This window comes from Barbus barbus, assembly GCF_936440315.1.
Source record: "Barbus barbus genome assembly, chromosome: 2".
NCBI classification, from domain to species: Eukaryota; Metazoa; Chordata; class Actinopteri; order Cypriniformes; family Cyprinidae; genus Barbus; species Barbus barbus.
The window spans coordinates 29,541,057-30,116,932 of NC_136730.1; the positions used below are offsets into that span (position 1 = coordinate 29,541,057).

Below are 575,876 nucleotides of genomic sequence, written 5' to 3' on the forward strand. Positions count from 1 at the left end.
TTTCAACCTGGGCTCAACATACAGAGGGAAGGACTGTGCGTTCAAGTGCTACAGGTTGGCAGATTTCATCACTTTAGCCCCTCACTCATTTTGACAAAAGCGTCTCTGTTTGAGAGGGCTCAGGAACGCACCTTACATATGTTCCTTATTTAGTCAAACCGGAAGTGTGCTGCTGATTGAGTGATTAAAGAACAATAGATTCCATTATAAAAGTGCTCTGTCCTCCTCTTTTGGACCTAATCACATGACTGATGTCGCCTCTTGGATAGATGCATGCATTTATGTGTGGTCGTAATCTTGATTGGCAGCTGGCACTTAATTGTCTATGCTTGATTTCAATGGGATAGTTCGCCCAAAAAGGAAAATTTGGTCATCATTTACTGACCCTCATTTTGTTCCAAACCTGTATGAGTTTCTTTCTTATGTTGAACATAAAAGAAGATATTTTGAAGAATAATGATAATCAAACAATTGATGGTCCCCATTGACTTCCATAGTATTTCTTTCCCTATGGAAGTCGATGGGGACCAACAACTGTTTGGTTCTTCAAAATTCTTCAAAATATCTTCTTTTGTGTTCCACATAATGAAAACTTCTACAGTTTTGGAACGACATGAGGGTGAGTAAAACAATAATCCACAAGTAATCCAAGCGACTCCAGTGCAATCAATTAAAATCTGTGTTTGTGATAAAAAAATTTTTAACTTCAAACAAATCCATCTAAATCAGGAGAACAATATAGATCAAGCACAGTTTATATTCTGAACAAATATGTCAGTGCATAACAACAGGGCATGGACGTTTTCACTGGAAGAAGCATTATTATGGATTATGGACTCCTATTTTGTCCAGAACTGACAGTTTAAAGTTAAAACGCATTAATGATGGATTTGTTCCTTACAAACATGCAGCTTTTCACTTCACAAGACGTTAATTGGTAGATTAGAGTCGTGTGGATTACCTATGGATTGTTGTGATTGTGTGTTTTATCAGCTGTTTGGACTCTCATTCTGACGGCACCCATTTACTGCAGAGGATTCAATGGTGAACAAATGATGTACTGCTAAATTTCTCTAAATCTGTTCAGATGAAGGAACGAAGTGATCTACAGCTTGGATGGTCTGAGGCTGAGGGTAAGTAAAGTTTCAGCAAATATTTGGGAGAACTATTCCTTTAATATGTGTGTCTATATATTTACATATTTTCCTGTGTCCTGTCCTGTTACTGTCCTTCTGTTGCACTGTGGAGCTTCTGTCACTACAACAAATTCCTTGTATGTGTAAACATACTTGGCCAATAAAGCTCATTCTGATTCTGATTCTGATCAACCACTTGCTTTATATTTACATCCACAACTGTGCTTTTCAGTTCATTGCTTGTAGTGTTTATTTTCCTCTGCATTTAAATCTGCCACAGTAATGAGTCATCAGGACCTTCTAGATAAAAGTGTAGGCCTATATAATCAGTTGAATTAAAGAAGTGATTTCATGGTGAACAATTTTTGTAACTTTTAAAACCAAAGCAATTATATTGGAATTTACATTCATAATTATTGTACATTAGATCATCGTTTTCATTTTTTACATTGTCTTTTTCTGTTATTCACTGGTGAAAAAAAGCCAAATTAAGTCAATGCTGTGAAACATTATATCAGGAAAAATGGGTTATCATGTAACTACAAAGAAGTGATGGATATATACATACCACCACCATTGTTATCAGTCTGTCTCGTGGGTTTTTATTTAGAGCCGTTTTTTATTTGAAGGAACAGACGCATTAAAATGCATGGAATGTCCTCAAGTCATAATCCAAACAAATGCTGTATTTGCAGCAACGGTGAACTAAAGCCAGCACTGGTTTTTAACCGTAAAAGGTGTTTGCCTTTTTTAAATATTTCTTTCTTCCCTCATGCAGACTTTGTGGAGAATTGTCTTGTTGTCCACAATTCCTCAGTCAAATGCAAGAGTGCACCATACATGAAAAAACATGAAGTGGTAAACTTATAAGTTTTCCAGTTTTTAATATTTAATAAGTAATATTCCATAAATGTGATTTCATAAACAGACAGTAGCTGGTGAGATGGGTTGAAATGTATAGGTATGTGAAACATGCTATAGCAATGATCTCAGCTGTGGATAGAGGCTTTAATCAGCTGTTGAACTACAAGAATAATGTCAGGTCTGTTCCTGTGGATAAGGAAATACTGTTCTACGTCTCCCCTTAAACGTTCACACACTTAAGCAAACACACATGCTTGCATAGGAACTGCGTCTGCTCTAAATTCCTTATGGGACGTGTGGAGTGGGGTGAATTCATGCAAAGACCATTTCAATTTGTGAAATCTATCCTTTAAAAGGTATGGTGGGTGGTGGGTATAGTGGATAACGGCAATCCAGTTTAGAATTTCAGGAAATCTGTTTGCATTATGATTCAAATGATTAATTTTAAATTTAAATGATTACTTTTTCATTATTTCATAAATAATATTTAATTGAATTTTTGGATTGCATTTAAATTAACTTTTTTCTGGAAATCATTCAGTAATCATACAGTTATTTGAATTGTGTTAAGGCTTGTTGGATGCAGTTAAACAAGCTTATCATATGCTTTGCATCCTCAAAAGTATGTACATATTTTCATTTTCATAACAGTAAATCTGATGCACAAAACAGTGACAATTAACAGATTAAATGAGGTATGCAGCAGCTTTAAGTGAGGGGTGTAAATGGACACTATTGAGAGAGAGAGCTGGCATCCTTCTCCTCAGCTCTGGGACTTACACGGTGCTCTAGAAACCTATGGCGTACAATGCACTGTTCAGTTCCAGTTGGAAAATAAATATGTTCTGTGCTGTCCAAAAATACCATGTGAAGGCGCTCCCTGTGAAAGAAAGCCTATTTCCCGACAGCAGGGAGCCACTGAGTGCAAAACATCTTGGGTCAGATTATGTTAGATATAGCAGTCCACAAAACTAAGTCAGTCATTCGCCTATGTAAGGTTCAAACTCGCTTTAGAGTCAAATGTATAAAAAATCAATTTCATGGAGTCGGTAAGACATAACTGCACCAGTTAAATTCAAAGGTCCATAATGTATTTCTAGATTGGAGGTGAGGCAGTACTTTACCACTCCTCGTTCTTCTTGGTAGGTAGTAGGGAAAACAGTCCAGATGCACCACACAGAAGGACAGAAAGCACCTGGAGTGACAACTGCCCCGAGGAATTCCGTTTCCTCACACAGGCTTGTGAAGAAGCTTTTGTATCTCTCCAGAGACCTGAGTTTTCTCTTCCTTTATAGAAACAAGATTGTCAGTGACGAGAACGCCTGATGTCTTTCAGTAGTTTGGCCTTTTTGATGAAAAGAGCCCTTCAGGACAGTGAAATGTCCACAGGTCCCTGAAGGCTTCACTTGGAACTGTGTGAGTTGTCAACCAAACGTCAGCTTGATTGCTTAAAATCTGATGAATTTGCTGTCCCTAAGCTTGCAAGACTTTATACCTTCATTGCTTGTCTACTCAAACTCTTCTGAAACAGCCATATGCTATATCAGAGCGAACTGTTATGTAATAATAATTTAATTGAATTTACTTTCTAATTTTCTGTTTAAAATTTTAATTTAAACACATTGCTTTCTGGAAGTTATTTCTGGATATATTTAGTATTTTGAGGGGGATTTAAGGTAATGTGTCTCTTTAAAGGTGTCAAGGGGCATAGGTTAACCTGAGCAGGTTAACAAACCAGTGCAAATTTCAAACATACCTTTGCATCTCATTTCATACACACAAACTGCAGAATAAAAGCAAAGAGGACAAAGCACTCGCGCAACCTCACAGTAGGAACCTCCTTCTTTGAAGTCCATTCCAAGCAGTTCAGTTACCGTTTTTATTCACCATCCAAAAGAAACAGAGAATGTCCCTCTCATCTAAACCTAAACTGAGTTTAAACGCCAGCTCATGATTGGTTCTCTCTGTAGCTCTGCAGTGTAATCGGTATGTTAATGATGGAGACATGGATAGTCTAGGAGAAGGTGAGACTTAAGTTGTTATATTAGCATGTAAATCTCACATTAAAGACCTTCAGGAATAAATTAAAATTAGATCTTAAATGTCTTGCTGCAGCTTTTTTTTTTTTTTTTTTTCCTAAACTTTGACACAAAGCACACAGCGTTCTTTATTGGGTACTCTGTATTCTTATGCCTATGTCTTGTGAGACATTGCAAGGTTCTCAAGTAGTGACTCTATTCAATGGGATACGTTGTCATGTTCCTCTGAGAGGAACGTTTGAGAGGAACAACGGGGTGGGCCAGGCTGCTGAATGAAGCCTTGTGTCTCTGCTTTCCACTCGTGTTAATGTTGCTTCTCCAGAAGACTAATTAATTTGATGGATGTTTGTGACCACGAGGCACAATATCTGAAAGCAGCGACTGGGATTTTGGGAAACTGAGAAAACAGGAAACAAATCTTGAAATAAATCACTGGTTTATAATAAAATGTGTAGCATATACAGGGCTGGTGTCACACTTTACTCCAGTGAATAGTCTAGGCTGGAAAAACGACATTTCTACATGTAATGGGCCTGGACAAAATGAATAACATTAAACAGCATATCTGTAGCTTAACCGAAAAGTTCACACAAGAAAGAAAATGTGACAAAATGTGTACGTTTACTCATCCTCAGGCCATCCAAGATGTAGATGAGTTTGTTTCTACGGATTTGGACAAATTTAGCATTACATCACTTGCTCACCAATGGATCCACTGCAGTGAATGGGTGCCGTCAAAATGAGAGTTAAATCACAATAGAATAAGTAGTCCACAGACTCAAGTCCAAGTGAAAAGCTAATATGTATAGGTGTAAATAAAGTACAACTACCTTTTAACTTTTGCAATTTCACAAAATGAACAGAATACCTTGAATGCAATATGTAAGTGAACAGGAGTTGTTACACTAATGGCAGTGTCGTTTTATTAATTTGCTAATTAATTTTTTTTAAGCAAAACTGTGCTGCATTTAGAGTTTTAATTCGAAGGACAAAATTCTTAAAAATGATTCTAATTTAATGTTTGAATCAAACCAATACAGCATTGCATTATTCAAAAAGGAATATGACATCATGTAAATAGCTATATTAGCAAAAAGGCCGTCTTTGTTCCGTCCGATGATGCAGCTATTATGGCAAAAAACGGATCAAGAGGACCGTTGACATAAATATTGTCAGGATTTGCGCATGTTGGCCACAAAAGTTTCGGAGGCTCTGTGTATAACCAAATGACATCATGCGTGGAAATTTTATGTGCGCCTTCACTCCACCTCTCATTCCCTAGCCCCCCTTTCAGCTCCTGTTCAGTTAAAGTATTTCCCCTGTGAACAGAGCTTCTTTCTGCTTCTCAATCTTCTGCCAGAAGCGCCTCTGAACTTTTCTGCACACGCGACACGTTTATAACGGGTTTGGATTGAGAGACGCGCGTGCCATCAGAGAGCTGGAAAGCATCTGCAATCAAGGAATATAAGAGTTTCAGAGGGACACCGCTTTACACAGGTGATGTACAGGTTGGCTTTATGTTGTGGTTTCGCTGGCTGTCCAGGTGAGCACTGGCACAGCATCTCTGACTTAATAACATGAATCCAAATGCTCAGGGTAGATTTAATTGTTAAAGTAATGTGAGATTACAAGTTGAAAGTTGTGAATCTTCAGTTATTCTTTGACACTGTGCTAATATTAAACACTAAAATGAATCAGATTTGGAAATTTGGAGCATTAATATAGCAATTTTTGCTGAGTGTGGCTGCAGGATGTTATATAAATCGGAATAATCATAATACATCTGAAAAATTAGCATTATGTTTTCAGTCATGACTGAAGGTGGTTTAGTAATAGGACTTGTGTCAGATAGGCTTAATTGAGTTGAATTGAAGTTAATTTTGCTGCTCTGCCATATCATATAGTTATATGTGATTACAGAGAGACACAATTTATATTTTAATGTCTTGTTAAGATGCTGATGTTGTTATATGCAACCTGCCCGACCTAAAGTGACAAATAACTTGTCAATACACTTAACTCTCAGAAAAACTGTTACTAGGTACCCTTTAAAAAGGTACTAATATCATTTGGTAGTAAATAAGGCATATATGTACCTTTCAGCTTTTGTAGGGTACGGTCCCAGTGATAGCTTGTACCTTTTCTTTTCCTGAGAGAGTTTTTGTGCCTACAGGGATGCCCACTTAAACATTTTTCTTTCGGATGCTGTGATGCCTTAAAGTATCTGCTGAAGGTGATATTGCAGATGAAACTTTCTGTCTTAAACCCTTTTCAACTTTGGCCGAAAGATGCTGTTTCATGTACATTCTGTAATGTTGCTGTAAAATGGTTTTATGATATTATCGTCAATGAAATGCATCAAAAAGTACTTGTTTCATCCAATTGTATTGTTTAGGCATATAGAAATAATGCACACTGTAGTGACATCTTGGTTTGTTCATGGCACATACTGTATACTTAAGCAGGATTAATTGACACATCAGAGCATTTTTCCAAGGGGGTTAATATATATTTTATTTACTTTACAAACTAGGTTATTATGTTGGACTTATAATGGCAAGACCCTAAACTACAGTTTTGTTGTGGACCCTTGTTGTCTAAGAATTGCTTAAAAGTAATTTTAGCATATTTCTGTCTGTGGGGATTATACTGAGATTAACTGTTGCAACACTAAATGATTCTGTCCTTTAACTCACACTATCTCTGACTTACAGAACACTCATTATATGAATAATGTTGTTTTTTAATCCCTGTTTTATGTGCCTGTTAGTTGAGTTTGAAAGGGACACACACACAGCTTTTAATGTTTCACATTTGAGCAATGATTAATATTTTCATCAGTCTTTTATCTTATCTTGAATTATTTCCATTTAAGCTTTAACTGGGACAAACACTGGACTTAAAAGGAAAAAAAATAAGATCAACACTTAAGCCATTAAGCCCTTTTCCCATGAAACCAACTTTGGCAACTTATTTTATCTTATCTGTCTTTCTCAAGAAGCATTCTCTAAACATTCTCCAGAGCACTTTAACAAAAACACTGCACACATTTTCCAAATAGCTTAATTGTTTTTCTGTGCTTTTTATAAAATGACATAATACTTCTAAATAGATTTAACATCATTTGTTTTGCTATAGTAATTTGAGGGACCTCATAAATTAAAAATGGTCTGTTGGTTACAGAGTGTATGCATGTATGCTCACTTTCTCAGGTTTTTTTGTATGTTGTTTACTTTACAACATTAGATTTGGATTGGATTAGAAGGAGAGGTGGGTGAGGACAAACTCAATATGGAATAGTGTATAAAAAGCTCTAGTTTAACTAGCTATGAATAAGTGGCTCTCTGCTCTAGCAGTGTGTGTAGATAAGTCTATGTATAGGAAGCACTGTTGAATGCTTTGCAGCAAGTCAAATAAATATAGCGTCACCCCTAAAAGCGAGCCAACACTGGCAAAGATTTATAAATGTTGTATGTTTGTTAAGTAAGGGCAAACCTTTTAAATTCTTTTCCCCAAAACTCTGTGAACTAGCAGAACAGCATATCGCTCTCACTATCCATGCATGGCAGACATTCAGTAATTAACAGTAAGTTAATTCCCAAACCACCCCGGTAGAGATACGACCAGCTTGTATTGGCATGAAAACTGTACTGTTGCTGTGGTAATTTTGGGAACTGAAAATTACATGCTGGTTTTCTCTCTCAAAAACCTCTTATTTTACCAACTCTTTGTTATGAACTTGGAAAACCACTTTTGGTCCATCTGATATGCTGTCAGAATAAAATCTTTTGAGCAAAGCATATAAGTTGCTTTCTCATGGATAATAAATAAAAACTGAGAATATCACAGTTGTTGCTGAATATATGTGCAAATATGATGGTCATAACATTCTTTTAAACCTGTAGGTGAACAATGCTGTCCTTGCTTTTGCTGAGTATGTGTTTCTGGGTCTTCTCGGCCACAGCGTCTTTCAATTACGTTTACATTGGTGCGTATTCATTGTGTAAATTACATATTGAAATTGCTAGTATTCTTGAAAACCTCATTAACCTGTAAATGTTATCACAGCGCCTGAAAGAGCACTGACCGTCAGCATACCCAATAAGCTTCCTCTCCAGCCTCTGATGGGTGACACTTTAGTTCTGCCCTGCTACTTCCAGGACAACACAGTCAATGACCCTGGTGCCCCCACCACTGCCCCTTTGTCTCACCGGATCAAATGGAGTCTGGTCACCAAAGAAAAGACCACAGACATCTTGGTGGCATCTGAAGGAGTAGTAAGCATTGACGAAAGATATGTGGATAGGATCACCATGGTTGGATACCCCATAACACCCACAGACGCCTCCATTAAGATCACTGAGCTCCATTCCAATGACTCGGGAGTGTACCGCTGTGAGGTCATGCAAGGGATAGAGGACGGTTATGATATTGTTGATGTTCAAGTTCAAGGTACCATTTGTGTGACGATCCTTAAAGAAAATATTACTTTATGACTGTATGTGTGTGCTTTTTTCTCTCAGAAATGTGACATAGATGTACTTGTATTTTGTTCAGGTATTGTTTTCCACTATCGTGCAATCACCACACGATATACCCTCACCTTTGAGAAGGCCAAGGCAGCCTGTATTCAAAACAGTGCAGTGATTGCTACTCCAGAGCAACTCCAAGCAGCTTATGATGAGGGTTTCCACCAGTGTGATGCTGGCTGGCTTGCAGATCAGACCGTCAGGTCAGTTACCTTCAATGAAAAAAAAAATGCTGTTAAATTTACAGTAAAAATGGCAGCAGTGGTGTCCAGAAACTCAGCATAAAAACATACACTGAAAAAGTATCAGGTGTTACTGGATGGCATAGTGGTGGATGTATATTTTACAACTTCTGCATATCACTGAATAATGTAATGTGAATATATCAGTCTACTTGAAAACCTTAAAATGTACAAATAATAACAGAGGTAGTTCAATAAAAAGCCACATGATGAATAAGAGTTCATTGTAGGTGGCCTGTCCGTAAAACACATGACTAAAATGTTCTATAGTTTGTTTGTAAATGTGATGTAAGTATTGTTATTTGTTGTGGAGTAAAGGTACCCTATTCATGATCCTCGTGAGGCTTGTTATGGAGACAAGTACGAATTTCCAGGAGTGAGGACATATGGAGTAAGAGCCGTGAATGAGACATATGACGTGTACTGCTTTGCTGAGAAAATGACAGGTACTAGTTTGAGCTGGCAGAGAACTAAATGCCTTCTTTGAAGAACATCGAAATGCTGAAAAACTTTCCATTTCATCTCACAGGAAAAGTGTTCCACACTACTTCCCCTAACAAATTCACTTTTGAGGAGGCAGAAGCTGAGTGTGCAAAGCTGGGTGCCAAGTTGGCCACCACAGGACAGCTGTACCTGGCATGGCAGGGTGGTATGGATGTTTGTAATGCAGGCTGGCTGGCAGACCGGAGCGTTCGCTACCCCATCAACATCGCCCGACCGCAGTGTGGAGGTGGCCTGCTGGGAGTGCGCACCGTCTATTTGTTTCCCAATCAGACAGGCTACCCTCTCTCAGACTCCCGCTATGATGCATTTTGCTACTCTGGTACAAAATTCTCTATTATTTAGCTATTCCTTCTTTATCATTTATGATTGTTTATCCACATACATATGTTATTTGATTGTTTTATCCTTGTTGATCCACAATAATGTGTGTTTAATAGCTGGTGCTAATTGATTAGGTACCGACAGGTGTATATTGTTCATATATTTTCATTTAGAAATGGGTGAAGAAGGTTCTGGCCTGTTGCCATTCAACATAGAGACAACCACAGAAGCCGGCAGTGATGTTCTGAGTGTGAACACAATCACAGAAAGCCCCCAGGTCTTTTTAAATCTCACCTCCACAAAAAGTGAAGTACAGGGAGAAGTTGTAACATACAAGCCATCAGTGACCACTAGTGTCGAGTTTCCATATACTGCACTAAATATTTCCCAGTCGCCACTTTCACCACCCCCCAGCTCTGTGGACACTGTGGAAAGGGTTACTGATGGGACTGATCTTGCCTCTGATTTATCCCGTTTGAATGAAACCGAAGCTATCATGTCCGCCACAGGTATGTATCAATATGAGAACAATACAGTAAAAATAAATGTGAAGCATTATTTTGTTGTTTTCTGTGATTTGACATACATATGTATTGACTGCAAAACACCATCATTTATGGTTAATATTAATACTATATGTATTAATTCTTATTAATGCTTGTGTACCACCATATGTATCTCATTCACAGTGGCTTCAGTTCACCTTATAATATTTGCATAATCAAATTTATCATGACAACAACACATACAAAGACCAATGAAGTTTATGAGGGTCACACTGTTCCTGTTCCTCTTCCAAGGCAAATCCTTCCTTGTTCCAAGATAAATCATGAAAATGCATGATTTTACTTTTATATAATGTCATCAGTGTCAACGTATTTATATCGCAACCACAGTGAACAAATGTCTAGACGCTGAATTAGACTGAATGCAAATTAGTACTTTAAACTGGAGTAACAGCTTACTCTAAAACATATTGAAATATCAAAGTAACATAGTACGAACTAGATTTTTTTCATTTCTGAAGACAATGTAAGAATCTTGCACTTGATTACATTTTTTTTTTATTACAAAAAGACAATTAAGTGTTTCAGTTTTACAAACCTATGTAACCTATATATAAATCTGTTGACACCCTTTGTTATAAATTCTCTCGGCAGGGGTGGTCTTCCATTATCGTGCAAGCTCCGGTCGTTATGCTTTTGATTTTGTCGAGGCTCAACTGGCATGTCAGCGCATCGGTGCAGTCATTGCCAGTGCCCAGCAACTTCAGGCAGCCTATGAGTCTGGTTACCATCAATGTGACGCTGGCTGGCTGTTAGATCAGACTGTCAGGTATGATTCATTGCACAATTGTAACATTGTGGTGAACTGTTAAATTTTCTTTAAATTGTTTGTGTGTCTATTTTTATTTCTATTTTAGAAATTATAATGTTTTCATTATACATTTACCATATATAAACTTATAAGTGTAAAGCAAAATATTTGTGGCAGGTATCTGCCTCATACTGCAAGTATATACAGTATGTTTACAAATGAATGAAAATGATGGTTATGTAGGTATCCCATTGTGTCTCCACGTGAGAAATGCTCTGGTGATTTGGAGCATGTTCCTGGTGTGAGGTCTTATGGACTGCGTTCTGCCGATGAACGCTATGATGTGTACTGCTATGTGGACAAATTACGGGGTAAGTGACTGTACATAAATACATAAAAACTGTTGTGTGGACAAATGGTAGGTAAATAAATGTAAATTACTTCCATTTTAAATTTTTGAGAGTAAAGCAAAACAAAACAAAAATTTAAAAAGCTGGATTCTCTCATGGGAAAAAAAATGAACTCTGAATCACTCTGTGTGTTCAAATTTTCAGGGGAAGTTTTCCATGCAAGTTCATTCGAGGGATTCAGTTATGGTGAAGCAGTGGCTTACTGCCAGGGCAAGAATGCCTCCCTGGCCTCCACAGGAGACCTGTATGCCGCTTGGAAACAGGGCTTTGATAAGTGCCGTGCTGGCTGGTTTCTTGACCGCAGTGTACGTTATTCAATCAATAACCCGCGACAGCAGTGTGGTGGAGGGAAGGTTGGAGTTCACACAGTTTACAAGTTTCCTAACCAAACTGGCTCTCCTGACTTGCACTCCAAATTTGATGCATACTGCATCAAGGGTAAATACATCTACAGTGTAGTTATATACAGGTCATAAATTGAAGATTCTTTTAAATGTAAAACATTAAGTCTGTTGAGTGTTTATACAACATACATTATTCTTTGCACATTTGTCTTTTTTTCATAAATATAGTGGATCTGGATCTGTCTCTGAATGAAAGTGAAACAAATATGACCATGACAGAGGAAAAGATAGTGAGCGTGACATCCCTCCCTGCTCTTCTCCAACCTGGTAATATACTGTAGCTCAGGATACGTATACAAGTCAGTGACAATAAAGATTAAAAAAAAAAAATGCATAAATCATATATCTGAATAATTATTTAAAAAATGCTCAAATATATTTTGATATATATATATATATATATATATATTTAATATATAATATTACAGTAATTCATAAATATTATTAGGTTTTGAGGAATCACAGTCTGTGACATTTTACAACTTGAATTAGCATTGGCTAACCATAAGAAGTGAAATAATAGTCAAATTGTCTGATAAACTCTTATTGACCTTTGATGAGGGTCTGCAAAGGTCCTCTCATTTCCTGATTAATCACAATTTCGCCATGTTTTTTCATCTCTGTTTTTTGACTCCACCCACCCCTTCAAATTAAAAAAATATTCAGAAATAATTAAAAACCTGAGTGAAAATGTGTATTTAAAAGGATAGATCACCCAACAATGAAAATTCTGTTATCATTTACTCTCATCTGGTACCCTCATCTGATTCAACACCTGTATGACTTTTTTTCTTCTGAGAAACACAAAAGAAGATATTTTGAAGAATGTTGGTAACCATAATTGACTTCCATTTTATGGACCAAAACCAATACTTTTATCAAAATGTATTGTTTTATTTTGCACAGAGGAAATAAAATCATAAAGGTTTATAACAACCTGAGAGTAAATAATGTCAGAATTTTCATTTTTGAGTGAACTATTCCTTTAATGGAACTATCCCATATATTTTTTATTTATTTTAATGCATGAAGAGTGTTAATTTTGGTGTAGCACCTTAGATTCTGTGTGTATCTGTGTTTCCTCGGAAGCAGCTACTCCTACTACTATTCCTGCGGAACCCTCTGGATCTGGCGCAACTGGGGCCAGTGGCACTGATGATCAGTTGAGCAGTGGGAGCAGGGATCAGCCGAGTGGGTCACCTGCTTCAAGTGGAGACTCTTCTGGGGATAGCAGCACCGATGATCTGTTAAGCAGTGGTAGCGGGGATCAGCCGAGTGGTTCACCTGTTTCAAGTGGGGACTCTTCTGGGGCCAGTGGCACTGACAGTCTGTCGGGCAGTGGAAGTGGGGACCAACTGAGTGGGTCATTTGTGTCGAGTGGAGACTCTTCTGGAATCAGCAGCACTGATGATCTGTTGAGCAGTGGAAGCGGGGATCAGCTGAGTGGGTCATTTGTGTCAAGTGGAGACTCTTCTGGGGCCAGTGGCACAGACAGTCTGTTGGACAGTGGGAGTGGGGATCAGCCGAGTGGGTCATTTGTGTCAAGTGGAGAATCCTCTGGGGACAGTTGGAGTGGTGATCTGCCAAGCGGGTCTGGAGGTTCTTCAGGATCTGGCAGTGGCTTAGATATCCTAGTGACCTTTTCAGGAAGTGACTCCGTTTTTTCAGGAGTTGGATCAGCTTCAGGAAGAACCGAAGAGGCTGGGAAGGCAGGCACAGAGATCCTCACCTTTCCCTTTGGCCAGGGCTCAGGTCTCTTCGGATTGGACACCTCTGGATCAGGATCAGGAAGTGGGTCAGGGTATAGCTCTGAAGAGGGTGGATCTACCTCAGACTTTTCCAGCAGCTCAGGAGAAAGCGACGAGAGTGGAGACCTTTCTGGCATCTCCTCAGGATCAGGATCTAGCGAGGAGTCCTCAGGATTCAGCGGTTTCCCATCAGGAATTTTTCCCTTTGGAGGATCCAGTGGTATTTCATTCATCGATGGCAGTGGTGACATCATGGTGGATAGCCCTTGGGTGAAGGTGTCCACTGCTCCACATTTCACAGAACGAGAGTTGGGTGGAAGCCATGTGGATTTCAGCGGATCAGGACAAATCTCAGGGTCTGGGATGAGTGGTGATATCTCTGGGATGAGTGGTGATATATCTGAAGTTAGCGGTGTCCACAGTGGCTCTGGGAGTGGTTTAGAGTTTTCTGGTCTGACATTTTTGGGGTCGGGCTTCATTGATCTCACAGAAAAACCTAGTGAGCAGGAAGCTTCTGGACTTTTGCTCTTTGGGTCTGGTGACGGAAGTGGATTTACATCTGGAGGCTATGCCATTGAATCAGGGGAAAGATCAGGGGAATCAGCTAGCGGTGATATCATCTTCTTCTCCAATAATGGCATGGTGGAAATGTCCAACAAGCCATTCCAAGACATGGAACTAGGAAGGGGGGAGGTGGAGTACAGTGGCACCCTCAGGTTGTCCTCAGGGAGTGGAGACGACCAAAGTGCCTTTGCTAGCGGACAAGAACATGAATGGATCCCAGTTACTGAAGATACACCAGCAGTGAACTCCAGTGATGCTCCCTCAGATGTACTATCTGCTCAAGGGCCATCTGGCCTGTACAGTGATGCTGCAGGACATTCATTGCCTCCATTTTCAGAACCAGAGGGAATCACAAATAAACTTGACACTGTTACTTCTGCAGCTTTATCTTCTACCACAGAACGTACTTCTTTACAGAGCCCTTCTGTAACGGCAAATGGTGAGATCCCTTTTGTGTAAAATTAGTTAAAATATAGAACAGAGATATGTGACTTATCAGTTCCTTATACGTTACTGGCCAGTATATATATATATATATTTTTATGTTGTCTATACAATTTTTATATTGCCTATATATTGTCATCATCCATAGCATGAAAACAATAGCTGGCACAAACATTGGTGGATCATAAATATAGAAATCTCTTTTTTCTCACCTCTTGAGAAAAAAAACTGCTCCTTTTCATTATGGTTTTTTTTTATCATGTATTGCTTTCTTTCTTCCTCAAAAACTATAATAGCTTCTCTTAACCCATGTGAACCAAACCCTTGTGGAGCTGGGATGTGTTCGGTGAAGGATGGGGTGGGCATTTGTCACTGCCCACCTGGACTGCATGGAGAAGAGTGCCAGTTTGGTGAGTCAGACTGGAATCGACCACGTAAATTATGGTTACTTTTTAAATGTTTTATTTTGAATATTGGACATTTTGATAAGCATTCTCATTATGAATAGCCATCCTGTTTGTTTTTAAGAGCTATTGTTACTTTTTTAGTCTCACATTTAGGTTCAAATGAATCAAATGATTGTCTCTAAGTGTCTCCCTGTTTTGCATTTTATTTGTGAATAACTTCTGTTCAGTTTGCTCTTGCCTGATTAATGTCCTCACAGCCCATTTTACAGGTTATGTGGCATGTGTGTGTGTGTGTGTGTGTGTGTGTTAAGAACTTATCAGCTTACTCAGCTCTTGTGTCCAGATGTCTTTTCAGTGACTATTCACCTGTGTTGTTTTTGTTCAGCTGTGCCTTTGCTGCAGTCTGGTTTAATAAGCACGCCTGCTAACAGCTGGTACATGCTCATACTTCTCGTCCATCTTCATATGAATCTGAACTCTAAAATTCTGCTTCTGTTTCTGGGACTGTAAGAGTGCTGATCTGCTCACCTCATGATGAGAGGTTAATAACTGATCCCAGGTCAGCGCTCTTACAGCAACTGCAACTGACTCTGATCTCTCCTTCAGTTTACCACAATTTACTGAGTGCCTCTTCTCAGCTTATCAAAAGATTGATGGTATAATTATGCAAGAGATTTGTTTAGAAGCAGCTCCAAGAGTTCTGATTCAATGGTGCTCTCTGCTAAGCTTGGCCTTCCTCAGGGCATCTTCATAGTAGACAGCTTTAATCGCTAAACATTTATTTGCAGAGGTTGATGTTTGCCATTCAAATCCTTGCACCAATGGAGCCACCTGTGTGGAGGTGGAGGACACTTTCAAATGCTTATGTCTGCCCAGCTACGAAGGAGACCACTGTGAGATTGGTATGAGGCTGCTTCAGCTAATTCTTCTAACGGTCTTTCAAAAACAACTTTAAGGTGACACACAGCTCTAGATGTTGCTGTAGTGGAATGAAAGACCCTGGAAACAGGGCATATTTGTGTGTCGAGTAAGGATTGGTGAGGGGTTTTTTGTGTGTGTGAGAGTTTTGCCTGTCCATTTATAGAAATATGTTGCAGTTAAACATCAGCGTCATTCAGGATGCAATGATGCATTTGCAGGTACTGTAAAAATATAGCAAGAAGAAACTATAACATATTTTCCATCTGAGCAGCGACTAGAAATATCTAATTTCTTCATTTTCTGCTGGATATTTCTCTTGGCGTAATATATGGAATTTAGCCGTCGGTCTTCTGGAATACTTTTACACGATTGTGGAAAATCACTTTATCTGATAAGCTGATATTATGCCACGGCATTTGTCGCTTACTTAAAACACTGGTTTTAAACACTGAAAGATAAAGTGACTTTATCCAAATCCCTCAGCACATTCCATCATACATTTGTCATTTGTTTCTTATTTGCCTGTATAGCAAGTATGAAAGGGATAGCTCACCCAAAGATGAAAATTCTATCATTTACTCACCCTCATTTTGTTCCAAGCCCATAATATTTTCATTCATCTTCTAAACAAATGAAATGTATGTATGTTAATGAAACCTGAGAGATCTCTGTGCTTCAGCTGGAAGTCCATTCGACTGACTCTACAAAATGCGTGAGAATCATTGAGGCTTGTTATCATCGGTTGAGCGTCTGTTGACCTTATTTGAGGGGCTTTATGAATGTGAATGAATTAAAAACATCTTTGTGTTTGCATATGGGTTTGGATCTTGAGGATGAATAAAGAATAACAAAATTTTCATTTTTGGGTGAACTAACCTTTTTTAAGCCTATGTCAAGGGCTACACATCTTGCAATAGTGGTCTAAGAGGATATCTGGTGAAACAGTGGTAAATATGCCATGTGATGTTGCTTCAGATGTGCACAGCTGTGAGGAGGTCTGGACTAAGTTTCATGGCAACTGTTACTTGCATTTCTCGGAGAGAGAGACCTGGCTGGATGCTGAGCAGCACTGTCGAGACTTAAACGCTCACCTGGTGAGCATTATCACTCCAGAGGAGCAGGCCTTCATCAACTGTGAGTGTGTGTCTGTGTGTTTAAGCTCCTAAGTATCTGTGTTGCTTTTCTGATAACAAACAATCACCCTCTTGAAACAGCAAACACACAAGACTATCAGTGGATTGGACTGAACGATAAAACGGTGGAAAATGACTTCCGCTGGTCAGATGGGACTCCGCTGGTAAGTCTGACTCTTGCTGAGAAGCTGTATTTCTAATAATAGAGCTGTTTGATTGAGATACAGTATAATGCTTGATTTTTCTCTTCCTTTCCTTAGCAATATGAGAACTGGAGGCCTAACCAGCCCGACAATTATTTTGAATCTGGTGAACACTGTGTTGTAATGATCTGGCATGAAAATGGCCAATGGAATGATGTGCCCTGCAACTATCACTTACCTTTCACATGCAAAAAAGGTCCAGGTATGCTCACCACCAAACACAAACAAATGTCATCACTAGTGATTGAGTTTCAATTTCACTCCCTCTTCTTTCAGTGACATGTGACCAGCCTCCTAAAGTGGAGAATGCCAGGATGTTTGGCAACAAGAAAGAACGTTACCCGGTGAATTCTATAATCAGATACCAGTGCAGTGAAAACTTCACGCAGCGCCACCTACCTGTGATCCGCTGCATGGCAGATGGGCAGTGGCAGAAGCCTCAAGTGCAATGCATAGCCAGTAAGCTACTTAAGCATTACCGAAAACATGACCATTACCTTACCATTAAAAAGTTTGGAGTTGGTTAGTAATTTAATTTTTTTTTTTTTTAAGTGTCTTATGCTCACCATTTATTTGATCAAAAACTAAAAAAAAAGTAGTACTTTAAAATATTATTAACATTTTAAATAACTGCTTTCTATGTTAATATATTTTAAAGTGCAATTTATTACTGTTATGGCAAAGCTGAATTTTCAGCAGCCATTACTGCATGATCCTACAGAAATCATTCTAATATGCTGATTAGGTTATCAAGAAACATTTCTTCTTATTTTCAATGTTGTAAATGATTCTGTTGCTTACATTTTTATAATTCTTTTTTTTATAATAATACAAATGTCTTTACTGTCTATTTTGATCAGTTTAATGTGTCATTGATGATTACATTTATTTCTAAAAAAAAGTACTGATCCAAAATATTTTAAGGGCATAGTTAAATAAAAATTCTGTCATTAATTACTTATCCTCATGTCGTTCCAAACCCCTAAGACCTTCGTTCATCTTCAGAACACAAATTAAGATTTTTTTTTAATGAAATCCAAGAGCTTTCTGACCCTGCATAGATAGCAAGGGTACTTTATTTGCATGCAAAGAAAACAAAAATAATGATGTCCTTACAACGTTTCTGTGCCTTGATCGTAGTAGGTCCCTTGCTGTCTATGCAGGGTCAGAAAGCTCTGATTTCATCAAAAATGTCTTAATTTGTGTTTTGAAGATGAACGAAGGTCTTAGGGGTTTGGAACGACATGAGGATAAGTAATTAATGACAGAATTTTCATTTTTAGATGAACTATCCCTTTAAATCATAAATCTATATGATGTCATATTTTAATCATATTTAATCATATACCATTTAAAATAAGAATTTGTTTCATCGTCTTTGTATGTTTTAAACATATATTCTATACATTATGTAAAATGTGACATGATTTCTTTTGCTTTTGTATTTATAGAGGTCAAATCCGGACTGCAAAAAGAATCTTCTGGTCATCACTCTCATAAATCTAATACAACAACATTGGAGAAACATCTCTAAGGAGATTTGAAGAGCTAGAGATTCATTTTTCAATCAGTACGAGTTTTATATTTATTTTCCAAGACACTGAATTATGAAGCATTTGTGATTAAAAAGTGTTATTTTCAAGATAAGTGTCCATCTAGTATATTGCTGCCCCTCTATATATTAGATGTCAGCTATTGGCCATCAGCCATGATGGAGTGATTCATCTCCCTGCAACAAAAGATCAAAGACCAGCAGCATTCTTAAAGATGTCTGTAAATATTTGCAGGTTTTCCTTTTGGACCAGCAAGTGTTTTATGTTAAAAGGTACTGAACGAAGAGCTGGACGTGCCCAGTTTTTCCTCTGTGAAGGACAGTGAAACATTTTTGTCTTTCTCTGCTAGTAAGCCAAATTTTAGGTACATGCACAACATAAATGATGGGATGAAATGTGAAGTATTATTTTCATCTAGTTTGTGGAGAGGAGTTGCAAACCTAAAAAAAAAAAAGTCTATAGCCATAAAAGACGTTTACAAAAAAATCATATTCATTTCTAATACCTAACCAGACAGATTAAGAAAACAACTTGCACAAGGATGTCGTTAATTTGTTACGTCTGAGTTGGAAACTAATGTGAAATAAGATCTATTTATTTCTCACAGCATAACACATAGTACATCCATCTTTGACTGGGTGTGTCCATCTTTTTCCTCACAAAAGTCTTATGTAATTAAAGGAATAGTTCACCCAAAAAAAGAACATTTGCTTAACATTTACTGATGATGTAGATGAGTTTATTTCTCTATTAGAACAGATTTGGACAAATTTAGCATTTCATCCAGGCTCACTGATGGATCCTGTGCAGTGAATGGGTGCCGTCAGAATGAGAGTCCAAACAGCTGATAAAAACCTCACAATAATCCAAAGGTATTCCATACAACTCCAGTCGATCAATTATCATTTTAAGGTTTTTATCGGCTGTTTAATACTATGAAGAAACAAACATCTACATCTTAGATGACCTGAAAGTGAGCAAAATTTCATTTTTAAGTGAACTATTCCTTTAAACAACATAAGACAGAAATGGACAAATCCGGTTAGATTATGAATGTAAACCCAACAATGCAAAATGTACTTGTTTGTTAGATGTTATCTGTCGCCCGAGGCTGTGCAGGGCATAGTACTACATGGGGACAAGAATGACCCTGGATCAGCTAACAGCTTTTATTTTTATAACAATAGTTCAGATAGAACTATTAATGACAAGTGCCTTGTGAATATTTTACATTTTGCCTGTTTCTGTGATGAGACTGCTTACTTAGTTCAAGAGGCTGTGCCTCATTCCTCTGAAATGATGAATGCAGCATGAACTGCAGAAGATGCACAAACATTTCTTGAAAAGCATTTTTTTCTCATGAATTGCAAGCGGTTTGATACTCTGTGACATAGAAAACCTATCATTTATTTAATTGAGATGGATGAATGACCAAAGTCAACAGTGAAAACATGGGAAAATATGAGACGATACTGTCGTTGTGATAATCTGTTGTCTACTAGTAGGAGAATTTCAATCTATTCATGAATGTCTTCAGATGAACTTTGTTTTTGAATACCTGTATTACAGTAAATGCAACAACGTGCCATTAAAACATTCCATACATCATGTTTAATACAGGACTGATTTGTGTGTTGGCCGGTAGTCTGTCATACAGAGCAGAAATGAAGGGCTGAGTACTCTGAGAGGTTATTCACAATGTACAGGTATGTAATGGAAAGAAAATGGTTTTTACCTCACCGAGCCCAGTCTAGAAATTTATTTTTAAACAGATGATAATGTTTGCCTAATTGGGTGGAGTGGAAGGAATGAACTTCCCTCTGACTGAATGGACACCTTTAAGGCTGTTTGTGATGCCCTAACCTGTTTCTCCCATGTCGCCTAGAGAACCTTAGAGTATGAAGCCTAAAGCCTTCTGCCATCTTCTGGTTGATCTGAAGCATGACATCCTCTCTGGTAGATTTGTGTTGTCTACAAATGGCAGAATAAAGCATTTACATTTGGAAAACAGCACTACACATTCAAATTTACAAATTATTTATTTAATGTGGATCAACTAAATATGAAATCTTTTTTATAGTAATACTACGGTTTCTCAAAATATTTGCTGCTATAATATTATGCAATATTTAAAGATAAAACACAAATCTATTAGTAGCCCAGGGACATGATATTCATGTGGCAGCATATCCAATGCTTTTGACATAAAGAAGGAAATTTGAAGCTACAGATCTAAGAACCTCTCATTTGAAGCCAGTTCTTTCAGGTTTTTACGAGATCAGAAGACAAATGACCTAGTATCGTGCACAATTTTATTTCTGACTAAGCACATATTGAATTTCTTCTTCAGTTTAAGCCACATGTAATGAAAAGCACAAATATGTATCATGTTTATTAATATCGTTAAAGACAATGTGTTTTACAAAAGATAAAAATACTCAATATTTGCACACTTGTACAATTCTATTCAAATTTGGTCGATACAAATAAAATGGAGTTATAAAATATATAAACTGTAGTATAATGTGTAGAGCAACTGCAGTGCAAACAGGTCAATTGATTTGAGCAGCTCTACCATGCTTATTTTAAACCTTTACAGTGAGAACTAAGAAATTTCCCTGGAGGATAATAGTGTTTTCAATTCATTTCTAATTTACAGCACTGTTTCTGATAGACCCATATATATTAGAAATAATCTTGATATATATATATATATATATATATATATATATATATATATATATATATATATATATATATTGAAGACAGCTTTTGTGTGCTTACCCTCAAAAAAAAGGAAAAGGAAAGTTGCCCTTTTTCCATTTCAGATCAGTGCTGTACATGTGCTAGAAGGCAGAAAGGCTGAATCAAAGCAAGGGTTCTATTAACTGTCAAAAATAGTCCTTGAAATCATAATTCAGTTGTGTAATAGGTTTTACTCATCCTGGTCACCAAAGATGAGGAATATCAGTAAAAGAGTTTGTGTATTTCATTGTCAATTAGTACATTTTGAAATACAAAGACTGGTCAGTGGTTATGAGACTTACATTTTTAGTACAAATTAGAATCAGTCTATTTGTTCCTTACAGGTTAACGGTTCTCTGACACTCTGACACCCAGGAATGAAATTTCTCAAGTTCTTCCAAACTGTATTAGTTTCTTTCAGCTGTTGAACACAAAATTAGATATTTAGAAGAATGTTGGCAACCCAACTGTTGATGGTAGCCATTGACTTCCATAGTATGGAAACAAATACTATGAAAGTCAATGGCTACTCTCAGCCATTGACTTTTTGGTTACCAACATTCTTCAAAGTATCTTTTTGGATGAGATCAACTAGATCAACAACATCAAAATAGTGACATTGATACAATAAAATACAAAGCAATACAGATGAAGCTAATGTATACTGAAACAAAGCATCACCTACAACCAGCAGAAACACTTCAGATGAAACCAGTGCAGAGAGGGTCGGTGTGCAGCCTTCAGCACATCCGCTAATCATCACAGCCCAGCAGCTCCATGCGTACAGTTATCCGTTCATGCCATTCCCAGGGCAGAAAACGCACAAATCGAGCAAAGAACGGAGGCTCAAACAAATTATTTTTGTGTGTATTGTTGTCTATGTTGCCTTGGAAAATCTGCAGGAAAAAACATTTCAATTAGTCAGATGCTTTGAGGCCTTTGTTATACATACATAACTAAAGCAGAGTTAGTAGCTTGATAATTCTTTAATTTCCTTTGAGTATCCAGACCCCATTGTGTAGATCTCGAAGTTCATACAAAGAGATTTACTCTGTACCCAGTAAACAAAACCATGTGATGCTGCACCCTACATCCAAAATAAAAAAAACACTGAGAAATTAACCATTCCCAGTGGGATTTTGTTTTAAAGAAATTAATCATTTTATTCAGTTGTTCTTTGCACGTTGTAACAAAAATATATATTTCAAATAATTACTGTCCTTTTGAACCTTCTTTTCAGCAAATAATCTGAAAAAACAAAGTATTACAGTTTAAACAAAACTATTTAAGCAGCACAGTTTCAAATACTGTTTTCAGATGATAACAATCAGCACCAAATCAGCATTTTTAGAATGATTTCTGAAGGATCCCGTGATACTGAATACTGCTGAAAATTCAGCTTTGCCATCACAGGAATAAATTATACTTTAAAATGTACTGAAATATAAAACAGTTTTTTAAATTCCAATAATATTTCAGGAAATATTTTTACTGTTGTTATATACACCTTGGCAAACATAAATGACTAGAAACATAAAACAATCTTACTTACTGACCCCAAACTTTTGAACAGTAGTGTATATTTATAATAAAGATGATTTCATTGCTGTAACCTTATCTGTTCTTGTTATTTGATCCTTCACGATGCTCCAAGATTGTCCATCATCGCTGTATGCAATCTTAAAGGCTGAAACAAACTGCACAACTCCAAAGTCTTTTGCTCCCTGAGTGATGATGCCTGTGATTCTTTTAGGTTTCTCCAAATCCAGCTGTGACATGAGAGAAAACGCAGTAAAACATAAGAGACAAACATCAGACTGCAGTCCACAATTAACAAAATAATTGATTTCAAAGCTAAAACAAAATGGTATAAGATGTGCAAATTACGGTACTAAGTTAGAGAGTTGTATTTTGATAGATTTATGCATGTCATGTTATGATGGTTTTATAGCGCAACTGTCAAAAATAGTCCTTGAAATCATAATTCAGTTGTGTGATAAAAATTAGACACAACAGCCTCACCTGGAGCCACTCTGAGCGGTTGTTGTTCGCTGCTGCCCAAGCGTTAGTCTTGCCTTGTTTGTCCAGGCGAGCGTAGAAGGGATACCAGGTAAAGGCATCTATACCCCAAGTGCGGAAGCTGCTAGATGCTGTAAGCTGCACATCAGAGATGAGACGGGATTTCATGCCCAGCGGATCGGTGCAACCAATTGTGCTGGAGTGCACTGTCATGTTAGGGAAAATGAGAGTGCTAAATAGCTAAGAATGAGTTAAAAAAAGAAAAATATAATGATTTATAGTTAATTCAACTGAAATTACCGTTAAGTTCACAGCCCACAAATTCCATCCGGAGAGTACACGCTTTACGACACACCACAGGAATTATGCGAATATACTGGGCCACAATGGGAGGGTCAAACATGTTTGTCTTAGTTCCATCGTTATCTTTATTTCCCAAAAACACCTGAAAAAAATAAGAGTCATAAGGATAAACAATAGCTTTTAGCACATCAGGAAGACTTTAAAGGGATGGTTCATCCAAAAAAAGAAAATTATGTCATTAATTATTCACCCTTATTTAGTTCCAAACCCATAAATTTGTTCACCTCTGGAACACAAATTAAGATTCTTTTGAAGAAATCCGAGAGCTTTCTGACCCTGTTTAGACAGCAATGCAACTACCTCGTTCAAGGTCCAGAAAGGTAGTAAGGACATTGTTAAAATAGTCCATATGACCTCAGTGGTTCAACTTTAATTTTATGAAGCTACGAGAATACTTTTTGTGTGCAAAGAAAACAAAAATAACGACTTTATTCAACAATGTCTTCTCTTCCGTGTCAGTATTCGACGCATGTTCATGAGAGTCCCACCAAAAAAGCATCATAACATTAAGGTTGAACCACTGATGTCACATGGACTATTTTAACAATATCCTTACTACCTTTCTGGGCCTTGAACGTGTCAGTTGTGTTGCTGTCTATGCAGGGTCAGAAAGCTCTCAGATTTCATCAAAAATATATTAATTTGCATTCCAAAGGACAAGCGGGTTTGGAACGTCATAAAGGTGACAGAATTTGAATTTTTAGGTGAACTATCCCTTTAACACAAAAGGGAGACAAGATTTGTAATGTTTCTTACTTTGTCTCTTCTCTGGACATCTGCTCTGTACACTGTGTATGATTTGCCATCAAAGCTGGTTGCAACCTTGAAAGCCTTAACAAACTCAGCTGTCCCCATGCGGCTGGCTCCTTGTGTTATGATTCCAGTGAGGCGCATCTTTTTCTGCATGTTAACCTAAAACGAGAAAATCATGGACAGGAAGTGTGAAAATCTTTTCAGATGTACACAAAAAAAACTGAATCCCTTTGTCCTATTTTGTACCTCTTTTGCGTGATTTCTATGTGAATAAGAATGTTCACACCACAACTATAAAAATAACGGCTCAGAGGAATGATAGGAATCACTTTCAGAACATTGATAACCAATCCAAGACAGCGTTAAAAAGCTTGAGCATTTAAAGCGGCGGATGACATAACTGTAGCACATGCTTATAATAAACAGAACATTATCATCCTTGGTGTGGCTGTGGACGTTTGAAAAGTTATCTTTACTGTTATTGTTCTTGGTGTGAATGGGCCTTAAAAAAATTATTTACTATGCAAGCACATGATGCATAGAGGATGGCAATAAAATTGAGTCATCACTTTAAAATTTTATTGTTATTTTATGATTTTATTCAATGTATTGTGCACCAGAAATGGTCTTTAAAAAACATCCACAACCACTAACATGGATGTTGCAGTCAACAGTTTTTTGTATGCAATGAGAAATTGTTTTACTTGTGTTTAAAGTATGTGGCACTTGAATGGATATGAATTTCGTGAATATGGATGCAACACTGCAGCCTCTATGGAGAATTATATATTTTATGTTTGATTTGTATTATGCTTTATCAAATATCAACCTGATTTTAAAATTCTCTTTATGTTAAAGTAAAATTTTTAACAATAAAATTACTAACATAATTCTATTAGTTTCTCTTTCAGATCTGTGCGTTTTTTCATTATCAAAGTTTCAATTGTCACAGTTTTCTTATACTAAAAGAGGTCAATTTTATGCAAGAAATAAACATAATAATAAAAAAGTGGTTTCAGTAAATGGGCTGATTGGCAAACCTCAATCCAGGGGTTCTTGTCTTGGGGTGCGGAGCTCCAGGCATTGACAAGGCCCTGATTGTTGAGGCGTGCAAGCTCTGGTCCCCAGTGCTGCAGGCCTAGAATGCCAGAATGTACAGAGGAAGCCGAGATCTGGGACTCTACGATTCCACCTTCCTCCATCCCCAACAGAGATGTACAACCTGCACCATAATATAGTGCGAGCACCATTTAATAGGGCATTAAGTCTACATTATATTGTCTTGTCTGGCTTAATGCTACTTGGTTTATTATAGTCATTAAGCAGCTGTACCTCACATACTCTGAATTTGTAAAAAAAAACACTCAGAACTCGGGTTCAACCATAAGGTACCCTAAAATGTATGTTATGACATTCAAAACTGAAATTAAATACTGCCACCAGGAAATAATTGGCTGTATATAAAAACTCACGTAGCTGGCATTGCTTCCCAACGTATGAAGAAGCACAGTGGCAGGTGTAGTCCCCATCCAGATCACGACACAGGCCTCCATTCTTACAAGGCTCGTTTGCACAGTCATTAACATCTGTGTAAGAACACCAAAAATAATACAGTAAGTATACAGTAATTTGGAAATGTTGTAATGGGATGCTTCTCTGCAGAGGAAGGGAGCTGTCATGTAACTGCAGCTGAAGTATGGATAATTATAAGTGTGGCGACTGAGGTGTGGGGTGACACAATGCTCAGCCTGTGCACTCACACAGGTGACTGTAGGATCTCTAATTTTCCTCAAAGAGGACAAAGAGTTCTGTGTGGAGCACAGGGTGGTATGGGATGGTCTGCATTTCCAGTAAACTGCTGCAAACTGCAACTACAGCATGTTTATTGGAATTAAACACTTTACAGGATGTTTGTTTTTACAGTGTTCTTAACATTAAAGTACATTTTAATAAAAATAATTAAAACTCTCTTATTGCAATTATTATAAATAGAGGGAAAAATTCTTCTCAGAAAAATAAGGTAATAAAAAATATAAGAGGAATATAATTTTTCACTGTTTACACAACCACTCAAAGATTTGGGGTTAGTAATTTTATTGATGCGTTTATTGAAGAAATTAATTTATTTGCATTAAATTTATTTAAAAGTGATCCCAAAAATTTGAACATAGTATATACAGTGCCAATGAAAGTATTCATACCCCTTCATTTCTTTCACATTTTGTTATGTTGCAGCCTTATGTTAAACTGCTTTGAATTACTTTTTCCCACATCAATCTACACTCCATAAACCATAATGACAAACCAAAAACAGAATTGTCACAACTGAAGAAAAACTGAAATAAGTACATTGCATAAGTATTCATACCCTTAACACAGTACTTAGCTGAAGCACCTTTACAGCCTCAAGTCTTTCTGGGGATGATACGACAAGATTTGCTCATCAACTATGATGAATTGAAAATAGCCATGATCACCCCTGTACTTAAAAGACCTGGGGGCTGTACCATGATGGTAGATGAACAAATTCAGAGTTACAGGATTAGTTTCGAGTTGACAAAACCAAACCACTCCAATCCGGCTTTGTTGCTACCATGATGCTGATCATCAACTTTCTTTGTCAACTCAGGCTTTGATCCTGAGTTTGTGGAGCGCCTGTACGTGAACATGTGACATCACTGGTGAACAGCCAATCACGAGCCTTGGTTAAAGGTTTCGCTAAAGGTTAAGAGATTGAAGAATATGATGAATTTAAATGCATTTAAAATGAAAAAGGTACTTGTTCATGAAAGAGGACAAAAAAACTAATTATCTTGCTTTATCAGTGCAGTCACAAGTGAAACTTGTTTAGTTTATATAGTTAGAAATATACAGCGATACTCTAACATAGTCACGTAGTCATTTTTAAAGCATTATGTATACTACAGACGATCATATATATATTAACATTCACTTAAAATATAATTATATAAAATAACTTTTTTTTTTTTGTACTAGTGACCTTTAAATTGGAGCAAGAGAAACTGGGGGAGTGAATTTTTGACTCAGACACATGTCACTTCGCTCACATCTGATTGGTCCAATTTCAGTTTGAACATAACCTGCCCCAGAGCAGGTTAGCCGTGGACTGTAAATTACTATGGTAATGAACACAGCTAAAGCCAAGCCACTTTCATGATACCTAAAACCCAGGATTGGTGCCAACTAAACTGAAACTTACCTGGCTAGCCAGCTAATCTGGCTTCATGGTACAGGCCCCTGGCCTTGACAACACAGTTCTAAATAACTTCAGACCAATTTCTAATCTTCCTTTTTTATCTAAAGTCCTAGAAAAGGTGATCGCCAAACAATTGCAGACTCACTTAGTCAAAAATAATCTGTATGAATCATTTCGGTCCGGATTTCGCCCTCTCCATAGCACAGAAACTGCTCTTCTAAGTAGTGAATGACCTCCTCCTCGCCTTTGACTCAGGTGCCCTTAGCCTTCTGGTTCTTTTAGACCTGAGTGCAGCTTTTGATACTGTTTGCCATTCTGTACTGTTATCTCGTTTTGTCGGAGATCGGCATTACTGACACTGTCTTACAGTGGCTAGGTTCATATCTCTCAGACAGGCAACAGTTTATTAGCATTTATAAATCCAAATCTCATTCTGTCATTTTTTTTATTGTGGAGTACCTTAAGGATCTGTCCTTGGTCCACTCCTATTCTTAATCTATATGCTTCCTCTGGGTCAGATCATCCAGTGCCATGGTCTAAATTTCCAGTTACGCCAATGATACGCAAATCTATTTTACCGTAGAGCCCAATTCTGTTTCCCCCCTTCTTCGTTTACATCTTGCTTACAAAACTGGCCCAAAACTTCTTAAAGTTAAATACTGAAAAAACAGAATTTCTGTTAGTTGGCCCTAAGTCCCTTGTCTCCTCCCAACCGGACTACTCCATTAACATTGACGGAGTTATAGTCCATCCCTCTCCCACTATACACAATCTTGGTATAATGTTTTATTCTAGTCTACGTTTTGAATCCCATATCAATCAGCTTGTTAAATCCTGTTTTTTTCACCTTTCGTAATATTGTCCGTCTACAACCTTTTTTAAATTTCAAAGATGCTGAAACTGTTGCCATGCATTTATTACGTCACGTTTGGATTATTGTAACTCCTTGTTTTATGGCCTGCCCAACAAAGTCCTGAATCGCTTGCAGGTAATCCAAAATTCAGCTGCTTGTGTTCTTACATTTACCAAAAAATCAGCCCACATCACTCCGGTTTTACAGCAATTACATTGGCTCCCTGTCACCCATCGCATACAGTTTAAGATTCTTGTCTTAGTTTTCAAGGCCCATCATGGTTTATAAGTACCTTCCTACCTTTCTGAATTAATTCTCCCTTATGTCCCTGCCCGTACTTTGAGATCTAGCTCTGATAATTTGCTTGCAGTACCCAAATTCTGGCTAGCTAGTGTGGGTGGTAGGGCTTTCTGTATTAATGCTGCCAAGTTAAACTACCACAAAGTCTCCGTGTTATTTCATCACTCCAGACCTTTAAAACTGCCCTCAAAACTCACTTATTTACAATATGTTTTCTTAATTGACTGCTTGACTTTCTTTTGTAACTTATCTGTATATTGCATATTATTGCATCTATGTCTGCTGCTTGGTTGTTACACTATTTGTGTATACACTTGTTTTTTTTTTCCCTGTGTTCTCGTTTCTATTTACCTTATGTAAAGCATCCTTGGGTATTTGAAAGGTGCTATATAAATAAAACATATTATTATTATTAGAGTTTGGCAATTATCTGCCATTTTTCTCCTTACCTCTTCACCTCTCAGGCTCTGTCAGGTTGGTTGGGGGCAGACGCACATTTTCAGGTGTCTTCACAAACATTTGATTGCATTCAAGCCCAGGCTCTGGCTGGGCCACTTAAGGACATTCACAGAATTGTCTATAAGCCACTCTTGCTGGAATATGATGCTTGGAATTGAGGTTCGTCAGAGCAGATAATCTTGTTTTTCACAGTCTGAGGGTCCTTCAGGTGCTTTTTTGCAAATTCCAAGTGTGTTTTTATGTGTCTTCACTGAGGAGAGGATTGAGTTTGGCCACACATAAATAAAGCCCAGATCGGTGGAGTGTTGCAGTGATGTTTGTCCTTCTGTAGGTTTCTCCTATCTCCACATATAGTCCAGGGGTTCCCAAACACGTTCCTGGAGCCTCCCCAGCACTGCATATTTTGTATGTCTCCTTTGTCTGACACACCCATTTCAGGTCTTGGAGTTGCTACTAATGAGCTGAATCAGGTGTGATTGATAAAGGAGACATGCAAAATGTGCAGTGTTGGGGAGGCTCCAGGGACGTGTTTGGGAACCCCTGGACTAGGCCAAACTGAGCCATTGATGGAGAAGAGCTTTGGTTAGAGTGGTGACCAAGAACCTGATGGTCACTCTAGTTGAGCTCCATGATCATATGTGGAGATAGGAAATGCACACCGGTCCGTTATTGTGGTGACATAGTGGTGACAAACGTGATTGCTTGCTTTACCTGTCAGTCATATGGCCTCCTGGGTGGGCCTTGGCTATTCAAAGCGGCCACACGAGACTAAGTTTGGCCAGGAAGTCAGCTCTAGGAAGATTCCTGGTTGTTTCAAACTTCCATTAAGGGTAACGAAGACTACATGCTTCTGAGAACCTTCAATGCAGCAGCATCTTTCCTGAACTCTTCCCCAGATGTGTGCCTTGACGCAAACCTGTTTCTGAGCTCTACAGGCATTTTTTTTTACCTCAGGGCTTGGTTTTTGCTCTGATATGCATTTTCAGCTGTTAAACCTTTTATTAAGACGTGTGTGCCTTTCCAAATCATACCCATTTAATTGAATTTGCCACAGGTTAACTTAACTCGAAGTGTAGTAACATCTACAAGCAATATGAATACTCCTGAGCTAAATTTAAGATAAAGGTATGATTACTTATGCAATGGAATCATTTAAGTTTTTTATCTTTAATAAATTTGCTCTGCCATTATGGTATATGGAGTGTAGATTGATATGGAAAAAAAGTCATTTAAAGCAGTTTAACGTAAGGCAGCAACATAACAAAATGTGAAAAAATGAAGGGGTATGAACACATTTTATAGGCACTGTATTATTTAATGGGTTTCTTTTAACCTTGTTTGGTGTGGGAAAAGTATTATAGAACTATCAGCCTAGCTGATACATGCAGAAACAATGTGTTTCTTATTCTTTTGTTCAGCTGTAATAGAAAAGAAAACACCATATGCATGCCCCAACAACAGAAGTTGTTTTGCTCCTAAACTGTTAAGAGGATTGAAGAACACAAAAAACATCATTCTGCTCAATGATTCAGTCAATTCATAGATTCAGTCAATCTAGGTCAGATGTGCAGCTGAAGGAGGTGTCTTGAGGACTCTACTTTATTGTGAGTTATTCAATTTTATAATACTGAAGCATCATCTATTCTGAACCTAATACTAAAAGACTTAATTAGAAAGCAACTTAACAGTCTGCCAAATAATTCAAACATGTAAAATACCAAATGATATTTAGTTTTAGCTTTTCAATCTTTAATGTTTGAATTTGGCCAGGATATTAGATGGAAATATTTTAGAACCTCCTTAATCCCCAAAGGCTGGTCCGTACTGTTCTTCTTAAGTATAAAACCTCTTTGGCTTGATTAAGTCTTGCCTAATTGCACTGAGGCTGTCTGTCAGGAATGTTCCTGGCTGCGTTTGAAGGCCTTTCAGTGCCAATGCTATTCTAATATCTGTAAAATCTGTCATTTTCACTTTTGGGATTTTAGCTCCTTTGATACATGAATTATTAAATAGCAAAGTTATTTTTTCTTATTGTTTTTTTTTTCCATCAAAACAAGAATATAAATATTCCTAATATCCTTTTTAGTTTTACAAAAATATGTATTATGCATTGGTCCACAGCAATTTAGTATTAGAGGCGTTCAGAGGTGTGTGAATCACCACTTTCATCAGCCGTTTTGAATTTGTCAAAAATAAAAAACCACAATGCCATATAAAGAGGGCAGTTGCTGTTCACGCCATGTCGTAATTACCATAATTACTAGATGACACCCCGGACATTCTACTCAGAGCTGTCCTCGAATTCTCAGACTATGAATTATGCATCTCTATGGCAACATAGTAAACTACTGTGACAACAAGTAACAGTCGTTATGCATATACCTTATAAATAAACTTATAGGTAGTTTAGCTTAATTTTACTCTGTGCTAGCAACATTAAATTGCATTGCATGTCTTTAGTTTCAGAAAAATCTTCCATTAAAATATTAACAACAGTCAATTGTAGCAATTCTAAACAGAAATATTATGAAATCACTACATAACTACATTTTACTGTTAATGCCGCTGCTATTTTTGCACATTTCCACATGATGTTGCCATGGTCGGTTTTAACGCAAGTCAGAATCTTGTAATTACATAATTCCAGCATGGAATGAACACACCCGTTTATACAGAATTACGAGTATGGATCCTTTGTAATAATTTGAAAGGTTAAAATGGCTTTAATAGATGTGTCCACTATAGAGGACCTCAGGCAGCAGAGAGTTAAATCATACATGGAAAGGAACTTGTGTGGACTGGAAAATTTTAACAAAGCCTATTTAAAACTCACTATGGTTACAGCTCTCTTTAACCACCACTGACTGCTCAACATCCTGGGTGTGTCTGGTGTTTACACCAGTGCCATTGTATATCCAGTATATTTGTAAGCATGAGATCAATGAAACAAAGTGGAACGAATGAAACGGCATCTAGTCTCTCTTCTGTGGGCCTGCAGCCACAAGAAGGTTCGTCATATAGGAGAAACGTTTTAACATGAATTAACAACCAACTGCATCATAGGGACTCCGCGTATTTCATAACTGGGCACAAATGAGTCTCATTCATTTTGTGTGCAAGTTGCTGGTTTTAATAAAATGGGACAAAGAACTGGTATTGTGTATTTACACAGAAATGTGTTCCTCTACTTTTTATGAACAAGGCACAATGTGTGCTTGTTCAGTTTTGTTCAAATTTAAGTTTTCTTTTTTTATACAAATCTCCCTCTAAACTGTTTGGCTGGCCATCATGTAGATTTAATTAGTGCAATAGATCTGATGTAAAGCTGAAATAAGAGGTACAAAACTTACTGATATGGCAGTGTGCACCTTCGAACCCAGGTTGGCATTTGCACACATACTCATTAAAAACGTCTCCTCTTCTGGAGTTAGAGATCACCTCACATGTGCCATCGTTTTTACATGGATTTGGACTGCAAGGACCTGCAGTGAAAAACAGTTAAAAGTTCTGATGTGAGTATCACAAATGGACAAACCCATAAGAGTCAAACAAAAGCAAGATCAACCTCATATTGGCAAAACAGTGCATATTTGTGTTTGCTTCAAAGGTTTCCATTTACAACATGTTTTAGCAGTGATGAGTAATGTAGCTAATCATAGACATATCTGTTGACATTGTTAAAGTAAAATCCTGCTCAAAATGACAGTTTTTGTTCAGTGCTGAGTTATGCACGCTCACGAATCATCTCATTATAACAAAGTGTTAACCTGATGTAATTAAGTGGAGAGAGCTTCGTTAATTATAATGGAACTCTTTGTGAGCTCACAGTGAAATGAGATGAGTGTCAGCTTTTTGGTGATTATAAAGAGAGCACTCTATGCATACTTTCTAGACTATCTAACTGTAATCCATTCAGAATTGGAATTAAAGTTTTGTTTTTCATGCTGCTAAGAGGACCAATGGCCACATACACACTGCAAAACTCCAGGAGTGACATTCACATACAGATACTCCAAATACAGGATTCACTCTCAAATTGACAGTGATATCATAATAGATGTGCATTAAGGCTAGAACACCCTCACTAATTTCAGAAGCACGCTCAGTGATTTGATTCTGGAAGTCAGCCTACTTGACAATTTGAATTGGTCTTCCTATACAGCAATGAGATTCCCATGTCTCACATTTTTCTTCTAAAGAAAGGAGTAATATGATTTCTGTCATGACAACTTTCGAAGGTATTGGCATGGTAATGTACATGACAGTGTTTGAAAATGTATTTGTGAAATGTATGATAACATGTTGATGTGACAATGTAAGAAATACTGCTGCTGCAAATATAACATACATGAAATAACCCCCTACAGCATACATGAATCACCTCGTAGCAGATCTATACAGGTGGAGCTGGGGAAGGTGGAGGGTTCTGAACCACGCTACAAACTGCTACAGCAAGCACTAGTCATATATTTGAATGTTGAGTAGCGAGCTCATTGGCTACCAATACAGGAGAGAACCAATCAGCTGTGCCATGTGAAAATGATGATCATTAGGTCAGATTGAGTTATACCTATTGGACTGCGCCATCTAGAGTTTCATGCCAGAACTCTGTATGTGTCTACTTGTTTCAGGAAAAAAAAAAAAATCTTAACAAGGTTTAAAACTGTTGCCAAGACACCAAAATCTGCAATCAAAGAACACAAATCACAAATTTAAAGCATTTCCCAATTTCTATACTAGAGACAAAGCTAATAATCAAATTAAACAACTGAGAACCTCATTAAGTAAGCTATGAAAGAGCAACCTCTGAGCAGTAAGGCTTTCCACAGGGAACAGGGTGATCCATATAAACCTAATCTGAAATTCAAATGAGCATTAAACCAGGAAAATTCAGACAAACAAAATTTCTGACCATTCTCTGTGGCATTGCACGTATCTCCAGCAAATCCTTCGGCACAGATGCAGAAGAAGGGATCTTCTCCAATGCCAGTCACACACGTCCCTCCATTATGACACAGGTTCACCTTGCAGTAATCTCCTATAGAGACACACATAAGCAGGAGTGAATGGAATTACAAAGATTAGACTGGAATTAGATCTTATTTTATAATTCGGTAACAGACGGAGTGGTCCTGCATATTAAGCTTTGAGAGATACAAAGGAGTAAAAAAGGGGGAAAAAAATGCTTTTCACGCTTCTCAACAGGATCAGGAGAGTACAAAAGATAAGAGATGTGAGCAGCATAGCCAATGCACATGGTTAACTTTCAAAAGCAGATGTATACTTTTCAAGGGTAGGAAAGGTTCTATTATATTTCTAGATAAGTGGACATGAAAAAAAGCTTATATTGTGTTATCAGTATGTGTATGAGTGCAGCACAAAATATAGCCAAAGCAATCAGATAAATGCCAACTAATAAAACATCCACCTAATTAAATGCTGCTCATGTCTTGTTTGGGGAGCATCAGCATTCATTGCGCTTCATTCTGGCTGACCAACATGATAGAAAAGGCATGAGCAGAATGTAAGAATATAAAATGCTCTTAGGCACACGTTTCTAAGATGAGTGAACCATTACACAATGTGCTTCCTGAAAAGCTGGGAGATTTGTGCCATGTTTACCCTCTGAGCTCATTAAGATTAGATGTAGAGGTTAAGACGGGGTTCTTTGACTATGCTTGGGCAAGAAATTAAAGGCACTTTCCTATACAACAAATTTACTTTACAAAATGTTGTAGTTGTGAGTCATACTATCCAGTCGAGTGCAAATCTCTTTCTACCTCCCTGCAGTGGATTGGATTTGTTCTGTCCTCACAATGGACTGGACATCTCATTCGGACGGTTAACACTTTTTGAGATCCACCCTATATTAAAGCCATATGCATTCCATTTAACAGGATAATATAATTATTTGGATAGAATAAATAAGATACAATGAACAAGACAAATAAAGAGAAATCATACAACAGAAGTGTTTTCTTTACATTAGTTCTTTAAAAAAAATTAAAATAAAAAGCTACTACCAGTATGTTAATTTATCAATACAAATGCCTTTTATGAAAGAGGGTCTAAACTAGACAGAGGGGAAAAGATGCTGCATGAAGTACAGATCCGTGAAATTTTCATTAACCACAAATAAACTCCTTCCCACAATTAGAAACATTCACTATTTAAATATTGTAATACTTGCAGCATCATTTCCTCATGTTTTCTGTATTATATATAACAGATAAAAAAGATGACCATACTGTTGTCAAAAGTAAAACAACAACAAAAAAAAGTGAAAAGCTCAAACTATTTTAACTGACGTTACAGTGAAGCAGTGCCACCCAATACTTTCAGGAAGGTTCAGCTGGAAAAAGAGCATTAGGAAAAAGTCTTTAGAATTTAAGATGTTACTCACCATTCACAGTACAAATGCTGCAAATGACTAAACTGACAAAAACTATTCTACAGGACCGAGTGAGCCCCTTGGTCTTCATATTGGTACTCTACCGTCTTGTTTCTACAGTCCCGGAGCGTTTTCTTACCGCTGGGTCTCCTGACGTCATCCTAAACGTGGAGCAACACAGGGCGCGCGCACTGTTCACGTGCACGGCTATTTCAAGATCTGCCACACTACTAACGTAACGAATCGATACTATTGATAACCTCCGTTGTATAAAAATGGTCAAACTAAAACGTGTTTTCCGAATATTGCGTTTATAGGAAAAGTATCTGCACTGCACTATGCATCATTTTTTGGGTAATCAATTTCAATGACATTAAAAATCTTCGAATATTGGCCAGTTCAGTATCCCCTATTGAAAGTCATCAGTAATAAATCAAGAAAATTATACCGCAGGCAGAAGGTCCACTCTGCCTTCACTTCCGTGTTGGGCACGCGGTGAAGCACGCGATCCTTTTATGCGCTCCGATTTGGTTACTTCCGGCATTTCTCAACAGAACAGATCTTTTTGGATGATGAAGGTCAAACCCTAATCTTTAATAATAAAATCCAAGGTATGTGATATTAATTTTACGTTTAAATAAACCGGCTTGCACGCAGTTTCATGTTATACTGTTTTGTAAGTGCAGGGTTTTAGCCATGTGGTTATTGGAGAGTGGGCGGGCTATTTTGTCTAGCGCTCTGTTGTTAAAGAAGGGAAGGGGGCGGGGGATCTAGCAAGATAAACATTGCTGTCCTGAACTGGATTCATCGTGCTATATCATCGAATGCATATCCGACTGTACAGTTAATTTGATCAAGTTCATAGGTCTGGCTGGGAGAATACATAATCAAAAGACGGTAAGTTAAGTCTGGGGGATATGGCAGTTTGACAGAGATAAATAACAGTTCACCGGGTTAGCTCACTGAGTAAACACCCACATGTAAGTTAGATAACTTCAGATCGGATTTGTATTCAGCAGAGCCAGATTCAAAGGTGGTGGCGAGTCATTTAACGTTACACTTAATGTATTAAATCACGTGACTTAGTTGTGTTTGATAGAGGAAAAGACGGCCACATCTTCGGGTGTGTATGCATCGCTTTGTGCAATTACATCTGCCAGTTTCCTGATATAGTTAGTTGTTTTTAAAAGCTCTCTAAGATCGAAATAGTCTTCTTAATATGTAATAAGCCGGTGTGATTACAAAATTAACATGAATGGGTCAGCCAATGATGTGAAGTCTTCAGCCATGTTCTGTATAGAAATATTAATGACTTCACTATAATTCAGAAACTTAAGAGTAATGTGCTTGCTTGTCAAATATGAAGGCAAGTAATTAAGTATTGGTTAGTCATTGGATGGTAATTTATTAACAGCTAAACAAAGCAGGTCATAGAATATATAATAAGGATTTTTGTAAACGGCAAGATAACAGCATGTTACAGTAATTTGTATTACTTAATTACTTTAATCTAGTCACCTCTTGTGTCTTGTATTGAAGAATGTTGTTCTTTCACAGAATTGTTAGCGTGATCCAGTATGGCAGAAGCTCATCAGGCCGTGGCCTTTCAGTTCACTGTCAGCCCTGATGGCATTGACCTTCAGCTCAGTCACGAGGCCCTTCGGCAGGTCTACCTCTCCGGACTTCACTCCTGGAAGAAGAAATTCATTCGCTTTAAGGTACTAGGATTAGGTTTCTTACAGAAGTAAGAAGTGGAAGTGTTACCTACTTTTTCAAGATAAATTGTAGAATTAATAGGATTTTTGATTTTGCCCACAGAATGGGATTTTGAATGGTGTTTACCCAGGGAGTGCACCAGGGTTCGTGCTGGTGTTGGCAGGGTACTTGGGAAGAGCTCATTATTTAAAAGTGGACCCTTCTTTGGGCCTTCTCGTCAAACTTGGCAGACATGTCCCAGTCAGGTATGTCTGGTTTATTTGTGCTAAATTGTATTTCATAATGCAATAAAGTGATGAGGAATGATGTTTTAAATTACATTAGTGTGTATCAGAGGTTATCTGTACACTATACTACATTTGTACAGATTTTTGCCACAGTTTGAGTCAGAGCCAATCTGCAGATTTTGGGTAGTTGGAGTCAAACAGATTTCACAAAAAAAAAATTGCATGTACATCGGTATATCAGCAGTCATCCTGGTACCTTTCACCTACTGAATACTATGATAAAAAAAAAAAAAAACTTTCAGACCTTTTTCTCAGATTTGTGAGCTTACATCATTGTGAGTTATGTCAGAATTGCAAGATATAAACTCTCAGTTGTGAGAAAGAAAGTTAATTGTGAGATCTTAATTTGAAATTCTGAGAAAAAGACAGAATGGCAATTCAGACTTTATTTCAGAGAAATGCAAGTTTACATCTCACAGTTCTGACTTTTTAACATGCAAAAGAAATCCGGAAAAAAGTCTGAATTGTGAGATGTAAACTTGCAGTTGCAAAAACGTCACAGTTACCTTTTTTATTTATTTTTTTCAGTCTCAGAATTTCAGACATACTACTCTTTTCACATACTGTTGTATTATTATATAGGAATTATTATTATTATTATTATTATATATTCCTATCATATAGGAAGTAGGCATATTCGGAAGCAGTGTACGATTCCATCCAGTTGAGGTACATCAAACACGTTTAATATTTTAGAACAAGTAAGTAGTGTTTGGACGAGTTGCAGGTCTGGTAGTGTGTGATTCACTCATTTAAAGTATGATGCACAGTTTTTCTCTGGAATCAATTACAAAGTCGGCAAGTTTATGATGCCTAGTGTTTTATCCTGTTCATGTAGTGTATTCCAGGCCTTTATGCTTCTCTTTTTGCAGTAGGTACATGTCTACACAAAAGCAGATGTTAGTTGGGGGTGTCATGGTGGGCACGGGTCTTTGGATTGCCATCATATTCAGCATGAGGATTGTCCTGAAGGGCTTGCTGTCCTGGCACGGCTGGATGTTTGCTCCCCATGGCAAAATTACCTGGCAAATTCGACTGTGGCTGGTGTGTATTTGTGATAACTGTTTTCTGGAACAGTTAATACTCCCTAATCCATTCTTGGTTGTTTTGAACGCTTCTGTTTGTTCTCTGACATTGCAGATTCTAGTGAAGATTTTTTCTGGCATGCAAACACCAATGCTACACAGCTTCCAGAACTCTCTCCCTCATTTACCTGTGCCATCTGTGAAGGACACCATGAGAAGAGTAAGTTATTCATCTTTACAACAACCGGATCAAAACTTCAGTTTAATATTGTTTTTATTTGAGATGTTTTATTCAGTTATATAAATGTCAGATTGGTAAGCCAGGAACCGCTGCACTCCATTTAGTTTTTCAATGTGAATTTTGGTCACTTGTTTTCAGAGTTAACTTGCTCAGGTGATTATCATCTGATTTTGGAGGTAGGTTGCACAGCGTGGATGAAGTGAGTTAACTTACTAAAACATGCACGCTGTTCAGAACGGTACTAGAAAAACAACTAGCTTAGTTTTGATTTGACCTAATAAAGCATCATGATCAGTTGCTGGCATTCATTATGAATATGCTTGGATTTAAGTTAATGCAAATTTTTTGACTGCCCTGGCAGTGAGATTTTGCTTTTTAGATGTGAATTTTAGCTGTGCTTTCTTTTTTCTTTTTTGAAATGTTGGACCTGTAGTACCTTGAGTCAGTTCAACCGCTCCTGAGCGACGAGGAACACCAAAGAATGCAGAGCCTTGCACTTGATTTTGAGAGGAACTTTGGACCAAAACTTCAGTGGTACCTCAAACTGAAGTCTTGGTGGGCCACCAATTATGTAAGTAAAACACATTTCTCAACATATCAACGACCTTTCAATGAGGAACTGCAGCAGGAGTTTAAGTTCTTACATTATGTGTGTGTATTTTCTTCTTTATGCATCAAAAGGATGCAAACTAGTTGCCTTTTGGCAAAGCTTGATAAATATTACAAATATTTATGAAATATAATTTTTTTTTTATTCCAAATAACTATATTATAATATATAATTTAATATATAATACATTTTCCATCTTTAAAGTGGCAATCTTATTTTATCCACTCTACCGTTCAAAAGCTTGAGGTCAATATTTTTTTTTTTTTTTTTTTTAGCAGAGATGCATTAAATTGATTAAAAGTAACAGTAAAGACATTTTCATTGTTACAAATATATATTTTTCAAATAAATGCTGTTATTTCGAACTTTCTGTATTTAAAGAATCCTGAAAAAATTATTGTATAATATATATTATAAAAAAATAATAGGGTTAGGGTTAGAAATAGGGTTTGGTCTTGGGTTAGTTGCATGTAATTATGCTTAATTTGCTGTTATTACTATAGTAAGTACATGTAACATGTAACAAGGACACTGTAAACAGTGGTTTTCAACTTCAGTCCAGGGAACCCTGCACATGATGGGATCCTGGAAATGTACTGTTTAACAGGAGTGAGTCTGTGACTGTTTTATCCTTTTCACCTCTGAGTTTGCGTCACTGTGTGTTTCAGGTCAGTGACTGGTGGGAAGAATATATCTACTTGAGAGGTCGTGGGCCAATCATGGTTAACAGCAATTATTATGTAATGGTAAATAGTTATTGCCAGCTTCATATGCATGTGCAGCCACAAGGTGCAGTATACTACCTAGACATATTCTAGTCTGCTAGATAATTTTAGCTGCATACTTTGTAGCAGTATGCAGAGTTTGACTTTTTTTTTTTTGTCTCAATTAGATTATACATGCGTTCTTGGTTTCTGAAAACTTTTTCCTCTGAACAGGACTTTCTTTACGCCTTTCCTACACATCTGCAAGCAGCAAGAGCCGGCAACATCATTCATGCTATCATGCTTTACAGGAGGAAGCTGGACCGGGCTGAAATCAAGCCGGTTAGACAAGCTACCATATTTCTACTGCATCTTTGCTATAAAATAAATAGTTCAATCATTTGTTTTAATCAGCTTGTTTTTGTAAGTAAACCGGTAGATTTGTGAGTCTCTTTACCATTTCGTCTCATAACAAAGAAGAGTTAAAAAAGAGTTTATAATAACATAATTTGTAATAACTGCCATCTATTACAAAAAAATGATTTGCCCTGACTAACCTCAGGCCTGTTACTAAAGAGATTGATCTCTTTATTTATTTCTGTGAATGTTTCTATATTTCATGCCTCCTGATCATATGGTCAAAATGGTGCAGCTTTTTGCACTAATAAACAGCATTCCATTCTGTTCTGCCCAGTGGGAGCGGCTATTTAATACATGCCGCATCCCAGGCCAGGAGACGGGTAAGAATAGCCAGTCTGTGCACCATAGACCAATTTCTGCCTACTGGTCATGTGTCATCAGTTAATTTTGATTAGCAGTGTATAATCAGGGTTCCCACGGGTCATGGAATTTCTGGAATATCATGGAATTTTAAAAGGTCTATTCCAGACATTGAAAGTCAGGGAATTTTATATATTTTTTGTCCAAGTCATGGAATATCAGGGATTTTTGTTCGTCAACTCCATTCAGTACTTGCGCGCTGTGACCTGTGTAAACAGCATGTACAGACAGCAGCGTCTCGGACACGCGCGAGTCCTGAATAGAGTTTCTCACAGCATCTTTCTTGCACCTGAATGGACAAATATATACAAAAGTATAAAAATGCCCGTCTTGGCAAGTAACTTTGTAGCTTTAACAATGATTAATCTATATTTAATTAGTCTGTAAACGGCCATTAACAGAGGCCAGAGATGCTGAAGACGAACGCAAAGAGGAGAAAATACCATATCAGGCAGAACAAGATTCAAAATGTGCGAAATATAGGAATCCTAAACATTGAATTTTATTTGAATGTGTTTCTGAGGGGAACTGGTTGTTTTCAGAAAAGTTTACACGGCTTTGTCTTTTCATCTTGCCTCTGTATAATGCATTTAAATGAGTGTTAATGCGCGCAGCACTGCTGTGTTTATAGTGGTAACCAAGGAAATGCTTTATCACTGTTCCATAAGCGCCACCTGCTGTCAAAGAGTGAAATTGTGTCTCATTCAGCCCGTCTGGTGTTTCTGTTTCACGTAGCATAATTTCACAAAGCTAAAGTCACACCATTCTGTTTCTTCAGATTTTGAAATTATGCAGTCTAAAATAAATTAAAAACATTGCATTTTTTTTTTTTTTGCATTGATTCATGATTAAAATGCAGTGGTTGCCTTGCCACTAATGTCAAATGGCAATGCAAAATCAAGTTGCAACACAGAGTGAAGAATGTGCAAATGTTATTTTATAAGTAATTATTCAATGTCTGTACCTGAACACCTACAAACATAAAAACTTAAGCAAAATTTAATTTCTATCTTTGTGCTATATATTTAAAATATAGTTTTCATTTGTTCTTATTTATCTTTAATGATGTTTGAACTTTATATTAGATACTGAACTTATATGTATATATATATATATATATATATATATATATATATATATATATATATATATATATATATATATATATATATATATATATATAATTTTTTTTATTTTTTTTATTTTTTGCTGTGGTATTAACATTGAAATCGAGATTTGTAAAAAAAAATTGGTATCTAAAATATTGGTGTCATAAGTTTATTTATTAGAATACAAAAATCAAAGTTAATAACAGCAACTATTTTATTTTATTCATTTATTTTTTTTGTGGCAAGGCTAGTGAAAATATTAACAGGGCAAGTAATAATTTTAACCACTGAAAAAATCCTTAACATTGAGCCCTAGGCTATTTTTTCAGCGCCATCTTATTCCCTTCCCGCTCATCAACTGGCTATCACTATGTCAAATGCAGTCACCAGGCCACCAGGCTGTACCGGTTAACAAAGGCAAATATGCCAGAAAATTAAAATTTTTGGGAGCTTTGTACGGTGACCGAGAGATCTCAACGCATTGCAAATAGAAAAAACACCTGCAAATTAAGAAAACAACTTCCTCAATTTTACAACGCACACGCTGCAAATGCTCACAACACAACCAAAAAATAAAAGAAAGAAACGCACTGCAAATAGAAAAAAAACACCTGCAAATTAAGAAAACAACTTTCGTCAATTTGACAACACACACGCTGCAAATGCTCACAACACAACCAAACAAAGAAACGCACTGCATATAAAATTTATTTGGTTGTATTGTGAGCATTTGCAGTGTTTCTTTATTTGTTTGTGTTGTGAGCATTTGCACCACCTGCTGTCAAACTGATGAAGATGTTTTCTTGATTTGCTGGTGCTTTTTCTATTTGCATGTGTTTTCTGAAGTTGCAGCGCGTTGAGCTCTCTCGGCCACTGTAGCTTTGGCTACAAAATGACCTCTTCAAAGACTGAGTTTAAAAAAAAAAGTGTAAAAAATATCAAAGAGCATTTAATGGTAAAAAAGCAACAACAACAAAAAAAAAGGCTCAGCACAACAGCGGCCTGTTTTTCCATTCATTATAGGTCATGGAAATTCAGCTTTTTAGTCAGTGAAAGTCAGGGAATTTGACATTTGACTTAGAGTGGGAACCCTGTATAATAGACATGTTGTTGTATTCTGTTCATTGGCAGTTCCATTGACAGTTTGTTCTTATTCACAGTAATGTAACGACTTTGCAGTGACCAGCTGGGGACACAGGGCTGTGCTGCTTAAAATTCCTCTCTGTTCATTCCATTTCCTTCCATTTATTTTACATAACACAATTTTTCTCACTAGGACCCCAGTCACTCGTCTTATTTCCTAATGATGGGCTAGTTCTTTAGAGTGTCAAGTAGTGATTTGTGACCCTTTCCTCAACCGTTAACGTTTTTTATCACCAGTTCCTCCCTCCATCTTTTATGTGACCTCTTCCTCTCTGCTTCGCAGCTTATGCTTCAAAACACCATCCCTATGTGCTCATCCCAATTTGAGCGCATGTTCAACACCAGTCGCATCCCAGGCATAGAAACAGGTACTGAACACTGACACAGTTTTTGCGCAGAAAATTCGTCTTTGCGCCAAATTCAAGTTATGTTATTTCAAATTCCACTTTCCTTTGCATACAATTCAATCTGCAACTGGGAATGATAACAAGGTTATGTTAACAAGCTTATGATTGCTGATGGAAATGCTCCAAAGGCATGGATTAGCTTTTTTGGAAGTATATTGTTGTTGCGTAATATATTAGGTTAAAAGTGTAATATGCCATACTACATTTTTAGTTGATGAAAACAAAGCCCCCCTTTATTTTAAGGAATTGTATGTCACAAAACACTCCCTGAGAAATTTGATAACTGATTCCTTTCATGTCACAGATCTGCATTCAGCTTCATGCATGAGTTTTACAACACTCGCATGTTTATTTCATGTTAGCTACACTCCATTTATTGTACTGAGATGCAGGTCTTGATCTAATATACACCCCCATTCCTGCACTGTGGCTTTGGATAGAAGACCATTCTTAGAGGTGATGTGTATAATTTTTTATTTTAAATGACTTTCTCCTGTTCCAGTTTAATGAGCAGAGAGAGACAGTTCAGTAGTTATTAGCAGTGTAACAGTTCTCGGTAGAACATCAAACCGTATTGTTCTCCACCCACGGTTCGGCACGCACTTGCACTGCGGTTCAACTTAAATCTGACAACGCATCTGTAATATGGTTTGTTATAAATAACATGTAAAACAGACAGAGTTTAGCTAATATGTTTCAGTCAATGTATATGCATTCTTGCTTCTCAATACATTACAACAACAGCGACGAATAAAAGTGGACAAACCTGTATCCTCAGACATAGTCAGTTAAACATGCATTATCAGTGTACTGGATCCATGCATTGTCTTAAAGTGACAACACTTTTTTTAATTTTAATCAAACAACAAAAACAAGGAGATCACTCACTTCTCTTAATTGAATAGCTTTTGTATCTTTAATAAAGACTAATCTTTAATTTATAAAGTCAAATATGCAATGTTATTTTATATTTGATTACTTTATTCAATTTTTGTACCTAAAAACTAATGTTAAACCTACCTAAAAAAAACTGAAAAGCACTGTTTATTTTTTGTATATTTGCTCTATTGTATTTATTTTTGCTGTTGCTTGTAGTTAGATCATTTGTTTTTATTTACCATATTTTTATTTGACAATTATAGGTTTTTTTTTCAGCACATACCGAAACCAAAACCGCGATACAATCCGAATCGTGAGTAATTTGAACCGTTACACCCCTAGTAGATCGTACAAGTCATTTGTAGGTGGATTTCTCAGGGTGGAAAAAGTGTAAATAGTAGGACTGTCTGTTTAGCTGAGAGTGTAAGACATGTTCTGGAAATCCATTTTCAAATTTTGAATCTAATAATGCAGAAATTTCACACTTCAGCTTTAACTGCACGGCTGTCCTGTAGTTCAAATAGTAGAGCATGGCACAAGCAACGCCAAGGTCATGGGTTCGATTCCCAGGGAAAGCATAAAATGTAAAAACTGTAACTTGAATTCAATGTAAGTCGCTTTGGATAAATGCGTCTGCTAAATGTAAACTTTCACCTTAGTTCCTCCCTTGATCTGTTGCACCCCATTTGTTTTATTTTTTACATGTATAAATCTTTTATATACTGTCAAAGTCCCTTTCAAGGAAAGCCTGTTTACTCAGCGGCCATATTTGCAACGCCTCCAGGCAGCTCAAACAAGACCAAGTCCTATCTAAATGAAAGGGGGAATCCTGAAATCTCAAAAAACTGCTTGCTGAACTTGAGATTAAATTACATATTTCAAATCAGCAACACAATCTGAAATGTTGTTTCTTATGCTCAAATAGCATTTAAAAAGCTTATTTTTCAGTCTAGACCAGCCAATGTGCATGCGTAGCTCCAACGCGCTTATGACTGCACATGCGCTTCGGCTAGTCCAGCCTCTGCTTTCTGTGGGAACCGGAGCTTCTAACGGCCGCTGCAGTGACACAATGACTTTACCAATCAACGATTGGCTCTTTCATTTAGAAGGTGGGACTATCCCGCCATATTGCGCTTTGCAGTTTCTCCCATTCATAAGTATAGGAGTGAAGCATCTTTGTATTTCTATAGTCTTTGATACTGTTCAAACGTTAGGGACATGTTTGTTTTATGCTTTTGAAAGAAGTCTCTTATCATCACCCAGGTAGCATTTATTTCAGTAAAAATATAGTAAAACAGAAATATTGTGTTCTATGTTAATGGTTAATATTTTTAAAATGTAATTTATTCCTGTGACGACAGCTGAATTTTTAGTAGCCATTGGTCCAATCTTCATGTCACATGTTTCTTCAGAAATCATTTAAATATGCTGATTTGCTCAAGAAACTTTATTATTCATATTAGTATTACCTTATTACCAATATTAAAAACAGTTGTGCTACCTTATATTTTTGTGGAAAGTGTGATACTTTCCTTTTTTCAGGATTTTTTTAATTAGAAAGTTCAAAAGAACAGCATTTATTTGAAATATAAATATTTTGTATAATTATAAATGTCTTTACTGTCATGTTCAAATTAATTTTCAGTTTAATGCATTTAATGACCCCAAACATTTGAAAGGGTGTGTGTGTGTATTTTTGTTTATTATTATTCATTAGAATGTTATAAATGTTTGACTCACCACCTACCTGCAAAACATTTAATACCTTAATCTTTTAATACCTTAATGTAAAAATGTAGCATTCTATATAGTTGCTTGCATGTGACTTGTTCTTTCTTTTTCTTTCTTTCTTTCTTTCTTTCTTTCTTTCTTTCTTTCTTTCTTTCTTTCTTTCTTTCTTTCTTTCTTTCTTTCTTTCTTTCTTTCCTTCGTCCATCTGACTGTAGACACAGTTCAGCACATGTCGGACAGCAGGCATATTGTGGTGTATCACCGAGGCCGTTACTTTAAAGTATGGATGTTTTATGATGGGCGGTTACTGTTGCCACGGGAGATAGAGCAGCAGATGGAGAGGATTCTGGCTGACACCTCAGAGCCGCAGCCTGGAGAGGAAACCCTCGCCGCCCTCACCGCAGGGGACAGGTATTCACAACACACCCGGCAGCAGGAGTCGCTACCGTTTTCCTGTCATTCATTTGTCTGATCTCTTGTAACCACTGTAAAGTTTCAGTGGGATGTCAGTCTGAATTTACGTTATTTTTTCTTTCTCCTTAACTATTATTTGTCACCATTTTTTACTGAACAGTCAAAGCTATTTTAGATGTAGTAAAAGCTCGTCTGTATGTAATTTTTTTTCAGAGTGACTTGGGCCTGTGCCCGTAATGCCTACCTCAGACACGGCAAGAACAAGAAGTCTCTGGATGCTGTAGAGAAAGCCGCTTTCTTTGTTACACTGGATGACACAGAGCAGCGCTATGATCCAGCAAATCCAGTGGAGAGCCTGGATCGTTACGCTAAATCGCTGCTCCATGGGAAGTGTTATGACAGGTGAGGAAGAAACCATAGGCTAAGCGACCACCTCCTTCCATGCCCATTTGAAAGGGTTTTTGTGAGTCTCTAGGTACCAGAGTAGTACTGTACCTCAGAGTAGCTTTTATACAACATGTACATTTTTAATGGTCATTTTCCCTTAGGTGGTTTGACAAGTCCATAAACTTAATTGTCTTCAAGAATGGAACCGTAGGCCTTAATGCAGAACATAGCTGGGCCGATGCTCCTATTGTTGGCCACCTCTGGGAGGTACACATGCACACATATACTACCATTCAGAAGTTTGGGGTCAGTAAGATCTATTTCTTTTTTTAAAAAGCACTTTATTATTTATGAATCAATTCAATTGGTTATATTGATTACATTAAATAAATGTTCTTTTAAACTTTCCATTCATCAAACTGTCCTGAAAAGAAAAACTGTTTTCATTTCATTTATAATAAGTTAATAAAGTTACAAATCACCATATTAGAATAATTTCTGAAGGATCATGTGACACTGAGGATTGGAGTAATGGCTGATTGATAAAAATGCAGCTTTGCCAATACATGACTAAATTACATTTTAAAATGTATAATGAAATAGAAAACAGTTCATTAAAATTGTACTAATATTTAAAAATATTACTTTTACTGTAATTGATTAGATAAAAGCAGGTGAGCATAAGAGACACCCCCCCCCCCCCCCCCCCCCAAAAAAAACTAAAAAAAAAGTTACCAACCCCAAACTTCCGTTGTTTACATCAGTTGTACTTCTCTTTTAGTTCATTTGTATCGTGCGTAAAATGTTAATCAGCTGCTAATGTAAATTTTGATGGCATTTTTCACAAAGCAAGTGCTCTCGATGGACCCTGTTAAGCTGGGCTACGCAGCAGATGGCCACTGTAAAGGAGAACCTCACCCTAATCTTCCTGGACCTCAGAGACTCCAGTTGAATATCCCACCGGAGGTCAGTGTGATACATTTAGTAGTAAAAATGCTGATAATAGCTCCATTTTTCTCATCTTGCTGGAATGGATATGAAAGGAATTTAGATCTCTCTGTTGTGTTTTGTATTTCATCGCAGTGCCAAACTATGATTGCCAACTCTCTGTCTGTGGCCGTGGTTTTGGCTGATGACGTGGACTCGCACATTATCCCCTTCAGTGACTTTGGGAAAGGCCTGATCAAGAAGTGCAAGATCAGTCCTGATGCCTTCATTCAGTTTGCACTGCAGCTGGCCCATTATAGGGTGAACTTTCTTATCACTGAACATCTGAAATGTAGCAAAACATGCCTGCTTATCGTTCACTTGAAAAGGTGAAATCATGTCGATGTTTTTTCATTGTACAGGACAAAGGAAAGTTCTGCTTGACTTATGAGGCATCCATGACACGTTTATTCAGAGAAGGTCGTACTGAAACTGTGCGCTCCTGCACCATGGAATCCTGTGCTTTCGTCCGTGCCATGATCAGCAACAAAACGGTACCATACCAAAAACAACACTTAAAACCCACAGGGGCGGGTGAATCAATATGTACCAGTGTTGTAGTACTTGAGACTAGAAAAGACTGGACTGGGATTCCAAACCCAAGACCGTATTTTCTTTGACTAGTCATTAATAAATCATTAATACACATTATATAATGCTCTAAAATACACTCGTGCACTTTTTAAAAATCTACACATGATTTTAACAGAAATTATACAATGATTAAAAGTTTATTTGTTAATGTACTTTTGAATGCTAACAAATGTTATTAAAACTACATATGTGAACCTGGACCACAAAACCAAATCTTAAGTGTCAATTTTTCGAATTTGAGATTTCTACATCATCCGAAAGCCGAATAAAAAAAGCTTTCCGTTGATGTATGGTTTGTTAGGATCGGACAATATTTGGCCGAGATACAAATATTTGAAAATCTGGAATCTGAGGGTGCAAAAAATCAAAATACTGAGAAAATCGTCTTTAAAGTTGTCTAAATGAAGTTCTTATCTATGCATATTACTGATCAAAAATCAAGTTTTGATATATTTACAGTAGGAAATTTACTAAATATCTTCATGGAACATGATCTTTATTTAATATCCTAATGATTTTTGGCATACAAGAAAAATGGATAATGTTGACCCATTTAATGTATTTTTGTTGCTCCAGCGACTTAAGACTGGTTTTGTGGTCCAGGGTCACATATATGAGTCTTTGTTTGGTGTGTAAACTTCTATTTTCACATCTTAAGAAATCACTTATTAGCTATTTTTCTATGTTTTTGCAGTACCCAATCTATACTGGAAACTATTCATCATTTGTGAATGTTTACAAACATTTACTAATGATTCATTCATTCATAATGATACGGTGATTTATGTAACTAGTAAAGCAGTGCATTACTTTTAAATTTACAAGAAAAGATCTGAGTTCCTTTTTCAAATAAGTAATGCAAGTTACTCTGTTTTCCCATTTATTCACTGCCACCTCTCCTGTCCCCGTGTTGAGAGAAATTAGGAGTGAGGTGCAGAGGCACTTCCTTCATTTCACGTTTGGTGTGAAAGGGCCTTTGCAGTTGCCAAAAATATAACTTAGTTTTCTTTTGTTATTAAAATCAAATAAGCAAGCTTAGCTTAGGTGACAAAAAGAAATGCAAAAGTAACGTAATGTATTACATTCTATAAAGAGTAAGTAACACAATAAGTTACTTTTTTATGTATTACTAAAGCATTACTTTTAAAAGTAACTTTCTCCAATACTGGCTGTAGCTACTGCTTCCATTATTGAAAATGAATCTTCTTTTCTTGTTTTGTAGAGAGAAGAGAAGCTTTGTTTACTAACCCAGGCTGCTGAGAAACACCAGCAGATGTATAGACTGGCAATGACTGGTCAGGGCATTGACCGCCATCTTTTTTGCCTCTACGTAGTGTCTAAGTACCTTGGACAGGACTCACCATTCCTCCAAGAGGTGGGTTTTAGCATTTAAATGAAAAATATAAATGAAGATGCTATGAAAAATCATACCTCATGAGAATTAACAGTGTCCTGATTATTATTATTTTTATTATGACAAATTAATGATAAAGGACATTTCTGCCTTTGAGTGCATGACATGAGACGTGTGCATTTGCCTTGCTTTGGAGTAATTTAGTATATATTCTTTAACAAAATTCATGTGAATACAAAACGTCCCACTTCCTGTCTCTTCAGGTGCTGTCAGAGCCTTGGAAACTCTCCACTAGTCAGACTCCTCTTCAGCAGGGGGAGCTGTTTGATCTGGCGAATCACCCAGAGTATGTAACCACTGGAGGAGGCTTTGGACCGGTGAGTCTTCCAATGATTTCATGATTTGGTAATATTAAAATGCTTTGTGGAAAGGATTGAATTTAACTTTTTTTTTTTTTTTAACTGTGGTAGGTTTCAGATGACGGTTATGGTGTGGCCTATATGATTTTAGGTGAAAATCTCATAAATTTCCACATCTCTTCCAAGCATTCCAGTCCAGAGACGGTGAGAACACACACAACCAGAGAATCAGTCAAAATACAGAAAATGCTGTTCCTTTTTCATTCTCAGTGACAGTAGATATGTTTCATGTTTCATCCAATGGAATGTGAATTTTGGGTTATCACTTCAAAAAAAACTAGGTGGAAATGTCAAAATGCACATAACATTTTTAAAAAGTACATAAAAAAAAACATATGTGCTAAACTGGGGTCGATAATTTAACCGATAAGACACATAAATTCTGATGGAAACACATTTACAGAATAAATTCCAACAAAAAACATGTGTGACTTTGACTCAGATCATGTGACTGGATAACTGGACTAACCAGTGGACCAATCACATTGCACGCTTCAGTGTTAAGTCATTCTGAAATGCCTGAGCCAAAGTATGCAATCAAAATGATTTGGTATTATTACCTCCCAGATCTACACACGACTGCATTCCCTAACATCTGGCATCTGCCTCTTAACCCAAGATAGCATGGCAGCATTTGCATTGTTTCATTTGCACACTCTGAGGCGCATGTAAATATTACTGAGGAAAAAGAGACAGTGACTCCATTTTTATTATCAATACTTTGCGCCAGTTTCCCAGGAAGTGACGATTTGATTACTTGAACACACGAGATGGAAGCTGTGCTTTATTTTCAAATATTTTATACGATATTCCATTCTTTTGGAATAATACATGGCTAGTGTTGTTCTTCAATGCTTGGTGATTTATATTTAAATTTTGTTTTCATCTTGTTTTTCTTCAGGACTCTCATCGCTTCGGAAACAATATCAGGCAAGCAATGCTTGATATGCTGAATCTGTTTCAGCTTGACGAAAAAAAAGGGCCTAAAGTGATTTGATTGGTGAAAGGATTATGCTTTTAATGACTCAATTCACCTTAATTATATATGAGCAGTGTTGAGAGAAGCTTGACTTGTTTTCTTTTTTTTTGCTAGTGTCCTCTTGTTTGTTTGCATGTGTCTGTGAGATGCAGCGTATGAAGGAGAGAAGTAGGTAGGGAGTGTGAGAATCTCATTCTGTCGTTATATATGCTGGTGCCTTAACATATGTCTTAACTGAACAGTTCAGTGCAGGTGATCTAAAGTAAAACTGCATTTCATTACAAAGACTGCTTTCAGTATATTTTACTGAGATGTACAGATTCATAGATACTTTAATAGATGACATTCTCTTGACAAGATGTCAAGGAGCATAATAATCGCTTGGCTGAAGTGTTGAGCTTACCAGTCAAGCAAGTTTATCAAATTTAGTATTCAGTAATGAAGAAAGATGAGATTAAGCAGATGACAAGTTTCTGAATTTCCCGTGTACACTCATTTATTTAGGATTTTGCTCTCCAACCTGATTTTATGGGTTGATATCGTGTTGATTTCAGCATTGAAATGTCACCACGTTTTAATGTGGGATGTGTTAATGCTTATCAGAGGCTTTATCACATTAATTGTACATTTAATTTTATTTGGTTTAATTTCATTTCCTTCCGTGTTTTATGTTCCATTTTGAGTGTTATATACTGTAGTAATTTTGGAAATCATTGTCAAAAAATGATTACAAATCAAAGTACATGTACATTTATTTGGAAATTCAGAAGAAGCATTAAACATACTATAATGCATATTAATAATGTGAATAATGGAAGCAGTTTTTTCTCAGTTCATGCCTGGCCTGTAATAAAATAGTGTGGACATTTTTTTTAATGAAAGTTTCATACAGACAATTTTCTGATAAGATTATTCTCATAAATATAAGCTAGAGGCTTCACTAAAAAGAGACTCTGGGAAATCTTAAACATAATTAACTTTTACATTAGAATTTTATTGCTATTTCATTGCATTTCCTATTTTCCACTGATATTTTGAAAGCTGGATGCATCATTGTGGTGTTTCTTCATATAGAAAAGAGTCCAGTCATTGACCTATTAAAGCAATCGGCTACATAAATTAAACTGTGTTCCTGAAGTCTGACATCATCCTAAAACATGTTAAGCCTTTACCTTTCCTCTAAAAAGTATTCCTCTTACAAAAAAAATTAGCGGAACTTTGGAACAGTGTCTCTATAATGAATGCTGGGTACTAAAACTACTCATTTAATTGTTCGCTCCCACTTTATATCAGGTTTCTTTAACTACAACCTACTAAAAAACTGTTAGGTACAATGCACTTAAAGTGTTTATGCTTTTGCTGCTATTGAGATGGGAAACAGGTTGTGTGGTATGGGTAGATTAAAGGGGTAGGGTCAACAGTGTAATTATAGATGTAAATACAGGAATTAATTACATATGTGTTTGCATGCAGTACACAAGTACATTATGACAAATTTAAATGTTAGTACATAGTAGTTAAAGAAATGGGGCCAAGTACTCAATGTAAAAGTGCAAAAACAGCATAGCTTTACAGTATTTGACAGTACAAAACTGTACTTCTGAAATTGCGCCAATCATTTTTTAAGACATAAAGAATGCATTCTGTTTAAAAAAGTTCTTTTTCAAATACTTCACTGTAACCTTGCTTCTAATCCTATTTCTGTGATTTGCTTTGAGCACTTGAATGTACGTCAATTTCAATCTAAATCTTAGTCCACATGAAAGGTTTAGTATGAATATCTTCACATGCACCAGCATTTATCTAAGCCTGTGTTGCATTTTAATGTCATTGTTCTCAGTAATAAGAGGAATGTGTGGATAGTGTTTCAGATATTTTTCTTAACTGTAAAGCAGCTGTTGATAATTATGCTCTTATTTTTGCTTTTTTTTTTTGAGAAAAAGCCGGAAGCTCTGCACTCCTTTTTATTTTACATTTTTCCTTTATGCAACACGGCACATGCAAAGCAGACGCTTCGGCTATATGCCTTCTTCCGTGAAAGATTCAAATAGCTGAAACGTCTCTTTACAGGTGTCGTGTTGCATAATGAAAAGTTTTAAAATAAGAAAAACAATGCTGATCTTCCAGCTTTTTCACTTTTTAATCAAAATCTTTCTTTTGAGAACCTTGAAGACCACAGATGCCTCTTTATTTTCATGCATACCAAAAACTACATTTCTAAACCACACTGCTTTTTACAACTGTATATGCATTGCCTTCAACAAAGCAAAGTCACTGCAATTTCAGAGTTTGTTTTAAGAAGCCTTGCTTCAAAAGAAGAGGGATGTAAGATCTTGTGATGCTAAACAAAAGAAGTTTTAAATGGTGAAAGGTATCTAATTATTCTATGAACAAATGTAAGAGCATGCCCTCTTTATTGAACAGCCGTGGTGGTGTGTGAAATTAAACTACTTTAAGTCGACAGACAACTCCTCATCAACGTCTGATGGTTCATCTATTAGTGAGCCTCCTAATGCCAAGAAGTACATTTATTTTAACTGATTTTATTGTGTTCCTATCATTTTAGTTGCCTCTTCATTGTCAAAGTAAACAATTTGAAAATGTGAATGTACAACTAAAACTAGTTACATGCTTATTCATCTATTTGTCTAAAATGAAGACCACAAAATATTGTCTTTTTCTTCAAATTTATATAATGTTACTCTGCCATGGTGTGAATTGTGGTTTTAGTTGCTTCAGTAAAGCATAGTGCAAACAAGGGCCATGGCACAGATGCAGGTGATAGATTGGTGATTGACTCTAGATTGAATTGTTGGAAGTGGAGCTATAGAGACATTGGAGGACACCTACTGTAGTAATTCTTGATGCACCCACCCTTCTCATATGGGGTTATTGCAGACATAAAAGCTATATACTATTATGAGGATTGTTGTTAGGTTAGGGTACCCGGGACCCAGTCCAGGTTGTTGCTGTGATATCGTGAAATTGCATTTTCGGGGTAAACATTATTAACATTTATTAACTTTTACACTCTTCCATTCAGCTGAATGGAGAACGTCCTCACATCTTTGTCGAGCTTTACCCTTGACTCTGTTTTTACAAGTACTTTCAGGAAAGGACAGCTGTATGATAGACAGAAAATACTGGAGGACCTTCACAACTTTGGTCTGCTCATGTAAGTTATCAGTCTTCTTATTTAGACTAAGCTGCTTTCTCCCCATCACTATGTACTTGTGTAATTTAATGTTGCTTTACTTCTGGCTTGTACAGTGTATGAAACTGTTAATAGGTAAACATCAGAATGTGTAAGAGAATGGCATGAATTTTGAAATATGTAATCCTAAATGTGTGTGTGTGTGTGTGTGTGTGTGTGAAGATTGTAAAAAAATAATAATAATAAAGAATTGCTAAGACAATTTTAAAAGATAATACAGCCTGATGCATTAAAATTTGTAGGTCTTTACTCTTCTCACCTATTGTATTAAAATTGTCTGAAATTACACTGCTTTGTTCTGTCAATTTTAATTTGTTTTAAATTAATTCACTAAATCCAAAATGCCTGACTCATAATAGATTACAATTTATTCGGGTACACGTTTTGCAGAAAAATTGATTCTTATGAACTAGAAAAGTACTGTAGGTAACCACAGCAACTGTGGTCTGCTCTAGTACTTTTCAGGCATTTCAGATCATTGTATCAGATGAAACGATACTAGTTTTTCATCACTATAAATTTAAATATTAAAAAAGAAGAAATAACATCACATCAAATGATGCCTTATAGGTGACCAGGGACTGTCAAATACTTGGAAGTGAATTTGCCTGCTTAAAAGAATTACCCCTTGCAGTACTGATTATGAAGAAGAGGTCTCGTATGCAAAAGCACGTCAGACCAAGGCACTGGCACTATATTACTATTTATTTGTATTTATTTATTTATTTTAAGAACAATCACCAGGGCCGTAGCTGAGGTATGCAGGGCCCTGGTGCAAATAATAATACAAATTAAACCATGCTTTAATTTTTCAGGTTTGTCTGTGTTCAGGTACAGAGATTTAATAATTAAATGTAAAATAACATTTCATAGTCTTCGCTGTATAAATTAAATATAGAATAATAACTGCTAAAGTTAAAGTTATTCACAGTGAGTGATTTCTCTCTCTCTTTTTTCTTGGATTAAGGAACTCACAGCGGCTAATAAATTAGGAGTGGTCACTTTAAGACAAAATATTCAAATTGGCTAAGTGTATTTGTCCATTCAAGGGCAAGATGTCGCAAAAGATAACTCAATTGTGGGCTTGCGTGTTGTCAGTGTACTGAATTGAGTTGTTTTGTGTCTTCTTGCGCTTGAAAACTTTAATTGGCAAGACTTAAAAACATGTACCAATGATAAACTTTCATAACGAGGTGCAGTAGTGACCCGATTGGCAGTCCGTTGACTGTCCCGACTGTCTTTCACGCTGGCCCCGGATAGCCCATTAAAATTGTGGACCCCCTGACAGCCATGGGCCCCTATAATTGTCATCATCTTCCACCCCACTACTGCCCTGGAAATCACATACAACCTCACACCAATACGTTGTTGTGGCTAAAAAGGCTTCTTCAGGGTGTGGAAAACAGACATACTCAAGGTCCTCTTATACCAAGGTCTCATATGACCTTTGACTCTCAGCAGGTCCTCTTTCAAAATGGTTCTAGGATAGGAGACAATTTAGAGACAACCTCACAAGGGAATTTTATTGACAATGGGTGGCCTCTTCACGCAGCCATTTTGCTGAATTGTGTATTTTCCTATAATAAATTGTATTTTCTTAGAGCACATTGAAATTTAAATATTTATTTTCTCATTATGTAATGAAATGTAATTTTTTTTTAAGTTTAGGAGGTGTAACATTAACATGCATTGGTTTGTGTACTTCAGTGAGCACAGAACTTCCAAGCAAAGGAGGATAATGGTTTTATTGCTCAGGTATACATTGCTGTTCTAATAATAAGCTAGTGAGTGAAAGAAGGTGTTTGGTGTAAGGATTAGAGAGTGACCGAGTTACATGAGGAATGCAAATAGAGGCCTGAGCAGTTTCTTGATGGCAGAGAGTGCCAAACTTCAAAACAGCATGTCCCAAATAACCCAATGGGTGACTGAATTCAGTGTATCAAATTACCATACTGTAACTGTACAAACAGTACACACATAACATAAAGATCTTCTCTTGAAGAATTTATTTAATTAAGTTTTAGTTTTAGTTTTCAGTGACTGCCTCACTTTAACCAGAATAAGCTCAAATCTCACTCATGTAAATTCATTTTACAGTGGCTTTATTACTTTGGACCACTAGAGCGTGCTGTAGTGTACTTATCATGATACAATGCCACAATATTTACACACTGTATTGAACAGTAGTTTATATAAACCATTTTTCTTTGTGTACTTTGCCTCATACATTTTCACAGGCTGTTTAGTGAGTGGTGTTAGCCCTGTCTATTTATAAAAATAACATCTTATGAACTTTTAGTGTATAATTGCCTAATACAATTTAAACATGCTTATTTTTGTCCTAATATCAATGATTGGTACTCTTAATGTCCAATTCAGGCCATTTCCACTTGTAGAGGAAGGTTAAATGAGCTATTTTTTTCATGACACTGGTTGATGTTTCAGGCAGACGATGAAAGTGTTTTTGCTAAAGCTCCATTACATGTATGTCCAGTTTGAGGCATGTCAGGACATGCTGAATGTTCATTCATTTACATCAAACCCTTTGTTTCTAGGCTGGGATTTGTTTTAAGTACAAATGTTATGCATAATAATGTATCTGTTTCATTGTGTCCATTACTGGGTGGTAATCGGCTTATAAAACGGATCGAGTTGCTTTTTAAAGAAAATCCTTTTAGGTTTTCGCCTGAGATGTCGCGCGCGCACAAAAGGTCAACACTGTTGTCGTGAGAGTGAAATTTCAGCACGGTGTCTGTCTGCATTCACTGGAATGCGATTGCAACCCCCTTTGTTATGGTGAGAAGCTGGAAGAATGTTCCCTCAATTAACATTCCTTAGGCTGACCTGTTGCCAGAAGGTATTTTAAAGCTGGGCTATTTGACTAAGAATGCGCCTCGTCATTGGTGAGCAGATACTCCATCAGCTGAGTGTGCATTCAAATGTAAACCAGTAACTGTTAGTGAGCTATTTTTTTACTGCACTTTTATAATATGTTGGCATCAACACAAGTATCTGTATAAGAACGGTTAATAAGACCTTACTTTTCATCTGTGACCGAATCGGACGAGCAGAAATCGTGTGTGACCATATTTATACAGTGGCAACAATTTGGGAAAATCGAAATATTAAGTTTGAACCGTTTTTCTTTTTGGGCTGTGGCCAATGTTTGCTGTAGAATACTGCTGATTAAGAGAAAAGCATCCCAGTTCACATGCACAGTGAGCGGACTGGCAGTAATTGGAAAATCGTTTCCGCGAATCGGATCTTTTGGACACTTCATTTCAAAGAAAGAGCTTAAAAAATATAATCGTTACGTCATCGCGTAAAGCGTTCCAAATAACGGCATTTTATATTCTAAATGTGTTCTTAATAAGAATGTTTTGTTTTTGTCATTTTATATAATCTAAGTATAATTAGCAGAATCAAGAAACAGCTGTAAAAACGTATATCTTGGTTGAAATGCTATATAAAAATATCACAAAACAAGTTCTCGTTCAAAGAGTCGGCGATTTGTTGACTCGGGAACCGTTCTTCTTACTAATTCAGCGTAAGGTTACTGATTCTGGTCGGTTTTGTGCAGCGGTTCAACCAGTTCATTTAAAAAAAAGATCCGACTCAAAAGAACCGTTCGTTCACGAATCGGGCATCGCTACAGTGGGCTGGGGGTGCGAGGGGCGGGTGTTAGTATAAATTGCCTCTCACTACATATGCCTTGCCTGTCCTCTGAACTTTGAGACAGCCGCAAGCATCACTCAAAGAAATGCAACAGACTGGAAATTAAACAAAGCAACTCTTTAGTACAACAACTAGTGAACGTCGTTTCCACAAACCGCCTAGCATGGATGATTACCATCTATTCTGTGCATCGTGCCGAAAAACGGGGAAAAAACAAACAACGGTAAGAGAAAGTGGCAATGACATGACTGAGGTTGCATCGTTTCTATGACTTTAATCGTTTCTACGTAATTACAGTTGCATGTTTAGGAATATTCATGACGGTATATAAAACTTAGAGAAAAGTTGTGAAAATCGTTGTTTTTAAGCGTAGCCGTTTCTTGATTGAATCACTGATAAGGATAATAGCGTCTCCACAGTTACTTTGAACATTTTGAGTCGCTCTTTGCTCGCGTGATTGAAATCAGCGCAATCACATCAGTAACCTCTGTTAAACGATACGGATCTATGAACTGACTCTCACTCAAATGTGTTTTCATTTCACAGATGCGTTCACTGATACTCTTCATTCTGTCATTGTTCATGGTCGCATCCCCCGTAAGAACAGGGGAGACTCTTTGCGGTGGAGAACTAGTGGATACTCTTCAGTTCGTGTGTGGAGAAGATGGGTTTTATATCAGTAAGTGTAACTCTCACAGTGCTGTGTGATGGTTGTCAGGAATACTAAACATTTGCATAGCTATCTGGCTTGTAGAAATAGTCACAGTATGGCATTGTTATATTGTCTTGTCTTTCAAATTGCTCTTTGTATAGTTAGATGTGCACTAATGACTGTCACAATGAGGCTGTTTAGTAAAGAGGAAATGTGCCTCTTATTGCCTTCTAGCAAGTATTCCCAGTGAAAGCCATTAGTGCTGTTAATTGCTGTTAAATGTCAGTATTTTGGGGAAACAAGGAATTTGTGTCTGCAAGTTATTTAGTAGTTTGCAAAAGATTTCTCTCTCTCCCTCTGTCTTCCCCTTATATTCCTATCAGATGACGATGGACTTCCCCCTTTTGTACCTCTCCTGCTGTTCTTTATCATTTTATCTTTTATCTCTGTTTAGTAGGCAAACGGCAAGGTTAAAGAATCCATTTTGCTAGCTATTCACACATCCCTGGGAACACAGAACAATATTTGTTTTTCTGTGTGCTATTCTTTGTGACATTTCTAAAGTCCTTATCAATTCAGTGCCAGAAATAAAAAGGGAGTCACAAACAACAGGAAAGAAATAAGGGATCTGTTGATGCAGTCTCCGATTTCAAAAATCCTAGGAACATGCCAGCAGCCACATGTGGGATTTGGTGAAATATAAACAATAGGGTGTGAATTGGTAGTGTTGGTTGCTTTCCAGGGAAACTCCAGAGTTGATCGCTTACCTTCTCTTCCCCCACCCAGGCAGGCCGAACAGATCAAACAGCCGCCGTCCTCAGAGAGGAATAGTGGAAGAATGCTGCTTTCGGAGCTGCGAGCTGCGTCTGCTGCAGCAGTACTGCGCAAAGCCCATGAAGTCCGAGCGAGATGTTTCCTCCAGCGCGCTGCAGGCCTTCCCAGTAACACAGGCTCTTCACAAGGTACATGGAGCTGTTTATCTCCCCCTCCCCCCATCGAAAGCCCAGCACAATGATTTTGCTGAACCCACAAACACAGACTCGGACTAGACAGGCTAGTCAGACACGCAGTCTGTTTTTATCTCACCAAAATCAATATTAACCACGTCTCCACTCTCAGAATCGCTGAGCAATGTAGAAAATGACAGAGATCATCAGAAAGCTGCATTAAAGATGATGTAGGAACAACACTGAGGGAATTAGTTACACAAACAAAAGCCTATGGTAACACCATAAAACTCTGTTGGACAGCATGTGCAATGACGTTATTATTCCAAGCACCAAAACAAGTGCAAGTGTTATGCCGCATTCTGGCAAATTTTTGTGCCATGTGCTCTTGGCATGGAAATATGTTAAGCGTTGGCAAGACAGTTGGCCAGCTGGCCATGGCTTGGATTTGAAAATAACAAAAACAAACAACCCAATAAGAACACAATAGTCAGCCCCACTTGAGAACAGTACGCTCACACTGTAAGTCGAGGAGGGTATTGTTTCTCTCTCCCTGTTCAACGAATAAGAGTCTTGACTTTGGTCAGTCTATAGTTGGGAAGTGTTTAATGTACTGGGGTAAGAGTAGCCTATGTCTGTGACGCGCTCGATTTGAAGCTACCCTTTGGCTTTGTTCATAATCATATTGAAATTTACATGGACACATTTTTCAGACACTATTTACATTGCAGGGCTGTCCAAACTCGGTCCTGGAGGGCTAGTGTCCTGCAGAGTTTAGCTCCAACTTGCCTCAACACACCTGCATAGAAGTTTCTAGTATGCCTAGTAAGAGCTTGATTAACTGCTTCAGGTGTGTTTAGTTGGGGTTGGAGCTAAACTCTGCAGGAGTTTGGACAGCCCTGAGATACACATTTCATCAGTTCAACCCATGACCTTTCTGTTGGTAGCATGATGCTCTATTGTTTGAGCTATGGTGTTTCAAATCATCAAAGTCAATGAATTACAGAATCTACAGCAAGTTCTTCTGTTTTGCAGGACATCCCAGCAGGGCCTCCTGGTGTGAAGTATTCCAAATATGAAATATGGCAAAGAAAGGCTGGCCAGAGGTTAAGGAGAGGGGTCCCATCCATCCTGCTTGCCAGAAAGTTTAGGAGGCAGGTGGAGAAAATCCAAGATGAGGAGGAAGCCAGTTTCCACCGGCCCCTCATGACCCTTCCCAACAGACACCCTGCCATCCTTCCACACATTCAGATCAACACGTCCGACAAATGATGGCCACCTTTCCCAAATGGGAAAAAACAAGGGATTATAGCCAAGTCTTGGTCAGTAGAGACACTTTTTTTCATGAGTCATACCACTCGCCCACCGTCTTTCTCAAATCCAGATTATGAACACACTGTGTTATCAGCCTTCGAAACACTAGAAGTTAACGTTGAAAGTGAATGTAATTGGACAAGAGAGATGAATGCAGTCTTGATGAATATCACAGGGATGACAAGAATTGATGCTGAGGAAGCTGCCACAATGCAAATGTCAAAAGTCTGCCATCTGCAAAAGCATTTATGGTTCTGTCTTGCTGGCACCCTATTTTACATGTCATATTTTAAGGAATGAATTTATCGAGATTAGAGTCCTTTACCTGCACCTTTAAAAATGCCATACCTGTGGCATAAAGACAGAATAAAAGTAAGGAAAATGTTGGCTGGCTGTGCAAAGCCAAGGACTGATATTAACCGCACAATTTTTATGGACTGCTAAATATGATAACATTATGGTGCTAACTTGGACTCAAAAGGAGTTTGCTAAAGAGTTTTTCCGTTTTAGGAAAAAAACAAAAAAGATTGTATTCAAAAGACAATTCAGTAAGACTGGTTGTTTGGAGATGAGCTCAACCAGGAAAAACTGTATCTGTGCTTGGCTGTTCAAGATCCATAATCTGTGCCCTGGAGAATGAAGGTGAAGGTCTTTGCTATCAAATGACATAGCATTGCAATGGGAGTCAGAAAACATCACAAAAATATCATTCTGATATCATATCTGGGGACATCTGCAATCAAGCCATCATGGACTTTGGGCAAGAGCAGTCTGACATGTTTTGAGGTGTCATATATTGTATCCATAACATTCCTGTTTCCGGTTTGCGTTTCTGCCATTTTATCTTTGCAAATCGTCTTCACTGTTATTTAGACAGTATTTTACACACACACACACACACACACACACACACACACACAAATCGAACAATCTTTTAAAGGGAAAATCAGCAATAATCTCTTGCATATTTTCAACATACATAGTATTTCAGTGCTTTTGCTTTAAAAAAAATACTTGAATGTGTATGAATAATCTCATATGATGTTGTCATTGACCCTAATATGACCAGTCTTGCAAATTGAGCCACCGAACATTTTCTTTAAGTAATGGCACTGTATCAAGGCGTTATTTATTTTGATATAACCCATAAAATTCAGTCCCAATGAAAGATTACACGCACAACTGGCAGTTTTTGTATATTATCTTTTTTTTAGTTGTTCTGCTTATGTATGTAGTTGATATGTACTAAAAAATTTTATGTCTCCTTTTATAAGTAAAGTCAATGGAAGCTTCTAAAGTCACCCTGACTCACTTTTTTTAAAAGCTTATTTTACTGCATGTTGCCTAATATAAAAAAGGTGGATGAGTCGATAGCTTTTGGAATGCATTTGGAGCGGCAAAACAAGTGCATACGTACACAGGCAGTGACCTGGCTGCCCTAAGGGAAGGGTGAAGGCTGGGGAACACTAAGTCTTGATGATTTGCTGACTAACCTTGACAAAATGCCATAGGTCAGCTCAGAAACACGCAGACTCTACATCACCTGTGCACCATGAAAAGGTGAGCCTCATCTTCAGTGCCCTCAAGGTTTAGTTTTAGTTGTCCTCTTCAAACTAAGTCTCATTTTCTTTCCAAGATCTGTTTAAGAAGATATTGCAATTGGAAGTATTTATGAATCACAGTGGATCAGTAAGTTCTTATCAACTGAAGCGTACCGATGGTGCAACAAGAACGGGAATGGTCTCTTGCAAGTGGTAAAAACATGGTTAAAGAGTGCGCAACTACAGTTTAATAATGTACCAATTTACCAATACCTATTTCAATCATTCAATTCAATTCAGCCCTCAAGCTGTTTCAACCCTATGGGACTTCCTTTCTTCTGTGGAACTTTTCTATTGTCTGTGCAATGAAAATCAGTAGGGTCCAAAGAGAGGGTCCATTTGTATGTACAAAAAAAAAAAAAAATGAATTGATTCCTACATGGCCACAATTTTACTAAAATGAGGGAATAAAATAAAACGTGGTTTCAAGTTTTTAGTAAGGAAGTTTTGGGAACAATGTTAATTTATTTTCCTCATATCATTTGCAGGGCTTCATTCTTTGTTTTCAATAGAAGAAATAAAGTCACTCTGATAACAGTATTTATGAGTAGTCTGATTGTATTTGGTCATCGGGTGATCAAAAGGGTCATCAAATACTACCAAAAGGCTCCTGTGAAAACAGTTTGAGCATTCAGGTGTCATACAGGAGCAGCGGCACTTTCAGTGGTTACCCCTTTTATCCACACGTCTCGTTCAACCCCAAACCCCAGGAAACTCTACACGCCCAGACCTGCTCCTAACAGTCTTCTTCATACCGTATGAATATTTGCAAAAAGCTAAACGCCGGATTTTAATTTGCCTGACGTTGTGCCTTGGGGATGTTTATGTAAGACTTGGAGGGGTTGAGATGTGATTTAAGGACAGGCCTGTTTTCGCTAGAGCCTGAGGTTTGTGGAGCTAGTAACAATATGGGGGAAAGAACAGGAATGATACCTGAAGGCTCAACTTCAAAGGCTCCGACGTTCTTTAGTTCATTCTATGGCAGCTGAAACTATCCTTCAGCAATCCGCTTTGTCATTTATCCGTTGTGCTACTCTTGTTCGCATACATGTTGTATCGTGGGAACTGAAGGACGTTTCTGTGTACATAAACCAGATGATTTATATTCTTTGTGGTTGCTGTGTATGAAAACTGTGTACAAAATCAGGTTAATTGTGAAGTGGATGATAGTGCTTGTGTCTGAGATCATCACAAGCTTCTGTTCAAAAGATGTCTGGAAGAACAGATTCACACTGACACAGTGTGCCTGTTGTTCAGTCTATTGTGTGAAGCCAAGGCTGCAACTACCGATGTCCCACTGAGCAAAATATCTGCTCTCTGATGTGAAGGCAAAGCCAGAAATCAGTCACAAGCAAACAAGCGACTGAAAAATAGCTGTGAAATGTTTTACAAGTTCGCACAATTATAAATATAGCTATTCCAAAAATATAGCAAAACATTTAGTCATTTACCTTTCATCAGTCCCCATCACCTCTGTTGTCTTAGATCCTCTTTTAATGAATTGCTGGCAGTTCCAAGAACTAGATTTAAAACAAAACGAGATAGGGCATTTGCAGTGAGGGCTCCGAAACTATGGAATAGTTTGCCAGCAGATATTAGATCATCTGATTGTCTGTCTGTTTTTAAAGGTCGATTGAAAACATATTTGTATAGATGTGCCTTATAACATTGTGACTTTTTTCTCTCTTTCTCTTAATATATTTATCACATTGTGTATAGCTCTTCATAAGAGTTTCTTTTATGATTGTGTTTTTATATTGTACGTCGAAGCTTTAAAAGTGCTATATAAATAAAATTTTACTTACTTGATGGGTTGTGATGTTCACCGCTTATTTAACGTGCAGATCTTAAAAATATGACATCGTGATCCAACACATTTAATGCATTGTTGAAATATATGTATATATACACTGGCATTCAAAAGTTTGTGTAAAGTAAATACGTTTTTAAAATAAATTATTCAGCAAGAATTAATTGATCAAAATGACAGTAAGACATTTATAATTTCACAAAAAGATTTCTATTTTAAATAAATCTTGTTCTTTTCTATTAATCAGAAGATTTTGAAAAAAAAAAAGAAGTTTCCACAAAAATATATTAAACATGACAACTGTTTTTAAATTTGATAATAAGAAATGTTTATTGAGCACTGAACCAGCATATTAAAATGATTTCTGAAAGAATACGTGAATGGAGTAATGGCTGCTGAAAATTCAAAAGAACAATTATTTTAAATTGTAATAATTGAATATATATATATATATATATATATATATATATATATATATATAGTGCTGCTTGAAAGTTTGTGAACCCTTCAGAATTTTCTATATGAGCCAAAACATCATCAGGTTTTCATATAAGTCCTGAAAGTAGACAAATAGAACCCAGTCAAACAAGTGAGAGAAAAACATATTTAAAAACTTATTTATTGAGAAAAATTATCCAGTGTTACATATCTGTGCATTGCAATCTGTGCGTTGCAAAAGTATGTGAATCTCTTGGATTAACAGTTAATTTAAAGGTGAAATTAGAGTCCATCTGTGCAGAGATGTTTTCAGCCAGTGCAATGACTATCAAATGTCAGTACGTGACCTGTTTTATTCAAAGAACAGGGATCTATCAAATTCATGTCTGTGGAAGTGAATCATGTCACGAACAAAGGAGTTTACTGAGGACCTCAGAAAAAGAGTTGATGTTGCTCATCAGCCTAGAAAAGATTACAAAAACATCTCTAAAGAGTTTGGACTCCACAAATCCACATACAGGCAGATTGTGTATAAATGGAGGAAATTCAAGACTGTTACCTTCCCAAGAAGTGGTCGACCAACCAAGATCACTCCAAAGCAGAACGTGTAATAGTCTGCGAGGTTGCAAAAGTTCATAGGGTAACTTCTAAGCAACTAAAGGCCTTTCTCACATTGGCTAATGTAAATGTTCATGAGCCCACCCTCAGGAGAACACAGAGCAACCATGGTGTACATGGCAGAGTTGTAAGAAGTAAGCCACTGTTGTCCAAAAAGAAAATTGCTTGCTAAAGATCATGTGGACAAGCCAGAGGACTATTGGAGAAAGGTTTAATGGATGGATGAAACCAAAATAGAACTTATTTGTTTAAATGAGATTTATTATGTTCTGAGAAAAGAACACACTGCATTCCAGCTTAAGAATCTTATCCCATCCGGGAAACATGGTGGTGGTTGTATCATGGCTTGGGCCTGTTTTGCTGCATCTTGGCCAGGACAGCCTGCCATCATCGATGAACAATGAATTCTGAATTATACCAGCAAATTCTACAGGAAAACGTCAGGACATCTGTTTAAGAACAGAGTCTCAAGAGAATGCAGTATGACAACAACCCCAAGCACACAAGTCATTCTACCAAGGAATGGTTAAAGAAGAATAAAGTTAATGTTTTGGAATGGCTGAGTCAAAGTCCAGACCTTAATCCAATTAAAATGTTGTGGAAAGACCTAAGCAAGCAGTTCATAGGAGGAATCCCACCAACATCACAGAGTTGAAGGAATGGGCTAAAACTCCTACATGTTATTGTGCAGGACTGATCAGCATTTACGAGGAACTTTTCCTTCAGTTACTGCAGCAAAAGGGGGTCATACCAGATAATGAAAGCAAAGATTCACATACTTTTACAATGCATAGATATGTAGCACTGGATCATTTTTCTCAATAAATAAATGACAAAGAAAATATATTTTTCTCTCACTTGTTTGATTGGGTTCTCTCTTGGGTTCATCATCATTTTGGGCAGAAATATAGAAAATTCTAAAGTGTCCACAAACTTTCAAGCAGCACTTTTTTTTTTTTTACTAGTGGGTGCAGGACACTATAGTTCATTTAAGTAAGTGAGGATAGCAAAATAAAGAAAACTGATGTATTATACCCAAAAATTCTTCGTACAGTGGACTAGTAGTAAAATTGACAAAAAATTGGGATCAAAAATGATTCAGACACGTTGACCTTACCATATTTTGCTAATGCAACCATTTTACACCACAGACTGAACAAAATTAGCCATTGCTTGGTAGTTGGTTGACCTAATTTGGTATTATCTTATTGCTTACTTGCATGTAACAGCAGACAGCTATTCAACCTAATTCATACCTTTTTATAAAAGTTATCTATCATTATCAAGATGAATCACAGTCACAAACTAGAAGCAAAAAGATGAGTCACAAACTGCCATATAAAAATGTATGCACCCATGAAACATTATAAAAGTAAACTGACATTATACAAATAAAGTAAGTTCTTTTTTCTTTATTTATATTGCCAGAGTAAATCATTGGTATTTTGTTATTATGTTGTTTACAGCAAACTAGGTGGTCAAAATGAAAACCATTGCAATGGATTTTTAAATTCAGTAAACAAATGGAAAGTCATTCCCTCAGACAAATTACCGTTTTTGTTCATTTTTTTTTTCGAGACATATAGTAATATTTTCCTTCTTTTGTCTTACAGGGCTTTTGAGATTTTATCTATTGATCCTGCAGTGAATGAAACTGCTTATTGACAGCATATGTCATCAAAGGCATTACACAAATACAGAGCTTTTGTATTTAATTGAATTGGTCATGTGAACCTTTCTTGTGAATGATTATTGTTACTCCAAATGACATTCTGCGACAAAGACAGTCTTTGTAATATATTGCATGTACACAGATCTCTTCATTACCGCACTGGGATGAGTGCGTTTACCCTCTTCATCGTCTTGTGTAACCCTATTACGCAAAAAGGCCAAATGTGTTTGAAAACATGCGGGACATTCAATGTGAAATCCTGTCTACTCAAACAGGTGGAGATCTCAGCAGCACAAGGCAAGCTGCCATGATGCTGTGTGCATGAGAAAATGTGCATAGAGTAGACAGGGATAGAAAAGGGCAGGTTCTGAACTTTCACACACAAATGTGCATGCGCACACTTGTATACACTTGCAAAAAGATAACAGGCATAGACGGTCATAAAAGCATGCACACATTCACCCTGACTCCTAATGATCTCTACGCTTGGTCACTCCATCCATTTATATTGACAGGGTTGCTATCAAGTCACGAAAAGGCCAAATGTAAATGCCCTCCAAGATGCATTCAAGATTGATTACAGTCCAGTCACTCAGTGGTTAAAGGTGCATACAAAATATATGCATTATATGCATATTACATTCCTATAGCTTAGATGGTAGAGCAATACCTGTGTCATGGGTTCAGTCCCAAACGGAATGTGAGAAACTATAAAAATTTATACCTTGGAAGCAAATTTGCATGTATGCATATGTTATGCAGAAAAATAAATAGATACTGTGGCAATGAATTAAGAATTTGTTCCCACAAAGTATTAATTCTTGGCAATGTTTTCTTAACTTTTTTCCATTTTTTCCATTTTTCCATTAAACTGTGTCAAGTTGTACTAATTCTTTCACTATAGCTCTGTCACAATTCCAAGTGATGCATTCTCTGAAGACTGCATTCCAAGACCAAATGTGTCATATCGGAGCAATTTTGAAGGCTCCTTCAAATGCGACTTCGAAATGTGTCCTTTGCTTCTCAGTATACAACAAATGGATTGGTAACACTTTATATTAGGGAACACATATTCAATATTAAATAAAAGCTTTCCCTGAATAAACTCCCAATTTGCTGCTTATTAATAGTTTGTAAGGTAGTTGTTAATTTTAGGTATGGGGAAGGGTTTAGGGATCTAAAAGCAGAATAAGGCATTGATATACGCTTTATCTGGACTAATAAACTGTCAGTATGCCAGTATTATGCATGTTAATAACTCGTTTACTAGAATTGGTCCTTAAAATAAATTGTTACCAATGTATCCTTCATGGCCCAGACTTTCTCAAAATGCATTGCACACCAGTGATGATGGGTTTCAACTTACTCCAATATCTAATGATACAGATGTTAAAAAATAAACACTTCAGTTTCATAGCAGCTCCAATTTTGTTGCATCTCATTAAGATGTGATTTCATAGATAGTTTCCAGTATTTTGCACATAAATGGACCAAGGTGAATATATTTAGATAGGCTGTGAACCCTGGTTTGATTTGGATGTGTTTCAGCTCTGCTTCTCTATTTGGATAAATGTTTTTCAAGGAAGCAGAGTACGGAGATACAGGATATGGAATTGGAAAAATAATGGTTTCTTTCTTTTTTATTAACAGTTTCCAGCTTTGGACTTCTTCCATGCAATTCAAGCATTGCAGTAGCCAGAGCTACTTTTCTCTCTATATTTGATGTGACGTGTGGACTCAATTTCCCGCAAAACACATCCCAACTGCCCTCATGACTTTATTTCTTCCGAAGATGTTTTAAATAATATTTGTAACCAAACAGTTAAGTTCCTATTGACTTCTATTGTATTTTGTTATAATCATATATTAGAAGTCTATGGGAACCAAAACGGTTTGGCTACCAACATTCTTCAAAATTTCTTCTTTTATGTTTTACAGAAGAATGAAAGTCTTACAGGTTTGGAACAATATTAGGGTGAGTAAATGACAGAATATTAATTTCAGGGTGAATTGTCCCTTTAAATCATGGACATGATTTAACCAATACTTTTTCACACATTACATAGAGGGCTTCATAAATTCTGGTTGTTCGGGCTACATACACAAACTTTTCCTTCTCAAACAAAACTACATCTTCATACAAAGTTTGGGAATGCTGTAATTCTGTGTCCAAAAGCTGAAAAATGCTGCCTTCCTGCAGGATACAAATTGAGGAAGACAACAAGGTTTGTCAGAACTTTTCTTTTTCTTATTGTTTTTTGTTTAGTTTATTTCAACCATTTCTGTTGAGGAATAATCATTGTAGTCACTAAATATGACATGATTATTGCTAAAACTGTCAATAAAACTGCATTATGTGGCCTTGAAAGTCTGTACAAGTCCAGTGTACTTAAAATAACCTCATACAAAAAAGTCTATATGTGTCTGACTGACGGGGCAATGGGGAAACAGCACAGATACCTTTGGTTTTGGACACAATGCCACTGGCAACAAATGTGAAACACTAAGTACTATTTGGGATGAATAGAGCAGAATAGTTTTCCTGCTTGGCATCAGTGAACTCTATATTTGTGAACGCAATGTCTCTATAAAACATCCCATCTACGTATATCCACTGAATCTATGCGAGAAGCAGCTATTTTGCAGTGTGTAAATGGAATGTGCATATCTAATTGTATAGCAATTGATTGATCAGGAAGCGTTAAGCGAACTAAGTGTAAATAGGCCACCTGATAAATCCAAAGCTTCAGTAATATGCAATCATTTTGGCCACTCAGAATTGACGAAGAGCCAGCTGGATCATTCTCTTCTCTGAGCAAAACACCAAAACTACACAGATAGTAAGCGCAGTGAAAGATTAATCATCTTTTCTGTGACAAGTGTGGAGTCCTGAACTTTAAACTGGAAGCATAGCTTATGGAAGTGCAGTTTAAAATGACATTTTTGCTAAGGTAAAATAAATTCTAGTAAAGGTCGTATGATGGCATATCTGAGGTCTACCAAACTGTTTACACAAAGTACCATCTGTATTACATCAAGTTGGTTTATACAGCTAATCATGTTTTGTGTTTCTTGAGGGTTTCATCTCTAACATTTTTCCTCATTGTGGTTAATATTTTACCCTGCTGCATATGGTATATTGTAACTGTACAGTTCAGAAACAGACATGTTTACATTGGCCTCCATCGTTTTCACAAACCCAAGTTGCTACACCCCACAGTCCAGTCACACAGATTTTATTTCAAGCACAACCTTTAATAAGTTTGTACTCTGGTACTACTCGGTAACTTCAACATCCACCTAGAAAAACCCCAGGCTGCTGACTTCAACACTCTGCTTGCCTCATTTGACCTCAAGCGAGTGTCTACTATAGCTGCTCAAAAATCAGGTAACCAATTGGACCTTATCTACATATACTACTGCTTAACTGATAACTCTTTAGTTACTCTGTTGTACACCTCAGACCACTTCCTCATCACTTCTAACCTCACACTGACTCCGAACACAACACACACGCCGCAGGTCACCTTTTGGCGTAACCTACGCTCACTCCCTTGCTCTCGCCTATCCTCGATGGTTTCATCCTCACTTCCTCCACCCTCTCAGTTTTCAGCACTGTACACAAACACTGCTACTGACACTTTTTCTCCACACTAACATCTTGCTTTAAACAACTTTTGTCCCCCTTTCATCCAGACCAGCATGCACCACCTCTGCCCCCTGGCTGTCAGATGATCTCCGAGAACATTGCTCTAAGCTCAGGGCTGCAGAGAGGAGGGGGTGCAAATAAAAAAAACTCTACTGACCTTTGTGGATGTAAGTCACTCTTCTCTTCCTTCTCTGCATATGTCTCCACTGCTCATACAACAAACTACTAAAACAAAATGAACAATTGTTCTGATTCTAGCACACTTTTCAAAACTATTTCTTCTCTTCTTTGTACTCCTCCACCCCCTCCTTCATCAGCTCATACTGCGGATGACTTTGTAATATTCTACATAAATAAAACAAGAACCATCAGCAACCAATTCTCCACATCACAAACTGGCAAAAACTTAATAACAACAAATACACACTATCTCTCCTCCTCTCCACTCTCAGAGGCAGACGTTTCCAAACTTATCCTTTCCAATCATCCTACTACCTGTCCGCTTGATCCTATCCCCACTGACCTCCTTCAGTCCATTTCTTCTTCAGTTATACCTGTGCTCACTCACATTATCAACACCTCTCTTCACACTGGTACATTTCCCACAGCATTTAAACAGGGTTGGGTAACCCCAGTGCTTAAAAAAAAATCCTCTCTAAATACAGCACTTTTAGACAACTACAGACCAATATTCCTTCTTCCATTCATTTCAAAGACACTTGAGCAAGTTGTGTTCAACTAACTCTATGTTTCTCGCACAGAACAACCTCCTGGACAACAACCAATCTGGCTTCAAAAGCGGCCGCTCAACTGAGACTGCCCTGCTCTTGGTTCCTGAAGCCCTGAGAATATTCCAAATCCTCAGCACTCATCTTGCTGGACCTGTCTGCTGCTTTTGACACAGTTAACCACCAGATCCTCCTGTCCACCCTCATAATGATGGGAATCTCAGGAATCAAACTCCAGTGGTTCAAGTCTTACCTTTCAGGTAGGTCCTCCAAGGTGCCTTGGAGGGCTGAAGTCACAACTTCTTGCTACTGGGGTTCCTCAAGGGTCAGGGCTTTGACCACTTCTCTTCTTCATCTACATGTCATCATTAGGATCTGTCATTCAGAAGCATTTTCCTATCATTGCTATGCAGATGACATTCAACTCTACTTCTCATTCCAACCAGATGATCCAACAGTGGCTGTTCACATTGCAGGCTGTCTGTTCAGTTCATTTTCACAGTTAAGCTTCACAGACCACATTGCTTCAACGGCCCGGTCCTGCAGATTTGCCTTATACAACGTTAGGAGGATCAGACCCTTCCTAACAGAGCAGACTGCACAACTCCTTGTCCAAGCTCTTGTTCTCTCCAGACTGGACTATTGTAATGCTCTCTTGGCAAGCCTTCCTGCATGTACTATCAAGTATATGTGCAATTGATCCAGAATTCAGCAGCGAGAGTTGTCTTCAACGAGCCGAAGAAAGCTCACATCACACCTCTCTTCATCATCTTGCACTGGCTGCCAGTAGCCACGCGCATCAAATTCAAGGTACTGATGTTTGCCTACAGAGCAACCACTGGCGCTGCACCAATACTGTATACCTAAACTCGCTAGTTCACATTTACGTGCCCTCCAGAAGCTTGCGTTCTGTAAGTGAACGACGCCTTGTGGTGCCATCCCAAAGAGGCACAAAATCACTCTCATGGACCTTTTCCTGGAGCTGATGTTCCCAGCTGATGGAATGACCTGCCTATCACAATTTGAGCAGCTGAGTCTTTAGCCATTTTTAAAAAACGTCTACCGACACGTCTTTTTCGCCAGCACCTGATGAATTAATACTAGTACTTACTTATTCTATTCTATTCTATTCTATTCTATTCTATTCTATTCTATTAGTTTTGGTCTAATTTATTTAAAAAAAAAAAACCTTGTGTATGTGTACTGTGCTAGACTAACTGAGACTTGTCACAGCACTTGTATACTGTTGCTCTCTCATCGGTCTGATTGCTTCTATTGTTCTCCTCATTTGTAAGTCCCTTTGGATAAAAGCATCTGCTAAATGATTAGATTAAATGAATGATTAAATGAAAGTTTGGGGTCAGTATTGGGGTCATTTTTTTATTTAGCAAATACATGCAGCTTTGTTGAGCATAAGAAACTTCTTTCAAAATATAAGAAAAACTTTTGAATCTATGTCTGTTCTTTTCATAACTAAATCACAGCCATCCAAACAGCAACACAGCAAATATTTAAAAGTTTGTGTGTGTGTGTGGTTAACATGTGATTTAGGACAGTTGGTGTAAACGCAGTAACCATTATAATAATCTATAGGTTTGGATTTTGTTAAAATACTGCACGCATTATGTCAAACATATTTTCATCTAAGGAAGAATTAGCTTTATCATTAAACAAATTCTACTAGATCTCAAATAAATTACTTTGCCTATTTCCCTTTTCCTTGGTATATGTCAGAAAACAACTTGTGTGCTGTCCATGGTCCTGAAAAATGGCTCGTTGAGGTCTTATAATGGAAGTTCTCATAACATTCTTAAGTAAAGACTACCATAAACATAAAGATGAACTAAGCTTAGTGGTAAAGGAAATGTTTTCTTAATGTATTTCTGACATTGATTTACCAACAAACAAATCTTCCACAGTTCAGCAGTATATACAAGACTGTGGAAGGAAAGCTTTTCCTATGGAAAGATATTCATATGAAGTAACTCAGAAAATAAAAAGCCAATAAGGAAATTGGAGCAGAACCTATGATCATTTTTAACTTAGCTGATCACAAATGTGCTGTACAAATACAAATACAGATTACATGACATGACTTAGAAGGCAGTACAAATGAACAGTTGTTCAGTACTTCCTTGGGGTGGCTGAGGTGCTATATAGCTACCATTACCGTATACAGAACCTGTTAAGCCCAGTGTGGTTCTTTAAAGGTCCTCTAACTCTCTCTTAAAGTCTCTTAATTTAGTTGGGGAAAGAATTAAAATGGCATTAAAATATAGTGTATTTCCTAAAGATAACGTGGTTTTCAGCCGTTTTGCCTCCAAGGCCCACCATAAGGAAATATTCCAGGGCCCCCACACAAGACTTTTTTGACCTCAGAAAGCATAAAAGTGATTCAAAACAGGTTTTGCCATTGTAGTAAATTCCCATTCATAGTAAACATATGAGAGTAGAGTAACATACCAGAAATCAAATCAGAAAGGAGGAGAATAGGGATTATCTTATGGTTCTACATAGCACAATTTGACAAAGGTGCTGTATAGCACTTTTAAAGGGTTAGTTAACACAAAAATGAAAATTATGTCATTAATTACTCACCCTCATGTCATCCAAATCCGTAAGACCTTCATTCATCTTCAGAATACAAATTAAGATATTTTTTATGAAATCTGAGTGCTCTCTGACCCTGCATAGTCACTGATGTCACAAAGACTGTTTTATCAATGTCCTTACTGCGTTTCTGGGTCTGGAAACATTTCAGTTGTGTTGCTGTCTATGGAGGGTCAGAAAGCTCTCAGATTTCATAAAAAATATCTGTGTTCCGAAGATGAAGGTCTTACAGGTTTAGAATGACATGAGGGTGAGTAATTAATAACAGAACTTTCAGTTTTGGGTGAACTAACATTTTAAAGATATAGGTGCTACACTGCATTTAAAGAGGTTCTCCTATGATTACAAGCCAATGAGCCACCTTTAGTGCTATTTAGCATGATTTTTATTTAGAGTGCATTGTAAAATAAATAAATAAAAAGTCACTGACCTACTTTATGTTTTGTTATACATGTATTGTCAGTGTCTCATCTCACTTTGTTGAGTTCTGGTACATTAAAAATCATTAAAATCAACATTTGGAAGTGATTAAAATGAGAAAAATGGCTTTTTGTTGTATGACTTGCCTTCATAAATCTTATTTAAAATAAACAAATTCTGCTTGTTATTTTTTACTTTCATTTGTGACTGTCTGGACTATGTTAAAGTAAGTTTAACATTAACTAATGTAGAAAGATGAACTCTGGGGTTGCTGGAAAACGCTGCCAAAAAGCAGAGGAGGCCTGGGAACTGGGATGTTTGAAAAGGACAGGTCAATATTTGAATATATCTTGTTAGCTTTTTAATCAATGATGTATGTGTGGGGGGTTTGTGAGGGGTTGAGTGGGGGGCTTGGTTTATATTTTAGTAATACTTTAAAATAAAATGACGCATCATTATTAGAATTATGTTTATCTACTTAGAATAATGGTCAGCTATTTTCTACTGTTCAGGTCGTATGCAAACATACTGCTTTGTGGCTCTAGGCCACAGATGTAGTCTGAACAGAAACAGGACGTAGCATAGTCTATAATGTCCTGGACATAATTAAACAACCTTTCAACAACCTTTATGAGAATAAGTGACATCCGATTGATTTTTTTTTTTTTAACTATAAAATTGTCTTGGTCAAATTGTTTTCAGCTGTATTCAGCATATTTATCACTTTTAGTCTTCACAATGCATTTTTGTAGCATGTACTATTGACACCACGGTGCGCTAAGATTAACTTTTCTTTTCCAAGTGCATCTTTCTCTAAATTCTAGAAAATCTGGAAGCCCTTTTTTTAAGATTTATTTTTGGCGTTTTATGCCTTTTTTTTATTTAGATAGGACAGTAGGTCGACAGGAAGGGAAGTGGGCGAGAGAGAAAGGGGCGGGATCGGGAAATGTCCGCAAGCCGGGACTCGAAATCGGGACGCAACGAAGCACAACGGTGCCACATGTCGGCGCGTTGCCCACACATATATGTGTATATTTTTTAGCATATACAGTGTCCTCCATAAGTATTGGAACAGTAAAGACAAAATTGCTCTGCAAATATGGTTAAAAGATTAATATGAGACAAAACTACAGAATGTCACATTTAATTATTATCCGTTTCAACACATACATGTTTTACCAAATAAAAAGAACAGCACTTTTAGAGTCCATCCCACTCATTGATGTGAACATAAGTATTGGGACAGTTGAACATAAGGCAGATATAAAAGATTAAAAGCTATTATTTAGTTGCAGATCCCTTGCGCACAATCACAGCAGTAAGTCTGTGACCCATGGCATTTTCTTGAATATTGGTAGGCAAGATGGTTTTGTACCCTTCCAAATTCATTCTGCTACTGTCATCATACATTAAGTCATCAGTAAAGTTGAGAGGGCCTCTTCCAGAGACAGCCATGCATGCCCATGCCATGACACCACCTCCACCATGCTTTACAGATGAGGCTGTATGCTTGGGATCATTTGCAGTTCCCTTTTTTCTCCACATTTTCACTTAGATAAAGGTTCATCTTTGTCTCATCGGTCCATAAACACAGTTTCAAAACTCTTCTGGCTCACCTTTGTGCTTTTTTGCAAACTCTAATCTTGCCTTTCTATTTTTGGTGCTGGTCAGAGGTTTGCATCTTGCTGTGTAGCATCTGTAATTCTGTGTCAAAGTCTCCTGAGTACAGTAGACTGTCAGAGCATCACCCCAGCTTTCTGGAAGTTGTTGGTGATTTTACAGACACGTCTTTTATGGTTCATCTTCAAAGCTGTTTTGATTTGTCATCAACTATTGTTGTTTTCTCAGCCGATCAGGTCGTTGTTGGTTGCTGGTGTCACTGGTGGTTTCCAGACTCTTTATTTCGCCATCCCCTTTGTTTTTGCTATAGCTCTAATTGACTTCCTCTTTTCTTTTAGCATCCAAATTGCTTGCTTTTCTCTCAAAGTCAGCTCCCTCATCTTCATCCTGGTTTGTGTGTATCGAATGCAAGATTCAGAATGCAGAAGTAATGTATATATCTGATACGACACACTCCCTGCTTTTAATATCTGAAGAATTAATGCAACAGGACACAGCTGATCGCTTAGAAAGACCTGTGAGGCAACTGTTCCAATACTTATGCTCACATCAGATAGGGGGATGAAACTCTAAAAGTGCTGAACTTCTTAGCTGGTAAAACATGTATGTGTTGAAACGGCTAATAATAAAATGTGACATTCTGTAGTTTTGTAAATGTCTTGACTCCACAGCCAACAGAGCAATTTTGTCTTTACTGTTCCAATACTTTTGGAGGGCACTGTATGTGTATTTTTGCTGATTAATCCTTTTCCATCCCAAACACAGAATTGTCACGGAGTGTTCACACAAAAAGATCCATTTGCAGTTTTATTTTCAGAGTCCAACAAAAACATCATCCATATGAGCAAAACAGGAAACAACGATAACACACAGGAACAGAATGCAATACTGACACAACTAAAGACAAAATGAACAAGATATTTATAGGGCGAGACTAATGAGTCAATGATAACCAGGTGGCAGTAATGAACAAATAAGTGCAAAGGGTGATGGGAAACGCAGTTCAGAACACCCAAACAATAACTCAAAAAGAGTGCCCTCTGGTGACTAAACTGGGCGCTCCAACAACTGGACTGTGACATTACCCTCCCTCTAAAGAGCGGCTTCCAGACGCTCCATAAAAAGTCAAGAAGTTTCAGGTGGGAGGTGGAATGGAGGTGGATTAGGGGGAGGGATGGTGGGCCAGGTCCATGTAGTGGAAGATGGATTAGAAAAGATGGCACAGTGGGAGGCCAGTGCGGGGCCAGCAGAGCAGGAGGGCAGGGCGGGGCCGGCAGAGCAGGCAGTAAAGGTGAGGCTGATAACCACCTTAACAGGACTAAGACCTCCAAATGATACCATCATGACTACAAAGCGAAGCACCAAGAGTTTACTAACTGCTTCAACGGCTGCACCAGGACGGACCGATAACTCGGCTATGGTCTCCTTGACCAAGATAGGGCAGGCAGACAGTAAAACAGTCTCTTTAGCCATAACGGGGCAGACTGAGAGTTCAGGAGTGGGTGCCACCACCCAGCGAGGAGCTGAAGCGGACACCGCTGCCCTGGGAGGCTTCACAGCAGAAATCACCACCCCGGGAGGAACCAGAGCAGGCCCAGGAGTGAACGCCCGGACCGGAACGAGCTCTGGAATGGACTCGTAAACTTGAGTGGGCTCTGGAGTGGATTCTGAGGGCTCTCGGACTGGAGTGGGCTCTAGAGGGGATTCTGAGGGCTCTCGGACTGGAGCAAGCTCTTGAGCAGTCTCAAAGGGTTTCTGGACTAGAGTAAGCTCTGGAACGGACTCGGGGGGATCCTGGACTGGAGCAAGCTCTGGAGTGGACTCTGAGAGCTCCCGGGCTGGAGTGGGCTCTGGAGTGAACTCGGGGGGGATCCTGGACTTGAGCAAGTTCTGGAGTGAACTCGGAGGACTCCCAGACGGGAGCAAGCTCTGGAGCGGACTCAGAGGGTTCCTGGATTGGAGCAAGTTCTGAAGTGGACTCGGAGGACTCCCGGACTGGAGCGGGCTCTGGAGTGGACTCTGAGAGCTACCGGACTGGAGCGGGTTCTGGAGTGGATTCTGAGAGCTCCTGGACTGGAGTGGGCTCTGGAGCGGATTCGGAGAGTTCCTGGATTGGAGTAAGCTCTGGAACGGACTCAGGGGGATCCCGGACTGGAGCGGGTTCTGGAGTGGATTCTGAGAGCTCCTGGACTGGAGTGGGCTCTGGAGCGGATTCGGAGGGTTCCTGGATTGGAGTAAGCTCTGGAACGGACTCAGGGGGATCCTGGACTGGAGCAAGCTCTGGAGTGGACTCTGAGGACTCCCAGATTGGAGCGGGCTCTGGAGTGGATTCTGAGAGCTCCTGGGCTGGAGTGGGCTCTGGAGTGGACTCCGAGGGCTCCTGTACTGGAGCGGATTTGGAGGATTCCTGGATTGGAGTAAACTCTGGAATGAACTCGGGGGGATCCTGGACTGGAGCAAGCTCTGGAGCGGACTCAGAGGGTTCCTGGATTGGAGAAAGCTCTGGAGCAGATTCAGAGGGTTCCTGGACTGGAGCACGTTCTGGAGTGGACTCTGAGAGCTCCTGGACTGGAGCGGGTTCTGGAGTGGATTCTGACCACTCCATGACTAAAGCAGTTTCTGTGGCAATCTCTGGGACCACCAGAGCAGACCTTCGTCTGCGGTTCAGAGAAAGGGAAGCTTCACTATCCTCTGGAGATGTTATGGTGGTTTGGGCATCTTCGGGAGCACTGCAGTGGGCTCAGATCGACATGACATCACTAAACTGCGATAACTGAGATAGTCAACGAAACTCCAAAAATCAAGAGTTTTAAGCCCCTCCATCTCAAAAGGCGGCAAGGGATTGTCTAGACACTCATTTAAAATCTTCTTGAGCTCAGAATTACAAAGTTCCAATCCTACCGCCAATGTCCAAAAAGTCTGTGCCAGTCCACCCACTTGCATCCCCTGTTGCCGAAGACCCGCCAACATCCTAAACCGAGCTTTCTGCTCCTTCTTCGAAGCAGGAGGAAGAATTCGAATGCCCATGGTCCACAAATCGATAGCTAAGTCTAGCTGCTGGATCTGTAAGTGGCGTCAGTATTTTGTCACGGAGTGTTCACACAAAAAGATCCATTTGCAGTTTTATTTTCAGAGTCCAACAAAAACATCATCCATATGAGCAAAACAGGACACACCGATAACACACAGGAACAGAATGCAATACTGACGCAACTAAAGACAAAATTAACAATATATTTATAGGGCGAGACTAATGAGTCAATGATAACCAGGTGGCAGTAATGAACAAATAAGTGCAAAGGGTGATGGGAAACGCAGTTCAGAACACCCAAACAATAACTCAAAAAGAGTGCCCTCTGGTGACTAAACTGGGCGCTCCAACAACTGACTGTGACAAGAATATTCCATTTTAACCATTCAGATGAAATATACATTGGATTTTGTTTACTGCAACACCTACTTTTAATGTTTGCTTATTTATTTATTTACATTTTTATTCCCCAAATTATTTATTTATTTTTTCCCACTCTGTATGTGTCATAAACAAATCTAAATAAGTCATTAAAAAGCCTTCTGAAGCCATCGATCCTTTTCAGTAATTTTGCCAGATTTTCACCTAAGAGAGATAGACCACAGGTAAATTGACAACTTTCGCAATATTGATGGGCTAGTTTCTGTGAACTATACACAGAATTCAAACATGATGAACATGAGCAGATTAGACTTTGGTATTATTGCACCATTTCCAAGCAGAACACAGAAGTCAGATTATACATTTTCTGTGAAATTTTACTTGCATCATTTTCATTCCATCAAAATATGTAGTCAAAATAGCATGCATGTTTAATATTTATAACAGTATTTTGCAATGCATAAATGCAGCTATGTAAACATTCTCCCCTCTTATAGAAGATATAATTTTCTTGACTCAATAAAAGCGAAAAAAAGAAGAAGATGTACTACAAAAGTAAATAAGCAATAAAGAATAATGAAGATCCTCAAAGCATGGATAGACATTAGGGACTGGAAGTAAAGCCACACGGAACTGGCACAATTTAAAAGTGCACCCTGTATATAAGAGGGTCAGCCAGATGTCTGATAGCATGTAAACGTTTTGGTTCTAGGCAGCGATTGACCCCCAGCATTGAGATGGGAAATGTTATCCAAAATAATAAAACACTGCAGTCATCTCTGCTCCACAAATACATGTAAATCCACATTCAGATGTGTTTATTTAGCTGTTCAAAGAAACATGCTTAGCAGTAATATGCACAGAGTAAAAGGGAAGAAACTTTGCTCTGAAACTAGCCTTGAAAAGATAGGACTATTTAATCATGTGGTGCACAGACCTGACGGACAGTGCTGAAACATGGGTCACATGGGAAAACAATGAGGCAGTGATGTCACTGATCATAGGACTGACTTGAAGCCTTTCTTTAAAGCATCCTTCAAAACTAATCACTTTTCACCCTGAATTCAGTCATAAACCATATGCCAATGTGTGTTGTGTTATGGTTACATTTCAACCAAAACATTGTTATATGTTTTTACAGTGGTTGAGACAGCGGTTGAGACGAGTTCTTTTTTTTTTTTGCATTTTCCCACCACTTCATTTGTTTTTCTCATATGATGGCGCACATGTTTTGAATAAAGGTCCCTTATTATTTTGTGGCATAACGCATCTGATAATTGTCTGCAACCTTTTCTCCGTTCAGCACAATTGTCTATATAAAGCGAGCGTATCAGATGTCTTGACCTGTGCTGGAAGTCCATGACAAAAACAAGTCCTGTGGTCTGACCTAGTTGAGCTATTTTCTGCCATTCTCTTCCATAAAAACAACACGGTATGAGGTCAGCGAGTTGCTGGGCTAGAGCGCAATAGTACGGGATGCAGTTTGTTGTTTGGATGCCTGGTGGATGACATCAGCTCACACAGAGCTTTCCCCTCAGCCCTCACAGCGGGAACAGTGGTTTTCCATATTACCTCTGCCTCGAAGGAAAGTCCCACTGATTCTGCACTACCGCACCACCTCCTTTTACCTTAAGGGCTCTCTGTAAACGGCAAATAAATCACACTCAACCGCATGTAGATGAGTCTCAACATAGACATTTATGTCCCTGGAGGGAATAACTGCAGTTGTCAGGGCAGAAGCGTAAGAGCCAAAATAACCACAGCAGCTGATGGAGAGCTGATTAGCAAGATAACTTAATTCAACAGATGACAGCACACATGAAACATATGCAATTATGTATATACATAACATGTAATATATAACTTAATGATAATCGTTCACTTCCTTTGTAGTGTAAAACAACTTTATTTAAATGGCAGTTTTCCAAAGTGTAAGTTAAGGTAAAAGTCTCCACTTTTACAAGTCCAGGATGGGAAACATCAGTTGTCCTATACAGTGTAAGCAGCCCTCGTTCTTAGCTCATGTCGGTTGTTTATAAGCCTGTCCTTTTTTATGAAAAAATACCAGGATGACATTTGCCATAGCACAGGCTGTTTTGCAGAGAGAGGAGCGTGCAGACATATGAGCAGACATTTGGACGGTTTGCAAGGTCAGGTTCTGTGAAGAAGAGGCAGAAACCAAAACACATCAATACTGTGCGTGCACTGCATGCTGCATGATGCATGACATTTATAGGAAATTGTGCACCATGTGTGTATCTTTGGGATACAAATTTCAACATATTATCATTTGGCACACACTGACGCTGGGATACTATTTAGGGCACATAGTATGCAAATTGGAATGCAAGGTAAGAATAGGTTAAGGCTGAAAGATGAATACACAACAAAAAATGGTATCACTTTAGTTTAGGGACTTCTCACTAGTTGCTTATTAGCATGGATATTGGCTGTTCATTAGTACTTATAACGCACATTTTAATGCTAATTCTGCATGACCATATTTTAGTTCCCTTAACCCTACCCCACAGATAAACTTAACAACTATCTTACCAACTATTAATAATCAGCAATTTAAGAGTTTATTGAGGCATAGTAAATAGTTAATTACAAGTGAGAATTGGTCCCCTAATTAAAGGCTAGTTAATTAATATTACTCAGTAATTAAATACGTAATTACACTGTAACAAGGATACCTTAAAATAAAGGGTAACACTTTATTTTAAGGTGTCCATAATACAGAGTAATTATCTAGTTAAGTACTTAGTAGCAGCCATTGTACTTACAGGAAACAAAATGTACTTACCATGTAACTAAGTTATGGAACAGCCTGTACTTACAGTTTGTAATTATGCACATGTAATAGGCAGCTACTGTTACACATATGTAACAGGCAGAGTCTGTTACACAACTACTTATGTAACCAAAAGATTATTACATTAATTATAAATGTAAGTACACAGACATAAGCTACTTAAAATAAAGTGTATCAAGATTGTACTTAAGTGTACTTCATGTGTATGTATACTGTACACCTTATCCAGCTGCACCTTTGATTTAACCCACCAGTACACAGCTTAAATACATGTAATACCTTTCTAATTACATTAAAATTACAGAATATTACACAGGCATAAGCTACTTAAAATAAAGTGTATCAAGATTGTACTTAAGTGCACAAGTAGCTGTGTAACAGACTCGGTACAACGGCTACTACTAAGTACTTAATTAGATAATTACTCTGTATTATGACACCTTAAAATAAAGTGTTACCAAATAAAGTGTAACCAAAATTATTTTCTTAGTATTTTTGTCAAATATCTAAAATTGCTTAATCAAGATACATTTACTTGAGAAGCACTTGTTTTGTTTAGAAATTTGTACTTTAAAATTAATCGAAAATACTAAATAAGGAAGTCATTTTTGTAGTGTAGATGTTTATTCATGACAAAAAAAAAAAATGCTTTGGCAATACTGGTCATGACGAAAAATTAATGAGAAAGCCAGTCAATTTTGTATTATATTGTTCCAGAAAACGACATCACGATTCTTGCATGTAGGAAATACCAGCATGAGGTGAGTTGACTGTAAAGATCAAACAGGCTGCCTGGCTTATTTCATCCCTTTTAATTCCCTTCAGTCATGTTACTCTCTAAAACTGAAGGTTCCCTTTTTTTATGTTGCTAATACAGATGAACACTTGTCTCACATAACTTGATGGATGATGATTACTAACTTATGTTCCTAATGACCCTCATACTGCAGAACTACACTAAGTACGTACTGTTACTACACACCACACTAAAAATCTCTCTAGAGAAGCTGAGCGTAATAAATCCTTAAACAGTCACGCTGAGTACAGTGGCTTATAACTCAATAGGTCATGGTGAATTCCACCGTCACTAAACCTCCTGCTATGGCTTTTTAACCTAGTCCAAAACTCAGTTCTGTACAAAGTCCAACAAAAGTGAGATAACAATGGGCTTTTTTCGAGAGGGTAACAAGACCACTCATAGCAGTTGGCTGTACTTGAGAGGAATGTGACCATGAGACTTTTTAGCACATCAAGACTGTGTTAGTCTAACAGCACTTCTTTGTCCAGTTTTGGTTGGAGGGACAAGACAACAGGGTAACCACTGAAATGCAGTTCAGGGCAGCTGTTGTCCAGAGCATGACCACTGGCTTCTTCTCAGCCTAAATAAAAGCTTGCAACATAACAGACCCAAGCATTTTCCCATGGATGCAAGCCCACTGTTTACCATAACTGTATTAGGAAGTCCAGCTGTTGAGCATCCATGCTGAGTTAGACTATGTTTACAATCAGGTTAAAGGCCTTTTTGCTTGGTTTTATTGATTTGATTGCGTTCAGAACCTCAAGGGAATTTAGAGCCCCTTTGTGAAATGGATGAAAACCTCAACAATGTTGCAGTTAAACTGATGGTATTCAATGTGTTGATACAACATTAAAATAGATATGAAAGTATGAGGATGATTGCATGTGTTAAGCATTTCATGAAAAACAATCTCACATAAAACTAAGATATTTATACGACATTCGTTTATCAGCCAAGTTCACATTATTCTCAGAAAACTCGACGAATGTACGTGTTACTCTTCCCTACTGCTGTTTTCACGTTAAAAATAACATGATTGAAGGTGTTTTTCTGCTTTGTGCCTGACAGTGAAATACCTCCACTGTCTTAAAAGAATCCAAGAGCAACTAGCAGATTTCCTTTTTGATGTTTCCTTCACAGTTAATGACCTTCTCATGGCCTTGCCGTACTAAACGAAAGTAATTTTAGTCACCCTTGACCTAAATACCACCCACCCAATCCCTGTCAGCTTTTTATTTTCTTAATTTGTTGTGTGCACACTAATGGAGGAGATCACAGAATCCTGATTTTTGCCTCAAACTGTGCATGAGTATCACAGGGAATGGAAACAAGTGCAGGATCTCCAGAGCTGAACTTCTTTTAAAAGCAGCACCCATGGGTGAGAAGCTGATAAAAAATTGAGGGGCTGTTCACTCAGAATGTGTTTTTGAATTCTACTGCGTTGCTAGATGGGTGCGTTTGACTATTACACTTGCATCTCGTATCTTCTGAAGCATCTCACATATAACACACAATTCTGAAAGCACACTACTCAAATTCCCAGTATGGGACACCATACTTGGCCACACGTCACTTTCACTTTAAACTTTCAAAAAAAACATGTTCCTATAATTTTTTTTTTATTCCACTGCTCTGTGTCTCGTAAAAAAACATTTTTTATTAAGGCAAAAATGGGCAACTTGGTCATATTTACAAAAACGTTTGACTGCATTGACTTATAAATGCTTTTTTAAAGTGTCTTGATATCCTGCATCCTTCCATTGACTTTTGCATTTTTAATTGCACATCTTGCCATGTTTTGCTGCTTCTTCAGTCTTTTGCACCATGTGTGAAGTTTAAAGTTCAACTTTTAAAAACGTGTTTCAATATGTTTTGTTGTTTTTCATACCACTGTGTGTACTGCATGAACCGGCACATCCTCTTCTTTCCCTCTCTGGGAGAAGAGAGCCCTTTTAGCGTTTGTGTTCTCCATTTTGGATCATTTTTACACGCGCAAGCTTTTAGTGGAGGATGTGGACAACAAATGGCTTTTAATTATGGTAAATGGGTTCATGCTATTTGCATGCAAATGCTTCAGAACTTGTTTGTTGTAACTTGTGAAGAGCTCTTTAATTATTAAAGGAAAGACATATGCCAAAAAAGCCATGGAATCTCATAGAATTCAGCATTTATTTTTTTTTGGACATGCTTTGTGGTCTCAGAGACACTAATAACCACATTGCTACACTAGTAATTGTAACTTTTAAACTTCTTGCCTGTGTGAATGAATTGTGAAGATTTATTGGACAAGAGGTGTGAATAACCAGTAAAAATAAGGATTAGGAAATAATAAATCCAAAACATCTAGCATGTGTGATGATGGGTAGCATCGAAATTGCCTTAACTGAGACATCGTTCATGTATTTATTTTCCTCTTTTACTGCTGATTCATCTATTCATAAATATCTCTTATTATAGCAGTTTTACTTCCTGTCTGCCCCTCTCTGGTTTCCTGTGATGTGTCAGGACTGCTGTACCTCCAGTCATCCTTCTGACCTCTCTGACTGGAGGCCTGTTAGACCGCTCGAGCAGGCAAGGGTCCCTCGTGGGCCTGGCATTGGCACAGGGCACCATCCTGTTTCTGTGCAGCTCATTGTTTTCCCGCTCATCTGCAGGGTGAGGTCTCACTGACTGCACGCGAGCCATCCACGTATCCTGCTTTCATTGCACGGCATGAAGAAAAACAATTTGGGTTTGCTGCATCGCACAGACACCTTGTTTTTAAGGGCATAGAGGTAATGAAATTATCTTTATGCTTATATATTTGAAGCTTTCAGACCAAAGTCACCCAGATAAAACCATACTGTACATTGTTTAAAGACTGATTACAGGAAAAGCAGATACGTCTGACTACAGATAGCAGACAACTGTGTTCTACAAGGTCAAGTATAGAAGGCATGAAAATTCTGTCATACACAAATACACAGACAGATGCACTTCAAAATATCTTATGTTGCATTCCAAAGAACAAAGAGAGGCATATAGGTTTGGAACAAGTAAATGGTGAACTATCTTTCTATCCCATGATAAAACTACATATAACTTATAAGAGGTACAGTACAGTTACAGTTGTTGTGTTAGAAACGGTCAGTATTAAGGCTTTACTCTCATGCATGTTTATCTACATGGAGACAGAGATGATCCATAAATCTAGAGTGAAAAAAAAAATAAAAAATCTAATCAACAAAATTCCTTGGATGATGGAGTCTAGAAAAGCGGTCCAGTATTTGGTAACTATGTAACCTCACTGAGGTAAACAGAGAGCGCAGCCTCATTTGAACCCCAAGCAAACCCTTCATCCATCTGACATGCACAGACTTGGCACATTTGTTATATGGGCCACATGGAGGGAAACTCCTTGGGAAGTGTGATGAGAGCAAGAGACCTTTTCAAGGCGGGCTATTATTATTTGATAACCAGGCTTTTGCATTTGGCCTCCCTAGTGCTTTTCATTAAGAAAGGAATCACCATGGCTTTGCCAGGATTTAATCAGAAACAGCCCACTGCAACAGGTAATTGAAACAAGCTGGACCTCCACGCTCTATACAATACACAATAAGTGACAAATTTGACCACAAGCTGCAGTGTATATTAAAAACAAAAAAGTCATGGCAATACAAGACTCCTTGCTTGTCAAAACCATGCCATTTAAAAACGTGTTTTTGGCCACTCGCTGGATAGACTGAGAAGTTTATGCCACTGATGATCTGACTTTCAGTTACTTCATTAAAGGGAAACGACAGATTTTAAATTTGTTGATGCTAAGCTTTGCTGCGATGAAAGGTTTTATTCCAAACGATGCTTTATGTAAACCAAGCTGCTTTATGCAACATTGTGATGTGTTGTTTTGCAGTCTGAAGAAGAACAGCGTGTAGTTCAGCTGTAAAATCTGACAAAACCAAGAAATTTATGGAATATTATTAATAAAATGCCAGTCAATTGTGTAGTACAGAACCTTTTACTAGGAACGGTCAGAATGAAGATGTCATTTCAATGCAGAAATATCATAATGCAGCCTCAGGCTACCCTTTTTTTTTTTTTTTGTCACCCAGATTCTCGGCTGACACAGTTCTCTGAGTTTTCATTTCATTTTTTTTTTTATGTTGTAATCAGAGAGGAGGATACTGTTAACATTATACTGTACAGTGCATACACCTTCCCTTGACCAAAGAATTAGGAGTACACTACAATGACATACGTAACCATATCGGCAGAAAACAAACCCAAACTCTGGCTCATACAGGATAACTTGTGCCAAACACCATTAAAACACATAAACAGCTCTTAGCTTGGTATTTTACACAAAATATTTCATTTTTGAGTAATTTGTGCAAAATGATTCATCTAGACTCAACTGTATTGAAATTTCAGTTGTTTGTTTCGATGAATCAGCGAACTGGAGTGGGTATTGACTTAAAATAACAAAAAGAAAAAAATTATGAAAATCATTGGTTAACGTCTGGAGAATACGGAATGGGAGAGCTACATTGGGACTGCTGGATTGTTTTGGAGTTTTGTGTTTAAAGTGTGCCTAACCTCTTGGATCAGATTTACCAAAATATTGATTCATTTATTTATTTCCCTTCAAGATATATTGTATTTTCAGTTATATCTGGTTAGAACTGGTTGTGAATGTCTCTTTTTTTTTTTGTCTGTGACACAAATCAGTAAAACCAAAATAGGTCTGACAAATATGCTTTTTAGGATTTTAGAAATCACTAGATTTAGGTGTATTTTGAGCCTATGTAATACTTTTTTCCACATCTTGTGTTCTTCAAAGTAAATGTTTGAATATAAGCGATGCATTTCTTGTTTGCTTACTTTTTAAACATTAAATGACAGAAATGAAGAACAGTAAAAAGAATGAAAGGCCATATTGGAACAGGAAAGTGGTAGTGATCATGTACCTTTTCTCAATTTTTAGGTCCCCCTTTTTAAATCAACATGTCCCACTTTGCATTGCAGTGTTTGATTTAGATATTCGACTTTCCATGCCCACTGTACTCCGGGTGCCTACTAAAAGGTCATTTCCATCCTCAAATAATTTGGAATGGTTTGAATGCCTGTCAAAGTTAATAATTCTTGAGTCAAATTACCTTTTATTTATTCATATGGCAAATGCTGTCATATCAGAGTTGGCAATGGTGTAAGACTGTCATTCAGCCTGAGCGTTATTTCTGGTCTGTGGCTTGTGGCTGCAAGACTGTAAAACTAAATCAAAAACATGTGATGGGAAAGTGACAAAATAACCACATTCAGAGTCAAATTTAGTGCAGTGAAGTCTAGCTATGTAAAAGACTACTGAAACGAGACCCAAAGCCATGCATGCACAGATGCTGAGAGCTAAAACGTTTACTCAGAATCATTAATTAAGCCTGGCTGCCACCAGGCTGGAATTTATATATCCTAATTTCAGATTTTTGCAGTCATGCAAGTGGGACTTTTAACTGTTGAGCCATCAGTGGTACTTTTCCCCCCAAAGTGCACTTATAGTGTAAACAGTCAGGTTTTTTTTAAATCACCGTTTCCACCTCTCTATGACCCATAAACAGGTGGTTTTTGAGGCTATGTCTTTAATAAACGCCCCCTTCACATTAGAAATGTGCAACAGCGATTCCAACCTGCGGGTTTATTGTTGTGTCCAATTGACCTCTCAGTCCTTCAATAACAGCCTAGTCCTTCTATAGGATTTAATACCAATTGCATTACCCAAAGTATGAAATTTTGTCCTGTTTGCATAGTTCCATTCGGTCCTGCTGGTATGTTATAACTACACTATCTGAAAGCAAAAAACAACTTTCTCAATTGACAGTCAAGTAAAGAATATTGTTTCAAAAAAGCTTCACAGTATTAAAAGGGAAAATAGCAGAATCACTATTGATGGAAATTGTGTAATTATCAATTATGAAATGAGTTCATTTAAACTCTAAGCAGCTTGAGTCAGTTCAGGGTTCATTCAATTTAGTTCAATAGCAGTGTCAATGGGCCTCATTCATGAAACATTCGTAAATATAGGAGTAAATTCTGAGTATTTTGCAAGTAAAACGGACCTTCCCGAAAACTCTCCTCCGGATCCACAAATGCTTGTAAATGTCCGATTTGATAGTTAAACATGCGTATGTTAACGAATTCCAATTATTCATAAATAGGGAGCTCGTGCACGCTCATTTAAAATTAGCATAATCCCTGCCCATGAATTACAGCAACGCAAATTGCGTGTCCAGGAACGCAGTGGAATATTCTGGTCTACTTTCTCAGGTTTGGCTCCAGTATATTGCATAAATGCAAAAAAGGACTAATATGCCATATGGCTAACAATAAAAAGACATCTTCAAGGTTGCAAAAAAGCCATTTGGAATTCGCCCTATGGTGTCAGGAATGAGGCCGGGATCCAACAGCAGGTGAAAAAAAATCTAATTTATTGAAAACGAAAACAGAAAAGACTCAGTCCCAGAAAATCAGCTGGACGGCATACCTGCAGCAAATAGTCCAGAAAAAAATCAATCGTGCGTAGCGTGAAGACCAGACCACTTCAGAAGTGCCAACCGGGCAGAGTGGCGGCGAGACGGCAATAGCCAGCCGCCGCTGAGATCCAGAGCGAGTGCAGGGCGCGAGCAGAGGGGAATCGGGAGGGACTACGGAGATGAGGCGGGCATACCGGCAGAGACAATCCAAGGAAGAGAGCCGACCAGAGTCCTAGAGAAGCAGGCATTTGTAAACAGGAAAAGATGCAAAAACAGGTGCGCCAGACCGACAGGACTAGAAAAATAAACAAACAAAAAGGTCAGATACACAACTGTCAGCGAGATGAACTGAAACATTCAGACTAACGCATATGGACTGACATCAGACAACAAACCAGAGGGCAAGATAAAGGGGAGATAATGAGGATGAGATAGAGTGCAGGTGAGGATGGGGAATTAGCAAACAGGATAACAAGAGGGGCGGAGTCAACCACACGATGACAGCGGAGCACATGGCAAGCTGTCAAAACAAAAAGCCATGTGCTCCAGGACAACAAAACCAAGACAGCCCCCACCGAGATCGTGACAGTACCCCCTCCCCCAAGGGACGCCACCAGGCGACTTAAGGGGGGGGTTTACCTTGTCTCCGGCGGAAGTCCTCAATCAACGACCGATCCAGAACGTCCCGAGCCAGAACCCAACTCCTCTCCTCCGGACCATAACCCTCCCAGTCCACCAAGTATTGAAAACCCCTGCCACGACGACGAACATCTAGTAATCTCCTAACAGAATAGACAGGAGAACCATCCACTAGACGAGGGGGAGGGGGGGCAGGGGATGAAACGTTGGCATTGAGAGCAGATCTGAAGACAGGTTTAACCCTGGATACATGAAAAACAGGGTGTACCCGACCAAGAGAGGAAGGTAACTTGAGCCGTACCGCAACCGGATTAAGGACCTTGGTGATCTGGTATGGCCCAATGAACCTAGGCGCTAACTTGCGAGAGACAGCCTTGAGAGGCAGGTCCTTGGTAGACAGCCATACTTTCTGACCACAGACATAACTGGGCGCTGGAATCCGGTGGCGATCAGCTGCTACTTTGGTCAGTCTGGAGGCCTGGACCAAGGCCTTCCTAGCCTTCCTCCAGACACTATGACATCTACGAACAAAGGCTAGGGCAGACGGTACTGCAGCATTGGGTTCCTGAGAGGGAAACAAGGGAGGTTGATAACCAAAAGAACATTCAAATGGTGACATACCTGTGGATGCAACAGGGAGGGTATTGTGGGCATACTCAATCAACGTGAGCTGTTGACTCCAAGAGACAGGATTGCGGAACGCCAGGCAGCGGAGAGCCCGCTCGAGATCCTGATTGGCTCGCTCACACTGTCCGTTGGTCTGGGGGTGATAACCTGATGACAGACTCGTAGAGGCCCCGATCTGTCTACAAAATTCCTGCCAAAAACGGGAGACAAACTGGGGACCCCTATCTGAGACCACATTAATCGGAAGACCATGGATCCGGGAAGATATGGTCAATTACCAGTTGGGCTGTCTCCTTGGCAGAGGGGAGTTTGGCTAGGGGCACAAAATGAACCGCCTTAGAGAAGCGAGCCACCACCGTGAGAATCACGGTGTAACCTCTCGAGGGGGGTAAGCCAGAGACGAAATCTAAGGCTATGTGTGACCAGGGACGAGAGGGGATGGGCAGGGGCTTGAGTAGACCAACGGAGGGACGGTTAGAGACCTTGTTCTGGGCACAAACAGAGCAAGCCAATACAAACTGCCTGACGTCCTGGCCAATGGAGGGCCACCAAAATCGCTGGCGGATGGCAGCCAGCGACCTCCTGACTCCTGGATGGCAGGCGACCCTAGACTCATGACCCCACTGAAGGACCTCAGGACGCAGCGCTTTCGGCACGAACAGCCGCCCCACAGGACACTCAACTGGGACCTCCACCCCTCGTCCGGTCCCCTCCACCCTCCGTTCAACGTCCCAGGAGAGAGCCCCCACCACCACTCCTTTCGAGAGTATGGTATAGGGTGGGGTCTCCTCTCCCGGGCGCTCAAACTGGCGGGATAGAGAATCGGGCTTAACGTTCTTGGACCAAGGGCCGGTACGAAAGGGTGAAGTTGAATCGGTCAAAGAAGAGTGCCCAGCGAGCCTGGCGCGAGCTTAGCCTCTTGGCCGAACGGATATATTCTAAGTTCTTATGATCCGTCCAGACCAAGAAGGGCTGCACTGACCCCTCCAACCAGTGATGCCACTCACCCAAGGCCAGCCTAACTGCCAGCAGCTCCCGGTTGCCAATGTCGTAATTGCGTTCAGCCGGGTTGAGACGATGGGAGAAATATGCACAGGGATGCACCTTCCCATCTCTAGGAGAACGTTGGGACAAGACTGCGCCTACCCCGACATCAGAGGCATCCACCTTAACAATAAATTGCCGTTCGGGATCTGGAATGGAGAGAACAGGAGCAGAGATAAACCGGGACTTTAAGTTATCAAAGGCCTCCTCAGCCTGAGCCTGAGCACTCCAGGTGAATGGTACCTTAATGGAGGTGAGCGCCGTTAAGGGTGCAGCTACCTGGCCAAAATTCCTGACGAATCGCCGGTAGAAGTTGGCGAACCCCAAGAAACGCTGCAGGGCCTTCCTAATGTCGGGGACTGGCCACTTGGCAACAGCCTCGACCTTGGCCGGATCCGGCTTAATCTCCCCCTCTGAGACAATAAAGCCCAGAAATGAAACTGACTTAGCATGGAACTCGCACTTCTCCGCCTTCACATAAAGCTGGTTCTCCAGCAGCCGTTGGAGGACTTGGCGCACGTGCTGAGTGTGTACCTGAAGGGATGGAGAAAAGATGAGAATATCATTGAGGTACACAAAGACAAACCGGTTAATCATGTTTCCCAGCACGCTATTGACCATGCCCTGGAAGACAGCAGGGGCGTTAGTGAGCCCGAACGGAAGGACCAGGTATTCATAGTGTCCCGTGGGGGTATTGAAGGCTGTCTTCCACTCATCGCCCTCGCGAATGCGGACAAGATGATAGGCGTTGCAGAGGTCTAACTTAGTGAAGACCTTGGCTCCCTGAAAGAGTTCAAAGGCAGACGACATTAAAGGCAAGGGGTACCTATTTTTAACAGTAATGTCATTCAACCCACGGTAATCAATGCAAGGACGCAGAGAGCCATCCTTCTTCTTAACAAAGAAGAACCCGGCGCCAGCAGGGGAAGACGAGTGGCGAATGAGTCCGGCTTTTAAGGATTCTTGAATGTATTTGTCCATAGCCTCTCGTTCAGGACCAGACAGGGAAAAGAGACGACCCCGGGGCGGAGAAGTGCCAGGAAGGAGATCGATGGCACAATCGAACTGTCGGTGGGGAGGAAGCGAGGTGGCTTGGGACCTGCTGAAGACCAGCCGCAGATCTAGGTACCTCCCAGGGACCCCGGTGAGATCCGCTGCCTCAACCTGCAACACAGGATACACAGACACAGGAGGAGAAGCAACACCTAGGCAGCACGTATGACACAACTGACTCCAAGACATAATCTGACTGCGGGACCAATCTACATGAGGGCTGTGCTGAACCAACCAAGGATGCCCCAGAACAAGACTAGAATTAGGGGACTCCATGAGGAACAACACAACCGACTCGTGGTGATTGCCCGACACAACAAGACTTACACAGGGAGTGGTGTGGGTGATAGTGGCTACAGGCTGACCAGAGAGGCCCCAGACAGTGACAGGAGAGGAGAGGGAAATGGCCGGAATGCCCCACCTCTTAGCCGTGCTATAGTCCAGAAAGCTGGCTCCAGCACCCGAGTCAATAAGGGCCTTGCAGGAGTGAACAGAGTCTTGGTAAGTGATGGTGGCAGAGAGCTGGGTGCGAGATTTAAGGGAGACTAAAGGAGAAACGCCCACCAGGACTCCCCGGTTAACTAGTGGGTCTTGGCTTTTAAAGGACAAGATAGAGCAACGTGATCCGGCTTCCCGCAGTAGAGGCAGAGGCCCCGAAACAGCCTTAGTTGTCTCTCTCTGGCAGACAATCGCAGACCCCCCAACTGCATGGGCTCGGGGTCAGGTAGAGGTGACTGAGGTGGTGGATGGTCCTTGAAAGGCTGGGCTTCGTCCAGAACCCAGGACGAGCGGGGAGCCAGACGTCGTTGACGCAGACGAAGGCGGCTTTCGACACGAATGGTCAAATTTATAAAGCCCTCCAGGTCCTGTGGTTGGTCGTGGGTGGCAATTTCATCCTGGATCTCGTAGTTAAGCCCCTCCCGAAACATAGCTCGCAGCGCCCCCTCATTCCAATCGCAGGAAGCTGCTAGAGTTTTAAATTGGATGGCATATTCAGTCACGGAACGGACTCCTTGACGGAGCCGTGCTAGTTTGGATGCAGCTTCATCTCCTCTTACAGAACGATCAAAAAGCCTTGTCATTTCACAGCGAAAATCCTCAAAATCGTTGCAAAAAAAGAGCTCTTGCGTCCCATACAGAAGTTCCCCACTCGCGAGCCCTGCCTGTAGCATATCGGCGTGGTTGCAGCGCGAACACCAGTGAACACTGAGATAAAAACGCCCGACATGAATTCGGATCTCCATCATATAAGGGCGGGTTGTTGGCGTGCGGCTCGGGCTCGCGGTGAGAGAGAGGCAGGGGGGCTGCTGAAGCGGAGGACAAGAGAACCTCTTGTTGAAGTTCACGGAAGCGGCCGCTTAACTCAGCTACCTGGGCCGTGAGGGTTTCGACCTCCTGAGTTGTGGACGAGAGTTGGCTGGCTTGGTGGCCGAGGAGGGCTCCTTGATGAGCGATGGCCGACCGAACAAACTCCTCACCCGCTGGATCCATAATTGGTTCAGTCCGTTCTGTCAGGAATGAGGCCGGGATCCAACAGCAGGTGAAAAAAAATCTAATTTATTGAAAACGAAAACAGAAAAGACTCAGTCCCAAAAAATCAGCTGGACGGCATAACCGCAGCAAATAGTCCAGAAAAACTCAATCGTGCGTAGCGTGAAGACCAGACCACTTCAGAAGTGCCAGAGTGGCGGCGAGACGGCAATAGCCAGCCGCCGCTGAGACGCAGAGCGAGTGCAGGGCGCGAGCAGAGGGGAATCGGGAGGGACTACGGAGATGAGGCGGGCATACCGGCAGAGACAATCCAAGGAAGAGAGCCGACCAGAGTCCTAGAGAAGCAGGCGTTTGTAAACAGGAAAAGATGCAAAAACAGGTGCGCCAGACCGACAGGACTAGAAAAATAAACAAACAAAAAGGTCAGATACACAACTGTCAGCGAGATGAACTGAAACATTCAGACTAACGCATATGGACTGACATCAGACAACAAACCAGAGGGCAAGATAAAGGGGAGATAATGAGGATGAGATAGAGTGCAGGTGAGGATGGGGAATTAGCAAACAGGATAACAAGAGGGGCGGAGTCAACCACACGATGACAGCGGAGCACATGGCAAGCTGTCAAAACAAAAAGCCATGTGCTCCAGGACAACAAAACCAAGACAGCCCCCACCAAGATCGTGACATATGGTTCTGATACTCAAAGCTAAACTGGAGCTAAACAGTTAATCAACTCTCCGAAACAACAAAAACAGAGCACACAAACTTGTAAAATATTATAATGCCAGTGCATCTAAATTCAATGTCATCAGTTTGCCAAAAAGAACAGAGAACGTTTTACGCACCATTTACACGTGGTATGGAGCAGGTGTAAATTTCTTTCATACCAACTAACGTTTTGAAAATACGAACATTTTCATGAATTTTAAAGTTTATGCTAGAACGGCTTTACAAACGATTTACACAAAAAATTTTTTGCTCATGTTTCATGACTGAGGCCCAATGTTGCAAAATAGTCGATTAAGCATTAAAGAAGACATTAGTGTTATTATTGAGCTCAATGCCGTTCAAGTTTTGTGTTCATCCAAACAGTCATGAACATTTTTGAAATGTCTCCAGCTATCTGTATGGTGCATCTGTCAAATAAATGGTCAAATAGGGGATTGCAGACCAAATACAGTCAAAAGCGCCAAGAAAAAAACTGAACTGGGAATTGGCACATTATATGTGAACTTCATTGGAGGGCCTTTGAGATCAAGGGTAAACACAATGAGAGTTTCTCAGTCTTTCCCATATGTTTTCTCTGAAGCAGCTAAAGCTGATCGTTAAGGGCAGACTAATCTGCCTCGATCATTTCCGCCTTGAGAGCAACATGGACGCCTCAGCGAGCAAAATCAAACACATACGTCAGAGGAGGCCATTTTGGTAGCTAATCCCATCCCAAAGGAAAGCTAATTAAAATGATGTGTACATGCTCTTCCCCTCTCCTTTTTTTACAGGACTGAAGCATGTTTTATTTTACACTAAAGATGCATATTTTAAATACTGCTCTCTTTTTTGGAGTCAGATAGAACAGTTGGAGAGTAAACAAGAAGCGAAGTGGAAGAGAGAAACAGATATAGAAATGTACAACTGTATTGTGCTGCATATGATTTTAAATATAAATCATGCTAAGAAACTCCACACCTCTGGGATAAATCTCGCTCAACAATAAATATATTGTGTGTGTGTGTGTCGACCCATCCTCACAAACACCCAAGTCACTGCTATTACACAATCCAGTGCATTGGTGCTGCTAAGGTGCAAAAAGCTGCATGAAAATGATGGTTATTTTTCCTTAAACCAGTCAGAATTAAAGTCAAAGAATAAGACTTAGCAATTAGTGAATTGTTCACATATTTTATGCGCACCGTTGTCCTGTGTAAGACTCTCAGTTTCCTCCCATTAATGTTCTTTGTCTTTATACTGTATACATTTACACTCTTATAGTATCCCCTAGCCCCATCAACAGTGTTTTGCCTCTGTATGTTTGTTTTTGCATAAGATATTGTACACTTTTATTGAATAAAACTGGGTTAGGGTTAACCAAGAGTTTTATTCAGCAAAACCCAGCATTCCTTTAATTATTCCAAACTGCAGTAGATGTTGTCACATTGTGTGGGGAAGCAAGCTGAAATGGTTAACTTATGGACTGGATTAATTCTGAGAGCTATTTGTTACTTTTACTTTTCTCTCATGGGCCACATGGGTTCTTCGCTGCCAGCAGCCATGGGTAAAGTCATTGTTTTTCCACATTTCTTCAGTGCAGTGAGAAAGCGTCACACTTTTCTGAACTTCCTCAAATCTGCCTGAAGTAGAGGAAGATGTTAAGTTCATTAAACAGCAAAACCACAACATTCTCAGACATTTAAGAGTCTCCAAATGCAATCTTGAACCATTTTAAAGTGTTGCAGCTCCCAGTGGGCCATATTTAACCTGGCGTCCTATTTTATAATGTACCTATCCAATAAACCTTCATATTCTCTTACTTGCTCGGTAGATGAGCTCGACATTCAAAACAAAATTATAGCAGGGGGAATGAGATCCCAGAAAGCCTCTTTACATTTCCAGATCTCATTAACAGAAACAGTTCTGTTTATATCAGATTAGTTCATCAAAACACAACTGTTGTATGCTCTGCTCTATTGAAAACATTTTCTGTGAGCCACAAACATTAATATTCTTGCGCTGCCTTGTTTTTCTTGTCCTCAGTTTTTCCTTCATTATTCTGTTTAAACACTCACTACCATTAGTATTCATTAGCAGATTTTGTATTTGCCACCTAGTATGCTTTTTGCCTAAACAGTATGTCGTGCCTGCATCACTGACTGAGTTGTAAAACCGTTGGACACTGTCCATCATGTTCTTTTGTTGACCTACGATCTCTCATTCTGCTGGAATGCCTCCCCACCTCATATCACCGCCTGGGGATCTAAGCACCGCAAATAAACATTTTCTTCCTTTTATCCTCACTTTCTCCATGTTTTCTGCCGAACCAGAGGACTTGATGATTCCAAATAAGGCGTGCGGCCTCACACTGAATTCCATCTCCCAGGACTTGCCTATCGTCAAGTTGTCTGGCTCCGTATGTGAGCGTGAGCACTGACATACGCAGTTGCCCTGCAACAGCACACACTCCTGTCCACGTTCTCCGTAAACATCTTTTCCCTTGAATAGATTAAATATGTCATCGTCACGTTCCCATTCTTCCTGGGGAAAGGAGAGAAAGGGGACTGCACTAATGCACCTGTCAGGTCAGTCTGACCTAAACTGGTTGCAAAACATCTGAAACAAGATCTGAAAAAAAACAGGCTGGATGGAGGCCACAAACGCCTGAGACAATGCATAAGGCGATAGCCGATAGGCAGCTAATCGACCTGAGTGTGGTTCTCAGGGTCATATGAGGTGAAGCGTCTTGTGGAAACCAAGAAGAACTCTGCTTATCTTTTTCATGTCTGCAAATCTCTTCTTTCACACATCCCATCTCCGTACACAAGATGTTTTCGTCACACATTGGTCGCCCGAGTCGCTCTCATCCTGTTCTCTGTGACCTACCATTGCCCTCCTTCACTTCCTATACCCCCTCCTTTCTGCCATCTGAGAATAAGGTCAGGGAGGGGAAGTGCAGGCCTAATGGTGTATGTACATTACAAGGGTAAGAAAAACAGAGCACCAGAGTCTTTGTGATCACTTTACACTCCCATCGCCTAATCTCATGCAAGGCTCCTCTTTCAGAGTGGGGAAAACAGCTATTCCATAGCGGAGGTTGCTAATGGAAAGGAACTTGGTGATTAGGGACATGGAGGATGGAAGCCCTGCTGGCCGGCTGCTCTTGGGTTGTTGGGACGGGGGGGGGGGGGTCAACCAGTCCACGCCCTGCCGCCTGATCCGAGTGGCTTTACCTCACAACAAGGATAAGCACAGCTGTACAAACTGGCTCAGGGCCAGATGTATTCTGGATACTCCGACTTTCTGAGTAGTCCACATGCATTCATTTTCATAACAGTTTGGCAAAAGAAATCTCACACCCATTCGCATGACAGAGCTCAATTTTTCGATGAAGGAACGGTCAAGAATGCTTTGGTAAACTGCACCCAACCTGACCTTTCTCTAACTCCAGCTCTAATTCAACATCATAATGTTTTACACTTTAACGATGCGGTAAGAATTGAAAATGTGCAATATTTGGATCATTCCGGGTCTGTGACAGATATGACAGTTTTTATATACTGTGGCTGCATTAAGAAATTTCTTCTCTGGGGTGTGATGCAAGCAAACCTAACTCAAGATAAAATCAAAATAAGGTTTGATTTGTTAACTTTTTGGACTATAAATCACACCAGTGGTAACAGTAACATCCGCCAACCCACTAAATGTGGGTGAAAATCAACCATGGTGGGAAATGCACAAGAACACACTAGCCAATTTGGCAGGTTAAGATTCATAAATTGTTATCACTTTGCATGCCATCATTATCAGAGCCCTTCCCCTGAAAGGAAGCCTCAAACATCAGCAAACCAAAACTTTACAAAATTATGTCTTTAAAATTTTGCAGCACCAAGTCTTTAACACATTTTGCGGCACCAAGATTTTAACACATTCTTTTGTATGATACGATCAGTGCACCAATTGCCTAGCACCCAAATATGACATTGGCCATTCAAAATCATGCCACACCATAACATTAGTCACATAGTTTTCATGTTCAAGGCTTTTGCGCAAAAAGAGTTATTCCCAGCAAACACAAAACGTTTTTACAACTTTTCACAACGTTGTATTTTGGTTGCAATTAGGTAATGTTTTAGTACAACGTTTTAATAACGTTTTTCAATGCTTTAAAATAATGTAACCAAAATAAAACGTTTTAAAAACGTTGTAAAAATACCAACCTGGAATGTTCTCTTTAAGTAGTAAAAAAAACGTAACTATCACGTTTGTCTACGACCAAAACGAAACCAAACTTTTCCGACTTTTGAAAGACGTTGTATTCAGGTGTTAAAATAACGCAATCTGCACGTTGGAAAGAAATGTAAAAAAAAAACGACAACGTAAAAACAGTACCAAAATGCAACCTGGCCAAATGTTTGTGTGTGGAAATGGGAAAATATTGTGATCAGTAGGCTACAACTGTCCATGGGCGCCGATTTATGTGAAATAAAATGCACAGAAATTAAGATTCTTCCAGAAATTAACAAAGTAAAAAAAAAAAACAGGAAAGAAAGAATGCTGTGCAAAAACTAATTTTGTATGTTTTCCTTAGCTACAAAATATTAACATTTGGCCAACAACGAGAAACCGTTGTTAACTATGCTAACTATGTTAAAACTTTTGTAGGGCGTTGTATTCAGGTGTTAAAATAACGTAATCTACACGTTGGAAAGAAACGTTTAAAAACGTAAAAACCAGACCAAAATACAACCAGGCCAAATCTTGGTGCACTACTTGTTTGATGTATAAATATCAGTATCATGAATGAAAAGGGGTTTTGTGTATTACTGTGGCAGCCAACAACAGCGCAGCACATTTTTATATTTAGTTATATTGAAAAAGTGTTTTGTGCATTATAGCATTTCTGAACGTTTCTTTAAAAAAATACATACAAACACAATTAAATATACCCGGACAGCACATACGTCTGGCCAACGTCGGCCCAATATCGAAACGTCGGCCTCATTACCCAAAACATATAAAAACCATCGGCCAGGCGTAGGCTGATATAATTCGGTCAGTGCTCGGTTTTCCAGCTCATCAGTCGTCGGCCCTGAGTCGGTTCACGACCGCAGGCCGATGCCGCGCTTATCTGTTTGCGGGAGCCCAGTCTTAGCATCCCACAGAGAGAAGAGACTCATCCCAGCGACATCTGCTTTCAGGTAAGATTTCACTTCAGCAAAATTACAAAAAAAAAAATAGGCTACTACTTTGTTAATTCTGTGACACTTAAAAGGTACTAAGGCACTCGGTGTGCTACAGCACAGGTGAAGAGAATGTGGCTCATTTCCAACTAACCTTAACTTGTTTAGCTAATGGTCACGGTAGCGACTTTTAAAATTAATGTTAACGCCTTAATGCGTTTCCAGCCATTTCTCTAAGGGGAAATGTAAAAGCGGATTATTAAAGAGAAGTCCTAACTTAACTGCTTTTTCGCTGTGTTTTTCACTCTGTTACAGGCTGCCAGAAAGAATCCGTCTCCATACAGTGAGCTATTCTTGCTGTTGCTTTTTGAACTACAAAATGAGTTTTAAATTAATTATTGAATAATTATTGAATGAGACAGTAAATTATTAACGTAATGTTTTAATGCTAGATGTTTATTTGTGTGAATGCTGAGCGGGGAGCAGAGTTGCCATGGAAACGGGGCATCAACACAACTACTCGCAGGCAGTAATCTCCATGTCTCGCTGCGGTTTTCACTGTTTTTAGGTAAGTTTAGTCCTAAAAATCACACAAATATTACATACAAACGTTCCTGACACGTTTCTTACTTGTTATTGACATGTTTCAATTAAATATTTATTTTATAGAAATGGTTTAGTGTCTTCGAAAAAGTCCGTTAGCATCTTAGCAGTTTTCAGGTAAGCTAACTGGGAATGTGTCGTCACAGCAGCAATGCATTCTGGGAATTTAGGTCACGGGATTTACCACGGATACTGGATAATATAGTGAATATAGACGTTGATATTATTTAATGTTTCTATTATTCTACTTACGATCGCGTTGGAGTGGTTAAGGCTCACTTTACATCATATACCATAGCCCTTTACACGGCCGGTGTGAAAAACAGAGATATTTCCTGCAGACATTAATAGTTGCCATAGCCCTTATGTCTGCATGAAATACCTCTGCTTTTGATTAACGCTATGTTGATACAGTAAGCCTTAATCATTGTGATGTATAACAATGCTAAATGATCCACTGTTTAAGATCTAGCTATGTATTCTCCCCTTTAAAAAATAGGCATGGTTTTGCCATAGGCGGAGTTTGGGGGGGGGCCGGGGGGGCACTGCCCCCCCAGATCAGAGCCAATCGATTTTGTCAGATCTATGAATACAAAAATATTTTCAGATTGTCTCATTTTATTTGCATTATCTTATTTTAATGAGTATGTTAAGGCTAAATTATTTGTAATTAATGTAAAAAACAAAAAACAAAACCTACTCTCACAACTGGCGAATCTCAAAGTATCGCGTGAGTGGACTCTCTTCTCATTCTCTTCCCGCTTTCTGCAAAGATACGCTAAATGAACAAAATGTATATTCGTCGTTTTTTTAATAAACCCACAATAAAAATCGTGGAGGTCTCTAACTTTGACACTTCTCAAAAGAGGCGGATTCTTCTACATTAGGTAAGACATAAGTTTTTATTCCACTCTTTGTATAGCCAACCAGTCGTTGTTGTAAATGTATTTTAAAGGGGCTATGTGTAGGTTTTTACTTAAAAAAATCTTTAAGATAAGAGTTTTCATTTGTCCATTTATGAGCCAACCATAATGTAATAGGAAGAATGACACCTTGGCTGTATCCGAAATCGCTCCCTATACCCTCATTCACTATTTCCTACATTAGTCCACTCATATAGTTCATTTACGGTAGTTTTGTGGCAGATTGACAATTGCGCATGTGCAATAGCGTCTGTCTGTACTATATGAAAAGGTGAAGAGATTATCCTGCTCTACCGACATCTTTATTTCCTGTCTATCTTTATTTCATTTCATTCATTTCTGTTTGTGACCTGAGTTGGATTCTTATGTACATTTTTCCTCACTCATTCCTCATGTATGCGGACGAGTGTGTTGGTGCTTGAGGTGCTTTATTAAACTCGGGGAAAACACGCCATCTTCTCATCTCCCGTGAATTATTAGCACCACACAGTTTTCCCATCCGGGCTGTTTAACATTTCAACTCGGTGTTACAACTTGAAAGAGTGAATGAAAACAAGTGAGTGAATTCGGACACTAAGTGCATCGGAAGGACTGCCGTTTTTGCATAGTTTGCTTCCTGTTAAATAATAATTTGATACGGGCAGCTCCAATAGCAAGATTGAAGGATTTATCTAGAACTCAGTCACGGAAATTATGTATAAACCCTAATAGTCAATTTACAATTAATTTGTACATGTGTTGTATTACGCCGTGGACGAGCGCTTCTAAAATGAATGGATGGATGATTCAGCTGTGGGCGCCATCTTCTGGTGAGACGCGGGAATTCATTCGGCGCGCGACTCTCTCAGTGCATTCTGGGGATTCTCTAGCCGTTGAGTGTACATCGCTTGTACACTCGTTTTTGCGGTGCATTGTGGGATTGAATGAGTGCACTCGAGAACATCCACTATGGTTTCGAACACCACTTCAAATGGCTGTCCCCTCAAATAGTGTCTGTATTTAGTGCACTATTTGAGGGTATAGGGGGCGATTTCGGATACAGCCCTTGACTGTCCACCAAGGTTGCCTCTATCAGCTTGTAGGCTCAGTTGTGTCTGGAGGAGTCAGGTCCAAATTGGCGCGAAAATTCACAAAATGTGACGTCATGTGCGTTCTCGTCTACAGCGGCAATCGCTAGCGGTAGTGTTTGAAATGGACTCTGCGGACGGAAAGAAGTGACCAGCCTCCAGCACAACCCAGACACCCACAAAAGCTCATCGTAAGCTTAAAACAAAAAACAAACAAACAAACAAAAAAGCCTCATTTAGTGCGCACCGAGAACGAGCATGAGACTGGCTGCAGTTCCTCTAACGGCCACTGGTGTCAGTAACTGTTAGAAATTTCAGAGCTTACGCAGTGCTCCTTTAAATGAAGAAGAAAATATATAGGCTATAAATAATTGAAAATGTAGAAAATATGGTATATGCAGTGTGCAAAAAAATAAATAAAAAATATGGTATATACGGTGTGTAAAAAAATCAGAGCTCATGGTCTACCGGTAGGTGCCCCCCCCAGGCAAAAATGTGAAACTCCGCCTATGGGTTTTGCTAACGTTACTCTAATCAAAGTGTTTTAGCAGTTAGCCTGTATCAGTACCGCTGTAGGAGACTGAATAATGAATATATGCAGCCTCTCAGACAAAACAGAGCGATTTTTTTATTTAAAGAGATTTACATATTAGTCCGTTTTATTCTAAGAGTATGTAAGATGATTTTCAAAAAATATTAACAGTAAACGGTCGGCTTTTTTCTGTGGTGATTTGCATGTGTTTACACTGTGCGCTCCTGAGCGTGACCTAAAACAGTAGCTCTTGTTTATGAAACTCTGGGCTTTTAATCAAGTCGTTGTGTGTGTATATGAGAGATTTTGATAGCTCTGTAAATGTTTTGCTGGCGATTTGTCAATGGGTTATTGGAAAAGGCTAATTTACTGAATCAATGACATCAGATGGAGAGCATAATCGGCTGAAAACAAGTTCAAACACATTTTGATCTTTCATGGTAAACAAATATTAATAAAAATTGTTCTGTGATTTCAGGAGGACAGAAAGAAACTCTACAGAACAGAAGGGTAGTTCCAAGATTTCAACATTTCTTAAGGGAGCTACTGACTTAGAAATACAGGTGAACTGCAGAAGCTCATGAAATACATTAATATGCATTTTTCAGAATAAATTTCACCAATTTTAAGAAGTCCTTGATATCAAAACGTAAGTGACACTCAACCTAAAACAAAAAATATAGATTCCATTATCTTAAGATTATATTATAGTATTAGTAGTAGAATTTGTATATTATATGTGTTATTATAATTGTTAGATATTATCAGCATTTTACCTCTCAGGATTCCTACGGGGTTTGGAAAAGTATGGAATTTGATTTAAGTATTTTCCAGGTCTGGAAAAGTATGGAAAAAAGAAAGCAGTGTATGGAAAAGTATTTGTGTTTCCAGACTTTTGCCCCTCTTTATTTTTTTTTTTTTTATAACAGGAAATTAAGAATTTAATTAATATAAATGTATTGTAAAGATGTCAAAGTAAAAAAAAACGACTGAATGAATTCAAGGTGCACTTTTTCATTATGCAAAATGCAGGCTATAAGCATTTTGGGTTTCTTCTCACAATATTCTTAACACCATATTACATAGCCTCAAGGACTTTTGCAAAAATAAAATGTATACAGACTTTTATGTTCGCATGAGAAACCATTAAACTTAGTATAGGACAATGCACTCTGAGCAATCTATTGTGCCATCAGCTCATTTCGCAGTGTGTGTTTTTTTTTTGGCCACCGCAGACTTAGAGTTTGGGTTAAAGAGACCTAAGACCTTGAAATATGACATAGCCTACTGCCCTAACGAAAGCCAAATTTTAAACACTTTTTTTTTGTTTCCTCTTTGCGTTCGTCTTCGGCGTCTCTGTTAACGGCCGTTTACAGACTAATTATAATAATAACGTAACATTTCCACACAAATGGCATTTGGAAAATGATTGCAGTGCAATTTGTGTGCAAGCACGGGACAGAAATAGTCTGAAATAAAACAAAATATGTCCGGTCGATCGGTGCATGTATAGGCTACTCCAGTGTATAAATTAGACTAATCATTGTTAAAGCTACAAAGTTACTTACCGAGATGGGTGTTGGTAAGTTGGTATGTTTTGACATACTTTTTGTATGTAGCTATTTGCCCGTTCGGGCGGCTCGCGCGTGTCAGAGATGCGGCTGTCGGTGCGCGCGCTGTTTATACAGAACAGAACACGGTGAGCGAGTACAACTGAATGGAGTTGTCTTCACGCAGAAATGCTTTTTAATCGCTTGATTTTTAAATTAACAAGGCTTTAATTAACACATGCAAATGATAAAATTTCGTGACGACACGGCAGTGGCCCGATCGGGCAAGTGAGTGACAAATACGTCTACTGTCCCGACCGTCTCTCACACTGGCCCCGGGCCATCGGGCAGTCCTTATTGTCGAGCCCTGCTGGAGCACAAAAGCAGTCATAAGTAGCACAGGTTTATTTGTAGCAATAGCCAACAATACACTGTATGGGTCAAAATGATCAATTTATCTTTTATGCCAAAAATCACTAAGATATTAAGAATCATGTTACATTAAGATATTTAGTAAATTTCCTATCGTAGATATATCAAAACTTAATTTTTGAGTAGTAAATATGCATTGCTAAGAACTTCATTTGGACAACTTTAAATGCCTTTATGACTGGTTTTGTGGTCCAGGGTCAAATGTGGTCTGAAAATCTAAAGAGAGGTCTGGAAAAGTATGGAATTTTGAAATGGAAAATGTGTAGGAACCCTGACCTCTGCTCTAGCTTGTTTCCTTCTAATAAACCTGGAACTGCAAACTAAATATTGCTGGCTCTGTGACAGATTGCTTGTTTTGTTCCTAGATTCTTCAGTGATGATGGCCTGCTGCACCCGAGCAGAGTTGGAGTGAACATACTGTCAGACAGTGGCGTACCGTGGGGTTTCAGTCAGGGCCTTTAGTAAGCAACTGTAAACTACATGCACACATCTTACACATCTCTGTTACTGCTAACGCGGCCGTATCCGTAATGCATGTATTATGCCACACACAGGCTCTCAACAACAAGTAGGCTAGATTAGGGTGGGTTAAAGGGATAGTTCACCCCAAAATGAAAATTTGCTGTTAATTTACTCACCCTCAGGTCATCCAAGGTGTGGGTGACTTTTTGGTAACACTTTACAGTGTTTCCCACAGGTTTGAAGGCAATGTGTGGTGGTCAGCCCCGGGGGGGTTGCAGATGAAAAGAACGATTGGATCCCCTAAAGGGATTTCCTAATTCCTAAAGGTTAATAATTTAAAAAAACTGTTAATAATTGGTTACACAGAACTTTATTACATTAATTCTCTCCTCCTCTCCTACTCTTTCTTCAATGCCTAACAAATCTATTTCTTTCTCTCCCTGACCTTGTCTTTCTGCTTGAGCAGCACTAGTTGAAGCCTGAAAATATTGTAAACAATAACATAACTAATTACACTGGTCGGACTAAGCTCTGTTTCAGACTGATACCTCCGGTTCAGGATGGTCCTCATCCTCAACACGTGCCTTTTTCAGTCGCGGAAAATACTTTTCAATACTCATCTGGATTGAAGCAGCAAACATTCGGTGTAAGAGTAAAGAAACGACATAATTTATAATACGTTTATTTGATTCACAGCTGCTACATATAGTGTTTTGACCTCGACAACCCAACTAGGCTAGCCTACATTTTACCGCAAATTTGCGACTAGTTAACTTTCTAAAGAAGGCGCAATCGCGTTTGCTAAGGGTCGGGACTTACAGTAACATCAACACACTGAAACTATTGTATTCAGAATATAAAATATTTTATAGCACTTTTTAATCTGTGATTGTGTGTTAAGTGTTCACGAGATACCAACCTTTCGCCAGCCGTCTTCTCTCCACAGATGATCCAGACAGATGTGGTGTGCACGGAGGGGAGGGGCTGTGTGCGTGTGTGTGTGCGTGTGTGTGTGTGACAGAGAGATGCGTACAAAAGAATAACGAAACGCAATATGTGACGGTCGGTACTGATTTTTTTTATTTTTGGTCGGTGTTGAATCTGTGGCGGTCGGAATTTAATCTGTGGCGCACCGCCACAGACTCGTCTATGTGTGGGAAACACTGCTTTATAATAACGTTCAGTTGCAAGTCATTTTTAAGTGATTAGTTAATGACGAACTAATAATTTACAAAACATTCATAAACGATTAAAGGTCCCATATTGTACACCTTTCTGGAGTTTTATTTTAGATTTATATATGAGTACCAAAAACCATCTCAATAGATTTTTACAGCTCCTTTCTCATGAGCTCTGATAAAAACAGGTCAATTTGGCATGTCTAATTAATATTCATGAGCCTATCTTCTGATTGGCCTGTTGTTTTCTGAGTGACGCACCGCTAGGCCAACCACAGGTAACTAGGGTCATGTAGGACCGATGTCACAATTACGTCACCACGCTAAGCAGTAAGCAAAACAAAGGGAAAATTGCCCTGGAGGTGGTATCGTATAACATAACCTCAAGGACCTTTGCAAAAATAAAAAATATACTTTTATGTGTGCACAGAAAACCATTACTTTTAGCATATCGGAAAATGCACACTGAGCCACCTGTTGTTCCATCAGCCCATTTCGTGGTGTGGTTTCTTGGCCGCTATGCATTAAAGGCCTTGAAATATGGCACACTGCCCCAATGAAAGCCAAATCTTAAACACTTTTTTACAGTACTAGTCTTTTTATAGACCCTTGAACTTGGCAAATTTTATGCCATCAGCCCATTTCGTGTCATGGTTTCTCCACCACCACAGACGATGTGTTAAATTGGACATTAGGCCTTGATATTAGAGGTAGTACTGTAAGAAAAGCTACATTTTGAACAGGTAGATATGTTAATTCATGTGCATCCCTGCTATCTTTTTATTCATAGTAAGGTGATGCACAAAGAAAATAGGTTATATAAAAGTAGAAATTGTAATGCGAAAGCATGCAAAACATTCCCATGCACATGTGAATAGTTTCATGAGGGCACAAAAAAGTTTCTTGTGTGCATGTAAAAGGGTGTATATTTTATTTCTTTATTAGTTTTTGTGTAACAACTCTGTGTGTTGTCACTGAGAAAATCAATGAAAATAAAAATATTTACAGATGACTGTATTATATACCAAATATAAGGCTGAAAATAATGCTCCATGAACCGTTTATGTTAAATGTGGTCTGAAAAATCCCCCGAGAGGTTTGGAAATTTGAGTCTGGAAAAGTATGGAATTTTGAAATGGAAAATGTGTAGGAACCCTGTAGATTAGGGGATGCAGAAAGTGTTGTAAATGCCACCTACAGATAATTTTTAACAGGTAAGAAAGATCTACAAATGATGTGTAACACATTTACAAGTGATGAGTAGTTTACACTTTAGATTAGGGGATGCAGAAAGCTTTGTAAATTATTTATCATGTTTATTGAGATAATATTACAATGTTGACGTTTCAGTGATTTATAAGTGATTAATAATATATTAACTAGTAACTATTAACCATTAAGGATGTTTGATTATGTCATGATGCTATTTTTTTAAAGATAACTTATGACAGATTTGTAAATCGTTAGCATATTACTTAATCATTTGTGAATGTATAGTCATGTTTTTTGTAAATGATTAGTTCATCATCATCATCATCATCTAATCACTTGTAAATGATTTATAATTTAATCTACAAAACATAGATAAAAATATTAACATATCACTTATTAATCACCTATAAACGCATAGTCATGATTTGTAAATTAGTTCATCATAAACTAATTGTAAATGACTTAACAAAACATACACAAATTTTTAGCATATCACTCATTATAATGATTATAATCGCTTGTGTTTTGTAAATGATTAGTTCTGTGAAAATTTACAGCTATCTGCATTAACAAATTACGCGTCCATGGCAACAGTAGATTTTGTTGAATGGCAAAACCTGGGTCTCTGTAGTGAAATACTTAATGGTTTCCTTAACCCTTTCAGTGGTGAGTTTAAAATATTCTAGCGGTCCCCCAGAGTGAGTTTTTTTTTAAGGCAACCGTTATTTTAGAACGTTTGCCCTTACCGTTTCCATGGCGACGCGTCATGATTGTCACGTGACACACTGCGGCCACAATAACACTGTATGACAGATGGATCGCTTTTATTTCGTTTTTTATTTAATATACTCACAGACTTGCTCATGTCATGGACAATCTGATATTCCAATTCAAAAATATGTGTAAATAAGTGTGTTTTGTTGTTTAAACACCTTTATAATTTATCTTGATCGGTAACGTGAGATGGGCGCCGCCATGTTTGTTCGCGCTGCAGTTCCTGTCAATCGGATTTACAGCATGTGAATTCATCAATTTCTCCCGAAATACATGAAAGTAAGTGGCCGGTGAACTGGGTGAAGAATAGAGTGAACTTTATAGTTACTTACACTATGTGTATCTGATATGAATAAAACGCATCGGCAAATTAAATTTGAATGGATTGTTATTGTTGCTTCCATAGACATCTGCGTGTAATTTACAAGCTCTAAATGTATTGTTTTATGTGTATTTAAATGTCTGAAACCTAAAATATGCATTATGCAGTTGAGAACACTGCATATTTGTGATAATGTGACAAGCACAGGCTCAGCGCCAGTCAACGCGCGAAACCAGTTTGAATTTGGCAGTTATGCGACGTCACCAAACGTTCTAAATCCCATATGTGGGACCTTACAGCTCAAAAGGATAACTAATAAGGAAATGGTTTAAGGGATTGTATACAACACACTTAAATCATTCCCTTAGGTAAGGGGAAATCACGCCTTAAGTGTCACACTTTTGAGCTGATGACCTGAATAAGGTGTGCTGATGACCTGAATAAGGTGTGTTTGATAAAGGAGACAAACAAACATGCATAATCATAAATTAATATATTTCAAGTATAAAAACAAATACAACATGAAGACATGCACAACTTCTGCATGAATGTAAAATAAAAAAGTACTCGTCTGAAGATATATTGGCTGCTTTGTCAGATTTTGACATACACAGAAACAGTTTTTGAGTCAGAAAAGTAGCCCTATTCACAATCCATTTTTACAACATTTCCTATTTTTAATTTTCCATGCATATATGTGTCAATGTTATTTTCAGGAGCATGCCTCCAAACATTTAAGGCTGCTAAGATGGCAGAGATAGAGGGAGAAATGGCAGAGTGTTTAAAACATGCCCCTCATAAACGTGGAGGACCAAAAAAACCTAATTATTTGCATGCAATATGTTTATAAAGTATATGCATAACTAAGCATTGTCTTATGTTTTCTTATTTTAAGATCGATGTACCCAGAGCAGAAGATGACAATGAGGCAGTGGCGTAACTTTGCTTTGAAAAGTGGTGGGGACACCGCACAACTCGTTTTGCTATTTGTTTATTTAATAACCGAATTTACTTGGGGATTGAGTTCAGAGTTGGAAATGCACTTAATTTTCAGTTTGATGTACACATGCATCACATTCACAAATATGTCTATAAACATCCAAATAAGCAAAACGTAACATTCACAATGTGAATGTTACGTTTTGCTTATCACAACACATCCAGGGTAGCTAATATCAATCAAAATACGCAAGATAAATATGGTGAACTTACCATTTCATGGTCAGCTCAGCTGCAGCGTATTCATTAATTGCACAATTGTGTGTGTGTGTGTATTACGATTCATTCTACTTTGAATTACTTGCATATGTTCTCTTAATACCAGCCGGACAACTTGCTAAAAGCAGGTGTGATCGATGCACGCGCTAAAGACAAGCCCACAAAATGTTTCCTCATCCAATCAAATAATTTAACCAATCCTGAACTACGCAAAACCTTGTGTAAAACATGAATGAGAGTTAATTTGTGTTTAAAATGGTTAAACTACCTGTATTAATTAAATAAATAAATGAAATTGTTTTGACGAATCTTTTTTTTATTACGTTTTTATAAAAGCTCTATTTTTTTCCTCCCCCCACCCCACATGTAAAGGCTAGTTAACGGTAAATGTTGCTACCTATAGCATAAATGTTAAAACATCAACAAAATGTCCAAAAGAAAGTGTGGAAGTGATATAAGAAGCTTTTTAGTGAAGCAGCCACGCACAATAAGTTACTTTGCTTAACACGAAAACATATTATATTTAACTTCCGTGAATATAGACATACTGTCGCTAATCATGTTTTCTGGCGGCCACTGGAGCGCGCTGTGATTTAATACTAAACTGAATTAAAGGACTATGAACTAAAGTCATAACATAGAATTGTCCTGTTGCCTAAAAGTGCTTTAACTATTATTCAGCCTTCAATGATGGACAAATGCCAATATTGCTTATGATTGCAAATGTAACATTTAGATCCTGGGTTGAACTAGTAATTTTTCCCCCAGAATCAGACAAATATGCCTACTGACAAAGAACAAGAACAGGGAGCAGAAAATGTAGAGGTAAGAGTAAGACTAAAATACAGTATTAACATTGTAGACTACAAATACATTTTAAAAGAGGTACAGCATCTGTAGACTAATTATAGGGAAAGGAAACTACATATCCCATGACGCATATCGCGTATCTCGCGATAGTTTCACAACGAGACTTAATATTAATCTTTGAGGACGTTGAAAAGCTTCTGACCGGCGGAAAAATTTGTTAAATGAATGAATTAGATTATGAAGAGTGACGATTTGTAGATGGTGCTTTTCCTTTAATACATACCTTACGCAATCTATTTTTCAGTTACTTTTTAAAAGTGGTGGGGACAATATCGAGCCTGGTAAAAAGTGGTGGGGACATGTCCCACCCGTAAATTACGCCTATGCAATGAGGTAATGTACTTTTTCTTACTTTCTTCTATTTTCATAATGTTAGGCCAGATCTGGAACCTTTTGCTTGCAAGCCATATAGGCAAACTCTTTCAGTGATTACTTAAGTAAAACATTTATAATTCATAACTGATGCCCACTTGTCTATAGCACAATCTCAAATTTCATTCATTTCAAGATTTGAATGTCGGCAGTACATGAATGTACGAACTGTGAATTTTTAGCCCACTGGCATCACTAGAAGAAAACAATGAATTTAATCAATTTTGGAATGAGGCTGTGACAAAATGTGGAAAAAGTGAAGCGCTGTGAAAACTTTCTGGATGCACTGTATGTAAAGAGATAATTTGGTTTAATCAACAAAACAGCATGATCTTTCATCAATGGTAGTTTATATCTCTAGATTTTAGAATATAGAGATTAATCTTTAAGATCAGCTGAATTAAATAATAGACAAATGTTTTAAACTGAAGGACAAGAGATGTGAGTGAAAAGATATTACAAATATTATAGTAAGGACTTTGAGCTGTTGTGATATTAACACTGAATTTACCACTTGCATGTGAAAAGTGATTAAGATTATTTGAGCCAGAGCATTAAGGAAAAAAGGGGGCTTTATGGCTCTGGCAGTTGAAAAGGTTCCTGACCATTTAGACAATGGGTCTCATTTACTAGTAATTGCGTGGGTTATTTCGTATTTGCACGAACATGAGGCGAAAAAATCCTACCCGATCTCATGAAAGTACATTTACCAATAGTATGATTTTATGTTTCTATTTGACAGAGCTGGGTAGATTACTTACTGATTCCTAATTACATGACAAAAATTGTAGTCAGTAACGTAATCCATTACATTACACATTTTAGGTAATATAATCAGATTAATTTTGATCTAACTCGCACAGAAATTAAGATTCTTCTAGAAATCAATGTGATAAGCATTTTATTTGACAAATCGGCGCCCATGGACAGTTGTAGCCTACTGATCACAATATTTTCCCATTTCCACACACACACAAACATTTGGCCTGGTTGCATTTTGGTACTGTTTTTACGTTTTTCCAACGTGCAGGTTACGTTATTTTAACACCTCAATACAACATCTTTCAAAAATTGCAGTTTGGTCTGGTTTCGTTTTGGTCGTAGACAAACGTGATATTTACGTTTTTTTTACTACTTAAAGAGAACATTCCAGGTTGGTATTTTTACAACGTTTTTAAAACGATTTATTTTGGTTATGTTATTTTAAAGTATTTAAAAAATGTTTTTAAAACATAGTATTGCAACATAGCTAATGGCAACCAAAATACGTAAATAGTTTTAAACAACCATTCAGTCATTCAGAGAACAATTTTTTATTTTTGAACATGAAAAAACTACCTAGGTCCAGACCTCAGTGACGTCATAGTTCGCTATGGGCATGGTTAAAAATGATAAACTTTCACTCTTTAATGCTTACATTTTGCAAGTAATCCGTGTGCCGAACTGTGAGGCCTGGTCCCTGGATCACGGATCAAAACTGCGATCCGTTTAACCCCTAAATTATATAATGTGGTTAATATGTAATATATAGAATATATTTTTAGAAGGAGATTTGTTCGTTAAAAACTTTAGTTCGCAGCATGTTTCATTTCAAGCACAAATTAGTCCTTAGTGAATGAGACCAAATATTTTGGGGCCTGCTTTAATCTAGCAAGACTATTTACCACAACAGTCGATAATAACCATGACAAACTTTCTCCTTCAATTCGGTCACTCTACATTGCTATGGGAAATACCTTTTCCTCGAATACTACTGAAGCCTTATTGAATCACGCCAGTGAAAGTGGCCAATGGCGTTCAAGCGTGTGAAATATGAGCGGGAATCCCACTCTATATAAGGCAGTGCTTGTATGTCATTCATTCAGAATCTTTTCCTTCAGCCAACCTTCTACTAGAAGCAAGAAACCTATTAACAAGAAAAAACTACTCACCGTGATCTACACGCTGCAGCGGACACACCTTCTCTTCCCCTGCTGTGTTCCGGATAGCTTCGGAAGCAAAGATGACTCGCGATTGCCTCTCCTGTGCGGAGCCAATCGAATATTCTGATGGCCACGAATCACGCAGAGACGGCGCTTGGGGGGTCGGACTGCCCCCACTGCGGAGATATGAGTCTCCGGACTCTCAGGCTCCCGGACCCTTTTTCCCCGAGGTGCACGACAAGATAAAGTCGTGGAACCACCACCAGTCGCGTGCATAACCCGGGATCCTCCCTCCTGTCTTCTGTGGATGGAGCTGACCAAGTGGGGTATGTCAAATTCCCCCCGTGGAAGAAGCCGTCACTGCCCATCTCTGTCCTTCAGCCACGGCGAACTGGAGAGTGAGAAACAATGCGTCTCTCCCCTCTAAACCTTGCCGTGCCACTGCAAACCTCGCCGGCAAGGCTTTCTCCGCGGCGGGCCAAGCAGCTTCAGCACTGCACGTGATGGCGATACTCCAGGTATATCGGGCCAAATTGCTTAAGTCTCTGGATAAGGACGGGCCGGACCCTGAAGTGTTCAAAGTGCTCCGACGCACCACGGATCTGGTCCTCAGAGCGACGAAGGTGACAACTCGAGCGATCGGCCGCAATATGGGGAATCTTGTCGTGCTAGATCGTCACCTGTGGCTTACTCTGACCGAGTTGAAGGACTCAGAGAAAACGGCCCTTCTGGACGCTCCCGTGAATCCCTCTGGTCTCTTCGGCACGGCGGTGGAGACGTTCACGGAGCGCTTCGTTGAAGCGCAGAGGCAGTCGAAGGCCATTAGCCACTTCCTGCCAAAGTGCGCCGGCGCGAAACCTCCTGTGCGTTCCCGCTCCTCCTCAGCGCGCGGGAAGACTGCACGCCTCCTCTGCTGCTCTTCGGCGCGAACATGAGCCGGCAGTGAGGTCAAGACAACCGTCCGAAGTGCCATCAGGGCTCGAAGGGCCAGGGACCCCGCCCTGACAGAAACGGCGGGCCACCGGCACCAGAATCAAAACCGCGTTCCTGATGCTGTCTCTCAGAGGAGGAAAGCTGCACCCAGTGCCAAAGACGAGCCACTGAAGAAGTCCACTCACTCCGCTGTGTGTGCTCACCACGCCCCCCTGCCTTTTGCGGGTGGCGAGAGCAATTGTCATGTTTGTGTTTTAACTGTTCCACTATGCAGTGAAATAAAGTGGAAAAAAATACAAAACTCCATCACTCACTCTCACACTCGTGTGGTATTAAACTCCCCTCCCCCAACAGCGAGTTATCCCTCATGGTGTGCAGTCCGCCTTGCCCGCTGTCACAGTTCACAGAAGCGTGGCAGGCACTGCCAGGGGTATCAGAGCGGGTTATGAAATCAATAAAGAACGGCTACACGCTTCAGTTCTTCCGCAGACCGCCCCGTTTCAATGGTGTGTTAATGTCCACTGTACGGGAGCGGAATGCCTCAGTTCTGCAAGAGGAGATACACAATCTTCTCGCAAAGTGCGCTGTGGAGGCAGTACCCCTCACAGACCGCGAGAGCAGCTTCTACAGTCGTTATTTTCTGGTGCCAAAGAAAGACAGCAGACTCCGCCCAATCTTGGACATGAGACAGCTGAATCTCACGCTGCTCTCTCTCCTCTGAAGCAGAGGGGAATGCGCATCCTGAACTATCTTGACGACTGGCTAGTCTTAGCCCAATCAGAGAGTGTGCTGTTCAGCGACAAACTCAGACTCCTCGCTCATATTCAGAGGTTAGGGCTGACTGTAAATATACAAAAGAGCATGCTGGTACCGAGCCAGAACATCTCCTTTTTAGGAGTGGAGCTAAACTCAATCAATATGCGAGCGCGTCTATTGGAGGAGTGCTCACAAAAACTGATCAGCTCTCTCGCAGTCTTAAAACTAGGGCATTCTTCCCCGCTAAAATGCTTTCAGAAGACGCTCGGCCAGATTGCTGCTGCCTCGACAGTGTGCAATCTAGGGCTCCTACATATGCGATCGCTTCAGCTCTGGCTAAAGAGCTGGGTGCCACAGAACGCATGGCACACGGGCACCTTTCGCATCAAAGTGACTCGCGACTATTTGCATAAGCTGACCCCTTGGCACAATATGATTGTATCACCGGGGTGTTCGTATTGGCCAAGTGATCAGGAGAAAGAATGGTACGACAGATGCATCGAGCACAGGCTGGGGAGCCGTATGCGATGGCAGACCAGCCTTCGAGACATGGTCAGAAATGGAGAAGTCATGGCACATAAACTATCTGGAGCTCCGTGCTGTACACCTAGTACTCCAGTGCTTTCTCCCAGACATTCTGCACCGTCACGTTCTCATCAGGACGGACAGCATGACAGTGGTAGCATTTATAAATCACCAAGGCGGTGTGAACTCGCGACCACTGCTGTGGCTGGCAATAGACCTCCTTCTGTGGGCAGATCGACACCTCCTCTCCATCCGGGCAGTACATGTCCCCGGACGCCTGAACTATGGCGCGGACTTACTGTCGAGGGGCGGAGTAATCCATGGGGGGAGTGGAGATTACACCCTCTGAAAGTCAAAATGATTTGGAATGTATTCGGCAAGGCGGAGGTGGATCTCTTCGCATCAGCGGAGAACACTCACTGCCCGCTGTTTTAGACACTTTCAATTGACGACTCGTGCATTGAATTCAGGCCAGGTGATTGCAGACTCACCTTGAAGCCTAGAAAAGGATATGTGCCTAAAGTGCTTTCGACTCCCTTTAAAGCACAGGTCATAACACTCCTGCTGTGCCCTGTACGTGCAGTGCGTACTTATATCGAGCGCTCTAGACTCTCGGAACAGCTATTTGTAAGCTTTGGTGGATGCACAAAAGGACTGCCTGTGTCCAAGCAAAGGCTGTCAAACTGGATCGTCGACGCAATTGCTTTGGCTTACAGCTCTAAGGGCGCGGAATGTCCAATAGGGTTTCGGGCCCACTCAACCCCGTCATTCTGGGCCTGGGCACATGGCATGTCTATTCAGGACATTTGTATGGCGGCAGGCTGGTCGTCACCTAGCACTTTCGCGAGGTTTTATAACCTAGATGTGTCGTCGCTTGCCACGCATGTGCTGTCAGTGTGAGCAGCGCACGTGCCTACTCAGCCTCAGCTATGATCTGAGATGTGTATCTGTGGTTTCGACTAGGTCGTATACACCCTGTATTGATGCACCACCAATTCAATGCTGTCCCTAACAGTTTATCACAATGTTTTGATATAGTTCACCACATCTTTTAGGACTTGATCACCATCATACTCTGCTTATTGAGCACCGCTACGGCCGTGCATCATAACACATGATTTCACTGAAATGAAACAATTTCAACTAATCTATATGTGAAAGCGCCTAAGCCGCCGCCATTTCACATTATCTGCTTCACCCCTGGTGTGACGCGGCCCCCCCTGACTTTTTACTACCTATTTATTTTATTTAATAATAATATTTACTACCTTCTCATTTTCGTTGTCAGTGCAGGCTTTTTTTTTTAGCTTACTGACCATAATGGATTAGTGTGCATTAAAAAGTCTTGAACATAAAACAACAGGGTAAAAATGTAGATGATGACTAGTCATTATAATTCTAGACACTTCTTTGTGAAGACAGTGGCATAATACAATGAAATAATGTTCTTTAGCCATATAAAAACAGTTTCCATGCGTGTGGAAAAAAATTACCCGCTGGCGCTTTTAGGTATACAGCGACCCTCTGGCGGTTCTAGTGTTAAATATAACTTTGTATTATAGTCTTTGTATTGTATATAATTCTTTCAATTCCTTAAAATATTCTCTCTCAAAATAATCTCTGTCTTTAATGATTAATCAACATTGTTTTTTGTTCATATTGTTTGTGATTTTTTCATAACACGTGTATCATGTTGTGTTGCATTAATAAACTAATCAATCCACTGATGTTGTAATTAATACGTTAAGTAAAATCAATAAATTCCTAAATGTATAACTTTGTTTTGTCTAATGGTGTTTCAGTGTTTTAACGGCTCTCAGACAGAACTGTACTAAACTGTATATATCCAGTAAATATGCTAAAAGCCTAGCCAACCCCAGAAAGTGCCAGTGATATTTGCGTTTGTAGAACGTGCCTAGCAACGTTAAAACAACGCAAAAAAAAAATTTTTGCAAACATTTTTTTTTAAATTTTTTGTTAAAAAACGTTACCACAACCTTTTCACAATGTTTTTGTGTTTGCTGCATGGGATGACGATTGTTTTCAGCCGCCACATTTATCAACGTACGATCTTTCGTACGATGGGATTGGCGGCATACAAATGTTTCATAAATCACACGTGAGCTCTGTCGTAAATTGATTTGTGCACACGGATCTGCTCTCGTTTCTACGTTAGATTGATAAATGAGGCCCATTGTGAGGCATGATTTTTATTATAATTATCAGACATCTTTAGAGTAAGAACAGATTGGCTTTTTTGAATGGATGGCTCTGTCCAAATGCAGCATTCTGTTATATCTATGGGACCAATGGGTGTCCCATTTGTCATTTTAACTTTTATAAGGTTGTTTGCGAGAGCAAACTTGCATACACTCCTGCCAAGCACTGAGGTGAGATCTGCAACAGAATTCTACCCAACCGCCAAATCAGCATTACATAATAAAAAGTGTGGACTCGAGCGTTTAGCATACCATTTGGTACAAAAACGATGTCAACAGAAAAGGCTTCAATATATGAAGTTCAGTTCATTGACTTTTGTGAAGAAACAGCTAATCACTGACAGCTATGAACTGACAGCCTCTCCGCTGAGTAACCAGTACATTTATAAATTACTGACCTTCATTATGTTCCAAACTTTCCTTCGTATTTTTTTTTCTTTTGTCCAATGAAAGTCATGTTGAGTGTAAAAATGGTTTGTTCATAATGCAGGAACTAATGTCATTTGTTTAAATCTTATTGTAAAGTGTCAGGGTGTGAAATTCAATTTTGACTTTTTATTGTAAGAACCCAGAAAACAAACTGGTGTGGCACTTAAAACTAGTCAAAATGTTGAACTGAATAAGACAGAAGAACAGCAGGACCTGAGGTGGTCTGAAATAGAAAAATCCCACTCTCTACACAAGGATATAAATGCACATGTTGTTATTATTCCCTCTCTCTGGGATTACTGCCCCCCACCCCCTTCTCCAAGAACCCCTTCCTCACCCCCAGACGCTCGAGGAAGCCAAACAGGGAGGCAGTGCTGTAACCCAGGGCTAATGAAAGACCTGGCCTCCCCAGACACACACTTCCAAGAAGCAGACCGGCGGGGTTCTTGAAGAGAACCTGTCCTTCTCCTCAGAGATTTTCTTTAAAAAGATTTAAAAAAAACAGACCTCATGCTCCCAAGCATGGGGCACTGACTACTAGGAATGGCAAAGCCCACACTCTAAACAGAAACAAGAGACAATTATTGGAATAATATCAGAACCATTACAGCTGAACCGAAGAAGACGTTTGCACAGCTCAAACATAACGACGTCTGTAACGAAAAGCAGGGGAATAACACTCATGTTCTGGCATTCATAAATGCCATAATCAAATGGGGCCTGAAACTAGTTTGAAACCTCTGTAAACAAACAAAACCAAATTGACAAAATATGCCTTGTGATGCAAAAGCCTTTGCGGTTCAGGTTACCAAAACATTTACGCACATTTGATGAATTTCTTTCTGTTGGCATCAGCAGGCTTCCACCAACATTTCGTGCAATGTGTACAAACTCTGCCCGCAGTTGTTGAGGAATGTTCTAGAGCATGATAGCATGTTTGTATGAACTTTGAACGTCATATTTGGGCTGTATACATTGGTCAGAATGTTCTGAGTCAGTTACTCTGAATCAGTGATACGTGTGACCTTTAAAGCAGAAGAACAGCACTGTTGGAAACCTTGCTTCAAGGGGCTCACAATATCCACAGCATTAGTGTCAACAGCGACTGCTTTGCATTAACTTGAGAAATGTCTTGCTGAAAGATCAATCTTTTAATTTTTCTTAGACTTTTCCCAACAAGCCTATTACCCATGGTCTGTCCTATTGCAAGCAATGTTTTTTTTTCCCTTCTCAATGTAAGCACAGAGAGTGGAAAAGGGGCAAATGGTGAAGACTAATGTTATAGTTGGACTCAACCCAAGCTTCCTCTCCTCTCATTTGGCTCATTAAAGTCAAATACAGCCTCCTTGCAATGCAAGTGTTACAGGCCCTCTGGTCTCCGGCACTGACCTTCAGCATGAAGGCCTATGCTACATCTACATTCATACATTTGACAGACTCACATTGCATTTATATGTGTTATTTTTAAATCCATGCATTTCCTGGGCATCAAACCCATGACTTTTGAGTTTCTAGTGCTATGCAATACTGATTCAGCTACAGGACCACTGTGCGGTGATGTTTATCTTAAAGTCATCTTGAGCTCAGATTGTTGCATAAGATATAAAGTGATCGCTACCTTTTTTGTTAAATTTTTTTCACACCATTTCCTTAAATTACCTCTCCTGGCTCTCAAATGGGGCAAGCAGCCAACATGCTGCCAAAGGCGAGTATCAGCCTTTCTTCAGCGTTCCTCTGTTTATTTATTTTACCCTTCAACAATTAATTTGGTTGTAGACACTAATCTGGATATAAGGGTGCATTCATCAAAGAGTGTTGTGTCTGAAAATATGTACGTTCACGTGGTGCAAAGGTTAGAGAACATGACACGCTTTGCGGCTGGCAGCAGAAGACAGACCCAGCTGCAGTAAATTGAAACTATTAAATTGAATCAATACATTCCACACTGACAAGCAGCAAGAGGAAATGCCATTGGCGATCTGGCAGTGACTGGCAAGTATGTCCTCAAAGAGTTGTTCAAACCTAAGTTGCATAATGCAAGTCCCCTGCAGCCAAGTGCTGTACTTGCCTCACGTCACAGTGGAGGTGTGCAAACTGACACCATGAGGTTGTATGGCAACAGTAAAATAGAAAATATCCATGCCTTTGCTTTGACATTCAGCACTTATATAGGCAAGGACTGAAAAAAAGAGGGAAATGTCCTCACCGTGACACACTTTGGGTGGGATCTTTTTCAGCCTTGCAAAATCAAATGTATTAAAGTCACGGATCGAAAAATAATAAGTGTAAATCAAAAATTTAAAAACACGTGTAAAATAATAATGCACAAAATCGAAAAACATGCAAAATTTTTCAGAATACCAAAATGCGAATAAAACGAGTTTGCAAGCACGAGTGGGAAGGCGGGACTTATTTCTTGTAACCAATCAAACAAGATTCTAGTTGACTCTTTGTTTTCTATTATCTGATTGGCTCAATAACGCACCAGGACTACATCACTTGCATCATTTCGGCTCAGCATCGTCCTCGCGGCAGTAGGAATGGAACTTTAATACACTGCACAAACAGACAAATATAGAGACTTAAATTAGATACACGATCATTTAACCATATTTTATGGCTTATTGATTACCACTGGCTTAACTGTAGTAAAACCATAAGGGCTTGTATAGCATTTATGTAGAAATGTAGATTACATTTACATTTAGTAGACGATTTTATCCAAAGCAACTTACAAATGAGGATAATAGAAGTAATCAAAACCAACATGCAAGTGTTATGACAAGTCTCGTTTAGCCTAATGCAGTACACATAGCAAGGTGTTGTTGTTTTTTAAACGAGATAGAATATAGAAAAAACTAAATCTAGTGTTAGTTTAAAAGCTAGCAGTTAGAGAATAAATATGCAATTGATAGAGGGTCAAGTGTGTGTGTGTTTGTTTTTTTGTGTTTTAAATAAAAAGAAGACAGATAAAATAGAATTAGAATTGAGAGTGTTAGAGTTAGAGGGTCAAACAAAGATGGAATAGATGTGTTTCATGATGTTTATGATGTGTAGATCATCTATATCTGCTTACACCACTGAACTGACGCCTCATTCAGTAATTAAAACCTAATACCAAGTTAGGTCTCGGAATCATGCAGTGATTCCGAGATACCTAAACAATACCCAACAATACCTAAAACAATATTTTAACTCAGTGCTGGAAATGGGCAAGATTCGCTTGGGGTACTCAAGTTGGGGGCATATTTTTCCACAGATGCAGAAATCCCACTATATGTATGAAAATGTACTCCCTGGACTTTGTTAACCCATTTACCCTCTCCCCCATTTCCAGCCCTGATTTTACTAACTCAATTTTGAAGATCGCATATCTCTATTAGATCCTGCTGCTAAAAGTCATATGTAGTACTACTGTAGTAGTGCAAATACTACTCTGATTACTTTTCAAGAGCAGGCTCATCAAGAGCGACTGCAAAGTGCCTTAAAAAACTTGCTGGATTGTGTGGAGGAAGCACGGCACACCCCCACTAGTACTCCCACTCAGCCAAGGCTTATAAGAACAGGTTCTAATGGACCTGCTAGTGCTTTACATACAGGAAACAATGCAATTTGTGGAACTTCAAGTGTCTGCTGAAAAAAATACAAATAAGACTTCACCAACTGTCAACAATGAAGTGCAAATGTTAGCTCTTAATGTTAATGGAATAGTTTAACAAAGCATGAAATTTCTTCATCATTTACTCACCCTCATGTTTGACTTTCTTCTGTGGAACACCAAATAAGAGATATTTAAGGTTATTTAAAAAAAAAAAAGTTTTAGTCACCATCTACATTCACTACATGAACAAAAAAAGTTGAGACCATTCAGCTAAATACTGTCTTTTTTTGTTTTGCAGAAGAAAGACTGACATGAGTAAATAATTAGTGAATTTTCAGTTTTGTCTGAATGCTTTAATGTTAAAAAACAGGGTCTCCAACCATGTTTCTGGAAATCAACTGTCCAGCAGGGTTCAGCTCCACTCCTAATCAAACACACCTGTACCGATTAATCAAGTGGTCCTGGGTTACTTGAAAATTACAGACAGGTGTGTTAGAACTAAATTATGCATGAAGGTAGCTCTCCAGGAACAAGGTTGGGGATCCCCTCTATAAAAATACATTATTTAGTAAAAAGGTTGTATTGTTTATGTTTTTTGCTTTATCTCACTGTACACAAGTGTTATCGTTTTGTGTTTAAAGATGTAGAACTGCTGATAATTGACTATTCTTTATGTCAGTGAGGACAAAAAGAAACCCAAAATGGTTTGTTAAAACAAATCATTTAAAAGTATAATAATGTTATTATTTTGAACACATTTAGAGCACATTGGATTTGCTTGATATAGGAACTATGTCTAGTTTGTGGAAGGTCTTTTCCTGAAGATATGGTTGAATTTCACACTAGTATCTGTGTAGATATGTATGTTTAACATCAGTTTACACATACATGATTTATTTTTCTTTGCATATCTACAGTGCAGAAAAAATGTTGAGTTGTACAAACACTTTACTATCTGTTTATTTTTAAGTTGCTCTGAAGAAATGGAAATGTTGTTATCAGATTGGAAAGAGGATGCTGTAAGCTGGACCATCCAACAGACAAGAAGGTAGTCTGGATGCTGTAGCCGGGCCATCCAACAGGAGAGGTGGTGAGAATGTGGTTGCCAGACCATCCAACAGCAGAGAAGGTAACAAAGATGCAGTAAAAAATGACAATGTTAAGTAGATAGATATTTATAATCCACACAGTAGTAAGCAGAATGTTTTATTTCTGCTTTACCTTAGATTGGAAGATGATTATCGATCCAAAAGCAGCTGCAGATGTGTGTGCAGATTACTGAAGAGCAGGAACAACCTTTGTGTTTCTCCTTGGATCTCAAGGAAGACCTGGACAAACAGGATAGAGATAATTTCTTTGTACAAGCGACCAAATTTCAACTGGGCTAGGCCATTCTCCTGTATGCTCAGATGTAGGCGGCATAGGCCCTAATATTTATTTTTTTTATTTTTTTATATATAGTTCGGGTCATTACAGTGTACGTGTAACACTGGCAAATATACATTTATAAAAACAAATGCAGTGCTTAGTGTTATCTGCCATATTTTATCTCTGTAATTGTCTCTAATCTGTACATATCGCACTACATGAAAAATGTAGTGCACAATATTAATTTATGTGATGCCTGGTATGTTCACTGAAAAAGCATTGCCTTTGTAGTCTCCATGAAGTGAAAATTAAAGCTTTGTGGTTTTTAGTATTAGTATGTTAACCTTAAGGTTATTTAAAAGCTAGTGTGATTCAATATGGTAACAAATTGAAAGATACAAGCATTCAAAACAGTCTCTCGCTTCCACCAATAAAATTTCTTCTAATCAAATTTCCTATCCATTCAAACAAAAAAAATTCAAATTAAATTCAGTGTTTCGAGGCAATTTAGTGGGACTTTAAAGGTTTAAAAATATAGAATGCAATATAGAATTGTTTTTTTTATTATTATTTGTGGGTAAACTAACCCCTTACTGTCATGTTTAAGGTGATGTCGCCACAGGTGAAGGGGTGAGCCGTCACATTCTTAGTACTGCAGTCCTAAAACTGACACAAGGCTTCAGGATAAAATTTGGTAAGATGTGCTATGTTTGACACTGTCAGTGAAATACAGGCTAAAGTCTTGTAATCTAATTATGTGATAAGCATCAGAATTTGATTTTCATTCATTTCACTATGATTTCAATGTTTCACATGGTCTTACTCAGTCAATATTAAAGATATCAAGGTTATGTTCTCACAGAATGTTCTTCATGGTATGTATGAATATTGTATGTAGAAAGTGATATATCACAAAACTTTTGTTTTCAAAGGCAGTGTCACTAATGTTTGATTCCAATGACAATGTTGGCATGCACACAAAAATATAACAAATCAATATGAATGTTTTGTTGTATCAGTTTTACAAGTGAACATTTCTAAACTGCCAATTCAGGTATAGTTCTTCTGTGAGAAAATACTGAATTTCAATGCTTTCTTCAGGTAACACAGACACAACTTTGTTATTTGAGGGTGAGTCAGATCATCTCGTGCCCTCTACATCCCAAATTATTGTGGAAAGTGACATGTTCCTGATGGCTGGGAGGATGGTTGGTCACTCCTTCATCCATGGTGGTCCTTGTTTGTCAGAGATCAGTCCTGCAGTGATGCATGTTTTACTAGGGCAGCCACCTGAAACAGCCACAATTCAGCTACAAGACTGCCCAGACCTAGATTATCGTGCAACTATACAATTGGTATGTGGAGGTTTTCTTTTAAATCACCTTTATGTCATTTGTATGATTTATTTTATTTCAAAATAACTGTTTCCAACAGTTTGAGGGAGATGCTGAACTTTCAGATCAGGACAAGAAGGCCATCCTAGACTTGGCTCTGTCATGGGAACTTTCAGTTGTCACAAACAACAATGGACATTGGCTGTTCAACCGACTCCTGCATCATGCTGTAATTTTTATTTATTTTTTTCTTCCTGTTGTTCTCCACAATTTTAAAAGCAATTTGTGTTTTGTTTTTGTTTTTCCCCCTAAACAATTTAAATGCATATTTCATGTTTGGTTTATTCTAGTTCATTTATTGTATTGTATATTTTACAGTAGTGTATAAAGCTTACAGAAGTGTGATTATTTGTATGTAGGCGTACTCTCTTTAAAAGTAGTTTTAAAAAGCATTAAAACCGAATATTAATATTTACTCGATTATCTATTTTTGATGTTTTACAGGTCCTCGGAATGACCATTTGTCAAATTAAACAATTCAGACGTGGTTTAAAAATCACAAAAGTTTGGTCACTGCTGCAAGAATATCCAGATGTTGTCCCTTTGCTCTTCCCCAGAAACTCAGAAGCTGCCTGCTGTGCTCAGGTTTTACATACATTGTTGTTCAGTGTTGGATAAAATTACGTTAATTTTAAAATGTATAATGTCTTTTTAATCTTAGTCAGACTGTTCTGGATAATATCATATGGCCTGCGGAGGAAGAGGATGATGATGGTGATGATTCATACCCACTTCACATCAAATGTCGCACTGCAGAGTACCTCCGTTGTTTTATTGAGAGTGGTATGACATATTCTTTAGGTTGAATTTAGATTTGTTTAAAAAAAAAAAAATACAACATGTGTTCACTAGAACTTGTTTGCTTCTCTGTCTTAACATGTGTAGGTAAACTTCTGTCGTAACGTGTCCCGTGTTGGTCAAACGGAGGTGGTAGATAGGCTCAGGACTCAGATATCATCCAAAGAGGACTTTTATTAAATGCCAGTGGAGAAGTAGGGGTATACACATTCACAGTAAATGAGGGGAAAAAAAATATAATCAAAATTAGGAAACTAAACAAACAAAAAATATACATTTTCAAAAATATATAGGAACTTAACTCCGTGTCCCCTCTGCCATTAAACGACCAAAGAAAACAAATTGCTACAGGCAGCAAAATCTACATCGGGCACTTTAAGCAGTATGCCCACCCCTGCCAATGTTTGCCGCTCTCTCTGCACCTCTGTCCGTACCACCCTCAGACTGATGGCATGGTTGAACGGTTCAATCAAACCTTAAAGGCAATGCTCCGTAAGTTCGTATCTGAAATGGGCTCAGACTGGGGTCAGTGGCTGCCTTACCTTCTCTTTGCCTATCGAGAGGTTCCTCAAGCTTCAACAGGTTACTCTCCATTTGAATTGCTCCAATTTTGACCTTTCTTTCACAGTGCAAACTGATGCATCAGGAGTAGGCCTAGGAGCCGTCCTGTTGCAAGGTGACAGTGAAAGTCGAAGGCCAGTGCAGTATATTAGTCGGAAATTGTTTCCCCGTGAGGTTAGGTATTCTACTGTGGAGAAAGAGGCACTGGCTATCAAGTGGGCATTAGATACTTTGAAGTATTACCTCATTGGTAAAGACTTTACCTTAGAGACTGATCATCGTGCCTTACAATGGCTCCACAGGATGAAAGACAGCAATGCCAGCATTACCCGTTGGTTCCTTTCATTGCAACCTTTTAAATTTCAAGTCAAATATAGGGCTGGAGCTCAGAATGTTGTAGCGGACTTTTTGTCCCGTCACTATGATGAGTGACTGGCTTAAGGGGTGGGGTGTGTGATGACGGGTGCTGGGGTGACATCATCACCACGGCGGTGGCGGGAGCATGTGAAGCCTGTACAAGTAACTGTTGTATGTCTCTTTACATTTGTTATTAATGTTTTTGCATTTCTGTTGACTAGGTTGTAGTTTATTAGGTTCATTATCCTTTAATGGTAATGTATAATACAGTTTAAGATATCATGCGGTTTGTGTTGACTGCAGATAGGTGCACATATCAGTGGTTATCGTAACGTGTTATGTCTACTACTGTTCCCTTATGCTATATTTTTCTCATTAACCACACAGAGACAAGTTGTAGTTGTGTTATTTATTATTTCAAGTCTGTATTTATTTCTACATTTGTAAACAGCTACCTTGCATGCTGTGTACTCACCATATCCTGGTCTTGTGACTCCTCAAAGGAAGAGGCGTGACTACAGTGTCCCTTTTTCTTGAGTTGGGTTAAACCATTTCTATTAATAAGGAGGGGGCTTAACCCTTGGTGATGCAGACATGAAAAGATGTCATATGATGTTGCTTACATTTGACTTATGTTAAAGAATTGCATTTATATATTTTTATTTTATATGTTTTTGAAGTTTAATGATTTAAATGGTTAAAAGAGCTTGTGTTTATGCTTCCAAGTTTTTTGATATTGGTGCCCCTGTAGTTGGTTTGGTCTTAGGTGTAATGAATCTGTCTTAGGCTATATAAGCCAGTCTAAGCTGAACTTTGGGAGGACGAGGGGTGGGCATACTGCTTAAAGTGCCCGATGTAGAGTTTGCTGCCTGTAGCAATTTGTTTTCTTTGGTCGTTTAATGGCAAAGGGGATAAAAGTTAAGTTCCTATATATTTTTGAAAATTTATATTTTTTTGTTTATTTGATTAGTTTCCTAATTCTGATTATTTTTTTTCCCTCACTTACTGTGAATGTGTATACCCCTACTTCTCCACTGGCATTTAATAAAAGTCCTCTTTGGATGATATCTGAGTCCTGAGCCTATCTACCACCTCCCTTTGACCAACACGGGACACGTGTTGTCCCTTTGCTCTTCCCCAGAAACTCAGAAGCTGCCTGCTGTGCTCAGGTTTTACATACATTGTTATTCAGTGTTGGATAAAGTTACATTAACTTTAAAATGTGTAATGTCTTTTTAATCTTAGTCAGACTGTTCTGGATAATATCATATGGCCTGCGGAGGAAGAGGACAATGATGGTGATGATTCATACCCACTTCACATCAAATGTCGCACTGCGGAGTACCTCCGTTGTTTTATTGAGAGTGGTATGACATATTATTTAGGTTGAATTTAGATTTGTCTAAAAAAAAATACAACAAATGTGTTCACTAGAACTTGTTTGCTTTTCTGTCTTAACACGTGTAGGTAAACTTCAACAACTTGTAAAGTTCTGGGTGGGATGGGAGCTTCCTTCAGCTGGCATGAAGGTTAAAGTGGTCTGTGCTTATCACAGATCAACATGCTTTCAAATCCTCCGACTGCCTGGTCACTACAGTACATTTTCAAGAGTTTTCCATGGATCTGGAAGCCTGTATTGCTACTTGTGACACTGGATTTGGTTTGATCTAAAGGGGACAATCTGTGCCACTTATTAGTGTAAGGTTCCTAGTTTGCCAAACATTCATAATGTGCTACAGCCCTGGTGCCAGAACATTTTAACAGGGGGGGCTATCGTTTCTGCCCGGGGGGGCACATGGCGCGAATGTCAGTGGGCCTTTGGTATCGATATAATTTAATTTTGCCTATAAAACAAAGTGATTAGTATTACTAATCATCGTATTCGCAAAGAAGAAAAAAGTATTATGATTTTGTACTGGCCCGATGCACATCAGAACTGGTTCAAACTTTACGCAAACATTTTTTTTAAAAGTCATGATTAAAATAAGATGACGTTATAAAAAAATTACACATTCTATAATAAATAAAATAACACCAACCTGCTAGAACAGCTGGAGTCTACGGTGCTTACTCGCGTTGAACCTTCTCAGTAGAGTATCTTTCCATTCATCCCGAAATTTTCTTGTCAAGTCTCTTTCAAATGCCTGTTGCACTAATTGGGCCTTTCGCAGATGTAGCATGCTCCTTCGATTGTCCGTGAACACATTTTTCAGAGTAGAAAATGAGTTTTCGCATGTAGCTGTAGAAGCTCCAAATGTCAGCGCGTATTTCATTGCAGCGAGTACACTAGGCATAGCTTCAAGCGTGGGATGATGCTCCTGGAGTATTTGTTTAAGTGTTAATTTCTCGCCACTAGAAATCGATCTAGCCAGTACTTTACGCAGGAATTGTCGGGCCACAACAAATTCTGAATGAATCACTTCTGAATTAGTTAAGTTCATCATATCTTGTACGAGTTGCGCATCCAAGAAAGTGCTGTCATACTGTGGATCAAACGCTGAAAGAGCTTCAATTAACTTGCTATTTCTTTCTCCGAAACGCTCCGAGATTTCTGCAAGCACTGCGTCCAAAGTACTGTAGTATAATCATCTGAGCTCTTCTTGATTTCCCAAATCACCTTGAGCCTGGCCAATGCAGATATTCTTGAAGGCCTTTGTTGATGGTCCGCTTTCGTTTGGGAGGTCTTGGCATTTCAGTGTTGTTGGCCTTCTCCCACAGCTCTAATGGTGCGTTCACACCAGACGCGAATGAAGCATTAAGCGCGAGTGATTTACATGTTAAGTCAATGCAAAGACGCGAATAGACATCCTGCGGCGCGATTTGCATGAATAAGGCGGCGCGAATGATGCGATTTGTGCGAATGACGCGGCGCGAATTGAGCATTTGACACGCGTAACGCGTGATCCGTGCGAATCGCGCAAGTTGAAAAATCGGAACTTTGGCGGATATTCGCGCCGCGCTAACCAATCAGGAGCTTGCTCTAGTAGTGAAGTGATTACGAGCGGAGGCAGAAATCCGAAACAACAATAGAGGACAAAATGATCGTCCTGTATGTGGATACCCGGTGCTGTACGATAGACCAAAGATTACCTGTTAGATTTACCCAAAACGAATTATATCTTATGTTTATCCACTACAGAGACATCTAGCCATCATTGATAAATCACGCAATTGTAAGAAGCTCCCTGATAGGCTAGCGTTACTAGGAGACAAATCTCCGCCTACCACCAGTCGACTGTCATGTCAGATTTTTGCCTGATATTTTGGGGGGCTTGAGATCCTTGACGCCATGCCTGATGTGCTAGATTGTAGAGTTCAAATTTTGTTCTACAAACTGTCATGAGTCCGGGCCCGGCAGTTCTTCCCGTCTCCACCAGAGGTCACCATCTCCCTTCCTCCCGGACTCATCTCCCGTAAACACATACACCTGTCACATCACACACACCTGTCCCACTCATTACACCCCCAGCTGTTCCCCATTGTCATGGACTATTTATACACCACTCTCCCACCACTGTTTCCATTAAGTGTTTTTTGAAATTGTGGTTGTGCTGTTTGTTTCGAGTGTTTGCTCTGGCCTGGGATACACGCACCTCATTGCCGTTTTTGTATCCCAGTCCTTTTCTGTTTTGTTTTTTGTGCCGTGTTGGCCTATTTGTTTGTATTAAAAGCACCTTACCTGCACCTGGACCCTGACCTCGTCTTTCCATGGCGCTCCCCTTAGCGTTCCGTGACAGAATGGAACCAGCTAGCATGGGTCCAGCAGGGAGGTTCCTCCACATCCGCCAGGGAGACCGGAGCATGGAGGATTATGCCAGGGACTTCATTAGAGGAGCTCGTCAGTCGGCGCCGGAGAAGACCTGCCTCATGGTCTTCTTCTGGGGAGGCCTGGCTGAGCCCTTCAAATCCAGGATGCCGTACTGGACCCCCGAAGAGTCGCTGGAGGACTATGTCAACCTGGCTCTGCATTTGAGAGGCTCAGCCATCAGGGTGGAGTTAGCTGCAGAGCCCATTCACAGTTCTCCCAAGGCGGCGATCCAGGGGGCGGCGGAGGCGTCGGCGGCCGTGCCCAGTGCCTCGCACCCGCTTCCGGAGCATCCTGGGCTGATGCACAGCGTGCAGGATCCCCCACTGATGTCGGTGCGAGCAGCGTGGTCTGCTCGTGGTCTTTCCAGGGAGGCGGTGCCCGCTCACAAGGTTTCCGAGGCGGCGTTGCCCGCTCCCAAGGCTTCCGAGGCGGCGTTGCCCGCTCCCAAGGCTTCCGAGGCGGCGTTGCCCGCTCCCAAGGCTTCCGAGGCGGCGTTGCCCGCTCCCAAGGCTTCCGAGGCGGCGTTGCCCGCTCCCAAGGCTTCCGAGGCGGCGTTGCCCGCTCCCAAGGCTTCCGAGGCGGCGGTGTCCGATCACAAGGCTTCCGAGGCGGCGGTGCCCGCTAAAAAGTCTTCCGAGGCGGCGGTGCCCGCTCACGATCCTCTCGAGGCGGCAGTGCACGCTCACGAAGCTCCCCAGGCGATGGTGCATGCTCACGTTCCTCCCGAGACAGCTGTGCTGTGCAAAACAATTACTTATGTTAAATGGCTTAATGTTTAAAAATACTTTAATTTTCTTGTCAATGTTATTGTGATTCATGTCACATAAATTAGCCAGTTCATCAATTTGCTAAACATCTTTAGCATAAATGTTACTCAGGAAGAAATCGTTTTAAGACAGATCTATAAAGATCCTCACCTGTTTATGCTGTTCTGGCTCGATCATTTACTAGGCAGTAACCGTAATACTAGGCAAATACATTTCTGTGACTCCATGTTATTGTTCATTATGAATGAATGTTAATATGTTGTGCAACAATGTACAACTAACAAAATAAAATATTTCAAAAAACTTAATTTAAACTGCATTCAGATATTATGCAGATGTTAAATGCATACAGTTATGAAATACCAGATTTTGTCTTGAACTTGCATTCTTTACATACAAACAAATTATGTTGCACATTTTCTGAACAAGTCTGAATAAGATTAAACTGATTTTAAACATTTTAAAATTTAAGTAATTTTGTGCAATACTGAACAAAACGTTTCTGGGCAAGAGCAAAGGGACAACATATGGACGTTCTTGCAGCAGTGACCAAACTTTTGTATCTTTTAAACCTGTATCTTTTAAACGTGTTTCATTTAACAGACATGCAGATGTTAAAGGTATATTTTTATGAAATGCCAGATTTTGTCTTTAACTCACGTTCTTTACATATAAATGGAGAAATGCTGTTGCACATAGTCTACAACTGAAATATAAATGTCACTGCCAAAACAATCTGATGGTCCCATCAGGTCTATTGCAGCCCTAAGTTCCCCTTCTGCCTCTGCAGTTAGCTGGTACTATTTCTGGTACTTGGATGCCTGAGTTAGGTTCTTGTGGTAGGCCACTGCTTTCCCAGTCAATCAAGGGAATGTGGATGTCCTACGTAAAGGAGACAAAATATATCTTAACTTTTATCACATTACAATAATAACTGAAATAGTCATGTCATGTAGTCCAGTCATGTGTCAAACTTTTTAACTTTGTCAATTAAATGTTAGGAGACATGAATTAATATAACATAAAACCTCATTTTCTGGAAGACTCGAGACCCAGATCCCACAGCTGATTTGGAGTCAGATTTCCCTCTGTACTTAGAGGGTGATTGTCCCATCCATCATGAAAGGTGTCCAGATGAGCTAGCAGTCGTGGAATGAACATGTAGTGACAACAGAAGAGATGCATACGATTCTACATATCCAGCCACCCTTCTTCCTCCAACTGATGAAGCACATTGTAGTAGATATTTGTGACTGAAACTCAGATATCGCTCCAGAGCCTCTCTATTCTGGTAATGTATTAAATGTTTAGTTACAAAATTGAAAATTCAATGCACTGAATAAATTGTTAAATATTTTTCAAATGTTTGATTGCACAAAATTTTTGATAAATTTCTATATTTCATAAAATGCCACAAAATCTGTGGCCCCACCTGGATCCATCTTGAGGCCCCCAGGGGGCCACGACCCCTAGTTTGAGAATCACTGGTTAAGTGTAACAGAGTCTCACCTTTGGTTGTGGACACTCTTCCCTGCAATGAAGCTGCTTCTTCCTGTACCTCGAACAGAGAACATCATACACACTTCTACATTTTCAACCCCTTGGTCTCCACTGACCCTAAAAAGAAAAAATTATGTACATAGAACATTTTAAAACAAACATTAATTTACATTAGTACAAACACCAAATTTGAAAGACATCAGTACACTCTCACACAGGCATGTCAAAGCCTGCTAGTCAACAGACTACTTTATCCTCCACTGGTAAAACAAAGTTGAACCAGTTTGTGTATGTGTTCAGGATAATATATTAGTGCAGGCTCTGGTACCCTGCTCTAACACAAAAGCAAATGAATTATAGGCAATATTTACCGAAGTGGAAGACCAAATCTTTGAACAGAACGCTGGAAAAAGTACAGGGTGGTTGAAGCCAGGTTATTAGTTATTAGTGCTCTGCATTTAACCCATCCTAGGGGGTGGTGATGGCGCAGTGGATAAGACACATGCCTTTGGTGTGAGAGACCCGGGTTCGAATCCACTGAGAGACACCAATGTGTCCCTGAGCAAGACACTTAACCCCCTAGTTGCTCCAGAGGCGTGCGACCTCTGACATATATAGCAATTGTAAGTCGCTTTGGATAAAAGCGTCAGCTAAATGAATAAATGTAAATGTAAATTAGTTGAAACATCTAGGTACATGATCTGTGTAACATACATACGTATAGTGTGTGTGATTCTGATTTCAATACAATGTGAAATCCTGCCTGGGTAAACCCAGCTAAAGTCTTTTTTTGTGATTTTATATTTTCTACATACAATTATTCTGAGTACATTCTGTGACAATGTAATTTTGATATCTTTAACATTGACTTAGTAAAACAAAGATTGAAATTATTATTTAGGAAGCCAATGTCCGGTATTTTCTGTGCAAATTAATAAAATGTAGAGTCAATAAATTTTATATAATTTCAGTAAATTTGACTATTCTACATTGAAATCTATCATATAATCTTATCATATAATACAGCTATAAACACAAATTACTTTTGTTATTTTTTGGCTTATTTGCTCCCATAACTAGACAGGGTTACATGTAAAGACCCTGACATTTTTAGGAAATTGGGTAGTAAGATATACTTAAATACCTTTCTAGAAAAACCATCGATACCCCCGAAGATCACAATGTTGTATCTATTTTTAGAGAAATTTATATAAAGTTAAAACAATGAAAATCAAAGGTCAGATTATACCATTTCTGTTAGTTTCAGGATGAGCATATGCATACATTGAGCTTGTGGTTGGTATCAATGTGCATCAATGCTCCTGGGCTGGGCACAGAATATGTCCTACGAACAACACACCCTAACTGTGTCAGCCTAGAAATAATGCCTGCACTATCAACTCGGTGCATGGATGCCCGGATCCTTTCCCACTGCACTCTATGCCCCATAGACTTCACCATTCTATATCCAGCATAAGGGTGTCTGGATTTCACTAATGCATCCAGCTCCTCATCCAAAACACTACTGTATGTGTCTCTCACTGCCAACCCCATTTCCAACATTCTCTGTCGAATGGTCCTTGTGCTCACTCCTATCAATTTTGCAATGCAGGGCACTGGTAGAGACATGGCAATTAGATCCCTAAGACGTTCTTCTGGTAACAGTACTCTTGGCCGCCTGGAATTTGTGCTCTGCATTTAACCCATCCAAGTGTACACACAGTAGTGAACATACACCTGGAACAGCGGGCAACCAATGCTGCGGCGCCTGGGGAGCAGTTGGGGGTTCAGTGCCTTGCTCAAGGGCCTCACCTCAGTCGTGGTATTGAGGGTGGAGAGAGTGTTGGTTATTCACTCTCCCCACCTACAATCCCTGCTGGACCTGAGACTCGAACCCACAACCTTCAGGTTACAAGTCTAACTCTCTATCATTAGGCCATGACTGCCCCTATAATTACTTAATTAATTACTTAATGTAGCATCCGTTCAGTGGTGTAAACAGATATATGTGACTTTGCCTGTAAAAACCCAGCTAAAGTCAGAGATTTACTGTTTCCTAACTAAAATCGTCCTACATAACTTGATATCTTTAACACTGAATGATTACGACCATGTTAAATATTGAAATCATAATGAAATTAATAGGTGAAGTCAAACTTTGATGCTCGTTATCTCAGAATTAGATTTTTAGACTTTAGCCTGGTTTTCACAGGCAGGTCATATATGATCTACATTTCTACATAAATGCTATACCAGCCCTTATGGTTTTACTACAGTTAAGCCAGTGGTAATCAATAAGCCATAAAATATGGTTAAACGATCGTGTATCTATATTAAGTCTCTATATTTGTCTATGTAGTGCATTAAAGGTCCATTCCTGCTGCAGCGAGGACGATGCTGAGCCGAAATGATGCAAGTGATGTAGTCCCGGCGCGTTATTGAGCCAATCAGATAATAGAAAACAAAGAGTCAACTAGAATCTTGTTTGATTGGTTACAAGAAATAAGTCCCGCCTTCCCACTTGCGCTTGCAAACTCCAGTAAGTGAGAGAATCGTTGTTTACACCTTTGCAACAGCTTTATTTTACACACAGAGACATATTCTTCAGAGTGAATCCATTTTGCAGTTCTTAACACCACTGTTTTTGTTTGCAAATTGCCGTTTACAGACTTGCAAGGCTTTTGGCCGCGTTTCAGCTCAAAAAACGTACCAAAAGTGTAAGCACGGAAAAACCGTAGGTTAGATGAATACAGATCATATTTATTTCAAATTCATATAAATGTGGCGATGCAGAGAGCCAAACAGTACTGAGGAAGTTATAGGCTAGGTGGAACCTACCCCAAAAACACCGACTACGCCACCCTGGGAATTTCACCCAGAGAATGATTCTGTATTTCCTAATTACACACTACTATTGATTCACTTAAGGACACACAGGTAAGTAAACAATTCAGCCAGAGACGAGGTTCAAATTTTAAAAGAGATACAAATTTTATTCAATAAATTTAAAACACAATTCAGAACACATTCATACTTGCTGAGGCCTACCGATGGAGGAGAAAGGAGTCACAAAGGCACGAAGAAATCCCAGGGCAGACCACCACGTGAACACACAAACACTAAAGAAAAACACAACAGTGAACACAGCAAAGAAGAAAAATCAAAATAGATGACACAGCACACAGGAAGGGGATACCACCACCCGGACACCAATACCACCACCTTCGGCAAACAACTGAAACAGACACAAACACACGATCAAAGGGAATTCACTCAACAGAACGAGACAATGTAATATTTAAAGGAAGAAAATGAATTGAAATAAACTTCAATCACAAAATAACCAAACTGCCAGAACCAACAATGGTTCCAAGAGGCAGTAAACTAGAAAAATAAGATCAATTCTAAAGACATTTCTCACTAAACAAAGGAAAACAAAATAAACAAAAAGTACAATGAAACCTTGGCCAAGGAAAACAAATTCAGTAATAAGACAAAATATAAATAAACTAATCCAGTTAATACATTTATCTAAGATAAACTAGAATCACTAATAAAGAAACAAACTAGAAATGCAAATTAACTAAATGGAAAACAAAATAAGAAAATAGAAACATTTAGCCCAAATTATAACTATAAAGAGCCAACCCCTTTTTAGCTGCATTCAACCAGTTTAAAATACTGGCCCACATCGGACTGGAGGCTCACACATTCGACCGTATGGCTGTGATTGCCCAGTGGCCGTGAAGGCAGAACGGGCGGGCAATGATCAAGTCAAATTGCTGATATAAATGTTCAAAACGTACACATTAACAGCTGTCCAAAGCGGGCATGCAGCGATCAAGTAGAGCTGGTAATACAATGTTCAAAATCTGCAATAAAGAGACAGCAGTGCAGTAATCGATTAACGTTGAGTTGCTGGTACGTAGGTGCAAAACACACGAGGAAACAGCTGTCCCGGACAAGCAGACAGCGCGATCGAGTAAAGTGCTGATCAATGTTCAAAATATACACGTTAAGCAAGCAACACTCCAGGACGGACGTACAGCAATCAAATGATGTTAAAGCTTGATGGAACAATATTCAAAATGTACGTTAAACAAACAGCAATCCAGGCAAAACAGCAGCTAGTGAATAAATGCTCTGCAACTGACGTCAATCTCCAGATGAACCAGCCCAGTTCCTGTTATTTATAAAAACAATTAATTAACCCCAAATCAAACAAATGAATCCTACCTCATGTATCCTACATACCGATCAAGCAGCATTTTGTATCACCCAGGAGGAGGCAGCTCAAAGGGTACAAACAGTACAGGCAGCTTTCGATAACCTCCGCTTTTTAAGTGCGTTGAACGACGGAGTAAAGGACTGGCCCGCCCACCGGAGATCTATAAGCGTTCAATGCATAGTAAACATAACGGCAGCCAATACCAATTAAATAAAGGCAACAAACAACAACGCCGCTACTTTACCTGTAGCACAGCAGAGCAGCGCACGGAATGAGTGACCCGGAAGTATGACAAACTTCCGTCACCAGCGAGCAAGAGGTCAGTCAGACGGACTACTACCTGTATTTATGGGGGGAGCCGGTGGCAGTGATTGGCCAAAAGAACGCAAGCTCGTTATGAGTTAACTCATACTGCTACAATCCACCCCACCTTTTGGATTGTCGCCCCGACGATAAATCAATAAAATTAAGAATACCATATACTAGCTCCAAGGCCGAAATAGCGCCACTACTGCGTTGGACACAGGGTCAGGAGGATCAGCAGCATTGTCCGCTGCCACTACCGGTCTTGGCAGGTGATAGACATTGGAATGCTGGCCCGCAGTTGACCGTGCTGTCCGACGCCTGGTCACTTCACTCCCTGCTGGAACAACCCGAGGCAAAGGGGATAAAGAGGGAGTAGGTCCTTCTGGTGCCCTGGTAGCAATAGGCACGAATGGGGCTTGCCCCGTAGGTGGCAAATAAGCTGGTAGGAGCTGCAACCGAGGAGTGGTTTGAGTAACCGATACTTGAGTGGGGGTTACCAAAGGAGCCTCATGCCTCAACACCAACAGATCATCCCCTGACAACTCGTCCTCTGACTGAGGCAGGTCAGCAAGAGGTGAACAAGGTGAGGCAACCTCACTTGAAGGATGAGCTTCAACCACTGCCTTCAACATTGCACGGTTAACCTGCCTGGCTTTGGTCGGTTCATCCACTGGTGCAATTGTATACACAGACCCTCCCTCTCTGGGCACTTTGAGGACTCTGTACTGTACAGGACCGTAAAGGTCACGGAGCTTATGACGCCCCCGTGCAGTAAAGTCACGGAACCACACTAGCTGGCCCAATTTAAAGGGCAAAGCTCTCACCCGGCGATCATGGCGGTTCTTACGACGCTCTGCAGCAACCCGCAACCTCTCTGTAGCGCCTTCAAAGGCCAACTGCAAGCGGGTCTGGTGCTCCTCAATCCACTCATGGATGTGTCCACCCACAGGATCCTGAACTCTACCTAACAGGAAGTCGACTGGTAGTCTAGGCTCCTGTCCAAACATCAAAAAGAACGGAGACTCACCAGTTGACTGATGGGGGGTGGTGTTATAAGAGAACAGGACCTGTGGCAAGCAGGAACTCCAGTCCCTCTTCCGAGACACTGGCAGAGTGCGCAACAAGTTATGGAGCGTCCTATTAAACCGTTCGCATTGGCCATTCCCAGCCGGATGGTATGGCGTGGTGCGCGACTTTTCAATGCCATAAAGGCGACACAGTTGTTGAATAAGGGAGCTCTCAAAGTTGCGGCCCTGATCAGAGTGGATACGGGCAGGAACACCAAACTTGGAGAACCACTCTACCACCAAAGCTTGGGCCACAGTAGGGGCCCGTTGGTCAGGGGTGGGAACAGCAAGCGTGTATTTGCTAAAAACATCCGTCATAACCAATACATTTTCTAAACCACTCTGGGTGGGTTCTAACACTGTATAGTCAATGGCTACAATCTCATTAGGCCGTGAGGCCAGCAGGTGCCCCATAAAACTAAAACTAGGACGTTGAGAGTCTTTGCCAACTTGGCACCTCTCACAGGCCTGACACCACTTGGACACGTCTGCGGTCATACCCGGCCAATAACAGCGCTGGCGTAGGAGCTCCAATGTCCTTTCGATGCCCTGATGGCCATGCTCCTGGTGGACCTTAGTAAGCACCTCTTCCTTTAGGGAAGCAGGCACCACCACCTGCAAGACTACTTCCGCACCGTCAGGGCGAAACACCTGCCGATACAGGACATCATTCCTCTCAACCAGCCTGTCCCACTGTTGAAGTAACGCCAATGCAGGCCGGGACGCCCTTTGACGCTCTTCAAAGTTGGGACGCTGCTCACGTCTCCAAAACACTAAGACCTCCTGAATAACTGGATCAGCCTGCTGGAGGGTACAGATATCAAAAGTGGTGAAATGAGGCAGGACCATAACAGCAGATTGAATAGCTTCAGGTCCCTGAAGAGCCTGCCGCAGAGGCTTGGGGAGTGATGTACCAGGAAGCATAGCTTCCATATCGGCTGGGGCCGGAGGATACTGGCGGGAGAGAGCATCCGCATTCTTGTTATTTCTACCTGAGCGATACTTTACCTCGAAATCAAATGACGCAAGCTGGGCTGCCCAGCGTTGTTCAGTTGCACCAAGTTTAGCCGATGACAAATGGCTAAGCGGATTATTGTCAGTAAAGACCACACATTTATGGCCCAGCAGATACTCCCGAAATTTCTCCGTCATGGCCCACTTGAGTGCAACAAATTCCAGTTTCATAGAGCTGTAGTTCACCATGTTGCGCTCAGTGGGCCTTAAACCCCGGCTAGCGTAGGCTACGGGCCTAACCTTACCCTGTTGCTCTTGGGATAACACGGCACCAAGGCCACCATGACTTGCATCTACCTCTAAAATGAATGGCAGTGAGAAGTCGGCATACGCAAGCACCGGAGCACTGGTGAGCCTGGCTTTCAGTGCTTCAAAGCTGCTATGGCACTCTTCTGTCCAGTTTGCCCCGACAGCTCGCTCTGCCCTTCTCTTAGACTTGGTGGCACCCAGATGTGCCACCAGCTTGTGTAAAGGGGCCGCCAGCTTCGCAAAACCCTCCACAAAGCGGCGGTAATAACTGGCGAACCCAAGAAACGACCGCAGCTCTAAAACCGTAGCAGGAGCCTGCCAGTTGGATACCACCTCTACCTTGCTTGGATCCGTGCCAACCCCCTTACTGGAGATCACATGCCCCAGATAGCGTACCTCTTTCTGGAAAAAGGCACATTTGGTGAGCTTTGCCTTTAGATTTTCCCGTTGAAGACGACCCAGCACCACTTCCAACCTCTCTAAGTGCTGCTGGATTGTGGAGGAAAAAACCACAATGTCGTCAAGGTAAAGCAACAAGGACTGATTTTGTTGGTCACCAAACAGCCGTTGCATCAATCTTTGAAAGGTGCCAGGGGCATTACAAAGCCCAAAGGGCATGCGATTCCATTCGAAAAGCCCAAAGGGCGTGCAAAACGCAGTCTTGGGCCGATCTGCCTCAGTAACTGGGACCTGGTTATACCCACTAGCCAGGTCCAGGGTAGAAAACCAGCGAGCACCCGTGAGTGCATCCAAGGATTCCTCAATGCGAGGAAGAGGGAAAGCATCTTTCCGGGTTTTACAATTAAGCTGCCTATAGTCAACACACATTCTTAGGGCTCCATCCTTTTTCTTAACAAGGACAATAGGACTAGCATAAGGACTGCTACTCTCCCGGATCACCTGCGCCTCCAGAAGTTGGTGAATGTGCTCTTTAACCAGCTCGTAGTCAGACGGAGGAATACGCCGATAGCGTTGCCTGACAGGAACATTGTCTAAAAGAGGAATGTCATGGCTAATCAGGTTAGTACAACCAAGGTCTCCATCATGAGCGGAAAAGACAGAATTGTATCTCCCAAGGAGGGACTTTACCGAACCCTGTTCTTCAGCAGACAATGATGAAAGGTCCATGACAGCTATCTGATCCTGCACTGTAGGAGCAGCAATCTGAGAGGCCACTGTGGCCACACCTAAAGGTACCTCAGTAACTCCTGTAGGCAGACTAACAACACAAACATTGTCCAATGTACCTACAACAGTGCGTGGATAAAGCAGCACATCAATAGTACCTACATTCACCACTGGGATATAAGCAGTACCCCTTACCACCCGAACCAAGGCAGGAGACGCAAGAAGTCCAGCTGGTAGGCCAGAGCTAAGAGGTTCAAACAACACAGTATTCTCAAAGTATTGTGCTGAGCATGTGGTAGTGACTATTTTCATCACACCCCCAGGAATCCGGCAAGCCTTCCTGCCTCGCACTCTTACCTTACCAGCTGCATCATCAAGGCCACGAGTGCTGGCCTGCTGGCACCCTTGCAACGCCCTCACAACCGATTCTGGACTGTTGGCAACCACGGGCAAGTCAAACATGGCCAAGCCATGCCGACTAAACAGCTCTCTATAGCATCTGCGAATCACGTTCATCCCCAAAATACCAGGGACCTGAGAAGACACACCACCAGGGGGATCCTTAACTACCAGCAACCCACACCGCTGCAATAATTTACCACAAAGCTTAATATCAAGCTCCAAGTAGCCAAGATAGGGAATGGCCAACCCATTGGCTGCCCTGAGCTGCAGCCAGTGACAAGACTGGAGCCTCTCTTGACCCCATGGCTCGAATTGCTGGAGAAAGAAACTCTCGGTGAGTGTAGAAACCATTGAACCGGTGTCTACCAGGCAAGGAACCTCAACCCCCCCCATACACACATCTAAATGTGGACAAGATGACATCAGTTTTGACGTTTCCGCCAAATGATTAACCGCCAATGAACCAATATCTGCCCCCCCCGAACCGTGGCTCTGCAATTCGGCGGGTGCTAGTTTTCCGACGCCGGAGCAGGACGAGACTGCCTGTTAAAAGGTAGAGGGGCAGGCGAAGGAAAATGTGCTCGAACAGGGACACGTTCTCCTTCACACTCCCTGGCAAAATGGCCAGGCTGCTGGCACCGCCTACATATTATGGGGCCATTATGAGATGAACGACCGCGCTGGCTAGAGCTCTGCATGCGGGCAATGCTTTGAGTAAGCTGGTTGAGCTGCCCTTGCTGCAGCTTTAGCATCTCTCGCATTTCACTCAGCTCAGATATTTGGGGTGAGTTAACAACCGACCGAGGATCACTCTGAACGCCACACTGGAAGCCAAGGGCTGAAGGGACAGAGTGGCTCCGGCCCCTAGCGCCCCCTGGCAAACCCTCTCGCTCCCACCGAATCGCCTCTGCCCTCACCTCCAGCAAAGCAGCGGACGGCTGTCTACGCACAAACTGTTTCAACTCGCGACGGAGAGCGCCGTCAAGCACATGCTCAACAAATTGATCGCGTAGCAAAACTTCGGCATTTGGTATATCACTAGGAGCACGCTGCTTTACCGAAGCCATAAGGCTCATTAGCGCGAGGGAGAACTCTTGCAAGGTTTCCCCCTCCTGCTGCCGGCGGGAGAAAAACGCTTCCTGCAAGGCTACATAAGACTCACAACAACCGTAAAGCTCCTGTAAGACGGAAATTATCTTAGCTGGGTCCTCACGTTCGACACTGGGACGAAACTTTACTTCGTCGCGGGCTTCCCCTTCTAGGTGATCAAACAAAAAGAATGCCTGATCGGACGTTGACAAGTGGCGTGCCCTCATACAAGCTTGCACTTCCTCAATCCATTCTGTTAACCCTATGCCTGATCTTCCCCTAAACATAGGACATTTTCGGTCACGGGGCACAAAAACCAATCTCTCAGTTGTTGGGGTTCTAGTCACTGGTAAAGCAGTAGGTAACACATTAGAGGGTGCGGAACTAGGTCCAGGCACGGCGGCAGCCTGTTCCAGGCGCAGCCTCTCATTATCTGCTCTTAACTGCTCAACTAAGTCCCTCAACTCCTGTAACTCTCCCTCCATACTTATCCTGCCCAATAAAGGGGAAACTCTCCCGTTAGGAGATAGGAAGGTGGAGAAAGAACACCAGCTGCTGTTTTGCCTGTAACACAGAACAAAGAAAGAAAATGTGAACACTCTTGGACAAATCAAAATACACCCAGGACCACAAAGGAGCAACAATAACCAAATGCAACAAAATTGAACACGTCTCGGCTTTAAATTGTAAATCCTGCCTACTACGCCAAGAATGTGGCGATGCAGAGAGCCAAACAGTACTGAGGAAGTTATAGGCTAGGTGGAACCTACCCCAAAAACACCGACTACGCCACCCTGGGAATTTCACCCAGAGAATGATTCTGTATTTCCTAATTACACACTACTATTGATTCACTTAAGGACACACAGGTAAGTAAACAATTCAGCCAGAGACGAGGTTCAAATTTTAAAAGAGATACAAATTTTATTCAATAAATTTAAAACACAATTCAGAACACATTCATACTTGCTGAGGCCTACCGATGGAGGAGAAAGGAGTCACAAAGGCACGAAGAAATCCCAGGGCAGACCACCACGTGAACACACAAACACTAAAGAAAAACACAACAGTGAACACAGCAAAGAAGAAAAATCAAAATAGATGACACAGCACACAGGAAGGGGATACCACCACCCGGACACCAATACCACCACCTTCGGCAAACAACTGAAACAGACACAAACACACGATCAAAGGGAATTCACTCAACAGAACGAGACAATGTAATATTTAAAGGAAGAAAATGAATTGAAATAAACTTCAATCACAAAATAACCAAACTGCCAGAACCAACAATGGTTCCAAGAGGCAGTAAACTAGAAAAATAAGATCAATTCTAAAGACATTTCTCACTAAACAAAGGAAAACAAAATAAACAAAAAGTACAATGAAACCTTGGCCAAGGAAAACAAATTCAGTAATAAGACAAAATATAAATAAACTAATCCAGTTAATACATTTATCTAAGATAAACTAGAATCACTAATAAAGAAACAAACTAGAAATGCAAATTAACTAAATGGAAAACAAAATAAGAAAATAGAAACATTTAGCCCAAATTATAACTATAAAGAGCCAACCCCTTTTTAGCTGCATTCAACCAGTTTAAAATACTGGCCCACATCGGACTGGAGGCTCACACATTCGACCGTATGGCTGTGATTGCCCAGTGGCCGTGAAGGCAGAACGGGCGGGCAATGATCAAGTCAAATTGCTGATATAAATGTTCAAAACGTACACATTAACAGCTGTCCAAAGCGGGCATGCAGCGATCAAGTAGAGCTGGTAATACAATGTTCAAAATCTGCAATAAAGAGACAGCAGTGCAGTAATCGATTAACGTTGAGTTGCTGGTACGTAGGTGCAAAACACACGAGGAAACAGCTGTCCCGGACAAGCAGACAGCGCGATCGAGTAAAGTGCTGATCAATGTTCAAAATATACACGTTAAGCAAGCAACACTCCAGGACGGACGTACAGCAATCAAATGATGTTAAAGCTTGATGGAACAATATTCAAAATGTACGTTAAACAAACAGCAATCCAGGCAAAACAGCAGCTAGTGAATAAATGCTCTGCAACTGACGTCAATCTCCAGATGAACCAGCCCAGTTCCTGTTATTTATAAAAAAAATTAATTAACCCCAAATCAAACAAATGAATCCTACCTCATGTATCCTACATACCGATCAAGCAGCATTTTGTATCACCCAGGAGGAGGCAGCTCAAAGGGTACAAACAGTACAGGCAGCTTTCGATAACCTCCGCTTTTTAAGTGCGTTGAACGACGGAGTAAAGGACTGGCCCGCCCACCGGAGATCTATAAGCGTTCAATGCATAGTAAACATAACGGCAGCCAATACCAATTAAATAAAGGCAACAAACAACAACGCCGCTACTTTACCTGTAGCACAGCAGAGCAGCGCACGGAATGAGTGACCCGGAAGTATGACAAACTTCCGTCACCAGCGAGCAAGAGGTCAGTCAGACGGACTACTACCTGTATTTATGGGGGGAGCCGGTGGCAGTGATTGGCCAAAAGAACGCAAGCTCGTTATGAGTTAACTCATACTGCTACATAAAGTTGCAGTTTTTCAACACATGATTTACACTTACAAAACATAGTACAATGATGCAAGTCCTGTTTTCTTGAGCTTATAACTTGATTTACACCTTTACAAAACTTATTTTGCGCATGCAAATTGCTTGCAATGTCACGCACACTTTCACAAATATTACCCTGCGCATGCAAATCTTTTTGACGTCATTTTACCTTCATAAGAAACCACAGACATTTGGCTCTTGTCATATATCTCTCACTCTTTTTGAACACAGCATAAATTCTGCTGAATTGCAGTCACTTCTTTCACAGCAGTTCATCTCTCAGAAGTGCAGTGGTCTGTGGTTGCCACTGCTGGACATTTTTTGAACATAATCTTACAGACCCCTCCAAATTTTAACCACTACCGGATGATATGTTTGTGTGTTCTGTTACTGTCTTAGTTGATGTAATATTTCACTAAAATGATTGCTAAAATAGTAATTTATCGTCTTTGGAAACAAATTTGTTATCCAACATGAATGTTTGAAAAAAAAAAAAACGACTCATGTCAGTAAACACATTCTGATGTTTTGAATCAGAGTATACAGTGGATGCAGATTTGATAATGCAGCTTATAGGATATGTAGGAACTCCTAAGAATATACCTTGTGTTAATAAAATTCAAAAGAAGTTCTGATAATGAAAGAAAAAAAAAGAAAAATCTCAATATTCAATACCACGGAAAAACTGCCACAGTATATGTCACAGGGCATAAAGTCTGAACTGTATTTAAGTGAGAAATTTTGTGATTTTTAAATTAAATACAAGTTAATCTGGTGCATTTTTTGTTGTAATAGTATTTCAGTCCACATCACATTTACATTTCAGAAAGCCAAACTAATTGTTTAGTAAAATTACAATGTGTATGTCTTCATTTCTTCATTTGCCAAAGTTAAACCCTCATGCAAAGCTCAATGCCAATCTAGCTATTACAATTTTTTTTTTTAAATAATACTAGCCTAATTTATACAAAGTTCAAATATTATTAAAAGTTTCAAACATGTCAAGTTAAGTCAATAATCAAATAAGCACAAATAAACAAATTAAAACCAATGGCACATATAAATTAAATAGAACAAATATACAAATGAAAACAGTGCTTTACGTTCTTCAGGAAGATCTAACAATGATTTTTCTCACTGTCTTTTATTGTTTGAATAACATTAATGATGCAGCTGTAACTTAGTGATACACCAAACCGAAGCTAAAGAACTGTGCTGAGGAAAGCCGACTGTGGCGTCACCTCACATTGCCTTGCATCGCCTGCATTGAGGCAAAATAGTTGCACTAGAATACACTGGACAGACTACAGCCGATGGCCAACTAGTGTGTATACTCTTCACTTGTGCGAGAGAACGTAACTCCCATATCAACAGCTAGCAGTAGTCTGTATTCAGCATTGGAAACTGGAAGAGCTAGATCTGTGCATGGATATACAAAGCAAGCATTGCGCTTGAATGTTTAAACTGACAGTTCTGCTGAATTGCAGTCACTTGGGTCTTTTGCAGCAGTTCAACTCTCAGAAGTGCAGTGGTCTGTGGCTGCCACTGCCAGACATTTTTTGAACATAATCTTACAGACCCCTCCGATTTTTAATCGCTGCTGGATGATCTATTTGCCTTTGGAAACAAATCTGTCCAACATGAATGTTTGACCTTAAATCATTCTTCATTTAAGTGAACTTGACAAGAAAGACTTCAGATTTGAACCAGAGTGTAGATGCAGATTTTGGTAATGCAGCATATATTATATTTTCTTTGGATATCTAATGTGCAATATATTGCCCTGCAGTCTACAGATATAACACCCATTTTACTTAGGAGCTTTTTGTCATTGCAGTGAATGCAAGTCATCCTCATACTGTGGTTTGAAAGCAGTGAAATTTGACAAAAATCAACAAATGTGGTTTAATTTATCAAATACTTTATCAGATAATCAGTCATAGTTAACATTTTACTTCATAATAGTTTCCATAAATTACACTTTTACATAATTGTCAAATTAAATATTTTTTAATCCTTTGGTTCAAAGTAGATTGGGTTGGAGTCTTATCATATTTTATCTAAGTGCAATATTAACAATCATGAGCTTGTTTTGACAGGTAGTGAACATGTTTTTCGTACTTTATGTGTCACTGTTAGGGAGAGGAGTGGTAGGAAGACAACAGGACCAAGAAGATTTAATGCAACAGACTTTACTATGAAAGAATTTACCATAACCATACTCAAACTAAACATTAACGAAAACCGACCAAAGAGAACTGAAATACAGGCATATAAATACTGAGGGCAAACACAGATGATTAGCAAATTAGAGAACTAATGAGAAACTGCTTTCAATTGAAAGTAGCTAAAACTGCTATTGAAAATAGCTAAATGTCACGAGATGACATCATAATGGCAAATTCACTGATCTAAATAAAGATCAGTAGATCAGTGGGCAAGATGAGAACTTAGATTTGTCCAAGAAGTTGCAATATTTGTCCCTAAACTTTTGAAAAAAAATCTTAAGGGGTGGGGAAGTCGCTAAATCTAGCTACAAAATAGCTAAATTGGCAACACTGGTAACCATAGTAACAAACAAGGTTGAAATGAGTAACCCAGAGTTGTGTTCTTTGTACATGGATTAGCTACTAAATTTTCTGGATTTTATTGTTGAATATTTGACATGATCCAGAAGTTTTTATAAGGAATTACATGTTGCATAATCTATGATAATAGACATGGCCAATTTTACTCATTGAGAAATTTATTCATGAAGGATTTATCTCATAATTTTATGGCAGTCATATACACTCACCTAAAGGATTATTAGGAACACCTGTTCAATTTCTCATTAATGCAATTATCTAATCAACCAATCACATGGCAGTTGCTTCAATGCATTTAGGGGTGTGGTCCTGGTCAAGACAATCTCCTGAACTCCAAACTGAATGTCAGAATGGGAAAGAAAGATGATTTAAGCAATTTTGAGCGTGGCATGGTTGTTGGTGCCAGACGGGCCGGTCTGAGTATTTCACAATCTGCTCAGTTACTGGGATTTTCACGCATAACCATTTCTAGGGTTTACAAAGAATGGTGTGAAAAGGGAAAAACATCCAGTATGCGGCAGTCCTGTGGGCGAAAATGCCTTGTTGATGCTAGAGGTCAGAGGAGAATGGGCCGACTGATTCAAGCTGATAGAAGAGCAACTTTGACTGAAATAACCACTCGTTACAACCGAGGTATGCAGCAAAGCATTTGTGAAGCCACAACACGCACAACCTTGAGGCGGATGGGCTACAACAGCAGAAGACCCCACCGGGTGCCACTCATCTCCACTACAAATAGGAAAAAGAGGCTACAATTTGCACGAGCTCACCAAATTTGGACGGTTGAAGACTGGAAAAATGTTGCCTGGTCTGATGAGTCTCGATTTCTGTTGAGACATTCAGATGGTAGAGTCAGAATTTGGCATAAACAGAATGAGAACATGGATCCATCATGCCTTGTTACCACTGTGCAGGCTGGTGGTGGTGGTGTAATGGCGTGGGGGATGTTTTCTTGGCACACTTTAGGCCCCTTAGTGCCAATTGGGCATCGTTTAAATGCCACGGCCTACCTGAGCATTGTTTCTGACCATGTCCATCCCTTTATGACCACCATGTACCCATCCTCTGATGGCTACTTTCAGCAGGATAATGCACCATGTCACAAAGCTCGAATCATTTCAAAATGGTTTCTTGAACATGACAATGAGTTCGCTGTACTAAAATGGCCCCCATAGTCACCAGATCTCAACCCAATAGAGCATCTTTGGGATGTGGTGGAACGGGAGCTTCGTGCCCTGGATGTGCATCCCACAAATCTCCATCAACTGCAAGATGCTATCCTATAAATATGGGCCAACATTTCTAAAGAATGCTTTCAGCACCTTGTTGAATCAATGCCACGTAGAATTAAGGCAGTTCTGAAGGCGAAAGGGGGTCAAACACAGTATTAGTATGGTGTTCCTAATAATCCTTTAGGTGAGTGTACACACATTATGTACAGGTTTTTTTTTTTTTTTTTTTTTTTTTTTACAGTGTATTAAATTGAATGGTGTGCTTTTATGCAGGTGGCTTTGGTGCAGACTCCATTATCAAATCTCAAAATGCTTGCATGATGCAAAATTCATTTAAACACATTATGTCTTAAAATTGATTTTTATGGATCTTATGGATTAAGAAACTTAATTAATGCAAAGCCTGTATACAAATACTAGAAATGGTGAACAATTTCCAGAAACATCAGTTTCACATTTTATGAACTTTTATGTCATTATGCTTGCTTGGCTGTTTCCTTGATCTTAACTATATGAAGTCATTATATTGTTATCTTGCCACAAGCCAATCACTGCATTGCTGACCATGGTTTCAAGTATCGATATCTGCCCTTTCAAAAGAACATGTCAACATGGAGTAATTTCAGACAACTTAATCAGGATATTTTTTTTTTTAAATCAGCTAATTGTTTGAACAATCAAATTAGCCAGAGATGGCTGCTGTATGGCTGCTGAAAGGGTATAAGAAGCACTAAATACCATGAGCTATGGAGAGTCTGATGGTCAGCTCAGCGCCTGACGGCTCATCTGACAGCATCAAGATTTGTTGCCTAATGTTACTCATAATATCATATTTATGTAGCCTAATGTTACTCGTAATTGTTCAAAATTTAGATTATTTAATTTTTGTTTTGCCATTTCTATCGTTCATTGTTCATTTCTGTGGTGCTTTTTAGTCTGCCTGTTTCCCGAAGAAAAAAATAAAAAAATCCAATCTATGATGTAATGAACAAAACCATTTTTTTGATATTACCCGAAGTTTATTGGTGCTGTTCTCTTATTCAAATGATATAACTAAACAAATTAATTATTAATTAGGTGAAGCTGTGGTTGAATTTTTCATCACATCATGCAGTGTGGTGAATTATTGCTCATCATTGTCTATTGGCTATTTTTGTAATTTAAATAACATAGGTTAATATATTATTTAATATGATTATAGTATCATATCTTAATATGTTAATTAATGACATTGTAGTATAATATTACACCACCCAAATATGTATTTACTTCCTTCTAATTCTCGCCGTCAGTGCAGGCTTGTTTATATTGACCGATATGAAAAGTGATTAGTGGCATGCATAAAAAAAGCCTTGAACATAAAACAGGACAAAAATATAGTTGATGACTAGACAATCATTTCATTCTAGACACTTCTTTGTGAAGACAGTGGCATATAATACAGTGAAAAAATATGTTCTTTAGCCATATAAAAACAGTTGTAATATGCGCGGGTAAAATTTACCTGCTGGCGGTTTTAGGTATACAGCGACCGCTGGCAGTTCTAGTAAATCATGGATAAAATGATCACCTTTCAAAGTCTGCATGGTAAAATGAGCAAATTGTAGAAAATATCTTGTGTCTTGCAGAAAGTATCTTAACAAATTTTCTAATGTGACTGTACCATCCTCAGAATTTCAATCAGGGAAATACAATAAATTACCCACTTGCTTGTTCTGTTCAAATCCAGTAATTGATTTTAATTATACACCTCTTCATTTAGAATGGGAATTTTGAAATTAAAACACATCACTCCAGTCAGATTCAGGGAAAAGAATATTAACCTAAAACACACCTAAGCCTTACTGTGCAGAGCAGGGCCGATTCCTGGATTTCAGTTAGTGTGCTTAACCCCCCTTGTGACCATGAGCTGAAGTGGCTCAGAGGATATTTCCTGTCTTAATGAGGTTGTGAAGTTGAATCTTACTTAACTGACAACCTTTTAAAATAAACAAAACAAATGTCAGTTTTTTTCTTAGTAAATTAAGACCAGTAAAGGTAGTTTAGGGGGACTGAGAAGCAAGACAAGATGGTTAGGCTGAAAGGCTGATTTTCTAAAAGGCATATACTAATAGCAAATCAACCACCGGTATATGTAATACAAAGCAATCCAAATATAGATATATTTTAGTGAAACAAAACATAGGACAGTAACACTGCTAATAAGGCACTCAAATGTACCATGAGAATCGATAGTGTCACTGAGTGTGGTGCAAAGGTCTGTGGTTAATCATTTGCCAAAGCCTTTTTTGATTAGGGTGAACTATTACCACTATAAATTAGACATCTTTAGCTCAGTGAAATTCATGCATTATATTTAATGGCACAAGGAGATTAAAATTAACATCAGCCATTTGCTCCTCATGACATACCATCACTTTCACCTGGTGGTGTCCCTGTACACCTTTAAAAAAAATTGCAATTGGCTGGCAAAATACTTGGCCAACTGGACCACCAAGTCTAAAAAAACAAAACCAAAACTAACAAACTGAGGGGGAGAAGACAGCAAATATACAAATATAAATTAATTGCAGGTTGTGACCACTGGATCAGCTGCTATTGTGCTTTTTTTAAAACTAATCTAGCAACCAACATTTGAACACAATAGGCCAAGACAAAAGTAGAACACTGTAGTGTTCACTACCAGAAAAAAAAAGCATGTAACAGTATTCTAAATTTAATTCTTGCAGACCCAGAACACATTAGCTTTGTTATTCTTGGCTAGATACTTTCTCAAAGATACAGTTTGTTGAAAAAACTCTTAATCTTAAATTAATCTAGCTGCTAAAGAGTCTGGGCAGGCATATTACTTCTGAAAAGACAGTGTGTTTAAGGCAGATTACTAATTAAAATATTCACAATTTGTAACAGTCATAAAACACTTTATTGTGGTAGTTCAGTTGAATAGCATTTATCTGGTTCACATACCACCTACAGTACAATTCAGCATTGGTAAATTGCTGTGCTATGTCAAATTAAGTAATTGTCCTTCTTTTCAGTGCAAACATGCCTTTCTGTGTCACTGAGGCTCATTATAGGAAGCACCAGGTTCACTCAGGTCAGCGTTATTTGACTGGTACAATTAACATTGCATTATAAAAGTTTATTTAAACGGGATGTTTGTGTACAGTTTCTGGTGTTCATGGAAGCAGTAGCTGGATCAACTTTGTGTCTGTGTGTGTGTGTGTGTGCTGGTATTCCCTATGTTATGTGGACCAAAATAGTAGTATATTTTGACCTTGTGGGGACATTGTTTTGGTTCCCATGAGGAAACAAGCTTATTGTCAGGGATTCACAGTTTCAGCCACCTCAGTCACCAGCCACAACAATCACCAGATCACAATCACCTGCCTTCTGATCACCCGCACCTGCAGCACTCATCAGCTCCCCTTTAAATACACTCTTCCCACAGTCACTCACCGTCCGGTCTACTGTTCACGACCTTGAACAGACACCAGACCCAGCTATACTTACCTTCCAGATTCTCCAGCGATCCTCCTGTGTTTCCCCGTCTCAGTTCCTGGTTGATCCTGATTCCCGCTCTCCGTTGTTCCTGCAAAGAAAGGACTCTGATCCGTTGACAGCTAAGACCCATTTGCATTGTTTCTCTCTCCGGATTCCTTACCTTCCAGTCTCTCCGCACAATCAACATCCTCTGTTCAATAAATCATCCTGTTGTTTCACTCAGCTATTGTTTCCGCCTCTGTTTGACAGAAGACCGGACCAACACCAACACTTCCATGGATCCCCGGCCTTCCTCACCCACTGATATCTTGGAGGAGCTAGTCACCACCCTTCAGGCTTCGTTGATGCCAGCTCCTGTCCCTCAATCTGCCTCTGCCAGTCCCATGGCCATGCCTTCTGCTTACGCGGGTGATTCGGTGGAGTGTGGTGGCTTTCTCCTCCAGATGGCGCTGTATATTGAGATGCAGTGACAGAAGTTTCCCACTGGCGTTCCACCGTAGCATTTCTGATTTCCCTCCTTTCGGGCCGTGCTCTGTTATGGGCGAGAGCAATATGGAACGCCAATAGTCTCATAATTAACTCCTATGAAGATTTCACTAACCACTTTAAGGAGGTGTTTGCCTCGGCTACCAGAGCGCTCTCGGTCTCGGCTACTACGCCTCGGTCTCGGCTACTACTATCAGCTACTATGCCTGCGCCAGGGCTCTTCCACCCACGAGTACACCCTGCAGTTCCGTACTCTGGCGGTGATTGGTGGATGGAATGAGATGGCTCTTCTCTGCGCCTACAGACAAGGATTGAATTCAGATATCCGTGCCCAAATGGCAATCTATGATGATTCTGTTGGATTGGAGAGCTTTATGCAGAAAGCCACTCGGATTTCTCAGCGCTTATCAGCCTGCCACAGCGCCAAAGCCGCACACCCGCCAGTCTCGCCTGCCACTGGTTCCCCAGTACCAGAACCTATGCAAGTGAATTCTACACGGCTGTCTGATACAGAGCGCGCTGGCCGACTGGCGGCAGGACGCTACCGATCATTTCATTAGATTCTGCCCCATCAGACCCCCACGTCCTGTGGTGAGTACCTTTCAATTAGACCCAGTCATTGCCACCTTGTCCCTGTTTTCGGTCCAACTATTCACTCCAGCCTGTTCCGTTAGAGCCTCCGCCCTTGTCGACTCGGACTCCTCGGGCAACTTCATTTCGAAAGACCTCCTGAGCCATCTCCATCTGCCCTGCCTACGGCATGCCCGGGAGCTCTGAGTCGAGACTTTCCAAGGAAAGCTGCTAGGACGTGGGCACGTGAACTTTGAATCGCCTTTGTTGAAGCTCAAGATCGGTAATTTGCATGACGAGGAGATCACGTTTCTGGTACTGGAGGGACCCACAGTGGACATCATCCTGGGACGCCCCTGGCTCATCCTACATTCCCCAGAAATCAGATGGGACACCTGTGAGGTTATTCGCTGGAGTGAATTCTGTCATCAACACGGTCTCACCGATCTTCCATGTCCACCCCATAAGTCACCACCTGTTCCGATCGCCTCGACTCTCGTTGAGAGTCCTGAATCCAGTGTGTCTCCCTCCGTCCCATCTGATTACAGGGCGTTCCAGGATGTCTTCAGTAAGCAGGCAGCCACTCAACTACTACCTCATCGGCCATGGGACTGCGCCATCGACTTGCTGCCTGGACATAAACTTCCCAAGGGTAGAGTATATCCATTGTCCATCCCGGAGCGCAAGGCTATGGAGGAGTACATCAAGGAGGCTCTTCACCAGGGACATAGCTGGCCATCCAGCTCACCAGCAGCCTCGAGCTTCTTCTTCGTGGGTAAGAAGGACGGGGGCTTGTGGCCGTGTATCGACTATCAAGCTCTGAATTCCCAGACAGTCAAGCTCCCCTATCCGCACTTGAGGAACTCCCTATCTTCTCCAAGCTGGACCTGCGGAGCGCGTATAACCTCTTTCGGATCCAGGAAGGCGATGAATGGAAGACGGCATTCATTTCCCCTTCCAGCCACTACGAATACCTTGTCATGCCGTATGGCCTTGCCAACTCCCCATCCGTCTTCCAGGAGTTCATGAACGAGGTGTTCCGGGAGTTCCTCCATGACTTCGTAATTGTGTACATCGATGACATGCTCATCTACTCCCAGAACCTGGCCGACCATCGCCACCACGTCAAGCAGGTCCTTCAGAGACTCCGACAACACCACCTGTACCTCAAGCTGGAGAAGTGCGAGTTCCATCGCCCCATGGTGCAGTTCCTCGGCTACATCATCGGCCAGGAGGGGATTCAAATGGACCAGGGGAAGGTCACCGCCATCACGGAATGGCCCATCCCACAATCTGTGAAAGAGCTCCAGCGATTCATGGGATTTACAAATTTCTATCGATGCTTCATCCAAAATTTCAGTCTGCATACGGCCCCATTGACCACCATGCTCCGTGGTAAGCCCAAGTCCCTGTCCTGGAGCTCCAGCGCCCATGAAGCCTTCGAGAAGCTCAAGACAAGTGAGCCTCTATGCCTCCAGCCTTGCGCATATTACTCTAAGGAACTGACCCCAGCGGAGCAGAACTATGACATCGGCAACAGGGAGCTGTTGGCCATCAAGCTGGCCCTGGAGGAGTGGTGGCATTAGTTGGAGGGAGCAAACCATCCCTTCACGCTCATTACTGATCACAAAAATCTCCAATACCTCCGTGAAGCCAAGAGGCTCAATCCCCATCAAGCCCGTTGGGCACTGTTCTTTACCTGGTTTGATTTCGTCATCACCTATCACCCTGGAAACCGCAACCGTAAGGCCGATGCCCTATCCCGCCTCCATTCCACCGACGCTCCATCCGATCCCGAGCCGATCCTCCCTCCAGCCTTCATTTTGAGTCCTATCCTCTGGAACATTGACGAGGACATCCGTGCTGCCACTCAAACCGAACCTGCTCCGCTGGAAGGCCTAGAAGGGAAGACTTTCGTCCCCACTTCCCAACGGCAATCCCTTCTGGGCTCAGTTCATAATGTACCGGGCTCTGGACATCCAGGCAGCCAACGGATCCTCTCACTCCTCCAAGCTCGGTACTGGTGGCCCAGTATGTCCCGTGATGTCACCAGGTACGTCTGCAGTTGCTCAGTCTGTGCCATGTCCTCGACTCCTCGTCACCTTCAGGTGGGCAAGCTCGTGCCCCTCCCCATTCCGCACCGGCCCTGGTCACACATGGGGATAGATTTTGTGACTGACTTACCCGAATCAGCTGGCTACACCTGTATCCTAGTAGCAGTGGATCGCTTCTCGAAAGCCTGTAAATTTATTCCCCTCTGTGGATTGCCAACTGCCCTGGAGACTGCCGAAATGCTATTCACCCATGTCTTCAGAAACTTCGGCATACCTGAGGATATTGTCTTAGATTGGGGCCTGCAGTTTGTCTCTCATGTGTGGAAAGCATTCTTCCATCTGCTAGGAGTCACGGTAAGCTTGTCCTCCGGATACCATCCCCAGACGAATGGCCAGACTGAGCGGAAAATCCGAAAACTCGGACGTTTCCTCTGGGCATACTGCCAAGAAGACCAACACAGCTGGAGCCGTTTACTCCCGTGGGCCAAGTATGCACAGAACTCCCTCCGACAGAACTCCACCGGGCTCACGCCCTTTCGGTGCATGCTCTGCTACCAGTCACCACTCTTCCCGTGGGCGGGAGAGCCTTCGGAGGTTCCAGCTGTCGACCACTGGTTCTGAGTGAGCGAGAGAGTGTGGGACTCAGCTCACATCCAACTCTGACAGGCAGTACAGAGGCATAAGAGCTTCGCAGCGTGCCCCTGCTCCCAATTACCACCCAGTAGACCAAGTATGGCTATCCACCTGGGATCTGCGCCTCCGCCTGCCCTGCAGAAAGCTGAGTCCCCGCTACATTGGTCCGTTCCCCATCCAGAGGCAGATCAATGAGGTCACCTACCACCCAGGTATCGAATTCACCCTAAGTTTCACGTTTCCCTTAAGCCCTTTTCTCCTTCCATTCCAGAACACCCCGAGCCAGACGAGCCTCCTCCAGAGATCCTGGAGCAACCCTCCGTGTACCAAGTCAAGGACATCATGGACTCACGGCGACGGGGCGGCCGGCTCGAGTACCTGGTCGACTGGGAGGGTTATGGACCAGAGAAAAGATCCTGGGTGGCCTGTGTTACCGTGTTACATCCTAGATCCCATGTTACTGACTGAATTTCACCGAGTCTTCCCTGAGCGTCCCGCACCCAGAGGCCGTGGTCGCCCCCTTCGCCACATGAGGGCATCGGGAGCCACCCCTGGAGGAGGGGTTAGTGTCAGGGATACACAGTCTCCGCCACCTCAGTCACCAGCCACAACAATCACCAGATCACAGTCACCTGCCTTCTGATCACCCGCACCTGCAGCACTCATCAGCTCCCCTTTAAATACACGCTTCCCACAGACACTCACCGTCCGGTCTACCTTGAACAGACACCAGACCCAGCTATACTTACATGTGCTACTTACCTTCCAGCGATCCTCCTGCGTTTCCCGGTCTCAGTTCCTGGTTGATCCTGATTCCCGCTCTCCGTTGTTCCTGCAAAGAAAGGACTCCGATCAGTTGACAGCTAAGACCCATTTGCACTGTTTCTCTCTCCGGATTCCTTACCTGCCAGTCTCTCCGCACAATCAACATCCTCTGTTCAATAAATCATCCTGTTGTTTCACTCACCTGTTGTTTCCGCCTCTGTTTGTGACTCTTATAAATCATAGTGTTGTCTTTTTTTTTGTTTTTTTTTTTTATCTAAAAATGCGTAAAGTGAGGGGTAGGTTTACATTGTAAAACCTTTACCATCTCTGCTCCTCTCTAGAGGAATGAGCTGTCAACATCCACCTGAACTGCTTGGATAAAAGTGTCTGCTAAATGTTTTTTTCCACTTTTTTTTTATATGCACACGTCTTTAACTACCACACAAATGAAATATGCCACTTTTAAGATCTGAGTATTAAAATCCTAAAAAATGCATGCTTCCTGACTAGTCTGTGAATTCATAATTTTTTTTCACTTATAAATGATTGAAAAAGATGCCTCATTACACACAAATACAGAAGCCATTAGTGTCTGACAAATAACAATTTGTAAATGTCTAAATCGTGACAAATGCCACACATGAATAATGTGAAATCACTAGTGTGCTTTCAGTCAAAACAAGGCCAGCACTTAGTCAGAGGCTTGTCTGCTGTTTACAGAGAGGATCGGTGCTATTTTTCCAGTTCATACTGCAATGGTCCACAGAATAATAGGAAGATCTATTGACAAATATATAACCACATCTCACACTGGCAGACCACTTCCCAAGCTTTCCTTCCCTTCTAATATGTGCGCTGTATGAAAAATGTAAAAAGTCACAAGGTTGTTTTTATGCAAAGCAAATCTTGTACCAAATATTTGGGTGATTATTGTTGAACAAACAGTATTTTTTCCCCCTCATGTGTCCTGTGATAGAGTATGGGAGGAAAGACACCAGGTGACTATGAATCAAACAATGACTAAATAATAAAATTCCACAGTGATAGCAGGATTTCCATTTAGGTCAGCTTTGCTGACAACACATTAGTCTCCTGGGGAATGCTGGGCTTCCTTTTTGCCCTGGACTTGCCGTTGACCTCTACAAGGGCGAGAATTCAGCTGATTATTGAAGTGATGCAGGCCTTAAGCATGTTCAAATAAGTCTATGCAACAACAGTAAGAATTAAATAACTCTGATTATTTAAACAAAAGGACCTTTATTCTGTTCCATCAAATTACAGTGGTTGCCAAATTGTCAGTATGCCTTAAGGAAGTCAAGTCTTTTCAACAATCACGTTTAACTGACTTTTGTTTGCAACCAAGCTAACCATGGCCGTAACTGGAGGCACAACACCTTGATCTGATCTTTCGGACAGCCTGCTCACAGTTTAGGCAGTAGTTTTAAACTGCTTTATTTTTATATTTATAGTATCATGGTATATCATTATTATTATTATTAGACTTTATTCTACAAGAGCATATAACTTTACCTGGATCATAATAGTAAACCACTATTCGCTCACTCACTCAGGCCCTGTTTATACCTGGTATTAAGATGCATTTTGTTCGACTGGATCACAAGTAGACGAGGGAGACACATTCCCAGGTAAATGGGCAGGTTTATGTAAGGACTTTTTCAGATTTTTCGAACTAATATTGGAAAATAATCTTGTGCAATTTAGGATTTTCCACTTGTGATTTGATTGACAAAAACGCATCTGAATATCAGGTGTAAACAAGGTCTCATTCACTCATAAAGTCATATAACTTCACCTGGAGTTTGTTAATACCATTTTTTTGCGCAAGAAATTAAATTTGACATGCGTCTGGCAGGCATGAAACCATCAAATACAGTGGGGATCATCAGGGTCATTGCCTTTGCTTCAGACAACAGGGTAATAGTCAGACAAAGTGCCTCACAGAAATAGTAAGCACAACAGACAAGGATTATCTTGGAGACTCACCAACATTGCTTTCTAGATTTACCGTTGCCTTCAGGTTAACTTGTCAAAGGACTGACAAAGTCTTTTTCATTTAGTCTCCCCATCTCCAGACCTCCCAGTTCTGGCCAAGAGCCACCATGCCCCCAGCTACCTCCCAACCTGCATCTGCGCAGGGTATGCTGGGCCAGAGAAAGCAGATACAGTCACCGTCCCCTGACCTGGTGTGTGTAAGGAGGGCAGGGGGAGAGGGAGCTTACATCAGTACTATGATATTAGCTGACGGAGGGCTTGTCCAAGGGTACTGACTGTGAGACTGCGCATGTGGTGTGAATAACCAAAAAAATTGTTTTTACCCACCGCCGGATGGAGAGGAAGGCTCTCTGGGCCGTTGTTTTTTGGCAGGACAAGTAGGCAGCAATTCAATTTCGTATCAGCGTTATGGCATTTCGATCACACCACTGTTTACTCATTTATAAACAAACAGTACATTAGAGGCTCTATGACGAACAACAAAAGGATGATAGTAACTGGAACGATCAAACTTCTCTCTTCTGTGTGAATACATGTGTATACAGTGTATACTTTGCTTGATTTTCTGATTTTCAGTACGCTTCAATGTGTTTATACGTAATAAACATACTACACATGTTCATTTTAGTTCTGATTGGAGAAAAAAAATAGGGAAATTAATTTGTCTGGGAAAGTTCGTGATACTAAAAGTATTGACAACTCCTGCCATAAACACATAAATCAGTAATCAGGTAATCATCTGAAAATTAGGCAGTAGCATACAAAATATTAGCTTACATTTTAAAATACAAATTTAGAGAGGAGATACTCAGTGTTTTAGATTGTATGAACTAAAGTGACTAATAAACCATTACAGTATACTGTATAAAACAATAAGGCTGTAAATATAAATCAGTTCTGTCATAATCATGACATAAAAAATCAAAAAGTAGTATTTTATCTAATAATTATAACTTTTATGTCATAGTTTTAACTGTTTATCTCGTAATTGTTTCTGTGTCATAATTTAGACTTTTTTATGTTATACTTCTGTCATAATTATATCAATTCATCAAAGCATGATCTTTTTCTCATGTGGCTTTAATGGATTTTCATGGGGAAATGGGAGCAAACTAGGATGAAATTATTTTTGGCAGACACAGACACTAGTTTTAAAGCTAATTTAAGGGTTAGCAGTACCTGACATAGTACAGTAAATTATGTGAAAGCATGAACAGCATGATGCTTTGTTAAAACGTGGATCCTGGTAGATTTTCGTTCACATTTTGCAGTTAAAGGGCATTTTGATAATTGTTTGACATTTGTGTAATTACTGAAGGCTATGGACACCAATACTCTCTCTCAGCTGAGCATTCTAAAATTATAGAAATCCTTTCACACCCCAAAACAAATGACTAGTGATTCTTCCAAAAGCAACTGATTCATCATTTTCCATAATTGCTTTTCAATGGCCTTTTCATACTCAATAAAAAGTGAGAAACATTCCCGCCCACTGAGTCACTGCTGTTCACATGTGCAACTAATAGCACCTGTAAAAATCGGGGGAAGTCCTTTACACAGTTGTTAAACGAACCCCCTCTTTTTCTTCACGGAGGCCTCGACAGGAGCTTAAGTGTTCGGGAAACACTTCTGTGTTGTTGATACTTAACGTATCACAACACATTGTAGGTTCAATGTGTTATTTGCGAGGTTCGGTTACAGAAATCTGATATGGAAACAACCTCATGTTCTCCACTGTGGGTGAGGGAATGAGCCAAGCTCATGGAAAGCACAGTTCTGCTCTTGAGCTTGTGTTGGTAATGAACTGTGCCTTCAGGACACAGTTTATTGCACTGCCTACCAAATCACATCGAGCTAATTTTATGTGGCAAATTAAGAGTCTAAACAGTTCCGGAAAACTCTTTTCTTCATACGTGGTGATATGACAGAGAAGTCTTTTTGGATAAGTTAAATTAAGCTTGCTTGTCTCACAAGTATTTGAGCATGAGCAAAAAATAGCTTAATTGGAGTAGCTAATAGTAAGCAATTTATTTGCTTTGGAAACTCTGAAATATGTTTGTCGAAGCTGCTCTTTCTTGGTTTTTAAGTGCTGTTACGCATCTCAAATGGGAAAATATGATCACCGCAAACCATGTTAAATCACAGAAGTCTTAAAGTTACAGCAAAGTTGGAACTGAATCTAAGCAGACAGCTTTTTTGAGTGTGTCAGTTAGGTCAAATTCTAGTCCAACTTCATAACAAAATATTATATATTGCGAACCACAAATCCACACCACTATAGGCCGAGGCATATCAATCAAAGGTCTGGCTCATGAGGTAGGGTGGCTCCTCTGGTGTTCTGAGCATAAGGTAATGGAAACACCAACCCATGACGCAGACAGACACATCCTTGATGTAAGCGAAAGCCAGTTGTTCTGCCACTTTGAACAACTTTGCAATGAAAGGGCAGCGAGAGCTGAGTTGTTATTTTCTTGCACCAATGAGTGATTTGGCCATGGACTGATAAGATCTTTGGGACACTGCGATGGTTGCGTTGAGAAGACTGGAGAAACGAAGAGCTGAGCCGTTTCTTCCACACAACATTGTGTTGTTCAAACCGAACATTACTCCACGCACACTGGAAGCCTGCATGGAGCTGGTGGGGCTCTAATGCTTACTTTCAGACAGCCTTTCTCTGTGAGTGAAAACCCATGACGCAGGTAATAAGACTTTCCCTAACACAAAACTGTATCCCCTCCCCCTTCACTATGCTTTCCATCTGTTTTTCAGACTCTATTTCAAACTTGTTTAATTCAAGTCTGAGTGCGGGTTCATCAAGGAAAAAGTTCATGACCATTTCAGATCTTCCAATGCATGGTATATTTGTGTTGAATTAAGGCAAATTGAAGAAAACATTTTAAAGGTTATTGAACATTCTGTAATCCACTCCCTTTATTTATCATGTGCAGGTCATTTGCAACTAAATAAACTCTGAAAACAGATGTAATGTGAAGGTCAGAGCAATCTTTTATGAAACATATTTCAAACATTTCTTTTATTATAACACAGACGGGGCATTGCTTCAGGAATAAGAGTAGGAACCTCGAAAAAAAAAAACTGTATAGGTTAAATAAACCAAATTCCCTGATTTAAGGGAAAAAGTATGAATTCAATAAATCCAATGGGTAGTTTCCATGGAAACTGTGTAAATAAGTTCCATTTCATTACCACTCTATGGCAAGAGAGACTTTCCTAGAGAGCACATGATCAGAGCCGCCAGCTTTCAGTTCGAAAGGACTAATCTTGTGCCCTTCCCTCCTATGCCAGCCGCTATGATGACACATGCCTGTCATGACCTCATATTTCACTGACCACCTGCTTTGTCCAGATAAACAGTCAAATGGTGATGTATGTGATATTTCTGCCCGCTCCACCTGACACTGGGGAAGAGGAAGTCGGGAATGATGGCCTCGCTCTTTGTTCATTCATCTAGTGCGCCTTCCTCAGTTAGCTGTGAGCCAGCTCTGGGTCAAGGAAGTGCCCTGAAATCCAGTCTGTCCACCCAACAAGAATGCAAAAAACAAGGAAAGGCCTCTGTCTAGGAGAGTGTCTGTAACCTTGCTTTGACTCGCTCTGACAATCTCCAGTCCAGACTGTTTGGACTTATGCAACCACTGTGGTCAGCTTATTTAATGTTTTTGAAAAAAAAAGTTGCATATTATCACCAAATCTAAATGTATTTAATAAAATATACAGTAAAAACAGTAATAATGTGAAATTGTATTTCAACTTAAAATAACTATTTTCTTTTTTAATATATTTTAAAATGTAATTTATTCCTGTGATGGAAAAGCAGAAATTTTAGGATGCTATTATCAATAGAATGTTCACTGCAGTAATTATTTGAATATTTTTTTACATTATACATTTTACATTTTATATTATAAATTTCTTTAGCATCAGTTTTGATCAATTGAATTTATCCTTTCTAAAGTAAAGTATTACATTTTTTGAATGGTAGTGAAAAAGAATGTGAATGTCCGTCCATTTTCTGATCATTTTATATTTTTGTTAAAAGCAAATTACTAAGATATATAGTGTTGGGCAAAATTCAGATTTGAAGAACTGGCAACTTTTCAGTTCTCTAGTGTAAACAAACATAAGATAAGGAAAGGTTGGCAAAAAAGCATAATGCTGCCATTTCAATGGAGGACAGGCTTCACAACGCTGAATAAAGTGTTTTTTTTTGTGGAAAAAGCAATCGACTAATGTTTGCCATTATATGTTCAATTTGGATCTATTTTTTTTAGGGTACACTGAATGAAGTTTTAAAAAGAGTATAGTTTTAAAAGGTAGTCACAATTTTGCTACAGTATGATTAAGTTTAAGCCACTTCTCTTTCAGTGATTGTAGCACAAGATAGAAGATCAATGATGTCAGCACTGTAATGTGATTGGCTGTCAGTGCACACATGATCTATCTATCTATCTATCTATCTATCTATCTATCTATCTATCTATCTATCTATCTATCTATCTATCTATCTATCTATCTATCTATCTATCTATCTATCTATCTATCTATCTATCTATCTGTCTATCTGTCTCATTTTAAAAGCCAGAAAAGAGCAATAAGAGATCAGATTTATTTTTATAATAATACTAATAATATGATGTGTATGTTATGAAGTGTAACATGCATAGCAGGTAAAAAGCCAGCCCTATAGGGGTCAATGACAGCTTGTGCTACTGTACATCTTTATATCTAACTCATCCGGCTCTGTGCCAAATCAAACAACCAAGTCTCCCCCACCTCCACATACACATACAAAGAGAATTGTTCAAGGTCTCCACCTGCACTGCTATTCACTCTCATGTTCCACAGGAGGTCTTGGATCACACCATTTCAGAGAAGAAGATGGATCTGTCATGGAGGGAAGGAAAAGGGTCTGCCTCAGAACTCTGAATCGGGTTGCAACGCCTCAGGCTTGTATTGTTCCTACTAAATATAGGCCAATTCTTCAATTTTCAATATGTCTTCTAAAATACTGAACCGACAAAAGCGCTCACTCTCAATTTCTGCTAGCTATTATGACCATGCCCCATTGTCCGCACCCTGAAACACACATTGACACACAAACACGCACACACCCTCATACAGACACTCTTATTTCCACAACAAATGAAAGGGGACATCTTGCAGAGAAACTCTCTCACACATTCGCACCCATATGCTGTATCTATCGGTATAAAGGATACAGAGCCTTAAATGGATTTTCACATCAGAGCTCTTCAATCAAATGGTAACGTCATGGTAAATGTGACGTCTGAAGTGCATAAATAAACAAAAGACATTCATTGAGTTCATTGAAGTCACACAGGCTACGTGGGATGAAACTAAACCGGACTGTACAAAACAACAGTTAACAGTTTAGTTGGGTTGAATCTCTCATCTCTCAAGACAATCACAGAGGGTCATAAAAGTCCACTATAGGCATGCTTCCATTGAATTTAGGAACACTATCAGATTTCCACAAACCCTTTGTAGTTCTTAGCAGTTGGGATGGTTGTCATTCGATTAAGAAAAGCTATTCTTCAAACACATCTCAGTTGTTTGAAAAAAATGGCTAAGTAAACCGTATGGCCCAAAGTCCACCGAGAGATTTTTTTCTATAAGATGAGAAAATATCGCCTGAACAATTTTCATTCACCGCCAAAATTTCACAGCATGCTAAGTATTCGACACGTCCATAAATCGTGTCAAATATATTTGAAGCAATTTACATTTGAATTTTCAAACAATTCCATGAACACCTAGTAACTTTTGACATACTGTATATGTCCTCGTTGCTCCCATTTTTCTTCTCTTTCCATTTACTTTCAGTGCTTCATTTCAGGTGATCTGCTGTTATTTCTCTTTCTCTGAATGGATTTTATTTGTATCTTAGATAATACAAGGCAATAAGATACTCAGTAACAGGTAAAAGAACAAAAGAAAAGGCGTAGCCCTTGCCCCCCTCACTCCAGTGCCTTGCTTTTCACCAGAGACAGCAAATCCCCTCAGAAAAACAGACTTGCGTAACCGCACGGCACACCTGCAGTGAGCACAGAAGAGAAAACTTGAAAGCAACAGTGTTTGAATGGCTGGACTTAAAAGACATTCTAAACCAACTGTCATAATATGTAAAGCAATATGGCCATGATTCCTAAAACTTCCATCTGTTATTGTTTAGAATTGACCTCTTCCATCGATTCTGTCATCAGTTTTGAGTTTATTTTAATGACCGTAAAAAAAAAAAAAAAAAAAAACAACTCCAGATTGTATCCTTGCATGCTTCATTCACTATAAGGGAATGTCTCATCTAGCTATGATAAAAAAGCAAAGCCAGCATAAACAGAACAGAAGGGAAACACTCATGCAACACTTTGACCCTTCAGTGTGTCCACATGTTGGGCGTTGAGGTTATCTGTGGTAATGCTTTTAGCTTGGAATTTCTTGCCACCTAGTGGACGAAAAGGGACCTACTGTAAATTATTTACAAATATGGAGTCATGAGTGTATTGTATGTACATTGCACAGACTATGAAACTACTATATAAATTATTTGATCTTTACAGATGTATTTCAGAGACAACTGTGGATTAATTTAACTGAATTTGGACTAACCTCCTTAACCCGTTTAATCGAATTTTTTCACAGACATGAAAATATCCAAATGTTGTGTCATTAGTAACCCTTTGAAATAATAATAATTTTTAAAAATATTTTTGGAAAAGTGTGTGAAAATTTTTGTGACCCGGTGGGATAATGTGTATTCTGAATTAACATATTTCTGCAGTCATAAAAAATGTTATATGTCTTAGCCCAGCTATTTTAGACTGTTTGATCACATTCTAGGGTTACTATTATGCATTAAAAAAAACTTATGCAACACTTATAGGAATACTGAGATAAAAGACAAAAAAAAAAAAAAAAAACATCAACGTATTTCAAAATTGTTATTTTTTTGTAAAATATATTATCATTTTTTTTTTTTGTTCGTGCTACCAGTATTACAACATCAATATTGTAATTTATTTGTAACATTTGAACTTTTAATTTAGTGCAATATTTTGTCATTGCAACATTTTAATGTAGTTTTCACTAACAACTGCAAAATTTGCTGTTATCCCACTGGTCACTATTGTGACCATCAACATGTTTACTCATTCTATGACCACACTCACCAAAACTGAATATATGTGAATTCATGTATTAATACTAGACACCTTAAAGATGTGTACCAAAAGTCTTTGTCATATCGTTATACTTTAGCCTTTCGTTTTGGAGCTTTGATGCAGCCATCATCTTCTTATGGTGCAAACAGGAAATAAACTGCTTTGATCATGTGATAATTTGCACTAATCATGTGAAACTGCACATATTTAACTGAGACCCTTTATTTTTTCCATATTGGCAGGAAGTGCACTAAAACATCAGTCAGTAAGGTTTTTAGAGATTTATCAATGAAAACCTTTTGTACGGTCACTATTGTGACCGGTTGGATTAATGGGTTAATGCAAAATCTCATTCATAAAAACTTTACTGTATATTTACAATGCCTTTTTTCTTTCTTGGTAGTTTCATCTATTATTTTTTGAGCTGCATGTTTAGGGCATTGTCTATGATACAACTACTGAATTGATTGTATTTACTTTTCCACTCCTTTTCCCGATCCTTTGTTACTTATCTACTATAAGTTTGTTGACATACTATTAATAAGCCCACATTGCGTTCACATGTGTGTCCTTTAATTGCTCTCTCTTACTGCCAACATGTGACATTAAAGCAGAGAACATACAGTGTTGCTGGTAAATAATGATAATGGTAAATTTATCCTCATTCTCCTTCATTGAAACAGTAATTATGTAAGTATGTAGTATCTATGTATTTAAAAAAAATGCATGTAACATTTTTTCTCGATTGCTAGCACAAAATTTCAGAGCAATATTTTCTGAAAATTAGAAACACAATCTCAAAACGACACACCAACTTGTACAAACCTCAAACTTTGTCATATTTTAATCAAAAACATATTCTCTTTTGTCATAATCAAACTTTAGCTTCATATGATAAAGAATACTAGTGGGATCAATTTAAAAACTGATGTATGAAGTTATCTGATGTATAAACTTGCCCTTGTCATAAATCGCAGCTGTTTAGGCGACATTGCAGCTCTTTTTCAAAATCTAGTTATTGTGTCAGTCAATTGGTCAACGCTACCAAAATAAATTATATGACAATGTGTCATGGCCCTATGTAAACAGAAAACATTCCATCCATGTATATTTATGGAATATACATGTATGTCTGACAGAATTTGATGGATGATTTTGCATGTAATGATTCACACAAATAATTAATGTTTAGCTGTGAAGCTGTGAAGAGTACAGTATGACAGTTTCACTGAGAATCAGCTCATCAGTTTTGAGCAAATCGTGTGCATTTAGGTATTGTGTAAATTACAGACAAATTGCAATTTGCATATACTCTTTTGCACAAAACATTTGCAATTTGCTTGAATGAATAAGAAAGTCAAGTCCAAAGAGATTTGCACTTATTGTTTTGAGAGAAAAATATCTATCAAGAATTAACCCAAAGAGACTGAGAACTCAGTAAGAGGCTCAGTATAAAACTAGTTGGAAATATTTACTTTGATCTATCTATCTATCTATCTATCTATCTATCTATCTATCTATCTATCTATCTATCTATCTATCTATCTATCTATCTATCTATCTATCTATCTATCTATCTATCTATCTATCTATCTATCTATCTATCTATCTATCTATCTATCTATTGCCGAGTGGGGCAAATTACTGTACATCACTGATAGTGAAACGTAAAACATCATAGTCGAGCTTTTACATTGGTAGACCTAATGTAACATATTATGTTCAATAGGCTATTTAAAGACACACACACACACACACATGATGGTTTTTGTGGTTTATGGGGACTCTCCATAGGCGTAATGGTTTTTATACTGAACAAACTGTGTGTGCTATTGCCCTACACCAACCCTACACCTAAACTTAGCCCTCACAGGAGACTTTTTTAGACTGCATTTTTAGATTTTCAAAAAAACACTATTTAGTATGTTTTTTAAGCCTTTTGAATTATGGGGACATAGGCAGTGTCCTCATAAACCACCTTCATATTGTAATACCTCTGTCATACCCATGTCATTATACAAATTTGTGTCCTCATAAACCACACACACACACACACACACACACACACACACAGACACAGACACACACATACACATTTTAAATCGATCTATTCTCATCTAATCGATGATTGGAGGAATCACGCGTTTTTTTTTTTTTTTAAACGGTACAGCTCTCAACACTGTTGTATTATATTAATCAATAAAAATAGCCCAAATGCGTCAGCACAATGTAGCCTCCTCCGGGTACTTAAGGTCAAACCCATCATTATCACGCAATCACCAACAGAGGGCACAAATGCACTATTCTCTTTTCGATTTGTTGACAACAGACATCTGGCTATCCGTTTGTCTGTCTGATTTTCTGCCTGTCTGTCCCCATATTGTTAATATTATTTCATTGTTTTTTTAATTTGAACATGGAAGAGCCTCTTAAAAGGCATTTCAGTTGTGGGTGAACTATCCCTTTAAGACTCAACACAAACCACACCAAAATTTAGATACTTTGTATAAAGTTTGTATAACATTCTTTTAGACACTGAGAGGTGTAGATACGCTTGCTCAGTAGATGCCTATGGACGGTCATCGTTTCCATAGTTTGTCACGTGACCTACCCTGCCAGCCGCGAGCGGTACTCGCCACAGCAGGCTGTTCTGGCAGATCACGTGACCAGCTGCCAGCCAGGATCGAACTGTAGGCTACAGACTGTGCTCTGACGCTCCTCTCAATGCTGTTACATGCAGCTATTGTATTCGCCACAGGATTTTAGCTATTCGCTTCGCTTTACCTCCCATGTTTCCAGCGACGAAGGAATGAAGAGTCTTTTCAATTAAACGGTAATAATAATAATTATTATTATTTTTCCCATTTATGGGGTTTTTATTTATGTATTTGCTATTATAGCATTCGGTTCTCTGTTTATTCTTACTGCTCCTGAACGTTGCATACCATAACAGTGATATTATGCAAGATCCATATAGCCACAGAAAGAACTGCAACGACACAACAGAGTGTAATATTAAGTGATTCTCATTAAAATGAATTATATGTAGGCCTATCATAATTACGTTTATTATCCTTTTACAGTTGGGCTGAGAGCGTTTTGAAATTCACTACATTTAAGCAACATCTCGGTTATTTATGTCTTGTCGCCTGTTTAATTCAGTCGATTTAAATAGAAATGCACGTAAAATTGGTAGTTATTTTAAGAACCAGTTTATGAAAATGCAGAGAAAGCAATAGAGCCCGTTCACTTTCAGCGGATTGAAATCGAAGCTGTTTCCAAACATTTCCTCTTGATCACAGCGTCCTGCAGTCTGGTGCAGTTCAGGTGATTGGTTTATGGAAGCTCCATATTACAGACACATCTCTGATGCTTTCCTTTGTGTCTGCATTTCTATATTATCTTTCTTCTTTCTAAATGGTCATGTTTGCATGCACATTTCTTTTATTATTTTTGATTTGGCGGTTATGTTCCTTTGTTCTGCTTTACAGTTTGGAGGTGCTAAAGATGCACTCATCCATAATAGCCTAGTGGAATATTATAATCTTAAAGGAATATTCCTTTATAATCAGAATATTATGAATAAACTGCTATTATTTGGAGGTACCGGAAATGCAAACATTTATTAATTCTCAGTTATGTTTTTAAAAATAGCACATAAGGGCACTATAAACTGCAGTAAGTAGAAGGGAAAAGTCTGAATATTGGCTTAGTCTGGTTACATAATCAGAATATGATGTGGTAGGCCTAATTGTAATTTGATCAGGTCTTCTTTAGATTAGCCACCATAACTGATTGTTTATATTTGTGCAAATCAAAACAAATGTAATTCTGGTAAATATTAGATAAAGATAGGGAGAAGCCAAGCTATTTAGGAAAGACATCGTTTGGTCTCATGGCCTACATTTTGCAATTTACTGTTATTGTGTATTTTTATGGTTTGATGAGTTCAATAAATAATATCCAAAGAGGTTAAATAATATCCATAGAGAGAACATCTCCAGTGTTTCCATAAGAGAAAACATGGTCAGTGTATCACTCTTTTCTTTTCATACACAAACATGCACACATATTTAGGGGGTAAATCATGCTGCTTTTGCCTTTCCACACACAGATGTTCAGTAGATGGATGTAGGCCAGTGACAGATCTGTGTGTAAGCTTTTGGGTGGGCTTCTTTGCAGATGTATTTTACAGTCATTTCATTTTGCCCTAATATTGTTCATACTGGCCTGTCTCATTTAACTGCAGGTAAGAGCAGAATAACTTTTAAACAATTTTGCTTACAGCCTCAAATGCAACCTGTAAATATGTGTTAGTGCATGCTATTTATAATTCTTTAGTTAATTTTCCATAATTGATGTATTGTCTTTTTAAAATATGGGATGCACATATTCAGTGATGGTCAGAAGAGAGATTTCACTGAATTGTGTCCAGTTCATCTCAGGATTTGTACTCAGATGAACGTGCACATCAGTGTAACAAACTGCTGTGGCTCTGTTTATGGATGGCTGAGCCACTAAATATAGACACTGCTCATCTGGCAGACAAATAAACTGTTCACTGATAGGTGCACTTGTATGTAGCCAGACTTTTGACTACGGCATAATGTCTCTGGTCTGGTTTCTGACTTTCTGAGTGAGGACAAAATACAATATAACTCTACTTTGTTTCCAGGTTTTAACTGGTGATTTCAGTCATTTTTGGACGCAATGTACATCAAACAGTCAGTGAATGGATTGTGGGAGGTCTGTGGGTGTGCTGTCTGAGGCTGAGACTAGACTGCACATTATCTTCTGTTGCTCTTTGTTGATGTCAGGGATTAGTTATTCTTATGAATCTGTTTATGTATGTTTCACAGTCTTTGTCCTAAAACATTAGAGACGTGCATTTTTTAATTCATTTACTCAGAAAAGATTATACAAAACCTGCTGCTGTGACACTGCATTGATTAAACCTTCACAATTATTGAGTTGGTTCACCCAAAAATGAAATCATCATTTACTCCCCCTCATTTTATTCCAAACACATAAGATTTATTTTTCATCTTCAAAACACAAATGAAGATATTTTTAATAAGATTTCAAAATGAACTATTGGAACTATATTTGATGTCTATTCAATCAAAACTTTGACGTTTCAGCAAGTTCATGTCATTATAAAAGTAATCCGTATGAATCAAGTGATTTGTCCTTTAAAGAGAAACTACGATGAACAGATTTACATTAGGCTTTTATTTACAAACAAACATTGATCAATGCTCATACATGGATAAATATTGGCAACATGGAAGCTCAACTGTACTCGGTTGCTATATAAGAACAGCCCTCATTAGTTCTTGTGGCAGCTCAAACGTGGAATAGACTTTCAACAGAAGGACAGCAGTCTCTCAAGTTTCACTGAAAATGTGTTTTGAAGAGGAACAAAATTCATACAAGTTTGGCAGGACATGGTGATGAGTAAATGAACACAGACATCCCTTTAAGCCAAATAATATTTTTGAGCACCACATTTTTCTGCTGTTGAATTATGCAATGCTAACTCTCGACTGTCAAGAATAATGGTTGTATTTATTTGTCATTAGGATGAGCTAGCTAATTTGTCTATTCTGTTGTCTGACCACATTAAACATTGCCTAAAGGCCATTTTTACAGTAGATCTCTGTGGAAAGATCTCTGTTGCTTGGCCAGCTATTGTTTTTTATTGTAAATAAATAAATAATGGTTATTGCATAATGAGCCTTTTATCCACACCCATTAACCATAATTGTTATCCATATGGCCACAGCTTTATCAGTCAAAATATCAGTCTTTATCAAAACACACACACTCTCTTCACTGACACTTATCTAAATCAGCTAGTTTAATTTCAAGACTTTTTTATATTAAGTTTTATTTTTGGTCTTTTCCCTGTAGTATTGGGAGCTACGGTAGAGAAGTGGGACAGGAAATGACAAGGGAGAAGAGGCTGAAATTACCCACTGTCACTGTCACTCACTGTCTCACATTTGCATCAGTTATGGTGTATTCACACCAGGAAAATCCACTAGTTCACTTGCTTTGGTCCGGACCAAACACAATGTTGATTTTTTTATTTTAATTTATTTGGTGGGGTTTGCTTTCACACTGCTCTTTTTGCAAGTGAACCAGAAACTGTAAACGAAACCACACGTGTGCTTGAGGTCATCCATTCATTGGTTCATCCATTCAACCGTACCAGATTTCGTTTGGAAGCGGACCCAGACCACCTCTTCAGCTGGGTCTTGGTAAGGTTGTTTGGTCCGCACCCGAGTGCAATTGTATTCACACCTGCCCAAAAGTTCCACACCAAGGGGGGAAACGAGCTTGAGTTCGATTCAATCGAACTAAACAAGACAGGTGTGAATACACCCTCAAACTTGCATGCCCTGAATGAGCAACATAGCATGCTAGGCTATGACTCTGACCTCTCTTTAGTCTTTTTTAATTCACTAAAGTGATTACTTTGTGTGCTCTCTGTATTGATGTCAAACCAGGGTTGATGCTGAATAGGGCAGTAAATACTGTAGTAGCAAACAGACAGTTACTGTAGGTCACTGATATGCTTACTGTCAGGGTTGCTCTTGAGAGTAAGAAATCATTGAAGCAATGTAAAATAACTGTGGAGTATGGAGTGCTCTCTGCTATATATTAAACCTGCTCAATTTTAGCAAAAAAAATCTAAATCAGTTATTTTCATCAGTGCTGAGCTCATTTTTATTTTACACTCAAAAACGCAAATTGAATCTAGAAGGGTAATGCATTTATTGAACATTTAAAAAATAGCATTTCTCTGAACTTTATATGATTTAAACTAAAACAAATAGTTAAATAAAATAGTACATTTATTTTTAAAATGTTTTATAAAATGTGTACCTTAAATGCAGTGTAAAATTTAATTAAAATAAATGAAATAAACATCTGCCGAATGCATCAGTATAAATGCGATATAAATAAATACTCCAGAGCCTGTAATAATTTAGAAATGTAAGCTTTACATCAGATTCTGCATAGCACGTTATTTTATAAGTTTACACATTATACAGGGCTGTATGTTAACTTTATGTTTGCACATAGCACTGGAGCTACAGAGATTGAAAGTTTTGTAGCACAGTCCATACAAATGTATCACTATGACAGACATCACTCTTTTATGTGTAAACCAATAGGAATTCTGGGAAATAGAGTTGGATGTATGGACTCAGTCAAGACATGATTTTTAAATTGCACATTAGACTACCAAGTAAAATACAGTAGCAGTTGGCTACTGTATTTAACTTGATTTTACAGCACAAACTAGCAAACATAAATCCTTGCTTCAGAAAAGTCTTTCACACACATGCAAAACTGTATCACATACTGTGGTAAATGCATTCATTGTACAGGCCGTTTTTCGTAGCATGTCCGACATGCATGCTGCACTTTACACCCCTGTCATAAGTTCAGCTACACTTGTGTATTTGCATAATCTTGTGCAGAAGTCATAACATTACATTTATGTAGAGCACACGCATTAACCACTAGGCCATGGCTCCAACATGAAACATAGTTTTCATTAGTTTGGTTCCTATGAATGTAGGTATTGCCCATTTCCTTCCTTTCCTTCCCAACTTACCAGATGTTTTTTGCATGCTTCAGATTTTGGAGATTCTTATTAGTATTTCCTCTCCATGATTTGGTTTTGCATCATATTATGTATATATTCTTTCTTCAGACCTGTGTGGGGAGGTGTTCAGATTATATTGTATATTTTTGTTTATTTTTAAAAATGTCTTATATATTTTGTGTAAAACTGGGAACTGGTACCAATCTAGCATACTACTGCTCAGTTACCAGTCACTCATATGTTAACTCTTGTTACTGCCATATGCTTGTGCTCAAACAAAATGACAGCACTGAACTCAAGTACATTAACCAAACAACTTACCACATTAATAATTAGTCTTGGTGTTGCCACCACTGTGTGTGTGTGACTCTCAGTTAGGACAAGGCTCCCTCAGTGTGTTGAAGTGCTCTACATCTGTAAGCAAGTACGAGGCAGTGACGGCCCACCCAGATGGCGGTGCGAGTGATGCCAGTTGTCCTTGCTCAACCACTGACAACTGCTCACCCCCGATGACTGTTACTCTCCCCAGCTCTAAATGTTTACCTTCTCCCTTTCACATCGAAACAGTAAATGCCAACAGGGCAGACCTAATTTATTATGCGAATTAGAAATCTTTCCTCAAACAAAAAACGCCATACGTTTTTTGTCTTGGCTTTGCTTAAACCTTGACCTCTTTGTTTTCTTGCATAGAGGGAACCAGTCACTGTAGTCTTTTTTTCATAACCACACTAGACTTAGTTTGGACCTCAGATTTCGGTGCACGCCCAGGAGTCTGGCCAGCTAGGCCTGATGTCACAGTTTGAGATGAGTCTCGAAGGTGTAGTGCAATGTTTTGAGAATGATAACTATTCAACTTGAAGCCTTTGTGTGTGTGTGTTAAGCTCCCTCCACCAAACTGAATGAATATGTGACAAGCTTAAAAAAAAGAAAGAAACAACCTTATGTAAGTTTCTGCCTACAGCTCTGGGCCAGAAAACTAAATTATAGTGACAGTTATCAAATCAAATTCTGATGTTTTTTTTTTTTACTTTTTAGATACTTTTAGTAAAGGTAATATGAGAGTAACTAAAAGTGATGTTTTTAAAGTTAAATTATTATTAAAAATGATTATTCTTTGATACAAGTATATCAAGAAAAATGATCTGAAACGAGTCAATTTTGAAATTCTAAACTGCTGTGGAGGATATCAAAAAAGCTCAAATGTCATGCAAGCATATTGCTCTTTAAAAATGCTGAAGACCCCTCTTATTATGTATGCTTGCCAACAAACATAGTCGTCATTCATCACACATGAATAATTCATAACTTCAGCCCACAATGATCCCCTCATTTTTACTGTCATACATACGTTATTGTCTTCTTAATGAAAATATTATTCGCTTGAGTAAACAACAAATCCATCATTACTGTGATATCACCGTTATGTGCTGAAACTTATTCCAAATGGACATTTTATAATAACTGTCAGTAATATTAACAAACATTGAAACTTTATGTTGGTTAATTGGCTTATCATTGAGTTATTGTATAATGTTATATTACTTAATTAGCTCTTTTTGACTTTTTAACATAAACATAAAACACCTAATTGCTTTAAAAGATACTCTGTCCTCAGTGTCTTTTTGGAGGCCAGTGGGCAGTGATTCTTACAGTAGGTCAGGCATGGAGTTTCACATCCAGCTGGGAAGACTTTCAGCAGAAAGGCCTGTCATTCCATACACTAGTGAAAGCTGAGACAATTAGAAAGCCAACCGTTAGACTCCGGCTCTCTGGAGAAATGGCTATTTATGGCACCTTGTGTAAGATCTATGCCCGTAGGTCAACATTTTCCCTTGTACTTGACTCATAAACAGAGTTGGAGGAGAGCAGCAGTCAGGCCTAAAATGGAAAGTCCAGATGAATTAAATATGCACTTTTACACTAACACAATCAAAATAAAAACCAGTCTCCATTCAAACAAGAACATAATGTCTTGGCCTAATTTCTGTCATACTTGTCCTTCAGGAATAACTGAAACTAAACTCTTTGATCCAATGAATCCAGCAAATAAAGATGAATTCTTTCTGTGTTTGATCACAAGAAGAAATTGTTACATAAACGTGTTTTTATGTTTTCAATACATTTCACAGCATTAGCTTTTTAGGCTTCTGTGGTTTCAACAGATGTTATTTATATTTTCATATTAATGATATGGTTTATGATTAAAGTATGTGATAACAGTTTGTGCAAATGTTATGTAAGTGATAATATGCTCCGTAAACATAATTTGTGTGGTCATTTCAGCTGGAAATTGCAGTGAATTGTATATCTATCGGTACGATTTTGGAGTGCAAAAGTGTAGGTAGAGGTGCATTTTTAGAAATAGTTTACTATAAAGTACAGCACAATGTATATCTTTTTTGTAATTATATTTATGGCGTCCCTCTCTCTCACTTTCCCCTTGAAAGGGGGATGGTACGCAAACCGACCAATGGAGCTACTAAACCACAGTTTTTCTTCTCTCATTCTCAAGTCAAATGCAGCAGTCCAATCTTAAAAGGCAGCTCAAACAGTCCCTATATAAAGCCCCTCGGAAAACATCTGCCATTGCCTTGTTGACACCTCACAATTGGGATGCAGTGGAAATGCATTTCTCAGATATTCTGTTGATATTAGTTGTAATTATTGGGGGTTACATGACATGCAAATGCCTTGTGTGATTCTGCAGGGATTTGGTTAAAGACATGCAACAACTCACTAAAAACAATATTTTAATGGCAAGATTTGTAATTATATTTGATAAGAAACAAACAAATGAGACCCTTATTTCATTATTTGGGTGAAAGAGAGAGGGTGGAAAATGGTTCAGTGGATGTCAAGGGAAAAAGTATGTGGTCCCTTTAAGGCACACAAAGATGGATTGTATGGTGAATATAAGATATGAGAATAAAGCTAGGCTGAGTCTCTGTGTGTGACAACCCAACAGATTAGACTAACAAAAAACACACACAAACTGAGGTTTGGAGAGGAAATACCTCACAGAATGCAGAATTCCTACTGGATAGCTCTTAATTCACCTAAAGCATGTTAAATGTATATGTTATAGTGTATATATGTTATGATTGACTGGACCATTACATGTAAATATTTGCAAATATGCATTATTATGAGCACTCGCACATTCAGAATGCCAGTCTTGAGGTTTATAATCTGGGGTTACATAAAAGATTGCATAACCCTTTAACTGTTTGCTGCAAGGGTGACAGATGACAACACTGATTTTCTCAGGAGAAGGAAGGATTTTAACATTGCACCGATACCACTTTTTCCAGTACTCGCCCGATACCGATACTTTTATTTTTGGTACTTGCCAATACAGAGTACCGATACTGATATTTTCATTGCATTTGTACATTTTTTAAATATTGGGTACAGAAACCAAAAGAGGATGTATAATGTTAATTGGTTAACTTCATTTATCAAATAAATACAGTCAAACCAAAATTTATTCAAACACCTTTAAAATTTCTCACATTATCACGGTTTATTCGCTATAGTTTAGAAAATGGTAATAAAATATGACAAGAATTCAGACTGTGTCTGAACAAATTCATTTTGATAATGAACAATAACTTTGATAGAAAGGTACATAATGGATTACAATCAACCAAAAATTATTCAGACAGCTGTTAGTATGACAATATTTACACAACTATCAATACTCTGTCGGGCCACCCTTAGCCTTAATGACAGCCTGTAGTCTCCTGGGCATGCTGTAAACCAGGTTCATGCAAACCTGAACTTCAGTTTTTTTCCCCAGACTCGGTCTGAATAATTTTTTGTCCCAAATTTGTATTAATTTTACTGGTAGTCCACTGTATGAAGAATTTATGGTTATAATATGTCACAGTTTACTTTATTTTGATTTGACCGTATAATATCTTCGGTTATTTTCACACTTAATTATGCCCATTAAAATGTATTTTACAAGTTTTTGTTACTTTCACTGTTCATTTTTATGCTCTATGATACATCTTTAATTTAATCGCATTAGAGCTGCTCCATTGCAGCGGCTCAGTACTGTAATTACGCGTTTTGCTGTAATAATGCAGGGAACCACTCATTATAAATCTCCTAACTGTGATATTTTCGGAAATAAAAGTTGCTTTTTTTTAATCTGAAACGTGCTGCAATTTATATTCCAATTTATATTTTATATATTATATTATTATATTATGTTCAAGCCACTCATATAATGCATAATCACTCGCGAAGCAAGCAAAACGCGTAACGCGTGCACGTATTTGTACTGGTGCAGAATGAGAGGGACAAGTACAGAACATAGCGCATAGGCTGTATGCTTAAGGTTGAAAATAAATGATGGTTTATAGTGAATACCCCTATAAATTGTCTTATATTTACGATTTAGTTTTAAGCCAAATGATGCGTGTGCCAAGTGAGGAACATCAATAAAGATCACACAACAGAAGTGCGCGCACGCTCCCTCTCTCTCCCTCCCTCCCTACCGTTAAGTAACTCGTGCATTGTTTTACTTACTTGTTTTTGACATATCCGACCAAACTACAAACTATCCAGTGATGTCTGCGAGAAAGGGATATTCACTCGACGAGCTCGCGCATCTGCGCCGCCGCGCGCTCAATCCACTCAGAGTGCTTTGCTTAGCCCATCAGCTCGCGCACATCAGCTATACAGGCGTCAATACTGACTGTTTAACATTAATTTCATTGCATGCATATACTTCGTAGACATCCATAGTCTCTAATAACTCCATTCTGCTGTCTGTTGTTCTGTTGTCTGTATTTCTTTGTATGAATATGGCACTTATTACATGCTGTATGGTATCGGCGTTTGGTATCGGGGCATTTTAACGAGTACCAGTACGAGTACAGGAGCTCAGTATCGGGCCGTGCATCCCTATTTAGAAGTAATAAGCTATTTTTAAGCTAGGTGATTGATTGTAGACTCTGAAGTAAACGTCCACTGCTATGATTGGCTAATAGTTGTGTATGTTTAACAGCCTGCATCCTTCATAGATTTAGGTTAAAAACGCATAAATGCCCAGTACATATCAAACAATTTGTGATAAAGTAATAGTGATCATGTAATAAAAACTGTTACTACAATTACAGCATGGAATTGTGCTTTGTTTGTAAAAGAATCTGCGGTAAAATGAAGTGAACAAAGGACCAAGTTCTTACTGGCACAGTTTGGATCTTCATTAAAAATAAATTTCATCCATTTTTTCAGGATCAGAAGGAAGACAATGCAAAGACAATTTTTTTGGCAATCTTTTTTGTTTGATTTCTGCGTAGACCTGCATTTGCCTCTTTTGTTATATACACTACATGCACAAATAGGTAGACGGGGCCTAGCAGGCGTTGATCTTCTGTGGATGCGGTATTTATCCACACTATTACCACACTATCATAAAGTGGCACATTCCACAACATGTCTTTTTGGCAGGTTGTCTTCAGTATAAGCTGTTTTTAGACTAACAAGAAAGTTTTGAGTTCTGAAACTTACAGGATGTTTTTATAGTACGTGAATTTGGATTTCTCAGTTCATTACCCCTTTAACAAAAATCCTCAAAACTAATTATACACAGAAATGATTTTACCTAGACACTGAAAAGAAGTTTTCATTCACCCAAAAAATAAAGCTGAATAAAGTGTATTTAACAATCAATTATTTGATTATTTAATTATTTTAGTGTATCACTACAAAACACTGCTATTTAAATTTCAGCATCAATGAAAAATTCTGTTTATCTGTAATCGTTTGGATTATTTGGAGGCTTAGGGAGTTTTTCAGAACTAAAGTGTTGTTGCCATACATTTGACATATAACCTTACATCTTTTTAATGATTTACAATGGCTATGCCATAGACCACCTCAGCAACCCTTGTAACCCATTCTTTTAAACCGGCAGAGAGTGATTTTAGTGAGAGGATATGCAATGTAATATAATGCCAGTGGGTGATGAGAAAAAATGCTTAGTAAAGTCTTTTGTATTTCTTCAGTTTTACAAACCGTGGTTTGGGGTTTTGAGTAAATGATTTTCTCATTGAGTAGTACAAAATTCATAAGCACAGAATTATTTCCTGTGGTTCTGCTGGTTTGAAAGCCATGGAAGCATAGTCTCTCTCAAACCACGATTGTGCCTGAAGATGCCTATAAACACTTATTATTGGGTTTTTGGAAACACATAGATCAGCTTCTCTGTTCCCTTGTAGTCCTTGTGTCAGTACTTTTGTGACAGCCATATGATATAAGTAAACTTCAAGAAACAATGAAAGTGAAGGAAACATTGGGAAATGGAGCAGTTAAGAAATTTGAAGAGGGCTATAGTGAGAAGAAGGACAGTCTTTGTATATTGATGCCCGTCAGGAGTGTACTTCTGTGTAAATACATCAGCAAATGTCATCAATGGTACTATACAAACACAACAGATGCACTTGTTTTGTTAATTTGACACTGAGGGCAAGTGACTTGTCATTCAAAGAAATACAGGACTGTGTTTTTAGTTTTAAATGTCAGATGGTATGATTTGGCGATGGGCTGGAAATATTGAATATGACACATGATGGTGTGTCATGCAGCGCTATGTCCCGCAGTGGGTGACTCTCTTGGTCGAATTCTATTTTTGTGTGTGCGACAGACTCCGCAGACACGCAGCGCTCTCAGACAGCCGAAGTCTGGCGGGAACCTTTGTTCCCTTCTGCTGGCTCCGTGGTTCCCATGGGGCTAATGTTTCTGAGACAGTCAAGGCCTTCATATGTCCAACAGGATCTTCAAAACATTATGAGAGCTCAGGTTACCCAGTGCCAACAAGTGCTGAGTTTGGACCAGTTTCTCAGTCTGAATATGATGAATATGTAGCACTCATGACCAGTCTGGGTTTTTTTCCTGTTCTGCTGAGCGTTCTTCAAAGAAAAAAGTGACTTTATTTAATATTTATTTGTACAAATGTATAGCCCTTAACAAAACATAAAAATATGTCTTCTAGATTGTTGTCTGTATTAATTTTTCTCCTTGTCATTAATTGTGCTTTATGTGTGCTATATTTCTAGATATTGACATGAAGAAGGACATAGAGGTGCTGATAGCAGAGGAACGTGCTGAGATCATCTCTAAATATAATAAGGTAAATTATGCCATTTACATTACACTTTGTTCAGATATATATTGAAATAGTATGGATACTGTGATAGAGGCACGGTGCACACAGCAAGGATGATACAGGAACACGGAGACGAGGATGTAAACTCAAATAACAGTCTTTACTTCAAACAAGGCAGGGCAAGACAAGGCAAGGCAGACACAGACCAGATGAAATCTAACAGAACAGACAGGACTTAAATACAAGGGATAATCATAGATAATTAGACAAACACAGCTGAACAGGATAAACTGTTATTCAAATATTTTTATTGATTTTCATTATTATACAACAATCTCAGCTACACAAACATATACAACATTCTACTTAAGTAATATTTTCCTCACCAAAACACAACTATAAACAACACATACACACCCCTAGAAAAAAAAAGGGGGGGCGGAGAAGACATACCAGGGTCAGATATGAACAATTATGAAATAGTGTCCCATAAGGATTCAACATAAGATAAAAAGGGCTGCCAGACCCTATAAAACTTTCCAGAGGAACCTCAAATAGTATATTTAAGGTGCTCACGTTTAAGATATATACATCACCTCCATTACCCAGTGTTTATGAGATGGTGGCCTAGCCTTTTTCCAATTGAGAAGAATCAGGCGCCTGGCCAATAATGAGGAAAAGGCAATAATTTCTACCTGATTAGCTGATAGGCACACTTCTTCCGGCACTACACCGAAAATGGAAGTCAAAGGGTTAGGGTCTATGTCTTTGTCACATACAGATGAGAATGTTCTGAAGATGTCTGTCCAAAAACTTTTTAATTTGGGGCATTCCCAAAACATATGACTCAGGTCTGCTGGTTCCAAGCCACATCTGGGGCAAGATGGGTCTGACCCCGGATACATCTTAGCCAGCTTGCTCCTAGACAAATGGAGCCTATGAAGCACCTTGAATTGCAGAAGTCCATGTCTGATACATATAGATGATGAGTGTACCAGTTCTACTGTGCACTGCCAGGCTGAATCTGATATTTCTATTCCCAGTTCCTCCACCCATTGCCTCCTTATATGGTCTAGAGATGGGGAGGCGGTTCTTTGAATATAGAGTTCATATAGAATATAGAATATTCACCATACCTCTTCGAAGAGGGTCCATATTTAACAACTCATCTATCCAGCCCCCTTTAGGTTGGTTCAAGGAAGGAGAGAAATGCTTTTTAACAAAGCTACGGACCTGTAAGTACCTAAAAAAAATTAGACTGAGGGATCTCAAAATCCATTCTTAGCTGTTAGAATGAAATAAATACGCCGTCTTTAAAAAGGTCCTTTACACAACTAATTCTGTTTCTAGACCACAATTGAAATGCTGAGTCTATAAGTGAAGGGGGAAACAATGGATTCGATAGAATAGGGGCAGAAGGCAACGCTTGTTTATTATTAAAGTGAAGTCTGAACTGTGACCATATTCTGAGTGATCCACAGACAACTGGGTTATTCGTAGAATAGTGTTTGTTCACTGGGATTGGAGCACAGAGCAATGAACGTAGAGATACTGGATTACACGCATTCTGCTCCAACAGAAACCAGATCTTCATCACTCGATACATCAGAAAGCCAAAATATCAGTTTGTGTAGGTTGGCTGCCCAGTAGTAATACAAAAAATTTGGCATTGCCAATCCACCCTCTTCCTTCTTCCTTTCCAGATATTTTTTTCTTATACGAGGAATTTTTTTTATCCCAAAGAAACATGGAGATGCAACTATTCAGATCTTTGAAAAATGATTTGGGAATGAAAACAGGCACGGTCTGAAATAGGAACAAGAATCTTGGTTACATTGTCATTTTAATGGAGTTAATCTTCCCAGCCAAAGATAAAGGAAGGGTTGACCACCGCACCATGTCTTGCTTGGCTTTGTCCAGTGCGGTTTTAAAATTACTATTGGACAGATCCTTATATCTCCGTGTTACACTCACGCCTAGATATAGAAATTTATCAAAGCTTACTGAGAATGGGAAAGATTGAAAAGACATTTGTTGTAGAACAGGATAAACTAATAATCACACTAAAAAAGGACAGGAAACAAACCAAATATGGAAACAAGAGGCAGGAACACAAGACACACACAACAGAGGACTGACATAACTCCCCCCTCCCGGAAGGCTCGTCCCGCGCCTTAACAGGGGGGGGGGGTGCTCTGGAGGCCTCTCAGGACACACACGGACAGGAACACAAGACAGGGACCTCCAGAGCGGAACAGACAGAACGGGAGCTCTGGAGGCCATGGTGGTGCAGGGAGCTCCAAAGGCCATGGCGGTGTAGGGAGCACAGGAGGCCATGGTAGGTGGTGCATGTGGCCGTGGCCTTGTCCATTGGCCAGGCCACTCCCGCCGGAAGCCTTCTACCCCCCCCCCCCCCCCCCCTATCACCTTCATTTACATTTGTACCTTCCTGGTCTAGCTTGGAAGCTGAGGCTTATTCTGGGCATGACAAGGAGTCAGACAAGGGCCTGGGTGAGCCACGGACGGCGGCGTGATTGAGGGAGCAGCAACCCGTGAACTTGACGAACAGCTGGCAGGCTTGGGATAGCCACAGCTGGTGGACAGAACAAACAGGAACAAATAAAAAAATGTCAAAAAATTAACAAAACAAAAACGAGATGAAGGGGCGCCGCTTACAGTTTTGGTCTGGTCTTCTGTCCCGGTGCACACAGCAAGAATGATACAGGAACACGGAGACGAGGATGTAAACTCAAATAACAGTCTTTACTTCAAACAAGGCAGGGCAAGACAAGGCAAGGAAGACACAGACAGGAACACTGAGGAGTAACGAGTAGACCAGATGAAATCTAACAGAACAGACAGGACTTAAATACAATGGATAATCATAGATAATTAGACAAACACAGCTGAACAGAATAAACTAATAATCACACTAAACAAGGACAGGAAACAAACCAAATATGGAAACAAGAGGTGGGAACACAAGACACACACAACAGAGGACTGACAGATAGTTACTGTAACGTATTCAAGGTTGCCTGTTTCCTATGATGTATACATTCAGTTAATGACTTACTAATAAAAAGTATTTGTGCTAATTGATATGTATACTATCTAAAAAGTTATAGAAATGAAAACTTATATTCAGCAAGGATGTATGAAATTGATAAAATGACAGTAAAGGCATGTATAATGTTACAAAAGATTCATATTCCAAATAAATACAAGTGTTTTCAACATGGATTATAGTAAGTAGGCCTAATGTTTATATTATATTAAAATGATTTCTGAAGAGTCATGTAACTGAAGACTGAAGTAATGAATGTTGAAAATTCAGTATATTAAAATAGAAAACAGTTATTTTAAATTGTAAAACAATTTCGCAATATTATTGTTTTACTGAATTTTGATTGAATAAATACAGCCTTGGTAAGCATAAAAGGCTTTAATAAAAAAAAAAAAACTAACTTAATGTCACCAAACTTTTGAACGGTAGTTTACACTGTTAGACATTTCAAAGGGTTTTTACAGTAACTTAGTGCTGCCAGTAAGTTACTGTAATTAAGATTTACAGTAGCAAACTGTATTTTATTTACAGTTGCAAACTGTACTGTTTTACAGTAAATTACAAATCAATTCAATTACAAAATCCAATTCATCAGTATACTACTGTAATTCATTCATTTTAATATAGATTTCATTAGATTTTATTATTTTTATATAGAATTCATTTTATTTTTACTCTTTACTACTGGCATTCAATTCAAATAGACACAATAATTACAAAATATCAAATTCTTTATTTAAAACATTGCATGCATAACACTTAAAAATACAGTCTTCCAATGCTGGAACAATGCATCCTCACAAAGAATCTTTAAGCAACAGAAACATAATGGGGGGAAAAAGACAAACAGCCAAAGAATACATAGCCATCTGCAAATCCCAGGTGCTGCTCCAAAACATGGCCAGCACCTTTGCTCACCATCCACTTTGTTAGTGACAGAAATGTCTTCTCTGAAAAACAAGAAGTAGAAATGGCACACTTTTAAAAGGCAAACCTCATATAGCATACTCAAACCTCTCAAAAACATAGTTGTTCTCTTACCACAAATTATCAGTCTCAGGGTGGCTGGCATGCTCATGTCTTTCTTGATGCTACATTGCAGTTTCCTTTAAAGCACAAATACAAAACAAATGCAGTAAGTCTTAAATTCCATTAAAAACTATAACAAACTAATTCTAAAACTAGAAAGGCATCTATATGGCATCTAGCCATAAAACTTAGTTAACATACAATTTGTTTTCTTCTCAATAGGCTACTGGCCAACATTATCTACTAACTAACCTGAACAAAATTTCACATTAATTAACCTAATGTTAATATTGAGGTTATTGAGGCTGACATGAAGGACAAACGGATTTTCCAATCATTACAAGCGATGGAGCACGTCCAGTGTAGTCAGTCCCAAGCTGTTGTGGTGTTGTAGACATGGTGTAGGGCAAATCCTGTCAATCCTAATGTAAGAAATGAGAAAAATAAAACAATCTTAATAGAATGGCGCCAAAGAAGCCATTACAGCAGCATACAGCAATTTTAAAAAATACAGTAAGTCTCTGTATGTGGGGTCTGACATCACAGAAAATTCCCATGATGCAAAGGGTATTACAGTTATTTACTGTAAAGGGAATTTGCAGTTTTATACTGGGTGATATACAGTAAATAACTGCAGAAATTACAGAAATGTTACAGTGTACACAATGCTGATCATTAGCCTATTTTTATCATTAACAGGGGAAATGTATTATTGTCTTGTATGTTGCTGTATTACAGTTTGGCATTTCATTAATTACATTTTTAATTAACAATCAATCAACACGCACATGCAGGTAAATAGATAGGTACGTAGGAAAAAAGACCAAAAAAGTGGTTTGAATATGCTTGATGATGAGACCAAAAACTTTCAATAAAGTATTGTTTTTGATACTTTTGCAAGTATTGGGTTTTTCAAGAGTGCGGGATTTTCTCTTGTTTCTTAGTTTATTAATTACATTTCCATATTTTTTGGATGTTGTTTATTTTACATTGGGTTGTCTACATCTGGTTGTTCACATGTGCGGTGGCCTTTGTGATTGTTGAGTCAGGTCGGTTTTATTTGTATGGGGCTTTTTTGTAATACACATTGTGGCAAGGACAAACTGTAAAGAGGGGACAAATTGGGAGGAACCACACTCAGATGATTTTATGTGCTAGGGCAGCAGACAGAAGATTTTTGAACCAACAAAGTGTTTGTGGAGTAAATGGCCACCATGGTGATCAATTTGACCATGGCACATCATGACATTCTCTTACAGACTCATTCGAAATTGGGAAATACTGGAACTGTAATCCTTGGCTGTCTGTCACGGATCACTCATCACTGCTTTCTTTCCACTCTTCTCTCCACCATGGGGTTGAGAAGAGGGCAGGAGAGCAGCAGCCGTCCCCCTCAGGGAATCAATCCACACCAACTGGAAAAGCTTTTAAACATCAGCTATACTGACAGGGTGCAAATTCTGTTGAATAAGTGCAGAGCATTAAAATGTTCTCTGCTCATAAATCAAAATTACATCTATATGTCATTGGATGTATGACAGGAGTTGGGACACATTTGTTGGCATTTTTTAATTTCACTAGAATGTTTAGCAGGCCACAGAAAAGAGAAAGGGTAATGCGGAGAGCTAAGTGCTAGAGAGAATATTGATACTGACGCTTTCCATAACTGCATCGGCCACTCAGCAACACATTAAAAAGGACAAGATTCAGCACAGAACTGCCATTTATAACACACTTCTCCTCGACAGTTGTAAATGCTTCCTGTATTACAGCGGGTACTTCACTGGGGTGGGATAGGGACAAAATCAGTTGTGGCAAATAGTGATGGGGACATTGATCCACATGATGCATTCATATATGTGTCAGTCTGTGTCTCGTGTTTCCCCGCCTCTCGTGTTCATATTTGGCCTTCCTGTTCTTGTCCTTGTTCCCTGTTCATTAGTTGATTAGTCCCTAGCCCTGTGTTTAATTGCCCCGCACCTGTTTCTGTTCTTCCTTGTTGATTTCCCAGTGTTCTTAAGCCCTGTGTCTCCCTGTCTCCCATGTCCTGTATTGTTCGTCAATTCCTGAGCTCCTCGTTCCATGTTTGGACTTTAAATAAAATCTGAGGTTATTGGAATCACGGTGTCTCCTCGCTCCTTGCTCCTGTGCAAACGTGACAATATGATACTTATTTAATTAATCTTCCTTTTTTAGTTTATAAAAACCTGCATCTTAAATGTATTACATAACTTTTTTTTTTTTCTGGAAAATCTGTCAACCACCTAATAAATGCAGAATTTTATTTGGCTCACAGTGTCAAACATTTAATCATTGATTTACTTATTCCATAATCACTAGAAAATGTGCCAACAAAGAATTTAATAGGTAACACTTAATTAGTAATAGGGACCAATTCTCACTCTTAGCTAGTTGCTTATTAGCATTTGCCTGTTATTAACATACTGGCTGTTATTAGTACTTATTAAGCACATATTCTGCATGACCATATACTACTACATCCCTAATGAATAACTAAACTTAACAACTACCTTACTAACTATTAATAAGCAGCAAATTAAGAGTTTATTGAGGCAAAAGTCACAGTTCTGATTCAGAATCTGTTGGATTTGCTTAAAAGGTGCCTGGAACTGGATGATTTGTTTCACCTTTCATAAACTCTACACTGTTTGCGTTTAGATGAGTCAAATGAAGTGTGCACTTGTGTATATTTCAGGGTAGAGACGCAGGAGTTCAGATCGATCCTTGGGAGGATGCAGACTACAGCATATACAGAGTCACAGATCGCTTTGGATTTCTTCAGTAAGTCCTGGTTAAAACCCAACACTCAGTTTCCATATTGGCAGGTGAAGGATGCATTTGTTGCTTTCAAAGCCCTGTAAAACTACTTTTATTTTGTCTGAGACAAACTCGTCAGTCATAATGGCTGCCTTAAAATAAGATATTCAAGATTCATGAAGATATTCTAGGATGCATTCAATTGAACAAAATTGACAATAAAAAGACAAATTCAGTTTCAAATAAATGCTGTTCTCTTCATCAGGGTTTCTGCAAAAATAAATCAGGAAGTAAATAAATAAACAAATACAAATGAAGCAACTGTTTTAAAGACTGATAATAAGAAGAAATATTGATTTATATTACAATAATATATTACAATATAATTAGATCTGAAGACTAGAGTTACGGTTGCTGGAAATTCAGCTTTGCTATCAGAGGAATAAATTACATTTTAAAATATATTCAAATAGAAAAGAGTGATTGTAAATCGCAGTGGTGTTTTATAATTTTTTCTGTATTTTTGATCAAATAAATGCAGCCCTGGTGAGTATAAGAGATCAAACCTTTGAATCGTGGCATACATTAGGATTTTAATTCTGTCTGAATTAAACAACAACCTCTGTACAAATTACAATTGCAGTTGCCTGTTTTTTGGCTATCCCAGGGTCTAAACCTAATCCTAGCCAGACAGGAATGTTTGTGATGGTATACTAGTATTGTATAGTTTTTTAACCCTATTTGTTTTTCCCACAGTGAAGAAGAATTGCCCACACCCAGTGTGCTTGAAGAGAAGGTATGCACACACAAATTAAGCATTGGCCTAATGGTTAGAGAGTTGGACTCGTGATCCAAAGGTTGCGGGTTCGAGTCTCCGGCCGGCAGGCATTGTAGGTGGGGGGAGTGAATGCCCAGCGCTCTCTGCACTCTCAATACCACGACTGAGGTGCCCTTGAGCAAGGCACCGAACCCCCAACTGCTCCCCGGGCGCTGCAGCATAAATGGCTGCCCACTGCTCCGGGTGTATGTTCACGGTGTGTGTGTGTTCACTGCTGTGTGTGTGTGTTCACTGCTGTGTGTGTGTGTTCACTGCTGTGTGTGCGCACGTTGGATGGGTTAAATGCAGAGCACGAATTCCGAGTATGGGTCACCATACTTGGATGAATGTCACTTCACTTAAATATACTATACAGGTGATGTGTATTCAAACAGCATGTGAATATATGTGAAACCCTAACACAAAAAATCACAGACTGGCATGAACGTTTAATACACAACAGTGTGTGGCAGACACAGCTGGGCTTTCTGGAGGTGTGCTCTCATGTGATGTATTCACAGCGTGGAGGTGGCTGATGCATTTCCCAGCTGACATTTGTGCAGTCAAGTTGTGGCACGTAAAGGTTAAAGACTAGGGGTGGAAAGAGTGAAAGCTGTCCTCAGAACAGATGCTAATAGCAGCAGGGTGATCTGAATGCCTGTTCTGCATCTAATCCCAGAGTACTTATTCAAACGAGGAAAGAAATATTGCTTCCTTAGACAAAAACCCAGGAGGGTTTGTGTCATGTAGCAGATATTTATACTCATACCTGTCTGTAAATGGACTCTGAGGATTAGAAAGCATGTGTGTTATGCACCATATACCACTAATGACATATTCTTTCAGCTTTTTTCTTTTGTTATTTAATTCTTTAAAAAGAAAATAAATAACTGAAATCAAATGAAGATGTGAGAACTACACTACCAACACTAAACTAAAAGTTTGGGTTTGTTAAGATTTTGAATGTTTTTGAAGGAAGTCACTTATGGCGCATTAATTTATTTCATTATTCATTATAAGATATGGTTATTTTTTTATTATTATTGATGTTTTTGGTGATTGGTGTATGATTATTTTGTGTTTACTGAAAAGTAATGAAAATTAAACAGAAAATTTATTTTTTAATCAAGTCCATTTTTTGTTTTTGCAATTCATCAGATTGCATTGTTTTTCCCTGTGCAGCAAAAACAGGTGGAGATTGAGAGGGTGCAGAAATGGTTGAAGATGCTGAAGAACTGGAGCAAGTACAGGAACAGTGACCGGGTGAGCTTCACCTAGAGAGGTTGCGATCATTTCTCTGAAAATCAGAGAGAGCACTATGATGTAGCTCCATGGAGATCCAGAGTGATGCTTAAAGGTGCCATAGAATGCATTGATACAGTATTTTAAATTGTTCTCTGATATCTACACAGAAGGTATGTGGCTTAGGTAAGGGCAAAAAATCTCCAGAAACGATTTTACATGTCCATTTACAACCCTAGGATTTCTCCCTAGAATGAAACGGTCTGTTATTGGCTTATTTGGCAGGGTCATGAATAATAATGAGCTCTGCTCTGATTGGCTGTTTCACAGTGCTGCTCAATGTTGAGCTCTGCTCTGATTGGCTGTTTCACAGTACGGCTCATCAGCAAGAAGGAAGCACAGGGAGGAAAATATATATTTAAATACTTTCTCTCGCAGTTATATCGTCGGGTAATTATACTGTATATAAAACGCGGGTATCAGGGAGCCGTTATTAATATGCAACGCATTGAAACTGCTTTTGAACGATCCATCGATCGCGTTATAGATTCACTTTCAAGAGACGCGATCACACAAACTATGTTTACATTATGGAGCAACAGTACTTACCACACATTTCACAAGATCAGATGCTTGTCAGTGGTGCTCAGGATCTGTAAGTCATTCGCCATCATCCTCATCTCTCCTTACTGAGAGTGAAATCTTATGTACTGTAACAGGCTACCGCTAGCAAGGAGCTAACCATGTCCCTTTAGTGGCTCGCGTTATTTGCTTTCTGTGCCTTTCTGAATACAGACACCAACCCATCCCTGCACTTCACACCCCCTGCACGGCCTGGAACATAAAATTTATTTTGTTATCTTCGCTGTTGTCCGCGCTTGTTTATTTACAATACCTGCAGAGTTTCTGATGGTTCGGCCGGCTTAGAACAAGGGCGGGTTTATGCAAATGTTGGGGGCGTAGTGATCCCGACTGTTGCGTCACAGTCGGTGCTATGTTCTGATTCGCCTGTTTTTCAGTGGTCTTTTTTAATCGCGAGATTTACATATGAAGGAGGAAACTATGGTGTTTGAGGCTCACTGTATGTCATTTCCATGTACAGAACTGTTATTATTTAAATATGCCAGGGTAAAGACAGTTTTTCATTCTATGGCACCTTTAAAACACACACACACACACACACACACACACACTTGCACTTACTCCTGGTGTCTTTGTGCAGATGATTAAGAGGGTGTATAAAGGCATTCCACTACAGCTGAGAGGACAGGCCTGGGCCCTGCTACTGGATGTTGAGAAAGTGAAGAGTGACAATGCAGGAAAATATGAGGTACAACATTAAAATATGCATGCATATACATTCACACACAGTAACTCATCTGATTTAGCTATGACCTATGGACACTATGTAGCCGCAAGTCTCTGCTGGCCTAAAGCCGGGAATTTGGTGAGAGTGGGATTACTGGAGTGGTGTTGTGGTAGAGCTATTTCAAAGGGATTAGACTGTGATCTGAAAACAGACAGATGGCTGATACAAGGCATGGAAAGAGATAGAAGAGAAAAAAAAAGAAAAACAAACCTTCAGAGCTGCTGAGATTTTACAACATGCAAGAAGTATTTGCACTGTCATTGAACAATGTATCCTGGTGGTGATATCCTTTATTGCATGCTTTACACAAGTGGTTTTGTAAATGTATTACAAAGCGGTCAGTAAGATTTTTTTTATAATTTTTTTTTTATAATTTTTTTTAATTTAGAAATTAATACTTAATACAAGGACACATTAAATTTATCAAAAGTGACAGTAAAGACATCTATAATGTTACTAAATATGTCTATTTTCAAATAAATGCTGTTTTTTTTTAATTCTGTCACATTTATGTTCTGTTTTGAGGACTTTTATTGTTTTTATGTTGATATGCATTTCTGCTTCCGTTGGTCCCTGTGTTTATTTCCTGTTTTCTTTAGTTTATTTTAATTATGTCCTAGTTACTTTCCAAGGTAACTGTTTTTTACATGTGTCATGTTTGGTGGTTAGTTTTTCCATGTATTGCCGTGGGTTTGAATTATAGGTTTGTTGGTTATTGTGACTGTTTATGGTGTTCTTAGTATATATTTCACATTATTAGTGTTTAACTATTTTTTAATCAAATAAATGCAGCCTTTGTGAACATAGAAAATATTAAAACTGACCCAAAACTTTGAATGGTACTGTATATATCATGAGCAGGAAAAAACAAATGATAAGAGAATAAAAGTAGTTACAGTATGTAATAAATGATGTAATGTATTAGCTGTTAATTTTGACAAAATAAACCACTCAGTATTGTAGGTATAATATCACATAATTTAATCTAGAAATGGTTGTCTTCTAATGTAATCTTGTACTGCATGGTAGCTTATCAACATTGGATCTATTTTTGATGAAGCCATTTGTTTGATTGACAGAGAATGAAGGAGCAAGCCCAGCTGTACTCTCCAGAAATCAAACAGATTGACCTTGATATCAACAGGACCTTTCGAAACCACATCATGTTCATGGATCGATTTGGTGTAAAGTAAGTAAGACATGAACACATTAAATTAATTTGATTATATGCCTTGAGGCATACATTTACTAAGGTTAAAAAACATTGCCCTTGTAGAGGTTAAAAATGTCTCTGGAAATCGATTTAAGGGAAATATTGTCTCTTAATTGAAATGTGTATATTTGCTTAGGTGTAGGATAATTGTCCAGTTTTTATCCTGACTTTACAAATCCTGCAAAGTGTCCTCCTTTTTGGTGATATGGCCTCTTTAGACATGTCTGAATGAAGGCTAAGCTTCGAAATTAGAACACAGAACAGGAACATGTACAGTGCATGTGTTTATTGCGAAATGAATGCACATTGCTCAAACATTTCTTGAATTCGCTATTTATTTGCTTTATGAAAGTGCCAGAGTATATGTTCATCAACATCTCAGTCTCATTTCGCTACTTCTGCAGACAATCTCTGGAGCTGATTTCTGCATTTTCAGAGCTTGTTCCCCAAGCAGGCCAGAAAAGGGAATGATGTCACTGAGGATTTAATAGATTGCAGGCCTTAGAGAGCCAAGTGGAAAGTCTTGCTCATCTGAAGGGTGTCATTAATGCTAACACATGAAGGGAGGGCCTCAACTTTAATTTTAAGGAGCAAATGCATCTTTGTGGAAAAATATGGATTCACGTGTTGCTGATGTGTGTTTGTTTCATTGTGTATTTTCGGTAAAAGAGTCTGACAACACTTCTCTTCTCTTCACAGGCAGCAGTCTTTGTTCCATGTGCTCTCTGCGTACTCTGTTTACAATACGGTAAGAGTGCAATCACATCCATGCTTAATAAAGAGATGTTGCATAATTGCTGACTTTGTCTGTTCATGTCCACAGGAAGTGAGTTACTGCCAGGGCATGAGTCAGATTGCTGCCATACTGTTAATGTTCATGAATGAAGAAGATGCATTCTGGGCTTTGTCCCAGCTCTTAACCAGTCAGAAACATGCCATGCATGGTGAGTCCTCATTTATTCTGCTCTTGGCTAAGAATTTTAATGTTGATAAAATGTTTTATTATATATATATATATATATATATATATATATATACGGCAAGACACACTTCCATTCAAAAGTTTTGGGTCAGTATTCTTTAATGTTTAAAAAAAAAAGTACTAAGCTACATGTATGGTCAATTTGATTAAAAGTACAGTTAAATGGTTATATTGTGAAATATTGTTACAATTTAAAATAACTGTTCCCTTTCAAGGGAACTTCGAACTGCGTCCTCTAGAGGTCGCTATGGGGAACTCCATCTACGTGACCCGTGTCTGAAGCATATATACAAAAACACCAAATTTTGGCCGGCGACAGCCTATGACGTCACTCCCGGTGCGACCACAGTATAAGAGGGCGCCGGGAGAAAGCATCATCCTCTTCTTCTTCTTCAATGACTGTTTGTTTGAAGCGTGCACCTTACAAGATAAGTATGGTTTACTTTTGTAATGCGAGCACTAGCAAGGCGTTTGAGAGATGTGTGCATCCGTATCCACGTTATCTGATGCTTGATGACTCACATGATCTTTGCATCTTTTTGTTTGCGCGCTGCGCGTACTGCGAGCGTTTTTCTAAAAGCTCTGCTCTCGTCTGTCTCTCTTTTTGAGGAAAGAGGGGCAGCCGTCTGCTTCCCGCGGTTCAGGACCCTCCACTGCTGAAGCACGGAGGAAAATGAGCTCATGGGGTTTGCAGGTGGTTCTCACCAATGCGTTATAGAAGGGGTTTTCCTTCTCGCGCTGGTCAGTCGCGAGCGAGGGCGAGCTGTTGGATGACAATGACGCGATTTCGCTGACGTCATCTGAAAAAAAAAAAAAAACGCTGGAATGGCAATGCATACGCAGCAGCAGGTCAGGCTGCCACCTCATTACACACTATGGCAGTGTTTCAGGCATACCAGGCTGATCTGTTGAAAGACCTGGATAAAAGGTTTGTAAAAATATATAATATTTATTTAATATATAGATACCTGATGAGGTTGCTGAGCTGTGCCGCACCGCCGATTTGGCTCTTTGAGCCACTAAGCAGGCCGCCTCTGCTATGGGCAGTTCTATGGCGGCCAGCGTGGTAACGGAGAGACATCTGTGGGTGAACCTGGCAGATATTGGGAAGAGAGAGAAGGGCTTTCTTCTCAATGCTCCGGTTTCGCCTTCTGTACTTTTTAGTACCTCCGTCGAGTCGGTGGTTTAACAGTTTAGGGAGGCAAAGGCGTGTTCAGCGGCTTTTAAAAACCTTCATTTTAAATGAGAAGGTCCAGGTTTGAGCCCAAACAGCGCAGGGGTCCTGGCCCATCCCGATCTGAGGATCAGAGATGGGCACAGAAGGCTAGTGTCGCAACTCGCGCCCTTCCCCGCCTGCGGGTAGGGTTTCAAGGGTGGCGCGGGTCAAAGAGAGGTAGCAAGACCTGAGGGAGGTGGTCCGGACGGGGCGTTGCAACGCTCTCGGCCAGGGTAAGAGTTGAACATCTCTCCTTCCCTCAGGGGGCCTGTACATCTAAAGCCCTCATCTTCCCCTCTCTAATTCCCCTTCAACCTCAGTTTTCTACCACCTGACTGAGGTTAGGTGAGCACCTCCTGCGCCCTTATTTCAGCTCCTACACTGGACTGTTCTTCTGCGCGGGATCCATGGATGGGTGAGTACAATGCTTTGGCTCTGAGGAGCAGCATTTTCTAAGTCTGGCCCTTTTGTTCTTCAAACGAGGCCATAATAGGCGCATGAGGTTTAGCTTAGAACTGCCCACCCTTATTAGGGTTTTAAGTAGCAGTTTCCCTGAGCCCTTGTTGCCTTCTGTTCAGCTACCTATTACCCTGATACTTTTTCCAGCAGCTCGTTCGGGTTGTTAGGTATCCCTCTGTTTGTAGGTCGAGCTGGCTTTGCTCCCCTCGCCTAGAATGTGGAGGGTTATTTATGAGCATGCCGCTCCCTCCTGAGTGTCTGAGCTCTCATGCTGAGAGTAGAATCTCCGCTCTCTAGAGCTTTATCATGGTAGAGCTAGTTTTTGCTCCCCTCACTGTTGAGGGTCACCTTGAGTATACCTGCTCTCGTATGAGCGTGTGAGTTCCCTCTTTTGCTGTAAGTAGAGTTCCGCTCCCAGAGCTTTGTTACTTAACAACCTGCTCCTCGTTGCTGCTGTACCCCTCCGAGCTCTACCCTGTTAGTTGAGCTGGCATTGCTCCCCTCGCTATAGAGGGTTGCCTATGAGCATGCCGCTCCCTGCTGAGCGTCTGAGTTTCCTCTCATATGAGAGTCGAGTCTCCGCTCCCAGAGCTCTGTTATTCAAAAACCTCAGCACGTCAGGCCTTTCTTTAGGCCTCCTTGTCAGGTTGCTCTCATAATTGGTCGAGCTAGCATTGCTCTCCTCACTTTAGAGGGTTATTTATGAGCATGTTGCTCCCTTTTTGAGCTCTCTTTGTTGGCTGAGCTGGCATCGTTCCCCTTATTTAGAGGGTCACTTATGAGTGTGTCGCTCCCTTCTGAGAGTCTGAGTTCCCTCTCATGTTGAGAGTTAAGTTCTCCGCTCTCCAGAGCTTTTTCTTGGTAGAGTTAGCATTGCTCCCCTCATTTTAGAGGGTCATCTATGAACATGCTGCTCCCTCCAGAGAGCATCTGACAATACGATTTCTAAAATCCATATTTGGTAAGTGCTCACGCTAGTCTCTGTGCACTTTTCTAAAAACCACGCTGTGGTAAGAGCGCATACCGAGTGTTTTGCGGTCTTTTCCTAAAATCCTGTATGGTATGGGTTACGCGCTGAGGCTTCGTGCCCATTTTTTGAGTCGGTTAGGCCCGTTTTTCACCTTGGGCCCCACCCTACTTATATGTGCTGAGTATCCTCTCTGTCTTGGTAGAGCTAGCATTGCTCCCCTCATTTTAGAGGGTCGGCTGTGAGCATGCTACTCCCTCAGGAGCTCTCTTTGCTGGTCGAGATAGCATTGCTCCCCTCTTTTAGAGGGTCACTTTTGAGCATGCCGCTCCCTTATGAGCGTCTGAGTTCCCTCTCATGCTGAGAGTTAAGTTCTCCACTCTCCAGAGCTCTTTCTTGGTAGAGCTAGCATTGCTCCCCTCACTATGGAGGGTCTCTTATGAGCATGCTGCTCCCTCACGAGCTCTCCTTGTTGGTCGAGCTGGCATTGCTCCTCTCTCGAGAGAGGGTCACCTATGAGCATGCTGCTTCCCCCAGAGAGCATCTGATAGAGAAAAACGTTATTAAAATCCATGTTATGGTAAGTGCACACGCTAGTCTCTGTGCACTTTCTGAAAGCCACGCTGTGGTAAGATCGCACACCGAGTGTTTTGCTGTGTTTTCTAAAATCCTGTATGGTATGGGTTACGCGCTGAGGCTTCGTACTATTCTTTGAGTTGGTCAGGCCTCGGTTTTCACCTTAGGCCCCACTCTACTTATGTATGTGCTGAGTATCCTCTCATGCTGAGAGTTGAGTTCTCCGCTCTCCAGAGTTCTGTCTTGGTAGAGCTAGCATTGCTCCCCTCACTATAGAGGGTCACCTATGAGCATGCTGCTCCCTCACGAGCTCTCCTGGTTGGTCGAGCTGGCATTGCTCCCCTCATTATAGAGGGTCACCTATGAGCATGCCGCTCCCTTTTGAGCGTCTGAGTTTCCTCTCATGCTGAGAGTTAAGTTCTCCGCTCTCCAGAGCTCTGTCTTGGTAGAGCTAGCATTGCTCCCCTCACTATAGAGGGTCACCTTTGAGCATGCTGCTCCCGCACGAGCTCTCCTTGTTGGTCGAGCTGGCACTGCTCCCCTCTTTTTAGAGGGTCACCTATGAGCATGCCGCTCCCTTCTGAGCGTCTAAGTTCCCTCTCATGATGAGAGTTAAATTCTCTGCTCTCCAGAGCTCTGTCTTGGTAGAGCTAGCATTGCTCCCCTCATTTAGAGGGTCACCTATGAGCATGCTGCTCCCTCATGAGCTCTCCCGGTTGTTCGAGCTGGCATTGCTCCCCTCGCTATAGAGGGTCACCTATGAGCATGCTGCTCCCTCCAGAGCATTTGGAGAATAAAATTTGCAAATCCATGATTATGGTAAGTGCGCACGCTAGTCTCTGTGCACTTTCTGAAAGCCACGCTGTGGTAAGATCGCACACCAAGTGTTTTGCGGTCTTTTCTAAAATCCTGTATGGTATGGGTTACGCGCTGAGGCTTCGTACCCATTTTTTGAGTCGGTCAGGCCCCGGTTCTCACCTTGGGCCCCACTCTACTTATGTATATGCTGAGTATCCTCTCATGCTGAGAGTTGAGTGCTCCGCTCTCCAGAGCTCTGCCTTGGTAGAGCTAGCATTGCTCCCCTCATTTTAGAGGGTCACCTATGAGCATGCTGCTCTCCTTGTTGGTCGAGCTGGCATTTCTCTCCTCTCTGTAGAGGGTCACATATGAGCATGCCGCTCCCTTATGAGCGTCTGAGTCCCCTCTCATGTTGAGAGTTGAGTTCTCCGCTCTTCAGAGCCCTGCCTTGGTAGAGCTAGCATTGCTCCCCTCAATATTGAGGGTCACCTATGAGCATGCTGCTCCCTCCAGAGCATTTGGAGAATAAAATTTGCAAATCCATGATTATGGTAAGTGCGCACGCTAGTCTCTGTGCACTTTCTGAAAGCCACGCTGTGGTAAGATCGCACACCAAGTGTTTTGCGGTCTTTTCTAAAATCCTGTATGGTATGGGTTACGCTCTGAGGCTTCGTACCCATTCTTTGAGTCGGTCAGGCCCCGGTTCTCACCTTGGGTGCCACTCTACTTATGTATGTGCTGAGTATCCTCTCATGCTGAGAGTTGAGTGCTCCGCTCTCCAGAGCTCTGCCTTGGTAGAGCTAGCATTGCTCCCCTCACTATAGAGGGTCCCCTATGAGCATGCTGCTCCCTCACGAGCTCTCCTTGTTGGTCGAGCTGGCATTGCTCCCCTCTCTATAGAGGGTCACCTATGAGCATGCCACTCCCTTTTGAGCGTCTGAGTTTCCTCTCATGCTGAGAGTTGAGTTCTCCGCTCTCCAGAGCTCTTTCTTGGTAGAGCTAGCATTTCTCCCCTCGTTATAGAGGGTCACCTATGAGCATGCCGCTCCCTTTTTTGAGCGTCTGAGTTTCCTCTCATGCTGAGAGTTGAGTTCTCCGCTCTCCAGAGCTCTGCCTTGGTAGAGCTAGCATTGCTCCCCTCACTATGGAGGGTCACCTTTTGAGCATGCTGCTCTCTCCAGAGCATTTGGGAAAAGAACGATGTTTACAAATCCATGTTTTGGTAAGTGCGCACACTAGTTTTTGTGCACTTTCTGAAAGCCACGCTGTGGTAAGATCGCACACCGAGTGTTTTGCGGTCTTTTCTAAAATCCTGTATGGTATGGGTTACGCGCTGCGGCTTCGTACCCATTCTTTGAGTCGGTTAGGCCCATTTTCACCTGGGCCCTACTCTACCTGTGTATCCCCAGTGATACTACTTGAACAGGGGCTACTACTAAGGATCTGTTGATACAGTTCCTTCAGCTAGCTCTTGTAGGAGCAAGCAGTAGCCCCTGGGTGACAGACCAGGCTTAGTTACTATCCTAAGCGCTTGGTCGTATCCCCTTAAAGGAATCCCTTTTCTGATTCCAAGCCTTGAGCTCTACCCTGGGTCCAGGAGGTCCGGCCTCTATCATGTGAGTTCCGGGGTATGCAACTCAGGCCTTTGGCCGAAGGGGATAATGTCACTGACAGCCGTCAATTCATCCCAGGGACAACTCCCTTATTCTTTTTGGTAGAGTTGATGCTTAGTGCTCGCCTTTGTGGAATGGCATGCACTCCCCTCAGCATGGCGGCGTGGGTATATCGTTCCCCATAGCGACCTCTAGAGGACGCAGTTCGAAGTTCCCTTGAAAGGGAACGTCTCAGGTTACGTATGCAACCATGGTTCCCTGAGAGGGAACGAGACACTGCGTCCTCTAGACTTCAGGCCATGCTTCGGATGCCGCTTCAGACGAAGAAGTGGATGATGCTTTCTCCCGGCGCCCCCTTATACTGTGGTCGCACCGGGAGTGACGTCATAGGCTGTCGCCGGCCAAAATTTGGTGTTTTTGTATATATGCTTCAGACACGGGTCACGTAGATAGAGTTCCCCATAGCGACCTCTAGAGGACGCAGTGTCTCGTTCCCTCTCAGGGAACCATGGTTACATACGTAACCTGAGACGTTTTCTTTTGTAATATATTTTAAAATATATAGTTTATTCCTGTAATAGCAAAGCACAATTTTTAATATCATTACTCCAGTCTTGCTGATTTCCCACTCAAGAACCATGTATTATTATTATAAAATATGAAAACACTTGTGATGTTTAATATTTTGGTGGAAACCATGTTACATTTTTTCAGGAGACTTTGATGAATAGAATTTTTAAAAGAACAGGATTTATTTGACATTTACATTTACATTTATGCATTTAGCAGACGCTTTTATCCAAAGCGACTTACATTTTTGCATTCAAGTTACAGTTTCTTACATTTTTTTTTATCAGCTTTTGCTTTCCCTGGGAATCGAACCCATGACCTTTGGCGTTGCTAGCGCCATGCTCTACTATTTGAGCTACAGGAAAGCATTTGAAATAGAACTCTTTTTGTAACATTATAAATGCCTTTACTGTCAATTTAATAAAGTATTCATTTCTTTTAAGTCTTACTGACCCCAAACTTTTGAATGGCAGTGTATATAACACTTGTGAATTTTAACACAGGTTATTGTTGTAGGTCTAGTACTGGGAAACACGTGACATTTTTTATCATGCCTTCACATTTGCAACCCATCACAGGATTCTTTGTTCCTGGATTTCCCAAACTTCAGCGTTTCCAAAACCACCATGACCAGATTCTCTCCAAACTTTTACCCAAACTAAAGAAGCATTTGGTAAGGTTGCTGTGGCACAGACAATATTACAAAATGAGCTCAGAACCGATAAGATTAGTTAAGTTACAGTAAATATAGCTATTAACTTCATTCACTTAACATGATACTATATCTAATGCTGAGTTTTCTTCCCTTCTCATTATCATTTTTTCCCTGTTTATATGCACTCTCATCAGGATAAGGAGCAGATGTCCAGTGGGATTTACAGCACTAAATGGTTCCTCCAATGTTTTATTGACAGGGTAAGTGCTTGATCTGAGCAGATGCATTGTAACCAAACTGACAGTGGTGTTATGTAAGCGTTGACTAGTAGGTAGGTGTACATGCTCAATCATATGCTAAGCTTAGATTTCAAAGCCAGGAAATGATACATCTACTGTGTGTATATTATAGTGTTGGTTCAGGTCACTGCACCCAATCCTAAAAGACAATCCTAAAAGTGGTGATTCATTTGGCTCTCTTTGAATGTTACTGTTGAGTCAGCTGTTCTGATCATAACTGTGATTTTGTTCAACCATTGGGGAATGGAAACACTTCTGGATCTGCTCAAGTGAGAGGTGTTTATATGAAGAAATGCTGTCAGTGTGATTTTCTCAGACTTGTTCAGACTTGAGGTGTTAAGTGGACTTTCAGGTTTATACAGGTTTATATTAATTTATTTTGGCTCATACTGTAGATGTGGACACAGAAGGAGGAACTGGGATTGAATGTCAACAGCAAAGCATTGATAATTAGTTCATACAAATTATTAGATGTAGATTAGATTTTTGTCCCCTGTGTAACACAAAAGAAGATATTTTGAAATCCCTCCCAAGCCACAACATTCTTCAAAATGACATCTTCACACATAATATTATAATTATATATGTTGAATCTTTCTATTACATAATATATAAAATAAAATAAAATGATTTAGGTTTACTTTACCTATTTTTAGATAATCATCAGATGTAAATGCATAATAATTTATCGTCTTATAACAGATACATATTATAAGAGTAAAGGTCTAGGTTAAGGGTAAAACATTAAAATCTATAAAAAAAAAAAAAAAAAAATAGTAAAAAGTGACACAAAAGTGAGTACACCCCTAAGTGAAAATGTCAAAATTGGGCCCAATTAGCCATTTTTTGTCCCTGGTGTCATGCGACTCGTTAATTAATGTTACAAGGTCTCAGGTGTGAATGGGGAGCAGGTGTGTAAAAATTGGTATTATCACTCTCACTCTCTCATACTGATCACTGGAAGTTCAACATGGCATCTCATGGCAAAGAACTCTCTGAGGATCTTAAAAAAAGAATTGTTGCTCTACATAAAAATGGCGTAGGCTATAAGAAGATTGCCATGACCCTGAAACTGAGCTGCACCATGGTGGCCAAGACCATACAGCGGTTTAACAGGACAGGTTCCACTCAGAACAGGCCTCGCCATGGTCGACCAAAGAAGTTGAGTGCACGTGCTCAGCGTCATATACAGAGGTTGTGTACAAGCTGTACACTCACTACTTTATATTGTAGCAAAGTATCATTTCTTCAGTGTTGTCACATGGAAAGATATAATAAAATAGTTACAAAAATGTGAGGGGTGTACTCACTTCTGTGAGATACTGTAGAAAGAAAGAAAGAAAGAAAGAAAGAAAGAAAGATATATATGGTAGATAATTTCCAATGCCCAAAAATAAAGAAGCACCCTCGAATAAACACACTTTGGTTACATGAGGAAAAATGTTTAGGTACAGTGACCATAACTAATGGGCATCGAACAGATTGTCATTGGTTGATGTTTGGCACAGTGTGTAACTTTTCTAAGTTTCTGATCACTAGTTTCTGACATCGAGCTTATTTGAGTAGCCCTAAATTGTACTAAAAAAACATCATTAGCTTCAGAACAGACCCATGATATATTGTACCCTTGGTCTCATTTGAAAATGGCTAATAAGCAGCCACATTAAAACACTGTAAAGCATGGGAATGTAGATTGAGGTTGGTGGACTTGGTGAAGAGGTTAATAGGCTTTAAGAAACTGAAAGAAAGAGGCTGAAGTGCTTCTTCCTGTCAGTCCTCTGTCGTGTGTGTCATGTGCTCCCGCCTCTTGTGTCCATATTTGGTTTGTTTCCTGTCCTTGTTAAATGTAATCATTAGTTAATTCTTGTCCAGCGGTGTTTGTCTCGTTATCTATGATTTACCTGTGTATTTATAGTCCTGTCTGTTCAGTTTGATTTCGTCTGGTCTACTCGTTACCCCCCGTGTTTCCTGTCTGTAAGCCTTGCCTTGTCCTGCCATGTCTTGTCCTGATGTCTATAGTAAAGACTATTATTTGAGTTACATCCTCGGCTGCGTGTTCCTGTGTCCTCCTCGTGTGTGCACCGTGACAGAAGACCAGACCCAACAGTAAGCGGCACCCCTTCACACCGTTTAGTTTTTTCGTTTCAATAGTCTTTTGTTTTGTTCCTGTCTGTCTGTCCCGCGGCAAGGAAGTCGCCACTTGTGATCCCGCCATAGCCCACTGCAAGTCAGCGTGGGAGTTCGGCGGGATCAACGCGAGTGCCGTGAGTCCTCTGGCCGCGAACCCTCCAGCCCGCCGCCCGCGGGAGTTATCTGCTGCCGCCCGCGGCTCACCCAGCTCGGAGTTCGCGGGAGATCATGCCGCCGTCCGCGGCTCACCCAAGTCCGCCGTCCGTGGGGAAAGCCAACCCACCGTCGGTGGCTCCCTCAAGTCACGCCACCGTCCGCGGCTCACCCAAGTCCGTCCTCCGTAGGGAAAGCCAACCCACCGTCGGCGGCTCCCTCAATTCACGCCGACGTCCGTGGCTCACCCAAGTCCACCATCCGTGGGGAAAGCCAACCCACCGTCGACGGCTCCTTCACGTCACGCCGCCATCTGCGGCTCACCCCAGCCCGCCGGATCGCCGCTGACTCAAGCCCGCCAGCCGCCGCTGTTTCCTAGTTCCGGCCAGGAGTGCCGGTTGTGTTGTGTCCATGGGAACAGTTTTATCATGTCCACGGAGACTCGTCTGGGGCAGGCGGCTCTTCTTGTAGTGGCCTCGGAGGCCATTTCCAGTCGCCTGCCCCCTTGTCGTGGAAGTGGAGGCGGTTGCTGAGGGACCCTGTGAGGGCCCCTGACTCCTTGTCATGCCCAGGAGAAGCCTCAGCTTCCGAGCCAGCCCTGGAGGGCTTCCTATTCCTGTGGGCTGTCCTGTCCAGTCCTGTTCCTGTTTGTCTAGCCCGTGTGGGTTGTCCTGTCCCAGTCCTGTTCCTGTCATGTACTGTTCAGTGTGTCTAGCCCCGGAGGGCTCCTGATACCCCTAACTTCCCCAGATAAATTATTTTGGGGGGTAAAGGGTTCTGGCTGTAGGGGCCGGGCCGAGGGGTCTGAGGCCAAGGCCTGAAGACCATCTGCCATGGCCTCCTGAGCTCCCAGCTCCACCATGGCCTCCGATCTGTCTGTTCCACTCTGGAGGTCCCTGTGCTGTGTTCCGGTCCGTGTCTGTCCTGAGGGGCCTCCAGAGCACCCCTCCCCGGTGGAACTGTTAAGGCTCGGGACGAGCCTTTCGGGAGGGGGGAGTTATGTCAGTCCTCTGTCGTGTGTGTCATGTTTTCCCACCTCTTGTGTCCATATTTGGTTTGTTTCCTGTCCTTGTTAAATGTAATCATTAGTTAATTCTTGTCCAGTGGTGTTTGTCTCGTTATCTATGATTTACCTGTGTATTTATAGTCCTGTCTGTTCAGTTTGATTTCGTCTGGTCTACTCGTTACCCCCGGTGTTTCCTGTCTGTAAGCCTTGCCTTGTCCTACCATGTCTTGTCCTGATGTCTACAGTAAAGACTATTATTTGAGTTACATCCTCGTCTGCGTGTTCCTGTGTCCTCCTCGTGTGTGCACCGTGACACTTCCTTCCCTCTTTCTTTGTCAGGGCCTCTTGATAGAGGGAGCAGTGTGCAATTAGCAGGCAGACGAGGGTGTTTCAATGTTGACTCTGTTCATACACACAATCCTGTGGGTTTGCTGGAGGAGGAAAGAGAGCAGACACTGTCAGCACTGCAGAATCCGGTCCAGCTCGGTTTCAGAGCTGTGCTTGTGGACTGGCAGCTCACTGAGGGAGATTAGCTTTAGACCAGCAGAGGCCCCAGTTTAAAATGAAATATTCTACACATTTATGTTTTCAATTATGCTATGAGGACCTTTGTGCCGAAATGTCAGTCTTAGTTTATCTACAAAGTTGTTACTATTTTCAGACCCCATTCACTTTGACCTTACGTCTGTGGGACATCTTCATCCTCGAGGGTGAGAAAGTTCTGACAGCCATGGCTTATACCATCCTTCAGCTCCATAGAAGTGAGTTCATTTTTTTTTACAATACTGAAATTAACAATTTAATCCAAAAATCTACAAAACAAACTCCAGTGACAAACTCAGTGCATGCTAATACACCTGGTTGCATTGATATAAATTAAACCCTCGCAGCACATTATAGAAATCTATGGCTAACTGAAGTTAATCAATGTTCAGAACGATTGCTTAAGATGTCTCTGGAGGACCTGAGAGAGTTCCTGCAGGAGAAGATTGGAGAGTCCATCTACCTCAATGATGACCTTGTCATAGAGCAGCTTAAAGTTTCCATGTCTGAACTTCGCAAAATGAAGCTTGACCTCCCACCACCAGGTTCAGCCATTTTCTTATTATGATACTGTATCTAACTGCATGAAGCTGTGTTGTTTTTTGAATGCTTTAATCAATTAGGATATGTCACTGTGAGTCGTTCTATGAAACAGACCCCGTTTGTATCCCTCAGATGCATATGAAATGACTTCAATATATTTTTAGTTGACATTTAATTTCATTTTTTTATTTAATTTTTTGTAAGTACTTTTATTCAATAAGGACACATTCAAATAATGTTACAAAAGATTTTTATTTTTAATACATGCTGTTCTTTTGAGATTTCTATTCATATACACTCTAAAAAATGCTGGGTTAAAAACATCCCAACTTTGGTTATTTGGCAACACAGTGCTGGCCCTGTTGCCAAGTGCGTGGTTTTCTCACGGAATTGGGCTACTTTAACACTGTTGCTGTGGGTTGTTTTTCATGTCCGTGGGTTGAAGTGACCCCAATAACGTGATATTTAGCCCCTGGAGTGCAAATTTTACCAGGGGAACCCTGCTAAAAACAAAAATTATTTTCCCCCCCAGAATGCGATTTTTACCGGGGGCTCCGGATTGGGCTAATTTTGGGTGAGTTTTGAGTAGGAATTAGGCAGGTTTTGCTGTAAAAACCTGGCAACACTGAGCGTTGGGAAAATATTGGACAGAACACATGCTTGGTTATATTGACCCAGCTGGTTGGGTTTAAATATTTTTACCCAACATGCTGGGTTGTTCTATTTAAGTCAATTGTTGTTTAAAAAATATTAGATTGCTGGTTTAAATTGGGCTGGAAATTAAAAATCACACACAGAATTACTAGAGGCCACAGCAATAATCAAAAGATGAACATTTATTATTAAGCAAGAACACCCATGGACAAAATACAAGACAAATTGAATTTATTTGGGTGAATACAGCATAGTTTACAATATAACATACATTTAAACTAATTTAACAAGCAGTTTAGAAATAAAAAATGTAACTTTTAAAAATAGCATTTTAATTTAAGTGTATTCAACCGGGCTGCTGTTTGCAGAGGAACTGCGACCGTGGCCTCACGTTTCACTTGTAGCTGAAAGATGCCGTGATTGACTCCATAACCTGTCCATAAACAAACAGTACTGAGATTAGAGAACATATTTTAACATCAGATTAAATTAAACTCAGTATTATAACAAATAAAATCCATTTATGTTTTGCAAGGCAAAAGGCGTTTCCAGTGTGAAACGATCACTGCCGCCCGGAGACCCGGGCGAGCTAGCACCAGTACTGGGCCTGGCGTCAGACTGCTCCGCCCAGTCTGACTGCCGGGGGTGCTGGAGGACTCCAGCAGGGTTTGCTGTCCGGGGAACTGAACTGGAGGAGGAAAAAAGGTGCTCGTATCCCCGTGTGAGGGGGAATGGCGCAGCAAGCGTGACACCGGCCAACTCTTCCCGCCACTTACCTGTTACCCAACACACGGGAAGAGACTGGCTCAACGCGGAGACTGTAAAATCTCGCGAAGGTGTTCGGTGTCGCCCAGCCCGCAGCTCTACAGATGTCTGCCAAAGAGGCGCCGTGCACCAACCCATAGGAGGAGGCAACACTACGTGTGGAGTGAGCCCTCACCCCAAGGGGGCACGGCTCGCCTTGGGATTGGTACGCCCAGGCGATGGCATCCACTATCCAGTGGGCCAACCTCTGCTTGGAGACAGCCTTCCCTTTCTGCTGACCTCCGTGGCAGACAAAGAGCTGCTCAGAGCTTCTGAAGCTCCGGGTGCGGTCCACGTATATGCGCAATGCTCTTACGGGACACAGCAACGCTAAGGCTGGATCTGCCTCATCCGAAGGTAGTGCTTGCAGGTTCACCACCTGATCGCAGAAGGGCGTGGTGGGAACCTTGGGCACGTATCCAGGCCGGGGTCTCAAGACAACATGAGAGTAGTTCGGCCCGAACACAAGGCACTCTTTGCTCACCGAAAATGCTTGGAGGTCCCCGACCCTCTTGATGGAAGTGAGCGCGGTCAGGAGCGCTGTCTTAGCCGACAGGAATTTCAGCTCGACTGAGTCCAGCGGCTCAAAGGGACCCCTCTGAAGTCCAACCAGGACGATAGAGAGGTCCCAGGAGGGCATTAGGGGTGACCTAGGGGGGTTCAACCTCCTGGCACCCCTCAGGAACCTCACGATGAGATCATGCTTTCCCAGGGACCGGCCGTCCACTGCATCGTGATGGGCCGCGATAGCAGCCACATACACTTTCAAGGTGGAGGGTGACAGCCTACGCTCCAACCTTTCTTACAGGAAAGAAAGCACTACTCCAATCGTGCATCTTCGGGGGCCTTCCCGGCGAGAAGAACACCAGTTCACGAACAGACTCCACTTCAGTGCATAGGCTTGCCTTGTTGAAGGAGCTCTAGCCTGAGTGATGGTGTCTACCACGGCCTGTGGTAATGACTTCAATCACTAATTGGGCGCGCTCGACCGTGAGGCGCGCTGTCGTACTCACCGAGTCTCTCACCGTAACACCGTAACTCCACACCGAGAAAAGAGATTCTCTGCACAGGGGAGAGCTTGCTCTTTTCCCAGTTGACCCGAAGCCCCAACTGGCTGAGGTGCCGTAACACCAGCTCCCTGTGATTGCACAACTGCTCTCGGGACTGGGCCAGAATGAGTCAGTCGTCGAGATAGTTGAGGATCCTGACGCCCACTTCCCGTAGCGGGGCAAGGGCGCCTTCTACGACCTTCGTGAAGACACAGGGAGACAGGGAGAGCCCGAAGGGGAGGACCTTGTACTGCCATGCCCGACCCTCGAACGCAAACCGTAGGAACGGTCTGTGTCGCGGAAGGATCGAAACATGAAAGTAAGCATCCTTCAGGTCGATCGCTGCAAATCAATCCTGGGGCTGGATGCACCTGATCATGCGCCTGTGCGTCAACATCTTGAACGGGAGCCTGTGCAGGCCCCGATTCAAGACTCGCAAATCCAGGATTGGTCGAAGACCACCGCCTTTCTTGGGTACGATGAGGTAAGGGCTGTAAAACCCCTGCCTCATCTCGGCTGGAGGGACCGGCTCGATTGCATCCTTTGTCAGGAGGACAGCAATCTCCTCGCGCAAGACAGGGGTGTTCCGAGCTACCACTGAGGTCTCGAGAACGCCGCTGTACTTGGGAGGTCGTCTGGCGAACTGAATCGCATAGCCAAGTCGAATTGTGCGCGCGAGCCACCGAGACGGGCTGGGTAGCGCAAGCCACACATCCAGACGCCGTGCAAGGGGCTCCAACGGCACAGTCGACCTGCAGTGGTGCAGCGCAGGGGAGAAGGGCTGGATGGTACACAAGACAGCGCGTTCTGAAGCATCCTTACCGAACTCCCTGGGTCCCAAAGGGGACTGGCTAGAGGTGCGTGGGGAGACACTGCTTCCCCGAACCACACTCTCTTGGCCGCTGGCAAGATGGGTCGCGGGCGAGAGTGAGGAGGCAGCGCGTCGCACACTTTCAACCCGCGAACCTGATAACCCGGAGGAAAAGGAAATGGAAAGCCTTTGCCGGTGCATCGCGCCGGGGCAGGATGTGCTGGATCGCCTCTGTCTGTCTCTGCACTGCCGAGAACTGCTGGGCAAATCCCTCGACAGTGTCGCCGAACAGCCCAACCGGGGAGATGGGAGCGTCGAGAAAGCATGCTTTGTCGACATCCTTCATCTCCACCAGGTTGAGCCAGAGATGGCGCTCTTGGACCACCATGGTAGACATCGCCTTCCCGAGGGACCGCGCCGTGACTTTCATCGCTCATAGAGCGAAGTCAGTCACCGTGCGCAGCTCCTGCATCAACCCCGGGTCGGAACTACCCTTGTGCATTTGTTTGAGTGCCTTGGCTTGGTGAACCTGCAGGATAGCCATGGCATGCAGGGCAGAGGCTGCCTGGCCCGCAGCACTATAAGCCTTGGCCGCAAGAGCAGCCGTCAGCTTACAGGCTTTGGACGGAAGATGCGAACGACTCCTCCAAGTGGCGGTGTTTCGCGGGCACAAGTGCTACGCGACTGCTCTCTCCACCTAGGGAATGCCCGCGTACCCCCTGGCAGCCCCGCCATCGAGGGTAGTGAGGACAGACGAGACAGACGAGCGGCTTCTGGCCATGAAAGGAGCCATCCACGACTTTGTCAGCTCCTCATGCACCTCCGGAAGAAAGGCACTGGAGTAGAACGCGGTTGTGAGCCGCGCCCCGCTCCGAGAAACCAATCATCCAGCCGCAAGGGCTCAGGACTGGGCGGTCTGTTTACCTCCAGCCCGATGCTCACGGCTGCCCGGGCAAGCATGGCCGTCAACTCTGGGTCCGGTGCAGCGGTGGCGACCACACCCGAGGGTAAAAAACCCGTAAATCCGTCCCCCGATGCTGCGATCGACATCCTATCCTCGGGAGGCGCACCGAATGAAATACTGGGCGTCCCGTGGGACGAACCAGTGAAATCACCCGGGAGCTGGACGGGACATTCGCTGCGTGAGGAGTAAGAGGTCCGTGGGGACGTACCCGGCGGAGAGGCTCTTACTGTAACCCTCAGATCTCCCAGAGCGCTAGCCGGTGGTCCTCTGCTCGAGTCAGAGAGACCGGGGCGGGTGGCGGCACAGGGTGCCAATCCTTTCAGAAAGGAAAGGCGAGATCGCAGTGATGTCATGCTCATACGCCCGCAACAGGCGCATGAGTCATCCACGAACACAGCTTCAGCATGCTGGAGACACAGACACTGAAGACAACGATCGTGTCCGTCATCCGCAGACAGGAAACAACCGCAACCAAGAGGACACGGACGAAACGGCATCTTGAAAAAGACGCGATCGTCCATGATTTGCTCTTTTAGATTTGCTCTTTCAGTTGAAGTGCCCAGGGGAATCGCTGGTGAAAGGGACTCCGCTGTCTGCACCGTGACGCCAACCGGGAACAAAACAAAGATGAGGCTTTGTGGAGAGCAGCACAGTCTTCATCCACTTGGCTCCGAAGCAAAAATCTGATGAGTGGATGCACCTGTCGCCCTTTTATACCCGTATGTACGGGGAGTGGCTCAGGTATGCAAAAGCCACTAGCCAATTTTCATTGGCGTTCATTTGACAGATAGGGAACTACCCAGCACCTGGGTAAAAAATATTAAAAGTAACCCAATAAAATGACCCAACAAGCTGAACCCATCTTTTGGGTTCAAAAAATAATCCAGCATTTTTTAGAGTGCAGAAAAAAAGAAAAAAAATTATTATGGTTTCCACAAAAAATTAAATAAAATAATAATAATAATAAATTAGCACAACTGTTTTGAATTAATAATAGTAAGAAAGGTTTCTTGAGCACCAAGTCAGCAGATTAAAATGATTTCTGAAGAATCATGTGAGACTGGAGTAATAGCTGCTAAAAATTCAGCTTTGCATCACAGAAATAAATTACAAACCTGATTCCAAAAAAGTTGGGACACTGTACAAATTACGAATAAAAAAGGAATGCAATAATTTACAAATCTCATAAACTTATATTTTATTCACAATAGAATATAGATAACATATCAAATGTTGAAAGTGAGACATTTTGAAATGTCATGCCAAATATTGGCTCATTTTGGATTTCATGAGAGCTACACATTCCAAAAAAGTTGGGACAGGTAGCAATAAGAGGCCGGAAAAGTTAAATGTACATATAAGGAACAGCTGGAGGACCAATTTGCAACTTATTAGGTCAATTGGCAACATGATTGGGTATAAAAAGAGCCTCTCAGAGTAGCAGTGTCTCTTAGAAGTCAAGATGGCAAGAGGATCACCAATTCCCCCAATGCTGCGGCGAAAAATAGTGGAGCAATATCAGAAAGGAGTTTCTCAGAGAAAAATTGCAAAGAGTTTGAAGTTATCATCATCTACAGTGCATAATATCATCCAAAGATTCAGAGAATCTGGAACAATCTCTGTGCGTAAGGGTCAAGGCCGGAAAACCATACTGGATGCCCGTGATCTTGCATCAATTACAACATCATACTGCATCAATTACAACATCATGGCTGCGTAGAAGGAGTATCCGGATCCGGGTACTGAAATGGCCAGCCTGCAGTCCAGATCTTTCACCCATAGAAAACATTTGGCGCATCATAAAGAGGAAGATGCGACAAAGAAGACCTAAGACAGTTGAGCAACTAGAAGCCTGTATTAGACAAGAATGGGACAACATTCCTATTCCTAAACTTGAGCAACTTGTCTCCTCAGTCCCCAGACGTTTGCAGACTGTTATAAAAAGAAGAGGGGATGCCACACATGGGTAAACATGGCCTTGTCCCAACTTTTTTGAGATGTGTTGATGCCATGAAATTTAAAATAAACTTATTTTTCCCTTAAAATTATACATTTTCTCAGTTTAAACATTTGATATGTCATCTATGTTGTATTCTAAATAAAATATTGAAAACTTCCACATCATTGCATTCTGTTTTTATTCACAATTTGTACAGTGTCCCAACTTTTTTGGAATCGGGTTTGTACATTAAACATTAAAATACAAAACTATTATCACAAATAGTATTGATAATTCACAGTTTTACTATTATTACTGTATTTTTATCAAATAATTTTGTGAACATGAGATAGATAATTTATATATAATTAATTTATATATAAGTTTATATATACATTATATATAATATATATATAAAAAAAATTTAATGAACATATTATTATATAACAAATGTTAGATTAACTGTAGTTACCTTTCTGAAGAGAAGACATAATTATATCAACATATATTAAAATGCAATTATTTTGCTTGTGATGGAAAAACGCAATTTATTAGCCCTTTAACACATCTGTCTAATAAACTTGTACAGAAAAGATTTCTAAAACCCAGTCCAAAGAGCACCTGTTTCATAGAATGACCCAATTATAGATGTTTTGAACATATTATTATATACCAAATGTCAGATTAAATGTAGTTACCTTTCTGAAGAGGTTTAATTATATCAACATATATTAAAATGCAATTATTTTGCTTGTGATGGAAAAACGCAATTTATTAGCCCTTTAACACATCTGTCTAATAAACTTGTACAGAAAAGATTTCTAAAACCCAGTCCAAAGAGCACCTGTTTCATAGAATGACCCAATTATAGATGTTTTGAACATATTATTATATACCAAATGTCAGATTAAATGTAGTTACCTTTCTGAAGAGGTTTAATTATATCAACATATATTAAAATGCAATTATTTTGCTTGTGATGGAAAAACGCAATTTATTAGCCCTTTAACACATCTGTCTAATAAACTTGTACAGAAAAGATTTCTAAAACCCAGTCCAAAGATCACCTGTTTCATAGAATGACCCAATTATAGTTGTTTTTGATAATTTAAACAGTAAAATACTCAATATTTCATTATTCATACTGTATATGAAAACATGCAGTGCTCTATCCACCTCACCGCATAAATTATATATTTTTGGCCACAGCTAATGAGTTCATGTAGGCCACCTACATTTTCAGTCCACTCTCATTCATTATTTCTGTATTCACAGCTAAGCCTGATGAGTTTCCACGAAAACCTCTGGGTCTGGAGCTGCCTGTTGTTCTAACTCCAGTCAAACGGCCCAAACCGAGCCCCTCAGAAGATACGCACAACAAATCCCAGCTCTTCAAACGGCCACCTGCCTCTCTGCACATCTCTCTACAGCAGGAATCCATCATTCTGGATGACAGCCCTTCACAGGAAAAGAAGCCTTACAACGATGGAGGGATTGGCAGCATGTCTCCCCTCCCCTCACCGGACCCCGTCCTAGTGCACAGCCAGATTCCCCTCACACCTGACGGGATGATAGGAGCCCCTGAGGACGGCGGGGAATGGCCTCCTCCATACGAACCTCCTGTACCTGGGCTTAATGAGTCCCAAAACCAACCGGAGCTGTGCGACCCCACTCCACCTTCAAATGTAGATGAAAACAAGCCTTCACAAACATCTCAGAACTTGCAGCAGGACACTTCAGAGACAGCAGGGGGCAGTGTGGTGGGCGATTTACCCTCAGACAATTTTGAATCGGTTTCCATGCAGCCTTCTGGCATTTCCAGTTCTGAAAATAATGAGGGACAGGTAGGGGATGATGAAAGTCAGAATATGGACAATTTTTCAGAAAGACTCTCATCTAAGGTCTCCTCAACAGTCTGTGAGCTGTCACAGTTACCCGCCAAACAAATCCCCACAGTCCATTCAGACCCTCTGTTCCAGCACCCGCCTCATTCCAGCCAACACCTGCCCAAATCAGAGACATTTTAAGCTGCCAACTGACTTTTATTCAAGCGCTTTGCCAGTGTTCCTGTGGAGAGCATTATTGATTTTTCAGTTTTTCAGCATTTGTCTTTTCAGCAGCTTAAGTTTGCTCTGGTTGAACTCACTTTGTGATGCATTTGCACAAACATTGCAGCTGGCACATATGACAGAGATCAAGGCTTCATAGCAAAAGTGAGCTGGCTCACTGCTTAATACACAACTCAGCATACAGCAAATTGTTTTATGAACAACTGCCTTCCAACTTATCTCTCACACTCTCTGGGGTTTGTACAGAACCGCCACTAAATTACACCACAGCACCGCTGATGTCTTTGCAATTTCTGGGTCCAAATTTAATGAAATGGTGAAAGCTGTAATGGAAAGATCAGAACCACACTCTGCAATATATATGATTTTGACTAAAGTGATTCTTAACACTCAAAATCAACCATAATATGCTATCCCTAGTAAAAACGTAATATATTTAAAATACATTTATTTCATACTAAGTTTAGTTAACATATTTACTGACATATCGCTCGAGACCTACTGATATTAAAATTATAATTAAACTTTATTTGGAGTACTACTTGTGTACAATGCACATTTCTTACTATTAAGCCTAAATGTGTTTTAATGTCACTTTTGATGAGAACTGTATGATCTTTAAATAATATTGGTCTTTCAATGCAAGATATTTAAAGTATAGTTCCACTTTAGCACAGTCAGAATATCTTTAGTTGGGCTTCAGCACTACTTCTGCACAATTAAAGTGCATTAAGTACAAAATTAGTTGTTCCAATTTAGGTTAGTAGGTACTAAAAGTACAACTGCAGGGTATTTTTATTAAGTATATAAAATATTTAAATGTATTTGTAGTATATTTAGAATGAAATAAATGTTTTGCAAATAAATTTTAGTATATTTATTTTTCACTAGGGATGGCTCGACAGAATATTGCAATTATTTGTTAATATCACAAACCACTCCATGTTAAATAAAACAGTAGCTTATCCTTTCTGATAAGAAAGTAGAGAGTTATATACTTGTAGTCTGTTGTAATTTGAATGGTTTGTGATGTGAATTGTTTGTTGATACCAGCTTTAGGGTACGATGCCAATTTTGCAGTGTCTACAAGCCAATATTTATTATTCAGATAGAAAACACCACAGCAGTCTGTGTCTGAGTATGTTCATCTCAAAATGATATGGCAAAGTTTCATTGAGACTTCCCAGCTGATGGCAATATTAAACATGGCCTTTAATTCAACAATATTTTTCTGGATGTTTCTAAACACAACTTTCTGTACATTAGGTATTTGTACTTGAGTTTTGAGAACTCCAACCAATAGGCTTGGGTTTTATTCAGTCTGTATATAGTAAAATTATGCTATACCTATTTACTTTGTTATTCTATGTCTGAATTAGATTTGCATAAATAGAAGTTTTCTAATCTTGATTGGACTGTGTATAATTACTTAGAAATACACAAGACACAACAAATCACGGCAATGCTCCGTGTGACCACAAGATGACTCTGTAAATACGCCGTTTGTTTACTATAGATCCTCCTTGATTAGCCATCTTTCGCCATGTTTTAGTTCCTTGTCGCAATCTCAGCAAAAAGTTCAAGAGCATAATCCATCTTATTATTCACCATTTTTATTTTGTAATGGAAAAGTATTCTGGTGAACTACAGCGTAGGAACAGCAATGGTCTAGATTTCCTTCCCAGTGAGAACACAACAGAGATTCAACCTTCAATGAGATATTTGCCAGCATCATCAGACTACCTGTAATATGAGGATCTTTCATGTTTGTTTCCTGCTCTCGGAGGACACTGACAGCATGTGATACAGGTTTGGGTGATGGATGCCACGCCTTGGCAGATTGTGAGTGCCATACATCATAATTGAGCCTCAGTGAGAGAGAGAAGGGCTTACAGAAATAGAGCAGAAGCAAAAAAAGATGACACATCATCACTCATCATCATAATTGAGCAGGTGCGCTCATCTGTGCTTCACCACTTCATACTACAAAGGTTATTGGACCACACTGATCTATTTAGCCACAGCCAGTATGACTTTCCCTGGCCTTCAACTATGTTTGATCTGAAGAAAAAATATAAACCTCATTTTATTTTTAATTTTTAGATCGGTTTGAAAGATCTTGTCTGAATCTTGTCAGTTCATTTTCAGCTTTGATTTTTATCAGCTCCTTTGAACTGAGGGTTTATAACCCTTACAAGCTGAACATTAGCACTCAAACCACACACTTGGAAAAGTTGAGATTACACCTACTTCTCTTTCTCCTCTTGCTTTGTGCCTGAGGTTATCTGTTCAAAGACATGTTTATCGAGACCATTGGTGTTTCAGCATCCAAAACAAGGATGACAGGCATCGGTTTTCAAAGGTTAGGTACCTGAAAGAATTATCTTCAAAGGGAGCACTTTTAATCCAAACAAATTCAGGGTTTTGCTAAAGGATGCTTCATTCAGACCAAACTGTTATCCAGCCCTCCTCTGTGAGCCTTTAATAATAGACTCTTCGGGTAGAGTTTTAGGCATGGTTCAAATCAGAAACTGCTGTAAATATCATCATGACCACATACCTAAAAAATACTTAAACATATAAAATGATTTATATAAATACCTTATATATACCTTTATATAAATGCTAAGAGGAAAAATATAACTCCAACAAACAATTATTCACTTGTGATTAAGATATATTTTATCACATAAGCCCTGCTATATGAAAAAGTGTTAGTAGTAGGGTGTTACAATTAATATTTTTACAAAAATAACTAGGGCCTACTATGTTTTTCATACAATTAAATTAACATACTTACAATGTCTAAAATGTTTTGGAGCAGTCCAATTTTAGAGATGATGGAAGTTTTGCAAAATTATGTAAAATATGCAATTTTATTCAAACACGTTAAATACCACAAATATATGCAGGTATTTTATTCATAGTTTAGTAATATAATGAATATGGTGAATTTGATGTAAATTAACAAAAAGGATATTTGTATCATTTAAACCCAAGTTCTAATCCAAGCATTGAGATTTTTGAAATATTATTATTAAGTTATATTCATATTCTAAAAACACAATATGTGACCCTGGACCACAAAACCAGTCTTAAGTCTGTGGGGTATATTTGTAGCAATAGCCAACAATACATTGTGTGGGTAAAAATGATCGATTTTTCTTTTATGCCAAAAATCATACGAATATTAGGAAAGATATTTAGTAAATTTCCTACTATAAATATATCAAAACTTATTTTTTGATTAGTAATATGCATTCCTAATGACTTAATTTGGACAACTTTAAAGGCGATTTTCCCAGTATTTAGATTTTTTATATTTTTTTAGCCTAAATCATTATGTGGTATAAATTACTCATTACTATAACGAACAGCAGTCTCAGTCTAAAGGAAGCATAACTCATTTGGCCTCTAAAATACAAATACTAATACTAAAATAGCCTACTTACATGACAATACATCATTACCCTATTAGTAACTTGTTTAAAATAGTGTAATTAACGTCTTATAAGAGCTTGTCAATGTAAAGAGAATGAAAGAGCATTCAACACTGTTCAGTGATCATTCTGAGCCCTTCAGGTAAAGCTCTGTGACTGTGCTCACATGAAGGTAACAGCTCCCTCTATCCATCAGATGAAGACCAGGATGCAACTATATGGGATGCGGTCGGACAAGTGCGCTGATGCTGCTGAGGAAAATATTTCAGTTTTCTTCCGTAGATGAGAACACCAAAACAAAAAGGATTCATGACGAATGAAAATCACTCAACACAAGGATCTGAGATGGCACCTCACGAATATGTTTGCAGTCGTTTTTTTCGGCTGTGAAACAGACTGAAGAAACAAAAGCGTGCTCGTGAATAGCAGCGCGAGAAGAGGCACGAGACAAAACCACAAAACAGCGACGCTTCATTGCTGTTTAAACAGCTTTATTTTTTGCAATAAACGAGACTAAACCTTAAAAAATAATAATAATAATTTAACACTTCCACTGTCCGCTCATCACATAGCGCACCTGGAATAAGGATTTGGACAAAACTCTTATGGCAGTAACAGGACTTTAGGATGAAAGCCTCTGTTTATGAAGAGATATCGAAAAGGAAATGAGTGCGTAGGCTACTGTAAGTTTGACGGCTGCCTCACCAAACCCGTCATTGTGTTTTTCCTGTATTGACATTTCTTATAACAGAAATGATGAGCTGTCCCTCTTGTTATATCAAATATTGTTCTGGCTGGACTCAAGTGAGCAGTCAAGATAGACACTGGACAGCGCAGCATCAGCCAACACACACATTTTCTGTGGTGACACCGGTTTAAACATGCCAGTTTTACTGAGAAAAACACGTTTACGGTAAGCATTCGCGATTATTAAAGCAATAATTACTTCCTGTGACATTTATGACGAATGTTGGCTACATGTAGCTGTGTAAATGCCATTTATAATAAATAGCCTTTCCTCCAGTACTCGGAAGTTTAGAATGCCATTGTTGAAAGATAAGTATAAAGGAAACAATTTTTAGGTGTTCAATAGCAGGTCTAAATCTATTCTAATCTGGAAACTATTACCGGTATTGTGAGTGCAAAACATAATTTCAACATCTTTTGACATTCTAGCTGTACAGCATCAACGCCGAAGGGGCACAAGTCTGAATTTTCCACTGAGTGGGTGATGTTGCTGTGATGAGGATGCGCTTTCCTCTGAAGAAGATCCGCAAGCAGTTCAAACTCCTTCTGCTGCTCGTTTTGCTTATGTTTGCCATTGGGTTCACGTATCTTCACATCAACCAAGGCAAAGCCATCAAACTCCACTTCAACTATGGGAAAGGTCAGTATTAATGAAACTGCACTATTGCTGTAGCCTTGAATAGAGCTTGGAGCATTTCTCATTGAAGGACAGTGATGCCCACTGAAGCCATAATCAACATATCTCCGATAGCTTTAAATGGGATTGTGCACAAAAATCCAATTGTGCAAAGTTGACTGTGAAAATTAGACTATTCTTACATATCAATTGAATCTTTCTATTGGGTTTCAGAAGCAGGTTAATGAGCAAGGCATTGCAGTAAAATTGAGCTGTCCATTGCTAAAGCCATTGTATGATCTAAATGAGGATTTTTCCTTCAGGTTAAAGTTTAATTATCGCTTATTTCTGCCCAGCTAACTGCTGATTATTCCTAAACTAATTTGTACTCTGGGTTGTACAACCATTAGTACTACAGATAAGACTCAAAGCGGCTCTGTGCAAAGATGATTTTCCTTTATGCTTTTTGAAGAGAAATTAAGTCTAACCCACAGGCACAATTTGATGAATGTCCTGAAAGGTACCAATTCAGTGACAAGAGTTCCCTTCCTTTAATTACTGTCAGGAATAATCACTTACCACACACAATTCTAAGAGCACAAGTGGCCTTTTAAACATGTTCCTGTTATACTTGGTAACGTGTGTGTGCATGTGCATAAGAAAGGCTGATGTAAAATGCTTTTTACATGTCCGGAATGTTATTCATACAGTAGATAATAAGCATAAAATTAATTTCAGTACGTTTTCATCTAGCTCATATGTGACTTTTCTTCTTGGAAAAAAGTTTTACATTTATAATATACAAAGATGTTTCAACAACAGTGTTTAGATGTAAATTCCTTATGTCTTCATGTATAATACAGATGTTGACAAATAGTTTGAACTGCACAAGTTATGTGTTTGTTATCAAATATTTATATACAGTATATGCTTGGTTTTTAACATTTAAACACTTCTTTCTTTTTTCCCCCCCAGACCACACCTATATCCTCTACAATGCAAAAATACCTAATGTTTGCTCTGAGGAAATTTTTTACCAATTTCTAATTTAGCTTTCTAGTCCAACTAAATTGGATTTTCTAAAATCATAGCCTCTCATTAACTTTTACCTTGAAGCCGTATGTCCTTTGTTATTAGAGGTGAAGTAATTGTTATGGATTAGGTGATAAACCAGGACTGTATTTGAGAGAGGAATAAATTTGTATATTTCTAATTATAGCATAAAGGCTCAAGGCTTTTTCCCCCTTGGTTTTCCACTGATTGAGTTTTAAAAATGGAAGTTAGTTGCTGTGGATTCTGTGGCTGAAGTTGACAGGGAGAGAAATTAGAGGTGCAGACTCTTTTAACCCATAGGTTAATGAAATTTGTGTTAAACTCCTCTCAACACACAAGATAATGCTTATGCAAATGGGTGTTTTGGACAGATGCCACTGTTATCTCAAGTGAGATGTGCTATAGGTGGGAAGTAAGAGGGCTGAGCCCTGAAATCTCTTCACCCGGGTATAGTCATTAGTCAGAGGGGAGGTAAACGTCTTGGAAGACAAGTTGATCTCTGTGGACAAAAGTCTTTTGGAGACACAATTGCTGTCACACTGAAATAAAAATGACCAGGCCTGAGTTGTGTAATTAGGACATAAGGCAAATCAATTAAATTAAAGCTCCACAAGCAATATTTGCATTGCATACTGTGCATCTTGAATATGCCTCTTTTCATCAAAGGGAGAGATCCTGCATTTGTGTTTAGGTGACTGAACAGTCCGTTGTCTGTTGACTTGGCTCGGGGCAAGGACACATGGAGCAGGTGGTGGTCCACTCAGCACCAAGACAGGAAGAGCATAAAACATGCAGATTTTGCCAGTCAGAGAATCCAGGCAGAAGCACATTTTGAAATATGAAATCTTTTCAAGCTGGCTAGTTGGACATTAAACTGGACATTTTCTTTCTTGTAGTTAATCTTAGCTCATTTATAGTCAGTGTTGGGTAGATTACTTATGAATTGTAGTCCATTATTGAATACAAATTACATGATAAAAATGGTAGTAATGTAATCTATTACATTACACATTTTAGATCATATGGTTTTCTACTTTTCGATTACTTTTCGATTTCTTTTGACCTCAGCTGTTTATCACATTTATTTGAGTGGGATAATCTTGTTCCATGTTGACACAAATACAAAGATATATATATATATATATGTGTGTGTGTGTGCGTGTGCGTGTGTGTGTCCAGTGCATCCGGCAGCTATTTGATGCCCTCTGGCTTGCACTGCTTTGGGATTCTCATTGTCTCTTGTTTGGACAGCTTCTGCAAGTATCACCACATAGATCTCAGAGATGCCACTGTCTGATGGAGCAGTTTGTCTACCACCCACTCAGTTAATTGGGAGCTAGTCGGTTTATATCCACGAAGCCATTCATGTGCAACCTACACCTGCTATAAGATGAAGCTCTGACTGGACTGGTTGGGTCTTGGTGCCTTCAAGCAGTATAGCATGTTTCATAGACCTGAACTTAGTGCATAAAATGTAACCCCCACCCCAAAAAAAGGGCTGCATCTCATTGCCTTTGATTTCAGTTGCTGGCACCTCAAACTCTCATTGGTATTCCTGGAGGCAGCAGTGGCTTTGGCTCTGGGGCTGAAGATGTGCTCTGCATGGCCTCAGTCCAATTGTTGAGGAGCCATTATCATTCCTTATTCATGGCTCTTTTATTTAGGGACTATATGGGATGTTGCAGGTTGCATGTAAATTTTTAACAAATTTGCTTGTACTGTAGGAAGTTTTCATATTGCTCTGCACAGTTTGGAATCTTAAACATTATTATGTTTAATTGCATCCACTGCTTCATTAGTAATCTTTTGACAATACTGATAATTTGTTTACCTCATAAATTCATTCCATGAGCCAATGTTATAGACCAGCAATTGTCAATGTATTGAGCATAAATACATTTTTATACAGGTAGTTTTGCAGTAAGAAGGAAAGGAACACTTTTATCTGTCTGCTAGGCTGATAGTGGGAGGTGCAATAGGCTGGTTGAGTTGATCTTTAGAAGATGGTGTGACATTCAGTCATGCCGTCATTATATCATTTTTTTTTCATGTATGTCTCTCTCAATTGAGCTGTGTAAGTTTGTGCTTATTAGGGTAAAGCCATAGTAATTTCACTTAAAAGTATTGAGGCTTTTGAGCAGTTGGTTATATGTATATTTCACAATGTTATAGTTTGCAACTATATTTTGATCAAATAAATGCAGCCTTGTTGGGTGACCTATATAAAAAACATTCAAAATTCTCACAGCCCCCAAATCCAAACAGCCAGTGTAGCCTATAGAAGTTTGTTCCAGATCTGGAATCAAAGAACGTTGATATAACAGTCCAGTAGTCGACTTTTATCTGTTTGAATCAGTGCACTTGTCCAGACAGTCCAGTTTGAAGCTATTTTCATTGGGGGTTCAATATTAATTCCTTGTTTGATGTATGAAAGCAATTTTACAGGTGCTGCCTGCTTGCTACTCCAGTAACTTCTCAAATGGCCCACACTGTTGATAGTTTTATAATTTTGTAACAGAGGCCGAGATTAATCTAGTAATGGCAGATCCTGTGGTGTTAGAACGTGGTTCCAGACACATGAGGGTCTTTGGGATGCTGCTTGTTTGTTCACTTTGAAACTATACAGTACATCAATTGGTAATCAATACTCAATATAAAGTTTAATATAATATTAAACTTTATTATTATATTTACCTAATATTTCCTGTCCATATCGCTTAAACCAGCTACATAGCTTGTCTTCAAAGAGCTTGTCTGCTAATCAGCTAGCTGACTATAGACAGAGATCTCTGCTATAGAATCGTGTGGGTGGAGGATCTGTTACCTTAGCCTGCTGCTTTGACGAGAGAAACACTTGCTTTGTTGTAAGTGTGTTGTGACAAACTGGTGCAGGTGTAATTTAAATCATTATTTCAGTATTATGTATTGTTCCACAAGCACTGTAGATAAACATCTTTCGTTAGAGTACATCAGAAACTCTTGTTGTGTGAATGTTACTTGTGTGTGTACGATGTATTTCTGAACTTGCTTCACATTTTGTAACAGTGAAAGTTTTGCACTTGCATTTGTGCTAAAATATTGTAAAATTATTTTTATTCATTCATTCATTCATTCATTCATTCATTCATTCATTTTACAGAATAATATGAAGACTAGCCTTTTACCATCTGTTCTCTATGCAAATCCATCATGTACACTCTTTTCTCAGCACTTTCAGTGTTAATTGATAGTTGTATTCACTATAACATCTCAAACAAATAGTTCTGTTTCTGAAGGATATGATTTAATTCATTTTAATTCATTTTATTTTGTTAAGTTCTCAGATCATCAAGCAATCACCTTTATGCTAGCATTTAAACAAACAACAAATGTAGACATTTAAACATTTACAACCCAAATTCCTTTTTTTAATATTTGAATAAAATGAAAACTAAAAGACTCTCAAATCACATGAGCCAATATTTTATTCACAATAGAACATAGAGAACATAACATGTTTAAATGGAGAAATTTTACACTTTTATCCACTAAATGAGCTCATTTCAAATTTGATGCCTGCTACAGGTCTCGCAAAAGTTGGCACGTGGGCAACAAAGGGCTGAAAAAGCAAGAAATTTTGAAAAGATTCAGCTGAGAGAACATCTACCAACTAACTAAGTTAATTGACATCAGGTCTGTAACATGATTAGCTATAAAAGGGATGTCTTAGAGAGGCAGAGTCTCTCAGAAGTAAAGATGGGCAGAGGCTCTCCAATCTGTGAAAGAATGCGTAAAAAGATTGTTGAATACTTTAAAAACAATGTTCCTCAACGTCAAATTGCAAAGGCTTTACAGATCTCATCATCTACAGTGCATAACATCATCAAAAGATTCAGAGAACTGGAGAAATCTCTGTGCGTAAGGGACAAGGCCGAAAACCTTTGTTGGATGCCTGTGGTCTTCGGGCCCTCAGGCGACACTCATCGGCATGATTCTGTCATTGACATTACTAAATGGGCCCAGGAATACTTCCAGAAACCACTATCGGTAAACACAATCTGCCGTGCCATCTGCAGATGCCAACTAAAGCTGTATTATGCAAAAAGGAAGCCATATGTGAACATGGTTCAGAAGCGCTGTTGTGTCCTCTGGGCCAAGGCTCGTTTAAAATGGACTGTTTCAAAGTGGAAAAGTGTTCTATGGTCAGACGAGTCCAAATTTGACATTCTTGTTGGAAATCACGAACGCCGTGTCCTCCGGGCTAAGGAGGAGGGAGACCTTCCAGCGTGTTATCAGCGTTCAGTTCAAAAGCCAGCATCTCTGATGGTATGGGGTTGCATAAGTGTATATGGTATGGGCAGCTCGCATATTTTGGAAGGTACTATGAATGCTGAAAGGTATATAAAGATTTTAGAGCAACATACACTCCCCTCGAGATGACATCTATTTCAGGGAAGGACAATGCAAAACCACATACTGCAGCTATTACAACAGCGTGGCTTCATAGTAGAAGAGTGCGGGTGCTGAATTGTCCTGCCTGCAGTCCAGATCTTTCACCTATAGAGAACATTTGGTGCATCATTAAACAAATAATACGTCAAAGACGACCACAAACTCACAAACAGCTGGAAACCTATATCAGGCAAGAATGGGACCAAATTCCAACACCAAAACTCCAGAAACTCATAACATCGATGCCCAGACGTCTTCAAACTGTTTTGAAAAGAACAGATTCTACACCATGGTGAACATGCCCCCTCCCAACTATTTTGAGACCTGTAGCAGGCATCAAATTTCAAATGAGCTCATTTTGTGCAAAAAATTTTACAATTTCTCAGTTTAAACATTTGTTATGTTATCTATGTTCTATTGTGAATAAAATATTGGCTCATGTGATTTGAAATTGTTTTAGTTTTAATTTTATTCAAATTTAAAAAACGTCCCAACATATCTGGTATTCGGGTTGTAGAAGAGGGTTATGTATGTTATACAGTAAGTTCAAACTTGTATTTTCACTTGTTGATAAATAGACACTTGCAAACAGAGGTTTGATTGATATCCATAGCAACAGTAAGCCTTATAGTTTTTTATAATGTTCAATATTATGTGGTATATCAATGAAATGGTAACACTTTACAATAAGGTGTCATTTGTTAACATTAGTTAATGTATTAACTAACATGGACAAACAATGAACAATGCATTTATTACACTATTTATTAATCTTTGTTAATGTTAGTTAATGAAAATACAGTTGTTCAGTGTTTATTCATGTAAGTTCACAGTGCATTAACTACTGTTAAACTCAACTTGTGATTTTAATAATGCATTAGTAAATGCTGAAATTAACATTAACTAAGATTAATATATGCTGTAGAAGTATTGCTCATTCTTAGTTCATGTTTGCTAATGTTGTTAACTAATGTTAACTAATTAACCTTATTGTAAAGTGCTACCAATGAAATACACAGTCTGTAATGAGAAAATAGACAAGTATTGTCATTATTTATCATTTTGTTACAGATTTATTTCATGACATAAACCCTCTTTTGCAAATTCAAAAAAGCTGAAATTCGGTTATCTGCACTGAAACAAATATAGCATTTAAATATAATCCTGTGAAATGTATTGAGAGTGGCATTGAACATGCAAATTTCCTAACTAATATAAAATTCAGACTGTTACTGCTTAGCAAAGCATACATGTTTAAGGGCCTGATTCTCAAATTAATTTGCTTTAGCTGTTAACATCTCTGTCCTCCATAACCTCTTAAAATTAGTTGTTGCATTATCACATCTGTTTTAATTCACTGAACAAAGTATTTTGCATCTAGCAGATTTAATTGGTCCCACAGAATCAATTCTGGATCAGTCTAGGTAATGTTCACAGAGCTGGCCTTTCTTTAATGTTCTCTCTTTTTTACTTTAAGACCTGCTGCTGGTCCCATCAGGATTGTGAGTACATAGGTCTATGATGTTGAAGTACTATTTATTCTGGTTACCTTATACTCATTTATTTGATTTTGACCTAATGAATGAAATCATTGGTTACATGTGTGACTGATTTAGATAATACATTTGGTTGTTTTGTATTTGAAGTCAAAGCCTACAGTGCTAAAAGCACTGAATTTATTCTTGTGGCTTTTTGGCTGTACTGTAGTTCCCAGTGGCAGTTACAAATCACAATATTTCAGGCAACGGATGAGGGACTGGGCAGTCTGTTTTCTCTGTAGGAGATCTCTATCCTCTTCCCTTTCATTTAATCTTCTTTTCTGTGTCTCCCTCAGTGTGAAACGTATAGTATCTCTCTCATTTGCCTAAACAGGGGAATCTAACATATGCATGTATTCATTTATAAATATTAATGTTCCTGGCGCACTCTCCATTCTTCCAGAGCTTGGAAGCTCAGCTAAAGGACTTTACTCACGAAAGACACACTTCTAAACCTCCACACAGGATGATTTGATAAACTGGGAGGACGACTTGTCAGCCCCACATTAAATATGACTGCCATAATTCATGCCATAAATTCATAAATGTCATACATATGATGTGTATACACCCACACACACACATATGTAATGTGTGCACTTTAACGTGTGCATTGTCAGTATAGTTCATTTGCAGAAATTGCTACTCTCATTGATGCTATTGCAGTCTACTAATTTGCCTTGTTTAGTAAATTTGGCCCTAAATAACTAAAATTATTGAAATAATGTTAATATTGTGTGTTGCTTGAAACATCACTGACTATTTGCAGCCTTTTGTGATATGTGTGTATAAGTCCTTCAACTGTCCTCAGTTGGCAAAGCTGGATCTCAGCATCATTTAGCCACTGTGGGGAAGAACTCAAATTGCACAGCATGATGGGAAACCAAAGAACTTACAGGACCTACAGGCTTTTTGTCAAGAGCAGCAAACAACATCACTGCTCAGGACAAACCAGACTCATAAACAAAAAAGGCTTACAAAAACAAGGGGATAGCTTTGGATAGACTTGGATAACTTTTTTTTTTCTTGTAGAATACTAAGTAAACAATAATACAATTTGTATGACTCACTTCATAAACATCTTCTATATTGTAAATTGTATTATCATACAGCTTTATATATAAAGTTGGATATGTATTATATCCGAATTTATCCGCATACGTACAGTAAACTCGCGTAAAGCGATGTGCGCTATATAGCAAACCTTGAAAAAATCCTGAATTTTTTTTTTTCAGTGCAAAATGTAACAGTAGTATAGCCCGGCTCTTTATCTAAAGTTGAATATATAAGTATGTCCAACTTTGTCCACATACATGGTATACTTGTGTAGGGTGATATATACAATATAGCAAATGTCAACTGCTTGATTACTTGTATCGCTGCAAAATGTAAATTATGTTATCACCCAACACTAATCTGTAAAGCTGCTTTGAAACAATGCATATTGTGCAAACCATATACAAATAAACTTGACTGTAGTTTCTGCACAGCGCATGCGCACTTATGAGTGGAAATCTATTTACCTTCAATATTATAGTAGTATAATGGTTCAAAAAGCATCCTACCACATGTGTGTGTTAGTGGCCAATTTCTCTCTTGGTCATTAGTCTCAATGGGACAGCCTGGTGGGGTGCAATTCCCTCAGATGTTGTAGTGGCAGCTGGCACACAGATGTTAGAGTCACTGTCAGGCTCTGCGGGTAAAGGGCAGAGAGAGGCTATAGGCACACCTGCTTTATGTATGTGCGTTCCCATCTTGAAAGTGCAGGTACACTGCGATATGAATGAATACTGAATACTGTATATACACTGTTATCTGAACATAGGTTAATCAAGAAAAGCTTGTTACACATTGACTTGGGCATTAAAGACACTTAATGTAGAGTAATATTATCAGTTTGACTGCACACGATGGATTGAGCAGAATGATGACGCTGTTTTCTTCTGTATAGACAGAACACTGTTACTGAACTGAACTGAATCAACATCAAATTGACTTGAGCTGAATATCGGTATTGTCTATAATTGAATTGAACTTATTTCATAATTGATGAACTTTACACAGGTATTGAACTGCACTGAATCAACACTGAACTGTCTAAAGCTGAATAATAACACTATTGTCCTTTTAGAGCTGCTTTACAGCAGAATTTGGATTTATCTTATATTTGATGAAGTTTGTATCATTGTTTCTGTTATTTTCTGGTTTACTTGGCTTGACTTTCTCATAAAGTACGGCTGCATTCATACTGTCAGATTTAGAGGCAGATATGTTTCCTTATTCTATAATATATCCTGAAATCACTTCTTTAGCACTGTTTTAGCATGAAAACAAATATGTTAGTGAAATGTTTTTAAGAACATTTGACACTTCATTTGAATAAATCATATCTGACTTTAATCCCCATTCTTATGAGTTGTCTCACTCCTCAAGACAACATAAAACACACAGCAAATCATTAAATCATACCCAGCATCCTGCTGCACTAAGCTAGATTGATCTTTTTATAGAGTCTGTATTGTTAAAGACCTGTCTTGTATGTGAGCGGGTGGCATGATGTAGATGCTCTGTGTGCTGTCACTTCAGCAAATAGACACAGATCAGACAGACTGATCTCAGCTCAGACAGCAAGTGTCAAAACCTGTCTGAAAGAATCTGTTCTGCATCCCTAGCTGGTTATTCTACATTCCCCCTGCAATTGATTCTTCATATTTGATAGCTCTAATGTGTCTTCACATATAAAGTCCACGTGTTTCTCTTCTGGACTATTTTTTGTAATGCATCTTTGAAGACATTTTTACTCTTAAGTACATAAAAATCTGCTTTAGTGGGGAGTCTGTTCTGCTTCAGTAGCTCATGCTCTGCCATCATTGAAGCTATATTGACTTTCATTTGGGGAAAAATAAGAAAAGGTAATCAGTAGCGTGTGCAGAAAATTCTCAGAGGTAGGAAAAAAAATGCAATTATCCGCCCAAATTCCAGTTACTTGCACACAATAATGAAGGTTATTGTTTGGAGCCAAATGCAACTGTTTACTCATTGTAGAAGCTTTGAAACTCGGCCAGATTACACTGTCAAATTGGATTCATTTGCATAGAGATTCATGAGAGAGATTGCCTGAGCATTTGACTTGTTCATATATGTACTAATTGCAGTTAGCTGAATTCCAGCTCATTAATATGTAAATACACAAGCCTTTCTCATTAATGCACAAGCTAAAACATCTAAATCGTTTACAAGTACAAGGTAGGCCTAATTGAAATGGGCCTTTGAGGATCTGAGTGTGACCTCTGCACTTGCTGATACTCCTTTGTACAATTGCAGAATATAATTCTTGCTGTGGCAAATCTGTAATTCTTCAGGACGCCTTGCTGCATAGGCTGCAGAGATAGATTAGTTTTCAATTACCTGTGTGTAGTGAAGCCTAAAAGCTGGACTTGCCTCTTCGTCATAGCTGTTAAGGCTATTTAAAGCTCCACATATGAGATTTTGCTGATTCTGAAACTCTGTAGAAGTGTCTGTAGAACTGCTGTGACAGATCTAGGGTTTTTTGGAAGCAGGCGTTTCAGAGTGCTACACTAATGTACTTTAGAAAGTTATGTAAAGATATTACTGGCAAAAAGCAGAAACACGCTACTGAAAATGTTAATACTAATTAAAAACTACCATTTTCAGCGACTTCAAAATCAACCGTTTGATCGCTGGCAGCTTATTTACCACATCCACCATCATATGACAGTGACATTTTTATTTTATGGCATACAGTAATTGCTCTGCAGTATAGCCATTTAAACCAGTTAAATTTTTGCTGATGGTATTCTTTTGTTTTAAGCCTGCGGTGATTAGGAGTGAAATGTCACGTCATTATTGTCTATTAAACAGTGCCACCCCGAGGAATAAAGGTGAATTGCATGTATTGAGTCATCGAATATTTGAATATTTTTGTGCAGAAAAAATATACTTACACTAATACACACCTCGGGTCTCTAGTGACCCTATACATTTTTTTATGAAAAAATGTTCAGAAAACAGACATTCTTTTAAATTTAAATATTTTATTCTTGTTATATTGTTTATAATGAATAGATTGAGGAACACTAAGAAAGCTGATGTCTAACATTAAAAAATGAAGGAGGGAGAGGGCAGTTAACTACGTCCCGGGTCGCTAAAGACCTGAGGTATGCATTTAAGGGTAAAACACTTGACAAATCTCCTAAAATAGTCTATATACATATTTGTATAGTTATAAGAACCCCAAATACATACAACATTTCCATGCTTATACTGTAAGGTTTTTCTGACTTCGTTTGCGTGGAATTGATGTTTTCTTATATTCAAGCGTGAAGGCATGAATGCTTACACCACTGCTGATTGCTCTTCTGCCTCCACTGTGAAAACCCACTGTACAGGGAAGCACAACTGCTTGTGTATGTAGGTTTCATGATGCAGAAGATAAAATGCCTGCCAAAACTCAATTGTCTAGTTTCCTGTCCTGCAGCTATAGACACTCTTTTACCCTTTTGACAACAGCACCACTCCCAAGCCCCTCCATCTGAACAAATAGGACTTCACCAGATGCATCTTAAGCTTCGCCTCAGACCAAACTGTTCAGCTGATGGCAATTCTCCATTTCAAATCTTTTTAATTCAGCTTAATCCGTGACGGCAAACTCATACTCACAGACTCTGAGGAGAGCTCACTTCTGTAAACAGACAAAAAGATCAACAGCTTCACAGTCACATAAATAAATCAATGTTTTGTGTTCAAGGTCAAAACTAAAATCAGTACAAACATCCCTCAAACTCATTTTCTTTACTCCCTACCTTGACAATTTTCCTTCCCTCACTTGACAAATCAAGCCTTCCCGTCAGCCATCTGTCCAGATAAATGGAGCATTATTGGTGGCAACATGCTGCATTTTTATGTTCCTCTGTGAATCAGTGCGCATATGAGTCACGGAACAAATGACCAAGAAATGAAGGAATTACCATATAGTACCAGTCATATCTGTGGACAAGGATGTTACATGAAATAGATCAAGGTGAAATATATCTTATTATCTGTCTTATCTTCACCAGCTGTGCTGATATTATATATTCTGTCAGAAGACTAGAGAAATCTCAGATGATTTGGTTTGTGTCTCAAAGATGCTTCAGTTTCTCCATTAATGCACATGTATAGCACTCCCAGAGGAAAATGTTATAGCTCAGAGCTAGAGGTAGAGTCTCAATTATGTTTCATTTACGTATCCACTGTGTTAGTTATTCCTATAAAATTGCTTGAGAAGGATATACACATGTTGGCATACAGCGATAGCATAGACTGTCTATCTATACAGTCCATATGCAAAACATAGCTCAGATTATTTGGCTTTGAGACATTGGTAAGTGTATACCGTACTGCTTAATGACTGGAGTGCGTTTTCTCTAATAACAGACAATAATTTTACTGGGATATTTTCACATTCTTTAGTCGCACAGCTTCTCATTAACCTGCTCATCACATTTCTGGTTCCTCTGTCAATGACATTATAGTTGCTTGCAGAGACATCACAGTGGTCAGGATCTCTTTTAAATGCAAGATGAGATGAGGCTTCCCTGAGTCTGAGTCTGTATTTTCTCTAGGGCAAATCAATGACATATAGAGAAACGTGAGGTAAAACGTTTTTACTTAAGTTCTTCCTAAAGCATAAATGAGATAGAAGTAAAGATAATAAACCTAATTATATTTCTGGAAGTCTGCTATCCCCTGAAAATAGAAAAACATATATTGAACCAGAAATATAGCTTCTAAAAAAAGTTACAAAACTAAGCTGTGTCATGTTGAAGGGTACAAATCTTTGGGGAATATGTGAATAATTTTAATTTCAAATAAAATGTAAACATTTTTTTTATTATTCATTTAATTAATAGTTAATCTTTAACCAAGAAATTACACAGTTTTATAATTCACCAACATACTGTACATCACACTAGACTTAAATTTTATGTGAAATAAAACTAATTTAATCTCCATATCATAACAATTCATTTGACTTGTTAAAAAAAGTTTTAGTATTAAAAAAAAAAATTCCCTTCTTTAATATGCACCAGTCAACATAGGTGTCATGCGGTAGCCCACCACCTAGGGCACCATCTCTTGGGGGAGCCAATTTACCAAGTCAATTTTGATGTTTTGAACACACTGTGCACTTGTGTAATTTGAACACGAGCCCTAGTAAAATTATGCTTAACATTATGTTGCCACCACCTCCTTTTAAGGAGTTGTCCGTATACCTACATGAGAAACATTTCACTAGCAATATTTCAGAAACCATGTCACTTTTTTACCCCTTTTTAAGAGATGAAATAGAGATACCTGATTCAGGAATCATTCACTCTTTTGATTATTGTTTTTTTTTTCTCTTCCAAACTGGTTAGACAACATTCTGAATCATTTTCACACCTCACTCACAAGCTGAAGTGTTTTTGGTGGTTTGTTGTCCAATTAGTAAAACAACGATGAATGGAAACTTTATAACACAGAAAAAAGTGTGCACTAGTTAAAGCAAACCTACGAATGCATCCTATCATTTTCCAGTGATAAAAGATATATTAAGATCAACACCTGCAACAGCTGCTTGAATCTGTACTGCAGGAAAACACATTTTCTAACATAGAGCATCAAAATAGTAACAGTTCTTTTCTTGCAGCAGGGGAGCCATTTCTCAACCTTCACAGCCAGTCTGTAATTTAGCTAATTGAAGTTTCACGAACTTAAGTACACAAAACATACTTCACGTCAAGATGGATATGACTGATAGACTTTATGTTCAGTAATCACTGAAAGTGTCAGAGTATTTGAATTAACATTTACTGAATGTTATTTCAGCTGCTCTGACACATTCTGTGATTCATTCAGTGAAAGGATTCGCCTGATCCAATACAGTAACATACTTTTGTTTTGTTTTTGTTTTTTGCCATTCATAGCGCTGAAAAATCAATGGCAATGGAAAAGAGAACCAAAACTACAGTACCATGGCATGTTATTTTGACATGAATATCAGAATACTATGTAATTACCAAGGTACAATTTTCTAAAAGTTTAAATGGCTTTTTGTGCCTATAATTGGCATATTTTGTGAGGATAATCATGCAGTGCTTTACATTTTTGTAGATACATGAAACAGGTTTTTATTAGCATTAGTCTCATAAGCCTTTTATAATCATCTGTCAGTCTTCAGATTCTCTCTGACTCATTTAATTGGTGTTTGTGATTTGTCTAGCAATACTTTGATCATTGCTGTTCTTGCCATAATAGATGCCTTCAAGTCTGAAATATTTTTTTTGCATCTGTTTCGGCCTCACTCTCTCTTTTATGTCTGTGTAGTTCATCTCAATCTGAAGAGTGTTTGGAGGAATGGGACAGGTTTTATCCTGGTGAGCCCACTTAAAGAGACTCAAGCATCAGTTCTGATTTTCCCCAGCTGTAGTTTGCCTTGATTAAACATTGCTCTCCAGGAGAAGACAAAGCCTCTCTGAATGCTAAGAGTGTTCTTGAGGATTCAAAGATGGCAGACAGTAGCTAGAAACTGATGTGTTCATTCACACATAATTTAAGACTGTTATGTCTGTAAAAAAGTTTCTGCTACACTTTCCACTGGTTTGATTTGTAGAGTCAATTATGTATTTCATTTACATTGTAAATATTAGATATGCGATATTTAATGAATTTTTGAAGTATGTGTTTGGAATTGAACTCTCCAGTTGGAGATGGAAGCCTCATTCATTTCCGAGAGAGAATTGAATTTTTGAATACTAAGACCCAGATGCATACACAATTTTGATATGCTGTTTTGAAGAGAGTAAAATGAGAAAATATAAAATATGATTGTGATACTGTCTGGTAGACATGCTCCTTCTTTGAATAGGTGGTCGAATTGATGGCTAGTCATTATCGTTAACCTTTGATGGGTGATTGTGGAGACCTAGATTGATCCTAAATTTTTTGATTCTCTGCCAAGTGGTATAGCAATGGGAGTTATTGTTTTCTTAACAATGCTGTCTGCTCAGGTGTCAAGGTCCTTAAATGCAGGCTTTTGTAAAGTCAGTATAGGGAGACATTGTGTACAGTAGCCACTGCATGATGTCTCATCATGGTACAGTTTATGCAAGGACAACAGATTTGTTTTGTAAGTATCTCTAATATTATTAAGCAGCATTGTCTCCCCAACAGCCCTCAGGATCAAACTACAAACCTTCTGACCATCATCCCAGTTCTGTGACCTTCATTCCAACACCACTGCTTAAGAAGTGGGATGGAAAGATATGCCATGTCTCCGGCAATAAAAAGAAAGCAACTGACTTCTTGACATGTTTGATGTTCTCCCATGTTGCTACTGCATTGGTTTTGCAGCATTTTCTATCAATGCTGACACTGACAACCTTTCAGGCTCCTCAGACTTCAACTTGTGGAACCACCTATTAGTCACATGAAAAGATTTTCAATGGAAGACATTAGGGAAAAAAGGGGATGCTTTATCGGTTTTCCATCTGTCAGCCTGTAATCTTGTTAGTGCCAGATGCAGTGGGACAGGCATCCTGCTCCTTGGATGATAAAATGGCATCCAGTCTCCCAATTTTCCTCTGCTTTCTTTTTCTTTAGAGCCTCAAGATTGAGAGTTTTATATTTGCGGTGCTTTTATTTTAGCTTTTTCATTATTTGTGCCCTGTCTCATCCATAATTCACCTGATTTTGCATACTTGTCTCTCTCTCATTTTCTTCATGTTTTTACATGTAAATAATTTTTTTAATAAAAATGGTTAAGATAAAAAAAAAAAAAACATTTTTTTGAACAAATGCATGGACAAAATTTGCATAAGTGGCTGGTTTATTCTCATGCTTGATGAAATTGCACATACTGTGTACTTTTTTTCTAAACACTAAAATGTTTGGGGTTTTTTCTACAGATATGGAGAGGCAGGCAGACGGGATGGGGTCCAGTCATAAGAAACACCTCCCCTCATCTCTCATCCCCTTTGAACATGAGGATGCTGCTGAAAGTCAGGAGGAGGGATTGGGGGTGAGTGAGCTGTTTTATATCATACTCAATACATTTTCAAGTATTAAGGTGAAAGTAGTTACACTTGGCTTTGATATATTAGTTGATATGTGCTATGTTTGATGTGCTATGCTTTTAAAAGTACGGTTTAGTGTGCGTTATGTATATCTAGCCAGCAGGATTTGCCCTGTTCACAATATCCCTTTAAAAAAATGCTCTCTAAATGAGGGTTTTGACTAATTCCATGCCAGTGGATTGTTGACATCCATGCATAATATAATCTCTTTTTCTCAGTGCCCCTGTGGGGGTCCAGGCATGTAACTGGCTCAAGGGATGAGTCTCATTAAAAATAACAGTACTCTCATATGCCAGCACAATACATTTACATGTCTTGTTTTGTTCTGGTACTTGTATCTTTTTTAAAGTCCCATGAAATTAGAAGTTTTTGGCTTTTATTATAAATATGTTAGCTTTAAGCTTATGTATGCCAAAACAGAAAATGTATGCATTCAAAATCTCTCTCTTGTGCATGCTCCAGAGAGCCTATCACATGAAATGAATGCTTAAAGAGTTACGGATAATGACGAAAGAGCCATTCTGTTCTGTAATGTCAATGTGTCATGCAAATAAAAGGCATCAATTCAAACTTCAGTCTCACAAACATATTTGTTATTTTGTGCCAATTTTAGAACACATTGTTTTCATTTGTCACACAGCTTGAGTTTGCTGTGATTAGAACAACTTTAAAGTCTGTTAGTGTATGATCCTCAGTCGTTTAGTGTATGATGCCCAGTCTTTCCTCTGTAGCTATTTACAAAATCGGTAAGTGTATGACGGTGGTTCTCAATTCCAGTCCTGGGGGCCCCCTGCTCTGCACATTTTGCATGTCTCCCTTACTTAACATACCTGATTGAGATCATCAGCTCGTTAGGAAAGAGATCCATGAACTGAACTAGCAAGCTGATGATCTCAATCAGGTATGTTAAGTAAGGGAGACATGCAAAATGTGCAGAGCAGGGGGCCTCCAGGACTGGAATTGAGAACCACTGGTGTATAATGCCTGGCATTTTAAAATCTGTTGAGATTTTAAAAGTTGTGCAGTGTATTCCAGCCTTAAGGGTTGTAAGTTATACCTGTATATTGTAATAACTTCATGTAAAGGATGGCATTTTAAACCCTACAGAGCTCTCTCATTTATATTTAACTCAAGTCATATAGAGTGTACGACCAGAATTCCGGAAATGTTGGGACGTTTTTTAAATTTGAATAAAATTAAGACTTTCAAAAAGAATTTCAAATCACTTAAGCTAATATTTTATTCACAATAGAACATAGAGAACATAACAAATGTTTAAACTGAGAAATTTTTAAATTTTATGCACAAAATGAGCTCATTTCAAATTTGATGCCTCATTTAGTGGATAAAAGTTTAAAATTTCTCAGTTTAAACATTTGTTATGTTCTCTATGTTCTATTGTTAATAAAATATTGGCTCATGTGATTTGAAAATCTTTTAGTTTTCATTTTATTCCAATAAAAAAAAAAAAACATCCCAACATTTCCGCAATTCGGGTTGTAGTTTCTAAATGTTCGGTCGCATTCAGGATTTTGAACAAATGGACATGAAGGAATAGAAATTGGTGGTTTGAGGTGGCTGTGGAGGTCTAACCTGATTTAGGGGTTCTGTGTATCTTTGTCAGCACTAAGATGATTTTAATCATAGTGAGGCTTTTATGAGCCCTTGAGGAAAAAGTACTACTCAGCCTTTCCTTTAACCCCACTTCGGCATGAGAAATGATGAATTATATGATTTGTGTGTGTGTGTTTAGCGCATATGCCTAGTATGTACAATTCATTCTCCAGCAACACATGTGCCTTCCTGCAGGATTTTAGCTTAGTCTCTTTGCTGTCAGCTTACTGTCTGTCCCTGTAGCTTTGACATGCTAACTACATGAGCTAGCCATGTGCAGACACGCACTTCTTTGTCAGGCAAGGCAGAGGATGGCAAAGCTTCAGCAACTCAACACATTTACGTTTAAAGGAATAGTTCACATAAAAATAAAACTTTGCTGGATATTTACTCACCCTCAGGTCATCCAAGATGTAGATGAGTTTGTTTCTTCACCAGAACAGATTTAAAGAAATGTAGCACTTGCTCACCAGTGGATCCTCTGCAGTGAATGGGTGCCGTCAGAAATCCATCAAAAAGACATATTTTACTTCAAACTGTTGCTTCTAGCTAAAATATTCTATCCATAATATTGCTTTCTGTAGTGATGCATCAGAGTGAAATATGCACAGATCAAGCACTGTTTACAAGTGAAAATAAAATAATATTTATAAAATAAATATGATGATGGATTTTATTGTGAGAGGACAACAGGGAATGGGCTTTTTTACTGGAGGAAGAGTTATGGCTTTTTACTTCACAAGATATTAATTAATGGACTGGAGTCGGTTAGATTACTTTTGGATTATTGTGATGTTTTTATCAGCTGCTTGAACTCTCATTCTGATGGCACCCATTCACTAACGAGTATCCATTGGATGAGCAAGTGATGAAATGTTAAACTTCTCCAAATCTGTTCTCATGATAGTTTCACAGCACAATACTGAAGCACAGCTCCACATACTGAAATATAATTCAGTGAAATTTAGGCTGATTTACAATGAGGAAAATGTGGGTGAAGCACCTTGTAGGCAGAAGCATTAGGTGAATGTAAATCTGCTCCAGAAGAACACATGGCTGGGATAGCAACAGTCACAACAGAGAGTTGCAAAACTAATTTTGGGTGGAGCAAAGGAGAAGCCAGTGGGAAATATCTGGGACAGCTGAACCTGAGTATCGAGCTGTGTTTTTGTGATTTGTTTAACCTCAAAAGGAAAACATTCAAAACGAGACAAATGTAGACAGAAGGAGATAGCAAGAAATGTGTTAGTGTACTGTATGTGGGGGTTTGTCTGTTTGGACTGTTCAGTCCTTTATGGTTCTTTTGTCTTTCTGTAGTTTATAACATTCTGCCCTCTCCTGAAGAATGTCGTCAGGGACATTTGTCACATTGATTTTTACTAGTCTTCTGCACCCATGATTGATTTTCTAACCATGGTAATACAACCCCTTGCTGTGTACTGCTTTGCTCGTGGCCACAAATAAGTCTTGCCTTTGCTTTGCTATTCTAAACCCTCAAGTAATTTTTAAATCATATTTTGACCATAGTATATTTACTTATCTTTTACATTGTGTCATTTGCAATTTTTGAAAATGTTGTTTCCTACTCTGTGTTCAAAAAAGGTTTGACGCATTTGTTAAAGTCAACCCGAGCACACCGCAGGACGAGCCTAAATTGGTTTCTGCGGACCTGCAGGTGGTAATCTCAGTGCCTGATGGATCTTTGCGGTCCTCTTTCTCCACGTTCTAGTGGTATAACGGGGTAACATTTTGATCTAGACAGGCTTAGCAGAACTTTTGTTGACAAGCTTACAGAAACACTCTCGCAGCAGACCTCGCTGAGCCCACTGGAATAACACGAAAAGAGATGGATCTAACAGTTATGTCTTGGGGTTTGCCAGAGCCCTGAAGAGGAATTTTAGAGTGTGAGAGATGTCTCAACAGATATATCCTTAATAGATTGTTTTGTTGGTCCAGCCTTTGGGCATTATTTCAGAACAACAACAGAAGGAGCCTCAGTGGACCGCTAGTCCCCATAGCTCAGTGAAAGATTATTTATACTGTGAAAACTCATATCATTGTACTTTTGAGCCCCCTGAGGGTGATATGAAGGTATAACCGGGTCATTACAAGACCAACAATATTCCCATAGAAGTGTACTTTCTGTGATGTCATACTTCTTGGTCAAGCATCTTGGTCACTGAAAGCACTTGGAAGACTGCTTATGTTTGCTTAGAACATTTTATATCCTCCTAATTCAATTTAATGCATAGTTATAAAGATATTGAATCAAAGTGAATCAACATAGTATTCTGCTTAATTCACCCACAGCGTAGCAAGTGTGGGTTTCATATTCTGTGTAAAAACCTCTCAGAATCACTTCTTTTGATAAATAGTGCATAGTAAAATTGTATTGTCACGAATCTGGTCCATGCTCTCCCGGTCAACCGCCACTAGAGGTCACCCGTTCACCACATTGACTTTTTCACTCACAACACATTGGACTCCATTTCCCACAACCCATTGCACTGACGACATGCACAGCTGTTCACTATCTCGCCCACACCTGATTATTTCACTATCACCATCACTCACTATTTAAGCCTGGGACTTGCTCTTGCTCACTGCCGAGTATTGTTAGCCTGTCTACTCTACGAAGCGTTTTCCGGTCATAGTTTTCCTGTTTGTTTTTCTGGTTCTGATTCCTGCCTGGTTTCCTGGTTTATTCTCTCTGCCTTGCCCTCTGGATATTGTACGCTAATCGTCGACCCACGCTTGCTCCACGGATTGCTGTGTCTTGCCCTTGCCATACCTGTCTGCTGTTGATTGACCCTGCCTGTCTTGACCATGATTTACAATAAAGCTTTGCACATGGATCCGCACGTCTCACGTCTCGTCAGCCCCGTAACATGTATATTATTTACTGTAAAAATGCCAGAAGTTTATTGGTCTAGTCATTAAAGGTGCAGTATGGAAGATTTATTTATTTATTTTTGTTAAAAATAACAAAAATATATTATTGAGAAAGTAAGAAAAAAAATGCCCTACCTGATTTACAACTAGAAACTTGAGCTGTGGGGTCAGATCTCGTATGAAAAAATCTGTTTTACATTATTCACCTTTGCATAATTATGCCAAAAGATTTCTTTTAAAATCATCACATTCATTCATGATAAAATGGTGAGCTGAGGTCCAACTCACATAATCACCAAAAGTACACCTCTTCCATATTACAGCTTTAATTAAACAACATAAAATCCCAGATGTAGCTGATAACAACAAAAATGTGAACAATTAAAATATAATGAAAAAGATCCTTAGAGACTTCTGGGAAGGTGACGTAGTTTTAATTACGTATGTTTTACTGTAAAAGTACTGTCTTAATGAATACAATATACATTTCAATATACAATAGTAGTGCTTTTATCTTGTGAAAACCATAAAATCTATACTGTAGTATTACAGTAAAGTTATATTGTTCCATCATAAATGGAATATATTTTGTTTATTGTACATGGTACGGTTACTTACTGTTGATCCAATTTGACAGTGTTCAGGCATGAAGTCATTCTTTAAAAATATATTAGTATTTTTAGATCAAACGTCCTACAAGAGCTTGTAAGTTGTAAGTCTCTCAGGTTAGTTTTGAAAGAGCGCTATCCTGCTGAGAGATTTTGCATAGCTGTACTCAGATCATTCAAAGAGTTCTAGTGCTACAGTGAGTCGGCTTTTTTTCTAGTATCTGAAGACTGGCAGGTTGAGTTTTGTGATCAGGGTCAGTGTTTTGTGTGTGTGTGTGTGTGTGTGTGTGTGTGGAGGCACAAATAGGTGAACACTGCATGTGCATTTGTTCTTTAGATGTGTTCTCTCTTTTTGAATTTTTTGTGTTGGGAAGACTTGGGAAGTTTTCATCTTCATGTTAAAACAGTTCTGAGAACATAGCATGCATACATGTGTTAGCAGCAAAAAGAAAATTTTAAGCAAAGTGAAAAAAAAAGTTGTGCGGTTGACTAAAATTACACTTAAAAAACAAGAAGAAAGATCACGTCTGTTGTTAATGTCAAACATATGGCTCTTTTGTCATGTACATCACTAAATGGAGCTCTTGTGAAAGTAATCACTGGAGACAAACGTTATTTAACAGCAGACTGATATCAGCTGTCAGGATACAAACCACTGTAGGGTGAGAGTTTTTCTTCCTCATCCTATAGTCACTCTTCAGTGATCTGTGTTCTGGGGACAGATCAATGCATTGGCATGCCGAGTGGAGTGAAAGCCTCCAGGCTGCAGGAGAGTTCAAATGAAAGATGGAATAACATTAAAAGCTGAGATCAGAACAGACTCCCTGTACACCACCATGACTACGGGCAAAGCAGCCGTGCCTGTTTATTTATAGACCTGCTTTTCTATGTTGCTTTACAGTGAGGATATGTCACAGTTTTAGGCCGGTTTTCACAGGGTTGAACAAACATGTGGTAGAATTTTTTATTTTGGTGTGAAACGATTTGATTCATTTTAGATTAAACTTTTTTAAACAAAGTTATGAAATCTTTTTAAATGCAGTATATAGATGTGATGGTTGAATTGTTTTCAGCTGTCATGAAAAAGATGAGTTCAAAGCATGTGGCACTGGGAGTAGAGCAGGGAGAATATGCACGCATAATTCTCGGGTTTAGAATTACCGTTGCATCTGTGTATAGCTGAAATCAAAATCAGGTCACATTGCATAATTTTGTTTTAATTATTATTATTATTTAATGATGCATATACACATGGCAACTGTATAGTATAAACTACCATTCAAAGGTTTGGGGTCTCTTGCTCACCAAGACTGCATTTATTATATGCAATATTGTGAAATATTATCACAATTTTAAATAAGTCTCATATTTTAAAATCTGATTTATTCCTGCAATGGCACAGCTGAATTTTCAGCATCCATTACTCCTGTCTTCAGTGTGACAGGATCCTTCAGAAATCATTGTACTGTAATATGCTGAATTGGTGCTCAAGAAACATTTCTTATAGTTATCTTTTTTCTTATTTGTAAGTGCTGCCTAATATCTTGGTGGAAACTATAAGAGATTGTTTTTTTTTTTCAGGAATCTTTGATGGATAAAAACAGCATTTATTTGAATTTTTTTTTTAACTTTCTAACATTATGACTTTACTAATCAATTTATATGTATCATGTATCAATGTATCATTGCTAAATAAAAATATAAAAAATGATCTTATGATGTAAAACTTTTGAATGGTAGTGTATCTACGTTTTCCAAATGTGACTCTGATTTATGTCTTTTTCACTCATTACAGACATTGTCATCTTGTGTTTTCTTTAGTTTTTCTACTCTTGTAGTTTGTTTGCTCTACTAAAATAAATAAATAAAATAAATAAATAAAACATCGGTTTGTCAGAAAATGTCATGACAAGAAGGAAAAAGTTTACCCACAGAACATTAGAAAGGAGCTTTCAAAAAGTTTCCCAATTATATGTCCATCTTTTTCTTCAGTTTCTGTCCTTTGAGTCTCTATCCTCCTCCTCTCCTGTTATCCTCATATGGACTCTTTTGTAGCAGAGCTATTCGCTCGTGACTGATTGTCAGTAAAACATGCTACTACTGTCATACTGATTAATGGCAGGGAAAACGCAAATTGAAAGCTGTCGTCTCTTGTGGATGAACATCTCTATGTGTATAGTCCTCAGCAAACAAAATGATGATGATTGCCATCCCCCCACCCCCCTATATCGTCTGTCACGGCTCACAATAAATAGGCCTTGTCTCTTCTCGCCCCGTTCTGCCTTGCTAATGTAAATAAGGAGAATTCATTAACCTTGCTGATAGTCCTAGGATCTGTTTCCAGGGTGTTGGTGGGAGCCATCTGGTTATCATTGCTGTCTTGTCAGAGAGCAGAGAGGAGATCCAGAGCTCGTTTATTTATGAGATCTGCCCTCGGTCTTACGTTGAGGTCAGATCTACCAAACACATAGACAGCAGTGGGTTGCACCGGGCTTGCAGAACAGCAGGGAGGCCGATCGCTTGGACACCATTAGCCGGGATGAAGCCTTCCTTCTGGACTGCCTGACAGGAGCAGGTAGCTTAATTGGGATAGATGAGCTTTTAGGCTTGTCTTCATTATTTTCTTTAGCTGAAAGTGACTTTAATTTGTCTTGAAGCCGATGTAGACTGAATACTGTACTACAATTCTCTGTTATGTCTATAGCACCAAACAGACAGTGTGATCAGTGCAGACCATTTACAGAACAAATGACACTTATTGTTATTTTTAGTGAATGAAAACATACAGCACCACTAGTGTAGGCTGATTCCCGAATTAATGACTCTGAGTTGATAAATAAAGCACATATCAACTAACTGTGAGGCTTAAAGGGGTCATGAACTGAGAAATCATAATTCTTGTTGACATATAAGAGGTCACTGTACTTTAAAAATATCTTGTAAATTTCAAAACTCAAAACTTTCTTGTTAGTATAAAAAGTTTATTGGAGCCAATCTGCCAACACGACAGGTCATGAAATGTGCCATTTCCTAACCCCTTTCACAGATATAGTCTTTACTGGTAAATTACTGGTTATGTGTGAACTGGACCTTTTCAAAAATACCAGTAAATTCGTTCCAGTAATTTACCGGTATGAGAAGTTGTAACATTACCAGTAAATTACCGGTAATCTGCTCTGTGTAAAGATTACCGTTATGACAAAGTACGAGTTCAGAACGTGCTGATGTAAGAAGTCTACTCTTGGCCAGTCGTAACATTCTGACACAGGTGACGCATTTACAACGTGCTGTGTAGTTCGGTTTGAAGTTATCTGCTACGATGTCTCTGGGCCAAAAGCAGCTGCATGGATGTGAACGTTTGACACAAAAATGAAAACAACAAAAACACTGATCGCATATACCCCTCTATGTTTACTAACACAACACCGGAATGCGCAGTCATTTAAAGGTAATTTCTGGTGATGACAACAGAATTTACTGGTGAATGGCGCTTTACCGGTAAAAAGACGAAACGTCGTTACCTGTGTGAGGAGCGCATTTTTGCATTTACCTGTAAAGTCGCTCTGGTAATTTTATGGCAATTTACTGGTATTACTGTGTGAAAGGGGTTTATGACGTAATAGTTTGATTAAACACCGCCTCCTCCTTACTTTTCAGTATGCCACTTAGGTGCCTTTTAGGGGATTAGAATAATTTCTTAAGGATCAAGTGACATTGAAGACTGGCTGAATATTACTGTTTTACTGTATTTTTTATCAAGAAAAGATTTCTTGGAAAACATAAACTTACCAATCCCAAACTTTGGAACTGTAGTTGTTACCACATTTGTATTGTCTTAGTATGGTTCTTTAGTATAGAGACCATTTGCATTGGATGGCATTTACAGTAAGCCACCTATAAATTTGTTAAAAAGTCTCTGTAAACATATTTGCGCAATAATTTTTTAAAATGTATTTATAATTGAAGTTGTCTCATCATCTGGTGATGAAATTATATTTTTTCCACTAAATATTTATTCCTTTCAACTCCTAAAATAATTTTTATTGGAATCATTAGGGAACCAGAATACTTTTCTTTCCCTTCCAGGAACTCGAGCTGCGTCGGAACGCTAAGGGAACGTTTTCAGCATGACCACGCTCTGAATCACATGTGTAATCTGTCCAATGGAAGGGCGAGACGTCACGGGCGGGTGACGTAATCGACCAGGAAGCATAAAAGCACGTGCAGTGGAACCGGTGTCAGCTTTTTGTCATTCAGCAACCGCTACTCTATGTGTGTGTCTGTCGATCTGTGTTGTGAGTCTTATTTAGTGTTGTTTGTCCCTTACAATCACTTGAAATAAGCTCCACAATGTGTGCAAGCACTTGGGTGAGAGCAGATCGCATTACAGGCTGTATGTTCCTCCCTGCAAACGTTACATCACTGCTGGGGATACACACAGTCTGTGTGTGGTCTGCTTGAGGGCAGAGCATGCAGAGTCAGCTCTCGACGCTCCGCCTGTCTTCCTCTGAGTAGGTGGACGTGAAGGACGTCGACGAACTTTGTAAAGCTGCAATGTTTGCACAAGCATATTATGAATGACAACATCATTATATTCGCGCCGTCAGCTCTAAGACATGGGTCTGATTGTGCTTCTCCCTGCCATATATTTGGGAAGTCGTGGCCTAATGGTTAGAGAGTCGGACTCGTAATACAAAGGTTGCGGGTTCGAGTCTCGGGCCGGCAGGGATTGTAAGTGGAGGGAGTGAATGTCCTACATTTCACTGCTGGTTATACTCTGTATAATTGTGTATGTGACAAATAAAACTCTTGAATCTTGAATCCAGCACTTTCTCCACCCTCAATACCACGACTGAGGTGGCCTTGAGCAAGGCACCGAACCCCCAACTGCTCCCTGGGCGCTGCAGCATAAATGGCTGCCCACTGCTCCGGGTGTGTGTTCACTGTGTGTGTGCTCACTGCTGTGTGTGTGCACGTTGGATGGGTTAAATGCAGAGCACGAATTCCGAGTATGGGTCACCATACTTGGCAGTATGTCACTTCACTATGTCACTTCACATACGATCTCGCGATCGCAGAGATCGCAACATGGATCTGGCGGACAGGTTGGAGACGGGTTCGCCCTATCTTCACCTTGCATTCCCCAGATCTAGCGCTCTCGCTCGGGTCTGGAAGCCCGTGGTGCGGTTCTTCCCCCTTTGAGTGAGAGCTCGCTGTTGCAGTGCGCGTTGCCGAGGCGACGCGTGCATTACGTCATTCTCATTCATATCAGAAGCGATGCCCCGGGTGGAACAGATGCTTGCGAGCTATCTGTCCCCTGGCGCGCTGGCCTTTGGGACACAGGCCCCGCCCACTTTAGCCACTCGTGGCCCTTTTTCTCTCGCCCTTGCTGTGCTCCTGAGGGATATACACAGGGAAGGGACTTGGAAGTCTGGGGGCGTGGGCATCTCACTCCCCTAGCGTTCCGACGCAGCTCAAGTTCCTTGAAGGGAACGTCTCAGGTTACGTATGTGACCCTGGTTCCCTGAAGGGAACAAGACGCTGCGTCTCTAGGCCATACTTCCAGCATCCCTGCCGGCTGTCACTTCATTCCTAGTAGCTGATGCCTGTTCCACCGCAAGTGCTTTTATGCTTCCTGGTCAATTACGTCACCTGCGCGTGACGTCTCGCCCTTCCATTGGACAGATTACACTTGTGATTCAGAGCGCGGTCACGCTGAAGACGTTCCCCTAGCGTTCCGACGCAGCGTCTAGTTCCCTTAAGGGAACCAGGGTTACATACGTAACCTGAGCAGTGTTGGGGAAAGTTACTTTTAAAAGTAATGCGTTATAATATTGCGTTACTCCCTAAAAAAGTAACTAATTACGTTACTTAGTTACTTGTTATGGAAAGTAATGTGTTACGTTACTTTTTAAATATGAGCAGGGCTTGTTTTTAATACAAGAAGTTCTAATCATAGCAAATGTAAAAGCCCTTTCACACTAAAAAGTGTAATGAATAGACCTCAGGCTGAAGGAAGAGTAAATTCACGTCTGTGCAGTAGAATGCAGGAGAAGAAGGTTCAACACTCTTCAGCAATAAAAAAAACAACGAAGTACAATTGTTAGTTTATCTAAAGTCATTTTTCTGCTTAGTATGGTTGAACTGGATCATATTCTATATTAATCTCTGCATTTGTTTTAATTCATTTTGATGAATACTAAATCAGTTTTTTGCGAGTGGAATGAATTAATGCATTCACATTTAGTCTAGAACTACAGTAACAGCATGACACAGCGCACTGTCAGTCAATAAATGGGACAAAAGTAACTGGCGTTACTTTTTTGAAAAAGTAACTCAGATATTTTCTTGTAAATTAAGAAGTAATGCGTTACTTTACTAGTTACTTGAAAAAAGTAATATTATTACGTAACTCGCGTTACTTGTAATGCGTTACCCCCAACACTGAACCTGAGACGTTTTTTATTATTCCCATCCCTAATATACACACATACACACAAACAAAACTTGCGTCAAGGTGTCCTAATGTAGTTTGCCTTTTCAGCAGCACTGTAGTACAAATATCCCCATTCTAACAATTCATCAAACCTTTTTGTAGTCATCCATGAACTTCTAATGTAGGTTGTGCAATTCATTAACCCCTACCCACTCAACATGACACAGACAGAAGTAAGAGCTTAAGTGCTTTTCCTGCTTTCAGCCCTTAATATCAGTTTAATTCACAGGCAGTGCTTTTGAAGAAAGCTTGTGCTTGTTATTGCATTCTGGAACTCTTCCAGTCACTTTAAATGTGATTTGTAGTGGCTCTCAGCTGGATGGAAACATTTTGTGTAATGTCTAAAGTAGTTCTTCATGTGCTCCAGTCATTGTTTTGATGGGAACTCATTCACAGTTCTATGTGGAGGATTAGAAGGACTGAGTGGGATTACAGCCGACAGGAGAGTAAAAACTAAAAACATGCACACATCCTGCTGAACTTTCTGTGAAGATTCATAAGAAACGTAGAGTAAACAAAGGCAAAGTGGAACATTATATGTGTGTGTATGTGTGTGTGTGTGCAATTTGTCCTTCAAACTGACATTTTCCAATGACACCTTATTTAGTCTCTATAAAAATAATTTGTGCTGAACAGTGTATGGTGGTGAAGGGAACATGTGCAAATAGTAAACGTTGTGTATGAGGTTTCTCTATATATTTATGTTTGTTTGAAGTATCTAAACGTTTAACATTAGCAGCAATTGTGTAACATTTACACTTAAATAAAGCTAAACACAACTGGACCTCATTCTAATTTAATGTTATTTGGTTGGTTAATTATTAATTAAATAAAATGACAAATATATCTTCAATATATGTATTGAACAATCTGTATTTTGGGGTGGTATGATTATAGTAAGTATAGTGCGCTGAGTGTTGCTTGAAAATGTCTGTGAGGCATCTCTTTATGTAGGGTCACTGAGCACTCCTTGTTCCTGCTGTTTCAGGGGGAAGAGCTCAATGAATCTGCACAGGAGAGCCGTGCCAACGCTGAGATGCGCAGACTCCTTGCCCAGACGTTCCTCAGGTTGCCATGGAAACCAGAGGTAAAACATGCTTTTATAGTGTTAGATACATACACATTATTTTCCTACACAGAAGAAATGTGTAGGATAACGTGCGGTGGTTTGCATTCACTATTCTCCGATATTAAAACAGTGAATCTCTCATTCTCTCTCTTTGTGTGTTATTTCCTTGGGGAGGCAAAACCTCCCATAGCTCAGCATCCCTCCAGGAATCGTGCTAAAATTACATGAACAGGTGGCTGAAAAGACGAGAGAACAACAGGCGCTGTATTGATGATGAACTAGCCAGTTCTGCTTAGCCCTTCTATATTGTTCCAGATATAAATGAATTAGACACCCACAAACACCTGAATATCAAGAGTTAACACACTAGCATTAATGCTAACAACCGACTGTTAGTAGTATTACAGTCTTCTCACTGTAGGACCAGATCTTACCAAGCTGCTGAGATTTTTCATACCAAGAGGCGACTATTTTTGCATTTGACTTCTAGCTTAAATGCTCAATTATTTGAGGTGACTTTTGTAATTTAAGTTAATTTCTCACTGGTTTTGTCAGTGAGAGCTGAAGTCAATGGCATCGTCTGAGCCAGAAGCTCACATAGAACCTACCAGAAGCCTTATGGCCATTTAAACTGAGCCGGTGGATTTTAAATAAATTAAATTCATATTTTTGAAAATGAATTAATATAATTATTCTAATTAGTATAAATGGTGTCATCTAAAATGGCTGAAATCACAAAATGTCAAATCTGCTCCTTTCTATACACTGTATAGTATTTATAGTATAGATTTATAGTATACAGGGACAGTTCATGGTGATTGCTGATGTCTTGTTCAACTGTATCTGTCTTACAGTTTTACTTAGAACCTTTGAAGGTGTTATTTCTTTCCATGTGAGCCAGGACTGTCACAAGTGCCTTCTGGAAAAATTTATAATAATAATAATTGTAGCATTTGGACTAATCAGACACACAATTTTGCATTTGATTTAACAAATCAATTAGTCACAGACCCCCCACCCAATACACATACTGGGTGCTGGTATGTCTGTCAATGACTCCAGGCCCCCGGTTCCATGGCAAACAATCTCATAACACTTGTTTTTTTTGCTCAAAAGAATGTGGGCAGAGAAACTCACTTCATTTTCCCTTAGGAAAGACATTATGCCATAAAAATGGACTCTTCTCTAATTAATTCATAGAAAAACCTTTCCTTGAATGAACACACATATCTTCAGGTCATAGTGTATATTATTACTGTTCTTGTATATGTTTTTGTGTATTGTATCCTGTTTTATCCATGTTTATGATAGAACACTAGTTAATATTACCTGACTTATACCATGTTTGGTCTCTATCAATTCGTCTTCAGATGATCTAATTGAGAGTGTATATTATATCTCGATACCTATGCAACATATAAGTGTTCTAAGAATCTTTAATAGTTTGTATATCAACTTCCAATCCAGTTCATATGCAAATTACCATGCATGGAGACAAAGAAACTTTCCCTCCAAAAGTTCAAGTCACCATAGGCTCTTTGACTCCCCAGAGGTGTGACCTCTATAGCAGATAAAGCTCTCACGTAAGTGACACCCCGGCAGTCTGCGGTTCTGTTAGATTCGGAGAAGATGAGAATGTGGGCTAGAACTCTTCTGCACCTTTTAAGTTTTGTGCCAGGCCTTGCGGCCTTGACTTTCCATTCAACCAAAGCTCCTCGGACCTTAGCAGATCTCTTTCTTAGCCCTTTTTCACTTTCTACCTGGGAAGAACGTTTCTACCTCAGAACATCTTTGGAATTCATCACTCTTCAACCCGGAAGAACGTGATCAGGAGTCCAAAACCTTGAAACCATTAAGACTTTCATCTGAAACTGCATTCTGGACACTCGTCACAACCAAGCAATGCAAGTATAACGTTTAACTAAACGAAAAAGAGGTTTAGTATAAGTTATAGACCCCGTTATTAATGGTGCTGATGGTTTTAATCAGGTGGTTAAATGACTTTTTCCATAACTGCATTCTCTGGTTTTCCTGATGGTTTCATCCATCAGCTCTCATTTGCCCTTTCTCCATGTATGAGTGTTTGCAAGTATGTTTGTTTGTTTGTTTGTTAGACTAGTTTGCGTTAATGTTTAGTTAATAAAAGTCGTGTGCACAAATTACATGAGTTTCTGGTTCTGCCTTGCAAATTAAATGTCTCTTTACGATTTTGACCCTTACTACATGCTCTAATGTATTAATACTTAGAAAGGTATTTTCTGTGGCCAAGAAAATATCCTTTCTTAGAGTTTATATGAATTTACACTGAATGTTCGCTGGACGAACAGTTTAGATTATGGCAATTTAATTCTGTGACAGTTATTACTGTCAGCCCATATAAATAATTGTAATTATTTATATACAATTCCCTTTTGAGCTAATTTGCTACATAATAATAATAATAATAATAATAATAATAAAAATAAATAAATAAAAATAAACAACTTAGAATTTAATCTCTTTCATAGCAAAAGCAGATGTCTTTCCAGTATTTACTCCATTAGAAAACATTAATTATCTGGTTTGCAATTATTCAAACAGCCATGTGAAATAAGACAGTGTTAAATATTTAAAAAGGTCATATTATAATTTTTATTTTATTTTTTTCTCAACTTTCAGTTCTTATGATGCTCCTCATTTGCAAGTCGCTTTGGATAAATAATGAAGTGACGTTTTCTTGCAATAGTTTTTCTTATTAAAATATACACTCCTGTTTAAAAAGTTTGGGGTCAGTTTTTTGTACTCGAATGCATTAAATATATATATATTTTTTTTATGACAGTTGTCACAGTAGTGTGTGTATGAATCCACAAGAAAAGTAGATGCATTAGACTCTGCAATTTAAACTACTGAAGAGAACACCACAAACCATCAATGTTGACGCAAGACCTTGAACTGAGGAAACAGAGGGCTTATATACTCAGGGAATGTAATAAAAGAAATGGGGAACAGGTATGTACTAATCAGAAACCATAGTGACAAATGAGAACTCAGCCGTATGGGGTCGAGGAGATGTAGAACCAGGGTGACACGTAAGACCTGGAGGGCCAAGGTGGAGCCACAGGCACGCATGACTGAGGTGGAGATGCGGGCTTGGCAGACCAGAAACGAGTCGGTATGACCAAGGACAATGGTGTAAACAGAGGGAAGGAGGAGACTTGCAAAGCCAGAGGGGTGGAGGGTTGAGGCACAGCTAGAGACTTGTAAGTCTAAGGCAGACCAGAGTGACAAGGGAGCTCAGCGGAGCCTGAGGGATGACAAATCATGATTGAGCCAAGGGAAACTGGGGCTTGGAGGCTTGAGGTGCAACTGAGGGATCTGCAGATCAAGGTGGAGCTGACAACTGGGAAGCCCAAGGTGGATCCATACAGAGGATCCATCCATACTTATGCTTAGACAAAAGAATAAGCTGCTATCAAACTTACTGCTGTATTGAACAAAGTCTCAGATTGGCTATGTCATCCTTGCCTTACTCTTAATGTGAGTAAAACTGTGGGAATCTATTTATCGGTCAAGAAAGTTGATGAGCATTGTCCAGATATTTTAGTTAAAGGAGAGGTAATAAATATTGTTGAGCATTTAACATATTTGGGTATGACTATGGATTCTAACTTAAAAAAAAAAAACATTATGTATACAAACTTTTATGTATACAATGATCCTGCCTTATTTATCTGACTGTGCTACAAGTTGGTCCCATACAAGTATAACTATGTTAAAACCATTATATACTATTTATTAACAAGCTGTGAAATGTTTAGCTAAAAAGCCAAGCAGTTACCATCATTGCAATATTATTAAAAATTATAAATTATTGACGTTTGACAATTTTTTAATTTTTTTGCTGATGTGTCTTTGATGTACAAACTATTTCATGATCTTGCCCCCACCACCTCTTAAGCAATGTGTGACTTTCTGTAAGGACAATATCAGGCAGACTAGGTCATCAGTTAGAGGTGACTGTTCAACTAAATTTAAGAAAACTGTTTTTGGACAGTCAGCTTTTTCAGTTAGAGCAGCAGAAAGATGGAATTGAATACCTGTTTATATTAGAGAGTGTACAATATTTAGTATTTTTTAAACTACGCTTAAAGTATGGCTTAAGGAAAATCAAATATGTGATCATTGACTTGACTTTTTAATTTAATGGAGTATGATGTGATATTGTATGTGTTCTATATATTGTATTGTTTGTGACTGAATTTTGTAATTTTGTAACAACATCCTGCCCAGGGACTGCAGATGCAAATTAGCTTTATAGCTAACTCTGGCACAACACTTTTGTTGTGCATTGTCCCTCTATAAATAAATTAACTAAACTAAACTAAACCATTGGACAAGCTGAGGAGCTGAGGGGAGACAGCGGAGGTGAGTCCGAGAACAGGATGGCTTTGGCCGAGGAGGAGGGCGGTTGGGCAGGACCATTTGCAATGATTTAGACTAGAGAGCTGGGCAAACCCAATAGCGATGAAGGTGACTTGTTGCTGGACAACAAAGGTGACTTGGTGCTGGACTATGAAGGAGATTTGAAACTGGAGTGAACCAATGGCAAGAAAGACACCTTGGAACTGGACTGAACCAGCAGTGACTGATACAACTTGGAACAGTATGGAATCAGCAGAGATAACAGACCAGGAATCCTTATATCATTCATCTCAAATAATTTAGTTGAGATCCAACTTCTTTCACACGCCCAGAGTCGATCCTCCCTATATGCAAAATACGCAAGCTGCGTAGGGCCTCCTTGCTCTCAAAGATGTTTAATTTTGTCACACTCTCTACGTAAAAATCAGTCAAATCATGTAACGTGATTGTCATACAGTCTCTTGCTCTTTCAAAAAAAAAAAACGTTGAAAGCGTAGCGAGCCGTGGAAGAGATACTGTTTCTCGAGCGCTTTCCATAAGCCCGATTTGAGACGGAGTTAAACACAGACAAATGCTTTTCGTCCATTCTTTCATTCCACCACCCCCCACACAGTTTTGCATAGGGCCCCCAGAAGTCTAGGATCAGCACTGCACACGCCTCAGTGTCAGGAGTGTGGGCAGGGCTCCAATCCATACCGACAAACTCCTAATATGCCCTAGACCATGAACTCTGATGCTGGCTCTCACACCTGGACAGACTTCATGCTGGGCTCGGGCTCTGGGATGAACATAGCCTCCAGCGATCACTTCAGCATTTTTTTCATGGCAGGCACTGACTTGTGCGTTGTAGATGCATGGTTGAAGGCTGGCTGGGTTCTGGGTCTGGAGTAGGGCTGGCGTTGTTCTCATCAATGAGGCAGCCAGTGAACGAGTCACACTCCTTCAAGGACCTTCCATGGGCAGACTTGCCATTGACCACTCATTGAGCCTAGCATGGAAAAGACAGTGCTAGCAGTCTGGGAAGTGGGTGAAGGGCATCAGATCTAGCAACTCTATTGTGTGTTCCTCAAGGGAGCGATCCCCTTGCTCGTGCAGGAGATGAACAGGAGGTAAAAAAGTAAAGACTTCACCATTGTTGCAAAGAAATCATCCGCACCTGAATGCAATTTTTCATAATTTCTAAGTTCACCTGTGTACATCAAATTTTTACTTTTTGAAAGTACTCGTCTTCATCATCAGAACACAAATTCAAATATTTGTGATGAAATCTGAGAGCTTTCTGACCCTCCATAGACAGCAACACAACTGACTCATTCAAGGTCCAGAAAGGTAGTAAGGGCATTGTGAAAATAGTCCATGTGATATCAGTGGTTCAACCTTAATTTTATGAAGCTATGAGAATACTTTTTGTGCACAGACTGGACTGGTGTCTTACCTTAGACCTGTCCCGAGTGAGCTGTCATCAGTCCGCCATTGTTTCAACGCCGGAGGAAATGTAGAAAAGAATGACTCCTAAGCGATTGAGGTGTTTTGTTGTTGGATGTAATAATCAACATAGCAGTCGTCATTTACTCCTGACATCTGAGCCACTGAAGAATCATTCGAATCATTCATGATCCAGCCTCACCTACAGAAGAAGTGAGTATAAGATTATTTTTATGAATCTTTGCAAATTGCCTTTCCTAATAACGTGCTAGTCAGCAAGTTTAACAATGAATGAGGGTCAAGTTTACCATCTCTCAGAGAGTGGCTCGGAAGGGGGGGGGGGGGGGGGGGGGTGAGCAGAGCTCATTTGCATTTAAAGAGGCATGCAGGAAAACAGCTTGCTCTGAAAAGATCTGTTTTTGGCAAGGTAAAAATTTTGTTGTTTTACACTACCATTGACACATTTTAAACAAAGTATGTTATAGACTTATCAATAAGACTCTAAAGAATCATATCAACATCCAATGACCCCTTTAAATAAAGTCGTTATTTTTGTTTTCTTTGCGCACAAAAAGTATTCTCGTAGCTTCTTAAAATTACGGTTGAACATTACGATTTTAACAATGTCCTTACTACCTTCCTGGTCCTTGAACGAGGTAGTTGTGTTGTTTGTGTTGCTTCTGTTCTGAAGACGAATGAAGGTCTTGCGGGTTTGGAACAAAATTTTTGGGTGAACTGTCCCTTTAAGCAACATATTTATATGCTGATCATGAAGGAGTTTCAATATTGTAGCCAGCTGCTGTGAAGCTCTTTTCTAAATACTGCGAAAACACTGAACTTGACTCCACTGTAGTATCACCGATCGATAAGCCAACAATCATTATCTCCTCTCCCCACCTCGTTGCCGTAGCAGGCTAGGGGACACGACACTGTGTGATAATGAAAACACAATGATCAAAGAGGGTCCCTGACCACACGCTGCTCCCGAGTCTCCCTTCCTCTGGGCCCTGTGACAGATGAGCTCCTCGTTCGACGCTTAAGTCTCAGGTGCAGGCGAACCCTCCAGGAAGCAATGGGAGCATGGAAGCTATTAATAGGCATGTGATTTAGGGAGCACCAAATGCCAAAAATAGCAAACGGCACACAGACGTCACATAGGAGTCCTTGTGTTGACCCATTCTCCTGTCTCATTGGAAATGTGTCGATTGTTGTCAGATACTTATCCAAGATGATTCAGAACAAAGGAAAAAAAAATACCCCAGTGCAGAGATAACCTCTGTTTTTATCCGATGATTTATGTGCTTCCCTCTCTGTGTTATTGAATGTCATTATATGGCCAGTAGGAATAACCAGGCTGGGAAATCTATCATCAGGCCTTTGGCTGGAAGCACATCAAGATGACTCTGACAAAAGATCTCAGGACATTCATTCACACTCCATATGCTGCAGCATAAGATGCTCTTATCATGCACTGCAGAATATATTTTAGTGTTACTTAAAATTCAGAGATAAGAAGAAGATGAATGCTATTAATTTTGACTGATAACACAAGATTCCCAGGTATTTATAGCACACCTTATTCTAACAAGTACAGACAAGTCTATTACTGATACACAATGGGATTATTTAGATATTTTTATCATACCTCTAGAGGATTATGGTAGCAAATCCCACTTTTTCATTATTTATAGTGCATCTTTATTACACTGCACATTTTTATATAGAAGCTGTCATATTCTCCTTGTTTCCCCTTGCACAAAACAAACCAGGGTGACAGTTATTCATCTATTCGGAGCATGTGAAAATTTAAATAGTTCACTTGATAATGCCCAGAGCTAAATCCACCGTACCACCTGTGACCGCATTATACTCTCTCTTCTCCCTCGACTGAACTCTTGCCATGTGCGAATGTGCCATGGCAATGGAGTGGCACAGCCCAGTGTGCCTTTGGCAGCTGTAACCATCCCCTAGATTCTGTGGCATCCTGTCCACCCACTCTGAGTGGGTGGGATGCCAGTCCCACCATCCACACCAGCTGCAATTATAGAGGCTAAATTTAAATGTGGCTATGCAGCGAGAGACTTAAACAACTGACAGAAGGGGCGAGAGCAATCTAATGTGAGCTCACCTGCAGGATGAGTAATGCCTCTTTCTGTCACCGCCACCACCAGGAGCATTACAGAAAGATAAAGGGTGGTGGAGAATTTGGTACATGAAGATTTGCACAGGCTTACTCATTTCCTGCTAAATCCCACTTCTGTTACACCAACTCATAAATTCTGCATTAAATCGTGAGCATGGAGTAGCTGGAAATACATTGCCCAATTTTCCTGTTTGTGACAATTTGTGTTTTCTGAAAGCATTGCTGCGTATCCAATAGACATTTAATCACTCTGAAAACTCTATGAGCGGTGTGCTGCATCCAGCTTATCGGTCCAAAGCGTGATAATTATACTTTCCCTCCTTCTTAGGAGAAAAATACATTATTGATATAAGGTCACTACATAGTTTACATTGCAACGAATAGTTCACTAAAAAATGAAAATTTGCTTAAAATTTACTCAAGCCATCAAAGATGAGTTTGTTTCTTCATCAGAACAGATTTGGAGAAAATTAGCATTACATCACTTGCTCACCCGTGGATCCTCTGCAGTGAATGGGTGCCGTCAGAATGAGAGCCCCAACAGCTAATAAAAACAAAATCATGCACATCTATTCCTTTAAAATCAAGGAGGTCTCTAATAACTGGAGAAAGGTAACACCATTCTCTCAGTGTTGGGCCCCCATATGGCATTTGCCAGTAGGTGACCAACTGGACCATTATAACCAGCCAAATCACAAACTTTTTGTTAAAACCTGAACTGTTACTTTAAAAATGCTTCTACTGACATTAAATTGAAATATTTAAGGTTTATTTATAGTTTGCTCTCAACCAACCTATTTCTGTCTTGCCTTTGGTGTAGCAGCATATTCACAGATCCAATTGAAATTATATGATATGTTTGTTGTTGGGCTCTCCTGTGCATAATCTGGGTCTGTGTGAAGGCCTGGGGCCCTGTTCTCACCTCTGAATCAAGTGTTATTTCAGCCACCTGTGCTATAAAAACTGAAAAGAAAAAAAAAACTGTGACAGTAATATATTGGCAGCTGTGGTTTTCAGAACTTTACCGTACAAAATATGGTAGCAGCATTTTAGATTTTACAGATTTAAGTTAAATGTGCAGTACAAAAATACATATTTCATTAATTGCTATATTGTTATTATACCAACCTATTGAAGTACTAATATCTGTTTTGTACCATTGCAATACACTGATAACCACAAAAATCAGGTGGTGATGAGAAAGTAATTCAAAGCTCATCATAAGCAGCTCTTCCACAAGATGATACTATAGAAGGTGCACAGTGTCATTCATACAAATACTAATATAAAATAATAATATAAAAACATTAGATGGATCAGATGTAATTTAACAACATTATGTAACATTAGATGTAACCCTAATCCTACAAAATTGATTCAAAAATGGTAAAACTTTAGATTAGGGAACACATTTTCACTGTTAACTAAGAATGTTTCCCTCAATAAACTCCTAACTTGCTGCTTAATAATAGTTAGTAAGGTAGATGCTAGGTTTAGGTATCGGGTAAGATTAAAGGGATCTAAAATATGGTCATGTGGAATAAGGTAGTGTGTGCTTTATAAATATTAATAAACAGCCAATATGCTAGTAATATGCATAATAAGCTACTATAGTTAATAGTGAGAAGCAGTCCTTAAAATAAAGAGTTACCGAAAAAAACTAAGAAACAGTTATTTTTATTTACGAAAATGTGAAGTGTCCTGCAGGGAATTCTGGGAATGTCAATTTATGTTTTTTCACTGTAAATTATACAATGACTTTTTCTTTTTTTACTTCCAAAACCCCCCTTTTTTACATTAAGGTTAGATCTATTACAATTTGCCATACATGGAGACTTACTGTTAACCAATAAACAGCTTTTTACTGTTGAAATCACAACCATTTCTTTACATTGTAGTTCATAATATAGTTTATTTTTATTTAATTTTAAGATCTCTGTATTATTTCCTTCACATTAATTCTGGTTGCACATGCATAAAAGGCTGATTCTCTCTCTTTTTGTTCTCTGTCAGTATAAAGGTCAGGCCAATCTGCATGTGTTTGAAGACTGGTGTGGCTCATCTATCTCCCAGCTCAGGAAGAATCTTCATTTTCCTCTCTACCCACATGTAAGACCAGACACTGGAAGAAAGAGTTTGATAAAACAATTCAGATTAACCTGCTTGTTTGACTTATGAAATGTATTCTGGGTACTCTGGGCAGTATCTCATTTTCAGTATTTTCACTAAGAAATCCCAGATGTTAGCCTAATATTTGTGAGGGCCAGGACGTGTTGCAGACAGAACTAATATATTTTCTTTTCACCTTTGCATTATCACTAAAACAATATTTTGGAGCTGTCTGTTTATTCTTCTTAGAAGCCATTTTGAGGTGTGATTCTGTGAATTAGTGTTAGTGCCTTGGGTTTAAGAGTGAATAGGCCTACAAATGCTTTTATATTTAATTCTTCCCTACAGACCAGGACCACGGTGAAGAAAATTGCAATGACCCCAAAATGGAAGAATTATGGCCTTAGAGTCTTTGGGTTTATTCATCCTTACAAAGATGGTTAGTGTATTTCATCAATGTTTTTGTTACATTACAGGGATTTCATCAGGGTTTACTGTTGCACAAAAATATAGTACAAAGTTATTTACAAAATTTTGAAACATCATGGATTTGCTCTCATCATGTAATTACAATCAAACACATGCTCATTTCATTTCTAGTGCCTAATAAAATGGACAATATTTTATGCTATTGCTGTGCATTCATGTCCAGGCTCAGTAACTAAACCAGTCCTCTAGTGTGTAAAAAATAGGAAACAAAATTGGCTTGAGATAGCAAGAACATCCTTTAAAATAGATGGATTGAATATAAAACTGTCATTCTAAAACAGAGTTTCTTCCATCAAAGCACCATGTGGTTGATTTTCTCATTTTTGCATCAGTGTCATTCTACATGATTCAGCTTGTTATAAGTTTAGGATCATAAACAGATGGCTTGATATTCAGCTGTAGCATTTTATGATACAACTTGCACTGCATTGGTCCCTCGGGGATCTCAAGCCATTCTGATTGTTTTTTGTATTGGACTGCAGTGTTTTGTTTTCTCCAAATATACTCTGTACATTTATTTAAAGTGTTTTGTCATCTGTCCATATTTTACAGCATATTTTCTTCTACCCTACTATAAACGCCATTTCTGTTCCATGCTTCATGAACACAGGCATTACTGAATGCTCGAGAGAGTTTTCCTCGATACCTTTCAGTTATTCTTTAATGTAATAAAAATATGTTGTGTGTTAATAAAAATTATTAATAGGATCACATTAGAAGTGATTTGTGCACAATTCCAGGTTTTCAAACTTTTGTGCTGTGCCTTCACACACATACAATACATACACATCGGTTTCTTTGTTCAAAGTGTTCTTCAATTCAAGTTTGAGTGAGGTGTAAGAGACCTGAACGTTGCTCAAGCTGGCGGCGTCTAAAGGCACACAGAAATGTTATTTCAATAGATTTCTTACAGTCAGCAAATTCTGCACACTCTGCCTAACCTGATAAGAAAAGCTGCTGTGAGGACTATTATATGAGCCTTGATGCATGCAGGCATGCTCGTGTTTGCGGGGAAAAGTTATGAGATTGTTTTCATTACCAAATAACGAGGTTCGCTGAGTCCGGCTTTTGACTGGCGCACAAGCTCACAAGACAGTAAGAGAAGGAAAAACAATTGTCATTTTGAGGTATATACTAGAGAAATACTGACAAGCAGAATAAAGCCACTGGGTAGCACTACTGGGTTATAGACTGCTGTGAGATACCTGTGACTGACAAAACAACATCTTATCAAAGCAAGCTTAGAATTCAGAACCTGCAGGTTAGGTCATAAGGTTATACAATGCATCTCTGTAAATGATCAATTATTTATTTCAGGGGATTTCCAGTTTGCCATAGCATCGGATGATAACTCTGAGCTGTGGCTGAGCTCAGATGAGGGTCCGCTCAATGCCCGGCTCCTGGTGTACGTGGGACAGGTGTGTACTATGATATATGACCCTTAAATAAACCTGACTGCACTTCTGATCTATCTGTCTGTCTGTACAGTGGAGATCAAAATTACAGAACAACCTACAATTTCCTAAATTTCAAGGTCACTGCTTAGTCCTATAGGGAGCAGAAGGGCAGTTTTTAAAGCATATTTCATACATTAATTGTATTCTGAAGAACAGTATAAAATCTTAAATGAGATATTTAAAAAAGAACTGATCAAAATTAGAGTATACTTACAGATACCTCCAAGTTATTGGTGTTATTCTGGCACCTCGTGCTAATTTCCTTAATTTTCTGACAAACCGCATTTAACTGGCAGCATTCCTCCCATTTTCAATGAAATTGCAAGATGGCAGGCCGCTCTAAAGTGAATGAAACCCTGTGACAGGAGGTTGTCTAGATGAAGGCTAAAGGTTGATTGAGAAGTTGGTCGTTCCAAATCTGTGATTTCTTGAATATTGCAGCTTTACAATGACACTAATTCATTCAAGTCCCCAAAAAGGCTGGTCGTCCACATAAGAAAAATGCATGAGAGTAGAGTATAATGTGGAGACTATCAATGGGGAATTGGTTCAACACTGCAGCTGGAATTGCATGGTATGGCTATGTCTCTGCAAGTTAAAGAGAAGTCGGACTAAGAGTGAACGCTGCAGTGACAAAATCTCTCATCAGCAGAGAGAATCAAAAGGCTAAGCTCACCTTTTGCTGAGGAGCATGTTGCGTGAACAGAGGATAACTGATCCAGTTTTCACTTGAGTAATGAGAGCGTGTTTTATTTATTAGGGTCTGATGGGAAACATTTTGTTTGGTGTCAAACTGGGGAAAGACTGAAGCCCGAGTGCGTAAAGAAGTCAGTGGAAGGTGTAGGAGGAAGTGTCATGTTAGGGGATGTTTTCTGCAGCAGGAGTTGGTCCTCTTATACAGATACATGGCAGAGTGAATGCAAATGTTTATCGGAACCTCCTTCAGCAACATGCAGTTCCTTCCCTGCAAGCATCTCCAAATCAGCCTGCAATTTTCATGCAGGACAATGCCCCCTTCACACTGCAAAACAGATAAATGGACGGCCCAGAGGCCTGATCTAAACCCAATTGAAAATATCTGGAAAATCCTTGGTGACAAAGTTATAGCTAAGAAACCCACTTCAGTCACCAAATTATGGCAGAGAGTGAAGGAAGAGAGGACCAAGATCACATCAGTGCAGCAGGGGCCTGGACACTTCCTACTAATTTCTGACCGCTGTAACCTGCCAAAATTTTAGTTGTAATCTTGTTTTGTGCTTACACTGGTTACTGTTCTCTAATTTTGTGTTTTCCACAAAGTAAAGATTTTTGTTGAACTGCCTTGGAAAACATGTTAGTAGAACAGGGGTATACCTGATATTCCTTCATTGAGTGATGAAGATTTACAATATTTCAGAAAAAAATCAAGTATTTATAGATTGTTCTCTAATTTCGATCTCCACTATATAGTGTTCTGCCTGTCTGTCAATCTGTGATTCTATCTGTGTTCTAACTTTCTGTCTGTCTGTCTGTCTACTTCAAGGATTTAAACTGTTCAAACTTTCACACAAGGATTTGTGAAGCCGATATTTAAAGTTTGCCATGACATTACTTTCAATTTCAATTAATTTTATTCTGCTTCCTCACATTCAGAATTCAAATAGCAATTCTGCTTCCTATTTTCCACCTCAATTTAACTTCAAATTCAGGAATTTGACTGGAATTCAAAATGCATTCACAGTTCAATTCTGAATGGCACAACCCTGAATATTGTTTGTCCTGTGTGTGTGTGTGGTTAGCGATGAGTTACAGTCTCTGTTGTCTGTTGTCATGCAGCATGGCTCAGAGTGGACAGCTCCAGGAGAGTTCAGCAAGTTCAGATCTCAAACTTCCAAACCTGTGCGGTGAGTGTCATACAGCATATGTTTCCTGTATATACCACCATAATTAAATGCATATTAGGAGAATATGACACAGTGGATTGTCTTCAGCATGGAAAGGGACTTGCCAGCTCATTACTTGATAAAGTTGTACAGTAAATATGTTAAGTATGCTGTGCTCTGGATGAGCAGCAATGAGTGAAACAAGATGTGCCAATCACACAGTTGTGATAAGTAACATATTTTCTTGTCATTTCTTTCTTTAAATGAACATGTCACAGGTTATTTTTTTCTTTGTTTTTCACTTCTTTTGATATTCAGCAGCAGGTCTGGACATGCAAATCCATCCCACATCTATTGTGATTTGTAATGTGAGTTTAAATGCCATCAAACTTTGTGAATGAGTAAAAAACATACAAGATATATTCAGCCATTCATTATCCACTTATTAATCCAGCTGTGTAAACCACATGCTTTAAGCCCATAATCAATGTAAGGTTGTTACAAGACATCAGAGACAGCACATGCTCAACTTCACTGCTAAATGAACAAACGTCAGGCAGAGTTACTATAACAAGCACGCTGCCCAATAGGTGTCTGTACTGACAGTGTGATTGTGAATCACGAGGGACACATTAAATAGTAGTTTGTCAGAGTGAAGTGTCATCTTGTCCGTTTTAATCACCCTTGTCGGTCTTCTCCAACCACTTCTGATTGGTGCTTCAGTGGAGCTTCAGTGTGAGTGGTGTGTGGCATTGAATTATTCATCAGCAGTGTCAGTCTAAAAGCGAGCATGTACATATTCCAGAATATTTTAGTGCCAATAAAAAATGAGCATGCTTATTGGCACTCCAGAGGGAAACGCAGAGAAGTGCCTCCTCTTTTCACTGAGCTTTGATAATGGCCTGGCACCGGTTCAAACTGCCACAAGATTGTCTTTGATATCCTCTGCTTTTCTAGTTGAGGATGTCAGGATATAAACTTTTTGACTTCTATGCAGCCCAAGTTAGACGACTTTCTGTCTACCTACCTCAGTTCTCTGTTTGCTTTCATTTTGCCCTTCAATTGGAGCTTGTTATTTTGGTGACACAGACAGAGCAGAGTAGACCGTTGCATCGTAAAGACTAATGGGCTGGATTTTAGAGCGTATACAGGGCAGACGTCTGACAGGATCGTCTGGAATTCCCACAATTGCTGGGCAAAATAATGCACTAATGAACTACGGTGAAAAGTTTACAGAGCAATCAAGAGGCGAGACACGCTTGTCAGTCGCGAATGACAGAAACTAGGAAGATGTTCTTTACAAAGTATGCTACACACTGTAGAGATACAAAACCGGTGGAAATGTCAGATGGAGAGATGATGTTAAAATGTCATCAGCTCCGTGCCTGCAGTTTCTCTGTATTGCTATTATTTTTTGGGACTGAGACACAAAGATATCCCGAACATGAGATAGTATCACATCCAGCAACCCACAAACCTCTGATGTCAAGTTTAGGTATCTTACTTGAATTCATAAATCTTTTTACATATTCAGAGAGTATAGATTCCACTCCAGTTCCTTTTCCATTTGTGTCTTTTTGAAGTCTTCTCAGTTATATGCATGGTAGTGTCTATAACTTAATATCATCACAAATAATTACATGTTAGTTAATAATTTTATGAAGGCATAAACATACATTTGTGAAGAATTTACATCAGATTGAATTTGTGTTTTGTTGTTTCTGTTTAAATTGATCAATGTGGATTATGTAGTAATTAGCATAATCCATGATACATAGTAGTAAAATTTATAGTACATGCCTAAACAATTTCCATATAAAGGCTTTCCACACAAACTCTCCTTAATCTATTTTGTGCTTGCATTTTCTTTCTTTCTCTGTATAGATGTGCTCTCATACTCGCCTTATATAGAGGAGTAGCCTACTCATTATTGACTGCATTTTTATGCAGAACCTATCCCAGATCATTTTTGTTATTCTGAAATAAGACTGTATTACCATGCTATTATTATTACAGTACATTTATTATTATCATCATTAGCAAATGAGACTCTGTGTCTTACTCTTGTGCTATACAGTGTGTACTGTTTAGTCTTTTTTATCACTTACTTAATAGAATGGAGCATATCTGGTTTGCCCTCCACGGCTGAAGGAAAGAAAGGGCAGAGTAACTCCAGGAGTCTCAGATAGTGCATATGACATTTATGGGAATATGCCAGTTCTGCAGGGCCAGCAGAGGTCAACCTCTCTTGACATTCTAGAAGTATCTGTCACAAGTGTGCTAGGGGATGTTAAAAGCAGTTTCAGTTCACTAAATTTATAAAAGGACATCCATCCGATTAAATTCTAATACTAGTACATTTACACTTTTTAATATTTATCTAAATTGCAATTGCAAGTTTAAAAGTGCTATAAATTTAATACAAAAGTACAGTGTAATCCCAAAACTCCATCCTAAATTTTATACTATCAAATTCAGTGGATTATATTATGCTCTGTCTTTCTGTATTCAGTTAAGGCAGCTCTTATTCTGATGAAGTCATTGATTCTTCTGTCTTGTTTGTTATCCACTAATCTGTGCATAAATTACTCACTTACTTGCCCAAATGAACAAGCAAGAAACAAACTCAAGAGGGAATTTGCATTTTAAAACGGTTAGCAATCTCCCTTCTAGGGTTTGTTTTTAATTCAAATTTATGTGCCAACGCTTACTTTCATGTTACACTGGGTTTATGCAAATGTCTGAAGCATCTGTAAATGAAGTCAGGATAGTGGGTGCAGTCATCAAAAAAAAAAAAAAAGTTAGATAAATAAATCAAGGCTACAGAGAGAAATGCATTGTGGCGCATGAGTGAGTGATCTGAATGTTATTTAAACTAGGCTGCTGTTGACGTGTAAATCTGCACATGGTTAATTTGCAGGAACCATTTGTGGAGGTTAAATGTATCATCTGATCATATGAATGATGGACATCAGTATTCCCTTTCTAATAAACACTATAATCAGAAATGAGCACCACAAGACAGAAGCTGGGGTCTTCAGACAAACTTTCCACTTTGCTGACATTACAGTGGACCACTCCATTTGCTTAGAACAAAATTGACTGTTCTGATATAGTTTAAAATGTTAGAGTAATGCCCTTTTTTCTGTACACTATCATCATACTCTTAAGTCAATTCTTTTTTCAATTATAAATAGATGGAAAAGATTTTGGTAGAGTTAAATAGCAGTTGTTGGAGTATGCCATTTATCTTCATGTAAAAGCAATATTTCAAATGCATCTACTATATTGGAACAAAGAATACAAATGCAGAATCTGATTTTGCTCATGTAGATTTTGCTTATGTAGAAGTCTACCTTTGTGAGTTGTTTGACATCTCAAACAAGCTTACTGTGTTGCTACAGCAGTCTGTTGAGAGTGTGTCCATGTGGGCATTGCCTGAATACACTCTTTCTTTATCTCTCTCATCACTCAGTCCTATTCAATTATTGAGCAGAACACTTTCAGATGGAACCAGGCAATTAGTCAGCCAATTAAAAGCATTCTGTACCCCCTCAATCCTGTCTCAATCTAGCCCTGATCTACTGGCCACTCCTTTCTTTTGTAGTCTTAAAACAAGGCATAAGTGGCATTGTGATAGACATCTTTGGGAAATTGGGAGTAGGGCAGGACTAGATTGTGGGAATTGATTGGATTGTTGGATTTTTGTCGTTTTCTATTGCTGCAATCTCATGTGAGTGACTGGTTGCTGGAGAGGAGGGATTTTTGTCCTGTATCACACAGCTGATCAGATACTAAAAGAGACATGTCGTTGTGAGGGCGAGGGGAAGTTATTGTTGATTTCAAGGGCACCTTCATTTAAAATAATAATAATGATGTTGAATAATAATAATAGAATTGACAATTTTGATTTCATTGTGACTGTAAGATTTGAAGTTCAACTGAATACAATTAAACACATCTTTTCACAAAGGCAGTTGTCTTTGTAGCACAGCCTTCGCCTTCTCTTGCTGTCACAGTGAGCTGCATTGCAATATGAATTGTACTTGGCTGATTTAATCAAAGCAACTCTAGAAGAACATCTAAAGAATAATCATGTGTCATAATACAAGCTGCTATTCATGTGTCTGTCTGTGACTTGTCTTTTCTAAGATGAAATCATCTTGCTAATATAAATTCAAATCCTGTGGTCTGTTTATACATAAAGATAGTTTACACAAGTGTTTTCATCCAATTATCAACACTAAAAAAATCTCCTGGAAGCTGACATTAAAAATATCTTTATTTGTACGAAGTGGCATAACTTTGCCATTTTATTCAGTTAGAGAGAGAGAAAAAAAAGACTATTTAACCTGCAGTAGCATTTCTGAGTTTAGAAAGGTGTTTCTTAGAATTTTTCTTTAACATTGGGTGACTTTTGCTAAAATATTTTTTAACAAGCACATTGTTTTTAACAAGCACATGGCACACCCTCTCTGTCCTTATTGCTTAATTTGATACTGTCACCATTGCTTTGTCTTATTATGTTGACTTGGTTTATGTTATTCAACTATTGGAGGTCACCATAGAATGCTCATCGTTTGCACTTTGTTTTAGTGTGAAATTAATATAATGTTTTCAGACACTTTGCATGTTGATTAATTAAATTAAAATGTATTGTAGGTTTTATTTAAATTAAATGCAGATAGATGCCACTGCTTCTTTGAGTAGATGAGAAGGCACCTTAGGGATTCTGTCACTAACAATGTACACATCTTCCAGTGCCCTATGGTGTAATGTGCATTTTTCATCTTCGCATCTGCCACTGTTTTTCCTTTCCTCATCAGGTATGTCCCTCTAAAGCTCTCTGAGAGTGTCCCCTGCCCTCTCCTTCTTTCACTTTAATTCTCCTCCCCCCCCCCCCCCTCTCCCTTTCTCTGCAGTCTCATGTCCTCGCGGCGATACTACTTTGAGGTTTTGCACAAGCAAGATGACAGAGGTTCAGACCATGTGGAAGTGGGGGTGAGTACAGAGCCCGAGTTTGGAAAATTCTGGTAATTTACTGTACATTGAAGTGTCACCAATGAAACTTCAGTGAAAGTGTCAATAAAACATACTTTAAGTCAGAGTGTGTTGAAATTGTATGTAAAACCATTTTCCTGATATTGTTTTAGTCAGGACATTTTACTACATTTTAGTATCCTTTCCATTAGACTGCTTACCAGGCACTTTTTTTGTTACTTTACTTTTTTTAATCATTGTACATTTATTTATTACAGACTGAAGTAGGGGATGTGTTATGAATGAACTCTATGTTTAAGTGGTCTGCTATACTTATGCTTCTATAGCCTCATACTATTTTCTCTACCTCTCTTTCAGTTATTGCATTATATAAAGCTAAATAAGTGGAAAGATGGGAAATGTGGCAAATTAGTCAGGGAAATATTTTTCCATGGCCTGCTTCACTTAAATCCACAAAACACATTCTCTGTAATGGCCAGATCAGAATTATCACAGCAGTACAAAACATGTCAAATTGAGTAAAAATATAATGGGTATATCCACAGCAAACAATCATCTACCGGCCCACTACTTTTGTAACTCATAACTCATTAAAACATTTATACTTTGTAGATACTGCGTCTCTGACCATTACAATATCCTTGAGTTGTATAACATCATTAAGATCTTTGATATACTGATTATGTCCGGAGTGCACCCTGACGATGCAGAGTTGAACCAGCACATTTCAGTAATTTTATTATCTAGTAGAAGATAGAAAGTAGAAGACAAACAAAGAGAGGCAGTGAGACAGAGAACGAGAAAGAGCTGATAATAGAATAGAAAACAAATAGATTAGATCATTTTGTGTTCTTTCTCATTTAGATCAAAATTCAATAGTAAAACCTGAGCATGAATAGAATCTCCTAAATGGAAACATAAAATTAATACAATTATAATAAAAAATAATAATAAAATGAATGCATTGCCATCTAAGCCCCTTAAATACTGTTGCACCCTCTGTGTCTCTCTCCCTGCATTTAAATGTATATTTATATGAAATGAAACATGTTGTTTAACATGATTTAATTTGTTTATTTTTCCTCTTCATTATTCCACTCCATTTGCATTATAGCTATGTAGATATGCTTATTCTAAGCTAGATATGCTTATTCTTAGCTTTATATTAAATATAAATAACAAAAGAGCAGGAAAATAAGCATCAGGGTTCCGTGCTTGGCTCGCTCCTCTTTTGGATTCAGACAACATCTCTGGGACCGACTGTATCATTCAGGCACATGGATTTTCCAGTAAAATCAGACCTTTCTTACCTAAGCATGCTGCACCACTCCTCATCTAGGCTTTAGTCATCCCTAGACTAGACTACTGCAGTGCTTTTTTATCCAGCCTTGCTGTATGCACAATCAAACAACTACAAATGATCCAGAAAGTGGCAGCGGTGTTCTTCAGCGAATCAGAACAGCCTGAGTCCTGAGTCTACCATCAAAAAAGGGTCTGACACAGCTCTTAATGCACTTACTTAACTGTACTATTCTCTTTTTGTTGTTTCAAAGGGTCACAGGTTCTCCCCTTTATTTCTCTATTGGCTCTTAATTTTCAGGTCAATTCTGGAGCTTTGTATAACAGCACTTTTCATTCTGTATCCCTATGATGCAGTGCATTTTTTGTAGTATTCCTCATTTGTAAATCACTCTGGATAAAAGCATCTGCTGAATTAATAAATCTTACATTGCATAATCTAACATAGCAATTATGACTAAAGAACAAAAGTGAATTCATAAATGTTTCAGGTTAATAAAGCTTTCTCATCTCTGCTTCTTATGATTCTTTTCAGAATAGTGGCCTCATTTGTAAACTTAAGTCATGGCCTCTAGATCGCTTCATTTCTTTGTGATGGAATCTTTTGATGAATTATTAATCTGAATGTAAAACTTCAACTAAAGTCAGTCAAAGAAAAGAACGAACAAGACAACTGAATAGCAGTACAGAACAGTGAATTAAATTCAATTAGTTTGACCCTTTTATTTCACACATTTGACTGGACAATCAGCACAGGGTACTGATAATGAAGCTGTTAATTGGAAAGAAAGGATTTAGTGTAATTTTCTATAGATGTTGCACTTTTGCTCAGAGTATGTCAGCTGAATTGTTATATGCCTTTCCTTGCAAGTCTCAGAGACTGGACATTTTTATCTTTAAAATAGTATTAAAGCTGTTATCTACATGCAACGCTAATTTGAAAGCGATCCTTCCTGCACAACTTTCTTTGTACCACTTATAAAGAATTTTTTTTTCAAATCTGCACTGCACAAAACTTTCAGTGCCTGGAGGCTGAGAAGGCCCAAGATGACGCAGATGTGCTTCACTCCTTATTTAATGTTCACTGCAGAGTGCTGGAGAAGAGGCGGTTCAAAGACATGAGAGGAGCCCAATGAATAAATGCATTGAACTTGGAGGTATTCTCAGCTAGAGAGTCAACAGGGACCAGACACCAAAAAGCAAAAACAGCTAATTATCTGTGGCAAACACAGGAATTCGTTTATTAACCAAACTGCAGCAGGCTAGTCTGTGGAGTTCACTGGTGATGCTTTAGATCTTCGATGTTATCAGGCTCACTGCTTCTCTAGGATTCTCCCCTTTTCCCAATTTCATCGATAACACATATTAAATCAGAAAAGGTAGGCTAACCTCTGTGATGTGCGCATGTGCTTAAACTTTTCATGGTTGCACCCTACGTCAGAGTTATTCTGAGCCTGATTAGCATTTTAATACAATCCCCAGGATTTTTAGGGAGATTTAATAAAGTCTGTCTGATGTAGTCTGACCAGAAACAATCCAATATGACATTTGCAGTAGGAGCTATTATGGTGCTGCCAGTCAACAGTGAATTGGCTCAATTTTATTCATCGTCAAGACAAAAGAGAAATAAATCTGTAGATGATGCAATATGTGCAACATCATGCAAGCTGCACATTGTTTTCTAGGAATTGCAGTGTGTTTGCTATTGACTGTGTATAGTTATTTGTGCAAAAACAAATGAAGCTTTGTAGTAATCTTTGCTACTTTGCTACTAGGATCATGTGCCTTGGGTAGCGTAGCAGGGTGTTTTATCTCCTATTTTCTCATCGCTTCAAAGAATCTAATTATTTTGGGTCATACATGCAATGACAAAGAACAGTGTTAGCAGCACAGCTAGTCCTTGATCGGTGTGTAATACTGCTTAAGTGTGTGTGACCGTGCATGATTGTTTGCATGGGCATATTTGTGTGTGCATGTGTGTGTGTTATGTCACTGGGGGCAAACAGGCATCTGTGGCTCCTCAGATCTGACATTGTGCTGTAACTGCACTCCATCGATTCCCAAAAGGCAGATCTGACCTTGAGAAACACAAGCTGTGCAGAACAACAGGGTGAATACTAAACACTGAAGAAAACTGATTCAGGTGTGTGAGATGTTTATGTTGTGTGTGTCTAAAACTAGCCCTCATCAATGTGTTGTAAGTAACAGTATGTGTGTTAGATGTTTGATTCTGGCACGTAACAGGAATGAGTCTTGTCAAGATTGTCGAGATATAGAAAGGCAAGATTAGATTTTGCAAAAAAAGCCAGAAGAGTTTTGAGAACTGTGTTTATGGACCGATGAGACAAAGATGAACCTTTATCTAAGTGATAGGAAAGCAAAAATGTGGAGAAAAAAAGGGAACTGCAAATGATCCCAAGCATACAGCCTCATCTGTAAAACATGGTGGAGGTGGTGTCATGGCATGGACATGCATGGCTGTCTCTGGAACAGGCCCGCTCAACTTTACTGATGACTTAATGTATTATGACAGTAGCAGAATGAATTTGGAAGGGTACAAAACCATCTTGTCTACCAATATTCAAGAAAATGCCACCAGATTCATTGGGAAGTGCTTCATATTGCATCAGGACAATGACCCAAAACACCCTGCCAGTTCAGTCAAGGAATTTATAAGAGCAAATAAATGGAAAGTCTTAGATTGCCCAAGTCAATCTCCAGATTTAAATCCGATTGAACATGAATTTCACCAGCTGAAGAGGAGAGCAAAGGCAGAAACTCCCCAAAACAAGCAACAATTGGGATTGGCTGCATTAAAGGCTGGGAAAAGCATTTCAAAGGATGAGACCAAGAGTCTGGTGATGTCTGCGGGTCACAGACTCACTGCTGTGATTGTGCGCAAGGGATCTGCATCTAATTAATAGCTTTTAATCTTTTATATCTGCCTTATGTTCAACTGTCCCAATACTTATGCTCACATCAATGAGTGGGATGAACTCTAAAAGTGCTGTTCTTTTTATTTGGTAAAACATGTATGTGTTGAAATGACTAATAATAAAATGTGACATTCTGTAGTTTTGTCTCATATTCATCTTTTAATCATATTTCCAAATGTATTGACTCCACAGCCAACAGAGCAATTTTGTCTTTACTGTTACAATACTTTGGAGTGCACTGTATGTGTAGGTGGTTAACAATCAATATTTCAATATTTTTAAATAGAAAAACTAAAAAAAAACAGGTCTGTATACACAGGAATAAATAAGCAACTAAACAAGACAGGTGAACTGAATGGATAACTATTGAAACAAAAAAGCAACATACTTAGAAACCTAGCAAACAATGAAACAAGAAATAAACAAAGGGAACTAGAATACATGAGCAACATAAGAGAAAAGAAAAGGAAGAGTACTCTTGAACATAAACATGACAGTTCTTTAGTGAATCATTCATTTTATAATTAATTTTATTTTAATTGTACTTTCTCTTCTTGCAGTGGAGACCTTTTCTTCCTGGGCTGAAGTATGATGTTATTGACTCAGCTTATATCTCGTTGTATACAGGTAACTGCTCTTTCCTTCTTTTTTTTTCACGCTAAAAATACATGCGCGCTTTTCAGGGACGATAAAACAGAAAATGGAAGTGAACTCTCAAGAGTACCATTTACAAACTCTGCCTGTTCCAATCATATCTGAATATTGCAGTTAACATTCACAGCTTCTGCTGTTTGCGTGAAAAGTGTCATTGTACTTATATTTGAATGGCAGTGGCAACTAGGTAATCACCAGAAAACACTTGCCCCTGAGCCTCCTGACAGTCAGCATATACTTTGTGTTCCTTCGCCTATCGTCTTATCAAGCATTACACATGTTCATACGTTCCCCTTCAAATTACTGCCATTCATCAAGGGAGCTGACTTTAATTTACACATGCTTTTAAGAGGAAGTAGAGACACAAAGTGAAAGAGGGACAGTGAAAAAAGAGAAAGACAATCCCCATGGCCCTCCTTTGCTTCGTTTACATAATTATTTGAGACGAAAGCAATTTTTCGATTAAATCCTCACTCTACTTAACAAGCTGAGGGAGAGGGGGATGTGCATTAGCTTCCATCGCCATCCCACGCAGCTCACCAGAGAGTAAGAAGCCAACTCCAGAGTGTCCTAATCATTAATCACGCAGACCACTCCCTCAAGGAAGACCGCACCGCATGTAAGGCACGCACACACTCTCTCTCTTTCCCTCTCGACATGTCTTCAGGGAGATGCAGATGGAGCGAGATCTCCTGGGTGGTTTGGCTTTGACTGTCTTTCTGCTCTGTTAACATCAGATACAGTGTATGGCGAGCTGTCAGTTATCTCTGTCACTGGCACCTGTCTCTCTTCCATTTATTTTGTTTATATGCTTATTTGTATTTTGTAGTCATTGTATTGTGTAATCATAATTTCTTTTGTATTTTTGTTTATTATTATGATTATTTTGTTAATCATGGTTATATTATTGATCAGTGTTATATTTAAATGGTCTGACTATTTTAGTGTTCTTTATTGGCTAAATATTTTACATTTAATATTTTACATGTATATCCAGAGTATTTGGATTCTGTACAACCATACATATAAAACAGTGCAAAATTTGAATTGAAACAATATATATTTAAAAGATACATTGTAATTAACAAAGAAACATAAAAACTGTTAATTCATAAAAAAGCAAAGGGAAAATGAAATAAAATAATAATAATAATAATGATACAGTAAAATGAAATATTTTTTTCTGACTGTTAGAGTTAATGGAGCTATATTTGAAACTGTACGTTCTCAGAAATACAAATTGCAAAAATTGCAAAAATTAAAAAAAATTGCAAAAATTAAAAAAAAAAACATTTCTGCTCCATCTCTTTGTCTGTTTTCTTCATCTTCGATGTTACTATAACATCCAGCACCCTTATATTCTCTCTTTTCATCCCGCTATCAGTGTTGTGTACTTGCTTTCTGCATTGCTGCCATCAGTGACAGACTTTGATGCTGTATAATTTACACTTGCCAAATGTAACACATATGCAGTGGATCGATAGGACTAATTAAAGTGTGTTTTCATCAGCGGCTAGCTGAGCAGACCGTGTTTTGAGCTCTCATAATGTCAGGAGATAAACCATAATGAATTGAGTCTCCCCCACATACACATACCTGCATGCTTCAGTGCGCATAGACTGATCACCAAGGAATTGTCTTCAAGCGTAGGCAGTGTGTATGAGCCTGGTTGCATCTCTTTAAGCCTCAAGGAAGTATCCATACAAAAAAATAAAAAAGCTGATCCAACTAGAAAAGAGGTTTTCCAGAGTGAGGTTGGATTTAGAGTTTCATCAGGGGTTTGGGGCACAGCAATGTATAATATTGAAGAGAAACATGGTCAAGAGTGTCTGCTCTGGCTCCAGATGTAGTGTGCTAATGGAACGCCGTTTAAAAAATGTACTAAATGTGCACGTTTGGCTCGATGAAAAGTTGCTTTAAGCTTTGCAGTTGTGGTGACATTCAGCAAGCTTCTTGTTTTCATGAGCATCAGCAGTCAACTTTAGAGCATTTGATACACTATTTCCAGTGATAATAATGTTGTGAAATATTATTAGTTTAAATAATGTATTTCTGTGTTAATATATTTTAAAATGTACTTTATTCCTGTTATGGTAAAGCTGGATTTGGAGCATTACTTAAGAAACATTTCTTATTATTATCAATATTGAAAACAGTTATGCTGCTTAATGTTTTTGTGAAAACAAGTATACATTTTTTGAGTTCAAACTAGGAGCATTTATTTGAAAGAATTTTAGCTGTCAGTTCTGATCTATTTATGATCAACAGATGTTAATGTATGCTCATTTGTCACATTATAAAAGCATAGTTAAAGTTCATAAAATTCTCAAATTCATGTGCATGCATTTTATATAATAAAATATTATAAATAATTATACATAAAAGTAATAATTATAAAAATAGTCTAAATAGCTATGCAAGTAAAACTTGCAATTAAAAAAAAAGCTCACAATAGTGGCATCTACAGTGGTCTTCAGACCCTAACAAATACTGTACAGTATACACTTCTTTGTCAGCTATAGAAAAGCCAATATTCTACCATTTCTATAATAGCAAACAGCAGGGGTTGTTGAGTGTTAGTCTGTTAACTGATTTAAATTCACATGCTGTCTCTCGCTGTCCTTATTCTCTGTCTTTCTCTGTCTCTGACAGATGAATCCAGTCTGAAGATGAACAGTGTTCGTCACATCCCACAGACTCTGGCCAGTCACTCTCTCGCTCTGCGGGTTAACCACAGGACAGAGATACATACTGCAGATATGCTCAAACCAGACCCACGAGACACCTTCTACAAGAGTGAGTACTCCCTACAGGGGTTTTCGCCCAGGGGGGCGCCGGCACCTGTCAAGGGGGGCGCGAGCATCAATTAATTCAGAGACATTGCCTTGAAGATTTATGAATATGAGCTTTCAAATCTTCAGCCATCCGCAATCTGACTCCCGCTGTTAGGCGACAGTGAGAATGGTGTAAAATGATTTACGGTTAGTCATGTCAGAAATCCAACCACGGATTGGCATGTTGTTATCTCAGAAACAGGCTCAGCCATCACACTGAATCAGGTAAGCTGGTTATATGTTTATGTTTCTTAATGCTACGCACTGGAATCGCAGCAAACAATATGTGAATGATGTTCGCACACTTTGGGCTCGCGCGGCGGGGGGGTTGTTGAGGGGGTGTTTTTAATTTATAAAGTTTTAAATCAGCTAACAAAACTGTCCTGTATGTGTTGAATAATTTTCTTGCAGGATTCTAGCACTGTTGCGTGTACTGTATGTGTAGCTGTGGTTGGTAAACTAAATAACCAGCCATCTCTCAGGATAGACAGTGTGGATTCTGTGGTTTGCAAGCGTGTTCATGTTTAATTGCTTGTGTGGAAGCTTAGCAGCGCATTGGTAGATCAATATGGTGGTGTAGATATAGGATGTCAGCTTGTTAGGAGCAGCACCACTGAATATGTGACAGTCAGGACTGAGATGCACGCTAACAGTAATGAATGGAAGCCGTTGAATATCTGTATGGAAATCAGCAAACTGATTTTTAATTTAGATGGTAATTGTTTGTGCTGAGCAGTTATTTTAGAATTGTCTCATATAATGACGTATTTGTTGTCCTAGTTCCCATGATAGATCAGTCCAGGCTGGAGAATGTTCTGCCATCTTGTGTCTACTCTCCTACCTACGTGGTGAAGGACTTCCCTATTGCTCGCTATCAAGGCCTGCAGTTTGTAAGTAACAGTCTCGCCAAGCACACTCTCTGTGTTGATGACAGAAGGATGGCTGCTGATGTACTAAAGTATGCAGTTGATAACTCACCTGGCTCTAGTGCAGCTTTGGCTCAATGAGTTGCTTTAAGTTGTGCAGTTGTGGTCAGCTTTAGACGTTTGATACATTATTTCATATTGTGAAATATTATTACAATTTAAAATAATGTTTTCTATTTGAATATATTTTAAAGTGTAATTTATTCCTTGTTATGGCAAAGCTAAACATTTCTTATTATCAATATTGAAAACAGTTGTGCTGCTTAATATTTTGTGAAAGCAATTAAACGTTTCAGTATTTTTTAAAATTGTTCAAACTTCAAAAGAAGAGTTTTTGCTATCGCTGGATAACTGGATAAATGAGGAATGAGGATTTCCATTTCCATAAAATCCATTAGAATTTCTGAAATTAACATATAATATAATTTTCTAGTTATGTCAAGCTCTGAAATGTATGGCTTGCTATATGCAAGTTAAATAAATAATTAAATAATGTAAAAATATAAAATTTATCTTTTAATCATGATTGACTGGAAAATTGGCTGATCATAAAGAATGTGATTTTAAGTAACATTGTCCATTTTTTATTTTTATTTGTTATTCATTCATTCATTTTGAAAAAGGTTGAGAACCCCTGATGAAGTGGGCCTGCTCTCTTTTGCAATATTTCTGAGTTTAGAGCAAACATTGCCCTCTTTTGGTCATCACTGTTAGACACAAGTCTGAGAAGAGAGGGTGGTGTGTATGTTAAATGTCATGCTGTGCAATTACAGTCGCTGTTTTCAGTTCATTAATATTCAGAAATACATGTACTAAATATCTCTACCTAATTTCTCTTATTCTTATGTGTTCTCAACCAGGTCTACCTTTCTTATGTATATCCCAATGACTTCACCAGACTTACTCATATGGAGAAAAAGAACAAATGCTTCTACCGAGAGTCTCCTGTCTACTTAGAAAAGTATGAATCCTGACTGATCATGAAATTAAGCAATAACCAAATAAGAATTAATGAACAGATAACCATGGCCCTGTAACTCTTTTGAATGGTTATATAGATTTGGCTTCTACAAGTACATGAAGATGGATGAGGACGAGGATGACCAGCCTGTTTTCTTCCCCAAACCTGATGGTCTGTGTTCAGCTGGGATCTTAATAACAGATAAGAATACAGCAGCTGTTTGCTCTCTTTAAAATCTCACCATCTGTAATGAGCCAAGCGACATATGTGTTCCCAGGGTTCAAAATTAACACAAATCAGATGGCAAATGTGAGTAGAAATGGGCTTTGAGAAGTAAATAAAACAGTTGGCCGCCAACTTTATTGGGATCATTACATGGTTTAGGTTACACTGTTAGTAAACTACAGTTTGATTGTGACTTATATAAAGATATTGTACAGTATATGGCTATCACAATATTACATTTCACATTTTTTGTTTTCGCTTTTTTGGTCAATGACTCGCACTCAAGATACAAAAGAAGGAAGGCAGAGAGAGTTAGTAACCATAACTGAAAAAGCATTTGTAAAGTGTAACCTAGTGAGGATGTGTCATTCCTAGACCAATCCTTCTGAGGCTTCAAGGCATTAAATGCTAGAGATTGTCTAGTAAGTGCGCATACATAGATACATCACACATTTTTTTTGTCATGCATAAAATAGTCAATTTGAACAAGCTCAATATCAATAATTTTTAGCTAATTATTTTTTTGTGAATTGGAATCTGTGCAAAGAATGCAGAGGATACGCCAGAATAAAGGATGCAAAACAAAGTATGCCTACTAAGGATCCTTCAATGGATGGGTCAACAGTGTAATTATAAATGTAATTCCAAAAATGAATTACAGATGTAATTTCATGCAGGTATTATGTACACATTTATTTAACTGTAAGTACATAGTATGTATATATTAAAACTCAAATTGGCATATGTGGCAAATAGGTAATTTTGGACCTTGTGTATGCATTTGGACAGCTGCAACATGTTGTGTGTAACAGCATGGATGGAAGGCCTGGAGATGATAATCATTAGCTGTTGATTTCCATCAACACTGCAGCAGCTTCACTGACTCTTTAATCATGTCATTAATCAATTCTCATTTCAGATTACATGAATTATTTAAAGGGCTTTGGTTTGATGGGACTTGTCTCTTCTGACAGATTTCTTGGAGGAGGAAGAAGGTGTCGACCCAGAGGAGACAATCAATTCCAGCAACCGGCCAGTCAAGAGGACTAGTCCTCCCTATCAGACATCAAGAATTACAGTGTCCACTGCCTCCTCCAAGCCTGATAGATTGGACAGGGGTTCAAAGAGCTACGTCTTTCAGCAAGGAAGGCAGTACGTTCAGTTAAAAGAGCGAGAAGGGAGTACAAGAATGAAAGGGGAAAGGTTTTATAAACACTCTCTGGTGGTGGATGATGAAATGACAGAAATAAGACAGGCAAAGGGTAGTATAGGTGCGTTAGAGCCTCAAAGTGGGTCTCTAAATGAACAGACGGGAGCAAGCGAGGAGCAAGGGGAATCCCAAACACTTACGCTGGTTCAGAAAGGGCGTTCTTTAACATGGCTACTGCCTGACTTAGGACTGCCAAATCAGAGTAAACTGACAGAAACTTCTAGCCCACCCGTGAAAGGAAGATCCCCCTTTAAGCTTCCTCAGAAGTCCCCTCTCTATGTCTTGGCCAATCGGATTTTAGGTAATGCAGGCAAACCTGTGGTTGGGACCAGTGTGGAAAAAGAGACTAATACCAATAAAATTTACATCACTAGACCCCGTCCTCCAGTAAGCAGACCAAAACCTCCTGTGGAAGTGTTTCCTGGTGTGTTCCTTTACCAATATAGAAAGACCAAGAGGCTTGTGGACTTGAGTTCAAAATGGAGGACCTTAAAAACACAAGCAGCTGCTTCTCTCCCCTGGCAGAACATCCCCTTAATGGGGCTTAAGACTTCCACCCAATCTGCCCTGTTAAAGCACAGTTATCCTTCCTTGCCTACGGAGCCTGGGACTCATAATAAGGGTGACCCTACAGCCTCCATATCAGATCCAGACAGCTTTCCCCCTTCAAGCTCAGAAAAGAGGGACCACCCTGGGTTAAACTCATCTGAGAACAGCCGGCCTCCGGAGGTGCAGCCAACAAAGGTCTCAGAGATGCCGGAGGGATCGGACATGGCTCCTCAGAGCAGAGGCCTTGAGGAAGGAGAGATGTCAGAGTACAGTTATGAGGAGACTGATGTGAGGCCACACTTGTCAGAGGAGGCCATAAATTGGCAGAGGACCTTCAGCGTGAACCCTGTGGACTTTGAGCTGCTGAGGTCAGACTGGAACGACCTGAGGTGTAACGTCTCGGGGAACCTGCAGCTCGCAGAGAACGAGGTCATTGATGTGATCTCACAGTACATGGAGAGGCTGAATGAGAGGAATGGAGGGTAGGTGAGATCTTAAAATGCAAATGAGCATGTCTAAAGGGATAGCTCACCAAAAATTCAACATTATTATGTACCCACTCTCGTGTTGATCCAAACTACTATAAATTTATTTTGATGATTTTAATCCAGTATTAACGTTACATGCATTCGTACCGAAAAGTTTCGCTAAGGCTCTTTCAGTTCAGTATGCATGTGTACTGAACAAATACAGCATTGTTTGTGCAATTTACATGTTTGCATACATTTTTTAAAGTTGAGTGTTTATTATATTTAAAAATAAAGAGTATTTAAATTCAAGTTTTAGCTCTGTTGTTAATTGTAACCTTATAGTAATGTAAAAGGGCTCCCTATAGTTTAGAACATAAACTGAGGTATTTCTGTGGCAATCCTTAAGAAAAGGTTAATTATAATTGAATTTATTTATAGAAAGAGCAATTTGTTCAGTAAACCACTGTTTAATTCAAAAAATGCAATTTTATGTTTAGTTATGTCACTCTGCTGTGTCAAAACCATATCGAACCGTGATGTCAAAATTATATTATTATAAGATTATAAAGAAAGCGTTTACATACAGTAGGCTTAAAGGCACAGTTGGAAAAACAGCCTTTTTAACACTATGAATAATTATAGAGAAGACAGAAATGAACAGTATTTTTTTTTATTCAGACTATTTTACTAATAATATGGACCTTAGTGAAAAAAAAAAAAAATATATATATATATATATAATTCAAAAATGAATAAATATGACCCCTTTAAATATATGTGTGGGTTTTTCCTGCTGAGCCTGCAGCTCAAGTGTAGAGCTATCTTTTAATTCTAACCTTGTACTGAAACAATTTAAACAACTCCTGCTTTTCAGCAATTTCTCAGTGGGTCGCATTATGCAGTTTTATCATAACAAATGGGAAAGCTTTATTACTCCTGACACAACTAGATTAAACAGGATTCGTGGTTACAGTATGTACTTATATTTATCATGTATATTCCTTATTTAAATGCACTCTATTTACAGCAACTGTTCTCTTTTTTTTTTCCCTCACTGTTTACCTCTCTATCAGGATCTACACTCTGGTCCGTATTGTAAATGTAGAGAAGAGGAGAGATTCAGCCAGGGGCAACCGTTATTTGATGGAGCTGTTGTTGATGGAGGGAGGAAAAAGAGTGGTGCGGCTGTCTGACTACATCTATTTGCTGTTGCACCGCAGTCGATATGAGGAGGGAATTGAGAGCAGAGAGGGAACTTTACCCTCATCCCATCATACACTCTCTAAAAACCCACCACCCAGTACCCAAACACACACCACCACACCCTGGAGCACCAGCTGGGCCAAACCCCTGCTCTGCCAGCCGACCATGTTAGAATGGAGACATGACGTGATGGTACACTTTGTAGTACCAGGTATTTAAAACTAATATGAGCTCCTGTTTATGCATATTTATCAAAGCAATGCAAATAAGTGTACATAAATGAATGAGGACTGTAGAAAGTGTGTCAATTTAAAAACAAACCTAGATGCCTTATATTTTAGGAGCAGTTTAACTTATGATATAATAGTTATTATAGTTTAATTTATGAATAGCTTGGCAAACTGCAGTTTCATAGCCACTCATCTGAGTTGTCTTCTGTGACAGTTAAGAATCAGGCTCGCTGGGTGCAGCAATTTATCTCAGATATGGAGCTCCTGCACCGTGAGACCAAGGATGAGAATTTCAGTGTGATCATCGTAGACTTCCAGAGCGATGACATGGATGTGGAGCAGGCATTGAAGGAGAGCACTGTGCCCAGGTGAGTTCTGAGTTCTTGTGTATTTCCACTTTTAACTAAGCACCTGCAGAGCATCTTCACAGGAGGATTCATCGTGCGAGTCCTGTTTTGGGACTCACATACTGTTTGTACCTAAGAAAAATCTTTTTCTCTGTTTGTTTTTTGTTCTTGGCCCTGTGTGTAGGTATGAGTATCTGAGACGTGAAGGGAACTTCGAGAGATCGTCTGGTTTACAGATGGGTGTAGACACCATAGAGGTAAGAGAAGGTTTTATACAGGTCTTTCTATTGTAAATACAGTGCTGCTTGAAAGTTTGTGAACCCTTTAGAATTTTCTATATTTCTGCATAAATATGATCCAAAACGTCATCAGATTTTCATATAAGTCCTGAAAGTAGACAAAAACAACCGAATCAGACAAGTGAGAGAATTGTTTTCATTATCTATTGAGAAAAATGATCCAGTGCTACATATCTATGCATTGCAAAAGTATGTGAATCTTTGCTTTCATTATCTGGTATGACCCCCTTTTGCTGCAGTAACTGAAGGAAAAGTTCCTCGTAAATGCTGATCAGTCCTGCACAATAACATGTAGGAGTTTTAGCCCATTCCTTCAACTCTGTGATGTTGGTGGGATTCCTCCTATGAACTGCTTGCTTAGGTCCTTCCACAACATTTTAATTGGATTAAGGTCTGGACTTTGACCCAACCGTTCCAAAACATTAACTTTGTTCTTCTTTAACCATTCTTTGGTAGAATGACTTGTGTGCTTGAGGTTGTTGTCATACTGCATTCAAAAATTAGTCTCCTCTGCATCAGCGTAGCGACGCAAACTGCGTATGCTGTTCTGTGTCAGCTGCTCCACACAGATATGCTGTTTTCATTCAAATCAAAGCGTAACCGACATAGAAAATGTATCCACGTGGTGCAGATACATCGTTGATCGTGTTAATTACATTGCTGTCTATGGGAGGGTCAGAGAGCTGCCAGAAAGCATAAAAAAATATCTTAATTTGTGTTCTGAAGACGAACAAAGCTTTTACGGTTTGTAACGACATGGAGGTAAGTGATTAATGACAAAAGTTTCATTTTGGGGTGGAGTAACCCTTTAACTTTAGCCAATGTGTGAAAGGCCTTATGTGGGAAGTTACCCTTGGAACTTTTGCAACCTCGCAGACTATTACATGTTCTGCTTTGGAGTGATCTTTGTTGGTCGACCACTTCTCGGGAATGTAACAGTGGTCTTGAATTTCCTCCATTTGTACACAATCTGTCTGACTGTGGATTTGTGCAGTCCAAACTCTTTAGAGATGGGTTTGTAACCTTTTCTAGCCTGATGAGCAACATCAACTCTTTTTCTGAGGTCCGAGGACTTGTGCGAAAATCTGATTATGTTTTGGGTCATATTTATGCAGAAATATAGAAAGTTCTAAAGGGTTCACAAACTTTCCAGCAGCACTGTATGTACAATGTGTTTGGGAATAATATTTTACAGTTTAATTTAATGGAAAATAATGCATTTATATATGATTGAAGAGCTCTCTTTTCCAGAATGGAAGCTTGTCTAGAAGGTGTTTTTTAATTTTTTTTAGACATTTGAAAATAGACAAATAATTCAAAAAAGTAATATATATTTACACATTTTCACAAGAACGTTGGTTGCACAAAGCAACACTGGTGATGGTGTAACATCATTTCCAGGACAGTCACAGCATAGTGTTCCTGTGTGACCTGCATATCCACTTCCCTCACAATATCCTGGAGACTATTAGGAAGCACTGTGTGGAAGGCAGACTGGCCTTCGCTCCCATCGTCATGAGGCTGGACTGTGGGAGCTCACCTCTGGAGCCTGATGGTAAAACATATACACAGACACTTTTAGAAACAGCTGCTAAGTACATACAAACACATATGTTTAAACACCAGTTGTGCATAATGTGTCTGATTCTATTTCTTGCATATCCTGTTTGATTTAAACAGAGTCCTATTGCTCTCTTTAGACATAGCAGTTTACTTCTTAGTCTAGCAGTTTACTTCTTACTTTTTTCACTTTAATGGACCTTGGTGAATAATGGTATACATTTATTACAAAAGTGATTTCCCTTGCTTAGGGTACTGCAAATTGTTTTAAGCCTCTTCTAGGTTATGCACATTGGCATGAAATTCATCAAAACTGTTTTTGCTAAATTTGTTCAGAATGCATTTTTAAGAGACTGGGAGATCTCCAGATCTTTGTGTACATGATGTCTGATTTTCTCACACAGGCTTTTGGGAAGTGAATGGCTTTGGCTTATTTGGAATTTATAAGTCTGATTTTGATAAAATTGGTGGGATGAACACGGAGGAGTTTAAAGACCGCTGGGGAGGAGAAGACTGGGAGCTGCTGGACAGGTAACTAATTAATTCCATTGTGAATGCCAGTTAATTCTGGTAACACTGTATGATAATGTTCCATTACATAACATTAGCTAATGCATTAATAAACTATATGGCTTAACTATGAGAATGTGAAATTTAATATCAAACCAATCAAGTCTTAGTTCCAGTGTTGGTGTAACTACTATGTTGTGCCTCTCTTCCTCTATCACATCTTCTCTCAGGGTTCTGCAGAACGGACTAGAGGTAGAAAGACTGCGACTGAGGAACTTTTACCACTATTTCCACTCCAAACGGGGCATGTGGAACATTCCTATTAAAAGACCATCTCAAGGATAACAGGAGAGCGCAGAGGACCCTGCTGTTGTTTTTGGCTGGCTTAGGGTGTGTGGTGGCCATTTCTGCCCCAGTCGATGCTCAGGGGAACATGGGCCTGCCACACTGTGTTTGATGTGAGTGCTGGAGTTTGATGAACAAGATTCTCTTAAGGGCTTTGCCAAGTTCATTCAACTTGATGGGTAAAATATGAATCTAAGAAGAAACCAGGAGAACGCTGAGAGTGGATAATTGAAGGCACATGCACAAGAGACATTTTAAAATGCTTCTTTGCCAATCTAAAGTTTTAAAAGAAATCTGAAGAGAGGGTGTTGGCTAATATTCTGCAGTTTGTCTCTTTATTTCAAATTTAATGAGTAGTTTAAAATAGAGGTTTATTCAAAATACTTCAAATTATAAAGAGTGTTAGACTTACACGGTAATACAGACAAGTTTTGATGAAGGGATAATTTCTGTGAAATTGTTTGTAGAGGATTTAGGTATGTACTTTTCCCTGTTAAAAATTCTTATTTTGAAGAATAAATAAAGTTCATTAAAATTAATCTTGTTCAGATATTATTTCAGCATAATCCTTCTACTAACCACCACACGAGGGCATAAACGTGAATCAAACAGATGCAGGAATATTTAACCTCTATAGAATTAGTATACCACTTAAATTTGTTTAAGTTAGCTGCTATGTATTGCCTATTAATCCTAGACTTATCATTTATTTATTCAATATTAAAGCTTAGTGGTATCGATAGTGATATAAATTAGTGGTAGACTGTGTTTAGTAAAAAAAAAAAAAAAATTAAAATGTCCTGTGTTCTGTGTTCTGACTTTGCACTGAACTGCGAGAGCGTTGCGCGTGTCTGATTGGCTGAGAGAAAGCTGTGCGCTGATTGGACGAAACTTTTAGCTGTCAAAAGTTTCTCTGACCAGCGTGGGTCATACGGCACTGGATTGCCCATGTGTGCAGACTTTTAAACCAAGCGCTGTGCTTAACGATGGACGTGCGTTAACTTAAGTCAAGGAGTTTGTCTTTGCGCTGCGTGCTTACTAACAAGGGAGGAAGTGCATCTCCTGGTAAGCCCTACATATTGGAAAACGCGGAATAAATCACTCCACTTGCAGAAATAAACAAGATATGGCAGCCTTGAGCAATACTACTATTATGAAGACTTTGGAGGATTTGACTCTGGACTCTGGATATGGAGCCGGTGATTCTTACAGATCCCTCAGCTTGTCCTCCTCCAAGTCCAACTCGCAGGCGCTCATCAGCTCTCCACAGCGAGGAACCTGGTGGAGCTACACGGATTCCATGAACAGCAGAAACAACAGCTGGGACACAGTGAACACGGTGCTTCCTGAAGACCCAGAGGACATCTTCTCCAAATGTCCGAGGTTACCAGAGTTAGAAGAGTTCCCTTGGACAGAAGAGGAGATCGATGTTGTCCTGCGTAAAGTTGCTGGAGAGGGACTGCTTTTCACTCCAGAGAGCGTCAGGAGTCTGTCACAGCTTATGCGTAGAGCTTTGTTGCGGATCTCCAGAGAGGCGCAGCGGTTGAGTGTCGTGCACTGCAGGTGCACGCGGTTCGAGGTGCAGAGCGCCATGAGACTGCTCATGAGCTGGGCGCTGGCGGAAAGCTGCGTCTCGGCCGCGGTCAGAGCCATCTCGCTGTACAGCATGAGCGCTGGGGAGGTCCTGCGCAAGAGCAAGTCCTCCCGCTGCACGCTGAGTCTGTCTGTCGGGCGTTTTTTCCGCTGGATGGTGGACACTCGCATCTCAGTGCGCATTCACGAGCACGCGGCCATCTGTTTGACCGCTTGCATTGAAAATCTAGTGGGGGAAATCGGGCTCCGCGTGCTGGCGGCGCAGAGCGGGATCAACACCTCTCCAGTGACCCCTGAGGCGCTGGAGGCTGTCGTCAACAATGACGCGGAGATTTTTGGTCTCGTTCAAAACTGCGAACATCTCATCTGCGGGAAGAACGCCAATGGTAAGACGCGAATTAATAGTTAACACTTTACACTGTCCATTCAAGTTCAAGTTTGTAGCATTAAACCCGGAAGGAAAGCATAGCATTCTGAGGAATTTTCTATTGTGGTCATGGATTTAGGGCCTGTGGTTCGTTTTATTTGTAGAGACTTTAACATTGCTGTGCATAGTCATAACAAAAATATAATATAAATATTAGTTAATGTGGCTTGAGCAATATAGAGTGCCTTAAAAATAAATGTTTGACACAACTGCATGTGTTACAGTTGACGAATTTAAACATTTTCACTAGTTGCACTTTTAATTTCTCATTCTATTAAAAACAGGTTTATTGTTGCATGTTAATACCTTATAAGTAATTATAATATCTAACACTAATTTATAATTGCAAGTGACTCTGCAAGGCTGCAAAAATAATTACATTTGTAATGTAACATGATCTCTGTATGTAAAATGTATTCATTATTATTTTGGATACAGAGACAAATGTGTGATTTGATTAGATTCTGAGTCTTTGAAGGGCACCTTGATCTTGGTCTCTGTGAAAATACTAATTATCGTTTCCACTTTCATCTTGTCTCAAAGAGGGATGTCAGCTCTGCATAATTGTGCATAAACAAATGTCAAAAATGCAAGTCTTCCCACAAGTCTGATCATTATGCACGACAACTCAAGGCTCAGTGATGCGTTGCCTTTGGTGTATCTTACAATAAACTGGTTGGGCAAATACAAGAAAATTATATTTGCTATTTGTTGGCACAAGTAGATAGGCTTATTAAACCTGTGCATCCATAATTTTGTTGCAGACTGTCACAAGTAATACTGATTAAATTATAGCTAAACATTTAATGATTCAGTTTTGATGTGTTATATTTGTTACCTGTCTGTATTTGTTTTCTCAATTCGACAGTTCTCTCTTTATCAGAACTTACTGAATAAATGGTAGGTTCCACATTATAAATACGTTTTAGCTATGGCTGTACAGCCCAATAGGCACACGCATTGAAAGTGAAGTGCACAAAAAGCCCATTGTTCTGCTCTAAGCCATCCACAAGCCGGGCAAGCTGTGGAAAATAAGCAGAAACAAGTGAGAGAGGCCAGAGTGAGAAGAATGGAAAGCCATCACACACTCTCCCTCTGGTTTAAATCAGTCTGGTGATTGTCTCTGTGACAGGGCAGCCTGTACGAAGCTGGTCTGCTTGGCACTGTGCAGAAAGAATGTCTTTTGGCGACAAGAGAGGAAATTATGTTTTTGCTTTCATGCCTTTCAGGAAGAAAAGTAAGAGTTTATTGACATCTCATGGGATTGAAATAGAAATCATCAAGCTGCTGTAATGCCAACAGCAGCACACAAACTACATACTACAGTACACTTTGTACATCTGAATGTGGTAGCTGTTTTTACTTTGCACCCTACGGTTCTTTATTGTCATGTATGAAGAACCTTTCACATCCATGAAACCTTTCCATTGCACAAAAGGTTCTTTAGATTATTAAAATGTTCTTTACTCTAATAAAGTAATTAAGAATTGTTTGGGAAACCCAAAATGGTTCTTCAGTGGCACTGATGTGACACCCACCTTTATTTTTAAGAGGGTAGGTGTAGTTCAGAAACCCCTTCTGAAGGCATAGGCTTAGAAATGTATTAATCCGATTCACATGTACACACTTAGCATGATTGATGTGACAGTGCACTCGTGCTCAATCACCCGTAAAGTTGTTTTGCACACTTATACTCAGACACAGCTGACCTGTGTGTTACTGATGCTTAGAAACTCAGCAGTCACGTGCCATTCTATGAAGCACACTTCACATCCAGCTTTCGGAGTAAAATATGTTGTATAAAATATTACATTTACATTTAGTCATTTGGCAGACACTTTTATCCAAAGCAACTAGCAAAGTAGAAGGAAACAGACCAACGAGAGCAACAATATACAAGTGCTGTGACAATTCTCAGTTAGTCTAGCACAGTGCACATAGCAAGGTTTTTTTATAAATAAATTAGACCGAATAGAATAGAACAGAATAGGTAAGTGCTAGTCTTAATTGGTTAGGTGAGGACGAAAAGATGTCATATTATTTCCATACATGTATTGGTGTATCAATTTCAAATTTCATTCATCCAGGAAATCTGATGTTTGAGTAACAGAAATAGTACCTTTTTTATTTAGAGAGAGCGAGAAGAGACTGAAGGCTTACATATGGCTTTCATGTCAAACACTCTTGTCTCACATGCTGAGCAGAACCACATCTGGTACTGTTTAGTGCTTAAATTACAGAAAAAGGTCATTTTCTATTGTGAAAGCTGCTTGTTCTTTGGTCTCTATGCATTTGTCCACACAAACTGTCTGGAGCAAATGGCATTAGAAATGTGAATTTACATTGTAGGTTGTCACTTAATACACAAAACACCACTTCTTGAAATGTATTTGTTTATTCAATATATTATTAGGTCGGCATAGCAAAGTAGTTTTTTGGGTTTTTATGAACTGGCAGGCCATTGGGAAAATCCCAGCTGAAAATATAAACAACCCACCAGTGGCTGGCTGGGGGTATTTAAAAAAAAAAAACAAGCATCTCTTCAGAATGAGAGAGCACAGCAGTGAGAACCTTGAAAAATGTTGCATAAATAGCCACAAAATGTATTGCATAAATGGCCCACACGTCTATTTAGATCTTGCTTCCACTCACAACTTTTGTACCATTAAAGCTAGTTTACTAAAAGAACCGTTTATCAGTTTTTGATTGTATTTGATCATTTTATCACTATAATTTTTGGTGGAGGTCAACTGCAATCACAGACAAGCCTTCACAATAAACAAGCTAATAATGGCCATTATGACTCAGCCATGCAAGATGTCAAACGGAAACTTGTTATTCTTCTGGAAGGAAAACGATAGGGCCTTGAATAAATAGTCTTATTTAATTGAGGTCCCCACTTGGCTTTAAAGACAGACAGGACATAAAAGAGCCGGTCAAATGAGGGGATGCAGGTGAGACACAGTTCACATCAGATTGGCTCTGTGCAGTGTGAGAGCAGTCCCACAGAATGGGGTGTTGAGTTTTGGACTGTGTGTGGAGCCTTGTAATCATCATTGGTTAATTATCCTCATAAAACTTTCCGCCCACACAGCCAAGTTACTTTGAGCTTGACTACAAACCGCAGAAATTAGAGCATTTCCCAGCCATGGTCATTTAAAACTCAAGGGTGTTTAAAAGGCTGAACCTTTTTCTTAAGTAAGATTATTCGCTCTACTTTACTAAGATTTTCTCGGAAGTCCAAAATGTCCTCTGGGAATATTTAGAAGTAAACATTTTCTGTGCTGCTACAGAAAAGCTAGTATTTCACACGAGGCCTGTGCTCTGTGTTTGCACATGCAGCCTTTGAGTGCTATTATAAACATCATCTTGAGGGTCTCACTTGGGCCCTCAAGCACCTAGAGTGGACAAATGCTTTCTATAAGGAGAGGAGAAGGTGCCTTCCTAGAACATGCAATGACAGCTGCTCTGTGTGAGAGTTGACCTTCCTCAGCTCCCCAGCATGCCTGCCTGGATCCATTAGTATCTGTTCCAAAGAGGTGTTACTTAGTCTAAATTCAGGGTGGCCATGGAAGTTGCACTGCATTGACTTCAGGTTCAGCAATATTCAGGCAAATTTCCATTGCTGATTTCTGTTCGAATTTTAAATTTACTCGTGTTGTTCCATGTTGATTTCATTCACACATTTTCAAACAATGGTTGAGTTTAGGGATGGACCCTCATGCTTACTTTTTTCTAAAAATTATACATTTTTTTCCAAACATCACATTGTACGAATTTATAAAAAATGATCACCTTGTAAAATGTGTTTTTTTTTATATATATCTGGTTGCTCAAAATATAATATTCTTGTTTCTATAAAGGAAACAAAGTCATACAGGTTTGGAACGACAGCATAAGGGGAATAAAAGATGACAGAATATTCAATTTTAGGTGAACTATCCCTTTAGCTCTGATCGGATTTGCGCCATGTGAAGTCTAATTCTGTTTAAACCGGAAGAGAGAGGGAACACTTGCAGTTTGATTTACATTAAACAAGATCTAAATGTATGTAGGAATGTAGAATTTTATGATACAACATAAAACATTTTATGGGGCTGTTTCATTGTTTTGTTACTACAAGCACCGAATCACTTATGCTCACATAAAGAGCATTCACAACTGAAAGAAACTGTTCCTGTTAGCACCTCATTAATCCAAATATATACTAAAGGCTAACATTAGCATTGCTAATGTTCAAAGAACAATGTTCCTTGGAGCTTTTCATAAAGCACAGAAAAAGCACTTCAATGAATAAGTACGCGCTGGGGAACACCATATTGCTCTCCATAGCTCCTGACAGCCCATAAAAATCACTGCTAATCAGTCATGTTAAGTATACCATCTAGCTTAAGTTACTCTACACCTCTTTGTGCCACCATTAACTGTTAAAGTAGGTGTCAAAAAAACATTTTAGACTCTCCAAGGGGATTATCATCTTATGTATAGCCTGGGTGAATATCATGTTGTTAACTGAGGACCTTGTGTGAATTGAATGTGATTTAATCAACACCTTGTTGAAAAGTTATTTCAAAGGGTTAATAGAGGTTAATCAAGCATCCACATTGTGTTCCTTGAGTGATGTATGTGGATTTTTTACCACAGAGTGCAATTTAATCAATTATGTGTCATCACAGCAATTACACTGAGTGATTTATTTAGCAGTATCTGTTTGCCTTGAGTCTTGACACCCATCATGTTTTATGGATTAGCTCTGCATGATTAATGTTATAATGCCGTCTCTCCTCAACATATCACCTACTTACTAAACCCTCCAACTTTGATTAATATTGCAGTCTGACAAGCTAAATTACATTAAAATCCTACTCAGCGATAACCCAGTTAGTCTGCGAAGCCCAGTGAATAGTCTGTAAGTAATTAAGCTATCATCAGAAAGAGATTGTGTCCTCCATTCAACCCCCAGATCAGGAAATCCACGTTATAGCCATGACATGTTTTGAAGAACTGCTACAAAAACACTTTGCAATTGAAATTACTGGCTTGGTGGAAACTGGCTCAGGGGTTTATGGGTGAGAGAAGCGGGCAGATGGAGATCCTGTGTAGCGCTGAGTTTGTGTAGTTCTGCTTTTTCCATCTTTCACAAGAATGAGGCTTCAGAGTGAATTCTTGGCTTTTGATTGTAGCTCTCACACAGGCCGCTCTGATACAGACCAGGCTGTCAATCTGTTTTAGTTATGGCTTGAGGTAGCAAGTGGTGTCAAAATGCGAAAGGGGTTGTGATGAGTGACCTGACTGTCAGCCACAGAGATCATCTATAAATGGATGATACTTCAGTGGAGCTTTTTCCCCTAAGATATCTTTAAAGAAAAACATCTAAATAGTTGGGATTTACAACTGGGGAGACACTTAATATTGACAAATATTATTGATTTGACTGCACTGACACTGCTGAATGAAGACGCTGTTGTCTTCTGTAGAGCTGTTTGTTTCATAATTTATGAATTTTGAATAATCAAAACTGTTATTGAACTGAATTAAATCAACATTGTACTGATTTGAGCTGAATAACAACACAGTTGTCTTCTAGAGCTGATTATAGCTGAATTGAACATTTTTCATAATTGATGAACTTTACAGTTATTGAACTGAACAGAATCAACACTGAACTGGCTTGAAGCAAACAATAACATTATTGTCTTTTTAGAACTGATTTACGGCACAATTTGAATTTGTCTCATATTTAAAAACGTTAAAACATCATTGATTCTGTTATTTTCCTATTTATTACTGTGAAGCTGCTTTTAAACAATCTATTGTATAAAGCGCCAAAGGAGACTTGACCCAATAATAATTTACAAAATTTGTTGAATCAGGAAACTTATTTTAAAAAAGTACTTTGCACTTATTTTATATTATCAAGTCATATTTATTTGTGCAATTTTTCAAAAGTTTAGGTTAACTCTGTAGAATAGGGACTAATTCTTACTATTAACTACTTGCTTATTATCATTCCTATTATTAACATATTGGCTGTTTATTAGTACTTATAAAGCACATATTCTGCATAACCATGTTCTACATCCCTAATCCTACCCAATAACTAAACTTAACAACTATCTTACTAACTATTAATAAACAGAAAATTAGCAAAAAACATAGGCAGAAATAGGCCTTAAAATAAAGTGTGACCAAAAATGGTGGCCCTAATTGAAGAATCATCCTCATATTCTTTGAAGCTGACCTGAATAAATGATATTTTGGCAGTAGCATGCCGGTGAAACGTTGTTTTAGGTCTTGCATTTGAGTATGTGAACACCTGGAGTAGCTGCACCATGCCAAGATCTGCATGATGTTTAACTTTATCATTATGAAGACTGTTAAACTCCAGGAGCCTCTCATTCGCTGAGGTTCTAGAAGGTTCTATTGCACTCAGGTTGCTATTGCCACAGTAGGAGAGCCATCTGCTTTATGAGCCAGTCACCGTTTCAATTATATTCTTGAGTTCATTCTCTTTTTACTGGATATATCATAAACTTTAAATGAAATATTACAATAAAAGTTACATGATGCTGGAAATCTATTGGATTTATTACCTTCACACTCTTTTATTAGGTGAAAACAGCAAAGCAAAGAAAGTAGGCCAAGCTTGTTAAGAAGTAAATCTTTTGACCTTGTATTTTCCTGTTGACTTGATTTGTAAAAGCAAAGCTCTTTCACTGAGTTGGGGGTTGCGTCTTAAATCAGTAGCAGAACGGGATGCAGGAAGTTGTTATTATCATCACTCTGTGGTTTGCCCTCTGGCAGAAATGGTCTGTGTGCACAGTCACACACAACTAACAGGGCACCTCCCCTTTACTGCTTAGAGATAGCAGTCAGCGCTCCACGTCCTCAATCAACAAGCACTTCCAGTTCAGCACCTATAACACAAGAGCCGATTGACTCTGGCTCTTCAGCACACTTGTGCCATTGTGCCCTGTGTAGAATGGTGGTGTTGTGGGAGCATGTGACAGAGTGACTGGAGCACTGTGTTCACACCGTATTACCTGAGTCAAATCAGGCAAGCAAAATAGCTTTATCACTCATATTTAAGCAAATTAGTGGGGTTACATTCGGGCTTGCAATTGAAAGGTTTCTTTCAGCAGTTTCTTAAGGGATTTGTTTTCTGTTGGAGAACACTTTTGAACAAAAGAACTGGCCAGTTATTGAACACAACACATGGATAATACATCTTAATGTGAAATAGTATTAAAGTCAAAGTTGGGTCATTTTAACACATTGCAGAGCATTGGAGTAAAGCAACTTGTTCTTTCAGGTAACTATGCCTGATATTAAAGATTTATTTAAAAGATCTGTATCAATCAACATTGGACTTACCTTTCTATTTATTTCATTTACACACCTGTTTTTAGATTTAGATTGTTTTCTATCATCTAAAATCAAAATAATTTAACTTTTATATGTAATAAATGATAACGAATGATGCCTAAATCACTAGCATTTAAAACAATTGATTTCAATTTATTTTCAGTTGGTCATTTATTGGTTACTGTGCATATCATGACAATAATTAATATTTAGTAATAAAAGTAAAATAATTAAAATAATGGCAACACATTACTTAAAGCTTTTATTTATAATGCATTATAAAAGTAGTTTTAATGTATTAATTATGCCTTATGATATGCACCTTATAATGCATTACGCATTTCATGAATAATTAACCACAGTTAATACATTATAACACTTATCAATTCATTGTTACACTGCATTTTAAATTAGGTTATAATTATTTATAATGTATTGCAACACACATTATGAATAATTATAATGCATTATACCCTTTAATACCCCTTTACAATGCATTATAAATAAAGCCTTTAAGACAAGTTTTACCAAAATTGTTAATAATTGCTTGGATGAGCATTACGTTTGACATTTTTGTTCACTTGTATTGAATAATGTGATCATATTTTTATTTCTTAGGTCCAAAATTGTCTCAAAACATCAAAACAGTTGTTGTGTTACACAAACCTGAGAATTTTTGTAATAGACATCCAAAGGAAGCCCTTAACAGTCTGGCACCTTGAAAACGAGCACTTTTCAGTTCTAAAAATCAATATTAGATGTCTCCGATAGAGTTTTGGAAGCAGATACCATATAATTTGACTGACATCTTTCTGGTTTTATGATGGTTTTCTACAGTGCACATATGAACACTTTAGTAGAAGTCCATTATATAGATACAATTTTCCCTACCAGGTACATCTGGATTCCCTTCAGCAAATATTGCTTCTATATGCTGCTCATCTCATTTCATGAGTATTTTCTGCCACATGTCCCAGAGCTTCTCTCTTTCATTGGCAGAGTAACTCCTGGTCAGGCCTATGACACTCATATGGATTTCCCAGTCTCCCATCAGTGGTGTGCATTAGCTCGATTTCTCTCCACATAATGGCAGTGCACACACATTCCCCTCTTCCTCAGTCCGCAATGATGGTAGCAGATGAGAGCGTATGTGTGTGTATGTGTGTCTGTGGGAGCGTGCGGCTGCTTATGACGCATGTCATAGCCTCACGGCTGCCAGTATAGACACGGCTAGCTGTGGGAAAGCGAACGGGTGTGTCCTGGATAGAGGGGTTTGGGTCTGTGGGTCCACAGCCTGACCAGCTGCATCACACACCCTGTGGCTCACCCGGACCCATATACAAACCCATCTGGCTGCCCGACCTGCAAACCTGCTTTAGATTTGGGGTCTCTATAAAGACATATTTCTGTATTTTCAGCTGCACTGTATTAGATAATAATATGATCTGTAGCACTTGTGAAATGACCTCAACTAGACCAGACTGCCTCAGTTCAGGGCATATTCATATGTGGTTATATACATATTCTGACTAGACTCAGTACTATGTGCAAAACTTCTTTTTTATAGATATTTTTAACATCAGATTCTGTTCATAAAACTATATCATTGAATATTGTTCGGAAAACTGCTATCGTTTGCTCCGATGATCACTCTTTTGTGTTTTAGTCGTAGCACACTAAGCTGAGAATCTGCTGTTGTAGCAAAAACAATAGCTTAGTATCGGTCAAGCGAGGCCGTGGTTCACTTGACTGTACCAAGTGGCTATACAATAAGTTTATTCACAAAATAGCTCTAAGAGAAATACAGTTCAATAACATGTTATAACGATGTAATAAAAATGGCCCCAATAAATCAGGTGGTCAACATCTGGAGAGATATTTTGAGTCATCGTGGCACATATGAATGTGTGTACTGTACCTTATGACTGGTTTATCGTTTAGCTTGATGAAGAAAACAAATCCACACTCAAATCCCTCATTTGATCCCCTTCTGATACCCACTGAAAGAGGGATCCAGGGGTAAGGCATGGATTTCAAATCAAATAAAAAAGGAAGCAAAAAAACATATTCTGCATTTGGGCTTGATAAACCAGCTGCCAAACATATGATCTGCTCATTATTTTTACTGACTATCATTTTGCACTTTGTTTCTGAAAGCTTGGCAAGGTATCAATTCTGCATTCATGATAAAACAGATAACATTTTATAACTCCGTGGGGATTGTTATATTCTTTGTGAATTATACTTATGCTTTGGTGAAAAAAAAATAGATCACCCTTCTGTCGAGAGCCATGTGTTTCCAATGACAATCTATATGAGTACAGACATAGCTAAAACAAAATCCTTATTGTACATTATAATTAATAATTAATCAGCAAAAAAATCATCTCCAGAAGTGGAATCGACACTTAGAGACATTTAGAAAAGCAATAAGACAAAGCATAAATAATTGAGCAAGGAAGACTAGACTAAAGTCAGGAGAAAGAGTTAAGTTATGACCAGAGGAAATGATGACTTACCACACTTCCTCCTCTTATCTCTGTCAGAGACACATACTGTATATGGGAACGATTGACTTTCGACTGGCAGTCTGACTTCCCCCGTTCTCCCCAAAATTATTAGAGTTGCACAACACTGACGTAAGAGTTCACATTTAGAGACACGATAATAAAAAGATCAAACTGAAATATATTGAATGGTGCTTTGAGTTCTAATGATTTAATCTTGCTGTAAATGTATTTTTATGACTAGGTGAGCTATCCCTGCCTGCTCATTTCAGCCCATATGCTGAGGGTCCAGACTCAGCGGTGGAGAGCAGAGAGAATGCCTACGCACAACTGGAGCTCAGGACGCTGGAGCAGGCTCTGCTGGCCACCTGTGTGGGCAGCCTCTCTGAACTCAGTAAGTTACAAGCATTTCAATTCATATTCATCTCTTTTTGAAGGACTGTGACAATGTTTTGCATGTTATTAGTTTAAACAAACAAATAAATGCTTGTTGCCACATGGAAGAAAATCATAAGAAAGCATTTCTGGTTCTGGTAACTCAGGTGTTCCAGTGATGGTTCTTTTAGAACTGTAAAAGACAAATCATGTTGTATTTAGAATAATAAAGTGTTTTTGATTTACTAAATAGAAAAGGTTCATAAGATCCATTCATTTCATGTAAACAGCTAAACTGTTTGGCTGTATATTATGTTTTAGATTCACCGGCCCATAACAGTCAATAGTTCTGGAATCAGACTACTCTGGTCGTGCTATATTTTTGTTGAGTCACTAAAAAGAACTGGTTCATAAGAATCGTTGATTCGTGTATTAACACTGTTTTATCATGATATAGCCTTTATGATGAAACTATAAGCAATAACTTCAAACCTTCTTGATTTTTTGTTCTTAATAAATGATTAAAAGGATAACTCATCCCCAAACATAAAAATTCGATCATCATTTATATATAAGACTTGCACTCATCTTTGAAATACAAATAAAGATATTCTTAATGAAACCCAAGAGATTTCTGTCTTCGATTGAAAGTCTACAGAACCAAATCAAAAAGTTAATTGTTAATGTAATCCATCTGAATTGAGCAGTTCAAGGCTAAACTTGGATTACACTTTTTGATTCATATGGATTACTTGTACAGTATCTTTTTGTACTTTTTAATGCTTGATTGCGTGGGCTTTCAAAGGATTGGACAGAAAGGATGAGAGAATATATACAGTATATTAAAAAATGTCCTCATTTGTGTTCTAAAGATGTATAAAAGTCTTTTTGGAACGACACAAGGTTAATTAATGACAGATTTTTCATTTCTGGGTGAACTAACCAAGGTGAAATAGCTTTTCTCAGTCTAGTAAACGACAGCAGTTCTCTTTAAGAATTAGGTTACCCATAAGGTACTTTTCTTCTTCTTGCTAAAACTTTTAATGTTATAAACACTGTTGTTCAATTTTTCATTTCCGTCTATTACTGTCTAGCGAAATGCTATATTTGCATGAGTGTTTGTACGTGGTAAGACAGAGAGAGACATCTGTACATTTTAAGCTTCTAACAACTCGACATTGCAGGCCGGCCTAGGGGTGTGTGAGCGCCTGAGCTGTGAGCAGTTTGTTTACGCAGCAGACCGCAGTTCAGGATGAGGCAGGGGGGCCGCTGCTCGCATTCACCAGAGAGGGAAACACACTCTCCCTTAGGGGACCAGCAACACTCCTGCAGTTGTTTTGCTGGTACAAGAGCACCTTCTGTTTGGGTCAAAGGAGTAAAAAGCACCTTCTTTATGATTGCAGACACTCAAGCAATCGTAAAGAAGCCCTTGTTTAAGAACTAAGGAGCACAAGTGTTCATTAAGGACCGTGTAGACCATATGTGATTGATTGCTTAGATTGTTTCTCACACCTTTCTTTCTTTCATTCACATATTAGCTGTTATTTAAAGATTATCCAGATTAAGTACAAAAGCAGTAAATTTCCATTCAAGGATGAAATGATGTATTTCCGCTGTCACTGTGTTCTCTCAGTCTCGTTTCTTTCCTCTATGATGCTTTTCACATATGGAGGACAGTGTCCACTGTCTTTACTGTAAACTGCTCTGACTTTAAGGAGTAAGTCTTTGGCCTGTCCTCATCATATCTTCTCTTCCTTTGGCGGACAGCTTGTGTCTGGATTTCTGCTTCCAGACGCAAAAACAGCAGATTTAAAGGCCCTCTGAGTAATTTAGTATAAAGCTCTTAGACATTTCAGTTTATCCGAATCATCTTCCATTTCCACATTTGGACATAAAACAGATGGGTCTGAAGATATATTTTGCTGTGTTGAAATATGCTTGGTGTTGTGTGTTGTCAGCACTTTAAAAGAAAATGACACAATTGTGCTTGGCTGCACAGCTACTGTCTTTAGTGTATGGGGTTGAACTGGAAACACAGATGGCTTTTCTTTATCTGCAGCACACTGTGATTTTGGCGTTTGTCTGCTTTCAGAACTAAAGGCATTTATTGCAGGTTATTTGAATTCCATTATTTTTCTGCAGGCCATTTTTACTTATATGTGTCTTGAAAGAAAGTATTTGACAATATGTGATATTTTGTATCATTTGTGCTTTAAATGTGTGTGCATGTGTCCTCCAGGTGACTTGGTCTCACGTGCAATGCACCATATGCAGCGTTTAGTTTCAGCAAGTCCCAGTCTTAGTCCTGGACGTCCTTTCTGCCTTCAGCCCATCTCCTGGTCTCCAGACGCTCTTCACACACTCTATTATTACCTACGCAGTCCACAGATGGAGTCACTGGAGAACCCCAACCTTGAGCCACCCAGGATAGCCCTTAGCAAAGAAAGGTGAGATCAATGGGCCAAAACCTCAAGAGCCTTAAACTTTTTATTTATTTATTTAACAAATTCAGTGGGGTTTTTTTGTTTTATCTATACTTTCTTTTGTTCTTTTTATTTTTTTTAAAGAAATGAATACTTTAATAGAAATGAATTGATCAAAAGTGACCGTAAAGACATTTACGATATAACGTTACAAAGGCTTTTTGGAAATAAATGCTGTTATTTTAAATGGTTTATTTTTTTAAATAATCATAAATAATTGTATCATGGTTTCCACCAACATATTAAGCAGCACAACTGTTTTCAACATTGATAATAAGAAGAAATGTTTCTTGAGCAGCAAATCAGCATATTAAAATGATTTCTGAAGCATCATGTGACACTGAGGACTAGAGTATTGGCTGTTGAAAACTCAGCTTTGCCATTACAGGAGTAAGTTACATTTTAAAATAGAAAATTACTATAAAACAGCAATAATATTTGACAAAATTGCTGTTTTTACTCTGTGTTTGAATCTGTGGCAGATGCTGTTATACAAATTGTAATTAAGAATGAAGTGCCAGGCTTGTTTGTGGTAATGAAAGGCAGGACTGAAAGAGGCTTTGGCGAGCCAAATTCAGCAGCCTTTGTAATTATACTGTCCTCATTTCTCTCTGATCCAGTTTTGCGCCACTTTTGATCTGCCCTGACCTTTGATGGATTTAAATGTTTGTGTGTGTGCATTTTGGCAAGGAGAAAGTGAGAGATGTTGGTAAATAACTGAGTAATACTATGTCTCTCTATACTAGGCCTTTTCCTCTTCTTCCTCCTCTGATGGAGTGGATGCGAGTTGCTATGCTCCATGTGGAGCATCGACGGGGCCTGTTAGTGGACAGTGATGATGTGAGACAGACTGCCCGACAGCTACTTCCTGGACTGGACTGTGAACCTCGACAGCTCAAGTAAGATGTTCCTGGAGCTCAATACTGACAAATAGTACTCTGAATGTGCTTTGGATAAAAGCATCCGCTAAATGTGTACTATAACTGTAAATTAAGAATAAGAAGTAGAAAATATAAACATACTGCAGCAACATTTCCAAAATTTCCCCCTCTCAATATTTTCCCAATTAACTTTTTAGTTTGGTTCTCCATCCTTCAGAATATTTTGCTGTATTTTTTAATTCACCATTTTTTTATGTAATTAGCTCTAAATTCTCTCTCTTTTTCTGTTTCTCAGGTCAGAGTGCTGTTTCAGCTCATTTAAACGTCTAGATTCAAAGGCTGCCGCAGACAAGTTTAATCTGGATCTTGGTTTTCGCATGCTCAACTGTGGCCGCACTGATCTGATTGGCCAGGCTATCCAGCTTCTGGGCCCAGATGGGGTGAACACAGTGGATGACCAGGTGAACCCATAAAGACTGAACTTCTGAATTATAACACAATAAAATTGCATGAATTAAAGGTATAGTTCACCCAAAATAATAATTCTGTCAAATGTATCACTCTCAGGTTGTTCCAAACCTGTATGAGATACTTTCTTCCATTGAACACAAAAGAAGATATTTTGAAAAAAAAGTGGTCGGTAACCAGTTGACGATAGCCATTGAGTTCCATAGTTTTTTTTTTCATAGCATCAATTGTTTGGTTACCAACATTCTTCAAAATCTTCTTTTGTGTTAAGTATTTTTAACCCTCTTTCTCCCTCTGTGGATGTGTAGGGCATGACTCCTCTGATGTACGCCTGCTCAGCAGGGGACGAGGCTCTGGTGCACATGCTCATTGATGCTGGTGCAAATTTGGATGTAGCGGTAATGGTCTTTTTACCTGATTATCTATGTCCAATCCTGCAGTGTCCTGCCCCAAGACACTTTACCTAGAAACGTCCATTTATCCTATATACCTTGATTAGTTAGTTAGGTATGTTTAATTAGGATTGAAGCTACACTCTACAGGATATTGGCATTGTTAAATGGATTGGTTTGTTGTAGTGTAATACTCTGGGAACTCACACATATGCAGTAGAATTTTGGTGGTTTACTAAGAAATACATTTGTTTGTTTGTTTTTACCTTTTTTTTTCTTTTCAGGTCCCCAACTGCTCACCAAAACATCCCTCTGTCCATCCCGAGAGCCGCAGCTGGGTGGCCCTTACCTTTGCTGTGCTGCATGGACACATATCCGTAGTGCAGGTAAACATGCACACTAGTTACATGTACAATACTATTACTTCATGTAGTGGTTCTGGAATAGTCTATGTGTTTACTTTAATAATACATTAATTTTAAATATGACTTACAAAATAAGGCATGTTTTGAGTTCCAATCTACTGTATATTGACATGCTATTGGAGGACTATCATGTTAAATTAACTTTCTTTGGCCTTTCCAGCTCCTGTTAGATGTGGGAGCAGATGTGGAGGGCACAGCCCTGAGAAACGGCCACCAAAGCTCAGCAGAAACACCCCTCCAGCTGGCATCAGCCGCAGGTGGAGAAAAACAGCACAAAATCATCCTTAACGTGCTTTCTTTTAAGTCAAGTCCAAGTCAAGTCAAGTCTGCTTTATTGTCAATTCTTCCACATGTACGGCACATACATACAGAGAACTGAAATTGCGTTACTCTCAGACCCTTGGTGCATACAATTAACATTTAAGTTACTGACAGTAGACGTTCAAATACAGATAAATACAGTTTAAACATATGTACATACAACTATACAGATATACAAATGAGGACATTTGTAGACAAATAAAGAAAGTGATCGATAAAGTAGCATAAGGCACATGGCAGGTAGAGTGCAAACCAGTTAAATAAAACAAAACTGTGCAGATATATGTGTATATGTATAGAGTGAATATATATAGTGCAAGAGGAGCTTATCAGTCTGAGGACATTGTAGAAAAATAAAAAAGGAGATAAATAAAGTGGCATAAGGCACATAGCAGAATAGATAGAGTGCAAACCAGTTAAATAAAACAATGCTGGATGAGTTAGTGATCAGTCCAATGCTGCACAAGTGACAGGTGCTGATCACCGTTTTTTAAGTGGGGAGCTGGGGGGGGGGGGGTCGTAGTATCAAAGTTCAGTGTTGCATGGGGTAAAAGAGTAAAAGGGGGGGGGGGGGGATGGGCAAGGACGGAAGGGAGTTCAGCTTCCTGACAGCCTGATGTATGAAACTGTCCTTCAGTCTGCTGGTCCTCTCCTGGAGACTCCGCAGTCTCCTCCCTGATGGCAGCAGACTGAAGAAGCTGTGTGTCGGGTGGGTGGGATCGCCTGCAATGCGGAGGGCTTTGTGGGTGAGATGGGTGCTGTAAATGTCCTGGAGGGAAGGGAGAGAGACACCAACGATCTTCTCAGCTGCTCTCACTATGCGTTGAAGTGACTTCCGGCAGGATGCGTTGCAAGCGCCATACCACACAGTGATGCAGCTAGTCAGGATGCTCTCGATGGTGCCTCTGTAGAAGGTGCACATGATGGGGGTTGGGGCTCTGGCTCTTCTCAGTTTGCGGAGGAAGTAGAGACGCTGCTGTGCTTTCTTGGCCAGTGCTACAGTGTTGTTAGTCCAGGAGAGATCCTCTGTGATGTGTACACCCAGGAACTTGGTGCTGCTCACTCTCTCCACAGTCGCACCGTTGATGGTCAGAGGGGCATGCTGAGTGTCTACTCTCCTGAAGTCAACAACAATCTCCTTCGTCTTCTCCACATTCAGAGAGAGATTGTTGTCATTGCACCACCTGGCCAGGCTGCTCACCTCGTTCCTGTAGTTTGTCTCATCTCTGTTGCTGATGAGACCCACCACAGTCGTGTAATCCGCAAACTTAATGAAGAGGTTGGAGTTGTGTGACAGTGTACAGTCGTGGGTCAGCAGAGTGAAGAGGAGGGGGCTCAGCACACATCCTTGGGGGGCCCCAGTGTTCAGTGTGATGGTGCTGGATGTGTTAATGCCGACCCGTACTGCCTGCGGTCTCCCGGTCAGGAAGTCCAACAGCCAGTTGCACAGAGAGGTATTGAGCCCCAGCTGGGCCAGTTTGTGAGTGAGCTGTTGAGGGATGATTGTGTTAAATGCTGAACTGAAGTCTATGAACAGCATCCTGACATATGAGTCTTTTTTGTCCAGATGTGTGAGGGCTGGGTGGAGGGCAGTGGCGATGGCATCATCGGTCGAGCGGTTGGACCTATATGTAAACTGGAAGGGGAGGGGGGAGGACAGACTTGATGTGGTGTTTGACTAGCCGGTCAAAGCACTTCATGAGAATAGGAGTGAGTGCTATTGGACGGTAGTCATTGAAGCAGGATGGAGATGACTTCTTCGGGACTGGAATGATGGTGGTAGCTTTGAAGCATGTGGGGACAACGGCCTGATTTAATGAGATGTTGAAAATGTCTGTGAAGACATCAGTGAGTTCCACTGCACAGTCTCTCAGTACACGCCCAGGAATGTTGTCAGGACCCGGAGCTTTGCGTGCATTGATCCTGCTGAGGGATTTCCTCACACTGTCCGGGGACAGCGTCATCACCTGGTTGCCGGGAGGAGGTGGAGTCTTCTGTGCAGTGGTGCTGTTTTGTGCCTCAAAGCGAGCAAAGAAGGCATTCAGCTCGTTCAGCAGGGGGATGGTGCTGTCACAAGTCTGTGGTGGGGGCTTGTAGTCCGTAATGGTCTGTACCCCCTGCCACAGGCTCAGAGTGTCTCTGCTGTCGCTGAAGCGATGGGCTATCCTCATGGAGTACTGTCTCTTGGCCTCTCTGATGCCGCGGGAAAGGTTGACCCTAGCTGTCTTCAGGCCCTCCTCATCTCCAGCTCTAAAGGCAGTGTTCCGAGCCTTCAGAAGTCTGTAGACCTCCCCTGTCATCCACGGCTTCTGGTTGGCCCTGACAGTGATGGACTTTGTGACCGTTACATCATCAATGCACTTGGTGATGTAGGCAGTGACAGTCTCTGAGTACTCTTGGAGGTCTGTAGTGTTGTTGTATGTGGCAGCCTGTTTAAACATATTCCAGTCAGTGGTGTCAAAACAGTCTTGAAGTGCTTCTGACGACCCTTGCAGCCACACTTGTATCTGTTTGTGTATTGGTTTGATGGCTTTAACGAGCGGTCTGTATGCAGGCATTAGCATGACAGTGATGTGGTCTCCGAGGTGGGGGAGGGGGAGGGCCTTGTAAGCTCCTCTCTGGGTGGTGTAAACAAAGTCCAGAGTATTTTTTTCCCCTTGTTGGAAAGTCTATGTGTTGATGTATTTTTGGGAACACACTCTTTAAAGAGTTATGTCTGAATGTACTGAATGTCTGTCAGAATATTATTGATTCACCCTCATGTCGTTCCAAACCTGTATAAGTTTCTTTCTTATGTTGAACACAAAAGAAGATATTTTGAAGAATCAAACAGTTGTTGGTCCCCATTAACTTCCACAGTAGGGAAAGAAATACTATGGAAGTCAATGGGGACCATCAACTGTTTGATTACCAGCATTCTTCAAAATATCTTCTTTTATGTTCAGCATAATAAAGAAACTCATGCAGGTTTGGAACGACGTGAGGGTGAGTAAATTCTGACCAAATTTTCATTTTCAGGTGAACTATTCCTTTAACAACTTTCCTCAACATGCTTTATTAGAAACAGTTTTATTGGTGTGTGTGTGTTCAGGTAACTACGAGATGGTGAGTCTGCTGTTGTCCCGTGGCGCTGACCCAATGCTGCGGGTGCATCTGACATCCTCACTCTATGAGGGCATGAACTGCTTCAGTCACGCTGCAGCGCATGGACACAGGTACTGACCCCTCAACAACACAAACACATGCACTGATCAAGATTGAATTAGGCTATTATGTATTGAATATTGTCTGTTCCCCCAGGAATGTGTTGAGGAAGCTGTTGAGTGAGCCCCAGCGGCTGCAGGAAGATGTGCTTTCTCTGGAGGAGATCCTGGCAGAGGGAGTAGAGGAGCAGGAGAAACAGGAAATGAAAGATGGAGTAAATGCAAAGTCTGTCTGCGCTCCACGGCTGTGTAAGGCCCGCATCAGAGCCCTGCAGGAAGCCAGCCTTCACAGCGCTGAGCACGGATATCTGGATGTCACCATGGAGCTCAGGGCACTGGGTACACATCTGACTCATTTACAGTAAATGAAAGAAAATGGACAACAAATTGAATTAGAGATGCATAAACAGTGCAATATTTTTGGCATGTGCACAGCAAAGTGTATTTAAGTCGATGATTACAGGATCAGTCAAGCCATAAAGAGAGATTATTAATGAACCACTGGTAAGATTAACCTGCCATTTCTAGGTACTAAACAGTGGTTCTCAATTAAGATAACTAATACTGTCAACTTTTTTCACCATTACAGCACAAGCACCGGTAGTTTTAGAAGTAATAGATTAGCTGTGTAATCTGTAGTTCAATGTTTACAGTGTTTTAAGCTTCTTGTTCTCTCTCAGGAGTGCCGTGGAAGCTGCACATATGGCTGGAGTCAGTGCGCAGTGCCCAGCTCCAGTCCAGGACTGAACTCACACTTTCTGTCCTTAAAGACTTCACCGCTATTGGGGATGAAAAATACTGCGAGGAGCTGTTCTCAGAGGGTCTTCCACTCCTCTTCTCCATTTTTAAATCTAGCAAGGTTTGCTTAACAAATCCATCACCCAAAAAACATGCGAATGCTTCAAGAATTGCCAGCCAAGTGAAATATTGTATTTGAAATGTCTGTATGTTCCTTTCTTTAATACAGAGTAAGGATATCCGTAAGCAGCTGGCAGTCATCTTCAGCCACTGTGTTTGCTCTACAGCCGCCCCGTCTATTCTGGCAGTAAAGGACACACCAACAGCTCAACTGGGTAATGCAGATCACCACACACCATACTTTTACCTATGTACACTATTATTCAAAAGTTTGGGGTTGGAAAGATTTTTTTTTGTATGTACTAATATGTACTAATCTATAATTTAATATAACAAAGTTGTTATAGAAGTGTGTCAGAGTTGTTTACTTACTAACACCATTATATTGTTTATTCAGACTGATCAATCACAGTCAAACATAACCAGTCATGCCCATTACATCACGATGGAGGTATTGCCTCCTCTCAAATGACTTTCCCCTATTCATTCTCAGTTACCCCCCACCAAACTTGTTTTAGAGTGTCTGTTAAAACTCAATGGGCTAAGGGGAGGCAAGAAAGATGTGGACTCCTGCTGTAACTGTACCTGCTCTTGTTGCTGTTGGAAAAAGTTTCTTTAAAAAACAAGTGATTTATACACTTTTTAATTTAAAATATTGTAACATTAATGTTTTATTTTTGTACTATTTTTTTTTCTCATTTAATATTTTGAGGAGGCACTGCATCCCCAGAGGAAACGCTCCTGATACATAATATAGTATAGTACACTTTTGATTAATTCAGTCCATCCTTGCTAAATAATAGTAACATCTCGCTATATGCAATTTAGCATCAAAAAGCCTATGATTGTTAATACATACCATATCGCCCTCACAGATGCTCATTTTCTGAATAACACTGAAATGTCTGATGTGATATTTGTGGTGGAGGGAAGGCCGTTTTATGCCCACAGAGTTCTGCTTATGTCTGCTTCACAGAGGTGGGTCTCTTACTCAGACTGATTTGAATGTAGCGCCATATAATCAGTTATGTGATTGGTTATGTTTTATATATGCTCCTCTTGTTTCATATAAGGTTCAGAGACTTGCTGAGCCTCTACAGGAGTAATGGCACATCAGACCACATGACTATTGAAATCACTGACATAAAATACAGCACGTTCCAGGTAATCAACAAACCTCAGCCTGAACATGCACAGGAAGACAAACATATATTATGCAATGCCATTAAAATAGCTTGTAAATGTTTATTTCAGATGATGATGGCACATCTGTACTGTGGAGGAGCAGAATGTTTAGACGTGTCTGTGTCTGATTTGCTGGAGGTAAGAAAGACATGGATAGATAGTACAGTACTGTTTAATATATATTTCTGTAATCAAATCGAAGGAGTTGGCATAAAGCAATCAACTTAAGCTGAGGTGCACTGTCATGTCCTGTACAGCTTCTTCCCGTGGCCCACTCATTCCAGCTTCAAGTTTTGAAGAGACACTGTGAAATCCTCTGCTCAGAAAGAATAAACCTCAATAATGCTGTGAGCATCTACCAGACTTCCAAAGTATGTACATACAGCTTACACTAACATATTATTCATGGTTCCAGCATCAAAGTTCAGTCTAATGTCATCTGTGTGTTTCGTTGTGTGTTATGGAGCAGGTGTGCGAGGCGGTGGAGCTGGCAGTGTTCTGTGAAGGCTTCTTCCTGCAGAACATGGTCGATCTTCTGGACTGTGAGCAGTTTGAGGAGCTGCTGCTGGGTTCTGACTGCAGCACCGCGCTGGATCCAGATGCTCTGGATGGGCTTCAAGCTACACTGGCCTCACGGCTGCACTCACTTTGTGGGCCGTGTCGAGCTTGAGCGCATGAGGAAAACCATTGCAAATTACAGATGTGACTTCGATGCTGTTGGAAAACGTGGTTAACAAAGCTGTGATATGCAGGCAGGCGTGTGATGTCCCATACAAACACAGTGTTTAGATGTTTGTTAACCTTCGTAATTCCTATTTTGAGTCAGTGACAATGAATTAATAGGATGTGTGAGCTATTTATTACTTTTCAAGACTTAAATCGTATCATAATGTAAAAAAAAAGGTTCCTAAATTGTGCTTTGGTCACAAATAATGAACCTATATGTTGATTTATGAGGTGTTTGATTATACGCAGTGTAGGTATGCTTTTTACAGTTATTTTACAAGCTACTTGAAGTACCCCTCTGTGTGCTTCAGAGAGGATGCGCTGTAAACTGCAGTGTTAGCGGCCTCCAGTGGTCAAAACTTCAAATACTTCCCAAAAATGTACATAGTAGTATTGTAGATACTTTTGTATTCTCACCTCACTTTAAAGTGTAAATATATTTCTAATATGCAGTAAGGCAAAGGTACGCGGATATGTTGGGATCAATAAAAAATAAATTATTTGATATAACATTTTTCCTGCAACAAATTAATGGCACGTGCAATTTTGAAATGACTAATAAACATGAAAAAAATAATTTGCATCATACAGTATGTGCATAAATTTGTAAATATCCAGGATGATGCTTAAATTGTTTACATTTTTAAATAATTATATATATATATTTTTACAAAACTTAAATAGTAAATAACATATATATATATATATATATATATATATATATATATATATATATATATATACACACACACAATATAGAGCAAATAGGAACACTGTACATTCTAATTGATTGATTTCACTTAATTAGCCTACTTTAGTTAAACTTCAATTTTTTTTTTAATCCACAAATCTAAAAACATTGTGTCCATATCTCTCAGGAGACAAACTTGGCATTCAACATTAAATGTCAGAGATCACTATTTTCCTAGAGACAAAATTAGATTACTTGGCCTCAAAACTTGTTTCAATTGACAATCTTACAAAAAAGCTGAAATTCAGATTAAAATAAAAAAGTAAGATCCCATTCATCAAGTGACGAGATGCCATCCGGTAGAGGGGGGAAGTAAGCTTGGGGGTCATTTTGCACCACTCACCCTTCGTTTCAGAGAAAACGGCAAACACAAACAACATCCCAAAGTCAATGGATTTATTTCCGTTGCACTGAAGTTCACAGTAGTTACAAGGGGATACATTAGCGGCGATTCTATTTTTCCCGCTCGGTATTAATCAAATCCGTGATGCATTACAATCCAGCTTTGCTCCTTTTTTCTCCCAAAGTACAAAATAGGAAGGACAACAATGTGTATTGCTTAGATTACATCTCCGCTTATTCTCCACGCTGTATGTTCCCATAAGTGATCGTGTGTTATGACATCCCAGACCCCCATCCCGAGAGCATGATGCAGCAGAGCGTGTGGCGAGAAAGCGTTCACGATAAGGGAGTTGAGAGAAAAGCGACCAACTGAAAATGAAGGCGTGATACCGGGGGAAACAAGTCGATGATGGAAAAGGTGAAGGGGAGGAGAAATCTAACATCCACAACATCATGCAAATTAAAGCCGAATGTCGGACATGCAATACGAGAGATAGAGTCAGGAGCAGCAGGATCCCCTTGATGGTTTTAAGAAAGTCGTTTGCCCAAAGTTGTCTATTTACAACATGTGATTTGAGCTCGTCCACCTGTTTTACACGCACAATGAGATGAGTGACAAATATCAATACTTCATTATCCCTCACCCCCCACCCCAAAGAGACTAGTCTACATTCTTAAATTACCAGTAAATAATTTAACATATACTACAAGCTCTTTAATCTGGTCAAAGCCGGGAAAGAAAGAGTGCTTCATTCACAAAATCGGATAAGTGTTATCGTACACAAAACACAAGATCCTTCAAACAATCTGATGAGTCGCCCTGATGCAAACAATAAGATCTCCACCACCCGGTTTTGTATATATAAATATTCCCCAGCTGAATAAATTAAAAAAGACAAACACATAAATAATAAATTACAAAAAAAAAGGGTAAAAGGTCTCTGAATCCTGCAGATGTTTCTCAATACAAATTAAACACAAAATAAATACAAATCGAAAACTGACATCTTGAGTAACCCTAACATACTAACATTTCAAGAACGCTACATGAGAAAAACAGGATGTGGCAACACAATTCATCAAAGCAATGTCACTGATAGACATTTGTTACATAAGGAATATTTTCAGTCTGTACAACAGAATAGATCATTTACTGTGACCCCCCCTCCCCCTCCCACCCCATGTGTCTCAGTCCACGAGCCACCCCAAAAGTTCATCCCCACCATTTTTCAAATAGGATCTCCAAATCTTGTACAGCAATGACACTGAGTCCATAAAATGTTTTAAATTCTCATTTCACAAAGAAAGACTACATTGAAAAGAATACAATCCAACAACAGTCCTCGAGGGCAACTCCTCAAACACGTGCGTTATGATATCCAGAGTTCTTTCGCCATTTGTCCTTTTGTAACGATGTCCTGTATGTACGTCTGTGTGTTTGTGTCTGTGTGTGCATTTGCAGAGAACGGGGAGGAAAGACGACGAGCAAGGATAAAGAAATGTATGTTTAAATAAAAAGATGAATTGTGGGTTAGCTTTGTGGTAAGAATTCATAAACATCTTTATTTTAAGGCTTCACTCCAAATCCTTGGACATGTGTGGCTGTATGTACAGTAGCTGCAGGAGGAAGGAGTTGAGGAATAGGTTGGCGCTCTTGTTGGTGTTTGGGTGTTTAGATGCATCAGAATGAGGAGTTTCCCTCAGCTGCTTGTACTGAACTTCCTGTGTAATGTGCCCTCCATCAATGTGCCATACATGAATCTTGTGCAAGAGCAGGACTTGGGGCTTTAAAACGTTTTCTGGATAATTCCTGGTAGCAGAAATAAATAAAGGCATCATAAAGCAGAATATAACGAGACACCGTGAAGAACAAACAACACTGGAGAGAAAAAAAAAAAAATACAAAATAGGCGTGTGTCTGTATGAGCCTTTTGTAAAGTGTCGGGTCAGTACATACAGTACTTCAATATTCATTCCATTATATAAAACTTTGTAGAGGCTTGGTTAAAACCAACTCGAGTCAACAACATCCTTTCACCATGACTGGATTCTTTTCTTTTGTTTATTTTATTTTATTGTATTTTATTTTAAAACTAGTATCTAGTATTTCTCCTGGTTTTAAGGCTGTTCCTGTGTCCCAACTGATGGTGCCATCTTGGCTTTGTCTTGGCCAGATGGACATTTGGAGTCATTAGGCTCAGGCTCATGTCTCTTGCTGTTGGCATGCTTGGGCGTGCCGGGCGGATGGGACACCTGCCCGTTCTTCTCGTCTGAAAAGAGCTGTTTAATTACGTCAAAGAAGTTACTCAATGGGCTGCCTGGGTGCACAAACGGGAGAAGAGGAGAAGAACAAGAAAACAAGAGAGAGAGAGACAGAGAACAAATACATGAACAATGAGGATCACAGACGAGGCAAGGTGAGATGATGAGAGGCAGGACGAGACTGCATTAACTGGAGACAATAAGCCATGTATCAGAACACACTGACACGGATACAGCACACATCTGCAGGCATGTTTGACATTACAGCTGAATTACTGGTCAAAGGTTTTATTGTGGTAGTGAGTATCTGTGGCTGAGCAGTCTCCATCTGATCTGTGATCTTCACTGAATGGAATGGAAAGGAAAGGAAAGAGATGTGATAATGTTGATTCATTGAAAAGAAATTAAAGGTATATGGCCAATGACTTGTCCTTAATTAGACATCAAACCTCAAATTCAGGATGCATATCCCAAATTGTGTGTGTATATACATCAGTGAAGACTTCAGCAAATACTGTAAGCTATTTAATATAAATTAGGGGTGTAAAAATGCATCGGTACACCTGACAATGAAAATCGTCTGATTGATTCACTTGAAAGAAACAATTATATGCGAATTGGACTACTCCGGTCATGCTGTGTTTTTTATAAAGAACCGGCTCATGAGAACCATTCATTATAGAATCTATAGAACTTGTATTTTTTGACTTAAAATAACTTGTTTACGAGAACAAACTCTTTTTTTTCCCCCAATGTTTTTTGGACTACATTGCTCATGCTGTATGTTTTTGATTCAGTTAACAGAACTGGTTCAGAGGAAACATTTGTTAGCCAATCTGACTTCTCTGGTCATGCACTATTATTTTGATTCACCTAAAATAATCAGTTTATAAGCTTCATTCAATCGTAATTCTGACTATACTGGTTGCACTGTATGTATTTGATTTACTAAAATTAACTTATTTATACAAGTCATTTGTTTGGGAATCGAACTACATGGGTCTCTTAAAAGAACCAGTTAATAAGCTTCATTCGTGAATTGGATTATACTGGATGCACTGTATTTTTGTCCAACTTAAAAGAACCAGTTCATAACAACCATTTGTTCACAAATTGGACTACACTGGTCATGCTGTGTGTTTTTGACTCACTTAAACAAACCTGTTCATGAGAATCATTAGTTTGCATATCTAACAACACTAGTCACGGTATACATTATATAATAATAATCATTTGTTCAGGAATCAGACTACACTGTTTGCACTGTATGTATCTGAATCACTTAAAAGAACAGGTTCATGAGAATCATTCATTTAAAAATCAGACGACACTGGTCACGCTCTATGTTTCTGATTCACATAAAAGAACTGGTCCATGAAAATAATTCCTTCAAATCAAACTACACACTGTATGTTGAAAGATCAGGTTCAATCATTCATTTGCCAATCTGACTACACTGGTAATGCTGTATGTTTTTGATTCAAAGAACTGGTTTATAATAGCCGTTTGCTCAGGAATTGGACAACACTTTGCACCATATGTTAGTGACCGTATAAATGTTGCTTAAAAAAAATTTGAAATCAATGCAGTCTTGAACAAATTTCATGATTTAGTAAAGATATATAAAATCATTGTCAGAGCATATATTTACACCCTGGTACATATACAGCTAAATATATTCATGCTAAATTCATCATTTCTGATTCAAATCAAAGGTCACAAATTAAATCTCATAAAATGGATTGAAATGTAGTGGTACAAATTGTTGCAGATTCTGAATACACTTGACAGTCGGCCCAGAAGGATTAACTACTCACCCTATTTGACACTAACACAGGCTTGCAAACCATCACCACTTTTTCCAATTTCATAAGTGACTGAGCAGCAGCGGCCCGATAGCACAAGCTGTAACATGGCAGACAATGGCCTATGTGAACACTAGAGTAGATTGCTTTAGTTCCAGAGCTTGTCTCCGAGTCTCTCAATGCAATCTGGACTCCTCTCAACATCATGACAGAAAGCTCGAAACAGCCGCTTCCCTAGAAGACAGGCTGCTTTGCTATAGCCTAAGAGACTCTCAAAGAGACATGACAGCTGTGGCAGCTTTGAGACACACAGGACACTGCTTCAGCATTTCTGCTATGAGCCATTACAAATGTTCATCTCAGTTTAGATTTATGCTGGGTAAACTATTGCAGACACAGAAAACGACCAGTACGGCATGGCTATTTTTCCTCTAACGGGGCATGTGCTGAGCTCAGGCGAAATGGCTCTGGGCTAAAGACAATGGATTTATGTCTCACCCGCATTAATAATTTGTAGCTACAATATTCCTGAATTTAACCTGAATTTAAGTCAATCTGAAATGACATAACATTAAGATCCACAGCTATGGAATCTAATAATCCTGATAAAGTAAGAAAGCAGCTGAAATGGCAAATACATTTAAGGCTTTATTGTGTATGTTAGTGAGATTGCATGTCAAATAATGGCTAATAATTACTGTATTCCTTTAAAATGACTATTAATCCAATAGCAAACACATACCAGACTTCACTGTTGCCTGTTTTAATACTCATATTGTATTTATAGGGCTCTACACAAGTAGGTCATGCTGAGAAAACTAGTCCCGTTAGGATTCTGCCCCTCATTATACAGCGATTCTTCAGATGATTACTTCTACTGTAAAAGTCCCAAATGATCAACATGAAAGAAATGTTTAGAGAAAAGAGGTGCTGAGAAACATGCTAACATAAAAGCTCAGACATATTCTTCAAATAAAAAACCTGGTTTAACAGATTCATAGGCGCTGCTGATTAAATGTTTAAATTAACAAGCCCTTTCACCAAAGTGATTCAGATGCAACAATTGACCCACAAAAACAAAGTAAAATGATGCAAGAATTGAATGCAGAGAGAAAAACAACATGAAGAATGTATGAAGTGTTTTCACTCTAGAGAATTTAAACTTTCATGGATTCTCCTAGCAAGTGAGTTCATGCACACACACTCACACACACACACATCTCTGCATATTTCAAATTTAAAGGGATAGTTAATCCAAAATTGCAATTTATGTCATCAATCACTCACCCTCAAACCCATAAGACTTCATTCATTCATTTTCAAAATACAAATGAAGATATGTTTATGAAAACCTGTGCAAAAAAATCTCTAATGAATCAAAAGTACAAAAAGGGGTAATTCCTATGAATCAAGGAGTTTATTACAACTCTTCTGAAGAGACACAAAAGCCTAAATCAAATCTGTTCTTGTCTGTGTGAATCTGTGTCTCTTCTTTTTTTACAGTAGTTTTTATTGCATGGACCAAAAGGAGAGGGTGTTATTAAAATATCTTGATTTGTGTTTTAAAGATCAACTAAAGTCTTATAGGATTAGAATGACATGCGGGTGAGTAAATGATGATAGAAATGTCATTTTTGGGTGAACTATCCCTTTAAAGGGCCTCTGTGTTTAAGTGCCACGCATTAGACAGCGTGTGTATGATAAAGTGATGTACACTGTGGCAAAAGAGTTAAAATAGACCTCTTACCACCATTTGAATGCTTTCCTGTCAAAGGAACATGACATATTACTTTAACATGTCCAATCAAATCAAATAATTAGCCTAAAATGACATTCTCAATGCACCCCATTGACTTTACAGTAACAACATGAACTCAGTGATTCAACCTCCTTGCACAGATGTTTATTACGTGGCCACATCTGTTGAGAGTGAAGCATGCTGGTGCTCAGTGCTGTGCAGGTCTGCTCACGGTCAGTGAGGACACTCAAGCTCTCATGCCCATTCACTCAACAGCCGTGGGAGAGCAGGGGGTGAAGGGCAAAGCCAGGGGAAGGGAAGGGTGTGATTGACAGGGTGAGAGGATGGCACATCTTTAAAGCTACATGATCCTGATAACAGCTCTTTTCTTTAAGACAGTCCAAATGCACAATATGAATATAATTACATATCACGTTTTAGGAATATTTTTGGAATAAGGCACTGAGAGAGGGGGGGTTTGTTTGAAATGTCATACTATCATACTAACAGGCTACTATTTTTTGAAGTATGCAGAATGTAGGTTATACTGTGCACAATAATTTTCTGTATGAAACATGACAGAATACATGGATGACCTGTTTGCCAAAATATAAAGATGCAGTACCTTCAAGAGTAATGAATGAATACTAGCAAATTACCAGTATATTGTACACTGCCTATTCTTTTGAAAAGACGAACGTGAAACAGAAAGCATTGAAGCTGGAATACAGTACATGACTTGCCTTTATTTTTACCCTGATTTTCAGTTAGTCAACACTAGTTTCTCAAAGTCAGAGCTAGTCTGCAGATTTGAGCTGACAGATTTAACAAAAAAATCTGAAAATAGCGTATTATGGGGCACAGGCTCTGATGTTTTAGCTTCTGACAATGATTCAGTCAAAGGACAACAGGCATTTATATTTTGAGTCAGTTTTAAAATACATGCAACAAGGTGCATGTTTCTGCATGAGTTTGTTGTGTTCCGAACTACTCAAAAAAGTCCTGCGTATGATGGCTAGTTTTTATTTTTAACCATTTACAAAGCTGACAGTTCTGATAAGATATTAAAGGTTGTGTAGTGTATTCCAGCATTTATGTAGCTCTAAACATTACAGGCAGTGATTAAATTGTTATTTTGCATTTCTAAACTAAATAAACTGTGTATATGTGTATATACAACCTAGATTCCCTTTGTGTATCCAATGCACTGGATTTGGAAGTCATCCAGGTATTTTATGCACATGGAAAATGTGCATAAAAAATGTGCACAGTAGACATAATGCAGAATGATATCATGGTATTATGAAACGCCAAACTCCCTTTTCTGTATTACTCAGTGATATTGCTTTTGGACAGTAAGGATTTGGGGCTGTCCAGCAGAGGGAGCTGTAACAGGCTCTTCACCATGTGCACAAGCAACCATGTGAGAAGACAGGCAGAGGATTTCTCTGTTCTTTCATTTCATCATCTCCAGCAGGAACCACAGTCTAGCCCATCACATTTCTGCTCGTAGAATGAACAATTTGAAGCCACACTGATTTACTTGGGACACAGGTTTGATTTAGATATCAGCAAGAAATTTCCTGGGTATGTACATAAACCCTTGTTAATACACGCGAGTGTGCTCTAGCATGCTCTGTGTGTGAGTGTGTGTGTGTGACTGCTAAGGAGAGTGTGTGCATGTGTGCCAGTGCCTTGCAATGCAATTCTGTGCAATGTGCTCTGATAAGGTCAAACATGTATTTCCAGCACCTTTAGATAAGACATCACATCCGACATTAATGGAACAGTGAATACATTGCATCTAGAGAAGTTCATTTTCATATTAACAATCTGATGGCCTGAAAATGTCTTTGAAACCACCTCTAACAACCATATTAAACACTGGAAAGACTCGTTTGACCTTGATGGGTGTGTGCAGCGTTCAGTACACTGCAAGGGTGGGCTAGGCGCCATGCATGTTCAGGATGCTGTGTAAGAGAGCAGAAAGAGAGCGAGAGCCAGAGAAAGAGGTGCATCAGTGGAGTGATTGGCCACTCACCAGACAGCTGCTGGACACCAGGCTGGTCATGTGTACTTAACAACTGAGCCTGAATCGTCTCCACCACCCGTTTGAAGCGTCGGCTGGGACCTGCCAGGGACACACACACACACCCATATAAATGTTTTGCAATGATCCTGTACAAACTGGTACATGCGTGTCTTTTGAAATGAATGTACATTTATGCTGACACATCCTGGGTTTATTCCCCCTAGCGGCTGCCTCATAAAGTCTAATGGCATGAGCCTGATTTTTATGGTGCTTTCGGAGTTTATGACACGTGCACACACACGCACTTTAAAATGTGTGACTTTAAGAACAAGATTCAATGCCCTTTGTGTAGCCGAGAGAGCGGAAAAAAGCGAGGGGGGGGGGGGGTGAAAATCGAGGGACGGGGTTTGCAGTAATGGCACCAGCAGCGTGGGATCTTTTTGGATTGTCCTTTGTAACACAGCAGGTTGAAAATGCATAGTGATTACCAGGAGGCAAAAAGGCCTCTTTTAGTTAAATTTTTTCCATTACCCCCTCGAGCAGTCGGTCTATTTTCAGAGTCTTCGTAAGAGAGGGGGAGTGTAATGGAGGAGGGGATGGCTTGCGGAATGAGAGAGAGGAAGAGAAAAAAATTATCTTACCACTGCGAAAGACAAAAGTTCAACATCATCAACCAGCCTCTCCATCACCCACACACACATATCCCTGTGTGTTTCTATTGGCTGCATGACATCAAAATGGGCTTCTCACTGTCGGCATGGTTACCTGAGAGCAGTGTGAAAGTGACAGAGTAGATGCCGTTCTCCTTGGTGGCAGCCGTGCTTTCGGTGTAGGTAATGTCCACCTGGAACTTCACTGGTTTTTGGAACACGGTGGGGCCGGCCGTGGATTTGTATTCTGCCCGGAAACTCGTCTGAGACACCACACTGTGGCTGAGGCTGGGAATCTGAGAGAAAAATGAACATTGTGTAATTATTTAGCCTTTTGGTGTCTCCCAAAAGGTTTTATCTTTCTGAATCATGTCCGTTTTTTCACATAGTAAGCGTCAAAACCTTTTCTATGTTTTATACCATTCTGATGAAGTTAAAATTCTTTAATAAATAATAAAAATCAACAAAAAAAATGTCCAAAGAGCACCAGAGGGACCAGGAGTATTACTTGTATCTTTAGAAACCGACGACTTTCTTTCTTCAAAAGGTACATTTTCAAGAATATCCTGGACATTCCTTTTAATATAATGACAATATACCTGCAGGAGACCTAGGGTTGTCAAGTTCCAAAATGACAGAAGAAAAAAGTCTTTAAAAGTGGTCCATATGACTTGCGTGCAACATATTTGGGGTTTCTGAAGTCATATGTTTTATGCGAGTGAATGAAATTTGTTAATCACTGAAAATCTTGACATCCATCCTAGCTCTCTTTCATTCATTCATGAGTTAAATGACATCAGATTTGCCAATGATTCTTAATTTTGAATCAGATATTTTCAATCACTCAGTTAATACAGTTCACAAAACTGGTCTGAATGATTTGTTCAATTCAGCTCAATGATTTGTTCGTAGAGCTTAACAGCCCACTAGAGCAGAAGATTATCAGTGAATAACTTCAATATGGGTCTGTTGTCACACAGAGCAATTGCTTGGTTTTAGAAGATTTTGAATATAGCATACAAGTCTGACACTTCTGATTTTATGAAACTTAAAAGCTTCCCGATATAGCAAGAAAAGTCAAACAGGTTTGGAACGAGATGAGGGTGAGTAAATGATGACAGAATTCACATACTCATTGGAGACTTACAGAGAGAAAGGCGTGCACAATATCTGCTTTGATGGAGCTCAGAGGCTTGTCCCAAATCACCACAAAAATCTGCTCCTCCTTTTCGAGGTTAATAAAATTTCCAAACCAAGATTTTTTGGCAAGTCTGTGAAAAAGAAAAGCATGATTGAACAAGATAACACAATACATACAAACATTACTGAAGTCACATACTGTGCATGAATCAAGTTTACGTCTCATTGCGTGCCGTTACAGACAGAACATACTGCAATGAGAACTGACATTTCTTCACAAATGTTGACTAACATTTGCATAAATCTAAACAACACATATTTTGCTCTTCATATACACCATATCATCAATTTAAATGTTTGGGGTTAGTAAGGTTGTTTTTTATGTTTTTGAAAGAAGTGTCTAATGTTCACCAAGGCTGCATTTATTTGATCAAATATGCAGTAAAAACAATAATATTGTGAAACATTTAAAACCAATGTTTTCTGTTTTAAAATGTAATTTAATTCTGTAATGGAAAACTGAATTTTCAGCATCATTACTCCAGTCTTCAGTGTCACATGATCCTTCTGAAATCATTATAATATGCTGTTTTGGTTCTGAAGAAACATTTCCTATTATTATTATCAATGGTGAAAACAGTTTTTTTTTTTTTTGGTGGAACCCAAGATTAATGAAATAACAGTTCAATAGACAAGCTTTTTTTTTTTTTATATATATATAAATCTTTTGTAATCTTATAAATGTCTTTACTATCTCTTTTGATCATTTTTAATGCATTCATGTTGAATAAAAGTAAATTCTTACTGATCCCAAACTTCTGAAATGTAGTGTATATATTTATAGTGTATATAACTTCACCAATAGAGAAGCTAGCAGACCATTTTCAGACCATCAAACGATGGTGTCTCTTAGACACAGCAAGAAATGAAAACATATATGACTTAGAAAGGTGACATTGTGTGGCTGTCAAACAATTCAAACCTTACATAATATATGACCAAATGCTGTGCAGCACCATACAAATCTCCAAAAAATGAGTTCAATGAAATCAATTTTATTCTTCTTTTCATTATGTTATTATTCATTTTTTCTTTTAATGTACACGTTGAATTTAAAATTTGGGAGTTAACACAGAGATATTGGTAAACTAGATTAACATGACATGGGTTTGTAATGATCCATGATTTGCTGACAACTGAAAGGACTGAAAAGTTGAAAAGTTTGAAAACATTTCATGACAAAAGCCTGTGTGTAGGTTTGAATGCTGGCATATGGCTCATTTCTCAACCCTGCTTGAAATCGCAGAGATTTTACCACAGTCAGTGACTATCAAGGCCATCTTTGAGCCAGCCCAACATATTGTGACACTCTCTCACCGAGAACTTAACAAAACAACAGCAAAATAAGAGGAAACACCCCAGAAGAAAGTTTCCACTGTGCTGCTACTTTGCGTGCCTGTGAAGCTAAGTGGAACTAAAACACTGAATTATTCATGACGAACTATTCCCTGATAATGTCTTCAGCAACAAACTAGGCTAATGGGACCAGGAACAGTGTTTGGACCACCACATTAACTTTAGCTGCAGAGTTTTCACAGCGCCTTTCAAATTATAATAAAATTTGGAGAAAAAGTAAGTATAAAGAGCAAAAGTTAAGTGTCTTAATTAAGAAAGCTTTAATTGAGTGTTGGTGATTTAACTCTCAACAGCTCAGGTTAATTCAAAAGGTGATACATTTAGCCCCACATCTAGTAGAATAATGAGTACTGAACTAACATTTATTTTAATTCAATTATAATTGAGTATTATTTTAATGTTTCTTTCACACTATGGGATTTCATAAAATTGCATATTTTACTTGGTTGTCTTCGAAAATTGCTAATACTTACTCGGGGGAAGACTCTGGTGTTAGGCTGGACATTTCCTCTTGTGTGGGAACTGGAAAGAGACAAAGCGAACAAGCCTCAGTGGAATTAGCATCATACTCTATATCCTGAGAGAATAGACATTCACAACCTGAGGAGGGGAATGCTGATTAACCACAGCTAATTACTCCAAACCTGCAGAGATTAAGAGTAATTCAACCCCCCTTCTATCAGCTCATCTGATCCTCTTCCCAGTAGAAGAGGGAACGAGGAACAGCTGGAGGTGAAGGGAGATGCTTGTGCAGTTTTCATTATCATTACTAGATATATCAGCATATAAAGCTGATAATGGAGTATCATTGAGTTTATTACCCAGCGATCTGTAAAATCAGTCTTTAGAGAATATCCCTGGCTAAGAGGGGAACGTCAACCTAAAACTCTAATGAAAAAGGATTAGCAAGCATCGTTCTTTCACCTAAATGCTTTTTACTATATTCAGTGCACAGCATAAATGAGTATTATGTATCATTATCATTATGTATTTTCTTAATGATCACTAATATAATTCATGGAAAGATGGCAAAATTTAAATGTATTAAACATACTTAATAAAAACGACAAAATATATGCCAATATTTTCTGTAAGATATGTAAATTAGCCAATTTTGTTTAAATGAAGGATTGCAGAAATGGGTACACCCTAGATTTAATTCAGCAAATGTACAATATCCTAGTACTTAGAATGTCCTCCAGAACTTTAAGTATACTGCTCTGACCCTTCTTGGCACTGAGTGTACAGGTTCATGACAAATTTTCACATCTGTCCTGTTTAACTCCTGGAGGACGACCTCCTTAAATGCTCTGGTCTTTAATGGCAAGTTTTGCTCAGCTCGTCTCCACAGAATCCCCCACAACTGATCAAGAGCGTTAAGACTGAGTTAAATACATGTCCACTGAAGGATTTTCACTTTGGGAGAATGAATATCTTCTTTGCCATGCTGAAAAAAAGCCCAATAATGCAGGGAATGAGGGAAGGGTAGCATCTTCTCTTTCAAGTTTTTGTATTCCATCACACAGTAGTGTGTGAATTCATGACACCGTTGATAAAGCACAACTCCCTCACACCTTCAGCACTCATTCTTCCCTGTATAAAAGCTTTACTACCACTGAATGTCACTGTGGGTACCAAGCACTTCTCACTGTACTCCTCCTCTAGCAACACCAGAACATTTTGGATGCTTTTGGATCCGAAATGATTGACTTGGTCTCTTGTGACCAGAGTATGGATTCCCAGAAGTCTCTATTTTGTAAATATGGGCCTTAGAAGAGGTTAAATGAGTTTATTTTGCTTTGGCTACAGTAGGTAATTCTAGTGGTGACAACAACCATGCATGTCACTTCTGCAGGCTGCGTCATACTCTGTGAGATAAAATGTCAGTCTTTTCATAGCTTTTGCTGGCTCTGAGACACTTGCTAGTTAATGTTATTTCTCCTGCTCTTTTTCTAGCAAAAATTCACTCATCACTAAATGAAAACTTAAAGTGAAGACCTGATTATTTCAGGAGACTTGTCACAAGCCCATTGTTTTTGAATGTCTATATTTCTGCTATATTTTCACACTTAAAACAATAATTTGGTATTCCTTTTGTACCATTGTCCTCTTTTATGCTAAGGAATAAGTCACCTGGGAGTTCTCTCCCAAGTGGTTCCACTGCTGCCAGCATTAAGTCTGAGTATGAATCAGTGGGCTATGTAACACTTTTAATTGTCAGGAAATTACTGGTCTTTAAAAGTTTTGGTTCAATATACTCACCTGTTGATCAAAAATAGCTATATATTATATAATAAATAATAAACCTATACAAATTATAATAAACCTATACAAATGTTTTTTTAGTAACTTTCAGGAGGGTGTACTAATTTTTTCAACAACCTTTTATCACTTTGATAAGAAAATCTTATTTTGCTGAATAATTTTGACATTCTTCTTTGGTAATTGATAAAGCAGGTTTGTTGGAACATTATATCTCCAAAGAACCCTAACATGTCATCTAAGTATAGAGTAATTGCTGAATTTGTTAAGTATTAGAGGGGGTGTACTCATTTATGCTGTGCACTCTATGTACATAGGCTATGGTGCTTTATTTTACACCTGATCCTGCATATCATTGATTTAGAGCCATATAAAATGAGGGTTTTATAAGGGATGCATAATAATTGGTACCATTAGACATCTTGTAATTCATTATTTAATTGTGCATGCAATACGTTTTTTTCTTTTTTGCCATTTTTACTTTTAGATTAACCTTAACATTAACTGATACAGTTGACGTTAAAATATAGTTAAAATAATAACAATTCTGTCATCATTTTCTTATCCTCATGTTGCTGCAAACCTGTATTACTTTGTTTCTTCTGTGGAACAAACTTTGAGATGTCTCCAGCACTGCTGGTACCTTGTAGTTTCCTGCGATGGAAGCGTGGTGAGCCAAGGAAGCTGTTCTTAATGGAGTTGAGGCGTGTTCTCCACGGCATGCCTCCAATGGAGGGGCTGGGGGGTGGTGTGGGGCTAGGGGTCCCCGCTGGGCTCTCCTTAGGCGTGTGCACCGGCGTTCCTTTCGGAGTTGGCAATGGGCTGCCCCTGGGGGAGGGGTGGGGCGTAACCTGTATGGTGGGGATAGATTTGCCGTTGTGGTCAGTCCCGGCCAGCGGGTGAAGGTGGTGAAGCCGGATGGGTGAAAGGGGCGAAAGGGGAACGGAGAGCTTGGGCGGCACCGTGAGCGGTGGCCGGCGCACTTTCGGGCTGCCGGGCATTGGTGGGGGCAGGGGTTGGCAGGGCGTAGACGGTTCCGACTTGGCCGCAGATGGCACGGCCGTCGTGTTAGGGAGCGGGTTGGACCTAGTGGCCTGAAGGGGCTTGTCTGCAATTTTGGGCTTGGCTGGAAGGGTCTGGGTTTTGTTGTTGGGCTGATGGGCAACTGTCTTTGGTTGAAAGGTTTTGGGGGAGTGGGGGCCTGTGCCGTTCACCCGGCACACAGGCGCGTGGGTGGGGCTGTGGTTGGGCGACTGCGTGAGTTCTGCGGATTGTGGAGGAACAGCGAACCGCCGCATGGGCTGTAAGAGCGCATACACAGAGCCAGCAGCATAAAAAGAGCCAACACAGCCCATACACACAACACACGGCCCCGTAGTTAACAGGCATTATGGCGCAGACGCACACACACACCGACACCAAACATGAAAAGATGGCCAACAAGCCACCGGTGATGAGAAGTGAGGGAGGAAGTGCAGAAAGAAAGAAAGAAAGAAAAAAAACATGCCATTAGCACAACCAGGCAACAAGACAGTGGAAATAAAATATTCTCAAATCAGTGTTCCCAAAACAAACCAAAATCAGCAACAGAAATTAGCAACAAAAAAGCTCTGGGTTGTTGTTGGGATGAAAATAAAAGAGGTGTTGTCAGCACTGACTAAGCAAGCAGGAAATTTGTGCAAGGCTTTGCTGTAAAAGGACGCTATTGTCAGAATACCTCATATAGTTTGAACTAATCATCATAAATTAGGTAGAAATGACATAAAGGTGATACAGACATATATACTGCCTCAGTTAATGAGTTTTTCAAGACAATAGCGCCACACTATCAAAATGGCTAGTGGAAATAAGTGCAGTTGACCATTAAACAGAGCATAGAGTACAATGCTGCTGTTGGAGGTATGATATGAGGATGCTGTTTGACAGATGACGCTAATAATAATAATAATTGGGTCAGAAACGGGATTTATTCAAAACAGGCCACTAAAAGTAAAGAGTGTGATTACAATCAGCAAAGTGAAAGCTCATCAAACATATTGTAAAACATCAAAGAAATACAATGGAGTGTTAACTGTACCAGCCGCAACCATAGCACGGCATAAAGAAGAGCACGAATGCAATAAAATGGATTTTTAAAGCTCTTTCATACCGCAGGGAAGATTCTTCCATGACAAACCTTTAAGTCTGTGTCTGAGCAGTAAAATTAATCTCAGATGAGCTGTATCAAGGAGTTCTTCACAGACTAATTCAAATTACTTCCACCAAGCCTGTTCTCTACGTGAGCCATTTTCATCAGTGAAAGGGTAGAACATTTCAAACTGCAGAATATTTGATCAGGTCGGATTCGGAATTGACTTTGGGATGAATCCTGCTGGGAATTCCTTGATGTAACTCAAGGACTGCATATTGAGAGGTCTTAGTAGTGGATTTGTAATCGGTTAGCCTCTTTAAACAAATCAACTGTAAACGCTGGCTATATCCAGGCTTCACTGTTAGTAAGGAACCAGGGATTTTCAAGGGATTTTAACAAGCCATTAGTGACTTGGGCATAGATTAGCAGTAATTATGCTAAGAATGGTAGACTGATTGGGCTAGAAGTAGTGGTTCGATGGGGGCAGACAGCAATGCTGCTGCAGCATTTCAGCTTATAGGTAATATAGGATTGGCAATCTTGTTTAACAAAGCTAACAATATATAGAATTAGCATTAATGCTCCATCATCACTAACACTTCTCAGAAATAATCTTTAATGTTGCATTATGCCAGTGGTCTTCAAGAACCCACTTGGTGGATAGAAAGACAGAAAAAGGTCCCCTTTTTACATATTTTATCAAATTTAGTGTTGCACTTTAAACATGTCCTATAATCACTTGGGCATGGTACCATATTAATGCATTAAAATATTTTTATAGACATACATTACCATTCAAAAATTTGGGGTTGGTAAGATTTCTTAATGTTTTTGAAAGGTGCTCACCAAAGCTGCTTTTATTTGATAAAAAGGTGAAATAATATTGCAAATTAAAATAACTGATTTATATTTGAATATATTTTAAAATGTAATTTACTTTACTTACTTTTACTTTTGTCATTTAGCAGACGCTTTTGTCCAAAGCGACTTACAAATAAGAAAAAGTAACTAAAACTAAAAAGTTACAACTCTATAAATACTATCTACCCACATATTTAAGAAAATAAAGAAATTAAATAAAATTAACACATGCATATAACAACAACATTTCAATAATAAACATATCAATGAAAAAATTTAATAAAAAGCTACTACTATCCCTTGCCGGTGTCCCTGCCCGGTGGAGTCGCACGGTAGAGTCGATGGTCTTTACACTCTTTACTTTTTTACTTTTGTCATCAAAATTCAATTTAATGTCATTCAATTTACTCCTTGAATTTTCGGCATCACTCCAGTCTTAGTGTCACGTGATCCTTCAGAAATCATTCATTTACTGTCACTTTTGACCAATTCAATGCATTCTTGTTGCATAAAAGTATTATTTTTTCTTTCAAAAAATCATACCGACCCCAAACTGTTGAATGATTCCCAACTGTTGAATTTACATACTTTTACAATACCCAGCATTACCACCTGTTGAAGACCCCTGCATTATGCAATCGATGCATGTATTCATGCTGTAGCTCAAACAGATGTGGCATGTGCTATGAAATTCTCATCAATGCATATTCTATAGAAAGAGGCCACACCCGCTGGCTATGGAATTCAACACAACCAGACTCTCTGAGTGAAACAATGTTTTAGTATGGATGGAAGGCTTACCCGAGGACTGCTGAGGGGACTAGTGGACAGACCAGAAGAGGCTCCGCTGATGGACCGGGACCTAAAGTTACACAACATACATAGTAAAGACGTTTCTGCCTCACATACAGTACAGCACACTGTCATACCTCTATAGGAGGTTCAGCATGTCGTGTGGGTGAAAGATGTTTAATAATTGAGCTTATTCCTGGACAGAGACAGCAGTATAACACCAGACCTCTATATTTTACTATAAATCTTGCATTTCTGTTAATTAAATGTCAACTTTCTATGTAGGCCTTTAGGTCTTTTTGTTGATTATGCTATTTTTACATTTTGAGTTGCTATTAAATTTGAGCAATTTATCATTTCTCATCCTAAGGATATAAAAGGTCATCACAACCTTTTATGAGGTTCTGTATTAGGCCCTGAGTTCTTCCGAACTTCATTGTGTATTAGATGGTGAGCTTCAGTAATTCTCCAATAAATGATTGGGATTTAATTGACCGTGGACACAATGGGTTTTGTCATCAAGGCAAATTGAAACAGTAAATCATCCCTAATGGTGTCAACATTCAGACTCACACGATTTGACTCCAGGAAGGATCTGATCCATAAAGGATTTGATCAATTGCATTTGCAAAGGCTACATAGATGAGAATTAACAGCGTCAGGAAGAGAGCTCTTCATGTGTGTAATAAATGACTATGGAATTCATGGGAGGAAAGGACAGGCACTAGAGGACAGTAACTATATGAGCTAATATTTCTACTCTTTAAGCATTGTACAGCATTTGTAAAGATTTTATATGTAGTGCATTGTTAATATGAAGCTATAACTATATTAAGATAACAACTGCTTGTAAAAATGCTGTTTAAAATTGTATAAAAGATGCAGGGGAGCTTTTCGGTTCATTTAAGTCATTACATTTTGAAATGTAAACATGCATAAACATATATTTGATCTATCTAGCCTGTCAGTAAATATTCATTTACCAGTACCTAACCCAGTGCACCTCTATTCAATGCAATGATTAAATTAAAAATAAATAAAGAAAGAAATTAAAGAAATATTCAAGGCCCATTTTATTATCTGGCAGACTAAACAGTCTCAGTGAGTGCAGACGTAAGACAGGATTGTGAAACTCAAGGTCGAAGAAAAACGCTTGAACAGATAAACACAAACAATCGGATAACCTCTGTCTCTCACCTACTGAAAGTGCACACATCACTCTAAGAAAAACAAACATCCAGGGTGAAGGCAAGAGAAGCATGAAGGCAAAACGAGAGCGAGGGGAAGAAATTAACAATTTGGGATCTACCAAGGGACAAAAATGCCAGACAACAAACGAAACATGAAAGGCAAAATAAGGGAGATAAGATGCTTTTGATGTGTGTGGAGGGAGCCAGAGGGCCGCTGCTTTACCAAAACTGAGAGGCCAAACCAGGAGGAAAAAACTTATTTACACGTGCAACCTCCACTTTTTTAACTTCCTTCTCAAGCAAACTAAGCTCTTAAGATCTTAAATGTCAGTGGTTGAAATAACAGGGCAGTGCTCTCTGTGGCATGTTTTGAGTGTTAAAAACCCCACAGCATCTTCGGAACAGAAAAGAAAGCATGGCAGTGGTTTATACCTCTCCTCCTTGCTTTGCAGCATCTGAGATATCCAAGCTTTTACTGAAAACAGATTTACTACAGTAAGAGAGAGTAAAGTTAGAGTAATCATGGAGTTGAGTCAAAGCATCTACACAGGGAAAGGACACAGGGCTGATGAAATGGATCACAATGGACATGGAAAAAATTAAAAGAAATTGTAATAAAATGTCAAAGATACAGAAAAATTAAAGGCACATTAGAAAACCCATTGTTCCCCTTAAAACCACTTTGAGAAGTTAACATTCACCATATGGCACATTCAGCATGCTGCTTTACTAGCTGTGAAACGGATTTTCAGAGAATACTAAAACACTCGGCTTTTGAAATCATTTGCTTTCCCTTTCCAAAGAATTAAGCTGAGCTCATTGATCTTATTTCTTTTACTCTTTATGTGCAATGTAAAATGCATTTCAAAGCTAGTATGCCGTTTCTGATAACTGTGAACATCATTTTGGCAATCCAAAGTTTATTTTAGCTGGGGGGTTTTTTTTTGTCTTAAATTTTCCCTTTCAAGGCTCCACAAAATGTGACATCCTTTCAGCTGTCTTTTACTGTGGCACTCACTGCTCCGATTGTAGATTTTCATAAATAATAGAGGAGCGAGAGATGCGTTGCTGTACCTCTGTCCGTGTTGTGCCATGTCAATGGCACGTCTCACAGGAACAGGAGATCCGCCTTCTGTCACGCTCAGCACCTCCATAGACTTGCGCTCTGGCCTCCTCTTGTTGTGCCTCGTCAAGAGTGGAGAGTCCACTCGCTTCCTGGGAGGATCTGGAGAAACCAGCATATGATCAATTCAATGATCCATAACACATGAAAACAGCCCATTAAGCCTGTAGGGTTCATAATTGGAAAAAAAATCGAAGCGTGAATCTTTTTTCATGGTCTCTCAGCTCTTCAAAGCATGTAAATCCCCGTAAGATTATTTTTTTTATAAGAAATTAATACTTTTATTCAGCAAGGATGCCTTAAATCAATAAAAGTGAGGGTAAACACATTTATAATTTTACGAAAGATTTTTTAAATAAATTATGTTCTTTTAAACTTTCTATTCATCAAAAAATCTTGAAAAAAAATAGTTTCCACAAAATATTAAGCAGCACAAGCAATTTCATTATTGATAATAATTAGAAACGTTTCTTAAGCACTAAATTAGAAGGTTTTCTGAAAAATAATGTGACAAGGAAGACTAATGAGTATTGGCTGTTAAAAATATATTGTCATCAAGAAATAAGTGAAATTTTAAAATCTATTTAAAGAGGACAAAAAGGTATTTTAAATTGTAATATTTAACAGTATTACGTTTTTTAACTGTATTTTGTTCAAATAAACACGAGTTCATCTGAGGTAGCATTCAGTTGCTGCTATGTTTACATTGCACAATGGATCGGCGACAGGAGGTTACACAATGCATGACTTTACAATAGGAAGAATCACGACGACTCTGTCTATTCTGCAAACTATGATTCATATAACTCCTCCCAAACTTCCCGCTGCCCTGTATCTTGCTCTTTCATTGGCTATAGGTCATCGCAGATGTATTTTTCAGTCAGAACTCATTTCATACAGCAGGATTTTGAATCGCCAACAGGTCCAGATATTTAGCATGCCAAATATTTCACGTCATTGGCAATTCTCAAAGATTGCGTCTTTGATCATTCACACTGCATGATTGTCGCCCCCGTGAACGAGCATCGATTTGCCTCAGATTTCGAGCATTTGTCAGCGATTTTGTGCAGAGTGATCGTGCAGAGTGAACTCTGCATTAGTGGGCATCAGAAATATTTCTCACAAACATTAAAAAATCTTAAACTACAAACTTTTGAATAGTAGTGTAAATTAAAAGAAAATCTGTTTTTACCCCACTGACTTTAATAATGAGTGTCTTTAGTTTTTACTGCATATGATTCATCAGTAAACAAATTGTTCGATAGAAAACTATGATTTTGTGATCTTTCAACAAAATGTTTTTTATGACTTTTAAATCTTTTGTTTTCACTAGTTCTCCAAGGATGTGTGGGTGAAGAAATTATGTCACATCACAGAGCTGTTGTGAATGCCATTTCATGTTGTATTTAAGTATGAAATACAAACGAACAGATTTAGTACAAAACAGACAAACTGATTGAATCATTCTTACCAATTTCAGTTCTGGGTGGTAGATTCTGATCCTCATGGCTGGGATATCTCTCCTTACGGTCCAGCAGGAGGAAGTAGATCATCTTTTCCTGGTTATCACTGGAGGTCGAGAAGGCACGGAGAAATAAAATGCGTGTGTGGTCAAGACAGGTGTCTGATATACAGTACAATCTCCAGAATAATCCTCAGCTCAGGCTAATTAACCTCATTAGTTAAAGAGCAAAGAGTAGTATGCACCTCATTCCCAGAGAGCTAAAAGACATCCTGCGGAGATCACAGGATATCTCGTATTTCATTAATGATGCAAGAAGACATAAAATATCCGAAAAGAGTCTGGGCGAGTTCAAAAAGTCTTCAAATTCTCCCAGCAAGAGGCTTTATGTTCAATTTTTCTGCCTCGGACCACACAGCGGGAAGTAAATATGACCGGTCTTTGCTGCAGGCGCCATCTGAATTGTTTAAATGCTGGGCAAGAGAAGAGACCGCAATGTTTTAGGAGGGAACACCCAGGCCATCTATCAGTGGGGCTAACGAAGTTGATCGCGCACAGTGGAGCGTGTGGGCGGTAATTGTGCAAAGTACGGGAGATGACAGATGAGCGGGAAGGAATGGGCTTCTCTAATAGCCCGCAGCCAAGATGCTGTACTGCGTGTTTACTAACCCTAAGAAACATGGATGTAAAATAATAATACCCTCACATATGGTCTCCAAAAGCAAAAGCAGTCAGTCTTGTCTAATCACAGGCAATAAAACTTTGGTATCAGGGGAAACAACCTTACTGAGGTGAGCGTCTCGTTCTTAGTTACTCACTCGTCTGACAGCAGGTCTTTCATCAGTTTGTTCTTGTCCCGGAAGCAGCCCAGCGAGTGCATGCTTTCCAGCACATCTGGGTCGATGTCCTCAGTGGAGGGTAGCGTGCGGATCGCCACTTTCCGTGGCACCGGTTGTTCTGGTTCTGGCTCGTTCTTCCCTCCTCTGAATAGAAGATCAAGAACAAGAGCATGTGAATAATCTAGTGTTCTTGTTTATTTTTCATTAATTGAGCACAGATGGTAATCGCCTCTGGCGTGTTCTAGGATCCTTGCTGGTGGTATAAGTCACAAACAGCTCCACATGCAATCTGCGCCCACAGAAAGCTCTGGAGATTTAAAATGCCCATCATCTGCAAATGAACCACCTCCCTATGTGTTTGTTTGTTAAATATTTTGGTAAAATTGATTAACGCTTTCTTCTACCAGACTGTAGTAGGCTCTCTGTTCAAATTAACACATTAATTAAAACATTATTATATTTAAATCCATTCAGAATAGTTTAGCCGATTTTTGAGTTGAGATAATATAAAAAAGTCCACAGACACAGTTTGGACCCAGTAGAATTATTATAATGTATGAAAATTGAAATGAAAACTTGCCAAGTAACATCACCAGGTAAAACTGAAACTAAAATAAAATACATTTTCCTGACTCAAAAACAAAATTAAATTAAATTAAAAGTTGTAGTTTTTGATGCACAATATATTATAAAACTTGAAACCTTTACAACCCACCTGCATTAAACATGAAAGTGCCTCTAGACAATAATAACACAAGACCACACTGATAAATTATTTACTTACACCAGTTGTTAGATTAGAAAACATTCAAATTAAACTACACTCAATAGAATACTAATACAATACTAATACAAAATTTTGGATACTGGAGAAATGCGTGTTTAAAAATGAAACAGTTCAAGACAAAAACAAGGCATTGCTTATGGGGACAAAAACATTGAGTGAAGCCAGCCCGCTAAAGCTTAAGGATCTTCTCCAAACACACACACAGTCACAGACACATACACACGCACACGCACACACACATTGCTGTCATATCATTACTTACACACATTACTTTAAACGACATGTACAGACACAAACACCGACAGATACTGAGCAAAAGCAGCCACAGGACGACAGACAAAAAGTGAAGTTTATACTCACATGTACCATGTGTGCTTCTGTATCTGTTCTAACTGTAAAGAGAGGAAAACACGAGCCAAACCATTATTCATCCATTAACCGAGCCAAACAACAGAGACAGCAGAGCATGACAATAAAAGCAATGAATCCATCTGAACATCAGGCAGTTTCCTGCTGGCCGTCTCTGAACATCAGGCAGTTTCCTGCTGGCCGTCTCTAATCTCTCTCTCGTCACATCCTTTGATCTCCCTGGGTTTAACGTGTGGAAGCTACAAAGACATGTCCATTTCAGCAGCTAATTAAAGCTGTGGCCCGCCGAACAAGAACAACAGCCTTAACGGCAGCAGCCCCATCAGAGTGAATGGTTTTTGTGCCTGTTCACGTAATACTGTACCAGCAGGAATTAACTGAAATCAGTCTCTATAGTTGTTAGCAAGAGATGTGTGTCTTTTCAGGAGCTATAAACATTCAGCACTTGACCTTATCAAGAAACTGTGAGGAATGACACACTGAACTGGAATGTTCAAACAAATACTTGCTTGCAGCTGAGACTAAAAATAATTTTACGGTCACACTTTAGAATAGGTAACACTTGTTAACTATTAACTACGACTTTTCCCTCAATACATTATTAATTTGCTGCTTATTAATAATTAGTAAGGTAGTTGTTAAGCTTAGGTATTGGGTAGGATTTGGGATGTAGAACAAGGTCATGTAGAATAAGGCATTAATATGTGCTTAGTTAGCACTAATACATGGCTAATATCAGAATCAGAATCAGAAAGAGCTTTATTGCCAAGTGTGTTTGCACACACAAGGAATTTGTCTTGGTGTTATGAGCTTCCAGTACAGAAAGTACAAACATAGTGCAGACAACATATAATTAAGGTGTTAAAGAACACTAATGAAGAGAATATACAATAATTAAGAATAAAAATAGTAATAAAAATAAAAATAAAAATATACAGAAAAGAGACTTGACCATAGACAGAACTGTGAATGTGCATGTGTCCTATGTACGGATGAAGGTTTGATGAGTTATTTACAGATGTACAGTACCGGGGTGTGTTATGTGTTGTTCAGGTGGTATACGGCCTGGGGGAAAAAACTGTTCTTGTGTCTGGCTGTTCTGGTGCTCAGTGATCTGTAGCGCCGGCCAGAGGGCAACAGTACAAAGAGAGAGTGAGCTGGGTGTGAGGGGTCCAGAGTGACTTTCTTAGCCCTTTTCCTCACTCTGGAGGTGTAAAGTTCTTTTTAAAGTTCCTTATTACTATATTCTAGTAATATTCATGCTAATAAGCAACTAATAAATGTAACCGTAAAATAAAGTGTTACCAATTTTACTTTATGGCGATGACATTTTTATTTTTTTTTAATCACTGTATAGTTACACTATTGCACTTTTTTATAACACTTTTGCACACGTATTTCAGTTCAAAAACTGTTGTCATATTCACTAGCCACCTGTAATTCCGTTTTCAGTGCACATTTCTATGTAAATTAGGCTTACTGTAGCTATTTTTCACAAAAGTTACCACAATTGAAGTGATGTAGAAGGCTGGCAGGAAATGCAATTTTATTTAAAATAGTGATTCTGAACCACGGGACCAGGGCCCACTAGAGGGCCTCAGCAAAATTTCAATGGGCTCTTAAGATGACTTAAATTGATTTAAAATAAGACAAAACAAGCATGAAAACAAGCAAAAAAGATTTAGAACCACTTATTAAAAAGATGTTTTTGCACATTTTCTATCGATGATGGCAGCAGTAATTAATCAAAAAAGGATGAAATGATTGCGATCGGCAATATAACAGCAAGAATTGCAGTTAAATTGTGCCATACAAACTGTATTTAGAACAGATTTGTGGGCCTTTAAATTCCTTTAGAGAATCAGGTGCTACAACAAAACGGTGCAAGAAGCTGGTGCCATCATTCTTTGTGAACTCCCACTGAATGTGTGCTGACAGTGTTTAAGAAACAATGATGACACATTGTCCAGATGTCTGTAAAACTGTAGAACTTTTAGTACTCTGCAATGCTCTATTGGATTGTTTTAATTGGATCTATAAGATAATCTTTCAAACTGGCAATAAGGCAGTATCAACTTCCTTCCCACTCTGGAATCATACAAAAGATCTCTTTTATATAACTGACAAACCGCACAGGAAATGGGCTATGTTTGGATCCTTCCTAGGAGAGCGCTATTGTTTTCAATCACTGAGAGATGTGGGCAGTGAAGACAGCTATCTGTTTTCTCTGGAAAGCAAAAAAGGAAACTGGAGCATTTCAAAGGGTTGGTATAAGGACAAGCTAATAAACCTCTCGTCACTCCAGCATGTTACAGGAAAAGGGGGGGGGGGGTCTCTCTGAAGCAGAACAATGAAAATAGTAGCTGAGGGAGAAGAGCAGAGAGACGAGGAGACCATGAAAGAGAGAAAGAAAGAGATAGACAGAAGCACAGACACTCAAGCTTTTTGAAGCTAATGTGTGAGATCCGGACAGACAGACTGGTTGGATTAGTTCTGCTGTGTGTTGACCTGAAGTGACAGCTCAAAAGCAGAAAAGCTCTCAGACCCATAACACTTATTAGAAATCAGCTTAATATACTATATATGTCTGTGGAACTGAGCAGCCAACCAGCATATGTAAACAGCGTAGTGCACATGTAACGCTGTCTCCACCTATGGTTCCTTAGGCCACATGAGCCACTTAAGAGATAAATCATCTCTCTTTTTTTCAGGTATCAGTTTTTACAAGGTTTGAATGATGATATTATGAGATAAAACTGTAAATATGAGCGTGACGATGCTGGACACCGACCGTGAGTCGTTTGGTGGCGTCCACCTCGATCATCCCCCTTAGGAGGTTTTGGCAGTCTGGAGGAATGAAATGGGGCATGTGAAAGACCCCGAGCTTCACTTTCTCCAGCAAGTTCCTCAGGTTATCGTCGTCGAATGGCAAAGCACCCTGACAGAGAGAAATATTACATGTCAGTACTATAATCAATCATTGTGCGGGATAAATAGTGATCTGACCAACTTTGGGGTCTCTAGAACCAACTCTATAGCGCCACCACCAGTTCAAAAATTCAACATTTAAATGGTAATAACTCCTGAACCCCTTGTTCTAGAAAAATGACACTTAGTACACCTGATTGCTCTCTTCATGCTCATCACATTCAATAGCTTACATTAAGACTCCACCCATGACAGTAGCGGCCATTTTGAAAAGTACAGTATTCAGTCTTTTTGCTACTCCTCCTTCAAAATTGATTCAATTCTTCCCAAAATTGGCTCAGATGAACTTTGGACTGAGCTGCACAGACATCACTAAACAGAATTTTTTTTATTTTTCTTTGTTCAAAAGTTATGATTCTGTGAACTTAACTAGGTTGACCCAAAATTGGTTCAGAGGCTGTATCTCGGCCAAACTTTGATCAATCGAAATGAAACTTGGTACGCTTCATCAACCCCATAATCTGAGGGTCCATGCCAAAGTTGGGAACAGCGCCACCTATGGGTCATGAGATACCAAAAATTCCCATTTTCGCTTATAACTTTTGAACAGTCAGTCAGAAAATTATAAGGATGTCAATTTTGCTAGGATTGGTTGAACCACATGTCCATTTTGAAATTTGTAGAGTAAGTTACAAGCTAAACAATTACCCTTCTGTTTAATGTGACTTTTCAGCTATCGAATTAACCATAAGGTGCGTTACAATTAACTTTACTTTATGTGTTACGCTGCTTAAAATACTAAATAACTTTTTTGTCAGCCCATTCTCACATCTAAACCTCTCCTCGGCAACCTGTCAAATGTGCACGACCGAGTGGCGCACTCTGCTAAGACGCTGGCCCCGAACCTTTCAGGTCGTGGGTCCGAATCTCGGTTGGCACAAGCCCAGACTGCAAGATGTCCTGTGACCAGAAGCGGTGCAAACATTGCTTTTGTTCCAGACGTTGGATCCTCTGTTCGTGTTCGTCTTGAATCAGAAGCGTGTGTTTGTTCGTTCTCATCCCAACTTCTGTTCAATTTTGAACTTCTGTGCTTCTGAACCTATCTGTTTTTTCTATGTACGTTCTATTTCTGCTTTTTACGTTCTTCCCGCTCTGTGCCGCGCTGTGGGCCATTCGCGGGCTTGGCCCCGGTAATCGCTGCTTGCAATTAATGCATTAATGAAAAGAGCAGGAATTATTTGATATATAATGTTTTGTAACAATGTAACAGTCTTTACTGTCACTTCTAATCAATTAGATGCATCATTGCTGAATAAAAGTATTAACTGAATATAATATTACCACATCATTAAAAAATTATTAAAATAAATAAAATACGTTGTAATCATGTTCTCTCTTGAGAGTTGGGATTACAGGGGGGAAATTTATATGGATTTTCTGGATTTATATCTAAACAAATAATGGGAGAATTGAAGGAATAGGAGTGATAAATGCTTTGATAAAAAATAAAACATCCCCACCATATTTTAGAGAGTTTATGAAGGATATCTACGCAGGAAGTAGGACGCAAAATAAATAAAGAAAAGGCTGGCATAGAGAGATGATTGTGCTTTGATAATTAGCTTTGTTTTGTGCCAGATAAACTTCATAATTTTCACATCAGAGAGACCCATTAGGGCCCCTGACACTACTGAGATGTCAGCGCTTGATAAATGACACAGAAAATTCACAAGCATGACTGACGACAGGGCCACGTAATAGATGATATAATCTAGCAAAAACTAGCAAAGTAGAGAGATGATAAACAAAAAAGGATGCATAATGCATCTCTAATGAAAGGTCTTTGAGCACTGAAAGATCAAAGAACAGGTTCCTGGGATACACAGAAATAATTTGATTGTTTTGTGAATAGGATGCAGTAATAATGGAGCACACAAACACAAAAGAGAAAAGGGAAACAATTGGCTTTTCAATTTCACTGGGGCAAATGGTTCTTCTGGGTTGGGATTGTGTCGGGCTCATGGTCTTGAACAGTAATTGATCAAGTTAATAAATTTGCTGGAAACAGTCTCTGTCTTTTGTTTATATGAAGTACTGGTCAAATGTCTGGACACATTACTATTTTTTATGTTTTTGAAAGAAGTCTCTTATAATGCTCTTCAAGCCTCCATGTATTTGATCAAAAAAGTCAGTAATATTGTGAAATATCACAATTTAAAACAACAGTTTTCTGTTTTAATATTCTTTATATTTCTGTGATGCAAAGCTGGATTTTGATCAGTCATTACTCCAGTCTTAAAGGAACACTCCACTTTTTTTGGAAATAGGCTCATTTTACAACTCCCCTAGAGATAAACAGTTGTCTCCAGGTCTGGCGGTAGCACTTTTAGCTTAGTTTAGCATAGATCATCGGATTAGACCATTAGCATTTGGTCATCAAAAATGACTAAAGAGTTTCGATAATTACGATGTAACTACAGAAGAGTCAAGCTTTAAATAAGAAAATTATCGAAACTCTTTAGTCATTTTTGAGCGAGATGCTAATGCGATTCAATGATCTATGCTAAGCTAAGCTAAAAGTGCTACTGCCAGACCCGGAGATCGGCTGAATGGATTCAAAAACGATAAAACTCAACTGTTTAACTCTTGGGGAGTTGTACAATGAGCCTATTTTCAGAGATCACTCTAATGTGCTGATTTGATATTTGGTTATTGTCAGTGTTGGAAACAATTGTGCTGCTTAATATTTTTTCTGGAACCTGTGATACTTTATACAGGATTGATTGATTGAATCCTGACAGGAATTTTCAAAATTATAGAAATCTTTCCTAACATTATGTCTTTACTATCACTTTTTAAAATCAATAAAAAAAAATTCATATTCTTTAAAATAAAATGACTTTTAAATACTGACCCCAAACTTTTGAACAGTAGTGCATGTTTTTACAAAATATTTCTATTACAAATAACTGCTGTTCTTTTATTCAAAGAATACTAAAATTATCTCAGTTTATAAAGAAATATTAAGCAGCTCGACTTTTTCCATCACTGATAATAAATCAGCATATTAGAATAATTTCTGAAGGATCATGTGACACTGAAGACTGGAGTAATTATGTTGAAAATTCAGATTTGATCACAGAAATAAATGATATTTTAAGCATATTAAAATAGAAAAACATTATTTTAAATTGTAATATTTAAAAATATTACTGTTTTTGTCTATATTTTTGATCAGTTAAATGCAGGCTTGATGAGCATTGGAGACTTATTTCAAAAACATTAATAGTGTCCACACTTTTTACCTGTATGTGTGTTTACAGTAAATGTGCATAAAAACATACATACACACATATATACTGTATGTAGTGTGTGTGTGCATTTGTTAATCTGCATGTAGGCTATACTTTTATCTTAAAACATAAATAAATAAATAAATAAAGTTTTATGCAAAACACTGTAGCCAGCATTGAATTGCATTCATCTTGTTTATTTGTGACCACGTGATGGCTCAGAGCATTCAAATTCTTTCTCGCACTGTTCCACAGCAACAAACTTGACCAAACTAAGTCACACATTATAAAACGAATGAAATCAGTAATAATGGCATAAAGTGATTAGCTTACTAGCATTCATTTAGCGTTGTAATAAACATGCATGCTGTAAAGCTGCAGTGAAACGATATGTATTGTGAAAAGTGCTGAACAAATAAAAATGAATGCGTAGACATACATACTGACCCAGCAATGCAAGTGAAATGTCCACCAAAAACCTCCCCGGACATCTTAGCACAAACCATGATGAGATCGTAAGTAACACTGTTTGTCTTGCTTCAGTTTAACCGAACATAAGACTGATGTCATCCATTGTACAAACAAATGATCCCAACTTTTCCGCTAAGGAGTTAATTGTAAGCATCCAGACTGCGATACGTGTTTACCATCTCTCGTGTACATGCACGCAGCATCAGAGTCGTCCAGAACACTACTTCTTTGTAAGTTTGCACCTCAGTCATATTTAAAGGGTAAATCTAATAAAAAAAAAAAAAAACTTGTGTTTTCGCTAGACTTAAAAGGATGCGCTGTAGGTTTTGATAGATCTGAGATTTAAAAATGGCGCTACCGGAAATGCTTCAGGACCAGACATGTGCAGTAGCGTTCCAACGCCTTTGTTATTGTTTACATCCTTGAAATGGTCTATATGTTTACTTTGGCAATTCAGAAACTAATGGCGCTTTTCCACTGCGTGGTACGGTACGTGGTTCAGTACGGCTCACTTTTGGGGGGGTTTTCCACTGGGTGCAGTACCTGGTACTTTTTTAGTACCACCTCGGCCGAGGTTCCAAGCGAGCCGTACCATTACCAAAACATGACGTGTAAACTCTGCTGATCACTGATTGGCCGGAGAAAATAGTCACTGCCTGCGTCATTGAACTTGCGGCACGAGACACAACAGATCCTCTAGATTTAAATCAGCACAGCCAGCGAAGGTTCAAATGCAACTGTTTTGAATGAGCGCAACTTTCTTTTAACAACAAAAAAATGGCTGTTTCGTTGTCTGTTGAGGAAGAACAGACTGTCCTCTCGTTGATAGCCGAGGAGCGGATCCAGCGAGAGCTTGTTGGAGCGACGCGGAATGAAAACGTTTTTCAGGAGTCACGGCAGTAGAGGCGGCGCAACTATAACGACACGTGAATAATCCCACCCACTCTAAAACGGTACTAAACTGCAGTGTAGATGCAAACCGAGCCAAACTGAGCCGCACCGAGCAGAGTCGTATACCATGCAGTGGAAAGCACCATAATGTATACATATACACTAGCATTCAAAAATTTGGGGCCAGTAAGTTTGTTTGTTTATTTATTTTATCAAAAGTGCACAACTCTTTTTACCTGTAAAGACAGTAAGAAATGTTTTTGAGCACCAAATTAGTATATTAGAATCATCATGTGACACTGAAGACTGGAGTAATGACTGCGGAAAATTCAGCTTTGACATCACAGAAATAAATTACATTCAAATGTATTAAAAAAAGGAAACTGCTATTTTAAATTATAATAATATTTCGCACTATTTCTGTTTTTCTATATTCTTGATCAGATAATGCAGACTTGGTGAGCATAAAAATCTAAAATCCAGCCTAACCCAAACAGAGATTTTTAAATGTCTGACAAGAGCATGACACTCGAATTTTAGTTAAATTCCCTCCTCCAAGAACTTGAAGTCTTTTACAGTCTAAGTAAGGAAGAGTAAGAAGATAAAAGTGGATTCATAAAACGCTCTGTGTGATGAATAAAAAGGGCTGATCTCACTCATGTCTGATATAAAGATGATTCACCGGCTGGAGTGAGAAACCATATTGGAGCTTTGGTGTTGTCAGTCTTTTGAGCTCTGACTACAGAACCCGTATAACACCTTGATTCTTTTAAAGCCCAACTCTTGCTTAGCTGATTAGCTAGCACTGAAATATCCTTGTCTGGATTCTCCCACATCCTCTGATAGACATTCATTCAAACACAGGGGATTTCTTTTTTCCAATGCATGCTGCTGAGAGAGAAACTGGCTCACATTTGTCATAAAGGCAGAGGGCCAAATTACAGCAGAATTATATGACACAAAATGAGGTCTCTGCCACAAAAAGGTTTCACTCACCACCAAAAGTGCAAAGAGAATGACTCCACAGCTCCATACATCAGCTTTCCTACCATCATATTTCTCCCCCTACCAGAGAGAGAGAGAAGTTAGAAGTGGAAAGAAAGAGATTCATAATGAGAGATGCCACTGAGAGCACGTACTTACCCTTATAACCTCTGGGCAGGCATAGTGAGGGGATCTGAAAGAAAACGGGACAATATGTCATCATCATCATCATCATCCTCATCCTTACCCAACCTTGGCAAAAACACCCATTAGGGAGGAAACATGCAGTACACTAATTTAGTAATAACTCCTTGTATCTGCATGAGGATCTTCACACCATCTTTCCTGACAAACAGCTCTTTGTCTAACCACCCTATACATGCTGTTGTCAAATGATCCAATAATATAACATTAAATTGTAATGACTTTCTGCTGGAAGTGTGTAAAACAGGTTTGTAATCATCTGAATTGTGTACCATATTTTAAAGGCATGGCACATCATCAGAAGCAGTTCTCTATTTTTCAACACCAATTTTCTATAAATGCCAGTTTCTTCATTGCAGGTCTCATATAGCGTTATGTAGATTGAGTCTGTATTGATAATACATTAATTTAATGGTTTACTTCTCTGCTTTAAAAACATAACTACTTCTCACCGTAGAGAAAGCTATTATTGCTGTTTTTCAACGCCAAATTGCAACGCTTTTATACTAAATTAAGTGGTTAATGCAACATGCCCCTGCTCAGTAATTTTAATGCTTTTGTGCCCATTTTATACATAGCTGGTGCCTCAATCATTCTGGGTGGAATGAAATATAAACTTTTACTACTGAAATAATGTGATGAAACAAAGTAATGTTGTTTCTGTGAATATGTCTGAATATGTCATATACGCATTTGTTTTGCACACTCATTTTTCACACATCTACTGCATCATAATAAAAAATGGTAACACTTCACAATAAGCTTCAACTTCTTAACATTTTTAAAAGCATTAAATATCATGAACTAACAATTTTTTGCAGCATTTATTAATCTAGGTTAATGTTACTTTATAAATGTACTGTTTTTCAATTTTAATGTTTATCCATAACATGTAAACTGAAGGTGTCTTTCTACAACCAATTTAAGTCTCTATGCCTGCACAATTCAGTGTAAAGAATGCCACATAAAAGCCAGACTGAATGATGCCTGCTCTGACCCACTTCAGCCTCTAGTATCAATACCTACACTTAACAACTACCTTACTAGTTATTAAGCTGCAAATTAAGAGTTTACTGAGGCCAAAGTCGTAGTTAATGGTTTGTTAATAGCGAGGACTCAACCTTAAAATAAAGTGTCAACATCAACATTAACCTAGATTAATAAATTCGGGGGGGGGGGGGGGGGGGGGGGGGGGGTATTGTTAGTTTATGAGACCTAATGTATTAACGAATATGAATTGAAAATCATTGAAAAGTGTTACCAAAAGAAAAAAAAACTGCATATTTAGCAATAGAATATTCGCTTTGCCCTTTAAAATCCAATCACCTGTGACAGGGCATTACGTTAATTGCTATGACCTTACAATGGCAGTTAAAATGTTTAGACGATGATACTGAGAAATTAATGTGTGCACTACGAACAGATACAGTGCTCTCCACCTTATAATGGTGCAAACTAAACCACAATAAGAGTTCCAGCACTGAGATAAAAAATATTTCTGCTGAAGCCTGATTTCTGTCTGTGTGTCATGGATATCCCCTATGATAGGAACATGATGGAGGATTGATATGGCAAATCAGGGAAGCCACAGGGGGTGATTATGCTATTGTGCAAATACCCTGATGGAAAGGAATTACTCATCTAGTTCAAGATGCGGTTCATGATTTTTTGAAGATATGTTTTGTTATTCCTCAAGCACTGTTGGTCTGACTAGAGGGAAGCTGGTTAAAGAGTCAAAAACAGTTAAATAAACTTTTTCTTTTGACATTAGCATGGTTTTCCCTCTGAGCTAATCTGACTTTGTGCTAGTTATGCCTCAGAGAGTAGAAGTGGCAAAGAAAGGTTTCTTTGGTGTTATTATCAAACTTGCAACCTTAGGGGGCCCAGAGTAATGGTCCAAATAGGACCAGTGGTAGTAGGAAATTTTGCACTGTACTGTGGGTAATCTAGTTTCACTTGAATGGAGGTTCTGGAGGGGGATCTAATTAAATTGACTGGATTTCCAAGCAGCCTTGGATGTTTTTTTGTAGCCACCCCTTCACTCAAAATTACCACTGGGTTGCAAACATGGCATAGACTTTTCAGAACTAAAGCTATTTCAAAATTAGGTCAGCCCATCTGCTAGGCAAAGAACGAGCCTCAGATACAAATGAATTAATGCCTGGCACAGAGATATGACTGGGAGGCTCCGTGTTGGTCTTCCGTTCACACGTAAGGGGTCTGCCCCTTTCAAATTCAATTGGAGTCCATTAACTGTGGTAAACAGAATACATTTGTGTCAAGCGGACAGCATACGAGAAGGCTAAAGATGAATGTGTTTAATTAAAAACTGTCATATCTGTGCCTAGAGTTGGGAAGTCGCAATCAGTAATTACAGCATGCCTCCGTCAAAGGAAACCATCAAAGCCGTGGCACCATTTTAGTGCTGGCTAATAGGAAGCAGAACTACACAGACTGAAGTCAAAGCTATGTTCTGGTCACTCGGGGCGGATTTTAAAGTCTTGATTAATCCCCATCTGTGATAATATGCTCTGCTCAGTTGCACCTAGCCCTCTCGTTTTCATTGATAATGGGGCCTCTATTGGCATGCATTACACATTCACAGGAACTATGAAAGCTTGAGTGAGGTGAGACCATCAGGTTCATATTTTTTACTAATAGTAGCAGGAAGTGCTTTGGTGGCAGCAGGTCCAGCCAAGTGTCTCAATGCAAGACTTAGTCCTTCAGATATAGCTATCAGTTGTTAATATGGAGCCATTTCTACAGTTATTTTCATAATGAAGCATGCAAATGGCAAGTGGTGCATTTGTGCATTGGACTATTAATGAGAGTGATTTCACTAGTTTTCAACTCACACATCTCTCAAAATCATCTCAAGATGATGATATTCTTCTCAAAAGCCATTTAATGTGAAGCGACTGTCTATGCAAATCAAAACATTTGCTTTAATTGGTATTTTTTAATCTGAACAGAATAAAACAATTGCATGAGCATGCACTATTTTTTACAAAATTGTACCCGATTATGAAAGTGTTCCCTTGTTTTATGAAAAACAGGTTTCACGTATACTTATAATTGTTGCAGGAAGAAGAAGCATGACTCACCCACAGCTGGTTTCTAAGAGACTGTCTCCAACCTGTAGAGAAGCCATGCCAAAGTCTGCTATCCTGATGTTATTCTTCTCATCCAGCAGCAGGTTCTCTGGCTTCAGGTCTCTGTGGCTACAAAACATGAAAGACACAATGCTTAAGATATAAACATCTACACATTAGCAGCTTTCTTAAGTATCTCTAGGTTTTTCTAATATTTTATGGTGTAATTTTCAATTACATGAAGAATGAAGAAAATGATGAAGAAAACGCCTCATCTTCCATTAGGTTTCTCTATTATTTCTCATAAAATAAATATTTTTAACAAAAGTGCTTCACTGCATGTTAACATTTGGAGAAAAAAAAAAGATATTTGAAAAACTGAACTCGTAGTTCACTCATAAACCTCCAATAGGGACGTGTATCTACAAAGATGTTTGTGTTTATTTTTATTAATTGATCCAGCTTAACTAAATTTCTTATTACTTGTTTAAGCTGCCAGTATCAGACTCAGCCCCAAATCTCTTGATCAGACATCATGGGAAACATCTTGATTCCTTGTACCACTGTGAAATCCTCTGATCTGGAGATAAAAATTCAGAGCTTTCTTTGCCAGTGTCAAGAAGTGAAGTCTCTTTCATCCTGAGCGGGTACGTAAGTGATCGAGGAACACAAGACCATTTTAGGCCCAAGAGATCAAAAAGCAGCTTGTACATTTCAAAGGCAGCTGATCGTGACCTGTGAGCCGATGAGCATTTACTGAAGCTTATCATTTGGGATGGTTTGGCAACAACAACTGGCCAATAATTGTTGGTGGGATAGAAACGTGACTTGAACCAGAAATACTGTCCTCCTCCTTTTGCCGCAATAACTGCACCAAAGCAACCCTAACCGTTCTGAGAACTCATCAACCATCTGCAACCATAGTAAACAACATCAGAAACAAATTTGCCAGTCACCTAATTACTTGACCAAGAGATAGGAAGACAGTCAGAGAGGGATCTTGTCAATATTATCAATGCATGGTAGTCAACTCTCAAGCACCGCTATGTCGTCACAATCAATAGATTATTAGTATCAAGTGTACCTTTTACACACCACACATTTCCATCTATAAAAGGCTCTGTAGGTTGGAGACGATGCAAAAAATGTGACTGCTGGAAGCACCAGCTATAAAAGACCTGGTGTCTCCTCACCCAGCGATAACTAAATTATTGCAAAGGTTAAACACAGACCAGCAATAAAGTTCTTTACTACAACGATTGATTCATCTTTCCCATGCCAAGGGAACCAAAGAGAAGGAGGAGCTCTCGGTAATGGAAAGATAGCATGGGGGTCCCGGTCAATACTGGTGTGTGTTTACTGAGAGGCTTTTCTGATTAGCTGCCAGCAAGAGACTGAATGGGTAAAGCAGGACCAACTGAATGATCTCTGGGTATCGGGAACTGCTAGTATTGCCAGACACAATCATAAACATCCTTTTAAAATAAACTCATCTGTTTGTTTTAAACAAAGTATCCAGGTGCTGTACAATTCAAGCCTGCAAATATGCTATAAAAACATAACCCCCAACTCTAAAGCCATTTTACTGCCCCGTCTCTCATTATAATTCCTGAAGTGCAAGGAAGTCTCATTATGTGATGTCTAATTATGAATTCTCTGGATGAAAAGGCATCAAAATGAAAGAGAACAGCTTCAGAAAGGAGACCCTTTGTTCTATACGGCAAATTAGTTACCAAAACATACCAGCCACCAACTCTGTCCCAACATTATGGTTTGAGAGATCAATATAGCAAAAAAAACACAAGGAATAGGCATTGATTTGATTTTATGTTAAGTTTTCCACAACTTTCCCCAACCCCCAAACACTGGACTCTTTGCCCTTTAGTAAAGTGCACATGGCATTGAACAGCTCAGGGGTTTGTGGAAATTGAGGTGTCCAGCAGGCCTTCCATTCTGCTCAAATTAGCTCGCTTTTTCTCTGGTCTTCCATCATTACGCTTTACGTACTGTAGGTATGGAGCTGTGTGAAATGGGTGACCATTATCTTCCCTTACGAAGCAAATGTTCATGGAACAATAAACACAATCCCTCCTTGAGGAGAGCACTAGTGTCCCGCTGTGAGATTGCTGTTAAAGCCTAATGTTCCTACAAACGGTTCATTTAGAAGTAGAGATATTACAGATCCTGTAAACACTTGTGCTTTTAAACTACAGAATATATAAATACACAAGAATAATGCTTAAATCAAATACACTGACTATGCACCTGGTGCCGACAAAACACTGAAAAAAAAGTGCAGAAACAGGAAACCTGTGACCGAAACATGGATCACAGCCTTGTTCTAATTCACGTCAAATGAAATACGGTGTCTACCCTGATATGTTGAGGTCCATTTGTTGAGGTTTTAATGGCCACCAATATCTCTCTGTGCCTTTTTCCATCTCTATGTGTCCTCCTAATTTTTTTGTCCCCGGAACTGCACATTTATCTCTGTATGCATAGTTCATCCTTTGCCAACCAATAACTATTGTCATAAAAAAGCTGTTAATCTTGGAACTGAATTTAAGAACCAAACTGCTGTTTGGAGTTCATCACAACCTGCATAGGCTATTCATTAAATGTAACCCCAATATGTACTCCAGACTGCACTGCTGACCTCTATGTCTGTCTTTTATTCAAGAATGGAGCAGCAAGGTTACATAAATGCACCCAATCATCAAATCAGCTCTCACACATTCAACAGAGCAAAACAGCACTCACACTGCTAATGCATGTCGTCAGTAGCGTTCCTCATAAAATGCTCCAAAAATATATCAATCTTCCCATCCAGACACTGGCAACTGCTTACATAAACATAGAATCCCCATGTGATGTTCAGGCCCAGCTACTTAGACATGAGTTAAGTTGGTTCAGCTTTTTCTTCTTCCTGTCTAACGGCCTTGTGAACCTGACAGCACTTGTATCATGTAAAAGACTGGAAAATTTGACAGGCTTGATTCAGACTTTAGTCATTCTGCCTGCCCTCACAGCGCGACCAGAACGCTGTAATTTTATTCCTGTGACTACAGTGATAGCAGAAGGCCATCAACAGAGCATATTATCTGTGTGGCGGTTTCAATCCCCAGAGAGGAAAATGGCTGCAAATGAACAGAGGAGAGAACAAGTGATGCCTCCCTGCTATGCTGTTTATTCAGTGCTTTCCATCACCTATCGAGAAACCATCCATCAGCTAGTTGAGCTGTGCTGGAAGCATGCGGCATTCTTCATTAGGATATGTGCCTGCTGAAACGCATGGTAAACAGATGCAAATATTGTGCTAATGGCTGCCCCTTCAGTGCATTAGTATGTTAGCATATGAAGAGGATATGGTCGTGAGAATTCAAACAGAAACATTATTAGCACATCATGTCCAGGTAAAACAATTTGAATAGTTAAGCAAAACACTTTAAAACTTTAAAAATACAATTCACATTAACATATTGATTGAGCAATTAGTAAGCATATTTGGCGTGCTGTCCAGAGGGAGGCTCCGAGCTCAGAGACCCCCCCCCATCCCCCCATCCCAAGAATGGGATGAAATTAGATTAAGAGTGAGGAGTTGGGGTGGAGGCGGGATGCTGGAAAACTGTTGTGGAACAGAGGTAAGTTGGCTGTATATGTATATATACACGTATTGTGCTTGTTAAGGTGATTAGCTGACGAGCTCCACCTGGGCCAGACTTGATTGATTATCTGATCGTGCTCATGTATGTTGTTTCAAATAATAAATGTCATTTCAAAGGATCTAAAAGTACATAAAAATGGTAATCCAAACATCAATGATGGAAAAAAACTAATTAATAAATGAAATAAGTCTTATTCTGCCTTGATCCATTAGCAAGGGAAGTTCAAACGTGAATGATCTGCTATTTTCATTAACAAAACTGAACTGAATTCTTTTTAAATGCCTCTGTAAAATGCTCCCATTATTCGTGTTTTTGGGGTAGGTCACCTCATTACCACACTACGCTTCATAATTACTGCATCATTTGTATAATTGTTTCAATAATGAGAAACTATGCTGCAGTGAAGATGAAGTATTTTTTTCTCAGTATTTCAACTTAAAACTTGGGGAACTGTACATGAAGGAAAAGACTTTCATTATTTTCTGTTGTACGGCTAACTGAAACCCTCTCGGCTGAATAGTCAGAAAAGACAGAGAGAACGCATATAGAGAAAATTTGAGCACATTTTTCATTTATATCTCACAAATGTGGAGAGAGAAGGCTTGAGGATACACTCTGTGATAAAATCTGTACTTTTCTGCAGTTGCACTGGAGGGGAGCTATCAATCTTTGACCCAGAAAGTGTGTGTCTTGAAAATTGTGCAAATGTGCAAAATATTAATCTCTCAATATAATGTTATTTCGTATTCACAACAATGCTTAGTAATGACTGAAAAATGCCTCACTTGAGGTGGCTCAACATAAATAATAAATGAGACAACAGCAGTACAACATGCAGGACAGGACAACAACAGCTGATGGCTATACAGTACATGATGTATGAAAATAGACAAAATTGTTAACAGCAACAAAACCAACACATTTGATTTTCTTGAACTAAACTAATGAGTGTGCCAAGCTTTAAATGCTCAAAATGAAGGATTCTCATTTCCTATAAAACAGACTGAGATTTTAACACAGTCCAGAACTCTTACCATATAGAGTGACTGTGACAGAAGTCCAGCGCTGAGATGATCTGTCTGAAGAACTTCCTGGCCTCTTTGGGTGTTAACCTGCCCTTCTTTACCAGGTAGTCAAAGAGCTCTCCACCTGACACATGCTCTAAAACCAAATATCTGTGGAAGAAAAGCAGTGGAAGTAAGAAAACCTGACACACCGCAGATTTGAAACTCCCAGGACAGATCTATTATCATGCCAATCATTTTCAAGAAAGAAGCCTCTTATGCTCAACCAAGGCTGCATTTATCTGATCAAAAATATAGTGAAAACAGTAATATTGATAACAGTAATATAGTATCACACGCCTACGTCATGTAGTCTCGTGAATGCGCATTGAAGACCGATAGGGAAGAGAAGAAATTGTTGAATTTAGTCATTATTTTTGTTTTCTTTGTGCACAAAAATTATTCTTGCAGCTTCATAAAATTACAGTTGAACCACTGATGTCACATGGACTATTTTATTGATGTCCTTACTACCTTTCTGAGCCCTGAATGTGTCAGTTGCATTGCTGTCTATGCAGGGTCAGAAAGCTCTCGGATTTCATCAAAAATATCTTAATTTTTGTTATGAAGATGAACGAAGGTCTTACAGGTTTAGAAGGACACGAAGGTGAGTAATTAATCACAGAATTGTAATTTTTGGGAGAACTATTCCTTTAATTACAACTTTTACTAACAATATAACAATTTGAATAATCTATTAAACATCATGTTTAAAATTCCCAAAACATTCGGTTCACATCATGGTATAAATTGAAAATGTGGGGTGTATTTGTTTAGTTATTTATTTTCCATGTAGTATCAGACTGTTGGACACCACTGCATTTGAGGGAATGTGTAAATGTGTGCGAAATGTCTTCCTGCAATTGGCCTGTCTGATGAGCAAACACATTTATGTCATACTCACGCATTCATGTATTCCTGAGATACACGCAGACTCCCATTCACACGCAGTCACATTTGAACACACACGCAAACACACTCACTGACACACCAGACATCTGATTTATTAGTCGATTAAAGGATTTTCTCATGCGATTACCTGTCAGCGTTATTTAAATTAAGGATGGATTCGTACTTGATTTGTGTATGTAAAAATGTTCATAGGCAAATACTTTACGAGCATGCGGCCCATACATCTGTGTCATCTGAATATTAAGAAAACAAATTCCTCAGCTACATCCATGGTGGCTCCTTTATCAATTATTGAAAACTACATTAAGCTCAGCCACTGGAGCGTGCGCACATATCCAGGGATATCAGCGCGTCTGCTCTTCCATAAAGATACAGAGTTTACCAGCCACTCATACACACTCAGATTAAACATTGCATGATGCATAGATAAATAAAAATAGTGTATACTCACAAATATTTCTTATTTTCATAGACATCGTGCAACTTCAAAACATGAGGGTGTTCTATGAGCTTCAGAATAGCTATTTCTCTTTCCACCTGTAAAGACAGAGAAAAAAACGATTTAACATTCAGTAACATAAGGTCAGAGTAAACCACAAGGAGACAATGACAATAACAGCCTCTGGTTAGTCTGTGCTAGCAGAATGATGTTGTATCATATTATCTTGCCTAGCCATGCCTAATTAGCATCCCAACACTTTCATTAAGTGGTTAACCCATTAATCACATTTTGGCAAGTAGAAAATAAACAGAAGACAGTGGATGGCAGAAACACCTTTGATGAAGAGTTCAGATGAATTATAAGTGGACAGGACTCTAATTGCATTAGTCTTTGGAAAGGGATACAGTAGCATGATATGGTGATCCATCATCACAGCTGTCACCAAGTGTCCCACATTAGATATTCAGAGGTGGTAATTAGCGAACATACAGTGCTTCACCGATGTGTTGACGTGTAGTTGTGTTGTTTTAGGGAGTGTACACTCCTGCTGCTGTGGCGGGAAAATCCATCTCTTGTTGCTTTGGGGGAGCACCAAAAATAATTAAACTTCATTATCGGTGGGAATATGGGAACGGCTAATAAGGATAATCCCACACTAATGAAAGTTGCATTGCTGAAGTCGACGCTGCATGAAGTCTCCCATCATACACCTGCTCAGAGGCTAACCTTGTACAGTGTCCAATTGAGCCACAATCCTATTAGACCCAATCAACTTTCATTTGTACAAAGCCAATCAATACACTATGGAGCAAAAACAATTATAGAAACAGAGGTGTTATAAACCGAAGGGGAATGTTTTGGTCAGGGCTGATGGATGCAAACATCAGAATTTGTCGATTTGTAGCACTGAATATGCAGCTTTTATATAATATTGTACATTAACAAAATTGAAGGAGGTTCCATTATGTACGATGGACAACTGTTAGGTACTTTACTTCCACAACATGGCCCAATTTATTAGTAAAATTAAAAAAAAAAACTTAAAGTTGTGTTTTTGTCATTTGTATTTATTATTTTTATGCTGTAGTTTTAGTTATTTTAGTACATCAAGTTTAACTAAATGAAAAGTTTCCTTGGCAACTAGCTAAAATAAAATAGTTATTTTAAAATATTTTATTTCGATTAACATTTATTTCAAGTATATATTTATTTACTTCTTACTTGCATACTTAACTAGCTTTAGTTAATATAATAACCCTGATTCGAGTGCGGGTGGGATCGGCTCCGGTCTTCCCACAACCCTACATTTGGAGAATGGATGGATGGATGTAATAGAAATAGAAATGGTATGTTTTGTAGTGAAAAAATCCATACACAGGCACAGTTTGTTTCTCTGCAAAACTAATTTCAAGACTTGAGGGCAAAATGTAAAATCATGACAAACATAAACTGTCAAGTGACTCCAGACTTTTGACTGGTGGGATACATTGCCACCATCAAAAACATCCAATACGATTACAGATGGAGTTAGACTCTAGATCTAAGAACAGAAGCACAAACACACACAGGTCTTTCTTTGGGCTCAATCACCCTGTTCCATACAAACACTATCTCTCTAACCATGTGGCTGCTGCTTTTCTTCCCCACATCTCTTATGTCACTCCAAAACCAGAACACGGCCGACCCAAGTAAAGAGAGACAGTGAGAGAGAGATATGTCAATTTATCACCATCAAAGCCACAGTTCTTCAAAGGTCTATCACCTGGACCTCTGCAACAGAGCAGCAAAAGCAAAATAAATAATGAAATATTTCCTTCTTTAATCTGTGTCTCACTGACTGCCTTACATATCAAAACCTGTAAAGGCAAGCTTCTCTCAACATTTCTCTCTTGTTCTCACATTCTCTCAGTGTTTTTTTCTTTATTTAGCAAATGGCTTTGAGCTCAGCTTTCCTGAACTATATAGAGAGAGCTTCTCCCTGATCTATCACACATGATCTTTCTCATTGGGTTTACACAATCACTGTAATCATTCAGGAGCAGGATGCTTGTTTCTGCTCCTGGTAGAGCCTTTGATTACTCCCTATGCTGCCACCGCTAGTCTCATGCACCTACATTATGTGTCCTTGCCAATTTGGAAAGAACAAACTGCATATGAAGCATCTTCTGTGCCGAGATCCAAAATTAATATGTGCTTGAAGTGAGCGCAAAGGCAAAAAAATGCTTAATGACCATATATTAAATAGAATAGACTCTCTGTACGATCAGATTTATTCCACGGGCCATTCTTGGCCCATGTCAGAGCTGCTTTGTCACACGATAATGGCGGGATATATTCCTCCAATGTTAGCCCTCAGAATAACATGACCTTTTCTAAATGAATAAGTAGCAAGCCCAACAAATAAAGAACAATGACAGAGCTCAAGTGTGTGAGTATATGTGTGTGTTTCAACTGGTTGGGTAAGTACATTCATTTTTCTACTTTTCATTGATTTCTACTGTTTTGAATGAGCTGGCGATATGCTTAATTCCAAAACCCTCACAATCTTTCCTCAATTTTTTACATTAAAAAAAGAAATGTCATTCCAAACCCGTGTGCCTTTCTTTCTTCTGCAGAACACAAAAGAAGATATTGTGAAGAATGTTTTTGGACCCCACCAGTGTTATTTTAGTATTACTTTGATATTATTGCTTTAGTATTACATATAGTGCATGTTTAAAAATTATACAAGTTGATATTCTGGTCATATTTTTTTCCATGCACATTTGACCAATTCCAAAACACATCAATCTTAATAACTACTATTAATTTTGCATTTAACCATTTATATGTGATATATAATTGTTAACAAGGACTGGAAGTGAAAAATGCCTTCTACTCAAGTGAGCTCAATTATTAAGCAGATTTACTTTCTCAGGTACAATGTGCCAAAAAAGAGATTTAACTCACACTGAAAAGTCAAAAGTTATTACATGCCCATGAGAATATTTAAAACTAGTGAATACAATACAGAAATTGCAAAAATGATTTTTAATCATTTTAGTTTTAGATAACAATAACAACATTGGACCCCACTGTCTTTCATTGTATGGAAAAAAAGAGGTCATACAACGATAGCACAATTTTTTGCTGAACTGTTTCTTTAAGACGTTCATTAAGCTGCTTTCCTCATCAGTGTTGGATATTTCAGGTTTTACTGCGCTCATGGGGACATTTGGCCCTCACAATGTAGGCAAAAATTGACCCACACACACACACTCATCCGTCTACAGCAGGTGTAAAGCTGTGCTGGCACAGAGAGGAGGGAAATCCAAACATACACCATTTACCTGCATGTCAGATCTCTGCCAAACAGCACTTGTGATCACAGGATAATGGAGACTTCATCTTATCAACAAACCCCAGTAATCCTGTCTGAATCCAAATGAGTTAAATCCAACTCTAATACAGAGTTAACACTTACAGCAAGTCAAATAAACAGAGACAGTGGCGGCAAACTAGGTATTTGTTATGATTTTAATGATCCAATAAAAACACAGACACACACACACACATACACACACACTCTTCTGATTATGCAGACAGATAGGAGCAGAGCAGTGATCTGCATCATTCCTCATTATAAAAGAGGAGACCGGCTCACCTCAGTGCCCTTTTTCATTGAGTTTCCATGTTTAACAATTAGCACCACTGTAATAGCATCTTTCTTGCCAACAAAAGTGATTATCAAGTGATTAATTTCCCTAGAGAGAAAGATTTCAGTTTGGGTATGACATAAAATTACAAGGTTAAATGGCCACAAGTCAATGACATTAATGACATTGATGTATTTGGTTTCAATTGATAACTCGCAGGGCTTTAGACAGGAAAGAGATTTCATTTCTCCACTGGCTTTGAGCAGAGAGGGAAAAATGAATGACTAATCCCGGATATTGAGAGAGCAAATGGAAGAGAAAAATAAATGTGTGAAAATGTGTGCGTGTAACAGAGTACTTTTTTCCCTTTGCAATTCAGATTTAATTAAGAACATTGCAATTTAAGCCAGCATATTTAACAGTGTATAATTCAACACGTCCTAAACAAACAACTTTCAACCTCTGCCTTAGTTAATGGATTTAACATCATTTATTATGCTCAATTATTGTGTGATTTCAGGTTGCAGATGGTGTGTTGATGCACGCTAATAAAACTGCACTTGTGTGGATGGTCACACAACACACGGAAAATTAATGAAGGCAGGCAGAGCTCATGTTCTCACAGCTGGGACTGGGACACAACTCCAATGTATTGGAGAGGCATCAGATTTTACCCAATAACAGCACATTTAACTACACAGCTGTCTGTTTGTTGTGTTGAAAGGTTTGTTATGTTTGACTTTATGGGTGTTTGCAACAATGTGTTTTATTGGCAATTTGCAAAAGTGTGTGCGTGAAGAGCTCATGAAGTGATGATGAGATGGAGGGGGAGGTATGTTTGCCTCGTCTCCAGAGCTCTGCTGTTCTTGTCTAAACTCTCCAGTTCCCACTAGCTGAGCAGCGCTGGCACACACACAACCAGTCATTCTTACCCATATATAAATATGCATTCACAGACAATTTCAAGCAGAGTTAAGGGGATACACTAATTTACAGTGACAAAACTGGAAGTCATTCGTTGTAAATGAGATTTGGCGATTTCTAGAAACATGAGTAACTATAGAACTTTGGAACTTTTTTTGGAAAATCAAATTAAAATCAAATTTTATAACTAAGAATGGGCAATATGCACACACACACACATACATATATATATACATATATATGTATATATGTATATATATATATATATATATATATATATATATATATATATATATATATATATATATATATATATACATATATACGTATATATATATATATATATATGTATATATATATATATATATATATATATATATATATATATATGTATATATATATATATATATATATGTATATATATATATATATATATATATGTATATATATATATATATATATATATATATGTATATATGTATATATATATATATATATATATGTATATATATATATATATATATGTATATATATATATATATATATATATATATATATATATATATATATATATATATATATATATGTATATATATATATACCAAAAATGTTTTTTTGTATAAAAAAAATAACTTTTTGGAAAAAGAAATGCATATACTTATGTAGTGTAAAGTCTGATCTTTGAGAAAATATAAAGGGTCACTAACTTCATCAATTCTTTCACTGCTTTTTTAAAAAATTTTACTGAACTGCACCATAAATGTGTCCTATGGTGTGACATAGCAAAAATCAAGGAAGAAACCTCTTAATAATACATAAATAGCAAGACAGAGATTTGTCTTTATTGTTAGACACTTATTTTCATATAGTGCTATTTATTTAAATGTATTTATTTATTTATTATAATTAACATTATTTTTCCCCATGACTTGTTGGACAATTTCAAGACAAACTTTACTGTCATTCGTTCAAAACTGCTGAAAATTATACCATTTTATATATTCATATTTGCATCTCCCCTATCGCAATACTCAACTGTTTTTTTTTTAAGATATTTTGAGATAAAAACAAATCTGTGGTTCTTTTATGTGTGTCACACCATAGGCTATCAAACTAAAGGAAAGAAATGGAAGTTATTAAATTAAATCTATTTAATTTTGAACATGTCAAAGGAGAAAGAAAGTTTAATTTTGATACAAACAATATCAACATGTATTTTAAACAATTAACATGCAGTTTTTGATTAAAAAATATAATTTAGGGGTGTCACACCAAAGAACAACAAAACGTAACACTTTTGTAGTGATTCCAAAAAAGTTAAATATTTGAACAATTCTGAGACAAATATTTACCATGAGCACATGTCATGGGCTTCACAGGGGGCTTTCAGTAACACGGCCATGTATGGGGTGCTTCAACTAATTAAAGTTTTCTCTGGAATTGGCTGATTTAAAATCAGGATATGGTGTCACACCAGAGGACATGGTTTTCAGAGACAAAATGTATCAAGTTCCTACGCTTTCAGAAATATATGGATGAAAAAAAAAGTATTGCCATTTACTAAAATAGACACTTGTACAATAATGCCAGAGGTAGGTATTTATTAACATTTTTATGCTTTATTTTTTTATTTATTAAAGTTGTAATTTATTGAACCATGCTTGAGACAGTGACACCACAGGACAATTTTGAGATTTGGTTTAAAAATAAAAAATTAAAAAAAAAGAATAACACTGCAGATTTTATAACAAAAGATCCATGTAGGACAAATACATTTTTAACCATTAAATGCATTTTAAATAACGACAATATTAATTATATTAATTTTTATCTTGTTCAAGATTCAAGATTTTTATTTGTCACATACACAATTATACAGAGTATAACCAGCAGTGAAATGTAGGTCAGGTCCGCTCCAAGGACAGTGCAATTGTATAGACAAATATTAAGAAAAAGAAAAGTAGAAAAAAAAATAATAATAATAAAATAAAAGATTAAAAAAATATAAATATAAATGTGCAGGTCAGTATGTTGTTGACAAAAATAGTACTATAACAGGAATGTGCAAAAGAATGTGCAAAAAAGTTGTCACGGGTATTTAAATAGCAGCATATGAGGTAGAAACAATTATAAATAGCTTATTGATATAGTGATGTTAATGTTGCAGGCCCCGGTTCAGGAGACCCAGCTGACAGATTACTGTGATATCTGTAAAACAGGATTCAAAGAAAGAGACAAGAGAGTCGCGTCTGCTCTTATACAGCTCCTCTGCAGATATGAGGAAGCATGCGCAGTTCCGTTCGCGACTCTCCAGCCAGAATGTCAAAATAAGAGTCCTTTTTTTTCATACAAATGTAAATATACATTTGTTCATTTGCATTTCAACACTGCATAAAAGAAACTAATGCAATAACTGTATACATATACATATTCAGAAAAGGAAAAAAAACACAATTGTGAACATACTTTGTGTGTATCACACTCTCCCTGACAAAATAAGAAAAGCCCCGGTGGTCAACCCCTTATTTCCTATATGTGCAATCAACACACAGGCACAGTGAAATTGTGAGGCATGTATGCGTGTGGAGTGTATGAATTTGGATAACCAATTTGTGGTAAGTAACTATTTATACCCCAGACAGGTATATGTGTGATCGGATATGCTGTCACTGCATTGAGTGTTGGGTATTGCTGTAGCACAGGCTGACCTAAAGTGTCATAAGTGTAGATCTGGCGTGGCCTTTTCTCTCTTGTAGACCTTCTAACTGCAGTTTCATCCCCCACACTTGGACTTTCAACCTCTCCTGCTACTCCCTCTGGTTCAAAACAAGCAGCTGTTTCCCTCTCCTCGTCCACATCATCCCCCACAGGTGGTAACAGGTAAGTATTCACTTCTCTTTCTGGTAGCTTTTCCAGTGTTCTTGATACTTCCCTTCTTTGTGTTTGATTGAACTCTTCTCTTACAGATGCTTGCTCAGGTGGATGGTCATTCATTGGTTCTGTCCAGCTAACTGGGCTCCTCAGCCAATATCCTCCTCCACTACTTTCCTCATCTGAGTCAGTCACGTCACCGTCTTGGTCTCTGTTGTTTTCTCGGTTGGGTGACTGACCTCTTGTCTTTTTCTGTCTTTCAGGTTTTGTCGATTGGAATGCCGTCGCGGGAGCCTCCACAGGTAAGTCATTCACCAGTAGTAGTAGATTCCGGTGCAGTGTCCTAGTTTTCTTCTTGTCCCCATTTTCAGGGGAGACTACATAAACTGGGTTATCAGACACCTGTCCCTTCACCACGTAGACCATCTTTTCCCAGTAGGATCGTAACTTCCCTGGACCTCCTCGTTCTCCAAGGTTTCTGACAAGCACTCGGTCTCCAACTTTCAGTACCACTCCTCTCACCTTTCGGTCATATTGAGCCTTCCCTCTCGCACTTGCTTGGCGACTGTTTCCTTCAGCAATCTTGTATGCCTCAGCCATCCGTGCCGCCCACTGATTTGCATATCCTTTTGGAGTGACTCCATCCATTGGCTCCACCAGGCCGAAGATCAGGTCTACTGGAAGATGAGGATGCCGTCCGTACAAAAGGTAAAAGGGAGAATATCCAGTGGACTCGTGCCGTGTACAGTTGTAGGCATGCACGATTTGAGGTAAGTGCTCTTTCCACTTTTCTTTTTCTTTGTCTGCCAGTGTCCTCAACATCTGTAGTAGGGTCCGATTGAACCTCTCGACTGGGTTTCCTTGGGGATGGTATGGCGACGTTCGAGAGTGGCTGATTCCAGCGAACCGTTGGAGAGTGCGAAAAAGCTCATTCTCAAACTCACGGCCCTGGTCGTGATGTAACTTGGCCGGGTATCCAAAGCGTGGAATGTAATCTTGGAACAAGCGTTCAGCTGCAGTCCGCCCTGACTTGTTCTTGGTTGGGTAGGCTTGGGCGAACCTTGTGAAATGGTCCATGACGACCAGGATATATTCATATCCTCCACGGCTCGGTTCCAGGTGCAGGTAGTCAATGCAGACCAGCTCCATAGGTGAGTGTGTTGTGATGCAACCCATGGACGCTCGAACATGTAAAGTCGGTCTCTTTTGTTTTATACAAGGGCACTTCCTGGTCACATATTCTTCCACTTCAGCTTTCATGTATGGCCAGTAGAACCGTTCCCTCACCAGGCTCAGTACTCGCTCTGTACCCACGTGTCCCATCTTGTCATGGAGGTGTTCAAGTGCCAGCTTTTTGTACTTGCTCGGTAAGACAAGCTGTTTTCTCTCCCTCGTTCGTCGATATAGGAGTCCTCCCTCAAGCTGTAGCTTCTTCCACTCATACATCAGCTTTCTGTTGGTTCCTGTCAAAACTCCCCTCATCTCGTCTGTGAGGGTGACACCCTCCTCCTTCCATTGTCTCACTTGAGAGATTACAGAATCTTCTTTCTGGGCTTGAATCAGTTCATCCTGTCCTATTGTGGGCAAACAGGTGGTGGGCTGACGTGGTTCATCCTCCCCCGTGGACATATACAGGGCAGCAACCCAGGCCACGTCCTTCATCTTCGACACATGACTGCCCTCCCATGCTGCTTGTATTGCCCCCGCGGGTAGCCCTTCCGTGCACTCTGATGTGTATACTTCAATGTCCAAAGGGAGACGGGACAAGGTGTCTGCGTCGATGTTGACCTTCCCTGGCCGATACTTGACATCGAACCGGAAATCAGACAGCTCCCCGACCCACCGATGGCCTACTGCGTTGAGCTTTGCCGTACTCATCACGTATGTCAGGGGATTGTTGTCGGTGTACACTGTGAAGTGTGGGGCGTAGAACAGGTAGTCCCGGAACTTCTCACACACCGCCCACTTCAATGCCAGGAACTCAAGTTTACCACTGTGTAATCTGTAGTTCCTCTCTGTTGTTGTCAATGTTCTGGATCCATATCCTATAACTCTCAACCTTCCATCTTGACGCTGGTAGAGGATGGCCCCTAGACCCCTTTCGGATGCATCAGTGTGCAGCGTGAAGGGTAAGTTGAAGTCCGGATATGCCAGTACAGGTGGGCTTGCTAACATACCAATTAGTTCCTCCAGGATCTGTTGGTGGTCCCTGGTCCATTCTACTGGAGTCCTGGAGGGAACTTGTGGGCCTTTCGCTTTCTTCTTACTGTGAGTAACCTGTGTTGTCCCAGGCTTCGCCTGCAGTAATTCATACAAGGGTTTGGCTGTCCTGGAAAAGTCTTGAATGAAGGCACGGTAGTAGCTGAGGAACCCAAGTAATCTCCTCACATCACCCACTGTCTCAGGAGTCCTGGTGGTTAAAGATCGGACAGCCTCCAGATCCTTAGGATCTATCCGCACTCCTTCTGCTGACACTAGCCGTCCGACGTACCTGACTTCACTCCGGAACATTTCACACTTTTCAGGTTTCAGCTTTACACCGTGATACTGGAGGGCCCTCAACACTCTACGACTACTCTCCACATGCTCCTCAAAGGACTGTGCATAACATAAGACATCATCTAGATACGGGATGCAACACTCATCCCTGAGAGAATCAAGCATTTCTTCCATACTGCGTTGGAAGGCAGCAGGCGCATTGGACAAACCAAAGGGAATCCGGACCCACTCATACAGCCCCCAAGGTGTGATGAATGCTGTCATGTGTCTGGATCCCTCTGCGATGTACCCCTGGTGGTACGCTTTGCCTTGGTCGAGAATGCTGAACCAGGAGTATCCCCCAAGGGTGTCGATCAGATCCTGTATCCTAGGCAATGGGTGACGGTCAGGGATGGTTTTCCTGTTCAGGAGACGGTAATCAACACAGAGCCTCAGTTTGCCATCCTTCTTGCGGACACAGACTACTGGAGCGGCATATGGTGACTTTGATTTGACGATCCATCCTTTCGCTAGGAGATCCTGTATGTAGCTCTTCACCTCGTTAAACAAGGGTTTTGGCACTGATGAGTACGCTCTCTGAACCGGGATGTCGTCCCTAAGTGTGATTGGCATCTGCAAGCTGGGTATGCAACCAATGTCATTGTCATTTCTGCTGAAGGCACTTGACTCCTCATACAACATTCTTTGAACAACCTCTCGTTGGCCCTCTTCAAGGTGGTCCAGGTTGACGGGTGGATGCCACAATGATGTTCTTACTTCATCCTCTAGAGTGGTCGCAGCTTGGATCATTGTCTGCCTTGGCTCACTTGTTTTTCCAGGCTCCACTAATATCCTCTCAATCCGCTGTAATGTTCCAATCACTGTACCACGTGGCAGGGTCACATCACCCACTGTGGTATTTCCAATGGGTATGGAAACACAAGGGTCAATTTGGGGTTTTATTTCTAAGAGCCCCTCTCCAATGTCCAAGAATCTTAAGTGATCACTATTTTCATGAGGCTCAAACAAAGCAACCATGTCAGACTGTGCCATCTTCAAAGGGATTCTGCACTTCACCCAAGTCACCTGTCCCGCCCGGATAACTACTCCTCTTGGGCCAACCTTTAAGTGTCCGTCTCCGTTATCTTCTTCAGCAGCTTGGATCACATTGACTAAAGTTTGCGCCTTTTCGTGAGGGATATCAATGGCTCCGGCCAGTAGTGAGGTAAGTGTTGGCATCAACTGCTCAGACTGCCCTTGAATCAGTTCTTCTACTAAGTTGAAACCCAGGAGTGGTCTCTCAATTGCCATCTTACTCACCAGGAATGGGACATTAATGGATAGACTTGGGTCCTCATTCCCTAGCAGGTTGACGGTGATGACAGCCCAGCCGTCAAATGGGATAAGGTCTCCATTTACAGCGTAGACTTTCAGATCATCTTGACACCCAAGAAGTTCCCGAAGCGGTCTCACCTCAACACTTGGCAGATATTTCTCTTTCCACTCACGGTCCACCATGCTGACTTGGGCACCTGTGTCGAGTAATGCCCTCACTGTCAAGCCATTCAAGTTGCACTTGGTCAGTGCCTTGCTTCCGATTAGTTTGATTATGTTGTCGTTTTTGGTCTTACAGGGGTCCAGAACACCTGCTCCTTGACTCCTGGACCTCACTTCATTTACAGATTTGTTTGTTAGTCTCTGGTGCTTGTTTTCTTGTCCTAGCACTTCTCCCTTTTTAGGCTTCGGGGAAGAAACGTCTGGTTGGGGCATTTGCTGTGCGGTCACTGGTTGCCCCTTTGCAGTGGCCGGTTCCCGTTTCCCTGTCGCTGAGGTCGTCGTAGGCACCCCACTGCCTGGTGTCCCTCCTCACTACAGATGAAGCAGTGTGTACAGTCCTGTCGCCCTTCGTCCGCACACCGTGGACAGCAACGCCAGCGGCTCACCCGGCGGGAGGATGGTTGGCTGGAGGAGCATTGGCAGCCACCCTCAGTTCGTACTGTCATGGAGTGTTGTATAGCGTCTACCATGCTGGTTAGAGTATCAATTCTGGCAGTAAGAAGCTTAATCTGATCGTCCTGCCCCTTTTGCGCAGCAACCCCTTTTGCAGCTTTCACATCTCCGCCAACTTCATCGCTAACTTGGGCACTATTAGCCATGGATGGTTTAGCTCTGGTTGGTGGGCCCAGTCGGCGCAGCCTCTCATTCTCGTCACTTGTGATTTTCATAACGTGCCTGAGGATAGCATCATCAGTTACATCACTATCGGCTAACAAGGGTTTCAGCTCGCTACGAATATCTTTACATCGGTGGCTTAGACCCTGGTAAACAGTGTGTAAGAACACGTCCTGCACTGTAGCTGCACTATACTTCCTGTCTGAGTCAGCCTGTTTAGCTGCATAGAGTATTTTTTGTTTTAACCCCATGACTCGGTACAGGAACTGCTGAGGGGTTTCGTGTTCACTCTGCTTGGTGCACATCAGTTCCTGAAACAGTTCTGTGCTATTTCGATCCCCCAAGTGTGATTGCAAGAACCCCTTTAGCTCCGCTACAGTCATGTCGTCTTTGTTCATCAGCATATCTTTAAAGATACCTGGCTTGATAATTCGCAGCACCCCTCTAACAACGTCGGCATCGCTGAAGTTCTCTTTTAGGCCACTGTCTATTTGCCTGCAGACATTGTTGAACGTGATGTCTGATGAGTTATCTCCAATCTGGCCTCCATGTATCTTAAACTCACGGGGCTGGATATATTTAAACCCCCCCATAGGGACCGTAAAGTCATGAGCTACACTTTTGGGCTGCTCAGTCTGGTACATGTGTGCTGCAGTGGCACCTCCCTGTGCTACAGTGTGAGTTAAGTTAGTGTTCTGAGTAGGTGTCATGTACTGGCGAATTTTTCTGCCAATTTCTTCGTACTCTGCAATCATTCTACGCATGTCTTTGTCTGTTTCAGGTACAGCCCCCTTAACACTCCCAGAGTCAGGTGCAACATGTGATGTCAGATAAGTGTTATCAGTGGTGGATGGATGTAACACATGTGTAAGATGAGTGTCTGTATCAACATCAGATGTACATACAGCAGTGCAAATCTGTTTTGCTGATTTCACAGTCTCTTGCAATGACAACAGTTCACTCATACCTCGGTCCTCAGTCTCGAGCAAAGATTCACTTGACATGAAGGCATCGATGTACTCGAAACAACCCTCACTGTCTTCCAGGTCAAGTTCAAATGAGTCTTTACCTGGTACCGGCCCGATGACCTTGGTGATGCGAAACAGTTCATCAGCAGGCAGTGTAATCAGGTCTTTTCTGATGTCCCACACCACACGTTTCCTTATACGATCTGCCATGGCGTCGTTCTCTGTTGTCCTTCCCGAAACGGTCTTAACCTCAGGATGAAGACAGCCGTGTTTTCAGCCCTCTGTGTGCGCCTCGTCGTCACCGTTAGTGCAGCAGCCACCGGCCTCTAGCTCCAGTGCCACCTTGTCCCACGGTCCTGGAATCTCTGGATCCGCCTCCTAGCGTCACCTGGAGTGGATCCCGGACGAGCCCCCAAGAATCTGTTGCAGGCCCCGGTTCAGGAGACCCAGCTGACAGATTACTGTGATATCTGTAAAACAGGATTCAAAGAAAGAGACAAGAGAGTCGCGTCTGCTCTTATACAGCTCCTCTGCAGATATGAGGAAGCATGCGCAGTTCCGTTCGCGACTCTCCAGCCAGAATGTCAAAATAAGAGTCCTTTTTTTTCATACAAATGTAAATATACATTTGTTCATTTGCATTTCAACACTGCATAAAAGAAACTAATGCAATAACTGTATACATATACATATTCAGAAAAGGAAAAAAAACACAATTGTGAACATACTTTGTGTGTATCACATTAACATGGAGTCAAGTGATGTTATGACAGAGTTAGAGTTCAGGAGCCTGATGGCCTGGGGAAGAAGCTCCTCCTAAGTTTCTCAGTTTTTGCCATCAAGCAACGGAAGCGCTTACCAGATGGAAGCAAAGTGAATAGTTGGTTACCAGGGTGATTTGAGACCTTGATTTGGACATTGGAAACCGCTACACCAACCTGTTTCAGGACACTTTATCCAGGAATCCAGCATGGCCTCTGGAGATTCTTCGGAACGCGGAGATGAACAATAACCCCCCGAGGCGAAGGATCAAGAAACACCGCGGGAAACGCGCTGGGATTCGAGATAGACTCAGGAAAAGGGCTCACAGTCCTCCCCTTCCGAGCATTTTGCTCGCAAATGTCCAATCCTTGGAGAATAAGATGGACAGCTCTACTTTTGCAGCGTTTGAGGTAGATGTCCTGCAGAGAGGGGAGAGCAGACCCTGAGATGCGCTCAGCTAAGCGCACAACTCTCTGTAGTGCTTTGCAGTCCTGATTGGAGCTGTTTCCATACCACACTGAGATGCACTGAGTCAATACACCTTCTATGGTCCCTGAATAAAAAGTTTTCAGGATTGCTGGTGAGACCCTGAATTTCCTCAGCTGTCGCAGATGGTACAGTCTTTGCCTGGCTTTCTTAACCTGTGTTTGGATGTGTGTAGTCCAAGTCAGGTTCTCAGAGATGTTTACACCGAGGTACTTGAAGCTACTCACCCTCTCCACAGGCGTCCCACTGATCATGAGAGGAGTGTAGGGCTGCTGCTGTCTCTTCCTAAAGTCCATGATCAGCTCTTTAGTTTTGCTCACAATCAGAGAGAGACAGTTGTCCTGGCACCATGATGTGAGTCTCTCTACCTCATCCAAGTATGCGGTCTCATCGTTGTTGGAGATGAGGCCCAGAACCACAGTATCATCAGCGAATTTGATAATAGATGTGGAGCTGTGAGAGGACACGCAGCGATGCGTGTAGAGAGAGTAGAGCAGGGGGTGTGAAGTAAAGAATTACAAATACTCACATTACAGTAATTAAGTAGTTTTTATCAGTAATTGTACTTTTTTGAGTAGTTTAAAAATTGTGTACTTTTACTTTTACTTGAGTACATTTTAAGTGATGTATCGGTACTTTTACTCCTCTATTTTCCTCCGTTTGTGGTCGTTACATGCTTATTTAAAAAAAAATTTATCCATTAATGTGATTGGATAGAGAGAAGTTTCGTGATTTTCGTCAAATCAAATTGTGCATAGAAATTTTAACTGCCAACTACTGTTTATCATGGCATTCTTCAAGCATCAATTCAGTCACATCTTCCACTAATATGTTAAGGTAAATTTCGGATTTCTGCTTACTAAACGATTTGTATATATGCTTGCCTATATACAAATTGCCTAATGTATATTGCCTATATACACACCAAATTTCACGGTCTGAAATTTGGTGTGAGGTTGCGGGTATTGCGTACAGTGTTAACTCCCACAAGTGCCACGTTCGGTAAGTTCCCACTCACTTATGAGACGCGCGATCTGCGCTGCCTGTCTCTCTCGCGTGTGTTCTGCAGCAGTCACTTGGATAAGTCGTTGTTGCTTGTTGACTTTTGATGAGTTTGAGCGCGTGATGCGCGCTGTGAAAAAGTGTGTTGGAAACATTGTAAAACGATTTGCGGCGTTATTACACTGCATCTGTGTCAGCGTGTGATGTAATAAAACTTCAGCTCATTAATAAACTTTTTTTTATTCTTATTTTTGTATCCATTTTACGCAATCCGCCTTCATTTAGCAAGTGCACTCGCACATAAACAATTTTCAAGTTCAACACTTTTTGTTCCATTCAGTTGTGGATGCTGCTGATCACCGAGACCGCCGCAGCTCAGCAAACAGATATGCGTTTGTGTTTTCTTTTGAAAAAAATTTCCCTAGAAATACTTTTTCTTTACAATTTGTTTTATCGACATAACAATTTGAGTAAATGTATAAAAGGTATGGCATGATGCCATCCTTCTAGAACAATGTGCATTTATGTTAAAATTGTAACATAAATTATCAAGTTTAGTTATTCTTGTTTCTTTATTGCAAAACAAAACTGGCACCGTTTTGGAGAGAAATGGGCTCTCATTTTAATTCATATCATGGTGTGTGACGCTGAACTATGAGTTTCTAATAGTGTTTGTATTTGCACTATTCTAAACATTAATATTTTATGTGCAACAACAGCATGTTGTCTCAGTGGCCTTGCACATGATTTTAAATCTATTTTTCAAACTTTATGATTTAAATGAGGATGATTGTACTGAGAATAACTTTCCTATTTTCTTCAACTGAATACTGTTTCTGTGCTATTTTGATGTGTTTTAAAGAGTTGGCAGTCAAAATTAAAACTGCTGGATGACAGATATTCTTCGTTCTTTATGACAAACAAGATCATGTGAATTACAGAATATACAATGTTTTTTAAATGTATAAATTGCAGTGTACAGCGTTTATTATTAGGGGTAGAATCCACAGCTCGGTACTCACTACTCAATACTCATGAGTACTTTTAAATAGGCTACTATTTTACTCTTACTCAAGTAGTTTTTTGGACAAGTACTTTTACTCTACTCACACTACATTTTTAGGAAGGTAATGGTACATTTTCTTGAGTATATTTTTTCAGTACTCTTTCCACCACTGCTCAGGACACAGCCCTGTGGGGCTCCTATGTTCAGAGTGATGGAGTTTGAGGTGAACTGGCCAACTTTCACCACTTGAGGTCTGCCGGTGAGTCTTGAATCCAGTCACAGTGAGTGAGGAGTTTAGGCCGAGGTCTGTGAGTTTAGAAGCCAGCTTGTTGGGGACTATAGTGTTGAAAGCTGAGCTATAGTCAATGAATAGCAGCCTTACATTATTCCCATTGTTGTTGTCCAAGTGTGTGAGGGAAGAGTGGAGGACGTGAGAGATGGCATCGTCCGTAGATCTGTTTGGGCGATAGGCAAACTGAAGAGGGTCCAAAGTATCAACGATGGAGGAGCAGATGTGGCTCTTAACTAGTCTCTCAAAAACCTTCATGACTATAGATGTGAGGGCAACTGGGCGATAGTCATTCAGGCAAGAGGGTTTATTGTTCTTAGGCACAGGGATTATTACGGATTTTTAAAATGAGGTGGGAACCACGGAGGTATCAACACGGCCGGTTATCCCATCAGGTCCGGCTGCTTTCCTGACGTTCACTTTCTTTAGCGACCTCCGAACCTCATCCTCTGACATGGTGATTACAGGATCATCGCTGCTCTGCCTGCTACTTCCTGACGCGCTGGTCGGCAGAGACGCCCTGCCGCCGTTGCATTTGAAGTGGCCGAAGAAGGTGTTTAACTCGTCGGCCAGCAACGGATCTGCTCTCACCTCCGCGGAGAATTCGTTTCCGAAGGCACAGATGGTCCTCAGTCCCTGCCACATCCGTCGAGAGTCATTGAGCTGGAAATAAGACTCAATTCTCTCTCTGTATCTGTGTTTAGCGGCTCTTACTGCGCGTCGGAGAGCATAGCACGATACTTTGTACTCGCTCATATTCCCGGTCAGAAGAGCCTCATTGTAAGCGGTAGTGCGTGTGTTAACCGCGGCATGGATTGTACTGTCCACCCACGGTTTCTGGTTGGAGAATGTCCTTATCGTTATTGTTTCTGTAGCTTGCCCGATTAGCGTGTTTACAAAGCTTAATGCTACATCCGTGAACTCGCTGACGTCAGAAGAACTCGCCCGGAACATGTCCCAGTCGACGTCATCAAGAGCCGCCTGCAGCATAGCTTCTGAGTGGGAGGACCAGCGCGTCACTACTCTCTGCACCGGAGGATCCTGAACGAGCCTTTGTTTGTATTCCGGTGTGAGAAAAATGGCGGCATGGTCCGATTTACCAAAAGCCGCAATATATATATATATATATATATATATATATATATATATATATATATATATATATATATATATATATATATATATGTGTGTGTGTGTGTGTGTCTGTGTGTCTGTGTGGGACTCTCAATGGAAATGCCTGAAACATTTGGATATAGCAGTCATGTAGGAATATACCTATAATCAACCAAGAGCACAGACACTTGCTGACCTCCAGGGTTTAATTGCTGTCAGCGTGAGCATGACTTTACACGTGACACACCATCACCTCTCCTTCTGCCAGTTCCCTGATCTATTCATCATTGATGCCTCTTTCCTCCAATCCATCTTAATTCCTCAAGCTCTCTCACAACACACAAACTTCCCAATTAAAGCAATGGAAGAGCAGCAGATGAAGAAACCCATAAAAACAGAAAAGTGGAAGGAAAGCACTCAAGTTACGCTGCTTTAATAAAGATGGAGGCTGTTCAGTAGCGGCGGTCCTCCTGGGAGCTGCTGTGGCTTTGTAACTAATTAACTCAAACACATGTGGAAACAGACACTTGAGCACGAGGGGGAGGAGGGGGTTAAAGCAGCAGACCTTAACGTCTCACTGAAGGCTTAGACGAGGAGCCCTGGGAGGCATATCATGGCTTAGCTAATACCTCCAGAGACACACCGTACAGGATATTGGTGGATATTAAACACAATTGCCATCCCTCGGTGATAGCCAATCCATCTACACAACCAACCAGCAGCTGTGGCTCAAATCAGATCCATCAGGTGTGAGTAGGTCTGAAAACAGCTGGATGGCAAATGAGTGAAAGCTCAATGGAAAGGAGGAAAGGAGAACAACAGAGAAAGAGGGCAATGAAATGCAAAATTAAAGGTGGAGTTTCTTTGCCACTAACAGGACAAAATTTCAAATATAATGATTATTTAAAACCAGGTTCTTTGGAAAAAAATGTGCCTGTGGGGACATTTCTGCAGAATGATATTAGATTTAGTTCTTGAATGTTTTGTGACGCTTTCAAAGTGAAATGTCCAGTTGAGTGGTGCTGAAACCAGGTGAATATGATCTGGCAATGTTTTATTACATTGGTCAGTGGTTGCAAGGCTATACCAGGTGAGCTACTGAGCAAGTTTACTATGTCAGAAAAGCCATTCGGAACTGGTTATGCAATACAGACATCAAAATGTATTAGTTTACCAATCACGCACTATGGCAAAAGTGCTGTGTGGTATTTTGAGGTCAAAAGTATTTTGAGAAAATAAGTCTTTATTAATTGATAATCTGCCTCTGCATTCATAATTTGTCTGAAAAGGAATTCAAGTTGCTGGTGTTTTATTGTCACTAGTGGTCATTTTAGTTGAAAAGCGCAATGCATATTTATATACGTTTTTGGAGTTTTGCAAGAATGTAGGTCGAGGTACATTTTTCCACTGAGCCTAGGCCAACTATTTTCAAAGGTTTCCTAAACTGTTCAATCACTCAGGGATGTGACCACATACATTCAGGATACAAGAGGACAAAATGGATAGTTTCAGAATCAAACACTGCTTTAAAAAACATTACTGGTTGACCACTAATCTGAATATTAAAGGTTTCACCCAAAAATTAAAATTATGTCATTAATTACTCACCCTCATGTTGTTCCAAACCCATAAGAAGTGTTGGGGGTAACGCATTACAAGTAACGCAAGTTACATAATAATATGACTTGTTTTTCCAAGTAACTAGTAAAGTAACGCATTACTTTTTAATTTACAAGAAAATATCTGAGTAACGCCAGTTACTTTTTCCCCATTTATTGACTGACAGTGTGCTGTGTGTGAACATGCTGTTACTGTAGTTCTAGACTAAATGTGAATGTGCATTCATTCATCCCACTCACAAAAAACTGATTTAGTATTCATCAAAATGAATTAAAACAGTGAATTGCAAACTCAGAATATGACGCAAACCTGCACAACACAAATGTATCTAATCCCATTTTATTAACCAATGTCTTTGCTGCTGACCTTTGATGATCCAGTTCAACCATACTAATAAGCAAAAATTACTTTAGATAAACTAACAATTGTGCTTGATTGTTTTGTTTTTTTTATTGCTGAAGAGTGTTGAACCTTCTTCTCCTGCATTCTACTTTACAGACGTGAATTTACTTTTCCTTCAGCCTGAGGTTTATTCATTACACTTTTTGGCGTGAAAGGGCTTTTACATTTGCTATAATTAGAACGTCTTGTATTAAAAACAATCAAGCCCTGCTCATATTTAAAAAGTAACGCAAAAGTAACGTAACACATTACTTTCCATAAAAGTAGATAAGTAACTTAATTAGAAACACAACTAGTGTTTACAGTAACAGTTCACACAGAATGCTGTGTTATATTAAAGGGATAGTTCACCCAAAATTGAAAATCCTGTCATGATTTACTCACAATCATTCCAAACCGGTAAGACTTTCTGTCTTCTGCAGAACATAAAGATATTCTGGTTAAACTTTAGAATAGGGAACACTTATTCACTATTAACTATGACTTTTCCCTCAATAAATTCCTTTATTGCTGCTTATTAATAGTTAGTGAGGTAGTTGTTAAGTTTAGGTATTGCGTAGCATTAGGGATGTAGAATAAGGTCATATAGAATAAGGTATTAATATATGCTTAATTACTACTAATAAATGGCTAATATTCTATTAATATGCATGCTAATAAGCAACTAGTTAAGAGACCCTAAATTAAAGTGTTACTGATATTTTGTAGAATGTTTATAAATTATGTCTGGATATCCCAGAGATCTTGATCTCTTCTGTGTTCAGTAGTGTGAAAGCAGAGGTACAGTATAACAGTAAAAGTAAGGCAGTGCCACACACCTCATCCCATCCTTCCAAACACTTCCAGTTTAAAGAGGCACCTGAGTGACCTACTAAACCAGCACTGCTGACATCCAAGAGATCTCAGCCACAGATTCTGGCCTCAAGTTTGAACAAGCAAAATGTTTCTGCACGCAATCCTGTTGGTCTTGCTCTGTCCTCTCGTCTGGACCGAGCAGATAACCGCAGCTCTCAGTTCGGTACAAAGCCTCGATCTGTTCGCAGCCAATCTGCTGCTTGACCCACGACACACACTCAGTGTTTAGTCTCACAATGTTCTGCTCCCTTAAAACCACACACAATGTGTTAGAAATAAAACACAACATGCTCTAAGGCCACATAAACATAACAGCATCTGAATATTTATAAGTGAAAAGTTGAATTTCACCTCTAAATTGCTTCAGGAAACCCATTTTTAGAGGCGTGTGATTAGCATGTCTACTATCGAGAAATTGGATTTGGAAATAGAGTGCAGTGAGGCAGATTTTAGGATGATGGGCTGGAGGATCTACGGGGAGGAACCGTTTGCTGGGTCCACCGAAGATGACTTTCTGATAGAGTTCCCGTCGAAACAGAGTCTCCCGGGAGAATTTCATAAACTGTGACTTTAGTTGAGCTAAACAGTAAACATCACTTCCATACACATTCTGGTGTAATCTTGTTGTTTCCCTTAAGTAAACTTTGCAAATTATATCTTACAGGCCAAAACAAGAAAAACTGCTTGTCATGAATTCAAATTTATGCACGCACATTTGCATAGGAATATTGGGAGCTTTAAGAGTGCCTAGCCTCAATAAACAACTGCTTTGATGCCTTTTGACCTTCCAGAAATTAGTTGCCCTGGGCTCAGTGAGGAAGAAATGTGAAAAACATTGATTTAAATACGAAAGGAATGTGTTTTAACTGATCAAAAACTTCTGTCCGGAGAGGCTCTTCTCTATAAACTCAAAAATAGACTCTCGGCATCTCATTGTGCTGCTTTTGACCCTCTAGCTTTAGTTTCTTCTTAGAGTAGAACAAGCTAGGGAAGAATGCAGCCATTTCCCAAGACAACAAAAGAGTGGTACATTCAATATGTTAAGTCTTCACTTTCTTTTCATTTGGATATTGATGTATGAGATTATATATAGGGTGGAAAGCCTTCAATTGTGCACTGATGAGAGAAACAAGAAAAAGTGTATACTCTTGCAGATATGGCAACATTAAACCTGAGCTCAGTTCTGTGGATATAGATTTATGACAGAAGCCATTACATTCACCCTGCCGTGAGCAGGGACACACACGCTAAAAGACTCCCGTGCTCCTAGAGAAAAGTAATTATGATCTATCTTTTGCATCACTCACTCATCCTGGAGAGACAGCTTGATCTCGCACACCAATCACAGCCTCACATGCTGTATTTAAATCAATAGTTCAATGGCGCAGTACTAGTCACAGTTTTGTGCTGTGTGGTCAAGTACAGATTTATTGTATGAAGGAAAACCTGCCCACTGACTCCATTCTGGCTCAGAGAATCTGTAGTGCTGAAGAAGTGCTTAGATATCCCATAAATCATAGCTTACCCATGATACAATGTGTTGGAAACTTACTCTATACTATACGCCAGGGGAATAGCAACCATTAAAACTGGGGGGGATGCATTATGCTCCAGTCATTACATTTTAAGAGCTTTGTTTTGCTTGGCCGCAGTGTGAAAAAAAAATGTAGGTGGCTGCATTAAATGGCAGTTTGAAGGTCAAGAGCAAGATTCTGTCACCAAGCTGCATTGACAGTGTTATTTTGGTATTATTTATATACTATTATAGCATTTAATAATTTGAATTAGCTTTTGTTTTTATGTTTCCTGTTTTAATTTAAATTTTTGCTTTAGTAATTTCAAGTGTTTTGTCATTTTTTTCATATTTCCGTTTATTTTAATTTATTTTTATATTAGTTTTAATTCTTTTATTACTTCAAATAATTTTTATTTAACTTTCGTTTCTAATTTCTAATTTTCAAAATACTAATTTTTAACAATAAATTTGAAGTTTTTAAACTTACATTTACATTTATATTTTATTTCATATTTATTTCAATTAATAGAAATGATTCTTAATAGTGTTAGTTTACAAGGTAACAATTTATTTTAAGTAACAATTCCCACTACTAACTAGTTGCTTATTAGCTTGCATATTACTAGCATATTGGCTGTTTATTAGTACTTATAAAGCACATATTAATGCCTTACTCTGCATGACCATATTTTAGATCTCTTAATCCTACCTAAACTTAACAAGTACCTTACTAACTATTAATAAGCAGCAAATTAGCTGTTTATTGAGAAAAAAGTAGTTAGTTAATAGTGAGTGTGTACCCCGTTCTAAATTTTCAACAAACAAACCAACAAACAAACACAAAACCAACTTTGTTTTTCAGCAAATTAATTATGATTACATTATGCCATCTAATTAATTCATAACTCAGGCTTAAGGTTTATAATCAACTTTCAGATCATTCTTAAGCCCTAAAAATAGACCCCTTGAACTTTCCTTAAACTTTCCTGTTAAGGGTAACCTTTCAAGAAAGGTCAGCAATCTGTTATTAGGCTATAAAACTAAAAAACAGTTTTTATGTAGACAGGTGTGAAACCATTTTTTAAGTAGACAGATCTGCTAGTTAACGTCACAAAGACATCTTTCACCTTCACATCCTCTCAGGGCGTCTGTGCAATCATAATCATGGAACACAGGTGTCCACGTCAATTGATTTATCTGTCATTGTAGGCAGCAGTGGACATGGACCACAGTTATAAATCTCACATAATGGACATTTTCTCTACTGCTCCTGTCTCAGTGCAGCCATAATGACTTTGGCAAGGAAGGAAGGAAGGCTAAAGGTCACTCAAGGGACCAAATGAAAAGGTAACGGCGTTCCTTTATCTTCTCCTTCCTGATTCCTCAGGGCCTTCTCCATTTGATCAAATGATCAGTCAAAGCTGATGCACTGAGTATCAGACAGAGGGGAATAAGCTCATGGAAAAATACGATTGTGGCAGCTAAAACAGTAAACACATGTCCCATAAAGTTGATATATTATACTTAATAAAAAAATCACACTGTTATATATTCATTCCTAAACTGTCCCTTATATGTAATTTATCATTATAAGCAATATACACTATTGTTTCTACTGTTAAATATTTCTTGAATGATTTATGAATGATCATCTGACACTGAAGTCTGGAGATATGCCTGCTGAAAAAGTAGCTTTTCCACCATGGGAATAATTTAAAATTTTAAATAGCCTATATCACAATAGAAAACTGTTATTTTAAATTGCAAGAAAATTTCACAAAATTACTTTTTTTTTAATGTTACTTTTTTTGAGAGACTACTTTCAAAAACAACAAAAAAAAAACTCAAATCTATCCAACTCCAAACTTATGAATCACAGTGCTCTTAAAAGCTGGCTGATAATCAAAGAGAGGCTTTATTATCCTCTGACATTTTTACAGCAATTAAGATCTTTCTTATTTAAGAGTAGATAAAGGAAGTGCCAATGTTTTATAGAGCTGAACATTCAGCTTCTGAATGGACTGAGGGAGGAAAAGCTTTAATGCTGATGAACTTCAGCAGTTCTGAATCTCAGAGACCAAATCATCCCTAATTAATCACCACCCACACGACTCATACAAACTGTTCACAAATAACATTATTACACAGCTCTCCAAAATCCTTGATTATGATCACTCTGATCAAACATAGCATTATGATATCAAATATATTTCTATAATGAAAACATATAATGAAAAATAATTGACCATTGGCAGCAGTCCGAGACAACAGATTTGCTAGTGTTACAAGTCTATAGTTACTAGAAACTTAAAAAAAAAAAACATCACAAAATTAAGTCTATTCATTTTAATTAAAAAAAAGTCAAATAACAATAATAGACAACAGTCTAATAAAGTCTAATAACAATAAATTAAACCATTCAGGTTAATACCCTAACCTTGTCAGGCTTTTTTTTCTGATATCGACTGGCCGACTGGACAGATATCGCTGACAGATTCTTTGCTCACTAACAGTTAAGGATTGACAAAACAAATGCTGCCTGTTCAACCCCAAGAAGAAGTGACTCATAAAACATGTATTTATTAATATCAATGCTACTGCTCTATCACTATTATAACCTCGAATAAGGTTCTTCAGGACAGGTGGATCGTTCCTGTAATTAGTGTATGTTAAAAATAAATAATGATAAATGAAAAGCAATCAACAACCTGTACCCATTTCTCACTCCAATATGACTGAAAGGCTCAATATAGATAAAAATCACACAGAGCACAGACAGCATATAAATCACAAAAATAGCATTAATATACGTATAGAAATACATCTTTTGAGAGTATGTCCTACTGAAAAAGATAGTGTATATTAATTAACCTGTCCTCTCACAAATTCAAATAATTCATCTTGAATTTGATTAACAACATATCTTCATTGAAACATACGTCTATTTATTCCAAGTGTAAATCAGATCTCCATTTGTTGCAGTAGTAAATGAGCAGCTCTCAAAACCACCACTGTTTTGAACAGCTCGATGACTGTCACACTGTACCAGAGGAACAGCACTCAAGATCGTCCCTACCATGCTGTGGACTGAACAAAATAACTATATATCTGGTCACTCAAGCAAGAAGACCTCCAACGAAGTGCTGAGACTTTGGGTCAAAGCTGCACATTAATCATTTGAGAAGGAAGTGCACATGAAACAGAGGAAAGATTGAATGTACTGTGGTGTAGGGGTATTACCACACATTAGAAACAACATTTTAAAGTTAAGAAGGCTTAATGATGGATTTGTCTCTTTTAAACACACAGCTTTTCACTTCACAAGATGGAATGAAGTTTTATTCCACTGCAGTGGATCCATTGGTGAGCAAGTAATGTAATGCTAAATTTCTTCAAATCTGTCCTGATGAAGAAATGTACTCGGTTACTAACGTAACCTTGGTTCCCTAAATACGGGAACGAGTACTGCGTCGCTAGACGCTATGGGGAAAACTCCTTTTTCTCTGAGGACTGAAGACTTTTTCAATCACGCAGTGTGACTGCACGGCCATTGGTTCGTGCAGTAAATAAAAACGAACCAATGGCTCGTCAGCGGCTCAAAGCCCACCAGAGCCCGCCAAAAGGGGCGGGGTCATCTGGCTATATAAGTGGGCGCTTCACCATAGGAAAACAGGCCAATTCGACTGAAGCGACGACCGACAGACTGTGCTGTAGCTTTGGTAAAAAAGCTGACCTCTTAAAGCCAGGTCGGTTGCGCTGTGCAGTTCCTTGAAAACTGCGGGATCAGGCCCAAACTCGTCCATGGTCCGGAGGAGTTTGGCTTGAAAGACCTGCTGTGTTATCATGTTCATATATAATTCAACTATACCTGTAGCTACCCTACAGTATTAAAGGTAATAGAATAGTTCACCCAAATATGAAAATATGCTGAAAATATACTCGCCCTCAGTTCATCCAAAATGAAAATGAGTTTGTTCCCTGTCGATACTTCACTCGTACTGCGTCGAGGTAGCTTTTTCTCCGAGGACTGAAGACTTTTTCAATCATGCAGTGATCACGCATCCATCCCTGGCTTTGCTTCGCTGGGTTCGGCAGACGAGGAGGGGGCGGGGTCGATGGTAGAGCCCGATATATCCTCCGCGTCCGACGCTATTAGATGACATGCTGTCATCTAATAGCTCATCCTCAAAAGCACAGAACGAGATCACGTCACTCCCACCAACCGAGGGACGCTGATCCGCGTGCTCGAAGAGGACGGGGGAATCCTCTCTGCATAGCGGGGGCGAGGCACGCGGGGTCTGAGCCGGCGTGAGCTCGCTCGCCGCTGAGCGCTTAAGCCATTTACCCCGCCGTTTTTTCCCCACAGGTCCCTGGGAGGAAGAAAACGGGAGGGCGCGAAGGGCGGAGTCGCTCTCTGAAAAGAAAGCGATCCGAGCGCGCAGAGTCACGAGACTCAAGTTCATGCAATATGAACATTCCATCTCGCTCAGAGTGGCTTCTGCGTGGGATTTACCCAAGCAGGAAACACACTCTGAGTGGCCGTCGGCATCGTGCAGAGAAAGTCTGCACGAGACACACTGACGGTTCGGCATTTGCAACAACCCCGCAATTGCAAAACAAAACAAAACGAAGAGCAGGAAAAAAAGGCAGCCATCCAATCCGCAGCAAGGCGTTTCAACGGCGAGCGCCTGGAGTCCTGGATCAGCGAAGAAGTAATCGCTGAAGGAGAATTGATCTGTTTTCCTATGGCGAAGTGCCCGCTTATATAGCCAGATGACCCCGCCCCTTTTCGCGGGCTTTGCCGCCATAGGCTCGTGCAGTGCCGCTGACGAGCCATTGGTTAGTTTTTATTTACTGCACGAACCAATGGCCGTGCAGTCACACTGCGTGATTGAAAATGTCTTCAGTCCTCGGAGAAAAAGCTACCTCGACGCAGTACGAGTGAAGTATCGACAGGGAACAAACTCATTTTCATTTTGGATGAACTGAGGGTGAGTATATTTTCAGCATATTTTCATATTTGGGTGAACTATTCTATTACCTTTAATACTGTAGGGTAGCTACAGGTATAGTTGAATTATATATGAACATGATAACACAGCAACTAATGTATTCAAATGTATTCAGTGCCATAAACTGAAACGCATTATGCATTTTGGTCATTTGTTTAAAAAAAATCAGATCACACAGAGACAGAAGATTTTAGCACTTCATGTGTATTGAAGTGAACAGCAGAGAGACATTGTAACTTAACATAGTAACAATATAGCCCTCATTTGGGTCATCAATTAAATCGAACCTTATCAAATCAGCTTGGCATCTTCAAAGAGTTATATATGCAAATTAGATGAAGATGCACCGGGCTGGAGGGAAGCGTGTGACAGCCATTTATTTTGTTTTGTGTCCCTCTCTCTGTATGCGATGAGGGAAACATCTCCCTCGCAAACACAACAATCTACCGTAGAGCGAGGGAGAAGATGCATGATCCATAATCATTTAGAGGAGAAGAGAGAGAAACGTATATAGAGAGAAAATGACACCGCTGTCATCAAAAGCAGGATAACAGGATTAGGGTCAGCCATCATTCATCAGCCATTCACTCTGCCTCCAATTCTGCATCTGTGCTGGACTGCAAATTTCATCTTTTATTCCCTCCCTGCTATATTCCCTTCCTGCCTCTTTTTTCTTTCTCTATCACTACAAGGACAAAAGCGACCGTCTTCAAAATATGTAGTAAGCTATATACAGTGCCCTCCATAAGGATTGGAACAGTAAAGACAATATTGGTCTGTTGGCTGTGGAGTCAAGACATTTGCAAATATGATTAAAAGATGAATATGAGACAAAACTACAGAATGTCACATTTTATTATTAGCCGTTTCAACACATACATGTTTTACCAAATAAAAAGAACAGCACTTTTAGAGTTCATCCCACTCATTGATGTGAGCATAAGTATTGGGACAGTTGAACATAAGGCAGATATAAAAGATTAAAAGCTATTAATTAGTTGCAGATTCCTTGTGCACAATCACAGCAGTGAGTCTGTGACCCGCAGACATCACCAGACTCTTGGTCTCATCCTTTGAAATACTTTTCCCAGCCTTTAATGCAGCCAATTCCAATTGTTGCTTGTTTTGGGGAGTTTCTGCCTTTGCTCTCCTCTTCAGCTGGTGAAATTCATGTTCAATCGGATTTAAATCTGGAGATTGATTGTTTAAATCTAGATTAAAGACACATCTCTTTAGCCAAGCATTCACATAATGCATTTTATAATCTTGTACTGTAGTATATCTGATCAAATGTACATTATTATTATTCTTTAGCTTGGGATGGAACAGCAGCTACGCTAATTATGTTTCTATTTGTCTCTGTTTCTGCCACGGGATTAACATCCCGTGGTAATTAGGAATGACAGAAGCTTCAGTCTGGATCCAACCCCTAAATGATCTGAGATGACCGAACACCTGAGAAAAGATAATGCCAACCCCTCAGAGGATGCCAACGCTCAGACAACATACAGAATTACCAAATGACCACTGGAACTAGTTGAGACCTTACAATCTGACTTTGCTGCAGTTAAATTGAACTGCTGGTTTGTTGGCCAGAGGCCAATGTTTGATATTGATATTGTGATATGTTTGATATTGATATTGTGATATGTTTGATATTGTGCAGTTGCTTTGACACAATTTACATTGTTAAAAGCGCTATATAAATAAAGGTGACTTGACTTGACTTGGACAATCTAAGACTTTCCATTTCTTTGCCCTTATAAATTCCTTGACTGCACTGGCAGGGTGTTTTGGGTCATTGTCCTGATGCAATATGAAGCAGATAGGAGTTTTACTTACTCAAACTTGTTCTGAGGGCAGAAAGGAAAATGATTGGTTTACAGCTTCATCCAATGAAACGGAAGCAAGGGCGGGGTCAAGACGTTTGAACGTGCAGCGGAGGGATTGAGGAATAACGTACGTTAGTCGGAACCTATTTTTTACAGTCTATGGTCGGAACACAAGACAGATATTTTCGTGGGAGAACGCATTTATTGCAAGGTAAGTTCATTTTTAATTATATTTCGTTCAAATTCAACATCCTAACGTTTCCTAAGATAATAAGATAACAGTAAAAATGCACAGAACTAATCATCATCGTCTAAATATCGTAGGCCTATTTGTGCATTTTGATTTGACTGTTTCATCAGTCGACCACAACAAATCTGATTATGGGGAAACTGGTGAAAAACATGCTTTTCTAATGCTACCTTGCTGTCTGTTAAATTGATGTGAGAACAGAACTCTTTCAAATCTCCGCAATATTTTACGCGATACATCTCTCGCCCTAGCGCTATACTCTCGTGGCAGGAGTACTCAATATATTCAAATCGCTGTTATTTTAGTGTATTACGCGCTGCTCTCAGGGCAGGAATACTCAATAGATTCAAATCGCTGTTATTTTAGTGTATTACGCGCTGCTCTCAGGGCAGGAGTACTCAATAGATTCAAATCGCTATTATTTTAGTGTATTACGCGCTGCTCTCAGGGCAGGAGTACTCAATAGATTCAAATCGCTATTATTTTAGTGTATTACTCGCTGCTCTCAGGGCAGGAGTACTCAATAGATTCAAATCGCTGTTATTTTAGTGTATTACGCGCTGCTCTCAGGGCAGGAGTACTCAATAGATTCAAATCGTTGTTATTTTTAGTGTATTACGCGCTGCTCTCAGGGCAGGAGTACTCAATAGATTCAAATCGCTGTTATTTTAGTGTATTACGCGCTGCTCTCAGGGCAGGAGTACTCAGTAGATTCAAATCGCTGTTATTTTTAGTGTATAATGCGTTGCTTTCAGGGCAGTAGTACTCAATAGATTCAAATCGCTGTTATTTTAGTGTATTACGCGCTGCTCTCAGGGCAGGAGTACTCAATAGATTCAAATCGCTGTTATTTTAGTGTATTACGCGCTGCTCTCAGGGCAGGAGTACTCAATATATTCATATTACTGTGTTATTTTAGTGTATTACGCGCTGCTCTCAGGGCAGGAGTACTCAATATATTCATATTACTGTGTTATTTTAGTGTATTACGCGCTGCTCTCAGGGCAGGAGTACTCAATAGATTCAAATCGCTGTTATTTTAGTGTATTACGCGCTGCTCTCAGGGCAGTAGTACTCAATAGATTCAAATCGCTGTTATTTTAGTGTATTACGCGCTGCTCTCAGGGCAGGAGTACTCAATAGATTCAAATCGCTATTATTTTAGTGTATTACGCGCTGCTCTCAGGGCAGGAGTACTCAATAGATTCAAATCGCTATTATTTTAGTGTATTACTCGCTGCTCTCAGGGCAGGAGTACTCAATAGATTCAAATCGCTGTTATTTTAGTGTATTACGCGCTGCTCTCAGGGCAGGAGTACTCAATAGATTCAAATCGTTGTTATTTTAGTGTATTACGCGCTGCTCTCAGGGCAGGAATACTCAATAGATTCAAATCGCTGTTATTTTAGTGTATTACGCGCTGCTCTCAGGGCAGGAGTACTCAATAGATTCAAATCGCTGTTATTTTAGTGTATTACGCGCTGCTCTCGGGGCAGGAGTACTCAATAGATTCAAATCGCTGTTATTTTAGTGTATTACGCGCTGCTCTCAGGGCAGGAGTACTCAATAGATTCATATCGCTGTTATTTTAGTGTATTACGCGCTGCTCTCAGGGCAGGAGTACTCAATAGATTCAAATCGCTGTTATTTTAGTGTATTACGCACTGCTCTCAGGGCAGGAGTACTCAATAGATTCAAATCGCTGTTATTTTAGTGTATTACGTGCTGCTCTCAGGGCAGGAGTACTCAATAGATTCATATTACTGTGTTATTTTTAGTGTATAATGCGTTGCTTTCAGGGCAGTAGTACTCAATAGATTCAAATCGCTGTTATTTTAGTGTATTACGCGCTGCTCTCAGGGCAGGAGTACTCAATAGATTCAAATCGCTGTTATTTTAGTGTATTACGTGCTGCTCTCAGGGCAGGAGTACTCAATAGATTCATATTACTGTGTTATTTTTAGTGTATAATGCGTTGCTTTCAGGGCAGGAGTACTCAATAGATTCATATTACTGTGTTATTTTTAGTGTATAATGCGTTGCTTTCAGGGCAGGAGTACTCAATAGATTCAAATCGCTGTTATTTTAGTGTATTACGCGCTGCTCTCAGGGCAGGAGTAACGTTACTCAATAGATTCAAATCGCTGTTATTTTAGTGTATTACGCGCTGCTCTCAGGGCAGGAGTACTCAATAGATTCAAATCGCTGTTATTTTAGTGTATTACGCGCTGCTCTCAGGGCAGGAGTACTCAATAGATTCAAATCGCTGTTATTTTAGTGTATTACGTGCTGCTCTCAGGGCAGGAGTACTCAATAGATTCATATTACTGTGTTATTTTTAGTGTATAATGCGTTGCTTTCAGGGCAGGAGTACTCAATAGATTCAAATCGCTGTTATTTTAGTGTATTACGTGCTGCTCTCAGGGCAGGAGTACTCAATAGATTCATATTACTGTGTTATTTTTAGTGTATAATGCGTTGCTTTCAGGGCAGGAGTACTCAATAGATTCATATTACTGTGTTATTTTTAGTGTATAATGCGTTGCTTTCAGGGCAGGAGTACTCAATAGATTCATATTACTGTGTTATTTTTAGTGTATAATGCGTTGCTTTCAGGGCAGGAGTACTCAATAGATTCAAATCGCTGTTATTTTAGTGTATTACGCGCTGCTCTCAGGGCAGGAGTAACGTTACTCAATAGATTCAAATCGCTGTTATTTTAGTGTATTACGCGCTGCTCTCAGGGCAGGAGTACTCAATAGATTCAAATCGCTGTTATTTTAGTGTATTACGCGCTGCTCTCAGGGCAGGAGTACTCAATAGATTCAAATCGCTGTTATTTTAGTGTATTACGTGCTGCTCTCAGGGCAGGAGTACTCAATAGATTCAAATCGCTGTTATTTTAGTGTATTACGTGCTGCTCTCAGGGCAGGAGTACTCAATAGATTCATATTACTGTGTTATTTTTAGTGTATAATGCGTTGCTTTCAGGGCAGGAGTACTCAATAGATTCAAATCGCTGTTATTTTAGTGTATTACGTGCTGCTCTCAGGGCAGTAGTACTCAATAGATTCAAATCGCTGTTATTTTAGTGTATTACGTGCTGCTCTCAGGGCAGGAGTACTCAATAGATTCAAATCGCTGTTATTTTAGTGTATTACGTGCTGCTCTCAGGGCAGGAGTACTCAATAGATTCATATTACTGTGTTATTTTTAGTGTATAATGCGTTGCTTTCAGGGCAGGAGTACTCAATAGATTCATATTACTGTGTTATTTTTAGTGTATAATGCGTTGCTTTCAGGGCAGGAGTACTCAATAGATTCAAATCGCTGTTATTTTAGTGTATTACGCGCTGCTCTCAGGGCAGGAGTAACGTTACTCAATAGATTCAAATCGCTGTTATTTTAGTGTATTACGTGCTGCTCTCAGGGCAGGAGTACTCAATAGATTCATATTACTGTGTTATTTTTAGTGTATAATGCGTTGCTTTCAGGGCAGGAGTACTCAATAGATTCAAATCGCTGTTATTTTAGTGTATTACGCGCTGCTCTCAGGGCAGGAGTAACGTTACTCAATAGATTCAAATCGCTGTTATTTTAGTGTATTATGCGCTGCTCTCAGGGCAGGAGTACTCAATAGATTCAAATCGCTGTTATTTTAGTGTATTACGCGCTGCTCTCAGGGCAGGAGTACTCAATAGATTCAAATCGCTGTTATTTTAGTGTATTACGCGCTGCTCTCAGGGCAGGAGTACTCAATAGATTCAAATCGCTGTTATTTTTAGTGTATTACGCGCTGCTCTCAGGGCAGGAGTACTCAATAGATTCAAATCGCTGTTATTTTTAGTGTATTACTCGCTGCTCTCAGGGCAGGAGTACTCAATAGATTCAAATCGCTGTTATTTTAGTGTATTACGCGCTGCTCTCAGGGCAGGAGTACTCAATAGATTCAAATCGCTGTTATTTTTAGTGTATTACGCGCTGCTCTCAGGGCAGGAGTACTCAATAGATTCAAATCGCTGTTATTTTTAGTGTATTACGCGCTGCTCTCAGGGCAGGAGTACTCAATAGATTCAAATCGCTGTTATTTTTAGTGTATAATGCGTTGCTTTCAGGGCAGTAGTACTCAATAGATTCAAATCGCTGTTATTTTAGTGTATTATGCGTTGCTCTCAGGGCAGGAGTACTCAATAGATTCAAATCGCTGTTATTTTAGTGTATTACTCGCTGCTCTCAGGGCAGGATTACTCAATAGATTCAAATTACTGTGTTATTTTTAGTGTATTACGCGCTGCTCTCAGGGCAGGATTACTCAATAGATTCATATTACTGTGTTATTTTTAGTGTATTACGCGCTGCTCTCAGGGCAGGAGTACTCAATAGATTCAAATCGCTGTTATTTTAGTGTATTACGCGCTGCTCTCAGGGCAGGAGTACTCAATAGATTCAAATCGCTATTATTTTAGTGTATTACGCGCTGCTCTCAGGGCAGGAGTACTCAATAGATTCAAATCGCTATTATTTTAGTGTATTACTCGCTGCTCTCAGGGCAGGAGTACTCAATAGATTCAAATCGCTGTTATTTTAGTGTATTACGCGCTGCTCTCAGGGCAGGAGTACTCAATAGATTCAAATCGTTGTTATTTTAGTGTATTACGCGCTGCTCTCAGGGCAGGAATACTCAATAGATTCAAATCGCTGTTATTTTAGTGTATTACGCGCTGCTCTCAGGGCAGGAGTACTCAATAGATTCAAATCGCTGTTATTTTATTGTATTACTCGCTGCTCTCAGGGCAGGAGTACTCAATAGATTCAAATCGCTGTTATTTTAGTGTATTACGTGCTGCTCTCAGGGCAGGAGTACTCAATAGATTCATATTACTGTGTTATTTTTAGTGTATAATGCGTTGCTTTCAGGGCAGTAGTACTCAATAGATTCAAATCGCTGTTATTTTAGTGTATTACGCGCTGCTCTCAGGGCAGGAGTACTCAATAGATTCAAATCGCTGTTATTTTAGTGTATTACGTGCTGCTCTCAGGGCAGGAGTACTCAATAGATTCATATTACTGTGTTATTTTTAGTGTATAATGCGTTGCTTTCAGGGCAGGAGTACTCAATAGATTCATATTACTGTGTTATTTTTAGTGTATAATGCGTTGCTTTCAGGGCAGGAGTACTCAATAGATTCAAATCGCTGTTATTTTAGTGTATTACGCGCTGCTCTCAGGGCAGGAGTAACGTTACTCAATAGATTCAAATCGCTGTTATTTTAGTGTATTACGCGCTGCTCTCAGGGCAGGAGTACTCAATAGATTCAAATCGCTGTTATTTTAGTGTATTACGCGCTGCTCTCAGGGCAGGAGTACTCAATAGATTCAAATCGCTGTTATTTTAGTGTATTACGTGCTGCTCTCAGGGCAGGAGTACTCAATAGATTCATATTACTGTGTTATTTTTAGTGTATAATGCGTTGCTTTCAGGGCAGGAGTACTCAATAGATTCAAATCGCTGTTATTTTAGTGTATTACTCGCTGCTCTCAGGGCAGGAGTACTCAATAGATTCATATTACTGTGTTATTTTTAGTGTATAATGCGTTGCTTTCAGGGCAGTAGTACTCAATAGATTCAAATCGCTGTTATTTTAGTGTATTATGCGTTGCTCTCAGGGCAGGAGTACTCAATAGATTCAAATCGCTGTTATTTTATTGTATTACTCGCTGCTCTCAGGGCAGGAGTACTCAATAGATTCAAATCGCTGTTATTTTTAGTGTATTACGCGCTGCTCTCAGGGCAGGAGTACTCAATAGATTCAAATCGCTGTTATTTTAGTGTATTATGCGTTGCTCTCAGGGCAGGAGTACTCAATAGATTCAAATCGCTGTTATTTTTAGTGTATTACGCGCTGCTCTCAGGGCAGGAGTACTCAATAGATTCAAATCGCTGTTATTTTAGTGTATTATGCGTTGCTCTCAGGGCAGGAGTACTCAATAGATTCAAATCGCTGTTATTTTAGTGTATTACGCGCTGCTCTCAGGGCAGGAGTACTCAATAGATTCATATTACTGTGTTATTTTTAGTGTATAATGCGTTGCTTTCAGGGCAGTAGTACTCAATAGATTCAAATCGCTGTTATTTTAGTGTATTATGCGCTGCTCTCAGGGCAGGAGTACTCAATAGATTCAAATCGCTGTTATTTTTAGTGTATAATGCGTTGCTTTCAGGGCAGTAGTACTCAATAGATTCAAATCGCTGTTATTTTAGTGTATTATGCGTTGCTCTCAGGGCAGGAGTACTCAATAGATTCAAATCGCTGTTATTTTAGTGTATTACTCTCTGCTCTCAGGGCAGGATTACTCAATAGATTCATATTACTGTGTTATTTTTAGTGTATAATGCGTTGCTTTCAGGGCAGTAGTACTCAATAGATTCAAATCGCTGTTATTTTATTGTATTACTCGCTGCTCTCAGGGCAGGAGTACTCAATAGATTCAAATCGCTGTTATTTTAGTGTATTACGTGCTGCTCTCAGGGCAGGAGTACTCAATAGATTCATATTACTGTGTTATTTTTAGTGTATAATGCGTTGCTTTCAGGGCAGTAGTACTCAATAGATTCAAATCGCTGTTATTTTAGTGTATTACGCGCTGCTCTCAGGGCAGGAGTACTCAATAGATTCAAATCGCTGTTATTTTAGTGTATTACTCGCTGCTCTCAGGGCAGGATTACTCAATAGATTCAAATCGCTGTTATTTTTAGTGTATAATGCGTTGCTTTCAGGGCAGTAGTACTCAATAGATTCAAATCGCTGTTATTTTAGTGTATTACGTGCTGCTCTCAGGGCAGGAGTACTCAATAGATTCAAATCGCTGTTATTTTTAGTGTATAATGCGTTGCTTTCAGGGCAGTAGTACTCAATAGATTCAAATCGCTGTTATTTTAGTGTATTACGTGCTGCTCTCAGGGCAGGAGTACTCAATAGATTCAAATCGCTGTTATTTTAGTGTATTACGCGCTGCTCTCAGGGCAGGAGTACTCAATAGATTCAAATCGCTGTTATTTTAGTGTATTATGCGTTGCTCTCAGGGCAGGAGTACTCAATAGATTCAAATCGCTGTTATTTTAGTGTATTACTCTCTGCTCTCAGGGCAGGATTACTCAATAGATTCATATTACTGTGTTATTTTTAGTGTATAATGCGTTGCTTTCAGGGCAGTAGTACTCAATAGATTCAAATCGCTGTTATTTTAGTGTATTACTCGCTGCTCTCAGGGCAGGAGTACTCAATAGATTCAAATCGCTGTTATTTTAGTGTATTATGCGTTGCTCTCAGGGCAGGAGTACTCAATAGATTCAAATCGCTGTTATTTTAGTGTATTACTCGCTTCTCTCAGGGCAGGAGTACTCAATAGATTCAAATCGCTGTTATTTTAGTGTATTACGCGCTGCTCTCAGGGCAGGAGTACTCAATAGATTCAAATCGCTGTTATTTTAGTGTATTACTCGCTTCTCTCAGGGCAGGAGTACTCAATAGATTCATATTACTGTGTTATTTTAGTGTATAATGCGTTGCTTTCAGGGCAGTAGTACTCAATAGATTCAAATCGCTGTTATTTTAGTGTATTACGTGCTGCTCTCAGGGCAGGAGTACTCAATAGATTCAAATCGCTGTTATTTTAGTGTATTACTCGCTGCTCTCAGGGCAGGAGTACTCAATAGATTCAAATCGCTGTTATTTTAGTGTATTACGCGCTGCTCTCAGGGCAGGAGTACTCAATAGATTCAAATCGCTGTTATTTTAGTGTATTACGCGCTGCTCTCAGGGCAGGAATACTCAATAGATTCAAATCGCTGTTATTTTAGTGTATTATGCGTTGCTCTCAGGGCAGGAGTACTCAATAGATTCAAATCGCTGTTATTTTAGTGTATTACTCTCTGCTCTCAGGGCAGGATTACTCAATAGATTCATATTACTGTGTTATTTTTAGTGTATAATGCGTTGCTCTCAGGGCAGGAGTACTCAATAGATTCAAATCGCTGTTATTTTAGTGTATTACTCGCTGCTCTCAGGGCAGGAGTACTCAATAGATTCAAATCGCTGTTATTTTAGTGTATTACTCGCTGCTCTCAGGGCAGGAGTACTCAATAGATTCAAATCGCTGTTATTTTAGTGTATTACTCGCTGCTCTCAGGGCAGGAGTACTCAATAGATTCAAATCGCTGTTATTTTAGTGTATTACGCGCTGCTCTCAGGGCAGGAGTACTCAATAGATTCAAATCGCTGTTATTTTAGTGTATTACTCGCTTCTCTCAGGGCAGGAGTAACGTTACTCAATAGATTCAAATCGCTGTTATTTTAGTGTATTACTCGCTGCTCTCAGGGCAGGAGTACTCAATAGATTCAAATCGCTGCTTTTGTCAGTGTTATTGTTCTGTACAAAGTATTCTGGACAGTATTAAAATATTCATTAACCTACCATATGTGCTTGTATTTATATCTTGAATTTTGTACCTTAATTTTTTATTTATTTTTTACTTTTCCAGGATAATGGAGAATTTTTGGCTTGAAGGGATAAGGCGAAAGGTAAAGAAAGTTAAGGATGCTCGAGTCATTCAGGAGGTCATACCTTTTTCTGGGGATGAGACTGATTTCATGCAGGGTTACATTGAGAAACTGGAAGAGGAAACAAAAAGCATCTTCAAGTCCCCTGTGTCTACTCATAAAGACTACTTTTATTTTGCATGTGAAAGATCAAATAAAGCAAGTGGGAAAAGCAAAGGAGAACCAACAAAGACAAGAGCTAATTCTTGCAAAGCTTATGTGTCTATTAAAATCATCAAAGACGGTTGTTTCACAGGTGCTGTGGTCAACAAAATGCTTCAACACAATGGACATGATGTTTGCTTGAAAGAAGAGGGTGTTAAAAATCGCATTGATCCAGAGTTGTTAGCCTTTATTGAAATGTGGCTTGATCAAGGACAGTCGATTTCAGAAACACTTTTAAAATGTGTGGACTGGGCAGAGCTTCATGGACATATGGACAAATATAACCGGCGGTATTACGTTACACCTGAAGATATTCGATTAATTAAGAAGAGCACTCTTAGTTTTCCTGATGCGAAAGACTGCATTAGTGTGGACAAGCTAGTCACATCTGAACTGCAGGAAAGCATTTGTTATTACCAGCCACTGAGTGAAAATCAACCACTAATAATTGTAGTGCAGACGCCCTGGCAAAAAGATGTACTTAGAGAACATGCTCACACCATGGTATTCATGGACGCCACTTACAAAGCCATGACAGCATATGGTTATGCATTTTATGCACTTTTATTGACCAACGGTATTGGAAGAGCAGTCCCATTTGCTTATTTCATTGTGAGTGAGGAATCAGCGGACATATTGGCTCTCTGCTTGGAAAAGCTCGCAGAACACAACCCTGGATTTCTTCCCAGGTCAGAAGTAAAAAAACTTGCATAAAGACAGCAAATTGTAAATTACTTTTTTACACAAGCTGTTCATTTTGACAAACTACAGATGTAGATCTTAATTCCTTCTTAATTCCTCATCATGTAGGTCGATAATGATTGACCGTGACCTTAAGGAACTCAATGCCTTAAGAAGAGTTTTTCCAACAGCCAAGATTCTTCTCTGCTGGTTTCATGTACTCCAGGTAGATATATCCTACTGTATTTTTTCCCTCTATTTTGGGTCTTTAATTAGCAGTATTGAGTTAAAATAAAGGAAATGATCACTTGTCACAGACCTATTCATTTTAAAACTAAAATTTGATTTAAAAGGTCATATAAAAATGTCTTGACTAGCTACTGAATGTTTTTTGTAGGCCGTGCATAGGTGGATGGTTAGAAGAGATGGAGGAAACTTGTCGGTGAATCAACGAAATATTGTGATTCAAGCAATGGTGTCAATGAAATCCTGTTTAACGGTAATATTTGTATCATAAATCACTTTATTCTTTAGAAATCATTTCAATAATGAAAATTAATCTTGAATTGTATACTATGGATTCTAATAGGATTGGTCAAGTTGATATTTTGTTTAACTTTGTTGTGTTAAAAGTGTAAAAAAATTGTGGGAGCATTAATTTTTAAAAGGCAATTTAAAACTCTTTACTCATCCTCATGTCATTCCAATTAATTTTATTTTTTTCTTTTGCAGTAGAATGCAGTCGGTTTATTACATAAAAATAATAACATTTTTCAAAAGATCTTAATATCTTCCAAATATCTATTGTGTTCAGAAATAAACCCATATAGGTTTGGAGTGACATGAGGGTGAGTAAATTATGACATGCGTAACAAAATGAAAATTTTCAACCCTAGGTGGACTACCCCTTTAAATGTGTGTAAACATAAGGTGGCATAACTTGTGTTGTTGTTTTTTTTACAGGAAGAAGAGTTTAACAGCATGTCAGCTAGAAAGTGCGAAGAGCTTGATACCTGTCTGGGCAGTTCACATGTATCGACCTACCTCAAGAATCAGTGGATTTGTTTGGGAGATTTGTGGTCCAATTTTGGAAGGACGTTCTATCACCACAACAGCGAAACCAACAACAAGGCAGAGAGGTCAGCTATTAAAATTATAACACCTTGCCCTCAAATTACTTTTTAAAATATAGTGTGAATAACATGATATATTCATTGCAAATATTCATTGAGGATGTTTTAAAAGTTTTAACTTTTGTACACAGATTTTTTCTCACAATGAAATACCAGTTTCTTAAGGGAAGGATGAATAGCAGGATTGATAAGCTTCTTCTCTTGCTGTGTGGTGATGTCCAAAAATATTACAGGTAAATATAAGTTAATTTTATTACTCTTGTAATGGTGCTAAATTGCAATTACAGACATCATGTGACCAAGTTGTGGTACCCTGATTTTATATATATATATATATATATATATATTACCTCTGGCCACAACCTGTTGCCATTATCAAGTTGTTTGGATACAGGAAGCTCTAGTATAAACATTATTCTCTATAGCCTTATCATTGTCAATTCCTTTACACAGCACACTTATGAAAACATTTAGTAAAAAGGTCTGTCAGCTCTGTCTAATGTGTAAGAGTATAGTAAATGTCTAAAAAATCTAAATCATTTGATAACTTGTTCTTTAATTTAATTGTTCAGTTACCTGGATGAACTGACAGACACTGGACGAATAAAAGGAGCGAACGCTGAAGAGACCACAAATGCTGCCCATTGCATGATTGCAAAAGGCCTGGATGCAAAAGTGGAGATGAATGAAAATGGAGTGTGTTTGGTTCCACCCGATATAAGCACACAATCTCACAGAGTTGACTTGGTGATGCATAATTGCGATTGCAAAGTATTCCAGTGTGGATCTGTGTGCAAACACTTAATTTTCTCAAAAATCATTGCAAAGAAACAAGGACTTGTAATTCAAGACCTTAGGGCAGAAGCAGCAAGAAAAATTGTTGACAGTGAATCCTACTCTGCAGATAATGAAGACCTTACTGTATATCATTTTGATGGGAGTGTAGGAATTGTACGTCGTAAAGGGACCAAATTTTGCACGTGCATTGCAAGTAGCTATGGAGAGGTGTGTGTATGTGTCTTAGTTCACAACATTATCTACACCACATCCTGTGAGAACATATCTGAGGATCCACACTGCTCAAAATACAGTGAGAAAAAAAAAGTAACACTGCAACACATGCTCACAGATCTTCATGAGTGGAGCCAATCAGAAAAATTTCATGAGGATAAGGAAGTGCACAGATTAGTACAGAGAGCACACAAATTAGTTTTTTCACAGTTTAGCAAACTGTCAAGAAAAAGAAAAGTGACTGCACTTCATAATTATCGGAAAAGGGTCCAAAAAGCAAAAGATGCAGTCACTGTAACTTACATGGTTAAAAAGAAGAAAAAACGTGGTTGATCTTGTAGAGAGAGAACACGTTTCATTGATGAAACAATAACTATATGCTCTGCCTAGCCAACATTAGTTTTTCCCCCTTGCTGCCACTCTTTTTTTTTTTTTTGGTCAATGAGTGTTGTACAGATGCTTTGTATATGAACAAAAGGAAGGAAGAAATGTTGATTGTAAATAATTCACAAAATAATGCTTTTATTGAATTGTCTTATGCTTTAACATTACAATAAAATATTGAATACTTTACTTTTGTATTAAGGAACAAAATTTAATTTTGTTTAATTATGGGCATCTATAAAACACAGCAACATATTATTACAACAGAAAGGTATTATTAAACAGCTGTAACTTAACTAGTTCACATCTTTCGTAGAGGATTTAAGTGTTTTCATTTTTTCTTTGAGGCACGAGTCAATGAACTCAATGTGCCCACCATTAAACCAGGCCCAAGCCCATGGGTTTATATATATATATATATATTTACATGTTCAATTATTTTCCTGCTACATCTAATTTACATTTCTAATGAATGATTGTGTGATTTTCAGTTACATGGATGAGCTGGCAGCAAGTGGGCGCATGAAGGTATACAACGCTGATGAATTCTCTAATGCTGTCAAGTCTATGATTGAGAAGGGGCTGGATTCAAAATGTAAAATGAATGAAAAGGGAACATGTATTATTCCACCAGATACTAGCACTCAGTCTCACACAGTTGATTTGGCCATGGTCGCATTATACACTAAAAATAACACAGTAATATGAATCTATTGAGTACTCCTGCCCTGAGAGCAGCGCGTAATACACTAAAATAACAGCGATTTGAATCTATTGAGTACTCCTGCCCTGAGAGCAGCGCGTAATACACTAAAATAACAGCGATTTGAATCTATTGAGTAACGTTACTCCTGCCCTGAGAGCAGCGCGTAATACACTAAAATAACAGCGATATGAATCTATTGAGTAATCCTGCCCTGAGAGCAGCGCGTAATACACTAAAATAACAGCGATTTGAATATATTGAGTACTCCTGCCCTGAGAGCAGCGCGTAATACACTAAAATAACAGCGATATGAATCTATTGAGTACTCCTGCCCTGAGAGCAGCGCGTAATACACTAAAATAACAGCGATTTGAATCTATTGAGTACTCCTGCCCTGAGAGCAGCGCGTAATACACTAAAATAACAGCGATATGAATCTATTGAGTACTCCTGCCCTGAGAGCAACGCGTAATACACTAAAATAACAGCGATTTGAATCTATTGAGTACTCCTGCCCCGAGAGCAGCGCGTAATACACTAAAATAACAGCGATTTGAATCTATTGAGTACTCCTGCCCCGAGAGCAGCGCGTAATACACTAAAATAACAGCGATTTGAATCTATTGAGTACTCCTGCCCCGAGAGCAGCGCGTAATACACTAAAATAACAGCGATTTGAATCTATTGAGTACTCCTGCCCCGAGAGCAGCGCGTAATACACTAAAATAACAGCGATTTGAATCTATTGAGTACTCCTGCCCCGAGAGCAGCGCGTAATACACTAAAATAACAGCGATTTGAATCTATTGAGTACTCCTGCCCCGAGAGCAGCGCGTAATACACTAAAATAACAGCGATTTGAATCTATTGAGTACTCCTGCCCCGAGAGCAGCGCGTAATACACTAAAATAACAGCGATTTGAATCTATTGAGTACTCCTGCCCCGAGAGCAGCGCGTAATACACTAAAATAACAGCGATTTGAATCTATTGAGTACTCCTGCCCCGAGAGCAGCGCGTAATACACTAAAATAACAGCGATTTGAATCTATTGAGTACTCCTGCCCCGAGAGCAGCGCGTAATACACTAAAATAACAGCGATTTGAATCTATTGAGTACTCCTGCCCCGAGAGCAGCGCGTAATACACTAAAATAACAGCGATTTGAATCTATTGAGTACTCCTGCCCCGAGAGCAGCGCGTAATACACTAAAATAACAGCGATTTGAATCTATTGAGTACTCCTGCCCCGAGAGCAGCGCGTAATACACTAAAATAACAGCGATTTGAATCTACTGAGTACTCCTGCCCTGAGAGCAGCGCGTAATACACTAAAATAACAGCGATTTGAATCTATTGAGTACTCCTGCCCTGAGAGCAGCGCGTAATACACTAAAATAACAGCGATTTGAATCTATTGAGTACTCCTGCCCTGAGAGCAGCGCGTAATACACTAAAATAACAGCGATTTGAATCTACTGAGTACTCCTGCCCTGAGAGCAGCGCGTAATACACTAAAATAACAGCGATTTGAATCTATTGAGTAACGTTACTCCTGCCCTGAGAGAAGCGAGTAATACACTAAAATAACAGCGATATGAATCTATTGAGTACTCCTGCCCTGAGAGCAGCGCGTAATACACTAAAATAACAGCGATATGAATCTATTGAGTACTCCTGCCCTGAGAGCAGCGCGTAATACACTAAAATAACAGCGATATGAATCTATTGAGTACTCCTGCCCTGAGAGCAGCGCGTAATACACTAAAATAACAGCGATTTGAATCTATTGAGTACTCCTGCCCTGAGAGCAGCGCGTAATACACTAAAATAACAGCGATTTGAATCTATTGAGTACTCCTGCCCTGAGAGCAGCGCGTAATACACTAAAATAACAGCGATTTGAATCTATTGAGTACTCCTGCCCTGAAAGCAGCGCGTAATACACTAAAATAACAGCGATTTGAATCTATTGAGTACTCCTGCCCTGAGAGCAACGCATAATACACTAAAATAACACAGTAATATGAATATATTGAGTACTCCTGCCCTGAAAGCAGCGCGTAATACACTAAAATAACACAGTAATATGAATATATTGAGTACTCCTGCCCTGAGAGCAGCGCGTAATACACTAAAATAACACAGTAATATGAATATATTGAGTACTCCTGCCCTGAGAGCAGCGCGTAATACACTAAAATAACACAGTAATATGAATATATTGAGTACTCCTGCCCTGAAAGCAGCGCGTAATACACTAAAATAACACAGTAATATGAATATATTGAGTACTCCTGCCCTGAGAGCAGCACGTAATACACTAAAATAACAGCGATTTGAATCTATTGAGTACTCCTGCCCTGAGAGAAGCGAGTAATACACTAAAATAACAGCGATTTGAATCTATTGAGTAACGTTACTCCTGCCCTGAGAGCAGCGCATAATACACTAAAATAACAGCGATTTGAATCTATTGAGTACTCCTGCCCTGAGAGCAGCGCGTAATACACTAAAATAACAGCGATTTGAATCTATTGAGTACTCCTGCCCTGAGAGCAGCGCGTAATACACTAAAATAACAGCGATTTGAATCTATTGAGTACTCCTGCCCTGAAAGCAGCGCGTAATACACTAAAATAACACAGTAATATGAATATATTGAGTACTCCTGCCCTGAGAGCAGCGAGTAATACACTAAAATAACAGCGATTTGAATCTATTGAGTACTCCTGCCCTGAGAGAAGCGAGTAATACACTAAAATAACAGCGATTTGAATCTATTGAGTAACGTTACTCCTGCCCTGAGAGCAGCGCGTAATACACTAAAATAACAGCGATTTGAATCTATTGAGTACTCCTGCCCTGAGATAAGCATGTAAGTTAACGTTAGTAGGCTACACAAAAAGTAACACATTATGAAACGTTATTTATGTATTTCTGCTCGCAACGCAAGAGCAGGAGATAACGTATAATTTTGACTGACAAAATGTCGCGGAGATTTGAACGAGCTCTGTGATCTCATTGGGAAAGCATACCAGTAGGCTAATGTTAATGCTAACGTTAATGCATTAACTTAGCTGCTTTGGTGCGTTCGACTAAATTAAGCAGGAATCAAAATGCACCCGATAGTATTTAGACGATTATTATAACGTTACATGCGCATTTTTAATGTTACTCAATTATCTTAGTAAACTTTAGAGGCTGTTATCTATGCATTTCAAGAAAACATATAAAATTCATACCTTACGATATGTGCTGTTTCTCCCACGAACAGTCAAAAACGTACTCCGTCTGTTATTCCTTCCCTCCAAATTTCCAAACGCCTTCCCTCCAAATTTCCAAACGCCTTGATCCCGCCTCTACTTTAATTTCATTGGTTGAATCTGTAAACCAATAATTTTCTTTTCTGCCCTTAGAGCAAGTTTGAGTAAGTAAAACTCCCATCTGCCAATATGAAGCACTTCCCAATGAATCTGGTGGCATTTTCTTGAATATTGGTAGGCAAGATGGTTTTGTACCCTTCCAAATTCATTCTGCTACTGTCATCATACATTAAGTCGAGAGGAAAGTTGAGAGGGCCTGTTCCAGAGACAGCCATGCATGCCCATGCCATGACACCACCTCCACCATGCTTTACAGATGAGGCTGTATGCTTGGGATCATTTGCAGTTCCCTTTTTTCTCCACATTTTTGCTTTCCCATCACTTAGATAAAGGTTCATCTTTGTCTCATTGGTCCATAAACACAGTTCCAAAACTCTTCTGGCTCACATTTTTTTTGCAAACTCTAATCTTGCATTTCTATTTTTGGTGCTGGTCAGAGGTTTGCATCTTGCTGTGTAGCATCTGTAATTCTGTGTCAAAGTCTCCTGAGGACAGTAGACTGTCAGAGCATCGCCCCAGCTTTCTGGAAGTTGTTGCAGATTTTACAGACACGTCTTTTAGGGTTCATATTCAAAGATTTTTTTATTTGTCTGTCATCAACTACTGTTGTTTTCTCAGTCGATCAGGTAGTTGTTGGTTGCTGGTGTCGCTGATGGTTTCCAGACTCTTGATTTCTTTGATCACAAATACAGTGATATTGTGAAATATTATTACAAAAATAAACATTTTCTGTTTGAATATATTTTAAAATGTGATTTATTCCTGTGATGACAAAGCTGATTTTCAGCAGACACTACTCCAGTCTTCAGCGTCGCATGATTCTTCAGAAATCATTCTAATATGGTGCTCAAGAAACATTCCTTGCTATTATCAATATCGAAAAAAGTTATTGATTTGAAATAGAAACATTTTGCAACATTATAAAATGTCTTTACTGACACTTGGGATCAACTGAATGTGTCCTTGCTGAATAAAAGTACTATTTCACTTAAAAAAAATAAAAATCTTACTGAATTATTGAAATTTTTAAACAGTAGTGACTATGCAAAGAAAAATTGGATTAACTTGAGTAATACACATATAACGTACTTAAATTGACTCAAATGTTCAACTGATTGACAGCCTTAATACAAATATTTAAAAAAAAAAAAACTAATCAGAGCAGAGAAATGTACTTTACACAATCAATTCAAACCTAATTCAATAATAATAATAATAATAATTCACCACAATAATTCAAACCTAAACACTAAGAAAATCCTTAAAGCTCAAGCAAACATGTATTGAATTCTGCTCCGAGATCTCTGCACTGTGCCTTGTCACTACCTTACTGCCTCAGTGATCACATCATTAAGACCTTCATCTATCTCTCTTTTCCCAGACTAAAGCGCCGTGAATGTGGATTAAACAAACACCATCTTAAATCACTTCAGTGCAACACCATTAGAGAGGCAGTGGTTCATTTGACTGAGAGATCATGGATGGAGCGAACACCACGGGGGGCAGAGCAGGATAAGTCATACCCAGATGTGGAGCTGCTTCTCTGTGTAGGGCGTCACAGTTCATCAGCTCTTCCGGAGCACCGGTGTGAAAAGCTGACTCCATATCTCGCTGAGCAAAGCATCAGCACCACACAAACTAATGTACTCCAGGTCAGCAAGAGCTATTACACAACTCTGAAGACCAGGAGAGGTTAGAAATAAAGTCTCTCAAGGCTCAAATATAAGGATGGCCTGGTCGCCTGGGGACAAGTGTAAGCTTTGCTACATTGGACAAAATAGCGACTTGTCCATTCGAACCAGTCCTGCACTGACCCTGAAAAATGTCTGTCTATCTTGTACATCATTTTATGCTTTGCAAACAAAATGTAAGGTATTCTCTAATTCCACTGATTTGTCACCAGTGTTTTCTAACGGACCAACATACAGGTGAGGGTTTGTCAAAGTTGCAAAAATGATGATAGTCTTGAAAGCACTAGTAAGAATGTGTTGAAAACTACAAAATCAGTAACATGTTGCAATGTACACCATTAATTTTACCAATTTAGAAATTGTGTTCATAACCATGTTGCTTTATATCGGTAAAATGTAATACTACTCAACTACTAATCAAGTATTTTACATAGGCTTTCAAAACCTCAGGACAAGACAAAGGAAAACAGGGAAAAAACAATACAGTAAAGGACTTAACTATGGAAGCCCATTCCTGCCACTGAATAAAAAAATGAAAAAGGCAATAAAAAGGCGACTTATCTCACATTTCTGACTTTTTCTCTCATAATTGCATGATGCAAACTCACAATTCTGACATTTTAGGTTATTTTAAGGTTATCTTCCACCTTCACTGTGTAACATATAGTATGTGTACTGGCACTCATCCACAGCTTGAGTTATCTCCTAACGGCAGGGGTGCAATATGTCCCTCCTTCTCCTCAGCAGCCAGTCTCCTGGGCAACACTGGGCTTGGTTTCAGAAATGTTAGCTCTCCCCTCAGGACCCGTCTGGATTCGACACTGCACGCTGAGAGAAACTTTCACACCCACCATCCCTTGGGCCATTTACCATTAACCACCCAAGACTTGATTAAACCAAAGAGTGATACCTTTTTGAAATGTTTACTGGGATCCACCCTGCAGTGTCAAGAGGCAGTCATTCATTAGGAGGGAATGATGTTTAATGCATGGTTTGTCATAAATAGTTTTGAGAAACCTGCCTCAAGGGAAACTGAACGATAAGCACACTATTTAGCATTTTAAAACAGCTTTTCCACAACACCATTAAAATGGGACTGGAGTGGAAACAATGAAATAAGCTTTTCCAGTGTTTTACAGGAGACCTATTATGCCCTATTTTACAATATGTAATATTAGTCTCATGTGTCACCAGAATGTGTCTGTGAAGTTTCAGCTCAAAATATGCCACAGATCATTTATTATAAAATTTTGAAAATGCCTATTTTGAGTGGAAGCAGAAAAATGCTGTTTTTATGCATGCCTCTTTAAATGTAAATGAGCTGCTGCTCCCCCTTTTCCATAATAGGGCTTGCCTTTACAGCTTGTTCCTCAGATACTCTGCTAAAAACATCTGTTTGGTTTTGATTATCATGTCTATTGCGCTGAAATCAAATTCGTTTTAAACCATATTAGTTTAAACTTCTGACATAAGGTTTTCTGCGGCTGTCACACGGCATGTGAGTTCTAAACTAAGTTCTCTTTCATGTCTTATTGCGCTTAAACTGTCAATTACCCACAAGGTTATGTTAAAAACACACATGAGTTACAAAAACAGTCGGTTATGTCTGTGAAGGTAAACAGCAGGCAAAAAAATTAAGTTTATATTAGATCTGTGTGGCAGCAGCGTAACATACAGTAAATAAATTAATAAATCCACTGCTCTCTTTTCTCCTCTGAGGCTGGGACTCTAAATAGTTTTATGTGCTCATCTGTGCATCCAAAGACAGAACAGGTAGTATGCTTTGCTCGAACGTTTGCAATTGCATTAGAACTGGAACATCGTTGTCACTTGCGGAAAACACAATGGTGGCGCCGTGGGTGGAAACGCTCTCTATTTTTAATCAAATTCACTGGTTTTAAAAACAACACCTATAATTTTATGCAACACAATGAAAGCACACACATACAAACACATCTTTCCCCTGAAAAAAAAAAACCTTGCTGTGAGGCATCTGCAGCACATCCTCTGAGGCAAAGTAGGCCGAGGTCACCTCCTGACATAACCCTCATTAGTGTGACCGCAAAGTAAGTCAGAGAGCTTTTCTTTTCAAGTCTGAAAATGTCAGAGATGACTTCATTAGTTCAGGAAGGGCCAGGCAGGGTCCGTGGAGTTCTCTGCAAAGAGCATGTTCTCAAATGCCAGGCTTCTGTTCTGTGCGTGCCACGACCTAACACACAACACCGCCTCTCCCTGGGAGTAGACATGAACACACACTGCATACTGCACACCTAGCTTTAGACATGCTGCACACACAAATACAACCTGACGCGCTCACCCTGGGCTCTGATTGCACACATGCACACTCTTTCGTATACTGTGTCCCAGCAAGCACACACGCTGACAGGAAGTAGCCGAACCCCCTGCTTTTTTACATACAGCCATGTATGCTCTTCCACACACTGACAGCTGTACACTGGCTCCACGCTATGCAAATGCCAACCAACGTGGGGTTCGCTGGAGGCTGAGGAAAGAGAAGAAGGAGGAAAACAACAGAATGACAGATGACCTCCCATTGACCATCTAAAATTATGCTAATTAAGTCATTATTGTTTATTTATTCAGTCAAGACTGTGAGGAGGGAACTCCAAGAGAAACACAGTAGCCAATGACTGGGAGACTGTCCAATAAGTTGAACTGAACTGAAGTCTAGTTTAAATGGGATAAATCAAGGTGGAATTTTGGGAAATTACACCATAGAGAAGATTAGTCATGACTTTGGGACTCTGATGCGTAAGAACAGCAGGTTGCAATCTCACTCTTTTGCCTCCGTCGTTCGCAAAATCTCAGCTACTTTGACAGATGCGTGCAACATCTGAAGCTGTTTTTTACTATAAGCAAATAATTTTCTCCCCTACCTCCCTCCCCAAGCCAATCGTGTCAGGTTGCCATGATAACAGCCCCTGTGAGAAGCTAAAATAAGCAGGCGATACAATAGAATGGGTTACAGGGTGACCTTCAGAGAAACACGACTAACTATGTATCAGGCATGGAGGCGGCTTTACTCCAACTCTGTGTTTGGATCCTATAGCACCCGTTTGTTTTCTACATTATACAGCCTGGTGAGGAAAGTAAAGTAAGACAATGAGACAAACAAAAGCTTGCATCCACAATCAGACTCCAATAAGGCTTACGTCTATTTCCTGCTGAGAAGCAATTTCCCCCACAGTCCAAACACTATGAGCAAGCAGGGGGGTCTGGGGACGGCATGTGGACCGGTGACTGTATAGCCCACACATCCAATTACAATGAGGAACCAATCAGCTCATCTAAATTACTACTGCTCCACAATCCACCAGGAGTTAATGAGCCATTAACCATTTAATGAAATCCATATGATGCTGGATGGACACTGAGAGGAAATTACGTTGACTGGGTCAAAAGTTAAGGTGACTTATGTTAAAGCTCACTGAATTTATAAAGCAAATTGGCAACATCAGCACCTTCTTAAGCCCACAGTTTATTTTATTTTAATTAATACCACAGTAGCAGTTTGACAGACTCAATTATTCACTCTACAAGGCAAAGAACATCTGCTGACGTTCAGATAATGTTATAAACACATAGGTATGTGACTACCATATTTGTACAGCTAAAAAAAAAAAAAGTATTTTTATCAGTACTTATCTTTTTTTTTCCAGAATGGAAGCACAAAATTATATCCGGGGAACATCCAATTGCTGTCTAGAAATGCTTTCTAACTTGCAAACAAATTTCAAAGATGACTTTGAAAGCATCAGTAAGAATGCAAAGAAAAACTATAAACCCAATCAAAAATAAATTACATCATATGCCAATGGTTTCCAACCAAAACACAAAAATGCACTGCATTACAGCTGTAAAAAAAATTTTTAAAAAGATTTTTCATCAGTACTGTTCTGACACTTGAGCCAATCAGCATGACTTTTTCCATTTAAAAACCTTCCTTGTCACAAATTGTATTAAATTTGTGAATAGTGTAAACAACCCAAATTTCCTGATTCTTTGCTTATAATCCTATTGATGGATGCCATTATTTCTTAGTGAATTTCTCCCCAACATTTGACTTTCAACAACAGTATAGAAGGAACTTTACATATCATGAGCTGTGTACGATGTGACAAACGTGTCACTTTCAGCAAAATACATACCCAATTAGAGGATCAGAGATGAAGAGCTGTCAGCAACACTCACTGTGCATGATTTAAACCGGATAATGAACAATTAGCGATAACCTTAACTGAACTCCTACTAATCAATGTCCAGTCTAATTGTGGTAGAATGCTACTGTGAACCATTAGGCAACTACTGAAGATGGGTAAAAGAATTGTGGGTAATCCTTTCATATACTCAAACAATCCCCTGACAGCAGTTCAGCAGCACAGTGACAGCTGCCTGTTCATACTCAAAAGGCTCTTTCATGTTTTGTTGCTGTAGCAAGCACCTCAGCATAATTAGGACAGAAATGGTGCCAACTTTCCCTTGCAGAAAGAGCTGACACAAAAATAAACATATAGAATAAGCTTTGTGAGTAATCTAAATATATTTAACCATTAAAACTCACTCACTACAGTGTAAATGTAACTGACAGATTTGGTACGAACAGCCATATTCACAACTTTCCGTTCAGAGCAGAGCGACAGACTGCTTTACTTTAGTCATCTCATGCAGTACACTGAAAGAACAGCCCAATCTTACCTTCATCAACACAGTCTCGCTGAGTTTCTCCCGGTTTACAATTTTTATGGCAACTTTCTGACATGTGACACAGTGGATTCCGAGCTTCACGAGGCCTGGAGCAAAAGGAAAAAAAGAGAGAAGAGAGAAAAGAAATTCTGTCAACAAGCATAAAAATTACATCAACCAAAAAGCACTTAGATGATAAAAGGCTGGTCCCAGTGTGAGTTTCATTTCAGCAAAATGAGAATTCTCCCGCTAAAGCCCCCCAGTATCCATAATGTGACACCAAGGGGCACTTTTCATGTCGCAAAGTAAATGTCAGAGAACATACGTAAACACAAACAAGGCCAGATCAGCTTTGGATCCCCCTCAATGGCTTTTTGTCATATCGACGATAAAAGACTGTCACTATGCTCAAAGGCTGACACGGGCACGTATATATATCAGCAAGCATATTTGGCTAAATGCCACGTCTGTGCATGCCTTTATTACACACATTTTTCAGCATGCTTCTGCATATCAAACTGTTGATTTCCCTGAAGGTTTACCCAGGGGGCAGAGGGGATATAAAGACCTGACAGGTCCCTGGATCTCTTTTATATGCATGTCGTTAAAGTCTGAATGGCATCTCGCGTCACTTTCACAATGTGTCATTGATGTTGTATCACAGGGAGGACGCAATGCAGATGCAATCTACACCCTCACGCCGGGCTCGAGAGCGCAGTGGAGAGTGTCCAGGGACCCGATGAATATTTCACCTTGGCGTAATTGCCTTGTGCTGAGATGAACACACAGAGACATGTGTAAAATGCCATACGGCAGCTAATGCAATTGTGAGTCACCAAGAGAACTTTCTTCGAAGACAAATGCTTGCATTCAAATAGATCATGTTTTTGCCTAAACACTAAGAAAAGAAACACTGAATTCTGATGGCGAATGTCAAACCTGATGTAAGGTGGTTACTGGTCACCAGAGTGGTATGCTTTTACACTAGCGTCCACAACAGGCTTCCAACTAGCTAAAACAGAAGGACTTCCTTGATCAACATGCGTTGACACCTGTAAAATTCTGCTGGCAAACAGAAAAACCATATGGTCCATAAACTAGATCAGCATTAAACAGTCTAAAGGTAAATGACACATTAGATGGTCCATTATGAAGAAAGCACAAATCTTCTAAAAGGAAGGAAATATCTAGTTTAAAGCATGTGACAAAATTTAGCGGTTTACGGAAAAGCAATGTGCAGGCTGCACAATAATGACAAAAATCATAGTATATAGATAACTTCCCTTGATATTGTAATTGTGATTATTAATGTTGACTAATAGAATTTACATTAACATCTGCATGCTGTATTCTTTATGTAGATTACACAAGCAACCCGGTTCAGACAGGGCCAGTAGGAACAGACTGGAGTTAAAGTCTTTCTGAGTTGCAATTATAGCCCAAAATGATTTCATCTGAAAATGTTGAAGCTCTCATGTCAAAAGGCACAAATTTCTATTAATTCCCTTAGAAATAATCAATCTTTCTAATCATTAAAGCAAAACTCTAGGCTGCAAAGGAAACCATGGAAACCTACAAGAGCACAACTAATCAAAGCTAGGCTAAAGTTAGGCTAGCACGCTTCAGTCAGAGTTCTTTGTAAAAAAAAAACATAAACATGGATGAGTCAACGACATTCGAGTCTCTCAAGCAAGTAAACAAGCAGTGTTCTTGTCATTTGCAGAGAAAAACAACACTCGCCCATAAGAGATTTCTCAACTAACACTTGACACACAACTCAAAAAAAGATGTTAGGTTACTGAGTTGCGAAGGAGGCGTGCGTGAATAAAATGTCTGCAAGGAATGAGAAGAGTAGAAACCAAAACGTTACAAAAAATAACAACTGTAAAATACAGAGTTGATTGAGTTTAATTGGTACTTGAGCTCACCGAAAGTTTGTACTTAGAATTAAAGGGTTTAAACATATATAAGCAACAGTAAAAATAATGGTTTCAATAGAGGGTTTTTGCAACAAAGCCAAATATCCTTTCAGGACCAGTTCTTAAAATAACCATTTTTATTCTTAGTCTGAAGAACATTTAAATAACCTGAAGAAATTATGTGCATTTAAAAGTTCCATGGTTCTCCATGGAATCAAAGATGCCAAAAAATAACCTTTAAATTTTAAATCTTTACCTTAAATATCACTAATTAAATTAAAAGTCGACATACTCAGTGAATTCTACAATATATTCAAGAAAGTCCAGAGTATCAACTGAAAAACAGTAATTATGCTACATGTACTCTTACATAGTAGTAAACTGAAAGAGCACAGCTTTGATTCGCTAACATGCAGGGAACAGCATGACATCATGTTCTCATGGTTGCACAGTGGAACTGCATCCCCAAGAGGCTCAGCATGTGTCCTCAGATGCTTCCCTCATCTTCCCGCCACAGGGCCTCAACAGATCAATAAGTGGGAGTTCATCAGTTAGAATGAACTGCCTGCTGGTGACCTTCAGCAATAACAAGCATCAATAATCAGTAGGACTTCTCCCATCAACCACCACTCTGTCAGATCCTCTCTGCTGTACACGCAAACACACACAGAGAAGGGTTTCGTACCTCTTTTTCACATACTCTCTCCCTTTGCTATAATGCCAACGTTCAACCATTAGAAAGATGCAGTAAAGTTTTTATTAACTACTGTGTGTCTCTACTACAAAAAATAAATCCCAAGTTAGGCCTTGAGATCCATTTATTTTGCCAGGACTCTTTTCTTTTCTTATTAAAGAGGATGTAGCATGAGATTTGGCAGTAAAGTTGAGCACACAATAGAAAACCATGGCTCTTGCCAAGGCCCTGTAGTCCCACTCAGATCTATTTTTGATTAATGTAGCAGCATCAGGGCTCCAGCAGAAAAACTCCATAATTATACAATGACTGAAACAAATGGAGTCTGTTTAAGGCTAAATGGAAAAGGTTACTTATGCTTATTTATTATGCATGTTGCTGATGCAGGTATTATGTATGTAAGTGGCTCGTAAAAGTCAACCTGAATGTTAACCATACTTTGTCAACAATCTGTAAGTTGACTGTTGACGCATGAAAAACAACAATGACCTACAGTCACCATTAATATTTTAACACGTTTGACAACATTATTTGCTATTTAAAGTGGGTACTAAAACCCAAACATTCCCATCTATTTTATATTAATCCGTTCCAGTGAACAAGAAAATGCAAACACTCTTCATATACATCCACCGATGTACAGTTTGGTTTATTTTGGAACTTGTTCTCAACCCAAAAGAGATAACCAAGAGACCAGTCGTACTCAATATTGGATTGCTGTTCCATGCATTTATTCACTGACCTACAAAAACCCAGAACTGACAGTGGTATTTACAAGTTCACTGGATCATTAAAATTGTTCAGGAAAAAAAAAAACCTAGACCACAACATAACAAAAAATAGAACAGACTGAAAAATAAACTCAATGTACTATTAAAGTCATTTTTTTTAATCAATGTAATAATCAAAAATCAATGTTGGTAACATTTACATTTTTACTGAGAAATGATCAAAAACGTTTACATTTAAGCAATTATTCATTGTGAATAAATAGTTGCATTTCCTTGGAATCCAGCCTGTGACCTTGGCTTTGAGACCACAATCTTGTCTGAGCAAGGAATTCAGAACAAATACAATTCTGTACTATGAACCTGCCTGGATCGATACCTCACACAGGCAATTTATGAAAACCATAAAATATCATGTTAAATTATACTAATATAGGCTAATATATTAAATTATACAAATAACTAGGGCAGCAAAATAAAAGTTTATCTTTACATTCTATATGTGTGTGTACTGTGTATATTTATTATGTATATTATATGTTAGATTTATATAAAAATATTTATATTTATAATATAATATAACTTTTACACAAGTATAAATATATAAACAGGCAAATATTTTTAAAATATACACAAATATGAATGTGGATTTACATATACATAATAAATATGCACAGTACACACATATGTAAACATAAACTTTTATTTTGAATGCGATTAATTGCGATTAATCGTTCTGCATGCCTACAAATAACTGATCTAATGTCCATGAAGTGATGTAATGAATACAAACTGACAGCTATTACTCTTAAAATCACTTTTTTGCAACAAGATAATGCTAATATTTCAAACCTCTGACCCTCCACATCCCCATTCACCCAATGAGCGCTGACTCCAAACACAGCCAGTCAAAAGTATCTGACAGTGATGCAGGGCAGGTGTGAATCGCAGGGATCTGATGAGCGCTTGTGTTCTCTGACAGGCTGTTTAGAGCAGGTCAGCGGGAGTGTCTTCAGTGGTGATGAGCGCTAACCACTGAAAACAATAACACAAACTGCTCTAATAACAGCCAGAAGCTCATAAACCCTAGGAGTCAGGCATCATCTTTTATGTTTATTTTATTTTCCTCATCTCAGTCACTGTTTGCACTGTAAAAATCCTACAATTAGTGCTTTTATAGCTTCTGCCTGGGGGGAATGGTGGTCTTGAGATCACCACCCACACTTTCACCACTGCTCTTCCTTCTGTCTTGTAACTACCAGCACTCTGCTTTTATTTAAAGGCTGTTTTAGCATTTGCCACTGAGGCTCTACTGAGCAGCTGGATGGAGATAAATGAGTCACTTTGCTTTTCAAATCACTAATTGTTCTTGCGGGTTCAATGGTCCAGATTGTCCATAGGTCTATTTTTTAGAGTGCTTATCACCTAGAACCTGCTGACAGACACTTAGATACTCAAACCTATGACATTTACTTTAACCGCAGCTTGGCCACAACTGGAAATTACTGTGCAAAGATTCCTACAAGTGATAGGAAGGAAAAAAGGAAGTTATACTCCTAACTGTCACATGTGGGAAGGACATGAGAGTTTCATCTATATAGATTTGTTGTGGTAAAGGTAAAATGAAATTTGTAAAATTGTTTGGGCCTGAAAAATCAGAACACTGCCAGTATCTCTGTTGCTTAGATACTCACAGCAGAGAAAATGTAACACCCCACACTTCACATAAAACTCTCTTTTTTTTATTCGTTGTGAATTATATATACACATTTCAAATAAATGTTGTTTTTTTAACATTATTCATCAAATAATCCTAAAAATATATAACAAAAAAAAGGATCATATGACACTAAAGACTGGAGTAATGGCTGATGAAAATTCAACTTATTTCCTCAGTATAAAACAACAGAAGTCAATGGAAAGTCCCACCACCATTAAAACATAAACGTGTGTGTGTTTTCCAGGTGACTGGCTTTTAGAGAAAAGCCATTTGGAAATTTCTCAATGTGTCATCTGTGCCTGTCAAAAGCATGATTGATTATCCTAAAATCTGAATATGAATCATATACACTCACCTAAAGGATTATTAGGAACACCATACTAATACTGTGTTTGACCCCCTTTCGCCTTCAGAACTGCCTTAATTCTACGTGGCATTGATTCAACAAGGTGCTGAAAGCATTCTTTAGAAATGTTGGCCCATATTGATAGGATAGCATCTTGCAGTTGATGGAGATTTGTGGGATGCACATCCAGGGCACGAAGCTCCCGTTCCACCACATCCCAAAGATGCTCTATTGGGTTGAGATCTGGTGACTGTGGGGGCCATTTTAGTACAGCGAACTCATTGTCATGTTCAAGAAACCAATTTGAAATGATTCGAGCTTTGTGACATGGTGCATTATCCTGCTGGAAGTAGCCATCAGAGGATGGGTACATGGTGGTCATAAAGGGATGGACATGGTCAGAAACAATGCTCAGGTAGGCCGTGGCATTTAAACGATGCCCAATTGGCACTAAGGGGCCTAAAGTGTGCCAAGAAAACATCCCCCACACCATTACACCACCACCACCAGCCTGCACAGTGGTAACAAGGCATGATGGATCCATGTTCTCATTCTGTTTACGCCAAATTCTGACTCTATCATCTGAATGTCTCAACAGAAATCGAGACTCATCAGACCAGGCAACATTTTTCCAGTCTTCAACTGTCTGATTTTGGTGAGCTCGTGCAAATTGTAGCCTCTTTTTCCTATTTGTAGTGGAGATGAGTGGCACCCGGTGGGGTCTTCTGCTGTTGTAGCCCATCCGCCTCAAGGTTGTGCGTGTTGTGGCTTCACAAATGCTTTGCTGCATACCTCGGTTGTAACGAGTGGTTATTTCAGTCAAAGTTGCTCTTCTATCAGCTTGAATCAGTCGGCCCATTCTCCTCTGACCTCTAGCATCAACAAGGCATTTTCGCCCACAGGACTGCCGTATACTGGATGTTTTTCCCTTTTCACACCATTCTTTGTAAACCCTAGAAATGGTTGTGCGTGAAAATCCCAGTAACTGAGCAGATTGTGAAATACTCAGACCGGCCCGTCTGGCACCAACAACCATGCCACGCTCAAAATTGCTTAAATCATCTTTCTTTCCCATTCTGACATTCAATTTGGAGTTCAGGAGATTGTCTTGACCAGGACCACACCCCTAAATGCATTGAAGCAACTGTCATGTGATTAGTTGATTAGATAATTGCATTAATGAGAAATTGAACAGGTGTTCCTAATAATCCTTTAGGTGAGTGTATACATAAAGTATGGAAATCAAGTTGGTTATAGCAGTAGTGAAAAGTTACTTTAAATAGTAGTCCATTTGGGATTTGTGCAGCTACATGAAACACAAGGGAACCATCCCCATGAGGGATTCAATAAGCAAGGGATCGCTCTCTTTCTCCTATGTGACTCTTCTTTGTGAGCATGTAATGTGGATTGTTGCATTTATCAAGCGTCACTGAAACAATCTGAGATGCCATCTGCTAATTGCGAATGCTCAGGATTTAAAAGGAGTCCCCTCAGGCAGACAGAATGAAGCCCACTCCCTCCCAATCGCATCCGTCATGCTGTACTCCAAGCCAGGAGCGATTATGACCCGAATGTTGACCCACCATGAAGGTGGTAAAGGGGCAAAATAAAGTGAATGTCAACAATGTCTGAACACTAACATTGATTCAACTAGCAGACAAATTTAACCAAAGCAGCCTACAAAAAAAAAATAAACACGATAAGCAACTTTAACCCTGGTAAAAATACAACATTTTAAGGTTAATCAAAAGAGAATTACATTAGAGAGCAAGGGTTTTAGTTTCAGTAGCAAAAGGGTCTGTGTTCAATACAAGTTCATCTCAATAGAATTTGTGGAATAATGTTGATTATCACATTGTAACATCAAAGCAGCAGTTAAAATGTTTCTGAAGTAATTTCCAAAAAACTGTTCAAAATCCTAAAAGCTTGTTTATTTTCTGGTTTTAATTAGACAAACAAACAGATTTCCTATATTACTGCTGAACGCCACAGCCTAATGTGATCTTTTCCCTTTATAAATTAGCTTTATGAAGAACTCACCATCATTGCAATTAATGTGTGGAATGTTAAGGATATTGAATTGAAAACGTAATAGGTCACACTTCATTTTAAGGTCCATTTCTCACTATTAGCAAACCATTAACTAAGACTTTTGCCCCAACAGACTCCTAATTTGCTGCTTATTAATAGGTAGTAAAGTATTGGGTATTAGGTAGGATTAGGGATGTAGAATATGTGCTTTATTAGTACTAAAAACAGCCAATATGTTATTAATGGGCATGCTAATAAGCAACTAGTTAATATTGAGATAACAGAAAAGTTAATATTAATATATAGGTCCCTATACTAAAGTGTTACCACTTAATCTTAGCAATATCTTATTTTGCTTTGAAAGCTAAGGATACCCCATTCAGCAGAACTGTCATTAACTCAGTCACACATCACAACCAAAGCAAAATGGAGCGCGGGTACTGCTGATATGCATGCATGGCACCTTTAGCGGTTTGTTCAGCCCAACATATATTCTGGTTTTATGTATGCTAGGGTATGCATATAATGCACATGATGGAAATTTCTTCATCGGCATAATACACACATACTGTACATGTGCACATGCACATGTATGTTCTTTCACACTAATTAGTGTGTTCACAGTGGCAACACTGCCCATGCACATTATTTCACAGTCAAAGTTGTCTCACAGTTTTAAAAAAACAAAATTTGTATTGGTGATACACTGAACAAGGATGAAACTTCGTAGTGTGCATGTGTTTGCACATGTAATCAAATGGAGCATACTTCAAAAGGCTGTGTTCAACTGTACACATAAGCTAAGCTTTTGTGTCAAAACTGAAGTATACTTTAGGTTTGTGTCAGAGATGTGCACCTGCAGGTTAATAGTATTTATAGCTCCTAATATAAAAACCAGACTGTGTGACTATAAGTAATGATTATCTCAAAATGTAGATCGACTTGAAAATCCAAATGAACTTTACTCTTTATTGTTCACATACCAGTGATTAACCTCCCTCATTCAAGTGTTGGTTGCCAACCCTTACACTATTTGATGGTTATGCAAATATTTTTGATAACAAAATGAGAAGTACAGATGCAAAATGGATCTGTGAGGTGAGAAGTACAGAGGTAAATGGGACTGTCAAAGTACTACGCAAAAATGCTTAGTAGACAGTCACTCAATATTCTGTCAAGCATTTTCATTTTCTCCCCAACAGGCTAAAATAAATCAATGGACTTATTTTGGGCCCATGTCCAAAACCAGTCCCATAGCTTGTACACAGGATCCCTGGAAGGAGGAAGGATTGGACAGCAGACATGTCTCCAGCTGCCCCTCCCTGAAGCACATGCTCCATGAGTATCTTGGGTTCGATTCAAATAAAAGGGCTGTGTGCCAATGGCATTAAACATGCGTTTATTGCTCTTAATGAAAGCCAAGGGGAGCCAAATAAATCCTCAAAGGCTAAGCTGTTAGTGCTGCCTCCTGGTGGGCTGTGAAAGTGACCACGACATCCCAGAGAACTGGACAGGAGACACTGACGGATAAAACAATGGACAAAAATGTTACGCTGATCCTGTACTTAATCCAATCTAATCAAATCCAAGTGCAAAACCCAATGCCAAATCCCAAAACCCAATTGTTAAATTGGCAGTGGCCTACCAGAAGCACATGAAACGCAATGCAGAAGTGCTTTGGGGGGTATAAGGGAGGGTTGGGGTGGTTGGGGGTTGCATTATACCGGTCACCACTGTAGGAGGCTGTTGACATCTCTCTCAAGCACTGGCTGATTCAAGTGCTGCGTCAGTGATGGCTCGCTCATTACCCCACTGCCTACTGTATATTAACAGAATGCGTGGGGATTTCTGCCTCTCAACACATCATCTGCTCGCTCTCTCACACTCCCGCTCGTCTCGCTTTCTTCCTTTTGATCCCCTCTCCTCTTCATTCATTACAGATAAAGCAGCCTGCACAATGAGTCTGTATGGTTTGGATAAAGACAATAGAGGAGAAAGGTTGAGGAGAAAGCCATGGTCCAGTTATTATACAAAAGGCACTGTAATGAAAACAATACTGCCCCTGATTATTCCATGACCGCAGTCCTACAGTACAAGGACTAGCATCTGTATGCATTCAAAAATCAATGTACATCATGAAAAGGATAGCTCACCCAAAAAAAAAAGGAAATTCTGTCATAATTTATTATCATCACATCATTCCAAACCTGTACAAAATCCTCCTAGAGAACACAAAAGAAGTAGTTTTAAATGTTTTGTCCATAAAAATGAAAACCACAGGCTCCATTGACAATCACTGTATTGACAAAAACAGACATTTGAAATTTGAAAGATGTGAAAATATTACAGTATGATGGCAGAATTTTTCTTTTTGGGAGAACTATCCCTTTATAGTGAAAACTTCCAAAATATTAACATGACATTTATTTGTTTTTTATTATTTATTTTTTTGTATTTTTTTTCTAATATTTTTTTTTTCTTAATTGTATTTTTCTGTCTATTTTTTTCTTCTTTTCTAATATGCAACATATCATTAAAATAATTATGCGCATATGTGTCTGGTGATTGAGGACTGCGAGAGGGTTATTAACGTCATTCACTTACTTCCGCTGAAGAGCTATTGACCCGCTCTGCTCTTCTTTCTTATTTACTGTTATGACAGCTCGCTCCTCCTCCCTCAACCTCAGCCAATCATGTCACCCCGCTGAAGCGGTTACAGCCAATGGGCTATTATTGATTAACTGTCTTTGTTACACTGCGATCAGAGTCAATTCACCAGAGGACGACGAACAGCAGCAATACAGATTTGTGTTTTACATATAATTTACTTAACGCATTTATCATGCAAATAGGTTTAAATTTGTCCTGAAACTGTTTCAAGGAGTTAATTAAGTACAACATAAATAAAAGAACACTTTTCAATAGAGTTTAAATTATTTGGATTAGTTAATGCATTAGAGGTGTCATAAAATAACAATGAAAATGTTTTACTGCATTTATTAATCTAAATTTATGGTAATTTATCAGGGATGAACTGAGACAAGCCGATTACTATTTCCACATTAACCCCAAAACCAATAAAAGGTCGATATTGAAAATGCAATTATATTTTCAAAATAATTATTTTTTTGTTTTTAATAAAACAATAAAATTAAAATCAATTGTTTTAAAAGTTAAATCAGGCATCACAGCGTTATAAATGTGCAAAAAAATCTCTAATGCCTGCCAATAACTGATACTGTGCATCTATATATTAGTATATATAGAAACTAGCGTTAATCTAGATTAATAAATGCTGTAAAATACTGTTGATTCATTCAGTTGTTCACAATATTTCATGCATTTACAGCGCTAACATTAATAAATTACTGTTATCCATTTAGTTGCACATTGTATATGCTACAATACTTTTTTGTACGAGTAAAGGTACCACCCGCCTCACTAGATTGAGTATTAATCCTTCAAAAACAGCACTACTGTATTTCAGATCTGTGCCTGGGCATCAGGCCAGCATTACAGACCCCATCAGACCAGTGACACGACCTCTGCTTTCCTCCTCTCTTGCACCATTTCTCAATCAGGCCTGCACAGGTGTTCTCTGGTACCAGAACACAGAATGAGAATAGAAAGAAAAAAAGATTAGAGGAGCCTAGAAACATGCCTTCTAACGTCATGAGTATTCACGCAGCATCGCACGCGGGTAAAGATGAGGACAGAGCAGCCTGTTACGCAGCACATTCACGTATTAGTATTCCACTGAGATGGCAAAAACATACAGACATGCACCAAGACCAGCCCTCTGTCACACACATATCTTCTGTTCACACTCCGGTGTCTTATTTTTCTAGTATTCTCAACCTTTTTTCAGTCCCTTTGGGATGTGTATATGTGAGTGTGTGAGTGGGTGGCAGTAGATTAGTTCAGCAGGAGTGTAAGGGCACAAGGTTACGGAGGTTACAGTGTTAATACCTCTGTGTTCTGGGGTTTCTCTGTGATTCTCACATCTCACTGGGGGAGTCAAATAAAGAGTCACTTAAAACAAAGAGTGGAATGACAAAGAAAGCGACAGAGAAACGGAGTAAGAGAAGATGATCAGGGTGAGAGGGAGCGGACAGACATAGTGGGGGGAAAATATAGTCAGAAAAAAGTCCCTCGCTCAAGTAGGGGTGTCTGCTCTTATTTAGGATAGGCTTTCTGGAGAAATGTCAATGAATACTGACAGAGCAAGACCCTGAGCGCTGTTTTAAGATGAGTGTGGCCTCCGGTCTGATAAATAAACTGAAAGTTTCATGATCTTCAAGTTCTTCAAGTCACCCAAGTTCAAGTAGGTTCACCCAAAATTCCCTCTTGTGTAGAATAGGAAAGAAGAAAACTGGAACAATGTACTGGTCAGTTTCTCCTGTGCACTATATATTAGCCTTCTTAAGTTTTATCATTGCTTTATTTTACAGAACAAAATTATTCACTGACAATGAATCAGTCTGAATGATTCATTCAGGCTAATTTGATTCTTGAATTCAAATCAACGACTCATCATCTGAGGCGTTTGAGGATAGTTCACTCAGAAATGAAAATTCTGTCATCATTTACTCACTCATGTCATTCCAAACCTGTTTGGCTTTATTTCTTCTGTGGAACGCCAAATAATATACTTTGGGAAATTCCTCAATGTTTTTGTCCATACAATCAAAGTCAATGATCATCAAAGCAGTTTGGTTACCATGTTTCCACAAATATCTTCTATTATGTTCCACAGAAGAAAGACACAAGTTTGGTAAACACCCTCATAGACACCCTCATATACTTTTATTATACTTTAATAGGGCTTTGCATTTTTTTTTTTTACTACAATGACAAAAAATGACCATTACTGTATGTTACAAGTAATGTGACAGTGATTTTGGAAAATGATGAAGAGCCTGTTTTCAGGATTTATGAAATCACAAAACTCTCTCAATGATAACACAAATCAGTTTCAGTCTCCTGTATTTGTAATAACAGAGCAATAGAAAAGTCATAGGCAGCAAAACATGGCAGAGGATTTGACGAGAAAAACATGAATCATAAATCAAACTAAATTTGCATTCTATTAGCATTTTTTTATTACTGCCGATCAAGTGAACAGCATCAACATCATAACATGATCATTGAATTGTTTTAAAGAGCCAATCACTTATCTTACTAAGAAAAAAATACATTACATCTCAAAGAAAATATAGAAGTCTGACATCCGCCCGTTAGAGGCCATCTGACGAAGACTCCGCTTCATCTTCCCCAACACAGCAGCACCCCACTGGGGCAAAAGGAGACACTGAGCAGCCCCATTCATTATTAATCAGCTAATTAAAAGAGGTTCACTCCCCCTATCACACAGCAGATGATGAATGGAGAGGGAAGGACTAGAAAGCAGGACAAGTCCCCTGGGGAAGAGAGAAGAAAGTGAGAGAGACCAAATGGGGGGAAGTTAGTGTGAGATGCATCTAAGATGTGAAGGGGACCCTGAGTAAACAAACAGAAAAGTTTCTTCACATTTTAAGCGATTGAATCCTTATACGATAGAAAGTGGGCAAGAACCACACTGATTTTGGGCACATACATGAGTCCTTGAATATATCTGAATAAAAAAAAAAAAAATACAATTAATGTTTTCAAAGAAAACATGGTACAGCAGAGAGTCTTGGCAATAATGTTATGGACCAAAATATTTATTTTTAGGATACTAAAAGAAGATTGTCTTGACTGCACATATAAATAATCAGTTTATTGAATATGTTTCTACTTTCTGGAAAATATGCTCTTAATCATCTATTTTCAAATAGCCTAACTTTCAAATAATATTCAGCAAAGAATCCTGAAAAATGTTTCACTGTTTTCACAGAAATATTAAGCTGCAAACCAGTTTTTAACATTTATGTTAATAATTTTTTCATCACCATATCAGCTATATTAGAATGATGTCGGAAGGATCATTTGATACTTAAGACTGGAGCTGCTGAAAATTCAACTTTGCCATCACAGAAATAAATATTATTTAAAAATATATTGAATGCTCTTTGAAATGGAGAACCATGTAAATTTACTCTAAATGAATACTTCAGTACAGTAGTATAATAGCACCATACAACCACTGTAACATGGTACCACCACATTACTTTCTTATAAGGGAACTTTCCTGTAAAATGTGCATTTTTACAGTTTCACTGCCTAAGCAAAATTTGGCAAACACTGCACATAATCTTGAAACTCCAGCACTATTTCAAGATTTCTCACAATATATGGCCATTTGTAATTTACAGCAACATTGCAGTGCGTTTGTCTGCAATTCCACCATCATGCAGACGTTTCCCAGAGGTCCTGAAGAACTGCACAATCTCCTCTTTAATTACGAGCCTTTTATATAACACACACACACACACATCCATTCAAACACATACACACACACTGCTCAACCTGCTTCCTCAACTTAAAAACTAATTAATCCACAGGAGGGAGCATGCTCCAGTTTTTTCCTCCTCAGCCATGTGATTTGAGAGAGAGCGAAAGAGTCCTGGCATCTGAAGGAGAGGAAGAGAGAGAGAGGAGGAAGCAGAGAATGTGCCCTGACACAGACGGATCAAGCTTTGAAATGCATATAAAACCATGTTTTTGTGTGTGTGTGTCTGAGAGGATGGCGTCCTATATTACACCCTGATAATGACCCTCCACACATCCAAAAGCTGTAACAACTATAAAAGAAAACAAATGCAGAATGCAATTAGAACACATCCTTGTTTCCATCGAATACACATTTCCATACGCTCCCATTTTCTGCATTTCCTTTTTTTCCAGCTATACCTTGCTTATGCATACTACACCATTAATTACTTTGCAAACGGCGCTGAGTCAGCTTCATACCTACCCACATGCCTGCAGGAACTGCACGGCTAAGAGACTAGTCAAACCAATGCCAGTCAAGTTAATTGAAACCGAGGGCATCAGAGTCGGCTGATATAATGATTAGTTTATAGCGCCTTTAAATATTTAAGGACTACATTAACAGAGAAGATAATGTCAAAGTATGTTCTAGACAGCGCTGTAGTATCCTATGGGTGGGACGTGACCAGAACGGGTGTTAGTCTGACAGGCTGCCAGTGCTCAGTATCCTCCACAGACTTCCCATCATGCCTGTTTCCTTTGATCTCCACATCCAATGCTGTCTTAAATTAGAGAAAGGCCCAGCGTTCTTCATTTACCCTTCTAATTATCTCCAAACAGCTGTCCTCAGATTTCAAAATACAAAAATCTTACATCCACACATGCATGCATTTACAAATAAACACATTTTGTAATTCAACAAGATGTTGTGGATTTTTCAAAGCATTGTGAGTTTGTGAAGAGATATTCATGTCATCATCCGCGTCAGCTTGTGTTTGAGGCTATTATGCCAAATGGTGCTATTTTACAATACATTAGCCCAACTCTATACCTCTCAGGTGTCTGAAATGAGTGCTGACCAGGGTGCCATTAGCAGGAGACATTCCTATTGTCATTAAGCCTCATTCCGTAGATGTGCTAACATCACTTTATGACAGATCTTTTCACATTAGAAATGCTTCCATGTCAGCTTTATTGTTGGGGAAAGGAGTAATTGCAAGGCTCCTCGAAATAGCATTTAATTTGGGATAACATTCAATGATGTTGTGGAGTAGAAATTATATGAGTCTTGAATTAGTCCTCCTTTAATATTGTGCTGTATTTATAAAATCACCTTCTCATACCATCACTACTAAAAACTAAAATCAATAATTTAAAATGATACAGGTAGTAAATTTAGGCACCACAATATTATAATATAATACAAGGTCACACTTTATTTTAAGGTCCAATTCTCGCTATTAACAAGCTTTTTTGTCTTGATAAACTCCTAATTTGCTGCTTATTAATAGTTAGTAATCTGTTAAATTTAGGTATTGGGTAGGATTAGGGATGTAGAATATAGACATGCAGAATATTGGCTTTATAAGTATAAACAGCCAATACGTTCATAAAAGGTATGCTAATAAGCAACTAGATAATAGTGAGAATAGTTGGTCCCTATAGCGTTACCAAATACGAATATTCATTTTGATATATACTAAAGATTACATTTATCAGTGTTATTAAATTGCTAGTGTTTTTAAAGATCAACTTTAACTTAGCATTAGATGATGGTAAAGATAATCTATATTCAATCATCTATGTAATCAGCTAAACATTATGGTAGCAATATATCATGCATCCCACGTCTGTAGCACTTTATTTTACAGTCCTGTTCCTCATGTACATACTATTTACTACTTATTATAGTAATTAACATAACTAGGTAATAACTACTAACCCTAAAACTACTCTTAAACCTAACCCTACCTCATGTAGCTATCTTATATTACCAGTACTTTCTCAGGTAAATACACTGTAAGTGACCTGTAAGTACAAGTATTTATTTTAAATGCTGTAAAATAAAGTGCAACTGAGTGGTCTGTGCATTTAATAATGAGTTTAAGAAGAAAATCGGCACAAGACAGAAGGTGGGAAAGAGACAGAGCGTGGCAGCCATATTGAGAATTCATGGGCCAGTCATTCGTATTAATGCCAATTACACCTGCACAACAAATTCAAATGCAACCAACCGGCCATCGGCCGTACATACGCTCGATACTTCATGCTTTATCTAGCCAGAAAATCTCCATTAACTCCAAGCAGATCCTGAAGTTTCGGTGTGGAAACATTTAGCTCCTGTCCGTTGCATCCATTACACACGTTGTGTGAGTGGACTACTGTGATTGATTTGATAAAAAAAAAAAAACAAGTCTGGTACACATACTGAGCTCACAAAATACTGTAAAATGCATGTTACAAGAAATTAATATTTTAAATATGAAATTATCAAACTAGAAACACAAAATTATCAATAAAATATGACTATTTAGATTAACAAGAACATCCTTACTTCAGTCTTTTAACACAAAGACACTTACATTAAGCAGGAGAGCAAATCACAGCATCTGCTTTCGTCTATTCAGTGAGACTACGAGCAAAACGCAGATGCATGATGTATGGTGAGCTTTTAACCAGCATTTTTAGAATACGAACAGTCAAATGCAATTATAAATTGTCTTGCGAGTCTAACGTAATAGGTGTGTAATAGTAAAGTCAGCACGGAATAAGATGTGCTGAGGTTTTGCTTGAGATGTAACAAGGTTCCCCCCCTCCAGCAGGACTGCACTGTTCGCAGTAATAGGTCATCCTGAGGCTGTTAGGTCTCTGTCTCCCCCCAACTGAGAAACTATCAGACATCTCAGCCTGCAGCCCAAAATACCAACACACACACACACAAAACATATAAACACAGAGAAGTGGACATGCATACTCTGGTAAACATGCCCACAGTAACGTATACTAAAATGCAAGGCTTAATTTGTATCTGGAGATTTCAGTAATACTTTCTTAATCCATTAATGTCATTTCCCTCAAATGTATCAGTTAGAATTATTGGTCACACTATTTGAAGGTCAATTTTCACAAACCATAAGACTTTTGCCTCAATAATCTCCTAATTTTCTGGGGATGTACAATATGGTCAAGCAGAATATGTGTGTAGTGAGTGGTAGCGGGGCTGAGAGCCGTGGGAACGGAGCGAGGCCGGTGGAGTTAATGATAATGAGCGACACCTGCACCACTCACCGGTCTCGAGTCCCACGGAGGAGCTCCGGAAGGATAAAAGGAGGAGTGACGACAGTGGAAGACGAGAGAGGACCAGGCCTGGACTTTATCTTGTGTTTTGTGTGGGGCAGTTGTCCGTGAGGGGCTGCCGCTTTACTTTTGTGTTTATTTTGGTTATTAAATTCTTAAATGTTTGCCGGTTCCCGCCTCCTTCTTCCCGATCTACGAACTTTGTTACAATGTGCTTTATAAGTACTAATAAACAGCCAGTATGTTAATAATAGGCATGCTAATAAGCAACTAGTTAACAGTGAGAACTGGTCCCTACACTAAAGCGTTATGTATTTGCATACCTCCGTGCACCCTAATCACATAGACATGATATGAACTCAGTGCATTCTGAGCAAGAATGCCATTATTATTGTAATATTATGTGCTTGGTACTGTAATGTTTTCTGTGAACGAGACATGAGGTAATGTCAATCAACCCTCTACCAACACCATCTCACTTTGTGTCGCTGGTTAGCCTCTGGTCAGCCTTTACATGTTCATGTCTTTTGGAGGAGGTGTGGCTTTGCAGAGTGATTATGCAAAGAAGGTGCTAGCTTGCTATTGCTAGCCTCTCCGAAATTGCCTACCTTACCTTTAAATACCACCACGACACATTATCCCTGAAGGCTATTTAAATCTCTTCCAAATGTTGTCCACTTGTATGCCAGTTGTTTTTAAAACAACAAGAGTCAACCCTCTTGTATAAAAAGAGCGGTTAGAGCTGCCCGAGGCCTTACAAAGCTGGTATATTAGTTATGAGAATTTCCCATGTACAGTAAAGGACGTTCCTACTCCTGCTGTGAGGGGAATTCTGGGCTTCTGTTCTTATGTAAGCGGTCAAAGTCTGGAACACCTCATTACTCTCTATGCTCCGAGCGAGGACCCCTCCTCGAGGATCCCTGAAGTGGGCCAAAGCATCCATCATGGAGGCCCAGAACTGAGACAAGCTCAGAGGCTCACAGGGGCCGTCTCAGGAGACCGGGTGTCATTCCCTAGGGGCTCGAGGGGAGATCCAAAACCCAGCATGGAGGACGAAGCCGGCTTTTTTGCCTGGATAGTACAATGTGCATTCGTTTTACCTTTGTTACACATTGTTACACATGGTGCTACTAAATGCCTTTTAAACATTTAAACAAGTAAATGAAATTAAACAAAACTGTCCCAGTACAACTGATCATAGTTTAATGGCACAATAATTACATTCCCTTTTTCATATTAACAAACTATCTGTAGGAAAATAAAGCATGCAAACAGAATCTAACTGAACTGTGACCACGTATGCATGAATTTCCTGTTTTTTCATCTTGGGATGACACTGGAACGGTTGCAAATACTACATCCCCCGCAGCAAAGACATGTAAAGTCAGAGAGTAAGTGTGAGGCTAAATGGTTTGGGAAATGGACCGCCGATAGGCCCAAGCTGCCTTAGTGCCCTTGAGCAAAGCACTCCAACTAAATTGCATCAATATATGTTCAATCACTCAAGTACAGAGTACACAGAAAATGACTGTCAGCTCCAAATAATAGGGTGCCAGGGGAAAAAAAACATCACATTTAAAAGCAGTCTTACATTATGTTTATCATACGTGAAGTTAAAACATAACCTTTCTGCAAAGCATAGTCTTTTTTTTGCATTTTTGCTCAGACTAACGTAATATCTGCAGTTTAAAAATTGCAGCTGGTCAGTAGATGAAATCATGCATATAACTCAGTGCAAGTGGGGACAAAATCAATACTGTATTATTATATTGTGTAATTTTGTAACGATATCAAATCAATATATACTGAAGCCAAGAACCTACAGCTTCCTTTTTTGGCATTCATAACAAAACACACTGGTTATAAAGTCCATTACATAGCATAATGAATCTTTTATTTTATTTAAAAGCATAGGCTGCAAAATACAGCGTAATTTAATGTATCCCAAATGCACAGATTGAAATGCCCTGTCTGCATTCAAATCAATTCACTTCAGTTTTACAGCATTAACGGGAAGATCGTGCTGGATAAGGATCATGCAATTTACAAGCGGTGTCACGTAAAAGTCTTACTGCCTTACAATATATTGCAATACTTAGTGAATCACATCCCTAAAGTAAAGAATCAGAATGTAATTCATCTTTCACGGGATCCCTGTTGATTCCCACCTCCATAACTCTGTTCCAGTGCTGCATAACTTGGATCAGCACAGAAATCCGTACATGAGGCTTCAGAAAATAAATAATCTCTTTTCACTCCTCCCTGTTTCTGTGCGTCTCTCTCTCTGCTGCTGTACTGGCAAGCTACAGAAGTGATATGTGAGAGCACTCGAAAAAACGAAAAACTGACTGAGAGGTTTTATTCCCTGCTGGCCGCCAGCATGGGCACTTTCTGTGCGGCAGCACTCTAAAGACAGAGAGAATAAATGAAGGGGTAGAGTGCTGTCTGTTCACAGATATGCAAAATAAAACTGTGCAAGAGGGACCTGGACAGTAAAGTTTCCAGAGGAGTCTTCTTTTCAGTTCAATTCTGAATGCATGCAGCCATTTCTGTTATTTTTTACAGCCCCTGATCCATATGACATAAATGTGCTCTGTGCTGAAATACACAAAGCAATTTACACAGAGCTGTTAAAGTCATCTAATTATGATCGGATTAGAATTGCATGGTAAAGATTTTCTTCAACCCACAATATATGTTTTTTTTTTAATTAAAATTATTTTTTATTTTTTTTCTTTATATCATAATGCCTTATTTAAAGTGCAAACCTTAACCTCTTAACCTGTGCCCCTATTTTTGAGCATTTTGTGAAAAACGATATAACCAAATAAAAATGTCTGTAGCTCTTGAACCCTAAGGTCTATATATATCTAAAAATCTGGTGTTGTTTGAAACTAGACACTTGAACCTTTGTTACTCTAGAGTCATAATAACTGAAAATTAGTATAGCAATAGAGTAAAACAAGGTAAAATATACATGAAAGTGACTGGTATAATATGTTATTATTATTTATTTGAAAAACAAACCTGCATCACTGTTTATTAACATTTGCCAAATCATTATGTGGTGAAACTAACACACTAAACATGCCTTTGTGTGAAGGTCAATATGCCTTTTAAAATATCACATAATGGACTTCCGGCTGAGCATGTGAGTGAGAAGACGCGCTTGAGGTTAGCTCCCGAACATTTTGTCGATCTATTATATTTTTCAGGCTGCCTGAAACATTAAACATACTTGGTCTATTTTTCAAACTACTTATTCGACGATTGCAGCTTGGAAGGACTTATGGCTTAAGGCAACGGAAACTTAAATCGTCAGCGGCTGTGACAGAGAGTCATGGCGACAAACTGCCGTTGGAGCTGGAAAATCTTCGTGTTACTCTGATTTCCGAGCTATCATCTACCATCGCAGAACAGGTAAAAGCAGCCATCGACTCTGCTCTTGCGCCGGTTGTTGCGTCCTTTGAGAGTTTTAAATCGAGCATTGAATCACAAGGACGGCACATTGACGAGCTTGATCAGCATTTGAACGGTTACAGCGACCGCATTGTAGCACTGGAACAGACGGTGCTAAAGTTGACTTCGGCTAACAAGCAACTCACCGATAAAGTGGAGGACTTGGAGTCGCGCTCTCGGTGTTGCAATCTGCGGGTCATCGGCATCCCCGAGCGAACAGAAGGGAGCGATCCGGTTACGTTCATGTCTCAATTTTTCCAGGACGTGCTCGGGTCAGAAATCTTTCCCACTCCCCCGCTGCTGGATAGAGCGCACCGTATTGGCCCCGCACCTTCGGCTGACCGGGAGAATCAAAGGCCCAGAGTAATGATCGTGCGGTTTCATTACTATGGCGATAAAGAAAAGGTTGTTCGGCGTGGGAATTGGAACCAGCTCTTCTATCAGAGTCGTAAGGTCTTCATTTTTCCTGATCTCAACTCCAGCGTTGCTAAGAGGAGGGCGGCATTTTCAGCTGTGAGAAACAACCTGCGTGAGAAGAACGTGAGGTTCTCTCTTAAATTCCCCGCTCGCCTGATGATTGACCTCGACGATGAGAAGTTTCAATTCGACTGTCCCAAAGAAGCACAGCGATGGTTTAACGAACGGTATTCAACTTCCTAGGTATTATGTAGAGATAAGTATGCAAAACGACACTATTTTATAAGCAGTTGTACTCTGAGAATTGATCACTGTTAACCAAGTGAGTTTAGATAAATGTTTTCATGGTGCCTGAAATGACTGTTCTTTGTTACTCCATATGTTCGGGAGTGACTTCATACGACATAAATGGGAATAGATACAGTTTTCGAGCATCGGAGGTTCCCGAGTTTTGGTGTTCTGCCTCCATTGTTTGGGAATGGAGAGAAGAAATTGAGTGATGTTCCGGGTGGGGTGGGGTTGGTGGGTTTTTCCCCAATTAAATTTTCTTTTTCTTTTCTTTTCTGTATTTTTTTATTTTTTATTATTATTATTATTATTTATTTATTTATTTTTTTCCTTCTTCTGCTTGTGGCCTCCTCTCTTATATTAACCCAACCTGATGGACAATACCAGAAGCTCAATTAGATTCTTGAGTTGGAATGTGAAAGGACTGAATGGCCCCATTAAAAGATCCAAAGTTTTGACACATTTGAAACTACAAAAACCTGACGTTGTATTCCTCCAGGAAACTCATCTGCGTCTTAAGGATCAATGCAGGCTCCAAACTCGCTGGACATTTTTCATTCGAACTTTGATTCCAGGTCCAGAGGAGTTGCCATTTTGATTAACAAGACTGTGCACTTTTCTATTGACAATGTTATTTCTGATATGAATGTAATTGTGAAGGGGAAAATTTCACAAACACCAGTAGTTTTAGCAAATGTATATGCCCCAAACTTTGATAATGCTCACTTTGCTCAGGATTTGTTGTCAAAGTTCCCAGCTTTGAACACACATCTTTTGATATTTGGGGGAGATTTAAACTGTGTTATTGATCCTGATTTGGATAAATCAAGCACTGTTATGAAAGCTCCCTCTGCCATGTCAAAGGTTTTTTCTGAGTTTATGGCTCAGAACGGTTATATTGACCCATGGAGACACTTTAATCCCACTGTGAGGAAATACTAATTTTACTCATGTGTCCATCAATCTTTCTCTCGTATAGATTATTTTTTTATCAATAATTCTCTAATTCCTCAAGTTGTAAACTCTGAATATCTGCCCATTGTTATTTCAGACCATGCCCCTCTAAGTCTTGACATTCTTTTATTTCCATTTCACACTTTTCGACCACCATGGCGGTTCAATTCTTTACTTCTATCTGATTTAGCATTCTGTGAACATATTTCTAATTCAATCGATGACTTTCTACTTACTAATCAGACCGATTCAATCTCTTACTCCTTACTGTGGGAAACTTTGAAGGCCTTTTTAAGAAGACAGATAATTTCTTACTCTGCTTATGTTAATAAAGAACGGAGGAATAGGATTAAAAAGTTATCTGACAGTATTCAAGCTTTAGATGACCAATACGCTCATAGACCGACTCCGGAACTACATAAACAAAGGCTTAATTTGCAGGCAGAATTCAATCTGTTAACCACAGGTGAGGCAGAGAGACTTTTATTACGCACGCGTGGTAATTACTACGAGTATGGGGATAAGGTCAGTCGCCTCCTGGCCCATCAGCTTCGCAATCGAGCAGCTTCTCGATTTGTTACTCAAATTGCACAGCCTGATGGAGCATTATCCTCAGATTCTGTGGAGATTAACTCAACTTTTAAAAACTTTTTCTCTATTCTGTATAAGACTGAAGCTTCTGGCCATTCAGAAGAAATGAACCAATTTCTTGGGCGTATCAACTTCCCTAGGGTTGATCCTCTTTTAGTGCCTGAACTTGATGGACCCATCACCTTAGAGGAGATCACTAAATCAATTAATTCATTACAATCTAGGAAATCCCCTGGCCCAGACGGATTGCCTTACGAATTTTATAAGAAATTTCATGTCAAACTGGCCCCGCTTCTTTTGTCTGTATTTGAGGAATCTTTAGATCTGGGTATATTGCCCCTAACACTGAGACAAGCATCTATAACTGTATTGCCTAAAGATGGGAAGGACCCAACATTATGTAACTCATACAGACCTATTAGCCTCCTCAATGTTGATGTTAAGATTTTAGCCAAGATTTTGGCCTCTCGTTTAGAGGTAGTACTTCCTAGTATTATCTCAGAGGAACAAACTGGATTCATTAAAGGACGGTATTCATTCTCTAACATTCGTACTCTTTTTAATATTTTATACTCAAGACAAAATAGTGTTTCCTCTGAGGTGATCATTTCGTTAGATGCCGAAAAGGCATTTGATAGGATAGAGTGGGTTTATCTGTTTAGAGCTCTGAAGGAGTTTGGTTTTGGTGAGGGATTGATATCATGGATACGTTTACTATATGTTGACCCACAAGCTTTAGTTTCTACTAATAGTGTTAATTCTGAGTATTTTACCTTATCACGGGGTACACGCCAGGGATGCCCCCTATCTCCATTACTTTTTGCCATAGCCATTGAGCCCCTTTCAATAATGCTTAGAACACTTCCTATTTTTCAAGGTATCGAACATAAATTAGCCTTATACGCTGACGACTTATTACTCTACGTTACCGATCCAATTGCATCTATTCCTGAGATAATACATCTATTAGATGATTTTGGGAAATTTTCTGGATATAAACTAAACCTGCAGAAGAGTGAATGTTTACCCATAAATCAGTCTGGCCAAAAATTAAAACAGAATGACTTACCTTTCCACTTGGAGAGTTCTAAATTCAAGTATCTTGGTGTCAATGTTACCCTTTCTTATTCTGCCTTAAAAGCAGCAAATTTTGCACCGTTAGTTTCATGCATGAAGTCAGCTTTTTTAAGATGGGCGGCTCTTCCATTATCTCCATTAGGTAGGATAAACGCTGTAAAAATGAATATTCTCCCCAAATTTCTTTACCTCTTTCAAGCTATTCCTTTGTTTCTACCCAAATCTTTCTTCAAGAATATAGATAAATTAATCTCCTCTTTTATATGGGCAGGTAAAACTCCTAGAGTTTCAAAAATTTTGCTTCAAAAAAATCGACTAAGTGGAGGGCTTTCCCTGCCCAATTTTATGTATTATTATTGGGCAGCAAATATTCAGAAGCTGGTGTTCTGGGTACAGGACTCCTCTTTACCATGGTGCAACTTAGAAGCTAAGTCTTGTATTTCATCATCTCTACCTGCTATGGTGTTCTCTTCTCTCCCCATGTCCCCTTCACATTACACGGACAATCCAATAGTATGCTCTTCTCTTAAAATATTCTTTCAGTTTCGACGTCATTTCAAATTTACCTCAGCATCAACCACGGTTCCAATACATAAAAATCATCTCTTTCTTCCCCCCTTCTCAGATTCCGTATTCTCTCTCTGGGAAAAGAAAGGTCTGAAATGCTTTGAAGATCTTTTCATTAATAATATGTTTGCAAGTTTTTCTGAATTATCGTTATCATTTAATCTACCTTCCTCTCACCTATTTCGATACTTTCAAATTAGGCACTGTGCCTCCTCTCTGTTCTCTGGGTTTCCCTCCCTGCCTACAAAGTCTCCATGGGAGGAGGCATTTAAATTGAATCTTCATATGGGTGGGATTATCTCTAAGATATATGCAATTATCTTGTCAAAGGATAATTCTCACAACATTAAAATAATCAGGGCTTGGGAAGAGGAACTTGAACTCGAGTTTGAGGATGACTACTGGAGTAGAGTATTAGACAATGCACGTACCACCACCTCATGTGCCAGACTTCGCTTTATACAATTTAAAACGATTCACAGAGCTCATCTTTCGAAGGCAAAACTTTCTAAAATATATCCCAATGTTTCAGGCTTGTGTGATAAATGTAAACTTTCACCATGTAACCTTAGTCATATATTTGCATTTTGTTCCAAGTTGCAAAACTTTTGGAATTCCTTCTTTAAAATACTTTCTGATGTCCTAGGGGTCGAATTAATTGTTTGCCCTTTGATTGCAATCTTTGGTGTTCCTTCTCGGTGTCAGCCGTTAAGCCGGAGACAGGCTGACGTCATAGCTTTTGCATCTCTTCTTGCTAGGCGCAGAATTCTGTTGTCTTGGACCTCCCCTCAACCCCCCTCTATTTCAGTTTGGCTCAAAGATTTGGTATTCTTTCTAAAACTTGAAAAAATTAAGTACAATATCAGAGGTAGGGGGGAATCTTTTTTTGAAAAATGGCAACAATTTATCACATTCTTTAATGATTTACAAATCTTAGACGTGGATTGAGTGGAGATATATGTATACCCCTTATTGTATCATTATGTTTTTCTTAATTATGCCATGTGTGTGTACGTATAAGTGTATATGCATTTTTTTTTTTTTTTATTTACTTATTTTTTATTTTTGTTTTTTTATTTATTTTTTTTATTTTTTTGTTATTGTGTACTAATTGGGGATTGTTTGTTAGGGCTGGGTAAGATTATGTACGGTGGGTGGGGTGATCTAAAATGTAAAAATGCAATTTGCAACAATAAAAATTCCATGATCAAAAAAAAAAAAATATCACATAATTTTACCTTATTGTGACAAGGAGGTGTTAGTTCAGGTTGTAAAACTTGTGTGACTCCACAAAAATTTAAGTTTTTAAATTTAAAAAAGATATATATTTATTAATTCATTCATTGGGGGATTGATGATTAAGATGTGCACACACTCATTGAAAGTGGACAGAAAATATATTATTACTTTCCTTGGTTACACCATATGACATATTTAGAGTCATCAAATTTAAACAACACATATGCTAATGAATTCACAGTGAGCATGAAACCTCAGGCTCTGCTGAATACTTCCACATTTTCAACCAGTTATACATTCAGGCAAGTCAGATTTCACACTGTGGGTGAACCAGTTCACAACAGCTTATAGAACCATTAGAACTAAATCATTGACATGCTGGCACCATCTGTGACCTCATAAACCTACAGAAGCCAAAACAAACATAGGTCAGTTATTCATAGCCATTTCTCAGCGATCTCATATCCTTAACTGGAAAAGAGAATAGATCTGACTTCAACACTTAATCATTGAGTGGGGTATGGTGATAAATGGAGGAAGACTCAAGTGACTGACATGCCTTCAGCCCTTGGACAGCAGCCCAGATGTTCACCACATCAATGAGAATCGCAATTAACAACCGTTCAAGAACTCACAGATAATGAACTTTGTTGAAAGTCAACTTCTCATTTCAAATCCGTACGCTTTCCTAGCACTCAGTCTGTCATGAGAGATTCCTATGATTCACAGAGCTGCTAATTAGCAGTCAGTGAGTCTCATCTAAGATTCAAACTCCTTACTGTCAGAATTACTGACTAACCTGGGAATGGAAGAGATTAAGTAATATGGAGAAATGTGGATTGATTTAAGCTATTGATGATTAATTCATCACTATGGTGGCTTGGTGATGAAAGATGGGTTTTTGGATATGACTCAAGATTTCAGATTTTTCACGTCTTCAGTAGGCTAAATATTTAACTGGTGACTGCATGGGAATGAGCTACACGCACAAGATAGATTCAAAGCAGTAAAGAAGAGAGAATCTCTTAAATAAAGAGCTGACTAATACATGCTACCCTGCATGTCTTTTACTTCCTTCAATCTCTCGCTCTCCCTCTCTCTCTGTCTACTTCTCTTTCAGCTGATAGCACAATGGCATGACCCAAATAGACACCAGCTCTCCTCTGAATGGCTGAGATTACTCAAAGACCCTCCTTCACATCATCAGCTTTAATAATTGCTTTACTTACTTTACTTTACTTTTAGTCATTGAACAGATGCTTTTATCCAAAGCGACTTACAGACAAGAAAAAGTAACTAAAACTAAAAGTTAACACTCTGTAAATACTCTATACACACCCATTTAAGAAAATACAGAAATTAAATAAAATTGACAAATGCATACAACAACAACATTTCAATAGTAAACATATAAAGGAAAAAAATAAATAAAATAAAAATAAAAAATTTTCATACCTATCTAACAAATCACTACTACAGCAACTCTCAACATAGTAAACAAACTAATTCATTAATTTACGCACAGACTTCCCATTACCACAATTTTTTTTTTTTTTACTTTGTTCATCAAAGAATCCTGAAAAAAAAATGATCACCCTTTCCACCACAACTGTAAGCACCACAACTGCTTTCAACGTTGAAAATAATAAGAAATGTTTATTGAGGACAAATCAGCATATTAGAATTTAGATTTTAGATATTAGATTTCTGAAGGATCACGTGACACCAGCCCGATCTCACGGCAATTCGTACATATTTTACGAGGTGGCTAATTCGTACGATTTTTGCTAAGTCGTACGTATGTTACGAGTTACCAATTCGTATGAATTTTTATGAATGACCTACACCTAACCTCGCCCCTAAACCTACCCGTCACTGAGGTTTCGACATATCATACTAAATCGTACGAGTGAGGTCGTACGAATTAGCCACCAGGTAAAATATGTACGAATTGCCGTGAGATAGCGTTGGTGACACTGAAGACTGAAATAATGACTGCTGAAAATTCAGCTTTACCACCACAGGAATAAATTACATTTTAAAATATATTTATGTTTGTATATTTGTAAATTTTAAGATTATTTCACAACATTATTGCATTTTTCATCAAATACATGCACGATCAAATACAAATACATCACGATCAAATACATCCAAGCTTGATGAAGGTCACTGGATCAAAACATCGCTGTTTTTTGTAATAAATTTCTATATTTAGCATGGACTGATAGTGTGCGGGATCACTTTTATTGATCAAATACATGCAAAAATAAATTGGAAGTGTATTATTAAAGCTGTTAGATTACTTCATTTTCTGATATATCTACTCCTACACATACCTAGGCAGAATAAGTGAATCTTTATGTCCTTGTGAGTGTTGGTATCACAAAGCAGTAACGGCTCTTTCCCACAGGCTAGCAGTGATGCTATCAGCTCTCAGCCATAAGAAACCCACCTTAAACCCTCACCCTGAACGACCCTCATGCTGGGGCAGGAGGGGGAGATGGAGCGAGGGAGAGGCTGTGAGGGGTGCGTGACTGACAGATCTGTGAATGAATGCATGAAGCAGTCACCTCATTTCCCTCCAACAACGACATGCCAATCCAATTTAGTTCAATTAGACAGCATGCTCAGTCTGAAGAGTGAGGGAACAGACATGAGTGAAGAAATGGAAAAGAGGAAAGATGGAATGGGCCCTTTTCACAGACTGTGATGTCATTTTTCCACAGTTATTAACATCACAAATCTAGAATTTCATTTCATTTTTACAAGTCTATTTTTCATGGGTTATGCATGCATATTATTGTGAAAAGTTACAATTTAAATAACTGTTTTCTAAATTAATTCTTTTTAAAATATTATTTATTCCTGTAACGGCAAAGCTGAATGTTTCGCAGCCACTGCTCTAGTCTTCAGTATCACAAGATCCTTCAACTGTCATTCTAATATAATGATATGCTGCTCAAGAAACATTTCTTATCAATATTGAAAACAGTTGTGCTGCTTGATATTTTTGCAGAAACTGTGATATTTTTCTTAGGACTTTTTAATGAATACAAAATTCAAAACAGCACTTATTTAAAAAAAACCTTTAGTAACATTGTAAATTTAATGCATCTCTGCTCAATAAAATTCAATGGAATAATAAAACATTTAATACTTTTTAATTAAAAGTCTTAACTGTTCGACTAATTAGACCTAATAATGTCTGAATTGTAGACTGTATTGGTCAACTCACTTGAATGTCTTGTATCATGAACTAAGGAGCCATTACTATGTTGTGTATGTAGCCTAGTACTTGAAATCATGACAAAGGAAATGCGTGAGTTTAATGAAAATGTTAATCAGTCTAAATACCAACATTATCTAAAAAGAACACAATAGCATATTACAAAATTCTATTTTTAATTTAAAATTGTGATACATCGTATAACATGTTGTTATGCTCAATTTCGAGGGAAGTAAATGTCATTAAAAAATGAAACCCTTTAAGAAACCCTGATTTATTTTATTCCTTCCATCCCTGTAAAATACTCTCACAACAATCACACACACACGCGGATGGCATGTGTAATGTAGACGCTGCCCCATGGACCCCAAGGGCATGCTTTACAATGCAGCTGTGGTGACACTGAGTGATACAGATGACAACAGTGTGTGTGCGTGTGTGTAGCTTTGTGGATTTCATTGATATAACATGCAGCTCTGCATGTAGACTGAGCTTAACCACCCTGAGTACGAGGAGTATACAAGAGCTCAGAGATCAATACAACACAGACAGACCAAGGAGAAGAGCTTTGATTAGGAGGATTCACTTACAGCCCTGATTCACTCCACACTTCACACACACACACAGAAAATGACTACAGCAATTTAACGGTACACATGCAACTGACTTACACGGATCGTCTCTAACACACACGGCGGGCAGGTAATCATGATCTCATATTACCGCAAATTATCTGTCCAATTTTACATGCTGCAGTAACAAATATTTATGGTGCACGTAGTATCCTTATTACCAGTCTAGACTATGGCTTTGAACCACTAGACATACCCCCACTCCTGAGACACACACACACACTATATAGGGCCAAGGTACCACTAGCCCACGGCGGTGTGTCATGTATTATAAATGCAGCATCTCTAAATGCATCTGCTCTTCTCCCTCTCTTCCTCATTCTCATCTTTCTAATACACAGAAATACATAAAGACTGCCACATGACCAAAATGCCCTTTGCTCCCATGAACCTCTCTGCTCCTGATTATCTTCCCTCTATTAAAACAGAAAATGAGAGATAGAGAAAGATAAAAAAGCAGCTGAAGAGACCGGAATTTAAAAGGAAAATTTAAAGCCCTTCATCCTCACATATTTTCACCCACTCAGGAGGAAAAATGTCAAACTGAAATGCAGAAATGCTTATGTATTTTAACTGACACACACTATACACATGTAGTACTGTTCAAAAGTTTGTAAGGTGAGGTTTTTGAAAGAAGTCTCTAATGCTCACCAAGGCTGTATTTATTTGATTAAACTACAGTGAAAACAGTAATATTGTGAAATAGGCCTATATTTAAATTTAAAATAACTCTTTTGCATGTATTTGATCAAATGTTGTGAAATAATCTTACACTTTACAATATTATTACAATTTAATATTTTTAAAATGTAATTTATTCCTGTGATGGCAAAGCAGCGTCATTACTCCAGTCTTCACTGTCACATGATCCTTCAGAAATCATTCTAATATGCTGATTTTGTGCTCAGTAAACATTTCTTATTATTATCAATGTTGATAACAGTTGTGCTTTTTAAGATTTTTGTGAAAACCATGATATATTTTTCAGGATTCGATAATGAAAAGAATGTTTAAGTGAGCAGCATTTATTTGAAAATGTCAAAGTCTTAACTGTTATTTTTCATCCATTTAATGTTATGTGTTAAGCAGCCCACACACTCTAAGTAGTCTTTAAAAGTATGCATATTGATTCATTGATAGGCTGTATGGTAACACGCACTATTAAAAGTACCATGTTATGAGTATATTTTTGGTGATATTAAGTGTAATTAAGTGTTTTAATATTTTATATGGTTATGTGGTGAGTCCAAGTATAGTTTTACATATCAGCCCAGTCTATTCTTTAATGTTAGTGATACACAGAGTCAGTTTTTTTTTTTGCACATTAATCTGACAATAAATGTGGCACACCCAGAGTCTCTTTTCAGGTTATGCTAGTGCTCCACAGCATTCAGCACACACAAGTCCTCCGCCAGTTTCTCTCCAACCTGCTTCCTGTTTTGCAGTGGCTTTTAATACATCCTTACAGAATAAACATATTGATTTCTTTCAAAGAAATCTTTCTGACCCCAAATTTTTGAAGTTTTAGCTTCTACAACACTGTGTAGAAGCTAAAACTCAAATGCAAAGTTAAAACACTTAGTTTGAGCATCCTGACCAGCTCGGCAACAGCAGCATTAGCTCAACCAATGGTGTGAGTTTAGGAAGGGATTAATTAAAGATTACTATAAAATATGGGACCTCTTTATACAATTCCTTGAAAACAACGAAATGGTAATACAAGGAATGCTAGATTCCTCTCAATCCAGTGATTGATGCAAATGTGATGTGCTTTATTTGATGTGGTAATATTTATCTGTCTTAGCCCATGTGTAGCAGAACTTATTCTCCCTTTTGTTTCATTCTTTTTATATTTTATTTTATTTAGCCCTGTGTAATGGAACATGTGGATGCTGAGGGTGGGAGGGGGGGATGATAGTTAAAAATTGTCTCCATTGAAGATTTTTCTGTTATCTTGTATACTTTCTCAATAAAAGACATGTTTAATAGGAAGGGATTAATTGTTTGTTCAACCAATAGCAAACAGCAGACATGTTAGAAACACTCATAATTTTTTGATGATGCCAATGGCGCTGAAATGACACACTTTGACTTTAAATATTGTAAAACAGAGCTGAGAACACTACACTTGTACCGGTATCTGAAAACATTTGGCTAATTTGATCAAGTGTGGCAATTTGGTACCACTAGTAGTACCAAATGGAATCGCATAAAATTTCTCTAAACTACTATCCCAAACACACCTAGCATCCCATGCCTCCACCTGCCACTGTTCAGTCAAACAGAGCTAAGCTAATGTTCCTGTTTAGTTACAGAAATGTGCCACAGTCACAATGTTTACACTCTTAAAGAATAGGAATTGCCTAAATTGTTTCTAGTAAATGGAAAAAGTCACACAAGCACAACACTTTAACAACATGAAGATGCAAGTGGAACTTCATAAAGTACGGGAGTTTGAATTCAGCGAAATCTGCAAAGCTTTTGTGCGCCGATTCTGTGTAGACCAGTGTAAGTAATCGTCTGTTCTTTATCTGGTATTATGCAGGAGTTTCCTCCTCTCATCTGCAGAGAGCACAGCACAGAAAGCAGGTGCTATTTATAGATGGCCGTCGCTCGCTCTCATTCAAAACACATAGACAAACGCACAGCAGCTCCCACTAGCTCTAGCAACACTGTCACAGGACTAATTCTCCATTCCAAACAATCTCACACACCTACGCAGGCACATGTGCGCAAACGTGCACAGACATGAGCATGGGCTTCTGCAAAACACTCATATCAGAAGGCACTCTGCTCTTTCATCTCATAGAGAAGACTGCCTTCATAAAAGCGCTCATCCAATAAGAGAAGCGATTCTTAAAATAGACTCCACTCACAATGAGACGGAGAGAGTAGCCCCAGGGCAGAAATATAGAGGAGAAGACATACGAACACATGTGCTCAAAAGCCTGATGTAACTCTATCTCCAATAACATCCATCATTCCCTGAATGAGAGCTAATAAACTCACTTTTAAAGGGGAGATGCATTCAGGGCTTACACTGCAGTGACACTAACTGAGCAGTGAATTGTCCGCTATGAACTTCACTAAAACACGTGGTGTCTGGGCATGAGCTCTGCAAACTAATGTCTCTCTCTCTCAAATTATCGAGACTGTTTGCCACACAGCCTACATCCTGTACTTACTGTAAACTGACCAAGATAAAAGCCTAAAACAGACAAAAACCTGTGTATGCGTATTGTGAGTGTCTGGCCTTTCTGATGTAAAAATTGTATATTTGCATACACATTTTATACTTTCAGAACAATTCTGAACAATTTATAATGTAATTTAACTTGGATTAATATTTCATGTCCACACATATTTATTCATTTAAGTATATGGAAATCAAATCAAATCAAATAATTCTCACAAGTTTGGGGTTGGCAAGATTTTATAAATGTTTCTGAAAGTCTGTTATACTCATCAAGGCTGCATTTATCAATATATATTAATAACAAAATTACGATAAAATCAGTAATATTGTAAAATATTATAACAATTTAAAATAACTGCTTCATATTTTAATATATTTTTAAAAAAATATTTATTCCTGCAATTGGAAAGTTGAATATTTAGCAGCCATTACTCCAATCCTCAGTGTAACATGATCAAGAAACGTTTCTTATTAGTATCAATGTTGAAAAGACTTACACTGCTTAATATTTTTGTGGAAAGCGTGAAACATTTGTCTGATAAATAGAAAGTTCAAAAGAACAGCATTTATTTAAAACAAAAACTTTTGATCAATTTAAAGTGCCCTTGCTGAATAAAAGCATTCATTTCTTAAAAAAGAAAATAATAATCTTACTGACTCAAACCTTTGAATGGTAGTGTAAAAAAATTAATAATTGTATACAAAAACTTTGAGGGGAAAAAAGGATTATCATTATTGCAAAATGTGTGGAGGGTTTTTTTTTAGCGATTATGACTGTTTTTACCAGAATTTGTTTATATCCTCAAAATATTTTAGTTTGCAATAAACACCACATCAATATGCACTCTGGGATGGGTGTGCGCTGTGTGTGTGTGTCAGCTATGTGAGAGGTGGTGTGCTATGCATTTGCGGCCCTGCGTGCTGTGAAGCAAGGCCAAGCAACACCTGGTGCCACCTGACAGTGCTCTGCACCGCATCCACACACCACAGACACCCACACGCAGCACAGCAGATGGGCACGCAGCCAAGTGGAGAGAATCTGTGTGAGGACCTCATGGCCAGACACATGCTGTCAACAAAAAGAAAGAGAGAAAAAAAAATTCTCTCTCCGTTTTTACATACCTTCTCTTATTTTTCTCATATTTCTCCCCCTTCCCTCCTCCTCTATGAGTGAAGATGTGCGTAAAGCAGAGGTCTAGCCTGCAGTCAGTCTGTCAGAACATTCTGGAAGCTGGCCAGAGTGTGTGCAGGTGACTTCACCTTGCTATTGCCTGTCACAATGCACCTCCAGCAGTCCACCACACCCGTCCAAAAAATCAATAAAATACACCACACAGGGATGTACATGTGTGTGTGGATGGGTGAAACCTGAAACCACCAACACTGAGATGGAAAACAGCTTAAAGCCGGCATGAAATGGAAATTCAGTCTATCTTCTAAATATATGTTATTGATATTATTGTAAATGTTATATTTATCAATGCATATATTTCATTGAAAAAAATGAAAAGTTTTAAATGATATCAAAATGTCACAGCTCAAAAATGATAGACTTCCCTCTGGTGACGTTTACAACACTTTTCCAATCGGTTAGTTCATTTTAGACCTCAAGCTCGCATTTAGATTCTGCCTTCATGGAGTCACCAACCAATGGATTGAACCAAGTCTCCGCACTACATTTGTCACGAGTCCGGGTCCTGTACTTCTCCCTGGCCCCACAGGAGGCCGCTATCTCCCGTTCTCCCGGACTCATCTCCCATATCACATACACCTGCCATATCACACACACCTGCCGCATCATCATCACACTCTGTACACCCACAGCTGTTCCCCATTTGTCACAGACTATTTAGTCTCCCCTCTCCCACCACTCGGTGTGGGTTCGTACTATATTTGTTACTTGTCTTGCCATGTTATCTACCATTGTCTTGAAATGTTTGTTGTGCCGTGTTGGCCTCAGTTTATATTATTAAAAGCTTTACCTGCATTTGGACCCTGACCTCGTCTTTCCACGCCATTCCTGGGGGCGTACCGTGACAACATTTTTCTTTTCACCAACTTGATTCACTTCGATGTACATTAAAACACAGAATAAAGAGTATTGACACCATTTCTCTACATTGAGATATTAAAAAATATACTAAATAATGTCTTGATGAAAATTTACAGAGACAGGGTTTTAAGGGATAGTCCACCCAAAAATTCATCATATACTTACTCTCATGTGATTTTTCCTTCTTTTGAAAAATACAGATGATATTTTGAAGAATGTTGTTAACTAAACCGTTTTTGTTTCCATTTATTTTCACAGTATAAATCAAAAATACTATGCAAGTCATTAGGCACCGAAAATGTTTGGATACCAACACTCTTCAAAATATCTACTTTTGTGTTCATCAGAAGAAAGAAATGCATACAGGTTTGGAGCAACTTGAGGGTGAGTAGATAGAATTTACATTTTTGGGTGGACTATCCCTTTAAGTTTAGGGAATTGAAAATATCACAAGCTCTGGATAAACAATGAAAGTCAATGGATAGTCACCATGATGGAGATATACAAGTGTGTGCGTGCGTGGGTGGTTGTCAGACTCAGTCCCTGTACTCCTTCACTGGACCCCTTATATAACATTGCCACCTTACTAATTACTGTGAGCGCTCCGAGCACAGATGAAGTCTGAACATCAGTCTGGTGATATAAGCAGCCCTTTGTCTTCATACTACAGCCAGGGGACAAAGGGACAGAAAGGAAGTGAGAGGAAAGATAAAACTGTGTGACACAAAATGCTTAAGGGATGTAGACAGAGTGATGCAAGGGAAAGAGAAGAGTTGTGTGTGTGTGTGTGTGTGTGTGTGTGTGTGTGTAGATGTGGGTGTGGGTGTGTGAAAGGGCTCCATCTTCTCACCCATCAGCAGAATGATCAATAATAATGTTATTGTGCTGTAGCGTGTGAGAAGAGAGTGGAGGCTAAATGGAATGAATGATACACAGACCATTACAGTAAGACTCTCACTCACTGTACAGACACTGCCAACAAAGCCTGATTCCAAATTCACTTTTCAAGCTATTTGTATCCTTTTACAGATATAATAGACTTCTTTTTAAATTGTTCCAAAAATAAAAAGCTGATGGTGTGGACATGTATGATTCATTATGTGTAATATTCTTTCCATTTTAAGGCTGTTTCTATATTAAGAATACGAGACACTTTGTGGTTTAATGTGATTTGATTGTCTTGAGTTTTTTTTAAAGCAACACTGAAATCATATGGTTATTAAATCAGCATATTAGAATGACTTCAGAAGAACCATGTGACACTGAAGACAGAAGTCATTTTAAATTGTAATGATATTTCACAATATTGCTGTTTTTATTGTATTTTTCATAAATGCAGTCTTAGTGAGGATTAGTGACTTTCAAAAACATCTTAGATGATAATATATGAAATGTAAAATATATCAGAGATCAAATATTTTAAGAACTTTTCAATAATACAGTATTGTTATTAATAATAATTCAACAAACACTCTATATAATGCCTTCAAATCAGCAACACATTAAAATCTATCCAAAAAATATTTAGTTACAGTTAAAAATATTGAGTTACATTCAAATCACGATCAGTTCTATAGAGTATATCAATATTTCCTGAAGATAAAAATGCAATAAATTATAAATAACTAAATTAACACATTAAAATGACATATTGAGCATTTAATGGCAGTAAGCATTATATAATGTAACAATTTAATGTCTATAATGTAACAATATTTGTTAATGCTGTTATGAAAAAATAATTAAATACAGTATAACAATTATGTCTACATCTAGAGATCTCCTTTGCGTATTATGAAAACTACATGTACGTACATGGAAAATGTAAACGTGGAATTTTTTGGAAACTTAATCAATCCACCACCGTCCTAAAGGAAGTGGACAGAGAGAAGAGAGGCTTTTGCTACAACAAATTGATGAGGACTTTTTATGATGTCCAGACTTTGCTCTAGAGCAGGGCCACCCCTGCAGGTCTCATATTTCCATGACCCCCTAATGGAGACAGATGACTTCAATCCTCTAAAGTGAGGGCTGGCGGGAAGAACAGAGCTTGAGAGAGAGAGACAGAAATTCCAGGGTTTCCTCACTGATTGTCTTATTCTCTCTCTCTTTCTCTCTCCATTCCCTCTCAAGGGAAATGGCGACACTGTGCCCCATTTTGTCACTCTGAAAAGAAACCTTATTGGCTGTAAATTAAAGCTCTGCCGTGTTTGAAGGCTTTGAAGTGGAGAGCTTAAAGATGATCTGGGACACACTGAGAGAAAAGGAGAGAGACTAGGAGGAGAAGTCCACAAAATTCTAAACATTTGGAGTAAAGCTGCTCTGTATAATCCCCCTACGATCAGTCTCCTTTAACAAAAATATCATTCACAAGCATGACTCCTCCCTCATGCTGGATTCACCAGGATATTAGAGTGAGAATGAGTTACATTCAAATACACTAGCTCATCTCTAAAATTCCATGTGCATTCTACATCAACCTACAAAATGCAAACATCATTCATCATCATTCACAGTCTCAACACTGCGCTGCAGCACAACAACAGCTGTCTAACACTGAAGAGCGGTTGCCAACAATTAACTAATTACCCATAAGTGAGACTATACAGTGAAATAGGTGAATACCTTGTTTCCAAAAGAGGAATACACTGGCATTAAAGCACACTGTGTAGGGACTATTTTAAAAGAAAAAAGATTTAATGTTAGAAACATTAGAAAAAACACCAGAAAACACACTTGTATGCTTTGGTGTAACGGCCAAAGTCAGGTTATTGAAATACATAATAAATCAAAGTCTTTGCAATCAATTCATTTTATCCATAAGTAGAGAGGACCAATATTGATAAGCAGATTACTCTCATGCTATGACCAATAATGATTTTGTCTAAATAAATTAAAGTAAAACACTGAAAACATTTTTTTTTTAAATATCACAATATTATGAAATACAGATAATAATTGTGAGAATTGCATTTTTACATTTAACATTCTTATAAATTATTAATAGTTGTAAAAGATTTTTTAAAGAATAGAACTAATATTCATACAATTATAGTTTTTTAACTAGTAATATTTATAGTAATAATAAGAAATTATTATTATTAATTTTAATTAATAATTAACAACATATTAATATAATATGAATTAATCATTAATATTATATTGTTATTATTATTAATATCATTCATATATTAATAGCTTTTTATAATAACATTTTAAATTATTAATTAATATTATATTGTTATTGTTGTTGTTGTTATTAATATATTATTAGCTTTTTATAATAAAATTTTAGCCAAATTGTGCAGCCCTACAAACAAGTATATACGTTTTTTTTGTTTGTTTTTTTACAGCAAAAATATAAGTTTGTTTTTTTTGTTTGTTTATTTGTTTGGATTGCAGATTTTATAAAAAAAAATTGCAATTAGATTTTTTGCCCCTTAATCATGGCAAAGGTAATTTAAATATAAACCAGTATGGTTTATAAACCAAAAATAAATAAATAAATAAATAAAATCAGACTGAAGGGAGAAAAACGTGGCTGGAGTAGCTATGCAGAGAATCAAAAGTAGAAACTACAACTGAAGTTCCATCAAAACAAGAACTGGTGCGCCAATGTATACAGCTCAGGTGATTATAATAAGAGTGAACTGCTTGTCACATTGCAATGTGACGCATCCAGTATAGAAGTGAAATCTCAAGAAGGTTCTCTGTAGTGGTTTGTGTTTTGATCTCTCCATTAGCACAGTAAGGAGAATCGTGTGTGTGTGTGTGTGTACTTATGCCTGTTAAACTGTGATGTGCAGTGTTGTGATGAGAGACAGTGAGGATGGACGAGACCTGACAAGTGAGTAAAAGGTCAGAGACGCTTTTCTCTCAGCTGCAAGCATTCTCCATTACATCTTATCATCACATGCAGAATGTTCCTTCTCCAAACTCCTGCCATTTCTGTACAGCCTTATATTTCCTTACGATGTCAAATTCTAAGGGGGAAAAACAAATCTGATAACAGGATGCATGTTTGTGGGCGTAAGCAGTCAATAGTGGATTTCTGTGAAGGGCGTTTCATGACTTTCGTGACAAATGCTTCTCTCGTCAAAAAAAGTGGTTGATGTCATGCATTTTACTATCAGACTTTCTAATCTTCACACATATTTCATTATTTATCTCGCCCGACCTTCAAAATGTGAGCAGTATTCACACAAATATGCGTGGCCTGATTTATCAGCTGCAAATCCTCTTTGCCGTCGGTATCAGAGGATGATAATGGTGTTTGTATCGGTCCATGGTGGTGGCATTCATCTTAACCCACTTTTAGGCAATAATCTACATAAACTCCACCATCTCCTGGGAGACTGAAGACACAAGACAAATTACACCTTCAGGGCAAATGTGATTGCGTGGTCCTCCGCGTTTGTGTGTGTGTGCAGATATTGTCCTCTGACAGCGTTTTACAACTCTACACGGTGCCCGGCCTCCATGTAATCCAGTGGAGTTTAAAACAATAGGAGTTGGCTGCAAAAATCAGCTTTGTAAACTGAAATTTGAAAGGCAGTATCAGAGATAGGATTTGTGAATCCCACGCACACTGGCTCTCTCGCACGGCCCTTCTCAGGAGGTGTGATAATGACAGTTTGATTAGCTTTTAAGTGAAGACCTCTCTGGCATGTCTCCTGTGGGGCTTTTACACCTCATCTCCTATTAGCATGATGCACAAAATCTGACCACAGCTGAACACATACATTAGTCACATGATTAGAGAGGAAAAACACTGGCGAGAAAGCAAGTGTTAAGCTACTTTAGAGTCAGTATTCCCATGCTAAGAATACATCACAACCCTCCACGGGAAAGGGAATAAAGCAAATCAATTTCCTCAACCAACAGAGTTAGAATGAAAAACTATTTTAGCTGGCAAACACTACATGCATCATGTTGGTAGATGTATTACAACAAATTGTGATTTATAGCGATATAAATGCATGTGCACTAGGACGCAGTCAGACGAAGCCACTCAGAATCAGGACCATGGACAGCAATGCAATTCTGAAATCACATACGCTAAAAAAAGCATTTAAAATCTCCTCCAGTTCATCTTGGAAGGGACAAGTTAACAGTTTCCTTCCATATCTATTATTATCTTATGTCTGATTTGCATATTTTAGATTTTTTTTCTTTCGTTGGCACTACTACCATGACCAAAATGAAATAAATATCCAACTTAGAATGTGGCTGAAATGGAAAAATGTTTTAGGCCCCTTATACACCTGAATTTAGTGTTGTCTAATGTTGTTATTAACTGAAACTCAACTTATTCAAAGTAATTTGGAAGAACTTAAAAAGAACTTAAAATGATAAATGTTTCCTTAGCAACTAACCGAAAGCAAATAAGCTTATGTTAAAGTACTAAAACGAAAACTGTATTCGTACACTAAATTAAAAACTGAATATATAAAAGTAAAAGCTAATTCAAAATAAATAAAAATTTTGTTGTCCTGTTTCTAACAGGTCCACCAACAAGCATGTTAATATCAGATATAAACAGGGTTTAATAGCGTTTGCAAGGCAGCAATACAATACTTTACTACAGAATTATAGAAATAATTTGAAACGCGTGCTGTAGTAGTTTTAGTAATTTTATAGCTTTTTGTAAACTTTATACTTTCGGTAAGATTCAAATATGTTAAATCTCCCATTAATAGAATGTAATGATGTAATCATAATATTTGCATACTGAATTCTGATTGACTACAAATGTTATGACAATGGCAAATCAACTCTAATACAGCATTTCTTTTAAGCAGAATCGAAGTTATAAAACTTCAACCATTTCCTTTTTCTTTGTGAAAAGCAAATCTATTTCTATTCCACATTGTACAACAGTATACAGTAAATATCCTTCAGCTGACCAATTCTTACAATCATTTGCATACTGAACTGTAAATGTTCTAATTTTCCTTGCATATATTTAACCATTCATAGGCACCTTTGCACAGCACGGTGACCATGTGTTGATTCTTGCGTGCAGCTGACTGACATTTCATTTACGCAGATCCAAAGCCTAAAAGCAAAGTGACCCAAAACTGTAGCACATTTGTTCGCTTGTACGCACTGGTATTTCCTTCAGGAAATGCTAATATAGTATTTCTTCAACCCACATTTTAAAATGTGATTACACAACAGCACACACACGCACACAAACCCTTCTATTGACCTCAAAATGCAGCTACACGCCACAAAACTTCTCAGAAATCAACCGAGAAGCAGATGCACGACAGCAACGCAGTGACTTAATAGGTGGAAATTATAAATACATGCAAGGGGAAGTGTTTCTGTCCATTCACGGCAGCATATCCCTCACCGAAGCCCGTTCTCCAAACACAGAGACCGCGCAGTCAGATAAATGATGTAGCCGTGGAAAGAAGCATTCAGGTGGAACATATTGCATTCCAGGCGACATGAAGTGCCATCACTTCCCTCTCTCCCTCCTCTCCTCTGGCCTTCGCTTCTTCTTAGTCACAAATGTGTGCTGATGATAATCAAGAGACTTCAACATACCAAACGACATACAGTAACTTGACGTTTAAATATTGGATGCAGCACAGTGACTTCCTTGTTGAATGGCGTTTCATGTGCTTGGGTCTCAGTCCTGCTTATGCATATAGGCAGCTAGTGAATTTAGATTTAAATTATGAAATTATGTCTTGAACAATCAGAGAGCACTTAATCCTGTTTAAATGAAAAATCCAGCTGTGTTTGTGATTTGGAATTCTAATGAATGTCAGTTGCATGAAACCAGAAAACCAGAGTCTAAACAAGCACCATCAAGATTTACCAAACTTCTGAGGGCTAAGTTAGTATAAAGCTTAAGATATTTTCACACATAAATAAACATAGAATGATGACACTATGGTGCACAGAAAGAGTATAGGAGACTCGAGCAATTAATTCATAAACTCATCAATTAATTCATACTCTTATTCAGCAAAACTTCATTAATTTGTTTTAAAGTGAGAAGAAAAACATTTCAAATAAATGCTGATCTTTTGAATTTTCTATTTATCCTGAAAAATATGTAAAAATATTTTCAACAGATAATAACAAGAAATGTGTCTTGAGCAGTGAATCAGAATATTAGAATGCTTTCTAAAGGGTCATAATACACTGAAGATTGGAGAAACTGATGCTGAAAATTCAGCTTTTATTAAATTTTTATTCAATTTATTCAAACTGAATACAGTTATATTTTAAATTGTACCAACATTTCACAATTCCTGTTTTGTATGTACCTTTATTATTGGTCAAATAAATGCAGTGTTAATGAGCTTAAGAGGCTTCTGTCAAAAACATTTTTTAAATATTCTCACCAAGCCCAAAATTTGAGTGGTAGTGTACCTGCAATACTGCCCACGTATTTGGCCAAATACAGTTAGAAGCGCAATTACGTTGTTGTACTATTTGGTAAAGCCTCCACACCTGGAGTGCACCTGTAATGCTTTAAACTGCTGTCTAAATAGGCAACCCACTAGGATTGTGCACAGAGCTACAGTGTCTCACTTACTGAGGTGGTTAAGGTCAGTGTAAGGTCACAGGTTGGAGATTTCAGAGAGTGTCTATCGCACAGCAGCCTTTCTCTCCGTCTCAGCGTGGCTCTCTGCTCCAATCACAGTTCTCCCTGCTGTGGGAGATAATGAAGGCAGGCGGACCCCTCTCGTCAGACGGCCTATCAGCATCACAGAGGTATAATCAGCACAGGCAACCCCCTCCCAGCTCGCACATACACGCACACAAATTATTCATCCCATGTCTCGCATTCCACCACTAACCTCTCTCATTCGTCTCCCCGCTTCTCCATCATTGATTACTTCAGCTGTTTTCCCCATCCGCCTCCACGCTTGCGGCTGCTACGTGATGTGCTTGTGCTTTCTATAGCAGGTCAGTCGCTCGGGTGAAAAAGAGCTACGTTGTGTGTCGACTTGCCATTTGTTCGTCCAGTGAAGAACATTCACATGGAGCCAGTGGAATGGCAAACAGGATAACTGCCCATTTCTGAGTCAGTGAAGTTTTTACGACACGCTGCGCGTCAGTCCTCAGTCAGGACCTTCACATGAAGTAACCGTGAGCAATGCTAAAATCATAGACTGCAGTCCAATAAGATGTTCGCGTTTAACCATTTGCATAAATGCCTCTGAGACATCACAGTGCCTCAGATGTAAACTATGCTTGAGTTTCTCCCACTCAGAGTAGGGAATCGATTCATGAGTGATGCTTAACGATGTGCAGTCGCAGAGGTACAGAGAGAACCAGACTGCATCAGGAGGAGTAGGAGGAGGAGGAGGAGAAGGTCTGGGATTGCGTGTCTTCCTGTCTGTGCAGCCCACTCAGACAACCTCTCACTTGTTCGCTGTGCAACGCAGCTGAGATACACCACCACACTGCTCAACTGAGGAAAATTTTCCGTTTTTACACAGCTTTAGTGCTGAAACACTGGTGGTGAACTAATTTATTAAGTACAACCAAAATCAGTTACACCAAACTCGGTAACACTTTAGAATACTGATCCTTTGTTAATGAATAACTACACAGGAACAATTCACTAATGTACTATTAACATTGTAGTAACTACTATTACCTAACAAGAAACTATGATTATTGATTTAGTAAGTAATAGCGCTCAGTTGAAACTGGTAGTTCACTATTAGCTAATCAATAACTATTTTTTTATATATATATATATATATATATATATATATATATATATATATATATATATATATATATATATATATATATATATATATATATATATATATATATCCTGGAGAACTACTAAGAACTACTGTATACATGTTCATAATTAATGTGAATTATGCATAATGTATAATTCATTCTAAAATGAAGATCATGGTAACCCACTAGTAATGACTCAAGAATTATCAAATTCTTTTAAAGGAACTACTAACTAATTGGATCAGTATTCTAAAGAGAAAAGCATCATAACTCCCTAATATTGACTGACGTCATTTTAAGCTTTTGAAATCCATTCAATGGGCTTCAGTGTAGTGTTTGCACTGAACTGGTTTGGAGAAAAAAATACCTATAAAAATTCACATCTACAGCAGCCAAAGGCATGACTTATTAAAATAATAGTTTACCTAACATTAACATTTAACATTATTGCTATCTATCTATCTATCTATCTATCTATCTATTGACTACTTCAGTAATTTCCATGAGTACAAATCTTAATATCTTTCGTGATATTCTAGGGAATTGCGTGCTTCTAATTTTATAGCTACAGTTTGGACAGGACCCTTTTCTATTCTAACATGACAGTGCCTCTGTGTATAAGGCACGGTTCAAAAAGATATGATTGATTCAGTCAGTGTGGAAGAACTTGACTGGTCTGCAGAAAACCAAGTCCTGATCCCAGCTGAACACCTCTGGTGTGACTTTATATGCAGACCTTGAGCCAAAAACTCGTCACCGAACACCAGTGACTTATACATACACAAAGAATTGTTCAGTGAATAACTTATTAAATTTGGTCTGTTTCTCACACAAAGACATTGCATAGCTGCAGAAGAGTTAAAATGTACCATAAAAGTCATATAAATGATTTTGTATTTTTTTGGCCATTCTAGAGCATAACAGCCTTTGCCCTCATTCACTTCAATTATGGAAATCGATATTCTCCCTTTTTTGTTTGAAATTACGGTGGGGCAGTAGTGCACAATACAACAAAATCTCCACAACACAACAAAATCACTACAACACAACGCATAGGACTAATTTCATTGTGTTTTGCTAATTTTGTTGTGTTGCAGCTTGTTTCTGGGGTATTGTGGCTTATTTTCAATGTATTGTGGAGATTTTGTTGTGTTGCAGCTTGTTTCCGTTGTGTTGTGGAGACTTTGTTTTTGTGCACTACTGGGCTGCCATATGAAACAACATGAAGGTTAGTCAATAATGACAGAATATTCATTTTTAAGGACACCACAAATGAAAATGCCAATTTCAAAGACGCATTATTCCATAACGTCATTCTGCAGCTGTGCTGAGCTCCTGTTCTATTAGAAAACATAGAAGTGTTCAGCGCACATGACAGAGGATACCCTTGTGTTTAGTGGCTATAGAGGCCAAGGCACCGTTTCCCCTGCGTAAGCAAAACACACCGATTGTATTGCAGTGGAATGCCAATGCAAACCTATTTGGCGAAACACGAGTCTAATGACAACAAACACTGCATACATATGTGATTGTCTGGGCCCTAAAGACAAGCCTCATGCATACTGCATGAATAAACTCATAACACACACAAATAATGAGGTGAGCGCGAGTATATGGAAGACTGAGGTGGACAGACTGTGCCAGCGTATCCGGTCCTCTCAGGAAAACACAAAAAAAATTATCTTTGGATTACATCAAGAGCAAAGAGGAGGCGGTGAGATGGTAGGGGTTAAGTCCTCATTGCTCTACATATTGGAGCTCAAATATGGAAAGCAGAAACACGGCAGAGGGAGAGAAGGGGGGCTTAATCCATTTTGATCCCCTCCCCTCCGCCAAGCAAACCCCACAAACAAAGGCAAGCCCAAAAAATATCACATCCACCTCTGCTACAGAGAACTCAAATGCAGGCACCGGATGGGCTCCTCAGCATGGTAATCTCCATAAAGCAAACTATGCCGAAAGTCGTGAGATTATTCTAAATGTCATCATTTTAATAAGCATTTCAAACAGCTATCCCAACACTCCTCACAGATAACATATCTTTCCTCTGGAAAAAGGGTTGGAGTAAAGGTGCACAGGTGGGAAAAAAAGTGCAATATTTCTATCACTGTGACCCTTTACAAAAATATCTCAGATGTACTAATATGAAACATAAATCTTAAGTAATTGTTATAATACTATAATTACATCTTTTAACATCAGGTGTATTATTACACCTGATCTTACATTGAGCAAGAAACCTTCCTGTTGTCATGCCAACACTTTTACCTGTTGTAGATTACCGGTTTAATTTGTGTTAAATGTAAAATAACAATAAAAAGTACCATATTTCGAAACCTGTTAGTTAAGATTTACATTTAAATGAATACACTAGAATACATTTTTTAATTATTCTCAATATCTCAAAATCTATAACAATAATATCTCAAATCTCATGATGTAATTGGTGCATGACAGACAGATAGATACAGACAGATAGATAGATAGATAGATCATATAGTGGCTCACTTACATATAAGACAAAGCACAAAATATTATTTGGGGATCCTTTGAAGAAAGAAAATTGGTCTAAGCTTTTGCCAACATTGCTTTGGGAAAGTCATCTGGGGACTCAATGTGCGTCAATGATGGCACGACGGTTCCTTTTATTACTGCAAGAATGGGGATTTACTCTTATTAAGTGGCTCATGGTCTTTCTCTGCAAACTCTGGAAGTTCGGAGGCCGCATGTGTCTGCAGAGCCGCTCAGACGGACTCAGACAGACAGTTCAGGTCCTCGGCTCATTACAGCAATAAAACCGCAGAGCAACGAAATCCTCTTTTGGCCCTTTGTAATCCTCCACAATCACACCAAATTATATCTGCAGAACGTATATGACAAATACCCAAGAGGGCTGGAGAAAAAGAAAAGAGGACGGACAGAGACACAGAGGGATGAAGGAGCTGAATAACAGAGCGCTCGGTTCATGTGACCTTTACATCTCATGGCACGGTCATCTCGTCAGACACGCTTCACGGAGGGGACGCTGGGATTGGCACAACACCCACCCGCACCCCCACCGACATGTGCGCCTGAGTGTGCTCTGAGACACTAGATCAGAGAGCCCAGTGTGGGGGGGGGGGGGGCACCAAAAACTTCCCAGAATCCTGTTTTAAGTGGTCATTTAAAGTCAGCGGAGACTGAGCCATTACTCAAATAATGACAGAGAAAGTGAACTCATATAAGAATGTCAAAATAAGAGAAAGATATTCTCAAGACTTTCAATCTGGCTCAATCGATCAATGGGACTGAAATAGTCTCTAACCTAATTTAATGGGATAAATGGAATAGAAACAGAAAGGGTCCAAGTCGTGAGAAGACACAATTGAGCGTGAATGAATATGAATAGAGCAGTCAAATTCTAAAGGACTTATATTAACCCACTCAAAACTGCTGACAAGCACTTTTTTTAATTGTTATATAGACTATCCAATATTGAACTATATTCAATTGAAATTTTGTCATTTCCTTAAAGATCCCCATGGTGAAAATCAAGTTTTTAACATTGATTACATGTCTATCTGACATTTTTGATATACTTCCATCACATGAATTTGCACATGGTTTGCATAAAAGACAAACCATGTGCAAATTCATCAGTCACAGCTGAGCATTTTCTTCCTTACAGTCTCAAAAATGTGGTTTAAAAAAGCTGTTTCCTACCAATACAAACATGTAACCAATGCCATCAACTTATCATTAGCGAAGTGATTCTACCCAAGGATGTCGATTTGTATAAGGTAGTTGTCTGAGATGCGAGCAGGAACATGGTTTGAGTAACATTAGCAACACATTATTAGCTGTTGTTGTAGCTGTTATTAGTAGCTGTTGACTAAACCGTAATAGTAATTGACTAAAGATATCAATTGCTATTATGTGTGCGATATATAAAATACATCACCGATCAACTTGAAGATGATCCTGTATAATTCTTAGAATAATGTCCTGGATAATAATGTTTGCAATTACATAGCATTTACTACTTCAGGTAACCAAATGAAAGTGGAGAAAATAGTGAACAAAAAATGGTTAAATATTTAATTTTGATTATCAAAGATGAGTCTTGAGAGACAAAACTGAAAGTGACTGCTGGAGGACCTCATTACAAATACAACTTTTCACCATCACACCTCTAGTGTACATAGAGACAGAAATGGGTCAGTAAAAATATTTCTGCCAGGCTTAATGTTGTCAATGAGATGCAGAGTTCGCTGCAGAGACAAAACAGAGGGGAGAGGTTATGCCAAAAGTCAAATACACTGGCACTTATATTTATAGACAAACACACACTTGCCAAGCTAAAGCCTTACAGCAGAGTACCCGTAATGTCCTTCCAGTGATCTTGCGAGAGGTAAGAGTACTAAAGGGGGAGGATTTTTTTTAAATTGCTCAGTATTCCTTTCTCTAGAAGATCAATTTGCTCTATTGAGAGCGGAGAGGTCAAGCCTTCTTTTGTCTGTGGAAAGTGAAGCAATGGACAAGTGTGGCAGGGGAGTCAGCCCTGAAACACAACCTCCAAAACAATACAAGCGACCGCACATAACAACACATGGCTTCATGCCAGGAACAGTTGCTATTGATCCAAGGCCTGAGGTTTCTTTTCTTCAACACTACATATGCATGAATATGTATAAATGAGTCTGTGAGTAGATATAAACCCATAATATTTTTGTCGAACATGCTAAATTAAATTATCTGAATGACTTTGTAACAAAACTACTGAAACAAAAAAAGAAGCAAAAACAATAATGAACTGCCAAAAATATTATATTTATAAACTCAATAATAATCTAATAAAACATAATATATTTGTGTGCAGTGTCCTGTTAAAATGGACACCAAATATCCAAATTATTGCCTGAAATATTGAAAGGCACAGCCTTTGGCATAGCTTCGAAATTTCAATATTCTCAGGGGTTTTTCTTTTTTTTTGGTGCTTACAGCACAGGATCTGATAAAAGAAAAAAAAAAAGAAAAACTCATCCAGAAATTATTTCATGGGTGTCTGCATTAGGCAAAGAAAATGAAAAAGGGAAAATAATTAAGAAAATCTCAGAGTACTTATCAACAAGAAAGAGTGGATAGGCATCAGCAGAAAAGTAATTTCACCGTTCCTGATTGTGTCCCGGGCCGTATTGGGGTGTTAAATACTTCCTCTTGTGCAGTAAGCAATTTCCTGTGTGCATGGAGCCATGGGTTCTCTGTTGACCTTGCATTTGGGAATGGGTGGGAGCATGTGAGCATGACTGTGTGCAAGCTGGAATCAAAGACTTTGTAACATCTAGTGTGGCGTCAAATGTTAATCACTCTCAATGTTTTGACTGGTGTTTTGCTTAGACAAGATTAAGTGTCTAATATCTATGGCTGGTTCAAGATCCTTCTGGTATTTTAAAAATATATTAGGATCTGAGTGTCAACAATTTCAGATGGTAAGAGTTACTTACAAAAGGAACTGCAAAAAGGCCATGTTCACATCTGGCAAGTTGACAGTGAAACTTGTTCATTTTAGAGTATATTAGATATACAAAGCTTTTGCTATATGACATTTGTATTTGCACTTCAGCTCAGAGCGAATAAGTCCCCGAACACCTGATGCTGTTGATCTCAGCAAATATACATTTTGGTTTAGATTAAAACAAGAGTGTCCAAGAGATATTACTAGTCCCTTGTCGTCTATGGCAAGAAATATACAATGCTTTGATCGATCTGAGTCCTCAAACTGATGTAGCCTTTCCAGGGCACAATTATACATCTAGAACAGTGATTCTGTTTGGTAGTGTACAAATGATTCTTAGTTAATCATCTAGATTCACTTTTACCAACCCATAATTTGCCAGACTGCAGTTTTGTTCTTATTTCTACTTTTAGCTAATGAACCTAAATCAGCCAACTGTTTGCTAGCTAGAAAATTGGACCGAAGACTTCCATACACTGAAGGTGTGGTCATGTTTACCTTTGTTTGGCAAAATTTTGTGGGGCGAAACAGTCATTACAATCATTCTGTCATGACAGCTCAATGAGATTTTAGCATGATAATATACATGGCAATGTTAATGCGTTTGGACTTTGTGGAATAGATCTGCTATGCTGCTGCTGCTGCTACGGCAGAGCACGTGCTGAGACTTGTTACTGCCAATACATCTACAACATGCTGCTGTGAGCATGTAAGAAGTACTGCTGTTGCACATATAACATATATGAAATTACCCCCATATATAACATACATGAAATCACCCCGTAGCAGATCTATACAGGTGGAGCTGGGGAAGGTGGAGGGTTTCTGAAGCATGCTGCAACTGCTACAGCAAGCACTAGCTGAGTGTTTGAATCTTAAGCAGCAAGCTCATTGGCTGCTGATACGAAAAATCAATCTGTGCCATGTGAATAATGATGTCATTATGTCAGAATGAGTTACAGCCTATCAGACTGCGCCATCTAGCGTTTCATTGAATTTTGCATGAGGGTGAAAGATTTTGAAATGAAAACTCAAATGAAAGCTGCTTGATTTGAAACACAAGTGACTTCTATGTGAGCAGTGCTTCATACATCAATATACTATTGACAAAAGACCTTTTTGAACACAAAATTTTGCAGAAACTTAGCTAATACCAACCGTGCCTTAAAATTGTCATATACGGTATAGCAGTGAAACAATAGAAACACTTTATCTTTTATATGTATTCATTGTTATGAGTTGATTAGTCAATTAATAATGTATTAATTAATTGATACAATACTGATGCTGTCAATTAAGATAATTCTATATTTGTTCGGGCCTCTGAATCAGCCAGTCAACTCACAGACCACTAGAAATCCTCCACGGACTATCAATGGTTTGAACCACAGTTTGAGAACCACTGGCACTGATCTACAGCAACAAAAGTGAGATTGAAGGGCTGGAAATATGAAATGTCAAAGCATACAAAGTATTACAAAAGCAGCATCCCACATCTCACACAACACACACTTTTCAATGTGTCAGCGCATGAGCTCCGAGCATCACAGGGTTTGAACAGCACTACTATTATACTGGGAGTGATGGTACACTTTGTATAAGGGATCACACTTCACGAAACAGGCTTCCATTGTTACTGCATTGCTGTAATCATTACACATGCGTAAAGTGTCAAGCCAACGGCAGCGTTGAGAAGCACTATGACATCATACATTAGAGATGAATGAAACGCAGCTACTGTGGTGTGCCAATAATTGCATGCCATGCTGATACGTTTCCTCGCACTGGATGTCTGCAATACCACCCCCCATCTATAATATGAACCTTGGGTATTCACAAAGGAAACCACGGTTCCTGGAGGCAGATGTGAAAAAACATTACGACTGCACAAGCTGCAGAAGTCAGACGCTAATACTCTAAATGTATAGCCACAGACAAAGCCACAGACAGCGCTCCTGATTCCCTGGTGCGGCAGACAGCAGCGGGTTAAGTCCATAAGTTCCAGAAAAGAAAAGAAAAAATCCATATTCACGGGTCTTTTGATCAAGATACTGCCTAATATCGTTCAAAATCTAAGAGTCCCTGCAGGCACGATTTTAAGTATTTAGATTTTACTTTTCCATTTTCATTTTCATATGCCTGCCAAGCTAAAACCCACTATTATTAACCTGCAGGGCACATAATCAATTCAGTGCGTCTTAATTGACTAGCCCAAGTAAAAGGCCAAAATGGCTTTTTAGATGTTTTTTAAGCAGTAAATGAATTTCATTCCCATTTTTAAGACATGTTCAATCACTAGAAGTTTATTTAAGCTAATGCTATAATAGCATTCCCCCATCTGAGGAAATATGCCCTGTGATCCAACGTCTCTCTCCAGCTCAGTCTCTCATAGTCAGGGCTAAATGGCTTTGTGATAAGACTGTTGTTGATGTTTTTCACTCTCTTGAAAATCAATGAATCCTGAGAGTCTCCCTCCTTATTCCTGCCATAGCCACGCATTCACCATGAAATAGCTTTATTCTTCACAGACACTGACAGAGGCGTTAACATACAACCATGAATGATATTTGTACAGAACGCTCATTCTTCAGCAAGCTCTCACTCTGGGGCATCCTGTCCTCTTTTCTTTCTCAGAGGCGTCGCTTCAGAGTGTTTTTTTACGTTTCTTTTACATTTGCTTGGATGAGTTTTGATCTGCAAGGCAGGTGTATAACAGAAGAAAGCTGAGGCAAGAATCTATCATGAGGCAACCATCAAACACAGAGACTCAGGCAAAAAATATTATTTATTTCAACAAAACAGTGCAGTATTACGTCAAATGGTGACGCACAGCATGTTCTAAATACTTCAAATAATTATGCATTGTGTCATGAATTATGAAGCCTATAGTTCAACAACTAAAGCCTACAGTTCAAAAAATGCTGTTGCTCAATTATAACTAGCATGTAAATGTACTGACTAAAAATGCTAACTTAACATTCAACCAAAAGTTAATCTTGACATAAAACCCCCAGCCTTAAATGCTATAAATCCTGAAGGCTAATGTTAACAGCTAAACGGCAAACAGATTAGCAGTTGCCCTATAAAAGTGGGCTGCTTTCCTTCTTGGTCATAGACACTTTAGTTGCATGTTATTTGCAATTAAATTAAAATGTATTAGCTTAAATTTATATTTAATACAATGTTTAATGTCTTTTCAATTTAAAGAAATTTCTATTTAAACTTTTTTTTTAAACATTTTTACAAGTATTTTTACTTTTACGTAAAACATTTAATTTAACACTATAAAATGCACTTTCTAAAACGGTACTGAAGATTTCACATACAGTAGTTCCAAAAAGTGGCCGTTATTTTCAGGAATACATTATCTGCAAGTACAGCATTTTCAGAAACAAATTACACTATTAAGATTTGAAGCACACTACAACACATTAAATACAATTAAGCGTACTTCTTTTTCTTTTTTTTGGATGCTGTAAGCATCCACTAAAGTGTTTTTTTATTATTTACATATTTACCATATTTTCTAATTTGAATCATAAAAAGTATGAAAAAAAAACATTTGCTGCTCTCCAGTTTGTGTAGGGCCTATAGTGTTTTAGTATGCTTTGTGAAATGTCTATAGCTCTTTGACAAGAGAGCAATTCAAGCATACTCTACTTTGTATTTAGAGTATATTCATACAAACAGCTTTGTGGAAATCCACCATAAGCAAATTATGACTGACCGGCCACAAGAGGAATTAAACATCAATGGTACTTCTGGCTCTCCATTTGCTTAAATTGAGGCCACTCTCGCTCCAGGGGCTGATAGTCAGAGGAGGGCCTAACTGGGTGTACAGCAGGTGGTAAAAACTCCTAATGGCTAAAACAGCAGCTTCATCATTGTCCAGATTGTGTTGATTGTTGCATATCCGTGCATAAAATTTGCCCCATTTTTTGCTAAATCTACTTACGCTGCATTTTTTCCATACTATTTTGGGAGGTGCAAGACGGCAGCACAAAGAAAGATGGGGGAGGGCGGCACAGCATGCCGCAATCAGAGCCTATGCTAATCGGCTTTAATCCAAGCCAGAGTTGAGCCAAACAATGAAAGAAAGAAGTAGAGAGAGTAAGAGAGAGTGAAGAACGAGAGCCAAACCATGTCAAAAGTGAAAGGGTCAAAAAGCAAGTTGTTCATGTCACAACATCGGCTTCCTTTTTCAGTTCCTCCTCACTGCGATGGCAAAAATAAATGGAATGAATCCCAAAGTTGTTTCTAAAACCGTCCGAGATGCAAAACACCAAAGTTCAAGCATCCTGACACTTATTCCCATGCTCCCCCTCTGCGTTCTGTAAATGTGCGGCTAGCACCTGTTAAATGATGCTTGATAATGGAGCTACGAGAAATGTGCTTCATGAGTTTTCATATTCCTCACAGGAAGCACCATGGCAAGGGGTGAATCAGTGCTAAAAATACAGTCCTGCTCTACTATGAGTCATAGACCCCCTCCAGCAGGCATGCTCCACAGCCAAACACAAAGGAAGCGCTGGGAGAAAGATGGAGGGAGAACGAGAAACAGACAAAGAGGGAGATGGAAAGCTGGGGGGTGGGAGTGCTTTTACACAGGGGTCTTCAGAAATCTGGGATGTCATCCAAAAAAAATGACGTAATCTACGATTGTTACCTCATTAGTCTTTGATTATTCTGGAAATATGGCCAATCATCCATCAAGTGCTGGTGATGTGATGCTTGCTCAGAGAGGTCAGATTCATACTGCCAGTTCAGTTTCAACACCGTAGGCCATTTCTGAAATATGCACGGCATATTCATGCAATTCATTGGTGAAGGGAAATAATGAATAATATTTCATTATGTTCTCATCATTACAGAACATCCAATACGTTTTGTACATGATTTGCTAAACACGATCAGTTAAATTAAGGAATAATGTCACTCACCTTTTTCCAATTCAATTCATGTGGCCTCATTGTCATTTTTAATGATCTTTTTGAACAGCAAAATGATCATTATGACTATAATCAATAACTTTAACATGTCACGTTCATAAATGTTTGTCATTTTATTGTGGTATGATAAATAATACAGAGATGGTTCACACAAAACAAGCCTTGTGTACTTCAAGGTCTGGATGTTTCAAAGCAAACACGTCAAAGGTGCGAGTGAATCTGACCCCTCATCTCATCCAGCCCTCTGAATGTATCCAGCAAGGAGTACGACGCCCTTGAATCTTTTTGGCATTGAGCCACAAGCAAAGTGACACTGCCCAGCTCAGAGCGTCTGCTGAGTGTCTCTGAGTGCCGGCCGCGGATCAGTCAACACCAGGATGTACAATCAAATCATTACATAATCATGCAACATGAATAATGACGATAATAGTTGTGTATAGCACAATGTCACAACGATGCCTCTGTCATATGCTGTGTGTTTGTGCATATGTGTTGTGGTTGTGGGGGTGACTGCCTTAACATGCAGACGGCCATCTGTTCTACTCAGGGCTGTGGCTGCAGCTGTGGGGGGCCTGACTAATCCCCAAACCCCCTCATCTGGTCAGCCGGTTACACAGTGGGGCAACATGACCTGCTTTCTGCCAGCTACCGAACTAAACATGCCTAATATCTCACCCACTTTAAATCTGCATCAACATTATTGCAATCTATCATTTTCAGGTCTTCGTTTTGGGTTACGTAGTTCACAGCTGTTGGAATATTCCTGTAGACATGTAATCAGAATATTCTGAATAATGCATATTCTTTTCTGGATATGCTCGTTCTTGCCCTGTATTTCAATATTTTTAAGTAACTCATCAATATTCATTCATGTTACAGTATGTACATCTCTAATGCTTGCTACAATAATCTGTTTCCTCCTTAATCCAAGAAGTGTTTCTTCGATAATATGATGTTTCTGAGTATATTCAGACATCATGTGCAGATTAACACAACCATTCAAAAAATTTGGGGTCGGTAAGATTATATTTTAATGCTGCATTTATTTGATCTGTTTTCAGTATCACATGATCCTTCAGAAATCATTCTAATATGATGATTTGGTGCTCAAAAACATTTCTTATCAATGTTGAAATAAGTTGTGTTGCTTAATTTTATTTCTGGAAAACAATTTTTCAGGATTCTTTGATGAATAGAAAGTTCAAAAGAACAGCATTTATGTGAAATGGAAATATTTTGTAACATCATAAATGACTGTCACTTTTGATTAATTTAAATGTGCCCTTGCTAAATAAAACAAACAAAAAATAATTTTATTGGCATTAGCAGGTTAGCACATCTACATGAAGCATGCATAATCAAAATACGACCAAATTCTGATTTCATCCAAAATTTTCTTGTGCATATGAATTTAGTTATTAAAAGAGCAATAAAAGTCGATAAAGATTCCATTTATTCATATACATCACAGTCATTATTAGGAACTGTAAATTTAATTGCTGCTATTCGCTGACAATACCAATCCATTAAACATCAAATCAAAACATGGACACACACACACACACACACACACACAGTCAAACACTGCTGTAACCATAGTGACGGGGCTGAAAGCAAAGGAAGATGCCCACATGTAATGTACTGACATAAAGGGTTTTTCTTCCTCAGCATAAACCATACATCTGAAAATAATATCTTTCATAAAAGCACTCTGGCTAATGCAAGGAGAAAATATTACCGGACTGCACGAGCATAATATGGGTAATATAAAACCATGCAAAAAAGCAATAATGCACTTGCATTCGAACATAGGCCAGAGATGCGCACCCTTATGAAACTACATATCAGCAACACTCACAGCAAGCAATAAGAAGAAACTGTCATCAATTATATAGATTATTAATAAACAATTCAGCGTTTAATAAGTCAATGTCGACAATAATACAGTACAATAATGCCTAAATTAGATCAGCATATCAATCACTACTTGACCCTCAACTCAAAAATGAATACAGAAGAGGCAGCAGATCTGTATTCAATGTGATGGGTAAAATCTGAGCTCAGAGCAGGCCCTGACCCCTCCTTGTGACGGTCTACAGGGCTGTGTGATGCTGTTGCCATGCTGAACCAGGCAGCACTCGCCCAAGCCAGATGTGCTCAGCATGTGTGCCGCACCATCTCCAAAGAGACACGTCTGGCAACAGTTGCTGTGCTGTAATGCAGTAACACAGCCTCACTCCTTGAGCCGCCTCAGTCCAGAGCACAACTAAATTAGAAAGACCCCGGTGTGCGTGCACACACACACACACACACACACACACACAGAGGAATTAGCTCGTTTCCCTCTCAACATGCCTGTGGCAGTACCTGTCATCATTGCAGTCAAAGTGAAAATAATGTCTGTTCACCCTCTCTCCACCTCCCTAATCTGATTATGCCACTTGATCAGAAGCCTGCGCAGAGGCTAAAAGCTGTGGAGAATCTCATGCGCGGACGCAAGACACGCACAAGCAGTCGTGAGGCCATCTGTGTGTATCCTACGGGGTGTGAGGGGTCTTGACATTGTGGAGAGATCACAACCCCGATGTAGCCCGAGGCGGTGCGCTGCTATCTCTTGTAGTTGTGTTTTTAACATATTTTGAACAGATGAAGAATGACCAAGTTCCTTAGCATGTGTGTGTGTGTGTGTGTGTTACTGTAATATGTGGGTGGATTTCTTGTTACACCATGGATGGATTATTTTAGTTTCTAATGGGGGTAAATGAAAAAAAAAAAAAAAAAAAAGAGTCTCTGAACCGTATGCCCTGCCTGGTATGATGTGCCAGGCAATATCAATAACAATGATTCATGTTGACACAGTTATCTAGTTAGCGGGACCTCTCATTGGCTGTGTCCAGATCATATGGACATGAGGGGCTGGTCACATGATGCCATTTACAACACAAAGCTCATTCAGGCATGAGAAAAGTCACTACAGGTGCAGGGCTACTTGAAATGGAAACGGATTAATAATTTCTTGTCAATTGCACAAATTATTGCAGGCCATTAGCTTTCATAGCTCAAATAAAGCAAGTCTGGTGACATTTTACTGTGTCCGTATAACACATGACACTTGTAAAGTGTAATTAATTTCAGTAGTAGTAACACATTGACTACCCTGTAGTGTGAACGCTTCACATTTTAAAGTATGACAGAATATTAAAAATAGATTTTAAAAATATTGTTTGGGCTGGGTAATATTGAGTTTACTAATGAGCCGATTCTTTTTAGAGAATTAAAATTGTAAAATGTGACTAGTATAGTCTGATTCCCAAAACAAACTACTATTATGAACAGGTTGTTTGAATGAATAGTTCAAAAAGACCAGAGTGAATCAGCCTGAAACTCTGCCCTGTATAATTCACAGCAATATCTGAGAGAGAAATTCTTTCATATGAAAGAATAGCAACATGGGCAGTAACTAAAAGATACAAAAATGGTAGCAATAGATAGATTATGAATCAAAACCTAATTGAATCAAGAAGCTGTCATTACTAATAATTGTTTAAATAAAGCTAAGTGGTACAAGCTAATGACTTATTCAATCCACATCATAAATAAGCATAAGAGAGAGTATTATTAAACCAGTTACAGAAAGTATACACTACATGGTGTATGTGGCATGAAACTGCACAGAATTACTGTGCAATGCTTCATGTCTCAGGATAGTTCGGCTGTGGAGGCAACCAAAGCTTGACTCCAGTGTCCTCAAGAACACATGCTGGCTGATTTTCCAACTATCTTGCTTTATTTATGCCTATACCTCAGCACTGATCATGTTCAAAACATGCCTGTAAACCCATTTACTAGCCACATTCAAATTTGTAATAATAGTAGAAAATGCCTATGCTGTCTGAACTAGGCTATGTGTGTGATATATCCCTGTAGAGCAACAAACCTCATACATTCCTCATGGAGAAACAGCTGAATATTTCATTACAACTATATTAACACAAGCTACATTGAAAGGCAGAGAATTAATGAGGCAGTGCCACAGGCAAACTAATGAAAGCACTGAAAAATAATGTACGTAACCTGCATTTGCTTGGAGAAACATTCAAAGAAATGTTGGAGAGGAACACTTACATTATAAATAACTCTTCTATCTTTCTCTGTCTCCCTCTCCCTGTATTGTGTTGGTGTCAAAATAAGCAGCCTTTGTTCTGATTTCCCACTGATTTCTAAATTTAATCTCTGAAAACACTTTCGCCTCCTCAATAGCAATAATGTGCTCATTTTTCTTTCAGGTTTCGTCTATTTAAAGGTGCACTCAAGTTGTTTTAGGTTTATGTTGCACTGGCCAATATCTTGTGGTCTTGGACCTCCAATATCAGTGGTCTTAGACCTATGCAGTGATATACACTCTTGTTTTTTTAGGTATATCCTCAGACTCATTTCTCCCAAAAATGGAAACTCCATTATCATGTACTCTCATGACGTTCCAAACTTGAATGATGTTCTCTCTTTTGTGGAACATAAAAGCAGATATTTTGAAGAATGTTGTGGTCCGAACACTATACTGTATATTCACAATATGGAGAAATGAAATGGAGAAAAACAAAACACTGCAGAATTTTTCAAAATATCTTCTTTTATGTTCAACAGAAGTAAGTCATACACAGGATTGGAATGACACTCTTTAAGTGAACTCATAGACCTGACAGACAAATTGTTATATAACACAAACGTTTTCAGGGCATTGAATGAATGGCATGATTCATTCATTTCTTAAGTAATATTTGGCTCGCCATGTGATCTCATAATGGCACCCCCATGAGACGACCTGCTACAAGCAAAAAGAAACCGCTATTATTAGACCATTGATTAGACAGTTTGAACATGATGAATATGAAAATTACAGTGCGACAAAGTATGAACATGTCTGGAGTCTGGACACTTTATAGGCAAGACTTTCAGGTCTTCCAGCCACTTTAGACTTTAAAGTACACACAGAGATTAAACTGAATGTTCAGTTATACAGAAACCTTTGGCCAAAAAGTCCCATCGATACAGATCCAGCCATTATGTGTGAAATTATGAGCTTACAGATAATATCAGACAAGGTGCAAGCTCAATTTCGGCCTTGAAAGGCATTATTCAGCACACATTAAGAGATGGGGGAGATCCTCATTCGCATTCTAATAGCTCAGGCAGAGAAGCTACAATCAATAGCTGGACCCTCCAGGCAAGGCAGAGGAACCATGTGGCACAGCCGTCCAGAAAACATATGTATAAAATTGCACAGAGACTCCCCCGGTTTCCATAGAAACCCTCAACTTGTCTTAGACAGAAGGAAAAAGATGTGTGTAGCTATTATTGTATTGCTGGGTTTGTGCTGTGCAGGCAGTGATTGGTTGAAAAGATGTAGTACTGCCACACTATTAATACTCTGTGAAAGTGTGAAACAGCTAGTCTATGAGCTGGATGCACATTCTCTCAAACCCTGTTCATTTTCACCTGTACATTCTCCCCTCTAATTTACTCTTAAATAAAAGAAAAGCTGAAGCCGTTCAGTTCTGAATAAAGGGGCCATCAAGCATCAGCAACCACCTGACTAATGACACAGCCTGACCAAACCCCACCATCTGGACAGGATATTCAGCCCTTGTGGATTCTTTACCAATCAATCATGCGTACAAAATGACATGGCACCTCGCTTCATTCATACAGTACTAGCACAATGACACACAAAGAAAATAATGAATGAATTATTTTGTATTTTTATTTTCAGCGTGTTTTGTGATAAAATTGCTTGTTTAGCCCTCAATCATTTGTAACTGAGTGAGTCTGACATGTTCATTTGGTAAGTGTGCCTGAATATGTGCTATCCTTTTGCAGTAATGCAAAAATTGCAGTTTTTAGAAGGAATTGTCACCTAAAAATGAATTCTGTCATTGTTTACTCGCCCATATGTCATTCAAAACTTGATTCAATGAATATAAAAGGTATACATTTCTAAAGAATATACTGAACACTGTTTTCAATATAGTTATAGTAAATGAAGGCTGAGAATGTCAGGCTCCAAAATGCACCATAAAGATGATTCATACTCATGCATTTTTTCCAAGTTTTCTAAAGCTATATTATATCTGAGCAATAGACAAAATCAAATAGAAATCATCATTCACTGAAAATGCCCATGTTTGTTTCATGAATGAATCATTTTAATGAATCACAGAACCAGTTCACAAAATGTTCACAAATTGGACTCATCTGGTTCTGGACTCAATTACCCAGACGCAACGGTTAACAGCTCACTGGAGTGGAAGATTATCAGTGAATGAAATTTTGATCTGTTGTGATTCTGTCTTCAACACTGGTCAACGCACATACACTGAGCTTCTGCCTACCATATTTGATGTGCTCTAACATGCTTGTTTGGTGCACCAAGAACCAATGAAGTTTGTTCTCATGCATCAAATAAGCACTTTGAGCTTCAGTTTACCTTATTTGATGAGCTCTATGTTTGTGCATTGATTAATGCTTTAATGCTTTTTTGCCTAATTTAATCTATTCAGCCTATAAAGTGATTGTGTCTTTTGAGAAGACTTGGACTGAACCACCTGATTCATACCGATAATTCTTACAATCTCTTTGAAGCCTCAGTTTTGGTTGAATAGACCTTCAACGGAGAGACAGAGATTACTCTGGGTTCAATAAACGTATCTTCATTTGGAATGATATAAGGGTGAATAAATGCTGACAGAGTTTTTGGGGGGTGAACTATACCTTTAAACTGCCTCTCTCTCCCTCTCAAACACTGTATGTTAATCTCCCCTCCCTTTCAAGTTTTCTACAATCTATTCCACTCAAACTCTCTCTCGTACTGCTCTCTCCCTCCACATCTATTTCTGCACCTTTCCCTTATTTCACCCCTTCTCCCTCCTCTATCTCCCTGTCCATGTACTATCAGTATATTCCTATTAATCTGTGCTTGCAGTCTCTGTTTTGACTTGACATGAGAGCGCTTTACATAGGCTACAGGCTAAACATCTATCCTAATTAAACCCAGAATTAGTCCATCTGTTGAGCAGTCGCCCACTGTTTGGACTCCTGTGTCACTGCAGATGTACTGGTAGCATTTCTGGATACTTGTATACAACAATCTACAGTAAGGTTTCCATTTGGGTAATTATTTCTCCTTGCTGTCCCATTTCTAATCAGATGCTTCTTCACCAGGCAATTCGCAAATCAAGTCACATCAGAACTGCCCAAGTGGGTCTTGTGACTCCAGCCTTGAGACTGTCAATACCCTCCAGCTAAAACCGTCATAGGTTGTGTAAAGAGCAGATACCAGGCATTCACGGTAAGGCAGCAAAAGGTAGAAAACGCTGCTGACAGGGGTGTAGTGATGGAGATAGAGAGAGGAACATGGAAGGGACAACACCAGGAGTTAAGGGTCTCCTCTGTGTTTCTCTGATAAAAGGCTTCACAGCTGCATCAGGCACAAGGGAGCAATTTTCTGCAGTGGGGAAGGGGGAGGGGACTACCAAAACTACACAGTGCAATGTACAGCACCAAACCACAGACAATGTGAGCAGCGTAAATGAAACAGTTTAATTTCTGTCTGCACAAATGACCACCAAAAAAGAAGAGAAACTAGCTTTCAAGACATTCAGAGACCAGACTCACGCTATAAATCTAGTCATTAATACCATGAAATCAAAACTTGAGTCTGCTTTGAGGTCATTTATTTATTTATTTATTGTCAAACAACATAACTTTCTGGAACTTCTTGGTGAGCTCAAACACAAACACCTTTACATATATACATAAATTATTCCAACCATTATAAGGAATGAAATACAGATGCATAAGTGCCAGAAGAGTTTAAAACATGGACCATCCTACAATAGGTACTGTTCAAAAAGCGTGCAGACTTAGTTTTAATTGCCCTAAGTCGTCTGCCTGAGGGTAAGAGAATCAAAAATGTCTGGCCGGATGTGTGGAATCTCTAAGAATTGTTAAGCCTTTTTTCTGCAAACGCGAGACATAAATGTCATCAATGGTGGGAAGATCACAACCTATAATATTTGAGGCAGTCTGCAATATATTACGAATCTGACTTTCATAAGCTAGTGCACTCCAAAATATTGACAAAATTCACTTGTAAGCAAATATATAAATTTAAAGTTTATAGTCTTTACATTCTGGAAATCCCATTGATGACTCATCATGCATTACACAGATTTTTAGTCCAATCAAATGCTCTCTAGAAAGTGAATGCCCTTCCCCCAACACCACCTGCCATAGACTATTAACTATCAAATGCAATAGGAAATACATCAACACAGGACAGAAAATAGTGCTTGTCATGCAATTTCATTATGTTTCGGGTCAATCTGTCCCATTTTCATTTTTGAGTTGATGGAAATATTGGTCAACCTATGATATATTTCTTGAAATTTTGTGACTTTTCTAAATTTAGGGTCATTTATTCAAAGGAACTTAATTGCATTAAAGGCACACATTTTAATCAGTCCATGCGTGTTCAGTTTGCTGGGAACAGAACCCATAATCTTGGCATTGCTATCGCCACAATCTACTGTTTGTGGCTCAGGAATGCACAGAGAAGAGCTTTTCCACACTTCTTGCTTTTGGGTAATTTATTTTTAATTTTTTTAATGCTACAAAAAAAATTGTTACAATACTTTTTATAATATTCACAGTTTGTTTTTCATTGAGTGATTTTGTCTGAATTATACTGAATCCATTTAAGGGCAATTTGACCCCAACCATAACAATTGTAAACAAAAATACAGGGTTAGGTCCTACCAAAGTTACTATTAATTGGGGTCCCACTTTATATTAGCTGGCCTTAACTACCATCTACTTACATCAAAAAATAAACAATGTGCTTATTGTGTTCATATTGAATTGGAAAACACTTGGTATGGGTATGTTTTAAGGGTGGGTTAAGGTGTAAGGGATAGGTCAACATTGTAATTATAAATATAATCACAGAAATTAATTACAGATGTAATCACATGCTCGTATTTTTAAAAAAGCATGAGAACAATGTAAAACCATGCATGTACACAATAAGTGCATTGTATCAATTGATTAATTTAAATAGTAGTTAACACCACATAACATAAGGTGGGAGCTTAATTGATGTATAATGTTAAATCTGCCAGATTAGAAGTTTGGCCCATCTGTTCTGCCTTGAAGGCTATGGATGACCTTATGCTATTGGGTTAATGTGTTGTAGGTTTAGCAATTACTTAAAAACTTAGCTTTAGTTTTTGATCTCCGTATGCACAGTACATTCACAACCCAATTTCACAAATACAATAATCCACAACAACACTACCAGCACACCCAATTTTATATTTCTCACTGTGTTTGGCCACACAACACTTGCAGGGAAAACATGGAATCTCTCTGAAATGTTCCTAAGGCCCAAGAGGAAGGATTCAGAGTGAAGATGAAGAGTGACAAGAATGAGCAATAAACCACTAAATGTAAAATATAATTGTTAGTCAACAAGGAACAAAATGCTGGCAGTTAATTCCAGCTTTAAATGAGAACTACATCTAATCCCACATAAGAGCCCATCAGTGGAATCAGCTCTGCTTTACCAATCATTCCAGCACACATTCCTTCAACATTTTTATGAAGCATTAATTTATTGCATATGACGTAAAGGCTGCGTATTCCTTCATAGATTCCTCTGTGTACATCTTCCAGTGTTAATAGCAGAGACTGAATGTAATCTACATAAATCAAGGGTGGGAAAGAGGGGCTACGAGGACTGTTGTTGTCTGCCTCTGATCTCTAAGATGGAAAGCATGGCCATTGTGAGAAAAGGCTTGTGGGAAGGGGGCGCAGCCATGACAACCAACCACTGCTACCCAGCACTTACTAAATGAGAGCCAACTGAAGGCTGGAATATGTCTGGGAGACTGCAACCCCCTCAGACAGAAACACACTGACAAATTGTTCACAAAGTCAGCCCAGCAAGACAGTCAACAGCTGACATTTCAAACAGGCTTTTCAGGCTAAAAACAAAACATTCTTTGTGCTGATGAAGATGTTGTTTCTTAGAGCGTAATTTCATTTTCCCCTCCTAACTATATTATTTTAAACAATAACCTCACTCCATTAATCAAAGAAAGCAATTAGATAATACAGGTCCATTTCGATATTACAGGCCACTGTATTTAAAGTGACAGATCACTCAGAAATTATTAGGCACACAAGTAACATTTAATAAATTATGTATAATTTTATTCTAAGCAAAACAAAAAAAGATATTTAAAAAATATTTTAGTGCCTTTTTTGTCCATACACTGAAAGTCAATGGGGACTAATGTTCTTACTGATTATTAGCCTATTGTATGGACAAAAACAGTTTAAACATTCATCTTTTTGTGTTCTGCATAAGAAAGTCAGTCATATATAAGTTTGGAACGACATGAGGGTGAGCCAATAATGACAGAATATTCATTTTTGGGTGAATTATGGCTTTAAACTGGAGTATAACAGCATATGATATTTAAATATTTCAAAACAACTTGTATAATTTGCATATTCTCAATTGCATAGTATATGACCATGGCTTAAAATGATGCTAAATGTCTCCCATCCCAAGTCAGATATTCAAAAGCTGACTTGTTTCAAAAAACATATCAAAACATCTCCGTTTGAGCATCTCAACCAGTCTGGCACAGACACACTGAGAATGAGTTTAGGGCTGCACTATCTGTTTGTTCCAACAATGGTAGATATTACTTTCACACTTCTGTTTGGTGCTGTTAAGATTTAGATTAGTTCTAGTGCTAAAACTGTGCTTTTCTATACTACATTCTGGCAAAGAGGAACAACGGCGTCCCATATATGCAGAAGCACTACCTTGGATTGAACTGAACCCTACGTGCACTGCAGCAAAATGACCATACTCAGGGCTCACAAAATCGCTAGCCCGACGTCCCGGGGCTATTGTGTTTTCCAGTCGGGCTACCAAAATGTATCACTGCCCTGCCCGATGAGCTGCCTTAAATACAGGGCTCCCACGCAATGTTCCCTCTAAGCTGAGCGCGCGCGCGACCGCACTCTTCTGCTCTTCTTCCACCGCGGCCGCACAGAAAAAATAATGTGCCTCGCGCACAAAAAAATTAGTTGGGAAGGCATTTGATTGAATCCCGGCAGTGAAAGGTGAATAGCAATGCTCGGGCAAACCTCTATAGAGCTGATGTCACGACAGAGTTAGAGCCGGTGAATGCGGTTTACAGGTTTCATAGAAAGAGAACGATATGCACCAAATGAGTTGCTGTAGAAACTGAATACTTCAATGGTTGTGGTGCGCTCAACACGAGAGACAACGCAAACTCAATGACGTGTGAAATAAAACGTCCTCGTGTATTAAAGAAGAGTGGCTTGATTAAGTGCTGGAAATAACGGAGGATGGGCAAAGAACGGTAACAAAACTTTATTATCAGTGTTGAAACTGTTGTGCTGCTTAATATTTATTTGGAACCTGTGTTACTTTTTTCTTTGATTCTTTGATTAATAAAAAGTTTAAAAGAACAGCATTTATTCAAAATCGAATTTTCCAACAATAGAAGTCTTTACTATCAATTTTATCCATTTAACACATCCTTGCTGAATAAAGCTTATTTAACTTTCTTTAAAGTATCTTTAAAAATTCTGACCCCAAAATTTTGAATAGTTTATATTGTAACACAAAATCTCTATTTTGACTAAACACTGTTCTTTTTAACTTTTTATTTTTAAAAAATATCACAGGTCCCAAAAAATACTGTAGTATATATAAAAAAGCAGTACAATATTGATTAAAAATCAGCATATTAAAATGACTTCTAAAGGATCATGTGACACTGAAAATACTGCTTTGCTTCACAGGAATTAATTAAATTTTAAAGTAAATTAAAATAGAAAACATTTATTTTAAATTGCAATAATATTTCACAATATTATTTTGTGAAATAATATTCAGTATGTTTTATCAAATAGATACAGCCTTGATGAGCACAAGAAACTTCTTTAAAAAACTTTATTGATCCAAACTTTTGAACTGCAGTATTGTACAGTAAAAATGTTTTCTCTGGTAACCTAAAATGTACATCATTTAGTTACATCAAGGGTCAAATCAAATATAAATAGCACATTAAAGTTAAAAGTTACACACTTTATTTGTGTGCATGCTGTACAGGTCTAGTATAGAGAATGCTTTTGCTCAGGTGCCCGAAATGTCCGCCCAATAGAGAAAAGTTTTGCTCAGCAAGAAAAAAAAATTGAGGGAACATTGCTCCTACGGGTCCTTAAATTTGATACAACTAAATTGAAGAGTTTTTAAGGTTTTTAAATACGTTAAATGGTATAAGAAATAATTTTTCAAATTGCCTTAAATAGATTTTTAAGAATTCTGCAGATACCTTGTAAATAGTAAAATAAAACTCTTTCCTTTATTCGTTGATATTTGTGTATTGAAAATGTTTTTGATTGACATTTATGGTCTTTATTTTATTTGGGCTAGTTAAATTAATTTTCGGGCTACCAAAATCTGAAGAGTACCTGCCCGAAGGGCTACCAGGGATTTAGAAATTTTGCGAGCCCTGATACTTTATGTGGTTCTGCTGGCAGCGCTTCATATCCTCCTTGCACCAGCTATTCGCCTGGCCCTGAGGTAGTGTGTGTATATAGCTTGATTATCTCCATGTCCATGCTGGAAGTGCAGTGGAGGCCTGGGGCTCAACCACCCCTCTGCATGAAGCCTGCCCATACAAGCCATCTAACCCTGACCCAGCGAGAGGGCTCCGTTTCTGCCCGTGACAGTGTACGTGATTCAGGTGTGCGCCGCTTCATTAACGGGCCTCCTTCGGGACACCCTGACAGAGTGAGGGAAGGAGAAGAGGAGAGTATAAGTAGAGTAGTGGGGATATGAACAGAACGAATTAGCGGAAAGAAATACACTGTAACTGCATGAGTCTCATAAAGCAGTTATTGTTGCAACATTATTGTTTTTCACTACCACTACCACAGTCCAATCTGTCTCAGCCAGTGATCTGTAATCTTCCTCTGCCTACTTTCAACTGACTCAAGCAGCGAGGATGCTATGTGTGATGGCTGAAGCATCACAAAGAAACAGGGAAGGCAAAAATGCAGGCACGTACATCCGTTTTGATTTGGGGAGGTGAAGGAGGGGGTAAATTAAACTAGAGCGTCCTTTTTACTGTTTCCCATGGGGGTCCCGCTTTAGCTCTGAGAACTCTCTTCCTCATCCCCAATCCCACCCCCCTTCCCATCTATCCCTACCCCTCCCCCAAGCTCCTCTTTCTCTGTGTGAGTCTCTCTCATGACATATGGGCTCTCCTCTGCAGCGGCAGCACTGGGAAGCGGCGTTTATTGTGCAGTATTCTCTCAGCAGCCATGCCAACGGCGGCAGAACGAGCAGGAATACCCTCCGCTAACCAGTCAGAAGCAAACCCGCTCATCTAACCACAGGCTACACGAGGATTTATTTTAAGAAGTGGTGCCAAAAGTTTAATTGCCGACAGAACATTCTATTCGCAAATGAACAGTGTGTGCCACGTCTTCTGTTGAACAACAAGCAATGCATGTATTTACAGTCATCACGTCATATAAACACATTGTTAGCACTGGTTGCATATTGTTGGGTTAACAGAAATCTGACCATAATTCAGCATAGTTCAGGCAAAAATAAAAATTCTCATGTCATTCCAAACAACTTTTTTCTTTTGAGGAACACAAAAGAAGATATTTTGACGAATGTTGGTAACCAAACCATTTTGGTGACTTCCATTTTACAGACCCAGTGAGAGATTTTTCTAAATAACTTTTTTTTTTTTGTGTTCCACAGTAGAAAGAAAGTCATACAGTTTTGAAATGATATGAGGGTGACTAAATAATGACAGAATTATCATTTTTGAGTGAACCATCACTTTAAGACCCCATGGAATGACTTGATAATTGCAATCTATTTAGGAAGTCGGGGTGAAACATATTAAGGGGTTGATTATCCGATTATTTTTGAATAGCTAAAACCTTTTAGTTTCTATTACAGCTATGAACCGTGAACTTCTAACAGCTGTTGCTAGGCAGAAGCAGGTGGTCAGGGAGAGTCTTACTGGACAAAAATGTAGAGACTACCATGAGTGCAAGGGGAGTCATCAATATTTTTGGCCCATTTTCTCACAAGAAATAATCTCTGTCAGATTATGAACTGAATTCATGTTCTAAACGTAGTTCTCAACCATTGATGAATTGTGTTCTTCAAGTGTGTAGGTCTACTCTATATTTCTATACCAAAGACCATGTTGGCACTCTCCTTTAACATGTATTGACAGTTGACTTGGAACATACTATCAGCAATCACAAAAAATGATTTACTCGGGTATTGTTAAGTATAATTCAAGAACAAGTAACAAATTTCCTGGTATACACAGCACTTGAAAAGATCCACCAGCCTTACAGTTCTGTTTTTTTAATCTGCTGACTCCTACTTACGGGACTTATGGGATAGCAACGTGTCTACACTTCAGAATCTCTGCAGACACAGAACACACTCAATGTAGTATGTTTGGACTCCGGAAGAGACTGAAACATGTTTAGGACACTATTTAAATTGATTAAAAGCTAACAGACACAAAGTAAAAGCCACAAAACTGAAATTACAATTTCATGATTCAACAATTCATCTGTATGTCTACGTTATGACTGTTCAGAATACAGCCTTATTGGATTCTTTTAATGGAAAACGCCTGAAGACATGACTACAAACTCTGGCCTCCATGTTCTTCAAAACACAGTCAATCTATACTTTAACAGTTGCAGTTGATGTGTTGCATAACAGCTGCAGGCACTTTGATACATCTGGCCAGGGATATCGACTCAATAACTGTTCTCTACCAAAGCCACACCAGAAGAAGCCACTGGCCACAGAACAATGAGCACAAAAAAATTGCCGCCAGATCAATACATCTTCAACACTCCCATGTCATACAGCAATTCGCAGCAATAAGCCAACATGAACATAAGAACAATCTTTGTCATTCATTGTGTGGTCATATAAAACCTAGATGATTATTGATTATTACAACAGCTCAAATCAGCCAACAACCTTTCAGTGGCCTGTAGCAAAACTAAAGAAAGGCTGGTTTCTCAAACTTCAGCACCACCGGACTGCAGAGGGAATCTGGTTTAACACATGGTGCACTACGGATGAAGCAAAACTGTCCCATCAGCAACAGCAGCAGCAGCAGCAACATCCGAGGGCCACATGTACCCTGATGTCAAACATTCAATTCTAGCTCTTGTACAAGGCAAATGGATTCAGCAGTGGGACCTGCAAGTGCAACCACATCCCGCTGTCTGACAAATCGGGATTAACTAGCCAGAAGCAAAGTGGAGCCGCAAAGCCAAACTGTCATTTGCGAAGACAAGTTCCTTTTATAGAAAGAAAATACAAACGTTTGCCAACTTGCATTCTGCAACTGATCAAATCTCACCGGATGGTCAGAAAAGTAGACTAAGGCCATTAATCTGCGGAAAACCTCTCTACACAATGTCAGCGCACGCAAACACACACACACGCGCGCGCGCATCATAATTAGTCATCGCGCAAGTGTATAATTGAGCAGCGGTGAGATCTCAAGCACACAAAAGGACAAACCTGTCTGTCCTTTGCCAAGCGTCTTTTCCAGGCGATACGGTCCCACGTAATTCGCATGTTGGGAGCTGTTGTCTTTTCCCGACGATGACATTTTGCTTTACACGAACGAAGTTGCGGTGCCGACAAACTGCTGCAGTTCGTCAATGAAGTATTTCTTCAGTACCGCAGTTATTTCCCCGCCCAGCTCTTGCTCCAGACGCTGCCTCTCTCTCTCGCTTGAGGATCGGTGGGGCTGCTGCTCTCCTCCGCGTCTCCCTCTTTCTCTCTCTGCTGCCGAGCGCTATAATCTCACAGCAGTATGTGTGCGCGTGCGTGTGATGATCGGCCTGCGTGCGCGCATAACACATATTTCTCCTCATAGATGCTGAGAGCGCGGACTGAATAATCAGTGTCCTAATACTGCATCATATGAGACATTACAAACCTCCTTGATTTTGATGCATGCGTTGTGCTGATTTTTAAAAAGTTAGAGAACTGAATTTATAATTATCTATATAGCCTACTTACAATTTAGTAGATATTCTACGAATAGTCTACGGTGTAAGGTATGAAGAATTAGAGGCACGACGCATTCCATGTTTATGAGACATTAATCTAGCAGTAGCTAGTTTTAAATACATGTTGGGTAGGCTAAATGTTCCATCCCCCACCTATGGTTCAGAGGTCAAAGCGCAGAGGTCTTGACCTTCTTGACTGTATTTAACAATTAAAATAATACGAAAATCAATAATTGTGACATAACCTTTTGAATCATTATAAACAAAATAAACATGCATAACTCATTTTACATACCATTTATCCACGTTCCATATTTATTTTGCATGCAACTCTGTTGATGAACTCCATATTACAATAAATAAATAAAAACATGGACCCTTTCTACAGCATTGTGGGAGTAGGCCTAAATAACCTCATTATATTTTCACAGTGTTTACACAAATTAAGTTGACTGTGCTAGCCAATCAGTGCAATCCGTTTTACTGATTTTGTCTGTTTTAATGTCTATTTAATGTTTACTGCTAGAAAACTGCAAAAACACACAAAGACTTTAAAATTGAATGAAAAATTTAAACTAAAATGGCTCATATCTAAATAGTTTCACCTCCTGACAATCAAACATTTTGAAAGGTAAACAGTTCATTTTGATGCCTGTTTCATTTATTACTTTTTATTTTTTTCTTCTTTTTTTAAGTTTCAGGACACATTTTCTGGAAAGTGCCATTTTTTTAATTATATACACTTTTTACAAGCAGGTACTGAAAATATCTGGTAAAAATTTTTTTTAACATTATTTGCAAATTGACATGTTATACTTTCAAAAACACATATATAAAAAACCACACACACACTAAAAAACATTTTTTGCTTTGACCTATAGTCACGTGGCTCCTAGCTACTTTTTGAAAATTAGGTACCGCAGAGATTTTGGCCTTGTTTCAATATATTCCCAGGTAACTTACTTCAGAGCTTCTTAAAGACTTTGAAGTCACTCAGAACATCTGGCCAGGTTGTATCTTATCATCTCATCCTCACACCCTCCCTTTTTCCATCCTTTCCCTTTTAACTCTCTTGTTGAGAGTATGACTTATAAACACGGTAAGTCATACTCTCAAATATATCTCTCTATATACAGATAAGAGCTATGCAGAACTGAGAGTTCTTTTTTTTATTTTTTTTTGTTATTCCAAAACATCATGTCACTTGTATGATTTCATGAATGTTTTATTGATTGTTACAGCAATAAATCTCTACAGTTTGAGGCACCAAGTAGTAGAGGACACTCTGATGTGATTAAATCAGAGGTCAAATGTGGTTGTGACCATCTGCCTTTATTTTTATCACAGAAGCTGGAGATGTAGTGAAAAGGCAGATGAGGCTGACCTTTAAGTAGACAGACACTTACTGCAATGAATGACAGGTTATTGGTCTAAACCGGTTGACCTGTAGAGCCCATAACAACAGGGGTTTTACAAGCACAAATTCCCATTAATTAAATGCATCCCCTTCCCCCATTTCATTTAAGTCATTGTCTAAGCTGCTAAAGCCATAACCAGACGGCTAAATCAATCAACATTTTCTTTTGTCGTTTAGCAATGGCTCACACAATAGGAAATCTCTTCAGGGTAAAACATTACATAAACTACACCACTTCTATGGAATCATATAATTCTCCAGTCCATTCGTTGAAAATATTCTGAAGTTTAAGTTCGTTTTAAAGAGCAAAATAGAAATGGCAGGGCGGGCAGGTCTCTTTACTTAGTCTTAAATGAAGGCTGGACACACTCAGCGCTCAAAGCAAATCAAATATATTAAAGGACTGGAAGAGATGTGTACACTAAAGCTCCGTCTTAAGTGCCTGCTTGAACTTTGATTAGTTTCACAGTTTTTCCAATATCGGAATTCTTAAAGGAGTCTGAAAAAGAGCTATATCAAATACTTTTATGTTTTGAATTATGAAATATGATGTGATTATAGTAACATCCTATGCTGTAAACAGTTGTGAGAGTCCCAAAATACAGCTTTAAGGTAATACAAGTGCTCCATTGTAAGAATGTGCCTCTTAATAACAGATGGCTGTCCTTCAACATAGTTTGTTTGGAGAAATTGCCACCATCAGGTTCATTAATGTAAATATAAGTCCATTTAGTGGTGTGTGAATGTTTCCCTTCTTGTCGTATTTGCATGGAATTACTGACCTCTGCATTTCATATAGCCTACACTCACTCACTCATTCACTCACTTAAATGACAGGGATGATAGGAAGGATATCAGGTTAATGTTCTTCTATGATGATATATATTTGCTAAATATATTCCCATGGAAGCAGATTTATACTACCAAGCTTTAATTATAAATTAAATGATAAATTAGCTCTGCATCTGCAAATGCAACACATCTAGCGTTTCTTTATGTTCTGTACTATGCATATTTTGGAAATCATATAGCGTGGTTGTATTAAAGATTAATTTTAGCATGAATAGGAAACTCTACAGAGAGCGCAAAGCTATTCTTTCTCTCTTTCACTGTTCCGCTCTGTTTCTTTAGTTTCATTCACCTTCCATTTTGACGATTAACCTTTAGCTCAGCTAAGGTGACTTTCACTAGTTGTGTCGTTTTTGCAATATACGAGCCCCGAATCAGAGAAAGTCTGTAGGGAAATATAATAAAGGCATACAAAACTTATCTTATGAAAGAAAATCAGACCGATTGAGTAACTGAAGTGGATCTGTACATCCTGTGTTTCTGGACTGCAGCAGCTGCAGCTAGGTTTGATGACTGCTCATGCAGGACCAAGTCAGGCTGTGCTGCTGAGACACTGCTGCAATGCCCTCTTCAGGACACCTCAGAAACAGGGCACTCACAACTGCAGTCTGCACCCATGGATAATGCTTTTTTATCTGATATGCTGAGCATTAGAGGACAGAAGCAATACCAGCCAAGATATTATTAGATTTTTGTTATATTTAGCCACACAATAATAAAGAAATTTCATGTTGTGGAAAAAAATGGCATTTTGAAATATTATGTGCCTTGTTGTTTATATTTCCCACAGAATATTCAGCTCTCCAGTGTTGCCAATACTGATCAAACGTAAAGTAAAACATATGCACAGTATTTTAAGTTACTGGAAGATATGTGGAATTCAGTTATTTAGTTTGAGAAAGCTAAACAAAACAAAAATATTAAAGCATCTATATTTTCCATGTATAAAAAAAGACCCATTTAGTGAGAATAATTTAAGGCGCTTTAATATAAAGATGGATATGTTTCCAGCATTAAATAAATATCAAATTAATTTAATGTTTTAAAAGTTGTAATTTCAGACGGTATCTTAAGATAGAATGTTAAAGAATGTTTTCTCTAAAACAAAAATAACCCTCAGGCCATCCAAGATGTAGATGAGTTTGTTTCTATATCAAAATATGTTTGGAGAAATTTAGCATTCTATCACTTTCTCATCAATGGATCCACTGCAGTGAATGGGTGCCGTCAGAATGAGAGTTCAAACAGCTGATAAAAACATCACAATAATCCACATGACTCCAGTCCATCAATTAAAGTCTTGTGAAGTTAAAAAAAATGCATGTTTGTAAGAAACAAATCCATCATAAAATGCCTTTTAACTTTAAATCATCACTTCTGGCCAACATGAGTCCAGAATCCATAATAACTCTTCCTCCAGGAAAAAAGTCTATAACATAGAACTGTTTATACACTGTTTGTACCTATAAACATTGCTTGGGCTGTGTATATTTCTTTCCTATTTTAGACAAGTTCACTGAAGAAAGCAATATTATGGATAGAGAACTCGTATTTTAGCCTGAAGCTAAAAACATCTTGATGTATTTTTTTTTATATATTGTCTCTGTGTTCATCTAAGATGACCTGAGGGTGAGTATATTTTCAACAAATGAACAGTTTTGGTTGAACTAATCCTTTAACTTTGACAGTCCTAAAATGTATTTTCCTTCTTCTTCTAGTCAGTGTCATGGAGTATTTCCTACAAGGACATGCAAACAGATTTCTCCATTAAAAATAGCATATGAGATCTTGCTCATACACTAGAAGCACACCATTTAAATATTCACGAACTTGCATTCTACCTGCTTGCCTTTTCTATCTGCACTCTAGACTGCTTCACTTTGTGGGAGGAAATACGGTAAACTTTCATTAGAAGTTGTCACACAATATACTTTCTGAAATCAGATGGTTGCCAAGCAGCAGTATGTGAATCTATCATAAGGTATACATCTCTCCAATTCAAAAATAAAGAGCAAGAGAGAGAATCTTTTCAACAGCTCATTAAGATAGCACTACATAAAGTAGGCTTAGGAGAGAATAATATATACTGCTCATCCTTAATTATAATTAGACAGAGATGTTTCTGGGGTAAATAATTACTACATAAGGCACAAATTGTTAGTAATTAGGAGGAGACTCTGGTGCAAGCAGAGATAATTAAGTCTGCACTGCTTAAATAATTGCACAGTGGCTAACAGAGAATGCTGCGTTGCAATTGTAGTCCCTTCAAATCAATGCAATTACATTAACCCAAGCTACATAGTTAACCCCTAACTTAATGTTGAACACAACTCCTCTACCCTTTATTATCTGCTTGTTCTGCTTGGGCCTTGATTTTATGCTTATAGTTTTTACCATTCTTTATTACGACTGTGGGATTGCTTTGTCTATCGGGGTAACAGGAGATATACCATATTCCTGACCATTCAGTGCACAGGGCTGTGTATTGCATCGCTCTCGATACCCTTATTCATTACTCCCTATGTTAGTCAACTACTATCCACCACTTTAAGGAGCAATTTAAAACAGGCAACATATTTAGATACAGTGCACCATAAAATGGCTGTCGTTTTTGACACTTAGCTATCTCGCGACCTCTATTAGTAATGAAACGATTTGTCTTAAAATTTAACTAGCTTGTATAAACCATAATTAAACCCCTCACAATCAATTAAAAAAGGTATTTAAGGTACGATCACATTTTCCTATGTTTGGTGAGATTTTGAAATAATAATAATCCATATGATCAGGAATTTTAAATAAGAGTGAAAGATTCCTCCATGCAGATTTTGCAGTTGGCCACCCAAATTCACCACACTGATCAACAGAAAGCTGCTTGGTCTGAAAGTGGCTTCTGTGTGAACTTCATACTACACTATTGACACACAAGTGTACACACACTCACAGTGCATTATGCGTCTTCTCCAGTCTTTGAGTGTATATCAGGTGAACACATATATGCATTATGGGACTGAATATGTCCACTATGGTTTCAGGCACAACTACAAACGGCTGTCCCCTCAAATTATATAAGGGTATAATGGGTGATTTCAGGCACAGCTTAGGTTTAGCATTAGGTGTGAGATTTAGAGATACAGACCACCTTCAACAAGGGAGGTAATATGTCAGGGGGTCGGAATTCGGCACAAAACCGGTGTTACTTTCATGTCTCTCTCTTATTTCACACAAATGTAACTGCCACCATTATTCCACAGTATTCTTGCAGTGTTTGTCTTGATACTAGGCCAATTATTTTGTATGCTGTAATGGTAAAATTATAAAATAATCTGCGACTTACCATCCACACAGGATGATTCCTCGCCTGTGGCCCAAGACGTTGGGATACAGCATCCCTGCGATCCTACAAAGGATAAGTGGTTTGGAGAATAATGGCTGGATTGTACAATAATTCAAATTTAAATCAACTTTTTATGTCCAGGTATTTACACTTCATGGCTTTGATCACCCTGTCAAGACTTATTTTAATAAAATAATTACCTATCTTTTATTATTTGCACATTTTGGATAAACTGTACCTTATCAACATTCTTGCTGTATGAAATTTCCAATAACTGAAGTACATCTCACTCAAGCTCATATCACACCCTGTTTATAAGACAGAAACTCAAAAATCAAAATTCAAAAATAGCAAATACGACCTTCAACCGCTAGTTTGGGCAAATTTCACTAGCTTTCTGTCAATCCAAACAGTCTTTCATTATTTGGAGGGTGGATTTCAAATCCTGAGGCATTCACTTTGAGATATTTTCACTCTGTTCGCAGATATACAGATCCTTTGGGAATCCACATTGGTCAGTTCAGTCAAACCCTTGTGCCCTGGGTTTCGCCCAGAGCTTTCTTAAACTAAGGTCAACAGACTGTCAGAGAACAAAACCTATATCATTCCCATACAAAGGGGCCCTCCGCCGGACAGACCATCAATGTCTCAGCTTTGTCTTGTCACTGCAGGCAACGACCGCCACTCCAGCTGAGAGCAACGGCAATGACCTGACAGCCAGTAAACACTTTCGCTAGTTTCCTCCACCTCACACGCAGAGGCCAGTAAAAATGCAATGCCAAGGTGACAAATTAAGCCCCATAAAAATATTTGTATGCTCTGTGTGCTTTTTTACGAGCATTTTGTTGAGTGTTTATGGGCCTGATCTGAGATACTACATCAAATACATGGTACACTAAATCAAACGTGACTTTTGCCACCTTTCAGATAAAAGACACTGAGAAGGGTTGTAATCTGTTCGGTTCAAAAAGGACACAAGAAGGTTATCAGTCAGTGCAGTACCACCTCAAGCAATCGAGAAAAAGAAATATGGCAAAAATCAGAATTTTGACCAATATTGTGGGGTTGGTTAAAAGGAGCACAAGCTGTTATGTAGGTTAGTGATTGAGGTTAGCAACTATGACAGGCCTATTAGCTCTAACATCTTCACTGCTGACACATCACTGCCTAGCAGCAATGAGTGAATTAGATTTAACATCACTTCCAGCCGCCACACATCTCCTGTCCCCCTCAACCCAAACCAGAATCGCGGCAAGCATAGGTTCCAGTAGCGGCAGGCTGTTTCTTTCTCTCGTGTGCAATAAAAGCTGATTGGAGTTGAAACAGTTGACCGGTCCTACCCTCCTTCACAGCTGCTGGATTAGAGGCTGAAGCCCATCATCTGTGAAATGAAATTTCAGATGGTCGAACAGGGACAGTCTGGGGTGCAGACTGTATGTATGAAAGTGTTGGAGAGTAGAAAGGGGCACAGGACACAATATGCAAGGTCTCACATCACAGCTAAAAGGTTCATGTGAAGAGGATGATAAACATTTATCGGTCATATGGTAACAGTAACTCTCTTCGTTGAAAGGTATGAAACCCGGTTGTTAGTAGCGATAGACATGGGTTCGAATCAATAGTGGCTCACAAAATATCACACAAATATGATGATTCCTCAGTTTGCTGAGTTTAGAGCATCAGGCAATAGAGACAGGAGTAGATTTACATTTAGAACAAAATTTTGAATCACTGTTCCTTAAAGTAAAAAATAACTTGAAAAATTGGTATAGAAATTATTTTCACAGAAATTACTAGTAAATTTTGAACAACTACAAAGAAGTCGAAAAACTGAAATAGTTTTATTTACAACTTGTGTATGAGAACAGAAGAATTACATGTCATACAAGAATACAGTAATTCTTTAATCTCTATATTTCAAATCTAAGGCTACAGCTTTACTAGATGACAAGAGTGCATAAACATGAATGGATGACAGTTGCAGGGTTGCCAGATCTGCATATCAAAAATCGATCAATGACCAATTAAACTATTATAAATACAAAAACTTAATCTATGATATTCCGTAAAATGCATTTTTTTCGGTCACTGTTATGCATTACACATCATTTCAATTTGTGTGTATAGTCTGTTTTCATTTATAATATCTTGACAGCGGGTGAACAAATTCCTTTGGTGGGGGTGGTAATCTTTTATTTTAGAACCACTTGAAAATGAACTATTTACAGGCTACAACCTAAAATTAAACGTCAGGATATCCCTAACAGGTTTTTAATAGAAGTGTCTGTAGATTAAGTCATACTTTTTAATAACTAGCAGCAGCAATCCAGTAGAGACCAGTCAAACTGTTACCATGGAAATGAAAACAGTCAGGCTCCCAACAGTGCCCCTCTTTCACAAAAATCTCTTTACTATGTCTCATCATCCAGCACAGTCTTATCATCGGTAGAATATGAATTGGATCAAATAAAACATTTCAATACAGGCATTTCTGTCAAATATCATTTAGACATTCAACCTGTGAGGGAATAAAATATATTAAATAAATAAAATTAACCCCTGGCAACAGCATGAAAGAAGCACATTTTCGTAGGAAAGCAGCAAATTTGGCAACCCTGGTCAGGTGTTCAAAGCAGCTCTTATTATATTCTGCAATGTACCACCAAATAGAAAAAACTACATTTGTCTCTTGTTGATTAATATCATTTTTTCTTTTCTCCTTTCAAGTGACACCGAGTAACAAGTATTATAGGCAGTTTGTGATATTGTGATAACTAACAAAACATTTGAGAAAGAAAAAATGAAATGAAACTACATAATTATAATTTTGACATTTTTAAAACCCTAAAGCAAAGGTTAAACATCTAATGTGGCAGTGTAAGGCATTTAGATAAGCAGACCCAGATTTAAGAGTTTTTCTTGCTTTTATTTCAGATTTTCATTTTTAAATACCCTTATACCGCCAAGAGATGCATATCACTTTGTTATTCCCTCGTTTCCCTTGATTGTAAGCAAAACACTTCATCCATGATTAAACCAGCAATCTAACAATACTCCAAGTATCTTTGCAAAGAAAATGTTTCCTTCATGCTTTGTGGGCTTATGCATCACATCTCAAATAGATTTACAAGTTAAATCTCAAAATGTCTGCATAATATTCTTATCATTACATCTGCAAGAAATCTAAGCACATTCTTGTAAACTGACTGCATAAGAACTGTAAGAATGTTATGATTGACAACACCTATAAATCACAAGCAGGACTGCAAAGGTGTGTTAGGTAGTGGATAATGATAATGATAAAGCATAATGATGCAATTAGATTGAGATGTTAAGATTGATTTACTAAAAATAAAACAAAATGCTGATTTTAAGAGAGTTATTCAATACAGGTACATATTAGGAGATTAAACGATCTAAAAATAAGACATTCAGGTAGAGCATATTGAATGCAATTCTCAAACGTCTATCCCTTTACCTTATTTCTGAAAAGACACTTTAGAAGAATATGAGGCACAAGTTACAAAAAGTGCAACGGTTGCGGTTTTTTTTTTTTTTTTTTTATAAGGCTATGCTAAACTCCATAGCTGAGCAAAAATATCTCTTGCAAATGTTTGATTTCCTTCCATTGTTTTCCTCTCGGTGAACCTCAAAGGTCACTTCATTTTTTACATAATAAAGATATATTCAACGCACTTGTTGTCTTTAATAATGATTATATGAATGTAAACATGAATATTTTGGTCCTGGGTATATTAGTTACCTTTCACATCTTTCTGTACCTAGAAAGACTGTGATTTATAAAAAAGAGGGTCCCGAACCTCCTGTTCTTGGATAAAATGTAGGGTCCTTGCCATATAGTGCATGTGTTACAGCTGAGAGGGGGGAATGATTTATTTGGGCAGGTCAGTACAGGTCACTGAGGCCTGCTATTTTCCGTGCCTTCTGCATCAGGGCTCTCAGTTGGAACTGTTTCCTGGAGAGTAGGCGCACATGCTGCACACAAACACACACAACAGAATACTCAGAGTTAATATGTATTCAAATATTGTATTTTACAGCTTAGACAATGTCAAAAAAAAAAAAAAAAGCACAGGGTACAGTTGAGACTAACCTTAAGAAAGACATCCAAGTCAATGACATCTCTGCGCAACGCTTCACCCAAGTAGAAGATTGTGTCTTCTATGGCGTTTTCTTCAGCGTAGAGGTTCAGAATCTGCTTATACAGAGGAGCAGTGGGCACAATCACATCATCAATATCATTTTTTTCAGACTGGTTCTCCATTTTTCCCAGAGCAGCAGTCAGCTCATCATCTTTCTGCTTAAGGAGATCAACGTTTTTGTCCACATCAGCCTGCAATTCAATGGAAAGAACATTATTATTATATATTACTATTTTATAAAATATTCAAAAACATTGTTTTCATGCCAATACCTTGTTAAAAGAAGGATTTACTACAAAGTATACATACAGTAGAGGTAAAAGCATAAGTCACTATTAGCTCAAGTATCAATAAGGTAAAAAGGTACAATTCGAAATTTACAAAAAGTCTCATGTACCATCTCCAGGTCTAGTTTGGTCACCATCTCCTCCAGCTTCTGGTGACCTCTCTTTAGGTCCTCCTCTGTCCTTTTCAGTGCATCTAGCTCTGCCTGTGCTCGATCCATCTCTTCTTTCATCCGCCTGCGCAACTTGTCACTGACTGCAGACACCAAAGATGCACGGATTGTGTCCTCACCAATGGTACCGTCACGGGTGGGTCCTGAAACACAGCAAAAAACAAAAATGTTTGCAAGCGTATCAAAGTACATTTTTTTTTGGAATGGGTTTATGTACACTACCATTCAAAAGCTGGGTCGGGAACATTTTTTAAAACTGTTTTTGAAAGAAGCCTCTAATGCTCATCAAGAATACAGAAACAACAGTAATATTGCAAATATTTTTATATACTTTTTTAATATTTATATGCAAATTCTTAATTATTCCGTTGATGGCAAAGCCATTGTGAATTTTTAGCATTACTCCAGTCTTCAGTGTCACATGACCCTTCTGGAATTATTCTAATATGCTGATTTGCTTCTAAAGAAATTTTTATTTTAACTGTTGAAATCAGTTGTACTGCTTAATATTTATCTGGAAATTGTGATATATATATATATATATATATATATATATATATTATAATAGAAAGTTCAAAAGAACAGCGTTTACTTGAAATGTTGATCTTTTGTGTCATTATAAATGCATTTACTGCTACTTTTGATCAATTTAATACACCCTTGCTAAATAAACGTATCAATTTAATGACCCAAATCTTTTAGGAGTTTAGAAATGCACGAGTTAGTGTCTTTCTGGATTCTTGATTTCACTACTAATTTAACATGTAAGATGCTTGCTCACCCACTGTAGTGACAGAAGACACTGGGGTGTAGGGAGAGGAGCTTGAGGTAGTGGGGTATCCAGGGCCTACTGCAGGATAAGGGTAGCCCTGAAATCCACTGGCAGACAGACAGAAAGAAAATATATATAGTAAAATCTCATTGGCATTTACACAGCAAGGTGTAACACAATGACACATACCCAACAATTTGTCCCATCTCTTTATATACACTTCAGACACAAAAAGCCTGTGTTTACATTAATCACATGTCACAAGCCTGTTAGTGATCTAGCATAGTTAGAACTTTTTATCAGTAGTAAACAGTTGCTAAACATCACCAAAATTGACATTATTTTACACGTCCTTAGAAATATACAAAATATCACAAGAATGCAATTATTTATTCAAAGAAGGAAATTCTATTCATGATTCATTACAGGAACTCTGATGTACTCCTTACCCTTGCATGAGCACCTCCGAGTGATGATTTCAAACTAGATCTAGCCTGATTAAGCGTTCATTGCAAAAAAAATATTGAATGCATCAGTGTACATCTATTTAGAAAATGTATTGCGAATGAAAGGCATGTTTGTACTTTTCCTGCTATTGTCTTCTGGAAATAGTGGAGATGTTCATTCAAACCATGTATTATGCAGGAGATTGCTAATTCAGCTTAATAATAAATTCCTTCACACATCCTTCACATTGTTTCATGTGTGCACAAAACTTGCTTTGAGTGTATTGCGATTTTCACAAGTCTGTCAGTAACTTATAGTGCTTTTACCTGTGTGTATTTTGATTTACAGTATGCAGCCTGATATAACAAAAATAAATGTCCTTTGCAGAAAAATGCATGCTTGACATTTCTCAACTGCTTGTTATCTAAGAGCTACAGTATTACATGCACAGTTAAAGAAGAATATTCTGTTACAATGAACAACAATGATGAAATATTGTGCAATAAGAGGAGAATTGGATACGAGTGTTTAGACATAGGGCAGATGACCAGATATCAGATAAGTATTGGATTTAGAACCACGTATGAAAGGACGTCAAAATCCTATGTTTTTTGCGGTCTAAATACATGTAACAAGATCTGATCTGTGGGGGATGTCTGAGAAATACACGACCGTTCAAAAGTGTAGCCTTAAAGTCACCAATGCTGCATTTATTTAATAAGAATACTGTAAAACAGTAATATCTGAATACGTACTGCTTTTAAATGGTAGTGTATATATGTAGGAATTGGTCAATCATATGGCCAAAATATGTGATTGACACAATGAAAGCACACTTACCCTGGATTGGAAGAGTGACCTTGACCATAAGGCAACCCTGGTGTGCTTTGCATGTAAGAAGCTGGAAAACATTGAATTATATAATTATTGCTGATTCCCAAAGTTAAAATGATCTTACAAATGTTACATAAACTTTAAAATAGGTTTTCTATCAGATCCAAAATACTGCATTGAATCTAAAAATGATCAGATATAAGTCTACGCTCACTGTTAGGTGGGCCTGTTGCTGGGAATGCTTGGTAAGCTGCCTGAGTGGTGGGCCGTGAGTAAACAGGTGGCTCCTCTCCAAACACTACAATCATCACCTGGATCAGTCCTAACAATTCAGACTGGGGCTAAAATGGACAAAAACAAGCAAAAAGTTGGTGTATGTCCTCCTAAATTAAAAATACAAAGATAAAAAGGGAAAAAAGGCACTCACAGGTTTCCAATCATGCAGGTATGGGAGGTAAATCTTTCCATTGGCATCAACATGTTTCCCTGTTTTTATCATCATGGCACTTGTGGGTTTTACAAAACAGATGGGAGGGTTGTATGGATATGTGTCTAGAAGCCACAGGCAGATGGGAATGTTGTACACATTTCCTATTGAAGAGGAATATATTAAATTGGGAAAAGGGTCCAACATAAAGAAATGACTCATCTGGATAAAGCTGGATTGCTAAATAGGTCTGAGGGTTGGAGAAACTCAAACGCTTCTTGAAAGCAGTGCTCTCTGTACCTCGGTAGTTTACTGGCACCGTTCCTGTAAGACTCAACAGCTCTTTGGTGGAGCCATCATTGAACACTGAAACAAAAAAACAAAAAAAATGAGTGCAGGACAACACATAATACATACCTGTATATTTACTATACAAATGGAACTGGTGTCATTTAGACACAACATTTACATAGCTTGTGGCAGAATTTATTCATAACACAAAAAATACTTAAAGTACGTTTAAAGCAATCATGTGGATTATTGTGATGCTTTTATCAGCTGTTTGGACTCATTCTGACAGCACCCATTCACCAATTCAATTTTGCAATTGATAGCAAAATTTTGGAAGAAACAGTACAGCACCTTAAATCGTTAACCTGCTATCTTGACACACCTCCCACATCTTTTGTCAAAAGTGTGCTTAACTGTTTAGAAGCAGATCTCTTAGAAGTGGTGAATGCCTCACTTCTTTCTAGGACTTTTCCAAACTCCCTGAAAACTGCAGTAGTTAAGCCCCTTCTGAAAAAGCGCAATCTTGATAACACCATATTGAGCAACTATGGACCAATATCAAATCTTCCTTTCATAGGTTAGATTATTGAAAAGGTAGTTTTTAAATCAGCTGAACAACTACAGGTGCTGGTCATAACATTAGAATATCATGAAAAAGTTTATTTATTTCAGTAATACCATTCAAAAAATGAAACTTGTATATTAGATTAATTCATTACACACATATTGATATATTTCAAATGTTTATTTCCTTTAATTTTGATGATTATAACTGACAACAAATGAAAGTCCCAAATTCAGTATCTCAGAAAATTAGAATATCAATTAAGACCAATGCAAAAAAAAATATTTTTATAAATGTTGGCCAACTGAAAAGTATGAGCATGTACAGCACTCAATATTTAGTTGGGGCTCCTTTGGCCTGGATTACTGCAGCAATGCGGCGTGGAGTCGATCAGTCTGTGGCACTGCTCAGGTGTTATGAGAGCCCATGTTGCTCTGATAGTGGCCTTCAGCTCTTCTGAATTGTTGGGTCTGGCGTATTGCATCTTCCTCTTCAAAATACCCCATAGGTTTTCCATGGGGTTATGGTCAGGCGACTTTGCTGGCCAATCAAGAACAGGGATACCATGGTCCTTAAACCAGGTACTAGTAGCTTTGGCAGTGTGTGCAGGTGCCAGGTCCTGTTGGAAAATGAAATCTGCATCTCCATAAAGTTGGTCAGCAGCAGGAAGCAGGAAGTGCTCTAAAACTTCCTGGTAGACGGCTGCGTTGACCTTGGACCTCAGAAAACACAATGGACCAACACCAGCAGATTACATGGCACCCCAAACCATCAATGACTGTGGAAACTTTACACTGGACCTCAAGCAACGTGGATTATGTGCCTCTCCTCTCTTCCTCCAGACTCTGGGACCTTGATTTCCAAAGGAAATCCAAAATTTACTTTCATCAGAGAACATAACTTTGGACCACTCAGCAACAGTCCAGTCCTTTTTGTCTTTAGCCCAGACAAGACGCTTCTGACGCTGTCTCTTGTTCAAGAGTGGCTTGACACAAGGAATGCGACAGCTGAAACCCATGTCTTGCATACGTCTGTGCATGGTGGTTCTTGAAGCACTGACTCCAGCTGCAGTCCACTCTTTGTGAATCTCCCCCACATTTTTGAATGGGTTTTGTTTCACAATCCTCTCCAGGGTGCGGTTATCCCTATTGCTTGTACACTTTTTTCTACCACATCTTGTCCTTCCCTTCGCCTCTCTATTAATGTGCTTGGACACAGAGCTCTGTGAACAGCCAGCCTCTTTAGCAATGACCTTTTGGGTCCTCCTTGTGCAAGGTGTCAATGGTCGTCTTTTGGACAACTGTCAAGTCAGCAGTCTTCCCCATGATTGTGTAGCCTACAGAACTAGACTGAGAGACCATTTAAAGGCTTTTGCAGGTGTTTTGAGTTAATTAGCTGATTAGAGTGTGGCACCAGGTGTCTTCAATATTGAACATTTTCACAATATTCTAATTTTCTGAGATACTGAATTTGGGACTTTCATTAGTTGTCAGTTATAATCATCAAAATTAAAGGAAATAAACATTTGAAATATATCAGTCTGTGTGTAATGAATGAATCTAATATACAAGTTTCACTTTTTGAATGGTATTACTGAAATAAATCAACTTTTTCATGATATTCCAATTTATGGTCAATTTATGACCAGCATCTGTACTTAAACTCAAATGGATACCTGGACAATTTTCAATCTGGTTTCCGAGCACATCACAGCACAAAGACAGCACTCATTAAAATAATAAATGATATTTGCTTTAATTCTGATTCTGGCAAATTATCAGTGCTGGTATTACTAGATCTTAGTGTTGCGTTTGACACTGTCGATCATAACATACTTCTAGAGAGACTGGAAAACTGGGACGGGCTTTCTGGGATGGTACTCAAATTGTTCAGGTCATACTTAGAAGGGAAGAGGTTATTATGTGAGTATAGGAGAGCATAGGTCTAAGTGGATGTCCATGACATGCGGAGTCCCACAAGGCTCAATACTTGCACCGCTCTTGTTTAGCCTGTATATGCTCCCACTAAGTCAAATAATGAGAAAGTACCAAACTGCCTATCACAGCTATGCTGATGATACCTAGATTTACCTAGCCTTATCTCCAAATGACTACAGCCCCATTGACTCCCTCTGCCAATGCATTGATGAAATTAACAGTTGGATGTGCCAGAACTTTCTTCAGTTAAACAAGGAGAAAACTGAAGTCATTGCATTTGGAAACAAAGATGAAGTTCTCAAGGTGAATGCATACCTTGACTCTAGGGGTCAAACAACTAAAAATCAAGTCAAGAATCTTGGGGTGATTCTGGAGACAGACCTTAGTTTCAGTAGTCATGTCAAAGCAGTAACTAAATCAGCATATTATCATCTCAAAAACATTGCAAGAATTAGATGTATTGTTTCCAGTCAAGACTTGAAGAAACTCATGCCTTTATCACAAGCAGGGTGGATTATTGTAATGGTCTCCTCACTGCCTTCCCAAGAAGACCATTAGACAGCTGCAGCTCATCCGGAACGCTGCTGCCAGGATTCTGACTAGAACCAGAAAATCTGAGCATGTCACGCCAGTCCTCAGTTCCCTATCGATACTCCACTCGTACTGCGTCTTGCTAAAGACGCTATGGGAAAAAGCCTTTTTTCTCCTTTACTGAAGCCTTATTCAATCACGCAGTGAAACTGCACGATCATTGGTTCATGCAGTGTGTTAAAAACGAACCAATGTGTCGGCAGCGGAGCTGCACGAGCCTATGGCGACGGAGCCCGCCAGATCCCGCCAGATTGGGCGGGGTTATCTGGCTATATAATCGGCCGTCTCGCCATAGGATCCTCAGATTTCTTCTCCTTCAGCGACGACATCTCGCCTTCGCTGATCCCAAGAAGCCGCCTCGCCGTTGACACGCCTCGCAGCTGAGCCAGAGACCTCCTGCCAGCTGAGACGCCGCTTTCACCGCGCTCCAGCCCCGCAGAATCCCCGGTCTGTTCGCTGCCGCCATACTCGCAACAGCCTGTCGATGCAGAAGAGCAAAGAGCACGCCGCCTGTCTGGGTCTCGCCCACGCACTGACTGCGCGCTTACCGAGACGGAATGCTCGTTCGAGTATGATTCTCACTCTCCCGCTCGCTGTCCGCCTCTGTGGAGGCAGCTCCGCTCTCCCGTTTCTCCTCTCTCAGCAAAGCTCGGAGAATGAAACATCAGAGCCACGGAGCTTCCTGCAGCGCTCTGATCCGCCGGTATTCACACGTGAGAATCAGAGCTCCTCCTTCATTGAGCGGCTCTATTCACTTTGGCGGACCGGAGTGGAAAGCTATGTGTGTGCGTCACTGAGACGGCGCTCACACAGGCAGCCTGCTTTCACCGAAAGCCGGGCTTTGCCCTGATTTGCTCGCGGTCCTCTATGTAGCAGGCCCCGCCTCCCCCGCTTCTCTTCTCCCAGTCACCTCGGAGACAGGAACAGCAGCTCGCGAGGCTGAGCAATCAGGTTTGAGTGATTTTTCGTGCCGGCATAGCCCCGTGTGTTTCACTCTGCATACAGCGCTTGATCTGCCAGCGCATGTGGATTAGCGCCTCTCATTACATTGAGTGGCTCAATCCTTCTGCGCGCATTGTAAAATGCTGCGCTGGGCAGCCCCCCCCCCTCTCACGTTTATTTTCTCCCAGTCACCTCGGAGAAAAAGACGGTAAAAATCGCGGGGCTGGGCGTTCAGGCTTGAGTGATTTTTCGCGCCGGCATAGCCCCGTGTGTTTCACTCTGCATACAGCGCTTTGATCTGCCAGCGCGTGTGGATTAGCGCCTCTCATTACATTGAGTGGCTCAATCCTTCTGTGCACATTGTAACATGCTGCACTGGGCGGCCCCGCCTCTCGCGTTTCTCTTCTCCCAGTCACCTCGGAGAAGGAGACAGATATATATATATATATAAAAAAAAAAAAAAAGGCTTGAGTGATTTTTCGTGCCGGCATAGCCCCGCGTTTTTCACTCTGCATACAGTCTTTGATCTGCCAGTGTGTTTACACTAAGGATTAGCGCCTCTTGCAGCTCTTTGATCTACCAGCGCTACTTTCATTATGAAAGCGTCAGTCTGTCCCTGCCGCCTCACGGTCCCTTTCTTCAATGAAGGTGGCCACGCCTCCCCTGCTCTAGTGTTTCTACTCTCCCAGTTATCTCGGGGAAGAAACTGCAAGCTCCAGGGTTCGAGCGATCAAGCTTGAGTGAATTTACGGCAGAGCAGCCCCGCATTTCACTCTTTGATCTTGGCTCGCCTTCTTTAGTGAAGATGGCCCCTCCCCTCATCCACTACGATGGCAATGAGTTTGTGGTAATACTGTTGTGAACACTGGGCCCTTTCAAAAAGCACCCACACAACTGATCACTGTTATAGCAAGGAAATAAAACACAAACATTTTCAAAAGAGAGCACATTCCTCTCCCTCTTATCACGAGCTTCAGGTCCCCGCTAGGCGGCCTGCCACTCGAAACAAATTCAAGCCCTGACCACACGGGCCGAGGCCTGGCAGGCCATCCCCGGAGTGTCAGAGTGGGATACAAGGATAATAGAACGAGGCTAGGGGTTTCCTGTTCCTCCTCTCACGAGCGCCCTGCCTCTGTCGCTCGAGTTTATCCAGCCCCTTGCCACGCGGGCCAAGGCCTGGAGGGCCATCCCTGGAGTGTCCGAATGGGTTATACGGATAATAGAACGAGGTTACTCACTCCAATTCGCTCGCAGACCCCCGCGCTTCAGCGGCGTGGTCTCCACTTCTGTAGACAGCGAGAACGCTCACGTTCTACGTTCAGAAGTGATGACGCTGCTGGAAAAAGGAGCCATAGAAATGGTTCCTCCAGCTCAGAGCGAATCAGGCTTTTACAGCCGTTACTTCCTCGTTCCCAAGAAGGATGGCGGCCTCCGGCCCATCCTCGCGCCCTCATGAGGAGGTCGTTCAGGATGATCACACTGAAGCAGATCCTCGCGCAAATTCGCTCAGAAGACTGGTTCTGTTCCCTAGACCTGAAAGACGCATACTTTCACGTCCAGATAGCCCCCCATCACAGACGATTCTTGAGATTCGCCTTCGAGGGAGTGGCTTATCAGTACACGGTCCTTCCTTTTGGACTGTCCCTGGCCCCACGCACTTTTACGAAGTGCATGGACGCGGCTCTTTCCCCTCTCAGGCAGATGGGAATCCGCATTCTCAATTACCTCGACGACTGGCTCATTCTGGCCCAGTCAGAGGTACAACTACTCTCACACAGAGCCCTCCTCCTCAGCCACCTAGAATGCCTGGGGCTCAGGGTCAATTTTGCCAAGAGCGCGCTGTTTCCCAGCCGACGGGTGTCGTTTCTGGGAACAGTTTTGGACTCAGCTCAGATGAGAGCTGTGCTAGCGCCGGAACGCGCTCTGGCCATTCAAAAGCTCGCAGCCTCCTTCCAGAGCGGCACCGCTCGCCCCGTCAAAGCGTTTCAGAGGATGCTGGGCCTCATGGCAGCAGCATCGCCGGTGCTACAGTTGGGCCTGCTTCTCATGCGGCCCCTTCAGCGCTGGTTGAAACCACGGGTTCCGCCCCACGCATGGCGACACGGTCGCCTACACATCAGGGTGAGCCAGGCCTGTGTAACGGCCCTGGCCCCCTGGAAGAACCCACGATGGTTCAGAAAGGGTGTGACCATAGGGATGGTCTGCAGCAGGAAAGTTATCACAACAGACGCCTCCAACATGGGTTGGGGGGCGCTGTGCGAAGGCAAACCGACCTTTGGCCTTTGGTCGAAGGCGGAGCGGAACCTCCACATCAACTGCTTAGAAATGCTAGCAGTGTGTCGAGCCTGCCAGTTTTTCCTGCCAGAGCTAAAGGAACGACATGTGCTGATCCGCTCAGACAACATGTCAGTGGTGTCCTACGTAAATCACCAGGGAGGTCTCTCCTCGAAGCGACTTCTGGAGTGGGCCCATCTCAACTTGCACTCGCTGAGAGCAGCTCATTTGCCGGGCAGATTGAACCAAGGAGCGGATATGTTATCACGGAGCAACGTCCCCTCAGAAGAGTGGATGCTCCATCCGCAGACGGTTCGAATGATCTGAAGAATCTTTGGCAAGGCCGAAGTAGACCTTTTCGCCTCCAAAGACAACTCTCACTGCCCAGCCTATTATTCGAAGGTCAAGGGCAAGTTGGCCCACGACTGGCCCAACCTCCTCCTTTATGCATTCCCTCCGATCGCTCTGATTCCTCAGGTCATCAGGCGAATCAGGGATCAACGACACAAGGTCTTGTTGGTGGCCCCCCTGTGGGAGAACCAGCCTTGGATGTCAGAGCTGACCCAGCTGCTAACCGCAACCCCCTGGCCCGTGCCCCTGAGACGAGACCTCCTCTCTCAGGCGAACGGTTTATTGTGGCACCCTCGTCCCGAACTGTGGGCGCTTCACTTCTGGCCGCTCAACAGGAGCCTACCAGCCTCCCAGAGCGAGTGCTAAATACCATTTCTGAGGCTAGAGCCCCGTCTACGAGACGCCTCTATGCCCTTAAATGGGCGGTTTTCTCCGAATGGTGTCTAAACCACGGTGAGGACCCCCCTGCTTCTGAGTTGGCGGTGATTTTGTCCTTCCTGCAGGAACTGCTGGATAAAGGACGCTCTCCCTCCACACTCAGGGTGTTCGTATCGGCTATAGCTGCCTTTCACGCCCCTATTGCGGGCCAATCAGTGGGCAGGGACAATGCTGTCGTCCGCTTTCTGAGGGGTGCCAAGAGGCTGAATGCGCCTCGGCCCCTTACTGTCCCTACGTGGGACTTACCCACTGTGCTGAGGGCCCTGAGGGGCCCTCCTTTTGAGCCGCTCCAGTCCACGAACCTTCGGTCACTGTCGCTGAAGACTGCTCTGCTACTAGCACTAGCATCAGTCAAGCGAGTAGGAGACCTGCAGGCGCTCTCTGTGAGCCCTGCCTGCCTGGAATTTGGGCCAAACGACTCCAAGGTCGTCCTAAAAAACGTACCTAAGGTACTTTCCACTCCGTTCAGAGCTCAGGTCATCCCACTCTCCACGCTTCCTCCCTCCGAGGTGGACCGGGAGTTAATTTTGTTATGCCCTGTTAGAGCCCTACGGATCTACTTTGAGCATTCCGCCTCCTTCAGGTGCACGGAACAGCTCTTTGTTAGCTTCGGTAACCGCGCCAAAGGGCTTCCGGTCACGAAGCAGAGACTCTCTAAGTGGATAGTGGATGCCGTTACGCTGGCTTACTCTTCCTTGGGCCTTCAATGCCCCATTGGAGTACGAGCCCATTCGACTAGAGGCATTGCCTCGTCATGGGCCTGGTCTAGCGGTGTGTCCATTACAGACATTTGTGCGGCGGCCGGCTGGGCCTCGCTGTCCACATTTGCAAAGTTTTATATGCTGGATGTACCGGCCTTGCAGGCCAGGGTCCTATCTGCTTAGATGAGTATGACTTACGTTGTGGGAACAACCCTAACGGAGAACTCTTGACTGCACGGGCACTCAAGCTCTCTGATGGGTTCCTTACATATCTCAGCCCTGAAAGTGCTGAGTATGTGAGGAATACAAGGAATGACCCGGGCCGAGCGTGACCTCTATGAGCTCAGCTCGCTTTAGCCCGAGTATACTACTTCCCTCTGAGCATATAAGACTGTAACATTTCTATAACGTTTCTGTGAGGACATGTGCATTCCTACCAGGACTCATCTATTCTACAACAATGACAAACCATGGTTCACTGCCAAACTCAGACAGCTCCGTCAGGCCAAAGAAGATGCTCACAGAAAGGGGGATAAAGTCTTGTACAAACAGGCCAAATACACACTGGAAAAGGAGATCAGAGTGGCAAAGAGGAATTATTCTGACAAGCTCAGGAACAAATTCTCTTCCAGTGATCCTGCTTCAGTGTGGTTAGGATTGAAGGACATCACCAGCTACAAAACACCACCCCCCAGCACTCTGGAGAATCAACACCTGGCAGACGACTTAAACGAGTTCTTTTGTCGTTTTGAACGATCACCCCACAAGCGCCCAGAACACCCCTCCACACAACCATTCACACCTCCAGCAACCCCTCTCTCCCCCACACCTACAATTCAAATCAGCGAAGATGATGTGTGCCAGGTCTTCAGGAAGAACAAAAGAAGGAAAGCACCTGGTCCAAATGGTGTGTCACCAGCCTGCCTAAAAATCTGTGCTGATCAGCTGGCCCCCATCTTCACACAGATCTTCAATAGATCACTGGAGCTGTGTGAAGTCCCCTCATGCTTCAAACGCTCCACCATAATCCCCGTCCCAAAGAAGCACAAAATTACTGGACTTAATGACTACAGACCTGTGGCCCTAACGTCTGTAGCCATGAAATCATTCGAAAGACTGGTTCTGGCTCATCTGAAGGACATCACTGGACCCTTACTGGACCCCCTGCAGTTTGCCTACAGAGCAAACAGGTCTGTGGATGATGCAGTCAACATGGGACTGCACTTCATCCTGCAGCATCTGGACAGACCAGGGACTTATGTGAGGATCCTGTTTGTGGACTTCAGCTCTGCTTTTAACACCATTATCCCGGAAACCCTTCAAAATAAACTAACTCAGCTCTCCGTCCCCACCTCCGTCTGCCAGTGGACCTGTCCTGACAGACAGACAGCAGTTAGTAAAGCTTGGCAAATTCACATCCAGCACTCGCACCATCAGCACTGGAGCTCCTCAGGGCTGCGTTCTCTCCCCACTGCTCTTCTCCCTCTACACCAACGACTGCACATCTAAAGACCCCTCTGTCAAGCTCCTGAAGTTCGCAGACGACACCACACTGATTGGCCTCATCCAGGACGGTGACGAGTCTGCTTACAGACAGGAGATTAAGGAGCTGGCTGTCTGGTGCAGTCTCAACAACCTGGAGCTTAACACGCTCAAAACTGTGGAGATGTTCGTGGACTTCAGGAGAAACCCCCCTGCTCTCCCCCCACTCACCATCATGAACAGCACTGTGACTGCAGTGGAGTCATTCAGATTCCTGGGCACCACCATCTCTCAGGACCTGAAGTGGGATATTCACATTGACTCCATTGTCAGGAAGGCCCAGCAGAGGTTGTACTTTCTTCGCCAGCTGAGGAAGTTCAACCTGCCACAGGACTTACTGAAACAGTTCTACTCCGCCATCATCGAATCCATCCTCTGCACCTCAATAACTGTCTGGTTCAGCTCAGCTACCAAATCTGACCTCAAAAGACTACGGAGGGTAGTTCGGACTGCTGAGCGAATCATTGGTACAACCCTCCCCACTCTCCAAGAACTGTACTTATCCAGAGTGAGCAAAAGGGCTGGCAAAATCACTCTGGACCCCTCACATCCAGCACACAACCTCTTTGAACTGTTACCGTCTGGTCGACGCTACAGAGCTCTGAGCACCAGAACGACCAGACACAGGAACAGTTTCTTCCCTCAGTCAATACATCTCATGAACACTCAATAAATAAACGTGGAACACACAACTAATTCATTATCCATTCACCACACTCACTTATTTTATTTTTCTCATTTCTAATTTGCACATACTTGACCTGTACATACATAGTCGCCTATATTATATTATATATTGTGTATTTTTAATTTTTTTGCTGCTTTGTACATTGGTTATTGGCTATTTCTTGTTATTTGTTTTATTACCTGTGTCCTGTCCTGTTACTGTCTTTCTGTTGCACTGTGGAGCTTCTGTCACTACAACAAATTCCTTGTATGTGTAAACATACTTGGCCAATAAAGCTCATTCTGATTCTGATTCTGATTCTGATTCTGATTCTGATGGAATGCTTATGGAGCTATTTTACACAGTCGTTCCTCTACCATAGCACGGCGTGATTGAATTGTGTTCCCATAGCGTCTTTAGCAAGACGCAGTACGAGTGGAGTATCGATAGGGAACGTACTCTGTTACTATCGTAACCTCGGTTCTCTGAGATACGGAACGAGTACTGCGTACTTTGCCGTGCCAGGTAGCTGCACGACTCAGTCGTCGCTCCAGTCGAAGTAAACCTGAGGATCCTATGGCGAGACGGCCGATTATTTAGCCAGATAACCCCGCCCATTCTGGCGGGATCTGGCAGGCTCCGTCGCCATAGGCTCGTGCAGCTCCGCTGCCGACACATTGGTTCGTTTTTAACACACTGCATGAACCAATGATCGTGCAGTTTCACTGCGTGATTGAATAAGGCTTCAGTAAAGGAGAAAAAAGGCTTTTTCCCATAGCGTTTTTAGCAAGACACAGTACTCGTTCCGATCTCAGGGAACCGAGGTTACGATAGTAACCAAGTACGGTCCTTACCCTGGCTTCCAGTTACATTTAGGATTGATTTTAAAGTACCTTTACTTGTTTATAAATCGCTCAATGGCATAGGACCTAAATATACTGCAGATATGCTCACTGACTATAAACCTAACAGATCACTCAGATCATTAGGATTGAGTCAGTTAGAAATACCAAGGGTTCACACAAAACAAGGGGAGTCCTAAAGCGGAGCTAAAACATTAGCCACATTTAAATCCAGACTCAAAACTCATCTGTTTAGCTGTGCATTTGTGGAATGAGCACTGTGCTACTTCCGAACTGACTGCACTGTATTTTATGTATAATCATTTTTATTTCTAACTGGTCTACACTCATTTTAAATACATTTTTAAATCATTTTAAACGTTTTAAAATTTTTGGTTTTATTGTTGTGATAATTATTTTATGATTATTTTATTTCCTTTTATGTAAAGCACTTTGAATTACCATTGTGTATGAAATAGGGCTGCAACGATTCGTCGACGTTGTCGACAAAAATCGATAATAGAAATAGCCGACAATGAATTTCATTGTCGAAGTTGTCGCCAGACATGTTTTTTCCGACCGAGTGAGGCATCTCTCTTCATTACAATCTCTGCCGAGAGTCGCACATGCGCATTGGCTTCTCTGCTGAGCGATAACATACAGAAATGGCGGCGTCCAACGCAGCAGCTGCGCGTACCAAAACATCTAAAGTTTGGGAGCATTTTAGCCTGGATACGGCGAATAAAAAGATTACCTGCATGGTTTGCAAAGCAGTCCTTGCGTATCACGGCAGCACCTCGGTGATGCACGAACATTTAAAGAGAAAGCACGTCGGACAGTTGAATGAAACAGAGTTTGACTCGCCTCGGTAAGATTTAAATAACATGGAAGCCAATACGTTTTGTTTTGGATGTACATTGTACATTTTATAAGCGTATTTTCGCTTAAAAAAAAAAAAAAAAGGATTTAACGTTATGCCCGACTGTGCCTGACAAAAGTATTTTAAATTAAATGCATGCAGTCTGAAGAAGAGAGCCACCATGGATCCCTTTCTGCAAAAGAAGCAGACGTGCACCCCACAACAGGCGAATGCCCTCACTGAGTTAGTATTGCAGATGCTGATCTATGATATGAGGCCGCTCTCCATGGTCGATGGTGCTGGGTTTCAACAAATGATAGCCCAGTTCAATCCAGACTACATCCTACCATCCAGAACCCATTTCACCCACTTGATGGAGCAGAAATACAGTACAACATTTCTGAAGGTAATTGTTTAGAATGCACACACACAGTCAGACATATTTCATACAAAAAAAAAAAAAAAAAAAAAAAAAAAAAAAAAAAAAAATCACAAATTTAATTTAAAAGCAATTTTATATATAAATATATCTATATATCTATCTATATATATATCTATATATCTATATATATATATATCTATCTATCTATCTATCTATCTATATATATATATATATATATATATATATATATATACACACACACACAGGTCCTTTTCAAAAAATTAGCATATTGTGATAAAGTTCATTATTTTCTGTAATGTACTGATAAACATTAGACTTTCATATATTTTAGATTCATTACAACACAACTGAAGTAGTTCAAGCCTTTTATTGTTTTAATATTGATGATTTTGGCATACAGCTCATGAAAACCCAAAATTCCTATCTCAAAAAATTAGCATATCATGAAAAGGTTCTGTAAACGAGCTATTAACCTAATCATCTGAATCAACTAATTAACTCTAAACACCTGCAAAAGATTCCTGAGGCTTTTAAAAACTCCCAGCCTGGTTCATTACTCAAAACCGCAATCATGGGTAAGACTGCCGACCTGACTGCTGTCCAGAAGGCCATCATTGACACCCTCAAGCAAGAGGGTAAGACACAAAGAAATTTCTGAACGAATAGGCTGTTCCCAGAGTGCTGTATCAAGGCACCTCAGTGGGAAGTCTGTGGGAAGGAAAAAGTGTGGCAGAAAACGCAGCACAACGAGAGAGGTGACCGGACCTTGAGGAAGATTGTGGAGAAGGACCGATTCCAGACCTTGGGGGACCTGCGCAAGCAGTGGACTGAGTCTGGAGTAGAAACATCCAGAGCCACCGTGTACAGGAGTTTGCAGGAAATGGGCTACAGGTGCCGCATTCCCCAGGTCAAGCCACTTTTGAACAGAGAAGCAGCACTGGACTGTTGCTCAGTGGTCCAAAGTACTTTTTTCGGATGAAAGCAAATTTTGCATGTCATTCGGAAATCAAGGTGCCAGAGTCTGGAGGAAGACTGGGGAGAGGGAAATGCCAAAATGCCTGAAGTCCAGTGTCAAGTACCCACAGTCAGTGATGGTCTGGGGTGCCATGTCAGCTGCTGGTGTTGGTCCACTGTGTTTTATCAAGGGCAGGGTCAATGCAGCTAGCTATCAGGAGATTTTGGAGCACTTCATGCTTCCATCTGCTGAAAAGCTTTATGGAGATGAAGATTTAATTTTTCAGCACGACCTGGCACCTGCTCACAGTGCCAAAACCACTGGTAAATGGTTTACTGACCATGGTATTACTGTGCTCAATTGGCCTGCCGACTCTCCTGACCTGAACCCCATAGAGAATCTGTGGGATATTGTGAAGAGAAAGTTGAGAGACGCAAGACCCAACACTCTGGATGAGCTTAAGGCCGCTATCGAAGCATCCTGGGCCTCCATAACACCCCAGCAGTGCCACAGGCTGATTGACTCCATGCCACGCCGCATTGAAGCAGTCATTTCTGCAAAAGGATTCCCGACCAAGTATTGAGTGCATAACTGAACATAATTATTTGAAGGTTGACTTTTGTTGTATTAAAAACACTTTTCTTTTATTGGTCGGATGAAATATGCTAATTTTTTGAGATAGGAATTTTGGGTTTTCATGAGCTGTATGCCAAAATCATCAATATTAAAACAATAAAAGGCTTGAACTACTTCAGTTGTGTTGTAATGAATCTAAAATATATGAAAGTCTAATGTTTATCAGTACATTACAGAAAATAATGAACTTTATCACAATATGCAAATTTTTTGAAAAGGACCTGTATATATTAAAATAGCTGAAATAACTTTGTTTTGGTAAAATCATAGTAGCTGCAATATTAAAAATGTAAAACTTGTATGTTGAATAGTTTCTGTTGACATGTAGGTTTTTGCATGTTAAATATTTTCAAAAATCAAATTTTGTGTTTAAAGGTAAAGCAGATCCTAAAAGAGGTAAACAGCTCCATCACACTGACGTGTGATGTTTGGACCAGCCGTGCCACAGAGGCATATCTTGGAGTTTCGTGTCATTTCATCACCAAAGACTGGCAAATGAAGACTTTGAACCTTGCCACTCTACCCCTGGAGGAGAGGCATACTGCTGCGAACATCATGATATGGATGGAAGAGGTGATAGAGAAATTTGACATCTTGCCTAGCAAAATTAAAGCAATAGTACATGATAACGGGTCTAACATGGTGGCGGCAGCTCGACTCCTGGAAGAAAAACACGGTTGGTCTTCAGTCCGCTGTGTTGGCCACACCCTCCAACTTATCGTCAACAGTGCCCTCAAAGAGCCCAGCATCAACAAAGCTACTGGTGCTGCAAGAAACCTAGTTGAGCACTTTAGGAGAAGTGAGCTGGCAAATTCAAAACTGAAGAAGCAGCAGCAAATGAACACCACAGAGCACAAGCTGATCCAGGACGTCAGTACGCGATGGAATAGTACCTATTACATGGTAGCAAGACTCCTGGAGCAGCGCTGGCCAGTCACTGCAACTCTCTCAGACCCTGAGGTAACACCAAGAGGCAAGCACTACTTTGACCTGAAACCAGAGCAGTGGGTACTACTTGAAGAGCTGGTGCAAGGGTTAGGGCCTTTTGAATGTGCTACCGTTTTCCTCAGTGGGCAGGAGTATGCTACTGCTTCATGTCTTCCACAGCTGGTCAAAGGGCTGCAACGGTCCATACAGCAAACCCAGTTTGAGACAAGCTCAGGAAAAGCCTTTCAAGCCATTGCAGGAAAAGGAATAAGTGAGAGATGGGAGAATCTTAACACTGTGTCTGCAGCGAGAGACAACCCACTTGTTCTTGCAGCTGTCATCGACCCAAGATTCAGAAAGCTGAAGTTTATCTCACCTGAAGATGGCACAAGGGTGCAAAGTACAGTTGAAGTTCTTGCTATCAAAGAAGCAAAGGCCAAGACTGGGCTACATGATGACCCTGAGGAGCTACAGCAGAAGAAGAGGGGTCATATCCCAGGGGGAAAGTCAGCGCTGGATAACCTGCTTCAGTCTGACACTGACAGTCTGAGTGAGGAAGAGGAGGAAACCCAGGAGGACAAAAAAATCCAAATGGTGAGGAGGGAACTTCAGATGTTCTTCACAGAGCCACCAATAGCCAAAAAAGAAGACCCTCTCAGCTGGTGGAGCGAAAATGAGGAGCGTTTTCCCACACTGTCAAACCTAGCAAGATCTCTTCTGTGCATTCCTGCAACATCCACCCCTGCAGAGCGAATCTTCTCAGCAGCAGGAAATATCTGCTCCCAGAAGAGAGCAAGTCTCACATGAGACCATGTGGATATGCTGACTTTCCTTAATATGAATAAACTGAATGACATAGCCTGAGCCTCATGTTGATTTTAAACTTGGTCTGTCCACCATGACAGGTTTGTGTCCAGGTAGTATCACACAGTCCATGTTTACAACTTAAATTCAGACGACTCTGAAAGCTTATTTTAAAACCGTTAGATTTCATAATGTTGAGACGAGTTGTAAAGTTCTTTTGCAACAGATTGACCACTGAATGTCTCTCACAAAATGCACTTAATATTTTTGTTTACTGTTTTATTGCTGCTAATGTGCCTGCCCCTGGTTTACAGGAAGAATATGTTTACTTGATTTTAATAAATTTTTTCTTATAAAACAAATGTGCCTGTCCTTTATAAAAATTATAGAGTTTCTTTATTTATGCATTTATGTCTATATTGACCGAGCACTGTGCCTAATTGGTTTTAGACAGGGCATTTTTATTTACTTTTAGTATGAATCGGCCTATCAGCAGCAAAGTTCAATAAAATATGCATTTTTCATTGAAGTACCCCCTTCTTTCTTGTGTTTACTATCATTTTCCACAGAATTAAAGCAATTTCATGCTAAATTTTAGAAAAATTTAATAATTATTCGATTAGTCGACTAATCGTTTCAATAGTCGGTGACTAGTCGACTATTAAAATAGTCTTTAGTTGCAGCCCTAATATGAAATGTGCTATATTTAAACTTGCCTTGCTGACAATCCACTGCTGAGCAAATGATGTCATGCAAACCTACTCATCTACATCTTGGATGGCCTGAGAGTGAACACTTTTTAAGCATTTTTTTTTTTAATCTTTGGCTGAACTATGTCGTTAAGAGAAGCTTATGCATTTGAAATAAAATAAATAAAATAAAATAAAATATAATTTAGTCATTTAGCAGACGCTTTTATCCAAAGTGAATCACAAATGAGGACAATAGAAGCTATAAAAAGAGCAAAAATAAGTGTGGTGACAAATCTCAGTTAGTCTAATGCAGTACAGCCAGGAAAGCAAGTTTCTGACTTACTTGGGTTCACAATTTTCTGTTTCTTCAGCATATCTATAAACCAGCCATAAGAACGTGTAATATTCACAATACTTCAAAGCAATGCAATATATATTTAGCAAGGAAATATTAAATACTATTCCCTCTTTGAAGTTTTAGTATATAATTTTATAGTAAAAAATCATTTATCGTTTGCTTTGAAAGGTGGGGTTCTCTTTGACAATACTCCTTCAGATTCTTTAAACATGTAAGATCTTCTTTCTAAAGCATTTGACACGTATTACTCTACAGCTACAACTTTAGGAAATATGCAGCATTTAATAATTCATGACTAATATCTCAAATTTTGCACTGAAATAAAAATCATTTTGACATGGCATGTAAAAAATACACGGCCTAAACATGTTTCTTTCTTTTTGCTTTTGCATTTAAAACAAGCTCATCATTTTTCTTATGTGCATCTCTAACACATGACATATATTTGATGGGCCCTGTCTAAATAAAGCTAACTTATATGAAAATATGCTAAACTAAACACATTACATCTCTCTTCCCTACTGTACATTCAAACATCAGAATGGCTCAACAATGTAGTTACACTGTGGCACCAAAGCTACACAAAAAACGACAAAACATCAAACCAAGAGATATCTTCAAAAAATTCAAACTTTTGACAGCCACAAAGTGTCTTAAAATACTTTTGCTTTATGTTTAGCAATATAGATATATTTAAAAATGAAAACAGAAGTATATATTATTTTGTATACAGCAGAATTTATCTTTATTTATAATAAATGCCACTTTCTTGAAAATACAACTAACGCAATGACATTGAATCATTTGTAAGTGTGGCTGAAGTACAGCACAGTAAATCTTACCATAGCTGTCCATCACAGGTTTAAGATCTTTATAGTGAGATGTCACGTTTGTTATGTCGCGTGCTGTCAGGTCCCTGTATTTATAAACCTGTGTACAAATAAAAAACATTACCCATATATTACGACAAACACACTTTGTAAATAACTTCTCTGGTATGCAAGTGTTTAACATAGCCTACCTTCGACAGCATTTTCCGTAGGGAACTTTCGTTATTTGCCGTCATGCTTACAAAGACTATGAACTAATGTAGTACTTAAAACGACTGTACCGAGTGTATTAGTTGAATTATGTAGTTGTTGTTATGGACATATAATCATAAAGATCAAATCACCGCATCCACAACTAACAAGGAAACCACGGCTGAAATGCTTTAAGCCACTTCCGGTCAGATGACTGATGACGCAGAACAGACGCGTCAGTACTGCTAGAATAGAATAATATTTTTTTAGTTTTATAAATTCCCTTTTGGATATAGTAACCAAGTAATATGTGACTTCTTAATATGAAAATGTAAAAAGGATGCTCAGGAAATCAAAACAAGCCTCTTTATTTGATATTCTTTCTTAACACAATAACTGTAGGCACAAAACTATAATAACATATTGTTAAAAGGAAATTCATTGTTGTCTTCACACACTATAGACACAAAATAAAAAACAAATTCTTAAAAATACTTATATTTTTAAGTATTAATTGCTGCAAAAACCAATATGATTATTTAATAGCCTGCCAGGACCGACACAGCCTCTGGGAATGTTCTTTTGTTCGAACGCTACCATAACGCTGTGTTCTACCTTTTTTTCTCCATAAAAAAGAAAACATAAAAATTATTTAGCAGCAGCAGTTGGCGTACGACAAGTTCAAAACGTGTTTGTGGGTTATTTTACATAATCAGAATGTTGCGGAAAATGGCAATTAACCAACATTATGAAAGTAAAATAATATTATGTAGCCTAAGTGGTCACCTGATCAACCCACATTATTCTGTGGCACCATAAATCCATCAAAAAGATCTGGATGCCCACAGCATTCTGACAGAAACCCTTGAAGGTCATATCCATAGCTACTGACATGTGAATTAAAGGGAGAATCATATCCGCCCATGTATGTCCTTGAGAACAATCAATAGACTGTCAGGGAATAAAAACACTGCAATCCTTACAGAGAAAAATCAACCAGAAAGAGAAGACACTGCTAGGAGTTCATCAGATTCACATAAATGAACTATATCTTTGTTGAGATTTAAAATCTGTACTTTGCAAAGAGACACAAGCTACTTTTAAACAACCAAGAAAGAGAAAGTCCAGACTGATGCTCTTCCCTGCAATTACAAGGCCATATGTTGCCTATAAATAAATATAGCGCACATAAATTAAGGTTCCCTCATATGATAATTTACAGTAAGGGTATACAAACAATTTGGTGTATTTTTTTTCACATTTAAACCTAAATCAATCGTCACTCCCTAATGACACAATCATGGAAAATTGACTTCAGAAAGGCATAAAGGGGAAATGCAGTTGAAGATTAGACAATATGATATACATGTGATAAAAGTTTCAAGCTTATGCCCTGAACATGGGTACAGCACAGTGCTTGGCAAGAATATCAACAAGGCTTTTCAATCCAAGCTTTTAAGTTTACAGTAGCTTTGCATTCATTTTCCATCAAGTATGATTATTCTTTGACGAGATCTTCATTAATCTGTCGTCTTCAGCCAACGTAATTATCTGCAATGCGTTTGTTTAATATCGTAAATAAAAAGCATCACATCTGAATATCAAGCCACAATTCATAGACCCTGAGGGCCATTCAAAACCAGAAGCAAACAAAGAATAAAGTCCTCCGTCCATCCTAAACCTTGTGCAAATCAAAGACTTCTCGGAGGTGTAATCGCAATCTATTGCACCATAACCTGTGATAAACAAACTGCATATGACTAAAAGTCCTCTTTGCAAGAGAACACCATGAATTATGTACATTTTATTAGGTTAGACTTGCTCTAAGCGAATGATAATACAAATCTTTCTCACATCCAGACATATGCTAATATAACTGATGTAGTATTTCTCCATCGTGTAAAGTGTTTTTCTAACATCCACATCTGACAAAGCAATATGAGAGGTTATTTTCTGAGCTATTACTTCCAGTTAAGAGTAGATAGTTTGTTTAATGTAAATATATTTAAGTGTGACAGCTTCATCCAGTCGTAGCAACTCCAGTGTTGAGACCGTTAAAATGAGGTACAACTTATTTCATCTCCACTGAAGGAGCAAGACGGGAACATCCCTAAGAAGACTGCAGGGCTGCCAGATTAAAGATTTCCCTTTTACACAGTCTGCTCTAAACGTCCAGCATCTGTGTAGGTGTTGCAGTGTTTGTGGTCTGGAAGGCTGCACCGCTCTAAAAGCCACGTCATGCACATTCACTGCAAAGAGAAGAGATAATTGAGTACACTTGAGCAGCGCTACACAATCCAGGAATACTTGTATGTTTCATTTTTTTGTGAATCATGTGTTTAATCATAATTTTTTGTGTTTAGCAGCTTACAGAATAAAAATGTTTACCAGGATCATGACACCACACAGCGGCAGTTCATACAGCCTTGGCCATTGTCATCTGGCGGGTTCAGTTTCCTCAGCTTATGCTGCCTGATTTCACGGACAAGAGTGTAAAAGGCATCTTCCACTCCCTAAAAAGGAACACACACACACACAAACTAATTAGAGCTTTTCTTCTTACATTCTGCCTGTTAGTGATCCTGAACTATGCATGCTGCCACACTCTTATAAATAAAAGCACCAAAATGTTTTTTTTTTTTTGTAGTGATGCAATGCAAGAACCATTTTTGGGTTCCCCAAAGAACCTTTCAGCAAACAGTTCTTAAAAGAACCATTTTGTCTCAGCATGAAGAACATTTTAGTACTCTAAATAACATTTTTCCACTATCAAAAACAATTTGTGCAATGGAAAGGTTTCATGGATGTTCTTCTTCATTCCAATAAAGAACCTTTATTTTTAAATTACGGCAGCTTGACACTTGACAGAATTTTATAATAAAATGTTATATATAATAGAATATATTTGGTCAAAATATTTCTAACCTGTCTTGTCTTGGCTGAGGTTTCAATGTAGGGAATACCGTAGCTGCGGGCGAGTTCCTGGGCTTGTCTTGTGTCCACAGTGCGTGTTGGTAAGTCACATTTATTACCCACAAGCACCATGGGCACATCATCTGAATCTTTAACCCTCTTGATCTGTTCCCTTTCAAAAGCAATGAAAACAAATAAAGATTTAGAATAATATCTAAAAAATATTTTAAATAAGCAACAAATTTCTTTCATTTAACCTGTACTGATGAATGTCCTCAAAAGACTTGCTATTGTTGATGGCAAAGACACAGAGAAAGCCCTCTCCAGTCCTCATGTACTGGTCTCTCATTGCACTGTACTCTTCCTGACCTGCAGTATCCAGGATATCCAACAGACATGTCTCTCCATCAATCACCACCTGTTTCCTATATGAGTCCTGTGAGGAAGAGAAATGCATCAATATCCAGTGTAAGATGTTCAATATTTCTAAATTCTCCTACTGCTCAATTATTATTTCAATATACAGTGAAATGTATTCTGTTACTGAAAAGAAAGTGGAAACTATGGCCTGTTCGACCAAAGTGTCAGGAATGTTTTCCGCTCAGATGACATTTTGATGTTTCATATTCATATAATATTATATTTTATATGAAGTAACTCTATTCTGAATTGAGGGTAAATAAATTAATAAATAACAAAGGCAAATGACAGAAAATACCAGCTTGACTTTACCTCAATGGTTGGGTCGTATTCATCAACAAAGTGGTTCTGAATGAGCTGGATAGTCAGAGCGCTCTTGCCCACACCACCTGCACCAACCACCACTAACTTATATTCCGTCATTCTCACTGCTGCTGTGTCAGTAGCTGAGGAGAAACAAGGAACAAGGAAATTTGAGAAAACAAAGAATTTGGGAAATTCTGGATGAATCATTACTTGAAAGTCTGTTTATGAGCTGATGAGGAAATAAAACTCAAAGTGAAAACAGCAAAAAGGGAAGCTAGTCAAAATCTATATATAAAGTATACCAGAGTTTCCTGGAGTGAAGCGCTCATCCTGCCACCAGTACCTAATATAGATGATATTACACTTGTGTCGTGTGACGTAACACTAGATAAAAAGAAAAGCTATTTTAGGTTGCCAGGGGAAACTTATACAGGACTTTTCCTGACAGTGATCTATTTGTGTTATTAGTTAAAATGCTTGGTGCAGTGCCAGAAGAACTCACAACCTGTGTGATTTCATTCCTTCCAAACTTTTTCTGATAACCTACTTAATAAAATTTGGATCCTATAACATATATCAGACTGCTTGAATTTCTTTCTTTTCTTTTTTCTGATATCTTCTTACATATGGAGCTGATAACATTCAATTAATCAAATATAAAGTACAAAAAGGTTTTTAAACAACTCTGTTATTTGCTAAGAAGATCTAAAGGAATTATGTGTCATCTAAATCGCTGTGCACTATTTAAAAAAAAAATAAAAATCAGTCAAGCCATCAGGTTCAGCTGTGCTCAGTGGATACAGTATCAAGTATTCCATTTGAAAATCTATTTTTAGCTCTTCTACCTGTCATGTAGCCTTACCTGTGAAAATAATTTCCTTTTTTTCTTTCTGTAAGTTTGTAGACCTTTTATATTACTTTTAGGCTCTGGATTTCATTTTTTTGCCCATAATATTACAGATCATACTGTACCAGGGGTGATACCCTTTAAAGACTTTCACAACATAATGCACACACACCCATACTTATATATACATACACATATACATACATACACACACACACACACACACATACATAGGCTGCATATGTATGGCTGTGTGTGCGCGCGTGTAATATACAGAAATATATATATATATATATATATATATATATATATTTCTCCTGTTATTGCTGGAATACAATGACATCACCTTTATTGATTTCTCAGACGATGGACAATGTAAACAACGTGGTCATTTGGGTGAGCTGATCTCTGCTAGCCTTACAATACATATAATGGGAACCAATCTATGATAATAAGTTTCAATAACGTCCCTAAACAAAATCCACCAGAGTACAAAAGCTAGTCTTAGCCAAACGTCTCTGGCTCTGTTGGTTTAAATGAACTCACTCCTCCTGCATCGACCATTATTTCCATGCAGAACAGCGCTGTATGTATATGATGAGTATTTGATAGATGCACAGCTCGATACAATGTAACAAACTAGAGATGAATGGAATTCAGGCGCGCTCACTGATTTGATGCAATTGTTTCGTTTTTCGTGTTCACTGGGAGTAGTTCTCCAATTTCGAGATGCTGATGAAATGATTTATGTCCTGACGCCAACAAAATGTTCCGTCCAGCGTCTACAAGGAACCTTATGTTGCTGCTGTTATTCCTGCGCGACACACAGCATAGAAAGACAGCGGCTGGGCTACTTACAAAACACACGGCGCTGTTCGCTCGTCTCGACGACACTCAACACAATTCAATAATATGTCGACATCCTTCCCGCTGCTCCCCTCAAAGCTATGCTGCTCTTCACTCTTTCCGTCATTAGACAGCGCGTCTTCTTCTTCTCCCGCGGTACAGATTCACTGAAGCAGATGCGATCAACACAAACATTGAACAACGGGCTGCCGGTGTGCGTCGACTGATAGGCGAGCAGTGTGTGTGTGTGTGTGTGTGTGTAGGGGGAAGAAGAAGAAGAGGGCGCTTAGAGCCACAGCACACGCCCAAACCCTGTGTGTCTCAATACACACCACCACCACCACACACTCTCTCAGTCTTACTTGCAATACAGGTGGGCTGTCTCAGTCTGAGTTGCAAAACACAAAAACAACATCTGCTTCTTTCTTTCTTTCTTTCTTTTTTTGTTGTTGTTACAGAACAATGCCTAAGTTGTTTTTCAGTCAGTTTCTTTTTTCTTAACCAAAACAAACAAGTAGTTTTGGCAATTAGAAGGAAATTTCAGATTATAAAACATTCAATAAATCAACTTTGAAAAAATAAAGTAAATTAATAAATACTGTAATTCATTCTTTGACCCCCCCCCCCCCCCCCCCATTATTATACAACAATGCTCTTATATAAAAAAACACTAAAACTGAAAATGTTCAGATGATGAGCCTCGATGATGAGCCTTAAAAACATTAATTGTAATCATTCATCAGTCAATCACTTCATTTCACTCTTTAAAAGAGTTATTATTATTATTATAATTACTGACAATTACAATGAATTTTCATATGATAAAGCATTGTTTTTTCCAAATCTTTTATTACTACTATGACTACTACAGAAAAATATCAAAATTACCAAATTTGGTTTTCTTTTTTCTTTATTTTTAAAGTTTCTTATGTAAATTTATTTATCTCTCTCTCTCTCTCTCTCTCTCTCTCTCTCTCACACACACACACACACACACACACACACACACACACACACACACACACACACATGTTTCAAGAAAATACAGAGTCCTAGAAGAAAAAAATCCATTGTTGACGGAAAATATTTGATAAGTGATATACTGTATGTCTCATGGATGGTGAATCAGACTTTTTATAATGAATACTTTTATTCAGCAAGGATGCATCAAACTGATCATAAGTGACAGTAAAGACATTTATAAAGTTACGAAAGTTTTCTGTTTCATATATGAATAAATGAATGAATGAGGCATTTATATTCAGATATTATAAATATATTAAGCAGCACAACTATTTTCAACATTGATAGTAATAAGAAATGTAATAATATATAATAATGACTTGTAAACATATTTCACTTTACTGTTTCTGCTGTATTTTTGAGCAAATAAATAAATAAATAAATCCTACAGACCCTAAACATGGATGGTGATTTATTCTCTTTTCATACTTAATTAAAATAAACATTTATCATGGTTGAGCCACTGAGTGATTTACTATTGCAAAATACTAAATTACTACATTTTTGAAATAATAAATTCAAAATAGAGGTCCATTGGGGTAATTCTCCTAATGGTCCACATGGTGGCAATCTTTCATCTCCATAGCGTTACGGCTCACACTTCCAGTCCCTATTTAACCTCAAATATATTCCGGACATCTACTTTAGTTATGGGGCTGCAGTCATAAAAACAGAGTCAAGAGAGTGTAAAGAAAAATCATACCGCCGTCATTCCCACGCCAGTAATCCTAGCGCTTCTTGTCTCCTCCTGCTGAAAGGCAGCCAGAGTCACATGGCCTTTTGTATGACGACCAGTGCGCGTTTCATTGGCTGATTTGCTTGAAAAAGCATCCGTCGTCAAGACAACCAAGAGCCGCAGTCCCACTTCACTTGTCTGGTGAGGCCTTGACAAAGTCACACAGATCCTTTTTTTACCTTCTGCTTATTGTTTCACTCTCTCCTCTCCTGTGCATCTCAAGGGTCTATAAGAGGTAAGTCAATAGAAGAGATAGTGTGCTGTTTAAACATAGATGTATATTTGCTTGAAATGAAAGCTTCTTGTAGTAAAAGCTGCAGACATGATCACACAAGATAGGGTCATGAAAGAAAAATGCATGATATTTTATACTTATTTTACATATTGCATCAGGTAAATTACTTTTTTTTCTTTGCTTGTGGTTGATAAGCTAAACAAAGTATGCCATCAAAGAATATCAATGGAAGAGTTTACCTGAATAATGGTGGCTGAGTTGCCAGTTCTTTATCTCTTGGGAGGTCTGGTTTGTTAAAAGCATTGGTCTTCTCATTTGTTCATCACTTTCAGACTTTATTCGTGCCATGTCTAACAAGTGCAAGATGTTCCATTGTAGATAACGGTGGCTGTAGCCTGTTCCCCTCTCTGTCATGTAAATTAAGAGCAAACATGGAGTCATCAAGGTGGCCATGTTGATAGTGAAAGCATAAAATAAAGGCAAATGTGTCTCTGCAGGTCTTCTCTATCACCTGTGCAACAAGTTGGTATAATATCTTTAAATTATGAAAAGCAGAAAGTTTGCTTGTGTTGCATATGACTTTATATGTACATGATTTCTGTAAGATATGTTGTGTTGTATGTACAAATATTGGCCCAAGAGCCCATGCAGTTCTGGAATATAGTTGGTCGAAGCTTAAGTGAGTAACTACGTAAATTCTATTCAGTTATTCAGTGCTTTTACCTTTGTTTAGGGAGTTTCGGTTTACATCGAGGGTAGCTGGCCTTTCATGTGTTATTATAGTAGTTTAATGGGTCAGTAGCACAAGTGTTTAAACCATTTCTAGCATAAATAACATTACTATTATCCATACTTGAATTAGAGATTTGGGGTTTTACCTTTTTTCATTAGCATCACTTGTGTTACAGACATGAATGGAATTGTTTGACTTGTTGAGGAAAGCTATTGCTTTCCTAAATGATCAGACTTTTTGTAATGAAAGCTTTGCATTGAATTGATCATAAGTGACAGTAAAGACATTTATAAAGTTATGAAAGACTTCTATTTCATATATGAATGAATAAATGAATGAATGAATGAGGCATTTATATTAAGATATTAACCAGCACAACTATTTTCAACATTGATAGTAATAAGAAATGTAATAATATGCAATAATGAATTGTAAAAATATTTCACTTTACAGTTTTTGCTGTATTTTTGAGCAAATAAATGAAGCAAATTAATAAATAAATAAATCCTACAGACCCTAAACATTTGAATGGTAGTGTAAGTTTGTCACCCAGCGGAAAATAAAAGCAAACAATCCCACAGATTGAGACATTTCAGATTATCATAGGGGTTTAGGGATGGGCTCTTTTGACTTGGGCCAGTAAGCATTTGCCTAGCAACCAACCAAAACACCTTATCAACCTCATAGCAACGTGTTACAAAACATTCAGAAGACCTTAGAAACCGCATAGCAAGACTCTGGAAATCACACACTACACCCTAAAATCATAATAGCAATCTCTGCATAGGACAGCACGTAAACATCTATTTTTTGTTGTTTTGTTCTGACATCTGAACTGTTGCAGTTAGCAGATTAATGATCCCCAGTTTTACAGGAAAAAAAGTGATCTTAAGATACAATCCAGAACACTCTAGCAAGTTAGAAACCACTCATATGACAAAAAAATTCACATTTTTTTACAGGCATATCTGGAAAGTTATTAGGAGGAAGTTATTGAGTTTAAAGATGAAGCATTTGATCTACATACAATGAGCACAATTATGACACATACATGTAAATACAATGACAAGCCACTGAACTTAATAAAAATAAGAATAAAGTACTATCTCCTAACTATGCCAGTTTTACAAACTGCTCTATAATGACAGAGAAGGAGAGCAGGACAGAGAGATAATGAGAGCACTATTGCTGGTATTACCTGTGGAGGGGGAGGAGCATGGGAAGGCTTTGGTTTGTGTCAGCATTGTGGAGAGCGGAAAGAGAGAGTCACTTTCAAGAGACGAAACGAGTAGTGCGCCATTAATCCTGCTCCTGTAGATACAGGAAAAACAACACCTGTTGGACTCCGACATCTGTGTTACAGGTTAACTCTTTGATTTTACATTAGACACGTCATTTGGGGACGCTACTTTTTGAAATATATTCAACATGGTAACCAGGAAGGAGAACACACAGACGCAAGCTTTCAACTCTAAGGTAAATATAGCTTTCTGTCTGACCAGCAGGTTTGTCTACAGATTTGACAATAAAATCTGCCAAATTCTACACTGGTATTTCCATCCTGTCTGGAAAGGAAAGCAGTTTTAACAAAAGAAAAGTAGTTGAAATTATGTTTGGATTATGCCCTTGATTTTAATCTGTAGCAAGGAAATAGTTTATAATATAGCAAGAATTAGTAGGAAATAGTTTATAGAAATCTGTCAACTTTGTTTCTATATGGAAGACGTCTGTTAAAATAAAAAATAAATAACTAATTGACATTACCAGGTTTTGCAAAACCTGCTTTTATTCATGAAAAGAAAAATGCCTGAAGGGAATTAGTCATAATGGTTTAGTCATAATTCTACAGTGTATTATCCATGGATAATGTAGATAATGTATTTTGCTTGATGGTTTGACTGTGTGGACTGTCTGATATAAACAGTGCTTCTTTACAGCGGCCAGGTCCTTTGACTCATTCCATCACTTGTTTGCACGTAGACCTGCATAATGCCTGAGTAAAATATTCCTTTTTTTCAACTCTGGTGAGTTTTTGTGTTTGTGAGTTATGCTTAGAGGTAACGAGGATCCATTTGGCAATTGGGCTGTATTTCTTGATACTTTTAATAGCAAGTTTTTCTTCCATGAAAATGTAAGATCAAAGTGTGAAAGATTGGACCGTTACAAAACAAGACCTTTTTATGAACTTTTTTAATAGTTGAAGGTTAATTTCATAAATGAATTAATAAAATAGAATAGAATAGAAATAAATGATGTGCAAAGTTTGGAATCCAGATTAAAAACAATCATTTCTCTTTTTTAATACTTTGTTGACAGGTTCTACTGGCATATATCTTTACAATATGTTCATGTGCCCAACGTAAACAAGGCCACAAATAGTTTACCTTGATGTTTTGAAGATTCTTATTAACACAGTGATCAATTGCTAATCGACATGAGTTTATTATTCTCCATAATCTTTCACCTAAATCATTTAAGGAAATATCTGATTAGGGAAATTCTTCTGCATTTCATTCACCTGACGAAATTATGTCACCGTATTTTGGATATGCAAAACTATGTACACTCCGACTGCTGCTGTTCACAAACTATGTCAGTGAGGGCAAATGCTAGATTTCATATAACTGACCACCTGCAGGTGCAAATGGGGAATTTTAATCGATGCAGTTTAAATCACGGATCTTGAAACACGTTTGAAAAGCATTAGTGATGAAATCAATGTGCGCTAAAAAAAAGAAAAGAAAAAGAAAGAACAGTCTATCTGATTTATGTTCCTGCAGCTCAAGGCTACGAATCATGTCGTAAATTTAGTGGAGAGGTTGTCTTGCTCTGAGGATGGGTTGAAAGAGAGGACCACTCCCAACATACATTTTGTGGTTATTCTTTATGGAAATTCCATTAAATTAGAGATTTCCAACCAGGGATACACATAATCCAATGGGGATTTAGAAAGATTTTTTATTTTGTTAAACATATTGAAACATATTCACAATATCGCATCTAATTTAAGAAGTGATAAATCTATAATGTACAGTAGCAACCTTTATTTTCAGTGAGATACTTACTGAATACTACTGAGATATTTTGACCTTTATTTTCTGCTTTCATGTTAAATTTAGTTAGTTTTAATGATTTCTTTTCTTTTTTTTGTCATTTTTATTAGTTTTATTGTTTGTAACCTTAATTAAGATTATATTAATAAAGTTAATCTAAATGAAAATGAGAATTTAACATTTATTTCAAGTAATAAAACAGTTTTAATGGTTTTAGTTAACTATAATTACCCTCTTACTTGAACTTCTTACAAGTATTTTTTTTTTTAATAGTAAAGTTACATTTTACACTTTCCTGTTCCTTTTTCATAAAATTCAACTGGAATTCTTTAGCAGGAAAAGTAAGGTTGATGCACCTATAAAGCTGCATACCAACGGTGTCTGACTTTGTTTGGCGATACTATTTACCTGCAGTCGTCAATGAACTCACTCGAGAGGGAGAGAGTACACTCCTCCTTTTGCACACAATGGGGAAGGTTTAGATATGCTGTTCTACGTAAGCAGGCCAGTTTCATCCCTTTAACACAAGAAACCTAATGCCTGTGAGACACATCCCTGAGCCTGGTTCTGGTTGGTTCACATAACAAATGGAATTCAGATGGTTTAAACATTTTTCTTGGTTCTCATGTTTCACTGAGTGAGAATGCCATCAACATACTGTCTCTTATTTAGTGTAGGTGAACTCTCAGATGGTCCTTCAGCTGTCAAACATATAGAGGTCTTTACATTTACATTTAGTCATTTGGCAGACGCTTTTATCCAAAGCGACTTACAATTGGGGAATACAAAAAGCGATTCATCTTGAAGAGGCAATCAGACAGAGGAAGTGCTCGTAACACCAAGTCTCAGTCATTGTTCAAATAAGTACAAGCTGGTAAGGGAGGGAGAGAAAGATAGAGGGAAAGAGTGTTTTTTTTTTTTGTTTTTTTTTTCTCATGACCACAATGCAACATCTGTCATCATCAGATGGAAAAAAGAGCATGAAACCCGCATTTGTAGTTTGCCATATGTTTCTAGTAGCAGGTGCCCTCCTGGGTACTCCTGTAAGCCCATGTTGACAGGGAAACATGAGAAGTTGGATGTTTTTCCCAAGCATATTTGCATTTCACACCTTCAAAAACATCTTATTCAAACAACTGACAATTCCAACTTGAAACATGAATTGAAATTGATGTTTAGAATATGATTTAAAGTGTAATTCCCGATGCCAGTTCAAGTGTTTCATCACTTAATGTGTTACTCTAGTTAGTTGAGTCAGAACCACTGAATCTTTGATGTTCCTGCTCAAGGAGCTGGTTTAGGGTTAATGGTTTTAAATTTCAGGAATGGAATGTTTCAAACTAGGCTGATTTCATGGGTCTCCACACTTCATGGCAGATTTGTGTTTAAAAGACAATGGGAGAACAGAGACTGGTATCTACTGCAGACCTGCAAATGGAGGTGGATGGTGTATGATCATCAGATCTGCTACAGAAAGCTAGGAAGTTCACAAAGCTTGCTGAATAAACACTTTTTTAATAGTTTTCAAATGTATAAATGTGGTAAGATATTATATTGTTTATATTTATTTGCTTTTTGTATTTTTTTGTTCTTTTATGTAGTGAAGAGGAAATCTTTAGCTATTTACCTGGCACTGTGTGAGGAACTCACTATTGACCTGTTGACAGAACATTTCACTTTACCGGTGTAGTTTTTAGAATAGCTGAGTAACATAAGATCAGTGGATACCATTGCTTATAGAGACTTCCACGTTTTACTTTACAACATAAATTATACACGGTCATATCACATGCTACAAGGAAGCAAGTTGACATGCTTGATGAATCAAATAAACATTGTGAATAGCAGTAATAAAAGGGGAACTAAAAGCTACCATAGCATTAAAGCATTGTGTTTACTGTAGCAATTGTACGCTAGTTAAAAGGCCATATATGATAATATACCGATAATACAATGATAATAAAACGGTGATCATAACACCTGCTTACCGAAAATGTAATATTTTTCAGTTCTGTTAATGACACATACAATAGGAGCAGTCATATAATTATGACAAAGATGACACAGTTAATTTGCACTGTTTACAGTTAGAGCAGGTTCACACAAACCTTATTTTGTGCTCCACTCCCTGTGCTGCTTTTTAATTGATTTTGTAAAGATGTACTAGATGGACCGTTGTGGTGTGTCTTGCTTTTGTACATGAGCACATTTTAAGAATGCATTTCGAGACTTTGACTTCTTTTCCATTCATTAGTGCTGCAGCTCTGCAGTTGCACACAACCTGATCTAATGAGAAAACGTAGCTATTTAAGAGGTGGCAACTTCGTAAGAAAAGTAAGTCTGAAGGCCCACACAAAACTCCACCCTAAACCTAACGTCAGTGGGGTGTAAACAAATTATATAAAAGCATATGACTGAGATCGAAAAAATATACACATTAGTCACCAAAATGTACAATTGTTACGAATTGCCAAGAGAGTTTGTTGGTTGCATAGCTAATGCTTTGCAGTGTGTCACATTTTAAAAACAAGAACACATAAAAACTAAAATGTACTTCTTTATATTTCTCACATCACAGTTTACTAATATTTTACAGCTGATGTGTGAAAGCTATCTTAAAAATAATCATTGAGTTTAAATCTGTCAAGGTCATTGTGCTGAAATAAATCAACTATTACATTAACATAGGTGTGGCTTAATCAAGCCAAATACATGATTTCTTTGTTATAGTAAAGCATTATGAAATACAAGCCATGAAACCTGAGCCATGTTCTGTGCAGACGCCAAAGACAACTTAACGTTCCCCTAATCTCTTATGGTTATTGCCGTTTTGTCAAATTAAATGATCTGGTTTGACAGGCAGAAGTGTTGTGACTGTGAGTTCAGTACACACATTCTTTGAGCATGTGAGCACAGTTTCAAGGTTTGCAGGAATGTGAAGGTTGGTTAATGATTGCCTCAGGAGTCAATGTGCAGGTTGAGGACATGAGACACTCTCTAACTCACCTCACAGAGTATATTTAAAAACAAACAGCCAGGGGTGCATTTCCCAAAAACAACTATGGTCGCAAGTTCTGTCGCTACCAATAGAGTTCAATGGAACTAACGACCATAGTTAGCTAACGATGCTTTTGGGAAACGCACCCCATTTTAACCTGTTAATTTGCCAGAAGCAGCTTGAATATCAGCGCTTCCCTAAAATGTACATATTAAAATGAATGATACCTTGCAAAAAAGGCCTGATTGCTGTTGTCAGAACATGCTCAAGGGCAGATATCATAAAACCACTTTGATGAGTTTTTGTTGATCAATGACTTCTCATTATTGTGTTGGTTGAAGGAGTTTATTGGCTTGCATTGCTGACATTTTTTGATCCTGTTGACGTTTTTCTGGTTTAGAAGTTGAGAACTGAATAAAATCCTCATGTTCCTCATTTTACCATGCATGCATACTTCTAGGGAAATGTGGTGTTAGGTTAAAAGCGATCATACTCTTTTGAACCATGTTCTTACAGTTACATGACATGTGAGTGTTCATCATAACACATCTCTTTGATGTACTCTAAAAACATTATCTAACAGTAACAAAGTTTTTAACACATTATGGCATTCATTGGTTTAATCCATGGCACACTTTGCCATTATCTGACTTGTAAAGCAGCATTCCTCATAATCGAATACCAAAACATTTGGAGTGTGATCTCTTGTTATAGTTTCGGTTAGTTTAGTTAGTTTGATCTATTGCTAAGTAAAAGTTAAAATTTTCACATCTGATGTGCCAGAATCTGGAATGTTCCCATTTTAAACCCAAAAATTGAAATGAAAATTCAGTCATTGTTTACTTATCCTTATGTCTTTCCTAACTTTAAGAGTGTAGTTCATCTTCAAGTCTCAAATGAAGATATTTTGTAGAGAAACTTGATAGATTTCTGTCCCTCCATGGAAAGTTTGTGCAACCAAAAGATTGATGTTTCAAAATGTTCATACAGACATTTCAAATGTAATCCATGAACCAATAATGTTTCCAAGCAAGCAAGATTGTACTTCTGTTTACCATATTGCTGTATGTTTGTGCATTGATCAATATTTACATGTGAATAAATGCCTATATTAAATGTTCATCATATAAAGCAATTGTGTATCTTCGGCATACTTGGATTAAAACCCATTTAAGACATTTTACATCCACACTGATTTCTCTATACATTTTGCAAGGCTTTTTAAAAAAATCTCCCTCGATCATAGAGGAGTATGATAATCGGTTCTCAGTTTTAGCAATCAATGCCTGACAATTCAAATCTGTATTTTTGTGGTTTTCTAAGTGCAGTTATTCTCTCTATTGTAAGTAATTGTTCTGTATTTTAATTGCTGTATCTGTTCAGCAGAGCACTGTCATGTAGAGACGCTCCTTACTGACTTTCACACAGTCATGGAGCTGAAGGTGTGGGTGGATGGTATTCCACGTGTCGTCTGTGGCCTATCAGAACAGACGTCTTGTCAGGATGTAGTCATTGCCCTTGCCCAGGCTATAGGTAAGTTATTAAGCCTTTCTTTCTCTTTTTTGTTCTTTGGACAGCTAGTGCATTTGTATTTTAAAGTTCGCTCTTAATGTGCTCTCCAGGGCAAACTGGTCGATATGTTCTTATCCAGAAACTGCGGGATAAGGAACGGCAGCTTGTGGCCAATGAACGCCCATTGGAGTCCCTGGCTAAACTGGGCCAATTAGGCAATGAGGTGCAATTCATCCTACGGCGCACCGGTCCCACAAGCAGCGAAGCCTCAGACCAAGGTCGAGCCCCGCAATTACCCAGACCTCTAGATCCAGAGCCCCTCAAACTCAAAGAGCCAAAAAAAGCTCTTACTTTCAATCTGGGGCCCTCCACATCACCCCGAACTTGTGTAAAACATGTTGAAAAACCACCCAGAGACTCCCAAGCACGAGGGGTGTCCCCATCTCTGCCCTCGTCTCTTGCCCAAGCTGGTCCATCCAAAGACACACTTTATCAGCAGATACTACGACAACAAGGTCAGCTACAGTCTCTGCAGGGACAGGAGAAGTCTCTAGACAGGGAGATGAGTGTTTGGGAGCGGGCTCCTCCTCCAAAACTTTCCCCTGACCTCCTTAAGGATATGGACCACCTACAGCAGCTTTTAAGGCGGAACGAGGCAGAGTTGGCCCACGCGTTGCACTGGGAAAATGAATTTCAGTCTGAGGTTCAAAGAGAAAAGGACATTCTACGGCAAAAAAGTGAACTCCATTTAGCTCTAGACAAACACAGTCGAAGGTTGCATGACACAGACAACCAATCAGCACAGCTAGAGCGAGATATCAAGCTGCTTTTTGAAACCAAGAGAAACGGTGTGCTTCAAGCTAGACCAAGTGTTGAAGAATCTGTAGGTACAGAAAAAGAACAACTGGACAACCATCAGCGTCAGGGGGCTGAACTGCAGGCATCAATTGAAGAAATAGAAAAGGAGTTAAGGCTGGCAGAAGAACAACTCCAGGTCTGCATTTCTATTTTTATTACTCACAATGTTATGTACTTGTCATATCGTTATTTCATTATGACGATTTATTTATTTTCTTGTATAAAACATTTAAAGGGGTCATATGATGCAATTTCAAGTTTTCCTTTCTCTTTGGAGTGTTACAAGCTGCACATGTAAGATCCCTAAAGTTGCAAAGACTAAAGTCTCACACCCAAAGAGATATTCTTTATAAAAGTTAAGACTTGTCCACGCCCTCCTAAAACGGCTCATTTAAACACGCCCCCACGTGTCTACGTCACGTCTAAGTGGGAAGATTTGCATAACACTGCCCAAATGTATATGCAATAAAAGAGGGCATGATTTTTATTCTCGCTGTAGTGTTGTTGCTGACCCTGGCGCCATGTCCTGGAGACTGTTTTGTTGTGAAAGCGAAAGTACTTTTTTTGGGCTTCCAAAAGAGGACACAACTAGAAATCAGTGGTTAAGTTGTATTTACAACACTGTTCCAGAACTGTTCAACCCAAATATTAGAGTGTGTGCAGCGCATTTTACGGAGGATTATTTCCTGAACCTGGGAGAGTAGCCTACAATATCAGCTGTGCACAAAGGCTGTTTCTATAAAGTGGGGCAATTCCAACTTTGCAAGGACAGTCTGGCGCTTCTGACTCACAGCCTGTAAGTATGTTTTCATATTTAAAGAATTTGCCACTGACTATTCAAATGCGAGTTTTCAGCAGTGTAGAGTAGCCCTTGTTGTTTGTCGTTTCTCTGATCACAAATGCAGTCATGATAATGTTTACGCGGCACGATGCAATGCGACGCGTAAAAAGACAGTATAAGTCATTATAATCAGTAATTATGTCCGCACTGGATGCAACAAATGCTTTGTTTATAATGGGTTTTATTGTTTTGATCTCATTGTGCTGGGACACGGCATCACAATATGGTAAGGGGCGTAACATTTCCGTTACACGCTTGAGGTATTCGGCCAATCACAGTGCACTAGATAGCTGGCCAATCAGTGCACAGCTCGCTTCTCAGAACGATGAACTTTGTAAAAATCGGCGCGTTTCAGAAACACGGAGCATAGAGGAGCAACAATAATGTACAATATGTGGAAAATAATGTGTTTTTTGAACCTTAAACCACATAAACACATTGCATTACACCAAATACACAAAATAATGTTCTTTTTAGCAACGTCATATGACCCCTTTAGTGCATAATCAAACCTATGTATTCTCTTATATTATTCTCGTATCTTATATTATATAACATTATACTATTGTGGGGAAGTCGTGGCCTAATGGTTAGAGAGTTGGACTCGTAATCCAAAGGTTGCGGGTTCGAGTCTCGGGCCGGCAGGGATTGTAGGTGGGGGGGGAGTGAATGTCCAGCGCTCTCTCCACCCTCAATACCACGACTGAGGTGCCCTTGAGCAAGGCACCGAACCCCCAACTGCTCCCCGGGCGCCGCAGCATAAATGGCTGCCCACTGCTCCGGGTGTGTGTATGTTCACTGCTGTGTGTGTGCGCACGTTGGATGGGATAAATGCAGAATAGAACTTACCATTAAAAATTTACTTACCATTAAACATACCATTAAAAAGGTAATAACGAATTCCGGGTGTATGTTCATGGTGTGTGTGTGTTCACTGCTGTGTGTGTGCACGTTGGATGGGTTAAATGCAGAGCACGAATTCCGAGTATGGGTCACCATACTTGGCAGTATGTCACTTCACTTCACTTCACTATTATGAGACAATATCGCAGACAATATGGGCTCGCTGGGTGGGCAAGTAGTAGTACTAGAGTCTCCAAAAATGACAAATAAGTTATATACTATGCCTACTAACTTAGTAAATAAAAACAGTACGCCAAAAGAGTAGTATGTCCATAATAATAGCATCTGAAAAACAGTAGGCGAAAATGACCAGATTGTTGCTTTACTTTCCCATGAGGCCACTGAGAGGAATGGCAGTGAAATGGTGCAACTGCAACCGTAGGTCACATGACACGGCCAACACGGCAGATGTAGTACGCCTAGATTTCATTCATTCTAAACACATTCATACTATATATCCACCTTATTTTGCAACATGGAAGTAAAGACATTTTCTGACATTGTGTGAGACTTCAAATTCATTAACCACTATATGAAGAACTGTAGTACAAAGTGTGCAAAGTGTAGTAAACATACCTTTTTAATGGTATGTTTAATGGTAAGTAAATTTTTAATGGTAAGTTCTATTCTGCTTTACTATTACATGGCTTGACTGGTCAATTTTGGGTAAAACGTGGTCTGATATTTTGTAAAATTTGCCACCGTCATGGCAACTTTGTATATCAGTCAGCTCACCCATTTACTCACACTGGCGCTACTTTCATGATTCGCACTCAGACAACAGGCTCATACAGTCACAATTTGTGCCATCTTGAGTCTGTGGTGAAAATTACCTCAGAGGACCTTTGTTGTGTCATGGTGCAGAAAGTTGAGGAAGCAAGTTGCGGGTGAAAATAGGTTTATTGTCCGAAAACAGGTGATACAGATCCAGGAATGAAATGATGACAGGTGACGCAGGAACTGGATGGACTACACAGCAGGAGGGTGGTGAAAAGTAATCCGTGGTGATGTGAGTATCTCCAGACAGGAACGATGAACACAGGACGAACTTCGACACCAGACTACGGAACGGACAAGATCGGACGGGAACAGGAACTACAACAGCACAGGAAGACATCCACAACGATCTGACAAAGGAGAGGAGAAACTGGTGAGTATTTATGGGTGAGTTAAGGAGCTGCAGCTGGTGCTGCTAACGAGGCTCAGCTGAGTGTAGTGAATGGTGATGGCTCGGCCACGCCCACACACGTACTACACGCACACACATGACAATACACGGGACAAGGAGGAAACAATGAATGAGTGAACCGTGACAGTACCCCTCCCCTAAGAACGCCTCCTGGCGTTCCCAGGTTCCCCTACCTGTCGATTGTAATCATCGATCAGAGAGTGGTCCAGTATGTCTCTCGCAGGTACCCAACTTCTCTCCTCCGGACCGTAACCCTCCCAGTCCACCAAGTACTGAAATCCGCGTCCCCTCCGCCTTGAGTCCAGTATACGATTTACCGAAAATGTGGGTTCCCCGTCTACGAGTCGCGGCGGGGGGAGGGGGACCCGGGCTGGCGGATTAATGGGAGAATAAAACACGGGTTTAATTTTGGATACATGAAACACGGGGTGAATCCTCCTGTACACCGGAGGAAGGTTGAGGCGGACTGCCACCGGACTAATGATCTTGGTGACAGTGAACGGGCCAATGAATTTGGGAGCAAGTTTATTAGAAACGGAGCGGAGAGGAATGTTCTTGGTTGAAAGCCACACTTTTTGACCAACGACGTAAACGGGAGGCTTCGACCGGTGGCGATCGGCTTTAGCCTTGGTGCGCGCCCCCACCTGGAGTAGAGTCTCACGGGCTCTAGTCAAAGTGCGGTGACACCTCTGGACAAAGGCGTGGGCGGAGGGGACCGCGACTTCGGATTCCAGACTGGGAAAAATTGGTGGCTGGTAACCTAAACTACATTCAAACGGAGATAGGCCCGTGGACGACACTGGTAACGCATTGTGGGCGTACTCTACCATAGACAGTTGCTGACTCCAAGAGGAAGGATTCTTGGAGACCAAACATCTCAACGCCCTTTCCAAATCTTGGTTAGCTCTCTCGGTTTGGCCATTGCTCTGGGGATGAAACCCTGAGGACAGACTAACAGTCGCACCCAGTAATTTACAAAACTCTCGCCAAAATTTGGACACAAACTGGGGTCCCCTGTCGGAAACCACGTCCACCGGGAGGCCATGTAAGCGAAAGACGTGGTTTACGACTGTCAACGCTGTCTCCTTGGCTGAGGGTAATTTGGGCAAGGGTATGAAATGGGCCGCCTTCGAGAACCGGTCCACCACGGTCAAAACGACCGTGTTGCCCTGAGAGGGCGGTAATAAAATCTAGCGCAATATGGGACCAGGGTCTCGAAGGGACGGGCAGCAGTTGAAGTAACCCATCTGGGGGTCGATTGGAAGTCTTACCAGTGGCACAAACCGAGCAAGCCAAAACAAAACCGTGAATGTCGCGAGCCATACGTGGCCACCAGAATCGTTGCTTAACCATAAAATTAGTGCGATTGACTCCTGGATGACAAGCCACGTTGGAACAATGCCCCCACTGAATAACGTCGGACCGTAATCCCTCCGGCACAAATAACCGATTCGGTGGGCAACCGGGCGGAGGCATTACCCCTTCTAAGGCCGTTTTGACCTTCGACTCGACCTCCCATGTGAGTGTGGAGACAAAAAGAGTCTCGGGTAAAATGCACTCGGGAGTAGACGGGCGTTCGGAATTGTCAAAAACGCGTGATAAAGAGTCGGGTTTGATGTTTTTGGAACCCGGGCGGTACGAGAGGGAGAAATCAAAACGTCCGAAAAAAAGTGCCCACCGAGCCTGCCTGGAGTTCAGTCTTTTAGCCATTCTAATATATTCTAGATTCCTGTGATCGGTCCAGACGATAAAAGGTACTCCCGACCCTTCCAACCAGTGGCGCCATTCTTCCAATGCTAACTTGACTGCCAACAACTCTCGGTTACCAATGTCGTAATTGCGTTCGGCCGGGGATAAACGATGGGACAAAAACGCGCAGGGATGCATCTTGCCGTCTGCGGAAGAGCGCTGGGATAACACTGCGCCTACCCCCACCTCTGACACGTCGACCTCCACCACGAACTGACGTGAGGAATCAGGGGCTATGAGGATGGGGGCCGAAACAAAGCGGCCTTTGAGTTTGGTAAACACAGCCTCGGCTGTGTTAGACCACCTGAACGTAGTTCTGGGGGAGGTCAAGGCAGTCAGAGGCGCGGCTAGTTGGCTGAAGTTGCGAATAAAACGCCGGTAGAAGTTGGCGAAGCCCAGAAACCTCTGTAGGGCCTTACGGGAATCAGGGCTTGGCCACTCCACCACAGCCTTAACTTTCTCAGGATCCATGCGCATTCCCTCGGACGACACGATGTACCCCAAAAAAGGAACAGACTGTGCATGAAAAGCGCATTTCTCCGCCTTGACAAAAAGCCCATTCTCTAGCAACCTCTGAAGCACTCGCCGGACGTGCTGCACATGTTCCTGGAGAGACGAAGAAAAAATCAATATGTCATCCAGGTAAACATATATGAACTGATCTACCATATCTCGCAGCACGTCATTGACGAGTGCCTGGAAGACCGCCGGGAAGTTGGGCAGCCCGAAGGGCATGACCAAGTATTCAAAGTGCCCCCTAGGGGTGTTAAAAGCAGTCTTCCACTCATCCCCCTTCCTTATGCGGACCAAATGATAGGCATTACGTAAATCCAATTTTGTGAAAATGGATGCTCCCTGCAACCTCTCGAAGGCTGAAGACATCAATGGCAAAGGATAAGTATTCTTTACCGTGATGTTGTTCAACCCTCGGTAGTCAATACAAGGACGCAGGGACCCATCCTTCTTCCCCACAAAAAAGAACCCCGCCCCCGCCGGAGAAGAGGAAGGGCGGATAAACCCGGAAGCTAGAGAATCAGAAATATATTTCTCCATAGCCTCCCTTTCTGGAACAGAAAGCGAATATAACTTGCCCTTAGGCGGAGACGTACCTGGCAGTAAATCTATGGCACAGTCGTAAGGACGATGCGGAGGAAGAGAAGCTGCTCGAGACTTACTGAACACTTCCCTCAGGCCCTGGTACTCCGCGGGCACGTTAGACAGATCCATCGCCTCCTCCTGAAACACAGAAACAGAAACCAATGGACAGGCAGACACAAGACAGGACTCATGACAGTTATTGCTCCAAGCTATGACGGATCCTTGATGCCAGTCTATCTTGGGGTTGTGATTAATGAGCCAGGGGTGGCCGAGCACGACGGGTGCAAGGGGGGTGTCCATGATTAAGAAGGATATAGTCTCAGTATGGTTGCCTGACGTGGTGAGAATGACGGGTTCAGTGGTGAAGGCAATGGGAGGTAACTTGTGGCCGTTAAGGGCATGAACAGAGATCTTGTGCATGAGGGGTTTGATGGGGATCTGAAATTTGTGCGCAAATGAAAAGTCCAGAAAGTTACCCTCTGCCCCGGAATCCAAAAGTGCCTGACAGGTGAGTGAACGTGTAGCCCATCTCAGTCTTACCTGGAGGAGGGTCGATGATGTTGATGAGGTCTTCTCTGCGGAGATCCCACCCGATAGTAGCCTCACATTTACTATCGGGCTTGGTCTTTTACCGGGCATCTGTGGAGTAAGTGTCCTGCCCCTCCGCAATACAGGCAGAGGCCCTGAGATCTCCGCCTTTCCTTCTCCTCCCGGGAAAGCCGAGCCCGCCCTACCTGCATGGGTTCGTGATCGTAGGTGAGGCTGACCACGTCCACGTCGTTGCCTCGGTGACTTTCAGACCCACCAGGGACTCGGCTGGCCGGGACGCGTCGCTCCGCTCTAGCGAGCCGTGCGTCCACTCTGAGAGCCAAGTCTATTAAACCGTTGAGTGTGGTGGGGAGGTCCAGGATGTAGATCTCTCTCTGGACGCGGTCAGCCAGCCCATGCAGGAACATGTCCCACTGGGCCTCCTCGTTCCAGCGACACTCCGCCGCCAGGGTCCGGAACTCGATGGAATAATCCGATACAGACCTTTCACCCTGGCGGAGATCGGCGAGCATTCTCGAAATGCCCGCTTCATTTCTTCGGATAGTGCCTGGAACGAGGTGCAGCATGGATCCTGATTCTCCCACACCGCTGTTCCCCATAGTGCCGCCCTTCCAGTCAGCAACGTTAAAACGAAGGCTACTTTGCTCTGTTCAGTGCAGAAAGTCTTAGGTTGCAGAGCAAAGTGCATAGAGCACCGTGTAAGGAATGCTCTGCAAGATTGGGGTTCTCCCGCGTAAAGCTCGGGAATGGGCAGCCGTGGCTCTGGCTGGAAGGGGAATTCAGATGGACTGGGGGAAACTGGCGGCGTGGGTGGCGCAGTGGGGACTCGTAGCTGTTGGAATTGCTGGGTGAGCTCGGATACCTGCGTCACCAGAGCCTGAATAGCCCGGCCCGTGTTATTCAGGCTCGCCTCCTGAGAGTTCATACGGTCGATGCTTTGAGCGATGAACGCCTCCAGTGACGTGGCTGAGGCACCCGCTGCCTCCATGGATTGGTCAGATCGTTCTGTCATGGTGCAGAAAGTTGAGGAAGCAAGTTGCGGGTGAAAATAGGTTTATTGTCCGAAAACAGGTGATACAGATCCAGGAATGAAATGATGACAGGTGACGCAGGAACTGGATGGACTACACAGCAGGAGGGTGGTGAAAAGTAATCCGTGGTGATGTGAGTATCTCCAGACAGGAACGATGAACACAGCACAGGACGAACTTCGACACCAGACTACGGAACGGACAAGATCGGACAGGAACAGGAACTACAACAGCACAGGAAGACATCCACAACGATCTGACAAAGGAGAGGAGAAACTGGTGAGTATTTATGGGTGAGTTAAGGAGCTGCAGCTGGTGCTGCTAACGAGGCTCAGCTGAGTGTAGTGAATGGTGATGGCTCGGCCACGCCCACACACGTACTACACGCACACACATGACAATACACGGGACAAGGAGGAAACAATGAATGAGTGAACCGTGACATGTTGTTACAACTACTGTAATATTGTTACCGTGTTTGTCTTGTTGCTATGTTGCAATGTACATTTTTTATTTGCAGAAGCTTTGATTATAAACAGGTAGGATTATAACACGATTTCAACTCAACATTTCATGTCCACGTATTTTAGATCACCCTGTCAGGGTTTAGTTTGCGGTAATGACTTGCTAACTGAACAGTATACCTTAAATAAAACATCTTTGTACTAGTTGTTGAATCACACCGATACATTAATTGCAGTTACACAAAAGCATGTTGTGTGCTCACATGACTAACTGGACCTCAGGGCACCATACAAACTACCTCACTATTGCTTCATTTGTTGTCTCCCTCCCATCAGCAAGGGCAGTACTATATTCATTCATCCTACAGGTTGTTGTCATTACCAACAATACTAGTCACACCTTTAAAGGTTGAAATAAAAATGAGTAAGTTTATGGATAACAAAACAAGACTGACCATAGTAGTGCAAAGGCAGCATCTTTAAGATATAGTTTGTGTTGATTAAGCAGGAACCACAGTAGTTAATTATTACTGTGCATGGTAGGAAGGTACTGTATGAAAAATGACATTTAAGACACATCGCTTGGACATTTGATCTCATTGTAGAGGTTAAGTGTGCGTGGGTGTTTCATTACAAGAAAAGAGAACTGTGTGATAAAGGAACATTGCCATTTGAAAGTCACTGCTTCAGCTTTTTCCTCCAACCCAACATTAAATCTCTCTTATGTTCCCCTGTAGGCTAAAAGCATAGAATTGGATGATCTGAATAAGGAGCTACGCCAGTGTAACCTGCAACAATTCATCCAGCAAACAGGAGTCACTCCAGCACAATCCAGTCAGCAAAGCGAAGAGATCGATTTTTCTCTCCTCAAGCCTGATGGACAGAGTGATGAAGGTGTGTAACATTACATACAGTTTTCACAAGCCACTAGTTAACAAGGTCTTTTCTACTTTACGTGGGGGGTAACGTGTTTTCCAAATGAGAAAAGATACTATCTGGTGGTTTCAGAGGGACACTGTTTATACCTAACCAAATAACTGAAGCTGGCAAAGCTTAACAGAAGGTTTTTTGTGTTTATGATAGATTTGAATTCCTCCATCTTGGAGTTTAACCCTCGTACCACTGCCAAGCAAATCTTGGGGAACCCACGCAGCCTCCAGAACCCACTTGTCTCCAGCCTTCATCCAGAGGGTGTGTATGTGTGACACACAGCTTGCACACCTCTGCCCTCTGCTGGCCTAAATCTTCTGCTTGTCCACCTCTACCTCTTCCTGCTTCCCAGAATGCACAATATTTCACTTGCACACCTCCTGTCCTCACTGGTGTCTCTTTGTCTTGTCAAATACACTGTAATGGGCATTTTTCTGATCAGACAATTCAACTGTACTGCCAACGATTGCCGACATTTATATTTATGAGTTTCTTATTTTTGAGGCAGAAAACAAAAACACTGTACTCTGTTTTCTGTGGTTTCCTACAACAAGATAGCTGCATCTTGCTGCGTGTTAATAGTGACTGTCAAGCTACCACAAAAAAAAAAAATGACCGGCTTCCCATTTTGCTGAAACCTGCATTGCCTTGGGGTTCTTTCATGTAGGCTCACGTGAATCATGAGCTACCGGTGTGCTTTGCTCCATGGTTCCTGCCTGGCACAAGTGTTTTAAGTAGAAATAAATTAAGTGTTTATTAATTTTCTGCCTCCAGTGGATGCTGTTCAGAATAATCACAGGGGTGTACAGAAATGTCGCAACAAACTCAAGGTCAGGCTGTAAATGGAGCATTTTCATGTTTGATTTTAAGCTTTTATGCTGCTTTTTTTTAAGCTAGAGCTTTTTCCTTTGTCTTTTCTTTTTTTTTTACATTTCTTCCATTCGTCTGTCTTCCCTATATCTGTTATGTGAAACATTACCCCCACCAGTGTGTTGAACAACATATAGCATCCTCCATGAAGCCCAGAACCTCATTCCATTTTGTGTGTGTCTTGCAGTCCTGTCATCAAGAGAGACATCATGGCGATAAAGTCTGGAGTACAACCTCAAGGAATTATTCACTGTTCACTTTATATTATGTCTACTTCATTTTGTCTGAATATGTTAATTATATTTTCTTTTGTATGATATTCTGTGAAATGCATTTGTGAACACAATAATAAGTCTATGTAAATACAGTGCTGTCTTTGTAATTATGAAACATTTGAATGTATTTTAACAATTTACATATATTTCATTAACTAAAAACATATCAAAATAAAAAGAAAGCATTACAAGATTTTAAGCTTATTATTATTTCCACTGTACAATTTGGAGAGTGAAAACACAGAATTACTTTTATATCCATATATATTATACAAGTGATCAAAATATATTTAAGATTTAGCACCACAAATCCTTTTTTTATACTTAAACAGGTTTGATTTTATAATTAAAACTTCATTTAAATGATTTAACTGTTTATGTTTTGTCATGGTGAATCTCAAGTAAAACTGTGGTTTAAAAGCAGTGAACTGAAAATAATCATTACCAGTGGCAGAAGGTGAATTAAGTGATACACCGAAAGTCACAAAAATCACAAAATAAAATGTTCCTTAAGCTACTTATGTACATCCACTGATATACAATTGCAGTCTTACTTAGTTTATATAGACTCTGCTCTAAGGATTATACTATGATTCTACATGAGACCATTAACACTCATAGCGACAGACACATCCCTGTACCAGCCATGAAATCTCAACGATAATTTCTGTTTACAGTTTGTTTTAATTGAGCCCTGTGATGGACAGGCCATCTGTCTGGAGCAGGGGTGTCAAACTCAGTTCCTGGATGGCAAACTAGGGGGGTCTTACAAGGGTAAATAAAGAACTGGGGCCGGTTGCAGACTGGTCATAACTTGTTATATTCAATTATGAAAAGGTAGACTGGTCTTATTTGTATTGGAAAAGTAAGACTGATAACCACTTGGCAACTGCTAGTAAGTTTTCTATAGTATTTTCTTTACTAAACTATGTCTAAAAAGTGTAATATTTTATGTATTTGAGGTCTGAGATGTGGGAACAGTGAAGAGAGAGAGGGCAAACATTTTGCATTTTAGGTCAGCATTGCCATCTAATCAGCCAATATTTTCTCAAATAGCCTGCATAGCACTTCATCTTTTATAACATGGGATTTTGACCAAATATATTCAGTCTTTATTTTTGTAAAATGTTGCAACAAGATGTTTTTTATTTATATATATTTTTAACTAATTTTTTTTGTGTGTGTGTGTGAAAAATTTCAGTTTTTGACATATAAGGTAATAAAAAATATTTTTAAAGTAACTACAAATGAGCATGTAAAACATATTTTTTTAAATTCCATGTGTAGCATGCCCCCGGTTCTCACATTTTTTCCCCCTTACCTGTTTGAATCTCTGGGCTGGTTTTGTCATCTCTGTCCCTCAACGTCCACTTTCCTGGTTTGCTCAAACCTTGATCAAATTCACTTGCCTCAAACTCACGATGAGCCTGTTCAGGTGTGTTTTATTTTTTGGAGCTGATTGTGAAGGAAGTGCCAGAGTTGAGAACTCCTGTTTTAGACAGTGACATTTGATTCGACAAAAGTCTATAGTCTAGTGCAGAATGAGTCATTAATATTTTGGACTGTTTTTCTAAAAGAGAAAGTCTGTAAATTTAATCTGATTGTTGTTGTTGTTGTTTTTCAATGTTTAGGTGTATGACATGTCTTAAGGATAGGTGCAGCCAATCAAAAGCATTTCATAAATGCCCAATTGTTGTATCACACCTTGTTTGGTATGATAATAGCCATAGACATTCCTGTGACAGATGAAATGTGCTGTCTTCATGACACATTTTTAAACAGCTGAAACTTTGCACAACCGGTAACATGCAAAGAATGCATGAAAACATAAAAAAATAAATCCATTTGGCCCTTCGCCGATTAAATTGGTGGAAAGGAAGGAAGAAAAGGATGTGACGTGTGGCCAAGTATGATGTGCTCTGCATTTCAACCACCCAAGTGCACACACACAGCAGTGAGTAGTGCACAAACACACATCCGGAGTTCTGTGACTTGCTAAAGGGTTTCACCTCAATCGTGGTGGAAGGGTGGAATGGTGCTGTATATTCACTCTCTCTAACTACAGTCCCTACCTGTACCGAGACTCGGACCCTCGACCTTTGGATTACAACTACCCCCAAATTTCTCTCCGCTTCCCCCTTCCCATGTGTGCAATGACCATTCTTCCAAAAAAATAAATAAAATAAAAATAAATAAATAATTGATAAAACAAAAATGGTGCTGAGACATTTCAAAATATCTAAGGTTGAATGATGATAGAAATGTAATTTTTCCTTGAACTAGGTATGAGTCTTATTTCATTGCTACTCTCTTTCGTATGCACATTGTTTCACATTTTATCCAGATGATGGCAGTACCGCCTCGTTTTTAGATGATTGTGTAAATCACGTGACAGAAACTGAACAAGATACTGCTACGTTTTCAAGCAAATGAAAGTAAAAATCAGCTGTACCGCTCTGTTAAAAGTCCGCCCCCAAATTGCTCTGAAACAGGGAAGTAGATCACCTATTTGCCACATAGACGAAAGAGTTTCTTCAACATCTCATCAACATGCCCCTTTTAAATGGTATGTTCACACTTTTTTTTATCTTGATCTGTAAGAAATGCTACATTTGCTTGAATGTAAGAAATGTGATCACAGTATATTAGAATTAGTTAGGGGTCACTCCTAAGGTTTTGCTGTATCATTGTGGTGGATATAATCGCTAATCCTAACAAACTGACACAGACTTGTAATTATTTTTGCTGCCAAGAAAGAAAACATTAATTTATAAGTCATATTGAAATACTTCTCCGAGTAATCTATTAAAATGTTCAGAATAAGACGTTAGGAATGTTGGTTATAAAGTTTAAATAAGAATGATTTTATTTTTTATTATTATTACATTAACAATAATATTACCATAGGAAATCGAAATGCCAAAAAAGAAGAAGACTTTGCTGGAAAGAAACTTAAAGCACTTCCTAATGAGCTTCTCCAGAGGGGTGGAGATACAGTAAAGGTAGATCTACAGCGGAACAGACTCAAACAAATCAGTGGTATCACTCAACTGGAAAACCTGACAGAGCTCAACCTGTGCAGGAATGAGTTCACCGATTTCCCCATGGACATTAGAGGGTTACGCCAGTTGGAGAAACTTTATATCAATCAGAACAATATCAAAACCATTCCAGAAAATGTCTTTCCATCCTTGGAGAAACTTCAGTTTCTAAAGTTGAGCACTAATCGACTTGAAAAGCTACCCCAGGACATAAACAGGTGCCAGCAGCTCAAGTACCTAAACCTGTCCAACAACTGCCTGAGGAATTTGGATCCTCTTGTGGGCCTTTCACACCTAAAAGAACTTTATGTCGAGAGGAACCAGTTGGCTGACCTACCAGACCTACTCTTTCAAAACAGTAGCTTAACTCTGTTCAAAGCTAATGGTAACCCTCTTAGAAAGCCCCCTCAGGAGGTCTGTGCAGGGGGATTGAGAGATATCCAAAGTTACTTTGCAATGCTTGAGGTGAACGCCCTAAATGAGAAAACTGTGAAGACTATGTTTCTGGGGACCTCCATGGCAGGCAAATCCACTCTGTGCCGCAGTCTGAAGCAGGGTTGCCCTGTACCAGTGGCCGAGGCTGATCGTACTGTAGGGATCGAAATTAGTGAAGTTGATAATGAGGGTATCCGATTTATCTTTTGGGACTTTGCTGGACAAGAGGAATACTACATCACTCATCATGTGTTTATAACAGATCAAGCCTTTGTCATACTTGCCATCAACCTTTCCAGGTAAAGCCATCTCACAGTGTAATAGACCCTAACCACTAAACATATACAACTTGTTGAGAATTAATTATTTTATTAGCAAGCATCACTATTACTAAATAGTTAAATGTGTTATTTTTTACATTGTGGACTATAAAATGGGCAAAACCAGAATATTATACAGATTTAGGGGACTTTTTCACTATTGTGCCAGTTGGCATAACACCCCAGCCACCAAATAGCAATGCATTAAAGTTTTTTTTTTCCGTCAGTTACAACATGGATGCCCAGAGTTTCAAGGAGAATGTGGGATTCTGGATCAAAAATCTTCAGCTTAAGATACCAGACTCAGTAGTTCTGCTTGTGGGCACTCATGTTGACCAATGTACAGATGAGAATGATGTGAACGAAAAGAAAAAACACATCGAAGACCAAGTGAAGGAAATGCTTGAAACACATACAAATAATTTAGAGCACCATAAGAAGAACCTCCAGGATAAGGAGGACTCATCTTTGAACCGTGACCAGATAAATCAGATTGAAAGACTGACTGAGCACAAACTAAAGGTAAATTGGCTTTGTAGTTGCTGTTTTATAATCTAATAGAATTGAATAAAATGTGCTGCCACAATCTTCTTAATCTTAATAAGATTAAAAAGGTTGTGGCAATAAGATCCTATTAATCTTAATAATCTTAATCTTCTTAATTTTATTTTCAGGTACTTGACTTTGTACCTATAGACTGCACTAAAAAGGAGGGCATTGTCAAGCTACGTACTCACATCAAGAATGAGGTTTTGAACAAAGCTACATTCCCCAACATAGAACAGACAATACCTAGAAGCTACTATGAGGTGGAGAAAGATATTAAAGAACTTAAGAAAAAGGGTGACATTGCTGAGCATGGTCAGTTTTTTTTTTTTTTTTTTGATTAAAATGTTTGGTGTATTTGTTCTTAAATTTCTTAATTTTGAAATGTGCACCTATTATCAGGAATTGTGACTCAAAGCACCCTCTTGTATGAACTGAAGAACAAACATGTTACACTGGACGATGACAAACTTAAGTTAATTCTTCAGTATCTTCACCGAATTGGAGTTATTATGTGGTACAAGGACATCCCAGAATTGGCTGGTTCTTTGTTTGTAGAACCATCATTCCTCATCTCATTGTTTAAGGTTCATGCATCAAACATTTAAACTACAAGCATTAAATGTATATGAATAGCCATAAAATAATCAATGTATAAATTCCTTCATCATTTATTTTCTTTTAATTCTGTCACAGACTATTGTGAGACATGACCTAGTCCAGGAACTAAACAAGATTTCCCCTGAGCAGCGGAAGTCAGAAAATGCACTTGAAGTACAGAAGAAAAAATGGATCAGTGACTATAAACACAGAGCATCCTTAAACAATGTGGCTATCAGGATCCTGGTGCGGACTGAGCTCCAGAAGAATTATGGCATTACTGATCAAGAGCTAATTGAGGAGGTGGTAGGGTCCAATAAGAAGGAAGGAAGTCTCCTTTCACTACTAAAGCACTTTGATGTATGCTTGTCGACCAAACATAACAGTCCTCTCAATCCAAAAGCCAACGAATTCTGTCCGAATAAAAATTGGGTGCCCTCAAATCCGATTGTGTATGAGCCAGATGCTTGTCTGTTCCCAAGTTACCTGCCAGACAACGAACTGGTAGAGCAAAACTGGGTATCAGACAATCCAGAGGACCTAAATATCCATGTTTACTTCCTACCTGAGATACCACATGGTTTCTTCCACAGGTGAATGCTTACGCTTGTCTCTTTCAGAGAAAATAAAGAAATGCATGTCATTAAAGAACATTCCTGGTTTATTCACTAATAACCTGTCGTGTTTTGCGGTCATGTGTCATCAACCCAGATACCAGATTCCAACTGATTTGATTGTAACTAGTATTGACACTTGGATAACCAGTAATGACATGTAAAACTGATGCTTGCTTTACAGGCTTGTCATCAGGGCATGCTCCTTATACTCTCCATACTGGATCGGAAAAGACCAGTGTGTGCTGTGCTGTGGTGACAGACGGTTTCTGCTCAGAGAACGCCGTGATGAGGACCAGTTCATTGAGATCCGCTGCAAAGAGACTGAGCGTAAGTCCCCTGTGTTATTACATTTTTGTATAGCAATGATTTACATTTACATACACTACTCTTCAAAGATTTGGGCTTGGTAAGATTTTTTTAATTTTTATTAAAGAAGTTTCATATGGTCACAAAGGCTGCATTAATATATATATATTTTTTCTAAAATATAATTATAAAATTATTAAATCTATACTTTTTGAGTTTTTTGACATCTTGTAGATACATATTGTTGGCACTAGGGGATGATTTTTTTTGTCTTCTACATTCAAATAAATTCAGTTCACGTTTATTTGTATAGCACTTTCCACAATACAAATAATTGCAAAACAGATTAACAGAATTCTCTTCACAGAAAATTAGATTTCTACATTATATTTAGGTGATTATGTCAAGGTGATGTCCATTGTCCATATTGCAGAAATATACGTATATATGTTGGTAGTTTTGTGTGTTGGTACATATATTTATTAAACCTATACTTAAATCATTGTATTTAATAATTTTCCTTCCTGTAGTTGAAAAGTCAGAAGACTTCCAGAAAGCATGGGAAGTTATAAGGAAGATTATGATACGGCTGAACATACTGACTGAGCAGTGGCAAGGGCTGTACCTGACTGTCCACAGTCCCTGTAAATCCATTGACTGTGACGAATACTTTGAATGGAATGACTGGCAAGAATGGTTAGAAGATTCAGGGATAGACAAATTCAATATGTAAGATTTGCCCTCTTTTTGTGTTCTCATCGGAGCATTACATATTTGTTTTATTAAAGTTTGTTTGACTCATCTTTTAAACGTATTGAGAAGAAAACAGATGAACTTTGTGTTTTGTCTTATAGAGGACTTGAGGAAAAACAAACTTGCCCTAATGGACACCAACGAAGGACAGAGTTGCTCTTCCCTAGAAGTAAATGCATTTATTTACAGATAAATTCAACATGCATTTAGTCTCCTGCCCTTTATAATTCTTAAATCTTTTTGTTTTCAGCTCCTGATGATTCGACCTAAAGACAGGGCATATGGAACAAATAAAATGCACTTAACTTGATGGGAAAGGTTGATAAAGCCCACATCAGACTACATATGTGCCATTCCTTAAATATTGTGAAACACAACTTGAACATATATTTACGTACTGTAATGAATTAAAATACCAACTTGCACATGACGATAGCATTGTAATGTTTGCAACATGTTATTACATAAATTGTAATAGCTCCAAAACATTAACATTGCCTATATAATACTTACTACAGTTAATGTATATAACTTGGGTTATCATGAAATGAGGAATCTAACGTTATTTTGGGAAACATACACAAGTTTTGTGTAGTCTCCTCTTGTGTTGTCTTGTAAAAATATATTATCGCCGCTAGGGGGTGATCTTTACACATTTATGTTTCACATTTTGTTTGAGGACTATTTGTGGAGGGTAAAGTATTGCTGCTGTGGAGTCCAGGCTTAAACATGTTATAAATTGTTCAATAAAGTTATCCAGATACAAAAGTATCATTGGATTTACCAAAGTCTCTTTCTGTCAGCCTATACATGTTTTAAATTAGCTAAGAAATAAAAGTAGGCCTACATATTTACCTCAACATATATATTTTTACAAATTGCAGCATATATAAAGTTTAAAGTTTAAATTATTTGATTTCACTTTATTTCGATATTCTGCTTTAGACATTCTGTTCACTATAAGTAACTTTGCAACTACACATAATCTAACTCAAGAGTATTAATAGACTGTTAGGTTATGATTAATAAGTTGATATGTACATGCAAAGTTACCAGTAGAATATCTGTTGGGGGACCATAAAAATAAAGTGTTAGTAAATATTAAGCAGATAGTCTACTAACTACTCTAATGACTTGTAGTTGACATGTAGTTACGTATAGTCACCCGAATGTCTAAAAGGGACCATCAAAATAAAGGGTTACCAACTATTTTTACTGTGTTGTATTATTTTTTTTACTCACAAAGTTTTTGAAAAATATTTAAAAGCCTCAATGTTTTTTTTTTTCATTTTCCATCTGTTCTTTCGTATTCAGATTTTTACTTCATAATAAAGTGCATGGCAAGCTGCCATTATCTTGTTGATAGTGCTTATATACAGTTCACTTGCAGCAGTCTTAGGTTAGGCACATGCACACACAAACACATAGGGACTTTCCATGGACTTCTGTTGTGTTTATATTGCACTAATGATTTCCATCCCTAAACAGAACCCTCAGACAAACCGTTCTGCATTGTTAAATGTTTATTAAGAAAACATTATATTTGTATTCATTTTTTTTTGTATTACATATTATGATCAAATGATCCACTCAGGTTTTGCTATTCTTGTGGAGACATTTAGCCCTGATTATATTGATATTAGCCCTGAAATTCTAAATGATCAAAAACGTCTTAAAAGAGTTATTTTTAAATCCGTATATGCATTCTAGAGGATGCAAGTTACATATGCATTCAAAACTTTCATTTACTCGTTTGCCTAATACCCCTATCAAAACTGTGGCAGTAACACAGTCATGGTATCAGATGGCAATATGGTATTTCAATATACACAGCATAGGCCTATACTGCAATTCTTCTATATTTAGAAAGGGAAGAAAAAAAAAAATCATGTTTGTAACTGTTACGCGTCTGTGGTTGTAGACATAAAGGCGCTCGACGAAAGTATAATCAAAGAGTAAGCTTTAATAAGCAGCATCAACACACATTAGACATTAATATACTCAAGATCGGACAAACATAATGGGAAAACTGAGGACTTATAAAGGGGAGGAACAAACGAGGAAACAAGGTCATTAATAGAACACAGGTGATGACGATAATTAATTAACATAACTAGGTCAGAAACTAAAACAGGAAGAACCAAATAAGGACAAAAAGGAAACTAAACAAACAGTTCTGTTACAGATATCGCCCCCCTCCCGGAAGGTGCGTCCCGCACCGTAACAGTAACATCGGGGAGGGGGGGCGGGCGTCCTGGAGGCTGGAGCAGGACCAGGATAGGATAGGGAAGCCTCCAGGACGGATCAGGAGCCTTGGGAGGCCATGGCAGGACTGGAGATTCGGGAGGCCATGGCGGATCTGGATACTCGGGAGTCCATGGCGGATCGGGGTCCTCGGGCGACCATGGCGGATCTGGATCCTCGGGCGGCCATGGCGGATCGGGGTCCTCGGGCGGCCTCGGCGGATCTGGATCCTTGGGCAGCCATGGCGGATCGGGGTCCTCGGGAGGCCTTGGCGGATCTGGGTCCTTTGTGGCCTTGGCCTTTGGCCTGGCCACACAAACTGCGGCTATATGGCCCCCCCCCCAAAATTTCTTTGGGAAAGTTCCGCTCTGGCGGCCACATTGGAGGAGCGGGTTCTTGGGGCCGCTCTGGAGGAGCGGGCGCTGGAGGGCGCTCTGGAGGAGCGGGCGCTTGGGGGTGCTCTGGAGGAGCGGACTCTTGGGGGCGCTCGGGAGGAGCGGACTCTTGGGGGCGCTCGGGAGGAGCGGACTCTTGGGGGCGCTCGGGAGGAGCGGACTCTTGGGGGCGCTCGGGAGGAGCGGGCACTTGAGGGCGCTCGGGAGGAGCGGGCACTTGAGGGCGCTCGGGAGGTGCGGAGCTGGACGGGACCAGCGGAGACGAAGGAGAGCTGGACGGGACCAGCGTAGATGCAGGAGGGCGCTCTTGCAGCGCGGACTCGTGAGGGCGCTCTTGCGGCGCAGACACTTGAGGGCGCTCTTGCAGCGCGGACATTTGCGGGCGCACGGGAGGCGCGAAGCTGGATAGAACCAGCGGAGACGAAGGAGAGCTGGACGGGACCAGCGGAGACGCAGGAGGGCGCTCTTGCAGCGCGGATTCAAAGGGGCGCTCTTGTAGCGCGGACATTAGAGGGCGCTCTTGCAGCGCGGACATTAACATTAGAGGGCGCACGGGAGGCGCGGGGCTGGACGGGACCAGCGGGAACTCAGGTGAGCTGGACGGGACCAGCGGGAACTCAGGTGAGCTGGACGGGACCAGCGGGAACTCAGGTGAGCTGGACGGGACCAGCGGGAACTCAGGTGGGCACTTGCGAGGTGCAGGAATTGGTGGGCTCAGACGAGGAGCAGGCACAGGAAGGCACTGGCGAGGAGCTGGCACTGGAGGGCGCTTGCGAGGAGCAGGTACTGGATGGCACTGGCGAGGAGCAGGCACTGGAGGGCACTGGCGAGGGGCAGGCACTGGAGGGCACTGGCGAGGAGCAGGCACTGGAGGGAATGACATGCCCTCAAGCTCTACTAAAATCCCCACCGGCACCTGTTTTTCCCCCCTCGGTGGTTCGGGGGAACCGTTATTGGCGGCGGAATCCCTTTTCTCCGCGGACGGCGCAACGTTCATCGCCCCTCGCGGCGGAATCCTCCTCGCCGCGGGCGGAATATTCATCGCCGTGTACGGCGGGATCCTCTTCGTTGCCGACGGCGCAACGTTCATCGCCCCTTGCGGCGGAATCCTCCTCGCCGCGGGCGGAACATTCCTCGCTGTCTCAGGCGGAGCGAATTTCATTGGGGCGGTGGGTAAGGGTGTGCGGCGAATGGCGACCCGTTCTCCCCAAAACGGGTGGCCTGGGCAAGCCGCGACAGGCAGCCCAACATCCCACGCAGAACGGGCAGGGGCGAGCCGCGAACGGCGGCGAGAACCCCCGCAAACGACGGGAACCAGCTCCAGCATTCCGAGCGTTGATCTCGTCTTCAGTTAGAGGTCCGATCTTCTGTTACGCGTCTGTGGTTGTAGACATAAAGGCGCTCGACGAAAGTATAATCAAAGAGTAAGCTTTAATAAGCAGCATCAACACACATTAGACATTAATATACTCAAGATCGGACAAACATAATGGGAAAACTGAGGACTTATAAAGGGGAGGAACAAACGAGGAAACAATGTCATTAATAGAACACAGGTGATGACGATAATTAATTAACATTACTAGGTCAGAAACTAAAACAGGAAGAACCAAATAAGGACAAAAGGGAAACTAAACAAACAGTTCTGTTACAGTAACATGGTAGTTTTTGTCACTTTGGCCTGTCAGTCTTGTTTTGTGATTATGCTGTTTTGAACCCACGTCTATTTAGCAGGTTATCCAAAGCACCCCGCAGGCTGACAGATAGACAACAGGTGAGTAACCTGAACGTTTAAAAAAATGGACGGCACTTCATCGTTTTCTTTGATATCAATGGTAAACACTTTTAAGTTTTACTTTCCATAACTCGGAAGATAGGCGTGCGCCGGGTAAGCATGATTTCACAGAGATGGGCAGCGCCTCATACGCGTGGCGCAGTGAGCGCACAGAATAGTTCCTTTGAGTTTGTCAAAGCCACGCGCCCGGCGCGCGAAGCCCGAGCAGGGGATTCATGCAGGGGGCGGGTCTTCCTTTGGGAGCGTGCGGCCCGAAAGGGATGGAGGTGTGGCGCACGTGTAGAAAAGGGAGAGCAAGTTGCTTTACCCTCAAATCATTCGCCGAACAGGTGAATCGCTTCTTGCGAGCCACGCGAAAGGCACGAGAGCGGCGCATTACTCGCAAACTCCCCATCTATTTATCTATTTATTTCCCGCGACATGGAGGCAGCTGTCATCGCTACGACGCAAATAAATCAAGATGTGTTTTACCAGCCTTTTTCGGAGACCCTCGTACCTCAAGCGAAGCAGGACATGGAGTGTAAAGTGCTGAAAAGACAGCGCTCGAGCAGCCCAGAGCTGCTCAGGTGCAAGAGGAGACTGACCTTCAACGGACTCGGCTATACCATCCCTCAGCAGCAGCCCATGGCGGTGGCCAGACGCAACGAGCGCGAAAGAAACCGCGTCAAGCAGGTGAACATGGGTTTCCAGACGCTGCGCCAGCATGTGCCCAACGGAGCGGCGAACAAGAAGATGAGCAAAGTGGAGACGCTGCGCTCGGCGGTGGAGTACATCCGAGCGCTTCAGCAGCTGCTGGACGAGCACGACGCCGTGTCCGCCGTGTTGCAGTGCGGGGTCCCGTCTCCGTCGGTCTCCAACGCGTACTCGGCGGGCTCGGAGTCTCCTCATTCAGCTTATTCCTCTGATGAGGGCAGCTACGAGCATCTCTGCTCTCAGGAGCAGGAGCTGCTGGACTTCACCACATGGTTCGACAGATATGAATCAGGTAGGGGCAGTTTTTAAGCGTTTCCCACTTTTACAGACCCTTAAGGGCCCCCCCTCCCCCCAGTTTGAAAAGCTATTTCTCTCTCTAATACTTTATTATAACAACATAACATTATCCTCAGAGGGTTCAGAATCCTCTTTTTTTCTGAATGGACTGAATTGCAGTCATTGTTGTATATGCCTGTGACTCATAGCTGTTTTATTCTATTACAGGTGCTTCACTCTCTATTAAAGATTGGTGCTGAAGGGACGGCACAGGACCGGTCCAGGTCGGTGATATGCTGCCTGCTGGTGCCCATAAAGGACTCAAGTTCATTGACTGAGCACTGGACACACAGCGGGCATTTTCCAGCAATGCACACAGATTCAACACTCAAGTTTCCAAATTCTAGAACTGAACGGGACTTGAGGCGTATGAGGATGTCTGTACTGTTGACTTGTGTCTTGTCACACCGCATATGAACATTTTGCCCTATTGATGCAATAATGTGTAAATGCAACTGAATGAGCCAGTTTGTTCCTTCCGTATTGTACAAATAACGAGGTGACCAGTTGTAGTTAAATGAGTGAGGAAAATAGTATCAGGTCCCATATACGGCGTCTGTTAGGGGATACACTAACGTTACACTAGGAAGCCCACAGGCAACCTGTATATTATAATATTTTGTGTTAGATATGTGGCAACATTTTTGTACTGGATGAATAACTTTTGTATCAAAGTGTGCACTTGTGTGTTTTATACAAACTTGTGTATATGCAATTTTTTATGAAGAGAAACCCTATTTTATGTAAAATAAAGACTTTATTTATTAATTTAATTGTCTTGTGTGTTTAAAATCAACCAACTAATAACTTGTAATAACTAAAAATACAAAGCTTGTAAGTTTGACAGTTAAGAATCAGAATCGCACTTTACACAAATGTAGATAGTTACGTCCTGCGTACATAATGTACAAAATACATAGCACTGATTTACTTTTAAATAACCACTACAAACTATTTTTACCCAGAAATTGCTAGTAAAATAAAAAAAAGTAACACCATGAAGAAAATATGAAATTTCAAAGCAAACATCTGAATATAATTTTCTTGTATAACATATTCCAAAAGTCTTTTATTTACAACTGCTTTATCTTTCATAAAAGAAGTTGCTTTGAGAAGTGTCAACATGGTTTAATTAATGCAGTCATTTACTGTATAACCACAAAGGAAAGTGACAGGCAGCTGTAGACGGGACACAACCTTGGGATACAGTATGTGAACAGTTAATTTTTAAGCAACAACAAAAAGTTCAAGAGTAAAGCAATTTATAACCCCTGAATACCTTTGTGGTGTAACCAAAGTGTCCGTCCCAACCTATGGAGGCTGTGAATAGACGTCAGCAGAAGACTAATGGGGATGAACTAACTGTCCTGGAGGGCATCCAAAATTTCCAAACAGTGTCGTTTTTCCTGTTCACTTTTTTTCTTTTGGTTTTAGCATATATACAGGGGTCTTATCAGCAAAGATAAGGAGATCGGTTTAGGTTTGTGCAATTCTGACTCTCCCCATTTAAACAAGGCAAAAAGCAGCACCATTCTTGCTTCAAATGACATCCTTCAAAGTGCTCCAAATGTGAGCCAACCAAGCACTAAGGTTCTGAGTGCATGAAAATTAGCATTTTCTATTGTGCGTGTGAAGTTTGGATGCGCTGTAAGGCCTTTCGCCATCATCCAATCAGACAGACCCGTGCTGATTTTGAATGGCCTCTGATTTAAGTGACACAAAAGCACTTTTGTGTGAGGGCTACACCATATTCATCACATAGTGCCTACAACATAAATCTGATTGGATGTCTTGGGCACTTTGATGCCGCTCCAGTGTACGAGTGGCATTGTGATGTCTAACTTCAGTCTGTATTGCCTTTTTTCAGCACTTAGAGCAGGAGGTCCTTTTAATTCGTGAAGAGTAAATTCATAAAAAATTCTCCTCTCTAATAAAACACCAGCAGAATGATTGACACTACTTTACAGAGTCCCACACAAAAGCCTGATTTGGGTCCAGTGACAAATGAAAGGGGCCGGGTGCGGGCCTCATTCAGACTAATTTTAATCTTTCAGTCACTCTGTTTTTTTTTCATCTAGACTATATCTCTTTTTTTTAGCTCTCGTTTTGGAGATCATACACTCTTAAACACAAAGGGGGGTTTCACAGTGATACCACAGAAGAACCATTTTGGGTTCCCCAATAAACCTATCAGTAAACAGTTCCTTAAATAACTTTTTTTTTTTTAATTATATGAAAAACATTTGTAATTTTCATTTTCAGAACATTCAAAGAACATTCTAAGCAATGAAAATGTTCCGTGGATGTTAAAGGGTCTTCATCAAACTATAGATGCCAATACATAACCTTTATTTTTAAGAGTATAGGAAAGTTCTCAAAGAAGGAACCCGTCAATCCCAGTGTCATTTTGCATTTTACAGTACATGGAAAACAACAACCTATTATCCAAGCATAAATAATGCAACAACATTCTGACATACAATTATTTAGTCTTGGATTTCATGCCTCACATAGACAAGATTCCCTTTATTCTTTACAAAAATGCCTTTTCTCTCTTTTTGGTTGTTCATCTCTCTCTCGGCTCATGATTGTGTGGAGTCAGGTTGATTTACCCTGTCTGTCTCTGCATGCTAAATGCTGTCTTAAATTGCTCAGCACCCTCCGCACACACTTCTTGCACACACAATAGTCATCCGTCTCGGCCGAGGGCCAACCCCCCCAAACTTCATCACACAAACCCAAAACAAACCCAGCTCTGAGCACTGTACTCCTCAGTCCTACAGCCCATCTAAGAGAGAGAGTTTTATTCCACATTCACGCTCTGACTCCCTTTTTGAGAAAACTCATTAGTGATGTTTAAAAATAGGAGATAAGACAAAGATTAGTCCTGTAACGTACGACGATTAAACAAACAGTGATTTGGTGAACCTGTGTGTGGTCAGTGAGTATTTTCTGTGCGCTGGTGCTGGCCAGGGGCCTTGTAAGCAAATACGCTCCTGAAGTTCCTATATCTCTCAGCCACACTTCCATTGTTGTGAGGCGTCTCATATCTCCATGGCTTCTGCTTGTTTGAGGAGCTGCTCTGATAGAGGCCCTCTTTGTGGGTGGCTTTCTGAATTTATTCAGGCCCCCCAACGTAATCTAAATAATCAACTCGCTTTCTCAACTGGGACGGAGGCTGGTGGCTGATTAGATGTTTGTGTTTCCATGTTTATTTCCAGCTGATCAGCTGTGTTGTCTCATTATCTTATGAGGTTTGTTATAAGAATGGGCAGTTATGACCTCACCATTTGGCTTCATTTCAGATCGTCCATTGCCCACTGCCCACCCCATCTTCTATTTAGTTAGGCTGTCATTTTCACTAAAAAACTTTCCAAAATGGCAGTAAAGACCATTAGTGTTTATGTGCTATTAAGCATGGCTTTCATTAAATGAAAAAAATATTTATATTACAGTTTTATATTGTACATGATTAATGAAGTGACACTTAGATATTCATTGTTTACTTTTTTATTTATATATTGTATTTTGTTTTAAATTATTGATGAGATATAGAGACGGTATAGTTGTAGCAATAGCCAAAAATACATTGTATGGGTCAAAGTGAAATATTTTTCTTTTATGCCAAAAATCATTAGGAAATTAAGTAAAGATCATGGAACATGAAGATATTTTGTAAATTTCCTGCTGTAAATATATCAAAACTTAATTTATGATTAGTAATATGCATTGCTAAGAACTTCTTTTGGACAACTTAAAGGCGATTTTCTCAATATTTAGTTTTTTTTATTCCAGATTTTCAAATAGTTGTATTTCGGCCAAATATTGTCCAATCCTAACAGACCATACATCAATGGAAAGCTTATTTATTCATCTTTCAGAAAATGCATAAATCTCAATTTCGGAAAATTGACCCGTATGACTGGTTTTGTGGTCCACGGTCACAAATGTAATTGATTCCTGTGATGCAAAGTTGTATTTTCAGCATCATTACTTGAGTCTTCAGTGTCACATGATCCTTCAGAAATCATTCTAATATGCTGATTTGGCCCGGGGAGCAGTTGGGGGTTCGGTGCCTTGCTCAAGGGCAACTCAGTCGTGGTATTGAGGGTGGAGAGAGCGCTGGACATTCACTCCCCCCACCTACAATTCCTGCCGGCCCGAGACTCGAACCCACAACCTTTGGATTACGAGTCCGACTCTCTAACCATTAGGCCATGACTTCCCCATATAAATGGAAGTATATACTGTATGTTTGTGTCTTACATAAGTATATATACTTTATAAATATACACAGAACACACACATATATTATGTACACAAAAACGTTTATTTCGGATGTGATTAATCATTGCCCAGCACAAATTTGTTATTTTAGTAAGTCTTGATCGATATGTCTGTGAATGATGTTAATAGATTTGAACTATACTTAGTATGAAATAAATCAAGAAGAACTGTGGAAATGTCTCCAAGATGCTTTAAGAAATATATTACTTTTTTTTTTACTCGGGGCTGCATTTATCTAAAATGAAAAATCTCTTGTAACAATGTAAATGTGTCTTTAATGTCAGTTTTGTTCAATTTAATGTATCCCTTCGGAAATAAAAAGATCAAATTCTTTTAAAATAAATCTGGTAGTGTACATATTTTTATTTTGTGATCTTCCCAAAATTATTGCTGGAGTCATTCTGCGATTTTGTAAATGCACCTTAAATCTACTCCAGTTTTCCCCAAAACCACAGGTACAGTTAGTTTGAGGGCAACACAGAGTGATGTCCCTCTGAAAGAGGTCACACAAAAGCTAGGGTGTCACTCTGGATTCCTTCCCTGCCATTTTAGGCCTGCCCACTGTATGCCATTCTTCAGCTGTCCCCCTGGGCCACCATGCTTCACCAGAAAAATAATGATAAGACTCCTCCTGATAAGCTTCACATGCTTCAAAGAATGATGGTTGTGGCATCCTAAAAGAAGGCTAATGCATCTTTAGTTTTAACAGTATTAGTCTACATCTGCATACAAATCTTTGCTTGATAGCATGCAAGATTAAAATCTTGTGGCTTCAGTTGGGTCTCCAGCGTTCAGTGCCTTTAATTTCCAAGTTTAATAATTTGCCTGGTGCTCTCGCCTCTCCTTATCACCATGTGATTAACAATCTGTATGTTTAGTGTGACACTATAGTTACAAAAAGGCATAGATGTGAGACCTAAGCTCATTTATCAAAGGCCTGATGATAAGGTACATGCTCCAAACACTATTTATGTCAATAACTAAGCAGGTGCTAAAAGCCAGTGAAAGGCTAGTGAGTCGTGACTCCCAACCAGGGCTACAGGGTACTCGACAATATTCATTTTGCTTTGTTTTTATAAAATTACAATTACAACTATATTTTATTTATACATTAAATTAAACAAAAAATGTGCAAAGTACTGTCAATTTGTGTTTATGGCACTAGCAGAACATGTGCATTCCTACTGTTGTTGTCCCAACAAATCTCTCAGTCAATCAAACAGTATTAAACTAAAAATACTTCAGAAGCTACTACTGAATCTGTGTTTCACTCACAGAATATGAGCATTTTACATTTATTTATAATATGAGTTACAAGGAATACATTTCTTATTTTGGGTCATTAAAAGAGTATCTGAGTATTAGGACAAACACTGGGCTATCGTGTCACTGCAACACATATACAAGACCACACATATATTAAAGCAGCCACATTCATGTACTACTATGATTTTACTGGGGTCAGTACATTTTTTTATTTTTCTTGAGCACCAAATCATTATATTAGAATGATTTCTGAAGGATCATGTGACACTGAAGACTGGAATAATGACTGCTGAAAATTCAGGAATAAATTACATTTTAAAATGTATTCAAATGAAACAGTTATTTTAAATTGTAAACATGTTTTACAGTATTACTGTTTTTAATGTATTTTTGATCAAATAGATGCAGCCTTGGTGAGTATAAGACACTCCATAAGACATAAGAGATTTTTACCAACCCCAAACGTATAAACAGCAGTGTACATTTTTTTATTATGATTTTTTTTTTTACATCATGCTACACTTAATTAAAGATCAATATAAAAATTGATTCTTCATGCATAAAATTACCCTTTTAAGGTCAGACTTGTAACTTGAAGGTTGCGGGTTCGAGTCTCAGGTCCAACAGGGATTCTAGGTGGGGGGGAGTGAATGTTCAGCGCTCTCTCCACCTCAATACCATGACGGAGGTGAGACCCTTGAGCAAGGCACTGAACCCCCAACTGCTCCCCGGGCTGCCCACTGTTCCGTGAGTGTGAGTGTGCATGTGTGTGTGTGTGTGTTTGTTCACTTCTCACTGCTGTATGTGTGCACTTGGATGGGTTAAATGCAGAGCACAAATACCAAGTATGGCACACCATACTTGGCTTCACATCCTTTCCTTTCCTTTCCTTTCCTTTCCTTTCCTTTCCTTTCCTTTCCTTTCCTTTCCTTTCCTTTCCTTTCCTTTCCAGGAGTCCAAAGACTTGTGCGCCTGATTGTTGTTCTACATTCTGTATCTTAAGTTCCAGATATATGCCCAGATGACTTTCATGATACTGCCATGGTGCCTTTCTCAAGAAAGTGTTCATGCTTGATCAAACATTTGCTTAGCTGATTATCATTCAGCACTCATCAGTGCACTATAGCAGCTCCAAACAAATACAAAGAGTGTTTACACTGGTCCAGTTATTTAGAAAGCAGCAGCGCATCATGCTGGCTAGTGTAAATTCCAAAGAAAATTATTTACACAATTTCCATAATGAGAATACGATGGGATGGATTTGATGACGGCCCCCTAAACACACACACAAACTCATTGTCAAATCTCCTAATGCAATTACATCGAGTATGTACTGTGCACTTGTGAATCTGCCCTTCCAATAAACATGCAAGTGCCTTTTCCTGTTGTTTTGCATTTCGTCTCGTTCACTGAAGACAAAAAAAACTCACATGTATACCAAGAGCAATATTTACTTCTCGCCATAGATGCGTATTTGCATTGCAATGTCTGTGTGTAGACAGTTTAGTGTATTTTTAAATATTTAACCGTTCAGACCTATCCTCTTGTGAACATGCAACTGCATCTCTGCGAGGGGCTTTTGTGTTGCCAATGCCTCACCCCATGCTTTTCTCATTGGGCGTATTTGTCCATCATTGCCGAAAGACATAATGGAATTCAGGCTCTAATCACATCTATGCTTTCCGCAGTGTTTTTGTACGCATTCTCTCCCGCTCATTATATCAATACTCATCTTCTAGCCTTCCTGAGCCGCCCTCTGTGAGCGGAGGACAGGAACAGAGGGTGCGGGTGGGGTGGAGAGGAGTCTGAATGGGTTTATGAAGGGGGTTGGGGTTTGTTGAAGGGGTCTGAGGACTAAAGGTTTTGGGTTGTTGCTGCCCCTTCAAAAGAGCCAAACGTACCATTAAGTCTTTGTCGGAGAGCTCTTGTACTATGCAGATTTTCCCTAATTCTATTCACAGCTCTCTTATGGCTAGACATTGAATAAGACCACTGGTTTGGGATGCTCTCTCGACCCAGCAAAAATGTGCCTGTGTTTTGTGTTTTCACGAATATGTTATTTCTCAACTTTGTATCATTAAAGAGTTACTCCCGACCACTATTCATCAGCTTAGCTGTTTGATGGGATGCTTAAATGCATCACTGGTGAAATCCATATATTTGTCTCCATCCTGTTTTCAAGGTCAGCTCCTCTATAGAGTACTATTTGGAGGTTAGTTCTTCTTTTACTGCCCCATTCTTTTTCTTCCTTTCTCTCTCTCGATGCATATTCCTCTTGTTCAATTAGATTTCTTTGGTCTGGAGTGAAATTTGGGGAACTTAAGGCCCCTCCCTGCTTGAATCTGATAAATAAGTCTACTGTTATGCAAATAGTTGTATTTAAAACGATTAGTTTGTTTGTTTCTGACATCGAATGCCATTTTACATGGACTGAATGTGTATTTGGCTGTTTTGAAGGAATAGTTCTCACCCTCAGGCCATCCAACAATGAGTTTGTTTTTTCATCAGAACAGATTTGGAGAAATTTAGCTTCACATCAATTGCTCACCAATGGATCCTTTGCAGTGAATGGGTGCCGTCAGAATGAGAGTCCAAACAGCTGATAAAAACATCACAATTATCCACAAGTAATCCACACGACTCCGGTCCATCTATTAATGTCTTGTGGAGCAAACTTTGCACGTTTATAACAAACAAAATCAACTTTAAGACGTTTAACTTAACCATTGCTTCTTGCTAAATACAAGTCCTCTATCCATAATATTGCTTTCTCTTGTAGATAAGTAATCTTGTCTGAATCAGGAGAGAAATATTCACAGGTCAAGCACTGTTTACAAGTGAAAACAGTTCTAAACAAATATGTTGGTGGATTTTAATGTGAAAGGACAACAGGGGATGGACTTTCTCACTGGAGGATGTGTTATGAATTATGGTATTTTGGCTGGTCCAAATACCATAATTGGTCTACCAAGTTGAGTAGAGTTCAATTGTACGCAAACTTCTGTTAGCTGAAGAGTGACCAAGAGGAACCACGCTGCAGGTCAGGACAGGTCACACAGAGAAAGAGAAAACAGGTGACTGAGCTTCATGTCACTTGTCTATTCCATAATCCATCCAATGTTCTCACAGGCTAAATTATCACTGCGTTTCTCTGAAGCTTCACTTTCTTGTCAGCATTGCAACTTTGCCTCTGCAATGCTTTTACTATATAAAGATGAATGATCTTGACGCTGATATCAGGACAGGTGTATCGCTCAGTTTTTGTTTTTACTTTTTGTTTTTAAAATAACATAAATTTTAATATAGAAATTAAAAATCAAATAATTCTATTGAAAATCTATTCTATTAAAAATCGAATCATTCAGTGTTAGTTAGATACACATTCATTTATATTAATTTCAATGACTGTATGTTATTTTCTGTCAGCACACTGCAAAAAGCCTTTACATGCAAACACCACAAATATGACAAGCAACGGTGATTCTGTGGAATGCATGTTGAGACATTTGCCCCTGGCTCTGTTGATACTTGAGACAAAAAGTAAACCGTCAAGTAACTGCCCCTTAACATGTTGTCAGTCACACTCACATGAGGGTTGGTAATGGCGCAGACCCAACTAAGATAACTAACTATGCCGTGGGTGAGTTTTTCATATTAAACAAATCGGTTGCTTATGCACAGTCATTCAAAGATTTGGGGTCTCTTATGCTTACCACTTATACAAGTTTTTGATTAAACTTGATTATATGTTGGGGGGTGGGGGTTAAAGTAAAACATATAAATGCATTACTATTTCTATTTAAAATAAGTGTTTTAAATTCTGAATAGTTTCAATATGTAATTTATTCCTGTGATGGCATGAATTGTTAGCATCAATACTCCAGTCTTCAGTGTCACATGATCCTTCAGAAATCATTCCAATATGCTGATTTGGTGCTCAAGAAACATTTCTTATTATTATCAATGTTTAAAACAGTTGTGCTTTTCAACAAAAATCTTACTGACCCCAAACTTTTTAATGGTAATGCAAATGTGAATAAGAGTTTAGCATTCTCTTTTCGAAACTCCCTCAGAATCAGGTTGAGTGTGAATTGTCAGAGAGTGTGTGCCATTCTTCTGTGAGACTGAAATGCAGAGTGACAGATCCTGAGGCAGTCTTCTGTGTGTGTGTCTCAAAAGCGCGCTTGACTCAAGATGAATACTGAGCCTGCCAGGCACAACTGTACCAACCTCATCTCACACTCACAGAACCAAAGACAGAAAACATGAAGGGAAAGACTGGCATGATGAAATGATGCCCTATGAGAACCTGCGTGATTTATCATTTTTATCCATTTTGAATTAATCCATATGATCTAAAAACAGAAAAAGATGATGAATAAACCTGCAAATGTTGGCGAATGAATGCTGTGAAATCATCAGCATCCATGATATAAATTTTTGTTTACTTTACAAAATTACATAACTACAAAAGTCACCTAAACATGACCCAACTTGTCCTGAACAACGTTTTCCCACTTTTAACTGACGTGTTGTGTTTTGCTTTCCTCCTGAATGATGTCCCGTCAGTAGAATGACAGACTGCATGAAGGTTAGAGTTTGGCATTGCAGTGCCTTGTTCCTTTCATCGAGGTCAAGATCATTTGGAGTCATGCTATCTGCATGCAAACTCCTCATGTAACCTTCCTGCAGTGGTGACAGTTCACTAACTGACATAGCTTCATTTAGCAGCATTATTTTTTTTTCACTGTTTATGTAGATATTGATCTCAAACAAACATAGTAGCAGATGTCTGCACTTGTTCTCTGTATCGAATGGCTATTTTCTCAACCACAACCACATTTAATGAGATATGGAATATTCATTATATTTTAATAATATTTGGTAACACTTTATTTTAAGGTGTCCTTGTTACATGTATTTACTATTTTTATAACAATAAATTATGCATAATTACACGCAAGTATCCCTAAGACAAACCCTAATCCTAATCCTAACTATATAGTAAGTACAGTGCCGTGAAAAGGTTTGGTAACACTTTCTATGTAGCCCATATTTATAATACATTATAAGGGTATTTTTAATGCATGCATAATGCATTATGAAAACCTTATAATATGTTATATCATCTTATGAATATTCATAAGAACAGTTTTAATGTATTAGAATATTTACTTATTAGTGGTTATAGCTTTTAAGAGTATGATGATTTATAACACACAGTGAACACCTTGCATTCCCCTTAAATTACAATGGATTATATTTCTCATAGTTATAATGTATTATAAATCTCATATCTTGCCACCTTTCTTATGCTACTTTACTTAAAGCCATCACTGACCACTTATAAGTATAGTAATAATAATAGTTTTTTTTTTCTTCTCTCAAGCAGCCATAAGATCAGATATCAGATGAATGTATAATATGACACATTTGATTTGGACTATTTTTATTTTAATATCAGTTTGATTATTTTGATGGTACCCTTTAGACTACATGTTAACCAGCAGTCATTGGAGTATTAGTAGTATGTCTGCTAAATATATGCTAACACTTTATTTTGATGGTTCCCCAACAGACAAACTGACTATAAGTAACTTTGCAAGTACGTCAACATTCTTGAAAGACTCATTGCCAGTTATCGTAAATGCTTGATTGCAGTTGTTGCTGCCAAGGATGGCACAACCAGTTATTAGATTTAGGGGGCAATTACTTTTTCCTGTACAGTAGTGTCAGGCAGGTTTGGACAGCTTTTTTCCCTTAATAAATGAAATAAATATTTCAAAACTGCATTTTGTATTTACTCGGGTTATCTTTGTGTAATATTCAAATTTGTTTGATGATCTGAATCATTCAAGTGTGACAAATATGCAAAAAATTTAAAAAACAGGAAGGGGGCAAAAACCTTTTCATGGCACTGTACATGTAGATAATTAATATTACTCAGTACTTAACTGTATAATTACACTGTAACAAGGACACCTTAAAATAAAGTGTAAACTAATATTTTATGTATGTAATAATGGACGATCGTTATACTTGCACAATACTTGAATTGTCAAATTGATTAAAACTGGTAATTTCTTATTTTGTTCTATTCATTATGAGAAAAAGCTCAAAGTAGCCTTTCGTTTGGAAATCAGACTACTCTAGGTGCAATATTTGTGTTTGATTCACTAAAAAGTGTTCTTGAATCAAACTACACTGGACCCACTATAGGTTTCCAATTCACAAAAATGTACTCACAAAAATTTGTGAATCGGACAACAACGGTCCCATGTAGGTTTTTGATTCAGTAATAAGAACTAACTCAAAAGGATCAATCCTCTGTAAGTTTTTGATTCACTATAAATAATTATTCATAAAGGTTATTTATTCTTGATCTTGAACAGGACTACATTGCTCTGGCTTTAGGTTTTTGAGTCACTATATAAAAGCCAGTAAGGGTCACTTGTTCTTGAATCAGACTACATTGGTCCTTCTGTATGTTTTTGATTCAGTACATAAAAACAACTCATTAGGTAATTTCTTAATGAATCAGTGGTATGTGAATCAGTAGGTTTGTGATTCACTATTAAAAAAGACTCATAAACGTCATTACATAAATCCCCCCCCCCTGCAGGTTTTGAGCCATAATAAAAAACAACCCATAACGGTCATTTGTTCATGAATCAGACCACACTGATCCTGCTGTATGTTTTTGATTCACTATGAAGAGCCATTTCATAAAAGACTTTTGTTCATGAATCAGACTGGTCCCGCAGTATGTCCTTGATTTAGTAGGCTATAAAGAACTGACTCATAGTAGTCATGTATTTTTGAATTGGACTACATTGGTCCCAGTGTATATTTTTATTTCACTTAAAAAACAGCAACTACAACAACAACAAAATAAAACAGACTCATAAGACTCATGTGTTCATAAATAGGACTCTGTGTGTCATTTATCACATCCGTCTAGTGCCCTTATATTGCCGGGCCCCTCCACACTCATCAGTGGCAGATGGGGTTGAACTGCGAGGAAAGGGGTTTCCTGCTGCGTATCCATTCTCATAGTTGAGTTGTGGGGTGGCAGAAAGCATGCTGCCTAAAAAGCCCCACGTTGCAGCACAGGGAGGAGGACTAAGCGTACAAAGTCCAGATCCTCGCAGGGGACTGCTGATCAGGGGCCAGTATTCTCGTTCACCGTAAAATGCATTCCTTCACCTCCTCCTCCTCCTCGTCCTCCTTCTTCATGCTGTCTCCCTGCACTGGTTCTCCATTTTGAGACTCCATTCATGCTCTAATCGCTTGGACAATGGACTTGGGCTAGGCCTCTTGCTGTCTTTGATTGAGCTAAGAAATCACATCCTGTCAAATGTAAACCAAAGACCAGCTCAATCTGTGATAGTATGTGGGGAATGGAGGACCATCTGTCCCACACAGAGAGGTAAAGGACCTGCATCGAAAGAGATTCCAGAGTAGATAAGCAATGTCTAATGATGTCATGATTTTTATGCTACATTCAAATAAAATGAAGCTCACTATAAAGAAATATAACTTGATGAACCTGACTAAAGTGCAGGTATTTCTGTTCTTTGATCTTCTGTCCAAGTTCAGTTCAAAACAATCTCACATGCCACAACCCCTCTTCCTCTTCCATTGACATTTTTTTCTCTTCCTACTCTTTACGTCACTCCATTTGTGCCTAGTGTGGCCAGACACCATGTGGTCTGGATGCTGTCTGCTTTGCGCCTTCTTTAAAGGCCCAGTGAATCTGCAGAGTAACGGCTATTGTGCTTCCCTATTGATCCCTGACCGGCCATATTGAGGCCCAGCAGGATTTCAAAGGGACAAAAGCAGTGTACTGCATTGTCCTGTCTTCTAAATGTAGAAGTCCGTCCTCCTGTGGTGAACAGTCCCTGGAAATGTCAGCAGAGCGAGGGTCTATGGGGGAGGAAGCAAAGGGGGAAATGGTTAATTATTAATACACCAATACAGCTCTTCAACAATTGCTTTACTCCCTGCTAATTTCTACAATGACGATAGAATCCCTGTAGATGTGCACAGATGTTTGTCCTCCTTCCATATCGAGTATTACAACATATGCTGAGCAAAATGTGTGGGGATTCCCCCAGTCTTCTGGGCATGACGATAACAGTGTGTTTTTGCCTTTTAACCTATTTTCAGGTATTATACTATTTGTGGTTAAATTTAAACTAAATCGGGGAGACTAGGAATGGTTGCAATGCTTTTTGATTTAACATGGAACATAAAAACATGGGCTAACAATTAAAAAAGAAATGTGTGTGAGCATGCATGTTAGTCACTTTCACAACTGTGTTAAATGTCAGCTTATTTTTGTGTAATCTTCGAGGTTGATGTACAAACCTCCCTGTCTGCAACCCTGGCCTATTTCTAGTTTATACATTACAGAGGTTTGGGGTAAGTAAGCAATTTAGTGAGCAAGCAAGCAAGAGTGAAAATATAAATTTAAATAAATAAAAAGTATGTATGTATGTCTGTAATACCTAACTGAACATTTTATCCAATAAAGAGTCCTGAAAAAAAGTATCATGGTTTCCACAAAATAATTTTATATAAATAAGCGGCAATGTTTTCAACATTGATAATAATAATAAGTCTTTCTTGAACACCAAATCATATTAGAATAATTTGACATGTGACACTGAAGACTGGCTGGAAAACAAAACAAAACATTAATAGAAAAAAATAGAAAAATTATTTTAAACTAATAATTTAACAATTTCACAATATTACTGTTTCTACTTTTTTTTATCAAATAAATGTAGAATTTTTAAGCATATTATTATAATTATAATTCTTAGGGGGCAGTCGAGGCCTAATGGATAGAGAGTCGGACTTGTAACCCGAAGGTCGTGGGTTCGAGTCTCAGGTCCGGCAGGGATAGTAGGTGGGGGGAGTGAATAACCAACACTCTCTGCACCCTCAATACCACGACTGAGGTGAGACCCTTGAGCAAGGCCGAACCCCCAACTGCTCCCCGGGCACCGCAGCATTGGCTGCCCACTGCTCCGGGTGTATGCTCACTGCTGTGTGTACACTTGGATGGGTTAAATGCAGAGCACAAATTCTGAGTATGGGTCACCATACTTGGCCACACACCACCTCCCTTTTCCCCTTATTATTATTCATCTTAACGACCCTAAACTTGGTTGTTAAAAATTGGTAGTGAATAAAATCTGATTTTGCCTTTGGAAAAGAACTTATCATTGATGAAATGAACAATTTTACATAGTTTACATACTATTTTTAGGTCTTTCTCAATGTTTGTAAAGTCTGTCTCCTCCTAAAAGTTTGTACTAAAAATAAATATTTTTCTCTCCAGTCATAATTAGTGTGTGTAAGCGAATGCCTATAGTTGTGAAATGCAATTACACCGGTGGCTTTCTCTTATAAGTGCTATTCCTGTGCCTGCACTCCTCTAATGAACTTGCTCTCTCTCCACCGGCCTAATCCCTCTTTTCAGCTGGAGGGTCATTTGGTGCAGATGCACTTCCAAGCCTTTCCAAAGTTTAATTAAACATTCCCCAGTTTCAGCCAGACTGTCCTTCTCCCCGCTGGCCCATTCAGAGTATTGTGAAGAGTAATGGCGTCCTTGTTTGGTTTAAAGCGGTACCCCAGGCCCTGTGGCTCTTTGGTAAAGAGGATGCTGTGCTTCCTTGTAGTCAGAGGTGGTGGGGAGGTTTAATGAGTCTACGAGGCAATGATCTGCCAGGACAATGCAGGTTCATTTATGCGCCGGTGTCACATAACCACACGTGTGCTCCTTCTAGAGGTTCATTTAAAACTGCACTCTAACTGAGCGGCACTGGGCAGCATTTCAGTTTGAAATAGAGATAGATAGAGACAGGCCTCAGTCCGTTTGGCTATGAAGGGAGGCTTTCCCTATCAGCCTTCAATGCGAATCACATTTTTAATTCATTATCATCTTTAAGAAGCAGTTCTTTATATATGAATTCAAATGGCTGTAATCTCCTCGCCATCTGCCCGTCTTAATTCAATGCCTGACTATTATGGAGGTGATAAGACAAAAGTCAAGCTTTAGTCCAAAATCTTTGTTTATTCTTTTATCAATTCAATTTCTTATCTCCCTTTACCAGCCCTCTAGTGCAGAACAGATACAGCCTTTCCCTGACTGTTTGAAGGCCGGTTGTGTTTGAGAGCATTTTTTGCGGGTCAGTTGATTCCCCTCTTTGTGTTTGTTTGCCTCGTTCTCTCTTTAACTAGATTCAATGTGTTTGCTTTTACTTTTTTTGTTTGGGACTTGGGGGCTGACAGTTTGCAAGGGTTGAGTGAAACAACCCGACTGGGTCTCTGGGGGCTTTGGTTGACCGCACAGGTCTGCAAGCATATGGATAGGGTCTGGCAATCAAATTACCTTTGTCTTCTTTTGGGTAAAGAAATAAAAATGGCCTTTAACACAGACTGACTTTCAAGGGGTAGGACAGGGCAGGCCAACGCTGGGGTGAGATTCCATGGGTGCTAATTAGTAAATGAAATAATTAGATCATCTTTTTCACATCTTTCACAAGCTTCTCAAAGAAAGCTTGAAAGCCAAGACTGATGGTATGTATGCATAAGGGTTACAGGGCCATTTTCAAAAGAAAAGAATAATCCAATAATTTCTCTGCATTATACAGAAACTTTGAATAGTGTCAGAAGTGTTTGATCCCTTTGAAACACTGAAAATAAGGTCTGTATCAGGTTCTTAATTGTATAAAAGATATAAGATAGACAGCTGTATTAAGAAACTAAAAAAAAGTTTATAGAAAATGGAAAAAAGTCAGATGTGTTTGTAAATACTCTTATAGTTAGTAGCCCGAGTCCTCAGCATATAAATATCTTCTTTTCCTTCTGGCTTTTAGATGAATATGTGAAAGGTGAATAGCAAAAGGCCATGGGTGGCCAATTAGAAACGGTAAAGGGAAAGGTCTCTTTGTGTAGTTGTCCCCCTACCTAACTCCTCCTTCATACTTTGTCTATGCATCTTTATAATGCTCATACACCAATAACCTAATTACTACACAAAGAGAGAAACAGGCAAAAAGCCTGCTGAATGTCCGCTGTTTAGAAAAGTAATATAGTCTTTGACACTGCAAGGCCCCAAAAATCCAGTTAATGCACCTGTTATTGTCCTTTGGTAGCTCATTTTCACTGCCTGTATGGGAAGAAAAAACTTTGTGTTATATAATTTGTTTTATATCTTTCCTTCCTCCAAATTTGTTAATGGATAATTTTTTAATCCCTACATTTTTTCATAGTTCATTTAGGAGAAAGCAATTATGCTTTGAGGTAATGTATACAAAATTCAGCAACATCTCTGATGTCTCTGAAAGGAAGGAGATATGTTGGTTTGTGAAAGTTCATTAGCGATCAGTGATTATTTGAGGGAGATTTGAGAGGTGCGCTCAGTATGAATAGGGCTGGGGACGTGCTCCCCAAAACCACGAATCTTTGTGTCAGCATGGCAGTGGGCTTGACTTTGGGGGGGGGGGGGGGGGGGGGGTCTCTTTGTTGGACTGGGGACAAAGCTTCCTCAGAGCAAATCCCTTCAACTACAAAGAACCTGATTAGCATGAGAAAACGTTCAGTTGAGGAACCATAGCCAGGCACGGGATGATGAAGGACTGTGGTTTTTAGCAGTTCTTGCAGGATGGCATCATGCATTGGAACTTCAAAATTCTGGAATGTTACATTTAAGTTACGGAAACGCTTTCATGAAGTTCTTTTTTTTTTTTCCAAAAGGTTTTTCCTTGGTTATACAAATGCTCTAGAAATGTTTGCAAAATGATATGCCTTGACTGAGGACAATACCACATTATGGACACTGAATACAGTATGTGCAGTACAGTGACAGAACATGACAGAACAAGTGTCTATTTTGAGTATATACATAGCCGTAGAGAATCTATCAGGGATTTTATCTAGATTGCAAACAAACTCGTTTTACTTTCCTTAGAATCTCTCATCTACTTCAAATAAAATTCCTGAACAGGATGTTGATTGTCACTGTTTTGGTTTACAACATAACTCACTCTCAAGATGAAGAACACAAGCTGAAGTCTGTTAATATAAATACAACCACAATGTGCTGAATGACAAGCAATAGACCTTTCACTTTTGTGATAACACATCAAACTTTACTCCTTCCCTTCAGCCATTTTAAGGTTTAGACTCTCGACCTGCCAGCCAAAAACACATGTTTTTTCGTGTCCCAGAGGTTGAAAGGAAGTGTCCCAGTGAGGCCTAACAAGTTTTTCTTCCCACACTCAAGGAATTCTGTGGTCTTGATGCAGTCGCCCAGCAAGTGCTCAGTCAGTAGTGGCTATTGGGGAGTACATTATCCCTAAAGTCCACTGTGACTCCAATAAGAGGATTCCAAACGCCGCTGAGAGTAGCCACTGCTCTAAGTCCCTGAGAGGATGATTTCAGCCCACAAGTCATGTCCCTATACCGTAGTCCTGGGATTAAGCTGGAATAGGCCCTGCTGTTCCACCTCCTGTCCTCCAGTCAGGGACTAAGGGACTCCCTTTTGTCCCTGATGAAGCCCTTCTCAGCTGGGGGAGTGGAGGCTCTTTGTGTGCCCATGGGCTGGAGAAAAAGGGGCCACAACTAATGAGAGATGAGAATTACGTGTCTAAAGCCTCTCAGCTTTGACAAGCCCTCTTGAAACTCTCTCTCATCAGGCCTCAGCGCTCCTGCAATAAGGAGATAATTACACCGCTGTTTGGAGTGAAAGGCACCTTAGGCTCGGCCGGAGGGAAGGAGGTCACAGGCTGACCCTAGCGTGCGGCCAGTGTGACCCCTGACAGTAGGCTGCAAAGATTAGTCCATGGTTTACAGCACTCAGGAGGGCTGACTTTTTCCCCTGAGGACGACATGCCGCAAATACCATTAAAATCAACCATGCCAGGGGCTACAAGATTGGCCCTGAGAGATCCAACCATGTCAACTGTTCCAGAGTCAGTTCACACTTTTAGAGTCTAGGCCTTTTCTGGTCCAACCCAATGATGAAACTGTTCAAGAAACATAAATTGAGCTAGATTGTGAGTTTGGGTTAAAATACACACTTTTTATACTCAAATCCATGTTTACTTGAGCTTTTCTGATACTTAGATGCATAGCTATACTCACAAGCCAGTCACACTTGTTACTTTGAAATACTTTGCCAAATATTTTGCCTGACAAAAAAGTTTCCTTACATCTATCTGAAATAAAACACATTTACAATGATATCACTAAATGAAGAAATACACTATATTGCCAAAAGTATTGGGTCACCTCCTTCTAATGAACATGTTTGACACGTCCAAAACTGTTTCAACAGAGATTGAAATACAATTTTTAAAATACATGAATTATGTTTCCATCTTTGTTGCCACAGTTTTATTAGTGCCTTTTTCTGCTCTAAAGAAGGGGGTGTCCCAAAACTTTTGTCCTTATAGTGTCTATACAAGTCATTGGTGTTTGGTGATGAGTTTTTGGCTCAAGGTCTGCATATAAAGTCACACCAGAGGTGTTCAGCTGGGATCAGGACTTGGTTTTCTGCAGACCAGTCAAGTTCTTCCACACTGACTGAATCAATCATATCTTTTTGAACCGTGCCTTATACACAGAGGCACTGTCATGTTAGAATAGAAAAGGGTCCTGTCCAAACTGTAGCTATAAAATTAGAGAATATCTAATCACACAATTCCATAGAATATCATTATATGCTTTAACATTAAGATTTGTACTCATAGAAATTACTAAAGTAGTCAAACATGCTCATTAGAAGGGGGTGACCCAATACTTTTGGCAATATAGTGTATCCATTTCAAATGTCATTCCATTGTTTGCAACTCCCTGAAGTAATAAAAGACTGACTTCTAATGAATAAAATTCATAATGGCAGACGGCTTGGACGCCGTTAAGCTCTCTGAGCTCTGGAACACCACAGATGCACTGGCACCTCATTTATTATCATCAGGACCAATGGGCCTTGCTGCATTGTGCGTTCAACTCCAACTGAGCCAGTGCACTTTGCCTAGCAACATGTATCCCTGCAGGCCATTCCAGTTCAATGCTTACCCCGGACTATGACCTCCATCACACACACACATGCACAGAGACACCGCATACAAATGTCATTTCTCAACATGCACTACAAATGTTATTCATTTTTCCTACAAAACACGCACACAACCTGAATAATACGACTAAGAGATATCCCCATCTAAACATTTATTATAAAACGGATAGTTCCGGTCTTGGATTCTGATTTGTCAATGCAATATTCAAAACACAATAACGTATAGCAAAATAGTAATGCAAGTGAATTTGAGCACTCATGAACTCATGAACCAGGGACTTGGAATTTGCTTAAAGTTTTTTTTGGTTTTTTTTAAATACCCTTGATATTATAATAAATATAATATTTAAAATATATAAGGGTAATTCATATAAATATATTATATTCATATATAATATGAAAAAAAAAATGAAATAGCAGTAAAGCATTTGGATAAAAGTAAATATCTACGTTCTGCTTTTCTGAGCACAGTTAGAAATCATTTCTGATATGTACCTAAGTTAAACGACTCTGTCCACACTTTCTCACTCAATCATTTTTATTCATAAAAAGTTGACAACAAAAAGAGAGAAAGAGAGAAAAGGAAAAAAAATATTACTCCCTCTCCTCCTTTCACTCCCTCTTTTATTCTTTATGCATTCATCACAACTGAAATCACTTTATCTTTTGCGTTCGCTCCACTAAATAATATTAGTTAATGAGAAGCGTCATGCTCTACAATAGTGAATAATATAAGCCCATCAACCCTGCTTTACCTCTGGTCCCTCAAGGCCAGTTCTTTTCACTGCACTGGCTGTCTCCTAAAGGACAGCTGCAGCAGGACAAGACAACCATAGCAAATCCTGAAGAAAGCTTTATCAGAGTGGTCATGAAAGAGGCCAAGCTAGATTTCCCTACCAGCCAATCATACGGCCTCTCAGTTTTTACCCTCACACAAACACTGAATTACAAACAGTCCCGCTAATGCAAGTGTGTGCCACTATTCTATCTACACTCCTCCCTGCACAGCAGGGTTCTTGTATTGGGATGCAGCGTAATTTGAGGTTGTGGCCCCTGCTGTCTGAGTGGCACATGCCCGCTCAGGAAAGGGCATGGGGCTGGCGGAATCCCTGCATTCCACACTGCTGCCTTTCAATGGCACTTTAGCAACAGGGAGCTCTGTGTTACGAAATAGGAGGGACTAAATAATTTAAAACTACAGCAGCGGTTCAGAGTGTGGAGTGATAAAATAACAGCTCAAATGTGCATTATTGTACATATGTCAGTGAGGCCAACATAGTGGCCTATTATTTTATATGAAATATAAAAGCATATTTCCTGTATTATATATTCATATATATATATTTGGATGCATTGAATTGGTTCAAACTGGCAGTAAAAAGTTTATGTTGTTACAGAAAAAATCCTTTTCAAATCAAATGATGTTCTTTTTAACTTTCCATTCATCAAAGAATCCTTATAAAACTGCATCACGGTTGCCAAAAATATTATGCAGCACTACTGTTTTCAACACTGATAATAATATGAAATAAAGAAATGTTTCTTGAGCAGCAAATCAACATATTGGAATGATTTCTGAAGGATCATGTGACACTGAAGACTGGAGTAATGATGCTGAAAATTAAGCTTTGCCATCACAGGAATAAATGACATTTTAAAGTATATTAATATAGAAAATAGTTATTTGAAATTGCAATAATACTTCTCAATATTAGTGTTTTTACTGTATTTTTCAGCAAATATATGCTGAGCATAAATGATTGCTTTCAAAAACAGTTCACTAACCCCAAACTTTTCCATTTATACAAATGGAAGTGTACATTAAATATTATGTTATAAATATGACCAAATCAGCCTGGCTTCACTGTTGCATTAAAAAGTCATTTTAAGGGCTGAAATAACATGCCCACATTTAAGAGTAGTCCTAATTAATGCTCGCAGGGTTTCAGTTATTGTGTGCTTAAATCTCAAAAATGGAACTAGAATAATAAAGCTGAATCATGTTGAATAGCTATCTAACCTTGTCTATGTCTCAAATTTCAATAGTAATCATGAATTTGATAGAGTGCTAAAAAAGCACTGACTCAAGTGGGACAGCAGCACAATAACTTTCACACAGTGGTAAGAAAAGTAATTTTCATCTAAGTCTAAGCCACTGTCAAAGAAGCCCGAACTAAGACTCTTCAACATCAATGCATCACTTTTGTGGAGATTTTGGATGCAGCAAAGGACAGCCACTCTGACTGTGAATGGACACCAGTTTATTGTTGTGGTATCAGAGCGATGGGGGGCAGGCCTTACCAACCCCTCTGAGAGCCCCACACAAGAGATGCTGCTGGTGACCGGAGAGAAGTGGGCTGGTAAGGGCGGGTCCAGTGCCTCAGCCCAGACACTCCCTTTTTTCTCTGTTCTGCCTGGTCACATTGTGCAGGGGGCCCGGCCGGGGCAGGACAAAAGGGAGCCGCGGGCCGGGTGGTTCGGATTCTATGTGAAGGTGTTTGGAGTGTGTGCTACCCCAAAACCCTCTCTTGTTTTGGGGAGAGGGTGACTGAGGGCTAGGGAGCTGGGGAGGTGGGGTGGGGGGGTGTCAGTGTGACGGATGGGTTGCGGGTTGTTGACGCTTTTGTGGATGGCGGTGAGTGTCTGAATAGGGACGTGCTGCCTCCCGCTCTGTGTTTCTGCAGCCTGAGGCTGGGTGTGTGACGGGTGTAACGGGGGATTTGATTGAGGAATAGAGAAGCAAAAAAAAAAAAAACTTTCAAGCTTTTGGATGGAGGCCGAGAACACAATGAGTAAGACTGAGTGAGCATGCCTGCCTAATATTAGCGTGAGGCACTACATTAACAGCCTGCTGTGATGGGAATATAAAGACACTGGTTTCAAACTAAAACTGAAGTATGCACTAATGCTTCAAGCAATGTCGAACAAGAAAACAACAACATACAACAGAGAGTAAGAGTTCAGAAAACACATTATACATCACCTTAGTCTCCTCCTTTTTCCTGATGCTTGAACCAGTGTTGTTATCAGTAACTAAAACTACTAAAACGATTTTTTGTTAAATGAGGCTGAAATCATTAAAAATACAATAATTTTTTTTAATTAAAATTAGAAATGTTGGCTCTGAAGTAAATTATAAAATGACTGATACATAAAAACTATTAAGATATTTTAGAAATAAATGAGTGCTGTCAAACGATTAATCACGATTAATCGCATCCAAAATAAAAGTTTTTGTTTACATAATATATCTGTGTACTGTGTATATTTATTAAGTATATATAAATACACACACATGCATGTATATATTTCAGAAAAGAATTATGTTTATATATTAAATATATTTATTTATAATATAAATTAGATTAATATAAATATATACAAGTAAATACATGTAAATATTTTCAAAATACATACTGTATGTGTGTGTATTTATATATACATAATAAATATACACAGTACACACAGATATATTATGCAAACAAAAACTTATTTTGGATGTGATTAATTGTGATTAATCGTTTGACAGTACACTCAAAACAAAATAAATAAATAAAATGACAAAAGCACATAGCAAAATGACTAAAGCTTAAATAAAATAAAAAACTAAACACAAAGCTACAAAAAACAAACAAACAAACAAACAAACAAACAAAAATGTATTCATCATTATGTCATTCCAACCCTGCATAACAGACTTTCTTCTGTGGAACATAAAAGAAGATATGTTTTGTCAAATCAGTGAAAGTCAGTGAGGTTCATTGTACAGACAAAAACAGTTGAAACATCCTTCAAAATATCTCCTTTCATGCGTTCAACAGAAGAAAAAAGCTCATGCATACAACATGAAGATGAGTAAATGATGGCAGAATTTTCATTCTAGGGTAAACTGTCCCTTTAAGACTCACCTTTATTTGATATTTTGAATATACACAATGCCATAATCTAAATTTCCATCTCAACACGGACCGTATCACATTCTACACGTTTGATTCACGGACAGACAGCAGTAATGAGATAACATTCGTCTGCCTGCATACGTAATGGAGCGGTTCGCAGATGAATAAGATAAGCTCCCCATTGCTTAATAAAAGAGTGCTTCTCTGGCCTTGTCCTTAGTGCAAAAGTCAATGGGAGAACACACTGGCATGCATACTAATAATGAGCCCACATCCCTGGAGCCTGGGACTGTTTTTGTCCTGGGAGCCTGAGCCACTGTTTAAGCCTCCATGGATGTCTCTTTCTGAGGGAAGATGAAACCATCAGAAGCCAGCGGCTCTGCAGGGATGACAGTTAACAGAGCAGCTCACCTCAGACTTGTGATAGTTTGACGGGCGGACGATTAGCATTTCCTGCTTGTAACCTTTTGTGTGGCAATGAAGGGAAGGTATGTTTGCTGTTTTGTCAAGTGAAAGTGTGGCACTCACTCACTATTCCCCTGCGGGGGATCTTTAAACGTCCCGCATGAGCTCACAGACTGCACTGAGCTTGGAATGGAGCTACATGTTTGATGAGAGGAAGTGAAGTCTGTTTTTAAACTAGCAGTAAACTGAACAAACAGAATAAGTGGCCCTCAGAACATTTCACTGAGTAAAGTGTAAAGCTTAGTGACAGAGTCAAGGGTGCGTTTGAGAAACTTCGGGCCTTCAAGCTCCCAACAGAGCAGAATGAAGCTTTTGAATACACTTTTTTAAAGAAGTAGCCTGTTAAATTATGGTATAGGAAAAAAAGCCATATTTTTCTGTACTGTACATTTTACAACTCATAATTGTATATATCATTAAGTAATATAATGTTACTACATCAAAATCTGCTTTTTACCTTAAAATGTACAGATAATAATAACACAGGTGGCGCAATTGAAAGCCACACAATGAATCAGAGTTCACTGTAAGTGGCCTGTCCATAAAAAAAATGTGCAAAACTTGCATATAGTCAGTGTACGTGGTCAAGCACACAACTCAAAACACCATCATGGACATAAAAGTGCAATAAACATTAACTAAATAACATGAGATGTAATACAAAACCCTAATTTTTACGTTACTGGTAACAAAAATGAGAAGAAACATTATTTAAATACAATCAATGTGTCATGCAGGGATGTCCTAAGGGATGTTTTTCATTGTAGAGTAATTCTTAGTTTTTACCATACATTTGATGGCATTTTACAGTAAAATGACTGTATTCTCAAAAAAAAAAATTATACCCTGCTCATCTGACAATGCAAACATTGCCAAAAATTTGACTAATGTGTCTTCCCGTGTTAGGCCTTGACAGCCTACTGAACATGGTAGTTTGATGGGCAGGTGATTAGCATTCCTTCCTTGTTCTCCTTTGTGTAAAGGGAAAGTATGTTTGCTGTTTGGGAGAGTGAAAATGTGGTCCATACTGACTGTCCCTCGGTGGGGGGTCTTACCCATTACAATAAGCCCTGACTGAGCGTATAGATTGCGCTGACCACTCTTGGCGCAGGGAAAACAAAATATTTGCATCACCTGGTGCTCAAAGGCATTTAATGCAGGAGGAAGTATCAGCACTCCTGAGGGAATTACTGAGGCATTCGCTTGTCTGGAGATTCCTGAGAGCAAGGTGCAAGGGGGAAATGAGAGAAAAGGGGGATGAGGGAGACACAAAATGAGACATGATGTTATGGGATTAACGTTCCCAAAATAGTGTGCACTGTTTGATAGAATCAGATCTATGACTTATTTTTATCTTTCATCATTAAAACGCACAACGAATTAAAACGTCTTCTAAAACCTCTTTGTTGTTTCACTTTCTGACTGAGTGGTACACAAATGGTAGCAGCAAGAGTCCACTTTGTTACTTTGTTATAACAGATCGCCACCTGGTGGATGAATATGCACAGTCTGTTTTTTTTTTAAATAACTTAAAGAAAGTAAAATAAATTAAGCCCAAATGAATAACAACACATAGGATGAATAACATCATATTACTACTTCAGGCACTTTTTAGCAAATTCAAAGAGAGATCACACAATAACTGATTTTGGGGGGGGGGGGGGGGGGGGGGGGGCTTTACCATCACAATTCAGCTTTACCATCACAGGTATAAATTACATTTTAAACATATTAAAATAGAAAACTGTTATTTTAAATTGTAATGATATTATACTTTCAATCAATCAATTAATTAAAAAAATCCAGCCTTGGTGAGCAGATTACACTTATTTCAAAAGCATGAAAAAATTTGAAAGACTCCAAACTTAAGAATGGTAGTGTGTGTGCATATATACATGAGCTTTGTGAGTGAGACTATGTGGATGAGACCATTACTTTACTTTTGACAAAAGGGATGACTTCATCTTTTCCGAGTCATTAGGATGTAGTAGGAAGTGGTGTCTTGGGGCTGGTAGGGGCTCGTGAAAGAGCCATTTTTCCTCTATGCTCAATGTGCTTTGAGATCAGTAGAGGGAAACTCAGGGGAGGGAATGCGCTGTATGCCATTCTCCTATTTATTTTTATGGCTCTTCCGTTTTCCTGTGTGGAAGCAAAATAGGGCCTGGGGAGAGAGAGGGAGAAATGCCAATTACTGCCAGTCTGCTACGGAGTGCTTTGGCCTCGCCTCTGTTCTTCCATAGCAACTCATGAATTGCATGTGTGTACATGTGTTTGTGTGCATGAGTAAGAGATTTACTACAACAAACAGTGCATTCATGAGCACATATTTCTCTCAAAATCCTTACTATAACAGGCAAGAGACGCAAAAATACTTTTTACTGGCAAAATAATGAAGAAAAATACATTTTATGTACAGCTTTCCACTAATGCACAATACATTCATGTGCCAAGGTTGGGAAATGTCTGAAAAACAGAGTCATTAAATTCTCTATAAGTTCACGCTTACGCCCACTTCGCCATTCTGCAATTCCCACGTCTGTTCTGATAGATGGTGATCCAACTCAAACTTCTCCCACTTCCACTCGGCTCCATGTATTTGTCATTATTATAGATGGATTCTATTTGGTTCCATCAGTGTTAGTGGCGCACAGAGAGGGGAAAGCCTTTCGTGTGGAGGCTGAGTAAATGATTTGTGTTCCATAGAGGGGGGAAATGGGTTAATATTTTAACCGTACTTGACAACTTCACAACAGGGAATTGGTCTCATTTTTGTTGAAGTTTGGAAATTGTTAAAAAGCCCATATAGTCTACAAGCTGCTCCATATATCACTATAAAATAAAAAGCTACAGCAGTAAACAAAACCACAGACCTTTGAAAAATAGAATAAGGCCTTGTCTCTGAGGCCATTACATAATGCCTATAGCATTGCTTCAAATACAGAAGAACTTAATTTTGGCTCAACTTTCTGAAGTTCACGTTTAGAGCTGGGAAAACTAAAATCTGAGGTTAGCAGATACTTTAATGTTTTTGAAAGACATTTCTTGTACTTAACAAGGTTTCATTTATTTGATCAAAAATACAGTAAAAACAATATTTCTATCATGATAACTCTCGGAGGGATTGGCATGGTAATATAACCCAATGCTTGGCCTTTGGGGGTTTGGTGGAATAGATCTGCTACGCTGCTGCTGCTGTTAACAGAGCAAGTACCGAGCCTTGCTTCTGCCAATACATCCACAACATGCTGCTGTGAGCAAGCAAGAAATACTGCTATCCCCATAGCATACATGAATCACCACACAGAAGGGTATACAGGTGGAGCTGGGGAAGGGGGAGGGTTTCTGAAGCGAGCTGCACTGTTACAGCAAGCACTAGCCAAGTATTTGAACTTTGAGCAGCAAGCTCATTGGCTGCTGATACAAAAAGAACCAATAAGCTGTGCCATGTTATAATGATGTCATTGTGTCAGATTGAGTTTGCCTTATAGGACTGCGCCATCTAGAGTTTCATGACATAACTTAGGTATATTGTGAGACATTACCTTTTTCCCCGTCAAACACGGAATTTTCTGGGTTTCCGTGTTTTCACTGTTATATGCTAGGGTGCACTATTATGCATCTCCTGAATGAGTCTAGAACGTGCCGGTCAAAACCACAGACCAGGAAGATGCAGAAATAAGTGATCTCATGTTTAAGCATATGCATATGCAAAATACTGTGATCATCAACACTAACTGCATATAAATGAAAACTACCTAATGTTACAGAGTGAAATGTCCATCCAGAAAATGATAAAGGGCTGTGCACGCTTTGGGAGTAGTGATGGAAACCATCTACTGCATCTTTGCTTTGATAATATTACTGAATATGAATGTAGCATTTGATAAAAATGTGATTTTCTCAGCTTTTTGCTGAGAAATGTTTTTTTTTTATGAAACCTACCTACATTCAAGTGTTGATATAAAAAAAAAAAAAGCTTGAAGCTTTAATAAAACTTTTATTGTTGTTTGAAAGCAGATGGTCTGCTCTTTATTTTGGTGCACTGCATGTTCAGATATTCATACAATAAAATATTCTGAAAAATCAGCAAAAATGCTGGCGGTGGCTGGCAACTTTTTTTTTTTTTTTTTCAAAAAACGCTGGTGGGGAAAGAGTTAATACAAATAAAAAAAAAGTTTTTATTTAATATATTATTATTAGAATATATTTTAAAATGTAATTTATTCCTGTGATGAAAAGCTGAATTTTCAGTGGCCATTATATAGTCTTCTGTGTTATAGCTGAGTTGGTGCAAAATAAACATTTATTATTATTTATGTTGAAAACATAACTGCTGCTTAACATTTTTGTTTAAACCACGGGATTTGTTTTTCAGGTTTCTCTGATGAATAGAATGTTCAGAAGAACAGCATTTATTTGAAACAGAAATCTTTTTGTAGTCTTTGCTGTCACTTTTGATCAATTTAGTTGAATAAAAGTATTTAGTTCTAAACCTAAACTTTCAAACAATAGTGTACATTTGCAAAATTAGAGTTTTCTATTTTTAAACAAACCAATGAATTCAAAGATTTGATATGTATGTTAAACACAACATCAGCATCCTAAAGTTAGAGTTTCAGTACTTTCTCATATAGTTTATGATCTACAAACTGCAAGAGTAAAAATATTTAGCTGGGGTTGTGGGGTGTGTTTGACATGGAAAGTGACCGATTGGACAGGTGGCTGATCTGGTATAAACATTCTCCTCTGCTTAACCTCTGACCTCCACTAAATCAATTCCGCTGCTCATTTTACTGTGTATAAGCAATAGGACTTACCAACATGAAATATTTAAAATATATGTGGCATAGAATGTCCCTGATCCCTAAGCAGTCAAGATAAAATAGCTTAAAGAGGCTATGAGTGATGCTGATGAAAGCTGCAAATGCCTTTGAAACCAAACCCCCCTCAACACAGGCCATGAAAGGACTGTAGGGAAATGAAGGAATGGAGCCCTATGTTCTACCATATTTGTTTCATTCAAGTCCCTCTCCCAATTCTCACAAAATGGTATTTCTTCCACATGATTAAAGCTGTATATTGCATTTTAAATGAGCATTTCGGCTACTTTTGACAAGATGCCACAAAACCGTGCTCTCATAAAAATGTACTCTAAAATTTCACTTTAATATTTAGTGACAGTTCACCCTGCCTCCGTCACATCTGATTTATGGAACCAAACATAATTGACAGATTTAATAATATAAATAAAACTATTAGATTTGCAATTTTTTGCAAACAAGTTAGTTGATTTCTTTTTCTTTGCTGACACTACTCCACCAGTAAAAATGTGGGCAAACACAGTAATAAAGCATAGTTCTGAACTAGGAAAATAACGCACATAATTGTTTTTCAGGAAGGATTTTGTAGAGTATATCAATCATGAAGGAGATCAATATTACTGATAAAGATGATGGCTTAGTATAGAAACACATAGCTGTCTCAGCATTCATAATAAGCTGCATTGAACAGTCATACATCATTCTGTCAAGCCTATTCACATTCAACCAATGCTAAGATGATCTCATCTACATGTTATAGAAATGAGAAGCACCATGGCTGAACAGATCTTTGAAATTCAATTCTATTAGACCTACAAATATGACACAAAATTGAACAAAGTGTAGATCGACATTTATGAAAAATTACCAAAAAAATTAACAGGTAAATTTAGTACATTTTCTGTGTTACAACTCACCTGGGTGTGATAGGTGTAACAACAGAACTAGACACTTTACGTTCATCTAAACAGTTTAGGGATAAATAAATAAATAGCATAAAATATACGAAGCATCCAAAGTTAGGACACATGAAAATATGAGACGTGTTAGACTGTAAGATCCATTTACTCTTTATTATTGATTATTTATTTGGACCCTCATGAAAACAAAACATCCTAAACCAGCTCGCTGCCTGCCCAAACTGATCTCCCAAAAAGTGTCCCAAATTCTTCAGAAACCACCCAAAAGAGCAGCCTGGGAAACCAGTACATATAGCTTAAGCTTATGATCTTTTTTTCAGCCGGAGAGGGGGAATGTTTCAACCCATAGACTAAACAATAGCAGCCTTTTGTTAATATCCCTATTCTGCCACATATTATTCATAAATTCTACGAAGCATTACAAGTTCACATTGGAATGACACGATAACAGTAAAGACATTAACGTATTTATAGCACCTACAAATAGAAACACCTGAGCTCGCAAATGTCTACATAATTTCTGTGCACTGCTTAATGTGTTTGTAAACCACATCAATCCTGTTCTGCAACGTAAGCGCGTGCTCTTCAGACAGAGAGCCCAGTTCGCGCGCCAGCGGTTCCCTCGCGCGGTACAGTTCACTCAGCAGCTTCGCGCTGTTTCCGGAGCGCTTCAACTCAGACAAACGCCGGACTGTACTTCTGCGAAATATACACGACGAACTCAGCAGTACTCTGTGATATCGTTCCCACAGGTCAAGCACTCTGTATCCGTGAACAAGCCCTGCCTCGTTATCAATAAAAAGCAAATGTCCGTTGATTGTTTTGAGAAGGTTATTAGTGGTCCTCTCCATCACGCGCGCGTCCCACTGGAGACTGAAAATGTGACTGACAATTCGATCAAAGTTGGCTGTTAAATAATCAAATATGATTAGATCACTCCACTGCATTAACTCAACCAGATACGTTACGGTCATGTTAGATATATTCTCAGCAGAAGAGAGTTGCAGACCCCCTCCTTGCTGTTTCCGCAAATGCAATGGAATAAACACTCCAGTGACATTTGGGATGAACTCAGTGAGAGACACAATGGCATTTGGAGACCATTCTAACGCCTCGATGTTTCCTCGCACACCTGCCCACTGCTCACTGGACAGGTTCAGTTTGGAAAGTGCCAAGGGCGGAAGGTTGGAAATCCCAAGCAGCTCCGCTAGATAATACGAGAGCGTTTCGCCCAGCACTTGATCCGCGTCGATGCCGTATCGCACGCACGCTCTCGTCCCGTCGGCCAAGGTCGCTAGGCGGTTTGTGGTTCTGCCGCAGCCCGCTTCCAGCACAACCACCCGAGCGTCCCGAACCTGCTCTCTCCACTTCCTCTCGTGCTCCACGCCAAAAACACGAGTGGAGAGACCGTCCAGCCACGAGCTCCAGAAAACCCGGTTCTCGATCGCGTTATCCAGAATATGAAAAGTTTTTCCATCGCGCAATCCTGCGCTCACCGGCGCGTGTCTTTTAGAAATATTTACCTGCTCGTTTGCAGCGGAAAATACAAAGTCCCGTTCAGAGGATTGTTGGGCAAATAACGTTACGACCCAAAGATGCAACTTCATATTTCCAATCCAGGTAACTATTGCAAGCCACATGCAAAGTGACGCGCATAATTTCACCTTGCTGATGATTTCAAAACGCATTTTAGTCCATTTCGCTTTCCATTTACCTCTTCTTACATGAGTCTTCTATGGCTAAAATATGATCATAATGAATTCACCTCTCCTATGCGATGTTCCCTGCATCTCCTCCCAAACTCTTCCAGCCTTCAGTATAGCTGCAATCGCATGGACGCGAATCATGTGACCAAAATCAGATCATGAGACTTGACAAATGTAGTTTCATATTTCTCCAGGGGTAATGTCAATGACGAAAATGTTAGAGGAGGATGTTTAGACTTTTTTGATAAACGCACATGAAAGTAATCCGATTTTATATATTTACAAACGTGTCTATCAACAGCTATTTGAGTAAACGAGGTCTCCAGCGACCTATCAGTTACGTAGCGTGGTTAGTTGGCGGGTTTTTACTTAAAGGTATACACTCAGTAACTTTTGTTTATTTAAAAAAAAAGTTTTACACAAAGAGAAATGAACAGTATAACTAAGCCATACACTCACATGAGCTAAAGGTTCCTATCATCATAGCCTATCAAAACAGGCAACTCTATACAAGTTGGAAAGCAAGCCTATGTGAATGGTGTAGCCTAAATAAAGTAAATCACTCAACTTTCACAGTTTGCTTTATGTAACAAAGTTGTTTAGTTGTTACATGTTTAAATAAGTGATACAAGTAGACATTTTTCATCATTTTGAATTCAGAGAGTTTGAATTTATTGTTCAAAATATAATTCTTTTCTTTAGGCTACTTGTTTTCGACTTGAATGCGTGACAAAATAATAACAAGGTACACGTTTCTCGGGTACATTTGAAGGCGGCATTACTACTAATAATAATGTTCACTTTTTTATAGTGCTTTATTCTCAAAGCATTTTAACAAGCTTAATCATGAGGATACATCTAAATAAACCTAGCAAATCAGATAATATAATAAATGTTTACAATGTAGATATGGCAGACACAACATTGTTGAGTCTAAGTCAACAGGATAGTCCAGAGTGATATTAACTGGTTTGTGTACAGTCCACCAGACAGCCCATACACAATGAGTCTGAAAGGAAAAATTAAATGTCCGAGCTATCAGTCCCTACTGGAGTCATGAAACAAACTGCAATGATTTGCTGCTCTCACACCACAGATTGGGAATAAATGCAGGGACATCAAGCGCCAACCATAAACACATGATGGTCACAAAGGTGTCCAACATAGCCACTACAGCGAGAGAACTCACGGCAGACCAGTGACATAACATTTATTTATATAGCACATTTAAAAAGTCACCTTTAAACAACGCATTGTTTTCAACAATGACCTTTTCAACATTAATTTTGGTGTGGTACTGTTTGATCATTCTGGGTTGTTTTGTCATGTGTGAGCTGATCATCCTACTGTCATTCTGTTTTGACTTGTTACTTATTACTTGAATGGACTGCCTGACATGCAGCTGGTCAGACCATGTTCCCAAAATGTCTGGTCAGCAGCATGAAAAAGCTGCAGGTGTTGTGCCTAAATCCTCCCCCTGCCACCATTCTGTCACTCTTCACATGAATGCGCACAAACTGATTTTGGAGCTTTGCACCTGCTGAGAAGACAAGGATATGTTGTGGTTTGTGTGTTAGATACCTGTTTGCAGGTCCCCAAAATGGGATGTTGGTATAATGGAACAAAGCCAAACCAGGAGCATTGTTAGCCATCTGGTGACAAGTTTCTATGTTACCGACATCGTTAAACTATTCAGGTTTTTCAAAAACCGTAGTTCAAAGCTGCATCTCAGAGATCTCAAATTGATGAATTTGCAAAAGTTATTACTCTGTCGTATATTGTTGTACCAACATGGCATTGTACTGTGATGTTTAAGCAGTGAGTTACATTGGTGTATAGAAAATGCCCCCCAGATCAGAATCACTGAACTGTTACTTGTGTGAAGTTCTGCAATATATAAAAACATGGGGTTTTTGAAATACACCGAAATGTTTAGAACACATTTATTTAATGAATAGGCCCATACACAAGCAGTGATTTATCTGTAAAAACCTAAAACTTTGGTTCTATGCCCTCTAGATAATAAGTCTGCACTGAACAGTCACTAGAATGTCAAAGAAAACCAAATAAGCTTATCTATATAGAGACGTTGTGTCAGGGTTCTGTCACTTCGGTCTAGTTTATTCATGGTTTTGTGACGGAGCCCTGACACTCCCTTCTTGTCTTGTTTTCTGGTGAGCGCGTGGCTTCGAGTGTGCTCGAGCTGCGCGCTCTCTTGTCTGCGTGCTCTGTTTCATGTTGGGGCGTGGTGTTCGGATCCCGGCACTCCTGTCTTGTTCAGACTCTGTTCTGGTTTCGTGTCGGGGTTCGGACACTCACGCTCCAGGTTTGTTCTTGCTGGGGAGCGTGCGATTTCGAGTTTGCTCGGGTCGTGCGCTCCTCTGTCCTCTGTCTGTGTGTGTGTGTGTTTTGTTCGGCACGTGGTTCGGTTTGGCCGCGTGCTTTTTCTTGTTTTGTTTTGATCTGTGCTTTCATGTTTGTCATGTTTTGTGAACATGCAGCTTATGAGTCTCCTCGTTAGCTGCGTGTTCGTGTCCTGTCTTGCACATGGCTAGTGATTTGTTTTGCTGGCCATGTGCTTGTGTTTTTGTTTTGTGTGAGCACATGGCTTGTCTTGTTTGGTTCTATGTGCCATGTGCTCATGTCAATTGTCTTGACCCCACCCACCTTGTTTCCTAATTATTGGTTAATTTTCCCCACCTGTGTTTACCTCATTACCCTCCTCATTTGCTCCCTTTATAATCTCCTTGTGTTTGCAGTCCTGCGCCAGTTCGTCGTCGTAATTTCTCGTGTGCTGATCCTGCCTTGCCTTGTCGTGCCCTGTCCTGCCTTGCCAAGCCTGCCAGCTGTCCTGTTTTTCCCCTACGGGGTAGTTTTGGTTGGGTTTGTTTATTTTTTTATTAATAAAGCCCATTCTCTGCAGTACTGAGTCCTCGCCTCATCCCTTCTCCCCACAACCCTGACAGTACGAACTGGCCACAGAGGACTCAGCAGAACAATGGGCATCTTCCTGTTCCCATCTCCCTGCCCCTCCGCTCATCAGATGGCTGCTCAACGCAGCAGGCTCCTTTCTCTTCGGCAAGGGGGAGCCAGTGTGAAGGATTTTGCATACCAGTTCCTGTTTGTAGCGGAGGGACTCAACATCAGTGATGCAGAGCTCAAGGACATTTTTAACACCAACCTTAATGAGCCCGTCCATGCCTGGGAGATGGGAATGCTGGGGATACTGTCCTTCTGGCAGTTTGTGGGGTATGTCTACCACCGTGGAGAGGAAGGTGGCCTTCCTCCTCTTGGCCCTCCTCCCATTCCCCTCACAAACTACCTAGTCCCCAGTCCTCCAATGACCCACCAACGGAGGAGGAAGAACAGGTCCGCCTCTATTACGAAAGAGGTTGAACCTGCCGCAGCACCCCCAGAGGTGGCTGAAAGGACTGTAGTGCCTCCAGTGGTGGCCGAAGAGGCCACAGCTTCCCCAGTGTTGGCCGATGCTACAGCACCCCAAGAGGTGGCCGAGGAAGCTGCTGCGCCCCCAGCGGCGGCTGACGAAGCTACAGTGCCCCCAGTGTCAACTGATGATGCAGCAGTGTCCCACTCTCAGAGACGGAGGAGGAGGAGGAGGAACAGGAGGAAGGCTTCTTCCACCCTTCAGGGCCTGGAGGCCGTTCCAGAGCCCTCTGCTGGCCAGGAGGCCGTCTCTGAGCCACCCGAGCTGCTTGCCCTGCCGGCTCCACCCAAGCTGCTTGCCCTGCCGGCTCCACCCAAGCTGCTTGCCCTGCCGGCTCCACCCAAGCTGCTTGCCCTGCCGGCTCCACCTAAGCTCCTTGCCCTACCGGCTCCACACAAGCTCCTTGCCCTGCCGGCACCGCCCAAACCCAGGCTCCTTGCCCTGCCGGCCCCACCCGAGCTGCTTGCCCTGCTGGCTCCGCCCAAGCTTCTTGCCCTGCCGGCCCCACCCGAGCGGCTTGCCCTGATGCCGGCGCCGCCCGAGCTCCTTGCCCTGCCGGCGCCGCCCAAGCTCCTTGCCCTGCAGTCTCTGCCCAGACTCAAGCCCCTTGCCCTGCCGGCGCCGCCCAAGCTCCTTACCCTGCAGTCTCTGCCCAGACTCAAGCCCCTTGCCCTGCCGGTGCCGCCCAAGCTCTTTACCCTGCAATCTCTGCCCAGACTCAAGCTCCTTGCCCTGCCGGCTCCGCTCAACCTCCTTGGCCTGCCAGCGCCGCCCAAGCTCCTTTCTCTGATGGCCTTGTCGGCTGCCAAGTTGCTGGTCCTGCTCTGGCCTCCTGCCGAGGTTCCAGAGGCGCAAGAGCCCGCCTGGTCCGTGCCTCCAGCTCCACCCTGGTCCCCAGCCAGGACTCCTGGACTGCTGGAGCCCGTCTGGTCCGTCCCTCCAGCTCCTCCCTGGCCCTCAGCCAGGACTCCTGGACTGCTGGAGCCCGCCTGGTCCGTCCCTCCTGCTCCACCCTGGCCCTCAGCCAGGACTCCTGGACTGCTGGAGCCCGTCTGGCCCGTCCCTCCAGCTCCACCCTGGCCCTCAGCCAGGACTCCTGGACTGCTGGAGCCCGCCTGGTCCGTCCCTCCTGCTCCACCCTGGCCCACAGCCAGGACTCCTGAAAGGCTGGAGCCCCACTGGTCCGTCCCTCCAGCTCCACCCTGGCCCTCAGCCAGGACTCCAGAACTGTTGGAGCCTCCCTGGCTCAACCCTCCCGTCCCACCCTGGACCATCCTAAAGACTTCCTGGGCTTAGTTTCTGGCACTGGCTTGGCTTCCCCCCCTCCCACCCTTCCTTGTCTCTGTGTGTTGACCCCTGTCTGTCTTGTGTTCTCAGGTTTGTAACCAGTCTTGTCTTTTGTCATGTTTCTGTCTTGTTTTTGGTGTCCTCCTTAGGGACGCCAGGTGGCGTCCCTTTGGGGAGGGGTAGTGTCAGGGTTCTGTCACTTCGGTCTAGTTTATTCATGGTTTTGTGACGGAGCCCTGACACTCCCTTCTTGTCTTGTTTTCTGGTGAGCGCGTGGCTTCGAGTGTGCTCGAGCTGCGCGCTCTCTTGTCTGCGTGCTCTGTTTCATGTTGGGGCGTGGTGTTCGGATCCCGGCACTCCTGTCTTGTTCAGACTCTGTTCTGGTTTCGTGTCGGGGTTCGGACACTCACGCTCCAGGTTTGTTCTTGCTGGGGAGCGTGCGATTTCGAGTTTGCTCGGGTCGTGCGCTCCTCTGTCCTCTGTCTGTGTGTGTGTGTGTTTTGTTCGGCACGTGGTTCGGTTTGGCCGCGTGCTTTTTCTTGTTTTGTTTTGATCTGTGCTTTCATGTTTGTCATGTTTTGTGAACATGCAGCTTATGAGTCTCCTCGTTAGCTGCGTGTTCGTGTCCTGTCTTGCACATGGCTAGTGATTTGTTTTGCTGGCCATGTGCTTGTGTTTTTGTTTTGTGTGAGCACATGGCTTGTCTTGTTTGGTTCTATGTGCCATGTGCTCATGTCAATTGTCTTGACCCCACCCACCTTGTTTCCTAATTATTGGTTAATTTTCCCCACCTGTGTTTACCTCATTACCCTCCTCATTTGCTCCCTTTATAATCTCCTTGTGTTTGCAGTCCTGCGCCAGTTCGTCGTCGTAATTTCCCGTGTGCTGATCCTGCCTTGCCTTGTCGTGCCCTGTCCTGCCTTGCCAAGCCTGCCAGCTGTCCTGTTTTTCCCCTACGGGGTAGTTTTGGTTGGGTTTGTTTATTTTTTTATTAATAAAGCCCATTCTCTGCAGTACTGAGTCCTCGCCTCATCCCTTCTCCCCACAACCCTGACACGTTGTTATGTTTTATGGCTGGAAGGGTTGACAAGGAGGCCTGTCTTTGCTACAGTAGGTTGGGTTAGGTGTTGTTCTTTCATCCTGGCCAATGTTCTTTCATCCTGTCTGAAAGGAGATTGGTGCAGAGACTGAGCTGGT

The 575,876-nt window shown here is 39.3% G+C and overlaps 13 protein-coding genes and 1 pseudogene across 20 annotated transcripts; 9 read left to right on the forward strand and 5 right to left on the reverse strand.

Annotated features, from left to right (window-relative positions):
* Positions 1-5,400: 5,400 nt before the first annotated feature.
* LOC306884044 (aggrecan core protein-like) lies at positions 5,401-20,353 on the forward strand. Its single transcript, XM_079439681.1, has 18 exons — positions 5,401-5,536; positions 7,945-8,027; positions 8,108-8,491; positions 8,597-8,771; positions 9,129-9,256; positions 9,340-9,633; positions 9,809-10,144; positions 10,796-10,970; positions 11,196-11,323; positions 11,507-11,800; positions 11,935-12,033; positions 12,859-14,517; positions 14,819-14,932; positions 16,826-16,984; positions 17,065-17,147; positions 17,244-17,388; positions 17,463-17,645; positions 18,638-20,353. Exons 2-18 carry the CDS (start codon positions 7,952-7,954, stop codon positions 18,718-18,720), a joined length of 4,515 nt encoding a protein of 1,504 aa, XP_079295807.1. The 5' UTR covers positions 5,401-5,536; positions 7,945-7,951; the 3' UTR covers positions 18,721-20,353.
* LOC306884071 (lactadherin-like) lies at positions 19,896-36,029 on the reverse strand. 2 transcript variants are annotated; one of them, XM_079439722.1, is made up of 11 exons: positions 35,852-36,029; positions 34,361-34,486; positions 32,799-32,930; positions 26,092-26,205; positions 25,660-25,841; positions 24,623-24,778; positions 23,804-23,948; positions 23,507-23,709; positions 23,098-23,253; positions 22,166-22,732; positions 19,896-20,710 (listed from the first exon to the last, which is right to left on the reverse strand). In XM_079439722.1, exons 1-10 carry the CDS (start codon positions 35,928-35,930, stop codon positions 22,721-22,723), a joined length of 1,305 nt encoding a protein of 434 aa, XP_079295848.1. In that variant the 5' UTR covers positions 35,931-36,029; the 3' UTR covers positions 19,896-20,710; positions 22,166-22,720. The 2 variants fall into 2 exon arrangements, with proteins under 2 accessions (XP_079295848.1, XP_079295847.1); XM_079439721.1 differs by having other exon boundaries at positions 22,166-22,380; positions 35,852-36,025.
* Positions 36,030-36,336: 307 nt separating this feature from the next.
* LOC306884053 (carnitine O-palmitoyltransferase 1, liver isoform-like) lies at positions 36,337-55,348 on the forward strand. Of its 3 annotated transcripts, none has more exons than XM_079439692.1 (19): positions 36,337-36,450; positions 37,397-37,557; positions 37,658-37,800; positions 38,715-38,886; positions 38,983-39,087; positions 39,542-39,679; positions 40,387-40,464; positions 40,657-40,764; positions 43,738-43,822; positions 46,687-46,882; positions 47,099-47,287; positions 47,434-47,539; positions 48,122-48,238; positions 48,356-48,520; positions 48,622-48,753; positions 50,076-50,228; positions 50,471-50,584; positions 50,678-50,770; positions 51,528-55,348. In XM_079439692.1, the coding sequence occupies exons 2-19, from the start codon at positions 37,417-37,419 to the stop codon at positions 51,621-51,623; spliced, it is 2,331 nt and encodes a 776-aa protein (XP_079295818.1). In that variant the 5' UTR covers positions 36,337-36,450; positions 37,397-37,416; the 3' UTR covers positions 51,624-55,348. The 3 variants fall into 3 exon arrangements, with proteins under 3 accessions (XP_079295818.1, XP_079295817.1, XP_079295819.1); XM_079439691.1 differs by lacking the exon at positions 36,337-36,450 and adding an exon at positions 36,589-36,736; XM_079439693.1 differs by lacking the exon at positions 36,337-36,450 and adding an exon at positions 36,875-36,962.
* A 3,104-nt stretch (positions 55,349-58,452) lies between these two features.
* On the forward strand, positions 58,453-61,416 carry LOC306884084 (insulin-like growth factor 2). Its single transcript, XM_079439739.1, has 4 exons — positions 58,453-58,717; positions 59,041-59,173; positions 59,933-60,108; positions 61,129-61,416. Exons 1-4 carry the CDS (start codon positions 58,658-58,660, stop codon positions 61,363-61,365), a joined length of 606 nt encoding a protein of 201 aa, XP_079295865.1. The 5' UTR covers positions 58,453-58,657; the 3' UTR covers positions 61,366-61,416.
* Positions 61,417-169,075: 107,659 nt separating this feature from the next.
* LOC306885037 (USP6 N-terminal-like protein) lies at positions 169,076-214,891 on the forward strand. Its single transcript, XM_079441350.1, has 14 exons — positions 169,076-169,266; positions 181,125-181,198; positions 187,987-188,072; positions 188,805-188,844; positions 190,048-190,128; positions 191,330-191,437; positions 192,556-192,665; positions 193,389-193,437; positions 193,513-193,633; positions 200,449-200,543; positions 200,720-200,785; positions 204,775-204,874; positions 205,049-205,201; positions 212,696-214,891. Exons 2-14 carry the CDS (start codon positions 181,133-181,135, stop codon positions 213,445-213,447), a joined length of 1,827 nt encoding a protein of 608 aa, XP_079297476.1. The 5' UTR covers positions 169,076-169,266; positions 181,125-181,132; the 3' UTR covers positions 213,448-214,891.
* Positions 214,892-218,171: 3,280 nt separating this feature from the next.
* On the forward strand, positions 218,172-282,557 carry LOC306878330 (N-acetyl-beta-glucosaminyl-glycoprotein 4-beta-N-acetylgalactosaminyltransferase 1-like; the record flags this gene model as incomplete). Its single annotated transcript, XM_079430608.1, has 20 exons — positions 218,172-218,316; positions 234,263-234,375; positions 247,029-247,127; positions 257,095-257,190; positions 257,539-257,629; positions 258,997-259,097; positions 260,952-261,019; positions 265,921-265,999; positions 270,795-270,861; positions 273,541-273,684; positions 274,503-274,612; positions 275,509-275,609; positions 275,707-275,780; positions 276,809-278,075; positions 279,137-279,477; positions 279,711-279,864; positions 280,028-280,100; positions 281,544-281,697; positions 282,107-282,233; positions 282,443-282,557. The coding sequence occupies 20 exons, from the start codon at positions 218,172-218,174 to the stop codon at positions 282,555-282,557; spliced, it is 3,519 nt and encodes a 1,172-aa protein (XP_079286734.1).
* Positions 282,558-283,486: 929 nt separating this feature from the next.
* On the forward strand, positions 283,487-306,353 carry LOC306884874 (ankyrin repeat and BTB/POZ domain-containing protein 2-like). The gene is made up of 17 exons (XM_079441102.1): positions 283,487-284,536; positions 294,694-294,843; positions 297,064-297,271; positions 298,054-298,206; positions 298,484-298,649; positions 298,965-299,054; positions 299,333-299,434; positions 299,634-299,730; positions 302,886-303,009; positions 303,095-303,336; positions 303,678-303,856; positions 303,965-304,070; positions 304,731-304,833; positions 304,929-305,019; positions 305,110-305,178; positions 305,298-305,411; positions 305,510-306,353. The coding sequence occupies exons 1-17, from the start codon at positions 283,684-283,686 to the stop codon at positions 305,708-305,710; spliced, it is 3,048 nt and encodes a 1,015-aa protein (XP_079297228.1). The 5' UTR covers positions 283,487-283,683; the 3' UTR covers positions 305,711-306,353.
* A 2,624-nt stretch (positions 306,354-308,977) lies between these two features.
* On the reverse strand, positions 308,978-414,272 carry LOC306881455 (serine/threonine-protein kinase BRSK2-like; annotated as a pseudogene). Its single transcript has 20 exons — positions 414,221-414,272; positions 399,330-399,424; positions 347,674-347,759; positions 346,281-346,421; positions 341,594-341,710; positions 338,445-338,478; positions 338,298-338,366; positions 332,510-332,656; positions 329,710-329,741; positions 328,542-328,706; positions 327,733-327,830; positions 326,213-326,363; positions 325,571-325,628; positions 323,958-324,018; positions 320,808-321,465; positions 318,376-318,424; positions 316,494-316,617; positions 315,462-315,642; positions 314,706-314,795; positions 308,978-309,177 (listed from the first exon to the last, which is right to left on the reverse strand). The product of its transcript is annotated as a serine/threonine-protein kinase BRSK2-like (transcript).
* A 62,678-nt stretch (positions 414,273-476,950) lies between these two features.
* On the reverse strand, positions 476,951-500,245 carry LOC306842791 (tumor susceptibility gene 101 protein-like). Its single transcript, XM_079373858.1, has 10 exons — positions 500,029-500,245; positions 499,850-499,937; positions 482,533-482,598; positions 482,233-482,396; positions 482,020-482,146; positions 481,812-481,872; positions 480,534-480,631; positions 479,693-479,895; positions 479,247-479,486; positions 476,951-479,128 (listed from the first exon to the last, which is right to left on the reverse strand). Exons 1-10 carry the CDS (start codon positions 500,071-500,073, stop codon positions 479,039-479,041), a joined length of 1,182 nt encoding a protein of 393 aa, XP_079229984.1. The 5' UTR covers positions 500,074-500,245; the 3' UTR covers positions 476,951-479,038.
* A 126-nt stretch (positions 500,246-500,371) lies between these two features.
* On the reverse strand, positions 500,372-507,170 carry LOC306842799 (GTPase HRas-like). Of its 2 annotated transcripts, none has more exons than XM_079373872.1 (6): positions 507,088-507,170; positions 503,675-503,808; positions 503,200-503,378; positions 502,955-503,114; positions 502,418-502,542; positions 500,372-502,278 (listed from the first exon to the last, which is right to left on the reverse strand). In XM_079373872.1, exons 2-5 carry the CDS (start codon positions 503,783-503,785, stop codon positions 502,423-502,425), a joined length of 570 nt encoding a protein of 189 aa, XP_079229998.1. In that variant the 5' UTR covers positions 503,786-503,808; positions 507,088-507,170; the 3' UTR covers positions 500,372-502,278; positions 502,418-502,422. The 2 variants fall into 2 exon arrangements, with proteins under 2 accessions (XP_079229998.1, XP_079229997.1); XM_079373871.1 differs by lacking the exon at positions 507,088-507,170 and adding an exon at positions 505,374-505,684.
* Positions 507,171-509,317: 2,147 nt separating this feature from the next.
* LOC306885492 (ras association domain-containing protein 7-like) lies at positions 509,318-527,653 on the forward strand. Of its 3 annotated transcripts, none has more exons than XM_079442052.1 (6): positions 509,318-509,564; positions 515,526-515,672; positions 515,762-516,645; positions 525,071-525,227; positions 525,417-525,524; positions 526,321-527,653. In XM_079442052.1, the coding sequence occupies exons 2-6, from the start codon at positions 515,570-515,572 to the stop codon at positions 526,350-526,352; spliced, it is 1,284 nt and encodes a 427-aa protein (XP_079298178.1). In that variant the 5' UTR covers positions 509,318-509,564; positions 515,526-515,569; the 3' UTR covers positions 526,353-527,653. The 3 variants fall into 3 exon arrangements, 2 of the variants coding, with proteins under 2 accessions (XP_079298178.1, XP_079298179.1); XR_013785544.1 differs by having other exon boundaries at positions 509,343-509,564; positions 525,417-525,682; positions 525,753-526,604; XM_079442053.1 differs by having other exon boundaries at positions 509,352-509,564; positions 515,523-515,672; positions 526,321-526,604.
* A 1,224-nt stretch (positions 527,654-528,877) lies between these two features.
* LOC306879320 (malignant fibrous histiocytoma-amplified sequence 1-like) lies at positions 528,878-533,817 on the forward strand. The gene is made up of 10 exons (XM_079432152.1): positions 528,878-528,974; positions 529,316-530,183; positions 530,432-530,726; positions 530,879-531,065; positions 531,153-531,337; positions 531,447-531,943; positions 532,149-532,294; positions 532,804-533,002; positions 533,128-533,195; positions 533,277-533,817. The coding sequence occupies exons 1-10, from the start codon at positions 528,959-528,961 to the stop codon at positions 533,294-533,296; spliced, it is 2,481 nt and encodes an 826-aa protein (XP_079288278.1). The 5' UTR covers positions 528,878-528,958; the 3' UTR covers positions 533,297-533,817.
* Positions 533,818-537,880: 4,063 nt separating this feature from the next.
* LOC306880083 (achaete-scute homolog 1b-like) lies at positions 537,881-539,255 on the forward strand (the record flags this gene model as incomplete). The annotated part of the gene is made up of 2 exons (XM_079433375.1): positions 537,881-538,445; positions 538,658-539,255. 2 exons carry the CDS (start codon positions 537,881-537,883, stop codon positions 538,687-538,689), a joined length of 597 nt encoding a protein of 198 aa, XP_079289501.1. The 3' UTR covers positions 538,690-539,255.
* A 29,121-nt stretch (positions 539,256-568,376) lies between these two features.
* LOC306879472 (four-jointed box protein 1-like) lies at positions 568,377-570,029 on the reverse strand. The gene has a single exon (XM_079432446.1). The coding sequence runs from the start codon at positions 569,927-569,929 to the stop codon at positions 568,751-568,753; it is 1,179 nt and encodes a 392-aa protein (XP_079288572.1). The 5' UTR covers positions 569,930-570,029; the 3' UTR covers positions 568,377-568,750.
* Positions 570,030-575,876: the final 5,847 nt, after the last annotated feature.

Coding starts and splice junctions, on each gene's coding strand:
- LOC306884071 (XM_079439721.1), bottom strand. CDS start 35,930: ATGAAGACCAAGGGGCTCACTCGGTCCTGTAGAATAGTTTTTGTCAGT. Junction 26,206..32,798: donor AGGTGCACACTGCCATATCA/GTAAGTTTTGTA, acceptor GTTCTTACACAG/ATGTTAATGACTGTGCAAAC. Junction 23,949..24,622: donor ATGTCCAGAGAAGAGACAAA/GTAAGAAACATT, acceptor TATTTTTTTCAG/GTGTTTTTGGGAAATAAAGA.
- LOC306884053 (XM_079439692.1), top strand. CDS start 37,417: ATGGCAGAAGCTCATCAGGCCGTGGCCTTTCAGTTCACTGTCAGCCCT. Junction 37,801..38,714: donor GGCAGACATGTCCCAGTCAG/GTATGTCTGGTT, acceptor CTCTTTTTGCAG/TAGGTACATGTCTACACAAA. Junction 47,540..48,121: donor TTGTTGGCCACCTCTGGGAG/GTACACATGCAC, acceptor TTTTTCACAAAG/CAAGTGCTCTCGATGGACCC.
- LOC306842791 (XM_079373858.1), bottom strand. CDS start 500,073: ATGACGGCAAATAACGAAAGTTCCCTACGGAAAATGCTGTCGAAG. Junction 482,147..482,232: donor ACCTGCATGATTGGAAACCT/GTGAGTGCCTTT, acceptor TGTCCATTTTAG/CCCCAGTCTGAATTGTTAGG. Junction 479,487..479,692: donor CCAAACTAGACCTGGAGATG/GTACATGAGACT, acceptor ATTGAATTGCAG/GCTGATGTGGACAAAAACGT.
- LOC306884874 (XM_079441102.1), top strand. CDS start 283,684: ATGGCAGCCTTGAGCAATACTACTATTATGAAGACTTTGGAGGATTTG. Junction 299,731..302,885: donor CCAGCTGGCATCAGCCGCAG/GTGGAGAAAAAC, acceptor GTGTGTGTTCAG/GTAACTACGAGATGGTGAGT. Junction 305,179..305,297: donor CTGTGTCTGATTTGCTGGAG/GTAAGAAAGACA, acceptor TGTCCTGTACAG/CTTCTTCCCGTGGCCCACTC.
- LOC306879320 (XM_079432152.1), top strand. Junction 530,184..530,431: donor CTTGCCATCAACCTTTCCAG/GTAAAGCCATCT, acceptor TTTTTCCGTCAG/TTACAACATGGATGCCCAGA. Junction 530,727..530,878: donor TGACTGAGCACAAACTAAAG/GTAAATTGGCTT, acceptor TTTTATTTTCAG/GTACTTGACTTTGTACCTAT.
- LOC306879472 (XM_079432446.1), bottom strand. CDS start 569,929: ATGCGTTTTGAAATCATCAGCAAGGTGAAATTATGCGCGTCACTTTGC.
- LOC306884084 (XM_079439739.1), top strand. CDS start 58,658: ATGGATGATTACCATCTATTCTGTGCATCGTGCCGAAAAACGGGGAAA. Junction 59,174..59,932: donor AGAAGATGGGTTTTATATCA/GTAAGTGTAACT, acceptor TCCCCCACCCAG/GCAGGCCGAACAGATCAAAC. Junction 60,109..61,128: donor TAACACAGGCTCTTCACAAG/GTACATGGAGCT, acceptor TCTGTTTTGCAG/GACATCCCAGCAGGGCCTCC.
- LOC306885492 (XM_079442052.1), top strand. CDS start 515,570: ATGGAGCTGAAGGTGTGGGTGGATGGTATTCCACGTGTCGTCTGTGGC. Junction 515,673..515,761: donor TGCCCTTGCCCAGGCTATAG/GTAAGTTATTAA, acceptor TGTGCTCTCCAG/GGCAAACTGGTCGATATGTT. Junction 525,525..526,320: donor CTCCAGCCTTCATCCAGAGG/GTGTGTATGTGT, acceptor TGTGTCTTGCAG/TCCTGTCATCAAGAGAGACA.
- LOC306842799 (XM_079373872.1), bottom strand. CDS start 503,785: ATGACGGAATATAAGTTAGTGGTGGTTGGTGCAGGTGGTGTGGGCAAG. Junction 503,379..503,674: donor AATACGACCCAACCATTGAG/GTAAAGTCAAGC, acceptor TCTTCCTCACAG/GACTCATATAGGAAACAGGT. Junction 503,115..503,199: donor GAGGACATTCATCAGTACAG/GTTAAATGAAAG, acceptor TGCTTTTGAAAG/GGAACAGATCAAGAGGGTTA.
- LOC306884044 (XM_079439681.1), top strand. CDS start 7,952: ATGCTGTCCTTGCTTTTGCTGAGTATGTGTTTCTGGGTCTTCTCGGCC. Junction 17,389..17,462: donor CACATGCAAAAAAGGTCCAG/GTATGCTCACCA, acceptor CTCTTCTTTCAG/TGACATGTGACCAGCCTCCT. Junction 17,646..18,637: donor TCAAGTGCAATGCATAGCCA/GTAAGCTACTTA, acceptor TTGTATTTATAG/AGGTCAAATCCGGACTGCAA.
- LOC306885037 (XM_079441350.1), top strand. CDS start 181,133: ATGAAGAAGGACATAGAGGTGCTGATAGCAGAGGAACGTGCTGAGATC. Junction 190,129..191,329: donor AGTACAGGAACAGTGACCGG/GTGAGCTTCACC, acceptor GTCTTTGTGCAG/ATGATTAAGAGGGTGTATAA. Junction 200,544..200,719: donor CCAAACTAAAGAAGCATTTG/GTAAGGTTGCTG, acceptor CACTCTCATCAG/GATAAGGAGCAGATGTCCAG.